This window comes from Vicugna pacos, chromosome 16, assembly GCF_048564905.1.
Source record: "Vicugna pacos chromosome 16, VicPac4, whole genome shotgun sequence".
Lineage (NCBI taxonomy): Eukaryota > Metazoa > Chordata > Mammalia > Artiodactyla > Camelidae > Vicugna > Vicugna pacos.
This window is the reverse complement of record NC_133002.1, coordinates 10,205,519-10,693,105: the sequence shown is the minus strand read 5'-3', so window position 1 is coordinate 10,693,105 and position 487,587 is coordinate 10,205,519. Positions and strand designations below refer to the sequence as shown.

The following is a 487,587-nucleotide window of genomic DNA, read 5'->3' as shown; positions in this document are numbered from 1 at the left end:
CCAAGTCCAGCTTCTCTGGCTGGGGGCTGACCGGGCAGGTCACCCTTGTGTAAAACGGAAGGGGTTTTCTGAGTGAGTCCCTGGGCAGGCTGATGGCCACAGTGTGCGTGCGTGTGTGTGTGTGTGTGTGTGTGTGTGTGTGTGTTGGACCTGTTATGGTTCCTGTTTTCCTGCTCGGTTGTCACCCTATAGAGAAGCATCTGGAAATCTGTCCTAGGAATGTCTTGGCCCAGACGCCCAGCGGCCCCATGGGACCGGGCTGGCCTCCGAGCATCCCCACTTGGACGGAGTGAAGGTTGGGAGATGTCTCGTGCTGGGAGATGTCTCGTGCGGGGCAGTGGAGGTAGGCAGCGCCGAGAGGACAGAGGAGCCAGCACCGGCCAGGAAAGCCTTTATTCCCCTCGAGGTGACCGGTTTGCCCCCCTGCAGTTACCCCTCCTCCGGGACGCTGAGTTTCTCCTTCACCCCGCAGGCCACCACGGCAAAAAAGAACTCCGGGAAGAAGGTGCGGATGTACACAGCGGCCTTGGGGATGGGGTTGGCCATGAAGACCTCTTGCTTCTTCCGTCTCACCGTGCGCATCACCTCCTCCGCCACATCCACCGGGTGCACCCCGTAGGTCAGCTTCCTGAAAAAGACTGAAAAGCCCCAGGAGGGGGCGGGGCTTCTAGCCTCTGCAGGAGACGGAGGGGTCAGAGCCGAGGTGAGGAGTGTGTGGTGCTGGAGTCCCAGGCTTCCCGAGCCCTGGGGGAGGCACTTGACCCCCGTGCCTCAGCCTCCTCATCTGTAAAGTGGGTGCAGTTTCCTGCCCTATTAACTTCGCAGGGTGGTTGTGAGCCGTGGAAGGGATGAGAAAGAGCTTAGAAGAAGGGGCCAGATGTCTGAAGGGGCTGTGGTTTGTAACTGTTGCAGATTTGGGCTTGTCTGGAGCCCCTGGAAACCACTTGCCCACATCTTGGTTCATCCTGATTCCCTAATGAAGACAGAGCCTCAGGCAGAGTGGAGCTGCTCGGTTCAGAGCATTCTAGAATAGGAACAGTAGGTGCATTTACAGAGCACTCACGATGTGCTGGTTGCAGCTCCAAACCCTTTATGAGCTGGAACTTTTGGTCCTCCCAATGGCTACACAAGGTAGGTATTACCATCAGCCCTCATTTTCCAAAGGGGAAACTGGGGCAGAGGTGCAGGGAATTGCCCGTGGTCAGATGTGGAGTATGTGACAGAGACGAACTGCAGATGCAGGCAGGCAGCCTGGACTCTGTGCTGCTTCCTAGGGCACAGGGGCCGGGGGTTCTTAAAGACCAAATCCTGGCTCTTCCACGTGGGAGACTGAGCCCAGAGACCTGCAGTCATGTGGCCGAGGGCAGAGAGCCTGTGAGTGATGGAGCGCAGAGTCTGCTGGTTGCAAGTGAGGATTCCATCTACCTGGTGCCTCAGGGCTGAAGTTTGGGGGCCTCTCCCTGCCATTGGCTGGGTGCAGGGGTCCCATGGCCCCCAGTCTCATGCTTCGAGAACACCCTGCACCCCCACCCCTGGGAGCCCTCCCAGCCCCCGTCCCTCCAGCTTCCCTCTGAAAGCTCACATTTCCAAACGGAGGCCTCCCGGTTTCCTTGGCTGGGCGGAACGTGGTAGGACCGGATGAAAGTAGGGCTCACGGTGCTGACGACCACGTCGTATTCCTCCACCTCCGCCCGGAGGCAGTCGAAGAAGCCTAGTGCCGCGTGCTTTGAGGCGGCATCTGGAAGAGAAACCAGCCAGGAGGTGAACGCAAATCCCGGCCACGCTTCCCAGGGGGACGCTGGAGACGCACGTTCCTACAGACTCGGCTGAAAGAGGCCTCAAAAGTTACAGCCCTGCTCCTCACGCCATAGGGGAGGACAGAGCTGGGCAGACGCAGAGCTGGGGCTGAGTCCAATTTAACCACTTGTCCACAGCGTGACTTTGGGTCAGTGGCTAATTATTACCTCCAAGGCTCAGTTTTCTTATCTTTAAAATGGGCATAATATCACGCTTGCCAAATAAGAAAACGTATCTGAAACCCCTGGCACTAGCATGAGTTCTCATCCCTTCCCGGGAAGGCTGATTCCCCAAGGGAGAGTGATTTCTCCAAGGTCCTGAGGTCAGCGGGGTTAAGAATGCAGGTGCTGGGTGCCTCACCTGTAACCTGAGGACCTGGTGAGGCATAAATAGAGCGGAATATTACTGCTGTGAGTTTAGAACAAGATGAGATGTGTGAAACTCCTCACACAGTGCCCGCCTGGGAGACCCTCTGATAAATAGGCTGTACTTTCACAGTCACTCCCGTTTATAGCAGGGGCCCAGGGTAAGAGCATTGGCGAGCAGGAGTTCAGGGTTCAGTCCTACAAGACTGTCCCCCAACCCCGTTCAGGTTGATCACAAGCCCACATTGTCACCTGTACTTCTGACCAGCTGGCTGTATACTGGAGATTCCAATGGGCCTTTCCTTGGGTTCGGTTAATTTGCGAGAGTGGCTCACGGAACTCAGAGAAACCTTATACTTACTAGGTTATAGGTTTATTAGAAAAGGATATAACTCAGGAACAGCCAGATGGAAGAGATGAACAGGGCCAGTTATGGGGGAAGGGATCAGATCTTCCACGCCCCCGCGGAGTGTACCACTGTCCCCAAACCTCCGCGTGTTCACCAACCTAGAAGCTCTCTGAACCCCCTTTCCTGGGCTCTCAGGTGTCTGACACTCTTTACTGCACGTGTTTCCCCTAACAGACTGACAGCCCCAGGTCATGCCTGCCTTATCACTGCCCTTCACAGACCTAAACCTCTTCCCTCACCTCAGCCCATCAGAGACTTGTGCACAAGCCGATCAGGCACCTTGTGACCCGACCTTATAAAAGACCCCAACAACCAGCCCCCTCGTCTGTGTGGCCCGCAGTGGCCTATGGCAGTGTCCCCTGATAAACGTGTTTCTATGCTCATACTTTATCTCTGGTAAATTCTTTTACCAACCTGAGTGTCACCATGTCCTCATATGGGCGGCCCCGTTGTGTCACACAATGTTTGGTGGCCCCTATGTGGCTAGGACCCCAGGGGAGCCCTTTGGGCTTCTCTTTCTCCCCCTCCCCACAGGAGTCTCCCTCTGGCTTGATCGGATGCTCCTGGGAGGCCGTTAGGGTGGGCCCTAATCCAGCCTGACTGGTGTCCTTATAAGAAGAGGAGGGGACGGCAGGGCTGCACACAGAGGAGAGTCCATGTGGGGGCACAGGGAGAAGACGGCCGTCTGCAAGCCAAGGAGAGGGGCCTCAGGGAAAATCAAACCTCCTGGCACCTTGATCTTGGGCTTCCAGCCTCTGGAACTGTAAGAAAATCCGTTTCTGTTGTCTGAGCCATCCAGCGTGTGGTATTTCTTTACAGCAGCCCCAGCAGACTAAGTCAGGGGCCCCACCCATTCCTTGTTCGTCCCTCCCTTCTGCCCAGCAGACACTTCCCCAGCTCCTGTGTCGTGCGTGGTACTGTGGGCCGTAAAGAAACGTATGAGGCTTGCTCCCCACCCTCCCACATCCCACCTCATGGGTGGTGGGAGTGGCTCCACAATTTTCCCAGCTGGATCCCATGAACATGCACTGAGAAGCCCCACTCGCCCTCAGAACTTTTCGAGGACTGTCACTTTAGAATCCTCTCTGGCGCCTCTGCTGGGACTCTGCCCCTTTCCTTCTCTCCCTCCTCCCTCCTCAGAACCCTTCATCCATCTCCCGTTTCCAGATATGACACGCACCCCTCCTTTCTTTCCCGGTTGTAATCTTTCCTGTCCCTCAAGGGCATCTTTGCTGAGAAGGGGGCATCTGGGACTGCGCACCCACGTCAGGAGTGTGACCTTGATCTGGCACGGGTCCCGTTCAGCCAGGGCACGTCCTGGCCGCCTGTGGGACGCAGCTTCTGGGGGTGCGGGAGGAAGGCTTCTTTTTTATCTCCCGCAGTCACCTGAGTGCTGTAGGTGCTCAAAAATAGGAGCTGAAGGGAAGAAAGCAAAGCCAGCGGATGCCTCCATCCCTGGACCTCCTCCCCGATGCGGCCATACGCCTAGTCCCAGACACAACATCTCTTATAAGACATGTAACATAAGACGAAACATTTTTGCCTTAGCAACTTACAGGCGGTGCGGAACGGGATTCCCAGCTTCCCTTGGAGGTTATTCACTAGCACGATTTGGCCTGTCCTCCGGGAGATCATGTTGGGAAGCAGGGCTGGAAAAAGCACGGGGCAATGAGGCCCAGTTACAGATCTGAGAGCGAGGCAGGCAGCAGCATGCAGACCCCTTCCCCAGACCCCCTCCATCACCTGGGGCCCCGCTGCCCTCCTGGTAATTAGATCACAGTGAGATGCAGACGGAATGGACCCCGGCCATCATTTATCCAGTGTCTCCTAAGAGTGGGCTGGGCCCAACTGGTGAATTGCTGGGTGATTTTAAATGACCCATCCATGTGCACGAGGAGACACAGAAATGGAATGACGCAGATTTCAACAGTGAGAAAGGTAATCTCTCTTCAGGTCTCCTATTGCTTCTAGTACGAAGTCTCAGGGTGATTCCAATAGGTCTTCAGTTTATTTGTTTGGATTTTTTGTGGGAGGACGTAATTAATTTTATTTATTTATTTATTTTAATGGCGGTACTCGGGGTTGAACCCAGGACCTGGTGCATGCTAAGCACTCCCTCTGCCACTGAGCTATATCCTCACCTCTCTTCCAGTAGGTCTGTAACACCTCTCCTGCATGTGCTAAGCTTTTTTGAAAAAGGAAATACAGGTATGAACTACCATATATAAAATATAGAAACAACAAGGACCTACTGTATAGCACAGGGAACTATATTCAATATCTTGTCATGACACATAATGGAAAAGAATCTGAGAAAGAATATATATCTGTATAAATGAAGTCACTTTTCTGTATCCCTGAAACATTAGAAATCACCTATCCTCCAGTAAAAAATAAATTAAAAAAGTTTTTTAAGAAGAGAGGAAAGACCTCAGCACTTTGTCTTTGGAGAATTCACCATTTTGTTTTGATCTCAGATTTTCTTCTATTTATTGAGAGGGAAGATGGTTTTTAATTTATGGTGAAATTTCCCCTTAAACCGAATTCATTTACAAATGAGGAGATTTAGGGAAAGCTGTGAGGTAAGTAACGGTCCAGGTGGAATAGGGATGTGGCAGAAAGTCAAAGACTCAGGGTTGCATCCTTACTTCGATGCCAGGGTACCCTGTGCGCTCGGAGGCAGCGTGACTGACACACCTGGGCTGGCCTGCCGGCTGTGCCCTCGGGGACTGGGCTGGGCACCATTTTAGAAGCTCTGGGAAGTCATCTCTCTGCTCCAGATGCTTCTTTGCCTTCCTCTGCCGCAGGTCTCAGAAGCCCATTAGCAGTGAGATTCTGGCTGCAGAGAAGGGACAGCTCTACAACCAGGCTTTCTCAGCCTTTGCCAGGGCGCCCACTCCCTCACTGTAGACGTTCTCCCTGCTTATCATCTCCCTTTTGTGGTTCTGCTTTGATGAACTTTATTGGTGGTGGGGGGAGGGGGAGGGTTTAAACTCTTAGTTCGATTCCATGTCATCTCTAGGCACAACCCCTCCAGGCTTCAGACCTGCACTTGAACTTGGCAGTTAGAAATCTCCATACAGAAACCACCATCTGACCCTTAAAAGGGAGATATCCTCCTGCCTTCCCTGTTTCTGCAAAGGAATTGACAGGGCTCTGGGTCTCTTGTAGTTGGAGATAGACTCTTTTCTTCTTCATTACTGAGAACAGAATTTCTACCTTTGACCAACTGTCCTGGTTAGGAGCAGATCAACCACAAGGCTGATGTAGGAAGATTTGTGGAGGATGAAGACCACATCCAGAGATGTGGAATGGGACTGGAGGGGAGCCATGGGTATGAGGAAGCAAAGAGGAGTAAAGGGCGGGGCTTGGGGAGGGGGCCTCTCAGGGAGGGAGGGTGGAGTTTACCAGTAAGAGACTTTCACAGTCCCTTTGCTTTTATCAACATTTACAGTCAGTTGCTGAAAGCTTTCACCAAATAAGCAGGGATTTTTCTGAGGGGTGCTGGAGGCTCCATCCAGAATTGGACACCTGTCGGGTGACATAACAGAGCACTCTCCATTAGCCAGTGGCCCAAGAACCCACAGGAAGGTCAAACTCACGAGACCTTTGGTCAGTGTGATGGGCCCAAAGTAATTGGCGTCCATGATCTTTTTGTCGAGCTCCAGAGAAATCTTGTGGGCAGGCCCCTTCACCTTGACGCTGGCATTGTTGATAAGGATGTCCACACAGCCGTAGCAATCTAGGACCTCTTTGGCCACATCTTGGACACAGCTGATGTCCGAGAGATCCAAGAGGACCAGCTTCGGGGTGAATGTCTGCTGGACCAATGAGAGAATCAAGGCACGTGTGAGAACATCCCCACAGACCTGGGGGCCTTCAATCTAAGGGATACCCCTTTTGAAATTCAGAGCTCATGGAATGACTACAAAGAAAGGATGAGGAAGAAGCAGAGATGATTCTGGGAGGAAGGAAATTGATGGAGAAAATGCATTCTTGCGGACCAGAGCAACAACATTCCAGACATGCAAATGTGCAGTGAGAAGTCTGAACTTCAGGTCAGGGGGCCAGAACCAAGAAATCCAAATGGAGGCTGTGCACTGATTCCAGAGGTGATGTCATTACTTATAACAATTCTGAGCTCTTTTTTGGAAAATGCTTTCAAGCTGGCTTCCAAGCCACAAGAGAATCTGTCCAGTACTTTGTAACCACATTTTGTTTTTGACCAAAATCATACACTCAACACAATACCTTTGAAGCACCATCTATGTGCTGGGCATTGTGTTTGGCTTTTAACACTTTCTGTTGTCAAGATGCTCATGGTTTAGAAGAGGTATAGGTGAGAAAATTGATGATAAACGCAATCCCAGTGTGTGACAAACACTAGTCCTGAGATATGCCTTTCAAAAGAGGGCTCCCTGGTCAAGTTTATTTGAGAAACAGACTATTATATGTTCTTCCTGGATAAATATACACATATTTACATATCAAAGGCTCTGAAAAGTCCTGCAGTAAAGAAACGGTCAGACAAGCTTGGCCTAACTCAATATGTCCCACACAGTTGACCTCAGAACCTTGTTTTTACTACCTAATAACCAATAAATACCCAATAAGACCCCAAGAAACACATCTTGGAGAATGCCCTGCTGTCCTGTTTACCTCCTCAAGTACCAGGCTTAGTTCTAAATTAGTTGGGGCTATTTCCCAAACCAAATTCAACATCAAGGGCAAAGATTAAAAAAGAAAAATTTCTTTAACAATGCTCTGGAAATCCTTTGAAAAAGCCAGCCTTGGGCTCACCTCCTATATAACTTCATGGAAGGAGACATTTCCCTGATTTCTTGGAAGGAAATATTATTTGAAGTATTATTTTTAAAGAATCAGCCATAAGTGTTTATACCCAGAGTCCCCTATCTGTAACAAATTCTATCTTCTGGATCCTCTTTAAGTCTGACTTAAATAGGATGGAGGGTGGGGAGGCCCGAGGGCTGGAGAACACATTTTTGGAAGGGTGGGTGGTCAAAATGAGTCAACCACCAAACTGGCCGAGGTACCTGTGTCAAGATGAATGAGGCCACTGCCTTACATTCCCCCAAAGCAATCACCAAATTTCACCCAAGGAGCTGCTCGCCGACAGTCAACGCAGGCTAAGGACGCCAGGAGTTAGTCACGCCGGCCGCCGGAGGGCCTTACCTTACTGGGGTCCGCCACGCTGATCAGGGCATCATACAGGCTCTGCAGCCTCTCCCAGCTCTTCCCACACAGCACCAGCCTTGCCCCGCCGGTGTGGAACACCCGAGCACACTCTGTGGGGAGAAGGAGGGCAGACAGGGCACGCCGTGTGGATGACACCCCTGAGGGTGAGCCCCTCTCTCCACCAAGTGCAAGAATTCCAAGAATTCAGGTCTTGGAGCTGTGAGTTCCTTTAGAGTTCATTTCTTTCAGCTTCCTCTGGAATTTCTTTTTGTTTCCAGCCTCAATGTGGTGGCCTCCTGCGAAGGGCAGCTCATAGTGGCATAAAACAGCCCTTCCTCCATAGGAAAGTTCGTTTACTAGGACTTCCTTAAACTGGGCAGGAAAAGGACCCTGCCCAGCAAGCCCCCAGAAGCATCTGAACACATGCTGGGAGTTCCCTGTCGCTGGGAGCCTGGACCGAGGTCTGAGTCGCCCTGAGACATCTCATGGGCCCCCAATCCTCCCAGAGCACAGCGGGGAGATCTGAGGCTGCTCCGGGGGTTGGTCGGATTATTGAAGACCCCACAGTGGTCTTCAAGATCGTGAGTTGGCGCCCCTCACTGTTTTCTTGCCTTAAACTTGGGAAATGGAGCACTTGGGACTCGGAATTGCCGCGGTCAGCAGCATGCTCTGGCCAAGCATTTATTTAAGGTCACACCCGCCCAGCTTCTCAAGTTACTTTTAAATACTCGGACTTTATTTTTTTCTGCTTTGCCTTTCTTTCTAGGGTGAGCCCATGAGAGACTTAAAAAAAAGAGCAGTGGTAACATGACAGAGACTAGACCACGTTCCTCTGAAAATGCCATTTTGCTTCTGAGATGTATTTCCTAAATACCCGATTTGCACAATATTTAGCTCTAATAGAATGAGACTTACATAAAATAAATAAGACTATAAAACCAAATATACATCTGTCAGCAATAGATGGAACTTAAGTCCCATCTAGTAAGACAGGAAGTCAGGACGGTTAGAGAAGCTCTGAACAGCCCTCTGAAGATCCTGAGCAGGATGGAAGCGACATGTGGAGATCGCCCGCCCATCAGCAGCAGGATGCACCTGCCTTTCTTGCATCCGTGGTTCGGTCACCAAGAGAGTCCATATCCTGGGTACCAATCGAGAAACCCCCAGACACGCCACTAAAGGTAGTGTCTTTCTGTGAGCAGCCACGGAGCCCAGAAGCCAGCTCCTCGGGGGCCATCCAAGAGGGAGGAGCAATCGAGGTGGCAGGGAATTAAGGTGACGAAGGGGTCTCACGTTGGCAGCTGGCCTGTTGCTGGAAGGGCGTGTTCTGCTTAAAGAACAGGTTGCCGTGAACACTGACTCTGAGTGTCTCTGGGTGGGTGTCTCTGGTCCGTTTCCCCAGGGCACCCACTACTGTCAGTTGTCTTGTGTCTGGTTTGATTGGCAAATGCGTGTGCCCTGGCCGGTCCCTGTAGAGATGGAGTTTGTGGTCCCCATCTCCATCCCTTTTGAGCACTGAGTCTAATGATGCAGGATATCCTTCTTGGGAATTGCTTCTGGGGCCCACGTAGGGGCCACCCGGGAACCTAGTTTAACTGCCCTGCTCTTTGTCTTTTATCTCACGTGGTGAGCCCAAGCTGACCACTCACTGAAGGTGGGCTGCCAAGGAGGCACTGAGAGAATTCCCAGACGGGAGGTTGCAAATGTTCTCGTGATGGCGCGGCATGGTGGCGGGTGCCCAGCCTGCCCGCAGGCCTCTGTGGAAGGGCTGGTGCTCATCTTGGTACTCAGGATGTAGTGAACTCAGTGGACACCAGCTGAGTGACCTAATGAATATTTGGCTGGGGGGTTCTGCATTTGATTAAAAATAACAAAAACAACAGCAAGAATTGGACCCCAAGTATATGACGCACGGGGCTGCACTACCATTGTTGGGAATGAGAGAGTCAGAAGCTTACAACCTAAGAACAGTTACTATCTCTTATGTCACAGATGCCACAGAGGAAGGGCCCTCTGACACCATCTAATTCAGGAGTTCCAATGGTAAATGCCTTCAAGGCCAGGAGGTGATGATATGGTTGAGAGAATCCGAAGAGTGTGAGACAATAGGGATTAGTGGGGAGTGTGGTACACTGGTGTCTGCATGTCCTGCCTAGATCTGTTCATCCTTATCACCCTTACTAACACCTGAGTGCTGCCCACTGTAGCTCTAGGCACTGTTCTGAGTATTCTCCACCTATTAATTCATTTATTCATCACAACAACATTATGAGGCAGAGAGGACTGTATCCTTGCCTTCAGAGGAGAAATCCAAGGCTGAGCAGGGCGGCCCCCAGCTAGTAAGTGGTGGAGCCCAGACCAGATCCTAGCTCCCGAGTCTGGCCTTGTAACCAGTTCCCTGCCCCTGCGGAGGGCTTTGCATTTCAGAATTTCTGGAAACCCCATGACAGCAAAACAGACCATAACTGCAGACTGATTTTGGCCCTGCAGGCTGTGAGTTTGCAACCCCATGTATTCCAACCCCCTCAATTCTCAGGAGAGGAAGCTGCAGCCTCCGAGGGAGAAGACACTTGCTGCTTAATGCCAGATGGTAGGAGAGAACACAACCTTGACTGCCTTCCCCCGCCCCCCATTTCGTCCCAGCCGGCTCACCCGGATGCCACTCTGTCACTGCTTATCCTTCGGGGAGGGAGTCGGTACAAGTGGGGGTGATGCTGGCTTACCCTTGCCCAGTCCTGAGATGGCATCGGTGATCACCACCACCTTGTTCTGCACGGCTGACTTGGACCACAACCTGGACACCTCCTGGTAGATGAAGAGGAGGCCGCTGATTCCCAAGAGCAGCAGGGGCAGTGCGAGCATAGCTGTGACTCCCATCTTGTTCTGGGGGGAAATGACAAAAAAAAAAAAAAAGAAAGAAAAAGGAAAAAGAAAGGTGTTGGCTTTGCAAAGAGACGGGATCGGGACCTGGGGCGGGAGGGGCAGGCACACTCATGCACCAAGCCCCGAGCCCCCTCTCCAGGGAGCTCCCGGAGGGCTGCTCCAGCCCGCGTGCTAATCCCCAAATGGTCAGTGAAGAGGAAGTTACTCACCGTGTCTCTGAGTGCAAACGGAATCCGGGGGCCTGCCCTCCCAAAGGTTGATTGCAAGTTTAATTAAAATGGTTCTGCATTTTTTGGAAAGAAATCCTTGTGTTAAGGCCACTTGCTTGGGCCCTAATGACTATTTATAGCTCTTAGAGCACTAAAGGGCTTTCGGGGTAAATATAGTGTCTATTCTGATACCCAGGGACACATGCTGGCCGGGTCTGATTTCAGAGTCCCTGCCAAGCCATTTAAAGCTCTCCCGCATGCCTCACTATAAGAGGTTTCCACTGCAGTTCAGGGCTGAGCGTTAGGGATCGGGACCTGGGATTTCAGCACAACCATCCTCGCCTTCCCTTCCTGTAACCCTCGTATAAGGTAACTTCCAGGTAGCTCAGACCCGGCGTGGCAGGGAGCCGTCGGGCCATCGCTTTCTGGTTGGGGGTGAAAAGCACGGAAAATCCGTTAAGCAGAACAGAGCCTGTTGCGGAATGAACCACTTGGAGGTGTGACGTGAGCTACTGGAAAGAGTCGTTTGGGGAGCGTTTCTCTTTAGTCAAGTTCTTCCACGTCTCTGAGCCTTAGCCTCCTCACCTGTAAAATGGGCAGAACAGTCCGATCTTGCAGGACTTGTGGGAGAACAAAATAAGATACTGCATATCAATAACAGACTCCGCCCAATTAAGAATGCTAAGAATTTATCCCAAATGTTAAATATTTTAACTACTTGAGGAATCTCAATAGGATCAGAAACAGAGAGACATACCCAGCTAAAATCCAGTTCCAGTACTCAACCCATCAAAAAGCAGAAGAGAGATCATAAGGATGTCCTCATTTGTGTGGGGAGCATCACTGGGTTGACCAGGAGCCGGGGCAAGGAACAGTGCATGGGGGTGGGGACGGGGAAACTGCATTTCTTCCTTGGAAATTAAGGTGACCATGAACACTTTTTAATTATGTATAACAAACACGTACGTACGCACAGCACCCAGAACAGTTCCGGTCCATTGCTGTGCCTGATGGTTTCGGTTTCTCCCTTCTCTCTGGCAATGTTCCCTCAGTCTGGGTTGGTTTTCCTTGTTGCCTTCCCTTAATGCATGTCAGGACCCATTCCTGAGGATCCTGGACAGGGTTCAGAGGTGAAGGATGCCAGGGCTGAGTCAGGGAATGGATGTGCACATACTTGGAGAAACAGTAAACGGTTGGGTCAATACCATCTATTCACGGCCCGCTAGCCCCAGCCCATGCATGTTCTCTGGGCTGGAACGCAGGTCCTTCTTTTCTAGCCAGGGCCGCACTCATTCTGCTGCATAAAGCTGCTTCACTCCTGATCTTCCTTTAAAGGGCGAGTGTTTCTAGTCCACGGAGGCATTCATGCACAGGCGGCAGGGCTCTTGTAGACAGGGAAGCAAGGATGGGGCAGGGTGGTGGGTTGTTGGGCCAGCCTGACAGCTAAAAAATTAGCTGGAATATTCAGCCTTAAAAGGAAAGGAGATTCTGACACTTGCTACATGGATGCATCATGAGGACATTAGGCTGCGTGAAATAAGCCAGTTGCAGAAAGACAGATACTGAATGATTCTACTTCTGTGACGTACCCGGAGCAAACAGATGGAAAGTAGAATGATGGTTGCCAGGGGCTGGGGGGAGTGGGAGAATGGGCAGTTATTGTTTCCTGATGAAAAACCTTCCATTTGTCAAGGTGAAAAGAGTTCTGTGGGTGGATGGTGGTGATGGTTGCACAACAGTGTGAATGTCCTTCATGCTCACTGAGCTGTGCACTTAGAAATAGTTAAGATGGTAAGTTTTCTGTGCATTTTATCACCATAAAAAATTAGAAAAAAAATTTACCTGTTTTGAAAAGACAATCTCAATATGAAATGATGCCTTTCATCTAAAATGTGAATCTGTACAAGACACTTTCATGTGTAGTTTGTGGACACATCTTCGTGCAGTAAATGTGCACAAATGTGCAAGGCGTGGCTCCGATGGTGGTTACTTGTTGGAAGAGAGCAGGGAGGAAGAGATGGGGAGGAGGTGTGAGGCATTAGTTGAATCTTTTAGATTTCTTTTCTTTTCTTTCTGTTTTTTGATAAGAAAGATCGGTGGCAACCGTGACCAAGCATTTACTTCGGGTAAATCTGACCAGTGGATACATGCATGTCCCTTACACTATTTTATAATATTGAAGTATTTCCTAATTGAAAAGGGAAAATAAAATACTCACACAGAGAAACAGTGGGTCCTGACTGACATCCTTTTGATCTCATTTGACCGCCCCGATTCTTCCGTCTTCAAACTACTGTCTTCTCTCCTCCCACAATTTCATGGTGCAGAAGATGTCGCTCCTGCTTCATGTGACAACTTAAAAAAAAAATCCACCCTCCTTGTGAGAGGAGACGTGGACCCCTTGCCCCTAGCCTGGTTGGGGAAGGTCACTGAAGGTTGCTTTACACAAGAGGTTTGCTGTTCAGAACAGCTGACACCCTGGAATCCACCTTACCTGTTGGTGCAATAGATAGACAGAGGCCATGGACCATTTCTGTGATAACTGACACCAAACAGGCATTTTGCTAATTCCAGAGAAGGAAGGAGGTTGATTCCTTATTTCTAGGACAATTGGTGGTACCTGGAACACTGTAGACACCTGATAAAATTCACTGAGTGGTTAAATAAGGGGGTATGGCTTCCAGGATAAAGATGGTTGGTGGATTTGCACTCATTTGATGCTGGCTTTCTCTGGGACGCAGTCACTGAGATGTCACCCTTGTTCCCCCAATTCATTGGCAAGGGTTCTGACTCCCGTGTCCCCAGGTACCCATGGGATCTGACACAGTGCTTTGTGGGTGGCGGATGCAATCAGTTAATCCTTCCTTGTGCTGAATAAGTGCCGGGCATTGTTCTAAGATCTTCACGTGTGCTAATGCCGTCAGTCCTCACAACCTTTAAAATAGGTGGGATTATTCTCCCAGTTTACAGATGAGAAAACTGAGGCAGAGAGACACGAGTGACTTGCCCAAGGTCCAGGTGAAGAACTCGGATTTATATTCAGGCTGTCTGACTCCAGGGTCTATGCTCTTAATCATAAGCTATATTCCTTCCCACAAAATGCAAAAAAAAAAAGCCTATTTATGGGGCACACATACACTCATTTAACAGATAGATACTCTCTCTTTCCACACACACATGTATATACAAATACACACATACGCATGTGTATATGTTGGGGGGGTTCTACTTGCCAACCATTATTCTAGATGCTGGGGGAACAGAGAACAATTCTTGCCATAGAGAAATATTTACAATCCATAGATATAAAGAGATCATTTCAATGCACTAAGGAATTAAAATCCACCTGAGTCTGTCTTAAAATAAAGATAGATGGAAACGAGACACCTTGGTTCTGTTTCTTGATCTGGGGAGGGGTGCTGGTTACACGGCTGTACTTTGTCTGAAAATTCATTAAGCTTTACACTTAGAGTTTGTGTACTTTTCTGCATGTGTGTCAGACTCACATAAAATCAACATTTAAAAGTTTTAGAAGGAAGCAAAGGCCTCGGGAGGTCAGAGGATGTAGCAAGAAATCAGTTTTGCCTTGAACCTCAGGAGCCCACCGGCCTCTGCCCCGCCCCGGTGTCTAACCGATCACCGGCCGCTTTCCCCAGATGCCACCTGTGCTGTCTGACGATGTCCGCTTCTCTCACGTGACTCCAGAAAATTCATTTCTTCCATGGCACCTTCAGCCACAGTCTTTACAAGATTTATTTTTCCTGAGAACACGGAGTTCTCTGTGGGAACTTTCCTAGTGGATTTCCTTTCCTCTAGGATCAGAGCCTGTCTCTGTGACGGTGACACAGAGCCCACCTACACAGACACACGGGGGTGAGAATCGCACGGGAGAGCACACGCACTGAAGTCAGCCAGGCAGAGAAAGACAAACACCGCCTGACAGCACTTGTATGTGGAATTTTAAAAAAATGACACAAATGAACTCATTTCAAAACGGAAACAGACTCACAGATAGAAAACAAACTTCTGGTTACCAAAGGGGAAAGGTGGGGAGGGATAAATGAGGAGATTGGGAATTAGCGGATACAAACTGCTATATACAAAATATATAAACAAGGTCCTACTGTACAGCACAGGAAACTATAGTCAGTATCTTGTCAGAGTCTATAATGAAATAGAATATGAAAAGGAATATATATATATGTGTGTGTATGCTGTCCATCAGAAATTAACACAACATTGTAAACCAACTATATTTCAATTAAAAAAAAAAAGAACATGCAGACTGTGGAAGGCAGAGGTTGTTCGGTACAAACCCTTCTGCTCCAAGTGAGGAAATGGTCCAGGGGATCTCAGCCTGCCTTCTCTGAGTTGGTTTTTTTCTGGTAAAAATCGATCTAGTATCACTTCAAATATGCTTGGTTCCATAAAACACAAAATTCCATGGGACTATCCTTCATTAGGCAGGCACTCAACAGGAGCCCCAAATATGAAGTTAGCTGGGTTGTCCCTTATTCTATGACAGTATACGTGTTACAGTTCAGCATAAGCAGATTGAGTAATTTTATTTGAAACATTCAGGATTTCCTTTCCAGAAATAATGTGTTCACTAAACACATAAATACATTTTTTTAAATGAATCTAAGCGAGAACGCATTTAGGGCTGTTAGAATTTGTCAGTCCATTTCTTTTTTTTTTTCAAAAACCCAAATTATGTATCTACTGACCTGTGACCTCAGTAACATGTTCATTTAAAATACAAGATGATCTATATAACATTGTAACTGAACACATGAGGAAAGAAGCAGTGCCCCACTGCTTCAGACAAGACTTGCAGGTTTGCAGGGTTTATTTTTAGAAGCAAAAGTGCCTGGCAATTTCATTTAAGCACAACAATTCAAACATTTGTTCCACTTCACTCTGATAAGATGTCATTCCATTCTACTTCTCTCATTTTATTTCACTATTTGATTATCCTTCCAAATTGATTTTCCTATAGGTAGAAATTAGGAAATTGAGGAGAAAGTATATTTAAAAAATAAAGCAAAACTAATTTTTAAATTCATTTCTTCTTGATGAAAATTTTAAAAAAGAAAATATGGGGTAGTTATACATACTATCAATTAAGGGGAAAAAAATGTCTGGACCCTTCTTGTGAATAAAACTGTGTGGGCAACAAATTTACATCCTTTGTAGTCAAAGCCTCATTTTCCTCTTTCTTCAGTTTCTCTTATCCTTGGCACTCACACGCTCCCTTTTTTTTGTCACCCTTGTTAAAGTGTCAGGAAAGCTTGAGATGCTCATTTATACTACAGTGTCATTGGTTGATATCTTCTGTAAATGCTATCTCACTTAAAGGTACTGGCAATTTAAAAAGAATCAGAAGATGAAGCCAAAGGTGTTTAGTGATGAGTGAGATGGCAGGTGGAAGATTTACCTGGACTACAGCCTTGTGAAGCTCACCCCAGAGATATTCATTGTGGACATGGTGCCTAGCTTGCCTGCTTCTGCAGATCTGGCAGCTTTGAGCACTGGCTAGCACATGGACACCTTGCCTGGGGCATCTGAAGGCAGGTGCTCAGATACACCGATGACAGCATGCCCAGCGGGGCTGGGAGCAGCTTCTGTTTCCCAAACACTTTTCGAAGACTTGGGTTCCTGGAAGTCACGCTGAGAGGGCTGACTGCCCCTCTGTACACTTTTCTTCTCTGCGACTTCCAGGCGGGCTGCGGTGTATCTGCTCGTGGCCATGCCTGACACAGCCATACAGAGGGCGAAAGAACCCCACGCGAGGCTGTCAACAAAAGGCACAATTAGGAGACAGTGCAGGGCTATGACTCCAGGGCTTCCTGCTGGGAGTCAGTCTGGTGAAAAGCTCCTGGTTCTACCCAATTTGGACACGGATTTTGGATTGCAAATCTCAGAGATCAGCCCATGTGTTGTTGGAGGGGTTGTGCTGACAGTTAGGAGGCTGGATCCTGGAGTCGCTGCGCTGAGTATGCTCTGTGGGTTTGCACCATCCCTCACTAGTTGTGCGACCTTGAGCCCGTGACCTCACCTTTCTGCATCAGTTTCCTCATCTGCAAAACAGGAACAGTGGTGCTGCACCCTCGGTGGTTGTGAGGAACTCAATGAGTTAATGTGTGGGACTCTCTCAGCATAGTATCTGCTAACATATGTGTTACTTTCTGTTGTTGTGGCCGCTGATCCAGGACACCGGCACTGGGGTATTGCTCTTTTTACATTTCTATCCTCCGGAAGCCTGTTGCATTCTGAGTTGGCAGTCTCCGCTTTTCATTTTCACAGAACCCAGAAGAGTGGTTGCCGAGAAAGAACCTCTCCAGACTGGCGTTTGTGTGTGTTTTCATGGAGTGGAATTCCCGGGTGAAATAAATGGCTCCACAGCAATCTTCTACCAGAAAGCCGCGCAGGAGGCAAGCTCTAACCCCGCTCCACAGTTCCCAGTCATCCTTAAATATGACTTGACAACCAAGGATACCAAGATCTAGAAGAAAGGCCCAACAACAAACAGAAGGAAGAAAAAAGCATCTAAACAAAAGAGATAACACAAGAAACAGAAGAAAACAGCAACAAACTCTTTCATTAGTATCTTCAGAGACAGATGAGAAGATATTGCTTCCGTAAAGCAGGATCAGGGTATAGGAAAGAGGAACAACTAGAAAAAAAAGGAAGATCTCTTGGAAATTCAAATACAATTCAAAAGAAGAATTCAATAGAAAGGCTAGAAGACAAGTAGAAAATTTTCAGAAACACCAAAAAGAGACAGAGAAGATGTAAGGGATGTAGTCACATCCAGGTAATTAACCCAGGAGATCCAATGTCTATCTAAGAAGCGTTCTCTGAAAAGAGAACAGAAGACCGAGGAATGGGAATAATCGAAGAAATAATACAGGGAAAAATTCCCAGAATTCCAGGACATGAATATTCAGATCGAAGGACTCACCAAGCACATGAAAGAAGTAGGTGAATGTAAAGAAGATCCTCTTCAAGGTCCATTATCAGGACATTTCAGAACACCAGAAATAAAGGGTAGAAAACAGCAGATTACCTCTAACGGAACATGAATCAGAATGGTATTGGGCTCTTGAAGGAAACAATCAATTCTAGAAGGAGACAGAGCCACGTCTTCAAAATTCTAAGGGAAAATTATTTTCAACAAAGAATTTTATGCTCCACCAAACTATCAATCGAGATGCAGCATTAAACAAATAAATTTCCAGACATGCAAGGAGTGAAATAATTTACCTCTCGTTGAACCCTTGCTTTGGAAGCTACTGGAGGATGTGCTCCCACAAAATGTAGATGGAAACTAAGCAGAATACTGATGGGGAATCTGGGACAGAAGGAAGCAAGGGAATCACAGAAGGAAATTCCACTTGGCAGCTGCATTCCAGACCTGAGCAGGAAGGTGGAGGGCTTGATGGGCTGGAGGAGTGGAATAGGGAGAGGTGGGGCTGAGCGATTGTTATGTTTAGTACCATTTGATTTTTTAAAACTACGTGTATAGATTTCTTTTATTAAAAATTAAGAAATTAAAAACGATAAGAAACAAAAATCAAAACGAAGCTGGAAAGAGACCATTCTTTCGATTTCTGTCATGTTTGGGATTTGCTTCCATCCACAGCAACAGGACCTCAGTGTAAACTGACCACATTTGCTGACCCCTCCCCTGACATTCATCTGAGCCCTGGAGCAGCTCTCCGCTCAACTGTGTGCAGTGCCGGTGACATCACCTCAGGACCGAGGGCACCTGTTCAGAGGGAGGCGGCTAAAGTGACAAACAGGTGGAGGGAACGGTGTTAAGAGAAACATTTGTAAAAATTAACTTCCTCTGATTTGGAAGATGAAGAAGATTCAAGCCTAATAAATCATGAAGCTCATGGACAGCCGTGACATACGCACAGTCCCCAGACCCTGGACAGCAGGACGAGAGAGTGAGCCCTGAACGTGTTACACAAGAAGTTACACATGATGAAACTGTAAGTATGTGTCCACACACTTTAAAGACACAGCCATGCCTTGGACGTCCACATCAAAGAGAACCCCTGTGGTCTTGTGTGACGTGGCCACGTCTTTCTGTTAGAGACGATTTCTGTCATGGCCTGTCTTTCCATTACAATCAGGGGCTGGGCGCCCCCTCATTGAAGTAAGCTGTGTTTGCAAAGATAGTAACACTCTCTTCATTTCTCGAGCACTTCACTCTGCACCAAGAATTTTATAAACGTAATCTCTTTACCTTCCCATAAGAACACCTGAGACAAGTATCATCATTTCACAGATGAGGAAACTGGGCTACAGAAAGATTAGGAAGCTCATCCAAAGTTACAAACGTAGCAGATGGCGGAGCTCTGGCCAAGGTCAGCGGTCCTGCAAAACCCGTGTGCATCCTTGTTGGCCCGTCAGGACTTGAGCACCATGGCCAGCGACTCACCAGTATGACCAGCCATAGTCCCACGTCTGAGGCTTCCAATCTTCCGGTCCAAGGTTCACAGTGATTTCAAAAATGGTTGTGTACATCATGTGAGCCACCATGGCTAGGAGCCCTGCATGGGGAAAGCTTGTGAGCCACGGTGCAGAATGTGGTTTCTCTACCTTGCGTGAGCTGGAGGTTGGGAGCCCACTGGCACCTCCTTGAGCCCTTCCAAGCAGCCTTCTTGCTTTACATGGACACTAATTTCTTCGAGTCACCAGTCTGAGCAGTGATATATGCCCCTTGGCCACGTCATCCCTCCCATGACCACCTCTTTCCATTTTATCATGCCCCTGTGTCGCTTCGTTACGCCCTCTTTTTTCCAGAACAGGTGAGGGGTGTTTGAGCCTCACTTCACAGTGTTCTGTCATGTTATTCTTTTTACTGTGGATTGTTTGCTAACACTCAGAAACTTTGCCTAAAAATCCCCATGTGCTCCGGCCACACTAGACTCACAGGGCAATAAGTCAGTTGCCAGTGCAATTTTCTGTCCTTCATAAGTGAATTGATCTTTTTGCCTGGAAACCCAGAGGGTTTGTTATTTTTTTAAGTGGTTTCAGTGGGATGTGTCTGGACTTGGGGTTACTGCGTCAGGTCCTCCGGGTATTTGGACGGAGTTTTCTATATATAGATTAGGGCCTTTCGTTCAAGGAAGTCTCCTTGAGTTTTGCTTTTAAATATGAGTTGTTTTATTGTTTCGTGTTTCTTTTTTTCAGGGACTCCCATTACACCTATGTTTTAATTTAATAAACGACAGGCAGTGACCAACCAGGGATTGGTTTCAGGAGTCCAAATAGAAATTAGTTTTAACTGGTGGGGCCATTATTTAAATATTAATGGGAAAGTTTAAAGTCCTAGTGCTGCTGCACCTGCTCTTATAAATCCTTAAACGTTCCCCGTGAGATCACACGCACACAGTTGAAACTAAAGAGCTATCCATAAAGAGGTCTGCTCTTGACTAGGGGACCCTGGGGGAGGCCAGGCCTGGGGAGGAGTCTCCAAGACTCCTTGCTTTGCAGATCTGGAAATTGGATTTTATCATCTTATTCACTGATAAGAAGAGAAGACATGGGAAAGATGCGTCACACCTGTCCAGCCCACCAGGGATCTACAAACTAGACCGGTGCACTGTTAACTCAACAGAGCTTTGTGTGTCCAGCCGGAGAAATGGAGGAAGCTATTTGTGCAGGGTGCTTTCCGTGGTGGAAAAACCCACTTAGGAGGCCAAATTAAGCTGTTCTGAAAGTTGCTTGGAGGGGGGAGGGTATAGCTCAATGGCAGAGTGCCTGCTTAGCATGCACAAGTTCCTGGGTTCAATCCCCAGTACCTCCATTAAATAAATAAATAAATACCCCCCCCCAATTTTTTTAAGTTGCTGGGAGAATACAGAAGTAAGACCAAAAAGGAAAATTCTTTATTCATATGGGATGTTTTCCCCAAGCTCAGATAATAATTTTTAATGAGCTACCGGGTTTTTGAGTGCTCACTGTACACTGTGTGCATTCTTAGTCATCACCGTAGCCTTTTGAGATAGCTAGTTAAGAGAAGTTAAGTTACTCACCCAGGGTCACACAGCCGTTAAGTGGTAGAGACCAGACCCAGGCAGGATTCCCCTACAGACTCGTGCCTAACCGCTGGACTAAATCAGGCAATTTCTGTTCTTACAGCCTGTAGACTCCCTTCCCAGGGCTGTGATCAAGCCATACTGAGGAATTTTATTCTCCATTTGTGTCTGTGCCCTTTCTTTTCTTCAGTCACCCACTGCCTCCGGCAATGGGATTAATTCAGTAGCTTCTCCAGCAGCCCAGCGGTCCCGCTGAACTGGCCACGGGCAGGAAGAGCCAGCCTGGAGTTTTGCCATTCCCTCTGGGGTGGGCTGGGGGGAATCTAGCCTTTCCGATGATGTTCTTGGAGAGTACCTGCAAGCACCATGAGGATGGCTACAGAGGCGTCCACCTTGAGCCAGTGGAGCCCCGAGCTGTGATAACTCCCTCTGGAGCCCAGGAGGACGGCGCTCGTCAACGTCAGAAGGATGTTCAGGACCTCAGCCCCGATGGACAGCCACAGAACACCTGCAAAATGCAGGGGGGACAGATGCTGGGAACTGAGAATTCAGAAGTACTAGGACATTCAATCCTTTGAGTAGAGGAAAAAAATATAAGACAAATACCACGGAGTGAAAGTCCACAGATAGCTTTGCTGAGTCTTGGATAGTTGGCAATGAAAAGAAAAGTTGGAAAAGATTGTCGTTAACTGGGAGGGAAAAAAAAAACAACTAAGCAAAACTTTGATGTAAGGAACTGAGGGATACAGGGGTCTTCATTTCCTAGTTCAAAAGGTGGGGAAGGTATAGCTCAGTGGTAGGTCATATGCTTAGCATGCACGAGGTCCTGGGTTCAATCCCCAATACCACCATCAAAAAATAAATAAGAAAAGATTTTTAATGTGTTGTTTTTATTCCTCCAGAAGATATTGTCTTTTAAAGGAGAAGATAGATTTAACCAGGGGCTGGGGGTGGGGAGAGGAATCTGAGAGTTTAAGAGCCCTGATTCGTGACTCCAAACCCCCATTTTTTCTCGTGGGCCTATTATAGTTACCATTTGGATGGGACCCCAACTACAGCTTCAAGGAAATGTGTTGGTTGTGGAAGGGATTGAATAAAAGAGGGCAGGGAGAGAAACTAATATTTGCAAAAGGCCTCGTCTAAGGCGGTGTGGTACTGAGGACTCGGCAGTGAATGAAACGGACGTTGTCCATGCCATCACAAAAGCTACATTCCAGGTGGGAAAACATATTACGAAAGTAAGTACACATTTAATGAGTGTTACAGAGAAGAAAAGCTGCTGCAGGCAGTAACGAGCTACCACTCATCTTTTTCCTACTCTGCGTTCACCTCTCACGGACTGCTTGAAGTTGGCCATGGTGGGAGCATTTACACCATGGAAAGCTGCGGGCACTACCAGTCAGGTGGTGCAAAGTGGGTTGTTTCTCAGTTTCTGGCGTTCCTGACTACAGGGCACGTGAAGGCAGCCAGTGGCTCTGGCTTTTGGACTCGACTTCATGAGAAAACTAGAAAAATCTCTTTCATCTCTTCCGCCAGCCCAACCAGAATAAGAAAAATTGTCCAAGTTGCAAGGATGGCTGGTGGACAGAACGTGAGGGAGATATTTACCTCGTTCTTCAGCTGGTATTACACTCTGGAAACTCCTACACTTTTCACCTAGGAGAAAAAGAGAAGAGGATCCTAAGTAGGGTTAACCTTGACCATTAGGGGCAAACGGTGTTTCCAGCCCCGTATGGGCTAGAAGTGAACGTGCTGGTTTACACCTCTGGGGGCTGGGGGTTGTGTGTTGCTGCAGCATAACCTAGCCTGTCTGGACTGACACTGCCAGCCTTAGACTAGGGGAACTCAGCTTCCCAAACCGTGTCCATTAGGATGTGAATCTCAAATAATTAGCTCTGTAACAACGTTTGTAATGATTTTTTTAAAAAATGCATTGGAGCAGATTCAGAACGATCTCTGCTGCCAGGTACTTGTGCTCCATCCTGCTCTCTGGAGTGTGAAAGGAAAGGAGTAGTTATTGTGTGTGCGCCGGGTACTGGGTAGAACCCACCACCAGGTTTATGCTGTGCTGCCAGGGGTGGGCTTGGCCCGCATCGTCTGTCGTGATGCACGCACGTATTGTCTGGAAAAGCTTGCGTTGCTACCTTCGATGTGTGGTCCCTTTGAAAGAGCTAAGTCCATGAATATCTACTTAGTGTACGGTTGCGAGCAAATTCTGGTTTAGGGTTGAGTGAGAGATGGAGGGTTGAGACCATAGCAAATCGCCCTCTGGGATCCCGTCCCAGGTGGGTGTCCATTTAACACTTCAGCCCCAAATTGAACCATAGACTAGAAAGTGGGAAGAGTCTGGGAAATCGCTGGATTCTGCTCTGAACACTTTTTAAAAAAACTTTATGTATTTATTTTTTTGGTGGGGGAGATAATTAGATTTGTTTGTTTGTTTGTTTGTTTGTTTTAATGGCAGTCCTGGGGATTGAACCCACGACCTTGTGCACGCTAAGCACACGCTCTACTACAGAGCTAGAGCCCTCCCCACCCTGCACAGTTTAGAGGAGTGGGTCCAAGGACCTCTGAGTGGGGAGAATAGTATAGAAAACCCAGGTAGAGGCAGCTTCAGGATTAAAGCTGGGTCTGCAGGGTCCTGGCCCATCACTGATTTGATGCAACCCAGTCGGCTGCAGGGGAGCTACCAAGGGAGACACAGCCTGCTGCTCCCAGGCTGGGCCGGAGGGAGCTAAAATGGACCAAGAGGCGAAAGTTAGGAGCATCCATCATCGGCTTTTCAAAGGAGTGGCTTTCCTATCTCTAAAGTTGGTTCAGTGGTCCTCATAATAGCCTTGCTTTGAAGATTAAATGGGCTAGGAAAGTTTCTCTCACAGTTGATATGCGCTTAAACCTTATTGCAGTAAAATAAGTTCTGTTGGGGGCTTTTTGCGTATGGTGAGCATACATCATCATTTATTACTAGACTGCAAGTACCCTGAAGGCCAGGATTGTGTCAACCACCTTTTCTGGACATTTTCAGGCAGAGAAGTAACTTTGGGGAGCATCTTTAGACTTTAGAAAATATATTCCTTTTATAGGAGAGAAAAATTCCAGGTAACTTTCCTATTCAAGAACTTATAATGGCTCCCCATGTCCTCCAGTCTCAAGTCTAAACTTCTCTTCTTCTTTTACGTCCTCCCTCCGTCCAGCTGACTTCTCAACACAGAGCCCATCTTTTTGCTTCCTGAGCGCGAGCCAGCGTTCACCTTCTGCCTCATCAAGCTCTCCTGGGAAGGACCATCTGTGCAAACAGATGCTTTAGGCGCTACCTGCCCAAAGATCATAAACCTTACTGCTTGCCAGGCTCCACCTCGGAGTGCCCTTGGGCCTCATTCCTTCCCACTTCTTCGTTGCCCCTCTGCTGCGCTATGGATGGAGAGGAATAAAGTTTGGGTTTATGACACAGCTGTTTGGTTGAGCTGCTCTGCTGGGATGCTTCCTGGCTTGGACGTGAAGCAAGGAGTCATCTGTCACGTTAACTGTCCACAAGTGGCCTGAAGGAGTGTTTGCAGCCCCTGGGCTGAGGGCAATGGAACCAGGGAGCTGTCTGCTAATCCACAGCCACGGTGGCCTCTGCAGCCTCTAACTTAGCTCAGCTTTGGATTGATGGATGCAGCAGGACATTACTCCTGGTTGATTCTCTGATTTCGGCAGCAGCAGGGGTGTGGACAGAGACTGCTACCTGCCGGATCAGTACACAAAGGATGCTGTGGAAAACAGGACACTGGCCCTAGATGGTTAAGTTGTATATCAAAGGAATAATTTCATTAAGCCGAGACTCTTGCATCTTCCTTGCCCATAGAAAAACACTAAGTCAACTTGAGATGCCGGGTTTTTCTTTCATTAGCAGTAATCTTTCGATGTTCAGCTACCTGGTTTTTTGGTAAGAGCTCCTATATATCCTGGCTCCTCCCGTACCTCTTTGGAACAGTCCCTCAGAGCTGTCTGAGAGGTTGCCTCCTGGCTTGAAGTCCTCAGGAATGCCCCAAATAAAACATAATTCTCAACTATTAGGTTGTGCTTTTTTTTTCCCTGGTCGTTAGCAGTATTATGGTCACAATAGCAAACATTCGCCTTTGTCCCCCCAGTTCTACCAGTGAGGTCCCCACAGCCTTGGGGGCATCACAACATTCACTCTGGGCAAGTTAGGGCTAATGTAGCCCTTTGTTTACATCTCATCTGGTCCTCACTAGAACCCTGAGAATAGCAGGGGGACATCATGGACAGAAGGTGGCATTTAAATCCAACAGGACTGGCTTCTACGCTGGTTCAGCCACAGTCAGGAATCATAGGAGGTTAAGTAACTTCTCTGAGCCTCGCTTTCTTCATCTGCAAAATGCGTATCACCAAAGTCCTCCAGTGAGAAAGTTATGCAAGTATTTTGCAAACTGCCTCTCATGTCTTGGTGTGCCTAATGATTGATAAAGGCAAGTACAGCTATCCGGAGTTCACAGATTTGAAGGCCAGGTTCAAAGAGCTTGGTAGAGTCAGGAATTGAAACTGGGTTTTCTCACCCGAGACCAGTACATTTTTCTACGTCACCACCCTGCTCTCTTTCTACGTAATGCCTGGAGGACTGAGGGTCTATCTGGTCTTCCGCAGAGGGCTGTCTCAACTCACAGGAGTCAAGAGGAGGCCAGGTACAGAGCCAGGAGCAGGGCAAAGCGAGAATGGAGTCCAGCCAAGGAGATTAAGAGAATTCACAATAGCTTAGAAGGCTGAGTTTAGCCTGGGCGAAGGGTCAGACCATAGTGACCCCTTGATTAATATGAATCCTCAGAAATGATGTTCCTTTTGAATAAAGCCAGCAGGATTAAAAGGAAAAATCTTTATAAATCCCATGAAGCTAGAACAGGCGGGTGTTACATAGCTCGACAGAGGTTCACCAGCCAAGCAGCGCATCAAACCAGCCTGGGGAACCGTGTCTGAGTCTTGGGGACTGAGTCTGGCACCCTGTCTGCTTATTCTCCCCAACCCCCCACCCACTACAGGGTGTCCAGGCCTCTCTGTCCTTGAACAGCCTAGAATCGGAACTCAGCACATTTTGTTGGCTAATTCCCCCATGCAAGGAAAAGAACATTCAGTTGAAGCACTGCCACAACCAGGCATTTTTGTTTCAAATCTTCATTTTGGGAGGGAGCTTTCTCTCTTCAAAGGCATTTCAGGCATCAAGAAGAAGGTGCAGGGAGGGGAGGGTATAGCTCAGTGGTAGAGCACATGCTTAGCATTCATGAGGTCCTGGGATCAATCCCCAGTGCCTCCGTTGAAAAATGAATAAGAATAAATAAAACTAATTACCACCCCTCTACTGAAAAACAAGAAAGAGCAGATCTATTCTGGGGAATCAGGAGGATTCCTGAAATAGTCCTCCAGGTAGGGGCTCCCTGGAAGGGTCAGCTTATGGGGGGATGGAGGTGGAGCTGATTCAGAAGGAACGTATCCAGGAGGCCTCAGGGGGCAGCAGAACCGGGGGTGGCCGGACACCCTGAAGTCCTCTCCTGGGCTTGTTCAGGGTCCAGGAGCAACCTCCCCAGGCTGGAGTCCTTAACGACAGGGCTCTGTAGCTCTGTAGCAGTGTCCTCGCCACACTTAACGCAGAGACCAGGGCACTGGCCTGGACTCGTGGAGGGTGAGGCCTGGTGCCGCTGTCTGCAGTGACCATGGGGGCAGGGATGGGGAGGGGCACACAGCATCTCAGACAGTTCCTTCTTGTTGCCTTTTACTTAGACCTCAGGAATAAACCACTAATGCTACGAGTATGGGAAAAGAAAAGGCAGTGAGAAACTCTAGGAAAAGTAAAACACTGTATAAGAATGTAAAGTAACAAGCCTGAGGTCAGGATAGGGATGATGGGGGGGTCTCTCCTGTCCACCTTGGGGATGTGCTTTCCCAGCATGAAGGGGAGACCATCCTGCCCCACGTGTGGGCTTGGCTTTGCAACCAGGCTGCCGAACACTGAGGAGTCCAGCTCCTCCCTCCTCCGTTCCTCACGAGGTAAAAACACTCTCCTTTGACCTTTCCCTTCCCTCTTCTCTCTCCTTTTCCTTCAACATTTCCTTCACCACCACCCTGTCAAGCCCACAGGTCAAAAGATGGTGCACCAGGGCTGAGTAATACAGTGGAGGAGGGAACTTGAAACGCTCTGAGCCTCAGTTTTCTCATCTGCGAGTTGAGGAAAAAAGACTTACTTTGCTAGATTATTTCAAAGGTCGCCTAGAATCAAAGTCTAACTTGTTCATGGTTTTACGTCTGGTGGGTGCTCCATAAAGGGCGTTCCCTTCCCACCAGTGATGATAAGAGTTTGTTTTCTAAGTGAAACTTCTCTTCTGTTCCAAGACCTCTTAAAAATGCAAGGATGCAGCTTAGAGTAGAGTGGGGCACTTAAATTCTCCAGGAGTTGAATGACACTAGCAGACCGTAAAAGCGAATGTTTAACAAACCCTTAGAGTGTCAGGTGCTGCTGCAAGTGATTTATGTGAAGCCGGTCATTTCATCTTTATAATAATTCTAGAGATGAGTCCTGACTGCCCTTGTTCCTATTTTATAGATGAGAAAACTGAGGCTCGGAGAGGTGGAGAGACTGGTTGGAGGACACACAGGCAGTCAGTGGCAGAGCTGGGTTTCAAGCGTCTGCTCCTGGCCAGCGGCCTGCACCTGTCACCCGGGGTAGGCTGTGCTGGCCGTGCTCACCTGGGCTGCCGAGGCGCTCCTCGCACGAATGCCAGAGCCCCACGTGGAACCTCCGCTGGATGAACTTGTCGTCCCCCATCTCCCAGATGTACTGCACAGCCTGGCTCCCGTTGTCCGCGCTGCCCGGGCTGTAATGGATGCAGTGCAGCGCCCCCGGACGGTCCTGGCACAGCGGCTTTGCCACCCGCCGGGTCCCCTCACACCAGTAGCTGCTGCCCACGGCCGTGAGGGAGCAGGTGAGGGCGAGGCCCACGGGGAGGAGGGTCAGCGCCCGCTGCCGCCTGGCCGGCTCCATGGCCGAGTGCGGGGTGTGCGGCGTCAGGGTGAGCAGCCAGGCCACTCCTCCTCCGCCTCGTCGTGGTACCTGCCCCTCCTCAGCCCGGCCATCTGGCATCCTCACATCTTCCCTCACATCCCCCTGGGGAACCGGCCCCCTCCAGCGAGTGCCATCCCTGTGAGGCCAGTGCCCTGAGGAATCACAGAGCTGGGACCCCCTTCAACACCGCCGGCCCTTCGGTCCTTCCCACCATGCAGAAGTGCTGCGGGGCGTGGCTTTCTGTTTTAGTTCTTTTCAAATGGTGCTGAAATACACATAACATAGAATTGACCATCTTAACTGTGTTTTTGTTTTGTTCTGTTGTGTTTTTTGGGGTGATGGGGTAAGTCATTAAGTTTACTTATTTATTTAATGGATGTACTAGGAATTGAACCCAGGACCTCGTGCCTGCTACACTTGTTCTCTACTGAGCTGTACCTTCCCCCCATCCATCTTAACCATTTTTAAGTGCACGGTGAAGTACATTCACGTCCTGCAACCAGTCTCCAGAACTTTTGTCATCTTGTGCAACTGAAACTCTGTCCCCACTAAACACGAACTCCCCAACCCTCCTCCCCCAGCCCCTGGAAGCTCCTCCGACCCCTTATATTCTCTAGGGATTCGGTCACTCTAGCTATATGTGGAACTTCTCTTTTTGTGACCGCCTTATTTCATGCAGCTTAATGTTCTCAAGGTTCATTGTGTTGTAGCAGGTGTCACAATCTCCTTGCTTTTGTATCTGAGAAGGACCCTTAAGGGGCCTTCCTGGCACAGACTCCCTCACATATTCTCTGCTGTAGCACCTCTCTGAAATACCTAGATAATGGTATCTGATGTGTATTTCCTGAGTTTTTCAGATGCTAAAACCACCAGGGGAGGGAAGAAATTAGCTACGTGGTGATCATCAGCGGAGCTCCCAGACCTTCTGGAGCCTAAGGATTGATCACTATTAACCATTCAGAGAATTGTGCACAGCTGACCACATATCCTGGGACACCCCTCCCTCACCTGGCCTTTAAAACTGCTTTGCTGAAACCCTCTGGGGAGTTGGGGGGCCAAACTTGGGCATGAGCCGACCACTGGGCCCTGCAATAAACCTTCCTCTGCTCCAAACTCTAGCATTTCGGTTTGTTGGGCCTCGCTGTGCAGGTGACACTTTTAAAGGCTGAATAATGTTCCATTGTGTGGCCAGACCACGATTTGTTTATCCATTCTGGAAGATGGGGTAATTCGAGCGGGTGTCCGGTAAGACCGCTCACCTTTGCCTGGTGCTTTGAGCGGGGTTCTCAGGCTCCCAGAAATGGGGAATCCCAAGGCCTGCCTCGCCCTATGGAGAAAGGGACTGCTGAGGACAGCTCTCTGTCCCAGAATTCAGCACCACCCTGCGGCCTCTAGAGCTGGCAGGCAGAGCCCCTTGGCACACCGTTGCAGGAGCTGGAGGAGAGAACCGTCACATGCCAGGTCTCGGGCAGGTCTCTGCAACAAGGGAGTAGGAAAGAATTCAAGACGAGCCATAGTAGGAGGGGTCCCTTTTCTCCACACCCTCTCCAGTATTTATCATCTGTGGACTTTTGAATGATGGTCCTTCTGACTGGTGTGAGGCGGTACCTGATTGTAGTTTTGATCTGCATTTCTCTGATAATTAGTGATATTGAGCATTTTTTCATGTGCCTATTGGTTATTCATATGTCTTCATTGGAGAATTGCTTGTTTAGGTCTTCTGCCCATTTCTGGACAAAAAAAAAGAGTGAGCCATAGTAAAGTGACAGCGAGTTTATTTAGAGAGATACACAGTCCACAGAGAGAATGCAGACCGTCTCAGAAAGTGAGTGCGCCCTGGAGTGTGGGGTTATTTATTTTTTTTTAATGGCGGGACAGGGTACAGAACGCAGGACCTCGTGCATGCTAAGCATGCGCTCTATCACTGAGTTAGACCCTCCCCTGCTAATGAGTCGGAGGAATATTCTAACTATTTGGGGAGAAGGGGGGGGGAATTTCCAGGAATTGGGCCCCGCCCACTTTCTGGCCTTTTACATCAGCCTGGGAACCGTCGTGGCGCCTGGCGGGTGTCACTTAGCGGCTGACGTAGTACAATGAGGTATAACGAGGCTCAAGGTGGACGGGGGTCGAGTCTTCCGCCATCTTGGGCGCAGGAGGGTCTGTCCACTTTCTGCCGTATCCTCAACAGCTGCATCATTCTTTTAATGGCTGTGCCCTGCCCCCTCCCTCCTGTGTCATTATCACTCATGTCCGCGCCAAGGGGGCACTGCGGGAGTGGCCACACTGAGCTAACCATGCCTACTAAGCCGAGCCAAGGCTGCCCCCTCAACACTCCAGGCTGCGCCCCCTCCCACACTCACTCTTGAAGAGAGGAGGCCTCACCCAGGGCTCCAGACTGCTCTTTCCTGTCACTCTTGCCTCCCTGGTGACATTGGTGCATGGTGTTGTCTGTGTACGCTAACTTCATCACCCTTTCCAGCGTATTGCCAATAAACAACTATTTAAGGGGGAAAAAAAATGAAATATTTTAAAAAGAGTGACAATTACAGCATAATATACAGGCTGGCTGGGGCAGAATCTGTCCATCAGAATCCTACTAATGCAATCTGGAAGAATTACCTGTTCCTTAAAAAAGAGAAAACTGTCTCCCCAACAATCAAATTTTTACTCAAATTCTTTATACAATAACTTACTCTTTTATTAAAAGTATTTTTCTGGTTATGAAGCCATACAGTCTTATTCTAGAAAAGTTGGAAAATACAGAAATGAATAAAGAAGGAAATAGGAATCACCCACAATTCCACTACGAGCCAGAGCCAGTCACGCTTCAACACCGAGCCTAGGCTCACTGAAACTTCTCAAACCCAGCCACGGACAGTTTTCCTTCAAAGCATTCATGTCTTTTCCCACAGAATATAAAACAGAAACAGATAAAAACATACCCAAATAGAATAGAATGAGTTTCTTCACAAAGTGGTTTCTTATAAAACCTCCATTTTCCAGATTTCTATGAGTCAGAGACTCTCATACAGACTATTGAGCATTTATTAAAATAATAATAAAAAGAAGAAGAGAACAAAGAAGAGGAGAAGGCAAGGGGCTTATCTCCAGATTCCCCCCCGACTCCGCGTGCTACCAGGGGCTGGGTGCCCACTTTTTTTCCGAGCTGGAGGCTTTTCAGTCTTAGGGGCTGTAGCGAGGCGGCGAGGGAGAGCCTGGGAAGGAATCTGAGAGTTGAGGGAAAAGAAGGAAAACTCAGCGTCGTGTCCTCTCAGTCCCCCACCACTGAGGAAAGGCGTTGTGCGTTGGGAGGGCCAGAATTGGCACAGGGCAAGGAACAAGCCACAGAAAATGGAACAGGGATGGAGGGTTCAGGCGATGGAGGAGTGTGCGAAGTGGAGGGACGAGTCAGTGAGAGCCCTTCCACCCCCCTCGCCCCTGCCCTACTTTCCCTCACCTCTTTCCGGGGGATCTCACCCAAGCGGGAGCCTGTGTTCCTTCTGGGGACATTATCCCCTCGGCTGTCAGTCCTGCCATGCAAATCAAGGGATGAGGATGGGGGAGCTGGTCCTCCCACTCTCCCCAACACTGGGTGGAAGAATTATTCCCCAGTTCTGTCTCTTAAGAATAAGAACAAACAAACAAGACAAACCCAGGGATCAAATACGAGGAGACATTAGTGGAATCAAATACTGACATACTAGATGGTCACAATCTAGGATTCTGAGTTCTGAGTCACAGAATAAAGAAGAAAAAATTAAGGCAGAAAGACATGAAGAAGAGATTTTTCTTTTAAGAAACAACAGAAAGGTAGAAACAAAAGAGAGGTGGGAAGGAGTGAGAGAGGGAGGAAGAGGAGGAGCCACTGATCTGCCCTCACTTCTTCCCCAGAAAAGGACAAACGATGCTACTCAATGGACAACATGCACACTCCGCTCTTCCCTGCCTGACCCATCTGCCTGGCCACAATCCAGATTCCATCCACCTAATCTTTCCTCCCGTCCCTCCAGGCTGGTACCCGCTGTGTTCCAGCCTCTTCAGGTAGAGCAGCAGATCCTCCGCAGGCAGCGCCCCCCAGCCCCGAGCTTGGTAGAGTCGCAGCAGCTGAGACACCTCCATCAGCTGCCTTGAGGATGCGAGCCCATCTCCACCTGAGACACATCAGTAAAGGTCGTCATCCCAGGGCCTCTCCCCAGGCTGTGTCCCGTCTCTCCAAATCCCAGAGAGCCTTCAGTTGCAGGTACCAGCTCTACGCCTGAGACTTTCCCTTCTTATCTGCCAGTAAACTGTGACCTCTTACCTCTCTCTGGGGAGCCACCGCGGGGACCACCGCTCTGTGAATGGGCTGAGGGAAGCTCATGGACCCGGAAAAGACTGGACGCCATGGCTAAGGGCACTTTAGTTTTATAGACAGGAGGTGGGAGGCATGGCACCTGAGGGGCTTCCTCCCGAGTTGGGACAGTCAGAGGACCTAGCACAAGGGAAGAGATTCAAGATCAGAAAATGGGGCAAACAGCCAAGGAAGTCCTGCCACCTTAGCCTTCATGAAGCTTTGTCTCCTTTGCCGGCTCCTACAACGCCATCCCTGATAACCAGCTCCCACCTTTTCCAGCCCCAGCCCCGACCTTCTTCAGAGCTGACACTCACCGGACTTGGTGGGCAGCAGGTCGGCAGAGGGGTTCTCGTTGCTTGGGGGTGCTGTCTCCAGCAGCTGAGGGGACAAGACAGTAAGGTTCCCTGAGGACTGATGAAGAAAGAGACCTCTGTGTCTTGGGAGAGTAAGAGCTCGGACTGGTCACCTAAGTTCCAGAAGGGACTGCCGTAGTAAGAATAAGATGGGCTGGGAGAGGCAGAAGCTAGTTGGAAGGTTTAGTCCTGAAAGGTGGACGAAGCCACAGTGCAGGACTCCCAGAGCAGAAAGAGGAAATGAGGAAGGGGTGGAGATAACCAGGTGGCACAGGTGGGCCCTCTTTTACCTGTTGCAAAAAATGCTTGAGGCCCTGAAGCTGGGAAGCGGGCGGCAGCCCTTGCTTTAGGAAGCCATCCCTGTCGGACCCAGGATCTTCCTCAGGGAACGGCCGTTCAGCCCTGTGATCGGGATGGAAGGTTCCGACTGCAGAGAAGGCCTCCACTGTCAAGTGAAACAGGGGTGTGTGTTGTAGAGGGAAGGGGCCCCTCCACAAATCAACTCACCAAATGCCTGGAAGGAAGGAGCCTATTTAGTATAAGCAGAGTATCACAACTAGGAGATGATCAAAGTTGAAAACAGCTGGAGAGGGAAGGGTTGACGGCAACTGAAAGATGGTACAGCTGAATTCTGCGACAGAAGTGCAGTCAGGGGAAAGCTGTGGTGCTCAGACTCTGAGTAAATAAACGCCACCACAGCACAGAATGGTTTAAGATCAATATTGTTTCCTGTGCAGGACAGAAGAAACTTATACTTCTATTCTATATATAGTAATTAGTATCTGCGAATCTCGAACTCTCAGTTTATCCCTTCCCACCCCCTTTCCCCTCCGGTAACCACATGAATATGAAAATAAATATATGTACGTGTATACATGACTGAAGCATGCTGTACATGAGAAATAGGACATTGTAAACTGACACTTTCTCAATTTAAATAAATAAGTAAATAAGTAAGTAAATAAATAAATAAATTAAATTAAAAGTAAAAATCAATAGACTTGTTCCGGATCCTTCACTGGATCACACGCTCATTCTTATTTTGACCTGGGTTGTCATATTTACACCACACAGAGCACCCCATCCACCTGTCACAGGGGTGGCCACCACTCAAGGTCAGCTGATCCAAGGGATGGTTACTAACCCATCAGATTGCCTCTCTTTAAACTGGACCTAAGAAACAGAGACACCAATGTCTCTGCAGGGTTGTCTGGAGTTTCGGCTGGAGTCAGAGTCACAGCTGCTCAAGCGAACCAAAGTTGTGAGAGCAAGAACCAGAGTGAGAGAGGGCTGGTCGACCAAGAGGAAGGAGCAGATGCCCGGATGGCAGAGTCTAGAGCCCACACAGGCCCAAAGAGAGGAGGAACAGCTGCCCCAGTTCCCGGCAGCATCCCTGACGCCAACCCCAGTTCTCATTAACCACAGATACATCACATTTCTCATTCCCTTTACTTGAACCAACTTGAGTGGATTTCTGCTCCTTGCAACTTATGGTCACTAGACATCTGGGAAACTAAATGCTCAAGTCTCGGACAGAAAGGAAGCTAGACAAGAGGGAGCAAATCAGTGTGTGCAAAGGGAACCCCAGTAACTTCCGTCCCCAGTCACCTGAGGATGAAGTGAGATCAGGCTTTGGCTCCAGGGGCTGGAAGGAATGCTGGCTCTGGAAAGTGGGGCCCAGCAAGAGGCTAAGATCTGGGGAGGGGCTGCAGAGAACAGGCGGCACTCCAGGCAGCTCTTCCCTTGCTTCCCGGCTCTGCTGCAACACTGGCTTTAGGGCCACAGCCACAGGGGGCACAGTCCACATCCTCCTCTCCCCCTTCTCCAGTTCCTGAGGCCCAGGGCTGGATGGGCTGACTGGAGGAACCTGGGCATGAGAGAGAGTGCATTTGAGGAGTCAAGACACGGTACAGACGCTTTAATAGGATTACAAATTAGCATAGTGTCCTTAAAAGGAGATCTGGGGACATTTACCAAATTTCTATCAAATATTAACATCCTTATTTTTCATCTTACAATTCCATTTCTAGAAATTTTATACATATACTTGTATGAAGACATATATTCATGATACTGCTTGCAGCACTGTTTGCAGAAGCAAAATATAGGAAGCAAATTTAACGTCCACCAATAGGCACTTGGTTAAATAAAAAGTCATATAACCGTGAATGGAAGGCTACTGTTTGGGGGCAGGGGAGGCACTCAAGACACTAGGAACAGTGGCTGGCTGATTCGGGGGGGGGGGGACTGGGAGAATGAGGTGCCAGCATAGCGTGGAGATCATTTTTCACTGTATGCATTTGTGAAGTTTTTTGAAACCATGTGCATATTATTACCTATTCCAAAAATTATTTTAGCTCATAATAAACACTTAATAATTAAAAGAAGGAAGTAGGTGATGCCAATATGAGGATTAAGGGTGAGAATCCCAACCAATTTCTGGCCCTGACCATCATAATTCATTCAGTTGCCCTTTGGCAAAACTAGCACCACATGTTACTCACCACCTCTTGGGCAGAGAGAAGGAAATTATGCCCAAGGCAGTGGAGCCAGTCTGAGTGAGCTATGGCCACGGCAAAAAGGTTTCTTTGGATGAAACAGTTATTCTTTGCAGAAGTCCATGGACATTTTTCCTGACGAAGGTCCCAGGAACTGAACTACAGGCTTCCCTTGGGAGGGAGCTCGATTTCCACAGAAAGGATCAAACACAGCTCTGAGCAGCTTGGGTCAAGGGCGAGGCCTACCGTGGGGTTGGGCGGCAGGAGAGGGGAGCTGAGCAGCTGGTTTGCCTCCTCCCAGTGGGCCTGCAGCATGGCCTGGAGTCGCTCCACCAGCTCCACCCGCTGCTCCTCCAGCTGCTGGTTCCCACTCTGCAGTTCACGCACTCGCGCCTGCTCCCGGGCCAGTCTAAAGAGAAGCCAGAGGGGTGATGTGGGGCCTTGGAGAAAGCAGAGACTCGGACAACAGGAAGAGTCAGAAGGGAAGGTGACATGTGAAATTCTGAAAGGAGCTGGGCCCATGCAGAAAGGACAGGTCTCAGGGGAGGCAACTTGTCACCATTCCCACGGAGGCTGAGGCCTAACAGGGATGCTCCAGGGACCGGTACCTGAGCTCATAGTCCTGAGCCACCTGCTGCTGCCTTTCCTCTCGTTCTGCCATTTCCACCTTGAACTGAGCCAACTGGGTGGACAATTCCTGCTGGTGCTGTCCATTCAGCTCCTGCAGCTGCTTCCTGAGGGGACACAGGTGAGAAAGGAGGACTGAGTCTGGAGACAGGAGAAGTAATCAAACAAGGGAAAACCAGAATGTGTGCCTGTGAGAGTCAGCCAGCCAGCTGGCCAACCTGGGCCCGGCACAGGGGGGTTCAGGAAAGAGGTAAGGACAGCTGGTGTCTTAGGATGAGTTCCCCAGAGGCAGAGACTGAGGTGAGGATTTATGGGGAAATGATTCAATTAAGAAGCATTTCCAGAAAAAAACTGGTAGGGGAGTAGGCAGAGGAGGCTCAATCCCACAGGGTAATTCTGGAGATGCTGTAGGTCACAGCTTAGCATTGTGCCCACCAGGGGCTAGGGAGCTGGAAATTTATATTCCTGTACCCACCAGTTATTGGTTAAGTGCTGCTTCCCACGGGATGAAGACTGAAAATTCCCAAGCATGTCTGGCTCTCCCTGTGAACCCGAAGGCAGCTCTCTCACGGAGAGACTGACAGCACCGGTGTGTTGGAAAATGGCAAAGGGGTCTGAGAGGGTTTGGGCAGGGCACCAACACCCGCTGCTGCCCGGGGTACCTGTGATGCTCCCTCAGGGAGGCTGCTTGCCGCAGGCTGCTCTCCTGAGCCTGCGCCAGCCGCTCTGTCACTCGCTGCTCCAGCTGCACGGCCAACTCCGACTCCATTTGGATCCGCTGGCTTTCATACCGAGCCTGGGGGTAAGGGGAGGTGGGGTAATAGCTCAGTTCTGTTTGGCTTAGAAGAGGATGGAGGATACAAGGTAGACAAAAAACCCACATACCAACATTCCCTCATAAGCCTAAAGGATCAAGAACAAGAATTCGGCCACAAGGAGTGGAAGAGGTTTCCTTTCCTCATTAAGATGCTCACACCTTATATGTGTACAAAAGTAAAAATGACTTTGGACCAAAAAAATGTTTTTTTTTTTAACCAAAAGAAATGATAGGCAGAACAACCAAGTCTGTTACCACGTCTGAGATAACACATGCAGTATTTCTGGCGCAGCTCCTGAAACCCCCCCAGGACAGGGGTTCAATAAATGTCCACGTTCCTTCCTCCTAAAGCAGAATCGTTGTCTCTGTTTTCTCACCTCATATTCCTTCTTCAACTCACTGACATTTCCACTCACAACTAAGAACTTAATTTCTAAATCTCACAGTGGTTATTTCTCAGTCTTTTATCTTACGTGATTTCACTGCAACACCTGCCTTTTTCCTTCTAAAATCATTTTTCCCTTCACTCCCATGGGACCAGCAGCCCTGCATCTCATCCTGTCCGACTGTTCCTCAGTCTTGGCTGATTGCTTCTCCTCCAGCTGCCCATCAAAGCCAAATGATTCCTTGAGTTCTGGCCTCAGTTTTCTTTCTGACCATATCCTACCATTCTGCATCACTGATGCTTTTAGGCCATGTTTTTTTTTTGCTACCATATATACCTTAAAACCCTTTGTAAATCTCTCTCTTTAAACTGGACTTTCTTCTAAGCTTTAAGCCCATATACCCAGAAATCTACCGAATAGCTCAAATAAAACACATCTAAAAGTGAGCTCATTTGTTTTTCTACCCTAAAACCTTCTTTTGCTGTATTTCCTGCCTGAGTTAATGGCACCTCTCTCCACTGAAACACCCAAGCTATTTGAAAAAAGTGGAACGAGGAAAAAATAGTAAATCTAAAATATGACAAGAAAGAAGAAAATAAACACTGAATAGGCAAGACAAAATAAGATAGAAAGTTAAGACATAGATTCAGCTATGAATAAATTAAATTAATGTTCCAGCTAAAAGGCAAATATATAATGGTTGGAGTAAAAAGGTTAGAAAAATATTTGTCAGGGAAACTCTATCTAAAAAAATGCTTGATTGAAACATGCTGTACACTAGAAATTGACTCAACACTGTAAACTGACTATACTTCACTAAAAAAAGAATGCAAAATAAAGACTAATATAGATCTAGCAATATAGGCAAAAATAGACTCTAAGGCAAAAAGCCTTATAAGAGATAAAGAGAGTAATCACAAGGATAAGACATTCAGTTTACCAGGAAAGGTACAGCAATTTTTTAAATTATATGCATCTAATAACCTCAAAATGTATAAAGCAAAATCTGACAGACTACAAGAGAAACAGACAAATCCATACTCAGTGAGATTTTAACAGAAGAAAATAAAAAAGAACATAATGATTTAAACAGCATAGTTAACAAACTAGACACAAAAAGAAATACTCAAACAAAATTGCACCAAGCCACTATAAAACATGTATTTTCAAGCACACATGAAATGTTTAGAAAACCTGACCATATATTAAGGCATAAGTCTGAATAATTTTCAAAAAATTTGAATAATAAAAATAGCATATTCTCTCACAATGTCCACAAGAAACTCTCAAATGATGGGGATGGGACAAGAAGAAAGAGAAAAGGGAGTGGTGGGGAAAGAGAGAGATAGAGAGGTGCAGAGAGACAACAGACAATGCAGCAAAAATGTCAACTGGTGAATCTTAGTGTATTCATTATACTTACTATTCAAGCAACATTTCTTTAAGTAGAAATATTTCAAAACAAAAAGGTGGGTGGAATACATATACATAAGTAATTTTTAAAAAAGACCCTGCTCTCTAATCACAAACAGATAAGCTATAAATCAATAATAAAAAACACCCTATAGTTTGGAAATAACCCAGGAGATCAAAGAGTAATTATATAAAAAAACAGTATTATTCAGAACCAAACAATAAAGAAACTATCACACAGGATAAGTTACAGGATCAGTACTTACGGAGAAATTTAGAAGAGAAGGCTGAGAAAATGAACAAGTAAGCATTCATGTTAAGAAGATTTTTTTAAAGAACAGCAGAATAAAGCAACATAAGGAAGGAAATAAAGTACAGGAAGGAAAAAAATAGAAATTAAAAAAGATCAACAAAGCCAAAAGTTAATTCTCTGGAAAATATATTCAATTAAACCACAAGTAAGACGGTTTTAAAAAAAGAGGATGAGAGGATGACACAAATGAATAATATCCAGAATGAAAAAGTAGAAAAAATGCCATGGACATTAAAAGGTTAAAATTATGAACAACTTTAAGTCAACAGATTACAAAATATAGACTAAATATATATATAGAGAGAGCACCAAAAAAATTCAAGAATAAATAGAAAGCCTAAATATTTCTATAAATATTAAAGAAACAAAGTCAGTAATCAAATATCAAGTATTCAAGAAATACATTAAATCTAACCTTACAAACTATTTTGAAGTATAAGAAGAGGGGGATTAGATCATGTTTCTAGTACTGGCAGATTAAGTTATCTAATGCTGAACAAAAACAAACAAACTGAATAAAATACTAAAAAAATATCTATATCTATATCTATATCTATATCTGTACCTTCCTAAAAAGCATCAAAGAGGTAACGAAATAGTACGGAATTACTAGGCCAAAGTAAAGGAAAAATGGGAGCCTGGCCAGCTTAGCAAGTGTGGTAGGTAGCCATTTTTACCTTGGGGTTATCTGCCCTATCCTAGGAAATTGAAACCTTTGTTTTGACTGCCTTTCAAAAGCAAATGAACAGAAATCAAAGGCCAAGGCCCACTTCAGTTACAGAGTCTAACTGGAGATACTCCCCACAAAAAAAACTGAGATTTCAATGAGCTTCACCCTCAGGGTGAAGGTGAACCTGAGTGGAAGAGTCTACATAAAATTAAAGCTCAGTTTGAGTCACCCAGGAATCCCAACCTGGAAAGTTTGGTTTAAATTGATCCTGGACTTACAGTGTCTTTCAGGGCTTGGTAGAAGCAAATGCAAATTTTCTCTGGAGCAAAATACTTTCATTATAGGCCTCAAATTATGACTATGATTTTTCAAATACAAGGTCCAGCACACAGTAAAAAATTAACAGGGCCTAAAGAAACTAAACTCCATGGGAACCAGCAAAAACAAGGGACAGTAGAAAAGGATCCTCAAACACTTCGGAAATTGGAATTATCATCTATAGATAATAAAACAGTTTAAAGTAATCAAAGGCAAACTTGAAAATATCAAGAACAAGAAACTATGAAAAATAAAGATTTGAAAATAAAAATAATAGTTGTAAAATAAAAAATATAATACATGAAAATTTAAACTCAATGAGTGGATAGAACAGTAGACTAGACAAAGTTGACAGAGAATTAGTGAACTGGAAGACAAGAAATTATCCAGAGTGAACATGAAAATACAAAAGATGGAAAATACAAAACAGAGGATGAGCAACATAGATACAGGGAAAGGGGCTCAAATATACTCAATCAGATTCCAGAAAGAGATGGCAGAGATAATGGAGGAGAAATGATATGCAGACATAATGACAGAATTTTCCAGAATCGAAGAAAGACAACTTCCACTTAGGCAAGAAGACTAAAGAATCCCCAAAAGAATTTCTTTTCTTTTCTTTTTTTTTTTAAAAATACATGAACCACACCCCAGTAAACCTGATAAAAAACTACAAAGAGAAAGTTTCAAAAGCAAGAGTGGTCAACTGAGAGCTGACTTCTCAACAGCAATAATGGAAGCCAGAATGATGTTCTCAGTATGTTGAAATAACTGCCAGCCTAGAATTTCACACCCAGGAACTATTTCAAAAATGAATGTGAAATAAAGACATTTTCAAAAGCGAATTAATAAATGAATAGATGAATGAATGAAGAAAGAAAGATGGATTTTGCCACCAAGTAGAACATGCCAGACAGAAGGTCTGAGTTCAAAGAAGGGAAGAAAAGCAAAGAAAGTAGTAAATTATGTGGATACCTCTAAATGAATACTGACTTTATAAAACAAATTAATAATGTCTCATGGTGGTTTTTTACTTTTAAAAAATAGAATTAAAAAAAAAAGAGTGATCATAAAAGAAAAAAAGAGTAATGTCACACAGAGTAGGAAACATCAGGGGTCAGTCCTTATACCAAAACAACCATTAAGCTCAGAAAAAACTGTCAAAATCAACTATTTGGGAATTCTGAAACCTGATCAGATGCCTGAAGCAACCAGGAGAGTGCTTGTTGAAGGAAGAGGCTGCTGAACTTTGGTAAGAGAGCTGCGTGTGTGAACCAGCTACCATCCCCTATCCCTAGCCCCATGTTACTAGAGTGGCTGCCTGAAGCAAGGGCAGTAAGGACCTTATCCTCCAAAAATGTGGGACTGCAAGTCTTGGTCAGTCTGGCAGTTCCCTGAGGAACCAGAGAGGACAACTGCTTTTGCTTTGAGCTCCTTGGGCTACAGAGACTTCTCTGGTTCAATCCATCAGAAGATTTAAAGAGACATATATACTCTTTTTAAAAAATTTTTGGGGCAAGGGGAAGGGGAACCCAGACATTTAAGAAAATCTTTTAGGTCACAGGATAATCACAGAGACAATGGAACAGAAATGTCAATTACCACACACAACAAGAAATACTATTTGCAAAAACCATTTGGAAAAGTCACTATACAAACAGATGGCTGTGGCCATCAAAAGAAATCCCTGAGGAGGGAAAGAATATGATTTCCAGAGTTACTACAGTACTCAAAATATCCAGATTTCAACAAAAAATTATAAAACATGCAAAGAAATAGGAAAATATGCCTCATTCAAAGAAAAAAGAGACTCTAACAGGAACTCTCCCTATAGAAGCCCAGACATTGGGATTACTAGTCAAAGACATTAAGTCAAGAGTCTTAACTATGGACACTATATGGACAACAAACTAAGGGAAATCAGAACAATGTAAGAACAAATAGGAAGTGTCAATAAAGAGATAGAAATTATAAAAAGGAACCAAATAGAAATTCTAGAGCTGAAAAATACAATTGACGATATAAAAAATTCACTACATAGTACTATATACCTACTAGAAAAGCCAAAATCCAGAACACTGACACGCCAAATGTTGGTGAGAATGTGGAACAACAGGAATTCTCATTCATAGGTGTTGGAAATACAAAACGGTACAGTCACTTTGGAAGACACTGTGGTGATTTCTTACAAAACTAAACATATCCTTACCACATATCCAGCAACCACAACTACTAGACAGACTTCCCAGCTAGCTGGTAAGCTCCCTGTTGGCCAGGACTGTTCCCAGCTCCTAACTCAGAGCTTAACATAGACGGGCCTTCAACAGGCTTACTGAATGCACGCGTTCACACACACAGCTAGCGCCGGTTCAGGGGACACAGCAGCTTATAAATTGCTACTGAATTGTTTACTAACGTCTTTGCCCTTGGCCCTCCATGATAAATGAGTCTCCACGTGGTCAGTCCTCCAATTCAATGGGCGAGGTGAAAAGTAAAGAGTGTGTTTTTTCAAACACTGGCCTCACTAACTCAGAAATTGGGTATCTCCTTAAGTCAATCATTAATAAGGAAAAAAAGTCTCTTAGAAACTCATTAATTTGCCCTTTACACACAAAAAAACAGAGGTCCATAAAGGTCAAAATTCTAGTTAGAAATGGGAGTGTCTGCCATGACTCCTAAAAGTCCCTCTGCCTCAGACCCACTTCTCCTCACCAGGAACGCTCCTCAGGAGCCCTCTGCCTCCTGACCTGCACCAGGCTCATCTCCAGCTGCAGGGCATCTCTCTCTCTGCGAGCTGTATCCAGGTCTCCTTCCAACCGCCGCACCTCAGACTGCACCAAGGCCAGCTGCTGCTGCGCCTCTCGGGCTGCCTGCGACTCCCTCTGGGTGTTCTCCTAAGAAAGGGAAATCAAACTGAAGTTCGTACCTCATTTCCTGTCTCCTGGTTACCTCAATTCCCTGATTCATCCTTCCAAACCCTAAAACCCAAGCCTCCTCTCTCTTCACATTTGACCTATTTCCTGATATCTCTGTTTAATCTCACCCTTCGTCCTCCCATGCATTTGATGCCCCAGCCCTTCCTGCAGGCCCTATACTCTCAATCTTCTCTCCCACATACAATTCTTCCCTCTCCATCCCAGTCCCTGTGCCACATATTCTGACATCCACCTCATTCAATTATTTTGTCCCTAACCTGTTCCCCATTCTCCAACTGCCGCTTTTACCTTCTCCCTTTCCAGCTGAGCCTGGCTCTCCTCCTGTAGTGCCTGGTAGCGTCCCTTAAGCTGATGCTCTTGCTGGGCCCGGGTCTGCCGCTCTTCTTCTAGGGCCACCTGAAGGGTCTCCAACTGTCGACGCTCACTGAGTTGCCCAGCCCGAGCCTCATCCCGTTCGTCCTGCAGGGCCCGGCACCGCTGCTGTTCTAGCTCCAAGCTCAGGGTTAGCGCTTGCCTTTCCTCTTCCTATAGCCCCATGAGGAAACCAAGATCCTTAGCATGTCCTCAAGAGACCAGCAATCTGCCCCTCACTCCCACACAATGTGACCACTGAGAATTATATCCATTAAAATGCAACACTTAACAAGCCTGCAGGATTATAATGTAGTAAATAAGAGCTTCTGTTCCAGAATTAGGTAGATCTGGGGTCAAATCTCAGATGAATCCCAACTCTGCATTTACTATGTGTTCTCAGGCAGACATCCTAATCTGTAAAGTGGGCATAACAGTACAGTCTACTGTGTAAGGATTAAAGTTAAAAGCATATGAAATTGACACAATATTGTGCTTCAATGAAACAAAAGATTTATAAAGCATATGTAAAGCATGTAGCACAGTGTCTGGCATGTATGTAGTAAACACTCAACATACAACAGCGATCACCATCATCATCAAAAGAAATTCCAGAAAGACTACAAAATCCAGCCTACACCTATGCATTAGCCAATCGGCAGCCATCATCAGCACTCTTTTTTTGTTTTGTTCTGTTTTATTTTATTTTGTTTTATGAGGGAGAGGTAATTAGGTCATCAGCATTCTTGGATGTAGCCTGTTAAGAATACAAGTAACAGCATGCATGTAGCAAGCATGTGTCATGCATGCAAGAAATTCGAAACCTGGCTACTAATTCATAGGGGTAATCATCTCATCCTTTCAGCAATTAGAAACTTGCTCATCCCATACCGTTTTTGGCTATGCCCTAGACCAGAGTTCCCAAACCTGGCTGAACAAAATCACCTAGAAAATTCCTGAAAATACTTAGGTTCCCCAGCCTCCTATATATCAAAACCTCTGGGGAAAGGTCCCAGAAATCTATATTTTACAATAGTTCCACAGATAATTTTAGTGCAGGTACAATTTGCAGAGTCTTTCAAACTTACTTTGAAAGAGCTCACTTTCTATAGTGTATCTAGCAGAACTAGCAGAACTAGACGCACACTTTCCCCTGGTGCATCTCAAATTATGAACTCCCACAATCCACCAAAACCCCATATCCCTCTCGAAGTAATTAACAGCCTCTACTGGAATTAACCCTGCCCAGCGTTCTCACCAGGGTCTCTCTTTCCCGTTGCTGCAGTCTGGCACTTTCCTGCTCACGATTCAGGGCCTCCACGGCCTCAGAAAGGCTTTGTTCCAGGCGGGTTACTGTCTTTCGGGGAGAGAGGAATGCAGGACAGAGGAACTGAGGGGAATCCCTGTACATTATATTTCAAAAATAATTAACAACGTAAACTTTAAAGGCAAGAATTAACTAAACGACTTGCAGGCCAAAGAGAAGACCATGTGGTGTGAGGAAAACTGGGAAGATGATCAATGATGCAAGTTTCACAGCAGAAACAGTGAAGGGAGAAGAAATGGGAGAACTGTCAGGCTCGCTACTGCAAGACTGAGGTCAATCTGTTGGGAACCCTGATCCCAGAGCCATTTCTACCCTCTTCCACCCAGCCATCAGTGACTAGGTTCTAATGCCGCGTGATCCAGGTTGCCCACCTCCTGCTGCTTGCTTCTAGTGAGTTCAGCGGCCTGGCGTTCCTCCTGGAGTCCCCGAAGCACCTCTGTCCTCTCAGCTTCATGCCGGTTCCAGCCCTCTACCACGCGGGCCAGGGTCTCAGGAGAGGAAAGTCAGACAGAATTTCAAATAATTTTTTTGCCCTCTTGCTGCCCACAGGAGCAGGGTCAACAGCCACCTTCTCCCAGTAGTCAGCAAACCCACCCCATACCCAGCTCCTAAAGTGAACAAAGAAACACTGGGTGGACTCCTCCTATTCACTATTGACTGGTGCCCCACCCCATGGAAAGACCCACCCACCTTCCGCTACCCTGGCACCTTGTCCAGCTGTTCAATCATGATATCTTTCTTGCGGTCGGCAGTCACAGCCACGGCTAACTGTTGCTGAAGCTCTAGCACTCGGGTCTGCAGGCTCTGAATGTGGCGCTCACAATGCTGAAAAGAAGGGTGGGGAGTCTAGGTGTTACTATCCTTAGTCTGACCAAAGCACCAAACTTTCCAGCATCTCTATGGGGAAATGGGCTGGAGACAGGGAGCCTGGGTCCCAAGAACAGAATAGGTTTGGAGCAGGAGAATCAGGAATTCTAGAGCAGGAACCTTGAGGCCTGAGACCTCCAACATCTTCTTCAGCCACCTCACGAAGCAGGGGCTTCGCTTCCAGGCTCTTCCCTTTCCCAAATCTCCTGAGAAAAATTTCCAGGAACCTTTTGGCAGGGCTGCAGCAGCCCACGCTGCAGAGTGGGAAGTTATTCCTGCCTTAATAAGCTTATTGGGCACAATGATTCAACAGAACAAGGAGAAAGGGGAGAACCTTTCATTCATGCCCTGGCAGTTTAAAATAGAGGAAGAAAGGGTTTCAAAAATGATAGCACAGCCAATGATTTCAACTTTTCCTCTGTCTCGTCCCTCTCTCTATCCCTTTCAGACAGGCTGGGGGTCAGAGAGATAAAGCTCATTATTTCACCGATAGCTATAAAAGCTTTGCACAAGCCAACAAAGTTGGTTGTTCATTCACCAAACATGTATGGAGTACTTCTATGTGTTAGGTATAGTCTAGACTTTAGGAGGACAGTGCTGAACAAGATTCGATATGACCCGCATGGAGCTTAGATTTTAGAGGGGAGAAACAAACAAGATCTATCAGACTTTCATAAACTATATGAAGGGAATAACAGAATGATCTGAATGAATACGTGGAGGGGAGGTGTACCATTCTAGACAGGATGGTCAAAGAAGGCCTCCCTGAAGAACCAAGAGCCATGTGTGCAAAGTCCCAGCTGGTAGGCTCTTAACTACCAGCACTCGGCCCTATTTCTAATCTTTGCTGCTTTCAGAAGGAAGGCTTTATATCTCACCTTGCGACGAGTATGCTCTGAATCCAGTGCCTCTCTCAGCCCCTGAAAATCCGGGGGATTGAGTGGGGGCCCTGGCCGAAGGCTGGCATAGCGGGGAAACAGATCCTCCAGGGCTTGGGCTGAGCTAGATGGAGACAAGTCTTGCAGCGGCCGGGTGCTGAGCAAATCAGGTAGAAAATATTAGGGTTGGGAAAGCTTTTGAGATCCACTAGTCCGACTGCGACGTTTTACAAATGAGGAAACTGAAACTCAGGGCAAGAGACTTGCCGAAAGTCAAAAGCTCAGAGATAAGTGACAGGGCCACAGACAGCACACAGGTTCTGTGATTCGCCCTATAGTGCTCCCTCCTCCGTCTCATACTGCCTTAAGTACAAGTCTCAGCAGAAACAAGCTAACTCCTCTGGAGGAGGAAGGACTAGAAGCTGCGAGAAAGCCAGGTACTAGGCAGAAGATACCCATTTACCTGAAGGAGTAAAGTGGATAGAACAGAGGAGAGAAAGGATGAAAACTGAAAGCTAAGTGACAAGCATCTTAGGTCCCTAAGAGGTACAAAAGCAGTAAAGGGAGACTAATGGATAGAACACTTGGCCTTCCAGGAAAGAAAGTGAACCAGCCAGAAGAACCCCAAGGAGAACTCACTTAAGCAAGGTGGCTGTACAGTCACTGTCAAAGGAATCCTCTTCCCGTCTCTCCGAGTCAGCGCTTGGAGTAGGGGCATCCCCTGCAGGCAGCCAGAGGGATCCACAGGCAGGGTCAGGTAAGGATGGGAACAGGGACCACTTGAAGGAGAAGAGAGGAGAGGTCCTTCCTTTCCCCTTTACCCTCTCCTCCCACCCCTCTCCCAAAGAACTGGGGCCTTTCCTCCTGAAGTCTCTTTTCTCAGAGGTCTAGGTCCCCAGCTCACACATACTCCACTTCCTTTCTCTACTTTTTCTCATCCCTTAAATCTAGATTCTCCTCTATAGGCAAGGGGTTTACTCACGATAGGCCACATCACGTGAGGTTTGGAGCATGCTCTGGAGTTGACCCCGAACACTTTCCATCTCAAAGATATGCTTGGAACCATCCTAGAAAAGAGCCATGTGGAAATCAGATGCAATAATCCACATTTTACCTACTGCCAGGGTAGATGGCATCCAGTAACCTCTAAAGCCCAATAATTTTTACTGTAGCACCTGGGAAAGCAAGAAAAAAACAGAACTGACCCAATAAGAAACTCAAATGTTCACAGAAGCCAGACAAGTAGCGTAAATGAATTAACTGGGCACCTTAAGACAAGAATAGTGAGGATTCCTGCCAGCTAGACAGCAAGTCCCTTTCCCCTATCTAAAGACTCTGCAGTCCATGGCTATCAGTTTTTCAAACTCTGGGAGGCTTAACTAGTCTGCAATTTGGTTATGACACCTGTTCTGTCCAACACTACCTTCTCTGTAACATGTATAATTGATTAAACTATGTTTTAATGACTTACATGCCAAATTTTGAGCTATACAATCAAAATAGTTTTGAGCTGGAAGGATCTTAGCCTATGTTGCTGCTATCCTTAAGTCCCTAGCTGCCTCCTGGGATGAAGAAACCTTATCCTCACTCCCAGCATCCATGTCCCAATCAAAGCACAGCAACCCATCCCACAGATGTCTCTGGCAAACAAACAATATTAGGAAGTTTCACAATTTTCCAAATTATGGTGGCCCAGGCCACTCTCCCCCTCATAAACATTTGCTCCCAGGCACAAGCATGGCTGACTATGTAGTTAAAAGGAAATTGGAATCCAAAAATAGAAGTTCAAGCCTCAGTAAAGCTAATTTTTTTAACCATCCCCAATCCCAAGACCCCAGAGGTCCCCAAGACACATCTCCCTCACCTTTTTCTTCAAGTTGTTCTCCAGTCCAGCCGACAAGCTGCAACTCAGCTCTTGTGCCAAGCCATCTAACACCTCATGAGGAGGTGGGGAGGTGGAGGGTAAATACAGCTGGGCTCGGGCTGTGGTCTCCGCCTGACGACTGAGGTGCAAAGAAGCATAGAGCTGGGAGGTTACCTCAGAGGACACTTGGTTCAGCCCAGGGGCTTCTGATGAATCACTCAGGAGATCCTTGGCCCTGAGAGGTGAGCTGGGGCTGGTAGCTGATGTTGCCATGAGTACAGGGAAGAGACAACTGCAGACAGCAAAGCTGGGAACTCCTGGTTCTGCTTTAGGAGAGCCCAGGGGAAAAGTACTAGAAGGAAGATTTGGGAGAAAGGAGGAAGACTCCAAGTGAAGGATCCTTGTTGAATGAAGGTACGGAGGCTTTCTGGTTAGAGGAAAGGTTTCCAGATTTCCCAGAAGCCATGGGAGAGGGCAAAGGATTTTCTTTCCATAGCTCCTGGGAATGGTGGAAAAGAAGGGTGCAGCAAGGAAGGGGTGGGGACAGAAGACCTACTGCGGGGCAACAGCACCACTGCAGTTCCTCTAGAGTGCCCAAAGCTGCAGATCAACCTCTGGCACAGGCTATCACTGGTCAACCGAGCTCTTAAGTTCTCACACCCAGACTATGCAAAGTGAAACAGACTCAAACTCAACAGGGGCCTAATTTTCGTCCAGCTGGCTTATCGGCCCTTTACTGGGCTCACGCTCCCCACCTCCCCACAACCCTCCGTCCACGGCACCCCTTCTACCCAGGGTCAACCCTCTCATACATCCCTTCCGATCCCTCCTGGCAAGAAAGCCATAGCAAGGCTCCCCAGAATCCCTCCCACCCTACTACCCGCAAGAATCTCTGTGAACACTCAATCACGCCCTCAGACGTCCGTAAAATGTACAGGGCCTGAAGCCTAGCCTGAGATCCTCTACCCCGACCACACCGTTCCGACTACTCGCCACACTTCCAGTCCTCAGCCCTGCAATTTGCCAAGGTGGGAACGAGGGATTGCCCTCTTCCTCTAAACTCCGGTCCAGGAAGACCAAGACACCCCCTTTCTCGCGCCCTTCCCTGCACTCAAAACCATTGGCAGCCTCCCGCCCACCGTCCGTAACCCCGCCTCGCTCGCCTTGATGACGTCACCTGCACAGGAAAACTCTCCGCGGCTCTCAACTTCTGGAGCGCGAGCCTAAACACGCACGCGCAGATCCGGAGGCCACGATTGGCTGAGGGAGACAGAGGGGTGGAGCTGTAGCGTGAGGATATGGTGGGGGCGGGGCTCCGCGAAACCGGAAGTATCCAATGACGGGCATTCCGAGTAGTTCCGGTGAGTCCGGGGGCTGGGTACCCCTCTGGTTGGAGGGATCCGGGACTGAGAACTGGAGCCCAGGGAGTGTGGGCAGTTCCGCAGCGAGGCTCACATTCTCTGACCTGCAGATGACTGTGCACAACCTGTACCTGTTTGACCGGAATGGAGTGTGTCTGCATTACAGCGAGTGGCACCGCAAGAAGGAAGCGGGGATCCCCAAGGAGGAGGTGATCAGAGGGCCCCGCGCAACCTGGGTGACCTCGCATATCCAAATGCACATAGCCCCAGTCCAGCCCTCCTCTCCAACCCTGGCTTGTTCCCACCCCTGCCCCGTCTCTTTTTAACAACCGAGAACTAACTGCCCCTCTCCCTTCAGGAATACAAGCTGATGTACGGGATGCTCTTCTCTATCCGCTCGTTTGTCAGCAAGATGTCCCCGCTAGACATGTACGTGGAGTCTGAGGGGATGTTGAGGGAAGGAGGGAATTTGGGGGTGGGGGAAACTTTCTGGAGTGGAAGTGACATTGGTCCCCAGAGAGGGTAAGAAGACAGAGAGAGTGCTGAAGCTGGCAGGAACGGTGGTGGGGAAGATCTGAACCTAGAGGTTGGGTGCTGGAGCTAAATTGAGGGGTGAAGATGGGAGGTATCTTTACTCACCCAGGCTCCTACAAACGATTTTGTTTAAAGAGGGAGTCAACATAGAGGGTATCAGAAGTATCTCTTTGGAAGAGATTACGCTCCCATTCCTTAACATCCTCATCTCTGCAGGAAGGACGGCTTCCTGGCCTTCCAAACTAGCCGTTACAAACTCCATTACTACGAGACACCCACTGGGATCAAGGTTGTCATGAATACTGACTTGGGCGTGGGACCCATCCGAGATGTGCTGCACCACATCTACAGTGCGGTCAGTGCCAGCCCCTTGGACCCTTCCCCTAAAGCCTCAACAGCCATGGCCACTTAGAGTCCCAGGATTCCTTCAGCTTTCCTGTCCCAATCCTAATTTATTGTTTCTCTATTGAAGTCAGTTTTCTCGGGACCCTTTAGGTCCTTATATACTCCCACCACCATTTTCTCCCCAAGGAGGGTTTGCCTCCCAGCCCTTAATCCCCGTGCATTCACATACCCTTGAGGTTATACTAGATTTGGGGTTGAAAACAAGAAGTCTCCAAAGCCTGGCTCTAACACCCTCCCCCTCCACAGCTGTATGTGGAACTAGTGGTGAAGAATCCCCTGTGCCCGCTGGGCTAAACTGTGCAAAGTGAGCTCTTCCGCTCTCGACTGGACTCCTACGTCCGCTCTCTGCCCTTCTTCTCTGCCCGGGCTGGCTGAAGGAAGCACTCTACCTCACTCCTCAGAAGAACCCCTGTCTGTCCGGGGCCCTTCCTAACCTGTTTCACCTGAGGGCCCCCACTGCAAGCCCTGCTGCCCCACCCTCGTCCCAGCCGCCACTGCCAAGGGGCAGTCCTCCCAGGGGAACAGCCTAAAGCCCTCGCATCAAAGGAAGGCAGGCTACAGGAGTCCCTTCACCTCCAAACCTGGTCCTCTCTCCAGTTTTATCCTGTCTGACGCTGCGAGAAGTACAGAATAAACTTTTTGTCACCCTCTGCAGTTTGAGTGGTCGATTAGGCCTGCCCCACTCATGAAGGTGTGAACCAGGGGGTCCACATCCCCTGAGCCAGCAAAGAGGCTTTGTCCATGGGGTGGAACTATATGGTCTGAACTGGGCTTCTAAGTTCTCAGGGAATCCTGGGTATTATCAGCTGGTTGTTGGGAATAAGCTGTGAATCTAAATGATTATAGAAGCCCTTGGCTCCACCTAGGGACCTTTCTGCTTCTCATAAGATGCAAGGCTCTCAAAAAGTTAAGACCACCAGATGAAGCCCCAGAGGAAACATCTCTGAATTGGGCATGGAGGCTGGATCTGCATCCTCCCTCCTTCCTGCTCTCTTAGGAACACCAGCTGTTTATTATAGTCTGTATGTCATGGTGATGTTGGAAGTGGGTATACTTTTAAGGAGACTGCAAAAGACGTTGCAGTGTAGGGTTTGTTAGAGTTTGCTCCTTGGAGTTGGCCTTGAGAAGTCTCGTTGCCTACTCTCTAGAAGCACTTCCAATACACTAGGATGCCCAAAGCAAGATGAGAGCCTCTACATGACGCAGGAAACTCCAGGACAGGTAGAGCTGCTGGTTATTCTCTCCCTACTGGCATCCTCCTCTCCTTTCATCAACTCGAATCACTTCTCTTCCCATTGCCTCCAGCCTCCTCTGCCCTTTTGGCGATTCTCTGCGCTCTTCCCCAGCTCTCTTCCTTTCTTCTCTCCTCCCTGGTCCCTCTACCTGTTGCAGACTGAGGTCAGGGGGCAGCTCCCGATGCTCTTGGGCCTTGCGCAGGCTGTCCAGTACGCTGCTTCCCGTGGGACAGTGACGCGTGAGAGTGAGCACCGCATCGTGGGCCCTGCGAAGCTGTGAGCTGTTGGCGAGCGCGGCCAAGGCGTCTGGCCCTGGAGACAAGGCGTAGTGGAGAGTGTCGAAGGGCAAGAAGACCAGGGAGCCATCGGCCAGGCCCAGCTCCTCTGCAGCCTCCAGTAGACGGCGCTGCTCCTCGCCGCCCAGCAGCACCGAGTGCATCACCATGATCACTGCTGCGGACACACAGACTCGGCTCGGTGCTCTGCTCGCTGCCCCTCAGGACGGCCGACCGCCCTGCATCCTGCAGGGGAGCCTACCTCTGACTCTGGGCCCATCCCGGACCCTCCTCAGGGCTTCCCGGGCCCCAGATAGGTCCGAGGGCTCCATGGAGGTCACCAAGGCAACGGGCAGGCCCCGGGCCCTGAGCGCGGTGGACAGTGCGCGTCCCGCCTCCACCCACAGGTCCTGGGGGGCGGTGACCAGGGCCACGTGCGCCCGGCGGAACGCGCGCAGGGGGGCGTAGAGGGCATCCGCCGCGGGCGTCACCGCGGGAGCCGTGGTGCCCGTCGCCCGCGTCCCGGGGCAGCCCCAGGGCACCAGCGCGACCCCAGCCTCTTGGGCCAGTAGCTCAGCGGGCCGGCAGGCTGCGGGGTTTACCGGCGCCACGAGGCCCGAGACGCGGGTGAGCGCGGAGGACACCGCCCCCAGTGAGCCCGGCGTCCGGCACGGCTCGGGCAGCAGCGCGACCTCGAAGCGGGGGCCGCCCTTCAGGGGAGCGTCGTGGTTCAGGCGGGCGGCCAAGTCCGGGCGGGCACGGGAGAAGATGGGGTCGCAGGCCCAGGGTCCCAGCACCCCAACTGTGAACGCGGCGGAGAGGGCGGAGCGCGGCAGGAGCAGCAGCAGCAGCAGCAGGAGCCGCAGCGGAGGCCGGGGCCCCGGCGGGGTCCGGGGAAGGCGGGGCGGAGACGGAGCCCAGTGCGCGGGGGCGCGGAGCCCACGGTCCCGAAACCCACCCGCGAGGAGGGCGCAGGCGGTCATTGCCGACTTCTGGGAGCATTGGAAAAAAAAAAATCAGGATGAGCGGTTGCGATCCCCAGAGCTCTCTGCAACCTCCAGTTTCTCAAAGCCCAATTAACCCGCGGTGTGTCTCTGCTTTCAAACTCCACTCCGCCTGCCGGGACGACTACATGGGGTCAGGGGCATAACCTGGAAGGACCCCCTTATCTCCGCCTGCTCTGCTCCCCGCTCCCCCTTGTCCGCCCCTCCCCCGTCTCAGAGCCATAGAAGGCCGGTGGGGACACTCCTACGCCCTTCCATCGTCTCTCCCCAGCAGAAGGGACGTGGAGTCCGTGTGGAGGGGGCTTTGCCACTCACCAGAAAGTCCGGGGCTCGGGCCCAGGGCCAGGGTGAGGGGGTCACAAGGCTGATCCTTCTGACGCCCTCCCACAGGTCTCCTTTGCCAGGGCCCAGGGCGGGGGGGTGGGGGGGTGGGAACAGCAGGCCAGAGCCCTTAATCTCTACAAGCTGATTAGGGTCTCTTAATCAGGCAGGGAGGGGCTGATGGAAGATGGGGCTCACTGGGGTGGGATCTGTCCTAGCTTCCAGGCAGCCAGCCAGATTCTTTCCCCTCCATGTCTCCCAACCCTCCCACCACAACCCCCAGTGTAAAAGCAGCTTGAGGCCTCCCTTTCAGCTGCGGCCACACTACCCTGCTCAGCCTGGAAGACGACAAGATGTGCGCATGGACACCTGTGGGTGATCAGTCTTAGGGTCTCAGTCCCTCCAATCTTGTTTCCAGTTCTGTCAGCAAAGGCCAAGCCCCATCCCTTGGCTGGCAAAGTCTACGCCCAGAGACCAAACCCAAACCAGCTTGATCCCTACCTTTTTTCTCATCTGCTCACACTTGATTCTCAGACCTCCACTTCTCCATGTCTAGGTAACCATCCTTTTGGCCTTGGCCTTAGAACCCCAGGAAGTAATGGAAAGAGCTCTGACTTTGGGCAGACCTGAGTTCAAATTCCTCCTTATTGGCTTTGTGATCTTGGGAAAGTTAATCTCTCTGAAGGTTGTGAAAATCACCTGTGACAATGAGTATAATTGCCAGGATGACAAAACTGAAAATGGATAAGGCAATTTCAAAGAAGAATATAATGGGATACTTACCTTATTACATAGCAAAATTTATTACAAAGCTATAATAATTAAAACACTGTAGTGTTGGTGCAGGGATAGACAAATAGACCAATTGGACAGAACAGAGAGCAGCTGAAACAAACCCAGCAAAAATGGAAATTTGATGTATGAAGAACTGGACATTTCTTATCAGTGGGGTAAGAATGAGCTATTTTACAAATGGAGCTGATTTATTAGCCATTTGGAGGTGGAGAGGAGATAGAATTTGATCACTGCTTCACACTATATAAAAATCAATTCCAGGTTAAAGACATACATAAAAACAAAACTAAAAAACTAGTGAATCATTGTTCAACCATCAAAGGCTGGATCAGGCAAGAATGATCAGTGGATGGTAAAACTAGGGAGAAATTTTGATGAGGATATTTGCATATCTTAAGGTGCCTTCTTAGAGACTGTTTTTGAGTTTCAAAGGGAGCAAAAAAATAAAAAGCAGTAATTACACAGTGGAGAAATCGGACAACACTCTGACCAGTGTTGGTCAACCAACGAGGGGCAGATGGACATTGTGTACTTCCAGACAATGTAACCCGAGAAAGACACAATACTACACCTATGTAATACTGCACAGATGCAACACCGCACAGTATTCATCTATGCAGTGTTCCAGCTGAGAGTGCATTTCATCAATCTAATAAAGGAAGTAGCAGATAAACACAAAATGAGGAACAGTCTACAAAAAAAAAAAAAAAACAGGAGAGAAATGTATTCTTCAAAAATGTCAATATCATAGAATTCAAAGGTTGAAGATATGTTCCAGATTAAAGGGAGCTAAAAAGATATGACAATTAAATGCAATACTTGCCTCTAGTTTGGAGCCTATATAAAGAGTTAAAGCTGCTATAAGGTTATAGGGTTCCCAGGGTTAACAACTGCTATGAAGTGTATCAACATCAAATCTGTCAACTGACAAAACTGGGACATGAATGGGAGATTTGATAAAAGTATTTCATCAATGTAAATTTTGAACTGTACTGCAGTTATGTTACAGACTATCCCTATTTGTAGGAAAAATACACTGAAGTATTTAGCTGTAAAGCACCATAATGTACGCAACTTGCCCTCAAATAGTTCAGAAAAATATATGTATCTATTTTATATTATATACTATATACTATATGTTATATATATTATACACACCAAATGATAAACACATTCGATAAAATGCTAACACTATCTGGGTAAATGGTATATAAATCTTCTTTGTACTATTTTTATTTTTGCAGTATTTTGTAACTTTGAAATTACTTCCAAATAAGAATTCATAAAAAAACTTTCAGATTAAAAAAGAGAATGCCTTTATCAATTCTGAGTAGGAAAGAATTTCTTAAACAAAACACATAAAGCGCAAACATAAAGGAAAAGATTAATAACTTTGAAAATATTAAAAATAAAATTTCTGGTCAAAAAGCATATCTCTGAGAGAAAACATGAGCCACCGACAAGAAGATATTTGCAAAATATTAAAAAAGGGTTAGTATCCAAAATATGTAAGATATGAAAAAGTTAACCCAGTAGACAAATGGACGTAGGAATGAAAAGGCAAGTCATAAGAAAAGCCTAAGGAAAAATGCTCAACTTCACTAATAATCAAGGAAATGCAAAATTAAAAATGAGATACCATTAACATTTATCAGACTGGCAAAGATAAAATATGACAATATCAGATATTGGTATGGATCTGAGGAAACACAAACCCTACATATTTGTGACGACAATGTAAATTGGTGGGCTGTTTGGTAATTAACCTAGTAGAGTTGAAGCAATTCCACTTATAGTAATTACCTTAGAGAAACTAACATCTATTTGCATATGAAGGGACTTGTAAAAGAAGTCATTTATTCATTCAAAAAACACCCACTGAATTTCTACCGTGCGTGAGGCACTGTTCTAGGCTGTGGGAATACAGCAATGAACAAAGAGTTATGACCTCATGGAGGTGGACACAATCACTATATTTAGGGATTTTTTTTGTATGTTTGCTAAATATTTGATAAGGAAAATTTTTTAATGTTAATAAAAATGCTTATGTCTGACGTGTAGTAGAGTCTCAAAATTTAGTAGGTATCAATGTTCACTTATATAGTCTTAGGTGTCTTACTTTCCATAAAGATTATTTCCTTCAAATCTCTCCTCTTCTGACACAATGTCTCTAGTTGGAATCATGGATTCTCCACCCAACCCTCCCACTTCACAGATGATAAGACTGAGGCCCAGGGAGTGATTTGGCTTACTCCATGATCTCCTGATTTTCTTCTAGGGTCTGCAAACTGGCAAGTACTGTAGATAGGGATGAGGAGCAGAATTTAAAAAAATTTTTTTTAATTGTGGTAAAATGCACATAACATAAAATTCACCATTTGAGCCAGGTTTAAGTGTATAATTCAGTGTCATTACATATATTCACATTGTTGTACTGCCATCACCACTATCCATCTCTGAAACTTTTTCATCATCCCAAGCTGAAAATCCAGTAACCAATAATTTCCATTTTCACTCCCTTCAAACCCTGGTAACCACTCTTCTACTTTCTGTCTCTATGAATTTCACTACTCTAGGTATCAAATACAGGTGGAATCATGTAGTACTTGTGCTTCTGTGACTGGCTTATTTCACTTAGCATAATGTACTCACATTTTGTCCATGTTGTAGCATGTGTCCAAATTTCCTTTATTTTTAAGGCTGAATAATATCCCATTATATGTAAAGACCACATTTTGTTTATCCATTCATCCCTCCCTGGACATGTAGGTTACTTCCACCTTTTGGCTATGGTGAATAATGCTGCTATGAATATGGGTTATGAATATCTGTTCAAGTCTCTGCTTTCAAATTTTGAGTATATATCTAGAAGTGGAATTGCTGGATCAGATGATAATTTTATATTTAATTTTTTTGAGGAATTGCCATACTGATCTCCTCAGAGGCTGCACCATTTTATATTGGGACGAGGCAGAATATTTTAAATCCGTCCTGGTCCTCACGCCAAGATTACACAGCCAGACTTTAGCCACCACACTGCCCTCCCTTCCAGTGACCCATAGCTGAGCTTATTTAAGTTTCTCTGCTGTTGCCAGCTAAATTTCTTTTCAATCTGTAAGGCACTGATTTGAAATCTGTCTTCACCACTTTAAGTAGTGCCTGGCTTTGTTTATGTTTGGAAAGGGGAGGTGTCCAGGACTAGCCTTATTATTTATATATGTATTAACCTTTTAAATAAGCACCCCAGGGACATTTCAGTACAGAGGTCTACAGATCATATTTTGAGAAATCATACATCCCTTTTCATAATTATATGGATGCCATTTCTCTGGCAGCCCTTTTGAACGGGAGCTGTATTTTCTGACTGTGGGTCCCGTGGCTAGCACTCCTGCAGGGAGCGAGCTGCCGGCAGTGCCCCACAACTGTAGGGACCGGGAGGCGGGAAACACCTGTACCACTAATACTGGGAACTGCCAGAGGGCAGAAATGACACAAGGGGCGCCTGTTTCCCCCACCCCCGGCCCTGCGGGTGCCTGCTGAGCTAGCTTTCTGCTGAGCTACATAAAGGGGAAACAAGTGAGTCTCCAAGGTCATTCGAGCTCTTTCTCATCACTTCCTGGATTCCCGATACTTCCTGACCCCCACCCCCAGTCCACACTTGGACCTTATTATCATCTGGAATCTACCATAAAAACTCTCAAAAGTCCAACCTTTCCTTCTCTGAACATAAGCGCTTGTCTTTCCAGTTTCCACTCATGTGTACCCACCACACACCTGCTTCAGCTGCATCAAAACCTCCGGTCTGGCGCCCCATTTTCTCCCAGTTCCTACTTGGTCTAAACCCCCAAGTTGATCTCTTGGCCTCTCCACTTCCAGGCCACCTTCAAAGTGCTCTTTCTAAAACTCAAGCTTGATCGTGACCTTTCTCTGCTTAAAACATTGCAGTCTGTGCTGCCTGGTCACGCCCACGTGCCTCCGCCAGGCCCCCCAGGACTGGTCCCCTGCTCCCCGCGCGGCCTCACACACTGCCTTTCCTGCCTCGCGCTGCGTGCTCGGGAGCAGCAGGCTGTGCACGTGCGAGCACACCTGGGATTTCACGCTTCTCATCGCTGCATTGCCGTGTCTAGACCAGGCCTTTCCTGCATCTCATCAGCCTAAACTTCTGTGTGGCTTCCTTCCTCTTCCCCTCCTCCAAGCCATCCCTCACATTTACTCCTTTCCAGCCAACCAAGAGCTGAACCACCGCTTGGCACACTGCCATTGTCACGTCAACACACTGTCTTCTACGTACACCTTCAGGGGTCTGTCCCTCCTCCCAGTCTTAGGAGTGCCTGGAGGACAGGGACTGTGTCCTAGCCAACTCTTCCTCCAGCACCAGGCACAGTGTCTGGCTTGTAACCCGGGCCCAGGTCAAGTCCCACCTTTTTCATGGACTCTCTCCAGCTTTCTAACCTTCCCTCCTCTGAGCCCTACAAGTTTTCTGTGTCATTCTTGCTCTACTCATACATTGAATCATCTTTTTCTTTTTAAAAATGGCTAATTTCTCTCACAGATTTCATTAGAATCAGTGAGAATTTTCACTGAGTAGCTGTTGGCTTTGTATCTCCCTCCCTTGTTCTGTCACTCAGATCTCAGTAAGGAGCCAGGCTCCGACCCAGTTTGCCCTTCAGTACGATGGGAACACAGGCAGCCATAGGCGGCCATGGTTTTTGTACCAGCTGACTCCTAGAGCCAGGGTGTGTCCCTGACCCAAGGACAGACAGGCTGGCCAGGTGAAGACTCTGCATTCTGGCAAAAGCACTGCCCAATCTGGGTCAAGCTGGGCAAAGCAGAACCTTACTCTTGGGCATTTTTATTTAAAAATATATTAGGGTAGATTTGAGACTAATAAAGAATTGTGCAGATTGGAGGTAGTGTGACAGAAAAAATATTACCTTAGCCTCACTCTATGAACCAACTTTGAAATGATGGAACCATCCCCAAATAGGAACCTGGAGCTACTTGCAATCCTGGCTCGCACGTTGGGAAGCCCAGCAACACGAGGATCTTTATCCCTGGTTTCTCATCAGCTCCCTGTCTTCGTGTCCACCTCTCTCGTTGACATCAACCCCCGACTCATTACAGAGTCCGGGCGGGCATGGGGACTTTCTGCTCTTATGACCTAATGGTGTGACCCAAGTGCCTAGTACTGCACCTGGCCCGGAGCAGGTGCTCAGTAAACAGCTCTCGTCATTCTCCTCACTGTTGTTGTCACCGTTATTGACTCATTCAGAATTACTTTTACTCACTAAGGTACTTTAACCATCACTGGCTTACTAAACGTGACCGACTAATGGTTTTCTTTGCAGGAGTGGAAGAACGTCGCAGCTGACGGAGGTGGCACTGTCATTACACACTCGCTTGAAATCACGCAGCCACAGGCCTTTGCTGGGTGAGGCAGGAAGTGGGGAGGTTTGGTGCTGGGCTGAGCTGGAGGGAGCTGAGCAGCATGTGGCTCACACTCCAGCGGGGTCAGGAGAGGCCAGGACAGCCCAGGGGAGGCCTGGGGATGGCCACCTTGGGCAATGGCTGCTCTCACACATTCTTTACCCTGTCCCTCCAGCTAGCTCTCCAAGGGTTGGGGGTTCTTTAGAGAAGAAAAAACTCAATGTGAATTTTCCACCAGCTTGAAAGGGTGGAGAATCCCCTACCATGACAGGAAACACATCTGTACATGAGTTTGAGAGCTTCGGAGAAAAGCCAGGCCTTGGACTCAGGGTGGAGGCAGCCCAGGGACGCAAACCTTCTGGCTGCCACAGCCCCTGTGAGCGGAGCCCCCGCCGGCAGGGGCAGCTGGGCTGTGAGTAGCCGCCGCCGGCCGGAGCAGGGGGGATGCAGGCGCCGGCTGTGCTCTGACTGCACGATCTTGCCCCCGGCGCACGACACGCTTCCCACTTCCCAGGGGCTGACTGTACTGGGGAAACGAGGGAGAGAAGCCCTTCTTCATCCTTCTAGTCATCCTCCTGTGCCCACGTCACCCCTCACGGAAGCACTGCCTACTGTCAGGGATTCTAGCAACAGCCCTGCTTTCTCCTGCCTGTGGCCCTTGTTCTTTGCTTATAAATATTCAACTATTTACATTTTAAGTCCTCACCATGTGGCTAGAATTGGTTGGAATTTGTACATCTTCACTGGAGAAAAAGAAATATTCTATAAGCAATCTTTGTGAAATGATAATATTAGGAAATACAATGCACAGGCGGCCCGAGGCGGGACGGCGCTCACGCCGCGTCGCTCCCCAGCGCCGTCTCGCTCTCCTCGTCCGGCTCTTCTGGCTCGCTGGTCCGGACCACGTCAGCTGCGTCGTCCGTGGGTGCCCTGGGGCAAGAAGAAAAATGCCGAGGCCTTTAGTCTTGAAAGGAACAATTAAGTTTTTCATTCTTTCCTCATTTCGATGAGAACTTTAAGTTGTCACCAATCATTTACCTTGCATCCCTACTAAAAATAACTTCCTTGTCAGAAGACTCATAGGATAGCTTCTGCGCCATATTTTTTTTGCGTGTGGCACTGAGAGGTCTGTGCATGTCCCTGAGCCAGAGCGGCCACATTCTCCACAAGACGCCCTCCTAGAACGGAAAAAGGGGAACATTCATTCTGCATCTCCCCTGCTTTCTCTGGCAACAGTACTTTATCCTCCTCAGATTTACCTGGCTCTCACTTTGCTCTGAGCATTTTCTACGCAGCAAGCCCCTTGGAAGAAAACACGCACAATTAGTGATGCATGCCAGTTTCCACGTCTCACACAGTGTGCCTGTCTGGTCTTACTGGGACTAAATGGGCACCTCAGTAAACACTCACCACCAGCAAAGGCACCTCACACCCGGACCCTGATGATAATTCCATGCACACTGGGCTCCCAGAAGCTCTCCATGCCTGTCTGAGATGGCCCCCCCAGTGTCCCCAGACAGGCCTCTGCATGTGGCCAGCACGGAGTTCAGGCAGACTTTCTAGCCCCACTCGCCTGCTTGGCCCTGCCAAGTGCCCTCGTGCAGGGACGACCCTGCACAGCCGTGCGAGGCAGAAGAACGTGACTCTGGAAGTGTTCAGCCCAGCCCTCTGCAGATGCAGTCATACGCAGCACGTGCTGGGGCTGAGGGGGAGGGAGTCCCTATTTTCCTAGCGGCTTTGTCCTGTAAGCTGGATCACACCATCTAAACCCGAGTCCAACTAGCAGAGCTATCTGACTCACTGACTTTCACACTACAAGCTGTCTCTGATGCTAAGTGAATTGTGAAATCAGTTTAAAGACCACGACTAGCACTAAAACACAAAATATGCTTTTTTTGAATATACATAGAATAGGAAAAAATCAGAGTGCATAATAAGTTTGTTTTAGAAACTCCTTGTGTCCATATAGTATGTGGTGCTGATTTGTGACATAAAATGTAGCTCACAGCCCAAGCACAGTGTGATCAATGAAGGCCTCAGTGGAAGGGAAGCATCTTTTTGATACTCACTAGCAGTATCGCCATGGGGCAGGACCTTTTCCCTTTCTCTTTCTCCACTTTCTTAATATAAAAGGAAGAAACAAACTGCTGTCTGAAGTTTCTCCCAGTTAAAATTCTATGAGGTTTGGATAAAGGGAATAGACTGTGGGGGTCTGAAAACCAGCAGGAGGACAAGGGAAGTTTCCCTGCCACTTTCTAAGAAGGACTCATATATTCTCCCTTCCAACAGCTTTGAGTGAGGCTGGCCCTCAAACCCTAGAGCCATGTGGCCTTCCCTACCCCAGAACCTCCAAGAAGGCCACTGGCCCAGCCCAGCCTGATGGCCACCACCAGCAGAAACAGGTGAAAACCCAAACCTCTCCCCTCCCTCTTCTTCCCTTAAAGGACTAGGAAAAGCGGAGGCATCTGGGCCTGTCCCATTCCAGCTCAGCTTTGGCTGGGGAGCTAGTTTTGCTGGTAAACAAATTCGGGTAAAGCATTGTGATAAATAAATATTCTTCCTGCCTTTTGTGCTTTCTTCACTATAAACTGATGAGATTGAAATAGATGAGGTCTAAGTTCTCCTCTAGTTCTAAAATCCTACTTCAAAAATTACCAGGCTAGGGGGAGGGTACAGCTCAGTGGTAGAGTGAGCTGCTCAGCATGCACGAGGCCCTGGGTTCAGTCCTTGGTACCTCCACTAAAGATAAAGAAACCTAATTACCTCCCCCACAAAAGTAAAACAAACAAAACATAAAAGCTTTTACAAAAGTTACCAGAGTAATATTTACCTTATGCTTTTTTTCTGACCTTTTGCTGCTCTTCTGTGCGAATAAATCTGTTTTGGAAGAAACATGATCAGAATTATTCATCACAATGACTAGCTCCAAATATTTATTCATTCCTTTTCATTTTAAGTCTTATCTACCCAGTGAGACGAAGCCTTTTTTGTGGAAGGAATGCTCTCTTGCTTAATAATCCTTTGCTTCTTTCACAGTACCTAACGTAGGATCATGCACACAGCTGGCAATACGTTTTACTGATGGTTTTAGGTAACATTCAACAGATAATGCCCAATACAAATTCTTAGAAGTAGGAAGACAAAAGTATCTACCAGGAACCTCAGCATCATTTTAAAGCCAAGAACAAGAGTCAGATGCCTATCATATGGCCACTACTGGTCACTGTTGAGGAGGTCCTCATCACTGCAGGAAGAAAAACACTGGAAAGGAAAAGACAAGCACATTTGCACATGAAATGATAGACAAACTTTAGGTTGGAAGCAATATGAGAATTCAGGAAGATGGCTACATACAAAATCAAGATATCACATATAAACTTCAAAAACTTTCCTACATAACACAGAAGACTAAGAAATAGAAGAAATATCCCATTTACAATATCAAAAAAAACCGCATAAAGTACCTAGGGATAAACTTAACTGAGAATGTATAAGACCTATGTGATGAACATTAAAACTCTTCTGAAGGACATTAAAGTGAAAAATGTACACATGGCATGAGATACCATCTTCCCAGAATGTTGTAAAGATATCAATTCTCAAATTGATCTACAGATTCAATGTAGTCCTATATAAATCCAAGATAAATCTTCAACAAAACCTGGGTAGTTGACATTTGGGAGAGAAAATGTGAATGAATATTTATGAAACGTATGAAAAAGATGATCAAACAGCAGGAGCTTACCCTATCACTTATACAATATGTTCCAGAGCAACTGGAATTATTCAGTGTGCTACCAGTACTAGGAAAAGATAACTGGATCAATACAACAGAGTCCACATAAGGACAGTATTTTTATTATTACTTTTTTAAACTTTTTTTTTATTGAGTTATAGTCAAGATAGTATTTTTAGATTGGTGAAGAATGAACCATTCAGTAGAAAATTTTGAAACAATTCGATGTTCATACAGGGGGAAAAAGCTAGATCCCCTACCTCAACTACACTAAAAAACAAAACAAATTCTAAAAGTACTAGAAGAAAGTATCAGAGACTATTTTTATGCCATGAGGTGACAAAGGCCTGGCTGACAAAACCCGCTAGCCACGAGGACGGGCTGATACGGGGACAGACGGTCAACAGACGGCTGCTCTTCCGAGCCTTTGCCCTCTCCTCCCCTGGATTGTCTGTCTTCTTGTTCATTTCTAAAACTCTTTACAATAAATAAATATGGGCTTTCATTGATTTTCAGTGTTTCAAACACTTCCCAATGTTTTTGTCTCTGAGGGGACGAGACAGAAGAGTGGAGTAAGGAGCTCAGGCTTTACAGTCAGGTGAAACTGGCTTCTGCTTTTGGTTTTGTCACTGGGGCCTTAAGTCAATGTCCTACATCTATGAAACAAGGATGGTACTGCCGTCCTCACAGGACTGTGGGGATTAAACCAGACAATACACGGAAGACTCTTCGTCCAGTGCTTGGCATAGGTCGGCGCTAAGTCGGTGACACAGACAAGGTGGTCAAATCCACCAAAAGCTTTCTGCCTGTGGCATCAGGCTCTGAAAGCTCTTTTCCACCACACGATTATAAACATATTGCTTCTATTTTCTTCTAATACTTTCATGAGTTCTTTTCTTTCATGTTTATGGAGATATGTTTAAGGTAAAAAATGGGGACCTGCTGTTATCTTTCCACCAAATAGTGAGGGAGCTGTTCTACTACCATTTATTCATTTTCTTCCACTGATTAGAATGTTAAATGTGACATTTCAAAAGTCTAAAGAACACGTGGGTCTGTCAATTGCTGGGCTGTCTAGCTACTTCAAATAAATATTATGTTGCATTACTCCTCATTGTGGAATTGACATAATGCCTCATCTCTCTTCCACTGAACATCATTTTTGTCAGCTTTAGGAAAAACACTACATGGTCTCTGTCCTGAAAAAACTTATCTAAGTGGGGAGAGGAAATAATGAAATGAAATAAATACAAATGCAAAGTTAAACTACATAGCAATTAAAGCAATAAAAGAGGAGTTTATAGAAATTCTACAAAAGCACAAGGCCATATGCCACCGGCAGATGCAGGGGGCACAGTCTGGGCAATGGCCAATGGCCAATGACTAGCAAGCTGACCCCACGCTACCCCGCAGCTTTGTAGGCTCAGAAGTCAGACTCTGCCTTCACCAAGAGGGATCTCAAGTCTTCCTATTGAGGCAGTCCCACTTTATCACTATCACAGGATTGATTAGAAATCAGAATGCCAAATTATTACTCGTCAGTGAGAAATACATCTGTTCTACAGACAGGGCTTCTGTGTCTACACAAGCAAAGAACATCCTCCTGCAGAGACAGGCCTCCATGGCACACTGAGGCACAGCTGGAAGACTACAGGGTGAGAACAGAACTACAACAAAAGGGCACACTTCAGAGGAGCCTGAGGCAGGATTTTATTCACAGTGTTTTGATGGAACCTACCTACACATTGTCCTACACACCGGAGAAGAAAGCTGGTAACTAAACCTAATGAATGGACAAGATCACACTTTTATCTCTTAGCCATGTCCTTTCAGCCCTCCCAGGGTGACTGATGGCTCCAGGAAGTTGGAGATGATGTATCTCATCATTTCACCCAACAAGGACAGAAAGCAGTGAAGGGATGACAGTGACTGGTGAGGTGCAGTGTTCTGAGTTGAAGAAATTTTACTGCCATGTCAACTCTGGCCTCCTTATAAACTTGACTTTTCAAAATAGTCTAATGGCTTGTTACCTTGGGTTCAGTTCCACAGAGACCCCCTGGGACTGGAGCTCCTTTAAGAATCCCGGGCATATACTTTTCCATAAAAGACCAAAGCCCATCTCAGCCCTTGTGACTGAAGAGGACTGTGGAGTAGTAGCAGGTGGAAAGGTAGCTGTGAGTTTCAGTTTGCAGGTTTTGAATCTCAACTGTCCTTACCTCAAAAAGGCAGAAACTTATAACCAAGACCGCCACTACTGCTGTTACTGCCACAGATATTAATACTGCCCACATGACTCTGCTCATATAGCCGGATCCTGGACCTTCCTCTGTGAGCTAAAAAAATAAAGAATAATTTATTATTCTTATTATTAAATAATTAATAAAAACAAAAAGAAAAGATGAACTCTAACTATTCTTAAACCTACTTAGACACTAGCTCACTCTTCTTCTTTGGGGGGTGGGTGGGAGGTAATTAGGTTTATTTGTTTTTTAGAGGAAGTGCTGGGGACTGGACCCGGGACCTCGTGCACGCTAAGCATGTGCCCTACCACATGAGCTATACCCTCCCCCTTAGCAGACTGTTCTTAAACTACTCTAAACCCCATCCTTTCAGGTGAGTAGCTTATAGGTTCATAAAGAACCTACCAGATCTCATGTGTTACTAATCTTGTCAGCATTTTCTCCTACAATTCATCTTGTGTGTTAAGGCTCCCCTAGGAATAGCGGCACCATTCTCTAAATGAGCACAGTGGGAGATCGCTGTCTTAGCCAGTTTCATGGATAAGATACAGACCAGGGGCCCCTAGTCTCCCTGCTTTGGCACTTTAATGGCATGTCCTACACTGAGTAGAAGTCCAGGTCCCCATGTGTCAGGCATTGCCCTCACCTCATGTGGCTCCTGCCCTGTCTCTTCACTCCGGCCTTCTGTGCTCTCAGTGATGTAGTTCTCAGTTTTCCACAGGTCAGTATCCCCCTCTGCCTGGGACAATTTTTCTTTTTGCTGTTCACTGAGCAGCTTTATCAGAAGGCCTGTTCTGGTGAAAAACTTGGCACAGGACAGCTTCACGTGCGTCTCAGAGCAGTCCATTTTGAGAGTTCGGATCAAATGAGAAATGAGGCCTCTCATATAACCATTTGGTACGATCGATTGTAGCTGCTGGTTTACCTGGAGTTCAAACTGATCACCCAAGGATGAAAGCCCTGGGGAAGTGAAGCTGGTGGGTTTAGAGGGTAACTCAGTGCCCAAGTTGTGGTATTCCCGTTGTGTTTCGTCCGTGTGTTCAACAGTTGGCACAAAGTTGCCTGTAGTAACAGAATATGCGCTGGGAACATCCGTACGGGCAGCGACTTCAGAGAGACTGACTGTTCCTTCCGGCACAGTCGCCTTTCCTGCGAGAGGGTCTAAAAAAGAAAATAATTCTGGTGGGTTTTCATGAGAATTTAGTTCTCCTGAAGAAATAGCTTCTCGTGAAGGAGAATTTATGAAGCTCCTCACTGCAGAGGAGGGAGGCCTGCTTGCAGACGTTCTCCTGAGGAGCTCTTTCCTTTTCAAATTTCGATTCCTTTGGGCCTGGAATAAGCTGTGCATTGCATAAGAGCGACTACCAAGGAACAGGCGTTGTTTTCTGGGATGTGAGGTTGGTTTAGAAGCTTCCATATTTCTAACTATACGTTCTGCATCTTCTAAAATACTGTAGGAGGAGTCTTTTGATTCCTGTCTAACCTCAGATTTAGGAGGGCTGGGGGTAGGGGGCACGGAAGAAGAGACTGCTGCTTTGTCTTCATTTATAAGTGAGGGTTTTGTGTTGAACGAGCTTCCCACTAACTTCCGGGGCCTCCGCATCATGTGAAGCTGCCCCCCCGCTCCTGGGGACTGCCTCCTGAGTGCCTCTTCCTTGGCAGCGTTCTCCATAGCTGGCTGGGCATCCTGTTTGCTCCAATGCATCAGTTCATTGACACTTTCTTTGATGACGACATCTGGGTCCTTGAAGACCCAGTCCACTCCCCGCAGCCTTTCCCCTACACTCTCAGTCTTTGCTGGGCTGTTTTCCTGTGGTTGGGCAGTGTCCAACTGCTTTTCATCCTTGGCAGTGTTCTCCACAGGTGTCTGGGAATTCTGTTTCCTCCGACGCATCAATTTTTTGACACGTTTTTTGATGATGCCATTTGGGCCCCTGAGGACCCAGCCCACTCCCCGCAGCCTTTTCCCTACACTCTCAGTCTTGGCTGCGCTCTTTTCCTGTGGTCGGGCAGTGTCCAATTGCTTTTGAAAGGCCTGCCGTAATTTGTGACCCAAAGGGTCGGCACGTACGAGCCTGGCAGCTTTTTCCTTCTTTTCAACTTCATCGATTGTTTTTTGCATTTCTGAATCTGACCATTTTTTCAGATGATAGAATCTCTGCAGTTTATTTTTATAAGGTAAATTGTTGGATTCAGGTTGAACAAAACGGTCCCTTGTGTTTTTTTCCAAATAACCCAGGGACTTATCTCCATCTTGTAGATGTGAAAAGAGAAGTTTAATGAATGGTAAAAATGCTGTCTCTAACTCGTCTAGATTTCCCTCCGAGAAATAAGGCAGTACATAATTTAGTGCACTGATAACATCAATTTCGTCATTAAAGTCTAGCTGTTTATCGACGAAGGCTGAGAAGCTGACACCATGTTCGTCCGAGGACGCCTTCTCTGGCTCAATAATCAGCTCGGTGCTGGTATTATTTTTCCGGGCTTGTAACACCTTCATGAGCGATCCTTCTATGTTCCCTACAGCTGCTTCTTCACCTGTCAAAAAAGAAGTCTTTTTGGTAACTGAAGGCTGATGGACAGTTTTTCGCCAGTCCACAGCCACATATCCCAGTCAAATAAATTAGAAATCAGCAAATGTCTGCGTGCCACTTAGAGAGGGGAAAAGAAACCTCACAACAGAAGGTGAAAAAGATATATTTTGAAAAAAGTGGCTATCTACTCAGAAAATTCCATGGTGTGAAACAGAGTGACAGTGTTTAGGATTAGTCCACTGGTTTCAAGGGGCCAACTGCCGGGTACTCAAGAGAAGTCAAGGCTGGGAGGACAGCTGTCCCCCACTGTAACTCCTCACTTCCATACACACTGCCCCGTCCTGCCTCAGACGCAGAATAGTGCGAGGCTTCCGCTCTCTGCCTCCTCAGTGTGCTCGTGTCCTGCTCCTATCACAGGTGATCACGACAACACCCGCTGCTAACAGGTCCTCATCTGGATGTGACCTTTTCCACTTACCCCCAGTTCTACTCCTTGTTTCCTGCTCCCATATACCCAGTCCCCATGACAGGAGGCTCTATACAGAGAGAAACACCATGCCCACCCTGGCTCTCTGCTAACATGTGGGCAGGGCTGCAGGTTAAGCGATTTGCCAGGCTATATGCAAATGTGGAATGTTCAACAGATCAGTGGAATAATACTTGAAGTCCTAAAACGCAGATGGGAAAAAGCAACTGTTGTCAGATGTCTACTTTGCTTTCATTTCATTTCACTCCTAGTATTCCCAGCTTCTGACTTGGGGTGGAGGGGATAGCTCAGGGGTAGAGTGCCTGCTTACCATACATGAGGTCCTGGGTTCAATCACCAGCACCTCCATTAAAAATAAATAAAGGAGCTTAATTACTTCCCCTCTAAAAATAAACAAAAACATTTTTTAGAAAATTAAAAACAAAAGCTTCTAACTTTCTGAAGGTCATGTGTACCCCTGTGCAGCTGGGTCTCTCTTACAGAAGGATTAAAAGTATTTTTGGTGGTGGTGGTTAGGGTCAGAGGAGGAGGTGAGGGTCAGAGGAAGAGGTGAAGGTTCATGAGAAAGGAGGAACAAGAGGTCACAGACAGCCCGAAACCACAGACAGAAGATCTAGGCCCTAGGCCACAGCACTTAACACCTCTGATCTTGCTTTTGCTCACTGTAAAAGGAGATTTAAAATGCCTGTTCTGCCCACTTCAGGGGGACAAGGAACTAATACAATCAGTAAAAAAAAAAAAAAAGTCTGGAAAATTAGGAACGTTTTTATGTCAGTAGCAAAATGCTGTTATTTATAATGTGCTCCAGCTCATTGATAGGGACCAGTATTCAAGCTGCCTGGGCATGAAAGCACATTTGGGAAGTCATCAAGTTATGTGCCAGTAAATCTAATGTATACAAAAATCTTTGAAAGCATCTTAGTGTTTTGTGGATAGAAATGCTTGAGATTCAGAGCAAGTTCAGAGCTGGACAGTCTAAGAATAAAAGAGCCATCCCATCCACTGGAAGGGCTAGGTAGCAGCTTCTGGTTATGGAACCAGAAACTCTCAGGCTCCAAACAAAACATAAAACACCACCAATTGTATTCTTTTATAAAACTGCAAAAGTAAAATAAACAAAAAGATATTTACACTTGCCCCAAAGACAAAGCGTACTTGAGACCTAATGGATATTAAATCGGGTTACAAACTGTGATGCACTGTATGAGATAGTTCTCATTTGGGGGTAAGGCATCAAGCAGAGAGCACAGTATACAATATGTGGTCATGAATGTTAATTCCCTTCCCACTTCCATGCCTTTCTCTTGTTCCTCTATGTGTGTGGATCAGTGACATTACTAAGCTAACAATGTAACTGAGGTATTATGAGTTTCATAATGTAACTGAGAAGCTGACTTTTAGCAAAGGAGGGGGTCTTAGAAATTTAGGGAATTGAAGCTGAATGAATGAATAAAAATAATTCTATTACATCATATGTTTAAACATTTTATCATCACTGATTAAAGATAGAAATTAAAAAAATAAAAATTTAAAAATTTACTATCAGGCAATTCAGACTCACCACAACGTGTGGTGCTTGCCAGGCAGTCACTGTCACAGTGCAGCTTGACTGTCTTGCAGACAACTTCAATAGTCTTTTTAAATTGGCAGAGGCAGCAGGTCCTATGGCTAGGTAAGATCCTATAAATGGAAAATGAGAATTAAATTAGTGGTAAAGGAGTGACTTGAGTAGGGAGGGAGGCAGGCCAAGGCCACCATAGGGCAGTGAAGAAAGGAGTTCTTAGGGCACATGGCCTGGAGAATTGGACAGGGGCCAGTTGGCCAGTTGCTGCTCTTAACTGTTGTAAGTAAATACAGAGGAGCACAGAAGTGCCCAACAGAAGGGTAAGGATGGCAGTGGGTGTTGGTGTGCCTAGAAAAAAGGTGCTAGGGATTAGAATTGGGTGACACTGATCTGTAGTTTAATTCAGAAGTATCTCCTCCCAACCCTAAAGTCTCACTTTGGGTTGAGAGTGCACAGGAAGAGGGCAGACTTCTAAGAAGAGTCTGAGTAAGTCCCCAACTTCTGGAGTCCCTTTCTCAATTCCTAGTTGTGAGTAGGAAATGTATTAGAAATTACTCTGGGTATTAAAAAAAACACTGTGGTTAAATAATAACAGATCACATTCGCCAAGTCTGGATAACCTAAACATTCAAGAGAAAAACGTTGAGGTAAAACAATTATATTAAAGAAGAGCATATGAGTTCATAGTAATACTCAAAGTCGGGGGAGCACTTTACAGAACAATGCCAGCGAATAATGTAGAAGGACAGAGAGAATTAGGGAAGTGCCATTTGCAACTACAGTGTGACACTCAATTCAGAATGAAATTACCATTGATGCACACTTGGGTGAAGAGTGTTTGAAAGTGGGATCTTCACGGATTCCAAACTATCACCCCATAGAATATTTACTAATTACCAAGGGAAAAGATAACTTTACAATGGAGAGATACGGTGATACCACTTTAATCAAGTGGTCAAGCTTAGCATCAGGCAACCTGAAGCGATGAAGTAGGAAGGATGTATCGCCAGGATATCTATTCTCCCTCAGAATGCTTACTTTGGATCTAATTAAGACACAGACAAATTCAGATTGTGGGGCAATTTATAAAAAACTGGCTTAGGCTCTGCAAAAATGCCAATGTCATAGAAGACCAACAGCAATGACAAAAAAGCAGTAGAGAAATATTCTAGGTTAAAGGAGACAAAGACATGACATGAAATACCTAATCTTCGACTGGACCCTGTATCTAAACTAAACAGACTTAAGAATGTTATTCACTTCTGGCTCAGATGAAGTAACAGGGAAACATTTCACCTCCTATCTGAAACATTGAGGCGGGGGACAGACTAAATATATGAAACAAAGAGTTTTTAAGAAATTGGACCTCTTGCAATAAAGTTCAGTCATCCCCAAGAGATGGGAAATAAAAATGAAGTGATCCCTATGACTCCCCTAGTTTACATCGTTCAGAGAGTTTCCAGGTCATGGTACAGGGAGGAGAGACTCAGGCAGAAACTGGAGGACTCCCTGACTGGGGAACTGGAAGAGTCCAGGAAAATCAAGGTGCCTAGAGTTCACAAAGCACAGCACTAGAGAGAAAAGAGGTGCACAGACAAAGAACTCTGGAGATACGCAGAGGGATCTCTCGAGTATTCAACAAAGTACTGGTCAGTGCATGCGTGTGAGGAGTTACTTGAGGCCAGGAAAAGAACCACATGAAAGGATTAATGATGAGGGTAACTGGATGTGACACAGTGTTGGGAATAGGACCCATCCCTACAGGCCAGATGCTCAGAAAAGCCTTCTCTCAGTAGTTGTGAATGATAAGCTCTAGGCTAAAGGCTACTTCTGGTCATACCTAACCCAAAAGGATAAAACTGACTTCACCCAAAACAAAGCTCAAGCATATTTATAGGAATATAAAAATATGTAGCACACCATAAACTAAAATTCACAATGTCTGGAATCAAATGAAAAATTACCAAGCATGCAAAGGAGGAGGAAAGTAAGTGCCATATTGAGGAGAAACAGCCATCGATCAAAACTAACCCAAAATCTATACAGATGTTTGAATCAGCAGAACAGGACGTTTTAATAGATATTATAACTACTGGTAGATGTTAAAAACTCAGATTAAAGACTGAAAATGTGAAGTATAGGCATGGAAGAAATAAAATAGACCCAAATTGAGCTTCCAGAGGTTAAAAACAATGTTTTCAATTGAAAAGGACACTGGATGGGATTAATGGTAGATTAGACACTGCACAAGAAAGGATCAGTGAATATTAAGGAAATATCCAAAATGAAACACAAAGAGAAACAAGACAAATCAGCAAAAATGAGCACAGCATCATTTGATGAGCTGTGCAACAACTTCAAGTGGCCTAATACATGTGCACTTAGAGTCCACGAAGGAGACATACAAAAACTTGAATAATGGCCAAAAATTTTCCAAAATGCTAAAACATGATAAATCCACAAAGGCAAGGTCAATGAACATTAAGCATTAGAAACATGGATAAAGCTAAACCAAGGCACAAATCATAATCAAATTGCTCAAAGCCAGCAATAAATAGAAACTCTTAATAGAAGCCAGAGGAAAAAACTATGCATTACATAAAGAGGAACAAAGAGGAACAGTGACAGCGATTTTTTTTTTGTTGTTGGAAACAATGTAAGCCAGAACTCAGTGGAATAACACCTTTAAAGTACTCAACTGGGGAAAGGGGTACCCAACAATTACCAAGCTGGAATTCTATACCCAGATCTTTCAAAAACAAAAGTAAAATAAAGACTATCTCAGACATACAAAAGCGGAAAGAATTAATCACCAGTAGACTTTCACTGGAAGAGATACTAAAGGAAGTATTTGTAAGCAGATGGAAATATGGGTCTACACAAAAGAATAAGAACACCGGAATTGGTAACCACACAGGTACATAAATAATATTTTTCTTATTAAATATCTTTAAAATGTAACTGATCGTTACATGAAAAAAAATATAGTGTGCTGTTTATAACATAAGTAAAAATAAATTATACAAAAACAGTAGCACAAAGGCCAGGAGAGGAAGAATGGAAGTACACTACTGTGAGGTTCCTATATTGTCCATGAAATTGTATAATATCACTTGAAGATAGACTGTGATAAGTTAAATATGTACAACTATAAACTATAAAGCAACCACTAAAGTAACAGAACCTGAACTATAACTAGTTAGCCAACAAAGGAAATAAAATAATAAAATGTACTCAATCCAAAAAAAGCAGGAAGAAAAAGAGGAAAACAGAAAGAAAGCACAGACGGAACAAATAGCAAGATAGAAGATTTTAAGTGTAATCACATCAATAAACACATTCAATATAAACACTCTAATCATCCTAATTAAAACAGTTGTCACACTAGCCAAAAAAAAGCAAAAGCCAACTATATACTGTCTAGAAGAACTATTTTCAATACAAAAATAACAGGCTTAAAGGATGGAAAAATTTGTTCCAATCTAACACTCATCTAAAAAAAGCTGGAGTGGTTATATTACTTTAAGACAAAGTCAGTGTCAAAACAAAGAGAATTGCTAGGGATAAAGAAGGTTATTTCACTATGAGAGAAGGTCAATCAATGAAGAAGGAAGGCACAACCTAAAAATTTATGCACCTGACTACAGAACTTCAAAATCTATGAAGGAGGAATGACAATGGCAAGGAGAAACAAACAAAACACCTAGCATTATAGTTAGGGATTTCAATATTCCCCTCTCAATAATTGATAGAATAGGTAGGTAGAAAATCAGCAAGGATACAGAAGACGTGAACAGCACTATCAACCTACTTGGCCAAATTGACATTTATAGGACACTCCACCCAAATCGGCGGAATACACGTTTTCCTCCAGGTGGACACGTAACATTTACCAAAACAGACCATATTCTGGTGTATTCCAACAAATTACTGGCTATAAAACCAGTCTCAATAAATTTAAAATGATTTCAGTCATTCAGTATATGTCTCTGACCATAATGGAATTAAATTAGAAATTAACAAATCTGAAAAATCTCCAAATATTTGGAAATGAAACAACACACTTCGAAGTAACCTTATAGTCAAAGAATAAGTCAAAGGGAAATTAGAAACAATTTTGAACTGACTGAAACTGAAAACGTCAACATGTGGGATATTGCTAACGCCATACTCAGCTTCCTCAGCTTCCACCTTAAACTAGAAAAAGAACAATTTAATCATAGCATAAGAGAAGGAAGAAAATAATAAAGGTCAAAGTAGAAATGAAATGGAAAACAGAAAAATACTACGAGTATTGAAAGGATAATGAGAATATAATAAAATGCTTTATACCAATAAATTCAAGATGGGATGGATGAATTTCTGGAAAGATGTGCACTACTAAAGTTTACTTGAGAATGAATACATAACTTAATAGCATTATTAAAGACATTGGATGTGCAATTTAAAATCTTCCCACAAAGAAAGCTTCAAGCCCGCATAGCTTCCCTGGTAAATTCTACCAAACATTTAAGGAACAACTAATACCAATTTTACACAAACTCTATCAGAATGTTGAAGAGGAGGGAATAGTTCTCAAATCATTTATAAGGCCAACTTTCAACATATCAAAACTGGACAGTGACATTACAAGAAAAGAAGACTACGGACCAATATTTCTCATAAACACAGATGAAAAAATTCTTAGCAAAATTTTAGCCTATCAAATCAAGGAATATATAAAAAGATGATACATCATAACCAAGTAGGGTTTTTCTCAGTAATGCAAACTTGGTTTAATATCGGAAAATCAATGTAATTTATTGAAGTTAAAATACGAAAAAAGAAAAACCATATGATCATGTAAATAGACACAGAAAAAATAGGACAAAATCTAACATCCATTCCCGATTAAAGAAAAAACCAGTCCGCAGGAAACTAGGAATGGCAGAAAGCTTCCTCAACTTGATAAATGCCTTCTACAAAAAACCTAACATCATATCTAATGGGGAAAGACAAAGTGCTTCCTCTCCACAATCAGGCAAGGATGTCCACACTCATTATTTCTATTAGATACTGCAGTGAAGGGTCTAGCCAGTGCAACAGGGCAAGAAAAATAAATAACAAACAAACAAACAAATAAATAAAATTCACAATGGAAAGGAGGAAGTAAAACTTTCTTTGCAAATGACATGATTATGTAGAAAACCTGATGGAATCTACAAAAAAAACTACTGAAACTAATAAATGACTTTACTAAATTTGCAGAGTGCAAGACCAATATACCAAAAACTAATTTCTCTCAACAAATAATGAGAAATTAAAGTTTTAAAACACTACTTAGAGTAGCATTAAAAGTATAAAATACTTAAGAAAAACTCTGACAAAAGATGTAGAACATCTGCACACTGAAAATTATAAAATATTGCTGGGAAAAATTAAGGAAGACCTAAGTAAATGGAGAGATATAACATGTTCATGGATCAGATGATTCAATATTGTTAAGATGTCAATTTTTCCCAAACTGATTTACAGATATAAATCCCAGTAGGCTTTTCTATAGAAAGTGACAAGTTAATTCTAAACTTCACATGGAAACGTGAAGTTCCTAGAATAACTGAAACAACTATGAAAAAGAGCAAAGTTGGAGAACTAACACCACCTGATTTCAAGACTTATGAAGCTACATTTTCAAGATATTCTGATATTAGTGGAATGATAGACAAAAAGATCAAAGGAACAAAACATAAAGTCCAAAACTAGAGTGATATGAACTAATGACTTTTAGCTTCAAAGGCAGTTGAGTAGAGAAGGCATAGTCTTTTGAACAAATTTTGCTGGAACAATTGAATATCCACACACACAAAAAAACCAAACCATATACATAAATGAAGTCAAATTGGTTCAAAGATCTTTACATAAAATCTAAAAGTATAAAACTTCCAGAAGAAAATGGGAAATTTTTTATGACCTTGACTTAAACAGGATTTCTTAGACACAACACCAAAAGCATTGTCCATTAAAAAAAAAAAAACAGACAAATAAGACACGATCAAATTTAAGAATTTCAGCCCTGTGAAAGATTCTTGAGAGAATGAAGTTAAATCACAGAATACGTAACAAATCACATATTGAATACAGGATTTGTTTCCAGAATATATAAAGAACACTCAAAACTCAATCAAAAATATAGACAAAAAATTCAAAGATACGTAGATGGAAAAGAAGCATAAGAAAAGATGTTTGACATGATTAATCATTAGGGATGCTGCACTGAGATGCCACTATGTAATTATTAAACTATCTAAAGTTAAAAATAATGACCATAGCAACTGTTGGCAAAAATGTGAAGAAAACGGAACTCTCATACCTGCTGGTAGAGATGTAAAATGGCTGGACAATTACGGAAAATGGTCTTTCAATTTAAACATACACCTATGAATGATCCAGCCACCCTACTGGCAGGTATTTACCCAAGACAAATGGAAGTATACACACATACCTAATAGAGAGGTTAAAATTTTTCTTAAAACCTGAAATATAAGGATCAGGTAAAGCTGTGGAGCAACTGCAACTCTCATGCACTGCTGTTGGGAATGCAAAATGGTACAGTCATTGTAGAGAACAGCTTAGCAGTTTCTTAGAAAGTTAAACATGCACTTGGCATAGGATGCAGCAACCCCACCCTTAGGTATTTTGTCCCAAAGAAACGAAAACATATATTCACACAGAATGTATGTTTACACATACATGAGGGGTTTTAGCGGCTTTATTCATAACAGCCAGAAAACCAGAGACAATTCAAGTGTTCTTCCCCTGATGAATGCATAAACAACTGTATATCCACACAACTGGACCACTACTCAGCAATAAAGAGAAATGAACTACGGACAGGAATAACAGCACGGATGAATCTCCAGAGACTGGCTAAGTGAAAGAAGCCAAAAACAAAAGGCCGCATACCCTATGACTTAACTTACAAGGCATTCCGGAAAAGGCAAAGTTATAGGGACAACAATCAGACTGCTGGTTGCCAGGGCTGGTGGTGGGAGGAGGGGACTGACCTCAGAGGCACATGAGGTGACTTTTGGGGCTGCAGAAGTTTTCTGTATCTCAGATGTGGCAGTGGCTATATAACTACACATTTGTCAAAACAGCAAACTCTGTAAAAAGAGTGAATTCTACTATATGAAAATTATGAAACTTATGCAACAATAAACCTGACTTAAGAAAATAATAAAACTTATAAAAAACAATGAACTGAAAATAAATGTAATAAAAATCAACTTACAGTTTTTTCAATTCAACGCTTATCATGAGGATTCTTTCAATTGTTGTAAGCGAGACTTCTGTTTTTCCCAGGTCTCTGAAGGAAAAGCCCAAAGAGGCATGATATAAACCCAAAGACAAAAATTCTACACTTAAAAAGATAATTAATATGTGATTATTTCAATTCTGGCTTCTTACTTGCCATAGACAGTAATCCCAGGGAGCTCTTATTGAAGAAATTTAAATTTACTTGCATCATTAAATTACTGACCTCGGTCGGTGCTGAACAGGACCATCTTTCTTTTTTTTTTTAACCATTATCCTACCTCTCAATCTCAACTACATCCACCTCTCTTGATTACTTATTTTTTTTTTAAATAATGTACACTTTATTCCATTTTGCTTTCTGGGATAAATCTTATTTTTATATGTTTGATCTCTATAAGTGTTTTTCAACACAATTTTCTTCCTCTGCTGGCTGTCTTACACGTATACATTCTTTCTTAATCCTTTTCTTTACCAATAACTCTTACCTCAATAACCCAGTTAAAATTTAAATTATGACTTCTTAGCCAAAATCCTCAATCTCTGATGACAGTAAAAAAGAGCAGAAATCAACTCAAGAGCCATAAGACTGTTGCAATACTTACAAATATCGTAATGCTGGCAATTTAAAAAGGTAAGAATCTTCAACTGTCTTCAGGGGATTATGACTGAGATTTCTGAAAAATAGAATGGCAGTAAAATTATCTGCATTTTCAATAATGTTCATGAAAGTTTATATTCATTTTTATGGCATGAAACTTAAAGGTAAAAAAGAATCATTTTCTGAATTTACCTAGAAATCACCCTTAGAATTTGTAAAGTTCTCTTCATTTGGGAACTACCCAGGTGTCTAGATGATAAACTAGAGAATAGAAAGAGAAAAAAATAGAGGGGGAAGTGGATAGCAAAGAAAAAAATATGCTAAAGAACTTTTTAGGTCAAAAACCCAAGAAGGGACTATGCTGGTAGGAAGCCCTTCCTCTGTAAGAAATACTATTTCTAGTGTCCTCTGTAAATCAAGGCATTTTTCTTTAATCTCTAGGAATTTTTTAAACTGCATGTTTTAAACTACCCAGTTAAAGACAAAAGTGGGACCAATCCCTTGTTTCTGGAGCTGAAGAGAAAAATACAAGAGGAACTGGGGAGACCCACACTCCCATTGCACACTCCCATGTGTGTTCTTCTGTCACAGCCTTTGCTACCATGTGTGGGGTCACCTCCTTACTTGTCAGTCTCCTGGATTGTCAGCTCCATGAGAGCAAGGACTATACTTTATTGTCATTGTCATCTCTGTGCCTGACACAGTGCCTAGTATTTATTAGGTACTTAAGAAATGTTTGTTGGATAAACATCATTTTGTTTATACATCAACAAAGTGACAAATTCATTTTTTGAACAAATTTTTATTCCAAAACGCTGGAATAGATTTTCTTCTCAATTCTTTGAAACAAACAAGAAAAAGAAAATAAATTTTAAAAACCCAAAAGAAACAAGAAGAAAGAAAATTTGCCTTTAGGTTAATTAACTCTATTCAAGAATCATTAGTGTACTTTTGCAGAATATTATAAAGATAATCAGAACTAATGCCTTTTGGATTGCCAGGTATCTATGATTAACATTTAATATTTAATCCTCACAGTAACCTTATGCAATAGATAATATTATTATCCCATTTTACAAATGAGGAAACCAAGGCACAGAGAAGTTATATAACTTGTCCTAACTCATCAAGCTAGTAAGAAGCAGAGCTGGAATTTGAACTCAGTTCTGACTCCAAAGCCTGTGTTTAACCTGTATTTAAAAGAAGAAGAAGAAAGAAGAGGAAGAAGAGGAAGGAAGGAAGGAAGAAGAAGAAGAAGAAGAAGAAGAAGAAGAAGAAGAAGAAGAAGAAGAAGAAGAAGAAGAAGAAGAAGAAGAAGAAGAAGAAGAAGAAGAAGAAGAAGAAGAAGAAGGAGAAGAAGAAGGAGAAGAAGAAGAAGAAGAAGAAGAAGAAGAAGAAGAAGAAGAAGAAGAAGAAGAAGAAGAAGAAGAAGAAGAAGAAGAAGAAGAAGAAGAAGAAGAAGAAGAAGAAGAAGAAGAAAAGGAATGTGTTTAAAATAATTTATTACTTTAACCTTAATTTTGAGGGCACTAAATATAGAAATACCTTTTCAAATTTCATCTCCCAATCTGGGAGAGCCTCTATGAGAATCACACTTTCTCTTATATTTCTTTTCTTCAATTATCTCCCATGATTAACTACTTCATTAGCCTATGGTCATTGAGGCTTTAGAGATTTTAAAACATGTTGCAGGCTAATCAGTAAAAACAGTGGAGTGAGGACATCTGAAAATTCATCCCTCCATAAAACAACAACAAAAAAACTCACAAAAATTATCAGAATCAACTTTCTCAGAACTCTGGAAATTTAACCAACGGGCTTGTGGCAATCTGGGGAGCAATTTATTTCACAAAAACACATTAACTTCTGTCAGGACAGTGAGATCTGTGTTGCTTTAGCTTGTCCTAGACCTTTGCTCTCCATGACAGTGGGAGCCTTCAAACATAGCCCATGTCCTAATAACCAAAACGTTCCCCAACTTGGGAAAGGAGACAGTCACCCACGTGAAGGAAGTGCAGAGTTCCACACAGGATCCACTCAAAGAGGAGCACACCAATTCACATAGTAATCAAAGTGACAAAAATCAAGGATAAGGAGAAAATATTAAACTTAGCAGTACAAGTACCTCCTCGGAGAATAAATAAATAAATAAATAAGAGTTACCTCCCACCACCAAAACAAAACACAAAGGTAAAAACGGTGCTTTATTAATTAATTAGCTCTTGGCTCATCTTTGAGGGGGACTTCACATTCAAAATAGACTCTAGCACACCTCTCCCTTGTTCACCTGGGGTTAGTCAATAACATAGAGGTTTCATTCAAGAAACCATCTGAGTTATAATTATGTGAAACCCACCCAGGCTTTGTGGGTCTTGAGCCTCACCTACTTTGGAAAAATCCTGTCTAATAAAAACATGCAAAGTTATGAACACAAAAATCACTAGTACCCATCCCAAGACCTTGGAAGGGACCTAGGTAAGTGGGGAGCCCTACAGCTTCAGCTTCATTTAATTGATGATAAATCCACCTCAGCTGGGGCCCTTTTCCAGACTTAATTAATGCAGGGATAAATATTATTTGAACTTATAAACACCTCAGTAATGTAATAGGCAACAAAATGACAACTCAAGGGGTGGCACATTCTAGACTTTCTACATTTGGCACAAAACAAAGGAGGAGCCCAGCCCCCAACAAACACTTACTGTATCCTCACAATCTTTTGAAAGTAACTGTGAATGAATTTTAGGAAAGCAATATTAATTTATTTCCAACACCAGCTCTGATTCTTTCATTAACTTTTTCTGCCACTTCAGATGAACACAGAAATTCAAGAAGATCAGGCTCATGCCTCTTGCATGACCATCCTTTCTAACCCACCACTCATTTTCTGCTTCCTTGCTTCCCTACGTGGCTACCTTGCTGCAGAGATGCTAGCATGGCTCTCATAAGTTTTACCATCAATTTTCTTCCAGTATGAAAGTTTCTTGGGGACAAAATCTTTGGCCTATTCTTCTTTGTAACCCCAGCACTTAGTGAAGTGCAGACACACAGTGCACATGGCACTCAGTGAATGTTTTCCAATAAATTCAGTCATTTTTATCGACTGTGATTCCACAATTCTTTTTCCCCTGGCTCGCCTACATAACCATAAGGAAACTTAGATCCTTATAAGAGACTATTGGTGTTATAAAATGTTTAGGAAAGGTCATGAGTTTAAGACATGGTACTAATGCTACTAAAACCTCTTGGCGGAGGGACCTAACAAGCCCACGCTCCGGTGCACTGGCAAGAGAAAAACTGACCCTCCATTCTCTTTCCACAAGTTAGGCACCAGCAAGCTAATGAAGCGGGGAGGGAGGCTGCCACTGGTGGGCATCTGCAGAACTGTCAGTCCAGCTCCAGACGCACCCTCGACACCTTCATTAACCCAAAGTGAACTTTGTGAAACTGGATTTCTGAACCACAACACAAATAGGAGACTCTTTTCCAAAGCCTGATTTAGAGGAGGCTCTTCACCTTGAGTCTAAAATCCCCTTCAGGCCACTGAACCTACCTGCTGTCATCTGCTTGTGACATGGAGAAATCACAGAATTTTCAAGGTTCTGAAAAACCCACGCTTCTTATTAGAAGTAGTCAGAAAAGAAAGTATAGAGAATTCAGCTATAGCAAGGTATCTTCTTTATATTGTTCACATTACAGCTTAACACAAACATCCATCCCTCAAAGGTTCCTATTGGCCACAGATCATTCACCTCAGACTAATATAGACTTTTTGAAAAATAATGTTTTGGGTAGTTGGGAAGAGAGGTGGGTGTTCAGGAATTCTTTCCGCTTTACCATTTAAAAGAAGCTGATACTTGAGAAGGCACCCATGCCTGTTGCTCCCTGAAGAATTTTGGGCTAAACTGAGTTCTTTGCAGCTCTGTGCTGCATACATTTTAAGTAGTTAGGAATTTTGCACATGAGCAGGAATTAAATTCAAAAGTGTAATTTCAAGTACTATTTGCATATTGGAGCAACAACAATGGGATTCCGTGACAATGCTAATTTGAGTGTTTCTGTTGGGTGCCTTTTATTTTATTGCTCGTGCCAAACATCAGTACTAGGGAAAGCAAAGTGTTCCATGTATGAGTTAGACAAGTCTCATGGCCTCTTTGTACCTTAGTTTTCTCATTAAAAAAAAAAGAAAAAAAAAGAATGGATTTCAAGACATATTTTCTGGAATCCACAGTGAGCTTACACCCAGATAACCAATTACCAATAACCAAAACATAGTTTTTTACATGTATTCATCTATTTCACTTACATCATCTGTAAAAACTGCATTCCATGCCAGGCCTGGAACGTTCCAAAGCTCAGATCTACTATTAAATTACAACCAAGATTGCTACAAAAAAGAAAAAAAAAAAAAAAGACACAAGCCAAAGAAGAAGAAAAAAAATTCTATCAGAACTTTATCCTTTGGCAGTAATTGTAATTTATATGCAATGAAACATGATCTCATTATCCTTTCAATACACTAAAGAAATCTCAGTGTGGAAAATAGTTGCTTGTGAGTTATAGTTTCATGATTATATGCATGGTGCATGAGATACAGAATGGTAAATCCTCAATAAATATTTGCGATAAGTGATCCTTTCTTCTCTAGCAAAGGGCAGTACTACTGACATTTTGGGCCGGACAACTCTTTGTTGTGGGGGGCTGTCTAGCACCCTGTAGGGGGTTTAGCAGCATCTCTGGCCTCTGTCCACCAGATGGCAGCAGCATACCTACAGTTCTGATAACCAAAAATGTGTCCAGACATTGCCAAATGTCATCTGAGTGCAAATCTTTGCGAGAGACAAAAAGGATTAGCTACATAATTCTAGTAGATTTCTAAACTAAATTTTTAATGTTTCCAAATCAGTAGCAAATTAATTTTTTATAATCATATTTATAATTTTATAAAAGTTCCCAACATAATGAAGTTATAATTGTAACTTACACAAACTCCAGAAAAGGTAGTGATTCAAATGTACCGCGTTCAATAAACTTTATTTTATTGCAAGATAAATCTCTAGGAAAAGGAAAAGGAAAATATTACCTCAATTACCTACTAGATATCTAATTAGTAGGAATAACTACTAGAGGTTAGAAGAAGAATAATGAATAAGCAGCTTCTATATAACATCTAAACCTTATGAATTGTTATTCAAACCTTCCAAAGCCCCAAACCTGCCCTCACCTATCTTAAGAGTCTCACTTTCGTTATGTTCACTAATAAAACATACACCTATATAGATGTTGGTAGATTTTGGAGGTAATGTTTCCTCAGAGCAGAATTGATTAGATAACCATTTGTGGTCTCAACAAATTCTGCATTATAAACTCAAAGTTTCTAACCTCCATATATAATTATAATGTTTAATGTGAAAATGAATACTCTATTTACACACCTCCCATTTTAATTCTGCTTTTCTATGCCAATTCAATACCAGAAGAAATAAAAGATAGCCTTTCACATGACTTGAAAGGAACTGCTCCTCTTACTAATGTCTAATTTGAACTAATTCAGTGTTATATCAAAATATTGACTTTTATTTGAAACACCCACTCTTGACTATAGCTAGCTATCTTATTTCCACTGATTCTTAGTCTTCCCTTTCTCCTGGGGGGGGGGGGTGGTGGTGGTGCAAGTGTCTTCTGACTGGTGTTTGCACCTCTAGTCTCTTCCTTTCTCAGCCATCCTCTACAGTCACCAGATTAACTCTCCAGATGTGGTTCTCAAATACCAGCATCACTTGTGAACTTACTGAAGAAATGCTCAGCTCTACTCTGGACCAACTGAATCAGCAACTGTGGGGCATAACTTGTGCTTTAACAAGCCCTCCAAGTGACTGATTCTGCTGCAGGCTCGAGTCTGTCCGAGAGCACTGCTGTGGGAACGGGGCAGCCTGGCGTGTTACCCTCGGCGTGGCCTTCAAAGCCCTAGATGGTCCTAATCTCCTACTCTTCCTACTTGTACTCTGCAGGTTCTCAAAGCAGGCTTCCTGTGCTTTGCCTCTCTCCTACCTTCTTTTTGCAAATGTACTCTTCCCAAGATGTCTGTCTGATGACACACAGTGGCCCTTAAAAGTCCTATTCAAACAACGCTGCTGTAACATTTTCCCTGATCCAGTTTGGAGTCTTTCTTCCCTCTTCTGAGCTCCAAAACCAACTTAGAGCTCTCATTGCCCCTCTCCACTTCTTTTTTTCTTATATAGCTGTTTTTGCAGCCCATTTCCTCTGAGTATAAACTCCTTGAATGTATGGACTAGACGGGCTCATGTGCATTGTCTATCATGGTTAAAGCCAATGTGTGGACACAAAGCGAAATCAGATATTTTTAAAATAAACAATTAGCTGGGGAGTGAACAGGAGGAAGAAAACGACTGTTTTAGAAGAAACACTCCCTTTTCTACACCTCTCCAGCACTCTGTCATCCACTTAGTGTTTCTGTATAACGGTTTGAGCTTATGTTTTTTTTCCCCCCTGTAAGATCAGGATTTCCTAGAAGGAACTGTTTTACCTATCTTTGTGTTTACAACACTAGGCACACTGCTCAGCATATTCTTTTTTACTGATTGACTTTTTTTAAATGAGTGAGAATAACTTATGCTAACATGAAATAATCTGCTAAGAGGGTATTTCATAGTAGAAATAATTAATGGCCCAATCCACTGTGCAGTTATCTCATTTATTTTTCTCCACACTGTGTTTCTAAGGTTTGGAGCCCAGATGACAGAGGGACCCAGGAAGACTAATACAAAAGTGGTTGCCCCTTAAGGCTTGGATGGTTTGATAGTTAAAAGGACTATTTTTAGGGTCATGTGAGGCTCCTTATACCCACTTCCCTTAGCCTTCTATATTTGCAAGAAGAATCTCTTTGCTAAAGAGCATCATTAGTTAGCTTAGTAAGGATTAATGACATACACAGCTCTGGATGCCATGGACAAAGGATAAAAATTGATCTTTTATAGCAGAGAACACAGTATCTCCTTATCTCTAAGTTAACAAAAATACTATGCAAGCATTTCTTTCCTTGTACAATGAAAATGCAGACTTTTTCATTTTGTAACTAGTGAAGTTAGGGACATTTCTAATATGCTTATTTGGTGTAAACAGTTGTAACTATACCACTTTAACCATCATCTTAAACATTTTTAATATTGGTGTAACAATTCCTGCATTGAATCCTTAACAACAGTCTGTTCTCTTGGTAACTTGAAATGTTCTGGACAATACTGTTTACATAAATCATCTACTTTAATATTTAATATTTAAATGTGAATTTAATTTAGATGAAAATTATGAGTTAATGGCATTCATATTAATGTAAGTGTTCTATATTTTCTGGTCCTGTAGGTGACAATCTGAGCTTTACTTTAATTCCTCTCATTCTACTAAAGCACCTTTTTCACACCTTTTCTGTGAAGGCCACACAGTGAGTACGTGAGGCTGTGCAGGCCACACACAGTCTCTGCCGTGTGTTTTCCTTTGTTTTTTTCCTCCGTTTTCCCACTTACAGCCCTTTAAACATCGTCCTTAACTTGGGTGCTGTGCAAATACAGATCATGGGATGGATCTGATCCGTGGGCCATAAACTAAATGTAAGTGGATGGTATATGAACACTTACATAATAAGGTTCATATGGGTGTCTATAGTTGCTCAGACCACATTACCACTTTTCCTCTACAACTAAAAGGTATTTTTTTTATCTATATCTTGTCTATATAAATTTAAAAATTAAAAATGAATAAGAGGTATTTGATGCTAGAGATGGGCTGGGACCCTACAGACTTAGAGAATTATAGAATTTTATTGCTAAAAAAAAACTAGAGGTTATTTAATTTAAACCCCTTAATTACTTTATCGATAATATAACTAAGAACTCATAAATAAATGATTAACTAATTAACTTACAAATACCGGAGGACTAGCAAGCCTTTAAATGAATCCTTACGTAACTCAGTCAAAGAATTATCTCTGAGAATTCTGAAAAACGAAAAGGGTATTTTTGGATCAAAATGCAAAACAATTACAATTATTTACTACATAGGACTAACTCATATATGTAGGGGAAACCTGGGTAACGGTGCCACCTAAATACCCTAACTGTTATTTTAGACATGGTGTTCTCCACTCCGGTTTCATTTAATCATTTCTTCTCACATCTACCTTTGTGTCCATCTCTTTCCATCTCACGCACACACACAAGCACGCACGCACGCACGCACACGCACACCCCTATCCACTCTTCCTCACCAAATCATGTATTTAATGCCTACTCTTCAGATCACAAGTCCTTGGTTAGAACCGAACTCTGGGCAGCACTGATGCTGCAGAGCTGCCATGCCTTTCTCGCTTTTCCCAAACTGTATCAGGAAGTCCCAGACAGAGTATATTAGGGCTGGAAATGAAGACATTTGATTTTTTTTCCCCACTGAAATTTTTTTTCAAAATTAAAATATACGTAAAATATACATACCTGTTCACTTTAATAATTAGAAATCCCCATGTAACACCATTCACGTCAAGAAAGAACACAGCCAGCGCCCCCGGAGCCCCCGCTGTGCTCCTTTCCAACTGCAGCCCTCTCCCTAGAGGGAACCACTACCCTGACTTTAATACTACTTCCCTTCCTTTTCAAATGTAGTTCTGCCTTTTATACATCAGCCACAAAGAATATAATTTATTCTTGCTTCTTGAATTTTATGTGAGTGGAATGATTTATGTATTATTCTCTATGTTCTTTCATTCAACAATATTTTGTAAATTTATTTTATTCTTGCATGTAGCATGTAGTGCTGCATGTCTAGCAGCATGTGGCTACTGAGTACTTGAGTGGCTAATGTGCCTAAGGAGTTGAATTCTAATTTAATTTACTTATTTTTAAAATTAAAATGTAAAAACTGATACTCAATGTAATTATCGGAAAACTTTAAGTGTGTTTGCAACAATTTGGGTATGTGATACAACTTTTCAACTGCAAATTTTAACAAATCTAAATACAAATAAAATTTAGCAACAAAATTGAGATTTCAAAGAGTTAGTACGGACAAAAACTATGGAGACTCTCTCATTAATTTTTATACAGATTACAGGTAGATATGACAATACTTTGGATATTTTTGAAGACTTAATACAAAAAGATGTAGAATATCTTCTCAACAATGCAATTTGGAAGTTATATTTATGATTTGTCTATTCAAGCTGAATAATACAAACTGCCATGAAAAATGCCAGTTAACTGCTTTGAATATAGCCTTCCCCCTAAAATCATTATCTTCTTTAACCTGACTTATCTACAAATCAATTTAAAAAAATAGAAAAATGAGTAAAGGACAGACAATTCGGAGATGAAATACAAATGCTCAGCACACATATAAAGATATTTAAATTCACAGGTACTCAGGAAAATTCAAATTCAGATGGAAGCCCTTTTATTCACCCTTCAGATCAGCCCAAAAGATGGAGACTATCCAGCAGTGGAAGGGTGTGGGGAAACAAAGGCCGTCAGGGAGTGCTGACTGGAGTGTAAACTGGCACAACTTGCTTGAGGGCAATTAGAAGTTTGTCTCTACATAGTCTTCACCCCAACAATCCCATTTCTACATATCTATTCTACAGAAATACCTGACAGGTTCACAAAGATGCGTGCACAAGGATGTTCATTGCAGCAGTCTTTGTAACAAGAAAACTGGAAATAATCTAAACACCTTTCAATACGGGCATTATTAAACTGATGCATCCATACTATGGAATATTATGCAGGAGTTTAAATAAATGGGGCAACCCTCTATGTACTGGGAGGGAAAGAAATCTAAGATGTATCATGACATTAAAGAATCATGTTGCAAGATTTTATCACTTAAGGAAAAAGATATAATGAAGTCACACAACTAACTTATTTTGTTATCTGTAAATATGTATGTAGTCAAATACATGGAAAAGAGTCTGGAAGGACTGTTTTACTAAACTCCAAATTGTGTGGGTGGGGGATTAAGGCACAAGAAGGGTTTTCACTACACATGTTATTTCATTCTTCTATATGGAGAATATAATCATGTATTATTGGTATAATGGAAAATAAGTTTAAGTTGGTTCTTGCTTATTTGAATGAGGGCCTGCCAAGTTTAATTTTTTAAATAAAAACAGAATTTCAATCAATAGTTTGGTTTGGAATGTGAAGGGGGAAATACCTTTTAACACAGCTGTTGACCTCGGAATTCTGGACCAAGAAGAATCTGACAAGGCAGTCAGTGTTTTGTATGCATATTTGGAGAGAATATACTCACAGTTTCTCCGTCCAGCGGTAAGGCTTCCAGGTATTCTCATCGACGTAAGAAATTGAGTTTCCTCGGAAATCTCTGTGAAGAAACACAGTTCATATCCTTAAATAGGTAGGGAGAGAATGAGCAGAATAAGTGAGAGAATCATGGCAACATTGTGGGGAATACTCAATGCAGAAAAGACCAGCTTTCTAACTCCCACAGCTTCTCAGCTTCTTAGTGGACACAATTCCTAAAGATACAATAAAGATATAATGTGACACCACTGGCACAAGCAATGAGGCATCTCCTCAGAACCTGAACTTCCTATCCGTCCAATTTCTTGGATATATATTGCCAAATGTTTTGAATGTAAGTCTTTTTTCTCCCAAAGTCACTTATGTGTCTAAAATGACTCCTACAAATCAATGATAAAAATGGCAGAAATGTATCATGAGCAGCGAGTAAAGAAATCTTATGCCAGGTAACACCAAAGCTTTGGCTCAGTGCTCTCTAAATCTCTCCAGGTATTGGAAGGGCAAGGGCAGTTAGAAATTAGAGACTAAGATGGAAATATCTCTCAGACATATTGCATAAAGAAAAGCACAGGTCACTGAGCAAGGAGTAAAGTTATTACCTTCTTAGGGGAAAAAATGCAAAGGAAAGAGACTGGAAGGAAGGACACACATCCAAATAGTAACATAGTTATCTTATGGGTGGGAGGGAGGGTGGGGAGAGAATGTCACATTTTAGCCTGTATACTTCTATGACATTTTCTTTTAAACAGTGAGAATGCATCCATGACTTACACATTTAAAAGAAGCTGTTAAGTGCTTGAGGTTCAGTTTCAACCACTAACTGTGGATGGCTTTGAATCTTTACCTTTAGCTTTGTCCTCTTCCCTCAGCCACAACGATTTAGTTTATATGCACAATTTTCAGGGGGATCAGAAATAAGTCAAAACAGATACCTGTCTGCCCACCTGCCTACGGGACATTTCCACTCAAACATAAGCCTTCTGGTTGCTTTATGTTCATCAATAAAACTGAATCCATTTCCCTCAAACTGGCTCTCCTTCCCAACTGTATTTCCACCTGTTGTACCACCATCATTCTCCTCATCAACATATTTTTCTCTCCTGTACCCCTCATCCCCTGACTCTAGGCAGTTACTGAACCTTGTCAGTTTTCCCTTTGTCGTGCTCTCAGGATTTCCTTCTCCTCCCGTCACAACCATGCTAATTCAGCCTGCTCTCACTCTCCTCCTAGGTTTTGCTACAGCATTCTGTTTGGTCTCCCTGAATCCAACCTTCCTCTCTAGATCACACTACAGATGGAATCTAAAATAAGCTTCATGTTTTCATCATTTCTCTCTTTACCTTGAAAACTTTCAATGGCTGCCCACATCTTATACCATATTTTTCAAATCCCTATTTGTAACAGTCAAGGTTTTTCATAGGATATCTTTCATTGGTGCTTAACCCAGTACTTCACAGCTAGACTGATCTCTTAAATCCTGGTGATTCCTGCAGCCACACCTTTCCCTAGACTATACTCTCTATTTTTAATCTAACAAATCATAGCCAGTCTTTAAGTTCCAGCGACAGTTTTAGCTTATCCATGCAGTTTCCCCTGACCTCCACACCCCAGTGATTCCAGGTTCTGGTTAATTTCAGCACCTCTCTGTATCTGTTAATACTCAATTACACATCACCTCCCTTTTAAGGCATGTTCTCATTCCTCCCACCTATCACTGGGATGTTCTGGAGACAATGCCATACTTCTGTGGCTCCCACAGTACTTAGCCCTGGGTTGGGCATAAAATGGGTGCTATACATAGAAATACTGAGGGCAAAGATGAGTAATCAATATAACTGAGGGACTGAATAAAAATAATGGCTAACACTCAGATATATGCTAGGCACTGATATAAGAGCTTTACATGTATTAACTCATCTAAATCTCACAATAATCCTACAAGACGGTGACTATGATAATCCCCACTATCCAGATGAGGAAACTGAGTCACAAAGCTAATAAACGGCAGACCTGGATTCACACCCAGGTAGTCTGACTCCAGAATCTCTACTCTTAACCACTTTGTTGTATTAACACCAATGGGATGGGGAGAGGGACATGTTGCTGTAACGAGGATGGAGCAAAAATGGGACAAGAGAAGATGTTAAGAAATTAAACAATGGAGTAAAAAATGGAGAAGGAAAAAGAGTAGGGGCAGTTATAAGTAAAAGACTGGAGAAGAAGAAGCAATAGTAAGAAGGCGAATGAAGATAAGAAATTGCTTTTAAGAGAAACAAAAGGTAAAAACAGCAGCCAGTGTGAGCTAGGGAGATGAGGAAGACCCAGGAAGACCTCAAAGAAAGGCTGCCAGGTCAGGCAGGAGGCAGAGAACAAACGAGGAAAAGCAGTTCTTACAGGATGGTGAAGGTGCCGTTGTAGTTGCTGGGCTGCGGCACGGGCACGGTCTGGAGCCTCTCCTCTGGGCTGAGACCAGTGCAGGACAAGCTCTCATTACTGCAGATGCAGAGCCCACAGATGTTCACACTTGTGGGAGCGCTCTGTTTCAGTTGCTCCTTTTCTGAGGTGTATGGTACAGAATGCACCATCGAAGGCTCAGCTGAAGCAGGTGTCTTCAGTGACCCTGGGTGCCGAGTTATGGTATCTCCCTGACCTACAGGTGGAACTGTGACTCGAGTCAGGTCTGGGTGTGCAAGTGCCACCTCAGGAGGAGGAGCTGTAGTCTTCCGGAGGACTGTAGCATGTTGAGCCTCCACAGCAGGTTCTGAAGTCATGGTTAGCTCCAGGTCTACGTGATGAGGTGTGACGCTGGACGGTGTTGTGTGCTGACCTTGACCCTTACTTGAAGTTGGAATGGTCACCTCCTGATGGGGTAGATATTCAATAACAACCTCCTTTGGTGGCTCTGGAGGCTGAGTTGGGGTCTCCTGCTTGGTTGGAGAAGGTCGAGCCTCTGTATCAGGTTCTGGACTTAGTGAAAGTTCCAGATCCAGAGGTTGAACTGTGAACTCAGTCATGGCTGGATGCTGAGCCAGCACCTGCTCTGCCTGTGGAGGTGTCACCTCAATGTATGTTGGATGAGATGTCATCTGCTGCAGGGCTGCAGAGTGTCCAGCCTCTGTAAGAGGCCCTGGAGTCATGGTAAGCCCCAGGTCCAAAGGTTTATCAGTGACACTGGGCGAGCTGGAATGCTGAGCTTGATTCTGTCCTGGTGTTCCAACTGTCATCTCAACCTCCTTAGGTGGCTCTGGAGGTTGAGCCGGGGCTTCCTCCTGGACCGAAGAAAGCCCCACCCCCTCAGGGGGACCTGTAGTGTGAGCTGTGGCCTCTTGTTGTCCTGGGAAAGATTCAACCTTCCCAGGGTGCTCCGGAGATGGAGAAAGAGGCTTAGACTGGATTTGAGAAAATTCAGCCTGCTCGGGGGAAACAGGAAAATGAGCAGAGCCCTCCTGCTGCTCTGGAGAACTTTCAGCCTCCTTAGCAGGCTCTGGAGTGACCGTAAGTTCCAAGTCCACAGGTTTAAGTGTAACACTTGACAGGTTGGAGTGAGCTGGATACTTACTTCCAGGTCGAGCTGCTGCCTCATCACTCGCTGGAAACTGAGGTGCATTCTCACCAGGGAACCCCAGAACTTGCGCTGGGGCCTCTTGCTGGAGTGGGGCAGAGTCATACTCAGGGCGCTCTGCAGGCTGAGCCTGGGCCTCCTGAGTGAATGGAGGAGGTTCCGCCTCCTCAGGATGCTCTGCAGGCTGAGCCTGGGCCTCCTGAGGGAATAGAGGAGGTTCCACCTCCTCAGGATGCTCTGCAGGCTGAGCCTGGGCCTCCTGCTCAAGTGAAGGTTGCACCTCCTCGGGGCTCTCTGGAGGCTGAGACGCAGCTTCCTCTTGGACAGGAGAAGGTTCCACCTCCTCAGGGCTCTCTGGAGGCTGAGGCAGGGCCTCCTGCTGGGCTGTGGTAAAGTCGCCTTCCTTAGCAGGCTCTGGAGTGACCGTAAGTTCCAAATCCACCGGTTTAAGTGTAACACTGGATGGGTTGAAGTGAGCTGGATACTTACTTCCAGGTCGAGCTGCTGCCTCCTCACTCGCTGGAAACTGAGGTACAGTCTCACCAGGGAACCCTGAAACTTGCGCTGGGGCCTCTTGCTGGAGTGGGGCAGAGTCATACTCAGGGTGCTCTGCAGGCTGAGCCTGGGCCTCCTGAGGGAATGGAGGAGGTTCCGACTCCTCAGGATGCTCTGCAGGCTGAGAGGGGGCCTCCTGCGGAACTGGAGAAGTTTCAACCACATTAGTGACCTCTGGAGTTATAGTAAGTGCTAGATCCACAGGGTTAACAGTGACACTGTGCAGGGCTGACTGCTGAGCTTCATTCTCATTGGGACCATTTACCTCATGAGGCCTTAATTGTTCAGCTAAAACCTCCTGAAGCCCTCCCTCCCCCAGAGGGACGGCAGCGCCTACTTCCTCAGGGCCCTCTGAAGGCTGAGACAGAGCCCCCTGCTGAAGTGGAGGTGGTTCTGTCTCTCCAGTGGCCTCTGGACGCTGAGCCTGGGCCTCTACCTGGGGCAGAAAAGAGTCAACCGTCTCAGGGGTCTGTGGATTTTGAGCAGGACCCTCTTGCTGGGGTGGAGACTCAACCTCCTGAGTGGGCTCTGGACGCTGAGCCTGGGCCTCCTGCAGGGATGAGGACATTTCAGCCTCCTCAGGGGGCTCTGGAGGCTGATCTGGGCTTCCCAGAAGATCCAAAGGTAGATCTATATCTACAGCTTTGATCTTATTACCTTTAGGTCGAGACAGAGCTGGGGCCTGATTCTGATCCCAGCCTAGCACTGGAACCTCCTCTGGGAGCTTTTGATGCTGGGTTAGCTTGTCATTCTCACCTTGACGTGGAACAGCAATATCCTGATATGGCCCTGCAGGCAGGTCTCCATTTGACTCCACGTCCGGGTACAGAAGCGAAGTCTCAGACTCCTGTGTGAAAGAATTAAAGTCCCCTGATTGTGAGTTGGGGGTCTGCTGGACAGAGCCCAGGGACCACCTCAGGGGCCATACCTGGACCAGAAGCCAGAGTGGCTGCCAAGCAAAGAGCTGCAGCAACCAAAAATACTGGGGAAACATAACACAAAGACGATTCGGGCACAGTGACACAGGCTAGTAGGAAACGGGCCAGGCACACTGAACAGACACCGAAGCGAAATGCCAGCTTGGCTACACGTGCGCCCCTCTCCTGCCTCATGCCCCACCCTGTAGTGACACCTCTTTTATTAGGTCAGAGTGGACATGCAACCACAGTCAGGCTTTTTCCCAGGGTCCAAGCCATCCTGCCCCCAGCAAAGGTGACTCTTACCTCCTGCCAGGCCCTCTCCAACCTCAGCCTGGCCTCCCGCACAACGAGGCAGGATTTGGGCTGCATACCAGAGTGGCCCCAGACTCCAGCAGTGCAGGGGTGGGGGTGAGGTGGTGCAGAGCTTCCCAAGGAAGTCACAGGGCCCGGCCTCCTGGGAGACTCAGAAGTGCTAGCCCAGTTCTGGGCATCTGAACTCCTCCTCCTCAAAGCTGACATCTGAGAGACATTCTTCCTCCCCTTGGCCACACTGCTTCCAAGAAAAGTAGCTGACCTACAAAACGAGCACCAGTTAGGGCGGCGGGAGGGGAATACACCTTACAGTTAGATATTCTAAAATGTTGCCATGTCCTCTGAACTCTCAGCATCCATGTCTGATTATAAAATTCACCACTCTATTATTAGGGGTTACCACTGAATCAGTGATGACTCCAAAGTTTCTGCAGGAAGGGTTTTGGAGTAGGTGAGCAATTCACTCTGAGAAAGAGTGTTGGAAACCAAGCGAACAGCCCTTTACATTAGCATGGGAAAATTTCCCCATCTCACCTTGTCTCAGCACAGCCATTAGTCTAGAAACAATTACAATGCCCCTTTCCAGAGGTCTACCCTGTGTGCACACACGGAGAAGACACCTAGAATGTTAAAGTCAGCATGATGGGGGGAAGTATAGCTCTGTGGTTAGTGTGTACCTAGCACGCACAAGGTCCTGGATTCAATCCCAGTACCTCCATTAAAAATAGTGGGGAAAGGGGTGGGAAGGGATAAACTGGGCATTGGAGACTTGCAGATACTAACTACTATAAATAAAATAGATGAACAAGTTTATACTGTATAGCACAGGGAACGATATTCAGTATCTTCTAGTAACTTATGGTTAAAGAATAAGAAAACAAATCTATGTATGTTCCTATATGACTGTGTATTGTGCTGTACACCAGAAATTGACACACATTGTAAACTGACTATACTTCAATAAAAATAATTTTTAAGAAATAGAATATATGTAAATAAATAAATAAAAACTTGATTACCTCCTCCCTCTCAAAAAATAAAGTCAGCATGTTAAATAATTTTCTTGAAATACTGCAAATAGCACCCACTTTACTTCCTTCACAGCCCTTATAATCATCTCTCTAATTTTAGTCCTTTTTAATTGTCTGGCACACCCTCTGGCCACTAAACTCCATGGAGAAGGCGCTTCAGATTTCTCCCAGCGTTAAGAACATGATGGTTTTTAAATGGAATTGATTCCAAGATTGGCCAATGAGGAATGGGTCTGTTGTTATAATCGGCTTTCTTAAAATTTTAGCATCGATACTGAATCCCTTCCTCTCACATTTCACAAGAAGCTAGACTTCTTAAAGCACAAACATGAATATGTTTCAAGTGTCCCTGATTTAAACTGAATTGAAAATAATTTGGTATAAATTGAATTAAAATAATTATCTTGTGCAGAAGAAACTTCAAATACTTTTCCAGAACGTAACCATCTTCTCTTTCTCTACTTTGTTCCCTTCGTAACAAACTTGGCAATGCTGGGTGAGTTACATAATTAGAAATCTAGCTGCACAGGAAGTTCTCAATGACAAGAAACACATTTTTACTCCTTAAAAAAATCTTACATGCAGTACATTAATATTTTCTTTTAGAAATTACTTTGACAACTTAATCCCTAATTCAGGACATCCATATAATTAATTTATACAAAGGTTTTTGAGTAAAATACTTCACATAAAATATATATGAGATGCTGAGATTTGGTAACAACACACCTTATTTGAAAGGCATTCATAGTTTCAAATGCTGCAGCATAAACCCACTTTAGGCCATAGTTACTTGGTTCCTAAATGCTTGGGATTCTGCTTGAGGGGAGTTTTAAAAGACCTGTGTCTTCTCCTGTGTCCACAACTGTAGAATCACACTGATGGCCCTCAGTTCTGCTCCCCAAATTTCAAACAAGGGGTTAGAGCCAAGGGTAAGGACAACCAAGAAAGCCTTAGAGTGGGGAGGATATAGTTCAAGTGGCAGAGAACATGCTTACCAAGCACGAGGTCCTGGGTTCTACCCCCAGCACCTCCTCTAAAAACAAGTAAATAAATGAGTAAACCTAATTACTGCCCTCGTCAAAAAAAAAAAAAAAAAAAAAAGTCTTACCTAAAACCACAACCAGCAGTTTCTGGAATGCATCTGTCATAGCCTTTTGAATAGCAAGCTTCCGGGTTATCTTCCTTTTCATAAGGTATGATAATGTAATGGCCCTAAATCCAAGAAAAACAAAGACTTAAAATGCCTATCTGAATAACTGATTTTTGTCATACTTTTAAAAAGAAAAGTGCATCTATGATTCTTAGATCACTATCGCAGCAACTAAGGGCAGGCATAACACACACATGTGGCTGAATGGCTCTGTTGTAGATATATCCTGGCAGGACAGCTTTTTACCACCCAGATCGATTCTGGAAGTTCCTGAAGTGCTAGACAGGAGATGCAAGCCAAGAATGTGGCACACATCTCACATCAGATTTCAAATGGACAAGCTGAAGCTACACTCCTGCTCTCCCGTGCATAAACGGCTGGAATTGTACACAGAGACAGATTTGGTGGTGGTGCAGATAGTCTGGCCTCTCCCAGAGCATCAGCCACTCAGGTGGATTGTGGAGCCTCCTCCACTCCATTAACAGACCTGCCTCTGACTTAAAACCCTAACCCCAAATGCCACGGGTTCTAGGAAAAAAAAACTCGGTACCAGCTGGAAAAACTTTTCTAGGGATCTACATTTGACTGTATCCACTCAAGTTCTTGTATAGGAAGCAAAGGACTGAACATTTACACAAGAGTTTAAATCTTTAGATGATGATTCTGTTGGGATAACTGAAGGCTACAAGAAATCTGTATTGGAAAGGACTATTTTAGCACAAAACAAATTATTAACCAAAAATGGGGGAAAAAATTTCCCTCCTAAGCTTGACAGGTTGTCAGCTCTAAAATTTTAGAGTTAAAGGTTCTATCAGGCATTGTCTAAGATAAGAACCTATATGGCAAGGCTGAAAAACTCTGCTCAAGGATTTAGTTGCTTAGCCAGGGTGATGATGTAACTGAAAAAAAGAGTTTTAGAAAGAACAGAAAAAGGAGAAATCCCACCCCCTCACCACCCACTGGAAAACAGACCTTCCCCCAGCTTGTGCAAGGGTTCCTCGGCCATGCCAGCTCCAGGACTCCTGCCCTCATAGGACGGCAACAACACCTCTAAAGCACAGAACTCCAGGCTTTGCTTCGATGTTGTGCCACAGTATCTTCATTTTCCCTTTCTTCAAGGTCAGAAAGATCCTGAAGCTGGTAGAATTTTGGTGAAGAGTTTTTTTGTTTTTTGTTTTTTTTTTTCAATGGAGGTACTGGGGATTGAACCCAGGGCCTCATGCATGCTAAGCACATGCTCTACCACTGAGTTACACCCCTACCCAGGACTCTGAATTAAAGTCAATTCTTCAAGATATTTTCTTATTATAAGGAAAAACTAAACTCCAGCAAGCCCACTTAACAGTAGAGGTGTCCTGTTGCTTCAAAATCAAGTAAGGCTCGCAAATGAATTACTAGATATGGACAACTATTTTTTATTATATACCATACAGATACTGGAGAAAATTATGACCACCACCACCAAGTCAATGAGATCATCGTTAATTCTACATGGAAGGTCAATGCTCAGAAACTTGACTTTCACATCTCCCCACAACCCAGTTCTAATCTTCTCTCTGAAGTCTAGGATTTCAATGTTGAAAGGAGTCTGGTTAGTCAAAGAAAATCTACAGTTTACCTTTATGATCCTTTTTGACCATCCATTGAATCCAAAGTACAAATTGGCCAATTCTTGGCACCTGGAGCTGCTTAGGGCAAGGGCATTAAGTTGAACTGCCTTATGTCTGGTACCCAGATGAACCTAAAGACCTAAGAGGCCTAAAAATATCACAACTTGACACAGAGACTTATTTTGGATACACCTGAGATTTATCCATACCAATTTGATAAGAGTGGTTGTGAAGATTAAATAGGACCACAGTTTAAGCAATCAGTTCATAGGAAGCCCTAAATAAATATTACTTTTAAATCAATACTTTCCTGTATCACTTTCAGGGCCTCTGATTAATCAGAAGGTTTCCCTGACCTCTGGTGGTGAAGGTGATGATGAAAGCAACCAAGGAAGTCCTGTAGAAGCCTATTACAGGCTTGTGGGTAAGCAAAGGAAGTAAATTGTTTTAGTCCGGTCATCCTGTAGCTCCTGCCCGAGAATATGAACTGAAGGGGAGATAAGATGGACCTGCCACTGAAATAGGACCTGAATCTGTAGCAGCCCTGCTCCCCAAGTTACTAACCCCTGTGAGAAGGAACACACATACCTCTATACATGTTATAAGCAACTAAATTAGCATTCTTTTAGCATCATCTGCATTAGCTAGCTTCTTTGAGAGTCCAAGTATCTCGTGTTAACTCTCTAAATAACTTATACATTACTCACATTGTAAAATGACTATAACTTAATCAAAAAATGAAAAAAATAAAATTAAAAAAATTTAAAAAATAACTTACACATTACTGTGGATCTCTTACGTTGCTAGTTTTCTTATGTCTCTATCTCAACTTTAGATAGGATGTATAGAAATATATTCAAAGAAATTTAAATAATACAAGTAAAGTCAAAGCATTATTCTTCTTTCTTTTTTCATTCAGCCTCCTTGCCCACAAGACGGGAGGATGTGGTTAACTCCAAAAAAAATGGGCACAGATGAAGAGGCAGACAAGAAAATCATTACAAGTCTCTGCCCAGGGAAGGCAACAGTGCCAGGTGTCTCCTTGAGGATAGGCACAGGACGGTTCTTCCCTCACCAGGGGACCAGTCCTAGGAGTCCAATCTCCTGCTCCAGGAGCTAGGTGGTAGCAGAGCCAGCCTTAGGCTGGGTTCCACCCCTGGCTGGGCTCCTGGAGCTGGCCTAGGCTGCGAGTGGGCTCCCTCAGGGAAGTGGAACCAGCAGAGGAGGCCCCTGCTAGCGGAAGACCATGAAGAGAGAACAGAACCGCCATAGCCCTGGTCCCCATCATTCCATGCTTCCCCCTGGTCTAGATCAATCTGACCTGGGCTGACCCTCCCTGCCCCACCCCGGCCCACACCTTCAGAAGGCTGGCCTGGGGCGGGGGGCCCTGTGTGAGGCACTGGCCTCAAGACCTGATTCTGTAAGGTGTTGACAAAAGAAAAAGTACACATCGAGGCAACAGGAGAGGAACAAAGCAGCCAACACTGGAAGGGACTCAAGACACTAGGACAACCCCATCCGCTACACTGGGGCACTGGAGCCCCAAAAGCCTGCTGGGCCCTCCAAAACTGTAACAGCCCCTAGAGACCTGGACCTGCCCCTCTCTTCATAAAGATCTTTCTCATCAGGGCCTCCTCATCTCCTGCTGGGTGGGGAAGAAGGGGCCCAGCAGACAATGGGGGAACAATCCTTCCGTCCTGCCCTTCCTCAACGCCTCCCCAGTGCACTCCCCTCAGGTTCCTGGGTCTCTCCCTCTCTGTAAAGCACACCACAAACACATCACTCTGTTCTGAGCAGATAGCACCTCGCTCACTTCTCAAGACCTGTCCTTAGTCCCACTACTCAAAGACGGCCCCTAGCCCCTTCTCCCTCTCTATTCCACACCAGCAGGTCTCGCCCTGCTCCTATTCTAATTCACGCTATGAAGCCAGCTACTCTGCACCCCGCACCTCCAATGGCAACAGACCTGCTCCATGCCACACGTAAACACCATAACTGTCCCCAGTCACTCCCCACTCTGCACGCCCATCACTCCGCTACACTCCCACCTGCCACCACTAACCACTTGGCCCAGCGGAGCTCTGTAACTTCCCCCTTTACTCTGCCTCCACCATTCTCTTCCTCATACCCCATCACCCTTCCTCCACACTCAGTACCCCAACCTCCTGACCCCTGCAGTCCCAGGGCCCAGGCGCTACTGACCAACATGCCCAGGCCACGAGAGGCCGCGCCTAACGCGGGAACCAGCGGCCTGTGGGTTCAGTACATGGTTGGGTAGAAGGCTGGGGGGGGGCGGGGCCTGACAGGGCTCGCGCCTCCACAGCGGCAGCCGCGGTTCCGCCCGTCGCCGGCTCCTTGGCAGTTGCCGCTTGGCCGGGGGGGCGGGGGTAGCTGGAGGCCATCGCCGCCTGCCCCGCCCCACCTCGGGCCGCCCCTAGCAGGGGGTAGTTCGGGGGTTGAGGGGGGGGTCTCAGCCGGGCGCGCCTGCGCAGCGCACCGTCTGTCTCCCGCCGGACGGACGGGCGGGCGGCGGGGAGGGGAATCACAGCACGCCGGAACCGCCTCGCCGCCCCGGCGCGCGCGAGGGGGACATCACTGGACCCACAGCACCGAGGCAACACGGGCCGACCCTTCCCCTCTCCACCCTCCCGCGCGGAAGCAGGCGGGGCGCGGCGCGCGCGCGGCCCCTCCGTTCCCCGAGCTCTGGAACGCTTCCTCCCTTCCTCGCAGCTCAGGCGGGTAATGGCTGTGGCCCGTTCGCCTCAGCTGCGCTGCGCACGCGCAGTGAGGTTCCCCGTGAGCGCCTGCGTTCCTTCTCAAACTGAGAGATGCCGTGGGAACGGAGGAGCTGAATGAGAGCTGACTGGACAGCGGAAGCAACAACGGCCCGCGAGACCCGAATGAAGCCAGACCGGAGAGCCGGAGTCTGGCCGGGCGGGCCGGTCTGAAAGTCTGCATTTTCGTCCCAGCGGAAACCGCCGGCCCTGCCGCAGGCAGCGGCCACTGCGATGGCAGTCGCGGCGGCGGCGGAGGAGAGACGGGTGAGGGAGGTCGCGGCGCGCAGGCTGGGCGCCCGGTGGGCGGAGAGCCTCCGGGCCGGCGCCTGGGCGACCTGCGGCGCCGGGAGCCCTCAGGTGGGCGGGAGCCGGGAACGCGGGCTCCTGGCGTGCCAGGTGGAAAGTCTCCGGAGGGCTGAGGCCGCGCCTTTCTCCGCCCCCGAGGAAGCGGCTAAGCCTCGTATGCAGCAGGCGCTCAATGCATTTATTTACCGAAATATAGTTGTGAGCATCTTTTCGTGGCTCAGCCTCACAATCTTCTCCCCAGGCTCAGTGTTTCTTCCCTTTTCGTCGTTCCATTGCCTACCTCAATACCTTGTCGTGATTCAGGGGTTCCACTTGGTTTGTGGAATCAGAATTCGAGGGCACGGGCCTGGGAGTCTTGTGTTTTAACAGCCTCTCAGAGTAGTTGACTGGCTAGCTTTTTAGAACGACTGTTCAACAAATGTTTGTGAGCCTTCTTAGTGCCAGATTTCATTCCTGGCAATGAAATCCCTGCGTGATTGATTATAATGTTTTGCTCCCCTTTTTTTTCTTCCTTTTTTATCTCATGCTTGGATTTTCTTCCACGATGGGGAGTCCCAGGCATTGTTCTAGGCACTGGAGAAGAAACAGCAATGGATGAAAACTGAAAAAAATCCCTGCCTTTTTGGAGGTTATGTTCTAATAGCAGAGGCAGAAGATAAAGTTCAAGTTTGTTAGTGAAGGGCTGAAGAGAAAAAAAATAAAGGCATTTGAGAAAGGGAGATAAGTGTGTGTAGAGGTATGGCCTGTGAAATTTTTCATAGGGTTGCAAGCATAGGCTTACTGAGAATACTCGGTTTGGTAAATAACTGTGGACCTAACAAGTATCATTTGATTGCCAGACCACCTTTGGGTGCTTCTGGGAGAGGTTACAGAATCTAGCTGGGAGATAGAGAAATACGACTGGGAAAACGCTGAACCGTGTGACAAGTTTCCTAGTCAGGAAAAGAGCCAGTCTAAGTGAGGTGGGGTTTGTTGGGCTCATAGGCCAGTAGTGGAGCAAATAGAAATCATTTGGACATTTCTGTTGTATAGTTTTGGGAAAGTTTAAGTTGACTTGACTCAAGGTCCGGTTCAGTCAGGGGGTATTCTGTGGTCTGGATTCAGTTTTGATTGTGTAGTTTCTTAAGGGGGTAGGGGGTCAAGAACAGTTTAGAAAAGTGGGGAAGAGATATTCTAAGAATATGAAATAGGATTTAATTATGACAGTCATGTTATTTTGTATTTGATACAAGTCTGTCTCTGGTCCCATGATTTCTGTAGTTCTGTGATTTTTCCTGCCCCCCCCACCCCCCATCAGCTTACCTTTTGCTGTTCTTGTCTTACTTGGTCTTGTCTTTTCAGCAAGTTGACTTTCTCTTCTTGGCAGTTCCATCTTCCCTTCCCTGTCCAGCATGCAGTGCCGTTCTTTAATCTCCTTTTCTTTTCTGTTTCCAGCATTTGCTGTGGTAGCATTGAATCCCATTGTTTCCTCAGAGGGCCATGAAAACAAAGCATGCTGCAAGCTGTATAGTAACTACAAGGTGTGAGTGTCTGCCACCACAGGGTATGAGAAACTCAGTGCTGTGGGCATTTTGTCTTCCCTAGGTTCAGGTACAGGCAGACTCAGGTGACTCAGAAGTGGAGAATGAAGCAAAAGATGATTTTCCACCTCAAAAGAAGCCAGTTTGGCTGGATGAAGAAGATGAAGATGAGGAGATGTAGGTTGCCTAAGTTTTTTCTTGGAATCTCTCCGGATACTTTAAAACTGATTTTGCAGTTTTAAGAAAATTCTTTTTTTGAATATATGATTATGTGATGATTTGAAGAATACTGGAAAAGTTATTCATAGTCCCAACCATTGTTAACATGTTGGCATACATCTCTCTCCTACACCATATAGAAAAGCTATGAGCACAGTGTTTGGGGTCAGATGAGAGTTTGCCACCTAATTTGGCTAGTTCCTAGATCCTGGGCAAGTTTAGAACCTACATTTTCTTGTTTGTAAAATGGAAATATAATAGCTATATCAAGGATCTCAGGATTAAATGAAATATAAGTATATGTAGAGCTCTTAATGCAGTGTCTGAAATTGAGAAAAGGCTAAAAAAAAACCAGCGTGCACAGTGTGTACTTTAATAGATGAGAATTTATTGTATTGCGAGCATTTTATTTTTCTTTTTAGTAAGTTGATATTGAGCATCTTTATGCATAAACTTTTCCCCATTCCTTAAATTATTAAGAAAGTTTCTTTGAGGTAGAGTTACTCAAAGAGCAGACAATTTTAAGGTTCTTGGTAAAGACAGCCAGGTTGACCCTGAGGTTTTACCAGTTTACCTTCCCAAGGAAAGATGTCCATTCACTTCATTTTAAAAAGTAAAGATTTACCTTTTTTCAGACTTTGTCAGTTTAATGGGTGGGAAATATCTACTTAATTTTTGTTGAGAAAATATTTTTTTGTTAGTCATTGGTATTTCTTAGAAGTGTTTTCTATGATGTATTTATTTATTTATCTACTGGAGACTGTTTCAGTTTGATTTTTTATTTTTAAAATGAAAATTGTGTATATTTAAGGTGTAGACTATGATGATTTGCTATACATAGAGGTAGAACATTGTTACAGTAGTCAAGCTAATTAGTATTTCATTTTTTTTTCCAGTTACTATTTTTATTTGTGGTGAGAACACCTGAAATCTGCTACCTTAACGAATTTCGAGTATACAATTCAGTATTGTTAAGTACAGGCACGCTGTACATTAGCTCTCTATCCTACGTACCTGCAACTTTATACCGTTTGACCAACAGCTCCCTATTTCCTCCACCTCCTCACCCCTCCAACCATCATTCTGCTCTTTGCTTCTCTATACTCTACTTTTTTCAGATTCCGTATGTAAGTGAGATCATGCAGTATTTTCCTTCCATGTCTGTTTTATTTCACTTAGCATAATATTCTCCAGGTTCATCCATGTTGTTTCAAATGGCGGGATAAGACTATTTGTTAATGATTTTAGTACATCAGTGCCTTATGTTTTGAGAATTTCAAACCTTTGTATGTCGCATTTATTGCACATTTTCTCCCAGCTTTTTGTTTGCCTTTTAATTTGATGTTGTCTGACACACAGAATATTTAAGTGTTTATATAGTGAAATTTGTGAATCTTTTCTTTTGCTGTTGTTTTTAACAGTAATAAGTTCTTCAGAGAGAGGTATTTGCCTATATTTTTCTTTAATCATTTTTTAAAGTTTTTTTTTAAAGTATTTTTAACTCTGATTTACTTGGAATTTATCTTGGTGAATGGCATAAGCTGTGTCTAGAGAAATCATTCTGAATTTGAAATATTAACTCTTCAAAGGGTACACTAGATGATCTGAAATACTGGAGATTCTTTTTAGCTTGGGGAAGAATGGAGACGATGCATTGAGATGTTCCACATATTACAAATCTTGACCTATGTTGTTTGCTGAAAATACTAAAGGCAACAACTTTTATGTTGAATCTTTAAAAGTCACTTAAAGCATGCTGTTCTGTTTTTTATAGGGTTGACATGATGAACAATCGTTTGCAGAAAGATATGATGAAAAATACTGCTGAAAGTAAACTTTCAAAAGATGAGCTACAAAAGAGACTTAAAGAAGAGTAAATGTCCTTTTCCATTTGTTTTAACAAGAGGTATTTGTAACCAGTAGCTTATTTTGATTTGCTCAGTCTTTGGCCATAACAGCTTCTCGGGTAGTCAGGTTTCCACTGAAATATTAAGCGCATTTGGAAGCATGATTCCATTTTAGTATTGGGAAGGATGTACAAAAACTTTATGGAAAAAAACTTGTAATCCCACCACCCACATATAATCAATAACACTCTTTTACTTATTTGTCCATTGGTATTTGGTAAATCATCTCTATTCCACAACTTCTAGGCTCTTTTAGTTGAACAGAGCTGGGAAATACATATTTCAAAATAATGATTTTATATTGATACTTTTAATTTATACTTATAAATCTTTAAAAGCATTTTAAAATATTTTTTTGTTTGTATTGAGAACATTTTTTATATTTCTTGCACTTTTAAAAAAGGTTTGTTGAGGTATAGTTTACATACAGTGAAATTCACCCTTTTGAAGTATCAGTCAGTGAATTTTGTTCAGCACATACAGTCATGTAAGCACCAGGACAGTTAACACATGGGGTCTAGACACAGAATAGTGCCTTCACCCAGAAGATTTTTTTTATACTCTGTGGTAGGCAGCCTTTCCCATCTTCTAACCCCTTTAGCCCCTGACAACAACTGATGTGTTTTCCGTTCTTACAGATTTGCCCTTTCGAGAATGTTATATAAATACAATAATATAATATGTAGTCTTTTGAATCTGTTGAAGCCACTTAGTGCATTTATTATTTCAGATATTTTCTAGCTTTAGGGAATCTTTCCAACTAGATCTTTTGTTTTGTTTAGTTCTTATTTTCCTTTTATTATTTCTTATGTTTGTACTTCCTTTCAATAGTTCCTTTCAGTGTTTGTATTAGCTATTTTAAAGTCCTTGTGTGCTAATTCTGTAAGGTCTGTCACTTCTGTGTTTCTACTGACTGCTTTTTCTTCTGGTTATGGCTCATGTTTTTCCACTTCTCTGCATATCTAGTAATTTTGACTGGATTCTGGGCAGCGTGAATGTTGTTCAGTGCCGATTTTGTTTTTTGCTTTTAGTGTTGAACTTTGCCTTGGCAGGCAGTTAATTGAGTCAGAGATCAGTTTGATCTTTTCAAGATTTATTTTTAGCTTTCTTCTAGTGTAGCATTTATTCTAGGTTGGTTTAGCCCCATTATTAGGGTATGGCCCTTCTGGGATCTCTTCTGAATGCCCTGAGTGTTCAATAAGGACCTTCCTTCTGACAGGTTGAACTCAAGTGTCTGAGGTGAGGTTCTGCACAACTTACAGCTCCCTAGTAGTTCTTTACTTGATCTCATGGAATTTCATCCCGTAAGAGTGCAGCTTAGTATTCTGCAGAAGTGTCTGTGGACCCCTATACAGAGATTTCTGGAGCTCTTTCTCTCTGCAGTTGACTGTCCCTCAAATTCCTGTTGTCTCACCTTCTTTCAAGTCTGATCTTTTGCTCTTTTGTTTCTGTCAGGGTCTTATAAAAATGCCCTGGGTTGGGGGGTGGTATTGCTCAGTGGTGGAGCACACGCTTACCGTGCACGAGGTCTTGGGTTCAATTCCCAGTACCTCCATTAAAAAAGAAAAAAAATGCTTTGAGGCGAAAATCCCAGTGATGGCAGGGCTCACCTTATTTCCTTTCTTTTATGGATCATGGTCCTGTGTTGCCTGTTGTCAAGTTTCTGAGAATAGTTTTGTATATTTTGTTCAGCTTTCTAGTTAGTTATGGCTAGTGGTCTTAGTTTGGTGGACTTGTCTGTATTTCTGTGTTAAACAGTGAAAATGACTGTTGGCGCTCTTCCATAGGCCAGCCCTGCAGAATGTAGCTGTCCTGCTTCTCCTGAGGTTACTTTTTCCTATGTGAAATGCTCCCATGTATTCAAAAGATATATGGTAAAGTTCTGTGCCTTTTACTCATCTAGTCATTTTTTTTCAGACGTGCTCTAGTGTTCTGTTGTGTACTCTGTGTGCTGTAGCACTGGTGTGTAACTACAAAGAGACTTCTTTACTTAGTGCCAAGATCTAGTGTTTTGATATACACAAATAAGGCGGCTATATAACTAGATGTAAATAATTAACAACAAGTATGTATCTAGGACTAGTTTAAATGGTTAGCAGTTCATGACAGGCAAGTTGGGACTGCCTTGTGTGAGTAATCTTTCTGTTCTTGAAGATAATAACTTTTATGAAAGAGATTCTGTGCATAACTCTCAAGGGTGATCTGTCCTGTACTCTTTAAATGTATCAAGCTCTATGAAAATACAGTGGTTACTATAAAAAAATTTTTTTAATGTCTTTGCTTAGATTCCATCATGCCATGGGGGGAGTACCTGCCTGGGCAGAGACCAATAGATGGAAAACATCTTCAGATGGTGAGTGTTGACACTTCTGTTTAAGTTAATAAATAGATCCCTATTCCTGTTCTGTTGTGAATTTGAGCTTTCTTATGAGGCTCATTAATAGCTGGTGTTTGAAATATGTCTTTTTTTTTTAATGTCTGGTTTTATAGTCTACCGTTCATCTGAGGGAAGCCCTTTCACAATAGTGTAAGGCTTTTAATACCATATTATCCACTGTAAAGACAATAATGGATGAATTCTATGATTTTTTTCCTTAACAGAACTATGTTGCATTATGGCATAGGGTTAAGTAAAAATGAATAGTAGTATTATTTCTTGATTCAGAGCCCCTTCTGAAGACATACATGGCAGCTAATGTAGATGTCCTCTAGGAAATGGAATGTCTTTCAAAGGAGTATATGCACGTCAGACCCAGATGATTACTCACTTTATAAAAACCTGTCTTTAAACTCTAGATTTTAAGATTGTCTTATTCCAAAACTGTTTTCTGCTTTTTAGATCTTTGACTTTAGATATTTTAAATATGGATGATTTGGCCAAGATCTGATTTGAGTGCTTGGAGTTATAAATTTTAGAGTTGGAATTGACCTTGAAATTCTTGAGGAACTCTAGAGTATATCTTCCCATGTAATGAAGGAGCTCCTTTCTTAGCATCTTTGATACCTGATGAACTTCTATTTGATTTCCACCATTACCTCTCCCTCCTTTCTCCCCACCACTGTCAGTCCTCATTGTGTTCAAGAATAGGGAGCCCTTACAAGGAGCCAGTTGTTTTATATAATTCTGTTAGAAAACTCTGTTTGTTATTAAGTAGAAATTTACCTTCTGGTTTCTGACCAGATACTTTTAGAGGTTGAGGAACTCTTCGTGCTGTGGCCTGACACTGCAAGAACCTCTTCTGCAACATCTGTCAGATGATCATTTAGCCTCTGCTTAAATATTTCAAATAATGTTGTATTCTTTATTAGAGTATCTCTTCCCCTTCTCCTCTTTTCTTTAAGAACTAATTGTTCTAATTTTTTTGTTTTTACTATTTTGAAATTTAATCTCCCTACATTCTGTAGTCCTACCTTTTGAAGAGATATAATCTTACCTCTCTTTCATATAAACTGTTTGTTATTTGAGAAATGTCTTTCCAAGTTCATTTTTAAATATGTTAATCGTCTCTTGTCTTTTAACCTTTTTTTACATGACACAGTTTTCAATCCTTGGTCACCAATTTGCTCTCCTGGTTGAAATATAATTTTATTATCCATTTTAGAATACTGCATTCATAGAACAACAACATTTTAAATCTGTGTAATTAAAGATAGGTTTATGCTCGTTGTTGAAGCAGAAAGCCTCCCAGATCCCAGAAGAATTTGTTTTATGTGAGTAAACATAAAACTGGGGTGGTGGGAAGATGATGCTGTATTTCAGGGACCCAGGTTCACAGAGGTTCTGCTCTCTTCAGGCTGGGTCGTCCACAGTTGCCCGAGATGTGACTATAGGAGAAGAGAGCGGGGCTCACCAAGGGAGGTCTTCACTGGCCCGTCCTGGTGGTGGTGCATGATACTTTCACCTGCGCTTTATTGGCCAGAACTCAGTCACGAGGCCACGCTAACTGCATGGAATACCAAGAAATATAGTTGTCTTTGTGCCCAGGAGAAAAAGGAAATGGATTAGGTCGACAGTGAGCCAGTCTGTTACCATCTGGGATATCAAGTCTAATACCTTAATGGTACAGATGAGGGGAATCAGGTTCAAAAAACTCGAAGCAACTTGTCCAGGGTGTATTTACCAACAGAGTGGTGACTACCACCCCGCTTCACAGTTACCTCCAACATGTTGGTATTTTTACCTATAAATACTACACCGAGTATCTTTAAAAGAGAAGTACTTCCCCCTTTAAACATAATTATAATGCTTTCGTCATACACCTTCAGAAATCAGTAGTAATTTCTTAATATTATGGATTGTTTTATTGTTGCTGTTTTGTTAATTTAATCCTCCCTCCACTCCTGCCTCGGTCTTTTTAGTTTGCTTTGTGTTCTGCTTGGTCTTTATAGTGCTCTTTGAAGTTTTGTAAATTCTTGTCTATTATGTCTTCAAATACTGTTTTTGTTTTTTCTTTCCTTCTGGGATACTAGTTAAATGTATGTTAAATTTAAAGTGTATATATATATTCTGTGTTCTTTTCTGTGTTGTTTGTGTTTTTGCTTTCTGTACTTCAGTCTGGATATTTTTTTTTTCCGATCCTTTTTCCAGACTACTGATTTACTCTTCAGGTAATTTTGATATTGTGTTAAAAACATCCAATTGGTGTTAATCTTAATTACTGTATTTTCAGTTCTAAAGTATCCATTTGGTTCTTTTTTTTAGATAGTCTAGTTCTCAGGCTCAGTTCTGAGTCTTATCTCTAATTATCTTGAATATGTTAAACAAAAATTTTAAACAAAATTATTTTTTATTATTATTTTTCCTTCTAGTTTTATTAAGCTATAATTGACATACAGCACTGTATTGTAAGTTTAAGGTATATAGCATGATGATAACATATATAGCATGATGATTGCCACAATAAGTTCTGTGAACATCTGTCATCTCACATACATACAAAATTCAAGAAATAGAAAAGAAATACTTTTCCTTTTGATGAGAAGTCTGAAGATTTACTACTGTCTTAACAAGTTTCATATATAATGTACAGCAGAGTTATATTTATCATGTTGTACATTATATTCCTAGTAATTATTTATCCTATAACTGGAAGTTGTACCTTCTGACTGCCTTCATTCAGTTCCCCCTCACTTTGCCCCCAGCCTCTGGTAACCACAAGTCTGATCTCTTTTTCTATGAATTTTAAACATAATCTTTTTAAGGTTTGTATCCGATAATTCCATTATCTAGATCTTCTATGAAAATTGAGTATTTTTCCTTAGGTTTCAGGTCAAGTTGCCGTACCTTGTCATTATTGACCTGGTTATATTTCACTGGAGAACAATACTACTGATTAATTAGAGGTCTCGGACAGTGACATCTTTGGCCAGAGAATCTGTGCATTTGTTTATGGGTAGGTGGCCAAGGAGCACTAGCAATCCCTGAGCATCTTATTCTAGTGAGGGAGTGTGAGGATTCAAAGCTGGGTTTCAGCTGCTGGGAGATTTTCTCATAACTCTTTGACTTCACCTTTAATTTTATGTTACCCTTTTATGGCAACAATCCAAAGCCTACTGGTTTGCCAGACCATTTACCAACCTTAGAGGGCTTTGATGCTAGTTTTTGCCTCCTTAACCCTACAGGTGTTTTAAAAACTCTACTTAGCGTCTCAGCTTTCTTTCCTGGAACCATCAGTCATCTCCAGGGGAAAAGCAGCCCTGTTACCTCTCTTTGGAGTTCAGATACACGGTTTGCTGACTTTGAGCTCTCAGTCACCTAGAAGTTCTAGTTCTTTTCCATGTGAGTTGTTAAGCTAGATCTGCTGTTCATCCTGTTGCCAATTTTGCCACAATCTGAATTTCTCCTTTTAAATTAAATGCTGACTCTTATTACAACTTTATTTCATTTCATGTTGTTTCAGTCACCATCTGTGAATGTGTGTCTTTGGTTCCAGAGTTAGGCTTTGATTTTAACCATATATATTGAGGTCTTTGTCGTCATTTTCCTCTCCTTCAAATTTCTTTTGCTGTTTTACTTTTACCAATTGCAGGTTAAATAAAATGATTGAGGTTGGGAGACTGGGGGTTGAAGTTTTACTTATAGATGTTTGGGGTAGGTAATGGCCATCTCATTGATTCTAAAGATCAGCCTGTGGGTTTATTTGACTTAGATGAAAGTGAAGAGGATGAAGATGATTTGTTGCAAAGGACTGGGAATTTCCAATCCACATCAGCCACTCCTCCTAAAGGAATCTTAAAAGTGAGAGTCAGTGAAATTGGACCTCTCTAGCTAATTACCTTTGAAATCCAATATGCTTCCCAGTTACAAATGTGTTGACTCCCTTTATCTGGGGGATTAAATGTGCTTGCTGTCATCTTGCCTTGATAAATATTTATGTTAGGTTTTTTCCTTTTGCAGAAGTGATGGATAAGATTAAATTATGTCCCCAGGAATCTTGGGAATCTGATTTGATTTCCCCTTTTGCATTTCTTGTCCTTTCTGTTGGTACCAGCCTAGTTTCTACTGCTGTCATCTCTCACCCAGTGCACTGCAGCTTTGTGACTAGACTCTCCATTTCCAGACTACTCTTTCTACAGTAACCTGAGGGATCTTTGAAAAATAAAACATCATGTTGTGTCACTTTTCACTACTCTGAAAATTTGTGAATTCCTTACCCCAGTCTACACTGCCTTTCACACCATCTGGCTTCTGCCTGCATCTTCATCACATACCTTTCCTCTTATTCCTCACTCAGGCCACACAGGCCTTCTTTCTGTTTCTTGTACATGCCGACCCATTTTTGCCTCTGAACTTTTGCTCTTACTCATTCTTCTGCTTGTCTTCCAACACTGCCAGTGGCCAACTCATTCTTACCTTTCTGCTCAGATGACATCTAGAAATGTCTTTCCTGGCCATCCTATCTAAAGTGGCCTACGAGTTACCTTCTAATTCATCACTGTCTCTCTCATTTATTGTGGTAACCAAGTGCGTACCTAGCACTTGCTTTGATTAAATATCAATGACCAGATTTCTCTCTGACACAGGTATTTTCCCCATTATAAAATGGTGGCATGTGTATTGGTGGAGAGGGGACCCTATTATGGTAAATTATTAGAGTGATTTTGTCTCCTCACCCTATGAAGATAATTCATGTAACTCCACATGGGGTGAATTCACCCCTGTTGAAAATGCAGTCACCATTTGTAAATTGATTACACATAAATAGAAAATAAGAATTAGTGAGTTAAAAAAAAAGTAATCACCATAATAATTTAACTTCAGTGGTTTCAAACAAAACATATATATGATACTTTGTTTTTTATATAATTGAATTTTTAATGCAGAGGAGAAAACCTGTAAAAACAGAAATAACTGAAAATAGTCCAAATGACGCATGAACTCATCACCACTTTAAACTATCAACCACGTACCCTGAGAGGAGAACACAAGCAACTGCCAACCGGAGAACCATGGGGATGCCTACCCAGTGCCTCTTACCTCTGTACCATGAATGCACAGATGCCAGAGTAGGAGTTTTAAGTAAAATTTCTCTGGACATAAAAGTCTCCCAACCCGAATGGATGTGTGTTGGGGAAGTAACTATATTCTAAGGCCTTAATGATTTAATCCCTTTCTTTGAAAGATGGTAAAAATGGATTCTTTTACAGCAGAATGACTTGCTGGTTGGTAGCAGAGCTGTGTTCTTCTGGTTACCATTCCAGTGCACTTTGTTCTGCATTGTGAACTACTTTATAATGTTTTTTCTTATGCTTTAAAGAAAATAATGTTAACCCGTTTGAATTGATAAAATTCCAGTTTTATTTTTCTGTAGACGAAGAACTGCCAACACGCTAACACTGAACGTCCTACCACTGCTCGGGTCTCGTCTGTGCAGTACCACCCCTGTGCACAGGTTGTGATGGTCGCTGGACTAGATAACGCTATATCACTCTTTCAGGTGGGCATTTTTAAATGAAGACTTGTAGTGAGAAGTGTTTATAGTCAGCATACAGGGTTTGCGGAAGTAACCAAAAGGAACATTTTGTGCTTCCTTATAGGTTGATGGAAAAACAAATCCTAAAATTCAGAGCATCTATTTGGAAAAGTTTCCAATCTTTAAGGCTTGTTTCAGTGCTAATGGAGAAGAGGTTTTAGCCACGAGCACTCACAGCAAAGTTCTTTATGTCTATGATATGCTGGCTCTGAAAGCTAGTTCCTGTGCATCAAGGAAGAGGTAAGGTTTCTAATGAACACATAACTGAGCCCTCCCCAGCCCCCTCCACCCTCCAGCCCACAGCTGAGTTCATTTAACAGTACTTACAACCACTTCTTTTTTCCCTCCCCTTAGAATTCTTAAAAATAAGTTTGTTTGGTTTTAGTATTTGGAAAATGTTGTGTTGTTGGGATAATACGGTTGAATGAAAACAGTGAACTGACTTTTTTTTTTAAACATTTATTTTGGTGGGGGTAATTAGGTTTATTTATTTATTTATTTTTATGGCGGTGCTGGGGATTGAACCTAGGACCTTGTAATTGTGCCTGCTAATAAGCACACTCTCTACCACTGAGCTATATCCTTCCCCTTGAACTGACATTTCATTAAGCACTTAGGAGAAAAACCGTAATTTGAAAATAAATATTCTCCTAGACCAGAAAAGCAGTTGCAAATACTTGGCTGTAAATTAGCAAATTGCTACAGCAGAAAGAGCATGAGCCTGGGAGTTAGAAGACCTGGGTTCTAATCATTTCACTTTTCTCATCTTCAGGAAATTTGGAAACCTCCAGTTCTATGTTTGTTATAATAGAATTTTGGTTTACATTTAAAGGAAGTAAAGCACTGCTTTTGGAGGTTGTAATGTATTTTAAAGAATGAACTACTTAAAAATACTTTTTTTTATCAGATGAAAATGTATCTTTCCCTTGCGTTCTCCTACCGCTTTTACCACAAAATATAGAGACACTGTCATGAATCCTTTGGGAAGCAGAGTCACTGTAATGAAGTTGGTTGCGTTAATGTTATAAATCAGGGCACTGGCATGGGCATGGGCCGGCTCCCTGGCGGTCTCGCTGTTGAACTGCACGTGTGTGGGGCGGTAAAGGACAGGGCTTGCTCTGTACAGCCTTTGTTCTACTAGTGGTTAAAAGTGAGTAAGGCCAATTGTAGAGACATTTATGCTGTTTATTTTCAGTGTTTGTAGTCTTTTCTTTCCTGTGTTCCTGACACTTTTCAGTGATCCTTTTGAAACAGGTTCTTAATTTATCAATTTATGCTTTAAACCAGTGCTTTTCAAACATGAATGTGCATATAAATCACCTGGGGCTCTTGTTAAGGTGCAGGTTTTGATTCCGTTGTTCTGAGGGGGGCCTGATTCTGCGTTTTTAACAAGCTCTCGGATGGTGCTGTTGAGGGTGTGGCTCGGGCCGGAGGGCTTGGGGCTATATTTCCATGCTGGTTCTACCTGTCCCCGCCACGTGGATGCCTTGGTTATGGTGCAGTCAGGGCTGAGATGTTGGAGCTGCATTACTGAGCTGTCTCCTTCCCTGGTGCATGCGTGCACGTGCATCATGGTAATGGTGGTCTCCTCCTTGGCTAGAGGCATGGCCAGGCCTGAGCTGGCTCTGCTTCTTCCCCAGTGTGCACACGCACGTGCATGCTGGGAACGGCGGTCTCCACCCTGGCTAGTGGCAGGGCCTGGCCGAGCCAGCTCCGCTCCCTCCATGGTACGTACGTACACCAGCAATTGTGGGCTCTGCTCTGGCTAGAGGCAGGGCTGGGGCCTGAGCTGGCTCTGCTCCTTCCCTGGTGAGAACGTGTGCATTGGCAGTGGTGGCCTTCTTCTCAGTGGGGGGCAGTGGTGGAGCAGGATGTGCTGGACCCAGAGCCTGGTGTGTGCTGAGGGACCTGCTGGGGTGGTCCTGGCAGGCTGGCCAGAGCACAAGGCAGTTTTCTATCTGCTACTGGGTCTGGGATCCAGCAAGTGTGTGCGTAAGTCCTTCAAGAGCAGTCTCAGCTTATTCCAGCCCTCTGGTAAGCCCTTCTTGGTTTTCAAACCAGGTAAAGGGGTTTATCTTCCTGATGTTGGCCCCTAAGGCTTGGTTTACTTAATATGTGGCTTGAACCCATTGATCCCCAGGGCGGATCCCTGAGCCGCTCCTCTCTGGCTCACCTACCAGGGGTGTGGGTTCTTAATAGATTGCTTCTCTTCCCCTCCTATCAGACTCCATGTGGTTCTTTCCTTACAGCCTTGGTGGTAGAAGAGTCATTCTGCTCATTTTTGGATCATGATCACTGAGGCTTGTTCTGTATGTATTTGTCGTTTTGATTGATTGATGGGGAGGTGAGCTCAGGGTCTTCCTCCTCTGCCGGATTGATCCTGCCTCACCAGAGAAGGATTTTAAAGAGTTGTTATAACTCTTTTAACTCTCTGTCAATCCCAGATAAACCCATCTTTGTTGGAGAAACATCTGGTGGTCTTTGTCTCAGGTCAATAGCCCAATGGCACACAAGGAGAATAAACAGATGTGTCTGAACAGACAGAGATAGAAAGGGTGATAAAGAGAAACTGCCAAAGAGGTCATGGCTGGGGACTTTCCAGAAGTGGAAAAAAAAAAAATCCTTAGATTAGGAAAAATCTCACCACATCCTAAGCATGGTGAAAAAACAAACAAGCAAAAAAAATCTATACTCGTTTCACATGCTAGTAAAACTTCAGAGCATCAAATATCAAGAAAAAAAAATTTAGTACCAGAAAACAAGGAATAAGAATATGACATCAGAGTCTTCATCAGCAACACTGGAAGCCAGAAGACAATTAAACAGTATTTTCAAAGGGATAAAGGATAACAAAGTTGGACCTACAGTTGTGAACACAGCAAGTCTGTCCTTGGAGAGTAATGGTAGATTAAGTACATTTTCAGACATCATTTGAAAGAAAAAGTGAATCTAGAAAGATGCAGTGGGTTGGAATAAGAAATAGTGAGCAAATGAATCAGCTAAATACATTGGCAAATCTAAATACCCATCATTAACGTTACTGTTTAGTTCCTGGTGCCAAAATTTGGGATCACAAGAATGTGGGAGCGGGGAGGGAAGAGCACGGAGGGCAGGCAAGAGTACCGTGTGTCAGATGCTGCTGTGTCTCCACTCATGTCCTCTCGGCTTCTCCTCCAATTTCAGCCAAAGCTGTAGCCAAGTCTTCCCAGGGGCTCAAGTGAAACACACTTGAAGTTTTTGCTGCAGGACTTCTGGAGTTAAGACCTCCAGGGGCGGCCCTTAAACAGAGGGGATGGGAGCTGTTGGATGAGTACTTCTACCGCTAACTCTTCACAATTTTGGAGAAGCCTTCTGTAGGCTTTGCAGAAGGTCCCCACCAGAACTGAGCCCAAATCGCCCATGGCAGAGACCTCAGTATCGCACTCAGAGTGGCTTTCTCTCCGTCCCTCACTCTGCCCGCCCCTCTCTCCAGCTTCCTGCCACGACCTCCCAGATCAACCGCCTAACACACGAGACCTTATCACAAGCTTTGCTTTCAAGAGGACTCTGCGCTAGGACACTAAGGCTGTTGTCTTCCTCATGGTCACAGAGGTGCAGATTGCTTGTTTACTGAGATATAGTTTACATCCATCAAGTAAATTCCATGTTTGTAAAGTCAGTAGTTTTAAATACATCCACCAGAGTGTACAACCATCCCCACTATCTAATTTCAGAACATTTTCATTGCTCCAAGCAGAAATCCTGTCCCCATTAGTAGTCAGTCCCCAGTTCCGCCACTAATCTACTTCCTGTTTTTATGGATTTGCCCATTCTGGACATTTCATAGACATGGAATCACATAACACATGGTCTTATGTGACTGGCTTCTTCCATTGGCATGTCTTCAAGATTCATCCATGCAACATACATTGTGGTCCTTCATTCCTTTTTATGGCAGAATGATGTTCCATTGCATGGCAGAGCAAAACATGGAAGGCGGGCTTAAGTTGCAAGATAGTTTAATAGTCAAGAAGCAGTACCACAGGCGTGTCATTTAGAAATACAGGAGTAAATATTTTAAAAATCAGTTACAAAGGAAGTAAGAAAGTGATTGCCTGTGGGGAAGAAGAAACAGAAAGAAAGGAACAACATACAGATATTTTCCTAAACAAACCTCAAATGAAACTATCTCATTATTTATAGTATATGCACATATAACCAATTGAAATAAAAACTAAAATAAGAAAAAAAAGGAAAAAAGCATGATAAATAGAAAATACAAAATAAGATATCAAACTAAGTCTAAATATATCCATCACAGTACATTTAAATTGCTTAACTTTATCTATTAAGAAAACTAAGCCTTTCAAAATGGATAAAATCCAATCATGTTGTATTGTTAGAGACACACCTAAGAAACAACTAGAATATGGAAATATTGACATATGAAGGATGGACAAAAATATCCCTCCCAGGCAAGTACAAAAGAAAGAGGAAAGTTGGTGTGGCAATAGTGATGTCAGACAAACTAAAACTAGGGACCAAAGGCATTAAGAGTAAGATGGATATTTCATACTAGTAAAATGGACAATCCATTAATGAGATTCAGCAGTCATGAACATGTCCATCATTTTTTTTATTGTGGTACAAAACACATAACATAAAATTTATCACCTTAACCATTTCTCAGTGTACACTTCAGTAGAGTTAAGGGTTAAGGATATTCATATTGTTGTGCAACCATCACCATCATCCATCTCCAGAACTCTTTCCTCTTGCAAAACTGAAACTGTAACCCATTAAGCAGTAACTCCCCATGTCCCCACCCCCTCTAGAAACTACCCTGGACACCATCGTTCTATTTTCTGTCTGTGAATTTGACTACTCTTAAGTACCTTATATGAGTGGAATCATACAATATTTGTCTTTTGACTGGTTTATTTCACTTAGCATAATGTCCTCAAGGTTCATCCATGTTATAGCATATGCCAGAATTTCCTTCCTTTTTAAGATTGAATGATATTCCATTTGTTGTATGTATGTTCCACACTTTGTTTATCCACTCTCTGTCCATGGACACTTGGGTTGCTTCTACCTCATGGCTGTTGTGAATAATGCTGCTATGAATATGAGTATGAATGAGTCAATCAGTAGTCAATCAACAGCCATTTATCGACCCCTCACCATTGGCTAGGCACGGCTTCAGGTTCGGGGGTTACAGCAGTGAACAGCCTGACCTGAGGAGGCTTATACTCTAGGGGCGGCAGTCAATATGCACACAAATGGCACAGTCACGTGACGGCAGGTGCTGGTTGATGAAGATGAACTCAGGCCATGATGGTTCACAGAGACCGTAGTGAGCTGGGGGCTGCTTTAGCCAGGGGGTTGGTCTGAGAAAGCCTGTTCAAAGAAGGTGAAATTTGTGTCGAGACCTGAAAAGTAAGAAGGTAGCTAAGACCCGTGGAGGAAACATTCCAGGCAGAAGCAGCAGGAGCAAAAAAGCCCAAGCGTGGACTCAATCTGGAGCGTTAAAGAAGACAGGATATTGAGGCTGGAGAGTAGCACAGAGGTGGGCAGAGGCTTGAGGACAGAGAGGGAACCGGGCCAGGAGTTGGGGTGGTGGGACAAGTTGGTGCGGGGCCAGGCTAGGGTTGCCTTGAGGGCAATGGTGCAGGTAAGGGAGCTCTGCAAGGTTTCAAGCAAGGAGAGGACATGAGTTGCTTTACTGCCACATAGAAGGTGGATTTTAACGGGGTCAGAGCTGTGGTGGGGACTGGAGTTAGGCGTGCACTTAACAGCACTGAAGTAGGGAACGCAGAAACCGGTAGAACCACAAGGAGAAGCTGAGAAATCTATTAATCACAGTGGGCAATTTTAACCTCTGGATGAAGGAGTGCCTCTCTCAGTCCCGCCCCTGTCGCCCTGTAGTTCCCACTTTCTCCTAAGCCCTCTGTTGCCATCCCCCTCCCACCATGCCTCACCCCACCTCTTCACATCACTTCCCTTTTCTTCCCAGAGCCTTCTGGCCCCTCCCAGCACCTGAATGTCACTGCCAGATCCTCCAGGCCTACTCCAGACCCTAACATCCTTCCAATGACTGCCCCCCATCTCCAGCTCTCCTGGCCTTTTCCAGATTCTCCGATTTACCTCTTCCCTTCCATGTCCCCCACTCACCTCCACAACATTTCTCTTATTCCACCCTGTCTGGAATCTCAGCTGCTCCTAGGTTCCTTCCATTCCCAGTCTCTCTCTGGCAACTCAGATTACCAAATCATCCCCAGTTCTATTTCATCTAGCTCCCCTAGTCCCTTCCTAACCCTCCCAGACACTCAGTCTTTTAATACCTTCAGCCCCCAGTCCCACCAACTTCCTCCCATTTCCCACACTCCCTGCTGATCCTCCCCTTTGGTCTAGACTGGTTGGAGACTCATTTTCTAGTTCCTCCCCTGGGACCATGAGCGGATTACTTCGCACCCCTCAAAAGGGCCGTTACACTGAGGCCCTTGGTTTGCCAGAAATGAGTAAGACACAGACAAGGTTTAATGCCACCTCCAACCACCCCTGGACCCAGTGAGGAGGAAAGGCGAGGTCCCCCAGGCCCACTTCCATTTCCTACCCCAAGCAGGATGGGAGCATATGGATTATAGGGTGGGGGCAGGGCCCAACCTGGCAGCCAGGGGAGGGTCCCAGCAGCTATCGCCACACAGACCCAGCCAGAGCATGGAGCCTGCTGCAGCGGGTGGTCAGGGAGCCAGGACCAGAGGGCTCTGTTTTTGGAAGGGCTGTGATTTATCAAGATGCCTAGCCCTGGCTACACCCCTTCCCATCCATCCTGTCATCACTCAGTTCCTCAAAACTCCTCCCAGCTCTTTCAGCCCTTCCCAGACCCCCCAGGCCTCCTAGCCCCAGCCCTCCTCGCAGTCCCTCCGGTCCTCCACAGGGCTTCCGAGACTCTCCTCCACCTCCATTTCCCCCAGTCCCCCGTACATCCACTTGGGACAAGGCTAGGGACAAGGAAATCATGGCTTCATGTGTTCTCTGTACAAGGCAGACAGAAGAATAGACACTCCCAGGGGTTGGGTGAAGGGGGAGTTTTTGTTTAAGGGGTTCCTGTTTGGGAAAATGAGAAAGTTCTGGAGACAGATGGTAGGGATGGTTGCATAACATTGTGAATGCACTTAATGCCACCTGTAGTTAAATGCTTAAATGCTTAAAATGGTAAGAGCTGTGTGTGTTTTATCACAATGTTAAATTTTTAAATATTTTCCTCTAGAAACAGCTGCTGGCCACTCCCAACCCCACCCAGTCTTCTCCAACTTCCTCTAGTTGCTATTTTGCCCCATCCCTTTCCCCAGGTCTTCCCTGTCCCAGCTCAGCTAAGTCCCCTCCATTCTCCTGGTCCCCCAGCCTCCACAGCTCTCGCTTCCCTCTTGTTTTCCCCATTCCTTCCATGACCTCTAGCCCCTCTGAACCCTCCTCCTGCTCTATTCGCTCCCACTATCCCCAGTACCCCTCGATCCCATCGGTTTTTCTCCGCCCGTAAGACACCCTCCCAGTGCCTTCCAGCCCCATCTGCATCACATCTACCCCTCAATCCAAAAGAATCTGTCTGCCACTCCCCTCCCCAAGTCCAACTCAATCACCCTAATTTATTGGTCAAAATTTTTGATGCATCCCAGGATTTTTTTTTTTTCATCTCTGGGCTTGTGTGAGTTAGGAGCTATGATGGAAACCTGCCTGCAGTGGTTTAAGCAAGTGTCAGGATGTGAGAAGGGGACCCGCCTGGTCTGAGTATTGACAAGGATCTCAGGACAACAGGTGCCAATGATTCCCATGTTCCAGAGTGCCGTAGGACTCCCACAGCAGGACTTGCAAAGGAGGTGGTTGAAAACCAGTTTTGTGACCCTCAGCTAATCACCTGCTTTGAGCTCACAAAAGATTGGAGAGGCTAAAAGGTGTTAAAAAAAAATTAGACGTAGGCTTTCTTTGGAGAGACTTATACAGTAATTCCCATCCCCAACCCCCATGCCCAGCTGTGGGGAAGAGGTGGGCTTGTCTCCCCCCTACCAGTCAGAAAGCTCATACACATACGGTCAGAGATAGGCCAGGACATGGGACCCTCTACTGAAGTGCTTGCACTTGCACATGCACAAACCTCTCAAGCAGCAGAATACGAAGAAACTATTAGGGACTAAAAAAGCTGCACCCGTGCAGTTAGCGCAATTATGAACATCAAGATACAGAAAGGCCATACGCCAAGTACCACTTCTGAGGAGCTGGGAGCAAAAACAGGGCACTGCCCGTGATCCCTGCACACAGCACCTCCAAGGGGGTGGGCAGGCAGCCTAAGCTGAGCCCTCCCCCCATTGTTACCCAACTGAAGGAGCCAGCTCGCCCCTCCTCAAGCTAGGAAACCTGGTACTTGTTTCCACTCCCTCCTGCTTGCAGTACGTGTCCCAGTAAAGCCTTGCCTGAATTCCTCGTCTGGCTACTTTTCAATTTCTGTTTAAAGAGTCCAGGGACCTGAGTTGGTAACAAATTGATTTTCAGCAAAGGTTGGAAAGTGTGAAAGGGATCGTCTTTTCTACAAATGGCGTTGGAATCACTGGATACCTATATGCAAAAAATAAAATGAATCTTGACCTGTACCTCACACCAACCCCCCAAATTAATTCAAAATTCATCATGGACCTATCAATAAGAGCTAAAACTATAACACTTCTAGAAAAAAGCACAGGACAAAATCTTTGTGATTCTGGGTTAGGCAAGGACTTCTTAGATAGGAAACAAAGGCAAAAAAAGGAACAGAATTTCATCAGAAGTAAAAACTTCTGATCTTCAAAAGATGTCATTAAGAAAAATGAAAAGACCAGGCACAGACTGGGAGAAAACATATTTGCAAACACATTTATCTGGTAAAGAGCTCCAACATAGAATGTACCAGGAATTTTTAAAACTCAATAAGAACAGTTTACTTCTTTTAATGGGCAAAAGATTTGAACAGACACTTCACCAAAGAAGATAGGTGAATGGATAACGGGCAAATAAAATGATGTTCAGTATCTTTAGACCTTAGGGAAATGCAAATTAAAACCACATGAAACGGAAGTGAGGAACCAGGCCAGCTGGCAGAAACAGTGTTGAGAGGCTGTGCAGAGCGAGTGGAAGGTGAAAGCCAGAAGGCTTGGAGCTCAGCTAAAGGACAGTATTCCAGTCACTGAACTTTCAGCAACTGGACCTTCTGAAAGTCAGGATCTTCGTCAGGAAAGTTTTTCTTCTGGGAAAAAAACTTTTGCCCTGTCAGACATCCTCTTGCATTATCAGACAAAAATTTCCAGCTCAACCAAGAAAAAAATGAATTTTTTCCCACACTGAGAAAGAAACAAATAGGGTCTATTTACGTCATTAAATTACAAATGGAATTCAAAGCAATGCGGCAGGCTCTGCGTCTTCCATTTCGTCCAAGCTCAGACCTTTCACTGGGTATTTTGAGGGGTAATGATGAGACTGTTGGAAGATATTTTTAATGACACATCACACAGTGAACTGATGGGAGAGCTGCACTTGACGGTGGAACATAAACTCAGTTTACTGGGATTCAGTGTGCTGTTTATGAAAATAGAGGGGATGCATCTTGTTTATATTTGTTTTTTACTATAATTTCATGTGCACAACATTAAAAGTACAGACATGGGGGAAAAAAACCCACATAAGATACCACTATACACATACACTAGGGTGGCTACGTTAAAAAAAAAAAAAGCCAACAATACTATGTGTTGCCAGGAATATAGAGCAACTGGAACTTTCATTCATTGCTGGTGGGAATGCAAAATGATAGTCACTCTGGAAAATAATTTGGTAGGTTTTTTTTTTAAATCAAGTTTACCATACACTTACCATATGACCCAGAAATCCCACTCTTCGATACTTATTTAAGAGGAATAAAAGCACATATCCACACAGAGATGTGTATACACGTTTATAGCAGCTATATTCATAATGATAAAAATTTGGAAACAACCTAATTCTATCATTGGGTCAATAAGTAAACTGTAGTGTATAGATAAAATGAACACTACTCAGTGATAAAGAGAAAAATTAGTAATATAAGCAAAGATATGAATGGTTCGCAAAGACTATGCTAAGTGAGAGAAACCAGATATGAATGAGTGTATGTTGTGTGATTCCATTTATAATATGTAAATCCTCAAAACACGATTCCTTTGGAGAAGGCAAACGGATCAGGATAGAAACCAGATTGGTGGTTGCTAAGGGCCAGAGGTAAGAGGTGAGGCAAAGGACTCAACGAACCATTTTAGTCGACAGACATGTTCTTTATCCTGACTGTGGTGCTGGTAAGTGGTGATAGATAGTAACACTGGTGAATTTTACTTCATGTAAATTATATCTTAATGAATCTGATTTTAAAAATAGACTGCATGACAGACTTGCTGGCTACCACTGGTCTTGACAGTAAAGTGAAGGCAGTTTGCTGCACTGGAAACTGGTTCGCCTAAAATCTGTTGGGAGGAAAAGACGTGTGACTGTTTGCTGTGTACCAAACATGAGCTGTGGCAGAGCGAGTGGCATAGAGCGTGATAAAACCTGGCCAAGGGCGCCACCTGGAGGGCAGCTGAGGCCTTCGCAGCAGGAACCTGAAGCCTAGGCTGCCCGTGAGTCTAGGGGAGGTCAGACCAAGGGACTCACCTGTGGTGAGAGACCCCAATAATGGTGTGGGCTAGCAGATTTGGGAAGAACTTACAAAAGGGCCCGACTAGGTGAGGAGTCAGCTTTATACACATACCAGACCCGGCGAGATGCTGTCGTACTAGGGCTCATGGCACCAGTCAGAATAAGACCTTTCTTGCCCCTTTCCTCCCCTTCTCCCCAGCATCAACTCTGGAGGAAGGAAAATCAGCCTAGTGAGTGAGTGAGAAATAGAGTCTCAGGGTGTATGAGCAGTAGGGGAGGGGAAACAGGAGTTCATCTCACACACACACACACACACACACACTCACTCACACTTTTTCCTGTTGCATACGGCCTATCCAAAATAGATCAGGTATGGAGATCCCTTAAAAAACTAAAAATAGACTTACCCTATGCTCCAACAATCCCACTCCTGGGCATATATCTGGAGGGACCTCTAATTTGAAAAGATACATACACCACAATGTTCATAGCAGCACTATATACAATAGCCAAGACATGGAAGCAGCCTAAATATCCATCAACAGATGACTGGATAAGGAAGTTGTGGTATATTTATACAATGGGATACTACTCAGCCATAAAAATCCAAGTTAACACCATTACAGCAACATGGACGGACCTGGAGATTATCATACAGTACACTGTATGTATCATTACATACAGTGAAGGAAGCCAGAAAGAGAAAAAAAAATACCACCTGATATCACTTATACATGGAATCTAAAAAAATGACACAAATGAACTTATTCACAAAACAGAAAGAGACTCACAGACATAGGAAACAAACTTATGGTGACCAGGGGAGATGGAGGGGGGGGTGCAGGGATAAAAGGGAGTTCTGGATTTGCAGATACCAACTACTATATATAAAATAGATAAACACTAAGGGCCTACTGTATAGCACAAGGAAGTATATTGACTACCTTGTGATAGCCTATAATGAAAAAGAATATGAAAAGGAATATATATATATAACTGAATCACTATGCTGTACACCAGAAATTAACACATTGTAAATCAACTATTCTTCAATTAATAAATAAACAAAAATCATATGCAGAGTCAAGAAACAAAACAAAACAAAAACAGATGGGGAAGGTACAAGGGAGATGTTTTTCTCAAATAAACTTTTAATTATTTTTTGGCTTGTACTTTTTTGCATTTTTAATTGTGGTAAAACATAACATAAAATTTACCATTTTAACCATTTTTAAATGTATAATTCCGTGGCACCAAGTACACTAACATTGTTATAAATCCATCTCTAGAAGATTTTCATCGTCCCCAGTGGAAACCCCATGCCCACCAAACAATAACTCCCCATTAGCCTGGCCCCCCACCCCTGGCAAGCACTGTTCTATCCTCCATCTCCATTAATTTGACCATTCTGTCTGTATAGTTTTTAAAATTGCAATTACTGAAATGAGACTTTTAGAACTTGAAGTGACCTAGGAATTTTGTTGCCAAAGGAGAGTGTCCAAAAAACCCTGTCTCTGTATTCAATTCAAAAGGGTGATAATGAACCACCCCCACGGAATAAGTCTGAATGAAGACTGGGAGGCAAAAATCAAGCTTCCTTATGATGGTCCCCTGTGGGCAGTACTGGATCAACCTCACACTCACAAACAAGGGGCTTGTTTTATTCATAGGAGGAGAAATCTAGAGATACACAGGCCAGGGGAGAAGACGTTTGCAAACAACATAGCCAATAAGGGTTGGTATCTGAAATATACACAGAACTCATACAACTCAGTATCAAAAAAATAAACAACCCAGTTTAAAAATGGACAGAGGATCTGAATAAACATTTTCCCAAAGAAGACACACAGATGGCCAACAGGCACATGAAAAGATGCTCGACATCTCTAATCATCAGGACAACGGAAATCAAAACCACAACGAGATTCCACCTCACGCCTGTTACAATAGCTATGATCATAAAGACAAGAAACAACCAGGGTTGGTGAGGATGGAGAGGAATGGGAACTTCCACGCACCATTGGTGGGAATGTAAAGTGGTGTAGCCACTATAGAGGTTCCTCAAAAAAACCCTAAAAATAGAACTACCATATGATCCAGCAATTCCACTTCTGGCTGTTTACCAGAAGAAAACAAAACCAGTAATTCAAAAAGACATATACACCCCTATATTCATTGCAGCATTATTTACAATAACCCAGACACTGACACAAACCAAGTGCCCATCAACAGATGATTGGTTTGAGAAGATGCAGCGCACGCGCGCGCACACACACAATGGAATCCTATTCAGCCATAAAAAAAAGAGTGAAATCTTGCCGCTTGTGACAATGTGGATGGACCTAGAGGGTATTATGCTAGGTGAAATAAGTCAGACAGAGGGAGACAAATACTATATAATTCCACTTACATGTGGAATCTAAAAAACAAAACAGACAAGCAAAGCAAAAGAGAAACAGTGTCATAGATACAGAGAACCAACGGGTGACTGCCAGAGGGGAGGAGAGTGGAGAACGGACAAAACAGGTGAAAGGGATTAAGAGGTACAGATTTCCTGCTATAAAAGAAAGAATTCATGGGATGTAATGTACAGCGGGCCCTAGGGAAGCACAGTTGGAAAACCACTTACCTATTCCACTGTCCTCATTGTACAAGATGGGAAGACTGAGGCTTGGGAAGCAGCAGGGGTGGGCACCCAGCGGTCAGGGGCAGAGGGGGCAGGGGCTCACAGGCTCCAGCCCTTACAGAGCTCTCCTGTCCAGCAAGAGCGCTTTACAATTTCTAATGCGTTCTCACTGACAGGATCTCAAACAGTGAAACTAGGGCCTCTCCCCCGCCCCCACCTCCGAGCCAGTCCCACCAAAGCCCCATCTCTAGGGGCTCAGCAAGGACGTGGCGCCTCTGGGTGTGGGGCCTGGCAGGGTGACAGTGGTGGCCACTCGAACCCCATGGAGGTTGTTCGAATTTCCAGGACCTGGGGTGATCACTCTGTTCCGACTGGATGAGACCTCACCTCATCTGGACTCCTTAATGGGCCCGGCAGGCGAGCAGAACCCCAGTCGGTGACAGGTGCCTCACCTGAACCGGACAACAGCAACACAGGACAAAGGCCTTAACAGGTGAGCGGAGCCCGGTCAACAGGAGGTGGAAGCAGCGGGCCTGCCGGTGCTTGCTCATCGTCTGTGCCGGGTCTTGATCTCAGAAGACAGAAATGGTAGAATAACAGACCACGTTTGGCCAGTGAGAAGTGCCCAGGTTAGATTTACTGTCCGCTTAGAGAAGGCCTGTGTACATAAAATGAAAACGATGCTTGCAACGTCCCCCCCCCCCGAACTTTCAAAACAAAACTTGCTACATCGAAGCCTTCTAGGTGTAAAGAGGTTGCGCACGTAGGATAAAGTAGAGGTAGAAAATTGCACTTTGTGTAAATGGCCATTTGCTTTTTTTAAAAGAATCATAGAAAAGAAGTGTCTTTTGGAAATGACTTTTCAAAAACAAAAAACTGCCTTTTTATTGTCAATTTGCCTGGGGTAACAGTTTACACTTTGGTTTGATCACAGCCCTACTTTCCTCCTGCGCTGGGAAATTCAGAGGAATTGGCCCCAGTCATTTGGTGGCCTACAGCTCAAGGCGGCCCTGGGGAGGCAGACTGCGTTTCCTGGTCATAAATACCAGACAGGACATGCCAGGCTCTCCTGTGCGTTCCTGCAAAAACCTGGGTGCTCTTCACAGACCCTCCACTGGGTGAGGCGGGTGGGACGCATCTTGCCCTGTGCTGCGGGGGGTGGGCGGGTGTGGACAAGCTGTCACACAGCGAGGCCGCAGGGCTGTGTCTCCACCTGCTGCTGTGCCTCTGACTGCAGTAATTTAAAAAGTGAGTATGTGTTAAAAGTCCGTGGGTTCGGAAACCTAGTGTGCTCTGCATTTACCCCCTAGGACGCTCGCGGTCTTGATCCTGTTTTGATTCCTCGGGGAGCAGGGAAGTCTGTGCCGTAGTTCTCTGCATGGTCCGGGGAGTCTTCAAGGGTCCTTGAGACCTTTATTCGGGGGACCCACTAACAGCAAGACGTGATGTGCCTTTCTACTCTCATTCTTTCTGGAGTTTTCCGGAGGCCCCACTGGGTGTGACGTTACCACAGGCTGCAGAAGCAGGGGTGAGAACCCAGCCGTCTGCTGCTAAGCCCGACAGGCAAGGGACTGGCGAGACTGTGAAACGAAACCACTCTTTTATGGAAAAGAGGCTCATAAGAATGTTACTTATGTTAACATGTTTTCCACAAAAGAGTCCTCTACACGTAGATTCTGTGTTTGGGGATGAAAGGAAACTAACCAGAACTGGTTCACACTATGAGCAAAGTATTACACCAGCCAGCCAGTCAGTCTCCCAGGTGGTCTGAATTCCAGCTGAAGCTTCCCTCTCCCCTCGAGCAAGCTGCCTCCTCTCTGGCCCACGGGCACTGGATGGTTCCCAAGAACTCCTCCTGGTTCAGCATATTCAATAAGTCTCTTCAGGGTCTTCTCCCATGAGACCTGGGAGCTCCCCTCAGATGGGGACCCCACTCCCCTCGCCAGTGTCGGTCTTCTCTGAATGTTCAGGAAACAGGAACCATAGCCACGCACTGTAGGGACATTCAGGTGAGACCGTGACTGTGGAAATGCTCTGGACAAGGAAAAGCACCAGATAAACGTGCACTTTCACAAAGACCTGAAAAGCTAAGCATGAATATGGACACCACATACCAAAGATGAGACAAAAGTCTGAAATGAGATACTTGTCAAAAGTGTTCTGAGACTTTATTCGTACCTATTGAAGGAAAAAAACCCTACATACAGCTATGTGCACAAAACTCGAAAGACCAGAAGCAATACATCTCTCTGGCGTGGGCCTTAACATTACTCCTTATTTAAAACACACTAGATTTCCCCATGACTATAAAAATGACATGGTCATTGTAGAAAATTTGAAAAATAGGAGAAAGCATAAGAAGGGAAATAAAAATCACCCATAATCCCACCACTCAGAGATAACTTAACATTTTTGGTGTATCTCTTCTATGCTTAAAAAAAAGCCCACCTTATATATGTTTTACACGATTGACATCACACTAAATGCAGTTTTGTGTCCTGCTTTTTTCACTTCGCATGGCATTAGGAACATCTCCCCATGACATTACAAATTCTTGGTGAATATGAATGCACCGGCCACTTGTTCAGCCCCACGTGAGGACTGGGCGTTCGCCCCGGGCTGGGCACCACGCTGCCTGGATGGGGAGTAAATAAAAGAGACGCCAGAAAAGCAGGTGCGGGATTGCTGAATCCACAACACAAATGAATTTGGGGCTGATCTCCTTCCCTGGGAGGGAGTCCGGCTCCAAGCAGGACTTCCCTGCTTCACACGAGGGCTTGCTGGCAGGTTTCACTCATCTGAGATCAGGCCTGGCCAAGGTCTGTGTCAGGAGGCTCTGACACGAAGGTCAGCCAGGATAGGGAGCATTTCTGAACTGACAGTGTCAGTCAGTGGAAAACGCGGTTCTGCTGCTCCCCGGCTAGTTAGTTAACTCCTTTTCAGGAGCGAGGTTATCAGGAGTCAGGGTCCTCTAGAAAGACCCTGCTCCGAGCAGCTTCGGGCTTTCAGCTCCGTGGCTGAGTGAGGGTCAAAAAGCAAGAGCAAGTGACAAAAAGAGAAATCACCCCGCATGGTTGGTAAAGATAGCACTTTAAAGTCACCTGGGGTCTTCACGTGACCAGCAGTCCCAGACGTTGCTGGGGTGTCATGTTGGTGTGAAACTGGCAACAAGGAGAGAGACGAGAAAAGGGGGTGGGGGTAGGGGATGCCCCAAGTGTCGTTTTACGAGGACCAGATTGTCAAGTTCAAAGTGCTCCTAGCTTTCTTCCTCTGGAGAGCGCTCGTTACATCATGGGGTAGGCGATGACAAAATAGTTCAGCTCTGAATCGATCATCTTTCTGTACTTCCTGTAAATTTCCCGCAGTGTCCTGTCTTCTTCATTTGCCTCACATCTGTTTGTGTAAATTCTCACCTGTGCAGAGAGAGAAGCACCCCCGCATGCAGTGCACGCACACATACACACACACACACACACACACACACACACACACACACACACACACAGTAACTACATCATCCAGGCCCTGAAGACAGTCCGGGTGACAGACACGTACAGTTGTTGGCAGAATCAGGAAAAACCCAAACCCAACTAGTAAAGGTGAAATCTCCAGATTCCCTTCCGTGAAGTTGTTCATTTCCAACAGACAGACTCATGAGATGTCCGTCCCCCCACTCCCCTGATGCCCTGCCTCATCCCTGACCTTTGCCCCAGAGCAGGAGGACCGTGGCTGGACACCCCTGCCCCAACCCCGTGGAACCCACCCAGGGGAGGCTCTTACCTTGAGTGTGCGCAGGGCACACTGCCCTTCTTCCTGACTCTTGAGGATCCGCTCCACAAACTTAACATCAAGGAAAGCCCAGATTTTGAAATAAAACAACTTCCTGCAGGATAAGATGAGGAGGTGCAGCTCCTCGTCCAGAGACTCATGGTTGTTGTTGAACTCAAAAGTTAGCTTCTGGAAAAGTGCCAGAGGGGAAGACAGATGTGGTCAGAGATGCTGGGACTGGCTGGATTGTTCCATAACACATTCATGACCCACCTTTGGCCAGATAGCCATGTGGATAAGGAACACTGGACATGCTGCCGTCAGAGGATGGGATTTGGGAATGAAAGGATCTTAACCACGTTTGCAAAACTTGGAGTTTGGGGGCAATGTATCTGGAGTCTGGAGACCAAGGCGCTGGTCCCGGCCTAGCAGTAGACCAGTCGGGTGACTGGGGGTAGGGGGTTGCCCAGACCTCCATTTCTTCTGAGGAAGGGTAGCAGTGGTGTCTGCCTCTGCACTTCAGGGCTGTCTGAGTGTTAATGAGCCCTTAGCATTCTGTAATCCCTCACTGTAAATAGGGGTATTTATACCTGTGAACATTAATCATCAGCCTTCTGTGAGGTCCTTAGGAGGGACAGAATGATCCTGATTTTATAGATGGTGAGCCACCAGGTTAGAGAACAGCCCGCCCCTCTGAGCTCTTCAGTGCTTTGGGTCAGATTTGGCTTTTTGTCTGGTTCAGAGTCACACTGTTTCCTGTGCGCTGCTGTGACCAGGTGGAAGGGTGGGAGGGGCTGCTGGCCTGCTGCTCACCTGTAGAGGCGCCTCGTTGCTCAGCCTCGCAGCACTGAGCTGGGGGATAGAGGGCCTTCCTTGGCTGTCAGTCAGTTAGGAATTGGTTCCACGTACAGGAAGTGAGCAGTAGCTTTTGTCCTCTGCTGTAGTCTTGGGGGAACAGGGGAGGCTTAGTCTGGTGGCATGTCCCAGGACTTCAACTTGAGATTGAGTGAGTGTGTGTGAGCCCAGCCAAGAGCAGGCAGCTGTCGCTCCTCACAAGCCCCCTGGCCCTCAGGGCATACCTACCTGCAGGGTGTGCCGGAAGGTGGGCAGGAGGTCCGTCAGAGTGGGCCTCATGGACCAGTCTGGGTCGCTGAAGTAGCAGCTCCTCAGGCTGATGCTCCTGACCGGGATCTCCTGCAGGAGGATCCGGGCCAAGCGCTCGTGCTTCATGACTCGCTCAAAGAAGAAGTTCACCTTGAGGCTGGTGGCGTGCCTGGCCAGCTTGGCCCAGGACATGCCCCAGATGACCTGGCTGTGGGGGTCATGAACGTGGCACTTCACGTTCATGGTCCAGAGGGTACCAGCGTTGTTCTCACACAAGTTCTCCAGCAGCTCGTCGGAGATGCAGTTGTAGTTGAGGGTCAGGGACACGAGGCTGCGGAACGTGGCCATGGTCTTGTGGAACTGGAGGCTGCTGTAGACGGCGAGGTGGTGACTGAAGTAGTCCTCAATGTTGAGCTCCGACACCATGCTCTTGCTCCTTAAGTAGCTCAGGGAGTTGAGCATGTGGCAGCCTTGCTCCACGGTGAGCCTGGCCCCCTTCAGGTTGACATAATCCAGGTGTTTGCCCATCTTCTTCAAGAAGAAGCTCAGGCTTTTGATGAACGAGCTCCTGATGCTGTTCCTCCAGACCAGGCGGTCCAGTTCCAGGTGCTGGATGGAGAGAGACTTCAGACGGTTGTTACTCTTGCCCAGACATGAGAGAAGCCCTCGCATGGTGACCTGGAACTTCTTGGTTAGGACAGCGTTGTAAGGATTCAGGAATTTGATCTCCAGGTGCTCCAGATAATGACCAAATTTCTTCACATACCAAAGAGCCGACTCGAATTCGGACGCGTGTACCCTGGAAGGTCTCCCACTGAACGTGATGGTTCTGTATCGCCAGAGATCAGCTGAATACATTATCTCGTTCCACTTTCTGCAGACAAGCGCTGCTCTGGACCTGTCCCTGTCTCCCAGCCACCAGAAAACACGACGCAGGCACACATCGGGCAGAGCGGCCCAGCAGCTCTGGTCTTGAGGCTGGATCAATTGGCTTTCTTCGTCCATCAAGGAACCAGGATGTCCACTACAGCTGAGTGGTAGGCAGGGCTTCCAAAAATGAGGAGAGAAAAGCAATCACTTGTTTTCTGCGGAGAGTGAAAAGGAAGAGCCATTACCTGCCAAACACCTATTAAACCCAATGGAACAAACTTGCACCATTGGCGCCATGTGTAGGTACTGTGCTGGTGCAGGGGGTGCAATGATTAATCCACCAAGCAGTGAACACCTGCAAGAATTCACAGCCTATTGGGGGTCCATCAGGTACACAGACCAGGACTCAATTACAACCCTGTGGGAGAAGTGAAAAGCTTCAGGCATATTCATGGCGCAGGGTAGCGAAAACAAGGGGTGATTAGTTCTGTCTGGGTAAGGAGGAAGTAAAGAAGGCTGCTCAGAGGAGGTGGCGTCTGAGCTGGGTTTGGTAGGGTGAGTAGGATTTGCAAGGCAGACCAGGTTGGTGGTGGAGGAACTGGTATACTCCAGGCAGAGGGACTAAGACGTGCAAAGCTACAGAACTGTGGGCATACCTGATGTGTTCACACTGTTTGCAACTTAACTTGTGAGGGGCAGGGAGTGATGGAATCGGAGCTGAAACAGTGGGAGGTGCTGGTTCAGGGGCATCATTCTAAATGCCCTGAATGATATGATAAAGGCTGTGTCCTTGACGGATACCCACTGTCTCCTCTTCTCAAGACTTTAGAATCTGACATCGTCTCTGGATGAGAATCATTGTGTTGGGCGCCATTGCTGTTGGCTGTGTTTGTATTGGAAAGGTATAGCAGCAGAACAAGGATGAAGAACCTCAGCTGAGGCCAGGGAAGATGGAAGGATCACTCATCCAGAAGTGATGTGGTCGGTCTTGAGGTGTAGAAAGGATACTCAGGGGGAGTGGAGGAAGGATGGTTCAGAGCAGAGTCCAGGCTCAAAGCCTTGGACTAAAGCAGCATTATAGTGGGAGTGGGGGTGGGCTCGCGAGTTCTTTGGTAACTGGTGAATATAGAACTAGGAGGACTGGAAGGTCTCTGACTTGGCAGTTGGATTGTAGGTGGTACCCCAGCCAGGGTAGGAAGTCCCAGGGGAGAGCTGGGCTCAGGCCCCGCCTGATACATTGAGCCCTGGGTCAGACTTTACACAACCATCCGCTGTAATCTTCATGGCTTTGCTTTCAATGTTTCCCCTGTCTGAGAGCTCTCCTCCCTTTCTTTACCTCTCCCCAAGCCCCATTCTCTAAGGTTCAAGCCCTAGCACTCCATAAAGCTTGTATTGGTTTCTTTACCAAGTGGCCCAAGATTATTTACCATGGCTCATAAAAACTTAGAGCTGGAAGAGATCTGAGAATTGATTTTTTTTTTTAAACAGATGGAAACTGGGCCCAGAGAGGTGACAAGGCTTGCCTATGTTCAGACAGCAAATTAGTAACAGGGCCCAGGTTAGACCTGAGCTTTCTCTTGTTTCTCTTGTATTTTTTCCCTACCTCCACTTTTCAGGCCTTGGGTGCATAGGGACAAATTAATCTTTCTTTTTTTTTTTTTCCAGTTCAGGACAGACACTTGTCTGGATAAGACCTCTCTTTGATTCTAGTTACTCATTTCCTTTTAACTCTGTGTCCCACTCCACTGTTCCACACCATAGTCAACTATTCCATGTGTTTGATGTGCTTCTTTTTATTTGTGTGTGGCTTGCCAAACGTGCATTCAGTGTTTGTAAACGTCATTCGTGTTGCCCTGTGTACATCTCACCCACTGGATCTGTCATCTGAGTAAGCCCCTTTGTAGGCATCCCCGCCCTTCTCCTATCCACTTCCCCCATGATGGACCCCCAGGCCTCTTCCAGCTCCCTCCAGCACCACAGTGGCAGTGAGCATCCTCAAGGGAGCTCCTGCAGGCAAGCTCCTGTAGGGGACTTACTTTTGGGGTCTTCTCCCATGCCTTTGTCCTCACTACCCCGTCATCATCTACTGAACAGTTTGGCTCGTGCCTCCAGCTGGCCCTCCCATCTCCCATCCATACAGACTTCCACATGGGAATTGGCAGCAGCCTGCCTGTCCCCACCCAGGACACAGGGCTCCAGTGGGCTCAGCCTGCCCCCTTCTCTTTCCCCTTTCTCAGTGTCCACCCCTTAATATAGTCTGTGTCTAAGCCTGCTTCTCTCATGAAACCCACACACTCCTTAAGACTAGGGGCAGCCTCATTTTTCTTTTGAGGAGGTACTTAAACATTTAACTGATGAGGAAATAAGGTTGTGTCTTCAATCACATACAAACTACTCGAGGCTAGGGGACTCCACAGCACTTAGCAGGGAGCAAGGTACCTAAGAAAAACTAAAGCAGTCTGAAAGCTGATCAAACGAAGCCCTTTGCCCCAGCAAGGTCATGGGTCAGAAGAATTATCAGACACTTTAAGTCATAGGGTAGGGTTGGGAGAACATCTTTTGTGGGCTGGGAGAGGTGTCACAAGTGGTCCAAAAGTCATATGCCATTACCTGGACCCCCCCTCCCCACACACCCCTCTCCCCTGTGCCAGAGGCAGTGAGTGTAGTAGGTTAGATCCTGGTTCTGTCAACTGCTGTATGTGACCTTAAGGCAAGTTAGTCCATTTCTTTGTGTCTTAGTCTCCACATCTGTAAATAGGGGTAATAATATTACCTTCCTCCTAGTACTGGGGGAGTTAAATGGGCTGATACATGGAAAGCACCAGAACAGTGCCTGGCACATAGTAAATGTTATACAAATGTTTGCTGCCGTCAGAGAGTTAGTGCCAAGGTGCTTCTGCAACACCCCTGTATGGAGGTATGAACACACTCGTTTCACAAGTGGGGAAACAGAGGTGTTAGAAGGGTAGGGAAGTGTCCCAGTGAGATGGCGTGGTAATTGGGGAGATGGGATTCGAACCCAGCTTGAGAACGCTGCAACCCAGGCTTGGTTCACCACGTCACACAGCTGCCAATCCTGGAAGGAAACCTGGGTGTCCGATCGCTGGGACAGGAGAGGTGGCCCGGAAGCCTCCCGGGGGAGGCAGGAGAGGAGGGCAGCCACCCCTCCCCGCAGGGTTCTCGGGGCGTCCAGACCACCCACCCCCAGCCCGCGCCGCCAGTTACCGTTCGCTGCGCCCCGCTGCTCCGGCTGCAGGGACCGCGAGCGCTGGCCTGCTCCGCCCGCGCCGCCTCTGCCCGGACGCCAAGTCCGCCACCGCGGGGTCCGCGCCCGGGGCCCCCGTTGAGGCTAAAGGCCGAGCGGCCCCGCCTTTGTGACGCGTCGCCACCTGCGGAGCTCTGCGCATCCCCAAGGCCGCGGGGCCCAAACCTGGGGTGACCAGCCCAGCCGATGGTGCGCGGGGGTGGGGGGTGGGCAAGACGAGTCCCCGCGCAGAATTTCCCGAAGGCGCCCTGGCTGGGGGGCCGGGAGGCAGGAAGCTCAACCCCACATCCGCTGCCTGTCCCTCTTCCTGCGAGGAAGAGGGTCTGCCCCAGACTTGGGGCTCAGGCCCGCGCTGTCGCCACCTTCCCCGTCCGGACCTAGCCCTGGGGTTCTGTCCTGTCCGGGGGACCGAGCGAGCACGCTTCTCTTTGGGAAAGCACCGCGGAGCGCTCTGCCTCGGCTTCCACTCCCCCCACCCTGGCCCCCTTAGACAGGGCTCCCAACGAGAGCCTTAAGCAAACCTGACTTAGCGATGTGACAAGGCTTGAGAACCACTCCACCTCTCCAGTTTTGGGAGGGTGGGGCTCACCTAACCACCACTGTCTTGGGCCCTTCCCTCCCTGGTAAGGGCTGGTGCCCCAACTGGTCTCCCCAAAGGCCAGGCAGAAAGGTAGGGGTGTGCTGTTTGCTGGGAGGTCGGTTGCATCTCGAGGTGTCTCTCAGCTGCTCTCCCTGCCAACAGCCTTCAGGGGCACCTTTTTGCGCCCTTACCTGGCCTTCACCTGCCACCCAGCCTCACTTTTTTCTTCCTCCTGCCTTCTTTCTTTTTTCTGCCACCCACTCCCCTTTCCTTGTGTACTGCCTCACCCCACCGTCACCAGCCCTGGAAAACCAGTGAGAACTCTAAAGGTGTTGGACAGGCTTTCAGGGAAGGCCCTTTATTCTCCAGGGACAAAGCTGGGTCCCCAGTATCTAGGCAGTGCGGGGCCTGGATGCTTGATCAGAACTCTCAGGCAGAAGAGCTGGAACCCTTTTTTCTCCTGGTTTATCTGTGGCTCTTGGGCAAACCAAGATCTCTGTTAAAAGAAGAAAAATAGTTAAGATCCAGACCTTTTCTTCTACAAGAAAGAAACCCAGTGAATAAAACCCATCTTTTTTTCCCAAGTAAAGACCAGCACAGGGGAAGGTATAGCTCAGTGGTAGAGTGCATGTGTGAGGTCTGGGGCTCAATCCCCAGTACCTCCATTAAAAATACATACATAAATAAATAAACCTAATTACTCCCCCCCAAAAGATGAGAAATAAAAAGAAAAGAAAAGAAAAGAAAAAGACTAGCATAGAAAGCATGCAGAAAAACCAGTGTAAAAACCGAATCATTTACATTTGTCGTACCTTTTCTTTTCCGATTCTAGCTGGAACTTCTCACTTGTTTTCCTTTTGACGAAGCTAACCACAAGCATTTCTCCTAAAGAAATGGACATTTTAAAAAGTTCAATGTATTTAAAGTGGGAAGAGTTAGTTCCTGGGGTATCTTTGGGTACTGCTATCCCCAGTTCCCAGAGCAGGAACCCTGAGCTACAGACGGCATAGAAAAGAGCCCAGTGAGCCAGGAGGGGTTCACGGGAGGCTTGGGACAATGTTTAATAGAGGCCTGTCATTATCGGGGGTTGGGGGGTAGTGGATGAACACATTAGAGGACACACACCATGGACTCTTACGCGGCCATTGAAAAAAAAGGAGAGAAACACATCATTTGACTTGCAGGGATGTCCTTGGATATTGATGTCATAATATTAAGATGCAAAGAACTGTGCATAATTAGACTCCAAATGTGTGTATGTATATGTATGTGATTATATAATAGAGTTGCCAGACAAAATACAGGATGCCCAGTTAAATTTTAATTTCAGGGAAACAAGAATTTTGTCTTAATATGAGTATATTCCATGAAATTATTTTGTTGTTATTTTTGTCCCAAGTAATGAATTTTTATTTGCTAAATCCAGCAACCCTATTATATAAGGATGGAGGGCGGTATGGAATTACAGAAGATTGAGGGAGGCAAGGGAATGTGGCCCTAGTGACATCCCCAGCAAGTATGAAATTCATCCAACTTTGTAAAATTATGTGCTTGTGTGCATAAAGAGATGCCTAAAGAAGCAGGGGAAAAAATCCCCAATATTTAGGTCTACTTTCTTTTGTAAGGAGCGTGTATCATATGTTAAGTGAAAAAGGCGAATGGCAGAGTAATGAGTATAGGAAGATGATATATGGGGGAAAAGAAACAATTCAAACCCCATAGAGGCTTGTTCACGTTTGTGTGAGCAGAGGTAAAGCTTTGGAAGGACACCCACCAGGTGCTGAAATTGGTATCTCAGGTCAAGGCACTGGGAGGTGGGGTGGGAGTGGGGAAGAATTTGCTGTATCTGTATATTTGTTCGTATGGGTATCATGTCAATTCGTTACAACAAAATCTAGTATCTTGTACTTTTGTTTTTTGAATAATTAACCCCCCCCTTTTTTTTTTAAAGTGAGGCATCCTGTCTGGGGCTTAAGAGCATTTATATACACACATACTCCAGGCTGGGTTCTGCCACTCTCTAATTGTACAACCCTGGGGAAGCTACTTGACCTTTCTGTCTAGTTTCCTTATCTGTAAGCTAAGGATTAAACACCTGCCTGTTGTTTTCAATGACTAACCATTTGTAAAGAACTTTGAAGTGTAACTGGTGCATAATGGTTAACTACATCTGATGCTAATTCTTATTCTTACTTATTTTACATTTAGGCTGTAAAAATCAGGCTTCTGAGGCTGCAAATCCTGAAGTAAACCTTGACCTGCTGGAGGCAAGATACCAACTGACTTAGGATCTTGACCAAGGCTCTGATCTCTGGGCCTCAGTTGCTTATCTACACCACGAGAGAGCCAGACTGGAGGCTCTCTGTTCATTCATTTACTCTACAGTTTTGGAGCATTGGCTGTGTGTGGTCAGTCCCTGGACTGGGAACTGGAGACACAGAACTGAAAATCTGGCTCTGCCCTCAAAGGTGGGAGATCATGCAAATATATTAACCAGGTGATAGGCGTCATGAGAGTGGATTTGGGCACACAGAGAAAGGCGAGACAGGGGTGTCTGCGAACATCCTGCAGGTCTTGGATTTCTTTAAACACTGTCCAGATGGTTCACAGCCAGGTAAGGAGAGGACAAAGGCTGGGTACCTGATGCTGACTTAGGGTTGGCAGAGGAAGTAGGATGCCACACTGAGAACATCTCCTCAGAATGTCATAGGCTGTCTCATCTTCTACAGGAGCAGAGACCCTGAGCTTGTGATCAGACTTCAAAGGCAGATCCGTGGTTTTGTTTGTGCCTCTTGGTGCTTGCCTCGTTGACTTTTCAGAAAGAAGGGGAAATCTGCATATTTTTTTTGTCTTTGGACGGACACCTTTCTCTGCTGTGAAAGTTTGATCTTGAGCAGCCTGACTTGGAAGGAATGAAGGAGGAATTTCTGGTTTTCCAACTGGAGAATATTTCACAGACTCTGAGACTGGACGACACCTATCCTGCAACTGTGAGTCAAATATCAAATTAGAAAATGACTTTGGCTTGAATGGTTGGATAATACAATAGGCGAGATAACCTGAAAATTTCCCACTGTGAACATGTAGGAATGCTGCATAAAATACGACAAACATTCATTGAGCTGACTTGGCAAGAATTCATGCAAGCTCCGCGAATGAAGGCCTGGCCTGTTAAGCACATGAGTTGACCCTTTGGGAGGAGATGTATGGGATCAGTCTTGTAACTAAGAGCTTAGATGAGAGAAAAGTCCCAGCCACACAAGGTGTGAAGTTGGAAGACAGACTCCCCTGTCCCTGCACAAAGCTGGGAACCTTGAAGGCTAAACTAAGGTGGCTAAGAGAAAAGAATCGGGTAATTAGAGAAAGGAAAGTGGCGAGGAAGTTTGTCTACCTTGCACTAGAAACTGAGCGTGGGGAGGCAAAACTGACAATCCTAAAAACTCCAAATCAGAGGCTCATGCCATTCTTGTATTTGGGGTTCAGATTTACATAAGCCTCATGGTCTGAGAATACCCAAGCAGAAGAATTAACATAAAAATGGGATATATGGCAGAAATAATCTTAAAATCCCTCTGGAGGGTACGTAATCCCAAACTATGTCATAAAGGGTTCTCACAAAGTCTTACTGTGGGAGCCCATGATTGGGTTAATACATTGTAACAGACCCCAGCCTCTTGTGACCTTTAAGAAGAACAAATGTGCTTAGTAACTGATTTGCTAGCAGGTGCCTGTGCATCTGCACTCCTGTCTCTTTGCAGTAAAAAGCAGAGACAATGCCTTGCTTGCATAGTTGAGGTTTTAGCCTAGGGCTGCTTCCAATGGCAAAGCCATTGTGTATCCTTTTCTATAAGCACAGAACACAGTTTGTTTATCATAAGCATAGGTCCATAGTTCAGGGTTTACTCTTCTCATTGCAAAGCGACTACCTAAACCCTCAACTATAAATGCTGGGCATGCTTCCTGCTTTTTAGATAGTCTGTAATCCCCAAGACAAGGAACTGGCTGGTCTGGTGGTCTGTTTTGTAATCAACATCTTATGTCTGAAGAATGTACCTTGTTCCCCTCTCCCCATGTCTGTCCTGAAGATAAATTAAGCCTTTGTACTCATTGTGGATTCTATAATCTCTACCCGATCCTGTCTTTCCTTAAGCTCCTACATCCCATGACACACTGTTGGTGATTTTTCCTTTGATTGTACACAATAACTGTGGGAACATTTGAGAGGCTTGAAGAGTTGGTCCCTGACTCCCCCTCGCTCTGTTGACTTTCCAGAGTCTCGAGTAATTCATTCCGTCTCAGGGGGACTTCTGCTGGACAAAACCCACATCTCACCATCTAGAAACTCACGTTTCAGATTTATACACAAGGAAGCAGTATACCTTGAGTAACAGTCATAGACACAATCGATGGCAGGATTAGTCTCCAGGAAGTTCAGATAATAGAACTCTAGGAGAGAAACTGTAAAATTAATTAAAATGATTAAAGCAAGAGAAAAGAACATGATCCTATGTAAAAAGAGTAGGTGAATCTGAAAGAGAGATAAAAAGAACTTCTAGAAAGGAAAAATACAGATACTAAAACTGAATGGATGGGCTTAAAAAAAGCAGATAAGATTTGGCCAAGAAAGAATGAACTTGGAAAATAGATTTGAGGAAATTATTCAGAGTATAGGAGAGAGAAATAGAAAATGTGAAAGATTAAGAGACATGAAGCTAGAACAAGATCCAATATACACCCAATATATTCTACAGAAAGAGTTGGGGAGAACATGGAGCAGTTAGGGGACACTGGGGAGTTAAAGAGATTACAGCTGAGACTTTTCCAGAACTGATTAAGACAGAGCTAAATCTTTAGATTCAGTCTGGAGAGATGCTGAAGAAGAGAGACAAACAAGCACATCTGAGCATAAATCCCCCCTTAGATACACTGTAGTGAAACCACAGAAGATCAGAGGCAAAGAGGATCTTGAAATCAACCAAAGAAAAAGGTTATGTGCAAAGGAATGGCAGTTACACGGAAAGCTGACTTGTCGATAGCAGTCACGGAGGTGGGAAGATGGTGGGATAATCTTCAAAGTGCTAAGAGAAAATAACCGTTAAAACCTAGAGTTTGATATCCAGTTAAAAAGGAGGAGGGTATAGCTCAGTGGTAGAGTGTGTGCTTAGCAGAAAATGACTATTTTAAAGATGTATATTAAAGAATGATGAGCCAAGTGACCAGGCATCTTGGATCTACTTTAACATACTTTCAGAAAAGAAGAAAAAAGAAAAGAAAAAAAAAAAAAGGATAGCTGAGACAGATGTGGAAAACTTTTGATTGTTGATGTAGCTGGTGACGAATACACAGGGGTTAATTATGTTAGCTCCATTCTTTTGTATTTGTCTGAGAATTTTTTGTAATGCCATTTAAAATTTTAAGATGGTAGATAGGTTCTGTAGCCATTGACGCTATCATTTTCAGACCTACAAAGTCTAAAAAATTAGTCTTCTGTGCTTTCTTTCTCAAGAAACTATTCAAGGATATGCTCTACCAAAGAAGAAGTAAACCAAGAAAGACAAAGACGTGAATCTAAAATTTGGGGAACAGAACTTCAGCACTGGAGAGAGGGGAAGAAGTTCCCAACTACTCATCAGGCCTGGGAGCAACATGCCCCAAAGTGAACAGGCTAGAATACCTGATGTGTTTGATTGTACTGAGGGGGAAATTTTCAGCCCTGGTGGAAAGTTTTAGGGATGACTAAGGGATGGGTACCTAGAAAATGAAGCAAATGAAAAACTGAAGCAATTATTAACTCCAGAGAAAACAAAAAGTTGTAGAAGAAAGTAAATGTAATCACAGTTTGTATGGCATAGCCATTTGTAATATTTACATGGTCATAATACTGTAACATTGAATTTAACCAGAATTTAACATTGATTTAATCAGAATGGGTGATATCAATATATGGAGAGGATGGAGGAAAGAAACCTAGAGGTGTGTATAGTATATAGGTAGTGTAAGAACATGAAATCTATATCCCTAAATCCTTGTGAATTAATAGATAATACCTAAAATTGAAAAAAAAATCAGTATAAGAAGATGTTTTAGAAATATGGGACTAAATACCAGAAGAAATGGCCAAAAGAATTAGAAAATAGAGTATTTGTGTTTGGGAAGTAGTTAGCATGAAGCTTGTATTTTAACTGGGGTGGTAGGAGACAATTAACAAGGGCTGTGATAAATAAGTGAATCAGATAATATGTTAGAAGTTGATAAATGTTTGGGAAAGAATAGAGAAAGGTAAGGGGGATGGTGAATGTAGGATGGGAGACAATTTAAAATAGGTTGTCTATGAAACACTCAAGTGAAGAAGCTGAGTAGCCAGTGATATGTGAGTATGAGTCTGGAGCTTGGGAGAAAATTTTGGAATGAGGTATAAATTTGGGAGTGTCTGCCTATATAAGACATTTTTAAAAATCGTAAGATTGGATGAAATTATTGAGGCATTATTATTGAGTATAGGTAAAGAAGAATACAGAGAGTGGACTCTACCCCCCAGCCCAAATTAAGAGGTTGGGAAGCAAGAGGAGGGGAGACCAGTGAGGTAACTGAAGGCCAGGAGAGCATGGTATTCTGGAAGCCAAGGAAGGGGCGAGCTGAATCATGAACAGACGAGGGAGTGATGAGCAGCGGTGTTACCTGCTCCCCATAGACTGGGGACTGACCACTGGTCTTAGCAACGTGAAAGTCACTGATGACTTTGACAAGAGCAGTTTTTGGGGTGGCGGCATGAAGACAGATTGGAGTGGGTTTAAGAATGGGAGAAGAAAGGGATTCAAAGACTTTAGACAACTTGTCTACACATTTTGCTACAAAGAGGAACAAAGAAAGAAGATGGCAGCTGGCAGGAAATGAGGTTCAGAGAAGTACTTTTTATTTCTCTGTCTTGAGGTCATGTTAATATAAAGTGAAAGACCGAGAACCATAAAGCCACATGATATGAAAGATTTCAGTCCCGACTTGCAAATTTAAGAGAGAGAGAGAGAGATGGAATGCTTTCCATGCAGGGCCAAAGATGGCACCACCAACAGAATTATTTGTTCATATTACCCCTTTAAAAGCTTATCATAACAAATGTTAGAACATACTGGAGTGGACAGTTTGAGACTCTGTTGTTGCCTACATGTGTAGCTCATTCCACCTTGCCCTGTTGTAGGAGAGAGAGTGGGGAGCGTTGCTGGAGCAGAGGAGCGACATCACCTCTAGACGGGAACACAGAAATCTCCTCTATGATTGACAGGTGGGAAGCAGCGTGTGTGCATGTGCGTGCTCACCCGGGGTACCTCTGGTGGTCAGTGGTAATGGATGTTCTCATCTCATGAAGAAGCAGACAAATCATTATTCCCACTTTCCTCAAAGAAGAAAGAGGCTCAAAGAAGCTACACAGCCAGTAAGTGGCAGAGCAGAACTGAAATCCAGGGTTTCTGACCACAAACCTAGTTCCATGTTTAGTAGCGTCCTCAAGTAAGAGCGCAGGTATCCTTGGTTGCCAATCTGGACATTTTGAGGGAAACAGTCAGCTTGCCTCTTGTTTTGATGCTCATCAAGCATCTTCTGATTCAAATGAAAGTCATGGACCACTTATGTACTAGAATAATCATCAGTATTAAGGAAAACAAATATACAAGTGCTTTCAGTGTGCAGCTAAGGCTGAGAATCACTTGGCTGGGGCAGTGCTTCTCGAAGTTGAAACGCAAGGGACCTTGTGAAACTACGTATTCTGATTTACCATTTCTAGGGACAATGCTAAGATTCTGCATTCCTAACAAACTTCCAGGTGACGGTGCTGGTCCACAGACCACACTTCAAAAAGCAAGGAGCTGAGAGATAGAAATGACCCAAATGTCTATCAACAGATGATAAGCGAAGTGTAGTATGACCATTAAAAAGCCGTAAGGGGAATGAAGCACTGACACAGGCTAAACATGGATGCACCTTGAAAACACGATACTCAGAGAAGGAAGCTAATCACATAAGATCACAGATTATATGATTCCATTCACAGGCAATGTCCAGAATCGGTAAATCCATAGAGAAAGCAAGCATTAGTGGCTGCCGGGGGCTGCGGAGAGGGAGGAGTAGGGAGTGACTGCTTTCTGAGTCCGGGCTTTCTTTTTGGGGGATGAGAATTTCCTGAACTAGACAGCGGTGGTGGCTGCACAACACTGTGAATGTTCGAGACATTATTCGTGGTACGTTTTATATGTGTTTTCCCACGATAAACAAGAAGGTCTAGATCATCCCTAGGTCATCATTTAATTCTGATATTCATAGTTCTCTGAACTGAAGGGGAAGAAAGGATAAACAGCTCTCCATCCAAGGAGAAGGAGATGGGTTCTTTGGAGAGAAGCCTTGGTAAGCTTCCCCAGGAAGAAAAATCCTCCATCCAGCAAAAGAGGGGAGCAACTTGGCACAGCTAATGCACTAAAAGGTGCTCAGAGTGATGGAGAGAGGAGTCTGTGAATGTTCCCAGGCAAATTCAGTCAGTTAATCACATCATTACACCTTTACAGAGTGCCCTTTTGGTACCCAGCCCTGATACCAGCTTTACTGTAGGAAGGAGAAAGTCACTCACTTTTGCAGGAGCTCACAGTCTAACAGAAAAGACTCCCACGAGGGGCATAAAATGATAAGGTAGGTCCCATTGATGACCAAATTGGAATGTTCAGGCCCTGAAGGTTGAAGATGATTGGAGGTGGTTGGAGAAAGCTGGACTGGTCAGGGAGGCTCCTTGAAGGGCTGGTGCTGTTGGAGACTAATTATGCGTGCTAAGTTAGCCTAAAGCAATTACAACACCCCTTTCTGAACAAAGCGAGACTGAATATGGGAACCTCTAATGTCCATGAAGTGTCAAATTGGATCCAGAATCTACCGTTCATGTCATACTTTTTGGAACATGGACTGGCTATTGGCACCATTAGAATATGACTAATTTCTACTCACCAGATGGTCTATATACTTATTTCCTGGGATCATTTGGTTGCAATAATCACAGCAGATGTTGCTTTCAGGAGCTGGAATTCTCTGCCCTGAATAAGCACAGAAACGACACCACAAATGACTGCCCTGGACAACGGCTAGCCCCACGGTCTCACAGCACGGCCTGCGGTCCTGAGGATGGACTGTCCCGGGCCTGCCATGAGCGTCCTGCACTGCCAGTGTCCTTGGCCATACAGGCAACCCTTGGTGGAATCGCCCACATCATTTCCTTTAAGCCGCAAAAATGCACTCAGGGCAGCACACAGCCCTGATGAAGAGACATTTTCCTGGAGTGGTTCTGGTTTCTAAGGAGACAGAGGGCGCTGCTACCACAGATGCCCGTCCTGGCCAATCTGACCGCTCTCTCATTTCACTAATTTCTGAGCCCTGTGATCAAGGGAGGAGTCACCACACGCATCTTTGTTGATGGTGTTGAAGCTGTATCGTGTTGTCTTGTTGAAGCTGTGTTGTGTTGACAAAGTTGCGTTGACGTCGTGTTGCTTGTGCTGAAGCCCAGCCGTGCCGGGAATGTACGCGAATCTGAAGCACTCCAGTTTTTCATGTGCTGATTTTGATAAAATTGTTTACCGGGACAGACTGACGTCCAAGGGAGTTTAGGCTCTTCCCACATGTTACAGTGTTACTGAAGCAAACAGTGAACAGACGAACGGTCACATTGCTGGCTTGTGTCCTCCGTGAACACACCATGAGGAGGTAACCGGGTCAAGAGAACACAAAATGGTACCAGGCAGCCAGACGCAGGCTTGAGAGTCAGGAGCTACAGCGAGCTCCCTTCCGTCCGCTGCTGATGGTGGAAAACCTGATTTGGTGTCAGGGAATGTGGCTGTCCTGCCTGGCTTCTGCCTCTAGCAAGCCCTTGTTTCATCCTATCTGTAAAAGGATGCAGGTGGATCTCTGCCAGGCTGGAATCGTGCTGGAGGAGTTCAAAGGAGGCCTCCCGTTTTGCAGACCCGCGTGGCCTCTGCACTCATCTGTGTAGCTCCCAAGACCCCCCCCCCCGGCCTCTTGGTCTCCCTGGACCAGTCATGTAAAGACCACAGCAGACACACAAGAAGGCCGCTCTGGTACCTGGTATGTCATCACACACGTGTCGCCTGTCCTGATGAGAGCTTACACCCCTGGCCACCCCGTCCAAGAGAGGCTCCGCTCCCCTCCCCTGCCTGTGCTGCTCACCTTCCTGGAGCCGGGCCTGCTCGCCCCGACACACATCTCTGTGCTTGGCCAGCACATGGAGCATGAAGAGCTGGCCGCAGCCGGGGCAGAGCTTCGTCTGCTGGCCACAGTGGTGCTCGTGCAGCTCCACCTTGCTGAGGCGCACAGCCAGCTCACAGAACTTGCACTCGACCGGGCGCTCCTGGCACTCCGTGGCCTGCGGAGAGGCAGGCAGGACTGACACGGTCACTGGCCTGCAGTGACTGCAGTCGGGTTGGGGAGATGAGCTTATTTCCCCGGGGGATTGAAGCCGGTAAGAGAAAGCAGACAGGGAGGGCCGGAGGGGGGATCTCTCGGGCTCATGGACCACGGGGAGCACCTCTGAGCGGCATCTGGAGGCGGGAGGCCTGGTGTCCCTCTGGTGAGCTAGGTCCCCATCGTTCCCCAAGCCTGCCTGGGCCGAAGCAAGAGCTTCGGGGGGAACCTTTATCATTGCCCACCCCTCCATCTCCCGGGCTTGGCGGTGCCGGAGAAATCACGCTTGACTCTCACCTCATGAACCTCCAGCGAGTGCTTCGGCAGGCTCTGCTGACACATGGCACACCCCACCTAGGAGCACAGAGGGAGACGCCTTGGCTCCATGTGTCGGGTATCGGGGGTGTGAAGGCCTCGGGGCAGGGATCAGGTGCCCTCGGCTCCCTGCAGCACCAGCCCCGTGTTCGAGGAGCGACTGTGGGAACTGCTGAGTGTGAGGAGCTCCAGAAACAGCAGGAGAGGGGTCAGCCTTTGACTGACCTTGGCCACAGCTGCCTTCTGGAGCTCTCCTTTCCTGCTTCCCCTCTGGACACATCTCAAAAGAACATTGTACCTTTCCTGAAACAGGGGCCCCTTGCCTTGGCCGAATCCTCACCCCTGTAGGGAAGGAATTGGGAGTGGGAAGGCCTGGAGTCGCCTCCGCTCAGTACAAGAAAGGCGGAATGAATTACCCTTCCCACCGCAGTGAAGGCTGGCACACAGGGGCTGGGGGACGGGTGCCCCGAGGTGCTGCAGTGAGGGCGGGACTCCCACCTCCGTCCCGCTCCCGCCGCCTCACCTGCTGGTGCCCGCCCCTGCAGTGCTCGTCCATCTTCTCCTGCGGGACGGCCTCCTTGCACTCCGGGCAGAGGACCAGGAACAGCAGGCAGTGGGCCTCGTGCAGGGCCAGATGCGCAGACGCCACGCTTCTTTTGCTGCAGGAGGGAAAACAGGCTTATTTCATGGTATAAAGCCTGGAGCTGTTTTTCATACCCAGGGCTGCTGGGCTAAGGTGTTTTGAGGCCTTAAGCACTGAAAAGGTGATGGTGATACTGCCTGTCCCCTTCCCCATGCTGGTCCTAAGTCAGAGCAATGCAAAGAAAACCATGAAATAAGTGTCAGGACCCTCCACAAGCTCTTCCACCGCCCGGGCTGAGAGGGAGTGGGCGAGGAGGAGCAGGAGGGAGAGGTCACAATGGGTCCTGAGGACACTTGGGGAGGGGATGAGTAGGTTCATGGTCTTGACAGTGGTGACGGCTCCACGGGTATATACATATGTCAAACGTGTCGAATGGTACACTTTAAAAATGTACCATAAATGCAACTATGTCAATCATACCTCGGTAAAACTGTTTTTAAAATGAAATAACAAATATCAAATATTTTGTTTGTTTTCAGGTGTTCCCCTGCTTGACCCATAGCCGGTTGGAAATCCAGCCCTGCCACGCTCACGCTCCCTGCAAGGGCAATGCCAGCTTTCAGAATCCCCACAGGGAGCGCTTCCCACGTCTCTGAGAGTGAGAGGCTGTCTCTCTGTCCCCTGTGCGACCTGCAGAGAGGTTCTGAGACCCTTCTTGGAGAAGGCTTCTGAGTCTTCCAGCTCCTGGGCAGGGCGTTTCTTAATGCTCCTCATCACCCAGAAATGCCTTCTTTCATTGCTCCCAGCTCTTGCTTTTGGTAGCATGGGAGAAAGGACACCAGTGGCCATAGCCTTAAAGGCCCAAAGGATGATGAGAGCTGCCCACCCCCGTCCCGGGCACAGGGGATGTGGCCAGAGGGGAGTGGCTAGAGCCTCACTCCTCTTGGTCTGAACAAGCTCTTGGCTTCCGCACCGCCCAGGCAGACGGCCCAAGGGCTGCTCCCCATTCCCGCCCTCTCCTTTTGCCCTTCTGCCTGGCCTGGCCCCTTTCCCCCACTGCTCTCCCTGCCCTGTCCCCCCGGCTTGTCCTTCCTGAGCTGGTTCAGACACCAGAGAGCCAGCAGCGCCTGGCGAGAGAAGGCTCTCTGGGAGGGATCCCTCTGGTTCCTGCCACAGGTAGGGAGCTTCAAGAGCGAAATGCTTCAAGGGGCCAGGTCCCCCGGAGTTAGAGGTGTGGTCTGGGACCCTTGCTCCATCCCCTCACCCCGCCCCACAGCTCCCCCTCAAAGTGAGGGTGGGAAGGGTACCCAGCAGTCTCTGTGGGTCACTTTCTTTCAAAGACTGGGTGAAGAGCATATGATCAGAATCACAAATTAGAACCCAAGGTCTGCCAAGTACTAGTAGCGCAGCAGGACAGTTAGCCTGGCTGTTTGGCTTTAGAACTGTCCCAGAAAGTGAAATATCTGGGGTGGGGGGCGGGGGCTGGGCAGGGCTGTTACTGACCCTGACCGCCTCTCATCATCTCAGACATCTACTGAGCTTGAACCTCCCCACCGCAGGGGCCCGCCCTGGCCCTCCAGGGTACATGGATCCTTTTCTCCTCACTTGAGAAACAGCCTCATCCTGCCTGCTCCCCTGGTCAGCCAGCCTCAGGTCAGCCACTAGGGAAGGCAGCTTCTTACCAGTTCCTGCACATCTGAGAGTCTCCCTCCATGTTCTTGCCTCTGGAGACTTCGTCCAGTTTCAGTTCTTGCGGACAGAGAGAGAAACAAAACTGAAAGTGTTCCAGCAACCCTGCCCACAGCCCAGGGAGGGAGGAGTTTTCAGAATTCTCAGCCCGCAGCTGCTCTCGTGGTCGGGCACTCCAGGAAGCTCCTCTGTAGCACAACCAGCCCAGATGGTCCCTGCTGCCACCCTCAGCCCGTGCTGCTGCCACCGGCTGTTCCTGTGACCCCTTGGGCGGCAGCCAAACCTTCCCCGGACAGCAGCCCCTCCCTTACCCATGTGGCCTCACTGCACCCAAGTCTCTCCATCCCCTTCCTTGAAACGTGGGCCTCCACTCCCTCCTGGCCTTCTTACCAGTCTTCCCTCTGCAGGAGAAAGCTATCTTTTCTGTGATGAACTTGAAGGCTGTGCCCTGAGAGTGGCTCCTGGGCGTCCTGCATCGTATTCTGATCCCGGTCGAGTCTGGGAGGAATTGTGGATGCAGGGTGGTGGGTGCCAAGATTGCAGACTTTGGAGCCACATTACTTTGAAGCTTGGTGACCTAGGGCAACCGCCTGTCTTCCTGAGTGCCTCTTTCCTCTCTTGTAAATAATTACAGCAGACACGACTATAATGCTAACAAGAGGACAGCCAACAGGCAGCAGAACCAGGCTCTGAACCCAGGCAGGGAGCCCTAGGCTTGTCTGTCCCGGAATAGGCACAGGGTCGGGAGATGGGAATTTGGATCCTGATAGTGTAACTAACTGGCAGCTTGAGTCACTTGAGCTTTCTGGGCTTCTGTTTCCTCATTTTTCTGGACTCACCTGGGGACCTGGGGGACTTTGGGAGTCCAGGTGCTCCCAGAAATTGTGTTCAAAATTGCTTTCATCTGAGTACGTGCCTTTTCCCGAGGAAGAGCCAGTGTTTTTAGTGGACACTTGAAAGAAGTCCACGACCCAGATGGTTATAATTGGGTCCAAATGACCCCAAAATTTGAGATTCAATGGAATCAAGTTTTGCTAAAGACAACACAAGTCCAGAATTATATATGCATCATTGAATCAAGTGAATACAGAACATTTGTTTGTCTACTTGTGTTCTTTTCACAGGGAGAAGCAGGGTGCAACTGTGAGATAAATAAGAATGATAAAACGGTGTATCTAATTGTGTGTGTGTGTCCTCCTCGCTGTGGGTGAGCTGGCAAGAAAGCCTGCCCAAACCAAGGTGCAGACAGCACATGGGGAGAGAAGGCACAGGGGCCTGTGGGACGTGGGAACAGGATGTGGAGGCTGCTTACCTCCCCACCCACCTCCGCCCGCTCGATAGACCCACTCTAGTGCGCATCCCCTCTGGGGTCTTCAGAGCTCCCTAGACTCCAGAAACAGCTGTGCTAACAGAAGGATTCCAAAGCACCGTATTGAGCAATGCCACAAGCAGGCTGAGAGAATTCTTGTGAAGTCTGCAAATGGACTGAGAGCAGCTTTTCTGAGGAGGATAACAGGATTAAGGAGAAGGTCCAGACATGGTCTCCAGCCAACAGGCAGACTCGAAAATTCAGGTACTGAGTGAGAGACAATGGTGGTAATGATAATGATCGGTGAGTGGAAGTAACAGCAGCGAATGAAGGCTTAAACATTTTCTGTGTTACAGGCCTTCTACTAAGCATTTTACAGGCAGGATCTTTTTTAACTTGCCTGACAGCTCTGGTGTAAGAATTATTAGCCCCATCTTGCACCTATATAAATGGAGGCACAGAGAGGTTAAGCACTTCGCCCAGGGTCACACAGCGAACATCAGAGCTGGGGTTCAAACCTGGTTAATCTCACTCAGGGGTCTGTGTACCCAAGGAAGACACCATCCACCTTATTTCACAGCTAGTGGTGATGGGGGCCTGGGCAGGGGGGACCTGGGTTAGCTTCCTGATTCCCTTCCTTGTCAGCCGGGCAAATTCTTTAATCTCTCTGGACTTTGCTCCCAACTCCTGTCTACTTCAGGCAGTTTCATGAATAGCAACAATAATGAAAAAAACCTGAGCTTTCACGTGTGGTCTCGTGCTGAGACTCCCCCAGAATGGAGGGGTGGTAGAGATGCCAAAGAGGGCTGTGTTGGTGAGATGTCCCAGAGGACAGGAATCCGTGACAGGGGCCCTGGCGGTGGAATTGGAAATGACTGTTGAGTTTTTTCATTTACATCCTCATTGTCTTCCAAGATGCTTCCTCTTTCCAGACTGGCCCACCCCTGCACCACCCCTTCCTTACAAATCAAAATTCCACCAGTTCTTTAAGGCCAACTGTGACGTTATCACTGATACAGGACCTACCTCCTCTGTCTCCCGTTACGGTTGGCTGCCTGTCTCTCTGTCGCCACAACTCGTCCTCACCCAGCCATGGGGGCAGGTGATTTGAGATTCATCACCTCTTTCCACAGGCTCTTTCTGGTTCGTGACCTGCTGCCAGAGGGCCCCACATGCTCGTGCCTAGCAGGCCGTGAGGCGCTGGGCTGTGCAGCAGTGGGCAGATGCTGGCTGAGCTGGATGGGTGTGAAGGATGAGTGTCTGAGATAATTAGAGCAGCAGTTAGAACTGCCCCCTACCCACACCTCCGCCCCAGAGCCCGGGGGCTCTCAAAACAGCAGGAGGGGCCTTTTTCTTTTGAATTTTAAAGATAACTTAGAATTCTATAACTAATGCAGAAATACATTTTCTTTTAAAAAATAATAGAATGTAACAGATGAAGGAAGATTTCTTTCTTTCTGACCACCATGCCCGCTCCTAAGCTATCACTATTTTTAACTGCAGTGTGTAACCAGGAACATTCTGGTTGGCACAAAAGTCTGTCCCCATTCCCACTGTGACATGAATCAGGGCTGTGGGCTCGTGTGATTTCATCATTCTGCCACTCATCTTTGGCCGGCCACCAACCCCTCCCCAACCCCAAACTCATAAAAAACTGGATGAGAAATGCTCTGTTGTGAGCTTAGAATGCCTCTCCAGGGAACGGTGGCTACTCGCCTGGCAGCTGTCAGGAGTTTCCGGCAGCCTCTTTTGTGTCCAGCCTGTGGGTCAGGGGAGGGGGGTAAGGGTAGTCACAGGGAACCAATCCCTCAGACGTGACTTGGCTGGGCTGCCCAGTGTTACCTTTCACTAGGGAGAGGCAAAAGGGAAGCAGAAAATCTGGGATGGCCGAGGAAGCAGAAATAATACCATGTACCTCAATGCGTTGTTGTGAGGATAAAATGAGAAACTGCACGTGAAAGCTGTACAAAGTCAAGGAAGACAGGAGAGAATATTAAAAGAAGGTTATTTCCCTAGTTAGCTTTGAGAAAGGCTCTTGGTCACGCTTTATTCTTTTAAGGGATCTCTATGCTAAGGAAAATGATGTAACGACAGAAGTATTTTACTTCCCAGACAAAAATTACATGGTAGAATTGTGCACACTTCTGTCAGTCGTGACTTTAGAGAGATCCTGTGGTCAGAGTGGGCCTGAGTCCTGGGAGACATGATCATTGAGATTGCAATCTCCCCGAGTACAATGTGTTTGGGTGGGAGTTTGTTTTTCAGACCACAGGCAATTGCATCAAATGACTAGTCTCTGGATGGAAGTCAAGCCCAAGAATATCTGTGATTGTACTCGGGGCTGCAAAGTCAGGGGATGCCCTGCCGGCTCCTGCTTAGCTGGCATCCAAAGCGGAGGAACCTTGTCATTAAACTCACGGGCAAGAGACAGCAACTCCATGGCATTCTGTCTGCTGTTGTGGCCCCAGTACTTTCCCCCTCCCTTCCTTCAGAACTGTTTCCGCACATTCTCAACTTTTTTCTGGTCAAAGCACCTCCTCACCCACTCCCCCCACCCATTCCCATCCAATCAGCAATCCCAGCGCCCTTCTTTGTCCCCAGGTGGTCATTGCCCCAGTGCCACAAAGGGACATTTCAGGGTCAGTGTTCTGGGGCCTTCTCCCTCTTGCTGGCGGTTTTTCTAGATCACAATCATGGAATGGCCACTTTAGTTGCTGCCAAATCTCATGTGACCCAGGACAAATGATCATGCACATCAAATCTTTTACTGGAAAGGAGAAATGGATGGGGGCACTGCGGTAGGATCTGTGTAAGAATCCTGAATACTCATCTTTTATGATAGGAAATCAATAAGTAGTTTCTAAACTCGGGAAGTCACAAAATAGCCGTTTAATTATTTTACTTAAAAATATAGAGGTAAATACTGGAAGAAGGTGCTAGTAGTACCTTTGCAAGGGTGCGCCTCTGGGGAGTGGGAAGAGGTGGGGTGGGGAGGGTAATTAATTTGTTGCCGTTGTTGGAAAGATCTGTTTAGTGCTGTTGAACACCTTGCTTTAGTTCCTTCTTGTTGCCATCTCTTTCCTTTCTAGTGGTATGAGGGGGCAGGGACAGCAGAAGAGGTTGCCACAGAGATGACCATTAACAGCTAGACTGGAATGCCATTAGGAGAATGAACTCTCTCATCTTTCGTTCTAGGGACACTTGCATGGAGGGGCACTGACAGGAGAAGCAAGTTAGGACCACACTGGCTTATTTCACCTTGACAGTCGCCTGCTTGGCGGGAAGAAAACACCAGGTGTTCAGAGTAATGAAGAGATTTTAGGGCACACAGTTGGGAGAACACTCACGTTTATGTACAGTCCAAAGTTCCGTCTCTGTCTCCCGCCTCTTCCACTTATACTTCCAGGGCAGATGAAAAGTACCACACAAATCGATTTCCAAATGATGTCAATATAGCCACACTTTTAGAATTATAATAAGGGAAGTCATCTTAGACTGCTTAGACAATTTCCCTTCTGTTGCATTCCTTTTGATTTTTGACTTTTACTTTTTTAACAGTCATGTTTAGGACTCTGGCCCTTTATGGTTAAGTTAAGCAAAACTAGATTATTACATATTGTAAATGATAGCTGGGGTCTTGTTGATCTCTTCTCTGCTGTCCTATTTTTTATCTTTATTTTTTGCTAACATTTCTAAGCAAACACCTGACTTCTCAGGTTTCCTATTTCTACTTTAAATACAATTTGATCCTTCTATAAACTTTAAGTTTATTTTTGGAATCATCCTCTCACTTATTTTATATAAATAGAAAACATAATAATGAGTATTTTAAAATGTCAAAACCAAAAAACAAACAAACAAAAAACCTGTTCACCCACTATTCAACTTAAGAAAGAAAATATTAGAAATAACAGTTAAAGTTTCTCATGTATTCCACATATGCCCTTCCCATATTATAACTATTCTTCTGAATTTGGAGTTTATTATTTCTTTTCATGACTTTTAAGATTACTATGTATGTATGGACCCATAGACAACATGTAATATTGTTTTTGCATACTGTTAAATCTTGTATAAATAGAGTTAAAACGTATATATATTTCTACAGCTTATCTTCCCCCTTCCCCCAGCCCTTTGTTTTGGAGATTTAGCCACATTCAAATGTGTAGCTCTGGTTTATTCATTATAATTGCTGAAAAGTATCTAATTATATAACTGTGCTCCAAGATGTTAATTTGTTATCCTGTGAATTGGATTTAGGATTTTCCTTCTTTTTTTTCTGGCAGTGGAAACAATATCGTAATGGAATGTCTTCAAAAGAACTGACATTAATATACTCAGAGTTTTCAAAAAGACACTTTCTGAAACAAGAAAAGAATGCTCTCTTAGAAATTAAAAATGTAACACCAGGAAAAAAAAACTCAATAAAAATCTTGGAAGGTTAAGGTGAAAAACAGTTCCCAAAAATAAAGCAAAAAAACCCCCAAAAACAAAAACCCAACCCAAACAAACAAAAAGACACCAAAACCCAAAAACCAAAACAACAACAACAAAAAACAAACAACAAACTCCCAAACCCAGAAAGGAAAAACAGGATAGAAATGATAATAAAATTAGACTGCCAGTTCAGGAGATCCAACATTCAAATAACAGGAGTTCCAGAAAGAGATAATAGAGCAAATGGGAGAGGAAGAAATAATCCAAAAAAAAGTAATGAAAGGACATCAGTTTGCTGAGCTTTCCAAACGCTCAGCACAAGAAAAGTGAAAATACTGACAAAAAGGCATTGATTATGAATATTTAGAAAACCAGGAACATGCAGAAGATCCTGTGAATTTCCAAAGAGGAAAAACAGCGTATTTCAGAAAAAAATCAAGAGCCAGAATGGATTTAGACTTTTTAACAGCAACACTAGGAGTTAGAAGACAATGGAGAAATGCCTTTAAATTTCTGAGGGAAAGTGATTTTCAGCACAGAGTTCTATATTCAGACGAAGTGTTAATTAGGGATGAGTGTAGCATACAGATATTTTTGGTGCTTTGCTGGATGGAATTGGGTGGCAACTGATTTAGGACATTTGCATAAGTTTATCTGTGAGCTAGGCTTATACTGTTCCTTCTATGCACTGCCCTTGTCTGATACTGGTATTAGGGTTATGTCAAGCTCATAAACAGAAGTGCATTTTTCCATTGTTAGGACCAGTGTATGTAAGATTGGGATTATCTGTTCTTTGGATATTTTATACAACTCACATATTAGACTTTCTGGGCCAGGTCAGGTGGGAGGGTGTTGTGGGTAAAATTTTAACAACTTCTTCAATTTCTTGAATGGTTATGGGTTGATCCTCTGCTGTATTTCTCCTTGAGTGTTTCAGCGTGCTCTGTGGGTTTAGGAGTTGTCCTTCTTGGCCATATGTTTTAATTTAGTGGCATAAAGTTGTTCATGGTCATTTCTTTCCTTTGTGTCTCCGCCACGCCTGCAGATATAGACGCCTTTTCCATCCAGGACTGTTTATCTTTGATTTTATTTATTTGTACATTTTCACTTTTTTAAAAACATCTTGATCAGTCTTGCCAAGAGCATATTGATTTTATTAGACTTTTCAAATTACTAGTTTGAAAAAAAAACAACAATAAAGTGTTTACTGTTTCCTCTTTTTAGATGAAAAGGAAGAGTGAAACCACATTTCTCAGACTTGGGAGTTATACTGGGGATGCGCGGCTGCAATTTGATTACTAATAGAACCTGGTTGAAACTGAGGTGAGCCATTTCGAGGCCTGGACTTTTAGAACACCCCATGTTACTTCCAGCCCTCTCTTTCATTACAGTAACTTTACAGACCGTGAGATGTTGGGGTTTATTCGCTACTATAGCATATTCTAGCTTATCCTGATAATGCAACCAATTTTGTTTCCTCTTAAGGTTTTAATAAACATCTTCTTGTATTTCTAGGACTCTTGCACTTTATATATTTGCCTGCAGTGTTGTTTGTAGCACTAAGGTTTATGACTTATACGTAGCTTCTTTACGGTTGTACTTTCCTCCTCGTTACAGTCATTCCTCAGTGTTTGTGACGGATGGGTCCCAGCACCCCCACTCCCACTTCCTCTCTCTCCCAGCCCCACGGGGACACCAAAATCTGAGGATGCTCAAGCCCTTGTACATATAAAATAGTGTAGTACAGTTGCCCCTTCCCCGTATCCGTGGGTTCTGTATTCACCAATTCCACATCTGAGGATACATTCCGACTGTATATTGTATAATTCCACTTATATGAAATGTCCAGAATAGGCAAATTCACAGAGACAGAAAGTAAACTGGTGTTTGCCCAAGGCTCAGGGTGGGGTTGGAGGTGGGTTGGAGGGAAGTAATGCCTATAGGATTTCTTTTTGGGGCGCTGAGACTTACTGTCTGTCTGTCTGTCTGTCTGTCTATCTATCATCAGCTCTATCTCAATCACAGGTGGCTGGATCCTTACAGCTAGGATTTCAGGTGTGATTTCTCACTCTGACAATCATGCATTACTGTTAACCATCTTAAGAATACTCAAACTCTTCCTTGACAAACCAAAATTTTATGTAATTATTTTTTCTCATTTATCTTATAGTTCTATTTGATTTAGCTCATAAAATCTCTCTAAAAATATTTTTTATTTAAAGTCTTCTACTGCTCTCCCAGTCATATTTTCTGCAATAAAAATATGTGTACAAATTGAAATATTCATGTTTTAGAATTTCTTATGAAAGTAAGGCTCCAAGAATTTAACATTTTCTTCTGTTTTGAGTTATGACAACAGCAATTATTAGTATCCACTTGACCAAAACAACATAAATATAATAAAGATTAAAAAAAATTTTTAACTTTTTTTTATGGGGGGCAGGTAATTTAGGTTTATTTATTATTTATTCTTTTAAACAGAGGTACTGAGGATTGAACCCAGGACCTTGTGCATGCTAGGCATGCACTCTACCACTGAGCTATACCTTCCCTGCTGATAAAGAATTATTATATATAAAAAGTGAAATTTGACTGCAAAGGCAGCTCAGCAAGGTTGACGGGGCTTTTTTGTTATCAGTTAGCCACAGGTGCCTGTTACTACCTGGCTGAGGCAGGATTCGGCATCAATTCTATCCTTTAATTCTGTTATAGATGAGAGCTCTGAGCAACTTTGCTCATGTTAATAGATAGGAATGGAAGATTTTAAAGGGCAGAGATTCTTAATTCTGTGAACTTCCTCAGGTTTCACCAAAAACCTAATGATCTATCACAGAAAATTGTTTTGGATGTTGTATCAGCTGACGGCTTAACTGGGTTCTCATTCAATTTTGTTGACAGCAAAGAACTGGAAATAACCTGGCTCAGAAGAGCAGGTGTTCTTGTTCAGATTTCTCAGGTTATTTTCTGCTCCACTTTCAAGAATTACACCAAAAAGTCTTCATTAGGATTTTCAAATGATAAGCAAATATATCTTTCATGTAGAAGCGTGTTTGAAGACCCAATACACTCAGAGAGACTTGGGAAAATGAAAATATTATTCATTTCAATACATCTTACAATTTCAATACATCGGTTACAATTTGGAGGGTTATTTTCTATCATGTGATTTAATTATGTGCGTGTTAAAGCACCGAAGCTACAAATTTAGCTCAGTTGGCTAATGGGAAGCATCTTCTATACAACCTAATTGGCAAAGTCCACATTCATTGTCAAAGTAATCATCCAAATCAGACTTACTTTCTGTGGGGGAAAAAAGTGTGATTTCATTTTCCAATTTGAGTAGCTATGTTAATTTACATCTCTGCGATCTCACTTCTGAATTCTTGTAACTCAAGTAACTGAGTTCACGTAACTCATATAAACTGATCCCATTTCCACACACATCACTTTTAAAAGAAGCTGTAATGTCCTGGACTTAACACTAATCATGTGGGATTGGTCATATTATTTGTGCACAATTATTAATCCCCTTCCTGCTTTTGCAGTCCTTCCCTGTAGACAGAGTACAATTCCATCCCCCCCCACCCCCACCCTACTGACTTTGGACTTGACCATGGGACTTGCTTTTGGCTAGTGGAAGGGGAGAGGTGAGCTATGCTGTATCTGAGCAGAAGCTTTAGAGGTGCGGCAAGGTCCTACCAGCCCTCTTGCTCCTTCTCTCTGCCTTGAGAATAGCATGTCCTGAGGGTGTCTGGGTCTCGGAATGAGAGAGCGTGAGAAGCAGACCCACAGTCCAGGACGAGAGGAGTATGGAGCTGCCCACAGTCTACCCACAGCTGGGAGCAGAGCTGGAAAACCCGCAGACTCCCAGCCTACTTGCGGCGCTGGAGTAAATATTTGTTGTCTCAAGCTGAGCCTGGTGAGAGCTGACCAACACTGTCTTTTAATGGCAACATCCTATACTATGAACAAACTGGGCCCTGAATTTTTAGCAACCAAAACTTGTTTACAAATAAAACTGTGTTCCTGAGTTAAAGCATGAAAACAAGTGATGGCTGCTTTTAGTAGCAGTGACCAGTCCTCGTAGCAGCCTTGACCATAGAAATACTCACACAGCCGCCCTTATACACACAAACAGACTCAAATAAGAGTATCTAAAGTCGAAGAAAGTCTGTTCACCAGCTACATTCCTAGGTGCGTCTTATGCACATCGCAAACTCATCAATGATACCATTTTCTTTGCTATGATATCAGCCATAAAAATATGGACTGGGTGGTATTGGATTCATTAGTCTAACGTATATTTTTTATTTACTGCAATTTATAAAAGGGTCTTTAAATTTTAACATAGTTTGACTTCTAAGGAGTTGAAAAAATAGTACAGAGTTCTGAGGTACCATTCTTCAGACTGCCCCCGTACAGCATTCCACATGGCCATAGTGTGTTATTAAAAGCAGGAAGCTGACAATGGTGCAATCCTACAGCTCAACTATAGATTTTATTTGGATTCAATGATTTTTAACAAGCACAATGTATGTGTGTGTGTGAGTGTGTGTGTGTGTAGTTCTATGAAGCATTATCACCTGTATAGATTGGTGTGGCCATCAGTCACCTTTTTTATAGTCACATCTTCCCCCAACCCTAACTGCTGGCAACCACTGGGCTGTTCTGCCTCCCTCTAATTTTCTGACTTACAAGATGTTATATAAATGGCATAATACCATTTGTGTAACCTTTTGCAACTGGCTTTTTTCACTCAGCATAATGCCCTTCGAGATCCATCTAAGTACGTTATTTTTTTACTGCTGAGTGGTACTCCACTGTGTGGATGGAGCCCAGTCTGTTTCTCCACTCACTCGCTGAAGGACATGTGGATTGTTTTTAGCTTGGGATCATTACAAGTAAAAATTCTCCAAACATTCACATATAGGTCTTTGTGTGAACATGGATTTTCACTTCTCTACCATAAATCCCCAGGAGTGTGATGCTGGGTTGTATGGTGAATGTATTTTAGCTCTATGAGAAACTGCCACACTATTTTTCAGAGCGTCTGTACTATCTGATATTCCCACCAGCAATGAATGCTATATGTCCTCACCCGTAGTTTGTTAGTATTTTTTGGTAAATAAATTTGCATGTATCAATTAAACTCCCATTTCAACTGATGAGACTTGGAAATAATTAAATGATTTGTGGATTAAAAAATCAGAAATAACTTTATTAATTTATAACATATTATGATCAAACTTTTCTTATGTATGTAACATATTTAGTGAAGGGAAAATGTCTCTACTGCTAAAAAACGAATTAGTCCAGCAGCTGCCAGTAGCACTGGATTGTCCATGCAAACCCTCTTGTGCATCAAGTTTCCATGTAAGTGTGAATCTATTTCTAGAGGCTCTTTATTTTATGCTACTGATCTATTTTTCTATCTTCATGCCAATAGTTAATAATTACATCAATTACCATCACTTTGTGAGTCTTGAATTCTGATAGGCAATTTCCCCCTACTTCTCCAAAAGTGTCTTAACTATTCTTGGATCCTTGCAAAAGTTTTTCAACTTTAGATTTAGCTTGTCAAATAAGAATCTGTTGAGATTTTAATTGGAAGTGAAATGAATTTATAGATTAATTTGAGAGGAATGAATATCTTTACAATGTTTAGTCTTCCCATCCATGAACTTGGTATAATCTTTCTGCTTATTAACTTTATTTTTTTATCATAGTTACACTATAGTCTCCTGTGTTCCTGAATTATCTTGAGATTTTTTTCAATGATTTGAATACTTTCATCCACTGTGATCTTGACTAGCCTCCCACTGCTGCCTGGTAAATTTTTACTCAACCAGTCTCAATTCAGATGCCACCTCCTTCGTGGAGCCTTCCCCCATTGTTCCTCCCACTCAGAGTATTTTGCATGTAATTGCAAGAGCAAATATTTACTGATTGCTTACAATATGCCAGAGCACTGTTAAGCATTCTCTGAGCATTAACTTATATAATCTTCAAAGCAAACTTCTGAAATCAAAGTTGGTGTTATTTGTTAAAAAAAATAAGCTTAGAGAGGACAAGTTGACAGGGCGCCCAGCCAGGATGAGACAGTACCAGGACAGGCATCCAGGCAGTCTAGATCCAGAGCCTGTGCTCCAACCATGTAAACCCTCTTCAAAGTGAAATCGAGTTCCCCTAAAACTGAGTTCCCCTGCGGAGTTTATGATTAACCTTTCTCTCCAAAACTCTATTTTCTTTCTTATCCTCCCCCTGTTCCCCTCAGAATTGAGGAGGAGCAAAGAAAAGGGGTATTGAAACCAAGCAGGACCCCTTGGGGCCCTCCTGGGTAAAAAAATAAAAAAGCCTTCTGTGTCCGTTTCTTGTTTACAGAAAAAGGCTTTGGTCTTCTATGCCTTCCTTGAGTTCCAAAGAGCAGACTCAAGCAGTTACTAATGAAGGAATGCAGAAACAAAGGAAAAGCAGTCAAGAAACACTAGTTCAGCGATAAAACAGAGTACTTGTTTCTCCTCATGGGATGCGCATACAATCTGACACGTATCTTTGAGTTGTTGGGCAAGAACTACGACCCCCATCGAGGAGGAGGAGGAGGGTGATACATGCTGACCACAGTGCATAGACCCCAGACTGGCTGGAACCAGAGACTTGATAATGAAGAGTGCCAAACGCCACCGTGTTACCTCACCACTACTAACTAATCAGAAGAAAGTCATGCCACCTGCAATCCTCACCCCAAATGTTGCCTTAAAAAGAAACAACTTCCCTGCAAACCACGGGGGAATTTGGGTGTTTTGAGCATGAGCTGCCTGTTCTCCTTGCTTGGCGCCTGCAATAGACGCAGTACTTGCCCTCACTGCAACCCACCATCAGACTGGCTTTGCTGCGCCTTGGACGGGACAAGGGGATCCAAGTTCAGTTCAGTTTAGTAAAAGAATTATTGTATTCTTGTAGGGAATTGTATTATTGTAGGGAAATGGCTTACTTGAATGAAAAAAATTGCTTTTAAGGCAGGACAAGAAAAATTTTAAATATAAAATTCTCTGCCAGTTTGAGGCACTCCTCCCTCCCCTGCAGTGTGCATTGTGCACCTGCGTCATACATTGACTAGATCGCCTTAGAAGACACAGGGACGCCTACTAACCGCCGCGCCCCCCCGCCCCCGCCCCGCGCCAAAAACTCCTGACGCCAGCAAGGTGACTCCTTAGAAGATAACATTCCTTTCTCAATCCTGTAAGAGGTCACAATAACCCACTACTCGCCTTGTTGGACTGTGTAAACCGTCAACATGTTACTTTGATGTATAACCCTTTGTCTCAAAAACTTACGTATGCTTGCCCTCTAGCAGGCAGAACAGTCTTCAGAGCTTTCTACAAGACGGTCCTGGGTTTCAATCCTCAGGTTGGCTCAAATAAAAGTTCTATTTCTTTCTAGATTGACTACTGATTGATTTTTCATTGTCAATTTGCACTCATTCACACATCCCAGAGAAAAACATTTCGAATGCAAACACTGGATCGGGCACTGAAAAAGGTGCCGGTTGGACATGTGGTGATGAATAGAACAGACATTAAATAAAAATCACACTAATAAATACATAGGTTCAAAGCGTGCTAAGTGCCCTGGAATGGGGGAGAGGGGGCCGGAAACTCAGGGTTAGATGAATGAGAATTACAAAGAGGGAGGACAGAAGGAAGGCAGATGCAGGAAGGGTCTGGGGGAATATGTGTCCTTAGGTGGAGGTCACAGAAAGAGATTTGTGAACTTGATTGAGCGTGTGTTGAGTTTTAGGGCCTGAGGCACATCTAGGCGGGAAAAGGTTGGGAATAGGGAGATCTGAGACTCTGGCACCAGGGCTGGGTTGAAGACAGAGGGTGGTAATCACTCAGGAGCAGGCTGTGGTTAAACCACAAACAGGGGTAAGACCCCGAAAGAAAGCTGCAGAATGAGAAGACAGGCAGGCAGAGGAGAAGGGAGGAAAGAAGAAAGTGACAGAGTGGTGGTGCCTGCATCCTTGTACTTCGAGCACACAAAGCAGGGCTTAGCACAGAATGGGTGCTCAGCTCTTGTTCGCAGGCGGCGGGCTGAATGAACAGTGTAGCCGTGGTTAAGTGCCTTCCTCTCTGGACCCGCCTTTCCCCTGTAGAATGGCAGTAGCTGCCTCGGTCAGGCGGGCAGCACCGGCGACCGGGGCTCAGTCCGCCCGCGCCCCGGGAGGCGCACGCAGTGCCAGCCGGACGTCTGAGGGCTGCGCGGGTGTCCGCTGGAGGGCGAAAGCCGCCCGGCCTGCGGAGGACGGCCGTCTCGCCTCCTCCGCGAGGAGAGCGCCCGAGATGCGCCGGGTGGGAGAGGGCGCGCGCGATGCTCTGGACGCAGGGGGAAGCGTCCTGCGCCCAGAGCATCGCGGACGCAGCGAGGAAGCAGAGGGTGACGGGGGCAGGGGAAGCCTGCGGAGCAGAGGGCGCTGGGTGCCCGGCGGGTCATCGCCTCTGCGGGAGACCCCTCCAGGATGGGGGTGGGAGGAGCGGGAGTAACCAGTTGAAAAGGAGGGAGAGGTTGGGGAGATGGATCTGAAAGACCCAGAAGCCGGTGGGGACTTTCACTTGGGACCCCGGCAGGACCCGGGAAGGCCAGGTGCGGATACCGAAGAGGGGCAGCACGTCCAAGCAGGCCGACTGAATGAATGATTGCTCCCGCCTGGCCGTCCTCGGGCGCGCTTGACTGACGAGGACGCCGCGGGAAAGGCTTGGAGAGCCAGGAGGTGCCAGGACTCAGGCTGTTCCTGGAGGGCCCGCCCGAAGCGCTGGAGTCCGCAGGCGTCATCAGCCGCCGGCTGGAGGCAGAGTTGGGGGCAGGCTTGTCCCACCGACCCCGCGGGATGGCCCCGCCCCGGGGCCGAGGGGAGGCCCCACGTGGGGGGGCGGAGTTGCTACCGCCCCCTCCGACGCCCTGGACTGCGGCCCCTTTTTAAGCCCGCGAAGCAACTGGCTGCCCCCCTCTAGCTTCTCCTGCCAGTCTCCCTCTTGCGTGATGGCCTCGGCACTGAGCTATGTCTCCAAGTTCAAGTCCTTCGTGATCTTGTTCGTCACCCCGATACTGCTGCTGCCACTCATCATCCTGATGCCCACCAAGGTCAGTTGCGTCTCTAGGCAGCCCCGTGGATTCCGGGCACCTGGTGCCCAGCTAGGGCACTGAACCTGGGAGCATTAGGTGGAGCGCACGGATTCCCTGGCGGGCATAGCTCCCCTGGGGCACGCACCCTTAGGAGCACCGGGTGCGACGGGAGGTGCCCTGCAGAAAATTCGGAGGGGCATGGACGTTGGGGTTCACAGACCCCAGGGCACAAGAATGGTTCTGGCAAGCACAGAAACCTAGAAATTAGCATAGGTCTTGGCCACACAACCCACTCATAGGCTCGGAATCTCCCCGGAGCACACAACCTGGTCCCCAGGCCCCCCAGATGCCGCCTGTAGTGACGGGGAGCCTGGGTGCTTGTCTTTCCTTTCTCTCTCCTGTCTCTTCCCTTAGGGACTGGGGACTCCCCAGCTGGGTATGTGGCTTCCGAGGTCAGTTGGGGACCTACAGGAAAAGATCACTACCTAAGTGGATCCTGAGTACTGGTTGTGCCAGACAGTGGCCCTTCTTTGAGCCTCAGTTTCCTTATCTGTGATCCACATTTCTTTCCAGCTCTGAAACTTGGGAAGCCAAGCTGAGTCAGAATCCTGCTCTCAGCTGAAAGGCAGGTCTGGTTGGCCTGCTTTTGCTCGCTGCCTGCTGTGGCTGTGGCAGGAGGCGGGACACGTTCCCAGAGCTCACGCCTTGGGTGGCACGACCCAGGGTTGCGGGGAAGCCGTGTCCCAAGCCCTGGCCTCCTCGTGCTCCTGGGAGGGAGGCAGAGAATGAATGGCCTTGGCCACGGGGTGGGGGTGGTGCCGGGAGCCCTGGCCCAGGCCCTGCTGGGCTGTGCGAGGCCTGTTTGGCAGAGGCCCGAGCCCTTTGAAGCCTTTTGTGGCTGCTGGCTGCTCCTTCCTCGTTCCCTCTCTCAGCCTTTCACTCTCAGCCCAGACAGGAAACCTCCACTCCCCCGAGCCCAGGCAGGTTTGGGAAACAGAGGAGCTCTTTAGGCGATGCTCTGAGGGCAGTCCTGGAAAAGTGGGGTTGTACCGGGATATCAGGAAGCCAATCTCCAAGAGAATGAGACTTTCACCGTTCACTCATCCGTGTGTTCTCTGGGCCTTAGCTTTCTTGTCTGTACAATGGAGCAAGGTGGTTTGGTTCTGACATTTTATGACTTTAGGTGCCAAAAGAGATTATGCTGGTTCTCAGGATGGGGGAGGGGAAGGCTGGGAGGAGCCCTTGGGTGGGCTGAGCAGACCCTGGATGGGCCAAGGAAGGCAGATCCGACTCCAGTGGCTCTTTAGTTGCCGCACCAACTGGGAGCAGCCATATTTCCTCCTTAGAAAGAGATCTGGGACTGTTACCATCTGTGGGAGACAGCAAGGCAGGAGGGCTGAGCTTTTAGTTTTGCTGGTGGGGAGCGATGTTCCCTGGACTAATTATAGTAGCTCTGCTGACCTTCCTGCTCCAGGAGAATGTGACAGAGACCCCACTACCCTCCTCCCCTCTCCTGACTCAGGTGGCCCTGAGCTGGGTCTCCCAACTTGAGGTGTGTATGCATGTCATTAACATGCCCTGGGAGTGAGGATCAGGCAAGGGGAGAGGCAACATCAGTGAAAGTTGTTCCAAAGGCTGCCTTCATGTGCCTTCTCTCCCAGTAGGGTAGGTGACTGGGAGCCTGGAACCCCGTCTTCTCGTTTTCTTCCTTTGTGCTTCTGTTTTGGTTACCACTGAAGAGTTCCCTGTCCCCACCCCCACAGCCACAAAGATGTGCAAGGAAACCTAGGGCATGGGGCAGAGCAGCGGGGAAGCCAGTGAGAACTTGGCAGCCTGGGTGGCACTGTCCAAGTAGGGTGGTGACTCCCAGGGCATGCACCCTCTGCTGGTGCCCCAGCCACATCCTGCATGCTTTCTTCTTTCATTCCTCTCCTGCTCCTTGCTTCCTCCCTGTCTTCACCTCTGCTCCACTTTTCTGCCCCTACTCTGGGTCCTTTCTTTTAAAAAAAAAAAAAGCTTTTTGATAAAATAATACATTCACTGTGTTATTTTAATTATTTTAAAAATTCTTATTTTTATAGTCTCTCAAGTATTAAGTAAAAATGAAAATACTCTCAAATCCCCTAAAGTACACAGTATGTTCTCTTAGCTACATTTTTTCATTATGCAATATGTCAGGGCCTCCCTTACTTGTTAATAATTAGATAAATCAAGAGCCATGGTTTTCTTTAGTTGTACATTTAACATATTTGAGCCCCGCTACGTGCTTGGCACTGTGCTGGGTGCTGACTTTTAAATCCCATTGTCCACTGTTAGCTCAGCTTTAAGTGCACTTCCAGCCACATTCTCAGCTACGGGGAAGGCTCTGAATGAGCCCTCGGGATGCAGGCTTCTCTCTGCAGGTAGAATCCATCTCATTCTGCATGGTTGCCACCCCCTCCTCAGACTCCTCTAAGATCACCCGTCCTATTCTGCTTGTTCCACAATGCTCTGGGAGCATTCTAGTCAAGTGGGCTGACTGGTATTATTCAGAGATGGGGCGTTTCCCGGGCCTCCAGATAGTGGCATGGAGGTGAGGGGGCAATCAACCTTGTGTCTTTTCTATTGGTTACATTTGGCACCTCCAGGAATTGTGCTGGGAAAATTGGTTACACGTGCCACCTGCTGCTTCTAAGTTTAGATAATTTAAAAATCACGTTCTGTGTGCCATACGTTAAGAATGAGTACTTTTAAATCCTCAGTTTACAGGTGAGGACATGAAAAAAGCAGGGAGAGGGGCCAGGGTTGGCCGCAGGAGGAGTATTTGATCAAAGTCATTATTGAGAATTGCTATCACGTGATGATAATGGGACTGATATTTAGACAGCATTGCTGTTTTAAATTCTCTTTAGTGCACCCTCTTATTGCCCACCCCTGGAGCAGATCATCCCTACCTCCCTCCCCCTTGATGCCAAGGCCCAGAAAAGTTGGTGACTGCTGAAGGCCAGAAAATGGCAGACAGTGGACACTGATCAGATCTGCCTGGTGTCAAAGCCTGGTCTTCTAACCACATTGCTGTCCAGCTTTGAGCCCAGTGGCTTCAACCACCATTGAGTCCCCCCTCCTTCCCAATCAAGGAACATCTGGCAAAGTTTGGAGACATTTTTTCTTGTCACAAATGGAGAAAATGCCACTGGCATCTAATGGGGTGGGGGCTAATCATCCTACAATGCACGGAAAAGGCCTCCCTTCCCCACAACAGACAACCGTCCAACCCAAAATGTCACCCGCGCGGAAGCTGAGAAACCCGGCATTAGACAGTAGGGAGGTGTCCTGGGGTGCTCATGGGCTGCCGAAGATTTATTTTTATAATCCCTGATAACACAGTCCAGACAAAGAGGCCCAGTCATTGTGCGATGTTTCGTGCATATCACACGTGTGACCTTGGGTGACGATAAACAGTGACGGTGCACAGGTACGCTCTCCCCAGCAGTGCTGTCACTGTCCTTGCCGTGCTGGTCTGTTCCTCTGATCGGCATTTGCTCACCGTCCCTGGAGTAGTGGGAGCCTGGGGTGTGAGTGGGCAAGGAGATGCGGCTGGGGGGGCCTGCAGGGCCTGCTCCATTGCAGGTCTTCCAAGACATGCTAAGGCACTTGCCTTCCTGAAGGCAAAGGAAGGCTTTTAGATAAGGGAGTGATATGATCCGCTTTGTAAAGAAAGAGGGAGCAGTAGTGTGGAGTGATGCATGTTGAAAGAGGGAATTACAAGAGAGCCGCAGTGATGCAGGCAGGAGGGGACGTGGCCTGAGCAGGGGCAGTGCCGTGGGGTGAAGGTGGGAGGGGAAGAGGCTGGGGAAGAAATGGGTAGAAGCTACAGGTTTGGTGCTGATTTAATTGGAGGGGCGGGAATGAGGGAGTGGGCAGAGTCTGGGTGGTTAATAATGATTATAGTAAAAATGCTGATAAAGGGAAAAACAGCCCAGGGAGGTGGGTATTATTATCCACATTTTAATAGGTGATGAAACTGAGGGCCAAAGGCCTATAGCGACTAAGGAGCCAGGGCTGCAAACGCTTGCACCCGAACCCAGGTTTGTCTCACTCCAAAGCCACAATCCCAGCGGCTAAGTAACTAAAGGGTGTGAACAGACAGTTCACACAGGATTAAGTACAAACAGTAATGCTTGCGAGCTCTGTAACTAGAGAGCGGCCAATAAGCACCAAGTGCCACCTTCTCAGTTGTAATAAAAACCTCTGGAAATACTCGGTGCTGGCCAGGTTCTGAATGAGCTGGTATATAACAAACATTTCTGGGAGCTAGGAAAGTTGGAGCAGTCTTTTGAGAAAGAAATTAGGAATCAGGAGTTAGAGGATGTGCCTTTCCTAAGAATTGCATTTACTTTGCAAAATGATTTTGTTTAATTCTTAGAGCAGCTCATCAAAAATAGTATTTTCTTCTTTTTTCCCTCCTCCTCCTCTTTGACCCCTTCCTCTTCCTCCTCCTTTTCCCCCCTCTTCCCTGTCCTCCTCTTCTTACCTTCCCTGTGGAGGGGTGTGGATGCAGGGCTTGGGGAGGTGAGAGACTTGCCCGGGGCCACACAGCTGGGGGCAAGGGGGAGTCTCTTGATGACGGGTCCTGTGCCCTCCTCACTGTCCTGAACCTGGAGGGCTGTGCTGATGGGGGCAGGGAGGCCGGGGCAGCAGCAGCATCATGCCGGGCCTCAGGGCTGTCTCTTCAGTTTGTCAGGTGTGCCTACATCATCATCCTCATGGCCGTTTACTGGTGCACAGAAGTCATCCCTCTGGCTGTCACCTCCCTCATGCCTGCCTTGCTTTTCCCGCTCTTCAAGATTCTGGACTCCAAGCAGGTGAGCAGACACAGGGCATCCAGGCGGCTTCCCGCATCTCTCCCAGTGGCTCATTCTCTGAGCCCCTCTCTGAGCTGCCTAGGCTCCAGGGGACCAGATAATACCACATTTGTGGGTTCTCTCTGGCATAGAGACATACCTTTGGCCCTCCATCCCCACTCCAGGCTGCCCTGAAGTCAGCATCTGGTCTGCTTGCCTGTCTCTGGGGACTTGGGTGGCCCCGAGCCAGGCAGTGTGTGTCCGGGGGCAGGCCTGACAGGGCCTCCATGCCATCCTCCAGGTGTGTGTCCAGTACATGAAGGACACCAACATGCTGTTCCTGGGCGGCCTCATCGTGGCTGTGGCCGTGGAGCACTGGAACCTGCACAAGAGGATTGCCCTGCGCACGCTCCTCTGGGTGGGGGCCAAGCCTGCACAGTAATTACTCCTTCTCTCTCTCACTGCAGGGCTCTGCAGTAGGCCACAGGGCTGGGGAGGGGGTGTGGCACAGACCAGATCACCCACAGGCAAGGGCTGGCCATGGCCTTACCTGGGCTTGGCAGCCAGGCAGACCCCTGGGTGGGGCATGTGACAATCTTAGCTGGGGAGATCAGATGCATGTGTATGCCTGGGGTGGGGGACGTGGTAAAAGCAGTGGGTAAGGGTTTTCTGAATCCAGAGGAGACTGGCCTGTGAGGGTCTCTGCATGTTCATAAGACTTCCTATGGGAGGGGCTGCAGGGTTCCACAGAGAACAAGGTGGGTGGGAGGCTGGATCAAGCCATGCCTGATACCCCTAGGGGTTTTGTGGGGAAGGCAGAAAAGAGGTGCTCAACTACCCAGCTCAGGGGGAAGCAGAAAGGTCATCCCTCCATAGCTGGCACATCTATTCCCTTTGCGAAGAAGCTGCTTACCTCACCTTCCCCAATATCACTCTGTGGTCTCAACCCTGTCCAAGATCTCCACTGCCAATCCCAGGCCCTTCCAACCAAGCCATGGAGTTGATACAAGCAGAATCACCTGGGTATACACAGCGCCTGCAGTGCCCAGGCCTGATACTAGGGGCTCATTTACCACCTCATCCGACTCTCACCACGCCTCTGAGAGTTGGGTATTCCCACCACCCATGTTCTGTTCTATACATGAGGAACTTGAGGCAGAGAGGGGCTAAATGGCTTGCTGACAATCACGTGGGGATAGGACCTGGCCTGTCTGATGAGGCCTTGCCCCCTCTAATTGGGAACTCAGGGTGCACCTTTCTTTTGAGGCAACAATTCTCCCTCAACAAGGCGTGTCCCCAGCCCAGCCCTGGAAAGGAAGGTTGGGTAGTTCACAGCAAATCCCTCCTGATGTGTCCTCCCGTCAAGGACTGTGCTGGGCCCCAAGCACACACAGACCCTGGCCCTCCCTCCAAGGCCCCTGGCTCCATAGCTCCCTTGAATGGAGGGCTGTGTGACTCTCTGACCGGTTACCCTTTGTGGCATTGAACACGCCCCCCACCGCACAGTGATTGGTTTACAGGGTCAAATCAAAAGCCAGTGCGTTTCCTAGAAACGTGAGACCTTAGGGGCCTCAGAATTCCTGTTCTTAGGATCCTCTGAGGGGCCGGCTTTCCTCCGTCAGTGGTGGGCCTCATTCTGGAGTGTGCTGGACCTTTTGCACCCAAATCCAGGACGTTCACACATGCTTGTCTGCTCCTTCCTGTCACCTGGCTCCTCCTCTGAGCCTGGCTTCCTGCTGCCCAGGGCACTGCCTGTCCTGGGGGTGCCCTGTATGTTGAGGCCCCCTTGGTGCCTCGGAGCATCACGTCGAAACCTCATTCATGCAAATTCTGACCCTCCTCCTAGCCTGGACCCCAGCCTTTGTACGTACGGGTCCGTGAGGTCTACCCGCACGGACACCAGCTAAACTCGGTGCAGGGCAGCCCCTAGACCTTCCTTCAGGCAAATCAGTGGCCCTGGGGAGGAGCCTGAACGCAGAGGGGCATTGGGACCGGGAGAGGTTGAGTTCCACTCGGCCCGCCCTCCCCGAGCTCCTTCTGCTCCTGGCCTCATGCCGGGCGTGTGGGACTGATGGAGGAGCCCCAGAGCTTTCCCGCCCAGGGTCTAAGGAGAGAGCAGACGTGGAAGCAGTTCCTCTGAATCCACCCAGCAAGGAATGTGGGAGAGAAGGTGGAGGAGGGTGCGGTCAGCCCCACCCGCGGTGCCCTGGGAGGGAGGCGGCCTGACAGGCTTTGAGGGACCGGGAGGAGTTTTCTAGGCGGGAGACACAAGTGGGACAGGGGTGGAAGGTGAGGTGTTCTAAGGGAAGGGAACGCGTTTTCTGAATACTCTTTGGTGACCTGGTCCACTGCAGAGCGGAAGGCGGCAAAGTGTGTGAATGAAGTGTCTGTGTGGGGGGTTAGCCATGAGGGAGGCCCCACTTCCCTGGGCCCCGTCTGGGCTCACCCTAGCCCTGAAGGCCGGCTCCGCGCAGCCCTTCCGAACTCCTGAGAGAAGAAGCAGGGTCAGGGTGGGTGGGAATCTTCTAGATGGAAGTGGGAAGCTGGGCCTACCTGCACTCCTAGGTCATACTAGGGCAAACTCTCCGCACTGGGTCGGCACCATTCCCTTGCTAGACGGCGAGCTCCTTAGAACCACGACTGAGAGGGAGGGAGGGAGGCACTAATGGTAACCCCCTCCTAGACTCCCCGGTCTTGAGCTGGCCTTGGCACTTGCCCTGGCCCCTGGCATCCCTGCGGGGAGACCTGGCCCCCCTTGCTCCCTAGGCGCTGGGGGCACTGGGGATAGGGGATTCTCCGGCTTCCCTCCCTGCCTCTCCTCTGCAGGCTGATGCTGGGCTTCATGGGCGTCACGGCCTTCCTCTCCATGTGGATCAGCAACACGGCCACCACGGCCATGATGGTGCCCATTGTGGAGGCCGTGCTGCGGCAGATGGAGGCCACAAGTGCAGCCACCGAAGCCAGCCTCGGGGCCCTGGAGCTGGCTGACAAGGGCAAGGCCGGTGAGCTGCCAGGTGAGCGCTCGGCCAGGGCCCTGCGGGGGTCCACCATGCCAGCCTCCCCTCTGTTGCCGAAAGCTTTGGCCACTTCCCTGCTTCCTGGAGCCCTCCTTCAAACAGGCGTATAGAGAATGCTGTTTTCCTATGTTTTAAGGATGTGATTATTGCATAAAAGTTAGATCCTTTCCCAGAGCTTATAGCAAGTTCCCACCCTCCACTTTGCCATCACAGCAATCAGTGCGCGTTGATTTGATTATTTATTTAGGGATCTTTGGGGTCTCTGCTGGATGCGCCTCACCCCTCTGCTCGCCCTCAGGGAGGCCTTCTGCGAACAGGCCAGGCCCCTGCGCACTGTGCCCGCAGGTACTGGGCTTGGTTGTGCCACTTTTGCTTCCCCACTGGTCACCAAGCCCAGGGAAGACAAAGGGTGCCTGTTTCTCCCTCTGCCTTGCTCACTGCCCTATCCCCAGGACCCAGGGAGGCGGTGCTCAGGGCCTGTGCTGATGGCCTGATTGCCGGACCTTGCTAGATTGTCCTGGGGCCACAGAGATGCAGCAGACACATGTATACTGTGGACTTGTGGAGCCTGGTGGGACAGGATCAGGAGGCCCCTCAGACAGTTCCTCTGACTTGGGGGAGGCCACAGGATGCCATAAGCCAGACACCGAGGTTGCTCAGAAAAGGGAGAGGCCTTGCTAGGAGAGAACATGCGAGACGGATTTAGACACCCGCCTTCCCCCAGATGAAGGGAACAGCTTGAGTAAGAGCGAGGAGGCAGGAAAGAAAAGAGTATGTCTGAAGTTGCTGAATTTGCATGGAGCACTGCAGAGCCTGGGGGCTGCCGTGGGAAGTGACTGTGGGAGGCAGATGGGGCCAGACTACAGTTTTGGGCTGGAGTTTCGGGAACGAAAACCTGGGGAGGTTGCCAGCTGAGCTGGCTTGCCCGGATCCTCAGGACAGCAGCAGGGGCGGGGGCTGGAGCTGGGCGGGTGGTCCCCAGGACTGCTCAGCTCACAGCAGTGTGCCCATACCACAGGGAACCAGGCACATTTTGAAGGCCCTGCCATGAGGCAGGAGGGAGCCCATGACAGGAAGAACATCTGCAAGGCCATGACCCTGTGTGTGTGCTACGCGGCCAGCATTGGAGGCACTGCCACCTTGACCGGGACAGGACCCAATGTGGTGCTCCTGGGCCAGATGCAAGAGTGAGTTGCTGCCCCTTTTGGGGACAATAACAGGGGGAGGCTGGGGCTGGAGGGACCCACCACCTCTTTCTCTTCCTCAGCTGCACCCTGGAGCTGGGGCCTGGCAGGGGTGGGAGCATGGGCCCCCATCAGCCGCTGGGTCCCGGCCCCTGCACATGCTGAGAGCCCCACAGAGGGTGGGAGCTGATGCCCACAGATCCATTTGCCTTCTGTTCTGGGGCAAGTCCCAGCTTTCTTCCCTGGGCTCAGGATTCTTGCTCAGACAGAGTGTAGACTGAACTTGGAGCTAGTCACGGGAAATGACAACACAGTCCGAGAAGTGGGGGCCTTGGTTAAAACTTACAGAAAACAGATGGCCCTAAACATGCTCCTCTCAAAGCTGGGTCATGACTGGGGTTATTAATGGCGATGGTCCTATGATATCGGGAAGGGTTAGAGGGTCAGAGCCTCATCGGCTTATTCACTGCAGCCCCTCAAATTGCCCTTAAGGTGACAAGTGCCCTTGTGAGGCTCCAGGTGGACAGAGGTGGTTTGGAACTTCCCAGCCTTGGCCACAAAGGGACCCAGGCCTTGAGGACCCAGTTCTGTACCTGGTCTCGTGCCGGGTGGGGCTGTGATCACAGAAGTGAGAGAAACCTGGGTCCTGCCTGTCCTGCTCACGGGTAGCTGAGGGTAGCAGACACTTGGGAGAGATCTGGCGGGTCGTGTAGATGTGTTAATGAAGGTAAGTACAAGCTGTAGTGGGCACAGACAGAAGGCGCAGTGTGATGGTGCCTGTCCTGTGCAGACAAGCACCTGGACAGGGGTGGGGAGGGCCGCTGGAAGTGGGAACGAGGTGTCTGCCTCCTGGCCGGGTAGACACTTGAAATCCAGCAAGCAGGCTGTTTTGTTCCTGTGAGTGTTTTCTGTAATGACAGCCTTACAGTTCTCCCTGAAGTTTCTCTGGGCAAAGCAGCCCACCTGGGCTGAGTGGGGAGAGCTCTGTGGCTACTTCAACACCCTTGGGCTAAAGGGGGCAGTGCCTGGGGTGGGAGGGGAAGTGACCCTCCTCCAGCCCCCAGGAAACGTCTTCTCCTCCCACCCTGGGAAGCTTTTGAGACTGGATTTCCTAAGGGGACCCCTCCCTTGCAGAAGCCCACAGGGTGAGATTCTGAGGTATCCATGGACCCCCAGACCTGCTGGCCAAATTATGTGTGTAGAAAGGTGTATTTCTCTGGACCGAAGAGCCATGCCTTTAATGAGCTTCTCAGCAGGGTCTGAGCCCACAGGAGGGTCAGTTGGTCACTCCTAGAGCTTGTTTTGTGAGTGGCCATGTTCTGGGGCCCCTGCTTGATTGGGGTAATGCCAGGTGATGGATTGGCAGGAGGATGAACCCCCCGCCCCACTCCAGACCACCTCTCAGGGCCCGGCTGCTGCTCAGCCTCCACCCGCAGGGTCCAGCCCACCTGCCCTCCACAGCTCAGCATTTGGTAGAGATGTGGACCAACATTTCTCCTTTCAGATTGTTTCCTGACAACAAAGACGTCGTGAACTTTGCTTCTTGGTTTGGATTTGCCTTCCCTAACATGCTGATCATGCTGCTGCTCGCCTGGTTGTGGCTCCGGTTTCTTTATATGAGATTCAGGTAAGTCTGAGCTGCTTATGGAACAGTCTAACTGTGCCCCATCCCTGCAGAAAACCCCTCAGGCTCAGTGGGCGAGTTTACAGAGTTCTTCCTGTCTGGCTCTAACTATTTCTCCAGCCCCATCTCCTGCTAGTCTGCCCTCCAGTTCCCGCCACCTCTGCTGCTCACCGTGCCTTTGCACATGCTGTTCCCTCTTCCTGGAATGCCACTCCTTCTTGTCTTCCTACTTTCCAACCTCCTCAGTCCTCAAATGCTGCTCAGTTCAAATGCTGCTTCCTCGGTGACCTCTGTCCCATCTTCCACATACCCCTACTCCAATTCCAGCAGATTGCCTGCTCACTGCTCTGGGCTTCCCCAGGCACATCATGCCCGGTCCGCTGGCACCACGTTTCGGTGCTGCCCCTCCCCCCAACCTGAGCTCCTCTGTGGCCTGCCCTAAGTCCCCTTTGAGCCCGCCACCCAGGCCAGCTCCCAGCACAGGGAAAGAGAGCAGGTGTGTCACTGACGTGAATCAAAGCTCAATCTTGGAGCCAGTCAACAGTGCTGGACAGACTTCCACTTGGCTGCAAGTGTCCATCAGGCCAGGTCACAGAAGACCATCTGATAACATCCAGATCAGTCCAAACCCTGATACACCGAAGGCTTACAGAGCTCCCAGCAGCGCACAGCTTCTGCAAAGTTTACCTTCCTGTTCCCAGCACACAGGCAAGTCCACCCAGAGACAATCTTGACAGCAGCCAGACTTCGGAGAGAAACCATGATGTGCACCTGACAAATACGTCAAAAATTTCTTGTTCGTTTTTAAAGGCACACATTTATCTACGGCATGAAGGTGACCCTCCCACACTGGAAGAGGAAGTACTTATCCTGAGCCAGGTGCTCTGTGCCTTAATTCACAAGGAGCTTGAGCCCAGTGAGAAAGAGGCCCACGTGGCCAGAGACGAGATCTCAGGCTGAGAGGCAAAGGTGCCCACAGAAACCTGCGAGTTAATGGGGAAAGGGGGCATTTTGGTAAGTTTTCTTCTGAAGGAGGAACTGTTCTGAAAATGCCGCTAAAAAATCTCCAACCATCATCAAAGCGGTCACAGTGATGACGTAACAGTAGTCGTGGGCATCCGTCGCACGGCCCGCCCTGCCCGTGTCCCGGCCCCCACGTGAAAGTGAAGCTGCTCCCCTGGGCACTTTGGCTGCAAGGGTTGGTTTTGATCGTAGCTCTTGGCCCGGCTTCTCGCACCTGCCTCGGGACCAAAGTGCTGTTCACTTGCCCTCAACCATCCAGCTGGCTTTGGGAGACCCGCCTCAGACCTGCTGCAGGCTGCGGACAGGCACTGGCGTCTCCTCATGGAGCAACAGTAATAATAATGGCGAACAGTTACTGAGAACTTATCAAGTGCCAGACACGATCGTGAGCACTCTGCCTGTATTAATTAATCTCCACGTCACCTGTGAGGTGGGCGCTCTTATTAGCCCCAGTGTGCGGATCAGGCAGCCAAGGCAGGGAGAGGTTAGTTGGCGGACGCGGGACTGTACAGTGTGGAAGTCGTGAGGCTGAGGCTTGAACCCCAGCAGCCTGGCCCTTGAGCCTGTGCCTGCGACCCTGCATCCCTGTCTCAGTCAGCTCAGCTGCCATCACAGCACTGCGGGCTGGGGGCTTAAAGCACAGACGTTGATTTCTCACGGTTCTACAGGCTGGAAGTCCAAGATCAAGGTGCCGGCAGATCGGTTCCTAGTGAGCGCTCCCTTTCTGGCTTGCAGAAGGCTGCCTTCTCACTGTGTCCTCACATGGAGTGGGTGGTTGGGGCGGGGGCTCTGGTGCCTTCCTCCTCTTAGAAGGGTAGCAATCCCATCAGGGAGCCCCAGCCTCAAGACCTCATCTAAGGGTCCCATCTCAATACACATTTGGGGTTAGGGCTTCAACATATGAGTATGGGAGGAATACAGTTCAGTCTGTAACAGCCGCTTCTTGGAGAGGCTGAGTTACTGCCTTTGACTGCCTCAAGGCCTAGGTACAGCCTTGCTTGTCAGGGGCTCCACCTGCCTCAGCCTTCGGGAGAGGCATTGCCCTGAAGCCTGAGGCCTACCAAGTCCCCTGGCAGAGCAAGCAGAGGGGAGCTGGCCTGGCCCCAAGACCACAAGTTCACCACCAGCCTCCAGTGGTAGACACCAGGCTCCCGGGATCTCACAGCCAAGAACCTGAGCTGTGGTTCCCGTAGCCTGGTGCGGCCGCCATCAGCTCTTCTTAACAGGCAGGGAGCCTGGAGACTTCTGGAGTCAGCCTGTGGTTGGGCTCAGGGCTGCCGCCGTCCCACATCCCTTCCTGGCATGCCACTCTAGCTCAGGGGCTGCTGCCAACCAGAAGGGGTGGGTGGGGTGGGGTGGTCCACAGGTAATCTTGTTTGGGCAGCTTTTTACACTCGGCTTGAACATCCGGAACAGCAGGGATGTCCTCAGGCCCAGACCATGTCTTGCCAAGTCCCAGGGCCTGGTGGGTGTCTGCATCCTGTGTGCCAGTGGCCCCAGGCTAGCCCCTCCCCGGGGCTGAGGTCCCCTCTATAACTCCTCCAAGAACCCCTCCTCCCTCCTGCCAGCAGTCCCTGGGGAGGTCCTGCAGGGCACCCTGGGCAGGTGTGTTAGTCAGTGGGCCCTGGTCCCTAGGGAGCCCAGGCAAGAGCAGGACCCGGGCTGGCTTCCCTCCTGTCATTGCCACACCTACTGCTAGCCCCAGAGTCTCCTGGACCCCTAATCCTATACCTCGCCTCCTTGGAATGCAAGCACCCACCCTGCCCCTGCCTGGCCCAGTCTGCTGGGACCTGTCCTTAAAACTTGTGTCCTCTTGAGCCACCTGATGACAGGGGCTGGCATCCTGGCACCATCAAAGGCATCTCCAGGCTAACGTGGGAGAAGACAGGGAGCATGTGAGGGAGCCTTGGCTCCAACTCGAGACAGTTCCAGGACTTCTCACAGCCTCTCCCAGGTGACAGGAGCATCCGGTCTCTTGGCGACTGGGCACCTGCCAGGACCCCCTTGCCGGCAGCAGCCTCAGTTCTGCTTGTTTCTGCTTCCTATGCTCTTCTCCCCTGCTCCCCATTTTGCTCAGCCTCATGGCCATCCTCTCTTTTCCTGCCTCCACTGTCCCTGAGACCTAGTCTGGACTGGCCACCCCACCTGTGCCATCTCAGGCCTCCTCTGGGGGCACTCTGCAGTCTGGGGACACTCTGCGGCATATGCTGGGCACACAAAACAGAGACTTACCCTCACTACGTCCTGTGAGGTAGGGTAGGCAAACAATAGAAATGGGGAGTGGGCAGAGACTTGCTCAAGGCCCCCGGGGTGACAGGGAGCCCTTTGTTCTGTTGCCCAGTGTTCAGGCTTCTATTCAACCAGCCCTGAGCCAACCAACATGTCCTGCTGTCCTCTTGCGTTTGCCTTTCCTAGTATTAAAGAGTCCTGGGGCTGCGGGCTGGAGAGGAAGAATGAGGAGAAGGCTGCCCACGAGGTGCTCTGGGCGGAGTACAGGAAGCTGGGGCCCCTCTCCTTTGCTGAGGTCAACGTACTGCTCTGCTTCTTCCTGCTGGTCGGCCTGTGGTTCTCCCGGGACCCCGGCTTTATGCCCGGCTGGCTGTCGATCGCCTGGGTGGAGGGCCAGACAACGTAAGTGGTCCCTCCTCCTTTTCCGCTGTCCAGCACTGTTGCTTTCTGGACTCGTTTTTGTCTCACGAATTGACACTCCCACAGATGTGTTCATGCGGCCCCTCCTCCCCAACAGGCTGGCAGGGTAGCCAGGCTGTCATAGAGGCTTGCTGGGTGGGACGGCGGCCCCCAGCACTCTGGCTTCCAAATCCCTGTTCTGCTATCTTTCCTTTCTGGTCCTTTTTCAGATCCGGGCCATTTCCTTTGAAGGCACATCCTGGGGTCCAGAAGCTTTTTCAGACAGAGATTTGGCAAAAGAGGGCAGGGATATGGAGTTTCCCTCCTAGCTAAGATGCTGTGCGGTCAGAATGGAGGCAAGGTTGAGAAACATGCATATCCCAGACAGGGCAGATGTGGACAGGGACACAGCTGCCTATTACTGTAATTATTCCGTTCTGAAGGTCTGCTGGGGGCAGCCCCAAAGTCCCTGTGGTCATCCTGGTGCAGCTAGAATCCCAGAGAATCTGGTGGAGAAGAGGTCATGAAGTTCACCCGTGAAGCAACACGGGCCCAGGGTTACCCAGAGCCGGTGGCAGAGCCAGGCCAAGAATGTGGGTGTCCTGGCTTCCAGCCAGGGTTCAGTCCACCTCCCCCTTCCCGATCTTGGCCTTTGGGGATCCAGTTTTCTTACTCAGCTGAGCCAGTTTCTTCACGTAGGAGCATTCAGACACAGAGCAGGCTTGTTGGATGACCGTCACTGCAGCCAAGCTGGGCGAATCCTCTGTGCTCTTCCCCCGCCCAGGTACACCTCCGATGCCACCGTGGCCATCTTTGTGGCCATCTTGCTATTCATTGTGCCCTCGCAGAAGCCCAAATTCAACTTCTGCAGCCAGACTGAGGAAGGTAAGGCTCCCGTCCTGGCCTCCCATTCATCAGGGTTGGGGCCCTGGGATCCTCAAGAGGTGCCCTGGGCCCCAGAGGGAGAAAATCGCACCCTCTTGAAAAAGACTAGCTGAATTACAAAGTCTGGGCACAGGGTATTTTCCAAGCCTTCCCTGGGTATTGTTTAGTGCAAAATCTCCTCTTTTGCTTTTTAAACATTTGAAATCGTTATTTATTTTACAACGGGAACAGAAAGAGGTGTCGCATTTTGGGGGTTTCTCTCTTCCTCGCAGTCTTTGTTAATATGTAAATATATCACGGCTATAATCAACACACACACACAATTTCAATCCTGTTTCTTTGCTGTTTTGTTCTTTCCATGTTTTGCTTGCTATAAATATTTCCTGCTATTGCCACAATTTTCAAATTTATTTTCTCTAATAACGGCATTATAACTGTATCAGGGGGCTGTACCCATTTCCCTGTCATGGCACATTCTGGCTGTTTTGAATTTTTCATTATTGTAAATTTTCATGTATATAGCTTTTTCTTTGAGGGTGTTTCTTCTTTAGGATAAAGTTCTAGGAATGATGGTGCCGGGGTTAAAGAATATATATACTTAAGGGCTTTTAAAATGTATCAGTAATGCTTTTCAAAAGGCTACCAGTTTATAATGCTACCAGGAGCACATGAAAGTCTGACCATATCATATCTTCACAGCAATTATTGTAAATTTTAGCTAATTAACAGATATGAGATGGTACTCACTGTCTGTGCTGGCTTTTTATTCCCCTTGATGAGATCTCTTTTGCTTTCTAAGGCTGCTCTGGGTTATGTACGTGTGTGTTTTTGTCATCTCTTCTCAGACAGGAAAACTCCATTTTATCCGCCTCCACTGCTGAATTGGAAGGTGGCCCAGGAGAAAGTACCCTGGGGCATCGTGCTGCTCCTGGGGGGCGGCTTTGCTCTGGCTAAAGGATGCGAGGTAACCCCTCCAGCTGTGGGCTGCCCAGCACCCCTCCGTTCACCAAGAGGGCAGCCGAGGAATGGCGGCACCTCTCCCTCCGGGCACCCGGGGCTGCGCCTGTGCGTTTCTGTGTCTGTCTCCTCCACGGAACCGTACATTTCTGGAGGACAGGGCCTCTGCCTTGTCACCTAGAAACCCTGCACCACGAATAGTGCCTGGGATAGAGAAAGTACTCTTTGAGTAACTTCAGAAATGAGTGAATAAGTGCCCCTGATCGGCAGAGAGAGGCAGGGGATGTTGTGAGAGCTCCTGGGGAGGCTTGGGGAAAATGAGCTCTGCTTTGCTTTATTCCAGGCAAGTCTTTCAAGCCTTTGTGAACGTTTCACCATTACCTTTGGTTCTTCTACTTGCTGAAGTCTTTGTTGATATAGTTGCCGTTTAAAATTTTTTCTCTAGCTAGGTATGTAGTGACATAGAAGGAGAGGAACAGTTCTGGGGGGTAAACACCCCAAAATACAATTTTCTTACCTGCCCCCTTCCCTGATTGGGAAGAAATGAGCCAGAGGGAGGGATAAACACCTTGGCGCTGCTGTCCTCCATCCAACCATGCATCTGTCCATGCATCCAGGAATAGAATGTGATAGACTCGGTCTGTCTTGCTATTGGCGTTTCCTCGGCATCTAGGATGGGGCCTGGTGCATAGTGGGTACGTAACTATTTTTCTGATGAAAAATCCATCCATTCTGTCACCTCTCCATCCAGTCATCCATCTGTTAATCTCTCCATTCATTCTTCACCAAACAATCCTATTATGTCTACGTTAGGTCAGGCACAGTAATTACAGAGGAGATTGATTTCATTGGTCCCTGTTCTTGAGGCGTTCACAACCTAGAGAAGAGGACATACCTGGAAGAGCATTTCAGGAGGAAGTGATACGAGTAAAGAAATAAGCCTGTTGTGTCTAGATGAGGAACAGTAGGAGATAAGGCTGGTGAGGCTCGCAGCAGCCACTTCACTGAGGGTCAAGATAGGGAATGTGGACTTTATTCTGAAGGTGGTGGGTAGCTGCTGCAGGGTTGAGGCCAAAGAGTAACTTGGTCAGATGTGCACTTGGGAAAAATCTCTGATGTCGGAGCGGAGGCCTGGGTGGAGTAGAGGCCTAGGCAGGGCCGAGGCTCTATAGAGCCTTCATCTAACACAGGCTCAGAACACTGGCCTCCATGGACTGCTCTCTCCTTCCTAAAACTACCCCCTCCTTTGGTCCCCATTACATCATTCTCTTCTGTTTCCTTCTAACTCTGACTATTCCTACTCTGCCTCATTTGCTGTCTTTTCCTCTGTTCTCCCTTAAATATGAGTGTTCATGAAGGTTCTGTCTTCACTTTTCATTCTCTTCCTGGATAATCTATTCTCAGCCCAAAGCCCCAAATATAAATTCCCAACTTCTGGCTCAAATCACTTTCTTGAGCTCTAAGAATCATGGGAGAATGAGAGGAGATGATGATCATGAGGTGTTCTGGGTGACTGGTGGGTGACTGACTGGGCACAAGGAATAAGGGGGATGGAAATCCCAGGATGACCCCCTGGCCTTCTAGGTTGGACAGCAGATGAATCTATTCAGTGAGCTGGGGAGCCCCAGGGGAGCAGATTCTGGGCTGTAGAGGGTGAATTCAGGTTGGCATGTGGAGTCTGATATGCTCATGGGACACCTGGGTAGAAATCAGGATAGTAGACAGGCTGGGCTGGAAACACAGATTTAAGAGACAGCAGAGTGAGGACGAGACTGAAATTGTGGGCACAGATGAGATCACCTATGGTACATATGCAGAGAGAGAGTCAGAAGTGAAGGATGGGCTGAGCTCCTTGCAGAAAGAGGAAGGTCCCTCCTGGCTCTGAAGGAACTGTAAGCCTGCTAGTAGCCCTGTGGTGACTGCCCTCTCTGTGCTTCCCAGGCCTCGGGGCTGTCAGAATGGATAGGGAAGCAGATGGAGCCCTTGCATGCTGTGGCGCCGGCAGCCATCACCTTGATCTTGTCCTTGCTCACTGCTGTGCTCACCGAGTGCACAAGCAATGTGGCCACCATCACCCTGTTCCTGCCCATCTTTGCCTCCATGGTAAGTAACCCTGCTGGGGGAGACGACTTGTAGCCATCATTTCATAGGAAGCCATCAACCCATGACTATATCCTGGATCCCTAGAGAGGCAGTGACATCAGGGGCCCAAGCCTGGCCAGGCTTTGGAGACCTGGGTCTCTAAACCCTGCTCCAAGACAGACTTGTGTGCCCTTGAGGACCCTGGGCCTGCTCTCAATCCTTTGCTGGTTCTTCTTTGTATCCTCCTTGCTGACCAAAGTGCTAAGCAAGAACCAGGTGCTCTAAATGTATTTGTAAATGTAATTGTTATTTCTCAAGCTGGGGAGACAGGGCTTGCATCACGGAGAAGGGGGCCAGGGCCGTGAGGGAACAATAGAGGGTCTCTGAGAATGTAGCACGGATGAGTGGGAGGTCTGCAGGGCAGGGCGACACCGCTGGCTGGAATCTACCAGGAAGAGATCTTGGGGGAACTGGGGCCTGGGAATGGCGGGAGGGGAGAAGGTGTTCTGGGAACACAGAGTAGCCCAAGTAAAGGAAACGGGGCGCATGACTGGAGCCTTGCTTGGCAGGCTCAGGGATCAGGGATCGGGGAGCTGAGCCCACAGAGGCCGTGGGTGGTGGTGGTGGGGGATGCCGAGAGCCAGGCTCAACAGTTGTGTTCTGTGGACAAGCATATTGTTGAGTTGGGATGGGAAGCAAGCAGAGCTTATAGGAAAATCGACTGTGATGTTTTCTTGCGTTTCCTTTCGCCACTCATCACACAGCAGTACTGGCCTCAAGGTGGTACAGAAAGAGCCCTGGGTGTGCAGTCAGAGGTCCCGAGTTCAAGCTGTGGGATCCTCAAACATGTCACCTGGGTTCTTTCCCCGTACTCTTGTGCTGAGGGTTAAGTAGGATGAGGGCTATGAGAATCCTCTGCAGATGCAAAGTGAGCCTGGGAGAGGCCGTGGCTGCCATTCTGGAGGTGGGAGACAGACTTACAGAGGCCTCAGTGCAGGCCTGAAGTTGGTAAATTTTCACTCAGCTGCCAAGGTGTCCATGTGTATAAAAAGCAAACCCAAGTGATTTTCTCTTTTTGTTCCAAGTGAAGATGAAAGTGTTAAGAAGAGCCAGGTGGCCCACCTGGCCCTCCCCAAGCAGCTGCCCAGACAGGTGCCGAGGAGCTTCTCTTGCTGCTGCTCATGCAGTGGTGAGGCCTCCCTCCCCTGGCAGAGGCCTGGCTTTGTCACCTTCAGCCCCCAGCCAGAAAGATGGACGTCTTCACTTGATGGGGTGGCCAGGCCCTTTGAAAACAAGCTTTTCTAGAATCAGAAGCCCCAAGGTTAGGTTCCCACTGGCCTCACACTTCTGCCCCAGCACCACCTGCAGGCAAGGGGAAGGGCGACCTCCCAGCTGGGTCTCAGATGCACACAGGGTGCATAGGCCATGGGGGCCCCAGGAAGCAGACAGGCCCCTCTCAGTTACTCCTAAAGAGGGTACGACTGGTGCAGCCTTTTCAGAGACCTGTTGACCCACAGGAACCATAACCTGAAACCTCTCATACCCTTTGACTCCGGGAACTTTATGTCTAGGAATCTCTTAGGAAAATCATCAGAGATGCCAACAAGCATCTATTATAAAGATGCACATCACAGAATTATTTGTTATAAAAAATACTTCCATAATACAGAGGATTGAAGAAATATGTTCTCATATATTCATACAATATAATATGATCAAGTCACTTTTAAAAAATCACAGCTTTGAAGGGTATTTCATAAAATGGGACCATGTATAACTTTTCAAAGCTGGAAATGTGATAGATACATGTGGCTAAAAATTGTCTAATAATATCAAAGAGTATGTAGACCCTTACCCTCTCATCTCCTCCCTAGGGACAACCTCTGTTATTAATTTCTTAGGTATCTTTCTGGATGTATTACACACACACACTTTTTAAAAACAAATGGTATCATTCTATGGCCCTGTTCTGTACCTTAGTTTTCAAATCTAACCATACACTTTGGAGATCATTCCATGTTAGTATATAAAACCCATTCAATTCTTTATAGCTGCAAACTATTCCACTGTACATATGTATTTTATTTAACCATCCTGCTATTGATGGCCAGTAAGTCTGTTTCCTGTGTGTTTTGCTGTTACAATACTGCATTGAACATCTCTGCATGTGTCTACCCTTATGTGCATGTAGATCTACATGACAGATTATTAATTTTGATAGATATTGACAGATTTTACAAATTATGGTATCTTTTATTCATTCAACAAATATTTAATGAATGTCTACTCTGTGCTAGGCACTGTTAAATGTGGCTAAATTTTAAGCTTTAGAGAAAAGATGGATACCAAATTTTATACACAAAATGATCCCAAATGTGTATAGAAACACATGCAAAGGCACAGGTCAGGTCCCTGCCCTCTAGGCTTTCTCTGCCTGTGGCAGGACAGATAGACAAGTGCATGGGTGGGCTGCAGGAGTGCTCAGTTGAGTCCCTGGCACATAGTACGTGGCCAAGAAATATATGTTGAATGAATTGAGGGGATTCAGAAGGGCTTCCTGGGGAATTTAGCCTTCAGGATCCAGCAGAATTATCCAGATGTGGCAAAAGGCAGAGGACCCAGCAGGACAAAGGCACAGAGGTGGAAAGGCACACAATACGTTAGGGAAATGCTTTTCAGAGTGATGGTCCTGGGAGCTTTTCTTTTCTGCATCTGTGACGTTGTAGTGCTGTGTTTTCCCCCCAGTCACGTTCCATTGGCCTCAACCCGCTCTACATCATGATCCCCTGTACCCTGAGTTCGTCCTTTGCCTTCATGTTGCCTGTGGCCACCCCACCTAACGCCATCGTGTTTTCCTATGGACACCTCAAGGTTTCTGATATGGTAACGCAGCCACTTTTATTCACTCCTATCAGCTATGATATTTCTGTCATGAGGGATGCCCCATTTATTAATGATCTGTGATGTCAAAGAGTTTGGGAATACCACCAAATGTCCAGACCTAACTCATTATTTGCATTTATATGCAACATCTCTTCTTTTTTGACATGATGTCATATTTCAGACCGTTCTGTCCCCCAAAGCTGAGAGGTGGGTTACAGAATTTCCCACCTGGAGGTACCTGAGCAGCCATCCATGGAGCCTTCACTGAGTACTTGGAAGGGGTGAGGATGGGGGTCCCACATGGCCCAGATGGATTTCACAAACTAGCAAGAACCCCCCGTGAGGACAGTCAGGAGGGGCAAGGCTGAGACGGTGGGGTGGGGAGTGCTAATGACAGCCACAGAGACTGATAGAGGAGTCTGCAGACGTGGAAGCAGGGAGGGGGCGAGAGACATCACTGCCTGGGAGCAGATGCTGCCCTGGAAACAAATGCAGCCAAAGGGAGGAACTCTTCAGTCCTGCTATGGCTTTACCCTGGCCCCCAGCAGCTCTGCAGCTCTGGGAGGGAGAGAGGGAAGTGTGTGAGCAGGGGAGGCCAGAAAAGAGGGTTCCTCCCCCAGCCCAGTCAGGTGCTGGTTATCTCAGAGCCTCCGCTGGTGTCTCTGGGACTCCATGGAACGTTCTCACACAGCGGCTGGGTCCCAGAAACTAGCAACAGCAAGCTCAATTCCAATCCCCAGTAAAAAATCTAGCACACAGTTTGAAAGCAATAGTTAGCATGCAAAGAACTCAGAGCAGGCACTGGAAAGGCTGTGGGAGGTTCTCGGGAAGCCAGCACATGCCTGGGGAACGGTGAAGGCCCTGGCGTGAGCGCCAGACCTGGAGTTAGACCCAGGCTCCTCCAGTAACTCCCTGAGTGGTCTGGAGCTGTCGCCTCCCTCACATCCCTGAGGCCCAGTTTTCCAAGCGCTCAAGTGCACCTGGAGAACCCGCCTGTCCTGCCTGTTTCCCAGGCTGCTTTAGCAGCGACGATTCTTACTGGACATGAAGTTGCTCTGCCTGGGGGAGTGGTAAGCACAGAGCAGGGCGCAGGGACAGGGGGCCTAGCACGCAGCCTTTGTTCCCTTCTGTCCCAGAGTGCTGGTTCCCGTGTCCCATTCACCTTTGTTCTGACGGCCCCGCAGACCCAAGGGTGCTCACTCTGACCCTGTATTTTTCCAGATGAAAACAGGACTTATGATGAACATAATTGGAATTTCCTGTGTATTTTTGGCCGTCAACACCTGGGGACGGGTCATGTTTGACTTGGACAATTTCCCCGAGTGGGCTAACGCGACTGCACATTGAGACTTAGGAAAAGCCATGAGACCACGACCACGACCCCACACTCCGGAGAACTCCCGAAACTTCCAGTACACCTTGCAGCAGAGCTTTGGCCACCCCCATGGTGATCCCATGATGACCACACCCTACAGAGACCCAGCCAATGGGCCACATCTTCCTCCACGCCCAGGGTCACAGCTGGGGACAGGTGCCTGGAGGGTAGTCTTGGAAGTGAAGGGTGCCTCCCAAGGGGCTGCTGGTGTCCATCTCTCCTGGGTCCTGCCATCATCTCTGGGATGGGCAGGGTCCTCCCCAACTCAGTCTAGAGCTAGCCCCACGCTGGGCTCTGGTGTCTACTCATCATCTAAATAGGACTCAGATCCTAGTTTGAGAGGTGAGCAAACAACCTTCCAGAGCCTGTGCCTCTCCCAGCTTACCCTGGGCTGCCTCAGATCACCCCTGTCACTCGGAAAGGACAACCCAGCCCAGGGACAGAACGCCTGGTCCTGGGCGGCTTCCCGCTGCTGCAGTGAGAGTGGGAACCAGCAGGAGTATGGTGGATCTGAGTCGATAACTTCTGGGCCATGCCACCCACAGCACCCCACGGCTACCGGCTCCACTTTAACGGACAGTTTGGACCCCCTTCGCAGCTCTGCGGGACATCTCCTTCAGTCCCTAGGCCCCTCTGTCGTCCTGCTGACGTTTGTTAGAATCTGCCCTTCTTCTCCTCGGCAGGTCAATTTGGCTCTTCCAGGAGATGCTTTTCCTGCCCCCCACCCCAACCCTGATGGCTGGGATCACGCTCCACTACGGGCAGTGATGGCTCCTTTGGGGCCACAATTGGGGGTCCAGGTGCTCCCTCACCTGCAGGTCCAGAGGGGACACTTGTTAATTACCAAGAGCAGGGTTCCTTCAGAGTTTGTCTGTCATGCTGGAGTTTGGTTTCCTCTGGGGAAAGACTCCCCTTGCCGACAGCCAAGACTGGTGGTGACAGAGCAGCGCTGAGAACAAGCAACGCCTGGTGGTCCCGGAGCAGATAGTCCCTGTCCATGAGTGAATCTACCTGAAGTTGCTGGGCAAAGACTCCAGAGTGGCTGGGAACCCTCAGATCCCCTGTGAGAGATACATGGGAGACTCCCACACTCTTGCCCACAACTCAGTTTTATTTTTCTCTTGCACTGCTCCATTGGTGGTATTTTTCAGAGCAGGAGAAGGTATGGGAACCCAAGGGACTGCCCCCCACCCCCCTGCAAAGGACCAAGCATGTACCACCTGGTTCCACCTTATTCCTTGGGTGGGATGATTCCTGACCATCCCATCTGTCTCCCATGGAAGGTGCACTGAGCTGTCGGGGGTGGGCGGGGTGAGTGGATGAAGAGCACTCACTGCTCACCTCCTGTGTGCCGGGCCTCCCCGGCCCTGGTGTGTCTGTCTGCTAGTTATCACTTGACCTTTGCCGTAGCCTGTGAGATAGGCAGGCATTATTAACCTCATCTGGCTTTCATTAATACTGGGGCTAAGACAGGCCAAGTCATGTCCACAGTCACGCATCAAGTTAGTGGCAGTTGAGGTTCCAATCCAGATCTTCACTGCCATGTCCGCTGCTGCTTCCTCTAGCTATTAAGGACCTTGGCCTTGTAGGGCCTGTGGGGAAAGGTGGTGGCCAAGTGCAAATCCACCCCAAGGCCCTGCCTGCTCAGGGATCATCAACAAGAGCCCCCTTCTGCTGCCTCCTCTGAGATGGACTCAAGTCAGTCCTGGAGCAGACAAGGCTGGTCTTTGCCTGCAGAAGCCAAGCCTTTGGTTGGAGAGAGCAATATGAACATGGCTCCCTGCTCCCCCACAAGATAAAACTGAGCCACCCCTCTATCAGTGCTCCCTACACTGTGAGGGCCCCCGGGACTCACACTGCCCTTTGGGTCCTGTGCCGGCCCTATGGCTGAGCCACAGCAGGCCACCACAAGTGTGATCGGTAAATAAATGATTAGTTCAGTGTGGTCAATTAGATGCATGCCTGGTGGTAGTGAGCAAGGTCAGTGAAGGTCATCTGGTGGGCACTGAAGGCTGAGTGGGACTGGCCAGACTGATGGGGGAGGAAGTGGTGGGGTTGATGGAAGGGCAGGGGGACTGCATCAGGTTGAGGGGTGACAAGAAAGCTGGGCGGGGTTTTGGGAGAGTGGATATCAAGGTTGAGGAGGTTGACCAGTTGGGATCCTTTCCTGTCCCTCTGAGCTGAGAACCTCCTTAGGGAAAGACCTGGGCCACCTCCTCTGGCAGGGCCAGTGAGCAGGGCATGCCCTGGAACAGGTAAGGCCTTTTCCCCTCCCCACCATCTCTCACACACAAAAATAACGGTAGTTTGCTCTGGACTCCAAGCAGCGAGTCAGCCCATTAGCAGAGTCCAATTCTCAAAATGAATGCAGATTTTCTCAGGTAGGACCCTTGATGGCATGTTCTTGTTTGTGGAAATAAAGACAAATGCTGGATTGTCTGGTTAAAAACTACACCCAGCAGTCTTCTTCTTAGCTAGGAACTCCTTCTTCTAGCCTACTCTATCTAGCCTACCTATCTAGCCTTCTCTCCCCTACTCCCACATCCTCTTAAAAGCCTTGTGCTCCAACCCGAGGAAACTTCTTTTAACATAAAAAAAAAAATCCATCAAAATAAATCTCCCATACCATTGGATGAGTTTTTACATTCTTCAACAGAAAGCTTATCATTTCTGGTGGAAGTCCCTGATTTCAGATAGATATTCAGTTTACTTCCCTGATTCAGGTTCTCACGCCCCTGCCCCAGGAACACCTTCCAGGCGGTTCCCTGCTATGCCGGGCAGACTCACACTTCCACCCTCAGAAATACAGGCCGCCCATGGCTGGCAGTCTCAGAGCAGCATTTATGTCCCTGCCTCCAGCTATCAAAGGTAGAGAAATACTACAGTCTTAGAACACTGCTGTCCAATCAAGAAATTTTAACAGTTTTTATAACTAAAAAGTTACCATGAACACAGCGGAAGAAATTTCAACCATGCAAAAAAGTATTGAGACATGTTTCTCCACTTCAGACCTTGAGGCCTCCATGCCCCACCAGAAAGGCAACCACTGTCCGACAGTTTCTTATGTGTCCTTCTAGAAATGCTACAGGTACAGTTGGTCCTGTAACGCAGGGGATGGTTCCAGTACCCTCTCCGGAACCAAAACCCACGGATGCTCAAGTCCCTTATATAAAACAGCCTAGGAGGGTCTGCCCTCGGTATCTGTGGATCCCGCGTGGCAGTTGGTTGAATCCACAGAGGCGGAACTTGTGCACACAGAGGGCAGACTGCATACATGTGTATGTAACAGATATTTAGCATTTTATTACATCTGGGAGCATACTATGCACATTTTCTGTCCTTGTTTCTACCCCTCTCCCTTAATTCACTGGGAGATCATTCTATTTCAGGACATATTAAGTTTGACTCCCCCCCCATTTAATAGTTAATTTTGTTTTTAAATTGAAGTGAAATTAATTTCAGTGAACTGCAGACCTTAAGTGTACAATTCAACGATTTAGACAACTGTGTATACTGTGTAAGCAACACCCCATTTCCATCTCCTTACCCTCTGAAGGTTCTCTTGCCCTTCCCAGGAATCTGCACCTTCTTGAGGCAACCACTCTTCTGATTTCTGTCACCATGAGCTGGTTTTGCCTGTTGAAATTCATGTAAATGGCATCATATAGTACACACTCTTGTGTCTGATTTATTCTGCTTAACAAAATGTTTCTGAAATTCATTCTTGTTGTGTAACCATTTATTCTTTTTATCATTGTTGTTAAGTAGTGTTTCACTGTGTGAATATGCCACAATTTGTTTATTCCCCTTTGATGGACATTTGGGTTGCTCCAGTTGAGGGCTCTCTGAATAAAGCTGTTAGAAAATTCTCTGCAGAAGTCTTTTTTTGGACACATGTTTTCATTTCTCTTGGCTATGTGCCTAGGAGTAAGCCACAATCTTTTTAAAAGCTGCATAGTATTCCACTGTAAGTGCATACCACATAATAAACAAGTCTCCTGTTGATGGGCATTTGGATGGTTGCCAATCTTTTGCTAATATTGAAATAAACACAGCTGTACTTAGTAAACCGGTGAGCGTACTCTCCTAGAAGGGCATGATGGATGAAAAGGTATATGTATTTAAATCTGGGACAGCTGTTACCAATTTGCTTTTCAAAAAGGCTATGCCAATATATATTCTGAAGAACTGTGGATGAGACCATATTCTTCCACAGCCTAAGCAACTCTGTGTGTAATCAAACTTCTCAATCTTTGCTACTCTGATAGTTGCAAAATGCTCTCATGATTTTCATTCTCATTTCCTTAAATTCCAAGTAATTTTGAGCACTTTTCATATATTTATAATCCATTTGTATATCTTTCTTTTGTAAACTCCCTGTCTTTTCCCCATTTTTCAGGAGTTTTTTAAAAAGATATTTTCTTATTCACTTATAAGAACTTTCTATATATTAAGGAGACTAGTCATTTCATAGTGTATGTTAAGATCTAGCGAAGCTAGTTACTGTTTATTCTTCTTTTTAATCCTCTCCACCTCCTGCCCCCAGCAATTCTCAAATATTTTTCCATAAGAATTTCTGAATCAGCTTCTCTAGTTCCCCAAAAATCTGGCTGGTAGTTATGTCTCTGGCTACCTCACCCCCTAACTCTACCTCGCTCTCCAGGGTTTCTTGACCTCAGCACAATTGGCATTTCAGACCAAATCAATCTTTGCTGCAGGAAGCTGTCTGTGCACTGCAGGATGTCCAGCAGCATCCTGGCTTCTATTCATCAGATGCCAGCAGCAACCCTGCACCCCCCTCCCCCAGTTGTGGCAATGAAAAATGTCTCCAGGCATTGCCAAATGTCTGAGAACCGCTGACTCACTCTGATAGGAAGCTACACGGGCCTCCTTGCTGCTCCTAGAGCAAGCAAAGTACACTCCTGCCTCATCACCTTCCTAAACTCCGCTCAAACGTTACTACTCCTCAGCCTATTTTAAATAACTCCCCACCTGCCCCACACTCCCTACACTGTCCTTGATTTTCCTCAATTGCATTTTTCATCTAGTATACTAGATAATTTACTTCTTTAGTTCTCTCTTTTGTTTGTCTGCCTCTCTCCCATCTTTAAGTATGTAAGCCCCACGGGGACAGGGATTTTTCTCTGTTCTGTTCACTCTTGTATCCCCTGTGCCTAGAACATGCCTGGTACACAGTAGGTGCTCAATAAGTGTTGGATGAATGAATGAATCAGAATAGGTTTGTAGTATTGGTGGTTCAGTGGTAGAATTCTCGCCTGCCAGAATAGGTTTGTAGACAAGGTTAGATGAGAAATGACATCTTTACAACATTGACCCATCCTACACAAAATGGTGTTTTTCCATATGTTAAACCTTTCTTTTATGACCCCTTGTAAACTTTTGAAGTTTCTTACAAGTAAGCAATACTAAATATCTTTTGCAGTAAACATTTGTCCAGTCTATTTTTTATTTTTCCTATTAGCAGGCTTGGGAAACTAAACTACCTGACTCACAAAGAGTGTGGACGGGCTACCAGGCTCCAGGGACTTCCCTGATCGGTGACCCTTGGGCTGTGGTCATGTCTAGAGGCCCCTCACTGTCTCTCTTCTCCATCACCCAGCCCAGAGCTCTTCCTCGCAGGCTCCCAGGAGGACCTCTACCTTGGCTGATGGCCCTTCCCAGGCATCCATCTTTGTCCACCTCCCTCAAGGGGCTGCAGCTAAGGAACATTGCTCAGGAGAATCCCACTGCATGGGGCCTCCCCAGAGACCAAGGGCTCATCTCCAGGCTCCCCTGTGGGGCAGGTGGCAGACACACTGAGGGTGACCTTACCTTTCCCGGCCAGCTCCCTAGCCCAATTGAAGGGGCCTTTGCTAGGGAACGGACTGTCCAGCAGAGTAGGGATGTGGGAGGACAGGCCCTTCCTTGGCAGGCTTTGAGAGGACAGAGAAAGAGGGGCCTCCCTTCCCTTGCTCTGTTTCCCCAGACTCCTCCCGATGGGCCCTGGTTCCCCACCTTGCACTGCACTCCTGCCCAGGCCTGAGTGTGAGAGCTGAGCTCTGGACCTCCTCCCTGGGTGTGGTCCCTCACCTGTGAAACAATAACCCTTCCATGGTCTGAGCGCTTTGGGCTGGGCACACGGCGGGCACTTGGTGAAGGGGGCTGCTCTTGTGTCATCAGCCATCACAGCCACTCCTAGGTCTCCTTTTCAGCAGTGCCTATGAGGATGTCCGTCATGCCCACATGAGCCCCAGGTCCACCCCAAGGTCACCCTGACTTTTCTGGAGGTAGCCTCCAAATGGATCTGAAGCTGTGACCTGGCACCACCCCGGGCACGACTAAGAGTAAGCTCCAGAAAGATTACGGGTCCCCCTCCTTTTGCGTAAGTCAACATAAAACAAGACAGTGCTTGTGAGGTGAGGCCAGTGGCCCTGACTGTTGGCTTGCAAAGTGCTGTGTGGCGTCCTGCTTGCCCTGCCCCCAGCAGGGACTTACCCTGTGCCTGGGACCTCCTGGGGGTGGGGGTGGGGCAACAAGCCTGCTCAGAGCCCAGAGCTGGGAGGCTGGCAGGCAGGCCTGGGCTGTTTCAGAGGCTTGGGGTGGGGGGTGGCGGGGGGGGGGACCCACAGCTTGCAGGGCGGTGGGGAGGCAGGGGAGGCAGGCTCCTGCCCGCTGTGGGGCTGTGGCAGTGTCCCGTGGTTCACCACTTCACATTTATAGCTCCAGTGCTTCTCAGTTTACTGTCTCTGCGGTGGAAGGCCTGGCTCTCTGGAAACCGCAGCTGTGGGTAGCTGGGTGCCTGCCTGAGTGCTGAGCTGTGAGGGAGGCTCAGAAGTTTCCCAGGACGGTGAGCCCCAGCTCCAGCCCCCACCTCAGGCTCGCCGTGACCTCTTCGTAGAACCTGGCTGGAGGCTGGAAGGAGCTGTCAGGATACTGAGGGTCCCCTGGTACCCTTCTCCCGATTGGTCCTCCATGAGGAGCTGGAAACTTGCCAGAGAGCGGGGTGGGGGTGGGGTGCTCCCTAAGGCCCCTGTGGGACTCTGGAACAAGGGAGCTGATGAAGGAGGTGAGGGTGAGTCGGGGGACCAGAGGAGGAGGCTCACAGGACCAAGGCTTGATGAGCACATGGGATGCATGGAGCTGCTGCTCTCCAATCTGAATTTCTCGACCTACTGGGTTTCACACGTGGCCCAGCGGCCTCACAGCGTGGCCCTCAGCAGACCAGTGCAGCAGGTGCGGCTCCGTTTGGCCAGGGAGGGGTCTCAGGCTGCGAGAGGATGGGAGGTAAGCGAGTTGTCTAGATGCTGGCAGCCGCAGTGGAGCCAGGACCAGGACTGAGAGCCTGACTCCAAAGTCCTGTTCTCATCACTGAGCCATGTAAACTTTGAGTTTTGTCTGCACTAGGGAGTGGGGTCCTGCTGACCTTACAGAGATCGGCAGGAGCAGGGCCTGGTTCCTATGCCCCGAGCTGTGGATCTGCCCTGCTCTGGCTCAGTTAAGGGGGCACCCAGTTACAGACCAACTCCCTGCCCTGCCCTGCCCCTCCCCACCCCACAGGCCATCAGACCTGACTCTGGCCTGCTCCTCTGGACTCCTTGATTAGAAGGGCAGGTCAGGGAGAGAGGGAGGGAGTCTGGGGCCAGGCATGAGACAGGCTGCTGGGGCGTCTGGAAGCTCTCACCCTGCAATCGAGGGAAACCCCAGAGAGCAAATAGGAGAGGGGATGGGAACAGGTAGGGCCATGATTACCGGGTAGGGTGTGGAGGGGACCTGCGGGAGGGCAGGGCCCATCTTGGGGAGGTGAGGCGGGAGGGCAGTTACCTAAAAACAGAGCTGATTTTCATATAAATAGGACACCGATTGGATATATTTCTTTTTTAAAGTTAGGATTTATTTCAGTGTTCCCTTCCTCAGCAAACAACCCTGGCATGCCAGTCCTTGGTGGTTTTCAGCCTGGTGGCTGAGGCGTCTAGCTGGTTCAGGTCACGGGGCCCTTGATCTGGGTCTCTGAAGCAAAGAGCAATTCAGTTCTACATTTACCAACCCCTGAAGGATGCCTGGTCAGTGCTGTGAGGTGGGGTCACAGGGAAGAACCAGGTTCTGTCCCTGGCCCCAAGGGTGGACCGAAGTAAACAGTTCTTCCTCTGATTGTATACGAGTGGACGGGGTCCGCTCACTCTGTGTGAATCAGGAGAGGCTTCTCAGGATCTATCCCAAGCAGTTTTGAAGGATGAATAGCTTTTCAGACTCTCCTTTTTTCTTGCAACAATAGTAAGCAGCCACTATGTGCCGGGTGTTAAACTAGTAGCAGAGAGACAGCACACAGGCTCTGCTCTGAGAAGTCTAGTAGGGGAAGTCATGTGAATGGGGACAAGAATGTCTTAAATGTTAAAACTGAAGTGTGTGCAAGACGCATCAAAGGCCAGAGGAAGGACCTCTCCGTTCTATGTGGGGACACGGGAGCAAGGGTCTGCGCAGGGAGCTGGCCGAGGCAGGGGGGCCGTGCGCAGCAGGAGGGCTGTGCTGAGGCAGGAACTGGGACTGCGCTTTCTCAGGCCCAAGGACTCAGTGAGCTGCCTGGGGGCGTGAGACCACTGAGCAGCAGGTGGGAGCAGGCCTGGTGGTTTAGGCAAGCAGTCTGTGGCTGAGCCATGTGGTCTGGAGGAGTCTGGACAACTGGGTTCCAGCTCTCACTTCTTCACATATGGGCTGGGTGGCCTGGAGCCCCACACTTTACCTCTCTGAGCGCCATCTCCTTGCGTCTAAAGGGGAAATTATGGTAACACTAGTCACATCTACTTGGCAGGGGTGACGTGAACAGATGGGATGGGACATGTGAAGGCATCTAACAGAGCCCAGTCCTGCAGTTTACAGATAAACGGGAGCTAGTCTGTCTCCCCCATGGCACTACCCAGAGGCCGACTGGGTGTGGGGGCCACGTGGGGGAAGGGGCAGTGGGGCTCCAGGTCTGTGGGCAGGGACCCAGCTTCACTCTAGCTCTGTCAGGGGCGTCTTCCTAGGGCTGAGAGGTGGTGTTCTTCGGTGGATCCCAGGACAGGGAGGGGGCACAGCCCACCAGGATGGGGGCCTTCGTTGACCCAGGACTGGTTAGTCGCAGGGTCTGTCTCTGTAAGCCTGGCTGGCTTGTACGCCTCTGATTTTCTTTTTCTCCTCTTTTTTGAATTAGGCCCCTTTGGGCAATGCCAGCCTGTCTGGGACAACTGTGCCCCACAGCCAGCTCTTGGCCTGTCTGGCCCTGGGACCCTGGTCAGGGTCTTGGGGACAGCAGCATCCAGGAATCTTCTAGAGTGCAGAGGCTCTGAGATCAGGCTGACCAAGGGAGGCTGGTCTGCTCCAAGGATGATGCTTCCTCAGCTCCCCATATCGCTGGCTCAGGCCCGAGGCTCAGGCTGGGCAAAGCATCCCAAGCATTGGTGGTCTTTTCCAGAGCCCGGTGCTGACCTGGCCTTTGTGCAGGCTGCCCTGGGAGGGGCTCCACCAAGACAGGCCTTGTGAAAGGCCAGTTACCTGCCAGTGCTTGGCATCTAAAATAGAATCTGGAGGAGCAGCAAAGCCTTTAATTCAATGTGTCTCAACAGCGGGTCGGTGTGGGGATAACTATGATCTGACTGGTCTTGAGCTATAATTATGGTGTCAGGATAAAAAATTACAGGCATTGTGTGGGCTTGTTTTAAATATAACGTAATCCATACCGTCCTCTCTCTTATTTGCTAGATTTGAGGTGGAGTCTTTGGCAGTTGGCACACGTTCTGCCTGACGTGTAGCAGATAAAAATGGCCCTTGCCCAGGGAAAAGGGCATGGCAGGAGGCCTCCCCAGACCCCTAATGTTCCTGACTGCCCACGGCCTGCAAACCACAAGCACACGTGCGCATGGGGCTGTGCACGCTATCTGTATGCCGCATCTCCCCAGCTGGCCGCCCTATCTCCGGCTCCCCCAAGCCAGTCCACCAGAAACATCTTTGTAAAACAGTCTTGAGGCTTAAGAACCCGTTAATGGCACTCCACTGTCTAGAGAGTAAATCCAAACCCTGAGTTCTTTCAGGTCTTGACCCCAGACCACCTTTTAGCAGCCTATCTGGGGACAAACAGCAGCTATAGAAGAGAGGTGAAGTACGGAACAGAGGTAAAAGACCTCGGGTTCTGACCGTGGGGATTAAACTCAGGCTCCCCAACTCAGGAGCTGATGTGAGTCTGGGCAGGTTATGTCATCCGTGCGCCTTAGCTCCCCCGTGATCATAGGCTGTGTGAGCATGGAACGAGGCAACACTCTCCTAGGGTGACCCCAGGCACATCCCTTTCCCTCACCAAGTCTCAGTTTACCTATTAAAAGGAAGCAATAGTCTCACTGCCTTTCAAATCAGTAAATGTTTTTTAAAGTGCTATTTCTTCGTGTAGTTGTATGTGGTGAGATAGGCGTGTTATCAGTTCAATCTTTCTGGAAAGCAAATCTTTCTGGAAAGACTAAGAACATGTTTATACCCTGTAACTATGAATCTAATCTAAGAGAAAATTCAAATTATGGACAAAGATTTATATTTAAAAGATGGTGACTTCAGTGTGGTTTTATATTCTTGAGCAACTGAAAAATGCCCAACATTCGGGTGACAGTATTTATGGTGGGTCCACTCAAAACTTCTACGCAGTCGCTTAAAGTGTTTATGAAGAACATTTCACTATGTTGAAAATGCTTATAATCTAATTTAAAGTGAATAAAACAGATACAAATTATATATACTATATGATCTCAGTGATAATAAAAATACATACAACCACAGAAAAAACACTGAGATGGAAATGTAACAGCAGTTACCTTTGGTGAATCTATAGTAGTGTATTTTCTTCTTTGTTTTCTGTATTTTCTAAATATTTTAGAATGGGCATGCATTTCTTATACCATAATCATTTTTGTTTGCTTGTGCGTGTGCGTGTGCATGTGTGCATGTGTGTCTGTGTCAGGGGGAAGGAAGTAATCAGGTTTATTTATTTATTTCCTTTTTTTTTTTTTAAGAGGAGGTGCTGGGGATTGAACCTAGGACCTTGTGCATGCTAAGCATGTGCTCTGCCACTTTGAGCTATACCCTCCCCACTACAATAATCATTTTTAAAGGAGCTGAGTGTTAAAACTATTAAATGAAAGGACAGAACTTGATGTCTGAGTTCCCATCTGGCTTTTAACAATCTCTTACGTGCTAGAACCATCCAGGGAGTCTGGGAGGTAATGTAAAGGTCCAAACTCTGAAGGACCGTCTGCCTCAGTGACAAGCAGTGACGGGTCCAGTGCCTGGAGTCAGCAACTCACCAACCACTGGGGTTCACAAGACTTCCCTTGAGGTCAGCTGCCCTTCTGAAATCTTCCCAAGCATCCAAGAACCTTCATGGCCATTGAAGTGGAGCAGTGTGCCAGCCCCCGCTGTCCCTACCACACTACAGAGCACTGGGGGCTCCCTATTCACCCGGGCCAAGTGGGTTTTCCATCTGAGAGGTGAGCTCTTTCTGCCACTTCAACCAAGGGACTTGTTGGAGCAGGAAGACAAGCCAAGCTGCTGTCACTGCTGTGGGCCCGCCTACTGCCGCACATCTGGACTTTGGGGACCCCACTCATTGGTTCTGTCAGACCACGCACTGCCAACTGCCAGGACATGCAGGTCCGTCTGGCAAGTTGTCCTGAGTATGGAGAGCCTGGAACACACTGTTGGAGGTCATTCCCAGACTGGTCATTCCCAGCCATTTCCTGGGATGAGGACACCTGGAGAGATGGAAAGGGCTCCTGATGAGCCCCTGCTGCAAGGAAGGGCCCCGAATGAGTTCCCTGGGGAAGGAGGCCTTAGAAGCCAGTGTCCAGTGTCCAGGTCCAGCTGGCAGCTTGTCAGGGCTCTTCCAGGACCTCCGTGAACCAGCCACGTGTCTGCCCGGTTAGAAACCTGAGAAAGACAGGTTTTAGAAGCTGAAAGACCAAGACAGACAGACAGGCTTGAAGAAAGAGTGAGGACGACACGCAGTCAGTGAGAGGCAGAGAGGGGGAGAGAGACAGGCTGTGACACAGGGGCTGCAACGCAACAGGCAGGCCATGGCCAAGGGTGAACTACAGGGAGGAGACCAACACCGGCACCACGCTCATCCTCGCCGCAGTCAGGGAAATGCACGTTAGAGCAGCCTCCACACCTACTAAATTAGCACACGTTAACAAAATGATACCATCTCACGCTCTTGAGGCTGTGGTAAAACCAGCTTAAAAACACTGCCAGGGGCCTGGGAAATTAGCACGGCCTTTAAAGGAAGAAATTGGGCAGTACGGCTCCAGAGCTACTAAAATGTTCATCCCCTTTCACGTGGTAATTCCACACCTGGGAATGGGTTGCAAGGAAGTAATTCAACAGAAAAATAACAGGTTTGTTCATAAAAGATGAGTGAGGTGCTATCTGTTACGTCCCACACGCTATAGTATGGCCACTGTGACTATTTTTACAAATAGGGAAGATGGAGACTATGTAATAAGATTTAAAGATCCTTATGCTATGTGTAAATAGAAAATAAAACTACTTGTACATAAAACTTAGTAATTATATAAGACAGCCAGCTGGATGCTCCGGTGGCCCCACCCTTCTGGTGAACAGTGGTTCTTGACTCCCAGCTGGTCTCACACACACACACACACACACACACACACACACACACACACTCCTGTCTTCCCTAGGGACCTGCCCTGCCGCTCCCTGTCTGGAACTCTCCAACCACGACCTCAGACTGGTTGGGAGACAGTCACAACCGAGCCTGCCCACCTGGCCAGCTTACTCTGGTGGCCCCGGGGAGTCTGGGTGATGCCTGCTGAGTCACTCCAAGGTCATACCCCAAAAAGCCAAACCAGAAGAGGTATGGTGGAGTTAGATCCTCATTTAAGAAAAGGGATAAAGTGATTTTGCAGGCTCTGAAGTGTCTTGCTATTTGCAAGCACAGTAATCCATTTAAGTCAGCTGAAGTCTGGACTCCCGACTGAAGCATCACGGGGTGAAAGCAACTTGCAACAGATTGAAGGCAAAGGGAGCAGGGACCATGGGGTCACCCCCTCCTGGCCTGCCCCAACAGCAGGCACAGATCTGATTCTGAACTTGAATCGTCCAGTTTATGTCTTCCCCTAGCTCACAGAAGCTGGCACTGAGTAGGAACTCAGTATATTGTGGGTGAACAAAAAGGAGAAGGAGAAAAGACCACATAGTACATGAGTGAGCAAGCGTCACGGAACAATTCTGCCTTTATTCAAAACCTGTCTGACTTTCCAAATGTGCCCTCACTCATGCTCTGGAGAAGCTACACCCCATGTACTTGCTTACTGTCAGGGGATGCCCTGCCCTACAGGGGCCAAGAACATTCAGTGACCATGCCTGGTCCAGACAAACCTAACCTTGTTCATTCGGTCCGTGCAGAGTTACTGAACACAAAGAGGCTTCATGATTGTCCCTGCCCTTGATGTTTTTCCAATCTCATGGGAGAGAGAGACAGGAGTAATCAATGAGGAGCAATTCAAAGAGCAGTCACATGGGGTGCTGTCAGAAGAGGCAGCAGCAGTGGGGAGTGAGAACACTTGGAAGTGGGCTCAGGATGGTGTGCAGGACTAGGCAAGGGGAGGTGGCAATGGAGCAGGGCTTTGAGGACAGGCACGACTTTACCTGGCAGAAGGAACATCAGAGGGCCAAGGACAGGTGGGAGAAGCCACCTAGGCCTCCCCCAGCTCCTTACCCTTGAGCCTGCCAAGACCTTGGCTCAGCCCCGGCCGATCCTGCCCAGACGGGCAGAGCGCAGAGGCAGCCTCAGTCTAAGCCCAAATGCTGAGGGTCCTGAGGTGCATCCCGACTGTTCATTCATTGATTCAGTCACATGTACCACAAACACTTATTGCACACCTCCTCTGTGCTAGGTACTATCATATGCTTTTGGGCATATAGTGACAAACAAGTCAGGGTCCTTGCCCTTCCAGTGGGGAACACAGACAGTAAACATGCAGCAAATCAAATAAATTCACATTGTGGAAGGTGCTATGGAAAATTGTGAAATAAAGATTAGGGGCTAAGGGTGATGGAGGATCAGGGAGGAAGGCAGGTATTTAATCAGTAAAATTCATATTTTATTTCATGCTTAAATGATGTGAAGAGGCAAATCATTTAAAAATCTGGGGAAAAACATTCTAGGCAACATACATGGAAAGTACAAAGGCCCTGAGGCAGGAATAAATGGCATATTTAAGGATTAGCATGAAGACAAACAAGATGGAAAGGAACTGGGGCTGGCGGTCAAGGGTAGGAGGTGAGATCAGAGAGGCAGTGAGGAGCCAGGCCTGCTCCTGACGCTGGCTCCTGGGCTCCAGGAAATTATAGCATCTCTTGCATCACAGCCAGGCTCTGGCCATGAGTTAAAGGTCTCAGGACTGGATGCAGGCCCTGCACACTAATGCCCTTGACAGAGTGCTGGTACATGTCACACCCTCATCCAGAAGTGCCCGCTGGGTCGTGTGACACCTGCTGCATCGTGCTCACAGAACACCAAGTCCTGCAGCTGCTTTGGTTTCACCAACTCCCATGCCTATGTTCCTCCTCCTGTTCCTCCAGGGAGTGGTGTTGGATTCCCAGCAGAACTTGGAACTAGGTCACAGAAAACGTGCTTCCAGGAGAGAGTACAAGCACAAAGTGGCTGTGGCTCAGGGGGTCCAGAGCGACCTAGTGGTAGAGATGCCCAAGAACTGAAGGCCAGGCTCTTCTGATGGCCTCCAGGATTTCTCTGGACAAACTACCCCCTCATGATCCTTTGAAGTATATACAACACATAGCAGAATAGATCTCTAGTCCTCTTGGACCAGCAGAAGCCAGTGGTTTAGAGCACAAGCTCTGGGTTTGAATCTTGGCTCCCCTTCTTCCTAGCTAGTAACCCGGTGCAAGTCACTTAACCTCTCTGTGTCCCAGTGTCCTGATCTACCTAATGCAGACGTGAGGAAGGCCTGAGTGCGCTAAACAGTGCCTGGGGGAAAACGAGTGCTCAGTGCGTGTTCGCTGCACTCAGACAGCAAGGTTCCTTTTGGAAGGGAACGTGAAACATGAGCGTTCTCCCTTAAATCAAGGTGGGCACGTCACATGAAGATGCTTAGGTTTTTCCCAGATGAACATGGCTAGGGCCCAGTCCTGAATCACAGGGCTCGGTCTGAGAGACACTAGGCACTGAAGTATCCCCAGGGTGTTCTGAAAGTCCAGAGACAAGAATTCAGTATGGGGAAGGAGAATGGAAAGTGGCTGGGGCTGTGCCCCCTTGAGTGCCCAGGGGAGGACCAGGGTACTCTGATCTCTCTCAGAAGTGGTCACCCTTGAAGGCAAAAGAGCGGGTTTCCTGACAGTTGTCACCTCAGGCCTGGCCTCAGGCCTCTGTCTACTTGGCATGCCTCTGAGATTTCTGCTCAGTTAAGGCTCAGCCCTTGCAGCCGTGTGGGGACCGTCTGACCTCTGCTGTCTACCATCTGTCATGGCACAAACTCAGAGATGGTCACCGACTCAGAGGAGGCACTTTTCTCCAACTTTCCACAGTGACTCCCAGTATTAACTTATTTTATACTGTGACATACACAAAAGTTTCACAAAGCAATTCTTACCTTTACTATGTGTGGACACTCTTATATATTCTATACATTTTATTTTTTACTTCATTAATAAGAAAAATGCTAATTATAATCAGGCTTTCTCCTGGAGTTCAAAAAACCTTCACTTAGGGAACTAAATTAGTACCTTATTTCCCAAATGTCAGTCAGTGTGTTCCACATCACTTTCGAACCTCTGGCCACACCCAAGGCCAACTGTTTACGGAGAACTTGATTATTTTTTCTTTGAATCAATTCATTTAAACATTTAAAAATGCCTACTATAGTCAAGGTCAAATACTGAGGAAGCAGCAAGTTTGAGGGCTAGGTGCATTTTTTTAATCTAATATACACGAAAGAAAATATTTAATTATCAAAATAAAAAATGTTTCCATACCTTCTAAAATCATCTTGCACAGCAGTAGTGTCTGCATTCCTTGTCTTGGGAATCTTAGATCTACAGATTAGTCCAAACATCTCATTTTCAGTGGGCGCAGTGAGGCCCAGAGAGGTGAATTCACTTATCCGAGGTCTAGTTCCTCAGTTAGTGGGAAGGTCAGTCTGGTCACAGGAGGGGAAAAAGGAAACAAAGTCTACCAGTCTTATCACTTTTAGAGAGAGCCCCCACCCTGTCATCTCACCAGAGCCCAGATGTCAGTTTATCATGACCTTGGCAGAGCCACTTTAAGACCTGGGTCTTAGACACCCTTATTTCTGAAGGTCCTGGTCCATATCATATCACACATATTACAATGTGTGCATCTTGAAACTTACTAATTTCAATTTTGTTGTTTTCTTTCTGTATTTTGAAGTCAATGAATTTTTCAAACTACAACCACTTTTGCAGCCCCCTACGAAGTTCACAGCCCCTAGGTTTACAACCTGCCGTGCCTAACGGATGAAGTGGCCCTGGATCTGGTAAAGGAATCTGATTTAAAAAACACACTAAAGAGCAACTTAATGACTTCAGCCCTCTCCTCTGGTATCTGTAAAGGGGAACATGGACAGGCCATTGACATCTAAACGCGTGAGTTTCCAGTGGAGAAATCTTTGCTGTTCTGGGAGACCGGAGCGAGCGGTGCCATTGCAGGTGGGGCCAAATGCTGCGTAACTGGCAAAATGCTCTTACTCTAGGCCTGTTTCCTCAGTAAGTAAAACAAAGGGATTAGATTCGATTGATGGGATTAGATTTGACTGATGACTCTCAAAATATATTTCAAAAATGAGGGCAAAATCAAGATTTTACTGGACATACAAAAACTAAGAGAATCCATCACCAGCAAACCTGCACTAGAAGAAATGAGTAAGGAAGTCTTTTAAGCAGAAGGAAAATGTTGCCAGGTGGAAATCTGGTTTACACACAGGAAAGCACCCAAAATGCTAACTATGAGGCTAAATATAAAAAGCTTTCAAAAGTTATCACTTAAATTTCTTTTAAAGACAATCAACTGTTTAAAAGCAAATATGCTAACAATGTACTGTGCCGTTTGCAACATGTATAAGTAAAACGTACGAAAACAAGAGCAAAAAGGCCAAGAAAAACAGAAGGATACTCTTGTAGGATTCTTATAGTGTGTGTCAAGTCGTACAATATCACATTAAGGTGGAAGATGATAACTTAAAAATGTATACTATAAAGCCTCATGAAAACTACTAAAGTAAAAAAGAATGAGTAAGCCAACAAAGGAGATAAAATGGAATAATTAAGAATACTAAATTAATCTTAAAAAAAAAAAAAGAAAAGGGAACAAAGACCAGAGGGAACAAATAGAAAACAAACAGCTAGATGGTAGATTTAAATCCAGCCACATCAATAACCACAGAAAATATAAATTGTCTAAACAGCCCAATTAAAAGGCAGAAATTATTAAGTTAAAAAAAACAAGATCCAACTATATAATACTAACAACAAATTAATTTTGAATATAAAGACACAAATAGGTTAGAAAAAGATGCACTGTTCTAATAATAGTCAAAAGAAAGCTGGGGTAAATATCACATATTGTTGAAAGCAGGGGTGTAAGGTCTCCTCAAAAAACAACATTATCTTTCCCCTCTGAGAGCTCCTGCCCCGACATCTGACCGAGGCCACTACGCCTTTCCCACAGCAAATCTGCTACGAAGTGGGGTGCTTCCCCTAATGGGCCATGCTCTAGCTTTCTAAGCTGCTAGAATCTTCAGGGTTTTTCAACCTTGGTACTATTGACATTTTGGGCCAAGTGATTCTTTGTTGTTGGCGGTCCGGTGGGGACATGACCCTGTGCATGGTAGGATGTTTAGTGGCATCCCTGGTCTTCACCCACCAGATGTCATTAGCATCCAACCCCCAAGGTTGTGACAGAAATACCTCCAGACATTGCCAAGCGTCCCCTGCCGGGCAAAACTGCCTTGGGTTGAGAACCAACTGTTATAGATCAATTCAGCTGTTCTTCAGCCACCCCAGGAGAACCTGGGACTAGGACTACACATTGATATCCATGCCAACCCCCCCCAAACCCCTCCCAAAACCCCCAAAATTTGAACTTTGGACCTTTAAGGCCTACTTCCCGGGAACAGTGTAACATTGCCTGTGAAAGTCAAGTTTTCTGAAGCATCTGCATCACACTTCAGTGCAAATTTTCTCCCTTATTGGTGCCTACCAAAGGTCTACAGGCAAGGAGAAGTTGGGTAGGTCAAGGCAGATCCTGTGGGGGTGACAGAAGGGGAAGAGGTGTTTATCCAGCTGGTGCTCCCTGGAGAACAAGATCTCAAATTCACTCATGGGGCATAAAATGAGGGAGATAGACTGGCAGACGATTGTCGTTCAGTCCTCTGGCTTTAAATACCATCTATGTCCTGATGACCCCACATTTTATATTTCCAATCCTCTCCTCTCTTACGGTAGCCAGCCTCTTGCTTTCAGCTGCCACTCAGTCTACTTGGGTACTTGATAGCACCTGAAATTCAATAAGGCCAAAATAGAACTGATTTTCCCTCCTGAAGCTGATCTTCCCTTAGTATTTCTCCCCCTAGTAAATGGCACCACCGTACACCAAACTGCTCAAACCAAAACTCAGAAGTCATCCTTGATTCTCTATTATTCCTCTTCCCTCACCTTTCTTATCCATCAGTCATGTCAGCTCCGCCTCCAGAACACACCCCTAATCTGCTCCCTCTTCTCCAGCTCCACTTCTGCCACCCTAGTACAGCCACTGTCAACTCTTACTGGACCATGGCATTAGCTTTCTAATGAGTTCCTGCTTCCTCTCTTGCCTCTTACATCAGGGGTTCTCAGCCTCACACTACTGACATTTTAGACTAAGTCTCCAGTCCTTTTGGGGGGAGGGTGTGTGTGTGTGTGTGCGTGTGTGTGTGTGTAGCTGTCTTGCGCATTTTAGGATGCTTAGCAGCATCTCTGGTCTCCACTCACTAGATGTCAATGGCATCCTCTCCCACCCCCCAAATTGTGACAAAAAAGTCTACAGACATTGTCAAATGTTCCTTGGGGGCTAAAAATCACCCTTGGTCGAGAACTACCACATTCTAACATAAGAACTAGGATATTTTAAAAATACAAATTGCATCATGTCACTCCCATGCTGAAAACCCTCCTAATGTCTTCCCTTCGGCCTTAAAATAAAACTCAAGCTCCTTATGGTGGCTTTCAAGACCCTCTAAGGACTGGCCACTGCCTACTTCTCTAACATCCTCTCTTCCATATATTACTCTCCTTCTCTAAGCTCCAACCACACTGGTCTTCTTTCTGCTCCTTGAACATTCCAAGCTTGCTCCCCTCCACTCTTTGAACTTGCTATTTACTCTACCTAGAATGCACTTCGCAGATCTTTGCACGGTTCACTCTTCACTACACAAGTCCCAGACCAAATGTTGCCTGAACTGCAAGGCCTTCCCTGACCATTTTATCTAAAGAACCCCCTTACATACATTCTCTATCCCACTACTTGTTTATTTCCTTCATGGTGTTAGTCACAACTGAAAACTCTCATTTTGTCATTTGTTGTCTGCCTCTTCACCAGAGTGTATGCTCCCCAAGCACCAGGACCCTATTTGCCTTGGCCACTGCTGTAGCCCCAGTGCTAGAATAATGCCTGGCGCAGAGTAGGTGCTCAATAAATATTCCTCCCCTGCACCTCCTCGAATCACAGGTCAAGATTCCCTTTTAAGACTATTCTTGATTCCTGATGTGGACCTTCATTTTTCATTTTGACCTACATTTGGCCTATGTTAAAACATATGTGGCTGGGGCTGCCATGCACAACGGCTTAGCACAAAGAACTGCTTATTCTGAAACATAAACAAAAGCCAACTAGTTAATTAAGAAAAGCCTGTTCTTTGCCCCTCAGTTTTCGGTAGGTATACAATCATTCCACCAGTCATGATTTCGGCTTGCTGCCTGTCCCTAAATATGAAGCAGCGAAAGTCATTCAGGGGGCTAAGAATCCAAAACTCACCTGGGTCAGAGGTTCAAACAGCCTCTACGTCCATCAACTCAATTTACACAGTATCTAGGGCCTGAAAACTTTTTTTGCGGTGGCTTCAAGTTAAAATAGTTCATTGGGTCAAAGGCAGGATGGTCCAAGGTGCAGCAGGGTCAATGAATGTTGGCTGAATCCCGAAACCGCATCTTGGCTTTTTCTCACATTGATTTGTGGACCGTTTCCAGGAAACCAAAGATGATGGGCCCATCTGGCAGCAGGCTGCCTTCGAACTGGCTGCAATTCTGCCCTGGCCAAGGGCCACGGACCTCTCAGGGCCCCAGGAAAGGAAGCATCTCATCGGGCCCTTGGGACATTCTGGCGGGCGGCTGGCCGCTCCCGTCGCGGCGGGCTCTCCACGCGGTGCAGAGACGTCTCCACCCGCAGGGAGGAGGCCCTGACTTGGCGGGAGGACGTTTCCGTACGCTGTAAGGAGGTTTCCACGCGCTGGGAGGACACCTCGAGGACGCGAGGGAGCAGCTTCCCAGAGGGGGAGATGGAGGGCCCCTCGCTGCAGCGCTGGGTGGTCTCCACATGCCGGGAAGATGTCCGCACCTGGCGGGAGGATGTCTCCACGAGGTGGGACGAGGTCTCCACGCGGACAGTCGACGTCTCCTCGTAGCGGGCGGCCTCCCCCCGGGACGGAGAGGGCTTTCCCCGAAGGGGTGAGGCCATTCTACGGGGTAACAGGGATGAGCAGGCCTCGAGAGGCCCCACCGCCTCACGCTCCCCGGCGGGTTACGTCACGGGGTGAGGAGTGACGGCACAAGCCATTGTGACGCACCGCAGGGGTGCACGAGAGTGCAACGACACAGGGACGCGGAGGCACGGTGGTCCTGGGGTGGGGAGCAGGTGACGACCTCCTGTAAAGGCTGGGCGGGGCCGCGCCCCTCGCCCCGCCCCCTCGCCTGTCAGGAGCCTGCTTGGGCGGAGGCGGGGCTAGGCCGGGGCGGGCCCTGGATGGGCGGGGCTACCCGCCCCCGCGAGAGGCTGTGCCCGCCCCAGCATCCCACACTGCCCCGCGGCAGGAAGGAGGAACGGCGGCTTCCGGCATCTCCCCCGCCACTCCGGGTGCTTCCCGTGTGGGGCTGCTGGCGTCTCAGAGTCTTTGCCGGGGATGGCCGCGGCCGTCGCTATGGAGACAGGTGAGTAACACCCGGAGCCGCGCTTCTTCGCGAGTAGAACTGTCCTGGGTTCAGACACCTGTTTCCGCTTCCCCGGGGTCTCCTCCTAGGCCTAACTCTCGGCTGGGCGAGAGTTCAGACTGGGGCATCTCTTCTAGTGTCTGGAAGAGCACAGGTGGTTTGGCTTCTTCAGAGTTTGGTTTGTGGTCATTTCCTTTTTCCTCACTTGCTATTCAAACACCGACGGCTTTCGGCGAAACTAAGGGAGAGGATTTTTATCTTAAACTGCCTCCATGTGTTTTCTGCGTCTCATATGAGCTTGCAGAAGTTTTCAATATCGTCGACAGACTTGTGTATTAGTCTGCCACTGACGCTACTCACCTGAGCACACGCTCCTTGATCTTCAGTACTCGCCGTAGTCCCTTTCAGCTTGCATTCTGAACTTTTTCTTGATGAATTTAGCATTCATTCCCTTTGTTTCTGCTTAACTTAATCGCTTAACAACTTGTAACACATTATTAAAATACGGGAAAGCGTAGTTACCACAACCTATTCCAGTGATCGCTGTTAAAATCCCTACATAGTGGCTTATGAAAACGAGTGTATTCTTGTTTTCTTTGATGACTTCTCTTTAACTTTAGAGAAACGTCTGAGTTATTCCTTTTAATCAAGGCTTTGCTTTTCTTAGACTTCTAAGGAAGGTTTTTCTCCTCCCACGTCCAGTTTAGGAAAACCAACCCATGCCCTTCTTTTATGTGGAAATGTATCTCAGCATTAGTCAGGTGTCTTTACTACTGTTTTCTTGCTACAAATCAGTATTATATACAGTAGTTTATTTTGGATGGTTTTTGCTATCTTTTCTCCTAGACGATGCTGGAAATCGACTTCGGTTTCAGTTGGAGTTGGAATTTGTGCAGTGTTTGGCCAACCCAAATTACCTTAATTGTAAGTTGTCGAGCACCTCTTTGAATTGAGTAGTAATTAATGATTTTTGACAGAAGAGTTGCAATTCATAGTGCTGTTGGCTCTTTGTATCCGAGGCTTCAACTGCAGTTGGTTGAATCCCTGGATACGGAGGGTGACAATATTACCAGTCATTGTGCTGTGCCATGTTGTATAAGGGACTTGGGCATCTGTGGATTTTGGTATCCACGGGGTCTCCTGGAGCCAATCCCCTTGCAGATTCCAGAGGATGACTTTAGTATCTACTTTTACATATTCTCAATTGAGTGGAATTACTGCTATACTTATACTGATATATATGTATCTATTTATCTATCTATCTATCTATATATAAAATCGAGCAACCTTTGTGTTTTGAATTCAGCATGTGTTGGTGTTGGGGATGTTATGTAAGTAAATTCTTTGTTTATGTTAGGAGTCACAAATCAGTAGTCCAAGGATTGGTTTGCTCTACAGATTTTTTTTTTTTTTATGCCTTTCAGTTCTTGCCCAGAGAGGTTACTTCAAAGACAAAGCTTTTGTTAATTATCTTAAGTACTTGCTTTACTGGAAAGAACCAGAATATGCCAAGTATCTAAAGTAAGTTTAATTTTTATAGTCCTAAATATGTGTATACTTTATTATATTTCAAAACACTGATATTTAATAGACTTCTTAGTTTCACATTGGAAAAAAATATACTTTGAATATCTGCATTTTAGTTGCCACCACTTTAATACAAGACACACTTATCTCTAATCTAACTCAAGATTATTCTAGTAATCTATTCACTGGTATCCCAACTTCCATCCCACCTCCAAAGACAAGCAAAGCAAAACCATTTTCTACATAAATGCCAACTTGATCTTTTTTTCTAGCGTGATACAAACAAGATTTTTATTAGTGAAGTAAACAAACAAAAAAAAAGATAGTACACTCCCAAGAATTAGGAGTGGGCCAATCCAAGAGAGGAAGAATGGCCCCAACTAGATCTCTTACAAATGTAAATCACAGCATTCCATTAGAACCTTTCAGTGGCTTCCCTTGCAGGCAGAATAAAATCTAGTCTTTTTCCTCAAGCTAAAGTTCTACTGATCTGGCCCTGTCTTTTTTCACCTTATCTTGTACTCTCAGTGGGTTTCTTGCCCCAAGAAACCTACAATCTGTATATGCAATGACATAGCCATAGGCTGAAAATGAAAGAATGTAGAAAGGGGTACTTGTGAGGAGGGTTTTCTGGAGGAGATAATCTTACCTGAGTCTTAGGAGCTGCTTGCTTATTTTAGGGCCTCCTATGTGTCAGGCGCTATGCTCATTTAGGAGAGGAAAAAAAAAAACCAAACCATATATATATGTGTGTATGTGTATATATATGTTTATGTATTTATTTATTCAGGTTGTGCAACAGATGCTGTCATTTTAAGGTTTATTGAATTGCAAGAAGCATATTCTAATCATGAACCTATTTCTTTTTAATGGTAAAAAATAACTGCCACCTCTGCTTTGTTTTAACTAGGCAGTGAAAAAAGCAGTGGTAAAACTTTTGTTTGTTTTTTTTTTCTTTAACAAAGAAGGCAATGGTGAAACTTTTTGTCTTTCTTTCCCTACCCACAAGTTTGAGAGGAAAATGTTTCAAACGTTTACTTTATCCAAGTCACTTTTCTGATCTGTGTCTAATACCAGCTGAATCATGAAGCCCACATCCTTCTGCCTGCAGGAGGACCCCTTGTACCCTTACAAGCTCTTTATAAAAAACCACTTATTCATTTACTAATCCAGCAAAAAGACTTTTTTTTTTTTTAAAATAGATTGCAGTAGGTTGTATGTATGTGGACTTAGAGACTCAGTGTTGGACACTGAGCCTTACACATCATCAAGTTCAGTTTCATCCCCAACATTGCTGAGATGGTCATTGGATGCTGGCTGGAGGATTCCAGTGAGCACATACTACTCTGTTCAGGGACAGCCAATTACCCTTGTTAGCTAGATGCTAGAAAGTTCTACCTTATATTATAATATGATATACCTCCATGTAGCTTCAACTCATGTTCTGAGTTTTGTCCCTGAATTAATTAAGAACCAATCTCTTCAGATATTTAAATTCAAGAGAGGTTGCAAATTAACCCCCATTTCATTTCTGCACAGGGTTTTTATTTAATAGTTGCCAACCTTTAAAGATTGGTAAGTTTCATATTTCATTCCAGATTTCTAGCTACTCTGTAAAATTCTGGAAGATCTGGTAATTGCAGGTCTTTGTTCTCCGAGGTCAACCACTGGCTAGAGCAGAGGAGCAGCTGCCACTTCTAGACACTTGGCACCGTTTCGTGAATAGCCAGGACCTGCAACTTTGATGTATCTCTTACAACTATTTTTCTCACCTCCCTTCAGCCATTTCTCACATGCCCTCCTTTGGATATTTTACTCTTGTGCTTTACGTTATTCAGCCAAGAACTAAACACAGGCCTTCAGATGTCAGGGTACGGTGGACCAATCACATTTTTTTCCTTCATATGGACATTAAACTTCTGTTAGTTCAACTTAAGTTTATATTACCTTTTTGGGGGTGGTGGTGACGGGGCAAGGATTCACATTGTTGATTTGCTGGGAGCTTGTCAACTGAAATACTTCAGTTCTTATTTTCGTCAGTGTTATTAGTTGAATTCTCCATTTATGTCTTGTTTATTTTTAAAAAATCTAAATGCAGAACTTCCTTTTGTACCTCTTGTATTTCATCTTGTTGGTTACTATAATTGTAGCCTATCAAAATATTTATAGTTCCTTTTTCTGTCATTTAATGTATTCTGAGTATTGTCTTCTGCAAGTTCGATAAATGATCACTGCATGTCTGAATTACAGTTATTGACTGAATGCTACTTGGAAGATCATTTTCCTCATTGTCACATTAACTTATTTCACAGATGAAGAAACTAAACCTTAAGAGAGGTTAAGTACCTTGTTCAAGGCCACCCAGCTGGTGAATGGCAGAGCTGATAGGTTTTTTTTTAAGCTACTAATGTCCTTCTGAAAAGGAAATAGGGAGGGTAGGTATGAGTAGGTCATTCCAGGCATAGCTGCCAGCAATTACAAGCAACTATGTATCTTTGGAGTATAGAGAGCAAACCTGAAGTATGTTTGGAGGACAACATGGTGTTGGGCTCTGCTCCTCAGTCTGCTCCCGAGACCAGCAGCGTTGGCATCATTTGGTAGCTTGTTAGAAATGCAGTCTCCACCACAGACTTACTGATCTGCATTTTAAAAAGTGATCCATGTGAACGTTTAAAGTTAAGAAGCACTGCTGTAGTGTGTTGTCCGCAAACTTCAGTCATTTGTAGAACCACTTGTTCAATTTGGCTCTGTCTGTGTACCCCCTATATGACTAAATGTTTTTTGATTGACTCATTTAAATTTTATGTCTTTTCTATTTGAAATAATTTCACTTACAAAACAACTGGGAAAACAGTAAGGAGAATTCCTGTGTATTCTTCTGCCAGATAGTCTAAATGTAAACTTCTTTCATAATTATAGTACAATGATCAAAGTCATAACACGAATACATTATCTAATCTTACTATCTAAGGGAAAGACCTCAGTCACACTTCGCCAGCTGTCTCATTATGTCTCATCATGGCTGGTATAGTATCTAGTCTGTCCTCATGCTGCATTCTGTTGTCATGTCTTCTGAGTCTCCATTCATCTGAGTTCATCTGAGTTTTTTTTTTTTTTTCCCCTTAATTGTGACACAGAAGTGATGTTATATCCTTCTTGGTATATCAGGAGTCACAGGAAGTCCATGTGTCCCACTGCTGGTGATGTTAATTTTGATCACTTGGTTGAGATGGTGGTTGCCAGTTTTCTTCATATCAAGTTACTATTTTTCCTTTTGTATTTAATACTTTATCTCGTGAGGAAATACTTTGAAACTATGTAAATATCTCACTTCATATTTCATTCTTTTATGCACTAACTTTAGCATCTGTTGAAAATACTTCCTTGAAACAATTTTTACTGTGATTTTCTAATTCCATCATTTTCTACTCATTTATCAGAATTCACTTGTGAGGAAGGAACATTTCCTTGTTCCTGATTTATTTATTTATTCATTTTTAAAAGTCACATCAATATGGACTCTTGGATTCTTTATCTTGTAGGTTATAGTTATGTATCTTCTTGCATTTGTGATCCCTGATATAGCCATTGGGAGCCCCTTCAGATTGGCTACTGAGCACTTTTGACATGTGCCTATAATTTTTTGAGCATTTTTCTTTCTGGAGCTATATAATATTCCAGGCTTATCTTGTACTTTCCCTGTGTGAGCCCTAGAATCAGCCATTTCTCCAAAGAACCCTGGATAATGCTGTTTAAAACTCAGGATCTGGGTACAGAGTACTCATTGGTACCACAGTGTCATTGCTCCTAGGCTCTCTCAGCACTCAAAGCTAGGAACTGTGTGTATACTTGTATGTATACACACAAACACACACACCTGTATCTAATTCTATTACCTGCCTGTATTAAAAACCACGAGTGCAGACTGATATTTTCAGTTCCAACTCAATAACAGGCTTCATTCTAGCCTTTCCCTTTCCTCATCTGAAACTCCTTTTCTGAGAGCCAGAAAATTTGGCTTTCTGTCTACAGTGTATTTACTGTCATATTTGCTCAATCTTAGAGTATATGTACATAATTTCAGAATTGTTATATCCCCATGGAAAACTAGAATACAATATTTGTGCATAATTCTTTCTAAAATTAACTCACTTTTAAAGTAAAAGTTGTTTTTTATCATTATCTATGGAAAACCATTTGATTTTCATTAAACACATAATTACTAAAATAAAAAGTGTTCATGTTCCTCACTTTGGAAACCATCAGAACAGAATAGCTTGATTTGCCCCCAAATGTTGACTCTGCTTACCAGTTACTGTGTGGTCTTGGGCAAGTTATTTAACCTTTCTGAACTTAAGTTTTCTCACTTTTGAAAATTTTCCTGACTGCTGACTGTTGATGATGAGCTTTCCCGCATAAGCAGGGAAAAAAAGAACTATACTACCAAAGTATACTAAGTTAACGTTGCAAAAATGGTAGGCTACAGGATCGTTTCAGTGAGTAAATGAATTAGAGCATGATGTTTTTGACTTACATTACGTCGATCATTAACTTATAAACTTAACCCCAGGTACCCTCAGTGTTTACACATGTTAGAACTGCTCCAGTATGAACACTTCCGCAAGGAGCTGGTGAATGCTCAGTGTGCGAAATTTATTGATGAGCAGCAAATTCTGCACTGGCAGCACTATTCCCGGAAGCGGATGCGTCTTCAGCAAGCCCTGGCAGAGCAGCAACAGCAAAATAACACATCAGGAAAATGAAAAGCTGGATCCAGACCAGGCTCTTAAGACATGTATATATTGCTTTTGTACAGTGAAGACAAAAAAGACTCTTCCTACGTATCTTTATTGTGGTAGCACCTAGAACTGTTAGTGTGCTATTTAATTGAACTTTTTATTGTTAATAGATTATTTCTGTTAAACCAGAATTGTTCCATTTTGGTTTCCCTGTGGGTTTGTAAGCTTTTATGAGTATTTAACAGTCAACTAAGAATAAAAACGTTAGGTGCTTTAGACCAGTTTAAGGAGGTGGGGGGTGGGACAAGGAGAGGGCTACCACATATCCCAAACTCTCAGTTGAGCTCTGATCCTGATGTACAGTGGGGCCTGGGGCAAGTCTGTCTCCTGGAACCTTGCTGTCCCTCAGGTCAACCACCCGGCCCCCCTCAGAGTGAGAGGAGTGGAGTCAATGACCTCTTTTAAATCAGAGAACAGGAACTGCATAAAGGTTCTTAAATTCTACAGGATCACCAGCTGCTTTGCAAGAGAGCTTTAAGGAAGAATCATTGCTATGTCACTGACCCAGTGATGGCAGGGAGAAGATTGGTGGTTAACTATTAATTGTGGACTCAACCTTAAAACTAGAACAAAACTGGGGAGTCTCAAATACTTGTGCTCACTTGGGAAAGAAAGCTAACATTTATTTGGCAGATAGCACAAACCAGGCCCTATGTTAAGTGCTTAATTGCATTCTCATTTTATCCTCCGAGCAATCCTTGTTCATAAAGGAGGAAACTGAGGTTTAGAAAGGTTAAGTAACTTGCCTATGGTTATACAGCTAGTCGGTGATAATCAGTGAGACTGACTCACAGGCAGGAGTCCTTCCCACCACTAGGTTATATGGACTCTGACCTCTGCCACCCACCTCATCCCAGGTAGTGAAGCACATTCAGACAGCTGTAAACAGCTGCCAGCGTTAAGCAGAGGCTGGGTTGGATGTGCTGTGCTTTTCTCCAGTGGTTAGGTTAAGTTGTACATTCTAAAGCCAAAGAAGGTGTTTTAGGAATAACAGTTCTTTGTAAATTAATGGAATTTAAGCTAAAAGATCCTAACTCCTTTAGAGACTTGGAGGCTGTCTACTGCACTATTTGGGGCTTTTAGATATTTCTATCTCTAGTAACACCTTCCTTTGTGCTCTACTGCCACTCCTGAAGACTTATTTTACCTGTAGCTTAAAAATGTCCATGTATTAGGGGGCAGGGTATAGCTCAAGTGGTAGAGCGCATGCTTAGCATGCAGGAGGTCCTGGGTTCAATCTCCAGTACCTCCTCCAAATATAAATAAATAAACCCAATTACCTCCCTCTCATAAAACAAAAGAAAAAGTCCATATATTAAAGCAAACTCGGGGCTTCATGAGCATTTTTAATAGCACTCTACTGTTTTAGACATACATGAATTTTTTTTTACATCATCGTTTATTTACTGCTAACATGAATTCAAAACAGGTATGCAGTTTCTTTTATACTTGATGAAATCAAGACACAATTGCCATCATCAAATCTTACTAATCTTCAGAGAACAACATCTCCACGAGGTTAGCCTGAAGACACTCAGATTCTACCAGTTTGTGAGGCTGTAAGAGAACAGTCATATCTTAACCCACAGCTACAAAAATGTTATTAGGAGAGAAATGAATTGTTCTGCCTTGAATGACACAAATCTTGGATCAGAGAAATTATGCCATTCAGAAACTATCAACTAGTTGTAACAAGTTTTACGAAATAGTTAAGATATTTGCCTTAAGGTGAATCATTAAAATACTTGGCTCCCGTGGACTAAAACAGGAGACAGCAAGCCCAATGCCTCCCCTTGCCCTTGACTCTTTAATTTAGAATCCCATGGCCATGATTAAACTAGAAGAGGTGCCCTTACTTTTCACTGAGAATTATGAATTTAGTAGAGAACAACTATTGATGCCATTGTTTTAAGGCATTATATGTTAACCAACTTTCTTCAACAGTGCTTAGAGAATTTTAAAATAAGATTGGCTTTAAGAGGTATGAAAAGACCTAATATTTGCATTATTAATAATTTATTGTGATTGGCCATAGAGATGGACAGCCAGGTTGTGTTTTGAATGTGTTCTGAATAGCAACGCGTGATGTTTGGGATGAAATGTCAAGATCTGTTCAAATTTGAATCCAGAACAAGTTAAGAAAGTTTTAACAGGGTGAATTGTATCCTCAACACAGTTAAAGAAAGATACTCACTGTTCCATATTTAAGTAGTGTAGGCACTGCAGTTAATTTCAGCTTTTTCCTAAAGTCATTATTTGGATCTTTCCAACTATTAAAAGAAAAAAAAGATGATCGTGAAAAACATTTATTTGGTTTCTTACAGTTTGCTTAATGTTGGGTATAATTTAGTCTTTTAGTATTCATTGTTGTAAACATTTTGAAAACCTTGAGTATGACTTATCCCTTATTCTCCTGTGCAAAGTTTTCATTTAAGTGAATATATGCTAAGATATAAAATAAATTTGAAGACAGTTAAGTTCTGGACTAACATCAGGCCAAATTCACTGAATTACCCTTAACTAATACAAATGGCTGAACATTAAAATTTTTAATTTGAATTTAATATCTTCTACTTATTTAACTTACCCGACTATACCTTAGAAATCAACCTGAATCCCAGGCCATTCTCGCCTAAGTCTGCAAGAGTCTAGTGCATGTCTGGGAAACAGAATACACGTTGCCACTTACTAAGGTTTTTCTCCTACTTGGCAGTAGATGAACACACATCCTTCACCAACATGCTTCAGCCCCTCTCGTACGACTGGTTCAGCTTTCAAGAAAAGTTGATAAAAATAATTACACCCCAATTCTACAGTCAGGTACTGATAAACAGCGTCCCTCTTCCCTCTCCTCGGTCTTGGTAGTACTCAGACTTTAACCTGGAGTTAACTGAGTAAGTTAACAGAAATCGGGTTTTTTTTTTTTTTTTTTTTTCCTGATTTGAGAGTCACTTTAAGGGTAAAGACGAACTCAGTCCCGATTTGTCCCCGCGCCACAGCGCCTTTAACAATGAAAGACAAATATTTGCTGACTTAACTAAAGGAAATCAACTCACGTCTTCTGTAAGACACTAATCATACTGGAGAAATGAAAAAGGTTTAAAGAACTAGATTCCAGGATTACGTGGGTCGAACAGTAGAAAAGCACTTTCGGCGGGGCGGAGAAAGACAGGAGGAGAGTCGGGAACAGGGTAGGGAAAGGCAAGATGATAGCTCAGATCGCCCCCTGGAACTCCCGGAGCAAGAAGTCTCCCTTCCGCTTCTTCTCCACCCTGCTCTCTGGCCATAGCCTCGGCCTCCTGCCACTTCCTCTGGGCAGCAACCCCCGAATCGCGGACTCACCCTGCACGCAGTCCGGGCACCAGCTTTTCCCTTCGGCGTCCTTAGAACCGGAAAAGTAGGCGAATACGGTCTTGCCATTGTGCTGCTCCACAGCCTGCATGAAGTCCTCGTAGCCGGCGACACTCACCTCCTTGTAGCCGGCCATCCGGAGCGCGCTACTGGAACCGCGGGAGGTGTTCTTGGGTCACGCTGCCGCGGGGAGTGACCCCACGCAGGGCGGGGCGAAGCTGTTTCCGGGTGGGCGGGGCCTGAGGGAACCAGCCAGGCGCTGGGGTGCTACGGGAGCCTCTGATGGTCGTAACTCCTCCGTGCCGTCATTCTGCTCCGTTTCGCAGGTCTTCCCGTGCTGGCTGCACCTAAAACCCTGGCTTCTGCCCCAAACTGGTCCTGGCCCCAGCCCCATAAGCAGTGGCTGTAAAGCCTACCGCTACGCAGTCCCTGGACCTTTAGGTGACTTTGGAGCCTTAACGGCTCCCAAGCTGCCTTGCGCCCGTTGCCATGGCGACTGGGCGAGCGGCCGGAAGCGAGGCCTAGTTGCGGCCCCCCTGCCCGGTTCCGGGTAGCCGCGCCGCGCCCCAGGCCAGGTGGGCTCGGGCCAGAGCTGGGGGGATTCTGGGAAGCTGCGCTAGGAGTCATGGACCTGGGGTAGAGGAGACCTTGAGCCGGGGCAGATCCTTCCGCTCGTCGGGCCTATTTACCTTTTCTCCTGCCGAGGCTTGGTGGGGGTGGGGGCCGGGACCAGGGGAGGGGGCGGGCGTCCAGGACTGGGCGGGGGTAGGGGGCTGGGAGGGAGGAAGGCTGCGAGAGCTGGAGCTGAGTGTGTGAGTGGGTGTGTGGAGCCTCCTTGGGAGCTGGTGCTAAAACAGAAAGTGCCCCGGAGCTGCGCTGGGAAGGCGGGAGTCGTCCTGGGGCTATGAGCAGGGCGGCTGGCCGCGGGGCCTTGCCCGGGCTGCGCGGGGGCGAGCTAGCGTCAGAGGCGCCCGGCCGCTGCGTGGGGCCCAGCAGGTCCGGGCGAGGAGTCCGGCGGCCGTGGGGGAAGAGATGCGGTGCAGGGACGTCCCAAAGCCGTGGGGCGAGGCGCCGGGAGAGATCCTTGGTGCGGGAGGCGCGCTGTGTGGGCGCAGAAAGGCTGCAGGACTGTAGGCGGCCGTGGGGGAGAAGACAAGCGGAAGGGACAGCCCAGGCCGCCGGGGTGAATGAGGCTGCGGGGACACCTGGCACTGCACGCTCTGTGGAGGCCGCAAGGGACTCTGGGGCTGTGTGGGTGAACGGGGCTGTGGGGGAACCCCAGGTGGTGGGGCCTGTCGGCTCTGTGTGGGCGACTGGCACTGGGGAGGAGGAGATGGTTTATAGGAGCCCCCGGGGCTGCGAGAGAAAAGGCCGCCCGGGGTCTATGGGGCATGAGAGCATTCTGGAACTATGGTTGAAGGTGCAGGCTATGAGGGCAGCTTCAGGTTGTGGAGAAGGAAGCAGGGTCGAGCTCCATCCTATGCCTGCAGGAGGGGGCCCTGTTGAAAGGGGGGTCCCTGGCCAGGCTTCGTGGGTAGAAACCAGCCGTGGTGGTCTTACCGGACCGTGGGTGAAAGGACAGGCTAGGGCATTCCCCCGGGCCACAGGGGTGTCAATAGCTCGTTCCCAAGAGGCAGGCTATGAGAGGGCCTCAGGCCTGTGTGGGCAGGGTTGGGCTGTGACCGTGCCTGGGACTATGGAGGCAAATTCTGGGATTGCCCCACACCTGCTAGGGAGAGGGCAGGTTGCAGGGGTGCCTGGAGCTGTGGAAGGGATAGGCTGTGGGGTTGCCCCAGGCTCTTGGGGAAAAGGAGCAACTAGGGGAGTGCCTGGGACCATGGGGTGGCCCGAGGTTGTGGAGGTACCCAGAGCTGTGGAGGGAGAGCTGGGCTGTGGTGGTGCCCCAGGTCTCTGGGAGAGAGAGCAGTCAGTGCAGGTGCCTGGGGCACTGGCACAGGAGGCAGTCTGTGGGGATACCCCAGGCTTACGGGCGAGGGAGCAGGCCGCAGCAGTGCCTGATGCTAGAGGGGTATTCAGAGCTATGGAGGAGGAAGCTACCTCTGTGGGTGCCCCAGTTGTGTGGCAGATGAGACCAGCTGTAGAGGAGACAGGCCCTGGGAGTCTCCCTAGCCCGTGGGGCACGAGACAGCCTGTTGGGGTACCTTGTGCTATTGGAGAAAGAATGAGATGTGGGGGTGACCCGGGATTCAGGGAAAGGGGACAGGCAGTGTGGGTGGAGACAGGCTCTGGAGGTGACTCGGGGTCATGGGAAGCCGTACAGACTGCAGAGGTATCTGGTCCTGAAGAGCAGGAGGCAGGTGCTGGGGACGCCCCAGGCCTGTGGGGGACAGGACGACCTGTGGGGGTAGCTGGGGCTTTGGGGAAGGAGACAGGCTGTGGGAGTGTCCCGGGTCTGTGGGGGACAGAACAGCCCATGGGAGTGGCCCAGGCTGTGGTGGTTCCAGGAGCCATGGGAGGACAGACAGGCTATGATGGTCTCCCAGGCTCGTGGGGCAGGCGGCAGGCTCTGGGGGTGCCTCTGGCTGAGGCGGTGCCGGGGGTTATCCGAGAGGAGACATGCAGTGGAAACATCTTAAGTCTGTGGGAAAGGAGGCAGGCAATGGGGGAGCAAGAGGCTCTGGTGCCTACAGCTTTAGGAGGAACTGGATCTGTGGCTCAAGAGACTAGCTATGGGGATGCTTTGTGTCTGTGTAGAAAGAGACAGGCTGTGGTGTTGTCAGAGACAGGGGGGAGGTCAGAGGCAGCAGGTGTACCCAAACGCAGGTGTGCCCCAGCAGGGGTGCCCACGGCTGTGGGTGTGCCGGGGTCTGGAAGAGTACCTGTCCGGGTGCCTGCTGCTGGGTGGGTGCCTGGCTCCGCGTGTCAGGGGAACAGCTCCAGGGATGACTTGAGCCTGTGGGGAAGGGTTCATACTGCCAGGAGAGCCATGGCTTCAGGGATTCCCATGGCTCCCAAGGAGCTATGGTCTGTAGGGGAAGATGCTGGTTCTCAGGCCTTCCCAGGATCATGGGGAAGGAGACCGGCTATTGGGGTTCCTGTGACTGACAGGGTTCCTGTGGCCCCTGAGGTTCCAGGGCTGGGGGGTGAGGAGATGGGCTCTGGGGCTGTCCCAGGGTCTTGGGGAAGGAGACACAATACCAGGGTCCCTGTGGCTGCTGAGGTGCCCGCCGCTCCTAGGGTGCCGGATCCGCTAGGGACAGAGACTGGCTCTGGGGGTTTCTCACACTTGCCGGGAAGGAGAGCAACTCCAGGGGTACCTGTGACAGCAGGAGTGTCTGCAGCTGCCGGGCTGCCTGTGGCTCTCAGGGCACCTAGGCCTGTGCGAGAGGCGGCTGGTTCTGGAGATGTCTCAGGCTTGTGGGGGGAGAGAGAGACAGTGTGGGGACCTGCAGATGCCAAGGGTCCCACCAGGATGGGGGTGCCTGCCACTCTCAGGGTGCCTGGGCCCGTGGGGGAAAAGCTGGGCCCTGGAGGCATCTCAGACTGGGCAGGAGGGAGACAGACCACAGGAGCACCTGTGGCCATGGGGCTGCGCACAACTGCGGGGGTGCCCAGGCCTGTGGGGGAAGAGGTGCCCTCTGGGGCTCTCTTGGGCTTATTGGGAAGAAGGCAGGCTGCTGAGGCGCCAGTGACTGCTGGTGTTCTCGTGGCTGCAAGGGTCCCCACAGCTGCTGGGGTTCCCGGGCCGCTGGTGGGCCATGGTAGCTCTGGGGATGGCTCAGGTATGTGGGGAAGGAGACAGGGGACTGAGGTGCCCATGGCTGCCGGGGCTTCAGGACCCATGGACGGGAACACTGGCTCTGAAGGTGTCGCAGGTCTGTGGAGAAGGAGACCCAATGGAGCTGTCCCCGAGGCTGTGAGGGTCCCTCTGTCTGGGAGGGTGCTTGCAGCTGGAGGGGTTCCCACGGCGGGGCGTGGGCCTGCCGCAGTGTGGGTGACTGGGTGCGCAGAAGAAACGAACGCGGCGGTCTCAGGCTGCGCCGTGGCGAGGAGACAGTCCACAGAGGGCCCTGGGGCTTTAGTCGGGGAGTCGGGAGGTAGAAGTTTCCTGGGCCTGGCAGGGAGGAGCCAGGCAGTCGGGGTGTCTTACACTTGTGGGCGCGGGACCAGGTTATGGAGCTGTCGAAGGTCTGTAGGGGAAGAACCAGACCCTGAGAATGTGCCAGGAGTGTCCGGGACAAGCATGGCTGTGGGATTGAATGAATCTGAGGATGTGCCCCCGGATTCAAGGGGGGAAACAGGCATTGGCCATTTCGGACAGCATGCACAGCAGAGTGGGAGGAGACAGACTGGGGAAGGGTCTGGAGTCAGAGTGAGGGGGGACAACTTGGGAGAAAATTATGAGGGGGAGGACAGATTGACAGGGGTGTTCCAGGAGTATATGTAGGGCACAAGTTGGGGGGATCCTGGGGCTCTGGGGGGGAAGAGGTTGGGGGGAGATTTGTCCTGGGTTGTAGATGAAGGCACAGGCTGGAGGGTGTCTTAGGATGGGGCGGAGAGATACGGCGTGGAGAAGCCTCACGGTATGTGGGGTAGCAAATTGGGAGATTTCCTGGAGCAGTGGGAAAGGGACAGGCTGCAAGGAGAGGGCTGTCCCAGGACTTTGTATAGGGGAACAGTTCAGGGTGGGTGTCCCTGGACTTTGTGTGTGTTTGTGTTTGTGTGTGTGTGTAGCCTCACTCGAGGTATCCTGGAATTGTGGGGATCACCGGGGTTTTTCCTATTGGAGAATGGACTGTTAGGCCTTTGGCATCCAGAGGGAAAGGGATGACCACATAAAAGTCGCAGACGCCCTGGCACCAACCCTGCAGGCTCCTTCATTCTGCGGCCCCAGCCCCGGAACTGTGGTGAAGTCAGGCTATTTGGGATTGCCTCACTCAATGTGCCTCCTCCCGTCTTCGCCTTTGATCATCTCTCTGCAGCCTTAGAAATAAGGAATCTTGGACACTGCCTTTATATTCCTACAGATGTATCAATCTTAAAGCAAATCCAGTCTGCAAACCTTGGGTTTATTTGAAAGCTTAAGTTAGGGATTTTTTTTTTTAAACCTGAATTTCTCAGTTGAGTTCCTATGGGATTCTTAAAGACGACAAATTCTCCCATACGTGTAACACTAGTCAGTTTATGGAAAATCTGCTTAAGTCGACGAATGTTGAGTTAAATTTGTCAACTATACTCAAAGCACTGTGTTGTGGGAAATCTCAGAGACGAGCAAGACAAGGCCCTTACCCTCAAGGAACCTTGTCTAGCTGGGAAGATGAGACAGATACCCGTGAAATAGGTAAATAACAATGTGAGCAAGTGTGTGAGTGCAGGGATAGTAATAGTGTCTGTGAGCAGGTGTTCAGAGTAGGGAGAGGCGCTGTTTTGTGTGTAGTTTACGGAACACTTATCTGTTGAACACTGTGTGTGAATATATGGTGAGGGGCATTTGGGGGGAAATCGAAGATGTATAGAGGTCATTCAGCTAGTTAATGGCAGTTCCTGGCATCAGTCTAGGAATTCTGATGCCGCAGGTTTACTTAGAGCCATTCAGAGTTCTATCCTTTTGAGCTATCTAGAAAGGTAAAGCATGCTGCTTTTTGATTAGTAGTTAAGATTTATTAACGTAGGCTGTGTATCTATAAAACTCCCTTGCTAGAAAGTGCTAGTGTATCGTAGTGGACCTCTGTTTTTGGAATAAAATCTTAACTGGTGGCCCCTGAGATTTGAAATTTGGAATGAAAAAGGCTCAAGAGATAGTCGTTAAAATAGTGTGTTCCCCTGTTCTCTTGGAAGGTTGAATTTCAAAAGTGTAGTTGCTATTGTAAATGAAAGAAACTTACGTACCTGTTTAAGCATTCGCTCTGTAGTGTGAGGTTGCTGTGGACTGCTAGAATACTGATGTATGAGCATAGCATTGTATTTTACTTACTGTTTCCCTTTGTATACCATTGGTCTGAAGGTACTTTCTTTGATTTTAGGCAATGATTTTAGGGAAGAACAGTTGGCCGATGACTAAGCTTTCACTGTTGTTCTACACTCTGACATAATGGGACCAGGCAGGCCAGCCTCAGCCTGCGTTCATCCAGCATCTAGTGTCCAACTGGATGGGAGGAGTGACCCCGGGAAACTTCAGACCCAGGTATTTTCATTTTGTTTTTCTCTTCATTTTGAGTTTTGTTGAGGCATTTCAAACAAAGAAAAGGACAATGAGCACCTTTTAAAACACCTTTTAGGTTTAACACTTGTTAGCAATTTGTCCCATCTGTTTTTCTGTCTTCCCATTGCTCTAAAATTTTTGCAGAACCATCTCAAAGTAAGTTGCAGGTGACATGTCACATCTATTTTAGACTATTGTTTGTGAAAATAAACTCTCCAGCTTAACCGTAATACCATTATCACACCTAAGAAAATGGACAAAAAATAATTCCCTGATATTATCTGATAGCCAGTCTTTATTCAGCTTCACCCAAAATATCTTTTCTTCCAACATTGTATTTATGAAAATCTTCAAAAACACAGCAAACAGAATTTTACAGTGAACATCCAGATTCCACTACTGTTTCACCACATTACTATTTCATTGCTTATCTGTCCTCAATCCATCCCTCTAGAATCCATTCATTCTTATTTTTGGACTCATATCAAAATAAATTACAGACGTGAGTACCTTCATTACTTAAGCATGCACATCATACACTAGAATTTGTTCTTTACCTTTTTTCTTTTGATGTAAATTTTACATCTGCAGCAATATGCTGAAATGTGTTGTCACATTTGCTGAGTTTTGACAAATGTGTGCGCATGTATAACTCATACCTCTAATAAGATGCAGATCATTTCCATTACCCCAGAAAGGTGTCTTGAGCCCCTTCCTAGTCAGTCCCTCTTGGACTCTCCAGAAGCAACACTGTTTTGATTTCTTTCCACCATAGATTAGTTTTGCCTTTTCTAAAACTTCCTGTAAATAGAATCACATACCGTGTACTCTTCTGTGTGAGGTTGCTTTCTCTGGGTATAATGTTTCTGAGATTTGGTGTAATGTTTCTGAGGTTCCTCCAAGTTGTGTGTATCAGTAGTTTGTTACTTTTTAATACTGAGTGGTGTACCATAGTAGTAACCATGTACCACTGCTTATCCATTCGCCAGCTGATGGACACCTGGGCTGTTCTAGTTTGGGTTATTATAAACAAAGCTGCTGTAAGCCTTTTTGTACAAATCTTTTTGTAAACATGTTTTTATTTTTCTTGGCAAATACCTGGGAGTAAAATTGCTGAATCATAGTGTAGGTGTATGTTTAGTTTTTTAACAAACCGACAAACTTTTTCCGAAGTAGTTGTACCATGTTACATTCCTACCAATAATGAATGAGAGCGCTAATCGCTCCACATCTTTGACAGCATTTAGTGGTTTTTAAAAAATTATAATCATTCTGGCGTGTGTGTAGTTTTATTATTTTATTTTATTTTATTTTTGTTTAAAATATGTTTTTATTTATTTAGTTTTATTTTTGTGGGAGATAATTAGCTTTATTTATTTATTTATTTAATTTTCAGAGGAGGTACTGGGGATTGAACCCAGGACCTCATGCATTCTAAGCATGCGCTCTACCATTTGAGCTATACCCTCCCTCGAGATATTCTTTTTTTAACATTTTTTATTGAGTTATTGTCATTTTACAATGTTGTGTCAAATTCCAGTGTAGAGCACAATTTTTCAGTTATACATGAACATGCATATATTCTTTGTCACATTTTTTTCCACTGTGAGCTACCACAAGATCTTACGTATATTTCCCTGTGCTATATAGTATAATCTTGTTTATCTGTTCTGCATATGCCTGTCAGTGTCTACAAATTTTGAAATTCCAGTCTGTCCCTTCCCACTCCCGCCCCCTTGGCAACCACAAGTTTGTATTCTATGTCTATGAGTCTGTTTCTGTTTTGTATTTATGTTCTTTTTTTTTTTTTTTTTAAAGATTCCACATCTGAGTGATCTGATATGGTATTTTTCTTTCTCTTTCTGGCTTACTTCACTTAGAATGACATTCTCCAGGAACATCCATGTTGCTGCAAATTGTGTTATGTTGTTTTTTTATGGCTGAATAGTATTCCATTGTATAAATACACCACATCTTCTTTATCCAGTCATCTGTTGATGGACATTTAGGCTGTTTCCATGTCTTGGCTATTGTAAATAGTGCTGCTATGAACATTGGGGTGCAGCTATCATTTTGAAGTAGGGTTCCTTCTGGATATATGCCCAGGAGTAGGATTCCTGGGTCATATGGTAAGTCTATTCCTAGTCTTTTGAGGAATCTCCATACTGTTTTCCACAGTGGCTGCACCAAACTGCATTCCCACCAGCAGTGTAGGAAGGTTCCCATTTCTCCACAGCCTCTGCAGCATTTGTCATTTGTGGACTTTTGAATGATGGCCATTCTGACTGGTGTAAGGTGATATACCTCATCATAGTTTTGATTTGCATTTCTCTGATAATTAGCGATACTGAGTATTTTTTCATGTGCCTATTGATCATTTCTTCTTGGAGAATTGCTTGTTTAGATCTTCTGCCCATTTTTGGATTGGGTGGTTTGTTTTTTTCTTATTATGTCATATGAGCTGTTTATATATTCTGGAGATAAAGCCTTTGTTGGTTTCATCGTTTGCAAAAATTTTCTCGCATTCCGTAGGTTGTCATTTTGTTTTACTTATGGTTTCCTTTGCTGTGCAGAAGCTTGTAAGTTTCATTAGGTCCCATTTGTTTATTCCTGCTTTTATTTCTATTGCTTGGGTAGACTGCCCTAGGAGAACATTTTTGAGATGTATGTGAGATAATGTTTTGCGTATATTTTCTTCTAGGAGGTTTATTGTATCTTGCCTTATGTTTAAGTCTTTGATCCATTTTGAGTTTATTTTTGTGTATGGTGTAAGGGAGTGTTCTAGCTTCATTGCTTTACATGCTGCTGTCCAGTTTTCCCCACACCATTTGCTGAAGTGGCTATCTTTATTCCATTGTATATTCTTGCCTCCTCTGTCGAAGATGAGTTGACCAAAAGTTTGTGGGTTCATTTCTGGGCTCTCTATTCTGTTCCATTGGTCCATATGTCTGTTTTTGTACCAATACCATGCTGTCTTGATGACTGTAGCTCTGTAGTGTTGTCTGAAGTCTAGGAGAGTTATTCCTCCAGCCTCTTTCTTTTTCTTCAGTAATGCTTTGGCAATTCTAGGTCTTTTGTGGTTCCATATAAATTTTATTATGATTTGTTCTAGTTCTGTGAAATATGTCCTGGGTAATTTGATAGGGATTGCATTAAATCTGTAGATTGCCTTGGGCAGTGTGAACCATTTTAACAGTATTGATTCTTCCAATCCAGGAGCATGGGATATCTTTCCATTTTTTAAAGTCTTCTTTAATTTCCTTCATCAATGGTTTATAGTTTTCTATGTATAGTTCTTTCACCTCCTTGGTTAGATTTATTCCTAGGTATTTTATTACTTTGGGTGCTATTTTAAAGAGGATTGTTTCTTTACTTTCTTTTTCTGTTGATTCCTCGTTAGTGTAAAGAAATGCAACTGAGTTTTGAACATTAATCTTGTAACCTGCTACCTTGCTGAATTCTTCTAGTCTAGTAGTTTTTGTGTGGACCTTTTAGGGTTTTCTGTATATAGTAACAAGTTGTCAGCATATAGTGACACTTTTACCTCTTCTTTTCCAATTTGGATCCCTTTTATTTCTCTCTCTTGCCTGATTGCTGTGGCTAGGACTTCCAAGACTATGTTGAATAGGTGGTGTGTATGTAGTAATGTTTCAAATTTTTTTTTTTAATTTTAACATAATTTCAGACTGACAGAAAAGGTACAAGAATAGTACACAGAATTCCTGGATACCCTTCTTCCAGATTCCCCAAATGTTAGTACTTTATTACCTTTTTACTCCCTCTCTCTTTCCCTCCCTTTTTTATCCCCCTCTCTCTGGCTCGCTGTGCACATACACTCACACACACACACACGCACACACAATTATTTTCTAAATTGGCTAAGAGCAAGTTCCAGACGTGATGCCCCTTTATCCATAAGTACTTGTGTTTGTATTTCCTAAAAAACAAGGATTTCTCTTATATAATCGTAGTACAGTGATCAAAATCTGGAAATTAACATTAAAATGCTATCATGTAATCTACAGACCTTACAAAGATTTTGTTAGTTGTTCCAGTAATGTCCTTTGTAGCAAAAGAAAACCCAAGATCATGAGTTTCATTAGTTTTCATGTTTATTTAGTTTCCTTTAATCTGAACGATGTCTCTGTATTTCATGACATTGACATTTTTTGAAAAATACAGGCTGATTATTTGAGGATTTCTTCTCAGTTTTGGTTTGTGTGAAATTTTCTCATAATTACATTCAGGTTATGCACCTGTGGTGGGAAAACCACTGAAGTAATGCTGAATTCTTCTCAGTGCCTGGCATCATTTTGTCCAGTTACTGACAGTGTTAACTGTAATCATTTAATTAAGGTGGTGTCTGCCAGGTTTTCCACTGTGAAGTTACTCTTTTACCTTTATCATTGAAAGTCTCTGCCTTTGAGACTCTGTTAATAAAGTTTACTCCCTGAACTTCATTTGCTAGTTTAGCGTTCATTGATGATTTGCTTGAATCAATTTTTTATTATGACGGTTGGCAAGTGGTGACTTATTTATTTGTATCAGAGCAGGCTCACAGAGTCTTACTTAATTCAGTGTGGTATTCAAATGGTCTCTGATGTGGCCAGTGAAGTGAGAGCCACTTGAACCTGATTCCAGTGTCCCTTGCACGTTACCATCCATCTCTGACCACTTTAGGTATAAAAAGATATTCTAGGCCCAGCATACTTTCCCTCTGTCCCAGCCCTAAAATTAGCCGTTTGTCGAAGGAGGCTTCATCCCTTTGATGGAGGATGGAATTTAGAAATCCGTGTCTGGGTACTGGATATGCTCGCTTGTTGGTTCTTGGATGTCTGTGTTTGTCCCATATGCCCTCTCAGGGGACATAACTGGAAAGCAGATGTATACCCCTGTGGGCCTGTGTACATATTCATATGCAGATCTGCACTGACATCTGGATCCCTTGCTCCATCCTTCTGCTCCTCCCACCCCTACTCTCTCCTCGCCTCCCTCTCTGTCTGTCTATCTGCCTATCTGTCTATACTGAAACCCATGAGTTCACACAAATGCCTCCAATTCTGATCCACCTTTTCCCATCTGTAACTCCCTTATTCAGCAGTGGGAAACCTGCCTCGTTATCCACAGTCTGTATACCTCTGTGCTCGATCCTAGAATGTACAAAACTGAGAACTGCAATCCAGGCTTCCATGAAAAAAGAAGCGTAAAATTAGAGTTCGGTATTTGTTTAGAGAATTTTTGTCTTTAGCCTGAGGGCATTTAGTCCAAATGCTCTGTTCAAAAGTGAAGTGGGTTAATTTTTTTTTTAACCCTCACTTTTTTTTTTTAACAGGCTTCGTTCACTTTATTTTTTTCATATAAAACTAAACCCTCACTTTTTTAGTGTGGTTATGTTATTCATTCGAAATTGAGTTTGGTTCGTTAGTTTCTGTTAGCATTCATATTTAGGGTTTTCCTTCATCCTTATGAATTTTGTTTATCCTTTCCCTCCCTTCTTCTCTCCCTTCCTTCCTATCTCTCTAGTGTATGTGAAACATTAACATGGTTCCAAACAAGCCTGTACAAAATGGAAGTGTTATCCCCTCCCCGTTTCCCTCTGTCCTTTCCAGCCAGTTCCTACCCACACCCTGTGATTCCTAATCTTGCTAGTCTCTAATTTTTGTTTCCTTGTTTCTTTTTGCACAAATGATCAGATGCTTGTGTATTTTCTCATGAAATATTTCTCCCCTTTTTTTGAAGGGTAGAAGGTTACAGATATTCTTTTTTTGCACTGTGCTCTTTTTGCTGAGAAATCCTTCCACCTGAGTTCTTAGAGATATGCATAGAGATCTTCCTTATTCTTTTTTACATCTTCATAGTACTCCTCTGTGTGGACATAGGATCATTTGAGACACACTCCTACATGGGCATTTAGGTTGGTTTCAGTACTTTGCAATTACAGACAAGACAGCAGTGAGTAACCCTGTGCATATGTATGGTTGGGGGTGTACCTTCGGCATAAATTCCTAGAAGTGAGACTGCTGGGCCAAAGGTAAAGGCGTGTGTGGCTTTTTTGATGTTACCGGAGCCCCTCTCTGAGGGCCGTGCTCCCGGCCGTGCTCTGTGAGAGGGCCTGTTTCCCCCGGCCTCAACGACAGCATATGTTGTTACACCTTTTAATTTTTACTAATCTGTTGCTGTCTCCCTGTATTTTTAATTTGTATTTTTATGAGCTTGACCAACTTTTCATATATTTAAGGGCCATGTTTATATTTTTTTTGGTTGTTGTTAATTGTTTATGTGTTTTTACCATTTTCTACCGAGTTTTGATCTTTTTTTACCTCAGCTTTTAAGATTTCTTTATATATAAGGAGCCTTTTGTATTTACAGATATTTTTCCTCCAGTTTTCCACTTCTTTGACTTTGTTTATGGAGTTTTTTAATCACAAAAACCAGAATTTGTTTAAAAAATTTTTATGTAATGTTGTAAAATTTATCACTTTTATTACATATGGATTTTGAGTCACAGTTAGAAAACCTTTCTCTACACTCAGGTTAAGGAGGAATTCACCCGTTTTCCCCCTAATATTTGTATCAAATCCCCCAAGTATTTTAGGTTAATTTTACTCTGGTAGGAAAGACTTTCTCCATTAAGGCTATAAGTTCCATGCACCCTTCAGATGGTAACCGTGTTTTTTCTCTCATAACCTCTAGTGAGGTTTTTAACTACTTTTTTCCCCCAAAATACTCTCCTTAAGTTATATCACAATAGGTTTATTTTAAGCTGACTCTTCATACACGTGATTATATAACCATACTTCATTGTGTAAGCCATGAGAGTTGGGGAGGCCGTCCCCAAGAACAGCATCACAGCACAGGCCTCCCTGAATTTGTAGGCACAAGTCTCCTAAGGCTGTTTACCTGTCATTGACAGGCCGAAAGCCACAGAATTGTTTGCTCCCTTTGATGTAGTAATCCCAGAACAGATAATTTATCCTAAGGAAATAATTTTAAAAGAGAAAAAAACTAAATGCATGGAGATACTAACTGAAGTAATATTCCTATTAGTGGAAAAGCTGGAACAATCTAAATGTTTAGTAAGAAAGTTACAGTTAGGTTAAGCATGAAAAGGCCATTCATTGGATTTTAGAAAATGCAACTGTGAAAAATAATGAAACCTGTGGGAATATGGAAACATGCCTATATTTGTTAAGTGAACAATAAAACTTGTGTCTTTTGTCATTATAACTGTCAAAAGCTTGCATGAGAAGGTATAAGTGGGCTGCTCTGAGCAAGATGCACTTAGGTGCAGGATAGAAAGTCCAACCACTAGATGAAAAATCTCAGGGAGACTTGAAGCAGTATTGTCAATGGTTTAGATTCTGTGTGGTGCATCTGTGGAGCAATTTTTAGGAGCACTCATGAACTGTATTGATCACTTGCTGGAACCTGACATTTTGAAACAGGGCAGAATTCCATAACCAGACAGTTGAACTCACTGGTTCTACTTGAAGCTTTCCTTGTTGACTTTGTGAGGAGGCCTTCAGTATACTGTTAGTAAACAGAAGGATAATACTGGGGACTGGGTGATTGCAGGGTAGAACCAGAGGTGTGTGATTCATTCAAGGGTGTATGAGATTGACCGATTCTATCAGTACAGCAGGAAAATGCCTCTTAGCACTGCTAATTGTGTAGGTGAGATTTTAGAAACTTGATTATAGACATATACCAACTATGCAATATGTTATTTTTCTAATGTGTGCTTACTTTTATTTATTTTTTAAAGAACCAGCTGCAGTTTAATAAGAATGTTCCTACACATTCAAGCAACTTGGCAATCCGCTATTCTTGCCCACATGGAATTAGAATTGAAAAACTGAAGCACTCATACAATGAGTCATACCATTGTGGAGATTTGGGTTTTAGAGATGGTCCTGACCTAAGCAGTTCTGTTTCATTTTCTGTCATATCAGAAGAGAGACTTAGCTATGCTGTCCACCTAGCCAAAAGAGATGTGAAACGAAGACAATTTGAAGAACATATAAAAGAACATCATCTCAGAAGTCAGCCCCAAATCTCTCAGAAATGTGGACACTCTAAGCATAAAATATCTGACCATAGGGTGGAAAGAAAGGAATCAGAGAGTCGGGAAGTCCATCACGGCAGCCACCAGCCGTCCAAGGTAGAAATTTCCAGCTCAGGTGCCAAGGTATACCTGTACACGTCTCATCCAGGACAGTCAGATCTTGCCATGCCAAATTCGCCACCCACTCACGATCCAGGACTTCAGCCACATGCCAGGATAGGTGACCACAAAAGCCGGTGCGAACACAGAAGCCTGCTGGAAGTTCAGCAACTCCAGAAAGAATTGAGCAGTTGTATCCGTAAAATTGAAGAAGTAACTAAAAGAGGTGAGAAAAATTGTATTCCTGACTTTGAAAAGATATCGTGAGAGGGTACAATTCAAATACAGTCCTTCAGGACCCCTTGCCCCTGTCACATTCCAGTCTCTCCTTCTGTCACTAGAGTGAGCATTCGTGACAAGACAGGTGGACTTTGAGTTTGACCAGTGTCTTTTTTTCTGAAGAGTTTGCCCTGCCCTAGCCCCTCTTTCCGGCAGAGGCACCTGAAATAGCCGGTTTTCTGTAGGCTGCACTTGGTAAGTCGACTGAGGGCCCAGCCTAGTAACTGTGGCCCCTGATGTCTGAACCTTAGGTTTTCTGGCATCTGGGTGCAAATGATCCTGTAATGTTTTGCTTCTTAATCAGAAATCTTTCTGGCAAAATTATTCTTAATTTGTTCAGAAAAGAGCATAGTATATGTGTATTGTAGATAAAACCAGTTCTAACTTTGGCAGTGTTAAGATGAGTACACAGCCGTGACAAGGGGAATTACAAATGTTAGTATCAAATATCAGACCCCAGGGTAGATAGGAAGGTGTATCATCATCGTATAGTGTTCTCTACAATTCTTCCGCATTCCATGTGCCCTTGCATTTCCGTGGGGAGAGTAAGATTGGTTCCACGTGGAAAATTTGGGGTTACCCTAGCTAACAAATAGGAGACTTAAGCCCAGCTTTCAGACTGCAAGGAATAGGAAGTCAGCATCAAAAGGAGCTACTAGGCTAGGATAATACAGTCTGTAATGATGTTTTGTATTTTAAAGTCTAGTAATATATGCATGTGTTCATGTATGCATGTTACATAGGGAATTTAAGATGCCTTACAAAAACAGATTGAACAAAATAGAGGAAAAATATATAGATGAGGATATTTTAGCACAGGAAAAAATAAAGGAAAGGATAAAGTAAGGAAAGGGAAAACAAGATTTATTAGGAATGGGTTGCAGTTTGTTTCTGAGCTTCCTCACAGTCAATTAAAGAGGAGAATGATTAATTGCAGAATTTACAAAGAAAGAACAATTGTGTAAGGAAAAATTGTCTAAGGCCAGAAAGAAATTTCTCGGGTGGGTCTTTGTAAAGAGTATGTTGTGTAATATCGAGAACAATTTGAAAACATTCCTACATCAAAATACGAAGTATTATGGCTCCCTGACATCCCTGGGTGGCAGCCTGCGGCCTGGCCTCCCAGGGAGCAAAGCCCCAGGCCCGCTGCCCCGGGGGCGGAGCCTCACACTGGGGACCTTGGGGCAGAGCTGCTCAAACTGTGGGAAGGACTGGTTGGGTGGTTTTTTGCTCTGTTGGTTTTTAGTTTACATTTTCTGCCTGTCACAAGAAAGTACTTTGTAAACTATAATAAAAATGTCATGACAGTGGTAAATTGCCATAAAAACCTGTCAGTGCATACTGTGAATTTCTGCACATACCTCATTGTGGGCTGGTCACGTCTGCGATGGCCCGATCTGCAGCTGCCCGCTCAGTAGCCCTGAGGTGCCTCCTCCGTGCTGCTCTGGAGACTGGTGGCCTTAGAGCCGCCTGCACGGCGAGCAGTTAAGAACCCCACAGGAGCCCCTTACCGTGTGTGGTCACGTAAGTATGTGAATCTGGGGCTTTCCCCGCTGTGCAGCCCGAGCAAGCAATAGAACCAGTTTGGCTCCTAGGAGACTGCACCTGTATTTACAACTCCTGATTTCAGATTTTTGCTTCCTTCCTTACTGTTTTCACGTCTAATTTTTTGTGAGTAAGTACTTAAAATTTGAGATTATAAAATACACTTTTACTGATAAAATACTTCTTTTATCTGACTTGTATATTGGAGTTTCGCATAAGAAGTTGTTTTGTATGAACATCTTTTAAAACCGCTGACTAGAAGGAGTCGATAGGCTGCAAATCCCTCAGGCAGTCTTCCAGAAGCAATTTCTTTGAGTGAATCTTTTGAAAATGCGGAGCACCAGTGTGTACAAGGGTGTGCTTCCTGACAAAAATGTGAAGACTTTGGACACTAAGCATTTTAGCAACTGCTATCTTAGCATGTAGGAGAAAAGGTTTCTCTTTTAGGTTCAAGAAAGGAGAATATAAAAGAAATCTTCCTAAACAGAAAAATAGGCCAATAAATGGCTTTTTAAAACATAGAAAACATTACCTATTTAGGCTCAATATAAAGAATTTAAAAATAGTAAGAGATGCGTAACAGTGGAGTCAGCTGTCCAGCGGGATCTGGTTCAGGGAATTCCTGCCTGGAGGGGAGCTTGATCTAGTTAAAGTGTCCATGTCTCTTCCATCTCTGAGTCAGGACACAGGCCCACTCCCTCGTTCCTAGTTTCTTGGCTGATGAAAACAGAAATTTTTTGTTACAACAACCTCATTTTTCTTTTTCTTAATAAAACTTGAGCTCCTCAACCGTATCATCTCTTTGAGTAATTGAAGTTTTTATAAGTTTTCTATATGGTTTATAATCCACTTCTGGGAAAAAATATTTTCAGATCGCATGCAAGAAGCTTTGGATCCAGATGAAGAGCAGAGGATCCGGGTCAGGAGGCAGGAGCAAGCTGTTCGTTCTGCCCGAATGCTCTACGTCCTCCAGCAGCAGGTGCGGGAACGCAGGGAGGGACGGGGCGTCCTGCCCTGAGTATTGCCTTCTCAGGGAATTTCCATTTTCCTTTTGTCTCAGGAGTATCAGCACCAGAGTGTCCTATACGAATTCTAATATGTTTGTGAGGCTAAATTTCCTGAACACGTGGACAAAGAATTCTTTTTTTTTTTCATCCTCTGCCTTTATGTGTGTTTGTGTGTTGTGTGTATATGGCCAAAATCCTTAAATAGTGGGGTTTGCTTGTTTGTTTGTTTTTACTTTTGGGGTTGGTTCATAGACTATTGAGAATCTATTAAAAACTGTGTGTCCTTTCCCCAGAAAAAAAAATGCTTTTCCAGCACATATTTTTGCAGACAAATTTAAGTGGATCGGTTACTCTGAAACCCTTGGTCCCCACTAATGCACCCTATAGTCTTAAAGAAAAGGGACCGTGTTAGTTTCCCATCTGTCTCATGTTTATTTTGTAGCAGAAGTTCAGTAGATAATGAAGAATTTGATTGTCTTTACTAAATAGTAAAGAATGAGGAATGTGTTTTGTCTTTTACGACACATTTAGTGACTGACAAACAGGCATTTACATTCTTTACATTGTGGATAGATTTCTTTAACTATTAGTTTTAACTTCAGTGCCTTACTCATTAGCAAGCCTTGAACTCATTTCTGGTCACTGAGATCATGTATTGGCCTTACTGCTTGCACCCAAAACTGGACTCTTTGATTTAAAAGGTAAGCCCTGTGTTAGATTTTGTTCTGTATTGTTTTGGGGTTCTATTTTGGTCCTTAATCTGTATTGCTGCCAGTGAGATTGTTCTGAAACACGAATCTTACCCTGTCAGGCCTTACTGCTTAAAGATTTCAGTGGCTCTCTGTAACTCAGAGAGTGAAAGCTAAATTCTTTAGCACGGCTATGAAGACCCCCTGATCTGGCCCTCCTGCCTTTCCAGAGTTGCCTCCACCTTCACTCCTTCATGTTAAATTCCCATTACAGTGGGGACCAAGGGATGGAAGGTGAGCCCTGTGCACTAGTCACCATCTTGAACTGGAAAACAAAAACTCTTTTTGGGTGCATGAATGAAGAGCCTTGTCTCATTTGCAAGTGACTTGAATTAATAATGGTTATATTTGAACCAGACAAGATGTATCCTTGTCTACAAAAAAAATCAGTGGAAAGGTACGAAGTTTTCATTTTTCCCCCCTTTACAAAACAGGTTAAAGAAATCCAGGAAGAATTGGATAAACTGAGTCCGCATAAAATTAAACACACTAAGAAGGTATGATGCAATTTAATTATGATTAATACTGTTTACAAACTATGTTTTCAGTGTTTTGTTAGTATTGTGTATGGGTTCTCTGCACTAATACTATTTTTAGTGCTTGTAGAAACCTGTTGGGGAGTGAGCACCTTAAATGTTCTGAATTTGGGGTTACCTGCTGAGAAACAGGTTCTGAAAATAGATTTTTGTTGTTGGTGCTGGTATAAGAAACTGAGCATAGGAGGGAAAAGACTTTGTCATTAGAAACTCTTAAACTTTACAATTCCCTTTACTGGAAAGTTTTCACAATAGAAATTGTTCTTGCATAGAAAGAAGATTGACTGTAAATGTTCTTAAGGGCTGAGTTATTGTTTAGAAGTTCTGAGTATTGAAATAACTCTCGTGTCTCATTTATTGCCAGTCATGGGCAGCGTCCAGGCTGGCAGCTGCCCATCGAGGAGCCATCCGGGCCTTACAGATGTTTGTCACTCAGTTTACTGACCGAGGGGAACACCCAGTTCCTACTCGGTGCAGGGAACTGGGCAGTCTTATTCGCCAGCTTTCACTCTGTTCCGCCAAGCTGGAGGCTGACTCTTCTGTTCCAGATGTGGTTATAGATATCCTGCAACAAATTGAGGTATGAAATTGACCCCAGTTTTTGTTTAAAGTGCATTGTTTCTGAGCAGGGAAGAATGTTTACCATTGCCTAATCTCGTTGAGATTCGTGGAGAATATAAGACAAGGCTGGTACCTAGTAAATACAGGCTTTGCAGAGGGCAAAACAAACACTTCACTTTAATCTTACTGTTTTTACAGTCTAGTCTATAATACTGTATTTCACTTTTTTGAGAATTGGTGACTTGAGTCTAGAACATGTAACAACTCTTAACTAGGTCCATTAATTTAACAGAATGTTCCATTCCATGATCATGCTATTTAATAAAGAATATATTAGCATATAAAAGGAAGACAGTAAAGCACTGTTTAGATTAGTGCTTAGATTAAATTATCAGTGTGTAATCTAGATAGATTTTTGAAATGAAGAAACACAAAAATATATGGAAGCAGAGCCCAAAGTCTCGTGATATGGCTGGAGACTTCTGGAAATCACAGCCGGTGTGTACTAGTCAGGAATGGATAGTGTCCGTAGTTTTTACTGGTGACAAAGACAGCAAAAGCATTGTGTCCTTAAATCTTTACAGTTCTCTGAAGGGTGCAGAGTGCTACCATTTCATCCTTACTGCACTGCTAGAATTTGCAGTAGGTTGTGTGACTACTCTTTTACAGATTGGAAAAAAAAAAAAGGCAAAGGTCAAAGAGATGACACAGTTACTTCTTTTGAGAGCTGGGAATCAAATGCCTATCTTCTGACTTCCATGCCACTGTTATTTCCACTCCACCACACGTTTTCATCCATAAGTAAAAAGACGACCTCCGTGTTAGTGTGATGTAGCAAGCTGCTAGCTGTAGGGGAAGGGTGCCTGGTGGGGAGGATTCTGGACTAAGTGACAGGCCAGTTCTGCCATCAGCTAGCTCTCGGAGTCTTCAGGGCCCCTTCTTCTACCTTTACAGGTTCATCACCCAGCAAATGTGTTTGTGATTTACATTGGTTACATTTGTGTATGTAAAACTATCAGAAATGTTATTGTCAAATGGAGACCTTTGGATAGCATATCAAGTTATGTGATGCTAGCTAGCTAGCTAGCTATTTATTTTAAAATTTTTGTTGTTCTTTGTTTTTTTTTTAATTTTATTGAAGTATTAGTTGTATTGTGTCCATTTCTGGTGTACAGGATCATGTCCCAGTCATGCATATATATACACGTATATTCATTTTCATATTCTTTTTCATTAAAGGTTATTACAAGATATTGAATATAGTTATAGTCCCTGTGCTATACAGAAGAAATTTGTTTTTTTATCTATTTTTGTATATAGTGTTTAACCTTTGCAAATCTCAGACTTCCAAATTTATCCCTTCCCACCCCATTTCCCCTGGTAACCATAAAATTGTTTATTATGTCTATGAGTTTGTTTCTGTTGTGTAAATGAGTTCATTAGTGTCCTCTTTTTTCTTTTCTTTTCTTTTTTTTTCTTTTTTAGATTCCACATATGAATAATATCATATGGTATTTTTCTTTCCTTTCTGGCTTACTTTACTTAGAATGACTATCTCCAGGTCCATCCAGTGTTGCTGCAAATGGCATTTTTATTCTTTTTTATCACTGAGTAGTATTCCATCGTATAAATATACTACAACTTCTTTATCCAGTTGCCTATTGATGGACATGTGATGCTTTTTAAACTTATCTATAAGAAACATTTATTGACCAAATGATTTCATTTAGCAGACAAGTCTTGATAATCCTAGAAAGGCTCAAGAGCCGAAGTCCCTTTCCCAAATTTTGAGCAAGAGTTCCTTAATGTTTCTTAAACATAATGTTTATCTCCCCTACATTTGAAAATATTCAGTAGTGCAAGAAGTATCTTCTTTCTTGTCAATGTGTACCGCACCATCCTACAGCTTAGTGTTTCTTTATTGCCTTACTGTCATCTGAACTCAGTGTCCCTGGCTATGTTCAGTTGTCCTTAGCATGTGCCGACCAGAGGAGAATGGGCCCTTGCTGCCTGGTGATGAGTGAGTGGTTACTCGGTAGAGGGCGTGCCTCTCTTAGAAAGGCCAGGGCACAGGTCCCTGTCATTGTGGTAGATGAGTGACCAAAGCCACTGGACATGCTAAGTTTCTTTAAGTTTATGAAAATGTATATTAAACAGTACACAATTAATAGTTAGTGTGACCACTTAAAAGATTGAGTTTATGAAGTTTTCGTTGAGAATTAAAATGGTTATATAGCATATAGGGTTATATTCTAAAGACTGTGGGAAATTTTTTAACACCTTTATCATAGTATGATTCCTGTACAGTAAACTGCATATATTTCAGATGTACAATTTGATGCATTTTGATAGATGTATACACCTATGAACCACCACCACAATCAAGATAACTAACATTTCCATCATTCCCCAAAAGGTGCAAATTTTGAATTCCCAATTTATCCCTTCCCACCCTCTTTACCACCCTGCTAATATGGTTTCTTAAATGATGACCCTTACTTTTAGGATTTGGATGCCTTTAAAAGTAGTCATATTCTCTCTCCTTTTTTTTTTTTTTTTTTTTTGCTATTGGTTTTATGAGCTAAACATGAAAAAAGACATGCAGAATTTCTTTTATTAATTGGATGTCCTAAATAATCAGGTTTTAAAATTAAGTTACATTTCATTAACCATTAGAGATAGTCATTTGATAACACATTTCTCTCCTCATTTTTAGTTTTGTGATTAAAAGTCCGACTTTTGTGAGATAAACTAAGAGAATGATTGACTGTTTTATGGCAGGCTTTGGAATCCCTCCTGGAAAAGAAACTGTCACCAAAAAAGGCAAAGAAATGTTTCAGTGAAGTTCAGAGCAGATTTCCTATCAGTAGCCAAAGGGCCTTAGAGAGATGGCAAAGTACATCTCCGAAGAGTGAGAGGAGGCCCTTCATAGCAAAGGAGGTACTTCCCCAGGAAACAGGACGACCTTCAGTGGCAAAGAAGCTTCTTGCTGGTATGTGTCCTACAGTGTTTATTGCAAGATAATTTGTTTAAAATTGTGTGGACTGTAACAGTTACTGCACTGAGGGAAAAGTCAGGATTTAAAACCTAGTCCACAGGAGGTGCACTTGAACTATGATAAGTGAATAGCAACCAAGATGCTTCCTTAGGCTAGAGGCTGGAGTATTTTTCTATAGAGAAGGGTGGGGAAAAGTCATTTCCCTTTTCCTGCATCATCATGTTTGGGCTAACCAAGCTGGAAGTTAGAACTCTACTTTTTTTTTTTAATTTGTTTATTTACAGTTTAATGATAGATATATACATAAGCACACGCAGACATTTGTTCGATATATATGTATTTTTTTACATAGGTAATAAATAAATTCTTATTCCAATAAGTGGAATTGCACATTTAAACAAATACTGCCAACTTGCCCTTGAAAATGAGCATACAATTATGTTTTGACTAGCAGTGACCATCAGTATGTATTTCCCCACATCCTTGCCAAGTACTTTATATAGTGAAATATAAAAAATTTTCTAGGCTGTCAGTGAAAAATGGCATCTTAGTTTTATATTGCATTTTCCTGATTCCTAGTGAGGAAGGTTATTCTTTTATGTGTTCCTTAGCCTTGTTTATTTCCTCTTCTGTGATTTGTCTGTTCATATCCTTTACCGGCTCCACGCTGGGTTCTTTCTTTTGCTTATGGATGTATACTAGTTCTTTATACATTTTGGATCTTAATCCTCTTCTAGTTTACATATATTGTGAATATTTTCTCTTAGACACTTACTTTTGAATTTTGTTTATATCTTTTCTTGCACAGAGAATTTTTATTTTCTAGGCAAAACCATTCTTTCCTACATATTTTAATATTTTATGAGGCAATTCTTCCCTCTTTGTTCTTATTTTTCAAAATTTTGCTGATGGTGATTGCTTTATCTTAAGAGGAATTTAGAATGAGCTTGTCAAACTCCACAAAAAATGCTGTTGGGATTTTGATGGGTATTACGTTGAGTTCATAGTTTAATTAGGGGAGAAATGACATCTTTACAATGTGAAATTATCTTATCAATTTATTTATGCTTCTTTTCAATCTTTTTAGTTAAATTTTAGAATTTTTTCATATCAGGATTCCTGACATAGGAATACATAAGAATTCATAAATTCCTTATTAGGTTTATTTCCAGGTTCTATATTTTATAGTTTTTATTGCTATTCTGAACGGAATTTTTTTTTAAGTTACATTTTGGGATTGGTTATTGCTACTTACATGAGAACTGCTGGATTTGTACATTGCTTTTGTATTTATTGTTCTAAGGTATACATTTGAACATTTCTGAAATTGGGATGCATTCTTAGATTGATGAGATCTCATAATTAGCTGATGATATTTTAAACTTTCCCAGTGGTGCATAAAATATGTATATGTCTTATACTTGATATTTCAGATTTGATGAAATGATGAGATTTTGTTAATTTTGGATTAACAGATAGATGAGCTCACCTACATATAAGTAAAGTTTTACCTCTCTTTTTGCAACCTTTATACCTTTCTTTTTTTCTCTTTTTGCTTTATTAAATGGATTTTAGTTCAGGATAATATTGAATAATAGCTGTAGTGGTGGATATCAGCTCTCCCTGCAACTCCCCCTTCCCAGTTTAAAGAAAATGCTGTTTTTTTATGTTTTGCTGACTGCTGATTTTTGGCAAATCTACATATGAAGTTAAGGAAATTTTCTTCTATTCTGTTTTACTAAGAGATTTTCTTTTCCTCTTTTTTTTTTCTTAAGCTGACATATGCATTGATAGTGTTTTAAAGTAGTTTTAAGATTTTAATATTGAATTTTTTATTGTACCATTTATATTGAAGAGTGTGGACAAATCCAGTAAACTAGTTTTCCTTTTTTTTTTAATAGAAGTGGAATGTACAGATAGAAAAGTACACGAATATAAATTTGCAGCTCAGTTATCAGAAAACAGACTTTTATGCGTGACCACTATGCAAGCCAAGACACAGAACATTACAAGCACTAAGAAGGCCCTCTGTTCTCTCTTCTCACAGTCTCTCTCCCATGCTTCTTCCCATGTGTTAACTACCATTCTGGTCTTTAATGCTGTACTTTGGGTTTGCCTGATTTGGAACTTTATAAAAATAGAATCATACAGTAGGTGTTTTCTTGTGACTGGCTTCTTCCACTTTACACTTTGTGAGGTTCATCTGCTGTGTTTGTGTTGCTGTGATTTGTTTCTGTTCATTGCTATATTCCATTGTATTACTATTAGCCATTTATTTATCTGTCCCATTGTTTTCATCTTTGGGTGTTTTTCCAGTTTTGGGTGATTATAAGGGAAACTACTGTGATTGTTTTTTGTAAATGTCTCTTGGTACATGTATGTGGGTGTTTCTGTTGGACATATTCCCAGGAGTATAATTGATAGGTCATTAGGGTATGTATTTGTTCAACTCTAATAAGATTTTTTTCAAAGTCATTTTATCCTTTTATACTCCAACCAAGAGTATATGACAACAGTTGCTATGCATCCTTGCCAGCACTAGTTATTAGTTTTTTAAATTTTAGGCACCTGGTTGGTGCGGAAGGCTGTCATTGTGGTTTTAGTTTACATTTTCTGGATGATTAATGGTGAGTCCTTTTTCATGTGTTTATGGGCCATTTTCATGTCTTCTTTTGTGATGTGCCAGTTAGGTCTCTTGCCCACTGCTCCCTCCCTGACTTTCTCTCTCTCTTTCACCTTCTTGTTTTCTACTCTTTTTTCTCTTTCTTTCTCTTTATTCTTTTTTTTTATTGATTTGTAGGAGTTCTTTGCGGGAGTATTCTGCACATGGACCCATTCTCAGTTACCTGTGTCATAAGTATCCTCTTAGAAATAAGATGTGGTTAGCTTTTAAATGTTGCAGTGGTATCTTTTGATGAACAGAATTCTTAATTTCACTGTAGTCCGGTGTAGCAGTCTCTTCCTGTATAGTTGTTTTTGGGTTTGTTTTTGGATCCTATTTAAGAAGCTTATCCCTATGCCAAAGTTAAGAAGACTTTTTTAAATGTTATTTCCTAGAAAAGTTTCATTTTCTTCCCATGGATATCCAGATGAACTAGCATTACTTGTTCTACAGTGGTTTACAGTGCCACTTCTGTCGTAAATTGTGTCCACATAGATGTGGGTCAATTTCTGAGTCCTCTGTTCTCATCCATTGATCTAATTGTTGGTTCTTTAAAAAATATATATATATATATATTTATTGAAGTATAGTCAGTTTACAGTATTATGTCAATTTCTGGTGTATAGCATAATGGTTCAGTCATACATGAACATACATATATTCATTTTCATATTCTTTTTCACCATGAGTTACAAGATACTGAATATAGTTCCCTGTTCTATACAGTGTAAACTTATTGTTTGATTGTTGGTTCTTATGCTAGTGCACAGTATCTTAATTATTCTAAGTCTGAGTATCTAGTAGAACAGCTTTTGCTATCTGTTCTTCCAGAATGTCTTGGCTAATATTGACCTTTGGTATTTCCATAAAAATTTTAGGATCAGAATTTGTTGCTTTTCACCATCTCCCATCCCAACAACAAACAACCTATTAGAATTCTGATGAGGAATTGGTATCTTTACAGTATTGAATTTCCCAATCCATGAACAGGGTATGTCATTCCATTTATTTAGGGTGTCTTTAAATACTCTCAGTAATTTATAGTGTGTGTGTTTATGGTTTTGCTCTCTCTAATTAAGTTTATTCCTTGGTATTGATATTTTCAGTGCTCTGGTAAATGATGTCTTTTTAAAATTTGATTTCTAATGTATATTGTGGATGTATAGTCATGTAGTTGATTTTGTGTATTAATCTTGTATCTAGCAACCTTGCTAAGCTAATTTTTTCTAATAATTTATCTGCAGATTATTTGTTTTGCAGTGTATACAGTCATATCATCTTAAATATAACCACTGGTTTATTTCCTCCTTTCCAATCTTTATTCCTTATGTTCTTTTTCTTCTATAGTTTTCTGGTTTTATTTGCTTGATCTGTAGGTGATTGGTATAAAGGTATGTTAAAGTCTCTTGTGATACTTGAGACTTTTAAAATTTCTCATTGTATTTCTATTCATTTTTGTTTTATACATTTTGAAGTTGTGCTATTAGATGCATGAGTTCCTTACTGATAAACCTTTTTTGGTGGATTTTAAGTGTTATTTTTAAATGTCTCTGTCTTTTTAATGTTGTTCACTTTGGAGTCTGTTTTGTTTGATATTAATATTGTTTCATCTACCAAATTTGTTAGGCATTTGCCTAGAATAACATTTTCCATCCCTTACTTCGCTGTTTTAAGAATGTTCCTTGCAAATAATTGGTATTTTTATCCCTGTTGTACAGTTCTGTATTTAACCTACTTACATTTACTGAGATTAATAACACATTTGAACTTCTTTCTACCTTATTTTGTTTTTCATTTGTCACTTTTTTCTTTGTTGTAATTTACTATGTTAATCAAATGTTTCTTGTTTCATTTTGTTTCCTCTACTGATTTGAAAGTTATATATTAGTCCGGTTTTCATCTGATTTATTTCTCAATTTTCTGCTGATTCTGTGGAACCTCCATAGCTTAGTGCAGCGCTTCCATCATGAATGCAGCACAATCTAACTTACTCAGTTACTGTTAGATATTTACTGTCCTGGGATTTCCCTCAGGACAACTGTGATGTCTCTTTGCCCTTATGTCCTTGGTGGTAGCCCAGGGGCTGGCACATAGTTAGGCACTTAAGTGAGCGGCTCTGCGAAGAAGTGTAACAGAACAGGAAGAGGCTTCTGAGCTGCAAATCACAGTAACGCGTTCTGGGTGTTGGGGGGCTCATTTATGATACTGTGGAGGAAATGTGGAGAATTTTCTAGGGCTGCGTGCAGAGACGTATGTTAGAAGACGAGAGCTGAGTGGTGAAAGGTGAGGACCAGCTTCAGAGAGAGGAGTTGGGAGACCTGCTGTGCAAAACTCGCCACAGGCACAGATGTGGGAAAGCAGGAAGGCACACCATCCTGTAGAAAACGTGGGCCGGAAAGACCTGACCTCTAGTCCCAGCTCTGCCAGTTTGTGATCCTGGTTTGATGACTTCATCTCTCTGAACCTTAAGTTTTTCACCTGTGACTGGGGATAACACAGGCATACCTGACTTTATTATGCTTCACTTGATTGTGCTTTGCAGTTACTGTGGGTTTTACCAATTGAAAGTTTGTGGCAACCCTGCATTGTCAGATGATGGTTAGCATTTTTTACTGATAAATTATTTCTAAATTAAGGCCTATACATTGTTTTTTTAGACATAATGCTTTTGTACCGTTAATGGACTACATACAGTATGGTGCAAGCATAACTTTATATGCCCTGGGAAACAAAAAAAATGTGTATGGCTTGCTTTATTGTGATATTTGCTTTATTGTGGTGGAACCAAACCTGCAGTGTCTCCCAGGTCCGCCTGCAGTCCTTGTCCTCTGTGACTCACTGAGTTGTTGTGAGTAGTAAATTAGATAATTCGTAAAGAAGTCAGTAAGCTCCAGTTGTCTGGATAATGTGTCTCTGTGGAACATCTCCACAGTTGCTGACGGGGCAGACTGAATGGGCCCAGCCCTGAACTGAGAGTCGAAAGATGTGACTTTGCTGCTTGCTGTCCTTGTTCCTTGTGACCTTGAGTAAAACCCTTAACTGTTATTTCCTCATCTGAAAAATTGTAGTAATCATTGCCCTGCCTGCTCTGTGGGTCATGGTGAGCCTCAAATGTGAATGTGAATTATGTCAGAAACAGAAAAAGCGTACAGATGTAAGAGATGATGATGAAATCATTGTTATCATCATCATTACAAACTAGGGTGTGATTATCATTAGCCACTTTGCAAATTTAATATAGTTGCTCATGGGGAAGGTTGTGGTAGCCCTCTTTATTTATTTTATTTGTGTTTTTCTTGTCTTTATGATCTGGATTTCAGAAGGTTGCATTTTCTGCATTCTACCTAATTCCTGCATTCTGACCTCCTAAGGTCTCCTCTTTCCCATCTCCCACCCCTAAAAGTCATAGAGAGCCACTTGCATGGAAGACACCTCTTTGCCCTTTTCAGTTGGGACATATGTGTGAGCCTGATTTGATCTTGTGATTTATGTAATTGTTGGCTTGTGCATTTCTTTAGCGGCTTCTGAAATGTTCTTGAAATGGTTGCATTAGTATAACTCATCAGATGTAAGAATGGTGGTTCCCTCCCCACTCCCAGCCATGTCCTCAAACTCAGCTGGCCTTGAAACTTACACTACATTTGCATGTTGATTTATGCAAATCATAACTGAAAAGGCATCAGGACCTAGAGGTCAGCGTTGCCTTGCTATATGTAAACTTGGGGGTTAATAAATAAATTATAGACTGAGAATTTAGTCTGAGCATTCTTTCCTTCCAATTAATATATCCTTACTGTGTAACTTCCATGGCTTTGAAAAGTACCAGATTAGAAATATGATACAAGGGGAGTCTGGCCCTTGTCCTACTGCTGTTAAAGTCGTCCAAATTCAGTTTTCCTTTTATTATGAAATATTTAAATAATATAGAAAAGGATGAAAATAATAAATACTTGTATATCCACTACCCAGATTTAACAAATTTTTAACATTTTTGCTTTATTTGCTTCAGAATTTTTTTCTTAGAAATAAAATATAACAGTTGTACCTGAAGTCCCTTTTGTATTTCTCTCCCCATTCTATAGCCCTCCCTCCCTCACAGCTGTTACTCTTATTATTATAATGTAACCCTGCCCTGATTTTACACTTGTACCGCTTACCTATCTGTCCATAGACAATATAAAGTATTGTTTCAAATGCTGTGCATTTCATGTTAATGTCTTGCAGATGCATCATTCTGCAGTTTGCTCCCCCCTTATGTTTGTAAAACTTGTACATATTGATGCATGAACTCTAATTTAGTAATGTAATCACTGTATAGGTTTCCCTTGTATGAATATTACCACAGTTTATTCTCAGTTCTTACTGATGGACATTTGGGTTGTTTCCATGTTTTTGCTTTTACAAACAGTGATGAAGTGAATATCCATGCTCATCACATCTTCCCAGGTACACACATGAAGCTTCCTCTAGGCTGAGTATGTACCAGGAGTGAGCGTGCTGGACAGCAGAATGGGCGAATCTTCAGGGAGCTCGCCAGTTTACTCCTGCACTAGTAGCTTGTGAGAGTACTTTTTTTTCTGCATCCCAATTTATACTTGGTATGGTCACATTAAAAATTTCCCCCGAATCTGATGGATGTGAAATGGTACCTCATTGTTTTAATTTGAATTTTTCTGATTACTGGTAATCATCTTTTCATGTTCTTATTGACAGTTCAGATTTTCTCTCTAAATTGCCATTTTCTATCCTTTGCCTGTTTCTCTATTGGATTTTTTTTTTTTTTAGACTCATAGGTGTTCTTTGTGTATTCTGGATACTAATCCTATGTTAATTATATGCATTATAGAGATCTACTTCCAGACTCTGGCTTGTCTGCGACTTTATGGTGTCTTTTTGTCAAAAGGAAGCTGTAGTTTGTGTAATTAAATTTAAATATGTTAACATATTTGACTTTAAGAAAGCCTTTTCTGCCCTGATGTCATAATCATATTCTTCTATATTTTTATCTACAAGTTTTAAAGTTTTCTTTTCACGTCCGGGTCTTTATGCCATTTCGGATTTAAGTGTTCAGTGTGAGGCAGGGCTCCTGCTTTACTGCGTTACCTACGGGTACTGATAGTTTCGGCATGGTTTATCGAACAGTCCAGTTCATTCTCACTGATTTGTCGTACTGCCTTTGTCTCACCCGTCCTGCTTCGTTGGTTCCCCGCCTGCTCCTGCGTCACTCCCACGCTGCCTTAATTATTACCGCTTTATCATGAACACTTTATCTCTGGGAGAATCAACTCCCACCTCCACCCCACTCCCCACTTTATTGTCGTTCCTCAGAATTATTTGGGCTGTCTTACACTTCATAAGCATTTTAGCATCAGCATGTTTAAATCCACCAAGAAATTTGTTTTGATTTTAATTGAATTTGCATTTGAAATTATAGATCACTTTGGGGAGAACTGACATCTTTACAGTGTTTATTTTCATTAGTGAAAACAATTGATCCAAATTTTCTTTCAGGGCCTTTAAAAATACCTTTGAATTTTTTCTATAAAGGTCTTAAACATCTTTTGTTCGATTTCTTCCTAAGTGCCTTATTGTTTTATTTGCTAATGTTAATGGGAATTTTTTTACCTCTTACATTTTCTCTATTTAGTTACTTTGATACGTGGGAATGATATTTTTATATATTCTTCTTTTATTTGAAAACCTTGCTGAACTCTGTTTTTATTAACTCTAATTGCTTATCTGTAGATTCTCAGATTTTTTTCTGTACAGAAAACATCTCATCTTCAAATAAAGACAGTTTTATTTTCTCTCCCATTACAGGTTGAATGTCATATATGGAGTTAAGACTTTATTCTGTATCAAATTAGGAGCCACTGAAGGTTTTGAGAAGTGACATTTAAATATTTACATCTTATAAAAAAAATGATAACCAAGAGAAGGTGTGCTGGAAGATAAGGAAGGGGTCAATTAGGAGAAGCTATTATTACAGTCACAGGATATTGCAGGCCTGACCTTGGGTAGTGGCAGAAGGGCAGGAAGACCAGAGATAAGTGCAAGAGATAACTGAAGGATGAGGATCCCAGGGACCTGATGAACGAGTAACTGTGGGAGGTGAGATCCAGGGAGTCAGCCATGGCACTTTGGGTTCTGCTTGTAGAGCTGCAGTCGGGGTCACAGGATCAGGAGCAACTCTGGTAGCAAAACACCTCAGTTTTTAACAGGGTATTGTGAGCTTATCTGTCTCGAGATAATCATTCTCATTTGATTCAAATAGCATTTCCCTCAGTTTGTCCTTCTGAAATCTCCATACAGATAAGTATCAACCTGATACGGAGCTTACAGTGACCCAGAGGTTGGAGGATGAGCTTGATGTATTAGATGCGGATATCCTTCCGGAAGAAGCGCCGTCTGTTGTAGACCAAAATGCAAGCTTCAAAGGAGAGGCATTAGCCCTGGCAAAAACAAGAGCGGTGAAAAAGAAGCTTATGACTGAGAATGCGCCTTTTAGGAAGAAAGATACTCTGGCACCGACCAGACTACAGCAAGTATGAAATCACGCCTTTCTTTTGGTCCATTTGTATTACTCTGACATTGTCCAAGGTCACACAGGCTGGTGAGCAGTGGAGCTGGGATTTGAGTTCTCGGGCATTTGCATGCCAGAGCCCTTGAGTCCAACTATCAAAACTAAGCTGATTTAGCTTAGCTCCAAGTCGGTTTTCTTTTTTTTTTGAACAAAAATAACAAATTTTAATATTGTTACTAAGACAGGACCTTCTCTCTTGCCCTGGCTTGGTAAGATCCTAACTAATTTGATACCAAAATTTTAATTGGGCAGGCTATTTTAAAATTTTGGGTTTTTTTCTGCTTCTGCTTTGAAAGTGTGAAATTTGAGGGGATTAAGATTTGGTTCCTGCTGAAGATAAATATTGATGAATAATAATCACTTATTATTGAAAGGCAGGGTGAGTACTTTCTGATAGGGCTTCGGGAGCTAGCTGCCTTGAAAGTACATCATATTTTAAGCTTCTATCTAAAATTTCACTTAAAGCCCTACCAGTGGAGAGCTGACCAGATGACCACCTCCTAGTCTAAATCCCCGTAACGTAGTTACTCCCACTCCCGTTGGTGGTGTTGCCCAGAGGCTTCTGTAGCAGACCTGCATATTGTCAGATGACCCCAGAAGAAGGATACTTAGCAATTATCACCACTTACTGATAGATCATGGATTAAGATCAAATCTTCATTCCTCTCCAAACAAACTCTTAAGGGAGGTCATTGGGAAGCCAGGATTGAGCTGTGAGAATTCAGCTTGGTGCTCTTCTCCAAGACAGCCTCCTCTGGAACGTTTTAAATTAGTTCTTCTATTCAGATGGCGTGTGCCTTTCTGCCTTCATCATCCTGCTACATCAGCCCTTTTAATTGTCTAGAAACTCATGAAGACATTGTCTCCCATTTTACAGATGAGAAACCTAAGACTCAGAGATGTTAAGCATTTTAACCAAGAATGTTTTACAGTTTACCTCTTTTGTTTAATTAGGAATACATATATATATATAAAATGTGTGTGTGTGTATATATATATATATATATATAAAATGTGTGTGTGTGTATATATATATATATATATATATGAATATATATAAAAATATAAATAAGCATGGCAAAGCCAGGGATTCCAATTTTATCCCTCCTACCCCCTCCCTACAGCCAGGGCTGTTTCGGGGTAGTTTATAACCTCCCCAGACTTCTACCACAGTACTTTGCACTAAGGTTTTTGCTGAGTGGCTGCATGAATAGCGTAGGGACATTTGAAGCGTCAGTAAGCCAGAGTTAAAACTGGTTTCTCTGGTATCCATTTGGCTTTATAATTCATATTTATCTCTTACAGGGACTCCACAAAGCTGAAAAAAATAGACCAGCCCAAGCTCACAGCAAAAGCAGGTTGCAACAGACAACAGTCTCATCCAGATTAAAAATGAACCAGCAGCCTATGAAAGATCATAGGGCTCCTTGGATACCTCCGAACCCCACATCCCCACCAGCATCTCCTAAATGGTACGTAAAAAAATTCAAGGAACCATCTGGGTATGTAATTTTATTTTTCCTTCACAGATCAAAGGTGGCCCATTGCTTAGAGCAAATAAAGCAGCAGCCTTTGTTCCCGTTAAGAAGAAAAGCTTATTTGGATGAGTAATACATGAGACATTTTTGTCTAGAAGCCTGTTGGCTCTTTTCCCCACTTGACTGTGGGTAGGGTGACCTCCCACGGGTCACCCCGATGCCCTGTGGACATGTTCGCTGTATGGAGGATCATGGGCTTCCTTTGACTTGTCTCTTCACCCAGTAGATTCTAGTTACTTGAGGCCAGGAAGTGTTCCTTCATTGTATCTGAATGTTCAGTGCCTAGCACAGTGCCTGGCGCACTACTAAGATTTACGGGCATTCAGTAGATCTTTGCTGAATGAATTAATATCTAAAAATAATTTCAATTCTAAGTCAAGATAATGATGAATTATAAAACCATGCAAATCTCATAGACGCTGTCCTGACTGAGGGGCCAGTTAGGAGTGTGCTGACATTACTGCCTTGTCACCCTCACTCATAGCTCATGGAGTTGAGGACCCACTGTCATGGAGCTAGGGAGAAGGGACTGCCCTGCAGGGGCCTCAGAGTCCAGTGAGGCGGAAACAGTCTTTGGGGAGTTGGTTAAAAGTGAAGAGAACTTTGTGCCAGGGGACAGTAGTTCTTGAAAACACAATGGAAAGGACCTGGAGGTTGGACACTAAAAGGAAAGGAGCAGAAAGCAGTAATGTGGGGAGGAGAGTGAGTGAGAAGATTGGTGACTCGAAGGGTCCAGTTCTTAAGAGGCCAGCAGGGGACAAGGTGAGGAGCCTGGTGGGATCAAGCCCCCTTAAGACTCTGTATGATTCTGAATGGATGGTTGTACTTACTTTAAAGTGGAAGAAACAGGGTCTGGAGAATCGCGTGTCTTGCTTATACAGCAGAGCTGGGACTAAAATCAGGTCTTCTGATTTCATAATCTGTCTTCCATTTTGCTTTTATTTCTCTGCTCTAAATTCTATATTTTATGTAATATATTAGTATAGAGACATGAATTCACTTGGTAAGCTCGTAAAAACATCAGTTGGTTGGAGTTTCTATTGCAAACTGAATACACAACTGCCATCTTCTAGAGTGTATGTGTGGCGGGTGAGGGAGGGGAGGGGATACGCGTCTGGGCTCAAAGTGCTGTAGCAGGCCTTATAAAGGTGCAGAGTTGCTATGTGACCTGCAGTGTAATTAGTGACCCAAATCTCTGTATTATAACAGGGTTTTATTGAAGTTCACCTATTACGCTGCAACTGACAATTGTTTTTTCATTTGAAATAGCGATTGCTTCCATAAAGCAAAAGAGGACTTCTCTCCTTGACGCTGAGCCTGAACCCTGGCAGGTCTCACCCTGCTTCCCATTCAGCTTCCAGTTTAGAGCCCCATCCTGTGGCTCACCGTCGGTTTAACGCTCTTGTCTTCTCTGAGCCGGCACCTTTTGATGAGTCATTGGATGTGAAGTGAATGATTACAAAGGCAGAGTGTTCTATTTTTTGCAGTGCTGCCTGGCTAAAGGTGAAATCTAGCCCCAAAGACGCCACTAAAGAACAGTCTCTCCAGCAAGAAGAGACTCAGGAGAGTCAGTTGAGAGGTGCCGTTGAGCACGAAGTCGCGAGGTTTGTGCTGGAATTTGTCAAATCTTTGAAACGTAAAGGGCCCCATTCACATGGATTCTCAAGTGAGCTCGTCTTCCTATGTATAAAGTTGGCTATTTAAAATGGAGATTACTAAACTTCTCTGTCAAATTATGCAGCTTAGACAGTCAACCCCTCTTTTATTTAATTCATTCAAAAATTGTGTGTGTGTCAGTTGTCTGCCAGTTGCTTGTTCTGTATATGGTGCAGCTGTGAGATCTGCGGAGACCTTTAAAAAGGGGGCGAAAGGACAGAATCCCAGCCTCTGCTTATTTACAGTCAGGCAGGAGGACACATCGCTAGCTATAATTTAGGACAGAATGTGGTATGTCCCCTGTGAGCTGAGGGGTAAAAGCTGAGAGAGTTCGGGAGGGGGACAGGACACCTCTGCAGAGGCCTGGGCTTCGTGGAGGGGGATGGAAAAGCAACCAGGACTTGAAGAACAGGCTGTAAATAGCGGTGATGAGGTGAGGCCGTTCCATGGCAAGAGGGCAGTGAAAACAGGTTGCTCTGCATTCATTTGGCTGATATTGTTCTTGCAGTCATGGGAAGGCCAGAGTGAAAGTGGACCGCTAGGTAATTTGATACTGTTCCCGTATCTGACACTGAAAGTGTCAAAGCCCTTCCGCACACAATGAAGTTGTGCCGAAGCATTTCCTCTGTTTTTATTTGACTTCGCTCTGCTTTAGAGCTCTCCTGGGAGCCCATTTCTTTGAGCAGGAAGATACAGCAGCAGGTTTGCTTCACAGCTGAGCAAGAAGCCCTAATTGCAGTGATGGCTAGTTTTCTTGAGAATATTCGTGGGCAGTCTTTTTGTTACTCTGCACACCAACTAGGTGTGCTTTTGTGGCTAAATGTCTTTCTACATGGAGCGTTACCTGGGGAGCTTTACCAGCACGGAGGCTCGCTGCCTCCTGAGTCGTCAGTGAGGCCGGGGCTGGCCCTTGGGGGTGTCGCACGCCTGGTCTGTTTCTGTGGTAATGACCCCCTGCGGCTCGAGGCACGGTTGGCCTGACTCTTTTGTACTGTCTGCTAGACTCGCTTGGCTCGATGCGGAAACTTCCAAAAGATTGAAGGAATTAGAAGAATTAAAAGCTGAAGAAGTGGACAAAATGCAAAACCAGAGGTAACTATCTGTGAGGGAGACGAAGACAGAGCAGGCCTGTCCCGCAGCCCCCGCTGCTTTCACAGCCAGCTGAGATTGCTCAGCAGTGTAGTCACACGTCCCGTGTTTATTGGCCATCCGCCTGCGTGAAGCACTTGGAGGTCACCTCAGAGTCCCGGCTGGTTTGGGGAGAGTCGGGGTGACTCCTTGGTGCTGTCATCTAGGCTCCGCAGACTTGATGCTGAAAATTCCAGAAGAACAAAGGAATTGAAAGAACTCAAAGCTGAAGAAATGGGTAGCCTTCAGTAACTGAAAGTGTGGGGTTGCCTCTGAGGAAGGATAGTGAGTGCCTGTCCGTGCCGAAGGGTGTAGAGAGCGTCATCCACTGGCCTGGGCCGTGCGGGCCCAGCCTCGCCGGAGGGACAGGTGCGTGAATGAGCGACCAGAGGCCTGCATGCCTGCTTGTATTCTATACAGGACTCTTGCTAGGAAGTGTTTCTTCTGTGTGGAGTTTGAGTGCTGTCGACAGTTTGGGGGCAATTTTGACTGAAAGGTCAGCCCTCTGCCTGCTGCCCTCAAAGGCGCTTTTCTCTCACCAGGTGAAAGGCTGGGGTGTGGTCTGCTCATCTGAGTGACTGCTGGGTACTTCTGCTTCCCGTTAGGTTGAATGCAGCCTAAGGCTTTCCAATGAGGTTGCCTTTTCTGTTTGCCCCCAAGAGTGTTACCACCTAACTGTCGGCACGAAGAAGTCTGTGAGACAGTTTAGTTGATACTGTTGTGATTGGCTCATTTTTCAAGCTCTGATGACGATTCACCCTGAAGTCATATGAACAGAGTCTCATTGAAATAGCTGTGCATTCTGTCACCAATCCCGACAGACTGTTCCTTCCCAGGTTAGAAGAGCTGTGGCTCTTTCGTTAGCAGGTGAGCACCGTGAGCCACTGCCCAAACCGAGACGTGGGTCATCACCCCTACTCTAAAAGCTCCCTGTGCGCCCCTCCTCAGCTGAATCCCTTTTCCCCCCAGAGCTCACATGTCCTGATGCCCGTGTTCATCTTTTTATGACCCTTGTTCATAAATCTGTTACCTGTGTCTACCCCTAACAATACACTGATCTTGACAGCTGAGAAGCAGGCACGAAGCTAGCTAAACAAGGAAAAGGCGGTGCTGCTGGCATTAGATGAAGATCCCCAACATTGCACTTCCCTGAGTGTTTTTAGGTGCCCATCCCAGGAAGTCAGTGGGCAGGGTCATGAGTGCGTCCTTGCAAATGTGGGACTGGCCACATCTGGGCCACCTGGAAATGAAGCAAGTACGGTGGGCTCTGCTCAGGGGGGAGAGTGGGCTGCCCTGTGTAGTTTTCTGTTTTATTTCCACGTAGTATTCTGCAGTTTATTTATCCATTCTCCTGTGAATTAACATTTGGGTTATTTTCCATTTTTAGTTAGTGTGGGGGTTCCCACCTAGTTGTCCCCATCCTGTTTCAGCCATTCTGTGAGACTGTGGTGGGATCTTGTTGGGGGATTCGTTTGCATGTCTTTGAAGTCTAGTGATGATGAGCACCATTTCCAAAGTGCTTGTTGTGCTATGTCTAGTCAAGTCGTTCGCTCATTTGTTATTGTTTTTTTTTAATTATTGATTTTTTTAAGAATTTAGAAAAATATTTTCTGGATTTGTGCAGCAAATATTTTCTCCCAGTACATGTGACTTGCCTATGTATTTTCTTAATGGTGTCTTGATGACTAGAAATTTTAAATTTTTATTAAGATCAGTTTATGGATTCTTTAAGGTTAGTCTTTTTTGTGAACTAAGTAATCGTTGCCAGTGCTAAAGTCTCAAAGATATTCTGTGTTTTCTCCTAGATGCTTTATAGTTTTTATTTTTGTCTGTGATCCATTTTGAAGTAATTTCTGTGTATGAAATGAGATACTGATCAAGGTTCATTGTTCTCCTTATGGATATCTGGCTATTCTAGCAGCATCTGATGAGCCCGTTATTGACCTTGAACTTTACTCTAGGGTCATCTAGCTGGACTGTTTGCTAAAGACCCTCATGTGGGTCTTTAGGTCTTTCCTTTGAGGGTGGGTCAGACTGTCCAGAGAAGAGTCTTTTGATCTTTACCCAGAGGGTAAAGGCCAGGATGCTGGTGTCCTAGGTGCTGAGTTGGGCAGGGAGGCTGTGAGTCTTAACACTGGGCAATCAGCATGCATACATGAATCTCCTCTTTTCAGTGGGGCACCTATGGTCTCAGGTGTGCTTGGCTAGTCAAGAGGCTCCTCCAGAGAATGAGCAGCTAGACTTCTCTCAGAGTTGGAGAGAGGCAGTGGTCTAGTTATGTGAAGGAGGGAAGGGACCCCGGGATCTAACTTCTCAAACATCATTTGACTCTTGTCTTCCGTATTTAAGCCATCTCCTCCTAGCTCACCCCCAGGCCGAGGTTTCCCATTACTACCCTAGAATTCAGCTTTCACAGGTCAGTAAGTTACCTACCACTTTTGTCCTTCTGTTTCCAGCACCATTTTTTGTCCCTTGTGTTTGTGAGATTCTGTCTAATTCTATTATTGTGGGGTTTGAGAGAGAATAAAATTAGTTTCATTTGTTCAGTCTTCTACTCTCTTTAGTTGTTTAAAGGCAGCCGTTATTCTTTCAAAATGGACTCAGAGCCTAATATACTTCTTCAAATGTTATTTCGGCCCTCGTCCTCAAAGTGCGGTTCAGGCCAGCAGCCCTGCCTCACCTGAGAGCTTGCTGGACATGCATAATCTCCGGCCTCAGTCAGACCAACTGAATCAGCACCCTCATTTAGCAGATCTCCAGGGACCTTGTATGGCCATGAAAATTAGAGAGGCACGGTGGCTTTTATAATCATTTGATTTCCCTTCATCTAGGGTGATAAATAAATATGCAAAATAGGATATTTTCTTGCTTTTGATTTTGATTTTCAATTTTATTTCTAAATAGTGTTTCTGCCACCCAGTTAGCGGACAAGGTAGAGAAGGCAGTTCTGGAACGTTTGAAGCCTCTTCTGGTCAAGGCCCAGGTAATCTAGTTCATCCCATTTGCTTGCCTTTTGGACATTCTTGAATAAAAAGAGTTGCTCCAGGGGTTACACTGACCCTTTGCAGGGCTGAGTGTCTCTGGCAGCTGGAGGCTGCAGTGCTGATCTGTGCTGCATAGTGTGGGTGCAGGGCTGCCAGGACCCCTCTAAGACACCCACACTATTGATGTGTCTTCTGTTGTGGGTAAAGAATTAAGACCGGGGAAGAGAAAGTACCGCTTTTGAGAAAGATGAGATTTTAGTTTGGGAAATGAGTTTAAATTGCAGTTTGCACTTTTAATCAAATAGATCTATTGGTGATGTTCATGTTCAGTTCATTGCTTCCACTCTGATCCTGTGCTCTTTCACCTTAGTGATTTGGAATGATGGGCTCTGTTTTTCCAAAGGAGAGAGGTGTTAAAACAGCTTCTGTGCGCAAACCAGAACTTCCTTCAAGATGAAATTGCACAGAGCATCACCAGCAGGTTGTGCCATCCTCCTGTAAGCAGTAAGCTAAATGCTATGGCCAGACCTGTAGATCCACCCTGTAAATAGAAAACACTCTTTCTTGTTTGTGTGAGTGGATGAAGCCACAGAATAATACTGTAATCTTAAATGGAACAAATGACATTCTGGGTTCCTGAATAGGCCACTGAACTTCTGTTGTCTCTTGGTCTAAGAAATGTCAAATTATTATCAGAGTCCATGGACGTCTCAGGACTGTAGAGCTGGGGAGGGGTCTTAGAGACCAAATCATCCAACCTCCTTATTTTATCAGTGTGGAAGCTGTGAAACAGAGAAGCTGAGTAATTGCGTAAAAACACACAGCAACTCTGGCAGTGTTCACAAGGTTGAGGGAAGAAGAGGGGCAGAAAGCCAAGAACAACACGTGACATTTATTTTCATGAAGACAGAGTGCTTTGAATTGCTGCAAAAAGCCTAATATAGCTAAAGCTGATGAACAGTTCCCCACTGAAGTTATTCTGGGAACAGAATTCGTTTGTACTAATATGGGTTGTAAATTTTCATAACTCATGAGCGTGCTTGTCTGTTTTAATAGAGAGTCAATTCTTCTCTGGAAGCAGATACTCGCTTGAAGGATCGGCCATCAGGAAGCACGGTGCCAGCCCAGTCGGCCGAAGAGGTGTGTGCTGTGTGGGGCTGGCATCCTGGACTGTGCTGCTGTTATGACATGATAATGTCTCTGGTTGTAAGGAAAAGTGACATGCGGATTACTCTGCCAACACCAGACTGTCCTAGACCCGCGGGTGGAGGTTATTTTTCTTGTTTGGCATGTTAATTCTTACCGTGTATACTTAGCATTATGGCTTTGATGAGCCTTTCAAACAGCTCACAGAAATCTCTGGAGCCACAGGTTTTTGTCAGCGGCTTTTTCCTCTCTTCCTGATGACAGAATGTGGGTGCCCTGCGTGACCCTGGATGTGGACGGCCTGCGGCAGAAGAGTGGCTGTCCTCATTTCCTCTCATTCAACCCAGTTTTGCTCATTACTGGCCTAATTTCCTGTATACTGAGGGCCTAAGATTTATTGTTAGGCCAGCATGTTTTGAGTGTCTAATAATGGCCAGTATCTGGCCTGGCAGAGAGAAAAGGTGGCCCAGGAGAAAGTGGTAACATTTGAGAAAAATGAAAACACATCATGTGGACGTCCACCCTTACACTCTTCCTCCAAGGCTTGGGTTTAGTGTTGGTGGCAATGTTCCTGCCCCACATGGGCTTCGGGCTGGGGACGGGGAGGTGCAGACTGTGTCCAGAAGGCAGAAGGGCAGAGCGAGTGTGGTTTCAGAGTTAGACGGAAGTTGGAACGAAGCTCCACCAGCCCAGGAAGAAAGTAGATTTTGAGAATGTATCCCTATTCTAATTACTGAGCAATCGTTTAGCTTTGGCGTATTTTTATAATCTTGATGATTGTAATTTTATTACACCAGTGTTTTGTGACAGAATCTCATGTGAGGTGAGGCTTCTGAGGCTGGAAGCTGAAAGTCTACCTGTAGCTCTTACAGACGGGGCCAGATGATACTTTTTTTCCCTCGCAAAATAATGCGACTGACGTCTAATCTAGGGAGCCAGCTCCATGGGGCATTTTAATATGAAAGAGAAGAGAAGTGAATGTAGGTGCTATCAGTGACGTAGACATGCTTGCATATTACTAGGAATGGTTGACCCTGTGGATGAGAGTCATTCTGTGGGCATGAAATGGCCTTCAATACAGTTTGTTGAAAAAGAGAAGTAACTCTATCCAGTATTTAGAGTTCTGCGCTGCTGTAAACATCAGCATGATTGCAAAGACTTTCCCAGGTGGCACCATCGCGAGTCAGTGTTTGTAAATAACTGAATACAAACAAGCTCACTGAAGTTGGCATGAAGCCAAAAGAGTTCCTCTGCTGTGTCAGCTTACAAAAGAGCTGTGGGACCTTGAACACAAATTCTCAGAATCCCCATCTCTAAAACGGAGATGTTTGTTCTGCTTTAGAAGTTAAGTAAAACTCTTAATAGGTGTCCTTACAGACGAGATGATCTCTGATACCAGGAGCGAGTTCTTGGAAGGGTGCCATTAAAAGCACGTGCATCTCCTCGCACTGCTGTCACTAGCTGAACTTGCATGTGAAACCCATGTTTCCAAAGAGTATCGGGTTTTTCTTTTAATTAAAAGTTTACATATGCACATGGCTAAAAATGCAAACAATTTAGAAGAAGTATCATGTAAAAAGTCAAACCTCCCCACAAACAGATACCATATACTCCTCTGTGTCCAGCTTCTTTCTTTATATTTTGGTGATCTTTCCAACATCGGCATGTTGGGATCTCCTTTGTCTCTTCTTTATCTCATAATATTCTTGATACTCCATTCTTTAAATGTCATGAGTGAAAAATACTACATATACAAATACACACATTTTAATTAACTAGACCTGTAGTATTGGTTTAAGTGTCTTTAGATTTTTTTATAATTTTACTGTATTGGTTATTCAGCTGATTTTTATTTAACTTTGGTTAAGGTTAGGCATTTCTCCATATCTTGATTGGCCATTAGTGTATTTCCTTCTGTGAACTGTTAAAAGGTTTTTAAAATTACTGTGGAGTAACTGTTCATTAAGAGTATCTTACTTCATGCCGTTGACACTGTTAAGTGTTCCAACATGCAAGTGCTCATGTAATCCTGTAACTCTGAGATACAGGAGTATTATTTCCATGTAACAAACCAAAGAATTGAGGACCAGAAAGGTTAAGTAAACTTGCCCACACTTGCAGGCGTGAACCAGTGGGCAGAACCAGGATCCAGGCCCAGAAATGTCTCATTCCAGAGCCTGATACAATCATTTCCCCACCAGACATTCCTTGTAAAGGCCTCTTTTAGAGCAGATTATAGGCATATATTAGAATCAAAAGAAATGCAACATATGAAAAAATACTTTGCAAGCTGTAACATGCTTTGTGAATGTAAGGAATACAAGGTCAGGAAAGACCGGTAAAGCTCTTCCGGGTTATAGGTAGAAAATCTCAAGCAAAGACAGAAAACTGTGAACTTTGTAATGTCATGAACAGGTGTTTTTACAAAGCACTGGACCAAAAGAGTATGTTCTCTGGAGTATGTGACATGTGAGACATTGTACATTCTTCTGAGTACAGCACAGAGGTATTTGCATTACCAATTGGCAAAACAGGTACTAACAATAATTTCCGTGGACAGTAATGGTATTACTTGATCGATGGCCACTATTCAAATGACTGTTAGAAATTGTGCTGATGTCATTGCTCTTGACGCTACTGACTTAGGAGAGGTTAGGTTTAGCATAGAAACTCCACTCGGTGGTTGGTTTTTATGATCGGCTACTTGTTCATCTCTGAGTCTTCTGTTGTTTTTGTATTGCCTTTCCATCCCTTTGCTTTGTAGGTGACAGATGCTGATGGTGGTTCTAACAACCTTTGTCAGCTGGATGGTTTTTTGGAAGACACCGCTCATGAGCTCTGGGCTGTGGCTCACTCTAAGATCTTGGAGTCTGACACCTTAGCCACCTTGGGGGACAGCAAGGACAGCCCATATCTGGACACCATGATACTCCGAATGGAGGAAATGGAAGTAAGGTTGGGGCTGCCAGCTCTGGTTGGCCACTGTGGGGCTGGCCTCTGCTGAACGGGGCTCTCCTCATACTTCTGTAGCTTGGAACTTCAGAGCCATCTAGTCCTGACTTTAAATCCTAGCTCAACTGCCAACCAAGGGCATGGCCTTGGTGAAGTCACTCACTCTTTCTAATAAGTAAGGGTGTATTTAAGGACTCAATGAGGTATGAAGTTACCAGCACACTACCTGACACATAACTCATCACTGGCAAGTGATGCAGAAAACGCTGGACCAGAGCCCAGTCCCACGAATGAGACCATCAACCTGTTCATCCATCCACTTGTAAATGCTGTAATCCTAGCAAATCAGAGATAGCTTCACCTTCTTTAATTCCCATAATACTTTATAGAGTGCTTTTCTCTGAGAATTTTAGACCTCAGACATGACTCAGACCAACCTCAGCAAATTGAGACACAATTAGGGAGTAAATGATATGGCCAAGGTCACACAAAAATTCATGCCAGAGCTAGGATGAGAATCCAGGTCTCCTGACTCCTAGTTCAGCGTTTTCTTTCTAACTCCACCATGATTAAATCTCATTTTGGCTTTGCTGCTAAACAGAAACATTATAGGGAAGACAGCGTTTAGTTGGTTTTATAAAATTTTAGAATGTGATAGTTTATCCTAGTCTTGTAACTGATTCTGCCTTCTCGGGGGAACTGTCTAGACCAGAAGTGTCCAGAATGGTAGTCTCTAGCCACATGTGGCCATTTAAATACATTACTCACGTTTCAAGTGGGCGGTAGTGGGCAACGGACACAGCAAAAATGGAACATTTCCACATCACAGCCAGTTCTAGTGGGCAGTGCTGATTTAGGTTACATTAACTACGTCATTTTATTGTACACTTCACCTCGTGAACTAAGCACTTCCTGGCCGGGGAGGTACCTGTTCCTGCCAGTGGGTCTATATCAAGTGTCTGCTGTACTCTTCCATCCTTACTAGCTCTGGTTTGTAATGAAACTCATTTTTTTCCTCATAAGTTAAACTTTTTTTTTTTTTTTTAAGAAATACCAGGAGACAGTTCGCCAAAGATATAATAAAATTGTATATACTGATCCTCATCTTTGGATGCAGGAAGAAAAAAATGGTGAGTGTTCTTCAGCCTGTTCCCTCAACGTTATGTTCTGAAAAATTTCAAACATACAGAAAAATTGAAAAACTTCTACAGTGGACACTTGTATACTCATCATCTGGGTTCCACAGTTACTGTGTTGCTGTATTTGCTTTATCATATGTCTACTTGCCCGCTATCCATCCATCAGTTCTTCTTATTTTGGGATGCAGTCAAAGTTACTGACATCAGTGCATGTTATCCTGAACATTTCAACATGTGTGTCCACAACTAGAGTTTAGTATTTATTTATGACTCTTTTCCTTTTGAGATAAAATTTACATATAATAAAATGCACAAATCTTAACTGTTTTTGATGGGTTTTGTCAAATGAGCACACCTTTGTTACCCAAACTCCTTTCAAAATAGAGATTATCATCACCGCAGAAAGTTCCCTACGCTCCTTCCCAGTCAGTTCCCCACCACCCAGGCAACCGCAGTGCTTTTTTCTTTTTTAACTATAGATTGGTTTTTCCTGTTCTAAAATTTTCATATAAATGGAACCATACATGTATTTACTCTTTTATCTAAGGCTTCTTTCATTTAGCATTTAGATTTATCCTGTTGCCACTGTAACAAACTTAAGTTTGTAGCAAGTTAAAGCACAGATTTAGTGCTGTGAAACAAATTTATTCTCTTACAGTTCCTGAAGGTCCGAAGTCTGAGGTGAGTCTTAAAGGGCTAAAATCAAGGTGTTGGCAGGGCTGGTTCCTCCTTCCAGCTCCTAAGGCTGCCTGCGTTCCTTGGCTTGTGGCCCTATTACTCCAGACTGCTTCTGTTGTCACATTGCCTTCTGATCTTCTGTTGTCAAATCTTCCCCTGCCTGCCTATTACAAGGACACGCAGATTACATTTAGGGCCTAGCCCAGTGATCCAGGGTACTCTCTCCATCGCAAGACCTTTAAAGTCCCTCTTGCCATAGAGGGGACACTCGAAGGTTCCAGGGATTAGAACGTGGACATATTGGGGAGCCTTGTTCAGCCTACCACCCTCTGTCCGTGTTCATTCCTTTTTATCGCTGAGTAATACTGCATTGTGAGCATGTACCACATCTAGTTTATCCATTTGCCTATGGATTTACATTTGATTATTTCTAGTTTTGGGCTACTAGATATAAATCCTCTATAAGGGTATTCATGTATATTCTCTGTGTGGACATAAGTTTTTATTTCTGTTGGATAAACACCTGAGTAGACTGGCCAAGTTATGAGATAGGTGCATGTTTAACTTAAAAAAAAAAAAAAAAAACCTGCCCAACCTTTTCCCAAAGTGGCTGTACCATTTTACGCTCCCATCTATGCTGAGTTCTGCTGAGATCCTTGCCAGCATTTGGGTTGTCAGTCTTCTTCACGATAACCATTCTGGTGGGTGTGCAGTGATATGTCTTTGTGGCTTTAATTTCATTTCCTTGGTGAATAATGATGTTTAGAACATTTTCAAGTAATTATTAGTCATTTGTATATCTTCCTTTGTGAAGTGCCCAAATCTTTTGTATATTTTTAAGAATTGGGTTGTCTTTTTATTTTTGATTTGTAGGAATTCTTTATGCATTCTGGGAATGAGTTCTTTGTCTCCTATTTATATATGACATGTATTTTTTTCAAACAGCTTTATTGAGATATAATTCACATGCCATAAAATTCACCCTTTTAAAGAGTTGTTTTTCATATATTTACAGAATTGTGCAAACACCACTGCTGTCTAATTCCAGAACATTTTACCACCCTAAAAAGAAGCCCTGCATCTATTAGCAATCACTCCCCATTCACCCTCCCTTCACCCCAGCAGCCACTAGTCTACTCAGATGAATGTTTGCAAACATTTTTCCCCATCTGTAGCTCTATATTTATTTTCTCAAATGTTTTATTATGGGCAGATGGTTTAAACGTTTTGATAAAATCTAACCTGTCCATTTTTCCTGGTCTAGCTTTTGCTTTCTTTCATCCAGTAAACCTTTGCCTACCCCCAAGTTGAGGAAAGAGGCTCTTGCTTTTTCTAAAAGCTTTATGGTTTTAGCTTTTATGTGTAGGCCTGTGGTCCATCTTGAATAAAAGTTTGCTTATGGTTTGGGGTAGAGGTTGAGGTTCATTTTTTCCCCCAGCTAATGGATATCCATTTGTTCTTACACATTTGTGGAGAAGATTTTCACTTTCTCTTCCACTTTTAAAAATTCATACATGCACATTTTGGCTGCAGCTGCTAGGCTGTGGTCACAGTTTGGTCTGGGACGTGTTACTCCAGTTCTCTTTGACTTACGCTTACCAGTTACTACTTCAATGAATGAAAGGAGGGAAGTGAATGTGGTTAAACATTACCTCTAAAGGAATCTCAGTACTATGCATGTTAAGAGAAGTAAAGGAAGTTGTGGGTGTAGACGGTTTACAGCAGCAGCTTATGTATATATACTGTTTTTAGAGTATGAGTCTGGGGATTTTCCTTGGAAACGTATTCTCCATGTCAAACTTTGACAGAAAGCTGAGTCATTTAAAAACACAATACAAATTTGTTTTGTTTTCTGTTATTGTTCCAGCTGCATTCTTTGTTCATTGCCTTTTTCCCCGCCCTAGTCCACCTTCCATTTGCATCCTCACGTGACTATCCAGCCATTCTTCAAGGCCCGCTTCACGTGATGCTACTTGAGCAGTGCTTGTCCTGGCTTCCCTGGACCAGAGCTCTGCTCCTTTCCTGTGACTCCTGTAGACTTCTGGGATGTGCTACCCTGTTAGAGCCGTTTGTAAAGGGTCTTATCTCTCCCACCTAAGCCACAGAGTCTTCGAGGCCAAGAGTTTTGTCATACTCAGTTGCATCCCAGCAGTGCCCTAGCGCGGGCCTGGCACAAGGAGGACCCTTCTGATCACTGCTCAGTGAGTCAGTGGGCGTCTTAGCATCTTTTCATATGGAAGCAGGGAAGGGAAATGTTGAAGGGTGACTGTTTCACCGATGGCTTGGCCACTGGCCACAGTTAGGTTGCATCATGCGGAAGACAGCCTTACCAAGGGACTTGGTGTTCTCTTTTCAAGGACAATTTAAATTATTAGTCACTATCTGACTCTGCTAGAGTCTAGGTATGCATTTAAAAGGAGAACGCTAAGAACTGAAATAAATTGTTGGGCACTTTAATTCCAGAATTATGCAATCCTTATTAAGAACCCTCTGTTTCTAGTTGTTCTGATTATATGTCCAGTTGCATCACAAAACCAAATTTAAAGTGATTTTTGAATTGTGCAGTGTCCAATCTGTATCTCTTATCCTCTCGTTTCTGAAATCAGTTGAAAATTGATTGTACTCTCAGTAATTTTTTTTACCAAAACTGACTTATGGAGTATTTCTGAGAGTAAGAAATCATAAGCTTATAAACGTGAGTCAGAGAAAGTTGTTTGACATATGCATGCTCCTTACCTAAGAGGACAATTTTCTTTCTACATTTGAAATACATTTAAAATTATAAATAATCCAAAACTCAAAAGAGTTGTCAAGGCTGCAAGGTATAGTTAATAAGTTAGTGTTTTGACTATCATCATGCAGATTTTTCCAGCGAAGCCCAGAGACTAATTAATTAAATCAGCTAATTAAGTGTTCAGGTATGAATGTTTTTTTCCTTCTCCAGTAATCAAACCATTTAAAGGTTAAAAAACAAACCCAGCTGCTTGCGACTCCTTGGGTGGGGGGCTGGATCCTGTTGGAACCTGGCTTTGCATAGACCTCTTCAAGGAGTCTTCCTCGGAGCTGGCAGAAGCTTCCAAAGGAGTTCCTTACTTCTTAAAACTGACTCATCGGTTTGTTTCTTTGTAACTTTTAAGTTCACCTTTTCATTTGACAGCAGGGTATTTTCCCTTGGCGCTGCTAGCCGCCCCCTTACGCTTCGGAGGTGGGCCTGTGCCTTCCTCACAGGTTATTGGCCACGGGGACAGCCCTGATACATACGCCAGCTATTCTTTATGTACTGTCATTTTATGCCTCTCCTTTTCTAGACCAGAAAGTCCCAGCAGTAAGTGAAAGGCCTCTTTCTCCTCATCCAATCAGGATCACGAAGACAGCAGCTCGCAAAGACCCGAACGTGAACATCGTGTTGGAGAGGCCCTGCAACGGCACGTAAGTGGGGGCGAGACTGGTCTCCTTGTAGCTGGTTGCCTTTGATGTCGTCAAATTTTGAATTCCTTCAATTACCGCAAGACAGGAATTCTTCTTTTGACCAACATCTTGCCAAACTCCGAGGTGGCCCAGTAAAATAGTGTGTTTATCAGATGGGCCTTGAGTAGGTTGCATTTTAAGGAGCCTTTCAGTAACATTTAGCTGTTTTTAATGATTGAAAACGTCACATTGGCAGAGGTGGGTTGTGCAGGTCATTACTACAAGATTTGCTGTAAGAGTTCCCTTGTCTGTGGGACAGAGATTGACAGTGGACTGATCCTCCCGTGTGGAGGGTCAGTCCACTGTAAAGGGGAAGCAGTGGGCGGTGATGGGATGTTGGGTTTTGTTCAAGGTGAGGAAGAGCAATGAAGGTAAACCTTTGGTTGTCAGATCGTCAGGGTGAACTAACGTTACACTCACTTGCAGATGATTTTGAATGCTCTCCTCGTTTGTATTTGCTCTCAGTTCCCTGGATGAAAGTGTGGGAACAGAGGAGAGATCGGAGAAAAGAGAGGCTCCCCTTCTCTCCCTTTCAGAAGATGCTCGGCAGAAGGAAGGCCGAGCCGCCCTCTCCGTGCCCCCGGGCATGCGGTGCAGCATCCGTGACTACTGTGGCCGCTTCGACCAGTACCTCCGGCTGATGGCGCACGAGGCCATGGGCTCCTTCAACCCGTGGCTGATAGCGGAAAGGTCAGTGGAAGCTCGTGTGCCCTGTTGAGGAACCAGTGCCATGTGCTGACTTACAGAAAGGCTGGAGAAAGGCCGGGTCAGGGACGCAGGCTGTGCTTTCGGGCCTTCGAGGTCTAGTGGTTGCTTTTGGGCTAGTGAGCAGGCTTTCTCCGCAGACTGCCTTCCTCCTGGGAGAGGGGACTGCAGGACAGCGCGGGCGGGGCCATCCGAAGCAGCGTTCTCCGCCTCCCCTCCTTAGGCAGAGGCACTGTGTCCAAGACAGGGCGGGTTTCCGTTTTCGTTAATGAGAGCTCTGCCACCCGAGAACACAAATCATCACCGGGCAGGAAATAGTTGTGACAGTGAAATCGTCAGTGGTCAGGACAGACTTGCACGCAGGAGCCGCAGGCCGACGGTCTCAGCTACGTTTCACCTTCTCCTGGGCTGTGAAGTCAGAAAACAAAGTCCCACTGCTACTAAATGTTTGAAGAATGGGTAGCCTTCTTTTAAGTAAATAGTTAATTAAAAGATGTGTGTAAATCCATCCTTTTGAAATAGGGCCCAGATTTAAATTCCTCCCGAGTATCACTTTCTTACAGTCATGCAGACATGATCGTCATTGAACCAAGCGGTGTACTGTGATCACATCTGTTTCTTGAACAAGGTTGAGACCTATTCCGGGAGTTAATAATGGCCTTTTTTTAAATTTGCTTATTCTTTTATATATTTATTAACGTTCCACACGCACTAGCCAACACCTCTCAATATAACCCTCCTCATGATCATTTATGTTTGATCTCTGTTTCTCGCCTCCGCCCCTTCCTTTCTCCTGAGACCCTCTTTCCTTCTGCCCCAGTCTGGCCCGGCCAGTTTTAGGTCTTGGTGTCGCTCTGGTCCTGGGACTTGCCTTCATCGTCACCCTGAGTGTGAGACAGCCTCCCTCCCACGACGGCCTCCCTCCTTACTTCCTAGTGTCCTTGGCTCCCTCTTGGTTTACTCTTTGTTTTGATGGAGCCTGTCCTGCTTTGTGTAGCAGAGGACGTTTCTTGAGACTTACATGTTTCAAAGTGTCTTTATTCTGTCTTCATACTTGATTGATGATTTGGCTGGGTTTTAAATTACTGATTTATATTTTTCCAAAGAATATACCTTCCTTCTTTTGTAAGGGTAAAGGAAGGATTGTCGCTTAGCTGCCAGGAGCAGGGGTAGAGACCTGTCAGTCTAACTGCTTATCCTGCAAATTCTCGACCAGTGTCCTCACTTCCTGCCTGATACCTTGTTCCACTTCCATGGTTCCCAGTTCCCTTACTTCCAGAGTCTGTCCGTTTTCTGGGAGACAGATCAGCTTGCTTTTCCTTGGTCTCCCTTTGCAGACCCTAAGGTTTCAGCTTCCTCTATAATTCCTCAGTACTGCTGAGTCAGTTTTGATTCTTCCATGTGCTTTTCATCTGCTGAAAATCTTAGACATTTTCCATCCACTTTTGTCTTTTTCTCCTTGTAGACTGATGTATTCATTTATCTATTTCCTTTTTTGTTGGGGGTGGGGTAACAGATGATCACTTATGTTCAGTCCCTCAAGTTTAACCTGAAGTCCTGGAACTTCTATTTAATATAGGGCACCCTTCAAAGACTGTGAGCCCCTTTGTTCTGGTTGAGCTGCACATTTATTTTCTGGGGAGGGGAGCAGGTACACTTGACTTGCTTCTGTGTGTTAACACACAGTCCTATCGCATACTTAGCTTGTTTGCCCGGAACCTGTCTTGATCGGTTAGGCTAGCTGACATATTGGGAGATTGGAAAACAACCCAAGAAAGATGGACTGTTCCTTGTTCGTTCTTACCACTTGATGAACAAAGCGTTTTGTTCATCGTTGTTTTGTAGACATAGGGAAAATCTCTGATGGCCTGTAAGGGATAACAAGTTAAGATGTAGAGGACAGAGCTATGAAACATGCCTGAGTTTACGGACGTTCTCCTCTGCTGTCCTTGACCCTCAGGTGACAGCACATCTGAGTATTGTTTTTGATCTCTCTTGTTTTGGTTTCTTACTTGAGTGTCTCAGAGATGAGAGCTGTATTGATCAGATCTTGAAAAAGTATCCAGAGACAGTTGACTTCATCTGATGGCTTCTTGAGTGAGGGAGAAATAAGCTGAGTTTTTCTTTCTTTTACTGTCTCCACTCCTCCCTCCACCTGGAGAAAAGCACGGTCTGGTGCTCAAAAGGAGCAGATGATATAAATAGAAGAGCGATTGTGAAAGGACAGCCTTGATAATGATAATGCGTTCAATGAAAGCAAACTCTTAAGGAGTCTTGGTTTGAAAAGCAAATCAGGAGACTTCTGGTGGAAGGACAGACTGAACATACGATTATCTCTGCTCCCTGTATCCCTGTCCCACTGTGTGTCACTGAAAGACTAAATAAAGGCAGGAAACCAAAAATGACAGCAAGTAAGAAATAGCAAGAGAATTTTGGAAGCCATGAAGCAGTTGGACAAATGGCAGGTGACTTAGCAGTCCGGGGAACCAAGTGCCCGCTGAGGCTGAAGCCAAGAACCAAGTTGATTTGTGCAGAAGAACCCTGGGAAGGCTCAGGAATGCGAAGCACTAGGTGCTTGTGAGAAGCCATGGGTGCAGGTGAGTCAGAAAATAGGAGGCTTAGTTGAAACTCCAGTTCTTGAAAATAGCAGATAGCTCAGAGATCCAGATATCTGCTGAAGACCATGAAAGCTGTGTGTAGGCTACAATAACAGAAAAGTTCTGAATAATAGGCGTTCCAGAATGTGAGAGCAGGGGAGAGGGGTGAGTGGAAAATGACAGGAAACCCTGTAAGAAAAATCCCCAGAAGGCAGTTAGCCTCTAGATTGAAAGGGTTCATCAGTTGTCCACTGTGAGAGTGTGAAAGAATAAGTGAATAAATGAATAGAACAGAACACATCATGGCATGTCGTTATCCAAAGGAAATGTGGGCATCCCGGTATGAGGAGAAGATGCCACAAGGTTCCAGAGAGTTAAAACTGGGCACATTCAAATACTCAGAGATGAGAATGGCACACTGTTGTCAGTAGCAGCCCTGCTAGAAGATATTAGAGTGTATTTCCAAAATTTACCCTACAGTTTTGTGCTCAGCTAAATTATCAGTTAAATAAAAGGGGCAAATAAAGACAGTGTAAGTTATGCAGAGTGTCCAAAAAGATAGTTCTCAGAAAGCTGCTGGAGGGTGTGAGCCACCAGTACAAGGTGGACATTGAGAAAGAGGAAGATGAGGGTTAGGAAACTTAGGACTCCAATGTGGAGCTTCTAGAAAGATGGCAAAGGCTATTTCTGAGTATCTTTCAGTGAGCATAGAAAGCAGCTAGTCTAGATTGGAGCAGGACAGAGGGCCAAGGAGTAGCTCCCAGGGGAAAGTTGCGGGGGTGGCATGGGGGGAGGTTAGATAAAAGAGAGGAAGAAAACAGACACGTTATCTAACGTACTGGGAGCAGCTTTGTATTTCTCTCATAGTTTGGGGATGAATTAATGACGGGAGTATAAAAAGCAAAGCAAGTATAAAAACAAGTTAATCACTTCTGCTGCTAGTGATGACGCACTGGGTAATTTGGACCGCCTCTCCCACTGAGGATAACTGTTAATAGAAAGCTCGATTAAAAATAAAACACATATGCTTGAAGGCACAAGGAAGGGAACTGGGTAATGAAGAATAACTGGGCCAGGATCCTGGAGAAGACAGAGACCTGGGGAAGTGAGCCCCTGGCCTGGCACGAGGTTGTTGGCTCCGGAGGGAGATGAGTGACACTTGCGATGGCCTTTTCAGATCAGAGGATAGAGGTGGGAGTCCAGGGCTCGCCGGGGGGTGGTACTGCATCGGTGAACTTTGCTCATTTCTGCTTGGGACCCTGGAGCGGGACGCTCTGGAATGAGGGTGACCGGGATGCCAGCCGGCCCTCCCAGGACTCCACTCAGCTCCTGAAACGGCATTGAGATGGTTCTGGATTGTTGTCCCAGGCACCAGGCAGAAGCAAACCTAAAATTTCTCTGAAGATATATAACATCTTAGAACTTAAGTTATTTCTGCAGTTTTCAAATTCAGTGTCTGGTACGTGGTGACAAACAACCAGGCAACAGGGAGACATGGCAGGGATAAGAACAGACCCACGGCAGCTCCGCACGTGAGAGTCAGACATGGACCGGAGAGCGGCTGCACCTCTGCGTGCAGGGACCTGGGGCCTGGGCCGAAGCCACGTGGACACTGGAATGGGAGCATACAGTTTCTGAAGTGAGGGGGCTCGTTGGGCAGGCTTAATAGACAATCAGGCACATCCAAAGAAGAAACTTGGGACATAGGACAGAAGGAAACATCTAGCGTGATGCTTGGAGACACAAAACAAGATGAAAAGAAAGATGAGCGGACGAGGGACGTAGAAGATAAAGGGACGAGGTCTCACACACGTGGCTGGGGTCTCAGAGGGAGAGGAGCCAGAGAGAATGGGTCAGAAACCACATCCAAAGACATCATGGCTGGTAGCTTCCCCAAAGTAACAAAAGACGTCACACCGTAGATTCGAGAAGCTCTAAAAGCCTCAGGCAAGTAAAATAAAAAGAAATCCATGTGTAGCATATCGTAGTATTGCTGGCAAATGGAAGATATCGTAGTATTGCTGGCAAATGGAAGACAAAGAGAAAATCTTACAATAAGCCAGAGGAAGGAAAAAAGAGAAACAGAGACATTGGAAGCTGGACGGCCTGGCGTATCTTTCAAAGTTCTGAAAGAAAGGAGCTACCAATCTGGATCTAAGCCCAGCGCAATGGATTTCAGGAAGGAAGGCAGTAAAGGTTCCAAACAAAGCTGAGGAAATTTATTGCCAGTAGACCTTCACTGTAAGAAATATTTAAAGAGCGTTTTTCAGACAGAGCAAGAATAGTCACAGATGAAAGGTCAGAAATACAGGAAGGCATGAAGTTAAGAGAAAGTCTGTGTGTAGGTAATGAATAGTGACTGAAACAATAAGCTGATGGCTTTCAGGGGGCAGAGTGTGTGTGTGTGTGTGTGTGTGTACATCTGAAACACACAACAGTAGCACGTAAGGAAGAGGATAAATGGACTTCGTGTTCTAAGGCTCCTGCATGACCTGGGAGAAGGGTAAGACTATCAATGTTGTATTTGACGTCAAGGATGCTTATTGTAATCTAGGGCGGCCAGGAAAAGAATACTAAGTGTGTAACATCCAAGTTAATAGTGAGGAAAGAATGTAATAAAACACAAAATCCTAAAGAAGGCAACAAAGAGAGAACAAATAGACAAATAGAAAGTCCTTAGTATTTTAGTAGTAGAAGCTTAAATACATCAGGATTATTAAATGAAAAAGATATATACACGCCAATTAAAAGACTGTCAGATGAGCCAAAATAATTACAAAACATCTGGGACAGGAATGGGGTAGAGGGGCTAGGAGTGGAGAGGGACACCTATCAGCATTTACCTCTTTTGCATAATTCTGACTTTTGGAACCGTGTTAATGTTCCCTATACATCCCTCCCAATAACAAGGATCGGGTAGGAGGGGAGAGGGTGTAGCCCTAGATTGGAATATAAACAGAAACACGAACCTAAATGTATTTCCAGCAAATAACATCATCACGCTAATGGGATACATACAGATGAGGACTAGTCTAAGTCAATTTTGAATGCGGTAGTTTGACTCTTTCCCTCTGGCTCAAGACAGACTGTGAACACAGATTACAAATTCTAGTAAGTAGGTTTCTTTCACCCAGCAATCTGAGTTAGCAATTATAAAACTACATTCTCTATATTTTAGGATTGATCAAATAAGTAAGTATATTATGAATAATGAGAGCCAGGTTTCTGGAAGAAGGCTAGAATGAATCCCCTATTTTGAAGAGGGGGTGGAGGTGATAATGAATTTATGGTTTCTGATAGATGTGTAAATAGACATGGGGTATGTGTGTCTGTCTGAGTGTGTCAGCTGAGAGGGCCCAGAAACAGTAGCCCTGGTATCAGCGAGCACACTTAGTGCCCAGATCTTGGTTTCTAAATACTGTTCTCCATGGAAAGGTCCCAGAGCTCCTTGGAGAAATGGCTGATTCCAAGATGGGGGCTGGGAGAACCTAAGATGAGCCTGAAACAACGTCTTGTGCCAGAAAGGAAGTATTCAGAGGATCATGGGGACATGTCAAGAGGACCCGGGAGCTGGCGTGAAGGGGCTCCTACTGGCCAATCTGGGACACTTTAAGTATCAGAAGAAGGAATAATAGTAATGGATTGCACACTGTTGAATAACTTACGTGTAAGGCCAAGCCAATATGAATGAATGAATGAATGAAGACATTTGTGTTACATTACGTTATGAGTAAAGGAGACAGGAAAGCTCTTCCACATGGTACATGCCAACTATTACGTGGGGGGATGATGGAGTTAGAATATTTGTGTTGGCAGCCCTGTGATAGCTGAGTCAGCAGGTTTAATCAGAAGCAGGATATTTATAGTCTTAAAGTATCTCTTTACAATATACATATTAATCACAAGGGGAAAATAGCAACTTTTCAAGGGAGAAACCTGGCAGCCATCACCGTAACCAAGTGATAAAAATTAGCACTCATCAGTGAAAAGACAAATAGATACACTGAGGGGACACAGTATCCCTTCCATGGTGTTTGTCCCCAAAATGTGATATCAGACAAACCCATATTGAGGGACGTTCTACAAAAAAGGCCTTTACTCTTCAAAAGATGTTAAGGTCATGAAAGACAAAGACTGAAGAACGATCCCAGATTAAAGTAGGCCAAGGAGACGTGACCACTGAATGCAACATGTGGTCCCACGTTGAACCCTGGATCAGGAAACGTTTTCTTTTAAAGGACATTTTTTGGACAGTTCACAAAAATTTGAAAAAGGTCTGTAGGTAAGATTAGATAATAGTATTGTATCTCTGTTGTATCAGGGTTGTTTAAGAGAATATCCTGGTTTTTAGGAAATGTATACCAAAATACACGAGGGGTTATCAGGTCTGCAACTTACTCTGTGTATGCGTGCGTGCGTGCGTGCATGGAGAGAGAAACTCCTTCATGGGCATTTCCTGCCCCCATCGCATGGAGAAGCACACCTCGTTTCCCTTGTCAGGCACATGGGCGGCTGTGGGAGGTGGATCTGGACTGGGGCTGGGTTGCGGCTGGTTAGTTTCCGGTCCCCTCTGGTTTCAGCCATCTCAAGGGTGAGGTCCGTCCCGTGTGTGTGACAGGCCCCTCCCTCTAGCCTGACTCTGAGATCTACGCGCCACCATCTTACTATCTAGGAAAGCAAGTCCTCTCACCTTGTTTTCTTCTCAAGTGGCCTTTTAAATTTCCCTTGAAATCTCCAGATAGACGTGGTGAGTACTTCAGCTGAGTAACAGGCTGGCTCCCACACGTGGCTGCACGTACCTTTAGCTGTGCTGTTTGTCTTCCAGCTTTTCAGATGAGCTGGTAGATGAGGCTCTGGGGGCCGTGGCTGCCGAACTTCAGGATGTGTGTGAAGACTACGCGGAAGCCGTGTTCACCTCGGAATTCTTGGAGGCCGCCACCTAAAGGTTCTCCAGGGCAGGGCCCCTTATGTCACCCTGAAGAAGGGATAGCACCAACCTTTGTTTTAGCCACAGGAAATCTTTATCCTCAGCTGTCCATCCAGCCCCAGAAGGTGCTGCCCACTGAAGGAAGGAAAAGCCAGAGAGGTCATCCCACTTTGCATCTTCTCATGGTCAAAGCAATGGTTCTGAGAGTTTACGAAGGACTGTGTTCTATTTTATCAGTACCCAGGAAATGTGAATCGATTATGACAATATATTTTCTGAATGTATAGTTTTCCTGTTGAAATACCATGTTCATTCCACTGACTGGTGATTAGACTATTTTGAAAGTCAATAGATAAGTGTATTTCATGTAGCGATTCAGTGCAGTTCCTCTCTGGTCCCGTCACCTGACTTGTGTGTCCTCCTCCGGCCGTTCCTATCAGGACGCCTGTCCTTCCAGGTTACAGCCTTGCGCCGAGCACAGGGCTTAGTGATGCCGCCAGGCCTCTGCTGCTGTGGCTGGTTCAAATCGGAACCCACAGTTACCAGTGCGCAGCAGTGAACGCACATGTCGCTAATTCTCAGTTCCTAGGTGCCTCTTCACATTTTTAGTTCCTCGTGTCTTTTATTGCTGTGGGATGACATATTCTGATTTACAGAACTGTGTGTGAAATCAGAGGAAGCCTGAGGACATTGGAGAGGTCCAGCCTTCTCTGTGGCCTGGTTGGAGGCACAGAGCTCACTTCCCTCTCTGCTGAGATCATGCGTTTCTGTTTCCACACCAAAAAGGAACCTGTCGGGGAGGAGGGAGCAGATCTGGATGGTGTGAAGAGCATGGAGTCTCCCCCAAGAGAGGAAGAAACCGAAGAACCACAGTAGCCTGGTCCTGGAACATTTTACAGGTCACGTTTACCAAGAGAAAAGCCTCCGTGTTTTCTGAAACTCTGAACTCAGAAAAAGCAAAGGCATGTGTATATAATGAGGCCACTGCCTGCAGAAGTTTCCCTCCCTTTTTTGCCTGCGGCTTGGTGAACGGGATGTGGAGGCCGCGTGGCGGAAGGCACACCCCACGGGATAATGTGAATCTTTTTACAGCACAGACAGTGTTGTCAGCGGGGATTCTTCTCCGAAGTACAAGTGTTTCAGGTGATAATTTAAGCTGCTTGATCACACTTATTTGTGCAAAATTGATTTTCGTTTAATGTAATGTTGTTCTGCTTAATTTTCTATAACCTCAGAATTTAAAAGGCTTCAAGGGAAATTAAAGGTCTTTAATCTGAGGAGTTACATATGTACACTTGAATTGATAGGAGTGTCTGTCGTTGGTAACTTATTTTGTGTGGCAGTTTTTACTGTGCTGATTTTTTTAAATAAACCCAATATTTTAAAGTATGTACATGTCTGTTTGAAATAATTTACATCTCCTTTTTTTTCCCAGACAAAGTGAAATGTGATTTACAGAAACCACTCAGAATACTTTTATATTTGATGTGAGCCTAGTGGGTTACTTACCGCCCCTCACCCCCAGCAAGAAAGAAATGATAATAAAAGCTCACATTTATTGAGCACATGCACATCCCAGGCCTAGCTCTAAGTGCTTTCCCAGTATTAATGTATTTAATCCTCGTACCATCTGCGTGACACCATTATTATTCCCATTTTATAGATGAATCAAATGAGGCACAGAAGGGGAGATAATTTGATCAAACAAGCCTGCATTCAGCAGCACCACGGTCATGGATTCACTTACTCCCATGAAGATAATTGTCAGAGTTTTGAGCATTTGCTCAGTGCGTTCTCCCGCCTCTTCCCGGCCCCGCGCGGCGGTCCTAGATGCGGGCATCTGGAGCCACCCTGCTCCTGTCCGCTGACGAGTGAAGTCCAGACTCCTTTGCTTTGTTTGGGGGCCTTCCCGGTATCTCCTGCTCCTCCCACCAGCTGGGTCTCCCCGTCTGACTCCTGTGGGTGAGGCTTACACCCGCCTCCGTGTCCAGCGTCTCCCTTATAGCCCTGGCCCACAGGGAACCTCCTCGACCAGAGCATTCTCCAAGGATGCAGAAATAAACTGCAAGAGAGAAAAACTCTCATTTAAAAAGGGAACTTGAATCCTTGAAATATCAATTTTCTTATCTGGGTTCTGTTAATTTTTTTTTGAATTTTTGTTCTTCATGAGCAAAGGCTGCTCCTGTACAGGTCATTCTCTCATCCCCTCCAGGTTTCTCCTGACCAATTCAGGTGTTATTTTCAGAAACAGAGGAATGCACAAGTGTCGTATTTCTGTGTCCACAGGCTGTCCCAGTGGGCAGACGTGCTGAAATTCCTGATCTGTTTCCCGCCCTGATCTGACCAGCCTCACAGCCCAGCCCTGGGGAGTGTTGCCTGCTCGCATGCCTGTCTCTAGTCTGCTCAGCTCCTCGAGGGCAAGGCCTCTGCCTACACGTAGTTGGTGCTCAGTAAATGCGTTTGAATGAATGGGAAAAGGGAAGCACACGTTTTCTGGGAATCGATTCTTGGTTTGGGCTGGGGACTCTATCCTGTCTGCAGGATCTGCAAAAATCTGTGTTAATCTTTTGTGACCTGATATAAGAGGCTGCCTGGGAAGAGCCGCAGATCTCACCTCCGAGGCACCAATGCGGTGGCATCAGGAACTGCTGCAGAGAGGGTGTGGGTGGCCTGGGGCTCATGAGAGGGCAGAGGAGTGGGTGGGGACCCCAGGAAGGACCGCCTGGGTGCTGGGGTCCCTTCCCCCTCTGCCTGTTAGTGCTGGGCACTGGAGAGGAGACCGGTCAGAAAACTTCCAGTTTTCTCTGTGGTACAATGTGGGTTTCCTTAACTCTTAATTGTTTTCAGAAGGAACTGTTTGTTTTAGCAGCTTGAGGGAGTGATGCAAATTCCCCACAAAACTTGGAGACCAGGGGTGTCTGCCCCACACCACCACACACCAGGCACCCTAGGGGCACCCTTTTAGGGCCCGTGGGCCAAACAGCTCGTGCTCTTGGGGCTCCTGAAGCAGCAGGAAGGCGGCGGCACGTCTGCTGTCTTCCTAGACAGTGGCCTCTCCTGTGTGGTTCTGTTGGTTCGAGAGCAGAGAGCTCACATCTGTTAATTAGTTGGTTGAGCCCCCCGCCCCGATAGCTCAGGCTGGCTTGGGAGGGCTTCCTGTAGTTGTCAGTAAGGACCCCCCAGGACATCCCAGGTTGAGACCCAGGCCAGCTGTCAGTCCCAGGTGATCTGTCAACTGATCCCTCAGTGCAGGTCTCACCCTGACCTGGGGCTCGCAGCTCTGATAATGACCGTGGGCTGGCTCTGTGGCTCTGGTGGTGGGTCCCTCTCCTGCCAGCCTGCCCAGGGCCCTGTCTCTGTGGCACTGGGCCTGCTCTGCTCTCACCAGTCTTCCCAGGGTCTAAAGTGTGGCCTTTGACCCTCTGCCTGGGGTGGGGAGCCCAGAGGCTGCTCCTGCCTCCCTGATGAACCCCCTTCAACTGCTGTTCTTTCTGGAGACCCTTCGTAGCTGATTCTGCCTGGTAACCCTGATCGATTTTTCTTGAACCAAACCTGCTACTTCTCATTGTTTTTTTCTGGCTGACTTTCCATCCAGCCAACTAGATTTTTTCCTGCAACTGAGTCCATCCATTCCCGCCACTAGACTATCCCCAGTGCGCCAACGGGTGTGTCCAGAGGATCGGCTTCTCCCAGTCCCGCTGCCAGGGGGGTGAGTAAGACACCTGCCCCTCCTACCCTCCCCTAGCCTCTGCTCTCTGTGGGGCCTGCCTTAGGGGCTGCTCCCCTCCTATCCTGCTCTGGATCCAGGAGGAGCTGTTCATCTCTCCTTGCTTCCCTGCCTCTTCCTGACCAAGGCTGTGCCTCTGTCCACGGGGTGGCTTCTCACCGTGGGAAGTCCAAGCCATCGTGTATGCCCTCCCTGGTGGTGTCATTCAACCCTCATGACAACCCTGAGATCCTCCCTCCCTCTGCCCATTCCGATACGCCCAAATCCTTTGTAGAGAACCAGAAACAGCCTTTCCCGATAGTTTCTGGAGCACCTTTATACTCAGAGCTGCTCAACTCCTCCTTAGCAGCCCTACCAGAAGCGCATCACGGCTCAGACACGGCCCAGCCTCCTCTCCCAAAGCCCCTCTTGTCACAGCTTTGCTCCCCCAGGTGCTGTCACCTTTGCTTTCCTTGCAACCCTTCTCCCTGCCGTCCCTGCTCCGCCTCTGGGGGTGTCTTCTCACCTCGTCTCACTCCTCGCCTCCCTTCCCCAGCCTGCCTCACTGCCCCCTCCCCTGGGACCTCCTCTGATTTCCCTTCTGCTCAGCTTGGCTCCCTGGAATCTCCCACCTACACACCGGTCCTCTGTCTTCCCTTGGGTGTGGGTGAGGTCAGCCTGAGCCCTCCCACTCGTGGGCTGCAGAGCCCTGCAGAAGGTCACTGTGCCCGGAACCCACTGAACATTCCTGCCACCTGCTGGGTGGGGCTCCCAGGCCCCCTGAGTCTGTCTCTGTCCATGCCCAGCAACCCCCTTGGGATGGGAGAGTTCCTGGGAGCCTTCTAGCTCTGACATGCCACAATCAGGATGGGCAGGAGCATCAGGTCCTGGACAGGTGGGCTCTGCCATCTCTCCCAAGCCCGGGGCTCCCCAAGTCTGGGCAGAATTCCCTATGAGGCCCCCAGCAGACATGATTCCTCAAGATTGCATGGGAGGCGCGAAGTCCAGAGAGCTGGGGAGATGAGGCTGACCGCCAGAACCTGGGCAGCCACCTGCCTTTATGGCCCCTAGAGACCAATCTCCAGGGGTGGGCTCAGGAGGAGATGTGGCTCTCCTTAACCACGGCTCTCCAGTGCACTGTTCTTGATGTGTTACCTAGAGGCCAAGAGAGGCTCGGTGACTACCTCGGGTTTAACCCCATCCCACATCTACTCTGCACTTTACACTTCACAAAATGCCTTTAAATACCTTCTCTGATCTCAGTCATTGTAACCACCCTGCTGTAACATGGACTGCTTAAGAATGTGAGCCATGGGTGAAAATCTCGAGAGACCTCTGTGCCTCAGTTTCCTAATCTGTAAAATGGGGGTAAGAGTGGTACCCACCCAGGGTTACTGTGCGAATTAAAGAAAATTATCCATGCAGACATCAAGAATAGTGCCTGGCAGATAGTAGGCGCTAAATAAATACTCACTTTTAAGTTTATCACTGAGGACCTTGGAAGGGGAACTTGTCTCTGTTCTTACACTTACAGCCTTAGTTCTGAAGTGCTTTCCTTGCTGCCTGCCTCCTGCTGTGTTCTTCCTGCTTAAAACCCTGTGTCTTGCCTCGTCCTTGAAGCCAAATACTCAGCAACACCTCGCCACGCCTCTGGCTGCTCTGAGCGACAAACACATCTGGTTCTCCCTCCAGAGGGTCTCCCTGGGCCACCTCAGAGATGGCCCTTTTGGCCACAGGAGTAAGTGCACCATGGACAGGGCTCCTGCGGGCTTGCTCTAGGGTTCGCAGTGCCACCAGAACCTTCTGAACTGGACCACATCCTTATGGGGCAGGCAGACCAAGTGTTCAAATCCCCATTTTACAAATGAAGAAGTTAAGGTCTACAGAAATTGAGGCTTGCTCAGGGTCACACAGACACACAGTGACAGAACCAAAACTCAGTCTGCATCTTTTGACTTCAAGCCTAGTATCCTTTCCATTCTGTGCCACACTTCTGTCTTTCTCTCAAACACATGATTCTTAGAAGATCTAGACAATCTTATGACGTAATTGTAAGTGAAATCTCCAGTTTCAGTTATTTGTCATGGTCCTGCTTTATGCCAGGCACTGTGCCGAGTTCTGGGCACATAGAGATGACTGAGATGTGTTTCCCACCTTCCTAACACAGCCCAGCCCAGCACCCCTGCTGCCCAGAACTGAGCTGCTGCCTCAGTTTCCATCCACCCCATCACCTGCCTCCCTCATGCCCTGCCCTCCTACCCGGGCTGAGCCCTTCCCAGAACCCCGCCTACAGAGTAATGATAATAATCTACCACTTGTGTGCTGACCAGATACTGGGTGCTTTATTTATATGATCTCATTTGATTCTCACGCTAACGGAAATAGAGATTATGAACCCATTTTACAGATGAAACTGAAGCCAAATGAGATGGAGATTTTCCCAACTAGAAAATGAGTCTGATTATACATTTCAGCTCTTCCCATTGTACTGCACTGGCCCTCCCTGGGCCCTGGCATCCAGCCTACTGCTGGCCAGGCTCCTTTTCCCAGAACCTCCCACCAGAGTCTGGGGCTCATCTCGGAAGGCACTGGAAGCCACACGCTGCACTGTGGGCTCAAATGTGGCCTCGTCTCCCATGCCATATTGGACATGCTAGTACAGCCCTTGCCCGGGCGCTCCCTGGGCTTGGTGTCCCGTCAAGCACTGTTCCGCAGATGGCCATCTTCCTGTTCCGGGCCAGCCTCAGTGGCAAAGCCAGTGTTCCCACCCTCCAGTCTAATTTGCTCCTTTGCCTCTTAAAGACATTATTCTCAGGCAGCCCCTGCCCACATGGTGGCACACTGGGAACCAGCAGCTCCAGCCTAACGTTTTTCCATTTGGCAACCTCAGCAGAGAGAAGCCCCTCAGGCCCAGGAGAGCCAGCGAATGCCGTGGGGTCCTGCTCATTGGTCTGGTACTTGGGTAACAAACTCGGCAGCCGCACCCTAACCCCTGAGCTCAGACCTGAGTCACATGGCCGCCTGGAAAGGGGGATGGATCAGCAGCATCCCGGCCACATGGACTGAACAGGGAGAAGGGCCAGCTCCCCAGAGGAAAACCAAAGAAAGCCCTGTTACCTGAATCTGGAAAGGCAGACGCTGCCGGTGCGCACCATAAAAAGTAGCATGTCTTCTTAAGACAAGGTCATAAGACACATTTTAATTTGCATTAATGTTCATTCAACGTTCACCATATGCTGCAGAAATACTGAGACAGTTAAGGCACAGACCCTCGTAAAGCAGGATTTAAAAAGTTAGGGGGGAGGGTATAGCTCAAGTTGTAGAGCACATGCTTAGCATGCACAGAGTCCTGGGTTCAATCCCCAGTACCTCCATTAAAACAAACAAACAAACAAAAATGAAAGTGAAACAGAAGGTGTCTGTGCTTTGAAAGGAGTGACTCATTTTTACTGTGTGAGAAGGTTGCGATTTTGGTGGTCTTCATGGAGGAGGTGGCATTCGAATGAGCCCTTGAAAGATAACTGAGACTAGTAATTACAGAAGCAGGGGAAGGACCCTCCAGCCAGAGGGAACAGCAGGGCCAGAACTGAGCTCCTGACAGGGGAGGGCATGTGTGAATATAATGCGATTAGGGCTAAGGGGCTTGAAGGGTTTAGCCAGAGCTGAGACACCCGCACTGGGAGTGAGTGTGCCCGAGACGCAGCGCATCTGAGGCAGTGAGGAGGGGCCTCGGCAGCTCTTGACTCCTTTTGACGAAGAATTTTAGTTTGGCTTCGAGAAGATGCCCTTGAACAGAAATAAGCAGTTTCCCTCACCGCATCCACCCTCCCTTCCCTTGAAAGCAGGATTTGCCCCAGATTGCCCTTGCTCAAGCTTCCTAATCTTTATTCTGTTTCTAAACGGGGGAGTCTACTGGGAGCCCCGGGCCCCTGCCAAGCGCTGCGTCTGTATTTAATCAGTCCCTCCTCTGAAATCCAATCCGTCATAAATTCCAGCCTTGCAATAAATGTGCCGAGAGGTCTGCGGGGACGGGCTTTTATTGTGAATGAGAAATAGGATCGCTGCCCAAACTATTGAGTTGAGAACAATGGGGAGCCGGCGGAGGTGCACGCAAGAGGGGCAAATATTGAAGGCTGAGCAGCCGCCGGGGGAGATTGGGACCCCACCTGCCAAGGTCCCCCGCTCCCTCGGCTTGGCCTCAGCCTGGCCTCCTTGTCTTTATTAGCTCTTGGTAATGGATTTTATATCTGCTCGGTGTGACGGAGGAGTCTTGGCAATCCTCAAAGACCTGCAGAGTCTCCTCCCTGCCCTCCAATCAGAAGCCGGCAGCCTTCGTCAGCCACGTAGGTGGCTCTCCAGCCAACATTTACTTTAGTGTCAAAAAGAGATCCCGGGCATGTTTGGAACAGATGCAGGCCCCCTGAGCCACAGGGTCTTTGCAAGGACAATCCGGGCCGGGCCTTGGGGTGTCGGCCTTTCCATCAGCGTCGGTTCTGTCGCCCTAGTCTGCAGCGGTGGAGGGGGGTGGGAGACAAGGCCAGGCAGCCCGGCCCCTTGTGCCGTGCTGGGGCCTGACACCCCCATGTTGGGCATCGCTGCGGCCCTGGGACCTGTGGCAGGCATGGCAGGAGGCCACCTTGCTGGGAAGGGCACAGGGACGCAGGAGGCTTAGCTCTGCCAAAGCTTTTAATTCACTCGGATCATCGTTCACAGCCTCGGGCACGAACGAACGTGCCCCGGCCTCCCCGCGCTAACCCAGGGGGCCTCTTTCCCACCCACACACAGGGACTGACTGAAATAGGAGTCCTTGCTATTTCGGAGGGTCAAGATCCCTTTAAAAAATCTGGAAAAAGCTATCCTCAAAAAACACACACACATATACATGCTTACACATGTACATACACACACATCACATACACGTGTACAGAGGTACAGACGTATACAGGTACATGCATACTCACATGTGCACACATACACACATGTGCATATACACACGCACACATACACACACTTGCAGTGTCACATTGTCGGGGGGCGGCTTACAATCCCCAGGTCCATATAGGCCTGGATGCTGGGTTAAGCCTCCTTGAACTGATTCTGGGGCCCAGCCTCTTCCCCTGTAATTCTCCCTGAAGTTGTCTCTGTATAAGCAGAGTCTCCATCTCAAAGCATTTCCTCTTACTCTGAGGTGGATGGAGGAGGGTTTATTACCCTCTTTCCTGCAGGGTGGGGACAGGTCTCATGGGAAATCAGTAGCAAAACGGGGCCTCATTGTCTCCATCACTGTCTCCTCTTTAACTTTTTTAGGCCATGCTCTTTTGATGGGTGAAAAAAAAATCCCATTTCCCCACCCCAGGAATTTCTAATAACTCACAGTGGGGAGGGGAGCAGAAATCTACCTCCCCAAGCTGAGGTTCACTGTATCACAGGCCAAGTTGTTAAGTGTTACTTTCTATAGCTTGAAATATCATTTGAACTCTGAAAATCATAGTTGTTCTTATTTCTCAAGTATGAAATATTGTAACGTTGGAACATTTAGAATCATCCTGCCTGTGGCAGCCCCAACTGAAAAACACTAGGGAAGGACCGACAGCGTCTCCATGTATTGGTGTGATTAATCGAGCCCCTTCCCTAAGGTTTCCTGCAGAAGATGCACCAGGACCCTCGTGCACGGAAGATGCCAGCAGACAGCAGCGCCCTCCTGAAGGTTTCAGGAACCCTTAACTTTGGCAAGTCTTTGCGAATGAGCTTTGGGGGGATTGCAGGGGCTGTGTCATCCATGAGATGGTGAAGCTTCCAAAATCTAAGTGATGTGGAATTCCCGATGCCGCCTCTAATGCAGGACACTCTCAGCGCCCTTAGAACATAATCCTGGACTGCAGGAGCCCACCTCCCACGGCAAGGTTCTCAGAGGTCCCTCTCCCACAGCTGGAAGCTGTGGCATGCTCATATGTCCCCGCCTTGGCCACTCAGGCCTGGCTTGAATGAAGTGCAAAGATGAGGTTCCTCTCGAACACATTCAGTGGTGGGGGTGTCCACGGTGCAGGGAGTGACCCTCAGGCCAAATTGTTCTGCTACAATTTGGCTGTCAGTTGGCAGTTCTCGGCCCTCTGAGCCGTCTCGGTTTCCAGCTGCTCTCCAAGCCTTTCCTTGCAGCCTCCTTTGAGTCTCCGAGACCCCGGTGGCCTACCAATAAATTCCTTTTTGCTTAAGACAGCCTGAGGGGAGCCTGCTACCATAGGAAGCATCCATGTTGCACATGCACTGTCTGAACCTTGTATCAATTCTGCAAGTAGGTGCTGCCTGGGCCCCAGCAACTCCCCTGTGTCTCCTGGCAACGAGGGTGGGGGGGGCGTCAAAGAAAGTGGAAGAGGCTCCTGACCACAAGCCAGTGCTCACGCCCTTCACCTCCACGGGAGGATGTGAGGAGAGAGCCTGGAACTAGGAACCTGGAGAACCTCTGCCACCAATGCCCTATTTTTGGCCCCTTCACGCCCAGTACCTGGGACCCAGCTTCCCCATCTGTAGTGAGGGGCTGGGTCCGCTGAGTTGGAGTTGGATCCGATGAGTGGGGTCTGGTGGACGTTCCAACTCCAGCAGTTCCTGAGTCCATATACCCTTCAAACTGTTCAACTTCCTCAACAGCATACAGGATGTTCCCTCCCCTACCCACTTAGGACCCACTCCTCAACGACTCTGAGTCTGAAAACGAAAAGCAGTGTTGTGCCCCCTACCAGGCAGTGGTCCTGCCCACCACACTCTGCAGCGCTAAACAGCCCCCACACCTCTCTCTCCCCCTTATTCATTTCAGGACCGAACGTCAAGGCTTCCGTGAGTAATTTCCTTGTAATCTTTGCCTTCCTGCCTTTAGAAATAGATTTCCATAGAATAACCAGGGGGGATTTCACAACCGCCTTCCTGGGCTAGGATGTTTCCTTGATGGACAGTGATCTTTCAGCTGGTAATTTAATTGGCACCTGCCCAGTACAATGTCTCCTGCCGTGGTTTATTGAGATCGGCTCCGGGTCAGAAAGGGAGGTTTCTGTCTTCGACAAAGGCTGTGCTGCCTGGAATCCCCGGAGTGTCCTTTCCCTCAGCAAGTAATCTAGTATATCTTTAATAAGTGGAGTCAATTCACTTTCAAAACCCTTGTAAAACTCAGCCTTTTAGTCATTCTGACCAGAAGCGTTCAAATTCCAATAGGAATAGATTGCGCCAGCCCTCCCACCCACAAGAGGTTCCCCCAGGGGACATGGAGCTGGCGGCTCCGGCTCCGGGGAGGGATGTGCTAATTGCCCCAGGAAGCCTTTGCCCGGGGCCAAGGCCGCAGCATCCATGCCCTGGAGGCTCCTGCTGACTCAGCTTCTCCACCTGCCAGGGTGCCTGGCACGTAGGCTTTGGAAAACTACGGGGTCATAGCCCAGCGGCAAATGGGGCAAAGGCTCTGGGGACATGCGATTCTAGCATAGACAGGGCAGGGCGGTGAACTGTTTGAGGCTGCACCTGGGGTTAGTGGCAGAGCCTCAGCCTCCTGGTTTCCTGTGGTTTGTTTTTATCTTACTCATTTCTAATCTTCTTCCCTCTAGAGGTTGAGGTGGGATCATGGACATCAGAAGGCTTGGGCTGGAATACGTCGTCCACCACTTACTAGCTGTGTGACCTTAAGGGAGATACCTAGCCTCTCTGAGTCTCAGTTTCCTTATCTGTGAAATGGGAATGGTTATAATAACACCTCCCTCATTGCGTTGCTAGAAGGATTAGATGAGATAACTCATGAAAAGCATTTAAAACACTTCCAGGAGGCGTGTAGTAGTCACTCAGCAACGATGTATTAATGTTATTGTTGTTGCTGTTTCTGTGTTGTTACAGTCGGAGTGCAATAGAACAGACGTGAGGAAGAGCTTTCCAGCTAGCCTTACAGAGAGGTCGGAAGGTTTTAGCAAAGTCTGGAGGAAGGGGGATGGACAGAATGGCCCTTTCTTAGGGGTTCCCTCCCCATAGTGACTCTTGTCTTGACTCAGCAGTTGCCTGAGCTCTGAGCAGTGTGGGATCCTCTCCAGGGAGCTAAGACTTGTACAATTTGAGATCTGTATCAACAAGTACGGGTGATGCCCCTGCAGAGAGAGCAGTGTGGGGCGGGTCTGCAGTGGAAGCTTTTATCACATACGGGCCACAGGGCTGCCAGGCTTTATTCCTGTTGAACAGGGGGCCTTTCAGTGCGGACTCTGGCTCAGACCTCCCACCTCCTTCTCCACTGCCTCCTGGGGACTTCTGTGCTGGGTACCACTGTGTTTGGACCTGGAGGAGAGAGATGAAATTTGTATCACAGCCTGCTCAACGAGGCTGCCGCTGCCCTGCTGACTCCGTAGGAGACTGCCAGGAGTCCCGGACGTGGAGGGGTGGAGCCTGTCCTGGAAGTCAGAATACTCAGGTCCTAAACTAGGGCAAGTCCCTACTCTGGGCCTCGGTCTTACCATCCGTCCAGTGAGGCCATTGGCAGAACACGCTCTTTCGAGAGCAGCTTGCTGATGCAGTAGTTAGGGAAATCTGCCAAGTTTCTGACGGCCCCACAATTCCAGGCTGAGCATGTGCCCCGGAGAATCTCTCACACAGGAACCCGAGAGGTGCAGGGGGATGTTTGTTGCAGCAGCATTTGTATCAGCAAGGAGCTCTGAAAACTAAATGCCCTCCATTTACTAAATAAACCTAATTACCTGCCCCCCTCCCAAAAAAGAGGGGATTAGGAAATACAAGATGAGGTCTTATCACATTATAAAATATTATAATCAAAAGGATCTAGCCAAATCTGCAAGTATCAGTGTGAAGGGATCTGAAAACAAAGGGGGAAGGTAAGAAGCAATGTTTTTTGGAGGGGAGAGGTAATTATTTGTTTGTTTGTTTTATTGGTGGTGCTGGCGACTGAACCCAGGACCACGTGAATGCTAAGTATACACTCTACCACTGAGCTATACCCTCCTCACCCCCTATTATGTAATGTTTTAAATGCATACATCCAGGTATATAATGTTTAGGCTACACTGACATGAGAAAGAGCTTTTGAAGTTAGATTGGAAAAAACACATGGCATTTGGAGGAGAGGAGTGGACTGGGGGATGAGGGCAAAAGAGACCAAAATAAAAAAAAAGGACTCTGCCCAGACTGGTAGGAGAGGCCATGAGCTGGTAACACCAGTCCTTTTATATCCTATTTTGTGCAACTCAGGTTAGAACACAGTAAGTGAAGATGGTTTAGGGCTAGATGATTCATTCCCTGGGGACCTTCCAACACTGCCATCCTGGGTTTCCTTGGCACTCAGCCAGCATGGCCAGAGCTGGGACCTTGCTGGGTTCGAGAACAAGGACCATGCAGAGTAGTGGAGCCCAGGAGGAAAGCCATATCTGAGGCAAGGTGCATAAGCGCCCTAATCGGTGTAGATTGTCTACCAGGTGCCGATAAAGCCACCATCTATTACATAATCTATTTACATAAGCTGATTGTGACTTCCTGCCCTTGTCAATACCACCAGCTAATAATCAGGAACCACTGGCTGATCTATTGTTTCTTGAGTGCTTTATCATCTACACCTGTGTTTGGTTCTATGCATTCTGGAATCTGCCATAAAGAAACCATGTTGGCGGCGGGGGGGGGGGGGGGGCGGGGCGGGCAGGGCAGGGGAGCAACAAGGCTGAGATCAGAGTAGCTGAACATGTTTGTTTCCGGGCCGATGGATGTTTGCAGGAGGGCAGACTCCAAGGACCACTCTTGCAGCGAGTTTTAGATTTTCACCCAGTTCCTCATTTGTATTTGGTCTAAATATAACTTGAAGACAACTGGGCTTGCTTGGGGCCAATCTCAACAGTCTTGACATCAAACAAACACAAAACACAGCAAGCGCTGAAGGAGGAGATAAATTGCTGCTAACCTATTGGACAGCCTCTTAAATCAGCTCAGTCCTTAGAGCAGCGGTCACATCTCTGCCTCCACCCAACCACCTCTCTTCTTGAAAAAAACCTACCCTCAGGCTCTCCAGACTCTCTCTCCAAAATCCCATCAACCAGCACACCCCACTCGGTAAGACAGAGAAGCCAGCCAAACAGCATTTGATGAAATGAAATCTAGACTTGAGCCTTGGTTCATCTCAGCATTCAAGTAAAGTCGGATCAGGTCTCATTCAACAGGTTCTGTGAGATGCCCCCAAGCGTCTTTTGAAAACACTGAGGATGCAGGCACATACATGTTGTCTAGATTTTGCAGCCCACCCTTGTGGGCATAGAAGGGGGACAGCGGTCTCTGTAAAGGTAGAGCATTCAACTTAGTCTGCTTGCAGGGGGTGGTCTGTTCTGGCTGGGGGTCCTTACACACTGAGTCTAGGGCTCACCTAAGGGGTCTTTTGTTGATCTTAAGGGGATCTTCCTGTCTCTGCAGGAGATCACAAATGGGAGTCTTGGTGATCCAGTGCTCCCTTGTAGCATCTGCTGTGAAGTGAGGTTCTGGTTTTCGATATAACTGCTGAGAATGAGTCCTTGTCAGCAGGAAGGGGAAAAGGCAGGGTCCTAACCTTTATTGAGGTTGAAGGTAGAAGCACAGACCAGTTAAGTCACAGCTCCCAGCAAGGAAGAGGAGCACAGGAGGGCGGGACGGAAGGGCACATCCTACCCAGTGTCCTGGATGGTGGCTCCCAGCTATTCTGGAAGGCTCCAAGGAAGAACATCTGTTCCTGGGGCTGCTTTGGTGATTGGAGGTGGTCCTCAGGGCAGTGGCCAACCACTGAGGTTCTTTGAAGTGTGGGAATCCGTGAGGAAGTGGCCAAGCAGGGTAGAGCCAGGCCAGGAGACACTGTGGGGAGGGAAGAACTACGTGGCATCGGCAGAGATGGCAGGATTCGCTGTTGTGGGCACCTTTGCCGCAGGGCTGGCCCGAGTCCTTCCCCAGGCCCCCTCTCACTGGTGTCCATCAGCAGGGGACAGAGGTAAGTCACTTAACCAGCTCATCGTCCTGCTCCTGACTCCTGTGCTGTGCACAGGTCACCATCAGAGAGTTGGGCAGGGGCTGTACCAGGCCCAGCAGGCACAGCAACATTGAACTCCACCGTGTGTCCAAAGAGGAAATAAGTGGAACCTGGCGTGGCTGCCTTGCCCTGGGGCCACCTTGTTTCCCGATGACCATCACTTACCTCCACCTGCCCAGGATCGATAGCCCGGCCTCGGTGGGTCTGTTGTGTTGAGGGGCCGTCCCAGCCAGCTCCCACATGCCTGGACAGCATGTCCACCCACATCTGTGCACACATTCTCCTGGGAAACAGGCGGACTGGCCTCTGCATTCTTTTTCCGGTCTCTGGGCTGGAGTCCTTGGCTGGGCTGCAGAGCAGATCGTGGGCAGAGGAAAGGGCCTGGACAGCAAGTCCCAGAGAGAGGATCCTATCTGGAACCCTGACACCATCTCTTGTCACAGAGCTGGGAGGCCGACACAGGCTTCTCTCTCCTGCAGGCAGCCGAGGTCAGTGTCTCTAAATTGCTAGTTATTCCTTTCTTCGATTAAGGACGATTCTTCTGATGCAGGAAGTTAACTCCCCCAGTTAATCTCATGGCCTTGAGTTCTGCCTGATGTGTTGGCTCTGTCTGAAGGCAGGGCCAGGACTTCCTAGGCAGCTGGTCCCAGCCAGTGCATTCAGGAGCTGCCCTGAGGGGCCAACAGCTCTGCACTCCCTGTCGGACTTCAGCTCCACACTGCAGCACTGATTTTTGGGCAAGGGCTGGGGCTGTGGGGAAGATTTAAAGGGGAGAAGCCATGGATGGAGACTGGAAGCAGGCAAGTCCCCTCCATCTCTGGCCCACTGTCTTCCCTTCTGAGAGATGGGGGCATGGAGTGGGGACTGGCTAGATGACGCCTGCAATTCTCATCAACTCAGCAACAACCCCTCACCTGCTCCACCCACCCCTACCCAAGGGTTTGGGGTGACTGGCTGGAGTGGTGGGAGGGGTCTCAGCCCCCACCTCAGGGAGCATCTTCCCCGAGCAGGATATGTTTGTCTCTGCATTCACTTGCTCATGAATACACACACACACACACACACACACACACACACACACACAAGGTGCTGCCTGGAAGTGGGCCCCTACCAGACTGTGTTCACTGTGGCCTCTGTGAGCCAAGGGCCCACGGAGGTGCTCAGGCCCAGGCGTGTCCCCCATGAGGCAAATTTATTACTCCTCTGTGACAACTCACACCCACGGACCAGGTGGCCAAACCTGGACATTATCCAGGTGGTCAGGCCTCTGACTGTGCCCACCTGTGGGGAGCAGCCAGGCACGAGGAACAGAAAGCAGGCTGTAAACTAATCCTGCATGACCATGGGCACCGAACTTTCTCGGACTCCCTTTCATTTTGTGTGAACCTAGGATGGTACCAGGCACATAAGGGTGTTGTGGAGAGAATGCCTGAGGGTTAAATGACGTGATTTGTGTGAAGCTGCGAGCACACCACGGTCCACGCACGGCTATCCCCACCCCGCCACACCCTAGTCGTGGGGAAGGGCTGTAGGCACCCACCCGCGTGCTCCCAGCTGGTAACAGATGGCACACGCTGGCCAAGAGCTCTGGCTTCAACCTCAGAGCTTCTGACATTCTGTCCACTGGTCAGCACTGTTGTCTAGTTCTGGGGTCTGGAATGCCGGGAACTGAGGGGTTTCCTGGAATGTGGGATTTTCAGTGCTAAAATTGGGACAGTCTCTGGCAAACCAGGATGGTTGGTCCCCCTCGGTGAAGCCACACTATGGGGTTTGGACAGAGGGCCCTTGGTTTTGTTGAGTTATGCAACAGAAGGACCCACAGGAGGGTCATACAAGGTGCAGATTTCAGCTCAAACGAGGGGAAACATTCTCATGGTCAGCACTGTCCAAAGATAGAAGAACTCTTGCTTGAGGTTCTGAGTTCACCATCCCTGGATGTCATTAACCAGGACGTGAAGGGCCACTTGACAGGGATCCTGTAGATGGAGACAAAGCCCCAGAGTGGGTGCTGGGCTAAATGCTCCCTGAGGACCCTTTGAGCCCCATGAGTGCCCCATTACCATAGAGGGGCTAATGGGACTCTGGAGTCAGGACCATGGCTAGCCCAAGAGTGGAATTATCTGATGGAGCCTTTCCCTATAAGGCGGGGGTGGGACAGGGTAGGTGGAGTGCCTGGCTGCAGATTGTAACAGGGCTTCAGCCCTTCTCAGTTCTTCAGAAGGAAGCAGAGGGGTTCTTCTTGGGGGAAGGGCTGGTAGGGGTTGGAAAGTCATTTGGGAGCAGATACTCCTAGTCCTTTCCAGCAGCAAGCAGGGAGCCAGGCAGCCGGCTTTGGGGATGTAGGGAGCTGACAAAGGCTGGTCAGACATCTGTTGGGTCCAGGGACCTGGCCCAGCCCTGCTCTCCTCTGGGGCCTCCCACCTGGCTACCACTCAGGCATCACAGCAACAACTGGCCATCTCCCGTTCCCTGTTGGATCTGCACTGTGGATCCCTGGCGGCCACCAGGCAGAAGCCACAACCCCAGCCTCCCCAGCCTCCGCTGGGCCTGTTCACCACGTCTTTACCCCCGGTTTGGAAAACGAAGGGGTCTCCTGCTTTAAGAGCCAGGCTACTTGCCTCCCTAAACTCTGCTCCAGCCTGGAATCCCAGGTGGGCTTTGCGGAGTTTTACGTGTTCCTTTAGAGCTAAAGGCATAGAAATCCCTTCCCCTCTGAGGCCAGTTCACATCCAGGTTCTGGATCCTAGAAATGATACCCTGGCGTTGGGGCTGATAGAGGGGTCCATCTCTCATTCTGATCCCTGGAGACACCTCCCTCCTGGCTTCGTGCGAGCCTCCCTGCGCCCCTTTTCCCTTCCTCTCTCCTCTCTGCTCCCTGTCACTCTCCCGGGGCGAGGGTCTCGAGTCTCTGCATTTCTCTCCCCGTCTCCCCATGCCGTTTCGGCCACGGGGGTGTCTCTAGTGCCGCGCCTCTCGCCCCCGACTCGCGGTCCGCGTGCCCATCGCCGCCCGGACCGCAGTGTCGCCGCGTCTCTGCGCCCGTCCGGGGCTCGGAGCGGAGCGCGTTGGAGCAGCGGCCGCGGCCCCGGGCGGGGGTGCGGGCCGGCGGGGGCGGCGTTGGGCGCCTTCCTCCGTCAGTCCCTCCCCGGCAGCGCGGGGCGGGGTGGGGGGTGGCGGCGCGGCCGCCGCTCGGCGCCTTTAAGGGAGCGGGAGGGAGCGGCGAGGCGGCGGCGGCTGCGGTGGCGGCGGCCGCGGCGAGCGGGGCGGGGGCGCGGGGCGCGGCGCTCGGAGTCCGCTGGCGGCCGGAGGCGGCTGGGCGGCCGGGGCCGGCCCGGGAGCCGCGAGGAGCGCGGGCAGCGCCGCCGGATCCCGCCGCCCGGGGCCATGGCCAAGGCGGGCCGTGCAGGTGAGGGCGGGCGCCGGGAGGGCCGGGCCGCCGGCCGGGGGAGGGACCCGCGTGTCTCGAGGAGGGGCCACCGGCCCAGGTGAGCCCCCGGCGCAGGTGGGCGGAGGTTCCGGGCGGGCCGAGCGGGCGGCGGCGCGGCCAGCCCCCGGGAGCGCGGCGAGGGGGCTCCGCGCGCCCCGCGTCCTTCCTGCGCCCCCGGTCACCTCGTGGGACACCGCGTCCCCTCGCCACCGCCCCGCCGGAAGGGGCCAGGTCTGCGGCGCCCTTGCCCAGCTCGGCGTGGGGAGAGAGCGCTGCCCTCCCGAGGCCCTGGGCAGACTCGGGCGCGGGGACCGAAGGCGATGTCCCGTGGCTGCCGCTCCATCCCACGCCCCCCAGCGCCAACAGGGACGCGCCCCCTTGTCCGGCCGCTTGCTCTATCCAGGACGCGACCATCCCCCCGCCCGCAGCTCAGTCAGGAGACCCAGATTTCTTCTGGGGAAGGAGGGGTGCCCCGCTCCGCACCGGTTAGTGAGCCGTCCCGCCCCCTCCCCCCACCCGACCCTGGGAGGCAAAGCCTCAGGTGCGGAGGTCTGAAGAGGGGCCTTTTCGGAGGTCCCCAGGGCTCTGCCCTCCCCCAGACTCAGGCGGTGTATCCCGTGGTGTGAGGGAGTGGGCGTTAGTCATTCGTTCATTCATTCAGCCAGACGTTCATTCACCAACATCTGCTTTGTGCCAGGCCCTGAGCTGGGCACCGGGGTCAGGAGGCGGAGCAGACTCTGCTCTTGTTTGCACTCTTTGGGCCCGATGGTGCCTTAGGAGGGCCAGCAGATCGAGGGTGGCAGCCAGCCTGGCCTCAGGAGGGCTGGCTTGGGAGGCTGGCATGTGTAAATCCACTGTGAACTCACACCCAGCCTGTGACGTTGGCAGGTGCCGTGCCATCCCCTCGGACTCGGCATTGGTCTGGCATGAACCCCACCCCTCTACCCATAAGAGATGACAGTGGTGGAATGAGTGTGAGTTCACCCACACACACACTTGGGGTCGATTCCGCAGGACGGTGTGTAAATCCATTGCCACCCCACAAGTGCCGCCCCTACCCTGGGCTGGGTCCAGATGCCCCTGTACAGCACTGGGCATGCGATTTCCATGCCTGAGAATATACTCCCATTTTGTCCTGTTGGGGTGGGGCTGGTTGTGTGAGACACAGCAAGTATGGAACACATCTAAACACCCCTTTCTCACTTCCCTCCCTTTTCCCCTCCTGAGGGAGGCACTGGGAGATGACACCAATGAAGCTGGAAAAGGCTGTCTCCTTGGGTCCTTACCCACCTCTACTCCTCCCATAGGGCACATGGCAGGGTGTGTGTCCCGCCCACTGCCCCTGCTCTGTGTGTGCATGTGTGTGCTTGTGTGTGCACGCCCCGTGCACAGATCACCTGCCCGGGCGCTGCCATCCTAACAGCAGTTAACAATTGCTGCTAGTACGAGGTACCAGGCAACGTGCACAACCATCCTGGGAGGCAGGGAGTGTTACTCTCCCCTTTTTAAAACATCTGGAAACAGATATTCAGAGTAATAGCTCCCTCCAGGTGGCCCAGAGGGTCTGGGTAGAGGCTGGACGCAAAGCCAGACTGTAAGGGCTGGAGTGATGGGTTTTCTCCATCACTACCCTGATAGATCACCCCCGCCTCGACCTCATGGAATGGGGGTGTGGTCCCAGCCGTACCACTGCCACCATGGTCTGTGAGTCCTTTGGTCTCTAGGCTGAGAGTCCATGGGAATTTGTTCCAGTGACAGGTGAAAAACTGCTCCGCTTTGAGCATCAGTGCTTCATGCTGTTCTAACATTTTGTCTTCCCTGCTGCAATTTCATGCTTGGCCCTTTCCCTCTGGGCAGCACAGACTCCCCTCCTCTGTGAAGTGAACTGCTCAGCTCTTCTCTCCCACACTCAGCTGCCACCCCAAGGAGCCTTTGGGATTGACCCCAGCAAGATCAGATTACTCCTTCTCTTCTCAGCTCTTCCTTAGGTCGCTGACTTGAAGACAGCGTGCAGTAACACATGGACGCAGGTCATCTCCCCCCAGTGGCAAAGTCTGTGTAGAAAAGACTAAGAGATAGGTAGAGAGTCCTCGGAGACAGGAGCCGAGTCCCTGTCTTTACAGCTAAAGAAACTGACGCCCAAGGAGAGGATGTGGCACAGACGGGGTGGCTATTCAGGACCATCTACTGCGAATGGACAGACTGATGGTCAGAAATGATCAGGCTTTCACTCTGAGGGAGTGATGTTAGAATCGAGGGAGGCTGAAAGCCAGGGATGGAGGCCATGAGAATCTGGCCTGTGAATGGAGGAGTCTGCTCTGGGACCTGTGAGGTGTTCTGTCTAAAACTGGCCAAGGGGGCCATCTACTGAGGGAAGAGATAGAGGTTTGGGCCACCAGAGTGCATGACTCCAAGGTCATCATGTTGTAGCCTAGGGAAGGCATCTCTGGATTTGTGCAGTGCACAGCCTGAACCACCAGCCATGGCTGTGTCCACTGTATCACAAAGGAACTGCAGAGAGGCAGTGAAAAGACTCCCATGTTGCCAGGAGTACGAGAGAAAAGGTCATCAGGTCCTAGAAAGGATTGGATAAATTCCAGAGGGTGGATCCCAAACGAGTTACCCCCAGTTCCCAGTCTCCTGGGAGATTTCAGTCATGTAAACCAGAGTCATCATGGTGCCTTGTGTCTAGTCTTGAGACAGAAGGTGAGGGAAGGAGAGCCCTTGGTCTTGCCCTGAGGGAGCGCTTGGTCTAGTGGACAAAAATGGAGAGAGGCCTACCTTGGGGATGGAAGTTGGCTGTAGGGAGGTGGGGGCTGGGAGTTGGGGAGTGCCCAGGAAACAATAAGATACAATGCAGAGCCACCTGGGGCTGGGCCTCAGGTGCGGTGGAGGCGGAGAGGCCAGTGGTGGCTTGAAACAGTAAAGGCTGGATTTCTCGAGGACTTGGCCTTAAAGGCTGGCAAGATTTGGGCAGGAAGGTGGCAAGGGGCTGGCTTCCACAGGCAGATGATGGCTTAAACAGAGTCTAGGAGTTTGGAATGGGAAAGGTGTACGTAGAGGGGTCCTGCAGTAGGGTGGGAATGGGGGTGGGTGGAGGGGAAGTGTACAAGGATGGAGAAGTCTGTCTGGCTGGAGTGGAGGGTTCCTGGAGGCATCCAGTGGGCAGAAAGGAATTCCAGAGAACGTCCAAGATGGGAGTGATGTGTAAGATTTGGGAGTTTTGACAGATCCCTCTGGCTGCTCCTGGAGGGCTCCTGGGAAGGCAGGGAGAGGCCAGCTTGTCCGGAAGGGTTTGTGCTGGTTCCTGCCAGCTGCACGGCCCCTCCCTTCCTCCCTAGGCCCCTCTGGCCCTCCCTCTGTACCCCAGCAGTTTGGCAGGGGTGTCTGCCAGCCCGGGGGCAGGGCAAGGAGAAGGCCTCCGCCGGGCAGGATCAGAGGCAGCAAACAAGAGGGTCTTGGAACCTCTCAGGCTGGGCCAGGACTGTCTGGAGAGGCTGGGCTGGGGCCACAGGGCTGGGGCCACAGGGCTGGGCCTTTTAGGCTGGAGGAACCAGTTTCTTGGCTCCCAGGTGTTGGCCTCTGCTCTAAGGGGAGGAGCCGGCGAGCTGGAGTGTATCAAACCCAGTAATTTGAGTCAGTAAATTACTGATCCTACAGCGGCAGAGCTGTGGGGAGGCTTCCAGAGGCTCATGATCAAAGCCCCCGCCCACGAGGGGACATTGTGGGCTGGGGAGGGGTAGGTATTGGCCCAAAGCCACAGGAAAAGGTGATGGCAGAGCTGTGCCTGGAAGCTGTGTTTCCAGAGTCTTGGTTTAGATCTTGTTCTGTTGAGCCAGCCACCCTCTCTCCGTCCCAAAGCCAGATCTTCTCCTGGGCCCCCTGCTTCTCGGTTCCCAGGGGCAGTGAACAGTGGCCAGATCTCTCAGAGGACAGAACGTTTGGAAGCTTGGGAAAGGGACCAGTTCTGGCATTCTCAGGACTTTGGGGAGGTGCCTGAGGATTTGAGACACGACTCAGAAACTGCCAGGCCTACGGTACCAGGATGGCTTTGCCGTGTATCTGGGTAAGGGCACTACATTCTGAGTCAAAGACAGAGGAGTTCCAACAGAGTCCCCCCTCAAGCAAGTGACCCTAGGCACCAGAAGGCCCGATCCCAGTAGGAGGCCTCTGAGTCCTGGATGGTGTTTGGGAGTGGTGGGACACAGAGCATGAGGACATGGCTAGGCCCCTCTTGCTGGGGCTGGGTCTGCATTGAATTGGCCAGAAGGTGTGATGCATTCTTGTATTCATCTTAGCATATGGAAATAGTTCATGGCTGGAAGCGGCTTGGAGATCTTCCCATCCTACCTGTTAATTATGTAGGTGGGAGACCGAGGCCAGAAAAGCAAAGAGTTTTCCCCTGAGGCCTGGTGTCTTTAAGGACTGAGTGTGTGAACTCCGCAGACCAGTGAGGCTTTGAGGACTGCTGGGTAGGTAGGACCAGGCCCTCCCAGGAATTCTCTGGGATTTCAGGCTCGGGAGAGGGAGGGAGAGGGTCAGGGGTTAGCACCCTGGGAACAATCTGTCTCAATCTGCTTTCCCATCTGATGGCAGGACGACATCTCTTTAAAGTAGGGTCTCTGTTATTCCCATTTTATAGATGAGAGAACTGAGACCCAGAAAGTTTAAGTGTCTGGTTCTAGGATCTCACATCAAGTTAAGGCAAAGCTGGAATTAGAACTTAGGTTTCTTCTACTCTTGGATTCAACACTGCTAGGAGTTAAACTGCGACAAAGAAGAGACCGGCTCTGTTACTGGTTGACCTTGAACTGCCTCCCTGGGCCTCAGTTTCCTCATCTGTAAAAGGGGAACAGGAAGGAAAATTGTTCAGGGGTCAGGACAAGCTCTGAGCTTGCTCCAGCTCTGACACTGCTCTGATCTCCTTCCTGGCCTCCCTCCCTGCTGCCTTTACTGTGCCTTTTGGGTCCTCGCCCCTTCCCCGTCTCCTACCTCACAGGGACACTCCCAGGAGGGTGTTGGAGATGGGAGGGCACATGGGGAGCTGAGGACTGGGACACGGAGAGCAGGTGCCTCCTGGGGGGTCCCAGCCTGGCCTATCACCAGATCTGCAGCCAGGGCCCCCAGGGGAAGGGCTGGAGGTGGGAGGGGGGAGGGGAGAATGCATAACAAATAACTTTGGAAATCAAATGAGATCTGAGCTCCCCACCCACTCCCTCAAGTCTCCCTACTCCCTCTTTTAAAATTCTTGTTTTCTAGAGAGAAAAAAATGCTACACTGCACCCCCTTTCGCAAACGAATGGGAGCCTTAGTGAGTCACTCCGGAGGTAAACGCCACCTCCAGGGCCCCAAGTCTGCCTGCCTGCGGGCGGCCTGCACAGCTGTGGGGCCACCAGCCCCCACGGGGGTACACGTGTGGCAGCTGCCTGTCAGCAGCTCTGGGTGGGAGCTGGGTCCCTGCGGTGGGACCCCCTCTGCCTCCTCCAGGTTTTCACCAGGGCTGCATTTGTGAGGTTCACTGGCAGATGAGGTCACAGCTCAGGCTGGGGCCAGGCTGAGAGCCTGTGTGGCCCCATTAAGGCTCGGTTTGAGGCTGAGGCTGACATGTAGGGGCGTGGGCTATGGCCTGTCTGTGGGCTGAATTCAGGACCCCAGCGGGAAGGCTTTGTGGCTTCGGGGAGAGAGATCAACATCAGTGTGTGTGGCCGGGGCTGGCAGGGGGCAGGTGCTGGTGCATTGGCCTCTGGAAACCAGAGTTCCTGGGTGTCAAGCTCATCTCTCTAGGTATCCTGGTAGGGGCTACATGTGTGTGCCTGTCTGGAGCCTCGTCTTCCTTTTTGAGGGTCAGCGCATTTATTTGCAGACCTGGGGCAGGGGAGGCCAGTGAGGAGATGTCTCCCTTCCCAGATGACCCATTATTCTGGAGGAGGGGAAGTAGCCGTCTGTGAGCCGGGACGCCAAACAAGGCTTGAAAGCAAAAATAGAAACACGTCGGGCTCTGGGAGGGGCATTGAGTTCTGGTGGATCCGAGAGGCCTCTTCTGAGCCGTCTGCCACTGATGCTGTGTTTGCTCAGCTCCGTATTTGCAGAGCACATCACGTCCTGCGCTCCTGACCTCCTCAGGGATGGATCTGTGTGTGGGATCCAGACTGCGAGCTTGCAGGACTGCAGCTGTTCTAGGGGTCTGTCTCTAGGAGGTTAGGAGCGGCTGTGGCCACCTGTCACTCATACACTTCAGACCTTTCCTGGACGGCTCACTGCCCTCCTGATCAGAATTCCCTTCGGCCTGCCATATCCCCCGCCTTGCCCCCCACTTCCCACCTCCCGTGAGGCTGGTCTCAGCTGAGCAACTCTGGAATCATCCCTTGTGGTAAAAAGAGCTATTTTCAGCCTTCCCATTATTGCCCAGTGGGAGGCGGTGGTGTTTATCCCTTGCTGCCTTTTTGTTTTCTTGTACAGTGTAATCAGGAGCAGTGGTGAGAGCTTCATGCAGTCCCGCCTCCGGGGTCCCAGCTGGCAATTCCCAGCGCTGTGATTTGGCACCAAATGGAGAGCCTGGAGGCAAAGGCAACCTTGGGCCCCATCCTTGCTCCATAGTAACTCTGAGTGGCAGGTGTCACGAAAGGCCCAGTGGAGTCCCCTTGGCCCTGGCTGGTGGGGGTTGGTTCCCTGCTGCAGCTTGCTTCAGGCTGATGGTAGCCTTTGGTGCCCTTGCTGAAGAGTTGGCTGGCTTATTGGGGTGGGGGTCTCTGGAGGAGTCCCCAGCATCCTCCGTGGCATCTGTGATCCCCAACCTGGGCTCCCCATGCTGAGGTCAGGTTCCTGGGTCCTTCCTGGGTCTTTGTCCCTGCTCCCCGCAGTGGATCCTGGGATGATCAGAGGGGGCCCCTCTGTCCCGTCTTTGGGGCTCCCCCCTCCCCCACCCTCCTGAGGCTCCTGCAGGTGGCAGAGATGTCAGTGGTGAATTGGCAGGTGCTCTGGGAGCTCCCTTTAGAGGCAGGAGAAAGCTTCTCCCTTATGGAGCAAGAGTCTGGCGGGACAGAGGGGGGACATCTGGGGCTTGAGAGAATTGTTCCAAATAACTCAGAGCTGTTGGGAGTCGAACTGGCAGAGCAAACGAAAGTACAATAGATAGCCAAAGCTATTAATCACTAATTATCTCCTAAATAAGGTAATTAATGGGTATTTAAGTGGCATATTTATAAGATACCAGCAGGTCTTCAAAAAGCACATCTTTTCCAAAGCAACTGGTTGGGCCAACTGTGTCCTGCTGGGAGACTGGGATTGTAATCCCACCCCTAGCCCACCCTCTGGGTGCAGGAAGCGTGACGGGAGGCTGGTCCTCCTCTGAGCTTCCTTCTCCTCATCGTGAACACGGATCATAGCCCTTCTGCACGGACCTCACTGGGCTGTTGTGAGGATGATGGAGAGTGAAGGCTGCACAGATCCCTGGCAGTAGGGTAACGTGCTGTACAGAATCAGTCTTGGCTGTGTGCGTAGCCTTGATGCTGTTCGATACAGCCCCTGGATTGCGCCTGGCGCTGTTTCTGGCCAGGGTCAGGCCGCAGTCAGTGGTTAGAATCATTGCTTTTTTGAGTCCTGGCCAAACCTGTGGCTGGAACTGTGACTGGGTCAAGTCTTAGTGTGTGGCTTGCGCTGTGGTCAGCTTCGCGGCCGGGTCTGAGATCGGGTCCCGGTTGTTCTGTGATCGGGGTTGTGGCTTGATCTGTGGCCGGCTCCCGGTTCAGGCTGTGGTCAGGATGTGGCTAGTCTTAGGAAAATTCTGCAGCCTGGAGTTCCAACCTCAATTCTTGAGTCCACCTCCTGGGTTGATGGAGCTACCTGGGTACTCCAGAAGCTGGATTCCTTCCAGGTCCTTCAAGATCTGGGCTCCAGGTACTGGGAACCCTAGCACACAAGTCCTCTGGGGCCTCCTGGCACATCCTCTGAAACAGCCCAGCACACAAGCTCATTGGTGGTGCATATAGCAGTTTGGGAGATAGTTAGGACGTGTTTCTATAGCAACCAACCCCCAACCAGATCTGGTTTCTTTCTTTAATAATGCCTTTTTCTGGAAGCAGCTTCTCCTGGCCTCTTGTTTCTCCCTGGCTGGCACCCTGGCCCCTGGACGACTGAGCATGGGCTGATTGGCCCTGAGTTGCTCTGGTCAGACTCATCCTGACACAGAGTGGGGCCCGAGGATACACTCTGTGGGACATTTCCCTGAGAGGGGGCCCTCCTGAGCTCTGCCTGGTGCTGGGCCATGCCGAGCGTAACGAGAGCTTTCTCTGGGCCCAGCCTTGGGCTGGGAGAGGCTCTGTGGGTCTGGGGAGGATTCCTACCAGGTATCTGCCTGGGGGAAGCCACAGCCCATGGGGGCAGGCAGGCCTGGACCTAGCCCACGGACAGGTGGTCCGACAGGCTCAGGCAAAAGATGTCCTGGAAGCACAGAAGAGGCAGGCATCCAGACCAGCGCTGCGGTCAAGGAAGGCTTTCAACTAATTCTTAAAGCGTGAATGGGAATTGGGGATGGGGTCGGGGTGGAGGGTATTTCAGGCACCAGGACCGTCTTGAACAAAGGCTTGGAGGGAAAGAACATGGTTTGGGTGGGGGCTTCCCAGGGACTACGTGTTACGGAGCCCAGACTAGTGGGTGGAATTGGTTTGGAGACAGAGTGGGTTCTGGCCTTACGTAGCTTAAGTTCTGGGGAGCAGACAAGACAGCCCCAGGGAACCGCGCTGGCAGACAGGGGAGGAGGGTCAGCTGAGCCCTGGGACCAGCCTCAAGAGTGTTAGGGGGTCGGCGCCTCCGGCCTCAGGATGGAAGGACAGTTCCCGGTCTGCCCCCTGGGCTCCCATTCCAGGGCCCTGAGGAGGAGACGGCCCACCCTTGGGAGCTTCCACGTGTGAAAAGACCAAAGAAAGGCCCAGGGAATATCATGATTTATTTATTTCATTTAACAAACCCTTTTATAGCACTGAGTGCCAGGCCTTCTGCCAAACCTTTTTCAACCTTTTTCAAATATTCATTCATGCAATCTTCATGGCATCCCCATGGAAGGAATATTATTACCCCCATTTGACAGAGGAGGAAACTGAGGCACAGAGTGCTGTACCCGCGTTTTCTGGGGTCACCATTTGAGAGGTGGCAGCGCTGGGATTTGAACCAGCCCCAAGGGGGAGTGGGTGGGACAGAGAGTGAGGAGGAAGGGGAGTGGGAGGGAGAAGGGGGACATTTAGAGTCACCTGCCGGCCTGTGAGAGCCTCACCAGACTCAACGCATCCCTCGCTCAGTGTGCTGTGTGTGGACAGGCCCTGGGACCCCAGGTTAGAACTGAGGGGCAGGGAGCTGTGATTCTAAATGTGTGTGTGTGTCTGTGTCTGTATCTGTGTGTCTGTCTGTCTGTGTGGGCCACATTTGGGCTCCGGCTCTACGTGTCCAGGGTGCTCCCACTGCCCATGGGGAGTCTGGCGGCGGGATTATTTCCGCAGCATTGATGTCAGGAGTTGGACTCAAATGCTTGTGCCTGTGTGTGTGTGTGTGTGACAGAGGAGACAGAGATAGGAGATAGGGGCCCCACCTGAATGAGTCCACAGCTGAGCCCTTTCCTCCCCCAGACCTCCTCCTCTCCTGAGGCACAGACTGCTTGAATCCAGCGGACCTGCCAGGCTGTGGTTTCAGATGCAGCCTCAGGTGGGACTGGGCACAGGAGCTGTGGCCACGGTGACGGGCGGCAGGCTCAGCGCCCGGCAGCCCACCTCGGCCACCTCAGGCTCCCAGGAGGTCTGGAAACAGGCAGGTGTTACTTGAACACCCGCAGGGCCGTGGCTGTCGCAGCCGACGCCCGTGTTCCCTCTCTTGTTCTGATGAGCCAGACTTTTTACCCTGGAGGAGAAAGTTCTAGGTCCAGCGTCTCTTGGAAATGGCCGGATTGCTTTGACCATTTTGACATGTCTCTCCTCCTTCCCATCCTGCCCCAGCACGGCCAGCTCTGCCCATACTTCCTTAAGCTCAGCTCGTGCTGCCTCCCCCAGGTAGGCCTCCGGGTCCTTCAGCCTTTGGGACCTGCCGTCCACACCTATGGGATGCAGTGGGTGTGATATGTAGCCCAGGGGCCAGGCTGCCCGCCCTCTTTTGTCCTGCACCCGGTGCAGGGCCGGTGCAGGGCTGGTGCAGGGCCGGTGCAGGGCTGGTGCAGGGCTGGGCCCATCAGCTCTGCCCCCAGTTCCTTCCTCCCGGGCACCATCTGGCCGAGGAAGAGTCGGCCAGTGCCTGCCTCCCTCCCTTCACTGTGCCAGGGATTTCAGTGAAACATGTGCATGTTCCTTTTCACAGTCTTTTTCATTATAGGCTATTATAAAGTACTGATTATAGTTCCCTGTGCTATATCTACAGTAGGACCTTGTTGTTTATCTATTTTTTGTATAGTAGTTAGTACCTGCAAACCCCAAGCTCCTAATTTATCCCTCCCCACCTCCTTCCCCTCCCCTGGTAACCAGAAGGTTGTTTTCTATGTCTGTGAGTCTGTCTCTAGCTTTGTAAATAAGTTCATTTGTGTTTGTTTGTTTTGCTTAACATGATCCATTTTATAGGGTCTTTTTCACCCAAGGGTAGATAACCAAGATCCCCCCACATGCCCACGTCTGAGAGTGGGGGGGGGACTGCAGCAGGTTTAAACAGACTTATAGGGTATATGTAAAAACCAGGGCAGGTGTGCTACAAAGAAGATGACAGTAAACAAGATCAAGGATGCCTTTGGAAAGGAAATCAACGGTAGGTTTTGACCACAAAGGAGAGTCAGCAGTCAGGTGAAGGGTCCATCTGAAGGAGGAACAAGTGCTGGTCCAGCGTTTAGAACTCAAAGAGGTGACAGAGTTCTTTGGATGCTGGGGGCCTCGCCCTCATCATCAGCGCCCGGTGGATGTACAGATGCACGTGCTCGTGCCGGTCTGTTCCTTAGGCTGTAATTACACTGTAACAGACACTGGAGGAAGGAGGGCCTGGTGGGAGGAAGGGAGTGGTTTCAGTTTCTTCAGAGCACTTTCTGTTGTTGAGATTATCTTTGCTGTTTCCTTGTACCAGGTCTGCTTCCTCTGTCCCCCCGAAGAGTGTCAGATTTGGGGGCCCCCACCCTGTCCTTCTTTTTCACCTCGGTGCCCCCAGCACCTAACACACTGCCTGCGGGATGGGCAGCTCCCTTTGACACCCAGAAGCCCCTTCCCTCTCTGCCCACCTCTAGCTGGGAGAGCATCTCCCTCAAATGGAGCTGAACTGGCCTCTCTGGCGCCTTGCCCTCTGCCGGGTTCTCCCTGCTGGGATTCCCACGAAGGCCAACCTATCACACGTTCTATGGGTGTTACCGTGCCCTAGGATGATGGTGGCCGGCAAGGATGGATGCAGTGGGGGTGGTGAGGGAGAGACAAATTCTAGAGCTCTCTTTTCTGCAGGCTCTGGCACATGCGGTTTGTGAGGGGGAGGTAGGCAGAAGTGTCCTTGCCTTTCTTTGTTTCTGGGTGGAGTGTGTACTGCACAGAAATGAGACCCACCATAACCAGGAACTTCTTGACGAACCCTCCCTATTCAAACTCAGGAACCAACTAGGCGCAGACACATCTTCAGATGAACCCATCACTACTTCAATTCTTGCTGCTCACCACCCAAAACTCAGAACCGAATAGATGAGGCTAATATGACTGCCTTTACTATCCAGATTCTTGCTTTCTTAGAAATGGAATGGATTTGGACAGCAAGGGATATTTGCACATTAATATAGTATGTATGATAGTTTTTATACCTTTAGTATCTGTTGATTGAGAGAATATATAAAATTAATGTACATTCAATAAGAGTGTTAAGTGATTATATTTTTTGAAGCACAGAAATCTTCACATCATTTGATTTATACCTAAGCACATTTTATTTTATTTTATCTTATTTTAATGCTGTTGTAAATGGTATTGTTTTTCTTATTTTATTTTATTTATATTTATTTATTTAATTGAAGTACAGTCAGTTACAATGTGTCAGTCTTTGGTGTACAGCGCAGTATTGTTTTTCAAATTTCAAATTCCAGTTGTTCATTGCTGACATACAGGAGTGCAACTGACTTTTGTATATTGATCTATTTATCTTGTATCCTGTGATCATGCTATATCCAATTATTAGTTCCAGTAGGTTCTTTTTTATAGATTTTGTAGAGTTTTTTTTTCTTTTTTTTTTTGTGTGTGGGTGGGTAATTAGGTTTATTTATTTATTTTATTGGAGGTACTGGGTATTGAACCCAGGACCTCATGCATGCTAAGCACACACTCTACCACTGAGCTATACCCTCCCACCGAGTTTTTATTTTCTAGATAAGCATGCTATCTGAGAACAAAAGCGGTTTTATTTTTTTCTTTTCAATATGCATACCTTTTATTTCTTTTTCTTGTCTTATTGCACTAGCTAGAACTTTCTCCACATACATTTGAGAAACAGTCCCATATCCATGTTAGAAATATTCAGTTATAGTGTATCTGGATTCTCAAACTCCCTTGCAGTAAATCCAGGGTCCATGGTAGGAAATTACTGATCTGCCTGTCATGCTGTTCACCCTGGTGGGTGAGAATCATAACCTTAGAGGGTCCCCACAGGGAGTGTCGGGCAGACGCAGCTTTGTGTCTAGAAGTGACTCCCAGCTCAGTGTTCCCTGTGGCCTCTGCCTTTTCTGTGTCTCAGAAGTGCTTCTTGCCTGGCTCTAAGCCATGGAGCTCAAGCTGGGTGTGTGTTTGGGAGTTTGTGGTGGGTGGGGCAGGAGGGACAGGCAGGAGGGCTGTGTTTCTGGGCTGATCTGGGCTGGCCTCTCCCTTCAGGAAGAGTTTATGTTCTGGGATCTGGGCTCGGAGCAGGGAACAGTGCCAGCATCCTGCAGGGTGGCAGGGTGTGGTGAGCGGAGGCTGCAGCAGGTTCTCTGAGAACTGCAATGTGCGTTCTAGCCATGGCTGGGGGAATGCCTGCCTCCCACTGTTTCACTGACATCCACTGTGTGCCAGGAAGGCTCCTCAAACACCAGTCAGAGTTGACACATTTCAGGGGACAGTCTCTGTCAGCTTTCTCATTGCACAGATGGGGCATCTGAAAAAGAGGCATTGCTAATGCAAGAACCCAGGTCTCTCTGGAGACAGAACAAGTGTGCCTGGCGGCCAGGGCTGAAGCCCTGGGAAGACTTACCCTGTATGCACAATAACTGTACGGTTTTCCACTGACTCTAAGATACAATCAGTTATAAGATGCACCATTATTTTATATACCTGGGAGAAAGACTAAACAATGCCACCTAAGTTATGATATGCCATCATGTAAGACACACGCTGATTTTAAAGATGTGGAAGTGTGAAAAAAATGTACATCTTAGAACTGATAAAATAAGATGAATTTATAAAATTAATAGTCATATGAAATTAAATGTGCAGTGTGAAAATTGAGTTTCCCCTGCCTCTTATCAAATTCTGCTCTATAGAGATAATGTCTGTTGACACATTGGTGCTGTCCTTCCAGAAATTTTAATGCACCTTTAAGTGTATTTATGTATTAATAATTATTTTTTATTAAACATTTTAATTAATTAATTAATTAATTAATTAATTTATTTATTTTAACATTTTTTATTGATTTATAATCATTTTACAACGTTGTGTCAAATTCCAGTGTTAAGCACAATTTTTCAGTCATTCATGGACATATACACACTCATTGTCACATTTTTTTCTGTGAGCTATCATAACATTTTGTGTATATTTCCCTGTGCTATACAGTGTAATCTTGTTTATCTATTCTACAATTTTGAAATCCCAGTCTATCCCTTCCCACCCTCCACCCCCCTGGTAACCACAAGTCTGTATTCTCTGTCTGTGAGTCTATTTCTGTCCTGTATTTATGCTTTGTTTTTGTTTGTTTGTTTGTTTTGTTTTTGTTTTTTAGATTCCACATATGAGCGATCTCATATGGTATTTTTCTTTCTCTTTCTGGCTTACTTCACTTAGAATGACATTCTCCAGGAGCATCCATGTTGCTGCAAATGGCATTATGTTGTCGGTTTTTATGGCTGAGTAGTATTCCATTGTATAAATATACCACATCTTCTTTATCCAGTCACCTGTTGATGGACATTTAGGCTGTTTCCATGTTTTGGCTATTGTAAATAGTGCTGCTATGAACATTGGGGTGCAGGTGTCATCCTGAAGTAGATTTCCTTCTGGATACAAGCCCAGGAGTGGGATTCCTGGGTCATATGGTAAGTCTATTCCTAGTCTTTTGAGGAATCTCCACACTGTTTTCCATAGTGGTTGCACCAAACTGCATTCCCACCAGCAGTGTAGGAGGGTTCCCCTTTCTCCACAGCCTCTCCAGCATTTGTCATTTGTGGATTTTTGAATGACGGCCATTCTGACTGGTGTGAGGTGATACCTCATTGTAGTTTTGATTTGCATTTCTCTGATAATTAGTGATATTGAGCATTTTTTCATGTGCTTTTTGATCATTTGTATGTCTTCCTTGGAGAATTGCTTGTTTAGGTCTTCTGCCCATTTTTGGATTGGGTTGTTTATTTTTTTCTTATTTTTTAAATGGAGGTACTGGGCATTGAACCCAGGGCCACAAGCATGCTGAGCATGTGCTCTACCAGTGAGCTCTACCCTCCCCTACCGTAATAATTATTGTTGTGGGCACTTGCTATATTCTGGGCCCTGGGCTAAGCGCTTTGATGCATTTTATTTCATCTTTACAGTAAGCTCATGTGGCAGGTAGGAGCTGTCCTCTTTAGCTGAGGAAACAGAGGCACAGAGAGGTGACAGGACTCACCTGACATCACACAGCTTCTAAGAGGCGAGAGCCTGAGCTTGAATCCAGGCCTCTTCAGCCTACAAGCCTGAGCTCTTTACTAATGTGATGTGTGTATGGTATAAGAGTACCTTTCAAAAATGGGGTCAGAAGAAACATGCTGCTCTGGGACCCACGTGCATTTTTTTTCTCCTAACCATCCTCCGTGGGCATCTTTCCTTATCAGTACGTAAAGGGCTACATTATTTTTCTACCAGTTGCAAGGATTTCTCTTTGTGACTGTATATGTATGTATGTCTCTTTCCTTGTGGAAGGACACCGGGATTTCTTCCAATTCGTTGGTGTTACCAGAACACTGAGATGACCAACTATATATTTCCATCTTTGTGTACTTCTCTGATTATTTCCTTGGGAAAATTACGAGGTCAATTTTCTTCGAACACTTTTATGGTTTTAATTTTTATGATTAGATTGGAATCCATCTGCGATCACTAATATTCCCCATGTCTAGGGAGCAGGAGGAGGGGTTTCCTGATGTGCTGGACACCAGCTGGTTCCAAGAGAGTCCCCAAGTGTCCAGTAAAAATGGCTCAGAGAATGGAGGGCAGGGACAGAGGCTTCTGACCCAGCTCTGTCTCTGGCCTTCATCCCCTAGGTCCCAGGGCAGGAGGTGGCCTGGGGCTGAGTTCAGGGCAAGGGGCCATGTTCTCTGTGTTTATCAACTCCTGCCTGCTCCAGATAACCCCTCAGCCCCACGTCCTGACCTCTGCTAATGAAAAAGAATATGAAAATGAATATATGTATGTTCCTATATGGCTGAAACATTATGCTGTACACCAGAAATTGACAAAACATTGTAAACTGACTATACCTCAATAAAATATTTAAAAACAATAGTGGCTATTACTGAGCCTCCTAAGATACAGGTGCTGAGCACGCACTACTTCTGATCCTTCAAGCTTGGAATTGATGCTTGTCAATATTGTATAGATGGGGAAACTGAGGCTTCGGGCTGGAGAGGGAATGGCTGCGCAGGTTGTAAGTGGCAGAGACAGGGCAGAACTCAAGCTCAAGTCCCCCTTAGTTTGGGACTTCTTCCCCAGGGGAGGTCGCAGTCCTGGCCTGGGCTGCACGTGCTGTGTGCAGCAAATATCACCAGTGCCTGTCAGGATATCTGCTTCTCCCCTCCTCCACCCTCCTGAAGTCAGGTGTGGCCACGTGACTTGCTTTGGCCAATGACGTGTGCACAGAAACTTGTTGAGCGTAGGAAGACGCCTTCATGACTGGGCGTGACTTTCTGCCTTCTTCTCGCCTGCTCCAGGCGACCTTGATGTCTCTTTTTGAGTTGGTAACATGCAGCAGTGGCAGCTTTGAGTGACTGCCATAGCCAGGGTCCCCTTCCAACCGGGGTGTGAGTGAGAAATGAACTGCTGTTGTTTTGAGCAGTTTTAAGATCATTTATTAACATAGCAAAATCTATCTGATGCTTCCTGATGCACTGTGTCCCCTTGGCAACATCTCTTTACTATCTCCGGCCTCAGTTTTGGTGTGTGCAAAATGGGCACACTCATTCCTGCCCCGCTGAGCTATCTCAGAGAGGTATCTGGGGTTTAAATGAAAGCACAGTAGTGGGAGGACCCTGTGAGGTGCTGAGGAGAGGGCAGGGACGTGCAGGACGCTGACTAAACCTTGGTCCAGGGGCGGTCTGGGTTTACCTCCTTCATGCTAGGACACAGTCTCAAGCCTGGCTAACGGGTGTGTTTCCTTTGACAGGTGGCCCTCCCCCGGGCGGTGGTGCCCCCTGGCACCTTCGAAATGTCCTCAGCGACTCAGTGGAGAGTTCTGATGATGAATTCTTTGATGCTAGAGGTGAGTGAATCCCATCCGGCCATCATTGGCTGGGTGACCTTTTTAGAAGCCCCACGAAGGGGATCTCTGTTGGGAGTTAATATCTCTCCATTAAGACACTGTAGTTCCACATTTCATAATTTCACAGTCTGTGCATTCCCCAGTGGCTGGGGATCAGCATCCATTCATTCACTCTTTCAGATATTTGCTGAGTTCCTAATATACTCTAGTAAAAAAAAATAGGCATGGTCACTGCCCTCACCCGGCTTATAGTCTAGTGTGAGAAGCGAACATCAATTACACAAAGGGAAATACAATCACGAATGGGGAGTAATACTTTTGAGTCAAAAGCACCAGGTGTCAATAGAAAGAGTGAGGATGGGGGTACCTAATTTTGGGCAGGGAGGTCATTAACATCTCTGCAGAACCGAGGATAGGAGTGGGCTAGATGAAGAGTGGGAGAGAGAGCCTTAGACACAGCAGACAGGATGTTGTGGAGACAGGAAAGATGCGGCTTTCCAGGACTGAAGGAGACCCACGTGGTGGGGGAGAGGAGAGATGAAGCCTCGTGGGACCCAGGAGGCGACTTACAAGATCAGCCCGTAGATGGGAGGGGGAGCTGGAGTGGAGGTGGGGACCAGTTAGAAAGATTATTGCAGATGTTCAGGTGAGGTATGATGGAGGGCGAGGATATCAGTGTTGCTTCCCAGCGCTGGGTGCATCACCAGTACGCAGACACAGCATGAGGCACTATCTAAGTGAGGATGGAAAAACAGGAAGCATTGTAAGAATTGGAGAAGAAGGCACCAAACCTTGGAGAAGGTGGGCATGTCAGGCAGAGAGATCAAACTAAGCAAAGGCTCAGAGATGAGGAGCTGCAAGGCAGGTGGGGGGGACCTGTGGGAGATGGGGTCTGCTGGGAGAGAGGACCCTCACAGCCTTGCTTGCCTGGGCAGTGTGGGGGCGGCTGAGACGCACCAATGGCCTCCTCCCCAGCCCAGGAGGGCCTCCAGTTCTCACTTACTCTGAGAAGTCATCGTATCTGGGGGGTCGACTTACTCTTGACAGGGGGCCAGCTTTGAAATGCCTGGCTGAATGGGGTCTTTAAAGAGAAACAGCCCATAGGCTGGGAAGACATCTGGACCCAGAACAGGCCACTTGGGACAGGGCCTCAGCCATGCCATTGACTTTTGTTGTGATCTTGGGCAAGTCTCTCTCCATCTCTGGGCCTCAATTTCCCTATTAGCTCTGTGCCTCCGGGAGTGGAGATTAGATCCAATTTAAATGACTTCAGGGAAGCACAGAGGGGCGGCGGGATGCTGTTCCAGGCTGCGCCTCCTCCATTCTTGGCTCTGGGCGGAGAACCCCTTCCCTGATGCCAGCCCTAAACCAGCCCATTTGGGGCTTATTTCCTGTCTCAGATTGGCATCTGATTGGAGTGGCAGCCGGGGCTGACTTCCTCCATAGCAACTAACCCACAGTGTGACAACAACGGCTTCAGTATTTTGACGCTTAGAACACTTTCATTTAAAATATTTTTGCAGTTCAGCAGGGCTCCGCATTCCCAGATGACGAGGGTGGGTCGCTGCGGGAGGCAGCTGCGGGAGGTGCAGGTCAGCTCCAGCTCCAGCTCCGGCCCGAGGCGCCAGGTGGCAGCTTTCCTTTCGGGCAGCTGTGGATACAACCCGCTCCCCTCCCTGCGGACCCTCGGCTTTCGGTCCTCCACTCCCACGATCTCACCACTCTGTCTGCAGTTCCCAAATTGGCCTCGTCTCTCGCTCCTCTCTAATGGTGCCCCACTTTCTCTTCTCTCGCTTGGCCTCATCTCACTTCTGTCTTTCCTCCCATCCGCTGTCCCAGGATCCCAGACTCTCTCGTCCTTTGCCCTGCCTTCCACCTCTCAGCACTCCCTACTGGACCTCTGAACCTCGCATCTCTGCTCCCCACCTCCTACATCACATCTCTCAGAGCATCTGTAGTTCTCAGCCACACGATCCGCCCACAGGCTGCTGGAACCTTTAGTTCTGAGTTGCCAACTCCTCACCTCCTGTCTGTTCCATGCGGTTTCTCTGGACAAGGCCTTTGCCTATTTCCTTGGCTCTGAGCAATAAGAGGTGAAGCCATCCTCCTGCTCTGCTCCTAGGAACTGGCCCAGGCCCAACCCGGCCAGCTCTCTCAGCATCTGGGGCCAGGCTGCGGGTGTCCGATTTCTGGGCAAGCTCTGAAGGGTCACCTCCCATTTCTGTTCTCTAGCTGGACTGAGGCCTGACCCTAACCTGCGTGTCAGCTCTGACCCCACCTGTATCCTGCTACCTCCAGTCATGGTGGAACCACCTGGCTGGGTGTCAGAAATAGAGGCCAGATCATGGAAGGGACCTCCAAAGATCACATATCAAGGCTGGGGCAGAGGGACTGGAACCCGGGAGCTTAGTGTCCAGGACAGGCCTTTTTCTTTGACATATTACTGAAACTGGGACCCTCCTCCCTCCCTCTCTTCCTTAAGCTCCAGCCCATTGGCCCAGCACCGCGGTCTACCTGGTGGCATATGAGACTCTCATAGCTCATGGTCTGGTGCAGAGGGGAACTCTTACGCTCTGGGGGGCTCTGGGTGTATCTGCAAGGCACGGAAGGGACTTGGGGGCAGTCAGGCAGGAGGATGGTGCTATCTGGGTCCAATACAACCCTGGGCAAGATGCCAGCTTCCTGGGCCATGGCAGCAGGCTTGGGGCCTCCAGGTGGCTGGTGCCCCTGACTGGATGCTGCAGGGTGAGTGATGGAGTCTAGGCCCCCAGACTCAGCAGGGGTGCCATGCTCCGTCCTGTCAGTACAGTTAAAGGCTATCTGGGGAGTCACGGCCCAGTCTAGCAAGGCTGGATTGCAGAGTGACGGGAAACCCAGGGTGACCAAGAGGGGACAGTCCTCAAGCCCAGACCATGGCAGAGCTGGGGGGCCCTCAAGGTCTTGAGTTCAACACTCCCACCCCACTTGATAGCCTGGGAAACTGAGGCTGGAGAACTGGGAAACTGTTCAGGGTCACCAAAGAATCAGGCAGAGCAGAATTCAGACTCATTCATTCATTCTTTCCAGCATTTACTGAGCGTCTGTCCATCAGGTACCAGGCACTGTTCTAGGTGTAGGGGACATGGGGCAAGTGGACCCTGTCCTGGCCCCCATGGAGCTTAGTTGAGTGGTGATGGGTGGGAAGACAGTGTATAAGCAAGTGAGTCCTATCAATCATTTCCACGAAGCAAACAACACAAAGGAACAGACGCCTTGCCAAAGAAGGTAGAGGAACGGCGAACAATGAAAACTCGCTCAGCGCCATTAGTCATTAGGGAAACGCAAACCAAATGCATAATGAGATGCCACCTCATTCTTTTTAGAATGGCTGTTTGAGACAACTGGCCAGGATGTGGAGGAACTGGGAGTCTCACACTCTGTTGGCGGGGATGTCCAGTGGGACAGACGCTTTGGAAAACAGATCGCAGCTTCTTAAAAAGTTAGTCACAGTTAACTACCTTTCCACTCTAGGTGTTTACCCAAGAGGAAAGAAAACGTATGTCCTCTTAAAGACGTGTCCCTTAGCCGCTTTCTTGAGGATAGCCCCAAAGTGACAACAACTCAAATGTCCACCAATGGGTGAATAATAAACAAATTGTGGGGCCTCAGTATTCGCGAAACAGCACTCAGCGATAAGGAGGAATGAACTGATCCCCACAGCAATGGGGATGAATCTCAAAGTAATCATGCTGAGTGAAAGGAGTCAGGCTGAGAAAGAGGGCACACTATGATTCCATTTGTAGAAAACTCTAGAAAGCGCGGACGAGCCTGTAGCGACCAGAATGGATCCGTGGTTGCCTGGTAGGTGGGAGGGAGGGATCACAAGGACAAGGGGAAATTTCCCAGGGCGACGGATAGGTGACCGCTGTCTTGCCTGGGCTGATGGCTTCATGGGTGTGCACGTGTGTCACAACCTATCAACATTTAAGTGTCAAAATGTTTTAAATATGTGTAGTTTATTGAATGTCAGTTATAGCTCCGGAATGCTATGAAGTTAAAATGGAGATTCTCCTCCTGGTATACTATAATGGTCTGTGATAGAGTGACTGGGTGAGGAGGAGGCCCCCAAAGGATGTGGCCCTGAGCTGAGAGCTGAATAAAAAGAAATGAGCTGTGTGAGGATCTGGGGGAACAGTGTTCTGGACAGTGGGAACAGCCAGTGCAAAGCTTTTATGGGAGGAGTAGGTAGGAAGGCCGGTGTGTTGAGCGTGAGCAGTGGAGCACGGGCCTGACCCAGTAGCCTCCAGCTCTGCTTCCCTGCCCAGGCTCTGCGGTGACCCTGGGTCCCCCTGCCCCCGTTCCAGGAGGCCAGAGACTCAGAACTGAGAATCTCTGGTGCAGGATGGACCTGTAAAATCAAAACATGCCCAGACCTTGAGTGAATGAGCTTTCACTGCAGGTGATGAAAATTGCTGGGTGACAGGTGGTCTGGCCAGAAACCATGCGTAAGAAGAACTCAGTAGACCAAGGAGGGACAGCCCAGATTTCATCTGGTCTCTCGCCATGAAATGCTGAATTCTAGAGAGAAAACGAAAATCTCTTTGGGCATCACCATGCCTAGAAGGATGCAGGTTGGGGCTACGATGGCATCAGATACATTTATCTGGGCTGTGTCAAGCTCATGACCTGTTTCTGTAGCAAAATGTATGTCTCCATTTAGAAAATATGAAGTGCATCCTTAACTTTAACCTTCTATTCAGATGCAACAAGCCGTCCAGTTAGAGAGTCTTAAAAGCCACCAAACGTCTGGGTACAAACCGAGGCTCTTACCGTGACCTGTGGAAGATAGTGTCAAATGGGAAAGGCCTTGAGCCCCCAGGCGGGAGACCTGAATTCTTGGCCCAGCCCTGCGCCTGAGGTGCTGTGTGACCCTGGGCCAGCTGTGTGGCTCTGCGTCTAGAAGATGAGGATGGGGACCTGACCTTGAAGGCTCCTTCTGGCTCTGAACTTTCCAGGAGGCGCCTAGTTGGCCTCGTTGGCCACAGCGCCCAGGCTCATTCCTGACTTTCATGGGAAATATTTATTTTCTTTTGGCTTCCCCCCAAAATCTAATTTACAAGCCCCTTTCCCAGCTGTGAATTTGCATGGCAGGCCAGGCGCTGACACTTGCAGGGGGACAAGCTGGCTGGGCTGGAGGTGAGAATGGGAATGGGGTGGGAGTGGAGCCAGGGTTTGTTTTCAGGGCACATCTGGCCCCAGAGAGCAGATCAGGGGGGCTCCCTCCCTCGGCGGGGAGAGGGAAGTTCTGGGTGGGAAACTGGAAGTTTCTGCCTTTCTGCCCTTTGCTATGTGTTCTGTGTCCTCCGTTCTCTCTCTGTCTCTGTGACCAGCACTGGCTGACCCTCCCCTTCCCCCACCTGTCAGGAGGCTGGGGCCAAGGAGCTGGACCGTGTTTCACGGAGACGTGGCTCGTTGCTCTAACTCCCTGATTTTTCACGGTGCGGGGATAAATCATCCCACTTTACAAAGGCTCTAAGGTGGGGTTGGGTCTCATACGGAGTAAGGGGCACAGCCTAGGTCTCTCCCCTGTCCGGGCTTTTACTGCAATCACCCAACTTCCAGGGTGGGAAGGGGGGTCCAATCCCAAAGGAAGAGAGGGAGAGGAGGGGAAAGCTGCAGGTCATCTGGGGTCAGAGGACCCAGGTTTTCTCGCGGTTGGGCCCCTGACTGGCCACTGTCTGACCTCAGGCTGTCTCTGGGTCCCTCCTCTGGAGCACGGTAGGGGTCTGGTTTTGTCTTGTGGGTGGAGTGGAGGATGTCGCTGTGGGCAGCTGGGCAAAAGAGCCCTTGCAGAAGCAAAGCACAGGTGTGTGGCTGACCCCTGACCCCCTCTCATCGGGAGAGGGGAAGTGAAGAAGCAGAGGCAGAGGAGCCAGCCCCAAAGGCTTCTGGGAATGAGCCGAGTAGGGCCCCCTATGTGATGAAGAGAGGGTGGTGGGCTGGCCGTGGAGGGGGATGGGGCATGCATTAAACAGCCAGGGCAGTTTAGCGATCTTGAGTCCCAGAGCAACGCGTATCTAGGTCCCTCGAAAGACTGGTTTGTGGGCCCGAGGCAAGGAGAGAGATGGCAGGGACTGGACCAGCTGCCAGCAGGTGACCGAGCCCCCGGCTCCGTGAGCTGGAGATGAAGCCTACCTGGCCTGGGACAGGGGTCCCTGTTCCGAAGTCCTTGGGCCCAGCAGACACAGAGGCCCCAAGGTAGGAAGAAAGGCTTTCCCTATGACACTGGAGAGGGTGCTTCTGGGGGTGTATCCAGGCTCTGGTCAGGCTCGGAGTTGGTCTGGGGTCGAGGCCAGGGTGGTGGTACTGGTGGGTGAGGCTCAGCCTGGCCTCTGGACCGGGCAGGGACCGGGGCTCAGCAGGGACGAAGCAGATGCCAAAACTGTGTCCACACCAGAGGTCACCGGGGCTGAGAATTGGCACGTGGGGAACAGTCACCAGAAGTCGAAAAGCAAAAATCAATAACCAGGACATTATCCAAATAAGCCCTTGCGGCCTTGCGTGCTCTGCTGAGGGGAAGGAGGGCAGGGCTCAGAACTGAGGCGCCAGGCTTTCCCAACTGCTGCTTCCATGTGTGCGTGTGTGCGCGTGCACACATGCCCACTGCCATTCACAGGACAAGTTCATTGTAGCCAGAGTGAAGATCTGAAGGCTGAGTGTTGAGAACAGGGACAGAGGAGCGGCCCAGAGCAGGAGAGGAAGCTTGTCTTCGAGGTAGGGGGTGGGGGAGCATCTGGAGAGATGGGGATGGGGTGGGGGTGGGGGGCACAGAGCACAAGAAAGCAGAGAGGGAGAGAGAGCAAGAAAGACTCAAAGAGGCTGGGAGAGAGGGATACAGACACACACAGACACAGACGGAAGCACACCAGGAGAGACCCAGAGAGAGCTGAAAGAGGGACAGTGTCCTAGGAGGAGACAGCCATCAGAGAGAGTAAGAAAGGCCTGCAGGGATGGGGAGACCCGGGGGTAGGCACCCAGAGAAAGAAGGAGAAACCCAGAGAGGGAGAGAGATCAAGAAAGAGACCCCCCCCCCCAAGAGAGAGGAGAAAGGCAGGTTCTGGGATAAAGACAGAGCAAGAGCGAAGAGAAAGGGAGCTTGATCGAGGCCCAGAGGGAGAGGCAGACGAGGCAGAGAGCCTGAGACAGAGAAGCACAAGGATCAATGGAAAGGCACCTAGTCTGAATGGGACAAGGACAGAGACACATTTCCTAGAAAGATAGAAGACCAAGAGGGAAAGATGGAGGCGGGCCATGCGGATGACTGGGAAGAGGGGAAAGATGCCGAGGGCTGTGCAGAAGTAGGCACGCGCAGACCGCAGAGCCCTGGGAGCCTGGGGTTCTGATGGCCATGCATACACCCTGGCATAGGGATGGTGCATTGCAGAAAAACTGGAAACTTGCATGTGTGAGCACTTGCTGCATGCCTGGCACTGGACCAGGAGCCCCGGCTCACTCATCTGATTGTGTCAATTTTCTATTGTGTTTTTTTCACAAAATGGAATTCCGACAGGATGGAAATTGTGTCTCACACTGCACACAGCAGGTGCTCAGGAATCCATTCATTGTAGAATGAATGTTAAATGAACAAGCAAACGACTGCATGCTTTGGTAACTGAGCCAGGGTACACAGTCATTCGAGGTGACCCTGACGACCCCACTCTGGAGCTGAGACAGAATGACACAGGGGCAGACAGCAGCATGACTGGTACTGAACGTGAGTGTGGGGCCACAACACCGCATGCTGTGGTGGTGGCGGCGGCGGTGGTACCGTCATCTTCATGTACTGTTATCCACATCCGTGTTCTTACTGTGTGCTTGTCATGCTTCTAGACACTTTACCTTCATTATCTCACATCTCATTTAGTCCTCACAGCAATCCTGTTCCACAGGCATTAGTATGATATCACATTATAGTCGAGGAAACTGAGGCTCATAAAGGGTAAGTTACTGTCCGAGGTCAGTACATCCAGGATGGAAAGGAGTCAATCTAACACCAGAATTGAACTCTTAACCCCTTGATGATTTTGCTCCCCCAAGAGTAATACTACCTGATATTTGCTTGTAGAATTTTGACTTCAGTAGCTTTTCCAAATTTATTATATTGTTGTCCTCATGAAAGCTTGCTAGGGAAGAGCTGGGAAACCAGAATTCTTCCATTTAAGAGATAAAAAAACAGGAACAATTGAGGGACATGTGCAAAGGCATGGGCTCACATGTAGCAGCTCAGGACTTGAACCCAGTCAGGGCTCTGCCCAGAACATGACGCTGCCTAGAGGTGTAAGCCGTGCCCAGACGGAACACACCAGGCTTAGGAAGTCATCGGAGTGTGTCTGATGCTGGCTGGAGCGCTGGGCAGCCAAGACAGGATGTCCAGGGCAGGCCACCAGCAGGGAAGGACTTTAGGACTCTTGAAATAGTATCTGGGTTTAAATCCTGGCTCTAGCCAGTGACCTTGGGCAAGTTTCTGAACTATTTCGTGCTTCAGTCTCCTTGTTTATAAAACTGAGGTAATAATAATTGTACATTGTTAGTATTGTTGTGAGAACTAAATGAATTAATATTTGTAAAGGACTTACAACGATCTCAGTGCCTATTAAGGATCTGATAAATGTTGTTAAATAGATCAAAATAAGTAAATCAAAGAAGGCAGGAGGAGCTGTCCCAGCTGGAAATGGGGTCTGGATGATTGAGCTCGAGTGATTCAGAACTCTGGACAGCTCCCCCAAGCTTCAGCTCCACCATATTGGTTCCATCTGCTCTGTAAAGATCTTTGGCAGTGAGTGAAATGGGTCTTATCCCTTTATTATCGGTTAGGATAAGCTTGGGGATTCTCCTCACCACCCTTTAGTGTCTGTTCTATGAGAAAAGGCACAAAGTTCTTCATCAGGAAGGCCTGTCTTAGTCTTTATAGAGAGAGGGGAGGCATTCCTGTGGGTTTGTGCCTGAGAAAATGTCCCTTTCTGAGATGAGGGACTGCACCAGATGTGTGTAGTTGATGTACGGGACCCAGGGGCTTGTGTTCAGTGTGTTTAGAGAATATGGTCTCACCAATCCCTTGCAGACTCTTGAAATAGTATATCTGGGTTTAAATCCTGGATCTAGCCAGTGACCTTGGGCAAGTTACTGAACTATTTCATGCTTTAGTCTCCTTCACTAAGCTCAGACTGAAAAAGGGCAAGGATAGAGACAGGGCTGAGGGGAGAACAGGAGGAGAATGGAGGCATTAAGAAGTTCATAAGGTTGAGATGTGGGCTAAGGGTTCCATACAGCTCAAGGCTTACTTAGAGACAGAAGCCTTCTCTCCCAGTTACTGTAGAGCTCCTGCTACACTCAAACCCTGGTCTGCTCAAATACTGATGGCAACCCATTTCTCATGTGAACGAGTAACCTTAATGTCTGTCATCTATGCACCAAGAACTTTATGTTTATTATCTCATTTAATTTGCACAACAACTCTGTGAGTTAGACATTGCCAGTCCTATCTGACTGATGGGAAGAGGAGGCTCAGAGAAGTCAAGTAACTTACCCAAAGGAAAACTGCTACCAGGTGGCAAGGCTTTGCTTTTTCTTTCCAGACACACTGCTTTTCAAGAAATGCCACTCAGAGTGCTAGGAATGGAGCCTTCTGTGAGTTTTCAGCCTCTCTCACGACTGTTCCCTCATTACTCTCTTTTGCTGTAACACGTGGAGGCCCAGGAGGGTACAACAACAGTGCCTTCTTGCAACGAAGAGTTCCTGAATGTCTTCTCCCTGACTGTACCTACAGACTCTTTTAAAAGTTGAACTCTACCTCAACTCAAAGGAAGAAATAAACACTTTTTGAGATACAAGCTCCTCTTAGGGGTTCCTCTACACAGCCCTGCCTGCTCATGCTCAGCTCTGCTTCTTCCCACAGAGGAGATGGCTGAAGGGAAGAACGCCATCCTCATCGGGATGAGCCAGTGGAATTCAAATGACCTGGTGGAACAGATGGAGACCATGGGGAAACTGGAGGAACATCAAGGTAAGATTCTGCTTCTCTCCTGACTGTGTGTGTATGTATGTGTAATGCAGGGGATGTGGAAGTGCTGGCAATTTCGTGCTAGAACGCAGGTCTTCTAGGAAGAGCCTTCTGTCTGGGGAACTCTCCTCCTTGAGTCTACAACCCCTGAATTCTGTGACCTTCACGAACCCTTATGGGGATGTCCCTGGGGTTTTCTGTGGCAGAAAAGCTCTAACATACTTCAACAGAGCTTTCTTTGTTCATAGGATGACCACTTAGGAGCATGGGTACTTAAGGGCAGGTGGCGGGGTCCAAGCTCCTTGGACGGCCAGGCCTATGGCATTGGAATCTGCGACTGGAGGAGTCTTTGAGGATGGGCAGCTGTTGGGGTTGTCCCTCCCTTTGGTTGTTGGAGGAGTATGTGCCTGGGGATTAATTCAGAGGAGAGTTTTGACCAGGAACTTAATCAGCAGACAAAGCTGGTATATCCTTCTAGGCAGCCATCCTTCTGTCCAGTTGACCATTTTGCATCATAAACAGAAGGTTCATTGAGCACCTGCTATGTGTAAGTGCTTAGTAGGAGGGACCGAAGGTGATTTAACTGAGGCTTCCATCTTGTGATGTGTAAACACAGTGTAAGTCAAAATGTAAGAGGGTCAGACTTAAGCTCCTGGTTGTTGGACCCAGAGGGGAGAGGCATGAATTTTAGAAGGAGGCAGGAGAAGGGGGCTTAAGGTAGCATTCTTGACAATGAACCTATGGAGCCAGGCTTTAGAAGGCAAGTGGAGGATGGAACCAAGGAGCTCATAAAATCTGAGATGACATATGGGGAACTGGAGGCTCAGAGAAGGGCTGTGCTTGATTAAGTTCACACAGGAGGAAGGAGCAGAGCTAGGGCTAAACCCTACTCAGGATCAGGGTGCCTCTGCCCCTGCTACCCTGAGGCCAGCCTTTTCTACCTCTCCTCCTCACCCCATATACCACCCTTCCTACTTTCCCTCTTCCTCCACTCCTCCTTTCCTTCCTTTCTTGTCCCTGTCATTCCTCGGTCATGGTCTGAGCCAGGCTACCTATCGGGAAGTGTTCAGTGAGACGGTCCTGGCCCAGCCAAGAGAATGACCGTCCTGGTGCTGGCCACCTTGCTGGTGGCTGTCTGGCCCCGGCACCTGTTCCTTTTCTCACCACCCCTCCTCTATCCCTTCCTCCTTGGTTCAGAGCCCTCCCCAGATCAGACTGCCCATCCTAAGAAATGGACAGGCCTGGGATGACTGCTCCATTTTACAAACAAGGGACCCAAGGCTCAGAGAAGCTACATCTTGTCCAAGGTCCTCCAAGCTGGGGGCAGCATCACACTCAGATCTCTCGTCTCCTGATTCCCAGACCAGGGCTTTACCTCCCACATTTGACTGAGATTAGGCGCAGTTCTGAGCTCCTGCAAAGTCAGGTCCAGAGTCTTAAAAGGCCAGGCCTTCCTGGGCCACTGTCATGTTCACAGAAAGGGTGGGCTCTGAGTCTGATCCCCAAGACCAGTCCAGAGATGATTCCCCAGTCTTCACCATGACACATCTGCAGATGGACCTTTTGTCTGCTCTTTGCTTCACCCCAGGAACTCAGAGAGGACTGAGAAGGGGTCATGGACTCCAAATGCTTCCCCAGAACCCTGCCTGGTAGCTATGAAAAGACAAACCCAGACTCATACTCACCACGCATCTGGCCATCCCCTCCCATCCCAACCCCCGCTTGGCTGCTGAAGAATTGTGACTCAGACAAAGTCTGAGCGAAGGAGATGGCAGTGAGAAGCAGTGCGAGCTGGGAGGGCAGGGGAGGAGGAAGCAGAGGGAGGTCGATGGGAAAGGCTGAAAAAGCAGCTTTGGAGGCTAGAGGTCTGGATTTGAACGTTGGCCCTGCCACTCAGTGGCTCTGTACCCAGGAAAGTCACATCACCTCTCTGAGCCTCAGTTTCTTCATCTGCAGAATGGGGCTAGTACACAAGGTGTAAACATTAAATGAGTTGATGTTTTCAAAGTGCATTCAGTGACAGGTCATCATAACACGAGAAGAGGGAAAGAAGTGAGAAAGATCTTGCTCAAGGACAGTCCTAACAAACACTTCATGGTGCTCACAAGAGGCTGAATTAGAGGCAGTTCCTCACCTGAGTTTGAGAATTGATGCTGTCTCCTACCAGTACACAATGGGGAGCAGAAGGGGGTGAGGAAGAGGAAACCAGCTGTGTTTCTGGCTCCTTCCGAGTCCCATTCCCCTGCGGATTCATGATGTGAATTCCCACAACCCAGCAGAACACACCCACCAATTCCATTCTTTCCACCTGTTACTGATGGAGCCATGACATGGGCTCAACCCAAGGTGGGGGGGAAATAGAGACAAGCAGGCTAGTCTTGTTGCCCTCCTAAGAGCTCCCAGCAGAGAGGAAGAGCATCTTAGCCATGGCCACAGGGTAATAAGACAGGCCTGAGGAAAGAGCCTCTGGGGGCTCTTCTGGGAACAGGAAGTTTTGACCACACTGTCTGGAAAAAGCTGCAATCAAAATTGGTGGTAGAGACAGGGCTCAACCCCTGTCTCCTCCAACCTCCCTGCCCTTAAAAGCAGGGCTCACTCCAGAGACCGCCCCTTTCATGGGCCACGCCTTGGCCAGTCACAGCTACCCTCGGTGATGACCCCCAAGTCCATCTCCAGCCAAGACCTTCCCCGGCCACACTCTAATTCTCAGGAGCCTCCTACTTGCCTTTCTCTGGACATCCTGAAACCTCTTCATGTTCTATAAGTTCCAAATGGAGCCAACCTTCTTTCTTCTTAATTATGTTTAACAGTCCATCTTTGATCTTGGTCATTGAAACATATGTTTCACGGGCACTTCCCGGCTGTTCTGGCATCTCTAGTTCTTGAAGGGGCTAATACTGGCGTGTGTGTGTGTGTCCATGCTCGCATGTTATCTGCACCTCATGGGTCTTCTTTCTTCATTGTTTATTGTGAATTCATCTTGGTCAACAACAACCCCCCTTTTCTTTTTTTATGGGAATCTTGTGTCCACCAGGTTGTGAAAATACCCTTCTAGAGACTGGTCTTGTGTTTCTGCTGGGCCTGAGAGTTTCCTCCATCTTGGACATCTTCTATGCTAAGTTGACAGCTTTGTGTTTCCATTCTGCAAGAGCCGGTGTAAATTTAGACCCCACACCCACAGGTGGCACAGGCTTAGGGTTTTAGTTACTCACGTGTGATTTTTTCTTTCCCACTGTCTGTGATGGTCTTTTTTGCTACTTTCCCAAAGGAGCTTTTTTGTTGTTGTTGTTTGTTTGTTTGAAGTTTCTTTATGGATGGAGCAGCCCTTCAAGGGTCCCACAAGGGGCGCTCCTCTCGTGCCTCACCTTCCACAGGCTGAGGCCGAGTCGGCCGAGTTAACAACAACGCTGTTCAGCCTCTAGCCCTGGAACATTTATCCATCTGACTCTTCCCTGGGCCTCCCTGATGTCAGCTTCTGCTTTTGTGTCTGGATGGTAGATCCCTCTTTGTTTCTGGTACTTGTGTATTATCCATTCTTTATTTTGAGCTTGGTTATATATTTACATTTTTTGGGATAATTTATTGCCCAGTATTTTAATGGAAAGGGATCCTTCAGCATCAGCTCAGTCCACTTTATTTATTATCATTATTTTTTTTTTTACAATTGCTTGTCTTATTATTTTTATTTGACATTTTAAAAAGTTTGGTAAAGTATATATAAGATAAAACTTACCATTTTAACTGCTTATAAGTATACTGTTTAGTGGCATTAAATATATTCACATTGTTGTTCAACCATCACTGCCATCCAGCTCCAAAACTTTTTTATCCTCCCAAACAGGAACTCTGTACCCAGTAAACACTAACTCCACATTTCCCTCTCCCTCCAGCCCCTGGTAACTGCCATTCTATCTTCTGTTTCTGTGATTTTGACCACTCTAGGTGCCTCATATGAATAGAATCATGCAGAATTTGTCTTTTGATGTCTGGCTTATTCACTGGGCACGTCTTCTAGGTTCATTCATGTTGTAACATGTGATAGCATTCTCTCCCTTTTTGAAGGCTAAGTAATATTCCATTGTATGTATCTACTATGTTTTGTTTATTCATTCATCTATTAATGGACATGTTTTCACCTTTTAGCTATTGTGAGTAATGCTACGAACACTAGTGTACAAATAACCATCTTATTTCTTGAATACATTCTTGTTGTAAACAGACAAACAAACCATGCTAGCAAACAAACAATACAAACAAAGACAAATAAACCGGTCTTCCTTATCTACTTCAACTGCAGACCTCACTTCAGAGTCTGTCAAGGTGGAGGGTATCATTCGAGAGATAGATCTGATTCGATGTCATTGCTGCAACTTAACTTTTTTTTTTTTTGCATTTAACAGTAGATTTAGGAGAGCTTTTCATATGAGTATTTGTAGATTTGACTCACTATTTTTACCTGTACTATAGTATTCTCTACAATAGATGTACTGTAATTTATTTAACAATTGTATAGTGACAGACATTGGAATTTTTCATTATTAAAACAATGATATGTGGATTAAGGGTATAAGCACTGAAAATTGTAATAGATACTGGGAACAGTTTTCCCAAAAGACTGTGCAAATGTATATTCACACCAACTGCGGGTTAGTAGCCGTTTCCCCGTGATGTTACCAGACTTGATATTCTCAGACTTTAAAACTGCACCTGGTTGTTGGGTGAAGATCTTTTCTTGTCTAGTCCTTACTTGATTGCTAATGAGATTGATCATTTTTTCATAAACGTGTTGACCAACCCTGTTTCCCTTTTTCTGAGTTTCTTGAACAGGCTTTTTGCTTGTCTTCTATTGAATTTTCTTTTTCTGATTTGTTTCCAGGAGTTCTTTATGTATATTCTGGATATAAATTATTTGTCTGCTATGTATTTGAAATATTTGTCTCTTGAATCCCAACACTTGGCTAAATTTTCTTATTAGTTCACTCTCTTGAGTTATTTTTAGGTAGAGTGTCAGCTTGTTTACAAATCTCCACAGTTATATCCTTGCCAGTGTTTACCCTGCTTACTTATTTTTCTTATTAAATTGCACTGCACAGGACCTCCAGATAGACGCTGAGTGGCAAGAGTAAGGCAGACTTTCTTGTCTGATGTCAGATGTGATATAATGCTGTAACCTCCCCCCTCCTCCTCCTCATTCTTGTCAGTTAAGTATGTTGAGGTATGATTTACATCTGTAACATGCACCCTTTTTAGTGTAGAGTTCTTACTGCTGCTCCTTAAATCCCATGCCTTCCTCTTTTCACTAGAATACCTCCTTAAGTAATTCTTTCAGAGAGGAACTGTGGACAGTCATTTTCCAAGTCCTTGTGTTTCTAAACATGTCTTTATTTTTTTATTCTTTCATTGAAGTATAGTCAGTTTACAATGTTAGTTTCAGGTGTACAACAAAGCAATTCAGTTACACATATACATACATACATGTGTATATATTTTGTTTCTTTTCCATTATGGTTCATTACAAGAAATTGAATGTAGTTCCCTGTGCTATACAGTAGGTCCTTGTTGTTGATCTATTTATATACAGTAGTGTGTATCTGTTAATCCCAGACTCCTAATCCTCCCCGTCCCCTTTCCCCCTGGTAACCACAGTTTTTTTTTTCTACGTCTGTGAGTCTATTTCTGGTTTGTGAATAAAATTTGTATCTTTTGAACATGTCTTTATTTTGCCTTCTCACTTGAATGCAAGTTTGCCTGCATTCCTAATCATGTTCCAAACTATCTTGGAAGACATTCTTCGTGGCCTTCTTGCATTTAGTGTTGTGGTGAGAAGTCTGCAGCAAATTTGTGGGTAATCTGTTGTTCCCTCTTGTTGGAGCTTTTAGTTTTAAAAATCTTTATTCTTTGCATTCTGAAGTTACAAACCAAGTTTGCAGATCGGTTTTGTGGTTGGCCATGCCTGTACCTGGTGTCCTCTTTTTTCATTACTGTGATATTTTCTTTTTTTATTTCTTCAAGTATTTCTTTGTGTTTTCTCCTTCCAAAATTTGTATCAGCTAGATGCTGGAACCATGTCTTAACTTGCCTTGCCTATTTTTATTTCTTGGTTCTTGCTGGATTCTGGAAGTATTCCTTGGTTCCAACTAACCAGCAGCTCACCAATTTTTCTCTGCTTTGGCTGTTTCCTTCTGATCAGCTCTTCTGTAGAGTTTATTTGTTTATTTGTTTGTTTGTCTTAAACAATCCTCTTTTCATTTTCATGCTCTCTGGTTGGTTCTTTTTCATAACAGCCTGATACTGATTCCTAGATGCCATGGACTCATTCTATGCTTTTTATTATTTATTATTTTATTTTTTAAACATTCTATGCTTTTTAAAGTCTCTATCTTCTTGTTTTTTTAAGCTCCAGAGTTTTCTGGTCGGTCAGAGGTGGATGGGAATAAGCCACATATACTTCAGATTGGATTAATCAGTCAAAGATCCGTAAGTGAGATTGTAACAGAGAGTAGGAGCAAGCTTGATTCTAATGAGCTAAGGAAGCACACAGCTGTCATTAACCTTGTCCAAGTCAAATAGATCTTGCCAAGTTCTTTTTTAAATTGAGATGTAATTCACATATCATAGAATTTAGGATTTATAGATACTAACTACAGTATATAAAATAGAAAAACAAGAAAGTCCTACCATATAGCACAGGGAACTATATTCGATACATTGTAATGGCCTATAGTGAAAAAGAATATGAAGAGCAATATATATATTCCTTTTATACATATACAAATATGTGTATGTATAAATGAATCACTATGCTGTACACCAGAAAGTAACACATTGTAAGTCAATTATTAATTAAAAAATAAAAAAGACAAAGGGAAAAAAAGAATTAAAAATTGTCTATTTAAAATTAAAGAGACAATTAAAATTTAAAGGAAAACTGAAAAAAATAGCATGTTACATTAATGGATGTTCATATATTGAACAATCTTACATTCCTGGGATAAATTCTACTTGGACTTTGACATAACACTAATCTTTTATGCTTAGGGTTTCCATTTCTCTTCCAGAATAATTTATGTTAATAGTCTATGAGCTGTCCCTTAAGTGACTCTTCACAATCAGGGCCCTTTTTGTTTTTGAAACCAACTTAGTGTCATCAAGGCCACATTCTTCACTGAGACCAAGGAAGCCGTCGCTGCCTATTCCTTGATCAATTTCTCTGCCTCCAGCTTTCCAGAGAGCTGTTTTTCCCTACCATTCTCCCTCTGTCTCTAGTTTCTGCTCGTATATCTGCACGTGTGGTTCTCAAAGCATGGTCCCTGGACCACCAGCATTAGTATTGCTCCGGAAACTTGTCAGACGTGTGAATTTGGGAGCCCCACCCAGACGTACTGAATCAACAATCAGCAGGGCTCAGAATGTGTGTTTTCACTTTAGGTGATGCTTTAGGTGATGCTGGTGCTTGCTGAATTTTGAGACCCTTTCATGGTTATGGTACTACGTCTGTTCAAGGAATCCACAGATCCGTTTCCCTGTACTCCGCTTCCTTCAGTAATTGAGTTTGATGTCTTTCTTCTGTGCTGTTGGCTTTCCTCTTATATTTTGTAATATTTGGATACATACTCCACTTTGTATTTGCAGTTCGCTCTTCTCCTATCTCTGCGTGATGTAATATGTCTGATGACTGCGAACTGCTGTCATCTAATTTTTGGAGAGGGCAGGAAATGCTGCTGGAGGAATTGAGCCTTTAGCTTCTCATTTGTTCCTCTTAGGTATTTTCAGCCTCCCAAGGTGTCCCTCAAACTCAGCCCCTTCTCACACCTGGGGACAGAGCAGGGGTCAGTGGCCGGGGTGGGGGTGGAGCCTATTCCCTGGCTTCTCTACCATGGAAGCCTAGACAGTTGCAAATATCTTCCTTCACTCCTGTGTCTTCCACTCAGAACCCTGCCGTTCCCTCTGAGCTGCCCCCACCTTTGGTTCTAGACCTTCCTTTACAGGGTCGAGGTTCTGGTTTCCTCTCTCCTGGCCTGGTTTTCTGGGCACTTGACCTTTGCAGACATTAGCAGGGTCTCACCCTGGAGTTTATGCTCTGCTGTTGCCATCTTGAAATGCTTCATCCTTTTGAACGAGAGGCCCTACATCTTCATCGTGCAGGTCCTGCCTACCTCCCTCAGATCTCTCTGCCTTCTGCCTTTTGGGGATGCTTCATAATTTCTCATCTGCTAGGACATCCCTCCCTATGTTAACAATGCTACTGAAGATTAATTCACATAAAATCATTACTGTCATTTTCCAGGGATTTGGGGACAGGAGAAAAAGCCTGGGTGCTGTTGCCAGTTGGCCAACTTTAGCCAGTCCTACTGTGATGCTTCTAAAATGTAAATCCAGTAACCTCATCCTGGCAGCCAGGTCTTCACTGCCCGCAGGAGGAAGTATAACCCCGCTGGCCTGGCCTGTAAGGCCGTTCTGGTTCTAGCTTTCCTTCTAACAATGATAATTATCTAGGGTTAGTGAGTTCACACAGCCCTGGAGTGGCTACCATGAGGGGTATTATATAGGGGCTGCCAGACGGTCTCAAGGTTCTCTCTGCTCTGGTCTTCATGCCTCTGGGCTGTACCTCCCCTTCTCCTGTTCACCCTGTGTTCTAGCCAAATGCCCGGGGGCTGCCAGCTGACCATCAAGCCCCTTTGAGCTCTTCCGCTGCCTGCATTCCCCCTGCTTTCCCCCTAATTTAATCTCCAGCTCTTGTAATCCTGTGCACTTCCCCAGGGAGCCTCCCCGATAGCCCAGCCTGTCCCAGTCCACCTCCCTCTTGCCCAGCACAGCTTACTCGGGCCATCCTGGCCACGCTGACCAGCCTGCTTAGAGCTGTTTCTTTCTAGGTTGGGGTACTTCGCCTCCCTTTCAGCAAGGGGCTCCTGAGGCTTGCGTGCCCGCCCTCCCTCCCTCAGGCAGGCAGGACACACGTACTGGGACTTACTCTGCATCAGATCCTGTATCGGTCAATGCCGGGGACACACTGGTGACTCAGAAATGGACTCAGAATTGACCGACTCTCAGACTTGGGGGTGGGGCAGTCACAGGCCAGTGAGCTCGTTACTCCAACAAGAGTGGGAACGAGGTCCAGAGGGATCAGAGAGGACGTGGAGCTTGAGCTGAGACGTGAGGCATGAAGGAGGCCTTTTTGGGCTGTGGTCAGAGCCGTGAGGGGGCAGCAGGCAGAGGGAACCACAGGCGCGGAGGTGCGGAGGAGGTCTGAGGAGGCAGAGAAGTTGAGGGAACTGCACAGAGCTCATCTCGACTGAAGTGGGGATGCCAGGTGTGGGGCTGGGGACTAGCAGAGGGGTGGGGGTGTCTTGGAGGAGGGGGAGGAGTAGGGAGGCCAAAGATGAAGGCCTTGAGCATCAGGCTGAGTCGGGCCTTCTCAGGGGGGCCCCGGGGGCTGTGGACTAGTTGACTGGGAGTGACAGGCCGCATTTCAGAACGAGCATTCTGGAGGCCAACACAGAAGATGAAAGGAAGGGTCAGGGAGTGAGTGTAGAGGGGCTGTGATGGGCCGGGTAGGAGGTAATGAGGGGGAACCTGGACCTTGCCACTCAGCAGAGGCTCTGCGTCTGGGGAGCACCTTAAGCAGGGAGGGAGCTGAGTTACCAGGCTGGCCGGAGCCTGGTCCGGGCCCCAGCCCGGGCAGATCACAGGGCTTCAGCTGCTCTTCTTCCTGGTCCGTGGGGGCTGCCCGGACACCCTCTGGCATAGCAGGTGGAGAATGCTCAGTTCCTTCTTCCCCAGGGCCCCATTTCTGTTCTTAGCCACACATTTTGTATCTCTTGCTCTCGGGGAGCTCCCAGTTCACTGGAAGGAGACTGCAAAGAGGAAATATAAAACCACCTGGGAGACGTTGGCAGGATGTGGAAGCATTTTCTGGGAGCAGACCACGTGGCTCAGCTGCACAGGGGTGAATTTGGGACGGGCAGGATTAGCGGGTGATGGAGGCCCCGCCCCCCGCCCCCCCCATACCCAGCCCTCTCTCTGTAGCTTGTCCTGGTCGCAGAAGTTTCTGGCAGCTTCTGCATTTGAAGAGAGCTCCAGCTGAGGCGAGGCTGGTGGGCCCAGGGGGCCAGGAAAGCTCAGGCCAAGTGGGGTCTCATTTAGGCAGTGGCTGAGACAGCTGCACATCTGGTTAATCACCCTCGTCCTGGGAGCCCGCTAATCAGGAAGCCCGCTAATCAGGAAGCCGGCTTCACAGCTTACTCCTCCGCTCACTGGCTGTGAGGGAAGATAGAGCAGGAGCCAAACCTGAGCCAGCCGCTGGGCAGGGGAGGCCAGCTTCCTGCTGCTTGGGCCTGCACTCACCTTGTCAAACAGCAAGCTCCTCCTTGTCCAGATCGGTGGCCTCGCTCTTAGGTCCTGGCATGAGAACGGGAGGTGATGGATGAGACCAGGCCCGTCGCTTCCCCATCCCCCAGGGTCTGGCACAGAGTAGGTCCTTGAAAAACACCAAAGTGTGGTAGTCAGGACTGTGACCAGTGTTCCGAAGGGCCCTGGGCTTGGGGTTTAATGTTCTGAATTCTGAATGATTTTATCTTTAGATCTGTGTCTTGTAAGTGCCGCCTGGTGGGACAGTGGAGCACATGCTTGGGGCTGGGAGCTCAGTTCCTACGTGACGCTCCCTCCCTGCCTCCCAGGATGGGTTCTGGGCCTCCAGCTCGCCCACCCTCTGGCTCCCCGGCCCCACCCAGCTTCCTCCTCCCTGCACCTGCCCAGAGACAGCTGCTGTCCTCCCCCGAGTGGGGGACCTGGGTGTGGGAGGGTTGGGGTCAGGGGCGTGTACCCCGCTGTCTCAGGGCGGAGCAGCTGTCTCTGCTCCGGGCTGGCAGTGCTGCGGTGCATTCGGTGAGTGACTCAGAGACAGCAGGCTTCTCGCCCACCCACCTGGGGACCTAGAGCGCTTGGATGTGGGGGCTGCGGTGCTCTGGGGGTCACCTGCCTGCCCGGGGTCGGCGGGGCAGCAGGCAGTGGGAAGGGTGGACGCGTGGCCCAGCTTTCCTGGTCCCGGTCGTGGCACGGTGCCTGGGACCCACGGCAGATGGGGGTCCGGGGGAACCTAGTAGCTGGTGGCCTGTGTGCCTGGGGCTACACTCTTCTGGTATCCCTATTTCTGGTATTCATATTTCAGTACCTTTAACAGCACTTTTTCTTTTCTTTTTGAATGAGGGTCCATGCATTTTATTTTGCCCTGGGCCCTGCTAATTGGGTTTGGAGGAGTTAGTGAGGCCCTCTGCTGCTCCAGGCCTCAGTTTTCTTGTCTGTAAATGGGCTCCCTGCCTGGGGCCATGCTGCCCGACACCTGCGTTCCCTGGGCTTAGCGTGCCGTGGACAGGGTCTTGCTGGCTGCTTGGAATGTTCTCCCCCTTTCTCTCCCTGTCAAAGCCCTGTTTGCCCCAAGGCTCTCAAGTTGTGGCTCTGCTGTACCTTCCCCAGGGTCCCTCCATCCAAGTGAACCTCTCCCTCCTCCTCTCTCATCTCAACTGGACTTACCAACTCCGCATCCCCCACGGCCCCTAGCATAGCGCATGGCAGATAGACAGGGTCTTGTAAGTGAGTGTTTTAATCTGGATGTTAGGCCCCCGTCCTGCTGGGTGGCAGGAGCTGACTCCCCCGTGGCCTCAGCGGGTGCTCAGGCATGATGCTGGTTATCGGTCCTGACCTATGCATCTGCCATCTGCCACGGGGTCTTCCTCACTCCCGTCCACATCAGTGCTGCTCTGGTACCCGGGGAAGCAGTCTGCGACCACCTCGTCTTGCTGGCAGCGGCTACTCTGCCGGGGTGCCCAGGCCTCTGTTCTCGACCTGGACTTCTCTTGGGCACAGGCTCTGGCATGATCCCCAGGCACAGGGAGCACTGTGGGCTGGCACCCAGCACTAAGCATTGAGTTGTTCCACCTGGCTCCACCTGGAGTCAAGATGGAGACAAAAAAGACAAGATCTTGGTGGGAAGGGTATGTCTCAGTGGTAGAGCGTGTGCTTAGCATGCTTAAGGTTCCGGTTTCAATATCTAGTACCTCCATAAAAAAAAAGGGTAAATAAGTAAATGAAGCAATAATAAGAGGGCTCCTCACTTACTGACCGCCTCCTGTGTGCTGGGCTCTGGGCCAAGGGCTTTGCATATATCAAGCATTTGATATTCACAACAACCCTGTGAGTAGCACTACTATCCCCATTTTGTAGATTAGAAGATTGAGGCATACAGAGGTTAAGTACCTTGCCCAAGGGTACGTGGTTATCCAGGTGTTTAACCATAATGCAGTACAACCCAGAGCCTTTCAGTCCTTTGTAGGGGTCCTTAGAGAGCAATACTGTATTGTGGGAATGAGGCCCAGAGAGGGAGAGTGACTTGCCTCAGGTCACACAGCGAGTCAGTGGAAGCCTGGAAGGCAATCTCAGCCTCCCAACTCCAACTGTATGCCCTTTCCACTCCCTAATTCTGCCTTTGAGAGTGCTGTGGGGCCCTGATCCCATGGAGGTGGGAGACAGATTAGGATTCAAGTGACAAGGGCCGCGAAGGCAGTCCCAGAAGAGAGAGGGCTGCAGGAACAGGGTGATGGATGCCGTGCTCGGCATCTGAGAAGGTTTCATTCCCATGGAGGGGAGCCGTCCATTGGCCCCTGGATTGTTGGTGTGGGGGTGGGGTGGGGTTGAGTTTTCCACGTTGGAGCTGCCCTTGAGTCTGCAGGGGAGGGACCGACAACTTTACACAAGGAAGGGCATTCAGGGCCCCCGGAAGAGGCCTGGAGGCGGCTTCTCTCTGTGCCCTGGAACCTTCCTCAGGGAACTGGAATCTTTGGGGAAGCTGGGGACACATTTTTGGAGAGGGTACTAACTCAGACTTGCTCAGGAAGCTGAGGGCGCCAGGCCTGGTATCTGCAGGTCCTGCTGGCATGGTTAAGGTCAAAAGAGAGTGTCCTAGAATTTTCAGGCTGGAGGCATGACCTCTGCATGACTTACCCAGACTCTGGTCTGGCCACTTTTATGCTGCCCCCAGGTCCAGGACATCTCTCCTGGCAGAGCTGGAGGACCATTCAGCAGGGTAGAGTGAGACCTCCCATTGGACAGATGTGTATAATCGAGGCTCAGAACATGGCCCACAGAGCTAGGCTAGGATGCCTGATGCCAAGGGGCTCCCTTGCCTGAGGATCCTCAGTGGCGGGGTGGGAGTCGAACAGAGCTGCTGACTGACTGGGCTCCCCGGGGGCTGAGGTCAGCTGAGGACCAGGGATTCTGCCTCTCCAATCCAGCCTTACTCTGGCTACAAGGAGTTTTCTAGTTCTGACCATAAACCAGAGGTTTGGCTTAGGTCCCTTTCTAAGCCTTCCAGTAGGGTAGGGTGGGCTTGAGGGGGCCATTCGAGATGGAAGGGACCTGGCTTTTACTGTGTCTGATCCGGTGCTGGCCTCAGGGACCCAGAGCTGGCCTTGGAGGACAGAGGTTCCGAGAACTGAGGCCTTGGAGGAAGAATTGGAGCCTTCATGGAAGAGGTGGCGGCGGGGTTGGTTCTCAGCCCAGCCTGCAGGGTATAGCAGGCTGGACCTCAGAAGATAGAAGGACAGGCCATGGTGTGCAGGTCGGGCTGTGAGCGTAGATTCAGGAACAGTGATGTGCCTGGTGGAGGCGAGGCAGGAAGGGGTGGGGAAAGGCTGGGGAAGGGGGCAGGGGCCACTTTACAGAGAGGCTTGATTGCCAGTCTCAGATTTTGATGACGGGGAGCCACTGGAGGGCTTGAAGCCGGAGAGTGGCCTGGGCAGGCTAGCTTTGGGAAGATCAATCTGGTGAAACCAGAGGCGGAGAAATCCGATGGGCCAAGGTAAGCGGCGGGGAGGTGAGTGTCTGTTGAGGGCAGCCCTTACTTCTGCTGCGGCGGAGTATGTAAATCAGACTGTGCACCTCTCTGGAGAGCGGTCAGGCTTTAACAAACATCAGAAGCCTTAAAAATGTCCCTCCCCTTTGACCCAGAATTCTCCTTCTGTGCATGTATTTTAAGGAAGTCAAAAAATGTGCAGAAAGAGCTTCAACTCCAAAGATGCTCATTGCGGTGATAATTATAATGGTGAAATTTGGAAACTTTCCGCCAACGGGATAATTTTAAAGTCAGCCACGATATATCCTCTCAGTAGAATATTATATAGCTGTTGGAGAGCTGTTTGCAGAGATTTTGTAGCTTTATTTAGACTTGAAGTACAGAAAGTGTATTTTGGGCTTCTTTATCATTTATGATGCCTTTCGTGAGCCAACCATTGATCTATTTGTTGGGAATACAGAGGTAAATGACCCGAGTCCCTGCCCACAGTTGGCTGATATGATCTCAGTTGGCCCCCAAAATGCATCTGGAAAGAAGCCTGAAAGGAATGACATCGGGTGGGGCCAGTAGTTCCCCTCAGTCATAGGATTATAAAGGATCTTTTTCCTTTTCTATATTGGTTGGTGTTTTCCAAATTTTCCATAAGGAGCGTGAATTACTTCCATAATTATAGAAAAAAGCTTCTCATCAAAAGGAAGGAGATACTGCAACAGCCCGGGGCGATGGAATGGAGTTCTGTATTTGGGGTGTGTGTGTGTTTCATATATTCATTCAGTGAATATTGACTGAGAATCACTGTTCTAGGCCTGGGGACACATCACTGAACAACCCAGAAGTACCCTCCACTGGGGAGTCCAGATCTTGTGGCCTGGGGGGCAGTAATGAGAAGAGAGGGAGGCAGACCCCCAGCACTCTGTGACTGATTGACAGTGGGGACGGGGCAGGGAAAAGGCTCAGGGGCAATTCTCAGGCATGGGGAGACAGCGGTGCCTTCCCTGGGTCTTGGGACGAGGGCAGTTCTGGGACCCTCACTGTGGTCACGGTGGGCACGCGTTACCATGAGTGGACGTCCAGGGGGCAGCAGGAGATGTGGGTCAGGGACTTAGGAGAGAGGCTGGACCCGAGGCAGAGACTTGGCAATTGTCTGCAGGGCCAGGATGTTGGATGCTGACCCTCGGAGGAGACAGTAAGTGGAGAGAAAGGGCCACACCATGGAAGCAGCTGCTTTATGAAGGCGGGGGAGGTGAAAAGGTGGCCAGGACATGCCTCCCCAGGCAGTGGCATCCAGGCTCCTGCTTTGTCTTGTACAAAGAGCAGAGGGCTGAGTGTGGTGGGGGTGGGGCAGGGTATGAAGGGCTGGGGATCCCTCTGCCCACCTCCCAGCTCTTAGAGGGGGCAGCTGGAGAGGAGGTGCAGAAGTGGCCACAGGTGTCTTCCCAGTGCCTGGCCAGCAGTGATGGGGGAGGCTGTTCACCTTTCTTTCTCTTTCTGCAGGAGAAGGGAGCACGCCGTGCACAGCCAGCACCCTCCAGGAGAAGCAGCGTGAGTTAAGCCCGGCCCCCTGGAATCTTTCCTTCCCCTTGGGTGGGTCCAAGCTCCTTGGGCCTGGGGTCCCCTCATCCACTTAGGTGGCAGGGTCTTCAGGGCTGTGTGGGATCAGACGCCCGGGGCCACTCTCTGCCGCAGAAACTGATCTCCATGCAGCTCCGGGTCGGGGTCGGGATCCGGGTAGGGGATGTCAGAGCCAGAGGGAGGGGCCTAAGGGCCTGAGGCTGGTGGGCTGGGAGGCTAAGCCCAGCAGGGCAGGTGGGACCATGGGAAGCCTCGTGTGTGATCTGCTTGTGGGCAGAGAGAGAGGGAAGCAGGAATGGGGAGCAAGCTTTCCTCAGTCTCTGAGACCATCTCTTTTGAGTGAATCAGGTTCCAGGAACCCCAGCCCCTGACATGGTAACTAAGGCTGTGCCGGGGTCACGATCCTTATGTCCCATCACTAAGAGCCATGTCTGCAGTGTGGGGACTCCCAAGTCCTTGTCGTCCTTCGTGCGATACAGGCTTCTCCAAGTTTCCCTCCACCTGTGCTTTCTTAGGGCGCCGAGTGCAGGATTAGACCCAGGAGAGACTTTGTAAAGATGTCGAATTCTGACACAGGGACCTCAGGGCACCTGCCCTGGATGTGGGAGGTGGACTTGGTGGGCTCTGTCTGAGCCAGACATCTTTGCTGTTGGCAGTACTGAGTGTCACACCAGGCTGCGGTTGGGGACAGGAGTCCATGCCTTTGTCTGGGGAAGGGTGGGCTCAGAACTTTTCTTCCTTCTCTGTCCTGCTCTTTTGATTTTCGATCACAGCTTTGAGGGGCTCCGCTCACTCTGCCCACCCCGTCCCCAGGCTGAAGCTTTTCTTAAGTTCTTGCTCCAAGCCCTTCCATCTGCCAAGCCGCAGGAGGGGCACCTGCGTTTTTCCGGTGGGGTGGGGTGGGAGGCAGGTCAAGGCAGGGGAGTCAGCTCCTGGGTGGTCGCAGGCTCTGGGTGGTCTCTAGTTCCCGGGTACCTGGTCCCGAGGTGATGCGGGGCAGGGGGAATACTGGCCTGGTGTGTGGGAGTGAGATAAAGGAGGTGGTCGGGGTTAAGGACCAGGGTTTATTGGTCTGTGTATGAAAAGCGCGTTCTGGGGTGAGCTGTTTATACTGTCTAGGAATTAGCATGTCCTGGGAGGGGCAGCCTCTCCTTGGCCAGCTAGGCCTCCCCTTCCAGATGTCAAAACATCATCAAATAAAAAACATGATTATATGTATATTCATGTATGACTGAAAAATTGTGCTGTACACCAGAAACTGACACAACACTGTAAACTGATTATAACTCAGTAATAAAAACACACACACACAAAAACCATGATTAACACAGGACGTCACCATGTTCGCTAGGATCGTGAGAGAGGAAAAGAGCCCAGATCATTCCTTCTGGGCCCCTGGGAAGAAAAAAACCACAGCAGCCTCAAAGCGAAAACCACAGCCACCTGCCAAGGGGCTGTTGCCCCAACGCCAAACCACAGCTCCGTTTCCACAAACACCAATGAATTGCTTAGACATTTGGTGTCTTCTGGACCTAGATGGGGGGAAAAAAACCCAAAAACGCGTGTTTAAAAAGAGGCAGTCTTTTTCCTTCTTTTTTTAACATCATGGTTATAGATTTTAGTAAGAATTATATTGCTGAAGGTTATCATCCAATTCTCCTTCTTAAGGATTTTCTTATTTAGTAAAGAGTAACAGTAGATGGCTGGAAGAATTTTGGAGCTGAAAGGGTCACTGAGGCCAGTGATTCCCAAGCATAAATCCAACATTTTTGACAGCGAGACAAAGGACAAGCCTGTGATGTGTTTTCCCACCACGTTGAATGCATTCAACTGAGAGACGGGCTTTTCACTCCGCAGTTTGTCCTGTCTCCGCATTGTGGCATTCAAATACTTTTTCTTTTATAAAATGATGGTGGTAGTTGATGGTGATTTGTTTGTTTTTTATCCTGAACTGGCAAAACCGAAGTCTGTGAACCTGAATAAAAACAAGAATGACAACCCCTGACATTTACAATGGGCCCCACCATTGACGTTACAGTTCCGTGTATATTATCTTATTTAATATTTCCACTTGGTTTTCAAAACCTCCCTAAACACAAGCTGGGAGGTGGTACAGATTGCCCTGGACCAGGAGTTAGAAAAGCCTGGCACTGCTGCTGTAGCATCTGAGCTTTAAATGTATCAGGCCTGGGTTTGAAGCCCCCACTTCCTTCATTTACTCTCTGTGCTGCTTTGAGCAAGTTACCTAACATTTCTGGGCCTTGGTTTACTCAGTTGTGGAAAGATGACCATAATGTTCTCTACTTTACTTCCTAGGGTGGCTGAGGACACAGAGGTAATATACGTAGGTGCCAAGGTCCGCACCTCCCCCAGAGGAAGCATTTCATGGTTCTCGCTTATTCTTGGCTTTGGGATGAGCCTCAGAACCCCTGGTGCAGGTGTGGGGCTGAATCTCATCATCTCACGGAGCTCAGTCTTTCTGCTGCTCTGCCGGTCCTGTGACTGGCTCCGTTGTCACTGTCACAAAGTCTGAGTCCTCAGGGAGCCTTCCTGAGCTGGCCACAGGGTTTGGGAGAACAAACGTGGGCCTCTAAGCTCACCTGTGGTGACCCTGGGTGGAAGGGCTGGGGATGGGGTGTCCTGGAGTCCTTTCTCCTTTGTGGTGCCAGGCAGCCCAGCCTTCATCCTGCAGCTACACAGATGCCCTGGCAGCCTGCTGCCTCTGGCTTGGGCTTGCTGTTTGGAACCAGACTTGAGGAACCCTGCGGAGCCAGTGCGTGGGGGGCCTGGTGTGGGGGGAGAGATGCAGGGATTCAGGAGACCTGGGTCCCTCCTCCCACTGACTTGCTGCGCAGCCTCAGCTCCTGCCTGTGGCCAGTTTCCCGGCCCGTCTGTGCTCGAAGTCCCTTCTAGCTCTGACATCCTAGCCCGCTCTGCTCCTCTGTGGCTGCCTCTGGCTCCTGCTTTCCTTTGCCTGCACATCTCGCTGTTATGCCGAGTTCAGGCTGCTTCACAGCACAGCAGACATTGACCGAGCGCTTCCGAGACACCTGACATGTTGCCGGGCGTGAGGACTCGGGGAATTTACTACCTGCCTGTTGAACCTCACTCCTGTTCTTCAGTACCAAGTGAAGGTCACCATTTTCTGCAAACTCAAGCCAGACACCAGGGGTCTGTCTAGACTTCTCCTTCTCTGCCACCTTCCAGAGTCAGATCAGATCCCCGAGAGCAGCCATTCTACCCCAGCGAGCTCTCAACACCTCCACCTGCTCCATCCCCCTGTCTCTTCTCTGGCTGGGGCCACCATCTTCTCTCTCCTGGATGGATCCATCCTCCCGCACTGGCCTCCCTGCCTCCAGCCTCTCCCACTTTGGTTCTTCCTCCAGGGTGTCACAGAGACCTTCACAGGAGGCAGACTTGTCCTTATGGCCCCCAGATGCCCTCCCGTGATTCCTCTCTAATAACAGATGAGACCTGCTTCCACACAACCGACCTGCCCCTTCTCCCCCGGCTCTCCCTTCCTTTCCACACTGGCTTCAAGAAGGAGTGTGCAGACTGGAAGCACAGTTTTCTCTTAAGCTGGGAAGGTGGGAAGCTTGGGCATTCCATCCATCCCCAGGGAGGGGACACCAGCAGGCCCTTCGCAGCAGATGGTAGGAAGGACAGAGAGATTCCCGTGGGACCGAGCACCGTTGGCCTCTGCCCTCTGTTCCATTCGCTCCCCTCTCAGCAGCTTTGCAGTGTGCAGGGCACTGTCCAGGCCATTCTCTCTGGTCTTCATGCCCACCTGGATGCTGGTGAGGGCTCCAGTCATTACAACCACGTCATGTTGAGAAGGTGAAGACTCAGGGGTGAAAAACCTTCCACGGAAACCTTCCACCTCAAACCCAGGTCTCCACGCTCCTCCATCTCCAGAGCTTGGTCCCATGTCTGGTCTGAGTTCCCATTTTCCTGACATTTCTCCTCTCTGCTCACCTGGGGAGGTGCCCCATTGTCCTCTGTGTCACACAGGTACTCCCTTCAAGAACCAGCTCCACTAAATGTCCCCCAAACCTTGGGGTCCAGGATGTGCACAGTACAGAAAAGTGCAAGTTGGAGAAACTTCTTCTGTTTCGTCTCCACCTGCGGGGGCTTGGGGGAGGATGCAGATTCCAGGACAGGAGGCCTTACTACAGGCTGCTCTGTGTCGGACCCAGTCAGGGTGCTGCACAACATGACCCGCGCATGTGGCCTACACCTGTCGTCGTCAGATGGCTTTCCCAGGGCCAGTGCCAGGCGTCAGATGCAGGGATGGGGGCAGCAGCCAGCACCCCAGGCGTGGGGAGGGTCTGCCTGAGGCCATGCCTGCTTGGTAGAACAGGGTGCTGAGTGGGAGTCTCAATTTCCTCTAGTTCCCGACAGTGGTCCAGACTGAATCCCAATCCTGGTCCTAGACAGACCCTTGATTTTCATCCCCGGACTGAGCCTCCACCCTAAGCCACTAACTGAACCCGACTTGTCCCAGGCTGTGTCCTGACTCCAGTGCCTGGTCCTGGACTGAGCTTGGCTCCTGGACCACAATAACTGTCAGACAAACCTGTGTGTTTTCCCCAAAGAGACAGAGAGGGAGGATGAAGATGCTCTCGTGGCGATGTGACTTGTCTTCACGTCCCACTGCCTGAGCTCAGTGACCAGAGGAGCAGCTCTGAACGCCCAGGCCAGCCACCAAGGGGCTACCCTGTGTCTCTAGCAGCCCCCCACATGCATGGTGCGTGAAGCCCCCTGCCCATGGTTGGCCTCCCCACTCCTCTGCCTGGTAACGGGTGTCTTTTCCTGGCCTGTGTGGGCAGCTTGCTGAGCACAGCTGCAGACGGGCTATATTTAGCCGGCTTTAATGAGCTCAGGGTGGCAGACGTCCGCCTTGGGAGCACTTTTCTTGCGTGCGTGTGCATATGCCTATGCTTGGTGTGGTCTGTTCGTGTGTGTGCGTGCACATGTAGGGAAATGTGTGCCATGCATTTGCGTGTGTGCATTAGTGTGTGTGTCAGTGCATCGGTGCATTCATTTACGTGAGGATCAGCATGCATCTGTGTGAGTCTGCCTGTGCTTTGCTGGGGACATGGGCTGCTTCTGACACACATAGGGGTGCAAAATAGGAACAGATTATTAGTTCATTCATCCATTTGTTTGAAAAAATATTTAATGAGCCTCTTTTATATGCCAGCACCTTGATAGTCTCTGGGGATAAAATGGAGCAAAAACAAATCCAGTTTCAGCCTTTAAGGATCATACAGTCTGGGGATTGGAGGAGGGGGAAGACAGAAATGAAATAACCACAAGACTTAAAGAATAAGGATTAGTCCCAGGAAATAGAGAGCCATGGTGCTTTAGGGAGGAGGGGAGTAAGAAGGAAAGGCCCCCAGGAGGAAGGAACACTGAGGTTTCTGTAGGAACTGTCTGGGCAGAGAGAGTGAGAGGAAGAGTCCAGGCATAGGGAACAGACAGTGCAAAGGCCCTGTGGTCAAAGGGAAATGGGATGTTTGAAAATTGTCAAAGGCTGAGGTGGTTGAGCTCAGAGAGTGCGGGGTGGGTGGTGGGAGATGTTGGCAGAGAGCAGGGCCTGTGGACAGACCACTTGGGGCCTCAGTCAGGATGCGGGAAGCCAGAAGCTGGAGGAGACAACAGCGTGGGCTGATGGGATAAGGTCTTTGTAGGGCAGTGAGAGTTGTTGGGGTTCCAGCAGGAAAAGAAGGGCTCTTGAGCAGCATGACTGGAGGAGTGTCTGGTAGGAGGCCTTCACTCACAGGCTGAGAAAACCCGCCGGGCACAGCAAGGTGCCCTGGGCCACTCCCAGCCCTCACAGAGCACCTGCTCTGTGATTCCAGGGCCGCCTCTTTTCCTCATTTTCCTACACTTGTTCCCCTGGTGGGAGAATGGTGTTTATGCACGTGTGTGTGCAGGGAACTCTGTCCACACTTGTGGACATGGCGGGGCTCTGGGCCCCAGCCTGGTACTTCCTTTTGTCCTGGTCTGCAACCTGGCCTAGGGACCAGGCTCCTCAGGGCACAGGGTGGCCAGGCACCGCCCCCAAATCATTCTCCATGTTCCTGGAGTTGTGAGGGTACCCCAAGTTGCGAGGGATCCCTGCCCAGGTCTCTCTCCTCCCCTCAGCCTGGGGCAGGGGGTGGGAATCTCTTTTCAGTCTGAGGGAAACTCTGTCTCCTCAAATCCTTTTCTCCTGGGAACAAAAGGGCTTTTGGAAACAAGAGCCAGGAAGCTATGCCACAAAGCTCCCCAGAGGCAAAGAAGCCAGAGCTGGGAGAAAATACAAATTGGTAGCTCAGAAAAAAGAAAAAAAAATCACCCTGCCACAGGCATTTTGAAAAAATTCTTATTTTTAATCTGTCTTTTGAGTAGGTAGCAGATGTACATGGTATAAAATCCTAAAGACACAAAGGTGATGAGCGTGTCTCCCTCTTCCAGCCTCCAGCTCACCCAGTTCCTCTCCCCAGAAGCCACGACTGTGACTAGATTCTTCTAGAACATTCTAGAAGATGCATACATGAACATCTCCATAAATATTCATTTATGTATCTTTATATATACCCCACACAAATGGGAGCCTTCCACTCTGCACCTTGTTTTGCTCAGATGATAATATATTGGGAACATTTTTCTATCTAATACGTTCAGAGGGGCATCACTCTTTGCATTGGGTGTGTCAGATTTCACTGCGGCCTAGTTTACTGAACCAAGCACCTCTTGGTGGTCATATACGTTGCTTTCTGTCTTTTGTCTACATTGTAGAGAGTGTGGCAATGGGTAGTGTTGTAGCGATGTCATTTTGCACATGGACTTGGAGTTGCTGGGTCAAGGGCATTCTGTATTTGGAATGACCTTGCCGAACTGCCCTCCACAGAGGTGGTACTTACTGATTTCTGCTTTCACCCACCATGAATGAGGAGGGGCTGTTTTTCCCACACCCTGGGCACCTGGGTGTTGCTAGCTGCTCCTCTGAGAGGTGGAAAAAAAGGCGTTTTAGAGTAGTTTCAATGAGCACTCCTGCAGTTTAGAACTCTAAGGTTGAGCACCTTTTCATTTGTTTAAGGGCCCCGCCCCACCCCTTTGCAGGAGCCCAGGTCCCTTTGGAAGGCGCTGCCGCTGGGAGTCTGCTGTTGTGTCCCTTTGTTTGCAGGCTGACTTCCAAGCAGGGCGAGGGCAGGCTTGAGGGAGGTTCCTTAGAGGATAGGACCCAAAGGTTCAGGCAGGCTTCTCCTAACAGCCTCTCTCCCCCTTCTCCTCCCTGCCTGGGGACCGCTCTGCAGGCAGGCTGTGTTGTGGAGGCATTTACAAGAGTGACAAGAACACCCCTTTCTTCCCTACCCCCACCACCATGGTGGAGTGGTGCTTCAGGAGGATGACAGCCCTGGCTGGGTGACCTGGGTTCAAATCCCCAGCCCGTTCACTTATATCCTGATGAATCACTTAACCTCTCCAAGCCTCGGTTTTCTCATCTGTAAAATGGGCAGAGCCCCCAACATCTCAGGATGGATGTGAAGTTTGCCTGAGACACCGGGTGAGGATCGTCTGAGGAGGTCTGCGTTTATTACAGGAAAGTCACCAGGACAGGGGATGCCAAGGCCTTCAAGCATTGCTGTGCCATGGCCGGAGAGTTTTTCATGGTTGTACATCTGAAACTTTCCCTGGCTTGATTCAAGATGGCGACACTCTCCATCAGAGCTGCGTTCCCCAAAGGGAGCAGCTCCTCGGAGCTTCCCCATGCTCCCTTGGGGTGGCCAACAGCATATTTTCAAGAGGTGGGATAGGTCCAGAGTCAGGCTTTAGAAGGGACTAGCATCTCTGTGGGGGATTAATTGGCCCCTGGGGGTTTGGCCTCTTTAGCCAGATGAATCCAGGCTGACTTGATTGGCTTCCAACCCACAAAAGGCTAGGGAGTCCCAGGAGGGGGCTCAGCCCAGATCCCCCAGCCCTGGATGAAAATTCTCTGCCAGCAACCCTGTGAAATGACCACTTAACGTCCCTCGCTTGTACAGCCTCCTGAAGGAGAGCCTCTGCCTCCAGGCCAGCGTGGGTCACTCTTGCACTGTTGTCAACATTTCCTAGGTTGTGCTGAAATTTGGAACTCTCCAGAAACTATCCTCATCTCTATTCATCCCAACTCTGCCTTCTGCTCCCGTGACCTGAACACAGCTCAGCTGGGATTTGCACCACGTCCCATAAAGCCGGCTCTTCCCCAGGCTGGGCCCCCTTCTGCAGCTTTCCTGCCCCAAGATTGGGCTCCAGATGTGCTGTCGAAGTGGCCTGAGCTGCAGGAGCAGGACGGGGACGTCCCCTCCTCATTCCAAAATCTCTAGTGTGTGCAGCCCCAGAGGCTGACTAGCTTTGGGAGTCTCCTTACCCCGGCCTAGGCTGTGTGCAGCCCTTGGTCTTGTGACGGAGCGTGGCCATATGACCTAGGTCTTTGTCATGTGACCCGGCCTTGCTCATGTGACCCTGGGGACTTGAGAGATTCTGGACAGCACCTGCTGAATATCTGATTCATCTTGATACTTTCAGCCCTGACACAAGTTTGGGCAATAACCAATGGAGGAGGAATTGGCAAGTGATGTCAAGTTGGACTTTTAACCCAAATGTAAGATGGTGAGTCACTCACCGCGTTTTGCATTTATTCTTCCCTTTCCGTAAGCACCTCTCTTCCTTCTTGCATTCCCTCATTTGCTGTCAGCTCCCAGAGGGCAGGGCATTTCATTCTGCTTTGTCTGTAGTGTTTGCATTTAGCCGAGTAGGGGGTTGGAGCTGGTTGAAAATGATCTACTGTAAACGTGACATGTGCTGGTAGTGCCTATTCAATTGATATGTTCATCAGTAGTTTTAAACAAAAAGAAATAGGGGTTTGCTAGAGAAAAATTGGAAAACAGAGAGTAGAAAGTTAAAATCACCCATTATCCCACCATCTGGAGAAAACCACTTAGCAACATTTTGGTGTGTGTTCTTCCAGTATCAGACCCCCAGCCCATCCTCCCAGCCCTCCACCTCGATTTCTGTTCTTTGCAAACCTGGGGGCTGGGGCGCTGTGGAGGAGGGGGGCCTGGAGTCTGGCTGGTGGACCACCTCGATGGCTTTTTAGATGTGCTCCGGAGCCCTCGGGGGCTGCCTAGGGGAGGGGAGGGGTGGAGTAAGGAAGTGGGGCTCCAGGCCCCCCAACCTGCTACAGCCAGAGCCGTCCGCTTTCACCTGTTCTGCAAGCTGGCCTCCTGAGGAACATTTCAATGGGCAAAAGAGTTCACTGGTTTAAAAACACTTAAAATCCATCCATCGAGGGCCCATTCGTTCCCCAGTTTCACGCTGTCCCACCCGCATCCTGGCCCCATTCATGAACCCGCGCTCCTTGAGCTGCTGTGAGGACTGCAGGCTCCCACCTGGTTTGTCCTTCTGCCGGTGTCCCCCTCCTCCCCAGGTGCTTTTCGCCCTTGGTGCCTCCTCAGGTTCCCAGCTCAGAGACCCTGCCCAACAAGCAACGAGGTGTGGTCGACAAGAGACGTCCAAGTGAGCCGATCAGAGCTCTGGGAGCCATTGCTTCCTTCTCTCAGGACCCCAAACACTTGGTTATTAATTTGCAGCAGGTCTTGCCTGGAAATTGATACCAGGCTCCCTAGATGGAGTCAACCACTCTGAAAATCCAGGTGACATTTGCCACCTGCTGTTCCCTGGTTCCTCTTCCTTCCTCCAGAGTCCCTCAGAGCTACTCGCCAATCATGCCTGCAGGTCCGTCCAGGGCCAAGGCTCTAATTCTGCCGGGCATGGAGGCCTGACCTCACACAGCGTGCTGGGACTCGTGGAATCTCTGACTGCCCGACTCTTAAGAGGGAATGTGGTCCTATCCTTTAACTTTGCAGTGGTGGGAGAGTGCCCAAGGTCACCCTCTGACTAGGGCAGTCGTCTCCCATCCCAGGATTCTTTCCATGCCCGTCTCCTGTATGTGTATCCTTCTCCACGTGGGTTTACCCGCAGGACTGGGGCCATCCGTGGCCTGAGCCCCTGCTTGCTGCCGACTGAGGTGCTAAACCTTTCCACATTTATCTCCTGCATCCTGCATCAGAGCAAGAGAGCAAAGCCATTGGGTTCATCCAAAAAAATGTGTGTGTATTTGCTCATGTGTGTGTTTCCACGTGCACTAAAGGATTAGATATGTTTGCAGATACTTCTCAGGATGTCTCACATGGTCTCAAGCTGGGCCCAGCTCTGCTTGGTTGACTCCAGGAGGGACTAAGAGAGGTGGGACAACTGGCAGGGCTGGTAGGATAGAGGGTAAAATTGGGTAGTCAGTTTCAGCCCGAGGGCACCCCCTCTCCCAGCATCCGCTCCTTGTGGGTCCCAGTGGCTGGCAGCAAGAGAAATGGAGACAGTTGGACTTTTCAGCCAAACTGCGTGATGCTTTGCTTAGGGTGCCGAGTGTGTGAGTGACGACCTTGGCTTTTGTCTCAAGAGCAGTGTGGCACATCAGTAATTAGAAGGGATGATCACGATTTGTGCCTTTCCAAGGTTGTGATTAAGCAAAAATAGCCTCTATTCTTCAGCCGGCAGGAGGAGCCATGGTGAGCTGGGTGGGCCACGGGTCCCAGTGCCAGGGCTGGCAGGGCTGCGGGGAGCAGGCGCTGCAGGGGCTGGCCTGCCTCAGAGCTGGTCATGAAATGTTGTCTCAAAAACAGCTGGGGGCCCACCCCACCCCAAATCCAGGCACGGCAGGGACCCAGCCTGAATAGAGCCACACAAACAGAAATGAGCAGGAAGTGGGAAGAAACAGGCAGCCTGATAATGAGGTCCTAGGGTCCCTGGTATGTGGCCCCCCACCACTCAGGACCCCGTGCCCGCTGCTCTTGTCAGCAGAGGCTCTGGGAAAGCCTCCAAGGGCAGAGCGGTAAGGCCCAGGCCAGTCTGCTCCAGAATTCCCAGAGGCTCCCTGACACCGCTTCCCCCGGGGCCTTTCAGGAAATGTGCTTCCCAGTGACTGATGCTCCCCTGATCCCTTCCGACTTCTCCTGGGGGTTTGACAGCACAGCGATGTCTCCTAGGTCATGTGCACCCTGGGATCTTCACTAAGTTTTCACTTCACTTCAATAAGTTTTCACAAAAATGTCGTGCTAGATCCCGAAGGCTGATAAACCCTGCTCTCAAGGGGTCCACAGTCTGATGTGAAAATAGGCAAGTGATGTCATGGTTATAAGCCAGGCCCCGCCAGGCATGTTCTGAGATAACCATCTCTGCCCAAGTAGATCTGAGAACACTTTCCAGAGGTGGTGACAACTGAGCAGAGTTTTGAAGGATGGGGAGGAATTTGCTGATCTGCAGAGGGGGGAAGAGCTTACCAGGCAGAGAGCTCAGCGTGAGCAAAGGCGTGGAAGCATGGAAGAGCTGTGTCTTGTGGGAGACTCAGAGCCAGTGGCCTCAGTCACTGTAGTAGAAATGTCTGGTTCTTAGAAGAGCAGAACCCTTATGGGCAAGGTACAGGCAGATGGGTTCTAGGCTGCCTTTCTGCTTGTTGACAGAGGCCTCTGCTAAGACCGGAGACAGGGAAACTGGTCCTGTTCTCAACTCCCTGGGGGCCAGAGTCTAGATCTGGCAGTCTCGGTCTCCCCGCCTCTCTCCCAGAGCAAAGTATCTCTGGCTTTTGTGCATTAAAAGGAAGCAAAAGGCATGGGAGGCCAGACTCTCCCCCTTGGCTAGGGAAGAGTTGCGGAGGACAACCCTGCCAAGCTCCCATCCCCACCGAGCCAGGACCTGCCTCAGCATCACTGGCGGCCAGGGCACAGCACTGGTTTTATGCCCAGAGCATCACGTGGGCCCCCAGGGAGCTGGCCACAGGCAGATCAAGGATGCGGGTGCTCTCAGTCTGTGTAATCAGCGAGGGTGCGGGATGCAGTCCCCACCTAACAGAGGGCATGGTGCCCAGGAGATGGCAGGACCCTCATGTCTTCCCTGAAACTTATTTATAGTCTCGCTATGGTAATTTGTGGCAATCATAGCATTTAATTCTGTAATCACACTGCAAGCAGGCATCCAGCCCAGCAAGGCTGGGGAGAATGCCAGGGCTCAGGGAAGGACTTGGGGGCAGGGCAGGAGTGTGGAGGCGGTGATGTCCCCACCAGCCTTTGGCCCTGTTGTATCAGCTGTAGCCCCAGCTCTGCACCCCCTTGATGTACCCTGGAAAACAATAATAATACAAATAATAATAAACTACTAACACTTACATAGCACTTGCTATGTTTCAAGCCCTGTCCTAAGCACTTTGTATATATGAACTGATTTATCTTCATCACTACTCTGCAAAATAGCTACTATTATTATGCCCATGTTCCAGATGAGGACACTGAGGCATAGGTCAGACAGCTAGTAAGAGCCAAGATCTGAACCAGGCAGGCATTCTGTCTCCAAAGTCCATGGTCTCAACCAGATTTCTCTCAGCCCCAGCAATAAGGGGTCTCCCCTCTCCATGCCCACAACCTCAGCTCTGCCTAGCTCCTGGTTCTTCCTGGTCTGCCTGCCCCGGAGCTGCACACGCCACAAAGCTTGGCTGCTTCGTCCTGGGGAAGTGACACTCAGCTTCCCTCCTGGATACTCTTGGGGTTTCCGGCAAACTGTTTTACATGTGGTGGGCAAAGGAGCCGTGGTGGCGGACCTGGACTTCAGTCTTCAAGGGGCGACTTAGCAATTTATGCACATGTTTTTCCTGCTGCAGAATCCGGATTGTCAAGTCCATCTTACCGGGAAGCTGGAGAGGTCAGAGGTGGGGAGGGGGCACTCCTTATCAAGCATCTTCTTCTGCTAAGTGTTGGGTACTCATAGTTGGGCTCACTCTGTCTTACCAGTTGTGTGGTCTGGGGCAAGGGACCTAGTTTTTTCAAACCTCAGTTTTCTCATCTATAAAATGGGATGAATTGCAAGAGGACCACTACTCAGACTAGATGAGATGGTACCTGTAAAGCTCACAGAGCCTGGGACATACTTAGTGCTCAATACAGCTGAGCCCTTTGCTAGTGCCTTTATTGTGATGCTGTCCTGAAGGCAGGGCCCAGGCCACTTCCAGCCGCGCTCGGGGCAAGTTCTATAGGATGTTAGAATAAAGGCAGAGGGAACCACTGGGGGAACCTTACTAAGTGCTGGGCAGAGCCAGGCCTCAGAACAAGTCTTTCCTCTTCTTCCTCCAAGCCAAACCCCTCCATCAATTGGGAAACGATTTCCTGTCTGTGTGGGCAGCAGCTCTGAGCTCATAAAGCAGTTACCCTTAGACCAGGGTTGTATCTGTGAGGACAGACTATTTCAGAAATGCACTTCCCTGCTGAGGAAAGCTTCTCCCTTGGAATTCTTTGCAGACGCACCCTCCCCTGGGGCCAGGAGTTGCTGAGAAGATACTGACTCAGAAGCAGCCGTTGGCCAGGGCTCCCACCTACACCTACCCGGGGTTGCCCACAAGGCCCCGGGAAAGGACCCTCCCCAGCCGTGACTCCTGGCTCGGGGCAGGGGGTGGGGGTGGAGTGGGAAGGAGAAAGGGCTGCTTTAAGAGATGAGTGAGTTCCCCGTCACTGCAGGCAAACAAGGGGTTCACAGTCTAGCTGTGTGGTTCAGCCACACAGAGAAAATGAGCATCCTTCTCACAGGGAGAAAGGAGAGGAGGTGAGGATTCCTCAGGGTGGCAGGCATCCCTGAGTGGGCAGTGAGGGCCACTGGATGTCTTTGAGGCCTCTCTCCACCTGAAAGCCCAATGTAGTGACATTTAGATTCCTAAATCCGTGGGTGTTAGATCAGACGAACTGTTCTGTAAAGGGTCAGAGAGTACGTATTTTAGGCTTTGCAGGCTGTAAGGACTCTGTGGCAAATACTTAACTCTGCCACTGCGGCACAAAAGCAGCCACAGACAAGACGTCAAGGAAAGAGCTGGCTGCGTCTCAATAAAACTTTATTGACAAAAACAAGTAGTGGACCCAATATGGTGCAAGGCTGTGGTTTACAGATCCCTGTGTTAGAGGAATGAGAGCTCAAGCAGGACTGGATGCCGAAAAGCGCTTCCTGGAGGAGGAGGTGGCAGCTGAGAGACACAAGGAAGGCATTTCTGGCAGTGGCCAGCTGCACCCCAAAGCTCATGCGTGATGGCCACCAAATGCTGCCTTGCCTCTCGGAGAAGACACCTCCTCCGGAACGGGCTCCCGTTATTTAAGGCCGTGCTAGCACTCTGAGAGCTTCAAACGGGTCTTTACTAAATGATTTTATCCAGCTCCTCTAGCTGTTCTCAGAGGGATGCTTGGTCCAAGTTCCCACTCGTAACTGGAAGTGGGAGTCACCAGGCGACACTCGTCCTGTTGCTGTCATTACTGATGAAGAACACAGGATGGCTCCTGCCTGGCCTCAGGGACAGCACCCGTGCTGGCCTCCCTTTCCTCGGGAGGAGGAAGGTTTCAGGTTGTGTGGATGTTGGCAGCGGGGCCTCGGCGGCCTGACTCCCCTTCGCTCCAGACTCTCATTCCAGCTCACCTGTGAAGCCCAGGCCTCGTGCCGGCTGGGCCCTGAAGAAGGTCTGGCCACCGTGAGAGAGGCCTGGAGATGCTGAGTCCTCTGTTCCCCCCACAGGAGAACTGTACCGGGTTTCCTTGAGAAGACAGAGGTTCCCAGCCCAGGGAAGCATCGAGATCCATGAAGACAGTGAGGTGGGCTGGGTTTCTGAGGGTGTCTGGGCCACCTCTATGGCCAGGATGTTAGGAAGAGCCTCAAGCCACCCAGTTTTCACCCAGCTCTTCATTTGACTTGCTGTGTGACCTTGGCTGCTCCCTGTCCGTCTCTGGGCTTCTGGCTCCCATACGAACAAGAAGGGTCTCTTGGGACTCTTCCCACCCTGACACAGAGGGGCTTGCCCTCCTGGTAGCTTGTGCCCCTGACTCTAAATGCAGAGGGGGTGCCGTCAGAGTCCCCCTGTGTGGCTGTGATTCTCTGTGTGCCCCCCGCGCCCCGTCTCCCTGCCGCCCGGCTCTCTATCCCGACCGGTGTCCCCCTCAGGAAGGCTGCCCGCAGCGCTCCTGCAAGACACACGTCCTCCTGCTGGTGCTGCACGGGGGGAACATCCTGGACACGGGCTCGGGGGACCCATCCTGCAAGGTGGCCGACATCCACACCTTCAGCTCCGTGCTGGAGAAGGTCACGCGTGCCCACTTCCCCGCAGCCCTGGGCCACATCCTCATCAAGTTCGTCTCCTGTCCTGCCATCTGCTCTGAGGCTTTCTCACTTGTCTCCAAGTAAGTCCCTTTCTGCTTGTGTGGCCTGGCGGGGGCGGGTGGGGGACTAAGTGGAGGGGCTGCCCCTGCCATGTGGTACGTTGTGGGCAGGTGGGTGCCTCTGTGGGATGTCAGACCCTGACTGACCACGAGCATCACTGGTGGGAGGTGGTCAGCAAGAGTCCAAAGCAGTTACAACTGCCCACTGAGTCCTCCTCTGCCCGGGGCTGGGTGGTGCTGGTTTCTCATGAGAGAGAGCTCAGATCCACTTCCTGTGTGCAGGGGGGCCGGGTCTCGTTGGCACAGATAAGGAAGCTGAGGCATTGAGAAGTTAAGTAATTTCCCACAAAGTAACCCAGCTGATGGACCTAGGAGTTAAACCCAGGCAGCCCTACTTTTGAGCCACATAATTAGAGCCAGTAGGGATGTGTGCTATGATGGAGGTGGCACGGGGCACAGTGGGCATTCAGAGAGAGGGCCAGGGAGGCTTCCTGGAGGAGGTGACTTTTGAGTGTGCTTTGAGAGTAGCATAACATGGTTAAGGGTGTGGGTTCTCCGATCAGCCTGGATTTGAGTTCTGGCTTTGTGACCTGGGGGAAGTTGTTTATCCTCTCCCTGTCTCAGTTTCCTCATCTGTAAAATGGGGACGACCATGGTAATAACCACCACCTAGAGTCTTTGTGAGGCTTCGATGTGCTTATGTATGTGAAGCACCTAGCAGGGCATGGGGATTAGCCGTGACTCAGATCACTGTCCTCGGAGGAGAGAAGGCAGTCTGTCCATCGGTGGTCAGTGGGCTAGAGAGGAAGAGGGGAGGCCCCCCAGGACCTGGGGCCCTCTGAGACATTCTGACCATACTCCAGGCCCCGAGGGCTCCCTCCTGTGCTCCCCAGGTGCCTGTCCTGTTGAACCAGCTGAAGGCGGGTGTCTGGAGCCAGGTGGGGGCCCTGGCTGCTCAGAAGCGGTGCAGGCAAAGACGACCCTGAGCACCTGCATCTGGTAGAGCGTGTGGCCGATGGCTGGGACTGGAGCCGGGAACTTTCTGCAGTCCCGGCAGAAGGGAAGCCAGCAGCACCTCTGTCCCGCCCCTCACCTCCTTTCACAGCTTCTGCAGCAAGGAGCCCCCAACCACGTGGGGCTCGGGAGAGGGTGGAAAGAGACCCCCAGCCTGGTGCCAGCTCCCTGGGGAAGTGGGAGTGGATGCTCTGGGTCTCATTTTTCCCCTCTGCGAGAGAAAGGAAAGTGTCCCCTGCCCTCTGGATGGGGAACAGAGACCTGTCTCTGATTTATCCGTGTTCCCCGGACACGTTCTGGACAGATCTCAGTCAGAGTGACAAGGAAGGAGATTAGGTCGTGGTTCTCCAACCTGGTTAACGGCCCAGATCCCTGCTGTGATTTTTGTTTAACTGCGGGGCAGCTGGGCCTCCCCCTGGGACTTCTGAGTCAGGAGGGGGGGAGCCCTGGAATCTGCATCTCCACTCGCTCCAGGCTTTTGCTCAGCAGCGAGTTTGGGAAGCTGAGCTGAATGAAGGCTCCGTTCATCACACTCCAACAATCGGGAGTTAATTGTGTTCCTGCACAATCAATCTCAGGGCGCTGCACCCCGTCCCCCCTAGGACATCTGACCTCCAGAGCTGGGTTACCCAGCCCAGGCCTGATCTCCAGGAAGACGAATGGCCCGACGGCCACTGGAGAGGACAGCGAGAGGGGGAACCCCTCTCCCCCAGGCAGTGCCTTGCTGGGCCATCAATCACCCCTAATCACTGCTGGGAGGGAGCTCTATCTCAGCTAATTAAAATCTCTCCGGCTGCAATCGAGGGCTGTTTCCTCTAATTTGTGTTCTTTGGAGATGAGAAATGGCTGTTATGCCCGCCTGGCCCACCATGAGGGCTCTGCCACCTGCCCAGGGTGCCTTGAGCCCTGTCACATGCCCCCGTTTCCACCAGGTCCCTAGTGGGATTAGTTTTGGGCCCTGGGTCAGTCTGAGCTCGACGATGGGGGGAGGGCAGGATCTGGGTAGGGGTGTGCCTACAGTCCTTGCCTCTGCCGTCCCTCCCCACCATCTGGGTCCCACGCCCCAGGGGACAGAGGTAGGATGGGTGGGGCTGCGAGCAGGCACAGACAGCTGGGAGCTGGTCCCAGATGGGGCTGAGCTGCCCAGAGAGAGGGAGGCAGGGAAGTGAGGGGGCCCATGCATGGGCTGGACAGCCAACCCCCTGGCAGTGGGGATGCTATGTGGGAAGGCTCTCTTAGTCCTTTCTGGGGTCACAGACTTTTCTGCAAAGCCCCATGGCCTGTGCTTTTGTCTCTCCTGGCTCCTGCCTGGGTCCTCCTGAAGAGTCCCCAAGCCAAAGGCCCAATGCTTGGCCAGCATGTGCTCTCTCTTGCCCCGTCCGCAGCCCCAAGCCCAGCCCCTCTGCCTGACCCCGACTGGGCTCACCTTGGCCCCCTGTCTGCAGCCTGAACCCCTACAGCCACGACGAGGGCTGTCTCAGCACCAGCCAGGACCACGTCCCTCTGGCTGCCCTGCCCCTGCTGGCCATCTCCTCCCCGCAATACCAGGATGCTGTTGCCACCGTCATTGAGCGAGCCAACCAGGTCTATGCAGAGTTCCTCAAATCCCCTGATGGGATTGGCTTCAGTGGGCAGGTAGGACAGCAGCCCTCCCCTCCCCATCCTGGTCCCTGCCCGGAGAGAGGCTGAGATCTGCCTAAAGATCTAGACCAGGCGGTTCTGGAGCTGGAGCTTCTGAGATCCAAGGAGGCTTTTGAGATCTTTGGATTTGTCCTCATTTTACAGATAGGAGAATTGAGGCCAGCATCTGGGTTCTGATTTTGAGTGCATGCCAATCCCTGGCTAGATAATGACCCCTGACCCTACCCTGGTCCCTATCCTTAGGCTGACCTTCCTGTCCCCTTATTGGGACTCTCAGGGCCTCCCTGGGCCAGGCTCTGGCTGGGTGTGGGGGTGAGGGGCCAGCAGTGGGCAGGTCTGCAGCCCCAGCTCTGCCTTCTCCAGGTGTGTCTCATCGGGGACTGTGTAGGGGGCCTCCTGGCCTTCGACGCCATCTGCTACAGCGCAGGGCCCACGGGTGACAGTCCTGGCAGCTGCAGCCGGAAGGGGAGCATCAGCAGCACCCAGGTGCGGGCGGGAGGGTGGCAGTGGGGGAGGGTCTGTCCTTGGGAGCCCCGCCCCGGCCCCCAGGGAGCAGGGCCTTTCCTGGGGGAGCACTAGCCCTTCCTGTTTGTGCCGCGACAGCCAGGTTACAAAGTGTCATATCACCGTCCCACAAGAGTAGCAAGATTGTCATTACAGGTGAGGAAACTGACGTCCATTTAGGGTTAGGTCCCCCGACGGCTGTCCAAATTCCCACTGGGTCTCTGAGTCTTTTGGACCTGGGGCACAGCCCTGTGCCTAAAATCCCACCCTTACTGTGTTGTGGCTCCTTTTGGAAGGAGTCTTAGGAGAAAGGGGTTCATTTGTGCTGGGGGAGGAGGAGGGGCCCCAGAGTCTCCAGTGACCGAAGCACCCTCCTGTCCTCTGCTTGGCCGCAAAGGACACCCCAGGTGTGATGGAGGAAGACTGCAGTCTGGCCGGCAGCAAGCGTCTCAGCAAAAGCAGCATCGACGTCTCCAGCGTGTTGGAGGATGACGAGCCCAGGAGGCCATTGCCACGGAAACAGAGCGACTCCTCCACCTATGACTGCGAGGCCATCACCCAGCATCACACCTTCCTATCAAGGTAACCGCTCCCTGTGCCTGCCTGCCTGCTAGCAAAGCATCCCGGGGAGAGGACCTTGGCCCAGAGTCACCTGGGAGACCTGTGACCAGTCATGCATCCCAGGCCCTTCCACAGGGTGGGTGAGGGGACCAGAGACCGGTGCTGAAATGCTGGGACCAAGGCCGCTCCCCCACGGACCCTGTGCTGAGACCCGGGACTCGGCATGCCGTCCCAGCTGCACCCCAACTTGCAGAGACCGGCACAGTCGGTCTCGCAAAAAGGGTATAATGCCACCCCCGCCTCCTTCACGGATGGTTTTAAGAATCTGGTGAAAGAACAGATGTAGGTGTGTTTTGTGTTTCTTAGTATTTCTTAGTATTGTGTTCTTAGTATTTCCCAGATGGGGCTGCAGGGGCCAAATAGATCAGGGACTTTCTTGGGATCACACACAGCCAGTTACTGGAGGGCTGGGGTCAGCATTTCGGTCTCCCAGTGCCCAGCACCCAATACCCTGTTATTCAAAGGCCAGCCAGGCCCCCATGGAGCTCTCCACCCCTTAACCGTCTAGACAAGACGTGTTGATGGACAGTGGGGACATGAATTCTCTGAACACTTAGGATTCAGATGGGTATTAAACATAGATCCAGACTGGAAGGAATGCCTCCTTTTTTCTTCCCTTTCTCCTCGATTCTCTCCTTCCCTCCTCCCTCCTTCTTTTTGACCCAGATGATAAGTAGCATGAGGTCATTATGACATTTGGAAAATATATCCTTTTCTCACTGCTAATGCTTTGGAGTTTGCCTTTCAGTATATCTTTTTTTACCTGCTTTGCATATAGTTTTACTTTAAAAAACTCTTCTTATATTGTGATCTTTTCCTCAGATAATTAAAAATACTTGGTAAGTATTCTTAATAATATTTTATTGAGTGAATGGACAACATCTTCTGTCGTCCCGGTAACTGGACACTTTAGCTTTTTCCGATTCTTTGCAAGTATAAACAACACTCCGTTAACATTTTGTGCATAAATATTAATGTATATATTAGAGTTTTTTCATTCAGATAGATTCCTGGAGGAAGAATTATTATGTCAAATGCTCTGCATATTTAAATCTCTATTTAAAGTCCCCCTGAAAGATTATCCTTTAGAAAAGCAGCTACATTTCGAGTCAGGTTGCAAGGTAAAAAATCAGAACATTTCTGGCTCATCCTTGAAAAAATCCTTTCAGGGATTTGGAGAGTGACATGAAGTTGGAGTCTCTCGGTAGCTGGTCCAACACCGCCAGCTTTTCCCTCTGGTGTAGGGACAGATGGCTGCTTCTTTGGCAATTAAGTAGTTGGTGTGTGTTTAGGGACCACGCTGTACATGAAATATGCATTGTTCGACACCAGGTCGCTGTCCTCACTGCAAGATGCTGGCACTGTGAGAGGCAGAAGGAGTGTGGGGATTCAGCTTCAACTGCCCAGACCCTCCCTCACCCACAGAGGATGGTGGGCTCGCACATATTATTTGATTGGTATTTCTAAAATTGCCTTTCTCCTCCAGCCTGAGTATTTTAGTGGAATTTGCATTCAGTTAATGGATTCATAGATCATCCAATCCACTGGATTTTTCTTCACCCCTGAGTGGTACCTGCATGCAGCTGGAAGGTCAGGGAGGTCCCCAGTTTTCCTGCTCATTCTCGGCAGCTGGCTCTGGGTCTGTGGCTAAACGTCAACTTGAACTCTTTGGGACAATCAGATGCGAATGGTTGGAATTCTGTGTGTCTCAGGTTTTCCTCTCTAAGCTCTGCTTCCTCTACCTCCTGGAGGGGAGGGAAGACCCAGCTGTTTGCATCTGTGTCTGCGGGTTGCCTGGAACATCAGTTACAATGAAAGCCCTAACTCTGGCAGGACCGACATCACCCAGCTGGTCTGTAGACTGGCCAGGCTGGGCTTCTCTGCTGGACAGGGAAGGAACTCAGGCTGGCCAGCACAAGACCAGCACGATGGAGCAGGCCTGCCAGTGTGGAGGAGGCTTTGGTTTTCAGGTCCTCAGTCAGTTTTAGTGAAGACAGTTTTACTGGATCATGGCCACACGTGTTTGTTTGCGTCTCGTCTACGGCTGCTCGCATGCCTCGTGGCAGCGTTAAGTAGATGTGTTGGAGGCCACATGGCCCCCAAAGTCTGAAATATTTAGCATCTGGTCCTTGACAGAAAAGTTGGCCGAATGTTGGCCAGGCCTTGGTGGTGGATACTGAGATGGTCACCAACTCGTGTGGCTGGCACAGCAGGTGGACTCCGGGTCTGACCCCTGCTCCAGAGGTGGAGAGCTGGGCACTGCACATGCAGACTTCGCCGTCCTGCTAAGTGCACACTCCCACATGCTCGGTCCTCCCCTAACCTGCACTCCTGTGTCTTCCTCCCTCGGGCAGCATCCACTCCAGCGTCCTGAAGGATGAGGCCGAGCCCCCTGCAGCCGGAGGGCCCCAGCTCCCTGAGGTCAGCCTGGGCCGCTTGGATTTTGACGTGTCCGACTTCTTCCTCTTTGGCTCGCCCCTGGGCCTGGTCCTGGCCATGCGGAGGACGGTGCTGCCGGGGCTGGATGGTGGGTGTGGTACAGGCCGGGGCCTGAGATGCCTTTGTGTCACTAGGCCACTGTGTCAGGGCCTGAAACTGGGGAGAGTGGGGACAGGGTGGGTCACAGAGTAGGGGTAGATGGAGAGAGAGGAGAGAAAAGGATTTGGGGGAGGAGGGAGAGCGGGGCGGTTTCCACAGACGGGGCAAAGGTGAGGCAGCCCTGATAGATTTCACTGCCCCTGTCACGTGACCTGGGCTGATTTGTGCCCCCATTGTCCTGTTGCCATGCTCTCTGGCGAGAGAAGCCCTACTGCAGACCTACTGCAGCCAGGTCGGTCTTACCACCCCCTACAGACCCCCAGGCTCACCACAGTGCCTTTGCTCTTGCTGTCCTCACGGCCTTGAATGCTTTCTGCCCAATCACCACCTCCATTCCTCTAAAATACAGAAGTGATTTGTACCAGCAGAAGGTTTAGTAATGACTCTGAGGATTTAAGAGGCTGGAGGCACCTGGGAGGACAATGGATCAGGGCTTGTCAAACAGCTTTTGCATCAAAGCTTATCAACAACGTACAGTATGGAACAGGTAAGAAGGGAGCGGCTTGGGTTGAAGTGGAGAGAGGAGGCAGAATCCCGTGGCCGCCCTAAACATGACTAAGGAACCCCAGGGCTCCCTGGATGCTAGACCATCCAGTCCCCTGACGAGCGGGACAGGGAGGTGCACTGATGAGGCGGAGGCCTCAGTGGTGACACCTGCTGGTCAATGAGAGAAGTGTTCTGCCAGCTCCGGTAAACTAAACTCTACTCACTACCAGGCCTGGGAACTGAACCTGGTGCAAGGAAGGGGCAGCTGATCCCAACTGACAGATCAGCCTGAGTCAGCTTCATAGATCAGGTAGCAATTAAGTGACAGCTGGAGGAATTTAAAAATCTGACCAATGGAAGTAGGGGAGGGAGTCCTGCTAGGAGGAGGGGCAGCTTGAGCAAAGGCATGGAAAATGAAAGCAGCAGGCCTGGCTGGGGGGTCATCGAGGTCCACCATGGCTGCAGTGCTGGGTGCCTAAGCCATGCTTCTAGATGGGGCAGATTGGCACAGCCTTGAAAGCCAAGCTGAATGTAACGGCTTTGATCCTGTTGGTAGCAGGGAGCCATGGCAGGTTCTTGAGCAGAGGAGTAGGCTACTCAAAGCTGCACTCAAGGGAGCCTCCTAGGGCTGGGGAGTGGATGCTCAAGGGGCCTCCCCCGTGTATCCTCTTGCTCCACCCAGGTTTCCAGGTACGTCCTGCCTGCAGCCAGCTCTACAGCTTCTTCCACTGTGCAGACCCCTCGGCCTCCCGGCTTGAGCCACTGCTGGAGCCCAAGTTCCACCTGGTGCCACCCGTCAGTGTGCCCCGTTACCAGAGGTTCCCACTGGGCGACGGACAGTCCCTCCTCCTTGGTAGGCGCTCTGGGTGTGAGTGTGCGCCGAACTGGAGGCTGGGCCCCAGGCAGGCAGCACTCCAGGGCCACCTTCTCTGGTACAGCCCCTCCAAGCTGTCAGCTGGTAGAATGACTAGACTCAGCTGAGCAAGTTCTGTGTGCTCTGGGGCAAAAGGAGAGCAGGAAAACAGCTGAGTCATGTGCCTTCGGGCAGCCCACCTGTGTGAGCATTGCTCTGTAGGCTGCATCTTTGGGCTCCGCCCCCTGACCTGCCTCCAAGGCTGGGGGCCAGCAATAATACTCGAGTTGTCAGACCTGATTGCAAATCAGGGATCCATGCTGAGTGCTCTTCCCAGTGCCCAACCTCGACTCTGGAAGTGCAAGGCAGGGAGTGTGTCATCCTGGTGGGCTTCCCGGAAGAGGCATCTTCCAACCAAGGCATTTGGATAGGTGGAGAAGAGCTGGAGGATGGGGGTTGGAGGGCTCTTCTCAGTGGAGGGAATAGCAGGAGCAAGGGCAGGTGGGTTTGGGGGAGGGCCAGTGGCCTCTGGGGCTCAAGTGGGGTGAGCTGGGCACGGGCCGGGGTGAGGCCATGGGGAGGCCTGTAATGGACAGTCAGGGGCTTGGTGATCAAAGCCTTGGCTCCATACCCCAGTTCAGGAAGTTGAGCCAGAGCCTGTTCAGAGGCTTGGGCCAGACTTGGGGGACAGGGATGCTGTGTGTGTGGCTCATTCAGGATTGAAGCCCAGCTTCTCCCCCAGCCCCCATTTCAATGGAGACTTAATTTCCAAAGTCCTGTTTTGTCAGATTCCGTCGATAGAAGGGGCTCTCAAACCTCCCTCCCCCGTCCTAAAATGTATTCCTCTTTGGTCAGGGCATCCCCCGCCCCCAGAGGGTGTCCTAACTCCGAGGCTGGAGGCCCCACTCATTGCCAGGCTCAGCCACCGTCCTCTGGCTCAGAGATACCAGAGCACGAGGTTATGTGTCACCTGTGACCTCAGCTGGTGCTTTTGGGGCCAGTGTCCCAGAGGCGTCCCCGGCAGCTCTGTTGAGGGTGGACATGATGATTGGGACCCTGACTTGTGCCTGACTAACCCGAAGCTTAGAGGAGGTGAAATGAACAGTGTACTACGGTGAGGGGCTCCTGACAGGCCCCGGGTGGTGAGAGGTGCAGGCTGCCCTTTGGGCAGGTGAGTGAGCAGGCCAGGCCTTGACTGTGAAACTCCCCCTCCAGCTGACGCCCTGCACACACACGGCTCCCTCTTCCTGGAGGGCAGCTCCCGGGGCAGCCCACCGCTCCTGGATGTCCCCGCCTCGCCCCCTCCGGCCCCAAGATCCCAGCGCCCTGGGCGGAGGATGAGCCAGGGCAGCTCCCACAGCGAGAGCTCGGAGTCCTCGGACAGCCTGGCCCCCGTGGGCGCCTCCCGCAGTGAGTGAGGGTCTCCCAGGCCCTGCCTGGATTTGTGGGAGAGGGCCCTTCCTCTAGGTGGCCGCTGGTCCACTGCCAGGGCTGCAGAGGGAGGGCAGGGGAGGAGGGGAAAAAGAAATCCAGACTGAGCTGGAGAGAACTTTGACCTCTAACCACGGACCAAGCCATGACCTTGCCAGGCTTCAGCTGAGTGCTATCCGCAGCCAGAACCCTAGTTCCAACGTTCAGTGTTCCCCTTGGGAATCCCTGCTGACCTGGGGTGTGAGACTGTGGACATCTCCGTGGGTCCAGCCCCCATCATGGGGACCAGTTTGCAGCAGGGCGGGTGGGGGACGGGGCTGGTGGGTTGTGGACAGTGGAGGGGGAATGATGTGTTTCCCCGAGCTCATCTTGAGCTGAGTGCTCTGGCCTCAAACTTGTGCTCTGAGAGACACATCCAGCCTTGGGTCTGGGCCCCAGGGTCCCACACTGCCCCTTGTGTCAAGGTCTGGGGGGAGGGCCACTCTGTCCTCACCTCCCTCTCGGCCCCACAGTCACAGCTAAGTGGTGGGGCACCAAGCGCATCGACTATGCCCTGTACTGCCCCGACGTCCTGACGGCCTTCCCCACCGTGGCCCTGCCCCACCTCTTCCACGCCAGCTACTGGGAGTCCACAGATGTGGTGGCCTTCATCCTGAGACAGGTACTGCGGGCCCTTCCTGGGGGGGCCCAGCCTTCTCTGCAGAAGAGTCTTAACTTGCAGGCCATGTGGGATGCTGGGAGCACACTGGAGCACGGCAGACAGGCGGTGACATGGACAGACAATGGTTTTCATAAGGAACATTGGTTTCTGGCCACTGGTGTGGCACTTTCTAGAAAATGAAACAAGCGCACATAGGAGAAGGTGCCCATGTCTCAACTTGGAGACTGGAGTCATCAAGGCCTGGTCCCCTGTGGCTCTCAGAGTCCCCATCTATAAGATAGCTGAGCAGAGAGGCCAGCAACTGAGAGAGAGCCTGGGGGGACGGGAGGCTAGGAGGTGGGGGAGGGGGTCGGATCACATGCAGCCTTGATGGCCAAGGTCAGGGTGTGCATTTTATACTGGGTCCAGTGAGAAGCCATTGCAGGGTTGTAAGCAAGGGAGAGATACCACCTGACTGTATTTTAGAAGGAAATTCTGTGGCTGTGGTTTGGAGGGCAAGAGAGTAAGTGGGAAGCCCACTGAGGCAGGCGCAGGAGCCCGACTTTGAGGTGGCAGCTTGGGCTCGGGAGCTGGTGGGGAGGTACCGAGGAGCAGCTGGGTATGAGGTGTTGGGGACAGGACCTGCCGACGTCTGGGCTGCCAGGGAAAGAGGGGACTCGGGTGACTCTTGGTTTCCACTCTTGTGTAACTATGGAGTGCAGTGTCCTAGGGTTGGAAGGGCGGGGCTGGGTGAGGTGGGGGACATCACATCTTGCGTCTGGACCTGGGAGGTGTGAGATGCTAGTTGGATGGTGGGAAGGAAGGTGAGTGGTGAATCCGGAGCTCAGGGTAGACGTCAGGCTTAGAGATGAGAACGTGGGGTCATCAGAGCTTGGACGGCATTTAAAGCCAGTGACGGGTGACTCTGCTCTTCACACCAGTTCCCACTTGTGGGTTTTTTCCCCCACACCAAGCGAATCTCTGACCCCGGCTGGGTGTTTCCTTTGATTTCACTCAATTCTGACATTGTCTGCCTGGAGACAGCGTCAGATCCCACAGGGGAAGGGCTCAGTCCTACAGCTGTGCCCTCCCCACCCCAACCCCTGGGCTTCTGATCGACCTGCTATAGATCAGAGGTTCCAACAGTCCTCTCCTTGGGCAGCTCACAGAACTCAGTTTACTTTTACTAGGTTCCTGGTTTATTATAAAAGGCTTTAACTCAGGAAGACCCAGATGGAAGAGATGCCCGGGGCCGGGTATGGGGGAGGGACTTGCAGCTTCACGCCCTCTCGGAGGGCGCCACTATCTCCAAACCTCCACGGTTCACCAGCCCAGAAACTCTCTGAACCCCATGCTTTTGGGTTTTTATGGAGGCTTCATTACATAAAAGTGATTGATGAAGTCATTGTCCACTGGTAACTGAACTCCAACCTCCAGCCCCTCTCCCCTCCCCGGAGGTGGGGGTAGAGGGTGTGGTTCTGAAAGTTCCAACCTCCAATCATAAGGTTGGCTCTCCTGGCAACCAGTCCCCGTCCTTAGATACCAGTCAAGTCACCTCAATAATATAACAAAAGACAACTTTGTCCCTCTCACTTAGAAAATTCCAAGGATTTTAGGGGCTTTGTGCTAGAAACTAAACAGAGACCAGATACATATTTCTTATTATAAATTACAATATCCCAGATAGGAGGGGAGTTCCTGCAGATAGGGAAGTTCAGGGAGGAGTCTGGGCTCCTGGGGGAGAGAGGAGGGACCACAGAAGGAAATGGAAGAGGATGTCTTTTGAGATCAGAAGAGAAGCAGAGCAGATAGATGGGAGTGGGCCTCTGAGTTGGGCAGGACAGAGGTCATGGGGCCTTGGCAAGAATGGCTTCAGGGGCCGTGGGGACAGAAGTGACTGGACTGGGTGGTGGGGGGAGGCCAGGGGGAGCGGAGACATCACACAAGGTGAGTCTCGGGTGGAATGCCGCTGTCAGGGAGAACAGGGAAATGCGATGGTCACGGGACAGGGGTCCTAGGAGAGTTTGCTTGTTTGAAGGTGGCCACTGTTGCAGCATATTTAGATGCTGAGGAGACTGATCCAGTAGAGTGGGACTAATGAGTCATACAGGATTGAGAGGGGAGCTCGCTCCATCTATGTTCTTGAGTAGGTGGGTGGGGCTGGGACCAGGGCTCCAGGTGGCTGTTGGTAAGGGTCACCCACCATATGGGGAAGGCAGAGAATGGGTAGAGACGCAGGTGGCTTCTAGGTTTGGGCGTAGAGAGCAGACTCTGCTGCTCCCAGGCCAGAGCATTTGAGAGACAGTGCTCTGGCTCCCACTGTCAGGACAGGTGGGCAGAGAGGCAGATCCTGGGGCTCCCAGCCTCCTGAGGGTCCCAGGCCGGGAGATGGGGCGGTGGTGGGGAGGGCCCTGACACCGCGGGGAGGAGGGAGAGGAGTCCAGCCACCAGACCCGGAGTCCTGCTGGGCTGTTTGTCAGGTGATGCGCTATGAGAGCGTGAACATCAAGGAGAGCGCTGGCTTGGACCCCGCGGCACTGAGCCCCGCCAACCCCCGTGAGAAGTGGCTTCGTAAGAGGACCCAGGTCAAGCTGCGGGTATGTGCTTGTGGGAGTCGCCCTTGGGTGGGGGCTGTGGCTTCAGGGAGGTGGGGCTGCCCCTAGGGGTTGAGGCATCCACAGGGCTGGGAAGGGCTTTGATTTGTACCTCGAAGCTCTGGGCTTATATGTGCTGGAATCCACACTTAGCCGAGGTGCCCAGGGCTGCAATGGAGGTAGGGGTGGGGCGGGGAGTAGGTGAGGTGATGGAGCTGGTTCCCCGTGGCCTGGCTCCACAGGAGCATCATGGATGGTGGTCCAGGACACTGGGGATGGTGAGGAGATGCCAATTATGGAGCGAGTGCTATATGCCAGGCCCCCGCATTTGGGCACATGGAGTCTGAGAGAGTCCTAACCCCAACTAGGGGCTCACAGCCTGGTGTGGCATTTGTCACAAGAGAGGGAAGCACAGATTAGGAAGAAGATGGAGAGAAGGAATGTCAGGGAAGGCCATGCAGGGCTTCCCTGAAGAAGCGTCACCTCTGCAAGGTATTGAAGTATGAATAGGAGTTTGGTATGCACACGTTCATTTATTTAGTCAGCAAACAATCGTCAATGCCCACTGTGTCCCAGACGCCCTGCCAGGGAGTGGGGCAGAGGGTTGTACAAACAGAGCCCTGCAGAGGTGGACACTTCTAGTCTTGTGGGGACACCAGGCATGGGCCTCAGAACAGTCCTAAATGGCAGGAGGTGATCAGGGTTCCATGAATCAGCTTTGTTTTGGTAAATATATTTATAGAGACATAACCATATTTTATACAATCCACCCACTTAAAATGTGCAATTCAATGGATCTTCATATATTCATAGATGTGTGCAGCCGTCATCATGGTTAATTCTAGAACATTTTCATCGCCTCCAAAAGAAACCCCTTACCCTTTAGCTGTCATCCCCCTCTTCCCACCCCCCAGCCCTAAACCAGCCATGTACTTTCTGTCTCTATAGATTTGCCTATTCTGGGCATTTTATATACTGGAATCACCCACCATGTGGTCCTTTGTGTCTGGCTCCTTTCGCTGAGCATAATGTTTTCAAGGTTCATCCATGTTGTAGCCAGTGTCAGTACTTCATTCCTTTTCATGGCATTATGTTTCCGTGTGTTTATTTCCATGAACCAACTCTTCTCTCCCCAGTGTTCTTGTAAGGGGGCTGGCGTCCCCCACTTGCCTGTCTCCAGGTCAGTGTCCATGACGGGTTCTTCTCTGTGTCCCCAGAGCCCAGCTCAGAGACCAGTGCAGACGAGGTGCCTGCAAATGTTTGTTGAGTTGAATTAAAATACCGTGGGAATTGAGAGGACTCTTCAGGGCGTCCGCAGAGGGCTTCTTGGAGGGGATGAAGTTGAGGAGGTCATAGTGGGTGGGCTGGAATGTGGGGGCAGAGGGCCAGGGGTGACGTGGAGAGTTGGGGGGACCAGTGTGAGCGAAAGTCTGGAAGCCTCTGCAGAGCCTGGTGTGAAAGAACCATCAGGGCTCAGAAGGGGAGACAGGATTGAAAGGGCTGCCCAGGCAAGGTTCTGATGCTGAGCTCAGGGTGGACTCCATCCGGAGGCCCCTGGGTATTAACAGATCTGTGCTTTAGAAAGATAGTGGATCTACCGTGGGGTCTGTTTCTGAACAAGGAGCTCCATGAAGACGCTGTTAGCAGAGTCCCGGTGAGAGGTGACTCGGGTGTGGGCAGAGGTACTGACATGGGTGGTTCTATAAAGGCAGGATCACCTGATTGAGTGGTTCGGGTCTCGAAGCCAGGCTGGGAGTGGGGGCGGTTGGGGCCAATGTAGGCCTTTGAGTTGCAGAATGAATTGTGAAGAAGGACGTGGGTGTTGGCATAGTTATAGACAGATAACGTGATGTCCATGATTGCTCCAGGATAATCTGGTATGGGCTGGGGACGGGGCTGGGGATCCAGCCAGGGAAGAACGGAACCAGAATGGCTGTGGCTGATGCCGGCCGCAGGAGGCTTCCTACACTGTTCAGTCTGTTCTTGTACGTTTGAATCTCCCACGAAGAAAAGACAGATGGTAAATGGCTACTGGACGTGAGCTGGGATGTGAAAGGAAGAACTGAAGGTGACCCACAGCTTCCAATCTGGGAAACTGGAAGGATGCCAGGCTTTGAGGACTGGCTGGTACCTCTGGGCCATGGGGAGGCTCAGGAGCAGAGAATGCTGGTCTCCAGGAACCCAGTGCTCCTTGGAGACGACATTAGGGTCTAAGGGTCTGTTTTCCTCATGGGTTCGAATGGGACATGTCTCGGAAACTCTCGTGGGAGTTAACAGGAAGGAAGGCAAGATTTGGCAGGTGCACATCCCTCCAGCCGATGCTGAGGGTGGTGGAAGGACAAAGCAAGGTTGTGCCCCCTTGCAGAGGCTAAGTTGGTTTCTGTCCTTCCAGAACGTCACTGCCAACCACAGGGCCAACGATGTGATTGCTGCGGAAGACGGCCCCCAGGTCCTGGTGGGACGCTTCATGTATGGGCCCCTTGACATGGTGGCTCTGACTGGAGAGAAGGTATGGAGGCTGGGCCATCCCCGCCTGGGTACCACACAGCATGTGGGGCGAGGGCTGCACCAGGGCCTGGCGGTACAGGTCCGGGAGGGCGAGGCAGGAGTGAGGGACTGGGTGCCTCTAAGAAGCTGGCGTGGCTGCAGCAGAGAGAGGATGGGAGGAGGCAGGAAACAGCACCAGGCAGGACCCCAGAGCTTCCACACCCAGCCCCTAAGCTGGGCCTTCAGTCCTGCAGCCTTCAGCGAGTCCCCGCCCTCCTTGCTGCCTGCAGGTGGACATCCTGGTGATGGCAGAGCCGTCCTCTGGGCGCTGGGTTCACCTGGACACGGAGATCACCAACAGCAGTGGCCGAATCACGTACAGTGTGCCGCGGCCCCGGCGCCTGGGGGTCGGCGTCTACCCCGTGAAGATGGTCGTCAGGTGAGACCCAAGGGACGTTCTCATGGCAACTTCACTCAGTTCCTTGGCCCTTCCAGAGGCCTGCCGAGAGGCTGGGTCCTTGGGGTGCCATCTGTCAGGCCCCGTCCCTGTCTGCAGGGAGAGAAGAAAATGGATGAGGTCGCAGCTGTGGCATCAGGAGATGCTGCCCTGATTCTCCCTCTTCCTGGCCCCGACAGAGCTCCGAGCCCAGCCACAGGCTGACCTTGGCGCCAGGCTGACACTTGACCCTGAGCGCATGGCTGATCTCAGGTGGGCACCTTTCAGGGGCGACCAGACCTGCGCGATGAGCTACCTCACAGTGCTGCCCCGGGGCATGGAGTGCGTGGTGTTTAGCATCGACGGCTCCTTTGCGGCCAGCGTCTCCATCATGGGAAGTGACCCCAAGGTCCGGCCAGGGGCAGTGGACGTTGTCCGGTGAGTGCTACCCCGCTGCAGGGGACCTGTCGCCTGGGGGCAGGGGCTAGCCACCCTGGGGTAGATGGGCTGGGTTTTTCTCATTTCCTCTAGGAACTCCACTGGTCTCTGGGCCGAAGCTGGAAGTCCTGGCTTCACCTCCAGGAGGAATTTACTGAGGGTCCTTGAGGAACTCCCTGTCACCTTCTAGATCTCAGTTCCTCCCTCCCTCCCTCTGTTTCTTCTAACACTATCTGAGCAGATGGGGAAACTGAAATCCTGGGGGGTTAAGTAACCTGTTGCATGGCCCAGGCTGGATAGGACTGGGGGCCCTGGAGGGGAAGGGGCCTCCCAGGAGGCTTCTGCAGTGGCCGGGAGAGCGATGGGTCCCGAGCTAAGGCTGCAGAGTGGAATTAAAGTGAGAGGGTGGAGTAAATATCCTGCAGAAATCAGTCTCACTGATTGCAGGAAGAAGGAGGGGAGGCCGAGGGAAAGGGAAGAATCAAGGGGGCTTGTCTCTGGCCCCAGAAACTTGAGTGGAGATGGCGGCATTGTGTCGCGGAGAAGGAGACCTGAGCAGAGGGGGCTGCAGTGGGGACCGTTTGGTTGTGGGCACGCGGTTGGTGCCCCTCGATCATCCAGGGAAGATGTCCAGGACTTGGAGGGGCTCAACCAGGACTGTGGATTTTGGGGTTCTCCTTGCTGTCCCCTCGCACTCCTCTGGCCTCCTGGGGCTGCAGCAGGTAGGGCAGGCCGCTGGGCAGCCAGTGGCCCTCCCGGGGCCGGGGCCAGGCTGGACCTTGCAATGCCGTCTCGCCAGGCACTGGCAGGACCTGGGCTACATGATCCTCTACATCACGGGGCGGCCGGACATGCAGAAGCAGCGGGTGGTGTCGTGGCTGTCCCAGCACAACTTCCCACAGGGCATGATCTTCTTCTCGGACGGGCTGGTGCATGACCCGCTGCGGCAGAAGGCCATCTTCCTGCGCAACCTCATGCAGGAGGTGAGTGGCCGGCCATGGGTGGGGCTTCCCTCCTCCTCACTCCTCCCCTCCTCCCTCAGTTTGGTGATGGGACGGGTGGATGCCTAGTTTGCAAAGCACATTCACATGCATTTCATCGGTCCTTGTATGGCCCAGTGAGGTAGGCATTCTTATCCCCATCGGTGAGAAAGGTGTGGCTGAGGGATGTGCCCAGGATCTCAGAGTCAGACATTCATCTTTAGTTTTCTGACCCAAAAGCCTAAACTCTCATGTCTGCGCCTAGTTACTCCTTCAGCAGAGACTTGCGTGCCTGCTCTGCTCCCTCTCGATCCTCGGCGTTGGGGCTGCACAGAGGCAAACAGAACCTGGGACGTCCCCGACCTGTGGTTTTCACCTTGTGCCCCCAGGACCATGGCACAGCATCCCCTGGGAGCTCACTAGAAATGCAGTCTCTGGTCCCTGCTCAGATCTCCTGAATCGGCAACTCTAGGGAGGGGGCTCAGCAATCTGCATTTTAACAAGCCTGTCAGGGGATTCTGATGCTTACAAAACTGTGAGAACTGCGCGTCTGGAGCTGATGTTGACAAGCTGTGGCCCGGGGCTGAGTCTGGCACACAGCCTGTTTTTTTTACGGCGATGTGAGCTAAGAGTGGCTTTAATTCTTTTACGTGGTTGGGGGAAATAATCAAAAAAAGAATATTTTACGACATGTGAAAATTACATGAAATTCAAATTTCCGTGTCCATAAGCAAACTATCACTGGAACACAGCCACGCTCACTGGCTTGTGGGTTGTTTGTAGCCACTCGTGAGCTACAACGGGACAGTCGGATAGTTGCAATGGAGTGTGGAGCCTGAAATGTTTACTGTCTGGTCTTTCACAAAAAACAGTCTGCCAGTCCTTGACCTCCAGGAAGAAAGATAGGGGAATTGACAGTTTACTGGTGGGTGATTAGAAAAGGCCCTTTGCGCAAACAGAGGAGAAAGGACCTAGCTTTGCCCAGAGAGGTCGCGGAAGGATTTTAGGAGGTGGTAACTTTTAAGCTGCGTCTTGAAGCACGAGCATGAGTCTGTCAGGTGGCCAAAGAAACAGCGTGTGCAAAGGCACGGAGGTAGAAAAGAGCCTGGGATGATCTCAGAGCTGCAGGTGTTCAGGATGAGGGTGTGTGTGGGATCAGACCCAGGCCGAGTGGGAGCTGAAGTCCCAGAAGTGATCAGGGGCCTGGCCTGGGCAGGCCTTGAAGATGTTAAAAACTGGGCCAAGACCATGAACTCTCTGCTGAGGGCAGCTGGGAGCCATGGAAGAGCTTAAAGCAGGGGAGTGGCAGTGTCTGATTTGGGTGGTAGAAAGATCCTTCTGGCAGCTGTGTGGAGAACAGACTGGTGGTAGATACGAGGGGGAGGGAGGCCGGTTGGGAGGCCACTGCCCAAGCAAGAGACAGAAGGATCAGAGTCCAGGTGGTGGTCTTGGACAGAATGGAGAGAAAGGCACAGACAGGTAGGAGCATCAGAGGGTAGAACTGTCAGGACTCAGTGATGAATGGGAGGAGGGAGTAAGTAGCTCTCAGATGTCCATCCTGGGTGGCCAGGAGGGGGCAAGGTGATCTGACCCTGATCCTGACCCTCCGTGGAGGCAGAGTCTGTGTGTGCTTTGTCACTATTACATCTTTGCCATGTTGGGCAATGATGGCATATCGTAGGCACTCAGTAAATGCTGGTAGAATGAACTGAGTGAATGAATGCAGTGAGAGGGGCCACAGAGGAGGACCAGGCTGGAAGAAGATGAGCTGTGGCCAAGGGACATGAGCCCCGTCAGCCCCAGTGTGTGGCTCTGGGGAGGGGTCTGAGCCACGCTGGTCCCCCAGAGAGCAGGAAGAGGAGCCAGCAGAGGAACCAGAAAGAGCCAGAGGGAGGGGAAGCCAGGAGAGAGGCTTCTGGGTGTCAGGGAGGAGAGGGTTTCGAGAGGGAGGGAGGGATTACCTTTCCTGTGAGCATGCGTGGTGCAGTGAGGGCCGCCCACTGGATGAAGGCTGGACCCTGATGACCTCAGGGTGGAGGGAAGGGACACATCATGGGCCAACGGGGCAGAAGCAATGGGGTGAGGAGCAGGGCAGGTGGGTCTCAGCTTGGAGGGGTGGCGTGGCGGGGAGTGGACCCCCTGGACTGAAGTTGCTGGAGTAGGTAAATGAGGAGGTGGGATGAGGCGGGACAAAGACACTGCCCCTCCCTCCCAGCTAGAGGCTGGTTGGGAATAAACCAGCTGACAAGGAGAGGGTGGTGGGCTGAGGGCAACCTTTCTTTGGTTTGAGATCCAGGGCAACTTCCCCTACAGGTCTGCACAGGGGCTCAGGGAGGGAGGTAAAAATTGGGTAAATTTTTTCGGGGAGGAGGAGAATGACCTGTGTAGGGCCAGAGCTGCCCCGTTCTGTGTCTCCCCAGCAGCTCTCAGTAGCCAGCAAATAGAAATGGAGAAGGTGGATGGTGCAGCAACTCCAGGGCTGAGGTTTGGCCAGGTGGGTGTGAGAGGAGAATGGGGGGGGGGGGCGGAGAATCCAAGGTGGAGGCTGGAGAACACAGGGCTGCCACAGGAAGACCAGGTGGATGGGGTAGGGGTGGTGAGGTGGGAGGGGATGTACAGAGAATGCAGGCGCTGGTGAGGCTGGAGAGCCACTGGCATGGGAGGCTGGGAAGGAGAGGCGGGCAGAGTGAGGATGTGGACATTCAAAGCCACAGGGGGCAGTTCTGGGTTGAGTCCTCGGGGTGACTGCCGCTGACTTTCAAGAAGCTGAGAGGCAGAGGTGGTGGGTTGGTTATCCATGCGGTCAGAATTTATCCCAGCGATGGTGGGACTTAGGAGGAAGGAAAGCTGTGACCTGGGACCATCGTCCTAGCAGGAAGGGTAAGTAGGGGGCAGAAGATGGCACTGATGGGGGCTCAAAGTGAGGATGTGGAAGTGACACTGGAGCAAGGAGGAGCTTCGGCAGTTCACTGAATTGGGATGAAGCTTCTGGACCAGCCAGGACCAGGCGGCTGGATGACTGGCCACAGTCCGATACTGTGTGGTTGGCCGGGGGCTAGGGGTCAGACAGAACTGGCCTCCAGTCCTGGCTCTGGATTGTGTCAACTTGGAATTCAATTTCTGGTCCACAAAGGAGCACTTCGTCCTGTTGTTCGTAACCTGTGGTCATGTTCCTCACATGGCCGTGGTCGTGATGGTGTGGTCGTGATGGACACGCTGAGCCTGCATCGGGCCTGCAGTGCAGGGCAAGGGCTGGGAGGGGAGGCCACTGCTGGGGGCTGGATCCTGATGTAGGGTACACTCATGACTTGGAGTCTATCTGTGCAGGTAAATGGTCCCCTAGCAGTGCTCTGGGGTGGGGGTGGCATCTGGGAATCCTTTGTGGGGGATGCACTGGGCCCCCTCTCCCTCCATGAGCTTCCCTGTGTTTCAGTGCTTCATCAAAATCAGCGCAGCCTATGGCTCCACCAAGGACATCTCCGTCTACAGTGTGCTGGGCCTGCCACCCTCCCAGATCTTCATTGTGGGCCGGCCCACCAAGAAGTACCAAACCCAGTGCCAGGTGGGTGGTGGTGGGGCTGGGGGTTGGAAGGGTGAGGGAGTGGGACCAGCAGATGGGGAGAGGGGAGAAGGTTTATTTCCTTGTTTGTTCATTCAGTCATTTATTTGTTCTTTCCTTCATTTGCTCACTCATTCAATCAACAAACACTACTGGGCACCTGCTTTGGACCAGGCACTGAGTTGAGTGCAGGGGAGCTCCTTGGTGGACTTGTATGTCCTGTCATCCAGTCTAGTGGGGGAGATGGAATCTTTAGCAACCAGGGACAATGCAGTGTGGCAAGAGCCTTAATGACAGGGAATGAATGATAAGACCCTACAGAGGAGCAGCTAAGCCGGACTCAGGGACAAGGTTGGTTTTTGGAAGTTTGAAGGAATTACCCAGGAAGGGCCTGAGGCTGGAGGAGCATTTGTGACAGATGCTGCAGCAAAAGCACAGGTCAGGAGGTGGCAGAGCACGTGGATATTCTGGGGGCTGCATGTGGCTCAGCTTGGCTGAGTGTGATGTGGGAGAGCAGGGCGGGGAGGGGGTGGCTGGAGCAGTCCATTGTGGATGGACTGTATGTCTTGCCCAGTTGGGACTCTGTCTCTGGAGTGAGTTTGTGTTTCAAGGAGATCCCTCAGGCTGCAGATGGAAGGCGCATCAGAGGAAGAGGAGGGAAGCAGTGGCAGGGCAGAGAAGGCCAAGTGTCCGAGAGCCATTTCTAAGGCAGGATGGATTGGATTTGGTAACAGACCCATCAGACAAGCATGTGGAATGAGAGAGGGAAAGTCAAGGGTGGGGCCCAGTTTCCAGCCCGGGCAACCAGGTAGGTGGTGCCATTATTGGGATAAAGAAGGAGGTGACTGAAAGGAACGTGATGATCTCCTCTTGGGCCATGTAGAGTGGGAGGGCCTGAGAATGACAAGCAGGTGGTGGGTCAGAGATGGTGGGACCTCAGAGTGGGAACTGTGAGAGCAGGGCTTCTCAAACTCCCGTCTGCACACACATCACCCAGGGATCTTATTTAAATGCAGATTCGGATTCCCTAGGCCTGGGATGGGGCCCAAGAGTGCCTGTCAAGGGTCTGGGTTTTGCTGATGCTGCTGGTCCATGGTGCACACTTTGAGTAGCAAGGTTTTGAGGCCCCAGTAGGAGGGACTGGCAGGAAGGGCAGCTATGGGGGCCAGAAAATAATGATGTTCCACGGGGTAGCAGCTGGAGGCGGCGGAGAGACTTAGCTTTGGGGGATTTTAGTGAAAGTGACCAGGATGGGAGCGTCACCTCATCAGGAAGCCAGAGGACTCTGGTGTGACCCGCAGGGACAGATAGAAGCACTCAGTTTTCCAAAGCGGCTGGGGAGCCTGGAGCGGTCCATGAGCGCCGTTTCCGGAGAAGCGGGGTGGTCCAGGGAAAGAGCGATGCTGGGGTGTGGGGTGGGGGCAGGAGCAGGGCCCGCCCAGCCCCGGGCCTGACGCCACCCTCGCGGCCGCCCTCCCCGCAGTTCCTGAGCGAGGGCTACGCCGCGCACTTGGCCGCGCTGGAGGCCGGCCACCGCTCCCGGCCCAAGAAGACCAGCTCGCGCATGATGCTGCGGAAGGGCAGCTTCGGCCTCCACGCGCAGCCCGAGTTCCTGCGCAAGCGCAACCACCTGCGCCGGACCATGTCGGTGCAGCAGCCCGAGCCGCCCGCCAACCCCAAGCCCGAGCGGGCCCAGAGTCAGCCGGAGTCCGACAAGGACCACGAGCGGCCCCTGCCCGCGCTCAGCTGGGCGCGCGGGCCCCCCAAGTTCGAGTCGGTGCCCTGAGGGCTAGGCTGTGCGCAGAGCAGGGGTGGGGGCGCCCACCGGGCTGCCTGCGGGGACGGGAGGGGCTGCCTTCTCCCGGCAGACACAGGTCTTTTCCTGCTCCTTCCCTCCCGTGTCTGTCCAGCAGTGTCGGATCAGCTGGGGGGTGGGACCCTGCCCGGCCTTGGGGGGCTCCCTGGGCCGCAAGGGGGTGAGATCCAGGAGTCTCAGTGCAGCTGCGGCTGCTCCCCCGCGCCTGCAACACAAGCCCCAGTCGGGGCTGATGTTTGTGTAATCCTGGGCGCAGGCCTGCTGGGGCTAGAGTGTTTGGCCATCTTTCTGAGCTGCCGAGGCGAAGCTAGGCAGGCCCTAAAGGCAGAAGCCCCTGGTCCGGGGATCAGCAGCCGCTGACAGGTACAGCTTCTCGGCCGGCTGCTGGAGGGGTGAGTGGCATTTGTGCCCACCCTCCCTGTGGCATCCTGGGTCACCATCTTGGGCCTGGCTCTCCTATGGCAAAGTGGCCACTTTCTGGGAGTGAGAGGATGTCCCTGGGCTCATCCTGTGTCAGCTGTCTGTCCATGGCCCTTGGGGGGCGGGGTCTGGTGCTGACGGTCTGTCCTCCTGAAGCTGTCCATTGTCCCCCCCCCCTTTCTTGTCCTCACCTTTCTCCTATGGCCCTTGAGGACGGTCATTCCTCTCCCTAGAGTCCTGCCTGGTGCCCTCCCCTGTGAGGCTGTGGCCCTGGGCTCTGACTTTGCTGGGCTGACTGTGAGCCCTTGAGCTGGTTGCTTGCCCTCTCTGGGCCCTGCCTTCCTTATGTGGTTGGAGGGTCTCCCCAGCTGAGATGGGTGTGAGATTTTGATTCCTAGGCTGTTCTGCATTTCTGCCCTCTGAGACTTTTCAGGCCTACGAGCCCCTCGGAGCGCCCAATGATCTATATCCTCCATGCAGGTTGAGAGAGGGGCTTAGAGGGGCCAGGAGGGAGCTATGATCTCCCCACAACTTCAAAGGAAGTCCTTCTATGAGGGTTGCTGGGATCCCTGCTCCATGGAAAGGTTTGCTTTGCACTGATGCCCCAGGGACAGAGACATCCCCGCAGAGGGCACTGATCTGGCTACCCTGCCCCTGCTCTGCTCAGAGTGATTTCTCCCTTTGGCTCCTGGAAGGCACACAGCTGAGATCCCAGAGCTCCCGGGGTTCATGTAATTTTGGCTCAAACTGTTTTCTTCTCTTTCCTTCCCCTCTGCCACTCAGCTTGGTTTGGTGCCCATCACCTCCTCTTGGGTCATCCCCTGGGGTTGGCAGGGCTCGGCTCTCCTGGGGGCCCCTCAGATTCTGCCCAGGCCTTCCTGCTGCTGAGCCCCTGGCCTGGGCATTGGTCTCCTGCACTCCCCCCGTTCCCTGGCCCAGACCCGCAGCCGCCACGTGTGGGGCTGCCCAGCCGCTTCTGAGCCCCTGCGGCTTGTCACTAGGCTGGTCCAGCTCTTTCAGTCAGGGCTATGTCAGGGGCCGGGCTGCCCCAGGGCCCAGACGTCTGTGTACACAGCAGGCACCTGTGTCAGCTCAGTGTTGCTTCTGCTCAGTGTCTACCTCTTGCAGCTCCCATGTGGCCAATGTCCTTCCCAATGGCGGCTGCTGGTGGGGGTGGCTGATGCTGCCTCTGCCTTGAATCACCGGGCAAACTCGGTGCCCTGCTGGGGCTGGAGGGATCCGAGCTCCCTGCCCCGACCCCTGCTCTCTACTAGAACTGTGTCTTCTGCAGTCTGCCAGCTCCTGCCACATCCACCCCACCTGTCTGCCGGCTCTCTGCCCCACTTCTGGCACTGCATCTGCACCCAGGCCCAGAGCTGCTGGCAAGTCTGTTGGGATGGGGTGATCACCCTCAGCGTCCTCTCTGGTCCTGCCTCCTGGCGGTTCACAATGGGCCCATCCCTCCTTCAGCATTTCCTCCTCCTGGCTCTCCATTAGGCACCAGCTCTGACAGCATTGTCACCTCAGCTCCAATCCCGCCCCTCCTTTCCAAAATACACCCTGGGGCTGACTAAGTCTGATTCTCTGAAACTCCAGCTCCTTTTTGCAGAAACCACTGATACATCACTCTTAAATGCTGAAATAATTAACACGAGATGCTTCTCCCCCAGTTAGAGTCCCTCTGCCCTTTCTGAGAACTGCAGGTTGGGAGAAAGAGAGCATGTGGGGACCCTGGGGAATGTGGAGACTCGGGGAAGCAGGGTTCTGATGTTGTGGGGGTTGGAGCTGGGACGTGGGCCCCAGCAGGAGAACCTTCACCCTTTCCCTTCTGGAGCTCTGGATTGGGGCTCTGATGACTTGCACCTGAGATGCTGAAGGTGTTGTGAGAGCGAGGTATTGTGAACACCACGCCCTGGGAGCTTGGGTTGGGGTGTGTGTGTGTGTGTGTGTGTGTGTGTGTTTACCTGGGGGTTCTGTACAGAGATCAGACTCAGACAACTTGTGTCTGCATTCACAGCAACTCTGTAACCAATATGCACTTTCTCTGCTAGTGGTTTGTTTTGATTTTGTCCGTCCTGTTAAGTTGGAGAAAAACAAAGAACCAACTTGTGTTGTTCTCTGAAGGGGGTGCCGCTGCCCCTCCCCGAGTAGTTCTGTGGCCCTCAATCTGGCTGTTTGTTTTCTAGAGAATCCTTCCAGCTCCCGTGGGGCTGCTCCACAGGAGCTGGAAGACAGATCTTCCTGCCTGACCAAAGCTCCTTGTTTCTCGCGTGGCATGTTTGTTTTCCCCAATCTGGTGGCTGTCCCGACGGAGGGCCTGCCTGCCTGCTGCCTTCCCCTACCTTCGCCCTGTTGGGGTTCAGGGTGCATCTGTAGCCAGGGCCTCCTCTTCTGGCCTTGTGGCATTTTTCTAAAGATCTTGATGCCTCTCTTAAGCTCCGCAACAGATACGTTTAAAAAAAAAAAAAAAAGTAAGACTCACGCATGTGGATGAACGGCCCTCCAGTCTGGGTGCTGGGCCACAGAAAGCAACCCTGTGTGAACCCCAGTATTGCTGACATTACTGGGGGGCTCTCTGAAAGAGGGGAGGCTGGATCTCATGGTTTTTAAACTGTACTCTGACCACTTTGGAGCCCATGCCCATGCCCCGGAAATGTCCTGCAGATGAAATGGGTCCCGAGGTGGCGCCGGTTTTGCGGGGACACTGTCCCCCCAGCCCAGGTGCAGCCCCGCCCGGGAGGGGTGCCCTACCTGCGGAGCCTCGCAGCTTGACTGCGCCTTAAATAACCACCTTTCCCGCCAAATCCCCGGGGGTTTGGGTGCCAAGTGCTCTGGAAAACTATTCTCTATGGCTCAGCCAAAAGACACCTCCCCTCCCCTCCCTCTGTCCCCCCAGGGCTTGGGGGAACATTCTTAAAAATCCTAAGGAGGGTTAAGTCCAAGCAGTGAGGCCTGGCCAGGGTCCTTGTCTCCTGGCTGAGAAACCAGCAGGGTGGTTGGGGAAAAAAATCAAGAGTGTGACCCTAGCCTCCTCAGCAGGTGACACCAAGGAGGGGTGGGACAGGAGGGCGGCCCACTCACGAGGACTCCCACCCTCAGACCCCGCTGTCCTTTTCCGTTTGTTTTCTCAGTGGTGGCAGCCTGTCTGGTCCTGTCTGTCTGACTGTTCCTAAGTGTGTAACTCTCAGTATTATTTGTGGTGGATGGTTCTGTGGTGAAAAAGGTTTATTATCTTTCTCATGGCTGCCTTGTACAAAATCCGTTAGAGGAGAAAATGTAAAAATATCAGGTTTCTAACAAGACAAAAACAGCATTATGGAGTTAAAGATTTTTACAACTGGTCTTGATTTTGATGTGAGCTGGTTTTTAACTCTCAAACGTTGTCACTTAAATAAAAACCTTATTTGCCTTTAAAATGTGCTTTGCTCTGAATGAAGTGGAGAGACCCTCCCTGTTTGTGTTCTCCTTGAGCTGGGGGCAGGCATGCTCGGGGTGGGGAGGGATGAGGGGGACAAAGCTGGGCCCCAAACCACAGACCTCTTGCCCCTAGTGGGGTGGCAGTGCCAACCAACAGATGTCAAATGCAGAAAGAAGGTCTTTATTATGAAAAAGCAGTGGTATCTAGGAAAGTCATAAACTGGTTTCTTTCTAATAAAATGGCAAAGTGGATTTCTTAAATAATTTACAAAGGGCAGAAATAACTACTGGATGGGGCCATGCACCCACAGTGTCCTGTGCTGAGACTGTAACTAGGTACCTGGGACCCAGGGTCTTAGGGGATAGTAATCTCGCCCAGCTCCTCTGGGGCTTTGGTACAAGAACCAGAGCTGGAATCTGGGTTTCCATGAGCCCCGGCATTGGTGACACGGGGCTGACTCCTCGCAGACCCCACTTCCGGGTACATTGCTCCGAGCTCTCGGATGTTCCCGGGTGCCTGTACTGCATGTTACAAACGAGGCACCCGTAAAGCTCACGTGAGGGATGAGTTTCAAAGCACAGAAGGGGAGTAGAGTGAGCAATTCCCCCACCTCTCCGAGGTCTCCCCGAGTCACTCGCAGGCTGTGGTAGGTGATCACTGGCAGGCCGAGCGGTGGTCAGAGCAGAGGTCCCCGAGCAGCCTCCACTGGGCTTTTGTTAGTCAGGTCCTTGCTGGCAGTGGCCCAGGGACACTGCTGGCTCCTGGGTCTTTGGGAACTGGCAGGAGGCACAGATCCTGTGTGTGAGGGCGTGGTGGTCAGATACGGCTTGCTTCCCGCAAGACAGTGCTCCCTCCGGGCCCCTCATGGTGGGGAAGGCAAGGGAAGTGGGGACACCATAGCCTTCCCCCCCAAAATGAGGAGCTGGAAGGGGGCTGTGGCTGCCTGGGGGCCCAGGTGCTCTGTTAGTGATGGGCTCTGTGAGGTCAGTGGCTCCAGCTCCTGACAGGTCAGGAGACTTGCATCCTTCCTGCTCTGCTGGGCCCACTGTGGGTTTTTTTTCCAGAAAAGATTCAGTTCTCTAACATGCCTCCAAATATGCCTATGTGCTGATGCAAGAGGAGGAGGAAGATGCTGAGAAAGATGCTTGGGAGGAAGGCATTACCTGAAGGGCGCAGTCCTCAGTCACGAATGAGAGAAACAGTCATGTCGCCACTAGAGGCAGGAAAGTGGGAGGGAAGACGCCGTTGAGGGCGGCAGGCTCTGAGGGGCCCTTCCTGCCTGAGCCAAACAAGAGCAGACCTCGCAGTGTGGCGGGGACATGGCACCCTCGACAGGTATTCAGAGGGGACAGGGCCCCACCTCAGAGCCCATCACAGCCACATACAAATGGCCTCCAGTCACGGCAGCTCCCAGCCCAGGCCCTGCCCCCGGGATGGGGTCCTAAGCAGACAGACCAGGCATTTTGAGGCAGTCATGTTGCATTCCCCAATTCCATGGGTGGGCAGGGCAGAGAGGAGCCAAGGGGAGTGGTGGAGGAAGGGCGGGTCTTTCAGGAACCAGGTACCTGGCCGAATGTGAGCTTCCAGGTGATGGAGAAATATGGGGGCCCAAGGCCCAGGGGGCCACACACATCCAGGGTGTGGCCTTCACCACCACTCCAAGCTAGGTTTTCATCAAGGAGGAGACCTATGCATGTTGCAGATGAGGTGACAGAGGCTCAGAGAAGGTGAGGCATGAGCAGGGTCACACAGCGGGGCAGAGCCAGAACCAGAGGCCTGCCTGAAAAAAAATGGCCTGGCTCAGGGGGCCCTCCCGGCCATGTCGCTTTGAAGCACGGCAGGCCAACTCACCTCTCTTCAGCTGCGATGACTTCATCCAGCTCTTGGGACAGCTTCTGGAGATGCTGGATTCCTGCCCCTATAGGCTCCAGGTCACTGTCAGACTCGCTGAATAGAAGGAAAAGCCGCATGCACAGTCACTGTTGGAACCCTAACCCACCCAGCACTGGGGCCTGCTGTGTGGGCCCAGGTGAGGACTGGCGGGTGCTGGGAACATGTCACCCCAGACCCCCACTCCGGAAGGTGACATCAGAGCAGCTTGGAGCAGCTGGCAGAGAACAGCTGGATCAAGGCCCACCAGGCCAAGGTCAAGGATGGGTGACCTTGCAAAGCTGAGCACTGCTTTCTCCACTTGAAAACTGAGCCTCAGCCCTCCAGATGGCTTCAAAACTGACTTCTGGGTTCACCAGGAGCTTGGGTGAGTGTGATACTCTCAGAGCTAAGCTAAGCTCACCTCTTCCTTTGACAGATGGGGAAACCAAGGCCCTGAAGAACCTAGCGGGGCACAGCTAGGCCAGAGCACGGGTGTGACTTGGCTTGGGATGTTCCCGGCTCCACGGAGCCCCAGGGCCCGGTTAGTGTTTTGGGGGTGGGCAGGGTGCTAGTCCATTTACCTGGGGGAGCAGAGGGGCTCTGCCGAGGAGTAGGGGCTCCGGAAGGCAGCCTCCCTCCTGGACCGCCGCCTTGGGTGGGCCCGCGGGCCCGCATGGGCAGAGAGGTGGCGATGCGCCCACTCCCCGGGGTCCAGGGCTGAGCGGGCGGGGCCGGCTCCCGACAGCCAGCTGCTCTGCTGGCTCAGGCTGCAAGCTGGGGGGCTGCTGCCCTTCTGTGCTCCTCTCTTCCTCCTTCTGGCTTTCACCTGGGTTTCCACCAGCCACTTGGTGCCGCTCTGGCAGGACTCCTGGATTCTCTGTGACAGGTACACAGGTGAGCTACCCCAGAGCCCAGAGGCATAGCTCCAACCCCCCGGCCCACCAGCTGTCCTACAAGTCCAGGCAGCTTTTAGTCTCCAGGCGAGGGATGCGCACGAGTTCCTGTGAAATGGGTCCACGGCAGGGATCCAGCTCCCAGCCCCCGGGGGTGAGTGCTGTGTCAGCAGCAGAACCACTGTGGTGTAAGTCCACACCCTCTTCTGGGACACAGACTGACCCAGACTCAAAGGGAAGGCCCAGAGAAGACCAGGCCTACCCCCAGGATACATGGAATAATTTCTCTCCCTGCCTCTGGTCTCACTCACTCCAGTCCACCCTCTACTGTTGCATGGAGATCCTTCTCAAGGACTAATATTTGGTTCAGAGGCTTCTCCACAAAGTATCCAGAAACATCCACTCAGACACCAAGGAGACGCCCCGCCCACCCCCAGTTCTCTCCTTGGAGGCCGGTCCATTCTCACAACTTCGGTCCTTCCTGGGTGTCACACCCCCAGCCCCCATCTCTGGCTCCAGATTTGGAGACATGTCCACTTGGAAGGCCCAAGGACATGTCACACCCAACACATGTGGCATCTTCCTGCCCACACTGCACATCTGTACCAAATCTTCTCGAATCTACCTTTTGAGCAGTTCTTAAAGCTGCTCACCCCTTGGCAAGGCCAGCCCCCCAGGCCCCCTCAGGGGCAAATCTGCTTGTAACCCCCTGTCCATCAAGGAGCTGAAAATCAAGTTCTAGGGGGCCAGTGCCAAGATGGTGGAGTAGAAGGACACATAGCTCACCCTCTCCCACAAATACACTGAAAATTACATCTACAGACCCATCAATTCACACAGAACACCTCCTGAAGTTTGGCAGAGTATCTCTTACTTTGAAATACAAGAAGATTCCTCACAAAAATCAGTAGGAGAAAAAAAGAAAAAGGAAACTTGTGTAGGACCTGTCCCGTGGGGAAGGAGCGGCAAAGGAGGAAAAGTGCCCTCACACTGGGGTGCCCCCTCTCCAGCAGGCAAGTCAGTAGGGACAGAAAGAGAGCTTCTGAGGCTTGGGGGAGAAAGCAGCAGCCGCTTAGCAGAAAGAACTGCGAGAAACCAGCACAGAGGGTCCCTGCGATCCTTAGCCTGAGACACGAGATGGCAGGGGTGGGCCGGAATGGCTGCTGGAGCTCAGTGACGAGCCTGGGCGGGATGGTGGTGGGGCTGCAGCCCTTAGGGGGCTGGAGTGTGGTGTGGGCTGTGGCTGTGAGAGTGTGCAGAACAGAACATCCTGGGACCCATCTACCCCCCACCAAAAAAAGCCACACTGCTGATGCTCCAGGCGGGGAGGGCCATAGCCGCTGTCTCTGCTGGCCCAGAGGGCATTGCTCAGCACCACTGTTGGTGGCGTGTTCTTGTGAGAAGAGAGGCAGGGCTCAGTCATGGCCATCACTATCGCTGGTGCGCAGCTCCTAGGCAGAGGAGGGGCTGAATCCTGAATCCACACCCAAGGGCTCCCCCAACTTCACAGGTGAGACTGAGATTTGATTATAGCCCCAGGCAGAGAGGGCAGATTTGCTCTGCTCAAGCCTTTGTGGACCTGCACCTCTAAGAGGAATGAGCAATGAGCGGAGTTCTGGCGTACAGTGGGGGTGGGTTTGCTGTTAACGCAGACGTGGGGCTGGAGTCTCTGTGCTGACCCTGCAGTGGATCCAGGTGTGTGACTGCACACTCGCCATGGTGGGTTCTAGTGCTTGACGTTGGCAGGTCTGCACTGGTGGCTGTGCAGGTGCAGAACCTGGGGGACACCAGAGCAGGTTGCTGACATTCCCAGGGCTGAGGTGGGGACAAGGGCAGCATCAACAAAGAGTACTTTGTTAGCCCGTGTAACACGTGACAGACAACACCCCAGAAGGCACTTCCTGGTGGAACCTCCTGTGTAGGTACGCTCAGCGGTTCTTCTTCCAGCTGAAGCACTCCAACCCTGCCTACCACACACCACAGCTCAGAAATGGGTCTAGAAGCCTCTATTCCAGCAACAGGGGAGCAGCCCTGGCCCCTGTCAGAGCTGTGACAACCACAGAACAAAAAGAAGGCCCTGCTCAACAACCAGGCAGACTCTGATCACCACAACCACACTCAAAGTAATAAGAGTCAACATACATGGAAGAAAGACATGGCCTCTATACTAAAAACATCCCATGTGACAAAATTACTAGATGTGCACAGTCTACACAGGAATGCTCACACCTGAGGAAAAAAAACCCAACAGCCCTTCAAGATCACAGTAGATAGCTGATACTCCTAAATCCACAGAGTCTGAGAAGTGTAAGTAAAATGAAGAAGCAGAGGAACCACTCCCAATTAAAAGAACACAGAAGTCCCCTGAAATAACAAACAATGAAATAGACCTTGACAGTCTACTAGATCATGACTTCAAAAAGGTGGTGATCAAAGCACTGAAGGAAATATGACAGACTATGAATATAAATGCAGAATACTATAAAAAGGAAATAGAAACTATAAAGAGGAGCCATTAAAATCAGAAAATTCAATGGCTGAGATAGGAGCAGAGCTAAAGGCAGTCAAAAGCAGACTAGATAATGCAGAGGAATGAATAAATGATTTAGAAGACAGGACAAGAGAAATCACCGAATCAGAGCAGCAGACAGAAAAAGCAAGGGAAAACCAATGAAAGCAATATAAGGGACTTACCAGATAACATAAAGCATGCCAATCTATGCATATAGGGGTCCCAGAAGGAGAAGAAAGAGAAAAAGGAATTGAAAGGTATTTGAAAACATCATGACTCAAAACTTCCCAAACCTAAAGAAGGAACTAGATATCCAAGTACAGGAAGCACAGTGGGTCCCAAGACAAGAAGAACCCAAACAGACCTATACCAAGACATATTATAATTAAGATGGCCAAAGTTAAAGATAAAGGCAGCAAGAGGAAAAAAAAGTTAGTTACAAGGGAACCCCCATAGGGCTTTCAGCTGATTTCTCTACACAAACACTGCTGGCCAGAAGGGAGTAGCCAGATATATTCAAAGTTCTGAATGAGAAGAAGCTGCAACCTAGAATACTCTATCCACTAAGACTACCCTTTAGTATAGAGGGAGAGTTAAAGAATTTCACAGACAAGCAAAAACTAAACCTATCGTAAAAGAAATAATGAAAGGTCTACACTAAATAGAAAAAAAGCAGAAAGCTACAGAAAAGAGAAAACCACAATTGGAAATGCAATAACTACAATCAGCTGCAAGAGAATAAACATGAAGATGTAAAAGAGGACATCAATATCATAAAAGGTGGGAGAGTGGAACAAGAAAATGTAGATTTAAAAAAAATTTCTTTTTTTGTTCTGCTTAGGATGTGTTTGAGCCTATATGACTACCAGTCTAAAGTCAAAAGATACAGTAATGGGTTAACATACTTGGAAAAACAGGGTAACCACAAATCAAAACATACAGTAGAGTCACAAAATCACAAAGAAACCAAGCTAATATAAAAGAAAATTATCAAACCACAAAAAGAAAAATGAAAAGAAAAAGAAAGGAACAAAGAAGAAATACCAAATCAACTGGAAAACAAAGTTCAAAATGGCAATAAACACACATTTATCAATAATTACTCTAAATGTCAATGGAATAAAATCTCCAATCAAAAGACAGGGTGGCAGGTTGGGTAATAAAACAGGAGCCTACAATATGCTGCCCCAAAAAAGAGACCCACTTTAGAGTGAAGGACACACATAGATTGAAAGTGAGAGGGTGGAAAAAGATATTTCATGCAAATGGAAATGACAGGAAAGTGGGGGTAACAATACTCATATCAGACAAAATAGACTTTACAACAAAGGCCATAAAAAAAGAAAAAGAAGGACACTACATAACGATTAAAGCAGCAATACAAGAAGAGGATATTACACTTGTTAACATATATGCACCCAATATAGGAGCACCTAAATGTACAAAACAAATAGTAACAGACATAACGAGAGAAACTGATGGGAACACAATAATAGTAGGAAACTTTAACATTCCACTAACATCACTGGACAGATTTTCCATACAGAAAGTCAATAAGACAACAGAGATACTAAATGACACAATAGAACAGTTGGACATAGTTGATATTTTTAGGACATTACATCCCCCCAAACCAGAATATACATGCTTTTCAAGTGCGCATGGAACATTCTCTAGGGTAGACCACATACTTGGACACAAAAGAAGTCTCAACAAATTTAAGAGAATAGAAATTATTTCAAGCATCTTTTTTGACCAATAATGGCATGAAACCACAGAAAGACAAATGAAATAAAAACAACTGCATGGAGACTAAACAACATGCTACTGAAAAACCAAAGGGTCAATGATGAAATCAAAGAAAAAATTAAAAAATACTTTGAGACAAACAACAATGAAAATACAACCACACAAAATCTATGGGGTGCAGCAAAAGCAGTCCTAAGAAGGAAGTTCATAGCAATACAGGCTTTCCTCAAAAAACAAGAACAATCTCAAATAACAACCTAACCTACCACCTAAAAGAATTAGAAAAAGAAGAACAAACAAAACCCAAAGTCAGCAGAAGGAAAGAATAAAGATCAGGGAGAAAAGAAATAAAATAGAGATTAAAAAAAAAGCAACAAAGCAGAAAAAAAAATCAATCAAACCAAGAGCTGGTTTTTTGAAAGAGTAAACAAAATTGACAAACCTCCAGCCAGGCTCACCAAGAAGAAAAGGAAGAGGACCCGAATAAATAAAATAAGAAAGGAAAATGGAGAAATTACAACCAACACTATAGAAATACCAAAAAACAAACAAACAAACAAACAAAAAACCCCACAAGAGAATACTATGAACAACTATATGGCAACAAATTAGACAACCTAGAAGAAATGGACAAGTTTCTAGAAACATACAGTCCACCAAAACTCAATCAAGAATAGATCATTTGAATAGACTGATCACTAGAAGTGAAATAGAATCAGCAACTTAAAAACCTTCCTGCAAACAAAAGTCCAGGACCAGATGGATTCACTGAGGAATTTTACCAAACATACAAAGAAGAAGTTATACGAATTCTTCTAAAGCTCTTCTAAAAGACTGAAGAGGAAGGAATACTCCTAAACACTTTCTATGAAGCCACCATCACCCTGGTACCAAAACCAGACAAAAACTACCAAAAAAAGAAAATTATAGGCCAATATGATTGATGAACATAGAAAAAATCCTCAACAAAATATTAGCAAACAGAATCCAACAACACATAAAGAAGAGTATACAATATGATCAAGTTGGATTGATCCCAGGGACCCAAGGATAGTTCAACATACACAAATCAATCAATGAGGTACACCATATCAACAAAAGAAGGGATAAAAAAATCACATGATCATCTCAATGGATGCAGAAAAAGCGTTTAATAAAATTCAACACTCATTTATGATAAAACTCTTACCAAAGTGAGTATAGAAGGAAGAAATCTCAACATAATAAAAGCTATTTATGACAAACCCACAGCCAGCATAATACTCAATGGTGAAAAGTTGAATGCCTTCCCACTAAAATATGGAACAAGACAAGAATGCCCACTCTCACCACTTCTATTCAATATAGTCTTGGAAGTCCTAGCCATAGCAATTAGAGAAGAAATAAAAGGGATTCAAATCGAAAGAGAAGAGGTAAAATGGTCACTATATGCAGATGACATGATATTATATATAGAAAACTCTAAAAGCTTCACACAAAAACTACTAGAGCTGACAAAGAATTTGGCAAGGTAGCAAGATACAAGATTAACATAAGAAATCAATTGCATTTCTTTATACTAAAAATGAAATAGCAGAAAAAGAAAGTAAAGAAACAATCCCCTTTAAAATCACATCCAAAACAATAAAATACTTAGGAATAAATCTGACCAAGGAGGTGAAAGACTTATACGTGGAGAACTACAAAACAATGACTAAGGAAATTAAAGATGACTTAAAGAAATGGAAAGATATCCCATGCTCTTGGATTGGAAGAATTAATATTGTTAAAATGGCCATACTGCCCAAGGCAATCTACAGATTTAATACGATCCTTTCCAAATTATCTATGACATTTTTCACAGAACTAGAACAAATAATCCTAAAATTTATATGGAATCCCCAAAGACCCAGAATTGTCAAAGCAATACTGAAGAAAAAGAATGAAGCTGGAGGAATAACCCTCCCAGACTTCAGACAATACTACAGAGCTACAGTAGTCAAAACAGTGTGGTACTGGCACAAAAGCAGACATATGGATCAATGGAACAGAACAGAGAGCCCAGAAATAAACCCACAGATCTATGGTCAATTAATCTTCAACAAAAGAGGCAAGAATATACAATGGAGAAAAGACAGCCTCTTCAGCAAGTGGTGTTGTGATAACTGGACAGCTGCATGTTAATCAATGAAGTTAGAACACTCTCTCATAGCATACACAAAAATAAACTCAAATAAATATAAGACAAGACACTATAAACCTCCTAGAAGAAAACATAGACAAAACATTCTCTGACATAAATCTTAGCAATGTTCTCCTAAGGCAGTCTACCCAGGAAATAGAAATAAAAGCAAAAGTAAACAAATAGGACCTAATTAAACTTACAAGCTTTTGTACAGCAAAGGAAACTATAAGCAAAACAAAATGACAATGTACAGAATGGGAGAAAATATTTGCAAATGATGCAACTGACAAAAGTTTAATTTCCAGAATGTATAAACAGCTCATAAAACTTAATGACAACAAAACAAAACAAAACAAAACACCCAATCAAAAAACAGGCAGAAGACCTAAACAAGCAATTCTCCAATGAAGATATACAAATGGCCAATAGGCACAGGAAAAAGTGCTCAATATTGCTAATTATCAGAGAAATGAAAATCAAAGCTACAATGAGCTATCATCTCACACCTGTAAAGAATGGCCATCATTCAAAAGTCCACACAAGATAAATGCTGGAGAGGAGAGGGTGTGGAGAAAAGAGAATCCTCCTACACTGCTGGTGGGAATGTAGTTTGGTGGAGCCATTATGGAAAACAGTTCGGAGATTCCTTAAAAAACTGATCCAGCAATCCCAGTCCTGGGCATATATTCAGAGGGAACTCTAATTCAAAAATATACATGCAGCCCAATGTTCATAGCAGCACTATATATGATAGCCAAGACATGGAAGCAACCTAAATGTCCATCAACAGATGACAGGATAAAGAAGCTGTAGTATATTTATACAGTGGAATACTACTCAGCCATAAAAAGAATAAAATAATGCCATTTGCAGCAACAAGGATAGATCTGGAGATTGTCATTCTAAGTGAAGTAAACCAGAAAGAGAAAGAAAAATACCATATGAGATCGCTCATATGTGGACTCTAAAAAACAAAAAAGAAAAAAGAAGACACTAATGAACTTATCTATAAAACAGAAACAGGCTCACAGACATAGTAAACAAACTTATGGTTATGGGTGGGGAAAGGGGGTGGGAAGGGATAAATCGGGAGTTTGAGATTTGCAAATATTAACTACTACATATAAAATGGATAAAAATTAATTTCTTCCATATAGCAGAGGGAACTATATATTCAATATCTTGTAGCAACGTATAATGAAAAAGAATATGAAAACAAATATATGTATTACATGTATGACTGAAATATTATGCTATACACCAGAAATTGATAGATTGTAACTGACTGTACTTCAATAACAACAAAAAAACAAACAAACAAAATCCCACCAAGTTCTAAGATAAACAAGGTCCTACTACATAGCACAGGGAACTATATTCACCATCTTGTAATAGCCTATAATAAAAAAGAATATAAAAAGGAATATGTGTGTATATATATTTGTATGTATATATGTACAACTGAGTCACTATGCTATACACCAGAAATTAACACAACATTGTAAGCTGACTATACTTCAATAAAAAATAAAATAAAGTAAGAGAATTAGATCAGAAAAAAACAAAACAGATTCTAATTTGCTAATTGGACCCAATTCCTCCCCCTGTTGAAAACTCTTCCCACTGTCTCCCAGGGCTCCTAATGGCTCTTGGGAACATCTAAACACATTCAGCTTGGACCCTTTCTCATGTCCCACCTTGCCCTGTCCTCTGGTCATACACAGACTAAGTTCCTGCCGGTTCTTTTCAGCATCTTGCTCTCCCTCAACCCGGGGTCTGGACTATTTCACCTGCCTTGTGCACTCCTCATGTGTCCCCTTTCCTGGGTGAATTCCATGGAATCACCTCCTCCGGGAAGCCTCACTGACTAAGCTTCTTTTTGGTGTTCCCCGATCATTGGCCCCTTGCTTGTAATTTCCTATTGCAATAGAGCTCTCTCTCATCTTGTGAGGCTCTGTTTCCTCCATAACACTGTGTAACACTCTATAACATCCAGCTGTTTGTTGAGCACCTGCTATGTGCCAGGAACTATTTGGAGTGTGGAGGATACAGCAAACAGATAAAAGCCTCTGTCTTCACGGAGTCTATATTCTTGGGGGCTCCTTGGGGGCAGTCATTATCCAGCACCAAAGAAGCCCTCCACACCTGAGCATGGTCAGCATTACCTGGGACACGGCACCCAAGGCGTTCTTAGCTGAGCGAGCTGCCGCCTGGAGACCCTGCTGCCCTGGCTCCGGGGTTTCCAGGCGTTTCCAGGAGGAGCCCGTCCCGAGGTTGAGACTGACTGTTCTCAGAGGCAGCCTCCTTTGGAACTGTCTGCACAGGGAGCCCAGGGCCCCGCTGGACGTCTGGGGGTGGCCGACTGCAGGCTGCAGGGCCTTGCTCTCCTCCAGCTGCTCCTGGTTCTGGAGAGATCTCCGACGTATGGTGGCCCCCACGCCCGGCCACCGAGAAGCCATCTGCCTGGCCAAGAGTCTGTTCTGCCCACCAGATCCTGGGGAGGAGATCAAAAGGAAGGTCAGCAAAGCATCCCCTCATCCCATTCCCAGGCTCCACAGAGAGGCTCCGGAGGTCCGGGAGGAGATGGGATGGAGGCCCTTGGGGTGGGGCACTTGGCAACTGTGGGAGCAGGAAGGACAATGCTTTCTAGAAGAGGAGTCAGCGAGGCCCAGAAGAGGGTAGAGGCTCAACAAGGCCGGTCAGCAAGCGTCCTTTGCTGCAAGTGTCTAAAACAGCTCTTTCATTCCAGCCTCATTTCCGTTATCTGCCTCAGGCGGGGAGGGCAGAGGTCAGAACCGCTGTGGCCAAGCCTCAGCACTTGGCCCGGGGCAGGACCAGCGGCTCTTTCACACTCTCACCCTGACCCAGTGCGCTCCCGTGGGCTGACCAGACACTCCGATTTCCATCTGGCTACACCCAAGGCCCCACATGCCGTGCCCGTTCTGACTAGAGCCTCCAACCTCCCGTCCTAACCCCAAACCCCTCACCTCGGGTCCTAACTAGAGACCCCTCCAACCTCCCGTCCTAACTAGGGCTCCCCCTATCCCGTCCCCGTCCCCGGTCTTCTGAACTGGAGCCCCACCGCTCCGCAGCTTGCACTCACCCGACAGCGCCCAACGCTGACCAGACGCTGACCACAGCTGCTCCTGGTCCACCTAGCCGATTTGAAACTCCGTGCGGATCCGCCCCCTGGCCCTGTCCTCACAGCTGATTGGCTCCATCCCCGTCCCGCTGCCGCGCCGGGGATCCGATTGGCCCCTCGGCTCGTGGCGGCGAATCCTGCTCTCGGATTGGCCCCGCCGTTCCCATTCATCCCTCTGAATGTCCGCGGGGCGGGGAGCCACGCGTTGAGGCCGCTTTGTATCTGCCGGTCCCGCCCGCCCGCGCTGCCTGCGGAGTCCGTGCCCGCGCCGGCCCTACCCCAGAGCCACCTCCCGACGCTCGGCCCGGGGCCTCTGGGCCCCCTCCTTAACCACCAAGGTTTAGGCTGGTCTGACTGGGCGGGGCGGAGGCGGGGTCCCGGGCTCCTACGTTTTTGTTTTTGTTTTTCGTGGAGATACTGGGGCTTGAACCCAGAATGTGCATATTGGGCATGCGCGCTACCATTGAGCTAGAACTACCCGGTCTCAGTAGTTTTGTCCAAGAGAACACGGGCTGGAAGCTCAGAGCCCTGGGTTTCCGTGGAGGTTTTGTTTCAAACTTCCCTCGTGACCCTTCCTGAGACAAGGCACTGCCTCTCTTCTTTCCTCAAACTCGCCACCGACACTGACCCCAGGAAAAGCCATCCTGGAAGTGGGGACAGACCGAAGTACCCCTCCCCTTCTCCTCCAGTTACGCCCCACCCCCCTGACCCACTGACCCTTCCCTCTGTCCGCGTGAATGCCTCCCAACCGTTAGCATCCAAATAAGCTCAGAAATCCTCCTTGTGGAAGCCCCTCCCCCACCCCTTTTACTGACTTCAAAGCAGCGCTGGTCTCTTCCCGCCCGGTTTCCTGGTCTCCTAGCTGCTGTCCTCACCTGGAACTCTCTCTGCCCCCGCCTCCACTCACCACAACTCTACCCTCGCTTTCGACTGCTGGGCTCCTTGAAGCTCTGTCCTCCTCCCTCCTCATCCCTGAGTAATCTCACCATGGGATGAGGACAGTTAATATGCAAGAGGCACTCACTGTGCACCAAGTACTGGTGTTCCAAGCGCTTTATACGAGGAACTCATGAGGCCCTCTTTGCAGCCTAGAACTGGATGAGGAAACGGAGCTGTAATGGGTTTGGTTGGGTCCCAATTTCCCCCAATTAGTATGTGGCAGAGCCAAGGATTCAAACTCTGTCAGTCTGGGACCAGGGTCCGTGTGCCTCACCAGCACACCTCACTGCCTCTCCTCAGCCTGCACCTCTCCCAGGCAGGTATATCCAACCGGATCCTAGACGCCCCTACCCTCATATCCTTGTGGGTGCTGCAGGCATCTTACACCAGCATGCCCCAACTGCATCACCCTGGTCTCCTCCTTCTCTGTGTCCCCTCCCCTCCCCTCCCTGGCTTTCCAAATACCTCCTTGTGTCTGATAGATTAAGCACTGTGCTAAAAATGGTCCACAAAGGTCAACAAAACAGACACATTCCTTACCCCCAGGAGGGAGCTCAAATCTAGTGTGTGGGGAGACAGATGTAAATGAATCAAATAGCCAAGAATTAATCAAAGAAAATGATGACACAAACATTGTCACTTAAAGCTGAGACCTAGAGAGTGGGTCACCAAGCAAAGAACGTGTGTGTGAGTGTATGTGAGTGATCTTGCACAAGGAACATCACGTCTGGGGGCCAGGACCCACTGTGAGACACCCAGCACATGCACATGTGTGTAAGTGAAACCAAAATTTCAGAAAACAACCCTCCACTCTGTGCTATGTGCCTTGATATTTTATTTCCTATTTCATTTCTTAAATCAGGCTGGGGGCCAGCTTACTACGTGCATCTTACCATGGCTCGCTGAGAGTGGTGAGCTGTGGTTTGAAAAACATCACTCTGTTTTACCTGTTCAACTTCTTCCCCTAGTTGAGTTGTTTCCCAAGTGTCTGAAATGTTCATTCCCACACTTCGGATGCCTGTTGAGTTTGTTATTGTAATTAGGGAATTTAATGGGGGTCCTTACCCAGTGAAAGAGGAGGTGGGGAAAGCAAAAATCATTATTTTTCTGAAAACAAAGTTGAACATGTGGGAAAGACTCAGGCTAGTTGACACAGAAACAAAGCCTGTCCCGCTGGACTGTCTGGTACAATTGTCCATCCGTGCCTGTCCTCTTGCAGTGCATGGCACGGGCACCACGGGCGTGAACACGATAGCTTCTGGGTGTCAGGCACTTACTATGTGGATGCAAAGTGCTTCCTTAATCCTCAGAGCAATGCTATGAAGCAGGTACTATTTTTATTCCCATTACAGGTGGCCATTCTGAGACTCAGACAGGTGGAACAGATCGCAGCTGGAAGTTTAACCCCAGAGGTCTGACTCTGAAATCTGAATTCTTAACCTGAGATTCCACGGCTACATCAAGTATGGGAACCACAGAGTGGATGCTCCCCCGAGGCCCTCCCTGCTTGGAACTTTCCACCCCCTCCCTCAGCACCGTGACTGGCAGGCCAGGTGAAGCAGAGAAGTATCCATGGCAACCGGAGGAGGATGAAACAGTTTCTTCTGAATGAGGAACCGCTCCCGTTGACTGGCGTGGAGGGTGGGAAGGAGGATGCACTGAGGGGAGCAGGCTCCCAGAGGAGGGGAGTGGGGTGCAGGGGCTCCTGGTTCTCCTTATAAGGAGGAAAAACCAATCTGTGGTCCCAGGCTGAGGCTTTCTGGGTCCAGTTCCATCCTTGCCTCTGTCGAGGAGGAGGATAGAGGAGGATAGAGGAGGAGAGGGAGCACCAACCCCGCCCTGTGCTCAGAACTCCCTGTCAAATGGAACACATCCACCAGTTAACTTGACCTCATGGGACTGCAAGTGGGATGGAAAAGAAACAGACATTAAACTGCACAAAATGCCATGAATGTGAGGTCTAGTGGGCAATGAGAGGGCATAAAAGGGATGGAGAACCCCATTGGAGCTGGGAGGTTGGGGCAGGTTCCCTTAGCATATGGGGACCAAGTGAGGAGGAGAGTTTTCCAATAGAGGGGTCTGCAAAGGCCAAAGCTGGGACACCAGAGCTCCGCCAAATTCCAGGAACAGAGGAAGGAAGAGCGAGATGGAGAAGCCAAGAGGCAGGGGCTGCAGGGCCCCATTGGCTGGGGAATTTATCCCCAGAGCAGTTGGGAAGCCTTTGCTGAATTTTAAGACCGATGCAGGGTTATTGGGGTTGCATTTTAATGAAGTCCATTAGGAGGGAAGTCTGGTGGCCAAGCAGTGGCTGGGGGGGGGGTAGTCTGTCTGGAGGCCGTGCCTGGAGTATCCCATCCTTCTCAGCAGTGAAACTGAACCCCCCACATCAGTTTCAACACCCCCTTCCCTTTGCATTCTTCAGCCTTGCCAACCACGGGCCAAATCTACCAGTTCAACCCCTAGATACTGCAGTCCCTGTGTGCCTTATGACCTTCTGCAAAGGGAAGCAGTTGAAATAGAGGAAGAGTTTGCAGTAGTGAGAGAGACACGATTGGAACGTTTCTGCCATTGTGAATTACATCACTGCCAGAACAATGCCGAAAACATAAAGCCTCGTATCATGAATACTTATAAAGCAAACACCCATGTAACCATCACCTGGGTGAAAAAACAGCATTGCCAGGACCCCAGAAGCAACCCCTGGCCCTGCTCTGTGTCCTCCCTCCCTTGGCTTTTATGAGCATCTCTTTGATTTTTCTTTGTATAGTTCTACCATCAAATATCCATCTTAGGGCGAGGGAGGGGTAAATTAAGAGCTTGGGATTAACAAATACACATGACTATATTTAAAATAGATAAACAACAAGGACATACTACATAGCACAGGGAACTATATTCAATTTCTTGTAATAACATATTGTAGAAAAGAATCTGAAAAGATGTGTATGTATATGTATAACTGAATCACTTTGCTGTACACCTAAAACTAACATTGTAAATCAGCTATATTTCAATAAAAAACAAAACTAAAAAAAAAATCCAAACAAATATCTATCTTACCTCCTACATATGCCACAGGGTCAGGACATAAGAGGTGGGATCAGCCCTTTGAACGCAGCTCTCTTGGGCTCCTAGTGCAGTGTTCCTGTCTCTCTCTGTGTCCCTTCTCCCTGTAACGGGGCAGACTCAGGTCAGGAAGAGAAAGTTTGTTGCAGCTCAGAATCCTTCCCCTAAAGCCTTGGGGAGCCAAGACGGAAGAACTTGAATTGGCCACACGGTGCCGCCAAACACCAAGTCTTCACATTATTTTTCACTTTCAAGCTCGAAATGCCTGGGTTCCAGGGCGCAGGGCTGAGACCCTCCAAAGGGGACAGGAGAGCCCACTGCCCTCAGCCAGACTCTCTAGGGGAGGCAGGAGTGGGGCTGGTGAGGGGGCTGGTCCCTTAATTTCCTCCAGACCTGCTCCTCCCTTCTTTTACTCCATTTGCATGGTCTCCCAAGCCAGACACCTGCTGACTCTTCCCTCCCTGCACAATGTTACATCCTCCTCTGGGCAAATCTTGGGGAAGGGGAGATAGCAGAGGGGGAACGGGAGATAGGAGAGAGGGAAGGCAGAACTGCAAAGGCCGCAGCGCCCCATCCTGGGGTCCAAAGGGACTAAGAGTCTGAGACCAGGGCCAGTGCCCCAGGACCAGGTAGGTTAAAGGGGGTTTCTGGTCACCCTTCTATCCACCTTTGGTGGCCTGAGGCCTCTGTCTTGCTTACTCTTTATCCCATCTTGCCTCCTTCTTAGGGTGGGATAGGACAGGGGCTGAGACCATAATATGGGTGTCAGGCAGGGGCCCGGCATCACTGCTAGAAGCAGGGGATGGGGCAGAGGCGAGGTTGCAGGGAGTGGCCTGGAATGAGCTGGGGGCCCTGCCCCACCTGATTGCTTTTATTGACACCCTGCCCAGCAGGGCAAATCCCCACCTCTCAGCCGCCTACGTGCCTTCCTCCAGGCAGATTATCTCCACAGGCTGGACAGCTCCCTGCACCTGAAGCCATGGATGCCGCTCTGCTCTTGAATGTGGAAGGAATCAAGAAAACCATTCTGCATGGGGGCACAGGGGAGCTCCCAAACTTCATCACCGGATCCCGTGTGAGTGGGGCCCGCCCCCCAGGCCAGCCTCGGGCACCGCAGACAGCCTTTTTCAGCTTTGCCACCAAAGGCCAGGGAGTCCTTCCAGGAATTATTACCACCCCTCCCCCACAAACCCCAGGCATCTGGGTGGCTCTGAATGGGTGCCCAGTCACCTGGCGTTTTTCTTACTTTGCAAACTAAACTTCAGTGTGGAGTGGAGGACTGGCGTGGGGCTGAAGTCCCAAATGTCGAGTGAGGAGGAAGAGCCTTTAGAGGTCTTGTTTGTCCAGGAATCTCTGGTGGGCTCCCTGGATGATGGGGTGTGTCTAAGGAAGGACTTCCTGCTCTGCAGAGCTGTCAAGAGTGGGATGGGGTCCTGTAGGAGGGAGTGGGTTCCTGGTCCCTGGGGGATCACACGCTGGGTCGGGATGCTCTGGGGTCCGATTGGGGGGGGGCGGTGAGCTGACCCCTGAGGATGGCCCTGGGAGTCAGTGATGGGGGTGGTTTCTGCTGGATCTCTGGACGGGTGTCTAGACCAGGGTCTGCTCTCTGGGGGAGCAGGTGACCTTTCATTTCCGTACCATGAAATGTGATGAGGAACGGACGGTGATAGATGACAGCAAGCAGGTGGGCCACCCCATGCACATCATCATCGGCAACATGTTCAAGCTGGAGGTCTGGGAGATCCTGCTAACGTCCATGCGGGTCAGCGAGGTGGCCGAGTTCTGGTGTGACTCCATCGTAAGTAGGCCGTGCTGGCCCACCCCCTGGATTTACCGTCCACAGGGCTCACCCACCCACTGTGCAGGGCTTCTGGGTTTCAGGCTAGTGGGGGTAAAGCAAAACTCCGGAGGGACAATATGGTCTCATCCTTCTTGGCTACTTTAAAGATGGAGAAGGATTCATCCAAACGAGCAGTTGCTTCTAAACTGCCAATCGGTGTCGGGGCTGGCGAGCAGGATGTGGGGGCAGGGCCCCAAACCACAGCCCTCACTTCTGGGCAGGATTATTGGATCCTGGAGATGTTTGGCCACTGGTCACTTATCTCCCCTCTTCCTGACTCCCACCTACATGGCAAATTTGTTTTCTCATTGATGGCACAAGTCAATCTCCTGGGTCTGTGGCCCAGACAGAAACGGCAAAACTCACCTTTAAACATTCCTTCTGGAACCTTTCAAGCTTATATGAAAGTCAACAGGACATATAATAAACTTCCAAATACCCATCACCCTCCGCCAGCCACCATCAATCTCTGGTCAGTCTTGTTACCTCTACCCGCATCCACTTTCCTTCCTCATCCCACGTGGTTAAAGCACATTCCATCATATCATTTCATCTGTAAATACTCAGATTTATATCTGTAAAAGAAGGATATTAAAAAAACATAACTTCAATATCATTATTACATTTTAAAAAGCCTAATAATTCCTTAAGGCCATCTAATGTCCAGTCACTGTTCACATTTCTCCAGTTGTCTCCACTTATTTTTTTCTGGTTGGTTTGCTCAAATCAGGATCCAAACAAAGTCCATACAGAGCTTTGTTAATATGTCTCTCAAGTTCTGAGTTCTCCTCCTCCTTCTGTTTCCTGGACATGGATTTGTTGAAGGAACTAGGTCACTTGTCTTCCAGAAGTCCCCATGTTCTGATTTGCTGGTTGCTTTCCATGGAATTGTCTAACATGTTCTCCACCCTCTGTATTTTCTATAAACTGCGCTGTGTATCTCCCACTGGGAAGCATTCCACATCTGTTTACTTCTCTTACTGCGATGTTAGGATTGATTGCTGGGCTCAGGCGGTGACAGCCTGATTCAGCCTTTACAAAGAGCTCCTTTGACTTTAAGCTGATGGATTTAGCAGCCATTGATGGTGGATACCCAGATTCATTATTTCACCAGGGGCAACTGCCTTTTTGAAAAAGCAATGTGTGTGTGTGTGTGTGTGTGTGTGTGTGTGTGAGAGAGAGAGAGAGAGAGATATTCCTGAGTTTGAACTCTGCTCATTTATTAGCTGTGTGACCCTGGGGAAGTCCTTTTTCCCTGCTGGCACTCTATTTCCTCACCTATAAATTAACCAAACCCTATGTTAAGGGGCTGGTGTGGGGATTACATGATATGGTGTAGATTAAGGCAAACCATGGTATAAGGCAATTAAGAAGGGGGAGCTATACTTTTGAGCAAGAATTTTAGAGACTAACTCCCTTGTTTCACTGATGAGGAAGTGTAAGACTCAGAGAAGGAAAGTAACTTGCTCTGGGTCAAACAAGTTAAAGGGCAGAATCACCGGTGGATCACTTGTCCCCTCACTTCCGTACAGTCTGTTTCTGGTTACAATGACTAATAGAACCAGGCTGCAATGCTATTACCCACCACTAGGGGTCCCATCCCATGCATCATTCATTTATTCATTTCTTCATTCACTTAGCAAATATTCAGCATCTTTTCTTTGTACCAGTCCTTCCTTACACATTATTCTTTATTCTGATGTTCTATTTTTAAAAGATGTTTTATTTTTAACAAGTCTTCAGAAAATCAGCTTCTTTGTGGTTTCAGTTAGTTAAAAATGGTATCTATTGACTTTAAATGCTTCTGCACTTTTTTAGACCCATATGTGCCTGTAATTTAGGCTGCATGTTAGACAAAGCTTGGTCACCAACAAAGGCCCTTTCTCCATGAGATGCATATTTGCTAACGCAGGAGAGCTGAGTGCATAGAGAGCTGTCAATAAATTCTTGATTGTTTGATTGATTTGTTGTTGGCAAAACCACAAGCGGCTGTTATTTCCGTAATGGGGACATGGCTCTGGGTCTCCTGTGGGGTCTGTGTTCTTTTGACCACATCACTAGTCACATGAGTGCATTGCCCATCTCACAGGCTGGAGGCTGTTAAGCCACAGCGATTGCTAGTTTTTCCAATAGCTCCTCCATCTCCTCCAAGCCAACAGCTGCTATGGCTGTGCAAACACACACACACACACACACACACATTCCAGAGTCATTTACCCACCTACACATCCACATTTTATTTATCCTTTTATCCATGCAGTCAGGCATCAGTTCATCCATTTTTCCCTTCAACTAGTATTCATAATCCATTTTCCCATCACTAAGCATCTACCCATCATTTTTCAGTGTGTCTATCTGAAAACATTCATTGGGCACCAGGTTTGGCCTATGGTGGGTGTAAGGAATGAAACAGGCGAAGTCTCCCTCCCTCAAGGAACTTGAATTCTGGAGGAGGAATAAGACACCTAAAAAATTACAGTGGAGGGCAGCCAGAACCGTGTCATAAATAAGCAAGGACATTGTTTTAGGGCCACAGGAGAGGAACCACTAAGTGCTTTAGGACCCTAGGAGGAACTTCAAGAAGATGACACTGAGCTGGGTGTTGAAGGATGAATAGGAGTTCACAGGCCTAAAAGTGGGAAGAGAGGTAGTATCCAGGCCAGAAGGGCGAAAAGGCTTGGCATCTTTTACTTAGTTAGCCTGTTCTCTGTAGGGCATCTCTCTACTTAAGAATCTGAGTTTTGGAGAGACCAAGCAATCACTGGGACAGCTATGTCTACCTGACCAAGAACTTGGGAGGGCCTGGCTTCCCACCAGAGCCCTCTGTATGGACAGACCTTACAGGGTCACCTTGGAGTTCAGATCTCTACAGAGCAGGGGGCTTCCTTCTTCCCTCCTCTTCCCTAAACCGCAGACACAGGGGCAGTCAAAGGCTCTGGGAACCTCTGCCTGGGAATGTGCTACCCTCTCCAGGAACACACCTGTCTCTATGTAGGACTTCTGCTGGTGCCGTCTGGTGAGGCTAGGGGTTATAAACTCAGATTTCACAAGGGCCAGAGATCATCTGCTCCATCTGAAGTGGGTGGCTGTCCCTCAGCTCCAACTGGTTGGCTGCTGTGTGGACGGGGGTGGGTCCAGTGTGTCTGAGTATCCTGAGTTTTTGAGACAAATCAGAACTTTTCATTAGCCTGTGAACTCGTTCAACATTTAAATGTCAGCAGTTAATGAACACAATACTCCCACCACAAGAAGGATAAAACAAAGCCAATTTGCAAGGCAAATGTGGCCTCCGCACTTGTTTGCAGCCTCCAGAGAGATAGAGCCCTTCAGATAGAACAGGCTTTGGTCTTGAAGCCCCAGGGAGAGGTAGTGGTCCTGGGTGCCCCCTGCCCCAGGCTCAGCGGAGGCGCTCCTGGGGCGGGTGCAGGCTCTGGAGTTCTGTCCTTATTGTAGTCTTTAGCCTTCTTCCTGGGATGTCTGCCCACTTCTGGCAGCATCCCACAGGCCCCATACTGAGGAATATCCCTGGTAGTGCTAGAGGGGCATGTGGCTAGAGGGACATGGCCTTGGTCAGAGATCACATCCAAGCAGCAGCCCAGACCTGGGGTCTGCAGTTAACTGCTGGCTTTCCTGGGGGGCAGGGGCTGCAAGCTGGGGGCAGTGGTGCCAGGGCCAGGAGTGTCCCCCTCCCCGCAGCAAGCTGTTCCGAGAGGCCTCCTCCCTCCATCCAGCCTTAATCTCAATAGGCTTAACTGCCATCTGGTCCTCTCTCTCACAAAGAAGCTGAAGGTACTCGGGCTAATCCTGGCTTGTGGGGGCAGGGAGGGGGTGACCTTCACCCCCTTGCTGGTGACTTGGAGACCAAATGGAACCGTTCCTGCACCCGCACTTTCCCCGTGGTGTGTCTTTCCTGGAGTTGCTGTGTGTGTGGGAGGCTGAGATGGACCGTCTCGGGACCCAGCCCCAGGACAGCGGTCCTCAGAGACCATCTGCGGGGCATCCCAGCACACAGAGGGGGCAGCTGAGGCCAAGTGGCTGCGTTTCGGAGCTGTCCTCCACTCCGAGGGTGGCGGCCCCAGCTCCTGGTGCTGGGTCAGGCTGTGAGGAGCGGGCTCGGTATCTGCACCATCTCATTTAACCCCACCAACAGACCCACTACTGGTGGGTGCAACCAAGAGATGGGAGTTTGAGGAGGTGCACTTACCGGGGCTCGCTGCTCATCAGCAGTACCGTCTGGAAGCCAGCCTGGCCCCTGAGCCCTGCTCCTTCTGCTGCTCTCCACACTTCCCTCCCTGCGAGTCAAAGGCTTCGTGGACTGAAGTTCTCCTGGGAGCGAAACCTGTTAGAGTCGAGCACAAGGGCCAGAAAGAGGCAAGCATGGCATTATGGCTAAAGCATGGCCTCTGGAGCTGGGTTTGAATACTGGTTCTGTCACTTCCTAGCTGTGTGACCTTAAGGAAATCACTTAATCTCTCTGGGCTCTGGTCCCCACATCTGTAAAATGGGGAGAACAGTAGTGCCTCCTTCATGGGGTTGTCTTAAGGACTGAAGTAGCTAATAGATGTGGAGCAGTGGGCCAGGAGCACAGGTAACCGCAGTGACTAGTGGGTTGTGCTGGAGTGAGAAGCAGTAACAGCTGTGGGGCAGGTGTAGAGGGACAGGAGTCCTGCTGGGGGTGGGGGCTCAGAGTGGGGCTCTTTGTGGTCCAGCTGGCTTTGAGCAGACAGCCCAATGCCATCCACCCACCTTCCTCTACAGCACACAGGGGTCTACCCTATCCTGTCCCGGAGCCTGCGGCAGATGGCAGAGGGCAAGGACCCCACGGAGTGGCACGTGCACACGTGCGGGTTGGCCAACATGTTCGCCTACCACACGCTGGGCTACGACGACCTGGATGAGCTGCAGAAGGAGCCACAGCCTCTGATCTTTGTAATAGAGCTACTGCAGGTGTGACCCTTGGGCTTGGAAGGGGCTGTCCCAGCACCAGAGGGCGACAAGGACTGGTGGGCATTGGGGAGCCCAGCCCTATGGGTCACTGGACATCACCCAGTTCCTCTTCAGAGAATGAGAACGGGTTCATAAACCACAGGAGAATTGGAATCAGACCCTCTGCCCCAAGAGAAAACCAGTCCTTCGCCTTTCCCAAGGGAAAATTCCATTTAAGATTGAGTTTTAAAAAATGCTTTTCATTTTCATTTTACTTCTATTGGTTATCTCCTTCCGTTTTTATTTTCAAGAGTTTAGAATTACATCCACACCCTCAGCCCCTGTGGTTTGTGGGTTAAGACCTTGTTCTCCAACAGTGGGAGAGTTGTGTATAACCATCTACACCCTCTCTCCCAGACTCCAGGGTGACTGATGGCTCATGTTTGTGGGGCCATGGGAGAGGGTCGAACCAGTGCAGGACTCAGCTGGTGGCCAAGGCTAAGGCTCAGCCTGAAGGCTACATGGGTGAAAGCAAGTAAATAAGAATTGCGTCAACAAGGGACCTTCATGGGCCCATTTGAACAGTTGTGTGGTTCGCACAAGGTGCCCGTAACAGGTGTATATTTGTGATTTTATAACAATTTTCCAGCAGATGGCAATAAAGTATCTCTAACCAAATGAGTATCATGGCAGTTGGCTGATTTTGGAAGTGAAGTGTGTTGACAAATGAATACCTTGTCTTAATTTGCACGAAGGTTTTGATTTGGACATGTTGCTTCCTTCCCCTGTTAATATGTGTTTGGCCAGCAAATGGGATTCTGCCAGCCCATCCTCACTGTGGCAAATACTAAGCTGACGTCAGTGAGATGCGCTGGGTCCACTTTCTCTGGTTCCCTGCAGGGGAGAGTCTGAGCCTGTATCCCGATCGCAAAAATGGGGGTAATCACAAACCTAGCTGCCCTGCTGGGCTGCAGGCAGCCGGGGCGGGGAGGGGGGTCCTCTGCTTCACTGACCTGCAGCTCTTGGGGTCAGGTCGAGGCTCCCAGCCAGTACCAGAGGGAGACCTGGAACCTGAGTAACGATGAGAAGATGCAGGCGGTGCCTGTCCTCCACGGAGAAGGAAACCGGCTCTTCAAGCTGGGCCGTTACGATGAGGCCTCTACCAAGTACCAAGAAGCCATCGTCTGCCTGAGGAACCTGCAGACCAAGGTGGGAGGCTGCCCTCCAGGGGATGGGAAGTAGGGTGCATGTCTTGAGAGCTGCCCTGCCCTGGCCGTGGCCACGGTGGGGAGGCGTGGGGGCGGGGCAGCAGCCTGAGCTCACGGCAGAACTTTCTCCATCCGTGCAGGAGAAGCCCTGGGAGGTACAGTGGCTGAAGCTGGAAAAGATGATCAACACCCTGATCCTGAACTACTGCCAGTGTCTGCTGAAGAAGGAGGAGTACTATGAGGTCCTGGAGCACACCAGCGACATCCTCCGGCACCACCCAGGTGGGCGGGGCGAGGCAGGAAGCGGGGGATGGGGGTGGGGGTGGGGGGTAGTACCAGGCTGCCCCGGGTCCCAGCGTCACCTGCACAGGCCTCCCTGGCCTTCTCTTTTGATCCTTGAGAGGCATCAAGCCTTGCCTCCACCCTGCAGGATTTATCCTAAGTCTATGACGGTATCATAGGTGATGGGTGAGAAGTGCACTTACTATGCGCCACACGCTGAATTCACTGCATTTGTCATGGCATTTAATCCTCATAATGACTGAGGGGCAGGTGCAGGGAGTGGGCCTGGGGCTTGCACAATTTGGGGAGCTTCTATAAGAACAGAAAGTTGTGAATGTAAACTAAGCTGCAGGGCTTGGACTGGTCCGCGGAAGGGAGGGGAGAGGCGCCGCTGTTATTACCATCCGCGTTTTACAGCGGAGGAGATGGGCCCAGGAGGTTAGGGGAGGCCAAGTTTCACAGTCAAGGTTAAGAGTCTTGTAAGTTGGTAAAGCCCTGCCGCGTCGGGGCTGGGCAGCGGGTGCAGCCGGATCTTCCCCGCAGGCATCGTGAAGGCCTACTATGTGCGGGCCCGGGCTCATGCCGAGGTATGGAATGAGGCGGAGGCCAAGGCGGACCTGGAGAAAGTGCTAGAGCTGGAGCCGTCCATGCGGAAGGCGGTGAACAGGGAGCTGCGGCTGCTGGAGAACCGCCTGGAGGAGAAGCGGGAGGAGGAGCGGCTGCGCTGCCGGAACATGCTGGGCTAGTGCGCAGGCGCAGGGCCTCCTGCCTCCCCGGCCTACTCGCCCCCCCCCTCCCCGGCCTACTCGCCCCCCCCACCACGCCCCCTTTATCCCAACCGCACTGACCCTCTCCGAGCCCACCAGACAGCAGGGCGCCCGGCAGCCAGCAGATGGCCTGGCCGTCTCCCGTTCAGTTGGCCAGGATTTTGATGTCATTGAAAAATTTTAAAAATGAGTTGCAAAAATAAAAACAATACACGCCAGGATGAAAAACAAAGCCAAAGGGCACAGAACAGTTTATGAACAAAAGAGAAGTTTCCTGTCCTGCCTCTCCCATTCCTTAGCCCAGAGCTAGCGGTTTTAACGGACCTGTTGTTTTCACTCTTTTGGTAGTTTTCTCTGCCTCCAAAATAGGTTTAAATCAGTTTCCCCAAGTCAGTGAAACCCCATGTCAATGAAAAGCGAGAAGTGAATGCCTGGATGCATTTTCATCCTTTCCTTCCTTCCCTTCTCCTAATTTGGGGTCGTTATATTGTTGGTTCTTTGCCTGGTTATTTTTGTAACTTGGGACCCCATGGACTGCCCTCTGTGTAGGATGCCCGGGGCAGGGCTAAGACTTACCCCTGCATTTCCCACTTCCTCCTCCCTGACTTGTCTGATGTACCTTTCCACTTCCATCCTCCTACCTCTCAACATCGATGTTCTGTCTGGAACCAAAATGAAATCTGTGCTTTGTCCATCGGTTGACTCTAAAATTTGAAAATCAATAAAGAGTATTTACATGAATGTGGCCCTGTAAGTGTGTTTCCCTGCAGGGCCCTGCCTGGTGCTGTGATTACACTGCTTTTTCTGTGGTTCCAAATTCATGACTCCTGGGCCAGCAGAATGAGGATATCCCTGGCTTCAGGCAAGACAGGATATATTTTAATGCTGGAGTGTTTCCCCCCTCTTCTTCCTTTCTGTCACAGCATCAGGGGATTTAAGGTTTAAGCCCTCCCACCGTGGAGGAAAGAGGGTTTATTTTTGGTTCAGGCTTGGTGTGTTAAGTGCTACCAAGAATCTTGTCAGAGAATCAGGAGGAGAATTTAGAGGAGATCAAAAGAGTGGGACATTAGGACCTGTAGGAGCAAGAAGGGAGGAGGGTCCTGAGGCCAGAAGGAAGGTTTAGAGCTCTAGAAGGAGAAGCCGGGTGGAGGCTGGGGAGGAGAGCACTGGGGACCTTCCTCCACTCCTGACTGCCCTGGAAGAAAGGCCTGAGTGATGTCTGGGCAGCCAGAGGCTCAGGGGTGGCTCAGAATCAGATGAAGATTAAATGTAAATGGCATTTTTTGAGGACCAGAAATTGTGGCCTGCAGGTCTCCTAGCCTCCACTGTCCTGTCCACTTTCTGTCTGTCCTGTCCACTTCTCTCCACTGCCCCCTTTTCCTGCAGATGCTGAGGATCTCACTTCATCTGTGGCCCCACCAGCAGAACTGATGTCTGATTGTGTCCCTGGACCCTGCTTGGTCCTGTCCAAGGCATCCTGGGTGGAAGTCTCCTCTCCTGATGCCCCAGGACTTTTGCAAACCTGAGAAAAAAGAGGGGCAGGACCCCTGTGGACTGTGGCAGGAGAGATCTTGGCATTAGTACTCGAGGAGGCACTGAATTCAAACAACTGGAGACCTCCTACCTTCGCCCCAAGCTGGAGCGGTTGTTAAGGACATTTCTGTCCCAAAGGCCCCAGGAATTCCTTCCCACACGCTATCCAATGGATTAAAATCAAGCCACATTTTGGTTCATGACTTTCTAGGTCAGCTTTCTCCCAGCCTCATCTGCACCCAGCATGTCTAACTGCTTGTCTTATTTTTTTAAATGGGGGATACAAACCACAATGGGCCTTTGACATGCCCTTAGGCTTACACAACCTTCTCATCGTGGTATTTGCTGTCTCTCTCTTCTTTCCTGGTCCAGCCTCTTGGCGCCTTCTCAGTGGACTCCTCCCTGCTAATTTCTGCCTTGTCAGGCACACTTCTTACTTATTTGTGGGCTTCTCTTGTGTGAAATCGTGTCTCTGTGTGTATGTGTGTGTGTGTGTGAAAGAGAGCGAGGGAGGGAACAGGGACACATCATCCTCTTACAAGAATCCTCCAAAGGCAGTGAATGGGACAACAGAACCACTTTTCAGAAACCAAGGCATTTCATGCCTCATCTCGCTAGCACAGGGGAGGTGGGATGCAGAGATGCAGAGATGTGCACAGCTGACTCCAGGCCCCACAGCAGGCAGCCTCCCCATCCAGATCTCTGGTCCTTGCACTAGTTCCTTGTGCCTCCCAGGTGGTTCAGGCTGGCCAGATCCAGGCTGAGGGATGCAGGAGGTTGCAGGGGCATCTCCCGAGGGTCCTTTTTGATGGGTTTTAAGGGCTCCAGTTGGAAGCCTTTGTTTCTGAGTGGCCAGCAGGGGACAGCAGAGAACGGGCAGATTGTGGTTCCTGGCCCCAGAGCAGGACTTTGCAGAGAAAGCTCTGTGCTCGGGATGTGACTCCGCTCCACGGGCCCCGACCACCCCTGTGCTCACAGGGTCAGGCTGGCTGGCGACAGGGAAGAGGTGTTTAAAACCACAGAATGAGAACACCAGTAGCCTAGGGGCCCAGTCCCATCCCTTTGTACAGATGGGGAAACAAGTTCAGAGAAGGCCAGTAACTTTCTAGATCCTGCTTCAAAGCTGGAGTGGACCCGAGATTAGCATCCAGGTTTCCAGACTTCTGTGCTGGGGCTTTCAGTTCTACACTGTGCTGCCCCCCTCACCAGTCTACACAGGGGTGTGAAATATTAAAAAAAAAAAAAAAGGAAGGAGAAAATAGGAAACTTCAGCTAGGAAGCAACCCAGAACGTTTGCTCCCAGGTGTGAGCCTCCCTCCTGACCTCCGTCCAGCTGGGGCTGGCGTGGACCTGAGAGAAGCGGCGAGGCAGGCTTACTGACCCTGGCTAATTAGCACCACAGGAAAGGATGTCCCCAGCTGGTGAAAAGGCAGGACATTTCTCTTATCCCACAGCTGGCTCCTTAAAATCCAAGGACAGACCCCAGTATCTGTTCCTTTGTTCCTGCCCCGCAGTCTCTGCTAATTGTCTTTGTTTCAGGGCTGAGCTCTGAGGGAAGGGGGAGCCGGTAGCAGAGGACAATGAACATTACCACTGGAAGGAAGACAATGATGGCAGAACCTTCTAACAAAAGACCCCCTCGGCCAGTCCCAGGGCAGTCTTGGCTAATGGCTCCCCGCTGGAGCGCCTTTCTTTCCTTCCATTTCCCCTTCTGGGCTGTTCACTTTGTCCCTCTGCCTCTGCTGCTTGAATTCTTTCACAGCCAGCGGCAAGAACCCACACTTTGGTGGGCTTCCTAATTTAGGGGTCCCTCTGTCCGCTAACAGATCCGAGACTGGAGAGTGATTTGGGAGGGTGGCAGGCGACTGGGCTTTGGGGGAGGGCAGAGGGTTCCCCCTGGGCACTGTGTAGGTGTACTGGTTTCTTAGTGCTGCTGTAGCTAGTTACCACAAACTTACTGGCTTAAAACAGCACAAATGAGTTACAACTCTGGAGGTCAGAGGCCCTAAAATGGGTGGACGGGTCATGTTCTTTCTGGAGGCTCCAGGGGAGAATCTGTTTCCTTATCTCTTCCAGCTTCTAGAAGGCCCTTGCCAGCCTTGGCTCATGGCCCCATCCTCCGTCTCCAAAACCAGCAGTGCAGCATCTTCCACTCTCTCTGTGTCCCTCTCCTTCTGCCATCACCTCCCCCGTGTTTGTGAGCCCTGCCCCCTCCCCACCTCCTTCTTATAAGCGCCCTTGTGAATACATTGGGCTCACCTGGATCTTCCAAGAGCCTCTCTCCACCTCCAGGCCCTTAACTTAATCAACCACATGTGCAAAGGCCCTTCTGCCATGAAGGTAACCTATCACAGGTTCTGGGGATTAAGACGTGGGCCTCTTTGGGGGCCATTATAGAGCCTACGGGAGCCAGCTGGTCTCTGCTTGTCCCAGATCAGTCCCCTGGCTGGCTCTGTCCCCCGAGAGGCTCAACGTGCTGATTTATCCCGGCTCCCAGGCCCTTCAGTTTCCAGTTGGGTTTGCCCAACAGGAGGCACAGCAGGAGACTAAGGCTGGGTCCTCGTTTCTCTCACTCCCTCATGCTGGGCTGTTGTTTCGCAGTGGCTGTGCTCTTTGACCTGTCGTCACAATTAGGGTCAGAGAGCCCTTCCAGGTCACAGCTCTGACTGCTCCCCAGAGCGGCAGTGCCTCCCCTGGGCCCTTCCCCCACACTCATCCCTGGGGGTGGTCCCTCATTCCTGGCTGGTCCCCCCAACCCCGCCCACACCTTCATACAGCTCTCTGCGGCTGCACTTTCAAGTGGGCCCCCTGTTTTCTGCCAAGATGCTGCTGATCAGGTACCAAGTCTCCTCCGGACCAGAGGGAGGAAGCTGGGAGGTAGACAAACATGGGGAGACTCTCCAAGCTCGTCATGGGCAGGGGCAGAACTTGAATTCGGGCCTAGACGATGGGGACTAGAATCGGCATTTTCCTGCCCTGCTGAGCACGGCCCCCTCTCAGGAGGCGGGGACCCCCTGCTATGCGAGGGGCTCAGCTAGAAGGGGCATCTAAGAGTTAGGTGTGTGTCCTGAAGTTGATGGCAGGGCAGAGGGGTATAGCCCACTCCCAGTCACTGCTTGTCCCAGGCCAAGCCACCTCCTCATCCACAAGACACAGCCAGGCAACCTCAGTCACGTGCATGTAGCCAAGAGTTCAACCTTCAATAGGGCAGCCAAAGCAGGAGGTTTGCTTTGAGTCCTGGGGATGAACCAGAGCCCCCTTTTGAGTGCCTTCTCCCTGCTGCACGGTGGGCAGTGTTGGTGCCACTTGACAGAGGAGTCTCAGCTGGGGGCTGGGTGCTGGGGGTGCTGCTTGCCCGGGTCACACAGCTGCACTCTGTAAGTGGCAGCAGTAAGGATGCGCCTGTTCAATAGCAGAGCTGAGATTTCTTTTAATTTCCTGTCAGGCCGTTGCTCCTATGGGATCCAGGCAGCAGGTGAGGGTAGAGAGAGCTGGGGGTGAGGGGCCACCTGGGCCCTTCCCTGGCTCCCGATTCCACCCCCCCAACACTGCCCAAATAGATCCTCCACGGAAAGGGCTGGAGCCCTGGCATCACCGTGTCTACCATCTGCGCGATGACAAGGGGGCAGCCCAGGTCTGAGTCCTCGGACAGCTGCTATCTGTATGCCTGATTTTTCACTCTTCCTCCCTGGTCTTGCCAAGACTCGTCCAGGAGACTCAGTCTTGAATTTCACCTTGATTGATGGGCCTGTGACTGAGGGGCCACCTTGACTGCCTCTGAGTACCTGCTCTTTGCAGAGGGGGGACAGGAGAGGAGGCTGCCCCCCACTTAGCCTCTTCCCCATCCCTCCCCCTCTCAGGGCTTTCAAGGAAAGGTTAGGTGAATCCCTGTTCTTATTTATGGCCATTGCGCGTGTGCAGAGTTCCTGGCCTAATTACAATTGCCCCATTACTTCAGGTATTCTCATTAGTGCGAGAATCTGATGAACAAAGAATCTCGCCTTTCCTCCTGCCACCAATAAAAATATCATTTGAAGATGTAGTGGAGCATTTGTCTCTCCTCAGCAGTCTTCAGGCGGGCAGCTTTTACTGAGTGTGACAATCTCTGGAGGGCAGAGAATTTTGTCTGCTTTGTTCTCTGCTGCGTCCCCCGTACCTAGAATAATGCCTGCCTCGCACCACGGGCTCAGCAATGTTGGCTGAAGGAGTCAGTTTCTTAGTGAAAGACACATCTTAATTCTCACACGTGTAAGGACCCTCAGACACCACCCAGTCCAGCAGCTTATTTTGCAGATGGAGTCATGGAGGGCCAGAGATGAGAGGCGACACGTCCAAGGTCACAACAGTGAGTCTATGAAAGATCCAGGGCTGGGATGAGATGTGACTGGTAGCCAGCGTTTTCCCCATCACTTACAATTTGCAGCCCCACTTTTCTTTCTGCCTCACCATTTTTTTCCCCTCTTCTCCTTGGTGGCATGATAGGATTCCCCCCTCTATTTAAACCTCCACCCACGCTCAGTTCTTTGCCCGCCTCTTTTATGAGGTCCCTGATTGGCATGCCTGCTCCGACAGGCTCTGCTACCTGGGTTCCCCGCTGGGGCTGCCTGGGGTCTCACGTCCCCAGTCTGTGTGCATTAGGGAGGAAGGAAGGAGACCTACGCTCTGCAGAGCTGGTTAGCACAGGGGTAGGAGGTGACCACAATCAGGCTGCCAGCTCCTGGTTGAGTTAGAAGAGAGACACTCAGAGACAGAGGCGGAGGGATCTCTCTCCACATGCTAACAGGTAAGCAGCATAACTGGGGGGCAGTCGGCAGCATTTTTTCCCCTTGTGGCCGGAGAAATAGGGAAGCAAGTTGATAAAGGAGAGAGGACTGAGACAGACCTGCACAGAGGAGAGAGCGCGGGGAGAGGAGGAGGAGGGGGAAGGTAAGAGGAGGACACAGGAGAAAGAAGTTTTAAGATCTGGCTCGCCCTGTCTGACACCCATGTATCCTAATAGTACGTGAAAGCCCCTGCAGAGCCATCAGAGCATCCCAACTAGACCCTCCCTCCAGGAAGAGTTGGGTGGGGTCAGCCAGCAGACAGATGCCCAGTCGACGCAAATCTAAGGCAGAATTTTTACCAAAAGCAAGTTCGTGTGCCCCAAGCACAGTGAGGCCAAACAAACCGAAATGTCAGAGAAGTTTGGAGCAGAGGAAGGTTTACTGCTAGGCTGAGCAAGGAGAATGGGGTGGCTCTTGTCCCCCAAACCCCCAAACTCCTTGAAAGTTTTCAGCTAAGCATTTTTTTTTTAAGGCCAGCTGAGGGAAGGAGTCACAGGGTATGTGATCAGCTTGTGCACAATTCTCTGATTGGTTGATGCTGAGGTAATAGGGAGGTCAACATTATCAATCCGTAGGTGCCAAAAGGTCTGGGGGCCACATGCTGGTCAGGTAGTTAATTTCTTCTATTTGGTGGTGGTTTTCAGCATCTGAAAAACTCATGAAATACACATGAGATACTATGACCTGGAGAACAGCGGAGGATATGAGGGAGGGGTCTGTCCCAGGAAGGCCCCATGGGTCCTGCTCATTACAGAATGACCTTGAGTCCATGTCTGAGGCACAGGTGTCCCCCTCTCCTCCAGTACAGGCAGGAAGAGCTGAGAGCAGTTCTGTCCGATGGGAAGATAACACAAGTCACAATGGTAACTTATGATTACGAAATAAGGTGGCATTAATTTTAACCTAGTCTCTCAAGAATATTATCATTTTATCATTAATGAGATACTTGGCACTCTGGTTCTCATGCTAAATCTTTGAAGTCTATTTGACGCTTACAGCACATCCCAGTTCAGATCGGCAGAACTCCACTTGCTCAGTCATCACCCATGACACGAGGCTACTGTATTGACAGTGACAACCCCTCCTGCTCTGACCTTGGACATTGTCGTTTTACTCATTCTCGAGCTTCGTAGAAATATGATCCGACAGTACATTCTCCCCTGTGTTTTCTTGCTTCAACAGTGTGTAGCCCAATTAGGTGTGTTCTGGGAGGTCTTTGGCCATGGGGCACCAATGAGAGTTTTGGTGGGAGCTGGGGAGACAGAAAACAAACCAAAAAAGGCCATAATCACTATCATCCCGTTGCTCTGTGAAAGGCTATAGGGCTGCCACTTACAGTTGTGCATGTTGTGCACTGCACAATTCCAGGTGGCCCCTGTGTATTTCATTGTCGTTTTTTTCAGATGTGCAGTTATCACAAATTCTGCCAGTAGATGGCAGGAAAGTGTCTTGAGGAAGGGGTATCTTTTCCTGGTCTGCACAGTTGTCATATTGGCTAGTGCCAGGCTGTACTGGCACTAGCCAGTTTCAGTTCAGTTGGCCTGTGAATGTTAGCTTCCAGGGGCAGAGCCTGAGGATGTCCCCATCTGATGCTATGGGTAATATCACTTGGCTAGAGCCCAGCTAGGAGGGACAGTCAGGTCAGCGGTTGCCTGGGGCCCCGGGCTTTCCTCTCCATCCACCAGAATCTCATCCTTGAAGGGTGTGGCATGAAGGAGGGGTAACCAGGGTTAAGACAGGAAGAGGGGTGGTGTCCTCTGGGTTGATCGCTCCTGCAGACTGGCCTCCATTAGATCATTGCAGGTCTGCCCTCCCCCGCCCCCAAGCTCGGGAAGGATTTGTACCCTCCGTGCCCCAGACCTGAGTCTGTCTTGCTGGGGTTTTTGATTTGAAGGTTAAGAGTGAGTCTCATCTCCCAGCTGGAGGGAGGTGTCCTCTTCTTTTCCAGGACTCACACGTGACCCCTGACTCTTGTACAACATGGGAGCCAACACAGAGTTTCTCCAGGTCGCCCTGCTGTGCTGGGTTCTCCTCGTCCTCTGCTCAGATCTGTCTCCCTCTGCTCCCTGCACTCCACCCTAGAAGCTGATCTGTATGCACACATCAGTGGCTCCCCCTGGCTTTCAGTTGGGTTCTTCCCAACTTCATCTCCAGAGGGGAGTGTGGTCAGGGTTTTGTCCCTCTGTTTCCTGGCCTCGCTGACTGAAGGTCAGGGTCGTTCAGGGCAGCCCTCTGAACCCAACTCTCACTGTAAGGGTTGCCTTGGCTGCTGTAAGAAATGGCCACACATTTAGTGGCTTAAGACCACACGCACGTACTGCCGTGCAGTTCTAAAAGTCAGAAATCTGAAATGAGTCTAGGGGACTAAAATCCAGGGGTCGGCAGGGTTGCGCACCTTCCAGAGGCTCTAGGGAAGAATTCCTTCCTTTCCTCTTTGAGCTTCTCAGGCCGTCTGCATTCCTTGGCTCATGGCTCCACATCGCTCCAACCCCTTCTTCTGCTGTCACGTCTCTGCCTTCCTCATGTAGGGCCCTTTGTGATGACACTGGGCCCACCCTGACACTCCAGGATCTCAAGATCACATTGACAAAGTCTCCTTTTCTAAGTATGGTAACACAAGTTCCGGAGATTAATTAGGATGTGGACATCTTTGGGGGACCATTATTCTGTTGACTGTATGTTATTTTGAAGTTCTGGTTACCACATCCTCCCCTCCTTCCTAGGGTGGGAATGGCCACTGGCTGTTACTAGTCTGGGGGAGTGCACTGTTACACAGGGTCTCACCAAATCCTGCCCTCACCTTTGTAAAGTCCCCCTTAGAAACTTTCCTCAAATTACCCAAATCGAAGTTGCTATTGGATTCCTGCTAACACTTGGCTGATGCACCCACCCAGTTAATCTAATCTTTCCAACAATCTTTGAGGTGGATTTTTCACTCTCCCCCGCCTCCTCCAATGCCCATTTTATCTTTGAGGAATTTGAGGACTGGAGGGGTGAAGTAACTTGTCCAAGGTTACCTGGCTAGGTCACGGCAGAGTTGGGCTTTGAACCAGAATGAACTCTCTGACCCCAGAGCAGAGCTCTTCCTTCTGCTGTCACAGCCTCTTGTAGCCTGGACTGGAATTTTTTCATCCATTGGGCAGTCACTCTTTGAATGGTGACATTGTAGTAATTTTGGTAACATATAGGTGACTGGTCCTCAGTGGTTCTCTTGTCTGTCCTCTTGCCTATGACATTGGGAAATGAAGGTTAACAGTAAGGGCTCTGGAATTGGACAGGCTTGGATTCCTAACCCAGTTGGACCACTAAAAGCTGTGTGATGTTGTGCAAGTTACTTAACCTCTCTGAGCCACAGTTTCCTCATTTGTACAGTGGAGATTATGATTGTTGCTATCTCATTGGGTAGCTGGGAGGATTAAATTTGTTACTTCACATAAAGTACTTAGAAAAGCTGACCATTACAACGCGTGACCACACTGGTGGCTTTTATTCTTATAATCACTCTGCACACTGTCACCCCAGGGTCACCTCTACACACACTTTGGCTCCACCCCAGCAGTCCCAGCCTTATGTTTCCCTTCTGGAAGCCCTGTGTTCAGGTGCCCTCTGTATTCTGGCTGAGCAACCCCCTGCCTGACTCTAGGTGAGAGGGCATTTTCACAGCCATCTCGTAGCCCTGGCAGCTCCTGCCAGGGTGGGCGGGAGGGATCTGTAGCCTCGGGGAGACTACTGCATATTTTGTGCCAATGTGAATGGTGCGACCTTTCATGGATGTCCCTTTTCTTGTAATAAATATTGCAAACAGCCAACACTGAATCTTCAGTTCGTTCACAGCTACTTTTCAGGACCCCTTTGGGGACTTCTAAGCAAGAAAAGTGACACTGATCTCAAAACTTTGTGTTCATCCTGCTGACAATTTTGCATTTGTCTCGTAGAAATGCCTTTTCTTTTCCTGGGAGTCTGCATCTCAGGCTGGCCCCTCCGGGCTGCCCTGTCAGTTTCTGGGGCGAGCATCAGAAGGCCCCATCCCTGGGGCTGGTAAACGGCCCTGAGTTAGGATCTGAGGAACATGGAAGACATTCTTCCACCCACCAGGAGGGGAAGCTTGGCAGCAGGGTAGTAGCAGCAAAGAGGCTTCCTCTGATCCAATGAAGCCATCAGCTGTCTCTCCAAATGCTCCTTCCCCTCTCTGCCTTGTTTTGGTTAATTTAAGAACAGCTGCCCTCCGTGGGAACCAATTTCCGGTGGCGTGCAGAAGCCAGCTGCCCAGGAAGGCTGCTGGGATGGGACCGGCAGGTTAGCTGGGGATTTAGAGGGGGGATAACCAGGGTGTGCCACTTAGATGCTTTCTTCCCTTTGTGAGGAGCCCCCATCGTGCAGTGACTGAACTTGGTTATTCCTGGGGAGAGTTAAAAGCAGCTTGAGAACTCAGAACTGTGGTGGAAGAGCCTTGGGACAGACCAGATGGGTGGTCACCAAAGCCATCCCCTTTTATCCCTGGGCACACACCTGGCCTGCTTTCCAGCTCTGCCTGTGGTTAGATGGGCCCATGTGCCTGAGCTCTGGTCAACAGAATGGGGGTGGAGGTGATGTGCGTCACGTCCTCGCTTGGCCCCTAAAACCCTCGTGAGATCACCTTCCTGTGTGCCTAATGTGATGCCCAAGAGTCACTGAAGCCACTTGCTCTGTGGACCATATAGCTAGGATGCTTCAGTTCGCTTGTCTTTTCTGCTCATCCTTTCCTCTGTCTTTCTTTATTCTTGGCCTTCCACGTCTCAACTGTCTCCTGTAAAGTATTTCACCTGTTATGAACAAGACTCCTGACTCAGACTATTCAATACTGACAAGTTCCAAAGTGAGGACCCATTCTCCAAGGGTGAAGATGAAGTTAGGGGTGATTTGATAACACTCCCTCCAGCTGCAAGCCCAGAGAGTCTCTCAACATTGCAAAAAATGAATTCCTGGTTATCTTTGAAATAAAGAAACAGAAGCAGAGAAACTTACTATATCCCAGTAAAGTCCCCTGCCTTCTGGGCACAGGAATTCAAGTCGCTAGCAAGGAAGGATTGAGTCCATCTTCATCCTGAACTCCAAGTTTTATGGGGTTTGCTCCTGCAGCCCACCCCTAGGGGAGGAAAATTCCATAGTAGTCATCAGATTCATGTACAAGAATTTCTTCCCGCTAAAACCGAGATTGTTCTGTAACTAAATCTCAAACAGGGGAATGCATCTAATTAGAATTATAATGGGACTGCCCGACTTGCACTGTATTATTCCAACCAATTTTATTCTTTTTGAAATTGCCAATTTAAAAATACATCCATTCGAAAGATACACAAAGATTAGCTCTCAATTTTCAATTTTGGCTTCAATCTTACTTTAATAGCGCATCTTTCACCAGTGGGTTTTTTTTTTTTTCCCTTCTTCCTGCAACCTTCAGCGGCTGCCTTAAAGTCTACTGGGGAAACACCCACCCCGGCTTTGAGTAAAGAAAAAATGAAATTACTAAATAAAACACAAACTATTCAAAGAGACGCAGGAAGCTGGAAAAGAAGACCGAAAGAAGCGTGTTATCTATTGCGTGTTCATTATTGCTGTGGGCTCGCTGGGTCACAAATTTGTGTCTTCCAAGGGAAAAAAGAATCCATCCAACAAACAGTTTAACATAATAAACCACACATCATCCTTTCATCTTAATGAGAGTCTAATTCCTAATAGTATTTTGTATCAGACAGTTCTGAAGTTTTTTGTTTTTTAACCCCTGTAGAATTTTATATTAGCTGAAGCACTGTAGCCTTGAAAAAGCACAGAATTACCGGGGGGAAAAGTGTGCTCCACTCAGGAATGAACTTCCTGGTAATTGGCATGTTAACGGAAGAAAGAATAAGCTGAAAATAAAAATATCCCTTAGAACACATATTTAAACATTCGTTTCAATTTCATTGCTTAAGCTTTGGTATCAGGCTCTTGAACCAACACAGCATCCTGACATGGATTTACATACATAGCGATGCTCAAGGCTGTATGCGTTGAATGATTACTGGGCACACCCCGTGTGCCATTTGTAAAGCTGGAGCTCGCTTGCCCTACCTCCCCAGGCTCTGGCCAACAAAGGTCTGAATGAGGCTGCTGTGGGGAAGGGGAATGGTGGCACTTTCTTTTAGGGCAATTTCCAGACTACTCTGAACCACTAAGTCTGAATTGATAGATTTCAAACGTTATTTATTTCCGATTAGGAAGCCTTGGCTTAAGCACTTGTAGATCTCACTTCCCAGCTCTTTCTTTACTTCTTCCCTCTTCCTGACACAGTTAAACCACAACTTTGGCTAAGTCAGGATTCTGTGTTTGTGTTATTATGGCTGTATAAATGTTTTCACTGCTAAGCCAGAGGCATGATACAATCACACTGCCTTTCATATCTTTGTTTAGGCTTTCGCTGTTACGGTATTTCATTCAGTCTCATCTCGTCTCCATGGCTTTGACCATCAGGGATACACTGATGACCACCACGTACCTGTCTCCAGCCCAGACCTCTACCTTGAACTCCTCTATATCCAGTCACCTTCTCAGCATCTCCACTTGGAGCTCCAATAAGCCCTCAACCTTAGTGTGTCTAAAACACAATTTTTATCTTTCCCTCACCCCCATTCCCCCCACCCCCTAGTATTCTTCCCTATCCTGGTGAGCGGCCAGACTTACAACAGCTCAGGCTAAGAACTTTGGGGGTCTTTCTGATGCTGCTCGTTCTCTCATAATCAACATCCAGTCTCAGCAAACTCTGTTCCTGTACCTGCAAAATACACCCAGACTCTGTTTCTCACCACCTCTTTCTGCCACCACCACTGTCCGTGCCACCATTAGCTCCTCCCACTTGGACTTCTACAATGTGCCCCGTAACTGGTCTGCCTACTTCCACCATTGCTCTCTGACAGCCTGTTTCAACACCGCAGATGGAGCGATTCTTTTAAAAGATAAGTTAGATGCAGTTGCTCCTCCACTCACAGCCCTGCAGTGTGACTCTCCTTCCTGGGTTTAATTCACTCCAGAGACACTGAGGCAGGAAGCCCCATAAAAGACCAGCAAGACCCCCAGGCAGGGCCACTACTCTCCTGCCAGCACCGTCCAGTTCCCTGGCCCAGACGCTCTATCTCACTTTTTGCCTCTGAAGTGGCTAACTTACACCTAGAATTCTATTGGTTCCCTGAGCTCACTTCTGATTGGTTATTTCCTTCACTCTTGATTGGTCCACTTCCCTAATTTCTGATTGGTGCATTTGTAGTACTTCATTTGCATGGAGCTCACTCCTGATTGGTCTATTTCTACAAAGCTTGTTCCTGGTTGGTCAACTTCTGTTGTACTTTATTTGCATATAATGTTGCAAAGTGTAAAACTGGCAGCCTATAAAAGGCCTGTGTAAACCTACAGATGCGGCCTGGAGTTTGAAGTCTTGACTCTTTCGGATCTGCTGGTGTAATAAACCTTGGAGTTCTCCAAGGGTCTGCTGGGGTAATAAACCTGAGTTCTCCAACTGTCTGAGCGCTGCTTGGTCTCTCAGCCTGATCCAGGTTGCTGTCACAACTGAGCTGTAACACCGAGCTGTTCCTTGGTAAGAACGCAAACCTTGTTGGTGTCCCTTGAATGTGCTGGGTATGTTCCCTTCACAGAGCCTTTGCACTTTGTTTTGCCTTTGTTTCCCCCAGATATCCACGTGGTTTCCTTCCTCGTCTCTTTCAGGTCTTTTCCAGCAGAGTCTTCCCTGACTACTGCCTCTAAAGTTGAACCTCCATCCCCCTGCTGGCATCCCCTTTCCCCCTTTATTCCCCACTGTCACCATCTAACATGCTATAGATGGCACCTATTTCCATAGTTGTCTGATTTCCTCCACAGGAAGGGAAACTCCATAGAGGCATTTTTATCTGCTCTATTCCCTGCTGTGTTCCTAGTGCTTAGAATGGTGCCTGGCCGAGAGAAAGTATTAATAACTAATTGTCCAAGAGTGGATTTGCTTAGCTTTCTATGCATCTGTTAGTAACTCTTTCCAAATAATACTCTAGTGCTATAGTCCCTCTTACTAATATTTCTCCCATGCTCAGTAATTAGGTAACCTACTAGTTTTTAATTTTTTTTTTTCCTTTTGGGGCCATTCCTTCTCTATCCTACTGTTTCCATCAGGACTAGCTGTTTTCCAGGATTACTGTTCAGTTAGTTGTCATTCTGGGACATCCCTTTGCCTCATTTAATATGTTATGTTCCTTGTCTCCTGGAGCCTTTCTTCCTCTTTTTGTGACTTGCTCCTTTGTTTTGGCATAGAACATCCTCCAGCAGCTTTTCCAGAAAAGGTGCATGGGAGGTAAGTATTTTTTTGAGGTCATGCATGACTGAAAATGTATTTAACTTTCACAGTTGACTGCTATCTGGCTGGTTATAGAAGCCTAGGTTAGAAATCACTTCCAGAATTTTGAAGTCACTCTCTCACTGTCTTCTAGTTTCTCTGATATGGTTTTCCTAAGACTGCTGTAACAAAGTACAAGATAGGTGGCCCAAACCACCGAAATGTGTTGTCTCACAGTTCTGGAGACTGGAGCTCCAAGATCAAGGTGTCAGCATGGTTGGTGCCTTGTGAAAGCTGGAGGGAGATATTTATTCCAGGCTTCCCTCCTAGCTTCTGGTGGTTTTCTGGCAATCTTTGGCCTTCCTTGGCATCTGCTGCTTTGCCCTGATTTCTGCTTTTATCTTCACATAGTACTCTCCCTGTATGAGTGTCTGTGTCCAAATGTTCACTTTTTATAAGGACATCAGTCATACTGGATGAGGGGCCCACTCTGCTCCAGTATGACCTCATCTTAACCACTTATATCTGAAATGACCCTATTTCCAAATAATGTCACATTCTGAAGTATTGGGGGTTAGGACTACAACATACGAATTTTGGTGGGGGCACATTTCAACCCTTCACATGTAGAGAAGTCATTTTTCATCCTTGATCCTTTGTCTGTGACTGTTATTTTTCCCTCTCAGAGGCTTTTAGGATTTTTTCTTTATTCCTGACATTTTGAAATTTCACAGCAGTGCGCTTTGGTGGTTCTTTGAGTTCCATTGTTGTGGGCCCTCAGGAAGCCATTTAGTCTGGAAATACTTGTCATTTAGTTTAGACAAAATTTCTTGTATTACTTCTTTTATCATTTTCCCCATCCCCCCTCCCGCCCCGTTTTCTATCTGGAACTCCTATCAGTTCAGTGCTGGACCTCATAGCGCGATAGTCTAAATTTTATATCCTTTATTTTTTATTGACTATCTCTTTTCTTGTCTTATTTTTTGTGATATTTCTTCAACTTTATTTTCAAAACTTTCCACTGAATTTTTTACTACGCTATTTTATATATATATATACACACACACACACATATATGTCTATATATATATATAAAATTTATATGTATAAAATTTCCAAGAGTTCTTTCTTATTTTTTTGTTTTCATTTGGTGGAATCCTTTCTTACTTCATGGGAAAATATCTTCTTTTATCTCCCTGAGGATATTAATTATTAGGTTTTTGAAGTCTTCCTTTTGTTCTCTGTATCAGCTCTGTTTCATCAGAGTCCCTTTTCCTCTGTGTGTCTGTTTTGGTTTTTCTCACATTGGGGATTTTGCTGCAATGTCTAGAGATTCTTGCCAGCCTACGCATATTTAAGAGTGAGGCCCTAAAAGGTTGATGGTAATCTCTGCATGTGGGCTTTACTGTAGAACGATAGACTAGAGGTCTAGCCATCTTAGGGTCTCTCAAATTCAGCGTTGTGAATCTCTGGGGCCTTTCAGTTTATCCAGAGTTGAGTACCCCAGAGTCCTGTATGGAGACATGTATTTGTTCCCAGACAAGCGGGGAAATGGAGCTGGAGGCCTCAGCATTTAGGATGTCGATGCTCACACTCTGACCCTTTGCCGTGCCTGGTATCCTTGAATCAGGAGGCTGCCTGCGTCCATTTCCCTAATAAACGCCCAGGATTGGAAGCAGGGCTGCTGGGGGTGAAGGAGGAGACTGGGGACGCCTGACCATCCTTATGCAGGCTGCCTGCCAGTGCCTCTTTGCATCTTTGGTTTGAAGCACTGCCCTCAAAGTTCCCTCGTGCCTCAAATTTCTGAGACTTTCCGGGGAGGCTGTGGGGCTGACTCATTCGCTTGTCATTGGGATTCTGTCTGCAGTTACTGAGGCTCCAGCTCTCTCTCACTTCCTGAGCTGGCTATGACTGCTGCCTCTGTGGAAAACGCCTTGTCCTCTCTCAGCGGCTTCTGTCCCCGTCCTCATCCTCTGTCTGGTTCTCTCAGGAGAGAGTAGCAGCGACTGTTACCTATGACCAGTGCGCTCGGAGCCACGCCCCTCCCTTGGGCTGGATGTTTCTATTTGCCCCTCCAGATCCACTCTGGCTCCTGTCTGGTTCTCTCCATGCTCTGAGAGGTTGACCACAGAGGCCAAATCAACAGGATCCCGCACTTTCTGGCTTCTGTTTGGGTCTGGCCAGAGGGAGACCCTGGCTGGAGATCACATGATGGGCAAAGAGTGAGGTCAGAGAGGCTTGGGTTGGTTGTATCTTGGCTGAAGAGGGCAGCTCCTGCAGGAAGCACCCCCTGCCGTTCAGGTCGAGAGACGGTCAGGGCTCCTCAGTGTTGCCAGCCCTGGGTACCACGCTCGGCTTATTTGTTTCCCTTAACCCTGCCCACACTTTTGTAAATGATGCTCTCATCAAAGACTCCTCCATCGGTCCCAGTGAGAGGACTGTGTTTCCAGCGGAGACCCCACTGATAAGCCTCCCCCACCCCATCTTTCTAGTACCTTTTCACTATTCTGATCTCAGCCCATTCCCTTTAGGAAGCTTCACCTGAACACCCCACACAAGATGAATTTAATGTTTTACTTGTTCCTAGAACCCTCTTTTCATCCTTCAGGGCACTTTGGGTGAGCACTTTAATCAGGGCACTTTAATCACTGCTGTCTTCTTCTCCACTAGACTATGGTCCCATCTGCAGGGACAGGTCATGTGCCCATCCTCTTACCTGCTAGCCCCTAGCAGAGCATCTATGAGGACCCAGGAAACATTGCTTCAATGAAGGAATGACGGAATGACTGAATGACTGAAAAGGCCCTCTCCTCCAAGAAGCCTTCCAGGGTCCTCCAGAGGAGAGCACCTCTTGGCTCTCTCAGCATCAGCGGCGATGGCCCAGGCTACTCTTGGAGTGCCTGTCACTTTTTGCCTTGCTTTGTGTGGTTTGTGGCCAGGTCTGCCAGCTTTTCCCACACTGATCTCACTCTGAATGACTCAGGTCTCACCCCTTTTAAATCTCCAGTGCCTCCTGCAGTGCCTGGCACATAGTAGGTACACCAATAAAGAGCTGAGAGGTAAATCAATGATGGAATGACTTGAGTCTGGGAACAGACCTTGTTTATCTGTGGCTTAACAGCAGATGTCCCGGGGTGGCATATGTAATTGTCATTTTCTTTGTGAATTCATTATTATTTTATTTCAGTGCTGTTTTTCCAAAGATCTGCTTCTCCCCGGGCCTGTGGAGATTGCTTTGAACCAGGCTGATCAGATGCTGGGCAGCTGTATGAGGAGGGAACACAAGGCTCGGGGGAGAAGGAAACTGGAGCCAGGCAAAGCTGGAGCCCTGGAAACCATAGGCAAAACCCCCGAAGTATGCCAACAGTCAAGACGGCACAGCCAGCGAGACAGGCTGAGCCCACAGCCCTGGGACCACGTGTCTCTCTCAGGAGGCACCTGGGGCTCAGAGACAACAGCAAGTAGGGCCAGGGTCTTCTACCCCAGCTGTCCCCGAGTCCTCACTTTCTCACCACTGCTGGCCAGGCACCTGTCTCCGAATCCTGCTGATTCCTTACTCTGGGGCACAGTGAGGGCAAAGGCATGAGCTCTGGGGTCAGATGGGTCTGAGTTTCAGTCTTGGCTTTGCTACATCTAGTTGTGTGACCTTGACCTTGATGAATCTCTCCAAGGCACAGCTCTTCATCTGCAGAGTAGGAAGAATAATATGCTCATCGCAGACCGTCATGAGGATGAGAGGAGGTACTGCTTAAGGAGGGATGAGCACAGTGTGTGACATTAGCTTTGATTCAAATTGATGCTGTTGTCGACCATTGTCTTCATGCTTGTTTCAGCAGCCTGAGTCCAGGCCTTTGGCTGCTAAGGGGATCCCTTTATTGGGCACCCATATCCCAGCCAGTGGTGGGATGAGCTCCCCATCATTGGAGGTAATCAAGGAGCTACCAGATGACTTTTGTTGGGCATTATGCCCTGGATGGGAGTTGCGAAAGCCAGAGTGGTTGGCCTGGCGGGTCCCTGGTCAGTTATTGAGGAGAGGTTTTCATCCTGTTAACCAGTGAGCCGGGGACTCCATGTGTTAGCCTGCTGCCTGGCAATTAAAATTGGAAGAGTTTAATCTGAAGAGAGTTCCAGCTCCGTTGTTTGCCCTTTTAATCTTGTCTGTTGCCATGGGAACGGCAAGTGATTGCAATCACCCGTGTTTGTATTGTGAGCTCGCTCCCATCAATACGGCTTTTCAAAAAGAAGAAATACAAATCTTGACTTTGGCACGCCACTCATTATTATTCAGAACAAATCCCTGAGAAGTCCTGTCAAATGCTGCCTTCCCGGCCCACGGGCTCTAGTTTGGAAACTCCCAGCCGTCCAGCTCCTTTCTGCCCCTCTCAGCCAAGTGGCTCTGCAGAGGGTGTGCGCAGAGGACCATTGCCCACTGCCGCTGCCAGGAGGATTCTGGGTGAGGAATCGGCCACCTGTGGTGCTCCGTTCCAAGCACATTGTTATTATATCGATGGCTCATCATCCCAGCACTTACCACTTTGTGAAGATGAAGAGAGAGACAGATGCTATCCAGGGTCAGAGTCCTTGCAGAGTGATGGGTTGGGAAGAAGAGGTTGCCTGCACCTGCATCTGAGAAGTTTCTGAGATGTCCCGGCTTATGGGTGCCTGCAGGAACTCAGCTGCACTCAATCCATCTTCCTCAGTCCCCCGGCTTTCTTTGGCTGGTTGCTCGAATCCAGAGGCCACCTGGAGGAACATCACCCCAGCCTCCTTCGAGTGAACCCCCAATGCCCTTATCTCCCCCCTTACACATACAGAATGGGTTATGGAGAAAATGTGAAAACGTTGGCCTAATGCCTGGAGATAATTGACTACGGCGTTTTTCCTTGAGTAGGGAAAGACTCCAGAGAGCCTCCGACCCCAGCTCCTGTGTAACGACTGAGAATAAACTCCTGAGTGAGGAAGTGCCTTGCCAGAGGTCACATAATAAGAGTGTCTCCTAGCCTGTCTCTTGGTTTTGTGCAAATCCAATCTCATTTGTGAGACATACCTCAGGGCCCTTTATTTCATAAACTTTACAAAATTAAAACCACTTTGTATTTGAAATACATACATACTTTAGATCACTTTTCTTTTGATAAGATGCAAGTTGGTATAACATTAAAAAAAATGAGTTTAATTCTGGAAGTTGGTACTTAGTTGAGAGTATGTTCTCTACCCAGAGCCACATAGGCTAGGAGAAGGGACAGACCCTCATTGATTTCAGAATCAGCCTTGACCTCCGGGCCTCGTTCCAGGAATCTTCTAGCTGCGTGGCCTTGGGGGATCCATTTCCCCTCTTGGGCCCTCAGTATCCTCTTCTGTAAAACGGAGCGAACGGAGCTTGCCTTGTGGGCCTCAGATCATTGAGGAAGCTTCCTATGAGCTCATGGACATGGCTGGATTTTATCAGGTGTAATGAATTACATCATGTTAAATTGTGGCCATTATTGGTACAGGTTCTTAGAGTTAGGTCTCCCGGCTTTAGGCTGGACTAGAATTTCTCTTCTAGACCGAATGTCTACATGATGGATCTAAGTTTTCATTCTCCTTGTTTGAATGAAAATGATTCCTCTTTGCTATTTTGACATTGCACTAAGATAAGATTCTCTGGTTTGGGTGATAAATCAATCAGGGCTGAGCAGCCCCCTCCCCCCTCGACAAACCTCCAGAGTCAAGCTCTGGAGATGAGCCAGAGTTTCATTAATTCATTCACTCATTCAGCAAGTACTGGGCCCCCGCTGTGTCCCAGGTCCCATGCCAAACCCCGGGATTCAATGGTAAAGGGGTCTCTGCTTTGTGAAGCTTCCATCAATTCTGCCTCTCCCATCAGTTCCCTGGTAGGATCGCAGTTTTCAGCCTGGCATTTGGGGTACCTTGAAAGCCTCAGAAAGGGAGCTAAAGTCTTATCTTAAAAACAGCTGCATTTTCAGTTTCAACTAGTCTGATTCTTCTCAGGCTGAAGCAGTGTCTTGTGCAGCCCCTGTGTCCCAGGATGGAGCACAGAGCCTGCCGCATGGTAGATGCCTGGTGAATACTGGTTGAACAGAACTAAATTCCCAGAGACAGAAGGCTAGCCAGTCGCCAAAGACCCCACGCTTCCCTCCCACAGTGTAGCATTGTTGCTGGAAAGTGATTGCCCAGCCAGGGATGACATTTCTGTCTGGGTAGGGACACATGAATGTACCTGGAAGAGATGTGTGACACTTCTGGCTAAAAGAGTTTAGGAAGAAGGTGTTCCTTTGTCCACTCCTTATCCCCTTTGCCAGTTGGAAGCAGGACTTAAACTATAGCTCACGGGCCAAATCTGGCCTGCTGCGTGTTCTTGTAAATAAAAGTTTTATTGGAACATGGCTATTCCCATTGGCTACTTGTTTTTGTAAACAAAGTTTTATTAGAACACAGCCATGCCCATGCTCATTTACTCTATAATCTAGGTCCACTTTCTGCAGAGTTCAGTAGTTGTGACAGATGCAGACAGATGTCCACAAAGCCTGAAATATTTACTATCTGGCCCATTACAGCAAACGTGTGCCAAGCTTTGCCTTGGAGAGTGATGGGGACACAGAAAGAGGAAGACAGAATCCCTGAATCCTTACGTGGAGGAAATTTGTTTGCCAGGAACCAGGAACACCCAGTCACATCGGACTCTTGGGTGAGTGAGAAGTGATCTGTCATTGTGTTAAACTTCTGGTGTTTATCCAGCAGCAGCTAGTGTTACAGGAAGTATGCTGGGCTCTCTACTATGTGGTATATATATATACCACAAATTCTTTATTTAGTCATCTGTCAATGGACATTTAGGTTGTTTCCATGTTAGACAGCCCAGGTTTGAACCCTGCACCTGTCATGCACTGGCTGGGTGACCTTGGATAAGTTCCTTCATCTCTTTGAGCCTGTATCTCCATCACTAAAATGGGGTAATTGCAGACCTAGCTTCTGGAGTTGTTATGAGGAATAAATGACTTCTGCTGCTAAAGAACTTGGCATGGGTAAGGTGCTGGTACTAGGGGACCCCCGGGTGTACAGAGGAGACGTGGAGCCCAGGGTGGGGTGGGGGACCACTGCCCAGCTGGTGGTGCCACTGTTCCTCCCATGGCCCGGGGCAGGCCCATCCTTCACTCCCTCCTGTCTGTCCACCCTATGCAATCACGTTGAGTCCTGTCCATTTTGCTTCCAAAATATCTCAGCTCTGTCCCGTTTCTTTCCACCTCTGCCGCCTCCACCTTGTCCCAGCTGCCATCCCTGTCTGTAAACCCTCCTGCCTGTCTGCACGACATCCCATGGCCTCCCACGTGTCTTTTCTTTTCATAAAAACCAGAGTGAGGTCTTTTTTAGGTGTAGACCTGTTCATGTTACTTCCACCTTAAGGCCCTTCCTGACAGACAGAGCTTCTTACCCCAGCTACCGCCTCTGCCTCCCTCCTCCTGCTGTCTGGTTCCGTCCGTTCTGTGGGATGGCCATGACCGCCCTACACTACCCCAGGGCCCTTGCACATCCTATTCCTTCCACTTGCATCATGTAGGAAAAAAAAGCACTGGAAAATGAGGGGGACAGACAGGATAATCTAGGGACCCCCGCTCTGACACTCCAGGCATCTCGGGTGGACGGGGAGGGCGTGACATTGCTCCGAGGGTGCTGGGAGGTGGAGATGCAAAAGCGCCATCCCCGCTGGGGACAGGAGGGTCAGCTGGTTTGGCCCTCGCTTTCTAAGGCCGCCCGGTACCCTCCTCCCCGTGAAACTCACAGTCACATATGCCGAGGAGCAGACCAGGGAGACAATTTGTTATCAAAATGACCAAGTTCACTTTGGGCATATTGAAGAAAAAAAAAGAAAGCTATTTCCTAGTGTCTAAATCTCATTAAAAAAGCAATTTTGCAATCAATTACAATGCAATTTAGCCACTAACTGTTTAATTATAGTAAAAAAAAAAAGACAAGCTGCAGAAGTGAGTTTGTTCTCTCTGTCCCCATATTTATGAGACAGGCCGAAGGAACTTGTCTTTGGAGGGCTCTGGAGTAGAATGAGAGGCCGGCTTGGCCCAATTACCTTACAAGTTAAATTTTTCGTGTCCGTATATCGTATTTGCCGAGGATGTTGTGTTGTTTGGAGTACACGGGAGGGAGAGAGGTTCTTTTTTCTCCAAGAGCCCGGATCTTTCTTATTCAGTCACGTGCTATCAAAATGATATCAATCTATGTGTCTTCTGTTAAAGGAACATGATTTCCATAAATTATTATATGTTTAATGCGGCAGTAGAATTTGCCTTCTGGAACCCTCTCAGTGGAGGAATTGTGGAGGTGAAACAGAGACTGGAGTCTACAGAGTGTTGGGGGAACTCAAGGCTGGGGAGAGAGGTACAGGGAGGTGGAGGTTGGCATCTGGGCCACGCAGCAGGGAGGACCGCGGATGCAGGACTTGTGTGTTCCTGATTCTGAGGGAGAGGGGCGGGGTCTTCTCAGGCCTCGCTGTTGTGAAGAGTAGCGTGGAATCCGAGGCACTGATACTGGTCCCTCTGCCGAGTCTCTTCCCATCACCTCTTCCTCAGGACCATTCTCACTCAGGGACCCCCTGCTCCTCTTCTCAGCCCTCTGGCCCGAGTCTGCCTGCCAGCTGTTCTCCTGGTGGATGCTTTCCGGTCCATGCACTGTGGCCATGAGCATCACTCACCCCATCCTTCTGGCCCACTGGAAGGGGATTGGCTCCCATCTTACCAATGGGGATATTGGCTCCAGAGGACTGAACACCTGGGTCTTTGGAAATACTCAAGGGAGGTTTACTTTTGCTTTTCTTCTGCCTGTTTGGTGTCATGAGGGCCAGGGGTATGCCTGTGGAGGGTCCTTTTTGGTATCAAGTGGCAGAAAGGTTATGGCAAGTGCTCTGGCTGCACAGGATAAATCACTAATGTTGGTATTCTTGTTCCAACAACGTCTGCATTAATGCTGCACGTAGGCTGGAAGATGCACTAAAGCCACTGAGGGAAATGATGCATTTCAGCCCCTGGGGCGTCAGTGACACAGTTGGTGCCTGATGCCCACAAAGCTTCGGCCGGGGTTAATGTTCACAGGAATCTTCACATCCAGAAATTCTGTTCCTTGACCTCAGGCTGAGTCTCAGCTCTATCTTAGTGTAAGCCCTGATTCTGGTAATGGGCTGAGGACTGATCCCAGCCATGGGCTGAGTTCTGATCTCAATTCCAGACTGAGCTCTGTCCCTGGCCCAAGACTGAGGTCTGGAAACCAGAGTAAACCAGCCTGATCTCTGCAAGCCACGCCCGGCCCCTCCATTGTCACAGGCACATGCTGTCATCACAGGAGAGCCCCCTGAAGAGCACAGCCTTTCTCCTGCTGGGACATGACTTGCATCCAGGTCCTGCACCCACAAAGCTTGGAGCCTCCCACTGGTGGAGGAAAGCTGGTGAAGGCTGCCTCAAACCTTAAGTGCTGCTGCTGAACCGTGTGGAAGGAGGCCTGAAGAGGATGAAAAAAGTGAGCATGTTACCCAAACAGCAGCTGGGCCCAGCACCTGCTCAGGAACATCCCTTTGAAGATGCTACCACCTCCTCTAATGTCCCCCATGCTGTGGACCTCAGGTTAGTGTTCCCCCAAAATTCACATGTTGAAATTCTCATCCCCAATGTGATGATGTTTAGAGGTGGGACCTTTGGGAGGTGATCTGAGTTAGATGAGGTCATGAAAGTGAGGCCCTCATGATAGGATTAATGCTCTTCTGAGGGAAAAAAAAAAAAAAGAGAGACACCAGAGCTCTCTCTTTCAACCACATTGAGGACACAGCAAGCAGGCAGCCATCTGCAAACCAGGAAGAGGGTCCTCACCAGATGCCTAATCCACAGGGACCTGGATCTGGACTTCTCAGCATCCAGAACTGGGGGAAATAATATTTGTTGTTTCAGTCACCGGTCTCTACGGCATTTTGTTACAGCCTTCAGAATGGACTAAGACCCTTCCCTGCCTTCTTGGCTGCAGGCTGTTCATTTGGCTTGGCTCATCAGGCACTGCCTCTGGGAGGTCCTGAAAAAATAATGATGGTGATGATGACGGTGGTGATGATGGTGGTGGTTGTGATGGTGTTGATGACGGTGGTGATCATGATGGTGGTGATGGTGGTGATGATGGTGATGATGACAGCAGTGATGCTGGTGATGATGATGGTGATGGTGGTGGTTGTGATGGTGATGATGATGATGATGGTGATGATAATGGTGATGATGATGGCTAGTACTTATATGGTACTTACTATGTGTTGGGCACTCACTGGGTTACCTATTTTCCCCATGTGATTTTATAGATGCCTCACAAATAGCTCTGTACGATCCATATTCTTATTAGTCTATTTGACAGAGGGATCCAGTGACTTCTAGTGGTCCAGGAAAGATGCAAACTTAGGCTTTTTTGACTTCATGGAGGGTGATATCACCCCCCCCAAGCTGCTTCCCAAGAACAGCTTTATGCAGAGAAGTGACATGGTCCTATCTGCACTTCAGGAAGATCGTCTGGGTTGTGGGTGCCCAGCAGTGAATCCTCCACAAGAAGAAGCCAAGGAGCTAGCTGCCCCCCCACCTGCCTGTTTGAACTCATCCCAGGACATGACAGCTTCAAGAGGAAAAGCTGTGAGACCCAAGAGGTGGCTACAGCCTTAAGGCCCAGCTCCTTCCCAGCATGTGTCTCCAGTCTGCCTGGCCAGCCTTGACCACTCCGTTTCTACTTTATCTAATTTTCAATCAGCCTGGCTCTGGGCCATGCTGCCCAGACAAAACACACAATTTTGTATTAATTTCCAGCTTTGTGTTAACACAGCACTTTTGGGGCCCTACATTAATACAATCTGAAGAACAAGAGGGTTCAACTTCGGGGGGACGTTAGACGAGCCTGACTCCTGGGTGGGGAGGGGAGGCCCTGTCAGGACGTAGGAATGTGAGCTGCCATCACTGGGCTTTGGGGCTGGAGAAGGGAGCGAGCTGTGGCCTCTTGGGGATTCAAATGCTATTGGAGGCTGGATGAGTGGGTGGGTTGGCCATTGTGGGGGAGACAACGCTGCTCTCAGCCTTGATCGTTGGTAAAGTGAGTGCAGACTTTGTGTGTCGATTTGTCCTCGTGTCCCTCCTCCGTCAGGATGGCTTCCACAAGTTCCCCCTGGTGATAAGGTTCACGGTGCTCTGCCAGATGGCATAGTCTCCCGCTTTCCCAATCCTCCAGGGGCTGTCAGAAACACAGCCAAGCACTCTTACCTCAAAATTACATTTAGGTGTTTAATTAACAGAAATGACTCCGTAACCCATAAATCACTCTAAATGCGCATACCACATGCAGACACACGAAAGCTGGCTCCCTTTGTCCCTGGGGACTCAGCCACGTCACCCGCTGCTACCACATCAAGCTGTGATCTTCACTTGGTCCCCAAGAAAAACTTTGGCAGGGTTGGGGTGCAGGCTGAAGAAGGAAGTCGTGAGGTGTCCCCCTGCCCCAGAATTGTTCCCCAAAGGCACTGAATTCGTTCCTCTTTAAAGTCCAACAGAAGTGAGTTCCTCAGGGTCTGCTCCAGATGTTGGAGCTGGTCTGCCACCTTCCTGCCCTTAGGATGGAGGCTGCGAGCCATGGAGTTCTAGTGAGCTGCTTGGCCTGCCCTCCCCCAAAAGGGGAGGCATCGCAGGGTCTCTCACGATTCTGCTGTGGGTGGGAAACCCAGAGCCACTTACTATATGATCTGCTGCGTGCCACACCGGCTTTTATCCCCGCCCTCCTGGGCACTTCTGTTTTCTTCCTTTTGTCTCTAGAATCTCACTGGCGGTTCTCTCAGGCGTTGCTTTGCCTCTGATGATGTACCAGGGGCCTTTCCATAGCATGCATTTCTGGTCCAGAGCCTTGTTGTAATAGCCCCCAGTCTGATGGTTCTCAACCTACAGTACCACTCCCCAGGGGACCCGTCCAATTCCAGAGTGTGGTTTTGGTTGGACCAAAGATGGAGGAGATGCCTAGTGGTCCTGCAGTGTTCTCAACAAATTATCTCTTGTCCTACTGGACCTTGAATGTCCAGACAGACGTTCTTATAGGTGCCAAACACATGTATCTGAACCTAGAACATAAGTACTATGTTTCTTCTCTTTTGGGGGGGGTGGGGGAGGAAGGTTTTATATATATATATATATATATATATATTTATATATATATTTATATATGTATAAATTTGTTTTTGGAGATACTGGGGATTAAACGTAGGACTTTGTGCATGCTAAGCGTGTACTCTGCCACTGAGCTATCCCCCTCACCCACTTAAGTACTTTTTCCACTTGGTTTTTAATCTATACCTAATAGTCCAGGAATGCAACTGTGGTGTAAGTCAAGGGGATTTTGTATTTTGTTTTGTTCTGAGCATTACCAACAGTTGTTCACCATTTTGGAAATCATTACTGATGGTAATGATGTTCTCAGTATCTGAGTCACCAGTATAACACTCCTGTGCGACTCTGCCTGTGTATATCTGCCTGTAAATATAAGAGCCTGATTACTTCATTATGTCTTCTAGGGCAATTATGCCTAACATTTACATATTGAAATAGATGTTGTTTGATTATAATTTATTTTCCTCTCATTGTCCCCTATACTATGGTTAATGAATTATTTTGAGTTTTTAAAAAATTGAGTTTAGCTCGGTTCTGTTTTCCATGTTTTCATTTTAAGGATAGTAGATGGTGCTATGGTAGACTGTTTATGGCCACAAAACTCCCACACCCAAGTATGCCTGTCCCTTTGCAAAGTGACTCTGCCACTCCTCCTGTTCACAGGGGATCTGTTTCTTTACCTCCTGGAATCTGGGCTGGCTTTGAGACTTGCTTTGATCCACAGATTATGGTAGAGTGATTTTATGTGACTTTCAAGTCTAGCTCTTAAGATGCTTTGCAATTTCTGGTGTCAGCCTCTTGGGATACTATCCCGAGACCACTAGGCTAAGAAGCTGCTCTGGCCTACAGGAGGATGGAGGTGAACGGAGGTGCCCTAGCAGACAGCCAGACCGACTGCCAGGCATGTGAGCAAAGCCATCTTAGATCTTCCAGCCCAGTTCAAACTTTCAGCAAATGCAGGCTCACAAACAAGCCCAGTAGAGGAACATTTCAGCCAACCCATAGAAACATGAGAAATGATAAATTGTGCATTCAGCCACTAAGTTTTGAAACAGTTTGTGATATACCAATAATTAACTGATACAGGGAACTTACAAAATATTTTTTTTTCAAAAAAAGGCTTGAGAATCAAACATCAGGTATTGAGCACCTGCTGTATGCTGGACAGAGCATATCCTGATTCATATTTCTGAGGCAGAGACTGGCAGGCATGGTTTATAAAGTTTGGGCCCAGGGGAAGGAGATGGGGACCCTGTTGCCAGAACAGACACTCATGGTGAGGGCTGGGTTTGGGGATAAGGCAGAGGCTGTTAACTGAGACCCTAGACCAAGGCTTTACCAGCAGCAGGAGGACTCAGGCTGAGTAACAAGGTGGGACTGGGCCACCCTTAGTCTCACCCTTAGTCTGACTCAAGTCAAAATGAGCATCAGAATCCAGCAGCCTTGAGTTGAGGAAGGTGAGAGGCAGAAGCAGATTTTACCCTTTAGAGGACAAAAACTCTGACAAATTTACAACTTCCCTTACAAAATGTATAGCAAAGCAACGCTGAGTGTAAACAAGTTCAATAAAATTTTGATTCATTCCCACACCTACCTTTATTCTCTTTTAAAAGAAATATAAGAAATATCAGTTATAAAATATAAAAAATACTTTGGAATTATTTCTAGTTCTGATCATTCTGGAATGGTTTCTATCAGAATAGATTTCCTACAGAGAAGAATTGTGAACTCTGGACAACTGTGAAGGTAACAATTTGAAGACACTGTAGAGTGAGTACCTCCAAATGGACAGATAATGGAGGATATGCTACCTTTAAGAGAAAGGAGGTTCACTGGATGAGATGCTCATTTCTCTGGCTTTTTCCAATGTCGCTCCCCAGTATAGGCTGGCTGGGACTTAGGCAGAGGGATTCAGTCTCATTGGATGAGAGTTCAGCACTTCCAGAGTAGAAAGAGGTTGAAAGTATGAAGATGCCAGAGAGGGGCCCCTGAATCTGCATATACTCATCTCAAATCCTTGGATGATCTTCGAAATGCACATGTGGACAGCAAATACCAGGGAGCCCCTCAAAAAACAATAGCTACAAGGCTAAAGGAACCGAACACAGATTATAGGGGAGACAGAGTCTGCAGCTGAATATAATCGGATTAGAAATGCTTGGTGGATCCTTGAGCTTTCACTGGAATCCAAGAAGGGCCAAGCCATGGGAGTGGGGACTGTATCACAGGGCCAGGGATTTACTCTAGGACTAAGAGCATAACTGAAACAAATTTGCTTTAATAATGTGTAAAACTAAGTTGCTAAAAATGAAATGTGATTAATTAGTAAATTAACTATTTAATAGAATAAAAATCAACTCTCATCATGGAAAAAAACGCAGAATCCAGAGTCTACAACACATTCTATCAATGACCAGTAGACAATTAAAATCGCTAGACACAAAGAAACAGAAAACATGGTCATTATTCAAAAGAAAAAATAGTCAGTAGAAACTGACTTCAAAATGACCTGGAGGTTGGAAGTAGCTGACAGGTCTTTAAAAAGAAGCCATTAAAATATATACTAGGACTAGATCATAATGATGAGCAGATGGGAGAAAAAAGATAAAAATAAGAACCAAATGGAAATTCCAGAATTGAAAACTAAAATATCTGAAGCAAAAAAATTTATTAATGGGCTTAATAGCAAATTGGAGATGCCAGAAGAAAGGGTGAGTGAAACTGAAGAAATTACCCAGTCTGAAGAATAGAAAAAAAAAAAAGAATAATTGAAATAAAATGAAACTTGAAAAAAAAAGAATAATTGAAATAAAATTAAACTTGCTTTCTGTGGCCTATGAGACAATATCAAGTGGCCTGTTGGATGTGTAATTGAAGTTCTAGAAGGAAGAGAGAGAGAAAATTGGGCAGAAAAAAATATATGGAAAAAATGATGTCCTAGATGTCCACAGATTTTATGAAAACATAAACTTACAGATCTGGGAAACTCAGCGAACGCTGCAGCTGGGTAACTACAAAGAAAACTGCTATCTAGGCACATTATCATCAGACTACTGAGAACCAAAGAAAGGGAAAAAACTTGAAATCAGAGACAAAACCCACTTTACATACTGAGGAGAACAATGATACCAATGAGAACTGACTTCTCATCAAAAGCAACGGGGATCCTGTGATGATGGAATGCCTTTTTTTTTTTTTAACATCAACTCAAAATTCTAGAGCCAGTGAAAAACATCCTTTTCATGTAAAAACATGAAGGTAATACACAGTCATTTTCAGTTAAACCAAAGATGAGCAGATCTGCACGTCACAAAATGCTGAAGGAAGCTTTTCAAGATGAAGGCAAATGGCACCAGGTGGAAACTTGGATATAAAAGGAAGGATGAAGAGTGCTGGCAATGGTGAAATGTCAGGAAGTATCTTTAAAAACCTAACAGTTTTCCTTCTTTGGGTGTTTTTAAAAGACAAATGCCTGCTTCAAGGAAACAGCAGAGCCTTGTGTGGTAGGGTTCATAATGTATGAACATGGGAAAAAATGACAACAGCACAAGGGATGAGGTGGGCAGGTGTAATTTTATTGTTGTAAGATGCTTACATCAAAAATACACTTTGGGTACCCCAGGTGTGCTGGTGTCCCTGGTGCACAGACTGAGTGATGGCACCAGCACAGGGCAGGCAGCCCCAGCTGTGGGGAGAGACAGAGAAGAGGGTGGGGGGCCAAGAAGCCCCAGGAGCAGGGGCTGTTCAGGGCGGAAGAGGTCTTTGGGGTCCCTGAGACTAAAAGGCTCTGGGCAGGAGCCACATGGCCATAGAGAAAAGCAAAAGCTCTTGAGGTTTTAGAGCTGAAGGGAAACTTTGAGCCAATAATCTCTTCCCCTCCTTACATCTTACAGATGAAGAAACTGTGACCAGGAGTGGTGAACCACCACCCTGCAGAGCATTGGCTACTTAGTAACTGCATTCAGGATTTGAACCCACGTCTTCAGGTCCTGAATTCTGCTCTCTTCCCCACACCTACTTCCTTAAGCCCCTCTAGGGCGCCCTGGGAGAGCTGACTTCCTGGCCAGGCACTTTAGAATCATCTATGGATCCTCCCAAGAGAGACTGCAGGACCGTTAATCTCTCTATGCTCCAGAGAGCAAATAACATGGTACCATTTACCGGAGGAAAGCATCCCCAGGATGCCTGATACAACTAAGAACCCAGCACGAAGCCTTTTATCTTGTTTCCATCAGCATAACCTGCTTGGAACATGAAGTCAGGCTTCTCCCTGGTACCTTATCACTGAGACGATCGGTCATTTCAGTGGGGTGTGGGGAGCCGTGGTGTGCACACACAGCTTGGCTGGGAGGATGCGGCTCAGCTAGCTGCCAGTCCTGTCTGTCAGCAGAGGAGAAGCTCTGGTCTTCAGGAGGGGAAAATCCTACAGGTCCTTTTCACTCTGAGGAGGGCACCTTCTCAGCCTGCCTCACAACCTGGAGGTGAGGGAGGGAGCGTCACCCCCAGGCTGGGCTCTCTGCTTCCCACTTTCGGCCGTAGGTAGAAAAGGTGGTACAGTCAGAGGCAGGTAGAGGCTCCACTGAGCTTTTGCTTCCTTATATCTGGAATCTTCTCCCATCACATATAACACATATCTCATGTGAAATATGGATTTTTTTTCTTACTGTAAACAAATTGAAAGGACATTTATAATTTTGCTTTTGAAATTATCTGCTCACAAGTAACTAACTTAATTGAGTGTTGATCCAGCTTTCTCAGACATCCTCCTGAATACTGGGGAATTCTTGCACGGTGACAAAAGCTAATCTAGACATTGTTTTCAAATGTAAGGAAAGCTTTTTTTTTTTTAATTTATTTTTATTGAAGTATAGTTGATTGACAATTTTGTGTTAGTTTCAGGAGTACAGCAAAGTGATTCAGTTATATATATATGTATATATATATATTTTTTCAGGTTCTTTTCCATTATAGGTTATTATAAGATACTGAATTTAATTCCCTGTGCTACTCAGTAGGCCCTCGTTGTTTATCTATTTTATATATGGTAGCGTGTATGTGTTAATTCCAAACTCCTAGGAAACCTTTAATACATTCTAAATTTAGCCACTGATGAAGTCAACCTCCAAGTTCTGTAAGCTTTAAACACTTGATTAAATTTGATTTTGCAGTTTGCTTTTCATATTTTGGAGCCAATGATTCTTTTCCTTAAATATTTTCATAGACTCTAGGCTCTCCCCCATCACACCTAATGGATAAAATGACCTCATAGGCTGATGGAAAAAACCAGGACACCTGGGGCTCCCATTTCTGTTCTGCTGGTCACCCTGGGTGAGGGCCCGGCCCCTTCTGAGCCTTCCTTTCCTCAGTGGGACAGTGAGGAGCAGAGTGCAGCCAACACTCAGATGCCCTTTTTGGGAACAGGCTGAATGGCAGGTAGAGCCAATCCAGGTGAGTCTAGAGCTTTGACAGACAGAAGCTGGTGGCTGGATACCCCCTACATGGCAGGTGAGGGGTTAATCAGGCCGGAACCCAAGCCCAGAGCTGGGGCCTTGGTTGCCCTGAGCAACAGGTGCTTTTCTGTGCTGTGACTCACATGGATGTGGGCTTTGTGAGTGGGCTCCGGCCACACACAACTTCCTGCCTGTGACGCTGGCTTCTAATTCACAGTGAGCATCCTGAGTCACAGCCGGAACTTCTCCCGCCTCCCAGTGGAGGGGGCTGCCTCCAGCCTGTCTTTGGGCCAGTGCCCCAGGCAGGGACCTGCCTCCACTCCTAGGTGCTGGGACTGCATGGGAGCAGGCTCTGAGTGCAGCATCTCCGGGGATGGAGGAGGGGAACACGCTCGGAGTCTGCCAGAGCCAGAGCTTCCCTCAGACCCTTCTAGGCTTTTTTTAGGGGGGTGCAGGATGCAACCCCCACTGCTTAGCTCCTCACCACCAAACCCAGAAATCTCCACCCACCTCCCCCCGAAATCTCTACCACCCCATACACTCTATTTCCAGCCAGGCAGAACTTCTCACCAATTCTCCAACATCTGCTTTCCTGTTCCTGGGCTGTTGTTGACTACTGTCCCTCCTGCTTTATTCTTCTGGGATCTGACTTTTGACTATGTCCTCTTCTCTGGGAAGACATGCTTTTTCTCTTTGCCCCCATAGCTCCACACTCAACCCTCTGTCCAGGCTGTATCTCCTGTCTTGCTGTAAACTTTGGCCCGCCCTGCCTTCTCTGCCTGGGAAGAGGTCTCTAGGAAGCTTCTGGGTGACAGACAGTGGGGTGCGTTGCTGTTCATCCAGACTTGCTGTCCTCCTTTGCCGGGCTGCACAGCTGGACTACATTTCCCAGCTTCCCTTGCAGTTTGCATTGCCCTCATGATAGATTGTTCTCACCACTGGAAAGTGGTATGTGTGCACTTTCTGGGCTAAGGCTTTCTTTTTTTAATCAATGTTATTAAGGTATAATTTACATACAATGAAATGCACCATTTAAAAGCATACAGTTTGATGGATGCCCCCACTACTGGATTGATGCAGACCGTCACCACCACAATCAAGTTATAGAACATTTCCATCATCCCAAAGGTTTTCTCCTGCACCTTTGCAGTAGACCCCTCCCACCCCCCAGTCAACCACGGATCTGCTTTCTGTTACTTTAGATTGGTTTGCATATTCTAAGATTGCATATAAATGGAATCGTACAGCATGAAATCATCTGGGCTGGCTACTTTTGCTTAATTTAACGTAATGTTTTGAAATCCAACTATGTAGCGTGGAGCAGTAGGTTTTTCTTTTCTTTCTTTCTTTTTTTTTTTTTATGCTGAGTAAGGTTCCATTGTATGAACCTGCCACAGCTTATTTACCCATTCACCTGCTGGTGGATGCCTGGTTTGCTTGTATTTTAGGGCTACTATGGGGCAAACTCTTATGCACGTTTGTGTCCAGTCTGCAAGTGAACATGTATTTTCTATTGTCTTGGCTGCATGACTCGTAATGGACTCGCTGAGTCATAGGAGTTTGTGTTTAACTACAAGACACTGACAAACTGTTTTCCTTAGTGGTTGTGGCATTCCTCCTTCAGCCACGTATGAGGGTTTCCGCTATCCCACACCCTCACCAACACTTGATACTGTCAGTCCCTTTGATTTTAAACACCCTGGTGGGTGTGTCACGGTATCTCACTGTAGTTTTAATTTGCATTTCCTGGAGGACTAATGCTGCCAAGCGTCCTTTAACGTGCTTCTTGGTCATGTGCACATCTCCTCCTTATAAAAACTTTTGCCCACTAAAAAATGTCTTATTATTGAGTTCTAAAAGTTCCTTATACAGTCTGGATATAGTCTTTGTCAGATATATGGATTACAAAAGTGATCTCTTTGTGATTTGTCTTTTCATTTTGTTGGTAGTGTCTTTTGAAATGAAGAAAATTTTCATTTGAATGCAGCCCTATTCATTGGCTTGTCCATTTTTTCCTTTGACAGTTTATTCTTTTTGTGTCCTGTCTAAGAAATCTTTGTTGCAAGGTCGCTGGGTCAAAAACTTATAAAAAAAAAAGATATGTCTTTCCTGCTTTCTTCTTCCTCTTCCCCTGGCTGGAAGCAGATGACACGAAGGGCCTTGGGGGATGGAGAAGCCAAAAGATGACAGGAGTTTGGGATCTGATCACTGCATGAAGTAGAGTTACCAGCCAGGACCACCTCCCTCGGACTAGGCACAGAAGGCAGAAATGAATGTCTGTTGTGTTTACATCGTTAGCATTGTGGGTTTATTTTTTCATGGAGGGTCAGCCTGCCTGGAACTTATATTTCTCCAGCTGTGCGGGTACAGTGCTTAGACCAGTAATCCCCAACGGAGGTACTGCCGATGGTTAAAGGGCCGTCACCACTCAGCACTTCTCTCTGTTCCTAAACGTCCTCATTTACTTTCCCCAGATGATGAACAGGGAAGATCTGCCCATATCTTCACGGAAGTGTTAAGGTGTGGTACCTGAACATCAGAGAGCTGAGTGCGGTGGGGACAAGTCAGGTGCTGTGTTCCCCCACTCCCTTGTCCACTCAATGTGGAGATGCCTAGGCCTTCAGTCCACTCATGATCCTCTAGCTCACCGTCTAGTCCCCCATCCCATCAGTTCTCCCTCTAAGTCTGTGTGGCACTGGTTTTCGTCTCTGACTGTCTTCCAGCTCTGCCTTCTGTGCCGTTATCAAGTTTCTTAGATGGGTTTGCACCTTAGATGGGTTTGCACCCCACTGGGCAGTGTGTTATTTATCACATGTTCTCATCAGGTCCACTCCAATCTCTTCCATCTTTTATTTTATTTATTTGAAGTTGTTTTTATTAACTGTAGGATGTGAACAAAATATGTCTATGAACTATCAGTAAGGTGTGAAAAATATTGATACAATGAACAGCCATGTACCACCACCCAATACAGGAGAAAAAGATTATAAATACCTTTGAAGTTCCTTCTTTTTTTTTTAATTAATTTTTTTTGCAAGGGGAGGTAATTAGGTTTTGCTTATTTACTTATTTTATTGATGGAGGCACTGGGGATTGAACCCAGGACCTTGTGCATGCTAGGCATTTATGCTCCTGAGCTATACCCTCCCCCTGAAATTCCCTCTTTAGGATTATCACTTCCCATCCTCTTCCCTATCCTTGCAGGGGTAATTTACCATCCTGAGTTTTGTTTATCATTCTCCAGCTTTTCTTTACAATTTTCACCACATGCTTATATCTTTAAATTGTCATATGTGGTCGACACTTTCATCAGCAATATATGAGCTTAATGAGGAATAAGTTACATATCATAAAATTCAGCTATGGTGATGGTATAGTTCAATGATTTTTTTTTAATTTTGGGAATTTATAAAGCTTGGCAACCATCACCACATCCCGTTTTAGAATGCCTCCATCTCACTCCAAAGATTCCTTGTGCTCATTTGCTGTCATTGAAAAAAATATATTCTAGTCAGTATTTTCGAAATGTATCCCACCGTGATTTTAATTTGCATTTCCTGGTGAAAATCGATATTGAGCGCTTTTCATGTCTTGGTGACTAGTCATCCATCTTCTTTTGTGGAATATCTTTTCAAGCCTTTCGCCCATTTTTAAAATTGTGTCACTTGTCTTTTTATTATTGGTTAGTAGTATTCTTTATATGTCCTGCATATGAGTCCCTTGTTAGATGTCTGCGTCGTGAATATTTTTCTCAGTTTGCAGTCTGTTTATTAACTTGGTTAATACTGTATTTTTAAAAGTGGGAATTTTAATTTCGATTAATTTGATTTGTTCATTTTTACTTTTATGATGATTATATGTACATATACTATATCAGCATAGTTTGAGAAGGGTTTTAATCTCCTTAATCATGAGAAATATGGGTCTTCTAGTGTAATTCTTTTTTTTTAATAATACCTTTGCCAGTTTTTGGTGTCAGGGCTATTCTGGCTTCCTTAAGTGAGTTGGAAATAGTCCCTTCTCCTTGATTTTCTGAAAGAGTTTGCTTAATACTGTTACTGTTTTTTCCTTAAATGTTTGATAAACTTTGTTGGTAAATCCATTTGGACTTGGAGTTTCTCTGTGGGAAAGTTTTTGATTATAAGCTAATATTGATTTAATATACATAGGGTTTTTTAGATTTGTGCTTTCATGTTATGTTAGTTTTGGTGAGTTATCTTTTTCAAGGAGCTTGTCTATTTCACCTAAGTTATCAATTTATTGGCATGAAGTTGTTCATATCATTCCCTGATGTTCTTTTAATAGATGTAGACTCTGTGGTGATAGCCCTACTTTAATGCCTGATATTTGTAATATGTGTTTTCTCTCCTCTTTTTTTTTTAAATCAGTCCTCTCTGGGAAGCTGTCAATTTTATTAACCTTTTCCAAGAAACAACTTTGACTCTGCTGATTTTCACTGCTGTCTGTCCAATTTTTATATCATTGATTTTCTCTCTTTCCCTTGCTTCCTGTTTTCTGCTTACATTGAGTTTCATTGGCTCTTTTTTTTTTAACATCTATAGAAGCTTAGATCATTGATTCTGTGCCTTTTTTCTTTATTAATATAGGCACTTAAAAATCTAACCCTCTTTCTAACCTCCGCTTTAGCTGTATCCCCTCAATTTTGATGAGTTTTGCTTTCATTATCACTCAGTTTGAAATATTTCCCAATTTCCTTTGTTATTTCTTCATTGAGCTGTAGGTTATTTAAAGGTGTTTTGTTTAATTTACTGAGATTTGGTGGTTTTCTAGGTGGCTTACTGTCACTACTTTCACATTCAATTTGATCATATCAGAGAATAAACTTTTATGATTTCAATCTTTAAAAGAATTTTTGGAAACATGCTTTATGGCTGAGTATAGGGCTTGTCTTGTTGAATATTCCTTGTATACTTGAAAAGAATGTGAATTCTGTTGTTAGGTGGTATGACTGCTAAATGTCAGTGAGGTCAAGTTGGTGGACAGTATTGTTCAAATCTGTGTTCTTACAGGTATGATGATTGTGAGGATGGATTAGGAGGACATGCTCTGTTTTGAGGGGAATTAGCTGATGAGGATTTATTTGCAGGGAACTGAGTTTTGGTGTAAGACTCTTAGTCAAGAACCATATAGGTAACAATCATAGTCTATCTAAACCAACAGATGAACAGAGTGCCTTGGCTAAGATTGCTCGATTTGCTTAATTTGCCAGTTGCTGTGGGCCTATAGTGTGTCTAAATCCTATCTCTGGGGAGCTCAAGGAGAGAGGGTAAGCTTTCATCAGGAGGCAAGATAGTGCCCTGGGATTAAGCATATGCCGTGCCCCCTTCCTTTAGAACTGAGCATGCTCAGTGAGGCAGGGTTGCTCTGGCGCCTTAGATGAGGGACTTGATTGACTTGGTACTGAGCATGCTCAGTGGACGGTTCCCCTGGGGACGGAGCTCGCATGCTCTTTTTAACTGTTCAGCTCTAATATTTGCTGTTCTTGTCCTGTGTGACTGTTGGAGCCCAGGAGTTGTTAAACCTCAAAAAGGCAGAGTTTATTTAGAGTTTTCAAAACCAAGCATTCTTTGTTCAGATGGGGAATATTGAAGCCCAGAGAATGACAGGGAATTGATCAAGGTCACACCATAAGTTGGTGCCAATGTAGGAATAAGTATTCAGATCGCTTGTCTTCTCTTCAGAACTTGGTGTATTACAATATTTCAGCTGTGGGCTGGGATCTGAGACAACCCAGGATAGCTGATTTTCTGTGGGTGTTCTAACAAAGAGGACCAAGATGCAGAGTTTTCCTCTGGCTTCACTTTTCAAGAAACCTCTTTCACTTTTCCCCCAGAGCAGGTGGGAGGGAGGAGAATGGCCATGGCCATCTTGCTGTTCTTGGCAGTGCTGTAACCCCCATGAATTGTTTCCCCTCAGGACTGATTTATTCGGGGCTGAGGTCACAGTCTGTGAACAGGAGCAGAGGGAAATGCTGCCCAGAGATTTGTGGCTTAATTGCCCCGAGCAATTGGGAAGGCGAGGAGGAGAGGAGAATCCTTTAGGGGGAACGGGTAATTGTTTATGTACAGAAATCATATTGCGCTTGTTGCAAAATGTTGGCAAACTGTCATGTATCGGCGGGTGAGCGTGCATACGTGCATGTGTTAGTTACAGCAATTTACTTAGCCTATCTCTCAATCTGTTGGAAAAATGGTGTTGCCATGAGGGCCTGACAGTTTGTTTTTTCTGCTTAAGCAAAACATAAATTATCTGGCCCATTAATATCTGGGTGCTTTAATCCGCTATTAGAGGGAAAAAGTAAAAATCCTGCATCAAGATGAATGTTTGCTTTTAAGGTGATTAATAATATACGGGCCCTGACACATTCATCACTCTGCCAGTGGCCTCAGCCAGGAAAGAGGGAAGGAAACAGACCGGGAATGTCATGGATCTGCTGCTCAGTGCCTCACCCAAATGACCCTTTCCGCCACCTCCCTTCCTCCAGAGCTTTCACTAGCTCCCTATTGCCTTTATCATAAAAGCCAAGCTTCCATCTTTCAGGGAACTGGCCCCATCCTACCTGCCTACCTGGAGAACCTACTGTGTGCTTAGCCCTGCACTGTGGGGGAGACAGGAGAAGGAGGGGAAGTGTCTCTGTTCTCAGAAATTTTTCTGTGCATTAAGAGAGAAAAGAACAGCTAACAGAGAGGAATCAGTACCCTCACGGGAGAGTGAGGAGTCTGGTGTTAGATTGGCAGGGACAGACTGCAAGGACTGTCAGAGCTGAGAGGAAAAAGTTGACATGCTGGGCTGGGTGGTTAGAGAATGCTTCCTGGAGGAGGTGGGCTACAGCTGGGCCTTGGGAAATGAGAAACCTGTAGATAATCACAGTCATGGATACTGGTTATTGAACAGTTAACATCATGCTTGGAGCTTTTTGTATATGCTTGCTTCTCCATCTCATAGCCCGGTAAGGTAATGACTAACCTCTTTTTGTGGATAAGAAAATTGAGGCTCAGAAAGGCAAAGGCACCTCCCTGGCATTGCACAGTGAGGGAGGGGCAGAGCCAGGAGGAGCACTCTATGCCGGGAGACTCTAAAGGCTGTGAGTCTGAATCCAGTGCTGTTCATCCCATTCTTAGCAGGAAGAAACCCTGAAGAGCGGAGAACCTGGGTGGAGTACGGTACGTGGGTGTGTGTGGGCAGTACCATGTGGGCAGAGGCTGGCAGTAAGACCCCTGTCGGGGTGGGGCATGTCACGGGACAGCCTGGATGCCAGGCAGAAGGGACATTACCTGGTGCCATGAAACACAGGCTGCTGTCCCACCTTGGACCTTGGGCTATCAAGCACCACTGTGTCCTTTGGGTGTTGGGCTTCCTCCTTCCATTTTGGGAAGAAGATGCTCAGGAGTCCATTTCTCCCCTTTCTCTGCTCAGCTCAGCCTCATCATCTCGCAGTCGGAAACTGTGGCAGCCCCCCAGGCTCACTGCCTCAGGTGACGTCTGTCCACAGTGGCCACCAGCATGATCTTTGTAAAGCACAGACTTGGCTGCGGGGCAGCCGCTGTTCCCAGTGCGCCGACAGCCCCTGCTTTCCACAGCGAGAAGCCCGGCTCCTCAGCCTGGTCCTGCCTCCCTCCTGCGCTTTTGCGCTCTCTCCTGCTTCCTCTCTCTGCGAGGTGCTCCCCTCCCCCTTTTTTGCGATGGGAGAACTTCTATCATCCCTGGAGGCTCTCATTCCAAATGTGCTTCCTCCGGGAAGCCCTCCCGGTGGGCAGAAGGAATCACTCTCTGAGATCTCAAAGGACTTCCATCCTTTCCAGCTGGCCAGAAACCTAGTCCTTCTTCCGACTTCTTGTTTGTCATCTCTCCCAGTCCTGGAGGGAGTGGAGCGAGGCAGGAGCAGGTCCGGTGGTCGGGTTCATGTGGGTGGCAGCCTGAAGGTAGACCTGGAGCTATGGCCAGTTCTGCCAGCAGCATTTTATCCAGCGATCCCACAAGAACTTAGAGTGTCCATTTAGTGTTAGACTCCAGGCTGGAGTGAGAGAGACATGGGCCCTGCCATCCTGGGCTGACAGTCCAGCAGAGGGACAGACCTTCGGCAAATAACGGCTGCCCTGCTTGGGAAATTGTCTGAGCTGCGTCTGAGCTGAGCAGAAGGATGCTGGGAACAGGTGTTGGCCAACCCAGGGTGTCTCTCTGTGCCCCCATGATGCCAGTGTGAGATGTAGGTGAGTGTCCAGGTGGAAAGGAGCCACAGGCTGTGGGTGTCTGGTTGAAGACGGACCTGGAAAGCCGCACTGTTCCTGTTTCAGCCTCGGTCTGGAGACGCCATTCCTCATTTTTTCTGTTTTAATTAAGCTGCGTTATTTCTGGGGGTAGAGTTGTTCCTGCCCGAATCTGGCATACCTCTTTTTGCAGGATGCTGTCTCTACTGGTCTCAAAGGTTCCCCAGGTTGTGAGTTGTTCCAAGAAGAGGTCTGGGAGTCACTGTCTGTGAATTGATACTCAGAGGCTTCTGTGTTGAGAAACAGACACTGTTTATTATGGCTAGATCTGCAGATGGCATTTTTTTATTTCTCAGGGAGTTCATTTTAGGCTCTGCTAAGATCTAAATGAACTGGTTCCAGCGCTTGGACTTCCTTCTGCCTCTGCCGGGGCGAGGTCCAGCAGGTGAGAAAGGTGCCCATGTGTTCTGCTCAGGAGGGGATGATGACAAAGCTGCGTGTGGGGAATGGAAAAAGGCTCATCACTCGGGGTCTTGGGCAAGACCTTTGCCCCTGGGATGGGAGAGTGTCACTCTGCTGTGGGGATCACTTTTGGGGCCTCTGAGCAGAAAGAGGGGATAATAAGGAGGTTTCCACCTGGGTTTATGGGAAGGCTTCATTCAAGAGGTGGCATGACCTAGTTTGAAGATCAAAAACCATTTCCATGGCTGGGGGGAGATTCTATCTGGAGTGACTGAGATGAGCTGATGTGAGGGTTGGAAGTATTAAGGGCAGGATCACTGGGTGTGGGGGGGCAAAGGGAATAGTCAGGGTACAGGTAGGGGCCCCCAACATAGAGGCTTTGGATATAATATAAGGGGTTTGTAACTTTCCATCATTTTTTTTATTTTAATTTTTTGAATTATGAAGGCAATGCATGTTTATTATAGAAAAAGTTGAAATTTCATAAACAAAGAAGTAGAAATCAGTAACCCGTTATTTTGCCATCCAGAAGCAACTTTTGTTTTTAGCATTTTGTTTCCTTTGTCTTTTATTGCTACAGATTTTTCACATTCTTGAATTCATATTATGTATATAATTTTATATCTTCTTTTAATACTACTGAAATGTCCCATACCTTCTTCCACATTATTGATAATTTAAACTGCTTTCTTTCCAATTATGTGCCCTCTGGAGATGCCCTCAGTGCCTGGTTTTCCTCTATGTACTGCTTTATTCTCTTAGACAAGTAAGTCTCATCCTTGGTTACATAGTACAATCACCTGGGAGGCTTTAAAAATTGTACCCAGACTGATGAAATCAGAAACTCTGAGTGGGACGGGGCATCAGTGCTTCTTAGATATTCCCCTGGTGAGTCTAACGTGAAGCCAAGGATGAGATCCCTGAGTTAGATGGAAACACTCTTTGTCATGCTGGCCACGTCGGCCAGTGAAGTTCCTCACCTGTTGTGTGGGTCTCAAATTCATATCGAATGGACTTATAACCAGAACCACCAGGTATCTGGGAGTAATCCAGTGGAAGAAAAAGAAGAAGGCAAATAAAATCATGATAAATATATAATGCCACCACCACTCCTACCACCATCTTTAGAGGTGCCTCTAAAGGAGTAGGTGTCTTTTGTTAATCTGCAAAGACTTTTATCTACACTGAGGAACTGGGCTTCCTCCGTCCCATGCAGTTCCGTCAATCCCAGTGCTTCCTGTACAACTCTGCCCATCGGGATTGGTCCAGAGGGAGGGCACGTGACTCATACAGGACCAATCAGATTTCTCCCATATGGAATTGGTGGATAAGATACAGGATGCCCAGTGAACTTTGAATTTCAGATGAAAAACGAATAATTCTTCTAGCAAAAGTATGTCACAAATAGTGCACGGGGCATATTTATACTAGAAAACTGCTTATTGTTTATCTGAAATTCAATTCATTGGGCATTCTGTACTAAAAAAAATGTCTGGCATCCTCACTCCCATGCAGTTTGCTCTGTGAGTGCTGGGGTGGTAGGGTCTTCCTTAGTTTGAGTTTAAATGTGACTCCCAGACCACCTTCTGTAATTGATCTCCACATTTTTCTCTATGATACTTATTTCCTTCTTAGCGCTCACTACACTGTGTGGTTCTTTTATGTACCTTTTTTTGTGTATAGGTTTAATCTCTCTGTTGGGGCCCCTGATATAACAGGAGCTCTGCCAGGCAAAGGTCCTGTCCCCACAGACCCCCACTGCCCATCAACATTTATTTATGAGGATTTTTATGTCCTCATTTGAGATTAAGTTTCTCCAGAGAGAATTTCTATTTGTCTTTGCAGTGCCTGGGAGCACTCCCTGAGGTTTTGGGGACCTTAGAGGGAGTGTAATTTTGGATCTCAACATTGTGAAAGAGGTAGCTTGTATTTATAAGAAATTTTTCCCATATCAACCAATGCCAGGGTCAAGATGAGTTTCTCTGCTGTCTCTTTGTGAAGATGCTGTTTTATTTCTTATTCACTTTCTGAGTGTGTAGTCCTTTGGGATCTCAGCTTGAAGTAGGGATTCCACATCAGAACTCCTGCCTTGGGCTGAGGTTAGGTTTTATCTCTGGTCCCCTCAACCTCCCATCGTCTTCAGTGAAGGACTTTGGTCTCCAGGGTTTTGCAGAAACCTTCAGGGAGAAAGTCGACTTTAGCACTCATTTTCTTTCCAGACTTCTTATTTCTCTTTGTTTCAGGGCTTTGCAGATTTCTTACTTTTGTGCCAGCTCAGTAATGCATTTAAATAGATTTAAAAGAAATTTTATCCAATCATTTAGTAGTTTCCCTCGGGAGGGTCTCCTTCAGGGAAATCAGATCGCTACTGCTGTTGGAAATAAGCCATCAGGTTATTCTTCAGAAATTCAAGTTAATTTCTGATTAAAACCACCATCGACTCTGTCAGTTTGAGTTTCCCTTTTACTTTCCCCCTTGGGTGAGTGGGAGACTCTGTAGAACCATCGCATGAATGTGGGGCTGGGCGTACCTGTTCCTAATCTTCTGTCTCCACATGGACACAGGTGGACATGATCCACTGGAATGACCTCTGAGCCATCCCTCAGGCCACAAGACGATTTCAAATCTGGTGACATTCATAGGTAATTTTGTATCTCTCTTAGGGGCTACACCAACACCCCGCCAGGGCCTGGGGTACAGAGAAGCACTCACTCCCGAGGGCGGGGGTGGCGGGGCGCATGAGTACAGTCTGGGGGTCCTCGTCTAGTGGCTCTGATACAGGGCCCAGCCCTGACCACTTGCCTTCCAGGGGACAGCGTGGGTGGAAACAGTCTTGGCTGCGGGCCTGCAGCTGAGCTGAGACCGACTTTGAGGAGTTCAGAGCTTGACTTGAGGGCCCAGGAACCTGGCAAGTGAGCAAGTCTAGGGGTCAGAGAGCCCAGCCCGTGGCCTGGGGTAAAAGGGAGGGGGCTGTTCCAAAGATCAGGTGTTGCTGGCTCAGGAAAGTGAGTCCGGAGCTGGCAGTGATTGAAGATGTCCGTGGGCTGGGGGAGGGGCCTCCTTCTGCTGATCTCCAGGTATCTTGGGGGTTGGAACCAGGATTCAAATTTCAGGTGGCCTCCTTCTCCCCTAGTCCTCCCTCCCCTTCTCTCCCCTTCCCTCTGTCCTCTCCTTGCCACTTTCCTTTATCTTAAAGCATCTATTAAATTTTTACGTACTTAAAAAACAATCATTTTTCTTTTCTTTATAAAAGTAGTATATGTTCACTATAGAAAGCTTAGAAAATGTAGCAAAGTACAAGGAGGGAATTAATCTTCACCCCCAATCCCATCTACTATTTGCATCTATTATTTATATTTTGCTGTATATGTTTGTACGTTCATCACATATAAATAATACACACATAATTTAATAATTTATATTATAAAATTGGACGATATTCTTTGGCATTACTTGATAGGCTGCTTTCATTCCCCACTTAATTGATTTATTGTGAAAATTTTTATTGCTCCAAGCATTCCTTGAAAAGATTATTTGGAATGGGCCATACATTCCACTGTGTAGGTGGAATATCAGGTAATAATCGAGTAGTATCCATGTAGATGTTTTCCAGCTTTTCAACTTTGTAAATAATTCCCTGATGGACCCTCTTGTGCATAAATTTTCATATGTATCTCTGATTTTTTTTCCCTGTGCATACATTGCTGTAAGTGGAGTTGCGGGTTAATTTTTTTGAGGCTTTCAGTAATCCTAGAGAATTGTTCTACAATAATGTGATAAATATATGTACATATGTCACATAAAGTGCCAAAGAATAGCGTCTTCTGCTAAAATCATGCACTAAAAAGGACATGACTTATGGGAAAGCCATGTCAGATCACTCAACATTTATGCTATGTTGTCACCGCAACGCTAATAAAAAAATAGCAATGCTAATAAAATTGCTATTTAAAAATTAATTACATTTCTAATAAATAGGGCAACAACGATGTTACCTTGAAAAGTTGCTGGCTGGAAAGGGGTGTAAGGAAGGATGGGAGATGCGAGGCTGAATGTTGGAGACAAAATGCTTAAAGATGCAGCATCACCCCGTGGTAAGCTCTTTCAAGGCAGAGTAAGCAGGCAGACCCAGCCGGGAGGAAGAGCGTGGGTGAGCGGGCTGCCCGAACCGCACCCCGCGAGGGCGGCCGGAGCTCAGCTGTTAGAGTGTCCTTTGGATTCAGCGGCTGGTTCTTGGTGGCTTAAAATATAACCTCCTAGTGGAAACTGCATATGAACAAATGCAACCTCTGACTCCTATGGGCATCCTTACCTTTTCTGCCAATCGCATCTGACCTCATTCTCATTACATAAGCACATGCAGCAGCAAAACAGGCTGGCTTGCAAAACTGCAGTCCAGAAAGTCTGTACAACGTACATCCGCTGTGAGTGTCTAAAAGTCCTTTGTCAGAGCCCACCCAACACTGAGAATTTAGGCCTTTTTACATTTTGCCAATTTGATAGATGAAACACAGGATCTCATTTATTTTGTTTTGTTTTTGAACTTTAATTTATTTATTTTGTTTGTTTGTTTGTTTGTTTTTTGGTTAGTGGGGGTACTGGGGATTGAACCCAGGACCTCGTGCATGCTAAGCATGTACTCTACCACTGAGCTATCCCCTCCCCCCCCGATTTATATATTTTACATACTTAAATATCTCAGAGTGCAATCTCTCCTTACTCTTATTTTCACCCAGGGTTTTCTTAGCTGAAATTTTCATTGCTTCCTTCTTCCAGATAAGCTTAAGTTTATCCACTGGGAATTTTTATTAGGGGTGTGTTAAACCAGGAGTTGGCATATTTTTTTTAATGGGTCACATACTAAATATTTCAGGTTATTTCCTCCTCCTCTTTGTATTTTTAAAGTAATTTTTAAAAACAAATGTAAAATATAAAAACCACAATTGAAGGGCTGTAGAAAACTAGACCGTAGGCTGGATTCAGCCTGCAAGCTATAGTTTGCTGATACCTAATTTAAACCAGTTGTCAGTTTGTTAGGGCTCCTGTAACAAAGCCCCATGAACTTAGTGGATTAAAGCAACAGAAATGTATTGTCCTACAGTTCTAGATGTTAGACAGCTGAAATTAGTGTGTCGGCAGGCCCATGCTCCCTCTAAAACCTGCAAGGGAATCTTTCTTTGCCTCTTCCTGGCTTCTGATGGTTTGCTGGCAATCTTTGGTGCTCCTTATCTTGTGACTGCATGACTCCAATCTCTGCCTCTCTTATCACATTGCATCCTTCCTGTGTGTCTCTGTCATCATATGGCCATCTTCTTATAAGGACACCAATCTTATTGCATTAGGGGCCCACATTACTCCACATGATCTCATTTTAACTAATTATATCTTTAGCATCCCTATTTCCAAATAAGGTCATATTCTCAGATTCTGGGCTTAGGACTTCACCATATCTTTTTAGGAAGGCTACAATTCAACCCATAACACCAATAAATAAATTTGAGATGAGTACAAATTGAATAGACTAGAAACAGAAATCTTTTCAATGTCAAATATTTTCATCTGACAACACTATATATGTGTTATGTATTAGTTAATTTTGTGACATCAAACCATCCTTGCAAACCTGGTTAATTCCTATTTATTCATCAATGTGACTTTAAATTTTCTTGCTACTATTCACGTCAGATTTTATATCTACCTTCTTAAGCAAGCTAGGTCTTCAATTTTCTTTCTTCTTATGCTTATGTCAAGTGTTATCAAAACCATGCTCCCTCCATAGAATGAATAACTTAATTTTCTATGTTTGTCTACATTGTGGGAGCAGTTGATATAGCATGGGAATGAATGCTTCTTGGAACATCTCAAAGAATTCACCAGTAAAACCGCTAGGTCCTGTGGCCTTTTTAGGGTACATAATTTCTTGACAACGCCACATTTCCTACATGGCTACTGCTCCTTCTCTCAAAGTAGACAGATTGAGATATGAATCATTAGAACACCAGACCAGAGCTCTTAAAATGCCCCCCTGCTCCTGGATACACAAAAGGTTCCACACGTACCTCTGACTCTGAGCTCAGTGAAAGGACTTGAGACGGAGCTGATGGGCTCTGACATGGGCCATTCCCCAGGCAGAATGAGCTTGCTGATGCCAGGTATCAGGAGTTCACTTGCAAGTGCACTGGGCTGGCTGTTGCTGACCTGGATACGTCTGTGTACGCTGGAGGAGGTGTGCAGTGATCGGAGGGAGCACACATGGGAAACTGAGTGTGTCATACTCTACCTATGGATAGTACCTCTGGCAAACACCGAGGCAGCAATGTGGGGCCAAGGGCTACTGATGCTAGCTGCCCTCTTAGCCTTCACAAGAACCTGCCGACTCAGGTGGCCATCTTTCCAGTCCAGCCTAGCACACCAAGGGGTCACCTGTCACAACACCACTCCTCACCATATTTCTGTGCCCCCCTACAAGGCATGGAGCACAGCTGCTCCCACTGGGTACCCACAGGCAGTACCATGTGAAACAGTCCATTAGGGTATCAGATTTCTGACCACTCTTGGAGCTGCTGCAATCCAATATGTTTCCCCATATGTTTGAACCTTTCTACAATTCTTCCATCTGTTTCTGGGAAATGTGAAGGAATTTAATGATCTTTTCTGGGGTTATTAAACCGACAGCTGTTGTCATTAATAGAGGACATTCTTTACTGTGGCGAACAAACGCTAGTCATAACTTGCAGCCTGTCGTATGTGCTTCCATTAATGACTAGAGCGTTTGTCTCAAGACTAGGGTTATGAACATGGAGGGGGTTCCGAAGCCAGCTTTGAAGATGATTCATCTTCCGAGTGTGAACGCCCTCACTTCTTTTTTGTCCTCTCGGCAGCTTTTGAGGCAAAATGTATAATTGGCAAAAAAACAAAATCCAATCCACCGCCAGCCGTTGGCTTTCTTTGAAAATGAAGGAGCTTGAGTGCTAAAAAGGAAAGATTACATTTTACTGTGTGTTTCAAATTATGGTTCATTTTCTAGTAGAAAGTTAGAGGCAGAGAGAAACCAACTTTTATGGTTTGAATTGAAGGTTATCTGCACTGTCAGAGATTGGGGCCTGGGAGGCAGGGCTGGGCACACACAAAAAAACCAACAGGGAAGAGAAGGTAGCCAGTGAGGCCCTGACCTGGCCTCCACCTGCCCCTTGGGCAGAGTGGTTTCCACTGGCTCACAGCCTTAAGGATTGATCTTTGGGGTTCAGATGACCTCACGGGCCTAGTAGCAGAAGGATGGGGGTGGTTTCTTATCTTACCAGAAGAGATTCTAAGATGCAAGAGCATCTTGATAGCTGGAGCGATGGAATATGGGGAAAGCTAGGCTTGGCCATTCTGGTAGCCATCTACAAGTCTGCCGGGCTCTCCAGGTGGGGTCCTGGCAGAGCTGGGGCAGATAAAACCATGTTTAACCCCCATTCCTGTGAAGCTGGGGTGTGAATGGCTAATGATCAGAGAAGAAATGAAGAGGGCCACCTCTACAAACTTGGTGGCACTTGACAGTGGACCCGGGTCCCAGGAACTCCTTCCTACCTCCCCCTTTCCCACCCTCCACCATCAAGACCCATCAAGAGCTTGTGGGTGGAGGTGAGGGCTTGGCAGGTAGCTCTGGATCTTGGATTCAGTCAATGAGGAGGATCTGTGGTCTGTGATGGGGACCTGACAGATCGGGGGAGTGAAACTGCTTTAGTGACTGTTGTCTGGAGGTCCCGCTGGCTCAGGGAATGAGGAGCCAAAACACAGAGCAGGAAGCTGAGCATTACCAGAAACTGGGACTCAGAGAGCAGAAAGGTGGAGAAGGGAGGGGACAGCTACCATGGTAGGGTCATGGCTGTTCTCTTTCTCTAGTGATGGACGGTTTCCTCTGAAACCTCATTGATCCACCCATTCAAAACCACGAATGGAGTACTTCTATGTCCTGACATTTTGCTAGACCCTGGGAATATGAGGGGCCTTAGGCCCTGCCCCCAAGGAGCCTACAGTCTGGTGGGGAGACAGACATTCAGGCCACCATTGTACAGTGGCTGCTGAGTAGAACACGCTGGGCACTCTGGGTGATGGAGGAGGGGCACTGATTCCTGTCTTGGCATGGATCAGGGAGGGCTTCCTGGAGGAGGCAACATCTCAAACTGGGTGTGACAGGACAGGCATAATTCAGCCAGTTCACAGTAGGCAGGGAAGGTTTTGGCAGAAAGGGCAGCGGCACAAACTCCCCACAGTGAGCTAGAGACTGGAGCTGCGATGTCAGGTGTGAGTTGGGAGCAGCCAGAGATGGCCCTGAAGAGGAAGGTGCGGGAAGTAAATTCATGGCTGGGTTTTGTGGCTCAACATCACTGACTTCCTGGGCTTGCAGCTTACGACTGTGTTTATCATTTGCTGTGATTTTCCTGTTGGCTTTACACTTTGCCCTATATGCCAATTAGAATATAAAATCTAGCAAAGTGCAAAATAAATGGGATGAGGGTGAGTATTTGCTTATAAACTGGCTGCTCTTGCTTAGAGCTTTACTAACGTCACAGTGTCTCAATACCTTCTGGGGAAAAAAGAAAGAAAAAAAAAACAATCTGGAAAAAAGAAAGAAAAAAGAACAATCTCTCGGCACAGCTGCATTTATTACCAGCACACACCCTCCAAGAGCAATCATTTAGGGGTGGCTTCTCTGCACGAAGGGGTCTGTCCTGTGATATTTCATGTCTCATCTTTTCTCTGAATGATGGACATGATGGTGGCCCAAACTATTTCTCTCTCATGAGTTTCCAGATGACTTTTTCCAAGCCTTTGTAACTGGCCAGAAGCTGGGGCCTGGATGTTTCTGGTTTGAAGATTCAGAGAGCAACCTTCCCTGCCCTCCCAACCCACTACCTGCCCCTTCGCAATCTCTGAATTGTATAAGGGGGCAGAGATGCCTTCTGAGAAATTCCCCAACTCCAGATTTCCCATGAAGAAATCAGCTGGGGTTGGGAGGGATTTAGAGACGTCAAATCAAATATTTCTCAACTCCAAACAATGCTTGGATCCCTTTTGAAAATAAAAATAGTTTCAAAGAACTCTCCCCCACTTTTGTTGATTCAAGTAATTTCTATTATAATGTTACTTAAATATGTACCAACATGAAGGCTGGAGCAAAATCCTTCTGCTTATGGCTCTCAAATGACTATAACAGCAAAACAAATGGACAAATTATAGAATAGCAAACTACAAAATCAATAAAATTCAAATTAACAACATTAATTTAATGGAATGTCGTTTGATCAAACCTAAATCACCACGGTCCCCGTGAGCAGGGGCCTGAGCGGGGGGTGCGGGAGCTGTTCTCCGCTCTCCTCGGTTACAACTCCGTGGAAAGGATGTCTTTGGCCTTGCCTTGGCCTAAATGCATCATCCTCAGTGCACGCACATCTCTGTCCTTTTCTTCTTAGCCTGCCATGATTAACAAAAATAAAATTGAACGTGGTCCGGGAGGCCCCCAGGCGCATCCCTCTGCTTGTCCAGCCCTCCCCCCGGCTGAGTCTCTGTTGCACATTTTACCCCTGGACCACCTCTCTTGACTTTCCTGGCCCTTAGCTGTCCCTGCTGCCTTGGTCCACACATTCATCTGTTCTGTTCAGGGTCTGCGTTTCTGTGACCTGGATTTTAGCTGTGATTGAAGGGACTGTGTCCTGCTCCAGCTTTCTCATTGAATCCACGGAACTGTGATGTGGTTCCCTCCTGTTTATCACAGAGAACACGCTCTGCTGGAGCAACAGCATGCGTGTATGTGTGTGTGTGTGTGTGTGTGTGTGTAGGGGAATGTGTGCTGTTTAATCACGCCCTGCCCACTGCGGTTGGTGGTGCCTCCGGACTGCCTATATGGTAAGGCTTTAGGAATGGCAGTCTGGTGGGAAGAGAGCATTGAGACTCGTCTTATGGCTTTCTTTGCAGAACAGACACACTTTAAAAAAATTAGTATGTAATTGAGAGAAATAAAAATCATCTTCCAAATGTTTTTATTCATACTTGGCATAAAATTGAGAAAATAGCAGTGGTCCATCTCAAAAAATATGAAAATGACTATTATGGTTTATATGTGGGGTGGATGGGAGCGCTGATGGTGGTCAGGGGCAGCGATCAACCCCCCCAAGATGCCTTCTTGATTCTGCCACTGTGTTGGGTGGGTCACGTGTACCCCGAAACTCGTGGGCGCCCTGAAATGGGCTGCTTAGGAAGCTGAGCTGTTCCCCAGCACACAGTCTTGTTTCCACACTGTTTCCTATAAAGCTTTTTTCATTACACTCTGAGCAATTGCTCCATCAACATATTACCTTTGAAATGTTGGTTTAAGATCAGTGACTGCTTCCCCTAAAAAGCATCCTCCTGTTCAGCTCCACTGGTGCCCCACTTTCTAGGGTGGGGGTGAAGAATCAGAGACACTGGGCTTCCAAGGAGGGGACAGATTCTGGTACATGTCCACGTGTAATGGGCCAGGACAGAAGCCAGCCACCAGCTGGTGCAGCTCGTGGGTCAGACTGCCCTTGGGTCTGACCACCCTAATGACCACAAGGTTCTGGTGCCATTGAACCTGGAGGCAGACAGGATGTCTGCAGAGAGCAGACACGGTGAAGCAAAGCTCCCTGGTGAAGGCCACTGAATTCATAGCTCTCCTCTTTGTGATGGGGCCAGACTTCACAGCTCAAATCAGACCCAGGATATTCCGTTAAAAAGAGAAACAATGATATTGATTGCCCATGTTTTTTAATAAATAAAATCCAATAGTATACCTTGTTCATTTAGTGCAGAAAGGAAAAAAAATCCCCATTGTAAATACAGTTTACAGGAGACAGAGGAAGAAATTATATTGTAGCATGTGAAGATGCTAATTCACCATGTTTGTACTAGAAATGCCATAGCATTGCATCGGCCTAGACTGTGGAATGGCTTTCCTCCACTTACGGGACTCAACCCTTTCTGCCTTCTTGTTGAATGGAGACTTTGAATGAAGAATAGAAATATGACCAGAAGGAAATTTTAAAAAAATGTCTTATTTAAAGCTGCAGAATAAAAACATGATTTAATCAAAGGAAACGCAAACTACAATTGTCTGTATTTAGGAGACACTCAGTGGTAGCATCTTTGCCCTGTGATGCTTCCGGAAATACCACTTGAAGAAAATTTAAATCTTTCATTTGTTAGAAGAGGAGGAGATCAAATGTGCAGTCCTGATCAATCCCCAAATCATCTTTTTGGTTTCTGACTTTCTGGGTCATTGCGCATGACGCCGACACCACAGTAGGGGCTACACCAGCTTTTCAGAACCCAGCACTCTTCTCTCAAGGAGACAGAGTGTTTGAAATATATCTGTGATGGAAAATACTTAAGTGTGAGGCCTCCAGCGTTCTTCCCTTTCAAGGTGACAGTAATTGAAGGATGGTGCCGTGCAATTCTGACATTTATAATTCGGCTGCGGAAAAGGTCAGCTTCCTTTTGGATGTGCATTGGAGCCAGCGGGAGAGGAGCTCTGAGATGCCACATTAAATTTTTGATATTTTCAGGGATGCTTTGATTAACAACAGATTCAATTTGCAATATATAATTATAACCCTCCTCCCCCCACTCCACTGTTTGAAATGACAGATGCTAAAGAAATAAAGCCGTCTTTTCCCCCACAGAAGGATTTGAATGAAGGCCCAAGAGAACATGGAGGAACTGGTCTGCTGGAGAAATAAACTCTCTTCCTCCATCCGTAAAGCCTGGTACTGTGGGGGGGGGGCGGTCTTTGAGGTCAGATCATGTGGGGCCTGGGATGCCAAGTCAGGAGGTTGGACTTTATCTGGGGGCTGTGGGAAGCCATAGATGAGTTGTAAGCAGGAGGGGATGTGGTTGTATTTGATCTTTTGAAAGTTCGCTCTGATTGCCATGGAGTGATGGATCGGGGGTGGTGTGGGAGGGGGTGAGATTGGAGGTGGGGATCTCAGTCGAGAAGGAGACTTGCTGCAGGCTTGAGTGAAGGGAGGATAGAAGGAAGGGGTTCAGAAGAGACACACCTGGGAGCCGGAATCAACAGATCTCGGTAACGTGCTGGTATTCGGAAGAGAGTGTGCTGAGGATGACCCTGAGGGCCGTCTGGCTGACCGAATAACAGGATTTTCTTTATGAGATTCTGACCAGTGGTGTCTGCTTAAGATTTCTGTGCAGAGAGACCATGGGAATTGGAGCGGTGACTGCTCGTGCCAGACTCCTTCAGGTCAAAGAACAGATTTTGGCAGGCGTTCTGGGTATTGGGTCCCACAGCAGGAGAATGTGACCAGGGTGACTCTCCACAGGCAGGGTCTGGGCCACCCTCAGGGCATGGGGAAGAGGGCCTGAGCTGGCTGCTGTTATGGGACAGAAGACATGCCCCCAAGTCGTGTGGAGGGAAATCATTTACTGTCATGCCAGGGCCTCTGTGACAATAGTGTGTGTTCCCGAGGTGACCAGAGAGGATCAGGGCTTGGGATGCTGCTGGGGTCCCAGTTCGGCTTCAATCTGGGCAGAGAGTGATCTCTGACCAAATCAGGGCTGAGTCCTATGGCCAGGTCTGTATGAGTTCAATGATTTCTTTTAAGTTTCAAATTCCCAGGAGGGGAGAGTGAATTTGATGAGCTCAGCTTGAGTCAGATGCCAACCATCAGTCAACCATCTGTGGCCAAAGGGCACTTCGCTACCATGTACTGGGGTAATTTCCAAAGAAGGGGGCACTGTTACAAACCAGGGAGCCACCAGATGTGTACGTATTTTCTTCCTGGGGCACGTCCTCTGGTATTTCTGACCCTAAACTTCCCTTCTATCCACTGAATCCTCCCTGTGGGGCCCACTCACAGCTTGGACTTGCAGAGGAGGTGATTTCTCAGGGGGACATGGAGCCTGTGGGAAGCAGGTGCCTTTCTTCTTTACAGTTGGGTGGTTTGTATAAAGGTGAGTTGGGCTTATGGATAAGCATGCAGACACTCCCATGGGCCCCAGACATTTAGATCTGGGGTGATCCTTTGGTACTGCTTTGGACAGGGTGGGTCTCAGAGAGCCTACCTCAGCCATGGTCCACGTCAGGGGATTCTGTGTGGGGAGCATGTGGCTCCCACCATGGAGGCCTAAGTTGGTTAGATCAGGGTGGTCAGCCTGTGGGTTGGTTGTGGCTACGGAGGTATTAGAGCAACAGGAATAATAGTGACTGTCTGGACCAATCAGACCTTTCTGCTCAGAAATTTGAAGTCAAGATACAGGGGATCTCATTGGCTGGTAGCAGGAGCAGAAGTTAAGAGAAAGTTCACGGTGAAGCGTCAGAGCTGTCATCCTCCAGCTACTGCCACTGAGGGTTGATGTGATAGCACTGGGGCTCTTGATTCCTAAACAGCCTTCCAGTTCTTAAAGAGATTTTTACGCACTTAGGGATGCAGCCAGGTGTGATGCCCATTATCTTAAGAGGCCACAAGTCAGAGACACCTGTCTACCTCCTTGCTACACATGTTCTTCGGTGAGTCCTCATTTCTCAAGGTGACTGGAGTCTCTGCTGTTTGCATCCACGAGAAGGATATTGGGTCAAAGAGTGAATCAAGCACGTGGATATCTTTTTGCTCCAGATCCCGCTCCAGATCCCCAGATGTCATAGAAAAGGTGTAAACAATTCCTAATAGCACTGGAAAACCAGAAGCATGCCCTCGGTGGGCCAGACTTTATTTAAAAAAAATTTGTTTTTAGAAGTTGGAAAGCAAATGGAAAAGAATGAACAGCAAGCAGTGCTGCAAAAGACATTTGGGAGTGCCGAGTCTAGGGGTGTGCCAAACTCAGAGAGGGCCGGTGGGGGCCAGGAGGGAGCCAGGAGGGGCGGCCAGCAGCGCGGATACTGGATGTGGAGTAGGCAGATGGCTTGGCCCCTTCTTGGTCACCTGTCTCCAAGTGGGGAGTGATGGTGCGGTTGTTTGCACCTGAGAGGTGGGACCTTGAAGGTGGGCTCAGTCTCAGAAGAGGCACAACTGAAGTAGAGATCAGTGAGGCCAGAAATCCAGCTGAGGAAGTCTCCCAAAAGTGCCCAAGGACAAAGAATTGGACAATGAGATTCTAATCCCAATCTCCAAATCCCAATCCCTGACAAACAGGAGTTGGCAGAGAGAAAGAAGTGGAGGAACTTCTAAAAGAAGTAGTAGTAAAATAATTTCCAGGGCTGAAGAAAGATTTGTGTGTATGTGGCTCAATTTTTCCTTCTGTAAAATGGGTATAATGATAGCATCTAGCAGAGGATCATGGCAAGTATTACCAGGCCAGCCATATGGTAAAACTCCACACCAGCTACTAACACTATAATTGTTAATATCATTATTGAAAGATGCCAAAGGGCCAAGTGTGTTGAATAAGAAGTGCTTGAAACTCCAGACAATCATAGAAAAATTTCTTAATGTCAGGGACAAAGAGAAATATCATAAAACCTTTCAGAAAGAGCAAAACATCAAAACGGAAACAGATTCTCTGTAAAATAACAAGCGTGAGAGACACTAGACACAAGAATACATGGAGCCAAGGATTCCAAGCTCCAAGGGAAAATAATTTAAAGGTAGAATTACATACCTTGCCTAAAATGTCCAAAAAGATAAAGATATTTTTAGAGAGGCCAGGACCTACAAAGCTTACCTCTCATAATCCATCTGAAAAAAATTAATAGGGAAATGAGAGATGAATTGAAGAGGAGACTGGGACACAAGTGCAGTGGTGTGTGAAAAACTAGTAAGATTTAGAGTGAGAGATAAATAATCTTTGATTGTTAAAAATAATGGTGATCTAGCAGTAAAATTCCAGAGGATATAAATGTGGGAAGAGACAGAGGAGAGGTAGGGAGGGGTAGAAGGAAGCAAAGAATAGTCTGGGTTTTGTTTTGTTCAAGAGGAAGATACAGAGACATTCCTTCTAGATGTTGATAGATAATTTAAATTTAAATACAGACATGGAGTTTTTAAGGGTATCCTCTGGAAGAATAGAAAAAGAATGTTACAAAGAGAAATATGACACATTAGGCAGCGACAATGTGATAAAAATCCTTGGTTCGTTCGACAACAGGTAGGAAGTAGGGTGCGGATGAAGAAAGGAAAAGGCAGAGTAAATAGAAAACACAAAACAGAATGGCAAGAATCAGTCTACAGCAACTGTGAGTGACCCAAATATACCTACTGAGAGAAATCTCAGGTTAGGTGTCAAAATTTAGCTCTATGCTATTTCTGAGAAGCACATCGAGAACAAAAGTGACACGGGGTGTGGAAAATAAAACAGCTGTGAAGAGGTATGCTGGGAAAATATTAACAGCAACAGAAAAGCAAGTGTTTTGCTGTTGACATTAGATAACATATAATTCAAGATAAAAAGTACGAAAGGGATAAAGAGGGATGGCTGGTATGTAGAGAAGGTACAATCAACTGACAGAGATACAGCAATCATGAACCTAATGTTACCTAATACCATAGCTTCAAAATATAATAAACAAAAAGTGATGGGTGAAAACACAGGGCAAAGTTGATACTTCTATAATCAGCACGGAGCTCTTTATCTCTTTTTCAACAGATCTAGGAGATGAAAATAAGTGAGCATATAGAAGATTTTAATAACATAGGTACTAGTTGATCATATATATTTGTGTATCTATATATTAAGTTTTAGTCGATGAATAGGTAATACTCACTGTTTTCAAGCACACATGAAACACTGAATATTCACAAAAATTGATGTGTATTAGGCTACAACAGAAATGTCAACCAATACCAATAGATAAAAACTGCACAGCCCAGACTGCTGCTTTTCTGGTGTGCACACTCAATACCGTGACCTCCTCTTCTTGTGAAAACGGTGCTGGAGAAATGTAATTTTTTTCTCTTAAATGCATTGCTAAACTAGGAAGAAAGAAATAATGAGGTCAAATGCTTAGTGAAGGCAGGCGCCCCTCCAATTCTTTGGATTTTTGCCCCAAGGGCATTTACTGGACTGAGTAAGCCTGAACTTGGATTTGGAACAGGAGGCAAAGGCCAGGGCCAGGTGGAGTCTACTAGGAAACCCACATTTGCATTGTAAGGCAACCAAAAGTAGCTCCCGATCCTCACTGTAAGGAGAATCATCTGTCTTTACATCTGGCACTAAGTGGAGGAGGGAAAAACATTCCCCTGGGCATTAATCAACACAAGTTGGCTCTTCTTGGGCTGCAAACCTGAATTCACACTACCTGACAGGTCTGAGAAATGCCAAGTTACATAGGCAAGATAACTAAGATTTTCCTTTTTCTTATTGTGAGGAGGCTGCCAGGCCATTTGATTTCTTGGATTTAGAGCTTTTGTAGGACTAAAAGCAGAAGCTGCCTGAAGACAGCTCTTCTCCCTGTCATTTGTGGTGTCCAGGTGGTGTCCCTGAGGCTAGAGGGGAGTGAATGCTCCAACCTGGAAGGGGGCGGGGGGTTGGCTGTCCCACAGCAAGTGGAGGGACCTTTAGACCCTGGGAGGGTAGCCCCAAGAATGACCCATGGCATTTCTGCCACACTGGTGGGGTGGGGTCATGAAGTGGGATTTAATTAGATTCAAAGAAAATAAAGAAATGTGATATTTCTGGGACACTCGAGTTTTGAATGAAAGCTCAGATTGATTCAGTGTCAGAATTAATCTCTCTTCCTTTGTTTACACAGATCAGTGCTCTCCTAACTTTACTGTGCATCAAAATCACGGGATGTGCTTGCTAAAATTGCAGATTTCTGGGTTCTGTCCCCAGAGATTCCATAGGTCGGGGGGTGGGGTAAGGGTGAGACACAACAGTTGGTGTTTTTTGGCAAGTGCCCCCTGCAGTTCTGATGAGGGTGGTCCTCAGTCTTAGCCCAAATAGTGGTTCTGCTCATTTGAATTACCTTGGGAGCTTTTAAATGTTTCAATGCCCAGACAACACCCCAGGCCAATTAACCTTAATGTCTACAGGTGGGATTCAGGCATCAGTATTTTTAAAAAAGGTCACCAGGGGATACTAAAATGCTGCCATGGTTGAGAACCACTGTCCTAAATTGTGTGGTTGTTGGGGGCAAGCATTGGAGACCCCTGGTTATCCTCGTGTTCCTCTATGCTGGAGAAGTACTCCCAAACCCATCCATCCACCTGTCCATCCACCTGTCTACCTGCCTGCCCATCCATCCATCCATCAATCATCATTCACTCAACAAATATTTTTTGAGTCTATGCTCTGCCAGTCTCTGTTCTAGGCATTGGAGATACAGAAGCAAACAAAATGGGCAACCCCACCCCCCACCAATCTTAAGCAACTGTTTCATTTGAAAAAGGTAAGACAGATATAAGCGCAAAGTCTTGTACAAGGATGTCCAATGCAGCATCATTTGTGAGAATGAAAAAATTGTAAAGAATCCAAATGCCTAACAATGGAGATGATTAAACTACAGAATCAAGTGCAGCAAAAGCAGGCACTAGCATATGGCAGAGATCTAGGTAGCCCCACCATTCCCAGGCTGTAGGTCCTTAGGCAAGTTACCTAATGACTCTAGGCTTAACTTTCCTCATCTATAAAATGGGGACAATAATGTTATCCTCCTCAAAAGTTTGATTGATTGATTGACCTATTGTTGAATTAAATGAGATAGTGCATTAGAAAGCTTAGTAGAGGCCACGGCAGAGATGGAACTCTAATAAATGTAAGTTACAATTTTTTTCCTGCATTAATTGTTATTATTGTTGTAATGCATGGTTTTAGTAGAAAAAAGTACCAGGTTTAGAAGCAGAAAACTTGAGTTCTTTTCCTTAACTATATCACATTCAGGTTAATTGACCTGGGGTGTGGCCTGGGCATTGAAACATTTAAAAGCTCCCCAGGTAACTTGAATGAGCAGGAACAGTTTGCCCCCTAGTAACCAGAAGTTTGTTTTCTATGTCTGTGAGTCTGTTTCTGTTTTGCATAGAAGTTCATTTATATCTGTTTTTTAAAGATCCCACAGATAAGCGATATCATATGATATTTTTCTTTCTCTTTCTGACTTAACTTCACTCAGTCTGACAATCTCCAGGTCCATCCATGTTGCTGAAAATGGCATTATTTTATTCTTTTAAAAATGAATTAATTAATTATTTCAACCTATTTTAGGTAGGTCTTTAAAAAAAAAAACCCAAACCTATGAAAATATATGCAAAACCGGAGAAAACTGTAGAATGAACTCCTATGCACCCATCACTCATCTTCAAGTAGTCAGCGCATGGGCAGCATCTCAGAAGATGGGTCTTTAAGTGTAACTTGAATGCAGTGAGTTGAGGGGGTCTCAGGAGGCTTAATAATTCCTGGGATCCAGGGGCCCCCTGGTATCAGGAGCAAGCCGCAGCCTTGATGCTGAAGAGTGCATGAGAGACTGACCTCTGTGCAGAGCACCTGGTTACCTGCATGCGAGGCATGTCTCTGAGATCCAGGGGGTCCAGACCTGATGAAAGAAAAGGGTAACAGTAAATGTTGTTTAGTGAGCTCTCACTCTGAACCAGACACCCTAATACATTATGTTATTTGTTTTTAGGAATTCTTATGTCTAGAACACATCATGCTTTATTCTTTTTAAAAACAATTTCTTCTTAAAAATGTTTTTAATATTATTTATTTATTTATTAATTTTTTGGAGGGGGAGGTAATTAGGTTTGTTTATTTATTTTTAGGAGGTACTGGGGATTGAACCCAGGACTTTGTGCATGCTAGGCATGCACTCTACCACTGAGCTATACCCTTACCCACCCCCCCCCCCCGACTTTATTCTTCATAAATCCCTCACCAGGTAGGCACTTTTATTATTCACAGACTAGAAAAGGGACCTCCATGAACTGAGGGTCAAAGGGTGGGTGAGTGGTGAGTCTAGATTTGGACCTGGGTCTGACCCCAAAGCCTGAAGCTTTCTGTCTCTCCTTCCTACCATCTAAAGGAGGTCCCAGGCAGGCTGGAAGGAAAATACAGGAGGCTCTGAAAGCACACGTGGCCTTGCCACTGCTTGCCCACAGATGAATTTGGGAAGATCAAGACTTAGCCCACGACCTGCTAGGAGAGCCGTTTGGAAGCTTGGCACACGCTTGGCACACGCCATCTGAGCCGGTGTCCGATGGATACTGGAGCTCTTGTGATGCTGACAGCCCTGGTGACATGGGTGTCTTCTCTCAGCCACCAAACAGGCTTGTTCTTCTATGACTTGTCATTCAACTTGGCCCTTGTGTTGGCTTCCCTGCCATTGCCAACATCTCCACTTGCTTTAGCTTTGAAGTCTAAAACTGGACCCAATATTTCAATAAAAGCCTCTTTCAAGTTACACACTGTGGAAGGATTAATACTATGTTTATTGACTGAATTAATTATTGCATGAGTTCTGGGGTCCATACGTAATGATTTCAACATTGTCCTTATAATGGGTTTTTCTCCCTAGAAATTGTGACTGCTGTTCAAATTGGTTGCCCTGTAGCAGCTACTGGAATTTCAGGGAAGGACTCATTATTTTTGCATATTTCATGCTTCATTTTCTGCTGAAAATGATTCACATTAGCTAATTGTGAATGTGTTGTTCAGGTCATGGCCGCCTGGTGTAAACTCCATATGGGAGTGATAAATCTCGCCTCCTCTGGGCTCAGGGAAGGTGCCTCTTGGCTTGAGGGTGGAGGTGATGGGAGGGAGAGAGGCAACATCCAAAGGCCAAGTAAGTTGGAAGTGAAGTTGTTACATGGGAAAGAAACCCATACTCCAGCACTGACCCAACTGGAGCTTGGAGATGTGTTTTGGAAAGATGGAAAGCCTGGCTCCCTTCTTCCCCCAGTGATGGACACCTGACCTCTTTTCTCTCACAGAGAACAGTCCCTCTGTGATCTCATTTCATCCCCACAGTCCAGCAGGGCTCTCTGGGGTCCAGCAGGGCCCTTTATCTTCCCATCACATTTGAGAAATAGAAGGCTGTGGGAAAGAAAATGCCTTGTTCACAGTCACCCAGAAACAGTGGCAAGGTCAGGTCTTACATACCTACTTCAGAGCTCTATAGAGCTGATGTCTTCAGGTAGTGCAACACAGCACTTTCCTATTGATTAGTGTCACAAACACATGTATCATTTTTTGACTGCTCACCATTGCTTTGGGTGACCTGATGGTTTGGGTGATTCCATCACCTGAGAGCCAGGACTGAGCATGTGATCCAAGCTGACCAATCAGAGTATTCCATGTCCTGGACCTCAGTGATTGGTTCAAGACGTGAACATGTGACCCAAGCTGGGCAAATGAGATCCCTCTCCAGGATATTTGCTGAAACTCTTGAAAAAGAAGTTCTCTCCTTTTCTTGGTTTGTCTTGCTTTGAGAAAGATGTAAGCCTAGAGCTGGCACTGGGAGTACAGTGAGCACAGATGAAATAGTGTCCTGTGAGATTGTTTGACCCCTTGGGCTCAGCCATGCCTATAACCAGGTGAAATCCTAGAACTTCTGGTTACAAGCATCGTTAGATTCCTTCCCCAAGACAGTGGTGTGCATACCTATTGGTCTGTCATAGTTATTAATAGCACCCATGTCACTCTCATGAGTGTACCCGTTAGGATGATACATATTGTCTGGTCACTCTACCCTTGGACTTTGGTTTTTGCTCTGAGTGAAATAGGACTTGAACTGAATGATGAGTAGGAAGGTGAAGAGGGGTAGAAAGAGGATTCCAGGCAGAGTGAAGAGCTTGTGCAAAGGCCCTGTGGTGAGAGAGAAGGGCAAGATCAGGCCTAGGTTTTGAAGGATCATGCTGAGTGTACCACAAAAGATGGGTGGGATGGGATGGAGCTGGTACAAATAAAGGAAAGAATGGCCATGATCTAGGTGAGGAATGATGCTTGAGCGTATGTAAGTTGCTGAGCACAGCACCTGCCACCTAGAACGGAAAGTGCCCAATGGACGTTATCATCTACCAAGAACCCAAGTCTCCCAGACAATAGAAACATGGGTCCCAGGCTCTGGTTCTGGCCAGAATCAGTGAGCCTGACACCTTCTCAAAGAATACTTTTTAACTAGACATTAATCTGGCTGTTGGTACCAGGCCTCTTTAGTAAAACAGCAGACAATGCCACTCCGGTATGGCATGTTGCAAGACCAATGTCTTCATGCAATTTGAAAAAGTTAATCTAATAAATTACTTCCTCCTAGAGAGTGGAACTAAAACTTTCCTAATAAGTAGGGAGTTAATTTCTCTTCCTTTGTGTTGTGGTTGGATTCTGTGACAGCTACAACACAAATTTGTATAATCTCACACTCTCAGCAGGAAATAATGAAAGAAAAAGTGGTTTTGACAAATAATTATGAATGAACTGATCTGAATACACAAGAGCTGTTACTGTAAGCTGAATAGTATGTGAAAGGTGAATAGTGAGTTCTGGACGCTCTTTCTGATGATCTCCTGACTCTTGAAGGCACAGCCTTTTGGGATGGACTGTATCTTGTCCACTGTGACACTCACACTTATGAACTCTCCGCCATGTGATCACTTCAGACTTGCAATTTCTTTCTCCCTTGGGGAGCCTTCTGATCCCTGCCATGGGCTGGGGCCTGGGGCTGGGGCTGGGGCTAGGACAGGGGTGTGATGTGTGCTGCACCAACCAGCCATGTTCTCTCCTGGATTCATTAGCAGAGACCCTGGGGGAATATCTGGGAGACCCCTGGGTGGGGTCAGAGCTGGGGACTTAGTCAGGACCAGAGGTCAGCTTGTTTGGGACATCGGGCATAGCCCAGACAGAATGCATGTGGCTGGAGGGTGTAGCCTTCAGTTAAAGAATGAGTTAACATATTTTGGTAGGGGTCATGGAAGAGAAGAGAGCCCTCTTTGGGGAAAGACCAGTGAATGGCTGCCAGCTTGATGGACCAGGGGAAACCTGCACTTTGTCTGATGTGAGGTGTGTCCTCAAGTCTGTGACTCTCCCAGGTCCAGCCTGTTAGAGTTCCCCACTCTATGTGCCTCAGCATGGCCTTCCTCTTCCTGGGATGGGAAGGTAAAACTGACATTGAACTCATCTCTCTCCAACCAGTCAGCGCCACTTTTGACCACATTGCATCACCTCTTTCTTGGATCACCGCACATCTTTAAAGCCAGGAGATAGGCTGAGTTTCACTCATTCTCTTGCTCAGCTGAGCCAGTCTCTGTTTGCACGTGTAAGTACACACATGAGTGTGCGAGGCAGGTACGGGGGTGCAGACTTGTCATGTACCTGTTCATTTGTTTGCTTTTCCTGACCATCCTATGGGCTCTTTCATACCTGTGGCCATTATCCTGAGTGGTACAGCTCCATGATGCTGACTGTTCCCTACTATCCATTCTCTCCTTCCAAGTAGTAGCTGGGCACTTGGCTATCAAGCTGGAAACTACATTTCCCAGCCTTCCTTGTGGCTAGGGAAGCCAAGTGACCCAGGTGACTAAATTTGGGCCAATAGGATGTGAGTGGAAGTGCCGGGCGCGGCTGTCTAGGTCATCACCTTAAGGACAGAGACTGATCCGATTGCCTCTTGCCGTATTTTGCTTGTTGGGAAATGACAATGGTGGCAGGAGTCACCTTGGATGCAGAGATGGAAGTTATACGTTGAGGATGGAGGCACTGAGTGCCCCTCCTGATCCCTGAACAACCTTGGAGGAGGGTGGGGCCAATTATCCTTTCTGGACTCCCATCCGCCTTTGGAAGACAAACAAATTATTTATGTCTCTGCATTTCTGCATATCCTTGTCATCGTGGCATGTCTGTACTCTATCGGGTACCCATGCTCACTCTGCCTGTACATAGTGAAGACTGAAGCCTCCCCCAAAGAACTTTCAGAGCTGTCTTCTCATCTGATCTTAACAGCCACCCCTGTGAGTCAGTAAGGGCACATGGCCACCACCACAATTTGCAAATAGGGAGACCGAGGGCCAGAGAGGGCTGGGTTTTGTCCAATTCATGGATGCCAAGCAGGGAAAGAACCCAGGTCCCTGGCCTCCCAGGGCAGCCCTTGTTCAATACGCCAGGCTATTTGCTTGTAATACGCTGAATCAAGACCATAATGTGGTTATTAAAATATTTACTTGCATGAAAAATTTCTATTACCTGAAACTCATGTATTATAGATGGAATCAGTAGCTTAGAAGGAAATAAACAAGAAGAATCACTTTAATAACAAAAGCTATGCAGATAAATTCCTCATTGCAGCAAGCTCTTGGCGGTCTCAAATAAATATATCATTTTTATCAGGCAAGCGCTCTAGAAACAGCGTCTTTGGGAAATATGTCAAAATAATCTCTTGGGCTGCACTCCTTTCTGGAGGAAAGAAATAGGATGGTGGCAGGAAAAAAGGCGATTAAAAGGAGTTTCCTTGCTTTATGACAATTTCACACTGTCATAAAGAAGGCTAATGAGAGGACTGGACAGCTGATCTCCAAGTTCTCTTCGGTCTGATAGGCTTAGCAGGGGCGCAGGACTGTGAGTCAGAGGTCAAGACCGCACTCTCACTTTTTGGCTGTGTGACATTAAGCTACTGTCTTGCCCTCTCTGAGCCTCCATTGGCCTACCACATAGAGCTGTTTAGGTATGGAAATTTCTTATCAAATGTAGAGTGGGACCCCATTTAATATTGTCACTACTGTTATTGATTAAGTCATAGATGGGAGGTGTAAAAGGAGAGAACTCCAGGGAATGGGGGTCTGATAACCATTGGCTGAGGAGTGTGTGTGTATGTGAGTGTGTGCACTTGCATGTTCCTATCCGTGCCCCTCCTATAAATGCACCACCATCCACCCAGGCCTCACTAGTCAAAACCCAGAGCCATCTCAACGTCTTGCTCTCCAATTCTTTTCATGAACAGTCAGTTCCCACTGAGCCCTGGAACATCTGACTCCCTAATTCCTTTTCCTGCATCATCTCCTGTTCTCCACCCCCACTGTCACTGCCTTAAACAGGACATCATCACTGCTGATTGCTGCCTCAGTCTCCATGCAGAACTCCCTGTCCCAGTCTCTCCCCTCACTTGCTACTGTCTGATCCCAAAGCACAAGTTATGTCCCTCCTCTGCTGGATAAGCTCCCATTGCCTACCAATAAAGTCCAACTTCCTCACCTTGGTACTTCGTGCCCTTCGTACTTGTCCAGCCCCAGTGTTGCCCAGCTCCTTCAGGCGACTCAGCAGTCCTCAGCGTGCCCTGTATTTAATGCTTCCATGTCTGCTCATGCTCTGATCTGTCTGCAAGTTTCTCTTCTTCTGGGGCAACAGCTCTTCCTTTAAGGGGCAGCACGAGTGTCTCCTCTGGGTGAGCCCCGCCGGACTACCATGGACAGAGGCACGGGGTCTCGCTCCTGTGCTGTCTCACGGAGTCCTTACCTAGTGATTCAGACATGCCCCCTGGGGTGCAGTTATCCAGCTGTGTGTCCCACAGTCTGAGGCCAGAAGGGCAAGAGAGAGCCCTGCCCAGCAGTGAAACACAGGCTCTGACCAGCCGGGCCAACGTCTCCACGCTTGGGGAGGGCTGGGAAGCGGGCATGCAGAGGCAGGAATTCAGGCAGAGGAGGTGAAAATGTCCCTCCTCTTTAGCAATAGTCTAATAGTTCAAGCCCATGTCAAGAAGCACACTTTCCCCTTTCCTCCCACACTGTTAATACCCTCGCCTTTATCCACCTGATTTGGTTACATCCATTTGGTTCTCATCCCCATAGCAACCTCTGTTCCTCACCATGCCATTAAGATCTTTATCAGGAAAGGAAGGAAAAGTAAGGTTTTCTTTTGGAATCCTATCCAGTGCTCTTGTGTTCTGATAGGCACCTGTCATTTGGGGAGATACAGCATCTGCTGATTAGTTGTGAATCAATCCTTTTGTGTCCACACATGCATTCTCCCCCACAAGGACAAGACAGCCTCCAGATATGTACATAGGTCTTTGCCACAAAGATGAACAAGGAAGGGTCTCAGTTCTACCCATATTAATGTTCCTGACTCCAATGGGAAGCTGTAAATCTGCAGAACGTCCTCAGGTAGCTCCGCTTTCAAGTAAGGAAATGGCCAAGGTAAGAGGTCTGAGATTCAAAACCAGTTCTCTGGACTTTGATGCTGCTGCTCCTTGCATAACATCTGCTTGTGTGTGTGTGTGTGTGTGTGATGTGTATGTGTGTGTGTGTGTGCGCACATGCAGGAATGCATACGTGCATGTGTGTGAGTGCACACACATCTTTATACAGACACTTGTACGTGTGCATGCATGCAAGTGTGACTGTGTGTGTGTGCATGGACCTATAGGTATAGGAGTGCACAGTTAGTCATTTTAAGCCAAGGGCCCACACAGTCACAGACAGGGCTGATTTCCCTTGATAACGCCGATGTATCTCGAAAGCAAGTTTGTCAAAGGTAGAAGGAATTTCCAGCATTCCTCTCAACGCATGCACTTAACAGAGGAGGGGCTTGGAAATCGTCATCAATTACTCTATCAGATGTGCCCAACAGAGCGATCCAAACAACACAAGGACTGTGCCATGCATAATGCATCGTCATTAACCTCGTAAACTTACTTTGTGAGCAGCTCTCATCTATATTTTACAATTAATTAGGAGATCCACAAGGGACTGACTCTGAAGAAGATAATTACGCCTCTTCCCAGGGTTATAGGAAGCTTTGCTAGTCAAGAAGCATCTTATTTTCCCTGGAAAATTAAACCAGCGCTCCATTATCTGATCGTTTCTAAATGAATAAAGGACTGGGTTTTGACATCATGGTCTCATTTCGGCAAGAAAGAGACAAACTGACAAGCTGTTTTGTCACATGCTTGTTTGAGCAGAACATTTTGAGCAATGTCTCTGGGTCCATTTGGGAAGAGGAGAAGCTGGGTAGAAAAAAATGTCCGGGATGACCAAAACTGACGGGGTTATTTGCCAAGTAATCACCCCACGCCAGGGCCAGAGGAGAAGAGAAATGCATTTCCACTTTCTGCTCTTGAGCCGGAGGGGGCTTGTTCAGGGTGGGGAACCAGAGTGCATCTGGTGAAAAATGATGACAATTCTTTATGACCATAGATGTTAGTATCCACAGCAATAGGAAAGCAACCAACACTGCCTAATAAAATGTACTCATCAGTAGCAGGACCCTCGGGGGATGGTCTTCCAGCCCCCACATCTTTTGTCTTCCCCAGGAGCTGCCCTCCTGACTTGGTGATTTCCCAGCAGCCTCTGCTGCCCCTGGACAGAGATGGTTGGGCCAAGAAAGCACAGTTGATCTGGCCAGTCTTTCTACCAGAAAGTGGGACTTGTGAACCAAGGTGTGCAGAAATTTGGAGCCCCTGGCCTCAAATGGCACTTGATAAGGGCAGTTCCAGTGATGGGTCCCTTCTTTTGGGGATAAAAGGAGGAGAAGGGAAAACTTAGAGTCAGGCTTTGGAGCCAGACATCTCTGGGTTTGAATTCTGGCTCTGACTCCTGGGTCGGAGCCCAGCTATGTGACCTTGACTGTGGGACTTAACCTCTTGGACTTCAGTTTCCTCACCTGGAGCACAGAAATTTGGTAAAGAGGAAAAAAAATTGTTATTTAAACAACTGTCATAAAGCCATTTGCTGGTTATGAAATTTGTCTCTAGGATAAATAGACGTTGGCTAAAAAACACTGATGGACTTGTAGGTTTTGAAAACGTAGGCTTGAGGATATGATCGGACATTCGCAGACCAAGAGAAGGAGAATTGCTTTGTCTTGCATAATGAGCTAAGAATTGCATTATTTCTAGAAGGAGTAGCTTTGGAGGGGGGTGGATATTCCTTGTGGGAGTGAGCGGAGGGGAGGTGCAGAAATGGGGCAAGTGGGGGCTTCTGCAGAGCAGTTTCTGGTTTCCTTCTCGAATCTGCCCTCACAGAGCTCAGAACCCAGAACCTAGGAGCCAGCAGCTGTCCTAATATTTGCACATCCTTTTCTCTCAAGAGCACAGGCAGAGGGACTCTGGGTTGGGTCTTAACCAGGAAAGCGGAGGTCTTCAGTCTCAGCTCCACAGTCCTTGGCAGACTTCCAGTCCTAGACGGGCCAAGTCTAGCCCCTTCAGCCAAGAGGCGAGTCCCTTTGGTGATCGGATCACCACATTTCCCTGGTAAAAGAACATTCCAGACTCTGTCAGGGGTCCTCCCTCCTGGAGAAGTGGACTTCTTCCTCAGTCCAGATTATTCTTCAGCCTCCTCCTGTTGACTGTATTGATGTGGATTTATACCTTTTATAAATTTTTCACTTTCATTTTAACAGGATCTTAGGTGAGAGAGGAAATGAACAACAGTGATTAATGTACGGTTTTTGATACCACCTTTCTAGAAGAGCCAAAGGTCTAGAATTGGAAGTATATCAAGACGAGCCATGCAAATATCAAGATGATAAGGCCTCTGGCTAATTCTCACAACACCAAGAGCTGGAAATCAAACCATGAATTATGAATGTTTTCATTTCTAACCCCAAAGTGGATAGATCTTAATAAGAGGGGTGGTCCTGGTAAGCTCAGACACCAAGACATCGTTTGCTTCCGCTAAACGTTTTATTCATACCCACAAGTCAAGTTCGTCAGCTATTTCCATGCGACAAAACCTCTGATGAAGACTGGGAGCCTTAATGAACAAATAATTAGTTTTAAGAACATAAGTTGACACAAAAGCACAACTAATGCCTTTTTAGTTGCTTTTGCACTCACATCTTTAGCAAGCACATATCTCTGCATCTCATGGAATCACAGTTATCTGTGCAATGCTGGCACTTTGGGGAATGTCTCACACAGGGATGCTGTAGTGCAAAGACCCCAGGCTTCGATTTTTCCTCTTGCTAACCTTCAGGCCATCTCTAGAATTCTAGGGATGGGAAGTCTGGTCCTTAGACTCTGAGATACTTATAAAATCAGGATATCCTGGACCAGAACTTCAAAACACAAAGGGCTCAAAAAATCCAGAATTTTTAAGGAGCAGACTTTGGGAGGGGAAGGAATGGTGGACACAAGGAGGAGAACTAGAAATATCTTTTGTTACTTCTTAGTTGAAAAAAATCTATATCTCATCCTGCAAGCTTAGTTGTTAGCCATATAGAGTGAAGCTGATTGTCTTTGTTGTTTTTTTAAGTTTAGGTGTGAAGGTTATATTCTTGTGGGGTGATACAGACAGTGAACAAGTAATCCAATGAAAAATACAGTAATTCTACAATCTGATCAGCGTATAAAGTGAACAGAGGGTACTATGAAAGAGAGTAAAGAGGGCGACTTTTTGTGAGGGCAAGGTTGGGAGTCTGAAAATTGTATGTGAAGGAATCAAGAATTCATTCTAAAGGATGAGATTGTTTGGCAGGGGAATTTCACTTTCTATCCTACTGAACTGTTTCCGTTTTTCTTTGGAGACTGTTACTGGGGGGAGAAAGAAAGTATCTTGTTCCAAAGCCTGGTGTCTTTTACGTCCCCTACTTGCTTTTGCTCACTCATTCAGTCAACAAACGTGGCTAGTGCACCTGCTGTGTACCTGCCCTGGGCTGGACTAAGAGTAAGGAGGCTGAGAAAACCAGTTCTTGGCCGTGAGGGTCTTACAGTCCAGAGAACGGCCCACCAAAAGCCTGGCAAAGAGGAAATTATTGGTTGAATGAAAGAATGAGTAGGTTATATTACACGCAACAGTGCTACTGTTTAACCGGCATTCCCGGTTCTCACGACGCTGCAGTCCTCTTCCCACGTGAGCGCGGACAGATGCAAGCAACCTGAGGGCAAGGACTTCCGTCTGTTTTAACCACTTCTGCGTCCTCAGCATCTACAGCCTGGCGCATAGTAGGAACTCAACAAAGATTTGTTGCTTAAAGGAATGCTTTTAAACATTTCTATAGTAGTTACAGTAGTTGACCCAAGAACAAGTCATGCAGTGTTGCTGCAACTTTGGACATGTTGCTTAAGCTTCCTGAGCCTTCATTTTTTATAGTGCTACAAAGGAGATAAAGCCACATACTCTAGAGCTGATGCAAGGATTAGCTACAATGGAGCCTTGGAATGCTCTGTTGGTGGCTGGCACCCAGTGGCTGCTAGGTAAATGATCGTGGTGTCTCTTTAGCTTGTTTTCAGCTTTCCGCCTTCTGGTAAATATCTTTTTCTCCCCCAGTTATTTCTTTCAATACATTTGGATGCACAGGACTGCTGAGTCAGGGAGCATGTGCAATTTAAATTTTGATATTCAGCAACAGGTCCCTCTATGGAAAGTTGGTGCCGTGTATAACCCCACCAAGCGCCAGCGTAATGATAAATATTTTCCCATCTGGGGGGTTCAAATGACTTCACGCTGTCGTGTTGTTCTGCATTCTTTTGATCTCGAGGGAGATTAAGCATCTCTTCATCTGTGTAACCCATGTGAAAACCAAGATCTCGTGGCCCAGCATGGGGGAGCTTAATGAGAGGAGCACAGATAAGTACCCCAAAGTAATTAAAAAGGAATCAGTCTTTATTTGTATCTCTCAAAGAACATTAAAGGGGCTTTAATTCATAACTTAAAAGAACTCTTCTCAAAAGCTATTTCCTTTCCTCCCCACTTCTCCCACCCCTGCGGACAGAAGTGGTCCTAGAAGGCTGGGGGTGGGGGAACATTCTCAAGTTAATAAGCTGTGTCCTTGTCACACGTATTTCCCTTTCTTGTGTGTGAATTGCCAGTTCATGCCTCTGGCCCCTTTTCCTCTTGTGGCCCTTGTATTTTCCATTTTGATTTGCACTAAGCTCCTTATGCATCTGCTGGGAGCAGATCAAGTAGGGGCCTCCCTTTTAGAAGATGCGTGGCAAAGCCCCACGTCCTTGACACACATCCTCCACTGAGAGGTGCCAGGAATGACTGGGGCTCTGAAAAGGTCTCTGAAACCTGCACATTCTCTTCTTTCTGACTCTTCCCAGCCTCTGCCCTCTCTTCTAGCCTCTTAGGGGTACCTTGGGATCTTAAGGGTGTATGGAGAGTGATGGAGTTACCATGGAGACCTAACCTACATCAAATCACATTAGTGGGCTGTGGCCCGCATATTTTTTTTTTTTAAAAGTGAAACAGACTAGACCAGAATAGAAAATATCAGAATGCAACAAAGTGGTAAGAATAATTTTTTTTAAAAAATGTAACATGTATACACATATATGCTGGATCATGCTGTAAATGTACTTCTTTCTTTGGGTTCTATGAAAATAATTGAAATCCAGTGAATTTCTGGATTGGGGTGACTTGTATTGGGCTAAGGGTTTGGGGCTTTGACTTTTTAAATCCTGCTTGGTCAGGTGATCTACAGTTGGCCCTCTTTTATCGAGGCTTGTTGCTGTACCAGTAGCCTGTTTCAACAGGTCCCGCTCCCCTCTTACCCAGGTCAGATCCTGTCAAGCGACTGTTGGAACAACCGTGGTCACCCGTTCTGCCTGCAGCGCAGGCGGGCACTGCCCCTGGCCTGCCAGCGGGCATGCCACTGCCTGCTCGCCTACTCCCTTGCTCCAGGCTCCCATCGCCTTGAGCTTAGAGATTTTCCTGGGCTATGTTGAGAAAACTTCCCACCTGCTTCTCAGATGGACATCTTTTTCTTGTGTGGATCACGAGCTATTCTTTTCTGTCTCTCTCTTTTTTATTTTTTCACTGACCATTTCCCCCTCTAGCCATTCCAAGAGAAGACTCCACACTTCCCAAAGATGCTTCCCCCCATGTTTCTGTCTATTGTTGGCATCACTGTCTGTGGCAGAGCGCCGCTGTAGCCTGAGTGCTTATGTTCCCCCCACATTCATAAGTTGAAGCTTCCTCCCAGTGTGATGGCATTTGCAGATGGGGCCTTTGGGAGGTGATTAGGTCACGAGGGTAGAGCCATCAAGAATGCGATCAGTGCTCTTATAAAAGAGGCCCCAGAGAGCTCCCTCACACCTTCTGCTGGGTGAAGAGACAGCAAGAAGACAGCCAACTCTGAACCCAGAAGTGCCAGTGCCTTGATCTTGGACTTCTCAGCCCCCAGACCTGTGAGAAATTCCTGCTGTTTAAGCCACCAGTCTTTGATATTTTGGTTATAGCAGCCTCAGCTAAGACAAGCTCTAATTTTTCTATTTCTTTGGTTATTTCAGTGCGGTTCTTAGAAGATGAAAGGGCCGCACTCTATGGACTTTGTAGGATGCTGGGACCACTTTAATTTCCCCATAGTCATTGCTCTGCATGTACCCCCCTCTCTGTTTCCTCTCAGTGATCACTAGCAACACTCTTAAAATGCAAGGGACTGTGCTTGTCTTTGAGGGTATCAAGGAAAGGGGGCGCTGTCGAGGCTGGTTCTCCGGCTGTGGGAGGCTGAGGGAGAGCCTGAAAGGAAGCAGAAGGGTGGAAAGTGTGTTTTGGCTCCTTAACTAGAAGTCAGATTCCAAGATGACTTAAATGGGTTGGGACAATGGCTTGAAATGAAGGAAGGAAAATCAAAGTTCAAGAGGTGAGCCCAAGGAATGTAGACTCCTACACTGATGTCTTAAAACTCAATTCAGTGTGTTGTCAACTTCTAGAAGCCAGAATTCTCATGGGGCTAGCAGCAAAGCGTCAGCAGAGCTGCGCTGCTTCTCCAGGGGAGAATCTGCTCCTTGTCCAGCTTCTGGAGGTTTTCACTGGCTTCTTTCCTATTCCATCTGCAAAGCAGCAGCCTTAACCCTCTGACCTCTGCTTTCATTTTCACAGCTCCTCCCACCCTCCTGCTTCCCTCCTTCCCTTATAAGATGCCTTGGGATGACACTGGGCATTTCTGAGTAACCCAGAGCCATCTCCCCATCTCAGGGTTCTTAATTTAATCACACCTGCAAAGTTCCTTTTGCCGGACAAGGTGACAGTTAGAGGTACTGGGGATCAGGTGGTGAACATATCTGGGGGGTTATTTTTCTGCTTACCAGAGATGGTCAGGTGTTTTGTTTGGTTTTATTTTCTTCTGTGTGGCTTCAGGGGACAGAACCTGGGCTGATAGTTGTAAGTTACAGGGGGAGACATTTTGAGCTGAGATGAAGTCCAGTCTGGACTTTCTGCAGCAAGAAAGATGAGCTTAAGAGGGAGTGGTCCTGCTCTTGGGATCAACTGAGTGGAGGACGAGTTTTGCCTGGAGTGATGGCCCAGTAGGATCTCCTCTACTGAGTGGCATGTCAGACCAAATGGCAACGACGGTCCTTCCCAACTTGAAGACTGTTACTTTTCCATAGACTGTCCAGGCGTAGCATTCGAGTTATTCGGTTCATGACTTAGGAGATTAGACCTGCCTTGTTACATGTGCTGTGACGAGACACAGGCATGCCCAGGGTAGCTGGCATCTGTCCTGCACGTGCCCCCTCAGCCCTCACCATTTCTTTTTTTTTTTTAATTTTATATTTTATTGAAGTGTAGTCGATTTAAAATGTTAGTTTCAGGTGCACAGCAAAGCAATCCACTTATATATACACATGTATATATTATATATATACAGATACAGATATTTTCAGATTCTTTTCCATTATAGCTTATTATAAGAAATTGAATATAATTTCCTGAGCTATACAGTAGTTCCTTATTGTTTATCTATTTTACATGTAGTAGAGTGTATCTGTTAATCCCAAGCTCCTAATTTATCCCTTCCCCCTCTTTCCCTTTGGTACCCATAGTTTGATTTTTATGCCTGAGCCCTCAGCATTTCTGCACAAGCTGGCATCCCATTGCAGGCATCTGTGATGCTCTATTCTGCCCAGGTGCAGACCAGGTGCCCAAAGTTAATGCTAGCAAGAGCAGCCCTTGGCCAATGACAGAAGGAAATGGGCAAATAACCCAGTTTCCTCGCTGCTGGCGGTGGTGTTGGGAGGATGCTCCAGACCAGTTGCCCATAGTGGTGACCAACTCATGAAATCATCTTCCATTGGTTCTTCTGCCTTCACCTGCTCACTCTCCCACTCCCACTCCTACAGAGCTTCTCAAGATCACTTCTCAAATAAACCACCTCCTCTCAATCCTTTATCTCAGAATCTGCTTCTGGGGAAACCCAGGCTAAGATACAACAGAAGGCGTGGGGGGAAACCCTTCCATGACAAGATAGAATAGGAGCTAAGTTTTTTCCCCACAGGCAATACTACGGTTTCCGACACAGAAATTCTTAGCGTGATAACCCCATCTTCATTCTGACAATTCTAAAGTAGGCTGCTCCCTTCCGTAGCCATGGGTGAAGTTTTGCTCTCAGTTCTCCATCGAGAAAAATCTATCACGAGGATGCACGTACTTATTTTTGGTCCTTGTTTATGTAATGGGCATGGAATTTTTATGGTCACAAAGCTGGTGGTGGGAAAAGCGTGGTGCCCTTGATTTCCGTAACTGGATATATTTTCTGACTCCAAGCTCTCAGCTGATGCAGTGCGGGTGACTTCATTTCTTCCAGTCCAAATTTTCTTAGACTGTCAATTTATTTGGGGGGTGTATTTGGGATTTCTAGCTCAATTATACTTACTCCAGGTCTTCCTCCTCCTCCTCTGGCCCCAAGGAGAGGTGAGACAAGGCCTGCTTATGTGATTGGCAGTATGGTGGAGGGCATATGGTCCTCCTATGGTGCCTGCTTTGTGGCTGTGGGTGCCAGGCCAGTCTGGGGCTCCTTGCTCAGTGCCCTCAGTATTGCCAAAGGTTCCTTTTTCCTTTGGTACTCCACATTTCCACAATGAACAGTATTTCACCCCCTGAGTCCCCCACCATCAGCCACTCTCTGAATCTCTGACTTGGGGACCCTGGAGAGGTTTGGGCTCATATGCTGCATCTTTTACAACCCACTTCCCTTTCAAGCCTCTCATCCATGCCTCCCTTGGCCAGCGGGAGCAGGCAACATCGGTGGGTTTCCAAATCCAAAACGTTATCCAGCTAACACTATATAAGCTTCCCCTCTTCTCAATAGGGAACCCTCCTATTTCTTTTCACTCCCTCTTCCCGCCCTCGGGGTAGGGGCAGTAGACTTCTTTTCCCTCCAACTCTCCTCGCTCCCATGAGTGTGGAGCATTTTTACATAGCAGAGGGCAAGCCTGGGTGGGTGGTAAACCAGTTCTGCCTGAATCCACCAACTGTCAAGACTCAAACCCATTCTCTGTCTTTCAGAAGCCCAAAGAGAAACTGGTGCCTTTGCTGGTCCCAGCAATTCACACTTTGAAGCAAATGATAATATCCGTTCTCATAGCTTAATGAGGATGGTCTCCGTGTGCACGTGGTGGGGAGGACAACAGGGCAGTGGGTCCTGTTTGATGTCCTAGGCCTTTACTCCACGTGCATCATCCTTCAGCCCTCGGTGGCTTGAAAGCAGCAGGTCAGAACAGATGGCTGTGGCTTCTCAGCATCCCGGGTCCCTGAGGCGAGTCTGGGGGAGCAGGGTCAGAGTGGCCACCAGATGAACCGAGAGGTGTTCGCTGGGAACACGCCCCACTTGGAGCTCGTCAGCCTCGCCTCAGTCACTGACAGCACATTCTAAACACGGCTCTTAATGACTCCTGCCCTGGGGCTGTTTGGTACATGCTCAGTTTGGGGCCTGCGACAGATGGGGAGGTGGGCCCCCCAGTGGGTCTGGAGCGTGGGCTTCAGGGAGTGCTAATGCTTCTCAGATCTCCTCTGTGAAGCGCCAACTGTGGCAACACTGTAGCTCAGGCCAGGAAATGGAAACACACCGCCAGGTGGTGGGACTGGGATGAGCTGCTTCTTAATTTAAGGAGCCTCTTCAACTTGCGGGTGATGGGTGCGGTTTGTAAAGAGTTTCGTGCACCTGCCCCATCCACGTGCTGTGGGAATGCTCCCACACTTTGTCCCAGGGGTCCCAGCCTTCTTCACCAGAATCATGGTACAAATAATGTCTTTATTGAATATTTACCAGTCACCACTCTCTCAGGTATTTTACCCTGCATTCTCATTTAATCTTGGTAATAATCCTGTAGGTCGATGCTGTTATTAAACCCATTTCACGGAGGGGAATGCTGAGGGCAAAAGTCGACTAAATAGCTTAGGCTTACATAGCTGGTAAGAGTGAGTCAAAACTCAAGACTTACAGTTAGACACCCCTGAATTCTGAACCTCAGTTCACCATGGGTAAAATAAGGTAATTCTATGCACCTCATAGGATTATTGTGAAGGTTAGATAAAATTACATAAACTAAAATCTGCCAGCTTAGAATTTACCATTTCATAATGATTCAGTAAATGTCTGAATGCCTATTGTGATGGTTAATTTTGTGGGTCAACTTGGCTAGGCCATGGTACCCAGATATTTGGTCAAACATTGTTCTAGATGTTTCCACAAGGTATTTTTGAAGATATTAACATTTAAATCAACAGAGTTAATTTTACTTTTTTTATTGATGTGCAGTTGGTTTACAATGTTGTATTAATTTCTGGTGTACAGTATAGTGATTCATATATATATATTCTTTTATATATATTCAGATATATATATATATATATTGCTTATAATATATATATATATATATTCTTTTTCATTATAGGCTATCACAAGGTATTGAATATAGTTCCCTGTGCTATACAGTAGGACCTTGTTGTTTATCTATTTTATATATTAGTAATTAGAATCTGCAAATCCTGAACACCCAATTTATTCCTCCACTCCCCTTTCATTTCCCCCCTGGTAACCACAGGTTTGTTTTCTATATCTGTGGCTCTGTTTCTGTTTTGTAAATATGATCATTGGTCTCTTTTTGTTTTTTTTTTTTTGGATTCTACATGTAAGTGATATCATATGGTATTTTTCTTTTTCTTTCTGGCTTACTTCACTTAGTATAACAATTTCCAGGTCCATCCCTGTTGCGGCAAATGGCGTTATATTATTCTTTTTTATGGCTGGCTAGTATTCCATTCTTCTTTACCCAATCATCTGTCAGTAGACATTTAGGTGGCTTCCATGTCTTGGCTATTGTAAATAGAGCTGCTGTGAACTTTGGGGTGCATGTATCTTTTCAAGTTAGAGTTTCCTCTGGATATATGCCCAGGAGTGGGACTGCTGGATCATATGATAAATCTTAAATCAATAGACTTTAAGTAAAACTGATTACCTTCCATGATGTGAGAGGACCTCATCCAATCAGTTGAAGGCCTTCAGAGGAAGAGATCAATCTTCTCATAAGAAGAAAGGATTCTGCTAGCAGGCTGCTTTCAGACTCAAACTGCAACACTTCTGGGGTCTCCCGCCTGCCCACGTAACCTGCCAGATTTTGGACTCACCAGCCTCCACAATTGTGTGAGTCCATTCCTTAAAATAAACTTCTCTCTCTCTCTCTACACACACACATACACACACACACACATCCTGTTGGCTCTGTTTCTCTGGAGAACCCTGACTAAAACACCCATGAATAGAAGGCTGTTTTAGTAATATGTGATTCACCCATATGGAATAACAAGAAATTCTTAAAAAGAACAATTCAGATCTGTGTATTTTGGTCTAGAAAGATGTTCATTAAATATCTTTCTTTCTTCCCACCTGTGTCTGCAGGCAGTAGGGACAGTATGGTGTAAGTCTACCTGTATTCACTTTATGCTACACTGAGGGGCCATCCTGTTTGGAGAGAATTGACTGGGGTGTCCTGAGTCTGCTCTGATTACTACGGCCTTGCCTGCACAGTGCCCTGATCTAAATGGATGTGAAAGGCCAAAAGTGGTTCTAAAGGAATCTCTTTTCACAATTCCAGGCCCTGGTTTCTGGGATCTGGGTAAGTTTGCTGGCCCTCTGCGTGCAGCTAGGGAAGCCAAAGGTTGATCTCCCCATTGCTGGAGGGTGCTAAAGCAAGTCCACCACCCCACAGCTCCATATGACAACAAACTGCATTGAGCAGAGTAGCATCCAGTGCCAGACGCTGTCCTGGGTGCTGAAAAGTCAACTCTGGCCAAGTTTCCACTCCCATGAACTTTTGACTAAAGGTTTACTAGGGAGGAGCCATTCCTGAAGCCCAGAAGAGAGGGGAGTGGTGGTGGGTCGGAGGGGCCTGGCTTTTGAAATGAGGCCAGTTCAACATTATCAGAGAAATGTCAAGGAGCTTGAACCTCTTGCCTTTGATCCTTTTGCAGCGTCAGCCGCTTACTATTAGAATTGGCTATTGGTTTTAGTGGCTTAGTTGAATCAATGCATGGTGCATTCCTTCTGCCAAGACCAATCTCCCACTTCTGCATTCATTGCAGACCAGGGCCTTCTCACTCCAGACCAGGGAGGATGCCAAAAGGAAGTGGGAGCCTCCACACCATCCCCAAGCTGGCCACTTTGAAGAAATTCAATCTGACAAATGTTCACCTGAATGTACTTCACTGCTGTCAATGACAAGGCCCTTCTCCATAGTCACAATTTTAGGAAAGTCAGATAGTTCAGGCAAATAGAGAATCCTAGCATCTGTATAATGAATGCTGATGCATGGATTACATGTCAGAACCACATGAGAAGATTTAAAAAAATGCAGGTATCTGAGCACAGACACCTGTAGTTTTTGTTTTTGTTGTTGTTTTTTTTTACAAAAAATTCCAGTTGAGAAGCATTGTGATAGTACAATGGGATGTGTGTTTGTTTTATTAGCCATGCCCTCTATCTGAAATGCTGCGTGCAAAGCAAGGAGGGACAAGGGCTGATGCTGGCGACACTGGCCATGTCACGGTGGGGCTGGCACTCTGCAGGCCCAGCTGCCATGGTTCCCAAGAGGGATCTCCTCTTGTATTTCGCATATTTTCTGTATCTTGGGGAAGAGCTGATGAGAGAGTGACAACAACCAGCTCATTATAATTATTACTTCTGTCCTAGAGAAGACAAGTGTATCTGGATAATAGCAGGTGTGTAGGGAGTGGCTGGAAACCACAGGTGGCTAAGATGCAGGTCAAATTCTGAACCAGCGCTGACCTTTGGGATGGTACAGGCTGGGACTGGTCCATTCCCATTCCCTAAGTGTGCAGAGGAGGCGGTGGGTGAAGGAGCCAGAGCCGGGGCCGGCAGTTCTTATAGGGAAGAGCAGTGTCTGGGTAACTGGAGACCAGGACAATCAGCCCCAGTGCTGACAGCAACTTGCTTTGAGACTGGTCCAAAATGCCTCCTCCCTGCTCTCCCATCCCCTGACTCTTGAACTGTGAGGGGATTAGGTCAGATGAGCTTTTATGTTCGCGCCTTGTTTTCACTGTTTATGGTCCTTTAAACATCAAGATACAGTAAAACCAAGACAACCCAAATCATCATATCCAGAGAACATCCAGTCTTTCTATAATTTTTTAAATTACAAAAGTAGTACATGCTTATTAGAAATATTCAGTGGACACTGAAGTGTGCCAAGTACAAAGTAAAGTCCTTTCTCCTCTGACCCTTTATCCCAGAGGCAACAGTTGTTAACAGTTTGGGGATGTCCCTTCCATAGCTTTTATTATAATGACTCTATTTTTGGAAACTGTGAACTTTACCAATGACCTCCAAAATTTAAATACTAGAAGATGAGGTTGACTCTGAATTCAGACTTCAAAGCCACTGGCTTATCTCTATAGTTCTATGCAGATTCGGGTCAGCCAGGCAGAGCCTGGAGCCTCCAGGGCTGCAGTGACAAAGGCTTCGGGTGGGTGGAGGGAACAGGAAGTGCCTGCCACATTCCCTTTCACAAAGACATTGATTGTGAGTCACAAGCCATTAGGCTGGAAATTGTATTTGCATGTTAATTCTTTAAGCTTCCAATCTTTTCATCCTGGCCTCAGGCTCTCCCACAGTTTGCTAAAGAAATTCTGTCAATTCACCTCATTGTATCTGCTTAGGAACTATAACTGGTTGACTCAGGTTTTCACTGTGTGTGTGTGTGTATGTGTTTGTGTCTGTTTGTGTAATCGACCAAAGTAGTATTTGGGGGAGGAGCTGCTTCTCTCAGGCTGCAACTGACTTTCATCTAAGATGGTGCCCTGGGGCCATGTCCACAGAATCTGGAATGATCTCTGTGGTGGCTAAACCCCTCAGCCTGGAGAATAAGAACAGCCTATCGTGTGTGGAGACCTCCATGCCTTTTAGGGGGGCTCTTGTGGGGAGGGTAGCTGTACTCTCAGCCAACATGGGGTATGCTTTGACTGGAGACTGAGTGGGATGAGCCCCTGCCCACAGGTAGCAGTCAGTGGCCAGTGGGCTTTCTGTGACTGGTCATCAACCATGTACCCCAAAGCCAATGGTGGTATTGACGTACTGAGGTCCCAGCCTTACTCCTGCCTCCACGTGTGGCTAGACTTATGTAACTCCATTTATTTTTGCTTAAAAAAAACATATTCTACATTTTATTCTCTATATTATTAGTCCCTAGTCAGTACTTTGTACATCTCTTTGCAAGTCAGTATGTGTAGATCAACTTCATTCTTTGTAACAGCTGCATAGTATTCCACAGAATGTGAAGTCCCCAGTTGCCTTTTTCTATTACGAACAATTCTACAGTAAATGTTCTTGCTCACACAGCTTTTGGATGCGTGCTTTTCCTTCAATTGGAGAGATTCCCAGAAGCAGCATTGCTCTTGGGTCAGAGGGACTCCATCTCTTTAACTTTAATAAATCCTGCTCGATTACTTTCTAAAACGGGTGAAATAATTTACAGTTCCAACTGGGTTTGTGACTGCCCCTTTCCTCACACCCTGGCCAGCATTAGATGTTATCAATCTTTGTAAATTTGGAGGCTAAGAACTAAGACCACATTTTTGTTTTCATTTGCATTTCCCTGAAAACAAATGAGCTTTTGCTTTAGTCCTAAATTGTGCTCTATTATCTTTGCATTGATGCATTGCCTTTGCAGGTGGGTTGGGGTTGCATGTAAAAACAGAAGGTGAAGAAGAGCTTGGGGAAGATTGGACATGTCTTCTAGATCATTCTCCAGGCCGCATGGGGGCTCCTGGTAGCATCTGGTGCTACTTCATACGTGTCGATGAAAGAATGGGACTGTGGGCACACTAGGGCAGTTTAGAAAAATTGAATTGGGGCGACCTTCTCCATAGTCAGAGCCGAGCACAGATGGATGGGCTTTTTCGGGAGGTAGTGAGTTCTTCATTCCTCGAAGGATTTATGCAGACGTCAGAAGCCATCTTCTGTTTATTCAGTCAGGACAGAGTGGTGGTGAATGAGACAAGCATGGTCTCTGCCTTCATCAGTCTCAGAGTCTAGTGAGGAGTCATGTGCTTAAACACATGAGTATATGTATGTGTTTAATTACAAACAGAACGAACATTCAAAAAAGCACAGGGGAATCTAATTTGGTCTGAGGGAGTCAAGAAAGACTTCCCTGAAGACATTTAAAGTGAGACTGAGGAATGAGGAGTTGGCCGGATGAAGGGGGTGGTTTTATTCCAAGTAGAGGGCGCAGCATGTGTGAATCCTTGGCTGGGGATGTCTGTGTTGTCCAGAGCTCAGATTAGGTGACCTCCTGATCCTGGAGAAAGTAAGTCTTTATCAGTGTGAACCTCACCAAATGGTCCCAACAACTCCTCCCTTACAAGGGCTGGACTGGCCCAGTCAATCACTGGCTGAGAGGCATCTAACACTCAGGGATCCATAGAAGAGTCTTAACAGGGACAGTGGAAGCACAGAAGACAATAACCACAACACGGCCCAACCTATGCCGGTATGATGAGCTTCAAAGCACCCCTAAGAGAGTGCTGTGGGTTGAATCGTTTTCTCGCCAAAGACGTTGAAGTCCTAACCCCCGGTGCCTAGGAAGATGTGATCTTCGTGTGTGTGTGTGTGAATAGGTCCTTTTGCTCATGATAAAGTCAAGGCCATTAGGGTGGGCCTTAATTAGTATGACTGGTGTCCTTAGGAAAAGAGGAAATTTGGATGCAGGGAGAGTGCCTTGTAAAGATGAAGGCAGAGATGAGGGTGAAGGATGTACACACCAAAGACTTTCCTCAAACCATCAGAAGTTAGAAGGAGGCAAAGAAGGATTCCCCTGCAGGCTTCAGAGGGAGCACGCCCCTGCCAACACCTTGATCTGGGACGTCTAGCCTCCGAATCTGTGACACAACACATTTCTGCTGTTCAAGTCACCTGGTTTGTGGTACCTGATACAACAGTCCTAGGAAGCTAATACAGAGAGTGCAGGAGATCATCAAAGCCAGGGCCGGGGCTGGTGGTGGGGAGGAACCAGGATGAAAATTGAGGCTGGAGCTTCCCAGACAGAGTGCTAAAAGAGTAGAGGACAAATGGGAAAAAGAAAGGAGATCCTGAGAGATGGCCCAGAAAAGCAACGTCTTCGGCTCAGTTTTGGATCCTGCCAGGGCTGGTGGCCAGTGAGCCGTCCCTGCGGCAAGGCCAGTGATGGAGCGGATCCTAATGATACAGGAGGCTTTGCAAACCCACCTGGTTCTGTTGTGGCAGTGAGAGCATCTCTGCTTCCCTGGTTGTAGAATGACCAACTGTCTCGGTTTGCCCGGGACTGAAGGGCCCCAGGACATGGACTCTCTGTACTAAAACTAGCAAAGCCTCAGGAATATTGGGGTATGGGTCACCCTCCCTGGGAGTGACCTTGAAGGAAGCAGCCCCTTTGGGACAATATAAACACCAAGGCTAGGCCCCCTCAAAGGGGATGATGTGCATACCAGTCACACCACGGTGCTGATGGGCGTGGCCAGTCACAGCGAGGGTGTGGCAGTGATCTCCGTGGGTCCCTAACCTTTCACAGGTCTCAGAACAAAGGCCAGATCAGGGTCCTCCCTACCAGAGAAGCAGCCTGGCATGACTTCTCCCTTCCCATTCCCCAGAATCTGCTAAGAGCACCCGCAGTGGGTTGAATGGTTGCCTCTTCTCCTTGCAAAAGATATGCCGTGTCCTGATGCCAAGAACCTGTGACGATTACCTGATGCGGCAGAGTTAAGGATCTGGAGAGGAGGAGTTTATCTCAGATTAGCTGGGGGACCCCAAACACCGTGACAAGGATCCTTCTAAAAGGGATGCAGAGAGGTTTTAGAGAGACATGCAGAGAAGGTGATGTGAAGATGGGGGCTGAGGCTGGAGTGAGGCTGCTGCAGGCCCAGGAATGTCAGGGAGGCCACCAGAAACTGGAAGAGGCGAGGAACGTATCAATTTCTCGAGCCTTTGGAGGGCATGTGGCCCTGCTGACTCTTTGATCTTAGGCTCCTGAGCTGTAAGAGAGTAAATTCCTTGTTTTAAGCCCCTAAGTTTGTGGTCACTTGTCACAGGAAACTAACTACAGCATTTCAGAGCTAGCTTTCCAGCCACCAGATAAGAACCCAAGTCTGGGTCATGTCTCCATCCAACAGGCTGCTACCTGGAGTCGGTCTTGAATGACGGGGAGCTGGTTTGGGGGTCACTGTGTGCAGGGCAAGGGGGTCGGGAGGCTCTGCTGAGGGCCAGCTGAGCCCCAGCATTAAGTCACAGGTTACCTGGAACCAACGTTCTGCTGCCTTTGAGAATCCTGGCCGCTTGCCCTGAGCCAGGAATAGGGCTTTGCCAGGCAGCTGGTGTTTTGGGGAGGAAATAGGCACGCAGAGCTGCTGGCAACATAATGGGGAAAGAAACTGGAGGCAGAGGAGGGAGCTCAGGGCTGGCTTGGCGGTGATGCTGGTGTTAATTCATTCCAACAGCCTTTCCTGTGGGCTCAGCCTTTTCCAGCTCGCAAGGTGTTCTGTTGCCTTCCCTGGCAGATCCTGGAGAGAGCCCTGGGAGGCGGGCAGGAGGGGCGCTGCTGTACAGGAAAGACAAGGTGCGTGTGGCCTGGCCTGGGCCTCACAGCAGGCTAGTGGGGGCAGGCAAGCAGGACCCCTGACTTCAAACCTTGCGCTCAGTTCTCAGCTGCAAGGGGCTCAGAGTTGAGCTCAGCCCAGAGCCGCCAGGCAGGCGGGACATCTGGTTGCTTCAGGGGACAGTTCCGGCAACACTCCTTCCCTCGGCCAGCCTGGGTTGCTCCTCCTCCAGGCAGCTGCCCCTAATTAGTCCACCAGACTCCTTCACTCACTCAGTGTCACTCACTTCACTTCACTTCCTCAGCAATGACATCTTCGTTCTGCACTGAGTTCTCAGTGGTAACTGACAAGCCCAGGAGTGTCAGCATCTCGTGTGGCCCTGAGAAGGGCATGGGGTTCGAGGCCAGAGAGACGAGTTCTAATTCCTGCCTCGTTGCCACTGATCTGCTGTGTGACCTCAGGCAAGTCCCTTTCCTTCTCTGATCTTCAGTTTTCCCATTTGGAAAACTATAAAAGGGGTTAGAAATACCTCCTGCACAAGGTTGCTGTGAGATTAAGTTAAATTATAAATGTGAAAGAGACTATTATTATTATAGGTCCTCCCAAATTAAGAATTTCAAGATGGTCTTCAACCAAGTGCACCCTTTCTGAGTGCAGGCCCTGTGCAGTGGCAAAGGCTGTAGACCCACGAAGCTGCCCTGATCAGACCTGTCCACGGGAGAGTGACAGCTTTGTGAGGCAGTGAACTGTAGAATAACAAGGACAGGCCTTGACCTCAGAAAGGAGCTGCATTCAAGTTCACAGGCCTTGGGCCTGAGCTGCGCAGGCAGGCCGGCTTCCCTGGAGGGCCGAGGGAGCCGGGCACCTTCTGACCCTCAGCGTTTGGCTGCCAGGCCTGGCCCTGGGAGGAGCCCCTTGGTGTTAGGGCTTCAGAGCAGCAGTAGGAGGCGGGGGACAGCTTCATCCTTCCCTCTGGGGGGTGGGGTGGGTAGGTGGGGCGGCAGGGGTGTGAGGCTTTGCTGGGGGCTCCGTCTTTGCTCAGAGCCTCAGCCGTTCAAAGCCTCTCCGGGGCAGGAGGTAGGGCTGGCAAAACCCTCCAGGCAGAAAAGAACAGAAAAGTTTTGCCTGGGAAGCCTGAGGCAGGTTCCTGAGGCGGGAGAGTCTTTCAAAAGCGATCTGCTTGCTGGACAGACAGCTGCTGACGGTGGCGAGAAGTCTTGGCTTCTGGCCAGCAGATAGCAGCCTTCCCAGACCTGCTGGCTCTGCCTGGAGGGGGATCTCTGCCCTGATTCTAGCAGCCTGACCCAGGGGCCTGCTCGACTGCCACCATCCCCACCAGGCACACCCTGCTGGCACTCAGGACACAAGAACTATCTTCAAGAATGGTCTGTTTCAAGAGAACTGGACCCAGAGTCATGGACAGGCTGGGGCCAGCCCAGGGTTGGAGGGTGGCTGCTGCCTCTGGCCAGGAGGGTGGTCCAGGGTTATGCTGCCTTGATTCAGATTCCTCCGACTCCCCAGGCCTCAGTGCCCAGGACTGGGTGGTGCTCTTGCCTGGTCCTGGGGCTGGGGCCTCCTTGTTCACCCCCAGGTGGGTCTAAGGCTTCCTGCTCTAACTCCGGTTTCCAATCTGCTGTGTCCCAGATACACCTCCGCTGGAGGCTGGTTGATGACAGTGCGGGGGCAGAGATGCGTGTGTGTATTTGTTACCTCGCCTCCTACATCGCCCCAAATGTCTGGGCCCCCTTCCCGGTAGGGGCATCCTAGGGAGGTGGGCTCTCTGGGGGACACCTGGAGAGGGGCGTGGCTCCCAATAACCTTTGGTGACACTCCAACACTCTCTGATCCTCACCATAACCTTCAGAGTAAGATTATGATCCTTGTTTTATCTCTCGGATCTCTAAGGAGCAGAAAGATTCAGACGTCACCCAAGTCACTCCGGAGTAGAGCTTGGTCCGGGTTTGAACTTAGATGAGCCCGATTTAGAAAGCCAAGCTAATCCTTTCTGCTGAGACCAGCGGGTCTCAAACAGGATCACACATCCGAGTTGCCCGGAGGGCTCATGAAAACACAGATGGCTGGGCCCACCCCTAGTTTCAGATTCAGTAGGCCTGCGGTGGGGACTGAGAATGTGCTCTGCTAACAAGTTCCCAGGTGATGCTGATGCGGTTGGCCAGGGGACCAAGCTTTGAGAACTTTCAGCTAGAGACACTTCCATGGTGTTCAGGAAACAGACCCAGCCCTGTAGGAACTGCATGCCTACCTGGATAGAAATCCCCTCTGAGGTGATGGCAATGCCAAGTCACCCTGGCGTCATGCCTGGCACTGTTTTCAATACTTTGTATGCACGGACTCACATAGTCCTTGCAGCAACTCTGTGAAGTGACAAGTCTCATTGTACCCATTTTATAGGTGGGGAGATGCAGGCACAGGGGAGACGTGGCCGAGGTCACACACACAGTAAACAGCAGATTCGAGCTTCAAGCAGGCAGTCTGGCTCCAGAGTCCACCCCGACCTATACTCCACTCTGCCTCCAGGGTGGACACAACGCGGGCGCTGGGGTCTTGTAGACCTGGGCCCGAGCCCGGGTACCACTTCTCATCACCTCTGTGACCTTGAGCATGCTAAGTGACCTTTCTGAGCCTGTATGCCCAGGTTTGCTTCTGGTGAGGGACAACCCAAAGCCACAAACCCCAGACAATCACAGAAGAACCCTGTTTTCTCATCATGGAAGGAAAGGGAACAAAATAGTCCTCGTTTCCGTGACCCGGGACCACGCCAGGGAGCCCACCGTGGGCCCTCAGCAAATGAGCGCCCCTGCTCTGCGGTTTGGGGAGAGTAAGGCTATTCCCAAGTCCTTACTGATGCGCAGGTTTGTAACACTGCACTGGACCACATGTTTCTGGGCACCTCTCCAGCCAGTGGAGTGTTTCTCTGCCATGTTTTGTGGCTTCTACAATTGTATTCCTTGGGGTGCAGTAGAATGTATGTAGATTCTAGAATTCAACAGTTTTGGCTTTGAACCCCAACTCAGGCACTTCTGAACTGTTTTATAGCATTGCCCAGTGCAAATCTTGAACTCCGAATTTATCCTTCCCCACCCCCTTTACCCCCTGGTAACCATAAGTTTATTTTCTATGTCTGTGAGTCTGTTTCTGTTTTATAAATAAGTCCATTTATAAAATGTGTCATTTTTTTTAGATTCCACATATAAGTGGTATCATGTGGTATTTTTCTTTCTCTTACTGGCTTACTTCACTTAATATGATGATCTCCAGGTCCATCCATGTTGTTACAAATGCATTATTTTATTCTTTTTTATGGCAGAGTAGTATTCCATTGTATAAATATACCACAACTTCTTTATCCAGTCATCTGTTGATGGACATTTAGACTGTTTCCATGTCTTAGCTATTGTAAATAGTGCTGCTATGAACATTGGGGTGCATGTGTCTTTTTGAATTAGAGTTCCCTCTGGATATATGCCCAGGAGTGGGATTGCTGGATCATATTGTAAGTCTTAGTTTTTTAAGAAATCTCCATACTGTTTTCCATAGTGGCTGCACCAAACTACATTCCCACCAACAGTGTAGGAGGGTTCCCTTTTTCTCCACACCCTCTCCAGCATTTATCATTTGTGGACTTTTTAATGATGTACTGGTGTGAGGTGGTACCTCATTGTAGTTTTGATTTGCATTTCTCTGATAATTAGCTATATTGAGCATCCTTTTATGCACCTATTGGCCATCTGTATGTCTTCAAGAGCCTGCTCCTCTATATTATTGAAGCTTTAATCTCACACTTGATTTAAAACAACTTCATCTTCCCAGCGACCTCTTAGCTGGGGCCTCCCTCAGGCTGGGACACCTGCTGTGGAGAAGTCATCATAGCCGGGCTTCTCTCTGCTTTCCACCTTGGTGGATCCTCCTCCTCAGCCCCCACTGGCCCGTTCCTGGGTATCAGCGTTGTCAGATCCACCTCTGTGTGAACACTGACCCTTCATGTGTGGACGGAGGTTTTATTTGATAAAACACACCATCCAGGCAGTACTAATTCTTTGGAGGTTGAATTTTCTGGCACCGGAGCTTGGTGTGCCCTCAATATCTGAAGCTGTGACCTTCACACTCCCAGTGATGCCTGCTGTCACCGTTGCCACAAAATCCAATTTCAAATAATAACATTTATTTGAATATCACACTCTCTATCTCTTTCTGATTTTTATCCCTGTAGTTTCTTCATGCTTCTGTTGACAACATCTCAATTCTCCAGGATGGCCATAAAATAGAGGCAAGGTACATCAGATTTTCTTCCCAGGGGTGATAAGTGCAGTAGAACAGAAATCCTCTTCATAAAGGAAAACATGTTTTCATTTTTATTGTTGAAAAATGAATGCAAAATTTCCATAATACAAAATACTTGTTTTTAGCCAGTAACTTTTATTATGAGGGTTTTTCTCTCCCTTTCCTGGCAAAGTAGAAACCAATGAGTGTTTTCTAAGGTTGGGAAAAGGCAGAGGTCAGGAGACTTGTCACTAGAGTTTGTCCCTGGCTGAGCAAAGCAAGGAGATTCCTGGGAATGCGTGTGGTCACCAGAGACCTGGGGCTGTGTCTAGAGCTGGAATCCTCATTCGGACTCCAGCATGGATTGGCTGCAGGCAGGGGCTTGGGCAATCCCATTCTCTGGTCCTGGCCTCAGTTTCCTAACCCACGGAATGAGGGCCTCCCAGAAATGGGCACGATTAGACATTGTGGGTATTGGTGAGAATTGCCAGGGCCACTTTGGCGAGCAATTTGGCAACACCCT

At 47.5% G+C, this 487,587-nt stretch overlaps 18 protein-coding genes, 1 long non-coding RNA gene and 1 other non-coding gene across 75 annotated transcripts; 9 read left to right on the top strand and 11 right to left on the bottom strand.

Annotated features, from left to right (window-relative positions):
* Positions 1–429: 429 nt before the first annotated feature.
* On the bottom strand, positions 430–10,644 carry DHRS7C (dehydrogenase/reductase 7C). The gene is made up of 6 exons (XM_006217759.4): positions 10,491–10,644; positions 7,765–7,877; positions 6,179–6,392; positions 4,128–4,220; positions 1,583–1,738; positions 430–638 (listed from the first exon to the last, which is right to left on the bottom strand). The coding sequence occupies exons 1-6, from the start codon at positions 10,642–10,644 to the stop codon at positions 430–432; spliced, it is 939 nt and encodes a 312-aa protein (XP_006217821.1).
* Positions 10,645–16,394: 5,750 nt separating this feature from the next.
* Positions 16,395–27,944, bottom strand: GSG1L2 (GSG1 like 2). The gene is made up of 5 exons (XM_015250811.2): positions 27,650–27,944; positions 22,523–22,570; positions 21,270–21,422; positions 19,312–19,423; positions 16,395–16,653 (listed from the first exon to the last, which is right to left on the bottom strand). Exons 1-5 carry the CDS (start codon positions 27,942–27,944, stop codon positions 16,395–16,397), a joined length of 867 nt encoding a protein of 288 aa, XP_015106297.2.
* Positions 27,945–30,638: 2,694 nt separating this feature from the next.
* LOC102529109 (centrobin) lies at positions 30,639–49,135 on the bottom strand. 3 transcript variants are annotated; one of them, XM_072940628.1, is made up of 20 exons: positions 49,094–49,135; positions 47,917–48,055; positions 47,035–47,119; positions 46,692–46,831; positions 46,053–46,209; positions 45,016–45,132; positions 44,679–44,795; positions 44,239–44,337; positions 42,918–43,154; positions 42,441–42,587; positions 36,439–36,572; positions 35,758–35,883; positions 35,396–35,558; positions 34,260–34,518; positions 32,942–33,096; positions 32,613–32,676; positions 32,266–32,436; positions 31,984–32,116; positions 31,423–31,495; positions 30,639–31,192 (listed from the first exon to the last, which is right to left on the bottom strand). In XM_072940628.1, exons 3-20 carry the CDS (start codon positions 47,116–47,118, stop codon positions 31,067–31,069), a joined length of 2,502 nt encoding a protein of 833 aa, XP_072796729.1. In that variant the 5' UTR covers position 47,119; positions 47,917–48,055; positions 49,094–49,135; the 3' UTR covers positions 30,639–31,066. The 3 variants fall into 3 exon arrangements, with proteins under 3 accessions (XP_072796729.1, XP_072796728.1, XP_072796727.1); XM_072940627.1 differs by lacking the exon at positions 49,094–49,135 and adding an exon at positions 48,091–49,083 and having other exon boundaries at positions 46,692–46,773; positions 47,917–47,988; XM_072940626.1 differs by lacking the exon at positions 49,094–49,135 and having other exon boundaries at positions 46,692–46,773; positions 47,917–49,083.
* An 84-nt stretch (positions 49,136–49,219) lies between these two features.
* Positions 49,220–50,866, top strand: LOC140686448 (trafficking protein particle complex subunit 1-like). The gene is made up of 5 exons (XM_072940630.1): positions 49,220–49,277; positions 49,388–49,486; positions 49,636–49,706; positions 50,028–50,166; positions 50,463–50,866. Exons 2-5 carry the CDS (start codon positions 49,388–49,390, stop codon positions 50,508–50,510), a joined length of 357 nt encoding a protein of 118 aa, XP_072796731.1. The 5' UTR covers positions 49,220–49,277; the 3' UTR covers positions 50,511–50,866.
* A 110-nt stretch (positions 50,867–50,976) lies between these two features.
* On the bottom strand, positions 50,977–52,125 carry LOC140686447 (retinal guanylyl cyclase 1-like). The gene is made up of 2 exons (XM_072940629.1): positions 51,989–52,125; positions 50,977–51,904 (listed from the first exon to the last, which is right to left on the bottom strand). Exons 1-2 carry the CDS (start codon positions 52,056–52,058, stop codon positions 51,462–51,464), a joined length of 513 nt encoding a protein of 170 aa, XP_072796730.1. The 5' UTR covers positions 52,059–52,125; the 3' UTR covers positions 50,977–51,461.
* A 7,920-nt stretch (positions 52,126–60,045) lies between these two features.
* LOC107032905 (leucine-rich repeat-containing protein 37A) lies at positions 60,046–99,415 on the bottom strand. Of its 14 annotated transcripts, none has more exons than XM_072940611.1 (19): positions 99,402–99,415; positions 97,208–97,274; positions 95,548–95,651; positions 93,397–93,667; positions 92,930–93,020; positions 90,451–92,317; positions 88,046–88,117; positions 85,671–85,742; positions 82,713–82,784; positions 82,035–82,115; positions 77,733–77,804; positions 77,105–77,179; positions 69,832–69,950; positions 65,896–67,787; positions 65,226–65,342; positions 62,104–62,150; positions 60,533–60,575; positions 60,312–60,451; positions 60,046–60,203 (listed from the first exon to the last, which is right to left on the bottom strand). In XM_072940611.1, the coding sequence occupies exons 4-19, from the start codon at positions 93,610–93,612 to the stop codon at positions 60,107–60,109; spliced, it is 5,073 nt and encodes a 1,690-aa protein (XP_072796712.1). In that variant the 5' UTR covers positions 93,613–93,667; positions 95,548–95,651; positions 97,208–97,274; positions 99,402–99,415; the 3' UTR covers positions 60,046–60,106. The 14 variants fall into 14 exon arrangements, with proteins under 14 accessions (XP_072796712.1, XP_072796704.1, XP_072796707.1 ...); XM_072940603.1 differs by lacking the exons at positions 97,208–97,274; positions 99,402–99,415 and adding an exon at positions 96,562–97,196 and having other exon boundaries at positions 90,451–91,781; positions 91,842–92,317; XM_072940606.1 differs by lacking the exons at positions 97,208–97,274; positions 99,402–99,415 and adding an exon at positions 96,562–97,196 and having other exon boundaries at positions 90,451–92,002; positions 92,108–92,317.
* Positions 99,416–99,429: 14 nt separating this feature from the next.
* LOC140685442 (U3 small nucleolar RNA-associated protein 18 homolog) lies at positions 99,430–160,954 on the top strand. 17 transcript variants are annotated; one of them, XR_012060271.1, is made up of 13 exons: positions 99,430–100,240; positions 101,867–101,979; positions 103,796–103,927; positions 106,214–106,281; positions 111,740–111,865; positions 111,966–112,141; positions 136,997–137,402; positions 137,518–137,778; positions 141,984–142,067; positions 146,672–146,790; positions 148,946–149,394; positions 154,792–154,890; positions 159,949–160,954. XR_012060271.1 is itself a non-coding variant. In XM_072940625.1 (10 exons), exons 1-5 carry the CDS (start codon positions 100,208–100,210, stop codon positions 111,760–111,762), a joined length of 336 nt encoding a protein of 111 aa, XP_072796726.1. In that variant the 5' UTR covers positions 99,430–100,207; the 3' UTR covers positions 111,763–111,865; positions 111,966–112,141; positions 136,997–137,402; positions 137,518–137,778; positions 141,984–142,067; positions 146,672–149,000. The 17 variants fall into 17 exon arrangements, 2 of the variants coding, with proteins under 2 accessions (XP_072796726.1, XP_072796725.1); XR_012060267.1 differs by adding an exon at positions 140,295–140,444 and having other exon boundaries at positions 146,672–149,394; XR_012060265.1 differs by adding an exon at positions 140,295–140,452 and having other exon boundaries at positions 146,672–149,394.
* Positions 128,275–134,251, bottom strand: FBXO39 (F-box protein 39). 3 transcript variants are annotated; one of them, XM_072940617.1, is made up of 5 exons: positions 134,169–134,238; positions 133,963–134,019; positions 130,053–131,158; positions 128,982–129,158; positions 128,275–128,614 (listed from the first exon to the last, which is right to left on the bottom strand). In XM_072940617.1, the coding sequence occupies exons 3-5, from the start codon at positions 131,076–131,078 to the stop codon at positions 128,486–128,488; spliced, it is 1,332 nt and encodes a 443-aa protein (XP_072796718.1). In that variant the 5' UTR covers positions 131,079–131,158; positions 133,963–134,019; positions 134,169–134,238; the 3' UTR covers positions 128,275–128,485. The 3 variants fall into 3 exon arrangements, with proteins under 3 accessions (XP_072796718.1, XP_072796717.1, XP_072796719.1); XM_072940616.1 differs by lacking the exon at positions 133,963–134,019 and having other exon boundaries at positions 134,169–134,251; XM_072940618.1 differs by lacking the exon at positions 133,963–134,019 and having other exon boundaries at positions 130,053–131,120; positions 134,169–134,245.
* Positions 135,119–150,287, bottom strand: XAF1 (XIAP associated factor 1). Of its 6 annotated transcripts, none has more exons than XM_072940620.1 (9): positions 150,157–150,287; positions 147,815–147,881; positions 146,073–146,208; positions 145,532–145,588; positions 145,001–145,196; positions 143,771–143,856; positions 137,429–137,776; positions 135,601–135,673; positions 135,119–135,284 (listed from the first exon to the last, which is right to left on the bottom strand). In XM_072940620.1, the coding sequence occupies exons 2-8, from the start codon at positions 147,844–147,846 to the stop codon at positions 135,617–135,619; spliced, it is 912 nt and encodes a 303-aa protein (XP_072796721.1). In that variant the 5' UTR covers positions 147,847–147,881; positions 150,157–150,287; the 3' UTR covers positions 135,119–135,284; positions 135,601–135,616. The 6 variants fall into 6 exon arrangements, with proteins under 6 accessions (XP_072796721.1, XP_072796720.1, XP_072796724.1 ...); XM_072940619.1 differs by lacking the exon at positions 150,157–150,287 and adding an exon at positions 148,212–148,319 and having other exon boundaries at positions 137,429–137,770; XM_072940623.1 differs by lacking the exon at positions 150,157–150,287 and adding an exon at positions 148,212–148,315.
* Positions 160,955–162,343: 1,389 nt separating the features above from the next.
* On the top strand, positions 162,344–188,491 carry SLC13A5 (solute carrier family 13 member 5). 2 transcript variants are annotated; one of them, XM_006217615.4, is made up of 12 exons: positions 162,344–162,705; positions 167,403–167,531; positions 167,812–167,948; positions 170,337–170,524; positions 171,546–171,714; positions 173,216–173,338; positions 176,774–176,989; positions 177,771–177,871; positions 178,717–178,835; positions 180,770–180,931; positions 183,656–183,793; positions 185,015–188,491. In XM_006217615.4, exons 1-12 carry the CDS (start codon positions 162,604–162,606, stop codon positions 185,138–185,140), a joined length of 1,710 nt encoding a protein of 569 aa, XP_006217677.1. In that variant the 5' UTR covers positions 162,344–162,603; the 3' UTR covers positions 185,141–188,491. The 2 variants fall into 2 exon arrangements, with proteins under 2 accessions (XP_006217677.1, XP_015106155.1); XM_015250669.3 differs by lacking the exon at positions 183,656–183,793.
* C16H17orf100 (chromosome 16 C17orf100 homolog) lies at positions 179,313–206,137 on the bottom strand. 8 transcript variants are annotated; one of them, XM_072940653.1, is made up of 5 exons: positions 205,255–206,137; positions 203,334–203,487; positions 201,201–201,364; positions 188,716–188,804; positions 179,313–179,509 (listed from the first exon to the last, which is right to left on the bottom strand). In XM_072940653.1, exon 1 carries the CDS (start codon positions 205,951–205,953, stop codon positions 205,576–205,578), a length of 378 nt encoding a protein of 125 aa, XP_072796754.1. In that variant the 5' UTR covers positions 205,954–206,137; the 3' UTR covers positions 179,313–179,509; positions 188,716–188,804; positions 201,201–201,364; positions 203,334–203,487; positions 205,255–205,575. The 8 variants fall into 8 exon arrangements, 6 of the variants coding, with proteins under 6 accessions (XP_072796754.1, XP_031530767.2, XP_072796753.1 ...); XM_031674907.2 differs by lacking the exon at positions 179,313–179,509 and having other exon boundaries at positions 188,460–188,804; XR_012060294.1 differs by lacking the exon at positions 179,313–179,509 and having other exon boundaries at positions 188,499–188,804; positions 203,443–203,487; positions 205,255–205,578.
* Positions 206,138–206,285: 148 nt separating this feature from the next.
* MED31 (mediator complex subunit 31) lies at positions 206,286–212,893 on the top strand. Its single transcript, XM_006217595.4, has 4 exons — positions 206,286–206,423; positions 207,270–207,347; positions 207,848–207,944; positions 212,521–212,893. Exons 1-4 carry the CDS (start codon positions 206,396–206,398, stop codon positions 212,711–212,713), a joined length of 396 nt encoding a protein of 131 aa, XP_006217657.1. The 5' UTR covers positions 206,286–206,395; the 3' UTR covers positions 212,714–212,893.
* Positions 212,894–214,075: 1,182 nt separating this feature from the next.
* On the bottom strand, positions 214,076–216,380 carry TXNDC17 (thioredoxin domain containing 17). The gene is made up of 4 exons (XM_006217594.4): positions 216,092–216,380; positions 215,439–215,520; positions 214,944–215,019; positions 214,076–214,306 (listed from the first exon to the last, which is right to left on the bottom strand). Exons 1-4 carry the CDS (start codon positions 216,234–216,236, stop codon positions 214,238–214,240), a joined length of 372 nt encoding a protein of 123 aa, XP_006217656.1. The 5' UTR covers positions 216,237–216,380; the 3' UTR covers positions 214,076–214,237.
* Positions 216,358–273,654, top strand: KIAA0753 (KIAA0753 ortholog). Of its 9 annotated transcripts, none has more exons than XM_072940649.1 (18): positions 216,358–216,426; positions 222,085–222,245; positions 230,029–230,653; positions 233,124–233,230; positions 234,442–234,504; positions 234,908–235,123; positions 237,886–238,096; positions 247,077–247,309; positions 248,653–248,819; positions 250,373–250,489; positions 251,544–251,633; positions 254,574–254,652; positions 255,710–255,793; positions 258,564–258,749; positions 259,800–259,881; positions 263,877–263,997; positions 264,502–264,726; positions 270,774–271,044. In XM_072940649.1, the coding sequence occupies exons 2-18, from the start codon at positions 222,153–222,155 to the stop codon at positions 270,949–270,951; spliced, it is 2,877 nt and encodes a 958-aa protein (XP_072796750.1). In that variant the 5' UTR covers positions 216,358–216,426; positions 222,085–222,152; the 3' UTR covers positions 270,952–271,044. The 9 variants fall into 9 exon arrangements, 7 of the variants coding, with proteins under 7 accessions (XP_072796750.1, XP_072796749.1, XP_072796748.1 ...); XM_072940648.1 differs by lacking the exon at positions 216,358–216,426 and adding an exon at positions 216,591–216,675; XM_072940647.1 differs by lacking the exon at positions 216,358–216,426 and adding an exon at positions 221,249–221,402.
* LOC140686455 (uncharacterized) lies at positions 216,884–221,104 on the top strand. Its single transcript, XM_072940646.1, has one exon. The coding sequence runs from the start codon at positions 217,005–217,007 to the stop codon at positions 220,506–220,508; it is 3,504 nt and encodes a 1,167-aa protein (XP_072796747.1). The 5' UTR covers positions 216,884–217,004; the 3' UTR covers positions 220,509–221,104.
* TRNAS-AGA (transfer RNA serine (anticodon AGA)) lies at positions 223,660–223,733 on the bottom strand. Its single transcript has one exon. It is a non-coding gene; the product is annotated as a tRNA-Ser (tRNA).
* Positions 273,655–290,191: 16,537 nt separating the features above from the next.
* PITPNM3 (PITPNM family member 3) lies at positions 290,192–373,743 on the top strand. Its single transcript, XM_072940601.1, has 20 exons — positions 290,192–290,385; positions 306,997–307,092; positions 317,027–317,134; positions 332,472–332,519; positions 347,172–347,248; positions 347,595–347,830; positions 350,269–350,458; positions 350,828–350,950; positions 351,366–351,550; positions 353,944–354,116; positions 355,356–355,526; positions 356,742–356,936; positions 357,470–357,618; positions 360,078–360,194; positions 362,584–362,700; positions 362,969–363,117; positions 363,403–363,552; positions 364,352–364,535; positions 367,966–368,094; positions 369,575–373,743. The coding sequence occupies exons 1-20, from the start codon at positions 290,364–290,366 to the stop codon at positions 369,875–369,877; spliced, it is 2,922 nt and encodes a 973-aa protein (XP_072796702.1). The 5' UTR covers positions 290,192–290,363; the 3' UTR covers positions 369,878–373,743.
* Positions 373,744–373,909: 166 nt separating this feature from the next.
* On the bottom strand, positions 373,910–386,126 carry PIMREG (PICALM interacting mitotic regulator). 2 transcript variants are annotated; one of them, XM_006217592.4, is made up of 6 exons: positions 386,039–386,126; positions 385,101–385,429; positions 376,199–376,494; positions 375,597–375,692; positions 374,909–374,958; positions 373,910–374,540 (listed from the first exon to the last, which is right to left on the bottom strand). In XM_006217592.4, exons 2-5 carry the CDS (start codon positions 385,392–385,394, stop codon positions 374,925–374,927), a joined length of 720 nt encoding a protein of 239 aa, XP_006217654.1. In that variant the 5' UTR covers positions 385,395–385,429; positions 386,039–386,126; the 3' UTR covers positions 373,910–374,540; positions 374,909–374,924. The 2 variants fall into 2 exon arrangements, with proteins under 2 accessions (XP_006217654.1, XP_031530810.1); XM_031674950.2 differs by lacking the exon at positions 374,909–374,958.
* Positions 386,127–391,040: 4,914 nt separating this feature from the next.
* AIPL1 (AIP like 1 HSP90 co-chaperone) lies at positions 391,041–399,088 on the top strand. Its single transcript, XM_031674948.2, has 6 exons — positions 391,041–391,157; positions 391,701–391,880; positions 396,681–396,869; positions 397,881–398,057; positions 398,197–398,338; positions 398,882–399,088. Exons 1-6 carry the CDS (start codon positions 391,062–391,064, stop codon positions 399,082–399,084), a joined length of 987 nt encoding a protein of 328 aa, XP_031530808.1. The 5' UTR covers positions 391,041–391,061; the 3' UTR covers positions 399,085–399,088.
* Positions 399,089–423,186: 24,098 nt separating this feature from the next.
* Positions 423,187–424,624, top strand: LOC140686284 (uncharacterized). Its single transcript, XR_012059994.1, has 2 exons — positions 423,187–423,422; positions 424,335–424,624. It is a non-coding gene; the product is annotated as an uncharacterized lncRNA (long non-coding RNA).
* Positions 424,625–487,587: the final 62,963 nt, after the last annotated feature.

Bases quoted from the DNA above. Each gene is read 5' to 3' on its own strand.
- GSG1L2 (XM_015250811.2), bottom strand. From the start codon at position 27,944: ATGGAGCCGGCCAGGCGGCAGCGGGCGCTGACCCTCCTCCCCGTGGGC. The intron at 22,571-27,649 runs GTGAGCACGGCC...TTTTTCTCCTAG, and splicing joins GGAGCGCCTCGGCAGCCCAG to GTGAAAAGTGTAGGAGTTTC. The intron at 19,424-21,269 runs GTACTCTCCAAG...TTCCCCATGCAG, and splicing joins CATCCTCATGGTGCTTGCAG to GGCTCCTAGCCATGGTGGCT.
- LOC140685442 (XM_072940624.1), top strand. From the start codon at position 100,208: ATGGCAGTCGCGGCGGCGGCGGAGGAGAGACGG. The intron at 100,241-101,866 runs GTGAGGGAGGTC...TGTCTTCCCTAG, and splicing joins CGGCGGCGGAGGAGAGACGG to GTTCAGGTACAGGCAGACTC. The intron at 101,980-103,795 runs GTAGGTTGCCTA...TGTTTTTTATAG, and splicing joins GAAGATGAAGATGAGGAGAT to GGTTGACATGATGAACAATC.
- LOC140686447 (XM_072940629.1), bottom strand. From the start codon at position 52,058: ATGGAGCCCTCGGACCTATCTGGGGCCCGGGAAGCCCTGAGGAGGGTC. The intron at 51,905-51,988 runs GTAGGCTCCCCT...GTGTGTCCGCAG, and splicing joins GGATGGGCCCAGAGTCAGAG to CAGTGATCATGGTGATGCAC.
- MED31 (XM_006217595.4), top strand. From the start codon at position 206,396: ATGGCCGCGGCCGTCGCTATGGAGACAG. The intron at 207,348-207,847 runs GTAAGTTGTCGA...TATGCCTTTCAG, and splicing joins CAACCCAAATTACCTTAATT to TTCTTGCCCAGAGAGGTTAC. The intron at 207,945-212,520 runs GTAAGTTTAATT...ACTTAACCCCAG, and splicing joins GAATATGCCAAGTATCTAAA to GTACCCTCAGTGTTTACACA.
- SLC13A5 (XM_006217615.4), top strand. From the start codon at position 162,604: ATGGCCTCGGCACTGAGCTATGTCTCCAAGTTCAAGTCCTTCGTGATC. The intron at 171,715-173,215 runs GTGAGTTGCTGC...TTCTCCTTTCAG, and splicing joins CTCCTGGGCCAGATGCAAGA to ATTGTTTCCTGACAACAAAG. The intron at 173,339-176,773 runs GTAAGTCTGAGC...TGCCTTTCCTAG, and splicing joins TTTCTTTATATGAGATTCAG to TATTAAAGAGTCCTGGGGCT.
- PITPNM3 (XM_072940601.1), top strand. From the start codon at position 290,364: ATGGCCAAGGCGGGCCGTGCAG. The intron at 360,195-362,583 runs GTATGTGCTTGT...CTGTCCTTCCAG, and splicing joins GGACCCAGGTCAAGCTGCGG to AACGTCACTGCCAACCACAG. The intron at 363,118-363,402 runs GTGAGACCCAAG...GGCACCTTTCAG, and splicing joins CCCGTGAAGATGGTCGTCAG to GGGCGACCAGACCTGCGCGA.
- FBXO39 (XM_072940616.1), bottom strand. From the start codon at position 131,078: ATGGACGAAGAAAGCCAATTGATCCAGCCTCAAGACCAGAGCTGCTGG. The intron at 129,159-130,052 runs GTAGGTATGCCC...GCACTTTTCCAG, and splicing joins CCTTCCGGCACACCCTGCAG to AAGCTAACTTTTGAGTTCAA. The intron at 128,615-128,981 runs GTAAGAGCCTCC...CTCTCTGCACAG, and splicing joins GTGCCCTGCGCACACTCAAG to GTGAGAATTTACACAAACAG.
- AIPL1 (XM_031674948.2), top strand. From the start codon at position 391,062: ATGGATGCCGCTCTGCTCTTGAATGTGGAAGGAATCAAGAAAACCATT. The intron at 391,158-391,700 runs GTGAGTGGGGCC...CTGGGGGAGCAG, and splicing joins ACTTCATCACCGGATCCCGT to GTGACCTTTCATTTCCGTAC. The intron at 398,058-398,196 runs GTGGGAGGCTGC...CCATCCGTGCAG, and splicing joins TGAGGAACCTGCAGACCAAG to GAGAAGCCCTGGGAGGTACA.
- KIAA0753 (XM_072940649.1), top strand. From the start codon at position 222,153: ATGGGACCAGGCAGGCCAGCCTCAGCCTGCGTTCATCCAGCATCTAGT. The intron at 233,231-234,441 runs GTGCGGGAACGC...TTTACAAAACAG, and splicing joins TCTACGTCCTCCAGCAGCAG to GTTAAAGAAATCCAGGAAGA. The intron at 248,820-250,372 runs GTACGTAAAAAA...TATTTTTTGCAG, and splicing joins CCACCAGCATCTCCTAAATG to TGCTGCCTGGCTAAAGGTGA.
- LOC140686448 (XM_072940630.1), top strand. From the start codon at position 49,388: ATGACTGTGCACAACCTGTACCTGTTTGACCGGAATGGAGTGTGTCTG. The intron at 49,487-49,635 runs GTGATCAGAGGG...CTCTCCCTTCAG, and splicing joins CGGGGATCCCCAAGGAGGAG to GAATACAAGCTGATGTACGG. The intron at 49,707-50,027 runs GTACGTGGAGTC...TCATCTCTGCAG, and splicing joins AAGATGTCCCCGCTAGACAT to GAAGGACGGCTTCCTGGCCT.
- C16H17orf100 (XM_072940653.1), bottom strand. From the start codon at position 205,953: ATGGCCTCACCCCTTCGGGGAAAGCCCTCTCCGTCCCGGGGGGAGGCC.
- LOC107032905 (XM_072940602.1), bottom strand. From the start codon at position 96,621: ATGAGGGCAGGAGTCCTGGAGCTGGCATGGCCGAGGAACCCTTGCACA. The intron at 82,785-85,670 runs GTAAGTTAATTA...TCCTTTTCCTAG, and splicing joins TTGCTAGTCCTCCGGTATTT to AGATTTATCTTGCAATAAAA. The intron at 82,116-82,712 runs GTAAGTTACAAT...TCTTTTTTGTAG, and splicing joins CTACCTTTTCTGGAGTTTGT to CAATCTTGGTTGTAATTTAA.
- XAF1 (XM_072940620.1), bottom strand. From the start codon at position 147,846: ATGGAGGGAGACTCTCAGATGTGCAGGAACTG. The intron at 146,209-147,814 runs GTAAGAAGCTGC...TCCCTCCTGCAG, and splicing joins TCTCAGATGTGCAGGAACTG to CAAAAGAAGCGTGGCGTCTG. The intron at 135,674-137,428 runs GTACCCAGCCTT...CCATTTCTTTAG, and splicing joins CAACCCTAAGTCAGCATCAG to GAGAAATGCTTGTGGTTAGC.
- TXNDC17 (XM_006217594.4), bottom strand. From the start codon at position 216,236: ATGGCCGGCTACAAGGAGGTGAGTGTCGCCGGCTACGAGGACTTCATG. The intron at 215,521-216,091 runs GTGAGTCCGCGA...TTTTCTTGAAAG, and splicing joins GTGCCCGGACTGCGTGCAGG to CTGAACCAGTCGTACGAGAG. The intron at 215,020-215,438 runs GTAAGTGGCAAC...TTCTTTTAATAG, and splicing joins CAAGTAGGAGAAAAACCTTA to TTGGAAAGATCCAAATAATG.
- PIMREG (XM_031674950.2), bottom strand. From the start codon at position 385,394: ATGGCTTCTCGGTGGCCGGGCGTGGGGGCCACCATACGTCGGAGATCT. The intron at 375,693-376,198 runs GTAAATGGACTA...CCTTCTATTCAG, and splicing joins GAGCCCCTCTGCTCCCCCAG to CGAGTCTGACAGTGACCTGG. The intron at 374,541-375,596 runs GTGAGTTGGCCT...CCTCACACACAG, and splicing joins GTCATCGCAGCTGAAGAGAG to GATCTGTGCCTCCTGCCAGT.
- LOC102529109 (XM_072940626.1), bottom strand. From the start codon at position 48,189: ATGGCAACATCAGCTACCAGCCCCAGCTCACCTCTCAGGGCCAAGGAT. The intron at 47,120-47,916 runs GTGAGGGAGATG...GCTCTTTTCTAG, and splicing joins AGAACAACTTGAAGAAAAAG to GATGGTTCCAAGCATATCTT. The intron at 32,677-32,941 runs GTAAAAGAGGGC...TTGTCCCCTCAG, and splicing joins TCAAGCATTTTTTGCAACAG to CTGCTGGAGACAGCACCCCC.
- LOC140686455 (XM_072940646.1), top strand. From the start codon at position 217,005: ATGAGCAGGGCGGCTGGCCGCGGGGCCTTGCCCGGGCTGCGCGGGGGC.
- DHRS7C (XM_006217759.4), bottom strand. From the start codon at position 10,644: ATGGGAGTCACAGCTATGCTCGCACTGCCCCTGCTGCTCTTGGGAATC. The intron at 6,393-7,764 runs GTAAGGCCCTCC...TCATTGGTCCAG, and splicing joins GCGTGGCGGACCCCAGTAAG to CAGACATTCACCCCGAAGCT. The intron at 1,739-4,127 runs GTAAGTTGCTAA...TTTCTCTTCCAG, and splicing joins AATCCCGTTCCGCACCGCCT to ATGCCGCCTCAAAGCACGCG.